The sequence below is a fragment of the Atractosteus spatula genome, chromosome 15 (genome assembly GCF_055471065.1).
Source record: "Atractosteus spatula isolate fAtrSpa1 chromosome 15, fAtrSpa1.hap1, whole genome shotgun sequence".
In the NCBI taxonomy this organism is placed as follows: Eukaryota; Metazoa; Chordata; class Actinopteri; order Semionotiformes; family Lepisosteidae; genus Atractosteus; species Atractosteus spatula.
In genome coordinates this window covers 19,343,582-19,920,297 of record NC_142720.1, presented here as the reverse complement: position 1 = coordinate 19,920,297, position 576,716 = coordinate 19,343,582, and the positions used below count along the sequence as shown (strand labels likewise).

The 576,716-nt window shown below is 36.6% G+C and overlaps 10 protein-coding genes and 1 non-coding gene across 16 annotated transcripts; 5 read left to right on the top strand and 6 right to left on the bottom strand.

Moving 5' to 3' along the window:
- Positions 1 to 13,039: 13,039 nt before the first annotated feature.
- On the bottom strand, positions 13,040 to 13,121 carry trnas-uga (transfer RNA serine (anticodon UGA)). The gene has a single exon. It is a non-coding gene; the product is annotated as a tRNA-Ser (tRNA).
- A 56,399-nt stretch (positions 13,122 to 69,520) lies between these two features.
- chrm3b (cholinergic receptor, muscarinic 3b) lies at positions 69,521 to 159,368 on the top strand. Its single transcript, XM_088933966.1, has 2 exons — positions 69,521 to 69,632; positions 155,578 to 159,368. Exon 2 carries the CDS (start codon positions 155,597 to 155,599, stop codon positions 157,376 to 157,378), a length of 1,782 nt encoding a protein of 593 aa, XP_088790092.1. The 5' UTR covers positions 69,521 to 69,632; positions 155,578 to 155,596; the 3' UTR covers positions 157,379 to 159,368.
- Positions 159,369 to 165,951: 6,583 nt separating this feature from the next.
- Positions 165,952 to 255,411, top strand: fmn2b (formin 2b). The gene is made up of 19 exons (XM_088933775.1): positions 165,952 to 165,974; positions 168,585 to 170,674; positions 175,718 to 175,884; positions 184,761 to 184,911; positions 186,724 to 186,785; positions 190,336 to 191,417; positions 192,004 to 192,148; positions 202,390 to 202,477; positions 219,667 to 219,728; positions 225,666 to 225,757; positions 226,794 to 226,923; positions 227,084 to 227,230; positions 228,208 to 228,267; positions 229,506 to 229,626; positions 236,008 to 236,100; positions 241,599 to 241,650; positions 245,225 to 245,374; positions 253,005 to 253,086; positions 253,279 to 255,411. Exons 1-19 carry the CDS (start codon positions 165,952 to 165,954, stop codon positions 253,303 to 253,305), a joined length of 4,824 nt encoding a protein of 1,607 aa, XP_088789901.1. The 3' UTR covers positions 253,306 to 255,411.
- Positions 255,412 to 256,292: 881 nt separating this feature from the next.
- Positions 256,293 to 268,761, bottom strand: grem2b (gremlin 2, DAN family BMP antagonist b). Its single transcript, XM_088933882.1, has 2 exons — positions 268,548 to 268,761; positions 256,293 to 257,930 (listed from the first exon to the last, which is right to left on the bottom strand). The coding sequence occupies exon 2, from the start codon at positions 257,927 to 257,929 to the stop codon at positions 257,429 to 257,431; it is 501 nt and encodes a 166-aa protein (XP_088790008.1). The 5' UTR covers position 257,930; positions 268,548 to 268,761; the 3' UTR covers positions 256,293 to 257,428.
- Positions 268,762 to 272,412: 3,651 nt separating this feature from the next.
- On the bottom strand, positions 272,413 to 369,505 carry rgs7b (regulator of G protein signaling 7b). Its single transcript, XM_088933881.1, has 18 exons — positions 369,296 to 369,505; positions 368,257 to 368,374; positions 334,389 to 334,485; positions 320,528 to 320,578; positions 313,242 to 313,348; positions 310,974 to 311,025; positions 299,029 to 299,093; positions 297,867 to 297,943; positions 297,325 to 297,406; positions 290,877 to 290,951; positions 290,655 to 290,753; positions 287,360 to 287,421; positions 286,299 to 286,409; positions 284,974 to 285,099; positions 282,564 to 282,750; positions 281,358 to 281,447; positions 278,767 to 278,803; positions 272,413 to 274,904 (listed from the first exon to the last, which is right to left on the bottom strand). Exons 2-17 carry the CDS (start codon positions 368,332 to 368,334, stop codon positions 278,783 to 278,785), a joined length of 1,380 nt encoding a protein of 459 aa, XP_088790007.1. The 5' UTR covers positions 368,335 to 368,374; positions 369,296 to 369,505; the 3' UTR covers positions 272,413 to 274,904; positions 278,767 to 278,782.
- Positions 369,506 to 384,331: 14,826 nt separating this feature from the next.
- On the bottom strand, positions 384,332 to 394,854 carry fh (fumarate hydratase). The gene is made up of 10 exons (XM_088933642.1): positions 394,684 to 394,854; positions 393,502 to 393,636; positions 392,646 to 392,756; positions 392,226 to 392,402; positions 391,761 to 391,943; positions 391,119 to 391,284; positions 390,061 to 390,264; positions 388,433 to 388,560; positions 387,228 to 387,381; positions 384,332 to 384,533 (listed from the first exon to the last, which is right to left on the bottom strand). Exons 1-10 carry the CDS (start codon positions 394,801 to 394,803, stop codon positions 384,391 to 384,393), a joined length of 1,521 nt encoding a protein of 506 aa, XP_088789768.1. The 5' UTR covers positions 394,804 to 394,854; the 3' UTR covers positions 384,332 to 384,390.
- Positions 394,855 to 399,921: 5,067 nt separating this feature from the next.
- On the top strand, positions 399,922 to 413,279 carry kmo (kynurenine 3-monooxygenase). Its single transcript, XM_088934425.1, has 15 exons — positions 399,922 to 400,082; positions 401,938 to 402,007; positions 402,740 to 402,837; positions 403,293 to 403,382; positions 404,856 to 404,904; positions 405,779 to 405,866; positions 406,413 to 406,578; positions 407,018 to 407,089; positions 408,479 to 408,600; positions 409,072 to 409,219; positions 409,608 to 409,665; positions 409,806 to 409,888; positions 410,987 to 411,088; positions 411,874 to 411,933; positions 412,582 to 413,279. The coding sequence occupies exons 1-15, from the start codon at positions 400,026 to 400,028 to the stop codon at positions 412,720 to 412,722; spliced, it is 1,404 nt and encodes a 467-aa protein (XP_088790551.1). The 5' UTR covers positions 399,922 to 400,025; the 3' UTR covers positions 412,723 to 413,279.
- Positions 413,280 to 416,499: 3,220 nt separating this feature from the next.
- Positions 416,500 to 423,319, bottom strand: opn3 (opsin 3). Its single transcript, XM_088934426.1, has 4 exons — positions 422,998 to 423,319; positions 418,423 to 418,742; positions 417,028 to 417,279; positions 416,500 to 416,776 (listed from the first exon to the last, which is right to left on the bottom strand). The coding sequence occupies exons 1-4, from the start codon at positions 423,317 to 423,319 to the stop codon at positions 416,513 to 416,515; spliced, it is 1,158 nt and encodes a 385-aa protein (XP_088790552.1). The 3' UTR covers positions 416,500 to 416,512.
- A 31,917-nt stretch (positions 423,320 to 455,236) lies between these two features.
- Positions 455,237 to 466,325, top strand: LOC148820195 (NLR family CARD domain-containing protein 4-like). Its single transcript, XM_088934355.1, has 9 exons — positions 455,237 to 455,396; positions 457,230 to 457,276; positions 460,068 to 460,328; positions 460,417 to 462,399; positions 462,551 to 462,643; positions 463,041 to 463,211; positions 463,718 to 463,810; positions 463,904 to 464,071; positions 465,279 to 466,325. Coding segments are annotated over exons 2-9 (3,132 nt in total). The 5' UTR covers positions 455,237 to 455,396; positions 457,230 to 457,275; the 3' UTR covers positions 465,641 to 466,325.
- Positions 466,326 to 490,895: 24,570 nt separating this feature from the next.
- Positions 490,896 to 503,752, bottom strand: cdc42ep3 (CDC42 effector protein 3). Of its 5 annotated transcripts, XM_088933640.1 has the most exons (3): positions 503,479 to 503,752; positions 503,296 to 503,387; positions 490,896 to 493,262 (listed from the first exon to the last, which is right to left on the bottom strand). In XM_088933640.1, the coding sequence occupies exon 3, from the start codon at positions 493,004 to 493,006 to the stop codon at positions 492,101 to 492,103; it is 906 nt and encodes a 301-aa protein (XP_088789766.1). In that variant the 5' UTR covers positions 493,007 to 493,262; positions 503,296 to 503,387; positions 503,479 to 503,752; the 3' UTR covers positions 490,896 to 492,100. The 5 variants fall into 5 exon arrangements, with proteins under 5 accessions (XP_088789766.1, XP_088789762.1, XP_088789767.1 ...); XM_088933636.1 differs by having other exon boundaries at positions 490,896 to 493,259; positions 503,296 to 503,752; XM_088933641.1 differs by lacking the exon at positions 503,296 to 503,387 and having other exon boundaries at positions 503,404 to 503,752.
- A 24,839-nt stretch (positions 503,753 to 528,591) lies between these two features.
- Positions 528,592 to 576,475, top strand: rmdn2 (regulator of microtubule dynamics 2). 2 transcript variants are annotated; one of them, XM_088934201.1, is made up of 12 exons: positions 528,592 to 528,610; positions 533,568 to 533,633; positions 534,704 to 535,155; positions 549,767 to 549,968; positions 550,915 to 551,017; positions 552,013 to 552,073; positions 564,855 to 564,930; positions 567,459 to 567,536; positions 569,666 to 569,764; positions 571,554 to 571,607; positions 571,948 to 572,028; positions 574,484 to 576,475. In XM_088934201.1, exons 3-12 carry the CDS (start codon positions 534,713 to 534,715, stop codon positions 574,535 to 574,537), a joined length of 1,251 nt encoding a protein of 416 aa, XP_088790327.1. In that variant the 5' UTR covers positions 528,592 to 528,610; positions 533,568 to 533,633; positions 534,704 to 534,712; the 3' UTR covers positions 574,538 to 576,475. The 2 variants fall into 2 exon arrangements, with proteins under 2 accessions (XP_088790327.1, XP_088790326.1); XM_088934200.1 differs by lacking the exon at positions 528,592 to 528,610 and adding an exon at positions 532,725 to 532,801.
- Positions 576,476 to 576,716: the final 241 nt, after the last annotated feature.

Below are 576,716 nucleotides of genomic sequence, written 5' to 3'. Positions count from 1 at the left end.
ATGGAACAGGTGACACACAGGTGACACTTATGTGATAAGGGCAGGAGAAACAGTATTTAAACAAATCAGCACAAAATGCATTTATTTTGAATATCCTTCAAGGTAAAGAAGTTTTCTAAACTATTACACTTGGTCTGTCTAATCTAGTGTTACAGGGTTTTATTTACAGATCTGGAGATACACCAGAGAACTCGGTCAAGCCTTCTGTAGTTTTTTACAATACATTTTGTTCTTTTTAGGATAAAACACCATTGTTTCAGTTCTTTTTTAATCAGGATTTTTTAGTGCATTAATGAAGAATGAGTTGTTTACTAGATCAAAAACATGTTCAATCTTATCTGAGTACGAATCAAACATAATAACATAGACAGGATTTCAGCACCCAAAACCATGATCCGATGGGACAGAACTTTATTTTCCCCATGGAATTACCCACAGAAAGTTACTGTATGTATCTTGTTTCCCCAAACATGCATGTGTTTATATTTTTGAATATCTAAGTTGTTGGTTGATACAGAAAAAGGCACCAAGAAACAGGACACCATTTTAATAAGTCATTAACATCTGAATATAATAAGTCAAGGGTTATATTAAATAAAAAGGTGTTGATAAATCAACTAGGTAATTGGTATTTTATTATATACAGTATCTTTGAATACACAAGACAGAGACATGTATACTACAAACCTGCTGTAACAGAGTACTACTATACTTAATAAAACTTATCTTATTTTGAGGTGATCAAGAACAGTAATGCTATACTCTCTAAATGTGAGCAGGATAAAAAAAATAATTATTTCATATCTTTACACTTATGAAAATGAAACAGACTGGGATAAAATCAAGGAGGTCCATGAACCTCAATTAAACCCTGAAGGTGAGGTATTGGATGCTCCTATGGCTTTGCAGGAGTAAAGAACAATTGTCTAATCTTTGCAAATGAGGAAATCTCCCATATTTCTCCTGATTTTGCTACTAGTGTGGGATCAGTTCAGCCCATTAATATTACATCAGTGAGTTTTTAACTGAAAATTGCCTCCTGTTATAAGCACCAAAAATGAGTAATGAGTTTTTAAAACTGGCAAAGACTCATTAGCATTGAGTCTAATAAAATGCATTAGCAATTGGTTGCTATTTCCATTGAACCCCAGTCATGAAATTATTTGTAATAAGTTATTTCTAAGCACGGACAGTACATTTATCAATTAAAACATCAAGACCACACAGGCTTTTTGAAGGGCTAGTTTGTGTTTGATAGCACAGTACCTTTTCCATATTATTGATCTTCAACCAGCCTCTCGGGCAATGGTTTCTTTAAATTCAGATTAGGCATTTGACCACCGGGATTGGAGCTCATTATGGACATTTCTAGAGTAAAAATAAAGGGCAACGGCTGATGTTTTAGATTCATATTTTACTTAGGAGTTTACCAAGGAAGAAATCAACAAAATGCTTTAGGCTAAAGAAAGACAAATTGCCTTATTAAATAACAATCGCATAGAAAAGAAAGTAGTTTTACAAATGATAGAAGCACTCCATCATTTATAAAAAGACAAAACAAAGAAACAAGCAACAAATAAACAACTACCCTAGGGAATCGTTAGGATTTTTTTGGTCATTAATGTGCTCATGAATGCTTCTAACTTTTTTTTCTTCACTCACACCTTGGTAATAAAAATAGCATAGTAGAAATATATTATTTCCCACAAAGTCAGCACACACACCTACAGATGCAGCCATTCAAAGTGCGCGGTACAAACCCGTACCGCGGGCAACTCACTACGTCATAACGCGTCATACCGCGGTACGTGATTGGCTGGCCAAAATAAACAACAGGGGCACTCGTGGTGCGTTGGTCGGTTGTGGAAAGATTTCATCATTTAATGTCTTTACTGTGCACGTTTTAATCCACTTAGTATTGAATATTTATATGGAATTTTACAACTAAAGGGAAATTTTATAGCAGAGCATAAAAAGAAGAGGTCTTAACGCATAACGCATCTGAAGGTCATAAACGATATTAATAAACATTACTGTATGTAAACTGTACTGTATATGGCTGGTCTTGGTAGTTAAAAGAAAAGATACACACCAGTCTTTCATTTCGCCCTAAACATTTTAAGCATCAAAGTCTCACATGTGGTTATTTCGGAAACGTTTTTACATGCTGCTTCTGACCATGTTACTGTACGTTTATATACTGTACAGTACTTTGTGAGAAAAGTGATAGTTTTAAGCTTTTCTGCGAATATGCTTGATACCAGAGTAAACAAAAGCATACTTTTAGAATTTGATTAATAGGGAATATAATCTGGAATTGCGTACCTAAAGAAATTAATAACGATTAATAATTAATAACTCCTCAACTTGCTAATTACTCCCTTTTACTTGCCTAAAAGACAATCATTTTATAGTGGACACAGGTGAGAATGATGTGTCAGACACGTCTATAGTGACTGTGTTTTTCCTCACTTCTACTTAAGGAATCTTCAGAAAGTTTTATTTACCTGAACGAGGGCAGTTCTAAAATTCTGAAATTGGCACAGAGTTGATACCAGTTGCAAGCCCGATAAACCTTTTTGAGAGTTGAAAGAAAGTTTAAAAACACACTTAAGATAAAAATCCAATCAATTTGCTCATAACTGATAACTTACCGGAAGCAAAAACAATAAAGCAGCAGTCCAAGGTCCAGCACTGAGAATCATCAAATGGCAAAGACAACACACCTCTAGACACCTAGCATACCAGTTAATCCATTTGCATAGAACATAATGCTGATAAAGTGATATGATAAACGTTGCTCAACACCTTTGAGACCCAGATTGTATTTAGTACTTAACCACACTTGTTATAGGAATGTTTTGTGATAAATTACTTTTGGGTATCTGTCTCTTGCTTTCAGTGCTTTCACACTGAGCCCACAACTTTTTCATTGTGACTCCCAAGTCACTATTAACTCAGGAGTGACACCTTTAGTCTGCAAGTTTAAATGCAAACAAAAAATATGTTTGACAAGGGTGGAGACTGAGACCCTTAGATTGTGGCTGGCAGCCATCTTTCTCAGAATGTGTTGTTGTGGAAGGAAAAAACAGGATACACTTGACTTGTGCAAAAACGGCTATTGCTTGGTAATGATTCTCTTATCTTGAAGATTTGTTTTTCCTGTGAGTTCCTGTTTTCGTATTGTTTTCTCATGTTTGTTTCCAGAAACAAAACCTGTATACTGTATGTCGGAGAGGCCCAGGGGTGCTCTTTAATCATTTTTTTAGGATATTGAAGTCTTAGGGGGAGATTCTGATACTAGGAGATTACATTGTAGCACACATTTAAAACAGTGAACTGGAACAGCTAGTATTAAAAATGTTGATGTGCAAGCTTGGAGGATTAGTAATGCTACAGACTTCAATTCGGAGTTCTGGTTTGGGTGTTTTATAAAACAGCTTGGGGAGATAAATCTCTCTGTGGTATTAAGCCTTCTCTTGTAATTCCTTTTTTAAAAGATAGCACCAATTATAATTTTCTGGAACTGTGGGCATTTATTTCCCTGGTATTGTGTAGTACTCTGTTGTGCCAGTGTTTGTGACAACGGATTCAGTAGAATTTGAAGAGTGAACATGGGTTTCAGAAGAGACTCAAACAGGGGAATCGTTATTATTTGCAAAGTCTGACCTTCCTAGAGAAAATCATATTTTATGCACGAATGTAAATGTTTGCATTTTATTTTCTTCACTGTCCATAACTCTCAATGCACTCCTATGATACAAAGGGTGTTGGGTTAGCATTAATGTAATGCAAATAAAAAAAAACACATTCAGGACTAACTATTGCTATGTTACTTCAGAATAAGCAGAGAGACTTTTGACCATATTAGGGCATTTTTCCTTCATTGCTGGTTCAGGGTCATAGAACTTTTTCACTCTGTCCAATATCCATTCAAAGACTGGCCTTGATGGAACTAAATAAGGATAAGAAAAAGATGGAGCTGACTCAAAACTATAGCTCTGCAAGAAACAATTACATTTTTTATATTTTCATTGGTTCTATTTTTAGATTATTTAGTAGGCATCATCAGGTAAATTATAAGATTGACATAAGCACAGGCTAGTGCTGCACATATGTCAAATGTACGCCGGTATAGGTTATATTACACAAAACAATACCCAATATCTCTGTCTGTGTCCATGCATTGTTCACTTTAATGTTTGTTTAGTACGCTTTTGTCTTGTCAGTTTTAAGGAACCTAAAGTAATGCAAAGTTTGGAACTGATAGTTTCTTTAATCTTTAGGGCTTTAATCATTTAGTGCTTTATTTAGACAGGCAATGGATTTGGAAAGTGAGTGCACAGCTCTCACTTAAAGTAGGGTTTGTGTGGAATACTATGAGAAATAACTTGTTTAAAATAAAAAAGGCCTTCTGAGACAACGCAATTATAAACACCCTCCTGAACATGATGGTTTATGTTTGTGTAGTTTTGATATAGCCATAACTCTGATATATTGCATGCATATGCAGTAATTGTAAAGTCTTCCTATTTTCATATTAGGATATTTATAAAAATCGTCATGTGTCTGTCTCCTTGAAAAGGGTACATTTTATTTGAGATATACAGCAAGGAACCAAAATAAGTGTTACATCTGTTCTTTATGTTGGGCAAATACAAATGAAATACGAGGGCCACAGCAAAAATAAATTTCAAACACTGTTTACAGAATGGTCAGGTTTGGCACGACTTCAAGGATTCCAGCCTTCTTCACTTATCCTTCACTGCAGTTCATTGTAGTGTTTTTGAGACATGGAGCCTGCCCCTCTGGGTGGCTCTTTGCATTGATACAGTGCAGGTCAGATGGAGGAGGGTACACAAACAATTACTCAGTTGAGAGGAAATGGCCAGTGTGTCTGCAACCGTACTACAGTAGAAATTATTATTTGAACCTGAAGGAACACACGCATAGAGAAGGCGAAAGCAATTCGTATTCAAACTCCTAAAACATACTGATACTGTACATTCCACCCAATGGAATTGGGGGCAAGCTGAGGAAGGGTTTCTTTTGTGTTGTTTCCAGACGGTTATTGTGTTCACACTGTCCTAAATATCTGAAATACCTATGATCTTATTTGAATCAGGGGGTAACTAATTTTATCTATTAGTCTCTGATGAAAAATGTGTTTTTTGTTGTTTGCAAAATGCAGTTCCATTTTTGTTAAGCTTTGCTTAACTGGAATTCCTTCTTTTCTATGGACATTTCTGTATTTGTAAAAATAAAAGGTCTATGAGACCTTTGATACCAGTGCAGACAAGACCCATCGTAATGTCTTACACACCTTGGCTACACCACAGTGCCCACCCACTACAGTCCCTATGATCAGATTACATTGGTTTGTTACCACTGGTTCAAGAGTGTAGTCATCAGTCTGACTGGTTTCAACAACATTTCCAGCAGCGATGTATTCTTCCTGAATGGTGTCTCATGCAAAAACTGAACCAGCATAATCTGAAATTAGTTCATTCAAATTAACATAATTGGAATGTCATTTGTTGATATTAATAATAAGGTCATAAGTATAGTTATAATTTAATATACCAATGGTAAGCTGTGACTACAATTGCAATGTCATCGTACTTGCATTTCACTGCAAATTCTATAAAATCTATAAGTATAACACAAGATATGAGGCAACTACAATAACATTTCTGTTTAAACAAATGGCAATTTGTGGGAAAAGTAAACAAGGGTCAGCATTTATTTGTTGAAAAGGGTTTTGGAAAAGAACATACTGTATAAAAAGAAATCGAATGTGAGAGTGCTTAGCATTTAATGCTAATCAAGGTCCAGGGCTGGAGCCTACATGGACGTTAGTGCATCTTTAATGTTGTGCCCTGAGCATACCACTCATAATTCCCATTTTATTAAAACAAACAATGTCACCTTGGTGACCAAAACACCAAGAACTATTCATTCATCCAACCTCCAGATGAAAATTCTGGAATACACTGGAAACTGAGATACTGTATATAGACGTTCAAAACTCTGGTAAGAAAAATGGAATAAGCTCTCTATATATATTGAAAATATATGGATGTATCACAGACACAGTAAAAAACTTATTATATAAGATGAAAGCCATGACCCTCACCGGGACAAACAATTAGAAATTGTGAAATTAGATTAATACATTATATGGAAGAAAAATGGGATACATATAAAAATACTGTTTTACACAGAACAGCAGTATACTATTTATTTCCTGAGTCAATATGTTGGGCATTTTTTATTGTAAACTGATTGTTTAAATTCACTTAGGATAATGACATCTTCTAAAACATTATCATAATATGAATATGAATATGCCGGTTAGCTGCATCACAGATTGTCATTTTCTGGTAATGAGGGTGTTCTGATAACGAGTTTGTGATAATTGGAAGGATATAAGCCGAAAAATAAGTACAATATATGGGTTAGACAGGATCCACATTAATGTTCTGTTGACATCATTTCTTTTGTAAAAGGTTTTCACTCGAAGGCCATTGTGCTGCTCGGGATCTGTGCTGCCTTGATCCTTGATGCTGCCTCGAGCACAAACAGATCCTGGCAGCTGCTGTCCTTTGCTTAGTGGTGTGCAGTTTAATTCAGTTTGCTGCTCAACCTGGTAATATCTGCAGCACAGCAGTGTGCATTGCAACTCTGCAAGGACATCCCCATTTAACATCAGCATGACCCCATATTGTGGTGCACAAGTGTAATTAAGCTGTATTTGATCAAATCCTTAGTGCCATGGAATGTGAGAAATTAAGAATGTATGGATTCTAATGCATGATTATAACAAATACAAACTTTAATAAATTGCACAGCTACTGTACCAGTAATATATACTTCCATATTGTCTCCATTTAGTTCATCTTTACCGGGAGGTATCTCATTTACTACAAATATAAATACATAGTACAACAGTGTATATTAGACAGTATACTGTATGCCGGCAAATCTCTCTTAATGTTTTGACAATAATTATATTATCACTCCATCATTCCAGAGAACAAGCTGTGAATACTACTCAGGGACTTATGAATCAGTACAGACATGTGGTTTTGCTATATTATTTAAAATACAGTATATTGATCGGCTTTTTTAAGGGTGGCTTTTTTGAGTCAAACTTTTCATAAGACCATTATATACACTGTTTGCCTCAATGAATCTGCTACTGTACATAATGGTGAGTTAAGCCAGAATTTCTATTACTATTTTGTGAGTACTGTATTTGCAGTGATTAAGGACATCAAACCATTCAGAGTACAATTTAATTACAGTAAACAAGTTGTACAACTGGGTAGATCCAAATATACTCTGCAGTAATACCTTAACTTGAATGCAATTGCAAGATATAAAGATTTTGATGAAACTTAGAAAATAAATACATGGCAATATAGATTGTGTGTGGATTATATATAAAATATATAGTAAGTATGTTGGAAGATGATGAATTCTTCAGTGAAAACTGAACTAATTAACAATTAATTAATTGTTAGAAATATTCTCAAAACCGTAGCAAGGAAATTAAAAATAATTCCTGCAGTGACTCATAACTGAGGCAGCCATGCTGAGGATACTCTCTACTGTAGAAGAGATCATCTTTAGGTCTTCAACATGACATACAGTACACAGAAAATGCTAGCTGCTTTTTTATCAGAAAATACAATTACTGAAAGCAACTGTCAGTTATCCATTCCTAACTTGCATCATCTCCAACAATTGCAAGCCAGATCAGATCCTTCCATTCTGCAGTTTCTTAAACTGTGGTCCTCAGAACACAATAAATTTCAAGAACATTAATTTTCCAGGGTTCAATAGTAATATACAGTACTGTACTACAGTATACTGTATGTGAGAATGCCATAGAACACATTATACTTCTTAACACAAGAATAGTAGAAATACTTCAAAGACCTAAAAGTAAAAGTCAATTTGTTTAAAAAAGTATTTCTTGGAGAATAAAATTAATATATTTCAAAATAGACATTAGCAAAGTTCAAAGAAAATTCTTAACTTCCTGTCCTTAAAATGTGAAATTCTATACTCATCATCTATTTTCACTTTTCTTTAGAAACCTTCATTTTTAGTTACCTTTCTCAGGTCTAATTTTTATGCATCCATACATTCATTGTATTTCCTCGTCTGAATTCTGAGAGACAAACAGAGTTTATTAATTTTATTTTGAGCTAAAACAATATCCCCAAACCATGCATGATAAAACAAACAGAAGACCAAAAGATGTTAACTTAAGTGTTACTGGTAACATCTCTTTTATCAATGAATTGAAGTTTACACTATGAATCTAATCAGGACAAAGAAAAAACAAATAAAATAAATGTTTCCTTAAAATGCAGCTCTGTAAATCATAAACAGTATTGAAGTAAGAACTACAGGTTTTCATGGCTAGGGAATTGAACTAAAGTGGAACCAATTAAATATACCTGTGTACTGTAATTGTCTCCTTTAGCCAGGGGACCCCATTGCCAAAGTGCAGTGTAAAAGCACCTGCAGCAGGGCTTTAGATAACTTCAGCTTCTTTTAAGTCTGCCAAAGCCTCTTTTCTAATAACTGCCACAGATGTCACAGAGAGCTTGCTGAGCACTAACAAAAGGAGTAACGTAATAAGAATAAAAGAGAAACCTCCCTGTTGATTTTCACAACCTGGGATGTCTGCATCTCTTATTTAATATTCGCAGCAGGAAATCTATTTCTGCATTTTTGCTTTATTTTTAGGATCTTGCAGATGCCTGTTTTGGAAAGTCTCTCTCATATTTGTTCCATTCCTCCATTTTCTGACTACTTTATCCAGTTCAGGGTCATGGGGGAGCTGGAGCCTATCCCTGCAAGCAACAGGCACAAGGCAGGGTACGCCCTGGATAGGACGCCAGTTCATTGCAGGGCACATTTGAATCTGATACCTGCTACAGAACAATAACATATGTTTGTATGTCTCCTTTTGTAAAATCCGTTGAGATAATCAATCTCATAATTAAACCAACTGCTTTGTGTGTTACCAGTTGTAAAAGCTATCATTAATCTTGATAACAGTATCAGCTGTGAATAGTTTTGGTTTGATTTTGTGCAAAACCTTGCAAGTAAAAATACCAGAACACTTTTATGCATAATATTTTAACCCCCCTTTTTTTTTTGCTTCAAAGAAATACAGAATCTATCAAATCCATTGTATTTCAGATTTTGTCTCCTTCTGTTATTTCTCAAGTTTATAACAGCAGTTTTATTTAAAACAAAAAGAAAAACAAAAAAATTGACAGTCAACAACAAAATTATTCTCCTTTTGCTAGCAGATGTCTTAGCAGACGTCCTACCAGAGTCTGAGGTTTTTTGTTGAGGAAAAGTTTTGCGACTTTGCTGCCAGGGTCGTCTTGCCATCTGGTAAGGAGGAAACGTCCTGCTTCCAGTGCCCTGGATTTGTCACCCTCTGGGATACTGTTTTTGTCCTCAACCAGCAATTATTGATGTTGTCCCACATGATGACTTGCAGCTCAGCAGCTGACTGTGTTTTAAACGAATGGCTTCTGGAAAAGAACGAGCCATGCTGAGTGAGTTTTTTAAAGTGTGTTTTTTCAAGACCACATTGCTTTAGTTCACAGCACAGCTTCTGCACATAATTGAGGGAAAACAACATGCTCTACTAAATACATCTTTTAAATACGGCTCAAAATAATTACCCGCAACAGGCACTTTCTCTGACCTTGTTTGATTTCCTTTCAGTATGTCTCTTTCTTGCACCACGGTCATGAGTCTATGCAGATTTTCATTCTGTTTCACCAAGATCAGACAGGAAACTGTTAAAATACAGGAGTAAGACATGTGAGACCATTAGCACAGAGAGAGTTCTAATCATGGTGGGGAGAGGGTTTCCAGTAGCCAGGACAAAGTAAAGGATACTTGACCATGCGAAAGGAACCACCAGCACTATAGTGACAGGTTGCACATCAGTGAGCAACTGGGATTTTTATCCTATTGTCATGTACAGTATATTTGAACAAAAAAAGATGCACATTTTGCATTGATATATTACAGAACAGCTATGTGTCATTTTTTCACATAAGCTTAAGGTTACATAACTGAACTACCACGGAAAGAACAGTACAGTCAGACATTTATCCAAGGATATTTACACCCCCAGGTGCGACATTTCACAGACATGACAGAGCAAAGAAAAAGAGCAAAGCAACATGAATAAAGCAAATACCAAATACCAGAAAGGGGAAAGAAACAGACAAGGAAGTAAACAGAAGAGACAGCAGATGGTGAGGCAATGTTTGAAGAACATTGCAAATTTGAGCAAATGCAAAGGCTGGTAAAGAAGCAGTCAAGCAAATGTATATCGAGTTGTCTTCTGCATTTGAAATGGTCCATCAAGGGACTTCACTGAGTGGCTCATACAGTAAAGACACTTGCTCACATTGCAAGTTGAGCCTTTCAGTCTAATCACCGTCTGTCTAAGAATGGACTGTGTCACTAGTTTACTGTGACAGACAGTGAGCACTGCCAGAACTGGAAGGGCTATAGCCAGCCTGGGGATTTCTGACCTGTTGCAAAGTCCTCCAACCCCTTATACCCAACGAGTGTCTGCAAGCTTGCATTTCTATCAGTGAGAGATGTGCTCCTCCTTTGACTGGTGCTTTCTCTTTTGTAAGTTCACAATGTTCCAGAGGACAAATGTCCCTGACAGGTGTGCATGCCAGCAGAATGTCCCTCTTCCTGGTCAGTGCAGAAATTGTAGCAGTGAGCTGAATCAGTTCACAGTCGGGGATTCCAAACTGGGTGAATGTTATCCAGAAAATATTTTCCAGTTTCAAATATTTTTAAACAAAAGTTCAGCAAGTTACACATACAGTACATCCTGCATCATCAGAGTGTATGGCGAATTTCTAGATGCACAGATGGTTGAGTAATCTTTGTAAAATGGAGTGGAACTACAGTATTTCCTCAAAGCGGGCAGATGGACAATGGACCAGACTTCTGTGGTTGGCAGCACAGTTGTAGATGCAAAAGCAAAGTCCCATAGGGAGTAATCGGCAACAAGATGAAGAGATTGTAAAAAGGACAGAGCAGGGAGAATGAAGGTTTTTTTTTTTCCAGGGATTATAACCATTGAAAACTAAATTGTGAGAGTGGTCAGTAATTGAATTCTAAAGCAAGGGCAGCCAGAAAGGCGGGCAGAGATGTAAAGCACATGGTTATGAGCAGCACTTGGAGTGGAATGCAGCAGGGTTCCTCGGTGAGGACAGCAAGATGGGACACATCTTTTCAACAGAGCATCAGTTTTCAAGCTTCGTTTTCTTAAGGTCAGTGATTGCAAGGTTGCCAAGGGTTATGATGAGGTCCTTCTGACCCTGAGAGAATTTCTTACCTTAAAGTGAAAGCAAGATCATACTTCACCTTCAGCACATATAGACAATAGAATTGTTAGCTACAGGCATTTCGTTATTCAAATGCACTCTTTAAATGAAAATATTTCAAAGACAAATACTTATTCTTCTCACAATTAGTCTCTTTGACACAAAGTTTAGAGCTGTATTTAATCAAGGATTCTTCTTAGTGCTTATCCTAATAAACGTCCTTTGCAATTCATAGATGTTATCAGTAGCCACAGGGGTAATACTAATTACAAACAGTTTATCCTGACACAAACACTGATGTTTAAGCGGTTTGAAACATTTTTTAATTGTTGAGATTAAAAATGACTACCTAGATATTGCTGTTCTTTGGATAAGAAAATAATCAAACAAATGCTTAAGAAAATGACATGTCCTGCACGGTATGTAATCATATTGTACTGTCCTAATTCTGTCTAATAAACATTAAAGTTAGGAACAACTGCAACTATTCAACAGTAACCAAACAGCTACTGCCAGACAGATGCCCTTAGCATATAACATAGAGCACTGTACCCATGGAAAACCATATCTTTGATGAATTAGAAGAAGATTATTTTGATGCATTCAAGGATAGATGGGAAATATTTATCCAATTCACATAGCACTATGAAAATGTTCTTTTTTGGGATGTTATAATAATCAATTGTATAATATTAAGGCCAGTAGAAAACAGGACGCAATTTCTGTTTTATCAAGGGAGTCCTTATAGGGGAAAGTAGAGAAAAATCAGTGAACACTGACAAATATTTTGAAAATGATGCATTTCCCTTAATAATTGACAAGAAAGCATTTGGGTGATAAATTGCTGCTTCTCATTTGCTCTTTCTTTATGCAATTAATGATTCATCACTGGCTGTCAGTTGCCAGACTTTGAGAAGATCCAGAGGAAGATCTTCAGTCAAGGTACAGACAGATGATTTCATGGTATGGACCTGCCCTACAGTATAGCCTTTAAGTGAGCATATTCTATCTGCTTCTATAGGATTATATAATTAATTGCAAAAGAACCAACTGTGATAGTTTCCCTTTTCATCATGTCAAACTGGTATTGAAGAATAGAATGACATTTATGTTGTTCAAAATGTGTACAGTATATACAGTATATTGTAATAGATCAAATAAAACTGAAAAAAATAGCATACATGTACAGGTAAGATAAGATCACTTTATTGGCCATATACAATTTCTTGTATTAGGAATTCTTCTTTTTGCATACCCAAACTTGCTCTCCATGAGACACACAGACAGGGAGAGAAGCCTGGGGTCAGAGCACAGGGTCAGCCATTTATACGGCGCCCCTGCAGCAGCTGGGGTTCAGGGCCTTGCTCAGGGGCCCAACGGAGTAGGATTTCTCTGCCGGCCACAGAATATGAACTGGCAACCTTCCAGCCACGGGCGCAGATCCTGAGCCACAGAGTCACCACACTACCCCAATGCTTTCTCCACTGCTTCCTGAGAAAGAGAAGCACAGAGACTTCTTTGGGTTTCAATAGCCTTTTGCACACTTAACCGATCACCAGGGTAACGGTTTCTAGTGGTGCCGATCCACCAAAATCACGCCGATCCCTGCTTGCACTTCATACCTAGTGCTGGTTGCCCTGCATAGTCGACAGGATTCGAACCTGCGCGGGGAATCCCCAATAGACTTCAAGCCCATCACCTTAACCACTCAGCCACGACTACAGGCGGAGCCATGACGTAGTATGTTTATTTTTAAGAAGACTTAAAACGGGAACCCAATACTTGATTTCAGTTTTTTGTTTGCAAGAAATACCCAAGCTAACTGCCCATCCAGGAGTGGGTTTGTAATTCTCTATTGTTGGACAGGTCAAATTATTGAATCAGACACTAAATACACTTACAGTAGTTTAACCATTTCATATTTCTCAAGAGCACAAACCCATGCTTATCTTTCTGAAAGTTGCATAAAATAACATAGTAGCATAGAAAACAGAAGACGAAAAAATAGTTTCTGTGCTCCTTATTAAACACACTACTTCACTTAATGCTTTTATAAATTCTAAACATGTAGCACATCTAAAATGTCAAGGTTGATGCGGAAAAACAAAAAAAAAACTTCTTTCTGAAAAATGTTTTAGAGATTTATAAATAAAAAACTGAATATGTTAAATGGGGATAGGGTTTGTACTTAGCCTCATTTGTCTATTCTATTTCTACATATTCTTATGTCACAACCTGACAAGTACTTTCTGAGATGCTTTAAAGAACAAACTAGTTGCTGAAGCATAGATGCACACCACCCAAGGGACAAATGTAATTAAGATCTTCTCTGAAAATCAATTAAGCTGTAACTCCTTTAATTTTTCTGAAATATTACAAATATCTGCAAAAAATATAAGCAAAGTTTGCAAAAGATATGCTCCAAAGTGGATGGGTGGATGGTTCATACATTGTTTTTATTTGTGTTTGATAATGGACAGGCACAGTTCTATCACAGAATCAAGAATTCTTGTAATAGGCTACTGTATGACCAAACGTTTCTACTAGTGACCGCAAAACCATTTTATACTTGGCATTAGATAAAAGAAATGTTTCACTATTTTTCATTGTAATTTCTAATTAATTTCCAAATTATTTTAAATTGCAAATTTACATTATGGATGTATAATGTATTTTCACTTTTACTGGCAGAATAGATCTGTATACAGGTATGGAATAAAATATTGAAAATGTTCTTCTTTCCCATATAGCATATGATAACATTATTACTTCAGTTTCTTCCTTCTGGAGACCATATAAGCCCTAAATGTCAGCAAATATGACAGTAGGTAACATTTGATTAATGTACCTCTTGTTAAATAGTTTTTTTTAAAAAACAAAAATAATCAATCTTGTTCAACCATCATTCAACAGTAGCCTCTAGAGTGCCTAAAAGGTTTATTCTTGGGTGTAATTTGTTTACTCAGCTGGGTTGCAGTTAAGTTAATTTCACAGAGCAAATGGTTTGTGAAATGTAAACATTGGATACACAACTGTCCTTAGACAGGAATCAAACTCTGCACAGCTCTTCCCCAAATCTCTGCAAAGAAACAGAAAGGAATTTACTAGCATGAATTACAGTTTATACACAAAGCTGAACCTGTTTTGAATGGCCTCTAAGTGGGGCTAATGATTGTTAAGGGGATTCAAAGTAATAACATAATTGTAATTGCTACTGTATCTAGAAGAGAGATTTGACAAGTGGCAGAGAGTTGACAAGGGCTGACAAGAGTGGAGGATTTACTATGCAGTTTGCTTCCCTTTGCAGATGAATTTTGAATGAAGAATTAAGTTACTGAATCTCAAAAAGGGAGCATGAGGAGGAACTGTGCAGGAGAGGAAGCACATTCATTAAATTACGGAGACATGTGCTTGAAGAGAACTGGGGAAGAAAATGTATCCATCTGCTCAAGTCTGTATCTGTTCAGATGTGCTACTAAAAAAGTCTTGTGTACTCTGATGACATGCAAAGTGTTTGACCAGCAACCCAGCTGGAAATAAATACAAAAGGTAGTGATACTGACTTGGATCAATAAATCTAATCCCCGATAGAGGACTGGAGTCATTCAAAACAGTTGAATGACTATTTTGAATAGTCATTCATAAAAGATGAGGCAGAGATTAGTGTAGACTGCCTGCACATACAGTAGCAGTTTATAGCATTAAGTGCAGCATTGAGTATTTCTAACAGAAATAGGATTAGAAAAAGCAGATAAACACGCTGGCAAAGCCAAATGACACAGGTGAGGGCAGACATTTCTGATGCAAGTCCCTAGAGATGTAAACCTGGGAAGGCTGCCTATTAACATTATCGCTAGAAGTCCAGTGTACACAGTCTTATCAATATTAATGAAAAGGGAACCCAAACCAATATGACCTCAGAACTTAAGTACATTCTCTCTAGATCAATCTGAAACCTTCTCAGCATCCAATGGAAGACAGCACTACTGTTGAAAAGTACAGACTTGTACTGTATGTCTGTAACTGTGTGTTTTCAGGGTCAAAGTGTTTTCAGGTTCAAAGCATCATTTAAAACATTTTGCTGTACTAATTTGATCACATTGGTCTTTACCCATTACAATGGTACCTTCTCATACAGCTTTGGATCAAAACATATCACACAGATGGAGCAAAAGCTCACACAATGTATGGGATATAAAGGACGAAGAGAATTAGCTCCTTTGGTCTGTCAGTATAGGGCAACGTATACAGACCAGCAATCATTCTTGTTGATCTCCTACAAATTCAAAGCAAAATTCTGAACACTTACCACTTGTTGATGTTATATGCTAAGTTCTGGTATATTTATTGCTTTTTGACAGTTTACAGCTTTTCAACGATACAGCAGTACTAAGCCATCATAGCTGTCTGTATGAATAACCAGGTATGAAATGACATGGTTCAGCAGCACTTCATGTACCTGTACGCTAGGATTACAAGTGTTGGGTGCATTTTGTGCATATCTAACTCACAGTGATGTGTATCTCTTTCAAAACTGAAATGCTTTAGAAGTACTGTATTATCATGTTGCAGTGCTAAATCCAAAGTTACTATTAAAGAATCAACCTACTGTAAAAAGGTAACATACCTCCTACTGTGACAAGGTTAGGAAAGCTATGAAAATGTTCTTAAAGTTTTAATAATTGTTATTTATGGTTGTTGGAGTAGGGTAGTCTTTTTGCACCAATTTATAATTGATACTGTTGTATCATAATTAATCTCTGCAGGAATCTGAAAAAAAAACATTTGACAACAAATGGAAATATAAAAAAACAGCTGCAGTGAGGTCCATTTTTTCCATATTATGTAGTGCATGCTCTTTTATCCACGTGTTTGAGCAGAAGAGTTGAACAATGAAATGTTGAGCAAACAAAAAATATACCATTATTATTGCAATGATAAGATAATAAAAATAAATAAAGCAAACAGTAACGAATAAGTAATGGGGAGATTCAACCCCAGAATGTCTGGTTCACAAACAAACCAGCTGTTTCCAAAATGTTTCAATCCTAGCAGGACTTCAGAGGTTTCCTGACACAGCACTGACCAGAGCCAGCCCCGCTTTGAGATCTGACAGCATCAAGTGGCACAACTGTATAGTCACTGGCTGCTTGGAAACAAGAAAACTTTTAAAAAGATCAGCTTGTACACAGCCCTAAATATTAATTAATACAATATTTCACGTGCCACTTAGCTTGAGATATTGTTGTAATATCAATAACAATAAAAAATGAGGAAATGTGATGACAGTTCTGGTACATAAACTTTTGTAGCTTTAATTCCCTGCATGATGGAACCCTAACAGTTGTAATTCATATAACAAGATCACTTTATTTATTAGCCCTATACAATTTCTTGCATTAGCAAGAAACTTGTCTTTTAGCATACCCCAGCTCGCTCTCCATGACACACACACAGCTTGGGGTCACAGCAAAGGGCAGCCATCATACAGCACCCCTGGAGCAGCTGGGGTTAAGGGCCTTGCTCAGGGGCCTAATAGAGTAGGATTCCTCTGCTGGCTGCAGGATTTGAACCGGCAACCTTCTAGCTGCAGGTGCAGATCCTTAGCCACAGAGCCACCACTCAGCCCTCTGCACCAAATACAGTAGGTATAAAAATACTTTTTCTTTTGAGAGCATTTGCAGTTTTACTGTGGTATTTGTATAATTATTTGTTTTTACTCACTTAAAATGTTAACAATGGTGATCTTACATAACACAGAATGGTGCTCGCTAGCATGTTCAATGTTAACATTCACAGTCCAGAACACCATTACAGCTTGACTTCCTGTCCAAATTCTGAAATTTTCTGCTGAAGCCTCTGGTGGTAACACAAACAAGATGCCAGCATTCTTAAAAGGACTGAGCACAAACATATCTGCAACTACATCTGTTACAATTATGAGCCTTTTAATTAATCTTGCAGCTAAAGAGGAAAATCACCAGTGCTGACTGTGTGGAAGACCATAAGATCCAAAGATGGGATGCCTCTATATAGATTGTAACTGCAGTTTATCATGCCTCTCAATACATTAGCATCCCGTTGTGTACTAATCCTTAAGGTATGTACTGTAGTAAATATTAGCTATGTGTGTTTATTATTGATTCTGTGGCAGACCAGTCTTGAAAGGAACTTTAATAGCAGCCAACTGGCCACTAGAGGTCTCTATTGTTTGTACATAAACCCACCAGGCAGTAATTAGTTAATTGGATACTGTAGGTATACAGTATGTGCATGTCCATCTCCGTTTGTGCTTGAAAAATCTTAAGCAAAAACCTCTTGCCCTGTTCAGCATCACTATTGTGTGTTTTAATCTGCTCATATTCCTGGAGCCACCTTGTTAAAGGCTGGGGTCTGTCACGTATTCCTCTTGTCATCATAATTTGTGCATCTCTAATTGGCAAGGGTGACAATTCATTTCTATTTCAGAATCTTTCTGAATTTCGGTATGTTAGACTTCTCACATCACAACCTAATAAGCATTCAGTTTTTTTTTTCCTAGCAATTTGTTGCAGTATTCCTCAGTGACCACAAAGACATCCTTCATGACTTCCCAGAGTCCAGAATGCTGAAGTCTGACAAGATTAATAGGATTAATAACACACGGGAATTTATCCCTGACAATAATTCTGTTAACCACGGTAGACCAAAGGGATCTGTTTGCATGTTACTGCAATAGTACTGGTATTAAAGTATTGTGTATTATTTTTTTAATTTCTTGCATTGTTCATTCTCATTGAAGAACAGAACATACTTTATTGCGTTTTTACATACTAGGTCTACAGTATATGCAATTTTTATTTAAAGAAAACAATCTCCAGGAAATTTAAATCCAAAGCACCAATACTGAAGCCCCTTGACTTTGTTATAGATTGACTGAGATATCTGAGAATGGGGAGGCACGGGGGTGCAGGCGTGCACTGCTGCCCAGAAGCACTGTAGCAGCACTGAAGCCGTGTGTCCAGTTCTGGATCTGGGGTTCTATCTGTGTGGAGTCTGCATTGTTCACCCTGTGCTCATGTGGATTTCCTCCACATGTGCTCTGGTTTCCTAAGTCCACAGTCCAAAGACATGGTAGGTTAACTGGCTTCTGGGCAACCTGACCCTGGTGCAAGTGTGTGTGTTTGTGTGTGCCCTGTAATGGACTGGCACCCTATCCAGGATGTTCCCTGCCTTGCTCCAGTTCTTTGCTGGGATACACTCTGGCTCCCCCCTGACCACTAAATATGATAAAGTGGTTAGAAAATGGATGGATGGATTCTCTAAATACAACAGCTTTTTAATTTCTGTGAAATGTATTGATTTATTTATACTGTCCAAAGCCTAGCTACCTAAATTCAAAAATACATTGATCAGCAGGTACAGTAGATCAATTAAAGGTACTACATGTAGGAATTATACTAAGAAGCAATCAGGGTTATTATTTATTATACAAAGAATTTTGTATGTATGATTAATTAAAATGTGCAGTAATTAATCAATAATATCTCATATTAAAAGACAATAAAACAGTTATTATGATAAATATTTCAACATTAGTGTGTAATGAAGTGAAACTTAGTCTTTATATCAAAACTTTATAAAAGGCAATGTGAGATTAAATAAATGGAAATCACAGTAGTCCAAAGGGATCTTGTCATGTTGTTTTAGTGGTATTAACTTGTTTGTTTTTATCCAATTTTACAAATCCTAAAATCTCTGAATTGAAAACACGATTCCTAAGGATTATTAATATTTAAGTGTCCCCAAACAGTGGACTGTGCTGGTGGAGTTTCTGGAGCTCTGAAGTAGTGGACACTGACTTGCTGAGCAGAGAAAGCTGACTTATTGAGTAAACGCCACTTCCACATGGGTGAAACTTGCACAAGAAGGCTCCGATAATTAGTAACAGATGCATCCAATATAATTGATGCAGTGGGTACATTAACTTGACTGTGAGGCAAGTGAAATTAGCTACATAGCAACAAATTGCAAAAATAAGATGATGTTAATTACACACAAAGACTATGTTAATAAGACAAACAAACAAGAAGGTACTGTATGTGACATTATTGTTGTTTAAAAGAAGTTGCATGGCAATCAGCAAAATTCTTAACATACCTAGAACTCATAACTCAGAGTGGTGCGGTGGCTCTGTGGCTAAGGATTTGTGCCTGTGGCTGGAAGGTTGCTGGTTTGCATCCCATGGCCGGCAGAGGAATCCTACTCTGTTGGGCCCCTGAGCAAGGCCCTTAACCCCAGCTGGTCCAGGGGTGCTGCATAAATGGCTGACCCTGTGCTCTGACCCCAAGCTTCTTTCTCTGTCTGTGTGTCTCATGGAAAGCAAGCTGGGGTATGCGAAAAGACGAATTCCTAATACAAGAAATTGTATATGGCCAATAAAGCGATCTAATCTTTTAAGTTATTTGAAGTGTTACATGTTAACAAAGAAGACAGAGGTAATTAATGGCTTGTGCTTAAGAGTGCTCTGTGCTGGAAGTGCTGTGACGCAGGAGGTCACAACTGTGATAAGAGCAGCCTCAAGGTTCGGGCTCTTGATAAGTGGACTTTGCTGCATGGGAGAAGGTACTTGAATGTCAATATGCGTGTGCATAGGGATGGAAATAAAAAAACATCTCCGATTGATTTTCTTTACAGGTAACATGCCTGCAATGACCTACTCTGAAAAATTAGTGCGCATGATTACTGGTGTGTGACCGACGGCCACAATGTCTGCCGCAAAGTGGCATTCAGATAGCAGATCTGTTATGTCTAAAGTGGGCAAAGTCTGTTGAAAGCAGGGTGCTATTGCCAGAGACAAGTGAGATAGATGCAGACGACTTCACTGACTGCAATATTGAAGATAGAGTTGGGGGGTGGCTGTAGTACCTGATTCTGGTTCTGCATTTGCACAATATGGATCTCATAGTTTTTCTGCAGACTGTTCTGTTCCAAACATTCTCTGGTAAAAAAAAACTGTACAAGTTTACAAAAGCATGAGCTGCTTCAACATGGGAAGGAACTGCTCTTGAATTAAATTCTAAAACTATATGAAGCAGCTTTGTAATAATGCTGGGACATTTTTTTTAAACGTTATGCGAAAGAAGGTGCTGATCTGAAATTCTGAAATGCTGTCGCATTCATTGACCACAAAATTGTGCTGATTGCTGCAATAATTGAGACAATGGTACCTGTGAGGTCGACATTGAAGCACTCTGCTGGCACAAATCAGAATCACTGTCAGCGGATGCAGCTCTTGAATTCATGATGCAGCATTTGCAAGCTGAGCAGACTGCACTTAACTGAGAATTGAGACACGTTCTGCATCATCCCCTCTGAGAACACCACACATACTGCTCAGGTAGCGTACTGTATGTTGCAGTATCATCACAATGCAAATGGAAAAGCAAGACACCAGTTCTGATGCTTGAGTGGTTCAATAGAGAGATCGCTTTTTGAGGAGGTGATGCTCTACCTTGTCTTTTCACAGTCAATGCCTGAGACCAAATCCAAAAGAGCATTTTCAATGATAGGACACAAGATGCATAAATTATTCTTTTTTTCTTAAATGTTCATTTAAAAACATTATTTTTATTATCTAAAGGTATCATTATATAAAATAACTATATATATAGGTATTATAAATATATTAGGTGTTCAAGTTTAAATGCTCATTGTTAATTTATTTTAGGTATGTTTTGTAGTACATTTCTCATCTTTTTTGCAATGCAGCACTCGAGACATAAATGAAATGATTGCTACTTGCCTGTGGTTTTTGGCCCTTCTTCACTCACCAGCACTTTTCAGACATTCAAGACAGAATTGCTGCTGTTTGCTGTTCCACCAGCTGTAAATTGGTTGTGTTGTTACGTAGTTGTGAAAACTGTCCTTTTCGACACAGCGGCAGACAATTCTTCGCTGCAGTCGATTGACAGATTTTGCCTTATAAATAGCAGGTTTGACATTGAAACTTTGAATACAATGTCCAAACTCTTTGAACTGTATCTAGTAACTTGTTAACATTAGTTGTGTGTTAATATTGTAACCTTTACTGCGGTAGAATAGAAGTGCTACACCTTGTAAACAAACGATCACATTCAATGGTCAAATGCAAAACATCTCCGTGTATTTTCTCAGCTGGACAAATCTGCAATCCTCATCTAATTCAGTTAATTATGGTAAATATAAGTGTGTTAATAAATTATGATATTTTAAAGATCAAGAAATAGACTTTGTAATAAAGTTTTAACTAAGCTGTCAGTAATTAGCAATCACTCCTGACTGGAGTCATTTCCTCTCCTAAAACACTGTAAGTATCGTATGCGATTCCCCTTTTCTTCTTTGTACTGTATATGTCTTGTGCATGGACCGTGCTACGACCCTGCGTTTCAATACCCTTTTCCCCTCTCTCTTTCCACTTTGCATTGGATAGTCCCGTTTGCTGTTCCAAAGTATGGTTTGATCTCGGCCAGGAACCGCGGCTACCCATGTTCTCCGTGTACCAGCAAGCGTTTCATCCGCTGCTTTGCGATCTCAGTTACTCACTTTTCCGAATATTTGGAGATTTGTATAAATTAAAAATGCAGATGATATAATTAAACAAAAAAAAAATCTCCAAAACCCAGTCTAGGCTTAATAGCTGGTTACAAAGAGATATCTCCTTATTTGGTAGAATTCCTTTAGTTAAAACAGAAAGTATTTCCGGATTGATTTACCCAGCATCATCGATCTCTATCCCCACTGCGATAATTAAAAATATAAAATTAACCTTCTCCTACGTCTGGAGAAAGAAAACTCCGGACAAACTCAAACTCGCTGTTGGCCAATCGCGTCCCGTCCATTTGAAACCTTTCCTCCCATTATCTGGACGGTAGAAAAACACCACCAAACCCTCCGTTAACAGGCGTTACGCTCTCGAAGTTAATCTAGGAGAATTGTTTATTGTATACCTCTGATAGGTAAAAAGAAGCACGTCCTGGGCTTCAGGTGAACTTCCGATGATGTCATCAGCAGGTCTACACTCCAGTCCTGTGCAAACACCTGACCTACCAGTGTCTGCTGAGCCTCATCTCACGTTCATCAGACCGTACTGCGGATAACATGCAGGAAAGTGGATATACTGTATCTGTAAATGCGGCTTGTTTCGCATTCGCCTCCAGCGTTATTCTCGTGTACTTCGCACTCACTTTCTATGCATGGAGTGTGGTTCGAACAAGCAGGGAAGAGAAAAGTACAGAACGATGGAAACAAATTGTGAAACGTTTCTCACCAACCTGTTTAATCTCAAGCCCTTTCCTTCATGTTCCTTAATCTTGCTTTTTCTCCTGCCCTCTCTTCTGCTACTCCCTTCTGGTTCGTCTCTCTAACCCATTCTGCCCATCCTCTGCTGCTGCTGACACCACCTTCTCGCCCTGGTTCCTCTTTCACTATACCTAATATGAATGCAGGGAGCTCCAAGCCGCTGCCATTTCTGAGTCAGTGCAGCACCTTCTCAACTACAGCATTACAGCTGGAGTCCGGAGCCATTGCCCATATTTGAGATATTTTAGAAAATGCCCAGCTGCCTGGGGGGGGGGGGGTATTGATTGGGCTGGGACCCCCAGAGGTTTATTCTCTCCCAATGAGTTTTTTTTTCCTCTCACAGTGCCCACATGGTCATGTTGAGTTGTCAACAGTATAGGAATATGTTCATAACGTGTTTAGTCCTATTACAGAGTCGGTAGGAAACTCAGCGGTTAGTCCCCTGCTCTTAACTCTTTGTGAGATCTTTGTTAACCCTCCTCTGCAGCTCATCAACACATTCTTATCTTATTAAGCCACTCGACTAGGTCATCAGAAGCCTGCCCCCCTTACATACTGTCCAGTAAACCTACAGCATACAGACGTCCTTAAAACCCAGCACTCCTCCAGCTTTCTACCCAAGTGCTGCAATGACTCACAGTTAAGTCCATGCATTGCAGAACACTTCTCTCACCTTCTCCATGTGGTCCATAATCCTGCATTGGTGGTCTGGGGTCCTGCTTCTTTCTTCTGGGGGTCCTAGCCTCCTCGTCCCATGGCCAGGGTTCAGACAAATTTTTACTCAACACTTCTTAATCCTTTCAGGACACTTTCTTATTGGGTGGTGTTATTCCTAGTGGGATATCAATCTTGTATTAGTACACTTAATAAAATGGATTTGCAATTTTGGACTATTTTTAAATGTGTCAATACTAAGACTGTCCCCACAAATGGAAAACGACCAGAGTTTTATAATTAACAATAAAACAGGCAAGGAGGCTGTTATTCTGGCTCTGTGGTTAATATAACCCATGCTTACAAGCTGCTAACATCCTAACAAGTATTTCAGTATCTGCCTTGCCTCTGTTCATATTGTTCTGGGTATTTAGTCCAAATCCTATATTTTTTTTATATGTCTGCTCAATTTTCCTTTTTTAAAACATCCCATATTCATGAAACAAATATGTACAGTATAGTGTATCTCCTAGAAGGTGGTTACACATTTTATTGCATTTACTGTAACTTCACACCCACAGGAAAATTAAATGTTTATACAATCAACATGCAATTTCTAGCAGTGTAACAATTTCTAATTGTTTAACGATTAATTACTTTCTCTGATTTTCTATGGTCTTCTTATGAATGAAGACATCATATACCTTTCGTTCAGTATACTCCTGATGTTAGCTACTGTACTGTAACTCCTAGGTTGGAGATAGTTTTGAAAACTGATCAGACCATTTGATTAGATTTTCTTTTGCCATTACAACAAATTATAAGACTGTCTTTAGTATTTTAAAACAAGGTATTAAGGGTGCTTTGTTTTACATCTTCTATCTACATACAGTACATGTACTGTACATAGCTATATTTTTTTTACTGTTTTAGTGCTTTAAGACTTCAAATTTACCAGTCCAATCCAAAGTAAATGCCATTTTATGTTTCTTTTATTTTTTTCTATAGTTTTTGTAACACATTTTTACAACATTACAACATGAAATGAATAAGACCAGTAAGACCAGAACACAAAAAAGAGAGCTAACATAAAAGATACCTAATGAAAGCGAATACGAAAAAGCAAACTCTTTAAAAAAACTTGTACACAGCCAGTTGGTCATTTGAGCCCCACTCCTGGGTGCATAGTGGGAGCAGATTGTGAATGAGCAACAGATGGGAGAGTGTTTCTTTAATATAAGAATTATTTTGATCTTCTGAAGAGCTGCAGTTAGGATCTCAAAAGCGCTGCACACAGTTGAACGAGCATTCGGCAGACTGCACGGTTTTGACCTATCATTGATTGAATGGTTGAGATCATTAAGGCGGAGGAGACCGCAGTCTTCCTTGTGCGTTCTGTGATCACAGCTTTCACCAAGCATGCCTGAGAGGACTTTTGTGTAAGGCCTCTGGTTACAGCTATGGGCTATTCCAATAGTCTTTGGTGAAGACCATGGCATACTGTATATACTGTATTTCCAATGCTTAGGAAATAGGAAAAGTAAACATCATTCTGCTTTTATAAAGAACCTAATATTCATTATCCAAAAACCCAAAAGAATGGGAAACAAAAAATATACAGTACAATTTGGGTAATAAAAGATGTTCCACATCATGATCTGACCATGTACTGTACATGTACAGTACAGCAATGCATCTCTAATATGCATTATATACAGTACATTTAAATATTTTTCTGATATTGCTGTTCTGAAGTAGCCCCTCTTTCTTAGCATGAGCAAGCATTGCTACCAAATTGCAAAGTTCTGGAAAATTTTAGGGAATACTGAATTTTATGGAGAAACAGCAACTATCTCCTGTGGTCTCAACAGCATCACCTCAGCAGCAACTGTAACTATGACAACAGTGACGTTGGGATTCTTTTAGTTGTTAGCAGGAGGACCCTATGAGCTCCTGTTAACCCATTTTAAGCATTCGTCATGCTGATACTGTTACTGGTAATTCTAGGAGAAAGGTATAACACTTTTTAAACAGTTTTAGTGGAATGTCACCGAGTTTCTCTTTAAAAACTTTGCACCCTCTGTCCACTGTGCAGAATGTGTCATAACTGACATCTAGGATGTAATATACCACTGTGTACACAGATTAATGATAATCTGTGTCCCACGGAGCCCAGATAACAGTGTCCATTCTGTCAAAGCACCTGGTTCGAAGGACTGTCTTTCTCTTGTGGCATATTGCACTTCTAATGGGAAACAGAAAAGGTTTAACATCAAAGATTTGTTTTCGAAGATAAAAATATCCCAAGTTCATTTCAAATCTTAACTTGAAAAAAATCAAGAAAATGTTAAATTAAACTCAAGATAAAGCTTTGTGAACAAGGCTACAAATCAACCCAGCAGACTTTTACTAACAGAGGTTGTATTTGTGCTAAAACTACTAATGTATGTGATAATTTGACCATGAGATAATAAGCTTTATGTTGTCCAGTCCCCAACATCAAAATCAAATCTTGAATATTTCCCTTTACAATAGTCAGCTTCCAGATCATAGACACTCACTGATGTAAAATATCTTCAGGGGCCTAATTTGTGAAGTATAATGCAAGTAGACAAGGCTATATATTATTATTAAAGCTGAGTCTAATGCATAATCTTCACCATGCTTTTTTTGGAACATACACAAGGAAACTGAAGTTGAAGAGCACAAAAGAAAGAGAAGAAAAAACGTAATGTCAAGGTTCCTGGTTATTTTCAAGTTATTTTCTGGTCAGTTTTCAAAATATGTATTTAATCATGCACTGCAGTGTAATCCATCTATCCATCCATTTTCTTACTGCTTTATCCAATTCGGGGACACAGGAAAGTCAGTGTCTGTACCACCAAGTAACAGAAACAAGGCAGGATACATTCCTTTGATGGGACTCCAGTCAATCGCAGGGCAGACACAGACAAAATACTGTACAAACACAGACACACATACTGTATATTCACACCAGGGACAGTTTTCACAGAGGCCAATAAACCTACCAGTTTGGTTGCCAGTTGGACTGTGGGAGGAAACCCCTGTGAACACAGGGAGAACATTAAAAACTCAACACAGACAGTACCCCAAGGCTAGAATTGAACCAAGGGCCCCAGAGCTGCTAGGCAGTAATGCTAACCACTGTTTCACTATCATGCCACTGCAGTGCAATTATAAACATTAACATATTACTAAGCACTGCCCTTTGTAGAAATCATTTTCTTAATTCTTATTTTATTCAAAGTTTTTTTGGGGGGTTTCAGCAGATGGCATTACTATGATTATGACAAAATTGTACAGACTGCTTTGCAGAGAGTGTGGACATGCCAGTCAAATTCAAAGCAGACTGTAATAGATATTGTTTTGTTTGCAATTGAACCCTGATTTTAGATTAATGAGTTCTCTACGTAGGAGAAAATTCCCATGAAGATGTGAGGTTACTCCAAAAATACAATTTAATTGTTTTTCTTTATTTTACAAGAAAATATTAATGCATATTAACTCACGTTTTCTCAGAAGTCATATGAAGCGTGCCGGTATATTTTTCTTCTTGTTTTTTTTAAACTTTTTTGTGAATTGTATGAAAAAATAAAAAAATAAAAGTGTTGAATCGTTGATTTCACTTTTTTTTTTAAACAGTGACCGATATCTTTTTAAATTTCCTTTCTCTTTCTTGTTCTGAATTGCATAATCCACATGGGGGTGGGTGGAAAATATAGATAGAAAAGTCACAACCTTACAGAAATAGAAACCTGAGCTGACCTGGGTTCAGTCCTGACCTGGCCTGAGAGCATTTTAAACAGACACCAGTTGTACTGTATGTGACATTTCAGAAATGATTGAAAGGTGGGGATAAGATTATCAGAAATAGCCATCTGATATGTGTGGAAGTACTTTGTATATTTATCATGCATATGCAATGGTCACTTCTAAATATCCATTCACGATAATAACAGAGTGTGACCAGAGTTGATCTATGGCTGGAAAATATCCTGCAAAAACTGCTTGGACTCAGAGCACTATGGGGCATACACCTGCATGTGCCTTCTTTGGTGTTCTCTGGAAGTGAACATGAACAACATGAACAAATTAAAATTTCATCACAAATTAAAATTCATTTCAAACCTTCGCTGAACTGTGCTGTGACTTTTGGAATCCTCTACCATATAAACCAGAGATAATATCAAGTATTTTATCGTTACAAAACATTGAGGGTACTGAATACACACACTTTCAGAACGACTAGCTTCTCTGCTAGTTATACATTTTTCTTTCAAAACATAATAAACGTTCACTGTGCTTTTAGTAATACTTTGTCCTTTACTCGTTTGTCCTTTGCTGTTGAGCATGATAAGTAAAATGCTGTAAGATTGCCATGGCGATGTAACTAGTGGAGCATGTCCTAATAAGATGCTAGTAACTGCAATACAGCTGAGACCCATCAATTTAAATATAAAGACCTCCTAAATTTGTGTATGGATTCTTGCTCTGTTTCCATTTTTCCACCTGTCCGGAATGGGATCCCCCAGGCTTTTCACTGCTTTGAATCCGACTTTGTGTTTCAAAGCTCATCACATCCATCAGTGAGAATTCACCAGCCTCGTCACACTGACTGTTACACTCAATCCCGATGGACGAAAAGGATGCTGTGAATGAAGTGTTATCTATGACATCGAGTCAAAAAAAGGAGTGTAAGTGTACTTGTCTTGCCCTTCGGTTATAACCTCTGTGAGGATACGACATGAGTAAATAAAAAACATTTTATGTGTTTATCTCAGTTTCTTATGATTTGTTTGTGAGCTTCAATTTGCTTTTAATATTGTAGGCACCAATTGACATGAAGGCATTTTAGACTCCCCAGCATTTGAGGATTGTGTGACATGACAATAAAATCAATTAAATGCAAATAAAATGGGATTTGGGGTGTCTGAATTAATTCAAACTATTAAAAAAAACATCTCTGTAAATGCATAAGAGTTACATTTATGCAGTGTTTACTGTATGTGTACTTTAATAATCCAAAAGTGATTTACATCAACACTCAAATGAAGCTCTGCTCTAATAGTGTACCACCCTGCAGTCACCTTTGTGTTTATTGTTCTAATGTGCTAAGGATCTGTATAAAATTGTAATCTCCATATTCTTCAGCTAATGACTTTAGGGTGCAGTGTCTATGAGCTTAATACGGTGTCTGAATATTAAACTTAGACATTGCTAATTAACGGCACTAAATTAAGTAACTCAGCAAACAGAATATTCAGTCTGCACAACACAGTACCTTAAAAACAGCAACATCATTTGAATTGTTGGTAAACATTTATTATCATTCTTTCGACCTGTTAAACAGACTCACGTAGTATCTACCAACCAAGTAGTTATGATCATTTAAGAACAGGACTCAAACTGACAGTTTTTTTTTTCTGCTTTTTTATTCCATTAAATATATACTGTACATGTATTTTTATTGATAAAAATGTAAAAATTTGTGTCCGGGCCTCTTTAGAGTAAGTACATTACGTAAAAAATAAATAATATATTTTTATCAGTCATTTGGCATGTTGGGGGCCCCACAATGCTTAGAATTATCAGCAAGCACCGACACAGGTTGAGCCGCATGAGAGCATGCTTCTCTTGCATATTTTAAAACAGAGAGAGCAAAATGTGCAGCCTGTTTTGTATTTTTTAAGAAAACTTTAAATAAAATATATCTATTGCTAAATTGTTCCATATTAATTAGCTGCTCTTGTTTGGCTGAGACAGTGAGGGCATCTGATCTCAGGAGCACAGTATACTGTAGGCTGTGTACCGCAGATTATAGGCCCTAGCTTTGCCATTAGTCTGGTATTATGAGAGATCTCTGCCGGTGTCCTACTGTTGTTTGAATGGGTTCCACAGTGGGCCAGGATTGTAACCAGCCAGTATACCCTTTGCTTGTCAGGAAACTGTAAGCTTGTACTGTTCTCAGTGAGAGCTGCATCTGTCCTCCCTCTGATACCTTCACTCTGCTCCTGTTCACTCACAATTTAGAAAAACAAGGAGCAAATAAAGTACATTTGTCTGTTCTGTTTTCATCATTCTTTCTGAGTGCAAAGCTTGCAGTAGTGAGCTTAGTTCATAAACACTTTAGAATTCTAAATTAGATTACAATAAAAAGGGAAAAAACCTTAGAGATTCTATCAATTGTCTCATATTACAACTCACCAATTTAATTTAGAATTAGGAAAGTCACTACAAAATAAAACATTTTGCTTGTTCATCAAAAGCTACAGCTGGAAAAGGCATATCTAATGAAATGTTGCTTCGTACTGTACAGTATCTCTCTCCCTAAAGGTGCCTCATTTGATAAGCAGCAAATTAATGCAAGGATAAAGCCATGACCTTTGTAATTCACTGTACATACCAGTTAAAACTGATCATTTGAACACATCTAGTGTTTTTCATATTGTTAATGAGAATTAATAGAAATATTAGTTTTAATAAAGAGCAATTCAGCTCCAGTTTTTGGATAATTTAAAAGGAAATTAAAAAGGAGGTTTGTTTTTATTACATATAATGTTTATGTGAGGAATGCAAATAAATACTGTACTGTACACATACAGTAGATGAACAGTACAGTACAGACCAATAAAGATCTCTACAGAAAGTAAACTGTAACTACCAAAATTTGCTAAAAAGAGTCAAAGAGGTTAATACTGTATAAATCTTTATTCACGTGTTGCCATCGCAATGCTTACTAGATCTGTTTTTAAATTAACCACTCTTATATGGAAAAACATCAGCATCATGAGCATACTTTAGTATTTACAGTACTTTAGGAAATCTATTTTTTTTTACATTCACACACCCATAAACGTTTGTTTAAAATGGTCACACAAGGGAACTATTTAAAATTGACATTGTTAAAAAAATAAAATACTGTAATTAAAAGCACAAAACACGTTATTAATTCTAAACTGATTGTCGTGATTTGTATTTTTGTATTTAAAAAGCACATTGAAGAAATCAATGTTTATCCTTCCTCTAGAGGGCAGTGTATCCTTCTTTTATTTTGATAACGTTTTAAACTTAAAGAGCTAATACCATTTTTTTTGCAGTTTGGGGAATACATAGAATGGGGAATATTAGTAAGCGAAATTTGATGATATGCTTTTTATAGGCTTTTACTGCTCTTAATAGCTTCTGCTTTTCACTTTCCCTGCTGGAAATAATTCACTCTTGTCTAAAATAAGGTATCAGTAATGAAATAGTCAGTGAAGCATAGTGCCCAAGTACCCAAGCTCTGCAGGAACTCTTGGATTGTCTTTTGGGGATCTGAAATTCCAGAACATCTAATATTTTCCAATGATATTAGGTACACCAGGTATAGATACAATTATTAGATAATTATAGACAAAAAATGTCAGAGTGTAACCTGACAAAAGGGTATTGTCCTCTGAATATAAGTTCCTCCACTATACTGTATGTTCAGGTTGCTGTTGTTTAGACAATTATTTTAAATATCAGTGTCCTAAAATGATGTAGGTTGTGTCTCATTTAAAACTAGGAACAGGGGAGACTGCTTTATACCAATGGTTGTGTGAGTATCAGACTACCTCGTATGGATAAAGAATAGTAACGTACTTAAAACATCTTGTAGCTTAATATGAGCAACCACAGTTCAAACTCTGAGATTTCATCAAGAATATTTAATAGTATTAAATTCTAGGAAAACTGGCCCTGGTGTGAATGTGTTTCTCTGTGTGTCTGCCCTGCAAAGGACTGGCGTATGCAATTGAACAAAGCAATAGGAGAATGGATGATTAGTTTCAGTGTTGATAACTTCTAAATTAATGTGTAATTCTTCAAAGCAATGTATATAACATTGATACTTAGAGTATGCATGTTTTTATATACTGTATATATACTGTTTATCAAAGGTTTACATCAAAATAAATCTATAACCCTATTTCTGCATATATATTTTTAGAAAAAATGTACCCATTTTGGACTTTGCTTAAAAATTCTTGGAGTAAGTTTTATTCATTGATAATTCATAAGTGACCATGCCACACTTGAATGATTTTATTGCAATAGCACTCAATCACCTGATTAGGCAAGCAGAAGTAGCTGTTCATAGCCAGCAATTCTAAGCTGGAAAGGCATCATGGCCAAATATGGTCTATAAATGACAGGCCACCACCTGGGACACCATGTGTCATGACACCTCATCATGCTCAATCTTTATGGTGTTTTCACACGCCAGTCAGAGTGCATCCAAAACATGAGGTTGCAACAACTTTAACATCAAAACTTCAACTAAACAGAATATGTACAGTAGCTGTCAGTTACTGGGGCTAATAAGTCATTTTTGGCTGGTCTGAAGACCACACAGAGAACCAGGGTGGCTCACCAGTGCACAGTACAGTACATCAATGCAGCTGAATGAGGTGCAGTATAAACATGATCTCAAGTGAATAGCCAACTGAGGAGCAACAGTAAGTTCTCTTTAGCAATAAATTATGAATGTAGTGCTGATGTGCAGAGTGAGATGATAACTGTGGTGTAGAACCGGCCAATCGATGGGTAGGTCTCAGTATGATGGTATAAATGAGACTAGGCACTACAGACCTTTACCTGCAGAGGTCAATGATTAGCTGACCACTCTGCACTACATTAATTATTATTCCAGCCGGACAGAGGCTGAACTCTCTCTCATCCTAGCGTTAATCCCGCATCAGCGGGGTCCACTTGTCGGCACGCCCGTCTCCATTTGGTGGTTTGAACCAAATCTTTGAGCTGAGGTTGCCATTAAATGCCACCGAGAATACTCCAACCGGCGCGTCGCTCCGCCTGCCGTCAGAGGAGGGGGGGGAGGAGAACAAAGTAATGTAGCCAATTCATAGAAGGGGATTATTAGGAGGCATGGGAAATTTGGCCAGGACGCCAGGTTTACACCCCTACTCTTTTCGAGAAACACCCTGGGAGGTCAGGACCTCGGTTTGACGTCTCATCCGAAAGACAGTGCTCGTTTTACAGTATAGTGTCGGACAGAGGCTGAACTACAGTGTACAAAATAAAAAGAAAACTTCAGAATAACTGTGTGATATTTACAAAGCTTGAATGTTAACATTGTTTGGCATGGGATGTTAAAGTTAAAAGCCCTTCATTTGCTGTGTAGAGCACAAAGTAAGCACTTCAATAAATAAGTTGAACTAATACAGAACATTGAGAGAGTCAAAGACATAAATATTTGGCTAGTGATTGCTTTTTAATGGTTTCCCTATGTGCCAATGTTAAAAGATGTACAGTAAATTCAACTTCTCAATTAAACATCAAATGATTATTTAATGGGTAGAACGAAACATGACATGCAGAAAAAAGCCATTTCATATTTTACACATGTTTTCAGACCCCCCCTGTTTCAGTATTTTGTTTTTATTTTTGTTTTTGTGTGTTTTTCTGAGCATTTTGCAATCTTTATCATGTAGTTCAAAAGCAGTGCTGGTGTATTTAAAGATTCCTTCTTCCAACAAGACCCTTCAAGACAATCCACAGCATCTCGAGGCTATTCAGTCTGAGGAATAAGACGGTCTGTCTCTGAGTACAATCTTCAGTTTTTGAAGAGTTTCCTTGGTAGACTATGAAGAATGCTTAGGGCCACTGTCTGGCTAGTGTACAAACGTCCAGACAATATGCATTCCAGAGCTTGGTAGCATACAGTATCAAAGTGCACAATTCCTTGATATTCTGAAGCATTAAAGACATCAAGCCACAGGCTTCAGCCTTCTTTTCTGCACATTGCTTTCAACACATTTTTGCAACTTGGTTTTTACCCATGGAGATCTGAAATAATGAAATAGAATTTAATTTAATTTGCATCTAATTTTCTTGAGCTTCTCTGAAGGCCTATGTCAAGTTTAATGCTCAGTGGTTAGCATTGCTGTCTTGCACCGCTGGAGCCCTGAGGTCAGTTCTAGACCTGGGGTGCTACTGTACCTGCTTGGAGATTTTATGTTCTCTGTGTGGAATTACTCCAGGGACTCTGGTTACCTCTTGCAGTCTGAAGACATACTACACTGGTGGGTTAATTGGCTTCTGGGAGAACTGGCCCTGGTATGAGTGTATTCATGTCTGTGTGTGTCCTGTGGTGAACTCGTGTCCTGTCCAGGGTGTACCCTGTCTTTCACCTGTTGCTTGGCAAGATAGACTTTGGCTCCTTTGCAACCCTGAATTGGATGGATGGGTCAGAAAATGGATGGATGGGTATTTGGTCTTCTACACCTGAAGCTCCTTACAGCAGTTCCTGATCTCCTGCCTTTTTTAATACAAGTCTTTTCAGAAATTAAAGTCATTTGGATTTTTTCTTCTTTATTTATTTCTGAAATTGTTGCTGTACTTTCCCTTTTTAACTATTTTCATCGCTCATTGCCCAGTTGTTGTTTTTTTTTTCAGTACAGTACTCGATATTTACGTTTTCATTTTTATTTGACTTTTTAAACCATTCACCCATTTTTTTTTATTGGAAAAAAGTTGCGAGCGCCTCGTTAGGACCTGTGGGCCAATCTTGCGCTGCAAGACACGTCGAGGTCTGCTGTCGCCGTCCATAAATGCAGATCGCGGGAACGTCCTCGATATTAACAAAGCTGTTTAAAGCAGGCGCTGCTTTTGTTTCATTGACAAAAAACACGACCAAAACGGCACTCGTCAATCACTTTGAAAGCACCCAATGGAGAGTGGACTCTTGTGAAAGCAGCTCTACTAATATTTGACGGGTGTGACACCTGCTTGGCTGCGTCATTGCCTCTACGGCCAATCGCCGGAACTCGGGGAGAGAGGCACTGCTCCGGCGCTCTCGGACATTGATTCCAGTAGTGGTCAAGTGAGCTGGAGCAGAAGAACAACAGGCGGTAGTGCAGAGCGAGGAGGTGCGAACTGCTCTGTTAAATACTTAGGGCTGCAGCTGTGCCAGACTTGAGACTGAACTGCAGCACCCGGTGGATCTAACGCGAGTGGACTGGGCTGTGTAAGCAGTCAGAGAGAAAAAGTGGCTCTTGGTTGTTGTACGACATTGCTTCAGGCGCTATCTGTGATTCGGAAGACCAAAAGGTAAGCTCTGTACGTTTGAATCTGGTTATGTCATAGTACAGGTTTGGAGATATCGGCGTGTGGATTTATTAAAGTAAAATGGACTTGATTTTGCACAAGTTGGTTTGTGCGCTGAGGACGCACGGAGAAAAAAGTGATTCATGCTTTTTGGTTATTACTTACAGAAGTTGTGAATGCACAGGCTTTTACGAGACAATACTAAAAGTTTCCATCACATTATAAATCAGAAATTAAGTATTTTGTTGGCGCATCTTGAAACGTACTATAGTGCCATGTACAGTATACAGCATTAAGACTGTACCTGCGTTTATCGGCTTCTTGTTAAACCGTTTATTATTATTGTGATCCTGAGTGTCAGTTATAAATAAAAACATTCAAACAGCTGGATAAACTATTTTGCGATGTCGTCGAGACAATAAAAACGGAGGGAAAATGTCATTTTTAAGCATACAGTATGATCTATTGTAGTAAAGAATAAAATCTCATTGGTATTTGCAAAGCGATGTTCCTGACGAAGGTACCCCGCGCAAGACAGAAAAAATCTTTTTTCCCCTCTAATTCGCTATACCAGAATTCATTCTATGAGCGGGGAGAAGTAACAAGTGCCAAGCTGTCGTATGCTGTGTGGACTCAGTTCAAAAGAATACCTTTATGCTATAGTCATTCACGAACCGCTGGACAGGTGTCAAAACAACTGGCTAGAGAACGCATGAGTACCAACTTCTGTACTTTGTAGGCTGAAACATGTAGGTTGCAGGCTGAAAAATACTGTACGTTATTACTATCCGCTTGCTTGTATTTTTGTTAAAAAGTAAATAATTAGTCCCCTAAATTCAATAATGTAATTTGTTACATTTTGCGCAGTGAGACCCCAGCACTACAATGGCACCAGTCCGTGTCCTGGAGATGCTATTTTGATCGTTTGTCTGCTGGAGTCCTGTACTGGGAGGACCCTTGACTGATTATTTCCTAAACCCCGAAAAGCCTGCCGTGGGTTTTTTATATACCTTTTGGTTACAGGTAGATCATGATTCATCGCTTTTAAGAGGAAAAAAAAAGACCCTCCGTTAATCTAGCCTCTGTATTTATTGACCATTACAAATAACGTAATGATAAACATAATCGGATTGTCATTTAAATCATGTCCCATCACACAGTGGATTATCAGAAAACCTAAAGATAGACACCGTATCCAGAAAGAAACGCAAGTCACACCAGAAATGTGAACAAAATTACCGCCGTCAGTTAAGGGCTTTCCATTGTTTTTTGTTTTTCATATGTTTAAATGATGGCGACCATTCTGGGTTATTGTTTTAAAAGTTGCACATAGTATATACAATTCTCAAAAAAAAATCTGCTTTCTTTGGTGGCTTTGAATATAAGGTTAATCTAATTAACAGACGGTGTAATTAATCAGTTTGATTTATACAGTAGGCTAACCAGGGATTCACCGAATTTACAATACCTCTTCAGGTATAGCTTATTTTCGTAAGAATGTTCTGAAAGCGTGAGTGGTCCCCGGGCTTGTAAGAATTACTATATATATTAGATAATGAAATAATGAAAATAAACTTTTAAATAACTAATATATACTGTATCTACAGTAGATAAAAGCTGCAAACGTTTTTTTCCCCCCACACAGAGTTGGGTATTTTCTGAATTAAAATCTCAGACTACGATACAGGAGGTCGCCGTGGAACACGTTGCTGTGTTTGTCTTAAAATGATTTTTGGCAATCAAACCATGAAAATCATCAGAATGATTTTTAATCCATCCCTTTATACTTAAAGTGTACTGAACACTGACAAACAATGGTAATGATTTTTTTTTTCCTTTTTGTTAGAAGATACCATCCTTCATTCTTTAAAACAAACAGCACAAAAATAGAAAAAAAATCATACTGTGCAAAACCTATTTCACAGTTTTATTTAATAATTATGTATTGCATGTTTTTATGTCAGGTATGAGTGCCCTCAGTAGACAGTTGGGTTTCCTACACCATCTGTGGAAGACAACAATGAACACACTTCCTGCTGTTAAAGCGTTTATGGAATTGTTGACGTTTCATGGCTATATCACTGGATGATGACAATTATAGATGTCGAGAAGTCACAGGATGGGTCCCTGGTGTTCTGATTCTTCACAAACTATTACAGCAAATTATTTTCAGCTTGTGACTTGAGACCCTCCCAAACACACTGTTGGACAGGGGTCCTTGCTGGCGTAGAAGCTTGAACATTTTCTGTAATATCTTGTGAAATTTTGACCCTTGTAAAAGGCTTCACGCCGAGCAATTACTGTCCATATTTCTTGTTGGAGGAATGGAGATTCATGCTGCCACTTACTGTAAGCAGAATCCTTCTTAAACCTTAATCTTAGCCCCCCAATGCACAAATCGTTTAACTAAACATCGGCTTTTATAGAGAAAATTTAAATATATACTGAATCTGTCCTGGTGTAATGAAAAGGGTCATTATCAGGAACGTTTCCAGCACAGCCAACTGTCCTAAAATAAATGGACCATGGAAGCTTAGTGCTCAGTATTGTTTCCTGCAAGTGCTCCCTGAATATCCATGGACTTGGCACCAGAGTGCTATTATTTTAACTTGCAGTAAAAAAAGAAAGAAATGAGCCTCCCTGCAGAAAATATCTATGATTCAATCTGGCTTCTAGTTAAGAGTAGTCTGAGAAAGGAGGTTATGAGCAGTTTATTCCATAAAGCCTCCTCCTGGACGATAGAAGGAGGCCTAAATCCCAGATATAGTTGGTCTGCCTGTTGACTGGGACCAGGAGTCTTTAGTGATGCCACTAATATCAGCCAAATAACGCTGGCATATGATGGAATAGAATGACAAATGTAAAAAGGAAAGTACTAATTAGGAATGCATGAACTGAAGGAATGGAAAGGTAGATGATCTGATGTCATTTTTGGACCTGCATTACACTGTTCATTTGCTGAGGTAATTTTTAAAACCCGTCCGGAAATACTGCTTTATTGCAGTTTGCTGTTCTTTACTTGCTCTGCCATTGGAACTGAAAGGTATTATTGCTTCATAAATTGGCTCCCATTATAGCTTCTGTCTGGTATTTTATTTGTGTTTTAAGCATTTCTTTATTTCCAAAATGCAATTAAAGTATCTGCATTTGCTGTATACTGCCTACATTTTTCTTAACAGCCCATCGATCACATTTCAAAAACCAATCATTGCTCATTAGGGAGCATAAAGTGAGTCACATGTAATGCACCTGAATGTTACTAGCTGTATGTTTGCAATTAGAGTTGCATCTTCCTTCCATTCTAAAACTGTTTTTTGCGTTAAATGTTTCCAATAATGCTGTTCTTGTTTTTCTTTTTATTGCCATTGAGTTGGACATAAATTCATCAGCATTATCTTTTGTTTCCTAAGGCTGTGGCTGTTTCAGTCTTACTCTGTACAGTAGGTACAGTTAAACTAGGGTGGTCCAACCCTAGTCCCGGAGGGCCTGTGTGTTCGTGAAATCTCTAGATCTTGTTAAAGCACTTGAGAGAAGCTGTATAACTGGTCCCATTAATCCATTGATCTGTTGATTTGACTTGTTTAGAGCTGAGATGTCCTGGAGGACTAGTCTGCTGGTTCAGTAGTGGACACCCCTGAGATACAGTACCTGTACTGTATACAGTATGTACTGTAGCTGTGGAATCATATCAATATACTGCAGTCAGGCAGTACTTGATACCAGAAACTTTTATTATGAGTTTTTCTTTTGGCATTCTATAGTTTTGTAAGGATATTTCTTGAAACTAGTCACATGAATGTTAAGTATGGCAGCAGTAGAAAGGAAATTACTCAGACAATGAATCAACTGGAGTAATTTGTTGAAAATATTTGCAGTGATCTGTTTGATATCCAGAAATGAGTGTATTTTGAAGTCAATGGAATGAATTTTTGTGTGTGGCAAGAGTAGTGAAAGAAGAAACTTTAATATCGGAAACGTCTGAGATGTGATCCTGGGGTTACATTCTCTTAGAGTTAGATTTTGCATAAATTGGGTAAAAAATGCATGTATGATATGTCATTCAGTTCTATATGTAAAAATACCACTACAGTATCAGAGCTAGTGCTCAGCTAAATAATGTGTAATATGGAACTTCTTATTCAATGTGCTATAATTTAAAATTCTGTACTGTTTAATAAATGTTATCTAAGTGAGTGATTTGTCTGTAAATTGCAATTATTTTTCATTAGACAACTATAACCTCTTGACAGAAAACCAATTAATTAGATAACAATTAAAATGTATTATCATTATCAAAAGAATAACATTTTCACACACTGTAGTTACTGTAATCACACAACACATGGAATAAAACATGTGTGGTCTTGTAAAAAACAATACTTCTCATATCACAGTCTGTGATTATAGTACCAAAGAAGATGGATTTTTGTGGTTTTGTTAGAAGCCTCTTTTTATTTTTCAGGTTTTACATGAAAAGATCTAGCAATTGTTTTTCCTGTCACTCTGAAACTATTATAGAGTTCACGAACACCAAGGCATTCTAAACCCCGCTGGTTTGACTGTGTTGTACAACAGCATATCAAAGTATCAGTAACTTCAAATGCTGTTAACCTGCAGTACTTTACATTCATTCAGTACCTAAACAGAATATCATAGATGTATTTCAGTTTCTACCAACGCTGGTTCAGCACATAGCCACAGGATGGACAAGAGACTGAGTTGTGGGTCTTGACCAAAATGTAGGTTTAATTTCCTCGCATTTTTTTTTCAAATAACTGTATTGAGGCTTCAGTGCTTTGAGGTTCTTGAAAATCTCTGGTAAATTAAATTATGATTATTACAATTATTTATTAATTTGGTTGTACCACAGGTGAATTTTCCTATGACCATGACATCACCCAGGAATTTCCTCCTTCCATTACAACATTTTTTGTCATATTCAATATGTCCATCGATGCTGTTCTTGTTGTTTTTGCCATTGAGTTTGACACAAATTCATATACAGTACATTGTGATTTGTCTTCCTAGACCGTGGCTATTTCGGTCGCATGTGTAGAGTTAAACAAGGATGGTCCAAACTTGATCCTGGAGGACCAGTGTGTCTGTGGGTTTTCTAGAGCTCTTTAAGCTACTAGGGAGAAACCTCTATCTCCCTGCTACTACATTGATCTGACAGCATTTCCTCCTGCAGCACATTTCCTTAGAACCCATCATTCAGACACATTCCACTCTGTGTGTTTCGGATAGCCCATTAGTGCCTGAATTAGGGAAGTGTGATGAGATCTGACAGCATGGTGGTGATAAATGTGTTAGACAATTCATTTAGGCAAAAAGAGAATCCAGCTGGATGGAAACACATGAGAAACACCTGCAGGTCTGAAAGGATCATGGACAAGACTAATCGTTATTCATAAGACCTAGCACTTCTATTCTCTCTGACATTGGTGCACATCACTATCTGTGAAAGATGACATTGCAGATATTGGGGTCCAGGGTCTGTCATATGCTTATTTTTTCTAAACATGGCATGATTTCCTATTCAATGTTGGATTGATTTAATAAGCACACTTCAAGACTTCATCATATCTATTAAGGCATAAGACGTGTTACACAGGGAAACAAGGCTATATAAAAGAGTCTGCTGGGGAATGGTTGACAAGCAATGTTCTCAGAACAGACTAGATAATTTTTTAATGGATTTGTGCTTTTATTGTTCCAGTGTCCTTATACAGTAGGCTGCCTGTGTTTATTTTTAAGATAATGTTTAAATTTTAGTATTATCTTATACCTTTAGAAAACCTTAAAATGAAATGAGGAGAAGGAATACATAAACCATAAATTAACAGTAACAACTATAAATATTCTTTAAGAAAAAAACTTTTTAACACTCGTAAAGAACACGGTGTATTTGAAAATTCTTTCAATATTCATCGCAATCTGTAAAGACTGGATTGTCTCCAACAAACATGCTTTTGAAGCTTCATTTATTTAAAGTACTACTGCTACAAGGGATTTGCAGTGTGGTTTGTATTCAGATTTGCCATATTCTTCCTGAGAGATAAGTTCCATTAATTTAATCCATTTATCAGAAATGTGCTCATATTAATGTGAAAAGTATTGTTGTCCTGTAACAAAAGAGATTGTGGGGATGTAGACATCATGCATTATTTTTGTTTTTAAGAGATTACTTTATTAGTCATATACGATTTCTTGTATTAGGAATTTGTCTTGCTCTCCATGAGACACGCAGGAGGGGAGAGAAGCTTGGGGTCAGAGCGCAGGGTCAGCCATTTATACAGCACCCCTGGAGCAGTTGGGGTTAAGGGTTTTGCTCAGAGGCCCAACAGAGTAGGATTCCTCTGCTGGCCGCGGGATACGAACCGGCAACCTTCCAGCCACAGGCACAGATCCTTAAGCACATAGTTATGAAGTTGCTTTCCAAATCTCCCTGCCTAAGTCAGTGTGTTAATGTACTATTTTTATTTGTTGTGGTAAAAAGAACAAATTTAACCATTTGTGTGTTCAGTAATGCTCTTCACTCAATTCCTGTGTAACTAAGGATTTAAATAATATTTTTTTTATTGTGGTGGTCTCTCTGATGGAATTGTAATGACCTGGGGCTGCCAGTAGAGGCCACCAATATCACTTTAAGAGTCTTTGTAAATAGCTCACTGATTGTATTGCTGATTAAATTAGAAGATTGTGATTTTTCATTTGGGGTGTGGATAGATGGTGTTTTATAGTAATTGTGGTCAGAAGACCATCTGAAAATGATGGTAAGTATTGTGTTTGTAAGCCTAGTGATGTTTCATCTGAAGGAGACTACTGATTTATTTTGTGTTCCACCTACAGTATCAATTAAGTAACAGATTGCTCCTGGAACTTTATTTCGCTTCCCATGTCAGAGTCATTCATGTGCAAATGTCTCCACACTGCCATACTATGCATACTGCAGGGACACTTGTGTCTTTTTTTGTCTTTTCAGTGGGCTCTGTTTATTTTGTTATTTCAGCTCATCACTCTAATGTAGCCATGAAGGAAGATGAATGTGCATTTTTTTCATTTGCAGTTTTGGACCGGATCCTTTTTTCACTCTATAGACCAAATCAGCAGATGTTTCTGAGCCAGTGATTCAAACCGTGAACATTTTGGCTCCATTAATTTCTATGCTGGCTTCCAGCTCAGTAGGGTTTAGTGTGTTGAGGTGAATTAGCCACAGTTTTCCTGAACCCAGAGGAATCCAAAGGCCAACATGATATTCTCCCTTAGACACCCTGCTCTGTGTCTCAGAACGTTGTGAGAAACAGGTCTCTTAATGTGATTTTTAATATGTGTTAGATAATTCATTTATCAAAGAACCAAGGAATGTGTTTAAATCGGAGCCTAAAATTAATTTATTTTTACTGAAGCTATTAAAAACGCTCTAACTTTTTTACAATTACATTGGAAAAATTACAATTTTAATTGTATTTTTTAAATCATTTTAGAAACAAATCTGTGTTTTTTATTTTCATCCTTATATATTGAACGAATTAATGGTACAACCATTAGACACCGTTCCTTCTTGTTCCTTTCAGTGATCTCTATGGTAGATCCACACCTCAAATAACAGAAACAGAGAAAACAGATATACTTGTACTGTATATTCATCCATTCATGAATTATCACTGTACAGTATATAGTGGATGCCTCATCTGAGCAAATTGTAATAAAATCTAAATTTTATTTTTATCAATGTAACATTTGTTTCAAATACTATAACTTAATCATTTAATTTTTGTAATGTCACATACTGTTAATATGCCATACCTTAGTATTAAATCATTCTCACGATTGATCTCGGCTTTCAAAAAAGTGTGTGTAGTTTTTACTGATGCTTCACATTATTTTCCATCTGTCAAATTGCTTGTGTGAAAATGGGAGCAGATTGCATCCATTTGTGAATGGAGACAGAAACTCTGAATGACGTTATGCCTATTTAGTGATTATAATGTGAGGGTTATTTTTTGGAAGAAATAAGCTGATGCCGTCATGTCACTACATTCCTGTCAGGGCTTCTCTGACATTAATCAAATGTTCCAGTTTAATAGGGCATGTTCTCCAAAACAAGTAAAGCCACTTCATAATTGAGATTTCAGACACCATAAGTGAAGGAAATTAAGGAACTTATTCTCTAAAGCGGTCTTGCACTTCCCCCAGTGTCATATGCTTATGACACTTACGCTTGTTTGAGAGATAAAGGAAATTCTTATTATTGACTAACCTTTAACTTTGTAGTTAAGCTTCTTTAAAAGGGCACTCCTGTGTCAGGGAAGAATTATACCTGCGGAATACACTGGCCAATTAATAGTGTCCTATCCTATTAGTGTGTAGAGGTATATCAGGATGAAAGCTGCCAGAGAAAAGAGCTCAATTAGAAACCTTATTCATTCACTGAAGTTTTAAGACTGTGACTACAGGAAATTGTTAAAGCTCCCACTTAGTTTTAGACTTGACTAATTTGGTCTGTTCATTGACAGACTGAGGCAAAATACCAAATGCAAATTAGTTTTGATGAACTGCATTGTAAATATAAACGGCATTGTAAATATAAAACATAAAAAAGAAAAATGTATTTATATGTGTATAGTAATATTTGAAATTATGTATGGTTAAACCACTATGAGCTTAGGGCGCTGTATGGATAACAACTGCCAGTTGCTTTTCCAGACACTGGATAGGAAGATAATTTGCTGTACCTAGATTATATAATATAGATTAAGGAAAAAAGAAGATAAGGAACTTGGGTGAGTCAGTGTAGCGTTTGTATGTTCACCCTGTGTTCATGTGGGTTTTCTCTGGGTGCTCTGGTTTTTTTCCCACAGTCCAAAGACATGCTGGTAAGTTACAGTAACTGGCTCCTGGGAAAATTGGCCCAGGTGTGAGTGTGTGTGTTTGTGTCTGTGTGTGCCCTGTGATGGACTGGTGTCCCATCTAGGGTGAATCCTGTCTTGCGCCCATTACTTGCTGGGATAGGCTCCGACTCCCATGTGACCCTTAACTGGATAAAGCGTTCAGAAAAAGGATGGATGGAGCTACAGTATATAACGATTTGTAATGAAGAACCTACCATGTGAAGTGTCTTCTAAAATCATAAATCAAATCTGATTTATGATTTTATTAAGAATATCACATTTATCCTGTTTACTAATCTGCAGGATGGTTTTAGGGTTTTAGAAAAGGAGAATCTGTACTGTACAGTGGGATTCGAAGGCATATGGACTGATTCATACCAAAGTACTTTATAGTGTGGAAAGTGACCAGAATTGTGAAATCTAAAACATGTTGGAAACTCAGCTAGACATATCGGAAGAACAAAAAAGGATGTCTTCAACACAAAGAGAAATATAATGTTTAGGTCTTGGAATATCAGTAGGGGCAATACTGTTGTGCTGTGTAATAGACTGCACCAGTGGTTCTATTGAAAACACAAACAATAGAGGGGGTGATGGACATTTCTGCCAAGTGCCTCTGCTACATGTAAAATGACAGACCCAGACTGAATGTATTCTGAGGGGGTAAAGTGTAGAGTACGACCATATAAATAAATTAATAGCCAAACACAAAATATCTAAGAACAATCCAAAAGCAGTTCCATTGGAAATTATGAAATATCTTTATTTGTATCTAAAGAAATGACTATATTTTAGTGTATTTGATGAGATGCTAGGACTATAATGTGTAAATAAGGTAATGGATTGCAAATCAGCTTTTCAGAAAGCCAGTTTGATGGAAAATAGTAGGCTGTACTGTACATTTCTATCTAGTTATAAATTACCTTTGTTAAAAGCTAACTGTTACAATTTAGAAAAAAAATGTGACCTATAGCTTAAACATTAAAATGCATCTTTATCTTTTCTGAGAAGCTGGAAAAAAATCAAAGTTGATTTTTGTTAAAACTAACCAGTTTTCCAATGCTAACAGTAGCTCAGATAGACAGCCTTCAAGGCCAAGAAATGTCTGCTTTTGCACAGAATGAGCAGCTGCCTTGATTCCTGCAAAGTTATATGACCCCACCTGCTCAACGGTCAATTGAGGTAATTGCCATGGTTTCAAGAAGTCTTTGATCTTCTCTAGACCCATGTTGGCTTCAGAGGCATAAAGATGTGAGTAGAAATGAGTGTTGACTTTGGTGACCTGTGCAGGATTAGAGAGCTCTATTATTGATATATATTCAATATGTTATAACTCTTTCAAATGGCTCCTCACAGTGGCATCCATATTATGTATTTTAATGGCCTTAATAGAAGCTAGATGTTCATTTTGTTTTAATCTACTGTATAAGTGAGACTACTAGAACATTTAGCATGCTCTTGTTTAAACCAGCATTTAGCAAAGTAATATCTTTGATGCCATTCTCCTTTTGAAAAGAAGGATAACTGAGCATTCCAAGAAGGAGCCACATTTATAAAGTGCACTTTAAAAAATAATTTACTTCAATGAGCCCCCAGAATGTACTTGAGTACTGTTAACAGTGATAAGAATACAATGGAAGAGCTCCCTGTGCAACAATGAGCCCATTGGCTCATGACTTGTACAGTACTTTACTTTCTTTAGAATCAGAAGCTTCACTAAAGGTGTATACTGTAGTAATAAAATGGAAATATGAAATTAGAATTTGTTCTTAATTATTATCTGTAATCAGAGGATATTTTAAGGCACTAAATTAAAGTTTTTTTTTAGCTTTCAAGGACCAAGTGACAAGCTTTAATAAAGCCTAAGTAAATTATAGTAATAAATTACATGGTAAATGGACAGAATAATGAATCATCTGTATTGAATGATTTAAATTACTAAAACAAACAAACATTACATTTAGCTTTGATTTAGTACAGTACCTTAACATATTCCCTAGTTACAGGAATTATATTAATAAATATCAGTATCGGTAACAATTACACGGATATTTATAATGAACTGTTTTCTGTTCATTTCACATAATGTCATGCTCTCACTAAACGCGTGGATTTCATGACTTTAAAAACTGAGACTCTCTATCCCCAAATTAGTACTTTTTCAGGATTAGTTGTTTTTCTAGTCATTATCCTATCTGATTACCTTTTTGACAGTGGTAAACTCTTTCTGATTATATTTGGTTACGATGTTTTTGAATGTACTGTAGTCATATCTGGGCATCTTATATGGGTTACCAATTACAGACAACATCTTCAGACAATACATTTTGTCAAGACCAATTTCTTTGTGCTGTGATTGTAAGTGTAACATGTAACTCAAAACAGAATGACATTTTCTCCAAAAATACTTGTTTTCAGAACAACACCTTTAGTAGTTAAAATGTTTAGTATTTTAATCCTTTTACATGACTGAACAAGATATTTTTTTAAAAACATTTTCCCCAGATGTAGCTTCAATGGCTTAAGTGATGTAGCACAGTATACTGTATGTTAATTTTCTCTTTCTAAAGTCTTCCGTTTTCTGACTGCAGCAGTTGCTTATAAATATTTATAAATTTCCACTAGCCTCTGTCTTACAAAGTGTAGCCATGAAAAAGTGCTTCTTCATATACTGTTAAACCTGAATTCTGCTCTTCACTTTCTTGTTGAATGCTTGAGCCTTTGTGAATTAAAGTTTTAAGCATTTTTTTCTGACTCGGTTTTGGCTTAGAGACCAAAGCTGTGATATATATTGCCCAATGTAATGTTTTGTATATACACGGTGTACAGAGAGGAACATAAAAATTGATTAAAGTCCGAAAACTGAAGGATATGCACTCATTTGACAAGGTGCCAGTAGAATAGTCAAGCATTTCTTTTTTTTTGCTTTCTCTGGATGTCATTAACATACAAACATACTGTATTCCCTCTGTATGTTTTTCAGTGACCTTAAAACTTTTGTGTAGCACTTTAATTTGAAGCGCTACAAATTTCTGATAGACCTAGTACCCTTTCTGTTTTCAGAATGAATAAAATGTACAGTTTTTTATGTAAAGATGCCGTAATTTTGACTGTTGCCTTATATGGTCGACCACGAGCAACGACTTCTTAACGTCTTCTTAAGTCCCCTTGAAATGGCCATATTTGGCTATTTCAACAGTTTCATCTGCACTGTAAAAATTTCACCCTAATAATTGTGCTTCAATTCAAAATCAGGAGCCCAGTATAACGTCAGTTTACAATGTATGTAATTTTATTTAGGCTTTTCTTATTTTTTTGCTTAATATCTTGTTAATTTGAAGAATTAGAGTACTTGTAAGCATTCACGCATTTTGTACATTTAAAACTGAGACCTAATTTATTCACAACTGAAATAAGACAGAATGAGAAATTAAACCTTTTAAGGACTTGCCCACTATACAGTTTATCACAACTTCATCACAAGTTGTTGCTTTGTAACACACCCTTTTTAAGTAATGCTATTAAGTAAAACAAGTGTTCACAGAAAACTACAGAACTTCTTCCTTTCCTTTATAGGTGGAATGAATTAGGAAATAAACAGGGAAACCAAATAAATACATTTTATTTAATGCAACTTTGTTGTTAAGAGCTCAGGTGCAACATGCATATGGGTAATCACAAAGGCATCATTTTATTCCCAAAGGTATTTCCCAAACACAATAAAATAGCTAAAAAAAAGTATTCCCACCCTACATGAAACCATAGTGGTCCTTCCTACCCAGTTTCTACTCAAGTACCCTAATATACAGAACTTTACCTGCTACTGGAATGAGGAGGCTAAACACAGCTCCACGATTTTCAGTCCTAATGTACAGTATGCTGCGTGATGGTAGTCTGAATCTTCATAGGTGATTTTAATATTTTGGAACTACTTTTATGTGAAGTATTTCACAGTCGTGTGCTTGATGGTTCTGTTCTGAAAGCAGTTGAGAACAGTTTTGTCTGGCAATCTGGGAAGGCTGAGAAAGTGTGCTACCCTACTGTACATTGGAGAATTGCTCGGACACTTGGGGAGTACCGTGTTCCTCAGCAGTCAATCACACATTCAAGCAGGCAGCTCGGGGCACATACTGTACAACTTCACCCTTACCCTCTTTTCAGTTCATCTACAGCTTGGACTCCACATGAGGTGCATCAGTAATGTCTGTAGGCTGGCCTGCTGTCTTGTTGCTTTTTAAATGCTCTTTATGTTTTCAAATCTTTCTGATTCACTTTAAGGTCTGTTCGTTAAAGGGCCAGTGTTTGACTTTTCTTTTGCTTATTTTTAACACAGTACTTCTAGATCTTTTTGGATGTTGACAGGTTTAACCCTTTCAGAGAGGTGTTCTCTAGCGCAGTATTATATTCATTAAAAATACAAAACTTATTAATATATATAATAGAAAGAACATACTATGAACAAGTGTAACTCATATAATATAAATTATCTAGTTAGAAATTATTTGTATGGAACTTCCCAGAGATCAAATGTCATCAAATGTAGATTTGAAAACATATAGTACAGTACATGAAAATCTATTTGGCAGCATAATAAATTAAAATATCTGTTCTTCTAAGTTTTTAATAATACTTTAAATATTCTGAAGAATATTTCAAAGGAAACAAGCTGAGGAAATATATATTTAATTCCAAAAACTGTGGCCTAATTGTCAATCTTTGCAATCATCATCCAGGTCACTCACCTCATTAGTGAGCCCATGCATACATTAATAGTTGGGACAGGTTTCAAAGTCGCTGTATACAAGCACAGCAGGCAATAATGTTAGCTTCAGGGGTTGGTGAAAAATTGTGTGACATTGTAGCAATAGCAACAACAGTCCTTTTTAAAGAAATTAAGTGATCAGTTAAGAGCAACTATTTTCTGCTGAATTAAGGTATCGGTCATCTAAGAAAAATAATACATTTATAGAAATCAAAACATTTTACTTTTATGACCTCTATTGCAAGAATCTTTTTCCTCTTCCTGTACTGTGTTTTTCAAAAATCTGAACCTCCCTACGGTATCCCATTTTGTGACGTTACAATTACAGTTTAATATTTTATTCAAAAACCGAATGCTCAGACCAAAGACTTCTAAGGGTAGGATGAGTTACAGTTAATGTCAGGAAAGCCTAAAGAGAACAAAACTGAAATATGTTGATAGCATAAGTATTCAGAACTGTGAACGTCATATTTGATGGAAGCACCTTTGGCTACAATTACAGCTGCAAGTCTTTTTGTATAAGTCTACCAGCTTTGCACAATGGCTCAGTTCATTTTTTGCCAGTTTTATCTTTGGCAGATTTGATTTAGCTTTTTCGCGTTGCTTGGGGATTGCTCAAACTGCAGTTTTCGGGTCTTTCCACAGACTTCCAGTAGGATTTAAGTTAAGACTTTGACTGGACCACTCAAGGGCGTTCACTTCTTATTCTTGAGTCACTCCAGTGTAGCTCTGTCCTTATGGTTTGGATCACTGTCCTGCTGAAAATTAAATTTTCATCCTAGTTTTAAGTCTTAAGTGTCTGCCTGTAGTTTGCTACAGTACATCCATTTTTCTGTAATCTTATCAAGCCTTCCAATCCCTGCTGATGAGAATCATCCCATAGCATGATTCTGCCACTATCATGCTTGACTGTAAGCATAGTGTTGACTGGGAGTCTTGCCACTTTGGGTCAGCATCAATACTGATGCTTGGCATTTAGACAAAAAAGTCCCATTTTGGTCTCATCTGAGCTCAGCACCTTTTGCCACCTTTTTGCAGGATCACTCAGGTACTTTGTTACAATTTCCATGTAGGCTTTTAGATCTGAAAGATGTTGTCTCTTATTCACTTAATGAGTAATACTATACTGCCCCTAGTAATAGTGCTAACTTAAGTCAAATGCAACATTAACATTCACCATGTTTAAAAAAAAAAAGAATTAGGAAACCTCTAATGCAGTATGAGTATTTCTGATTTTAAGTACTTCAGGTCTTGCTGCGTGCATGTATTTGATAGCATGCATAAGTTTTTATCCTTGCTGATTATGTTGAGAAAAGGTACCATTAAAACTACAGCGCAGGAGAGGAGAATGCCCTGTGCCACCATCAAATTACTTCACATGGGTGCCGAGTCACTGGCGCTAATGCACAAATCCTGAAAAAACACAGCTTCAAAATCAAATTGCACATAGAGCAACAATCTGACTGTGAGCTTGATGATGAGGCACTTTGACATTTGTCCTAGTGTTAATGCTTTGCCTGGCGATCAAAATCCAGCTAGTTGAAGTTAATCTACAAATTTCAGAACAATGGATTACAGTGGAGAGGAGAGTAAACTGTAATTAAAGTGGACATGCTTACATACAGTATATAGATAAACACCAAATAAAAAAAATCACATCTTATAACCAGAAAAATGTAATTCTGTAATGCCACATTACTGTATACTGTATGTGTGCATAATGAAATATTAAGGCAAGGCTGCTTTAAAAAATTGTGTGGGAATAGCTATCTAGTTGGCATGCATCTTTGGAAGGTTTGCTTGAGAGTGCTTTTAATGTGATTGCTGTACTTCTCTCAAAGTGCTGTGTTATGCTGGAGCACCAAAGTATAACACTCATCTGTTAAAGCACACACAGCTGCACCTTTTTAAGTGCTGTACCTGAGGATACTTTCTTGCTCTTTAAAAATGATCTAAATTGAGGCAATGATTGCTTTATTTAAAGGGTTAAAATATTCATGTTTTAATTAATGTAAGGATAATTTTGCACAAGAATTATCATTAGCATATAACATCATAAACGTTTTGGCTGACACTTTTATCCATGGTGATTTGCAAAGGTTAAATGAAGCAAAATACAATTGTGTATAGAGAGAATAATTTTGGATTTTTCTAAATAGCCAATTAATTTTTCTCATTTAGCTTTGCCAAATTATTTCACAGTCAGTTTACCTACCATTCTGTCTGCCCATCTGTCCCTCAGTCTAGCTACTAATCTGTAATTCAGTAAACATTTTTGGGGGGGAAGGCTATCTTCTGGAATGGTATCCAAATATACTGTACATTTTGAATTCTCAGTTTCAGTCGAAGGTTTTTATTAAAACTTTCATATTTGGATTGTGGGCAGAATGAAAAAAAAAATACCATTGTCAGTTTGTAAGTTTTACACCCACTCATAGACTTCTCTATAGGATTTTATTTGCTGTCTTTGATCCTCTTTTCCAGCAGAGTTCTTCTGAGCCACTGCCATTTCTCACCACACATCGCTTTTCATCAGAGGAACACTTGTGATCTTCACTGTGACAGCTCTATTCAACTTAGCGTCGTTGTGTAAAAGATACCAGTATGATCGTGATAATAATTGCTTGCAATTGTCTGCAAGCAATTAATTGCAAGCAAGCGATTTTCATTACAAAACTACAAAAGGGGACTCGCTTCACCACAGAGAAACAGTAGATGACACATGGCACTCATTCTGCTCCAGCAACCCTACTACACCGCAGGTCAGGCAGAAGAGAGAGAAACCGGTTCATCAATTGGATTATTGGGGAAAATAAGGTAGGCCACATTATGCAAGCCAGAAATGGAATTTCCTCAGGACACCAGGTTAAACATCCCATATCTTCCAAAATGTGCAATAAAATAATAACATGAGCTTTTTTTTTTGCAGATTTTCCCTAAAAGTGTGACTATTTACATAATGGCAAAAATGTGAGAAATAAACTTTTGTCTGGTATGTTTCTATCATCTATGAATGCTAAGTATTGTAGACAGATTCCTACTGCAAATGCAACTTTACAGGATTTATGTAGTTGAGAACTTGACACGTTATAATAATAAAGAGATTATCCGGGAATGTGTCAATTTGGCAAGACTTAAAAGGCAGTGGAAACAATAATGTTAAGCAACAATGACAGTTGGTATCACAAAGATATTAAAGTGAACTTTGTAGTCTGTTAATATAGATAAATGGGGATTTTTCATGATTATAATTAAATGTGCCAGTTCTTATGACAAATATCATGGAATGCTGACAAGCAGTGTAAATTAAGTCATCGAAAAAAAGTGAATTTTTTACTTAAAACAAAGTGTGTAACCCAAAATGGAACATTAAATAACATGAAGAAAAGGAATGCTTTTAAATTGCTATCATAAAAAGAAAGACTGGACAACCCTGAATCATTCATAATGTACAAGGGCTTTAATTTATACAGAACTATGTCAAAAAAATGTTTACAGAGAAACTGTTCAACTAGTGATTGATGCACAAACAAAGGGTTTGAAAACATTTCTAGCTTAAACATTTGCTTTATTTTGTCATATTATTGGGGAGAGTGGTTTTTTCAGTATTTATAACCTGACTCAGGCTTGAATGTTGTGTTTATTAACTTGAATTGGGCTGATTCTTTGTACAGTGGAAAAAAATATTTTTCCAATGGAACTGCAAAACTTTATCTGTATATAAGAAACACCTGGTGTAGCATAGAGGTTGGAAAAATGGTAATATTCCATAAATTCTTCAAGTACAAATATTTTTTAAAATTTAATTTCAATTGGGACAACACATTGAATACAAGCCATTATTAAATGTTCCGTAATTACACACTCCCAGTGTTAGGGAATACCGAGAGAGGTCATGTTTTATCTTCTATGAACACAAAATGTACTACACGTTTGCCATAATGTACAACAGGAATGAGTTCTCAGAGACCAATCTCTCAGTCTTTGTTGTACTAGATACTGACTTTCTTCACTCTAATAAGCTTAAACGTGAACATAAACTCTATAAAGGTAAGCAGGGCTGTTTTAATAAACAAAAAGTAGGTACAACTGCCTTCTAAACTGATACTAAACAAGAGACACCTCTCTGTCCCTTAAAAATGCATCCCAACTAACGAGAGACAAACTCTGCCTGGCATATTCACAAAGGAGACTTCAATAGTTCAACTAATAAGAACATAGTAGTTCACTCACTCCAGTTTCTTGCTCTCTCCAACCACTAAGTTTCCACACTATGGCGTCTTTCTCTGTAGTCTGCTTTTATAGTCCACCATGTGGTAACGTCTGGTCATTTCAGGGGATTTTGAGATGTTTGTGATCTGTAAGGAGACCCCACATGTGGTTCTTATTCAGTTATGGTTTCCTCAACTGATTAGATAAAGGACCAGCTGAGCAAACAGCAACACTCCCTTCATCTAGTTCCAGCCACACTGCGGCTGAGCCACACTCTTCTAACTTACAAGACACTCATCAGTATAGACCTTTACCTATTTTAATTTTTTAAAAAGACTCATATGTATTTCACCTGAAACTCTGTAATACAGAGAGCATGTTTGTCTCCATCTGAGTTTGTCTCCATTTTGACCTTACTCAGGACTTTCTGTACACAACTGTATAGTTAGATTTCTCTGCAATAATTCAGCTTCAAGATGAGGTCATTAAGTTACTATAATAAGGTACTACTTTTTTTTACTCATCCTTCTAAGCGTCATTCTGTCCAGTTCAGGGCTATGATGAGTGGAAATGAAGAAATGATGGGCACATTTCTGTTTTTATAACCAGTACTACGCTCAGTTTGGAATTGCCAGTAGTTAAAAACTTATTTCTATAACCTCTGAACCAATGTAGTGGGAAAAAGGACCATGCACACACTGCCTTTACATGCCAGCACACATTGAGGCACTCATGATTTCACACAGTGAGAGCTCTGAAGTGCCGTCCAGGAGAGAAACATGAGCACTGATTCCTCAGGAAGTTCATGGACAGATGGCAAACCTCAGGGGCAAAGTTGTGTAGCATGCTGAACATACCCTGACTGACACAAGTGCATCCAACCCTAACAACGCTTGGGCTGTTGCGCGCTACAGCTTGGGGAATCCCAGTCAGTGTTGGCTAATAATATAATCCAGGCTTGAAGCACCAACGTCTGGACTACAGGGCACAATCTGTGCTTTGAGCATGCTTTCACTGATTGACAAACTGCGGGGACCGAAAATGTGTACTATACCTCAGCAGTTTAGATCATTGCTTATTTGAAGGTTATTTCTCCACAAATTCACACTTTCAAAAATAGATTCTTTGTTTCCTGTATGGAGGAAAACTCTTAGAATTACATAAATAACTTGAATTAAATACTGTATGTAGCTATGGTCAAGTTTAAAAAAACCTGTAATGTGTACTGAAGCAGACCCAAAATCTTTTAAACCTGGTGTTAATATCAAGGATGGCATGGTCATTGCCTGTTTTGGGTAGCCAATGTAGTTCGTAGTTTGAGTAGTAGTTTATATAGGTATTTTCTGATTTGTTCATAATGAGTACATTGTATAATACATTTGTATGAAATAGTAATAATACAGTTTTGCTGGTACTGTACAAATAATTATAAATATGTGCACATATTTTGTGCTCCACTTATTAGGAAAGTTGATCCTCACTATATAAAATATCTCTGCATTGACTGAATTTCCATCATCACAAAACATTTCTCAAACTTCAAGCAAAATAGTTGGATTACTTTGCTGGGTTGTGCAAGCAGATCTTTCAAGGCAGACAGAAATAATACTTAAATCCAGGTGGATGCTGCACATTGGTGGTGGTGGAGGGAAGTCCCCATCACCTGTAAAGCACTTTGAGTGGAGTGTCCAGAAAAGTGCTACATATATATACTGTAAGTGTATGGAATTATTCTTATTAAATCAGTCTCATTGAAGGAACAGTCTTTTTCAGAAAATGTGTTTAGATGTACAAATTTAAAAATATTCAAATGTTTAAAGGCTTCAGGGAAGCATTTCTACACTTCCTACATTCCTACAGCATTCCTACACTTAATTTCTACCTTCTACATTTAATTCTAAAAACACTGAATTTTAAACAGATTTGTTCTGCATTCATTGTATTAGATAATGTACTGTATATTAAAACTATACATTATTATTTATATTTAAGTCATATTTAAGGCCTCTCAGTATATATTTTTAAAGTGGACTAAAATATGTAAATATTTGACTTCTTCCAGCCCAAAATTTCTCATCTTGGCAATTGAGTAGTAAGATAATTATACTCCTGGGCTAGCTTTAAAAGAGAGATTCCCACACGTGCATGTAGAAGATGAAATATGCTTAATCGCCAGAAACACAATGGGCCAAGGGCAAGCTGAATTTATTTTATATCATCCTGGATTTAACCCTTGTCTCCTGTGAAAAACTCTGCCTAGACTGGGATATTGGATAGAGTACTATACATTGATGAAAAGGCTCACTGTTCTTATTAACAAAATACTTTGTAATTAATTTTGCACATTACACATTTTGTGACTAATTCTGACATAACCAAGTACTTCACAAAAAAGGAGGACAGGTCCCGTCTCACTCTAATCACTGTCTCTACAGTAAAAATACAAGCTTTTCTGGACAACCGTTTCCTGGAATTCATCATGTTGATACTCGCTTTAGTCTGTTTGCCACCTGCTGCTGCCACCTCTTTCTCCACCTCAGATTTGATTTTTTTTCTCATTCCTTTGCTTCACTGTAGCTTTCAACCAAGTCCCCATCAGCCATCCTAGCCTACCATTCTCTAACCTTCTTCTTAATGCTAAATCTTCTATCTTGAAATAAAATCTTCTGCTACACCTTTTGCCTCAGCTGCTGCCTATCTGTGCTTTGGCTCAGATATAACTGACTCTTACCTCTCCAATAGATCTGCTTGTCGATCCAGACCAATCCAGATGGAGTCTTTCTTGAAGTCAACACCTCCACATGTTCTGGGGCTCCTGATCAGCTCCTTTAACCTATATTTCTATCATGGCAGCTTCCAACAAGGAAACAGCAGTCTTTTCATCCAGCTGATATGGTGCTTCTTTTTGCCAGGATCACATCAGCTTCCAGTTCAGCTGCTCCTCATATTGAGGACTGGACTGTGGCTCATTTAGACAAAGTTTTGCATTTTTACATGTTCCACCAACAAAAACAAACCGTTTCTATGACACATGGCAACAGAAGGACCTGCTTTCCTGGCAGGCTTTCTTTGTTCCATCTCAGTCTACAGATACTGTACTCACAGTTGCTCCATTCTTTTCATTGAGGTAAAGCAAGTGTGCAAAATACTGCTCATTCTACAGACTGTGCTTTGTCTACTTGTAGGTTTTTTATACATGTGTAACTTCTGTGGAGTTGTTCAGTAATTGACAAAAGGTTGTCAAAGGTTTATTCTTTTCCATTCAGATCTCTGAGCTGGCTGTTATACTCCAGTTGTTTCACCTTTTCTCAACCAGTTTTGCACCATTCTTTTGAACACCATTTGGATGGACAATGTGTTCTTTTCCAGAATCACCTTTTTTTCCTGCTATGTCATTGCTACATTATGTAACAATATTCCCTAATAATCCCCTATTCTTTGCGATATTGTACTGTATGTCCTCTAGTTATAGCTACTCAGAAATATTCTGGGGGACAGAGTCTGGTATTTGATCTTTCTCACAGTGCTCCTCACAATGTTTCTTCTCCTTGCATCAAGAGATCCCTGCCACTGGCTTCTCCATGCACTAGGTTTCAACTGATCACTCTGTTCCCCTTTTTAAACTGGCAGATCAAAATTCCTATAATGTTACACCTCTTGATCTTTTGGGAGTTCTCTGGTGTGATATGTTCATCTTGGCTTTGTATTAGACCTTCATTTGTAGGAGCAGCCCCGAGATTTTCAAAACACTGCCTGATGACCTTTGTCAGATATTTAAAAAAAAATAACAGCTTAATTTTGTGCATCATATTATTTTTTTACTATTCATTTTTCTCCATGTTACCATCCTAAGGATTAAAAACAAAATCAGAAAGTGGGCATCCCCCTTGCTAGTATCACGTCCCTTACCCTCTCTTCTTACTGGACAACCTAGAACTGGTTTCATCCTTTTCACTCTGCTTTCAATATCTGTTTCTCTACCTTGGGTCTCATAACAGTCTCTTCCATTTATGCTTTATAAAGACAAACTTACAGAAACTTTTTTTTTTCTGTTTAAGTTTACTTGTGATGTGATTTTTGTTTTTTCCAAATTACTGTCCAACTAATCCTGCCGAATCACATTCGCTATGTTTCAAAGGATAACAATGCTTGGAAACATCTTTTCCTAAGAAACTACATCTAATTCAGGACATCTTGCATGCTGTTTTCACTTTTCAATTCAGGTTATCTCTCATGTTAGGCAGAACAAAATTATCGAGCCTTTTCTGCTTCGACTTCTTTACCTATTCTCAATGTATGGCTCCTTCTTGGTCCACTTTTCACTTCACTTCATCTCATCTCTGCATCTGTGATCTCCCTGCTCTAACTAATGACACCTGTTTCTCCCATCTTTAAAAGAGGAAAATGGATCAGTCAAGGAAAGGCTCTATCATTTCTCTGTTTAAATTGGATTTTTACCTCAGCCCTTACCCGCCACTTCTGTCCTTTCTCCATTTCCGCTTATCTGTCATAGAGCCTTATCCTATCAACCATTCCTTATTAATGAATATGAACAAGCAGTGTCATGCAGCTGCAACATGTCTTAATGAAATCTGGTTTCTCAGCTGGGCAATTTTGTGGCCACTTCTTTCATTTCAGAGCAGCCACTACAACAGTCCAGAGAGGAACACCTCTCACAGGACTGATAAAAAAAACCTGGGCTACCGGACTTCAGAAGTCTTAGAGCTTTACTTTGAAATGGACATTGAAGATCTTATAGGTGCTCATTTTAATATGAACAGTTAGCAAGGACCCACTTGAGGCTGAGTACCTCATGTCTACAGTTAAACTGTCATCTCTCGGTAAGGAAGACAGGCAGTGTAAAATATTTCTGAATTCATTTAATATCCATGTAGAAGGATTCCTCACAACTTCCGATCATAGGATTTTTCTTATCCTACACCTAATAATGTTAATTTTGTAATCGCCTTCAAGTTTGTCTACTTGTCTGTATTCTTCAGTAACTTTACTCTTAATGTGGTTTAAATTGTTTTGGGGATTTAACTGCCTTGTCCATATGGCCAAACATCATCTCTCAAACCTTAGGCAAACCTTATATTGTACAGTATGTGCGTCATTCTTAATGCTATAACGGGATCTCATTCTTCATGGTGAGTGCAGATTTGCTCATCTGCTTCACTCCTTTGAGAGCTGACTGTCTCTTCCTCAGGGCCAGGCATCATCCTTCAAACCGAGGAAGTTAAGATCAGACATTTCTCTGAACACTCTTTCATTCCTGAGAATGAATTATATTACTGGAACTACCAGGAGTTATTGATCGCCATAATATTTTTGGGTTATTAATTATTATTTTCAACGTGTGTGTGTGTGACCTGGCTGGTTCACTCTGTGGGGATTTCAACTTCATATATAGAATTGTCTATATATCTTTACTGTTGTCCCTCGAGCCAATTGGATTAAAGACTTTCCACAATTATATTATTGGAGTCTGTGTGTATCTTTTGTAATGGTGTTATAATAAACGGAAGGTTTTTTCTTCCTTTGATTTCCTTTTATAGATTACATTACCTCCACAGGTTTTTTTCAATCAGTTCCCCAAAAACAGGCCATAAAATAGTTAAATTGTGCAAAAACTATCAAAGTCAGACACTGAAGTGACAGATGATTGCATCAGGTCTCTTGCATTTTGTATTTTGTTCAAAGGTCATTTTCATTTAGCCTGCACTATGTTTTACAGCACTGCACCTTTATTTTCACAAGTTTTTTTAACACGTGTTGTCCTCACAAATATTTCTTTCTGTAATACAACTAAATGAAGTGTACACTGATAATACACAAGAAAGTTTGAACTCTTATGTTGCAGAAAAAAAGCTTCAATGATTAATTTGGACTTAGAGATGACTTACTACTAATTTATTTTAATAATCCTACGCAACTTTCTTTTGCACCAGTTTTTACTTGATAATTCAGGTCAAGTACAGTATTGCTCAAGGGTACAATAGTTGTGATTCATTTGGGTTTTGAATTCACAAATCTTCTACATCCTGTATGAGTCCAGAATCCCAACCACTGCTTCACACTGCTCCTCTGTGTGGGGTTTATTCATTAATGTTTAAAAGGCAGCATGTATTTGAACGATAACTCTGAAAGTTGCAATTGCTACTTTATGTGTATATAAACATATTATAAACACTTTTTAAAAGACATAGACCAAGGTAAAGGAACAAATTATGGGTTTATCCTGTCCATAATTATAAAATCATCAGAAATGTGAACATAAGGACATAAAAATCCATGAATGTAAGGACTCAGTGGGCTGGTAATTTAGGCCAACAGTTGTAGCATCAGAAAGATGTACATGCAGTTATACTGTACCTCTGTGCTGTAATTTCCTTTAGAATGTGTGTGTCTCTGGGGTACTGTATCGTCAGACTAAAATGTACAAGGAAAAAGTAGAGGCAAACGTACGACATTATGGCTCTTGAGCACTTTCAGGTGTCTTTTGCTTCCTATGAAAGCTCCACAGACAACCTTCTTTCTTTTTACATTTCATTGTGGGTTTTAAAACAGCTCATGTTTTTATTTTTAAACAGCTGTTGCAATTTTCCCACTCTTACCAACCTTAAAATACTATCTTAAAATTTCTGGGGTATCAATGAGCAGGAGTATTCTTTGAGAAAACTCAAGTAAAATTGATATTTGGTCTGGGTATCATTTGGGGGCTGAAACAGATATAATATCTTGCCACTATATACTTTGGGATGTAGCATGTTATTCTGCCCAAGTGCCTTGGTTACCTCCTAATGGAGGGCAAGAAGAACTGGGTGATCCTCAATAATGTGATATTGGTTATTTCAGAGAGTGAAGTGTCTAAAACAGGCCTTTCAAATGCAACAGGAAAGCATATTTGGATGAGTTTCAAAAACCTGTACCCCTTCTGGGCTGAGTAAGTGACAGAGAGAACATTTTTTTTAAATATAAAGACCCAGTTTTGTAGTGTATTGAATATTCTGAGGAGTTCTTTTCTTGAGTCTCCTGAATAGCTACGTTTTGTGAACAAAAATTTGACTGTAATATACTGTATAGTTTGTGTCTCAAATTACAGTATATTTTCCTTGGCAGCAATTATATTTCGGTTAATGAGGGCACTAAGTTTTAACATCATACATTCCACAATGCTTCTATGGTTCCTTACTTTTTATGGAAAGTCACTGGACCGTAATGGGAAATTCTTTGAACTCAGCACCATTGGTTTACTGAGCTGAAGATGACTGCTGTGTTTTTGAATTGGTCTCTTTTCCATTATTGTGTATTGATAAACAATATTTACAGCTATATAATTCATACACTTGCCTTAGGTGGTATTGCCTTTAGCTTGGAAGCCGCACAAAATTTTCTTGGAATTCTGACTTAAAAAAAAATCATAATAAAAAAAACATTTCTCAATCCCATGGGAACTAGAATGTTTTGCCCTGAGATAACAATCATTTCATTGTCACAGGTTTGTATTTAAGCACTACAGTTGATATTTTTGCTGAATAAATCTAAGTAGTTCAGGAGGCAAAATAGAAGAAAGCAAAAGCAACTTATGAAGAATTGGAGAAGGAATCTGTCATATAAGGACTAGAATTATCCTGTCCTTAATGTTAACCAGTGAAGGAAATGTAGTTCCTATATTACATATCCATAGAACATTCCTGTGTGGTTTTATAAAGATTAAAAACCCTGGCTGTACACATTTTTTGGACAATAGCTCCAGGAAGTGAATAATATTTAACTAAATATGACAGAATCCAGTCATATTTCGTAGAAAATATGGCCAGCTAAGCAACCATTTGTTCAATGAACCTTATTTACTCTTTCTAGGAAGTTGGAACATTTTAAATTTAATAAAATTATACAGTATACAGTGGGCAAAGTTCTAATAAAAATGTAATAATGTACATCTGAAAGGGTCTGCTCAAGAAATTGTCAATAAGGATATTTAAAGTACAGTACTGTATATTGCAGTGGTTAGCATTTGCTGCCTTGCAGTGCTGGGGCCCTGGGTTCAATTTTGAACTTGGAGTGCTGTCCGCTTGAGGTTTGTAAGTACTGTTCATGTGGGTTTCCTCAGGGTGCTCAAGTTTCCTCCCACAGTGCAAAGACAAACTAGTACTGTAGTTTTTTTGGATCTTGGAAAAACAGGCTCTGGTATAACTGTGTGGACATCTGGGTCTGTGTGTGTCCTGTGAGGGATTGCCCTCCTGTCCAGGGTGTATCCTGCCTCATTGCTTGCAGGGATACATGTAGGCTCCAGCACACCTGCGACCCTGAATGAAATAAAGTTCTTAGATGATAGGGCTGTGCGGTGGCTCTGTGGCTAAGGATCTATGCCTGTGGCTGGAAGGTTGCTGGTTCGTATTCTGCGGCCGGCAGAGGAATCCTACTCCGTCGGGCCCCTGAGCAAGGCCCTTAACCCCAGCTGCTCCAGGAGCGCCGTATGAATGGCTGACCCTGCGCTCTGACCCCAAGCTTCTCTCTCCCTGTCTGTGTGTCTCATGGAGAGCAAGTTGGGGTATGCGAAAAGACAAATTCCTAATACAAGAAGTTGTATATTGCCAATTAAGTGATCTTATCTATCTTATCTAATGGTTGGATGTATATCTAAAGTAAACAAGGCATTAATATTTATATTTTTTACTTTCTAAAATAGTATTTTTGTGGTAGGTTTCAAGGGAGGTTTTACTACAGTGCCTTAAAATGCTTTATTAAGAGTCTTGCAGTTCTGTTCATTGCAGTTCTTCTAATTCAACTCAAAACAGAATTACATTTCGAAACAGTTGTCATAGTAATATACTGTATGACAAAGTAATAAAGCTACACTCAATGCTAATCAATAGTGTTTATAATGAAGTGGTGGGACACATCCATTTTGTCTGCCAGAAATGTACAGTGATAAGACCCTACAGTATATACAGAGTATGAGCAGAAATGTGAAAAGGGGGTATTGCAAAGTGGATGAGTCTTGTTCAACAAAGTTAGTCTGACTTTTCATTCTTACAGTACATACATCATGTGAATTGTATTTGTGCAAGTAGCTCTAGGTATGCATTGCCAAACAACATTAAATGGGGAAAAAAAAACAAAGAATAAAAAATAGACTGATGTCTCAGTAGATTCTTGTAGCTTTCATGGTTCCTTTGTAATACAAAATCAAATGCTAAGCTGCATAAAAACGCAGTGGGCTCAAGATTAATATAACTTAGAGGAAGGTTTTTCTTTGGGTCATATGAAATATATAGTATGTGACTACCTTTTGTGTTGCATTCAAAATGCATAAACTTCCACAGGTGAGGGAATCACAGTGAATTAAGATCAGCAGTTCGTGAGAAAGAAAATTACTCTGGACAACTAATAAATATTAATTCTGGAATAGGTTTAAAACTTTGTACCCCTAGCACTGGGAAAGAATTTCCCGGCATCAGCAAATTACACATTAATTCTTTAATGCACAAGTTGGCTTGTACAACAGATACAGAAAACCTAAAATAAATGGCAACCAAGCAAAGCCTTTAAATAGAATTTGCTCTGGGTGATGGTACAATATTTTTCAGTATCGTCTTAGCAGTACATTACGTTTGCTGGCAAATGCAGCTGCTGTCCTTTTCTCTTTTATAGAATTTAAGGGCATGAAGTACGGAATTTTTCATAAAGAGAATACACATGATAAATAGGTGAATGGAAATGCTTTCTCCAGTGTGTGTGAAAACATCTTCATGGCGTTTACAGTGCCTGTAGGCATTCCTGAAAAGCTTGCCCTCCAGTGCCTTTCTCTATCTAGAGGCCTCATATTATTATTCATCTTTCATCTTTGTTGCTCAGTAAAATCCCCTCAGGTTTGACCACTCTCATTAATATTTAGACCCAACATTGCATTTATGTTTTGTTTGTTCTTGAAAGGTGTACTGCACATGTGACACCACCCATCAAGAATGAAAATAATGTCTCTATTCTCTTTCTTTTATATCCTGCACCAACAAAAATAATGATCACCAGAAGGGCTTTTTGACAAATGTGATTTTTTTTTTAGTTTCCTCTACCTCTTTTTCTTGTCATTTTCTTTTGCTAGCAGCTTAACTCTGCTGTGTGGGGGGGGGGGGGGAAATACAGCCTGAATCCATTTTTCTGTTTGGCACTGGGTCTCTTTAAATGCCCACTTCTGATCAACAACATGTGCCGTCACTGTAATTAGCAACAAATCCCATCATGAAGAATCCCTCATAAATCCTTCATCTGGAGGGTAAACTCTTGCACAGCAAGCTTATACTTTGCATGATTACAATGCAGATGCTGGAACAGTATTTTACTCTTCACAATCTGGACACCTGAATAAAATATGGTACTACTAAGTGGACTATTCTTTACAGCTAGCGATATAATGAAGACTATTAGAATCTTTTACAGCAATTCAAGATTGACATACTGTAGTTGGTGCACCTTCTGCATACTGTACATGCGTTTCCTTTTTTCCTTTGTTCCATGAAATAGCTGCCACAGAGCAGGGAAGTGTTCATGTTTCCCACACTGCTGCTGTGAGAATAGGGACACCAGGATGTTGGTGTTAATCTTAAATCGAATTTGAAGATCATTGAATTTTCTGAAATTGCTTTTAAAAGAAAAAAATCAGAATTGGCTTTGCCCTGCTATTTTTCTTTTCATCTCCCCAGTTTGTAATCGCAGGATGGATTTTGCACTGGCTTCCCTTGCTAGTTTCCACGCAGCGGAAGGAACGTGTCCACTATTTAATCTGAAATGTAAACTTGTCAGTCCTCCATAATTTCTCGTGCTTCCCAAGTCCCACTCTATCCTTATTATTAAAGTGAGAATGTGATGCAGCTCTTAATGACGACATTGCAAATTTACAGACACCTGACAGACAACTGGAGTCTGGAGTCTGGAGTCTGGAGCAAAGCGATATGGACAAAGGAGAGACCAACCAGGAAGGGCCTCAAGCCGACTATCTTCTCTACTACTGACTATTACTGGAAACCTCTATCCGGATAGTCAGCTCAAGGGCGCCCGTCTTGGCTGGTCCTCGGCCACTCGTGCACTCTTGCGTAGCGAATCTCAGCCACAGCTGGATGCACATTCCAAATCACAGTTTATCGCCTTCACTTTGTTCACTCGGGGAGATGGCACAGTTTGCCTAAAATATGGCCCAATGTGCCCCATAGTTTGACGATGGTTGTACAGTACCACCTTTACCGAACACTAAAGGGAAACAACCCCAAGGAGGCCTACCACTGTGTTAACCTAGATTTAATCACAATTTATAGTCTGCATTCAGACAATATTTTATGGGCAGATTGGAGACCACAGGGGGTAGATGGACAAGACAGACCTGGCTAATTACTGACTACATGTTTAAACATATGACAATTGGAGCTGCTTGACTCCATAGTGAGACTTAAATGAAGGAAGTGAAGGAGAATATACAGTATGAATACAAAATGCATTCTTTCAAATAGCAAGAAAGGAACTACTTTATGCTTTGTATATTTTATTTGTACTCTCAAAAATATTTTGCTAAATACTAAAGTACTAAAGTCTTTTTGGAGAAAAAAATAAGATGAAATAATTCTAATATATAATTCTACTATACAGTATATTTACTGTATGTATCCATAGATTTTCAATAACCGTTTAGTCCAACAGAGAGCTGCGATTTATACAATATAGTGTGTATTTTACATTGAAGAGTTCACACCATGATGTAGAAAAATGATTCTGTAAAGCTCTTTAAAAGGAATCTAGACCCTTTTACAGCCAGCTTTTCTCAGTTTCAAGGTTGAAATTGTAAAATTCAGGAACCAGTGGCATTCCTTCATATATTATTAATGGTCTCTCATTCTCTAGATTTTATTTCTGTAAGTCACCTACAGTGTTCTGAGCTTCATTATATGCATATTATATACATCACATGTTGTATTGCAAACTTTTAATACTGTATATAGATGCAGACTTCACAACTGTAATGAAAAAGTCTTAAATTTAATCTTTCCACACAGAAAGAAAAACATGAGATGTATTTCCTTTATCTTTGCCTAAATCTCTATAAACCTACTGACATTATTCAAAATAAAAAAAACACACAAAACTGTGGAACAGGTTATGTTAAAGACAATTTTTGTCTACAAGGTAGAAGGAAGATGGGACCTCACTCTTCTTGTGATAGCCTAAGCCTCTGTTATTTACAGTACTTCAAAAGGCTTACAAGTTAATAGCAGTGACATAATGGGCAATATACCCTACTGTACAAGACTGAACAGGTACCCTAATATTTTCTTTCCCTGCAAATAGTTAATATCCTTTTTGAAATCCCTTAATAAAATGATTAAGTTATATAATATGCATTTATATACTCATAGACCTAGCTGGGGCATTGATGTAGAAGTTTCAAATAATTTTCTCAATTTCGCTTAATAATATTGTAGAATTGAATCAATTGAAAGCATCAATCATTTGTTAAACATTCAAAACCATTAAAAGAAAAAAATAATTACGATCCACCTTGATGAAGTCAGTTGAAAACAGATCCTCATTTACTGTAGCAGCCTAGCCAGGAGGCTTACAACAAAGTTGCACAGAGAAATAAAGAAAAGGATAATCAATACAAAAAGAGCATAACAGGACATGGCAGTATTGACAAGTGTAGGTGCCAGGCAGAAAATATTGAATCATACAACCGAAAACACTCTCAGTCTGCGGAGTATTCCTTCATTGCCAAAGACAGATTGAAATGGCTAGTATGCAGTTGCCCTTGGGAAGTTCAATTTCGTAGAAGTACTACATTTCAAACAGAAGGATGCTTTGTATAAATGAAATAAATTAAGACAGGAATGTGTTTAGGGAGGTGCCAGTAATAACTCTTAGAGTAGAATCGTATAAGCCATCAGGATTCTCAAAAGCCGCCTACGAAGCCATCGGTAAATCACATCATATTTGGTAAGTGTCATGATGCTGTTTGTGTCTTGTTTGCTCAGTGAATGTTGGTTACTTGTTTTCTTATATGAAGTGCCATTTTATTAAATATATCAGGATGAGGGTATTGATTACCCTTCTGTGTTTCTCATTTTCATCTGAAGTGATGATTATTATCATATTCATGAGTCATGACTACTCAACACACTTTTATCTCTAGATAAGAAGTTTATCACTGAGTTCAACAAAAGCCCTACAACACCTGATATACCTCAGCAGGTTCTATACATTTTATAATGTATTGTTGTACTGTATATGCTAACTGTACTGTTATATAGAGCATGTTTAAAAATCCTTGTATAAGACACATATTCCATTTAATATCCTATATTCAGAAGCACTCAGATAAAACAACATTCTAAAATGGTTGCCCTTTACAGTAACCTGACTGAAATAATACAAAAAAATCCTCTTAGCGTTGGTGTAGTGTCACCTTATCTATCATCAAACAGCTAACTTCCCTCATCTGAAAGAGTGCAATCATACTTGTTTCATTGTTCTTTCAACAGCTCATTGCTAGTGTACTTCTTCTGCCATGTCTCCCTCTAGGCACTGGTGACTTCCTAGCATTCAGCCTTGGGTTGCCAATTATGCCTTACCTTTCATTTACCATTATGCTTTACCTTTCTGAGAGCAACTCCCTGCAGTCAGTTTCTCTGCTGACATTCAGGTTAATATAAATTGTGTTGTGCCGACCTCAGGGATTACTGTGTCCACGCAGTGCCTGTAACGGTAGGAACTACTGAGTTTTTAGTGAAATGTCAGCTTTTAACAGCTAGAAATGAATATACACTGAAACCATTCTGAGTGGGCTTTCTAAAGCTTGCATTACAGTCATCGTTTTGTTGTTTTCTTGGTGCTGTTGAGTTTGTCTTTTACTTAAAAAATCAGTATGAAGGTTACATTTGTTCAACTCACAGTTATTGGCTTAAAAAGCAGTGCCATTCAAGAGCACAGGGCCTGAACATGAATTCAGAAATTCTCTTGTCAGAAGGCAGATGGGCCAAGCAGTTGTAAATATGGTGCACATGATTGTAACAACTGTATTTCTCACAGCAAAGAGTTGGCATGGTCTCGGATATTTTAGGTGTGAGGAGTTTAGAACTTGTAGCAATTAAAGTTCTAATTCAGAAACAATAAGTGTATTAAAAATGTAATGGCTAGTTTTCTGATTGCTTTGAAAATGATTGTGCTGTAAAATAGATTGCTTGTATGCTTTATACAGTACATTAGTTAAAATAGTTAAAATGCTGAGTTAAGAAGAACTCGAGTTAAAAGAAGTCTGTACTGATCAACACTCGTTGCAGAATCTGGCTTTAGACAGTATCATGAGTCATGGGGGCAGAGATGTCTGAGAGCAACTGAAGCTTCATTAAAGCCAAGGTCACATCCAGAGGGTTTGATATACTGTACCAAAATTCTTCACATTATTTGACCAACTTCCAAGAAAAGTTGTTTGTTACCGATAAGATGTCAAATTCATATTGCTACATACAGTACGTGAGTACGTTCATTACTGGAAGCCGTGTGATAGTAAGAGAATATGCATTTTCTCTAGGTGCCATTTGACCTTGCTGCTGACACATTCCATCATTTTATTTAAACATTTGTGGTGATTGTGAGCTTTCCTTTCTCATTATGAGTTGAGAGAGGCATTCTGATTTGTATTACTTTCAATTATCTCTCTGTGACATACATCCTTGTTCGACTAAAGTAGGCAGAGAGTAAGAATCTGAAGGTTTTTCTTATGATTTACTTCTCCAGAATTGGTACACCATGGCATGAAAATAAAAAGGATTTTGCAAATATCTTTCACAAATGACCTTTACCATCTTGCAGGACAGCAATGTGTTCTAGTACCATCCTGCTGTGACTGAAATGAGCCACTTTCATAGCAAATGTTTGCCTTTATACTGTACTGTATGTGGTTCATTTATTATTGATGAGGCTTCTTTTACTGGTTGAATAGTCAATTAAAATGATCCAGAAACCTAGGTTCTGGTGGGAAAGCTAAAAGTCAACAGACTAAAAAAACAATCTGATGTTAAGATGTAGATAAATAAACTTGTTTTTTAAATCAACCTTTTGGCCAGAGAGTCAACTTAATGGGCTGGCAATGTAGTTTAGCCTTATGGAGCATAAAGCAATTCTTGACCCTTGCAGTGACTTGGCAACATTTTGTATCTAATTGGTTCTGCAAAGTGACATTGTATTTTATATACTGTACCTCAGCCTGAGAGATTGCTGTTTTGTCCATCTTCATAAGGATTAACATGCATACGGTATTGCTTTGTTCTCTACACACCTTATAGAATAATTTACATCTGTTTCTAAATTAAGACATTTAGGTTTTATGTATTGTATGTTTTGAAATTAATTTGTGCCAGGGATTCCAGCGGTACAAACAAGATCTATTAGTATATGTAACTTTTTGAGTAACCTCAAAGGAGTAATACTGTTCCACATTGAACTGAACAGTTTAGCTATTTGTAGTAACGGTAATCTACAAAAAAGCATTACATTTTCTAATATACTGTATATAAGCAGAATAAATATTAATTACCTCTGATTGTTGCAATACCAGTTACAGTAGTGAGAAGCAAAAACTTCTAAACCGAATTCTTGTTGTTTTTAGTCAAATGTAGCACTAACGGACAGCTGTTTCACAGTTATTGGGGCTCATCCTAGGGGAAAAGTGGGATCAGACGTCTAGTTCATGGTTCTGTTTCAGTGCTTTGTGCAAAACAAAGAGCTTATTAATATTAATTCCCATAATCATAGAAATTGCTTGCTCTTAAATTAAAGACTATTACCTGTTTTCCTTTTAAGAGGTACTAGAACATTAAAGGACCATTAGATTGCTCTGGTATTACGCATGTTGCAAACTGTTTCCATTGCTATCTTGTTGGTCATGACTCAGTATATGATTCAACACAAGTTATCTGATCTGGGTACAGCACCAAACACTGCTTTTACCTCTGAATTATCTCAGCGGTAGAATGGCGCAGTTACAGAAAAGTAATGAAATATTACTGTCCCTGTCAGAGTGATGTTTGAGAATACTGACATTTTTAAAAATGCAACAAAAGAACTAAAGATGTTATGTCCTGATAGTAGCTGTTTGTTGGATCCCTTAAAAATCCATGAACTGCCCCTTGCAGAAGACCTGGTTTTGTCCATTCTGTTTTTCTATCTACGCTTCTAATCTTTTCATTTTTTTAACCTGTAAGAAAACAGTTAACTGATCAGTAGGTTGAACTTCCTGTGTTTTTATTTTGGATTATGATGTTAAAGTGTTGTTTCTTGTGTCGCTGTCATTTCATGTTTTATAATGTACAGTACATTACACAAGTGCTTTAGAGATCAAAGGCAAAATAGATCATGATAATCTTCTGTGCAACTGTATTTTGCATTCGCTAGCATGCTTTTGGAGCTCCAAAGGCATGGGGTTAAAGCTAAATCCCTTGGTGAAGTGGGCGATGAGACTTTTTTGGGTTATGCTGAATATTCCATTATTTTAAGTGGACCAAACACTGACCTTTTGTTCCATTGAGGGAAATATTGTGGTCTGCACTTTGACTTATTGGGGGTAATGGAGTCAATATCTTAGATTAAATGTAGAATCCCTGCAGAGCTGTTACTCATTTGAGGAAGGAAGTCAATGTGAAGATGTTTCCCAGTTTATGAAAATTATAATCACTGTGATTTTGAAAAGTGCTTTCTGTTTCCTCACTGTACAACCTCTCAGCAGGCATATGCTGAATGTGACACTTAAGGGACTGTGTTAGATGGTCTTCTACTTGTTACACTAGCTTATGTACAGTATATTAAATGACGCTGATTAATGTCAAACTAACTGGTTGTGTTTCATTGCGTGCGAGTCCTGTGTCTTTTTTGTAAAACTATTTTATCTTGACACAATAAAAAAAAATATCCAGAGGCTGCTTGTACTATATCTTTCTATCCGAGCTTCATTTAATCCTGTTAAAAATAATCTCAATTTAAAATTGTTGCATTGTGTCTCTGAAACTCTTGGCTCAGAGAACAAAGTTTTGAAGAGGGTTCCAGGGTACAGTTTGTCCTTATAATAGATTGACTTGGGATTTATTCAGGATTATTGTACAGTTCTCTCTTTTTTTGTTTTCCCGCAGTTTCCAGTCACAATGACACAATCTGAGGCAGTGCACATTCCAGAGGACTACAGGATTGAAAGCTGTGGTTATCTGGCAGGTGATTTTCTTCATCTTCTCTCTCAAGACTTTGGTAAGTGTCCAGAACTCCACATAAAGCATCTTTCATCCATTTTAATAACCCTTTTATCCTAATATTCTATACATTTTTGCTATAAGGTTTTGTTGTTGTTTTAAAAAGTCTTGTTCTAAAATGAGTCAAGTGGAATTTGTGTTTTGTTTCTAAATACAAATTTTGTATTTTGTTTCTGTGTTATCTGCAATTGTATGTGGAGATGAGAAGATTTAATTATCTTTTTTTTCAGTACTGTATAGGAATTTATGTCTCTGTGCACAAGGAGTCCTATTATTGAAGCATTTGTAGGTTTGTTCAAAAATCATTAAATACAGTGAAACATTAATATTATCTTAACTGGGGAAGGTACAAATAAAAATCTTGTGGGCAAATGTATAAATATTTTATGACTTATATTAATTAACATTTTTAAATGATTATAAATGCAGACACTGGAAGCCTTATGCAAACCTGCAAACTGTCAAATGCAAAAGAGATACTAGTAAACACGTATTACATAAAGACATTTGAAGAAATCTTAAAATGTGAGAATGTTCTTATGTTTTATGATAACCCCCATTGGAAATGAAAGCTGGATTGATTTATAGGCAGTGTGGTAGTAAAAAGTGCTTTATTATCTGTCATCCTGGAAAGAGGTGTTTTTTTCTCTCAAGAGGAATGAATGAGCTGACTGTGGTTTTTCAGTCTCTAATTTCTAGTATTATCATGGATCTTGCCACTCCCTTTACAGGAAATCAATGTTTTCAGTGATCCCTATGGCATGGAAGGATTCTTAAAAGCTCATATTGAGTTGCATTAGAACCAGGTACAGTATTAATTCAGGATATGTATGCTTTTTATGTAGCATTGTTGACTTTAACATTTCTTTTTTCCTGAGTGAATTATGGGAGGACTGGGTCAATAATGGCAGACAAGTGCCTTAATGTTTCTCCATGCACAAAGAACCATGTGCATGGGCACATTCTAATCCAGATGTGATTTGAAAAAGGTCTGATGGGTCATAACTGTGAATTAATGCCATGGGTATTCATTAAAGAAAGTTAATTACGTCGGTGCTGGGATTCCGTAAGGATTAGTGTGCAACTGGCAGATTACCTCTGGTGGAGAGTGGATGGTAGCTGGCCTGAGTTCCCTTGGCTCTGCGCACAGCAGTGACTGTCAAAAAGCCTGTGATTGGGAAGTGATGTCATTGAGGGACTCATGAAACCTCCAGTTGCTGCTAGCTCTCCTGTACAGCACTGTGGAGCCTGCACACATGATAAAGGACATCTTGACATGAAGACTTCATAAACAATTCTAAATAATCTGTAGACAGAAAATTTGTACTTTTGTTTTTATTGACTGGAGGTTTTGGAGATTATTACCTGTAGTTTTTGTAGTTTTAGCACTATGGGTGTTTCCCCAGTATCATTTGCATTTAGTTTTCTGTTATGTCTAAGTCTCAAAGGCTTTCCTATCTTTTTAACCCCCAAAGCTCCCCTTTACATACCTGTTCATTAGATATTTTACTTAGAATAATAACCAGTCTTGGGATGATTCAGTGAAATATTTTTTTTCCTATCCATGGATAAAAAAGGACCAAACATTTTCAATCCATAGGGTCTGCAATACCGTCTAAATAATACTGTATATCCCAGGTTTAAATCATGATTCTCATGCACGATTTCAGGATGGAAAAGAAAGTAAAGTTCAAATCTTCTTTTTCTTATAAGAAATGATATACTGAATAAATTGTTGTATAATTTACACATTCTTACATAATTCATTAAAAAGAAGTAGAACCATGTTTTGCATGGTGTCATTCTAAGCCGTTGGTTGTTCAATATAGTATGTCCGCATCTAACATGAGTTTCATTTTGCACTTCTTGCAAAAAATTGTGCTTGTCGATCTGCATGGTGTTATTTTTTATAGTGTGAGCCACATAGACTGCAAATCTTTTAAGACACTCATTTTTTGAGAAGGTATTTCTATTGATAAGTTTTAGCAGTATAATGTTGATGATATACTGTACTATACTTTAAGTAAAGGGCCTTACTGGGATTTGAAAATTGCACAGTATAATAACTCATACTTTCTATTATATGGGGCTGAAATACAGTATAGTTGGGATGCATATGCAGTTCTGGATTCCTGAAGAACACAGCCATCCTAGGTATGTGAGACCAATTCAAGTTATATCAGTGAATTGCAATTGAATTGAACAGAAACCAATACGTTTGTAGTATTATAAAAGTAAAATGCAGTGCTCTGTTTTGTTCTTTTAAATTACATTGCTTGTTCATGTTTGCTTCTATTGCTGAATACTTTGTACTTCAAAAGCATGGTATCCTCAGTAGTGTACATACAGTATATTAAAATGTTAAAATATAATCATTTTAATAAGTTGCCTTCATCCCACAGTTTTTATTCATCCCCTGCTGTGCTCCGCAGGGAGATAAAAACTGAATTACTTAATACATGTGAGTTGGCGAACAGGTGTTGTTTTTGCTTTTCTTGTATAAAATGTAGTGCTTTGCCATTTCTGATGCTGTCTGTGCAATAGTTGTTTTGTGAAATTTGAAGTGCTCTTCACACGTTGGCCATCATTCAAGTGATAGAATTAAAAGAATAAACCTCAAAAACTTTTTTTATCGCACTTCAAGATTCTTTGCCACTCTTAGCTGATGGATTAACTGTTTACAAAACTGAGAATGTTTCACTGTGGTTAATGGGCAGTTATTTCGAGCATGTAAAGCAATTTCCTCAGAAAACATCACTATCAAAGCGTTGCCTTGATATCGTGCAAAATGTTCTGAACCAACTATGCATTCAGACATTGATGTTGACATGGACTTTGAAAATACAAGGATGAAATAAAATCAGATTATTTTCATTTACCTTGTGATGGGCCTGGTCCCATACACTATTAGTTTTAAGTAAATATAATTCTTACCTTTTTGTGGGTTGTTTTTTGTTGGCTGCGGCAGCTTCACCTCTTTTTAGTTTAACAGTCAAAACCACATTCAGAGGCAGGGCCAGATTTAAAGCCTGGGAAGCGATTGCCGGATGGCCACCGGCTTGTTTCCCATGGTGCCCTCTTGTGGACTGGAGGGGAGCTGGTCTTCCCATCCATTTATGAACACTGGTGTTTTAAAATAATAGCCCCTATGTTTCAATAAGTTATTAAAATATTAAGGGAAATGTGAAATGTAATGGACTTTGGTAATGGATTTTTCTTGTGATGTTTGTGTTTTTATTGAGGTGGTGGGTTTCTATAAGAGTGTTGAAGGTGTTTGAAAGGGGGAGGAGCCTCTGTAATAAAACGCAGAGGTTATGCTCTGTGAGTCATCAGTTGGGAGCTGAAAGCTCTGTTTTGTTGTTTTGTTTTTAATAAACTGAGGCCTTTTTGGACTTTCTGATGGTGGGCTGCTTCATTTTCGGTAACTGTTTAGAAGTGGTCTCAACAGATTGTACTGTGGGAGGGTTGCACGGTCACATACCGACTGTTTATGGGATTAGAGAGGGAATTGCTTTATTTGCCAGTATTACATCAATCTTTTTCCATTATAAGAATGCATGAACATTAGCATGGCCTCCTCTCACTTGTGATCTTTTGGCCCCAAATTGCTTGTTTAGTTCCTACTGTACTTGCTGAATGATTGTAACAAGCCGTGTTGTCGTTCGAGTGAGGAACCCTATGTGGAGCTGGGGAGCCGGGGCAGGAGAGACTTCTGACGAGTCCAAAACGTTAAGCAGAGACGTGGTCAAGGACGAATTCCGGGTTCAATACCAAAGGTTACCCAAATGGAGAGAGGCAGACAAATCCAAATTGCTAGACGAGGTCGAGGTCAGAAGGGGAGATCCTGGTTCGAATATCCAATAACGGCAAGAGGGAGTAAATAATTTGAGGCAAGAAGTTCCGGAGAAGCTAACAATACCGAGCACTGTTCCGTGAAAAGCAGAAGGCTTGAATAGGTCTGGAAGTAGAGGGTGTGTTAACAAGTGAGGTGTTCAGATTGGATGAAGGGATAGACTGGTGGTGTTTGTGGAGATTGCCTCCATCTGGTGCTTAATTGGGACGAGGCCGTCTGTGAGGAGGGTTCTGATTAGCGGCAGATGTGACAATGATGTCTCAGGGAGGACATATCAACAATGTGGTTAGGGAGTGTGGTCCAGTGTCCCACAATGCTCTTTTTAAAGCATGAATTTCTGTTTGATTATTCTGCGTTGCATGTGAATATACTCTGCTAGATGTATGGATTTCCTTAATCACGTACCTGAAGAAGTGCATTTTGTGTCTAATGCTAACAAGTACCTTATGATCAAGTTCTAATTTTATATGGTTTTTATAGCCCATGTTACAAAATCTCAGTGTTTTTGATATTCCTGAAAGTATTGAATGATTGTTGCCATTAAACATGAAAACAAATTGCATTTATAATCCTAATTTAAGATAACCATGATAAATCACATCATGGACAGAGACATACAGTATGTATTGGCAAGTATATAATATACACTATACTGTATATTGTATGTACTGTACAATATGTGCTTGCTGTAAAGCATCAATTGCTGATTTAATGTGTAGTCTTGTCTTTTCATAGCAAGGGAGTTCATTTTTCCATTTTTTGTGGACTTTTATCAAAAGAAGTTTTTATTTATTTATTTGTATTGAAAAATCCAGAATAGCTGCTGTGTACCTGACTACACAGCAATTCCAGGCTGTCTTAATAATTTACAACCCAGAAGCTTGTGGTAGATGAGCTAAAGAAACCTTAACAGAATAACTAATAAACCTTGAGTGGTCGTGGTCAGTGAACTGTGCTGCAGCAAAGGTGATGAGATTATACCAAATGTTGTGCTTGGAATGCAGTTTTGTTTAATAATCTAATCAACTGTTAATGACTTAGCTTGTGTAATTATTCTTGTTTATTGCACTGCTGCACAGATTTATTAAACCAGAACGACTTTCTGTAAGTTTTAGATTTAAAAGCAAATTAAAGCAAATTAAATTCCTGAAAAAAATAAATTTAGCATTTATTGACTTCCTTTATGCTGCATAATTTTCTGTTTCGCTCTGCTAGAAATTCAAGAGAAATTTAGAGAACATAAATGTCTGCTTTAAAATTTGCACAAAACTTTTATTGTTCTGCCTTGGTATGTGTTTTACCTACGGAGTATTGAATGACCTTCAAGTTCATACAGAACGAAATGTGACCATTTCTTATTTATTTTGACTTCTGTAATTGTTTAAATTAATTAGCCCTAAGGTTCCATTACAGATATTTTATATAAAGTAATAAGGTTTGTTATAGAACTGGTTGCACACAGATGTAAAATGACCTATGTTTTTATGCTCCAGCTTTTTAATATTTCTTAAAAAGAAAGTATGATATCAATGGAGATTGGATAACACTCAGTTTAAAATACATACAGCTGGGTATTTTCCTGTACAGTATTTACAGCAGATCTGTGTTTCTCAGGCTTCCCCTCACTGACAACCATAGTGGGGCTGTTCCCTTAATAATGCAAGTCCTCTCTCTTTTCCTTAAGTGCACATGGGTATAGCCTCCAGAAAAAGAAATGGAACCAAGATAATATTTCAGTGAATGAATAGTTACTGTATACCACCTTGAAGGCTGATCCTGTCAGGTCTTAGAAGCTAATCAAGCTGTGCCTGGTCAGTACACAATTGAAAGACTTCTGAGAAAAATCAGGTGGACCAGTAGGTACAGTAATACTTTAGAACTCAACCCATTTTCAATCCCCCTTTCCATGGTTAAGGTCACAGTGTCACTTTATTGTCTGGCCAATAAATTCCCAACCAGTCCCTTGGAAGGACATGATGAACCAAGGTCATGATTGCTCATTGAAGAGCTCCTGGTATTCTTTATAAAGGTGGGGCTGCTAAATCCAGTGTCCCAGTTAAATGGCACTTTGTGTATCATCACTCTACAAGAGCTGTTTTTCAGAATGGATCAGAATGGATCACTAAGGTGAGTCTTTGGTGATGCATTAAATGGATCTTCTCCCGATACAGAAATTACTTTAGGATCATTCTGAATGAAAATCTTGTAGAAATCCAAGGAATTATTATAATAAATATTCAGGCGACACGTACATCAGAGTTATGTTTCCTTTCAGGCACTTTGATAATATGGTTTTAAAAAGGTGTAATAGAAGGCTGTGGTTTTAGTGTGTGATATTTTTTTCTCTGTGCTGTTGAATGTGATGCAGTATAAAGAAAGAAAAGAAAGCCTTTATGTCCTTTTCAAAAACAGTATTAATTTTATATCTTCCTGAGTCACATTGACAGATCTTTTGAATACAGGGGTATGCCTAAATGCCTAAAATGTTTTTTTCTCGGGAGAAAATATGACATAATCTAATTATCATAAAGATCTGTAACTTGACCGCTAATTAACAATTTTAATTTCTGAGTAAATATTTTAGGAAACTGAAAATTATGTTCTTTGCTGAAATACAGTATGTTAACTGTAATACTGTTCCAGTTATTTGTCTTAGATGTTCCATACATGTAGGTAGCCCTAGTAGATATATAAAGTTGGATATGAGCTCAGAGATTACAGAATTTAGTTGGAGAGTACAGTGGGGTTGTGGAATATAATAATAAAATTATAATCAACTAAACCCAATGCATCTTTTATGAACACTGTGCCCAACACTGTTTATTGAATACTGTCAATTCCTGTTAACTATAACTTCATTTTAATGGGTAAAGTTTGGTTAAAGACAACCACTTAACTTAAATTTATTTAAATGTAAATTTGTGACTTAAATTATGATTTAAATGTAGAAGTAGTTACAAACCATTGTACTGCAGTTTTTACAGTATCTAAGACTGTTTTATACAGTAAGTCATTAAAAATGTGAGGAAAGCATATTTGAGACCTCATTTATCAGTTTCACTTTTTTGCTCTAGAATATTAAAGATGATGAACTGTAACTCAGAAGTAAAATATATTCATTTATTCAAGTACCCTAGCTAAACAGAATTACTCACAAGAGCTGATTCATCTCAAATATAAATTGAACTTCATGTCTTAAAGTGAATGAAAAGCCTCCAGCAAAACCTATGTTAAAATCTATGCTAAAAGTAAGAGATATTTTATCTTAATTACCCCCTGCGGAAGAGGGGATCACCCAGATCATACACTAATTATTCACAAAACCTCAGCCAGTTCATTTTAAGGTCCGTTATTTCCTGAACACACATACTGTACTTATAAAACTTGTTGAGTTTAGATGTGTCTTAAGCGAAGAGGATTAACGTATAAACAATTGGTTTATGCTCATAGCTTTCAAACTGAGCAATATGAAGAAGTGTAGGTTAGCTGAAACTGGAAATATTTCATGCAAGCTGAATGATTGTAATACTATCACCAAGACAACTCATACAGTATTTATATGTACCTTTTTCTTCTAAAGACAGTAAACAGAGCAGTACAGTACTGGAACACAAGGTTTGGATTAGAGTTTTGTAAAAGGTATCTGGGTTTTACTTTGAATTAATAAAATACATAGGTAAGCTGCACAAATAGTAGCATCTTTTAAGGGAAGTGTTGACTACTGCAAAAGGCCATTGGTTAACATTTCACACAAAATTGTAGCTCTTTCAAATCCCACTTCAATACTTGTTAAGCACATTTTTGTACCGTAATAACAGAATTTCTTTAGCAATACTAACATCAGCTACTTTCTCCACCAGATACCGCAATAATTGAATAAAATGAAATCCCCACACTTGCATAAAGCTCAGATCAAAGCAGCGAGTTTGATGCTGATAAGCTCTATATACAGTGTACTGATTGTTCTTGGAAAACCTTTTTATCTGTTTGCATCAGAGATAGAATCTTAGAGAAATTAAAAATGCTGACCTGACCCAATTTAAAATAGTAAGGGTGGTCCGATTTAGCCCAATATTCATCAATATTCGTAGCAAGATGAATAATAACTGGACTTCAAACAGTGCTGCAGTTGCATTATGTTATTTGTGCGGTTCTGTGATTTTTTTAATTCTTAAATCTTCGGTGTTACAAACTATGGTAAAATTGTTATAGCTATGAGATTAAGGCTGAAAGTGAAGAAAATGCCATGTCCAGCTGTATGTAAATTAATGATAATGAAGTTAAAGATGCCAGTGAGGGGTAGGTTATGAATAGGAATGTGCCATTTTCAAATGTCCTTTTAACTGGCTTGTTACAGTTACTAGAGACCAGCTGGCAAAAGTGTCTGAATTCACCTATAAATGGTACACTAGTAAGCATTCCATTCAGACTGCAGCATTGAAAGCAATTTACTGTTGATTATAAGCAATAATAATAAAACCGTGCTTTTGTTTCTTCTGAGACTGGTAGAATCATGATATATTGATTTTGTATCCTTCATATTACAGAACTCCAATTTAATTATTGTAACCAGGTTTGCCTGCAGTATCCTTCACTCAGATACAGTTAATGTTATTTTCAGTATGTTTCAGAATCATCTGAAAACAACCTATGTGAATTTGCCCTTTTTGTGTTTCTACATTTTCTTTCTCTGAAGTTTTTGGTATGTTCTTTCTTTAATGGTAGAAGATTTAAATTAATTATATTGCTGACAATACAGACAAGAACACAGAGATAACAATGATATTAACTAAAGAAAAAACTTCCCTGACAAAACCTAGACCCATGTTGTGTTGATGCCTTACTAAATATAGAATTCATTCAAGTGCAATTCAGTCCTGAATGACTTTTTTTGGCAGTAAAGACAATGGTTAAGTGATCTGAAACCAAACAGATCGATTCTGTATGTCATACCAAAAAAAACCCTTGTTCTTTTCAGCATGCCTAATGACCAGGCAAATCTTCAGTTCTTTAGTTATATTATGCTGTAAATGCACATGCAATACTGTGGTCCACTACCTTGTCATTTTGTTGTGTTTGGCCTAATTGAAAAAAAAAAAGCTTTATGTACACATGAGGAACACGTCTTCTGTTACTGAGGACTTTGCTTAATGGATGGGTCTGACAGGAGAAGAGTAGTCGAGTATTCAATGCTTAATACTTGTGTAAGCTTTACATTTTAATTTGTAGAGCTGCTATATGCCAGGAAGTAAGCTGCAAAGGACCATGCAGAGGTTTATTCCATAATGAAAACAGAAATAAAGAAGAAGATAAACACTTTACAGAAATAAAAATAGGTGACCTACAGTATTTTAAGGATGATGACGTAGCTTAAACTGCAAGACATACTGTAGCTTCTGTAATTTCCTTTTAAGTCTTTCCTTGGCAATTGTCTAATTACATGTGAAACTTGTAGGTGCCTGAACCTCTGTTCAGTTCCTTCCGGCAATTTAGTATCAAAACTCAGTCCGTCCTGAGTTCACCCGTTCATCTTGGCACTGGGGGTATCCTAGCCACAGCAGGCTAATGACACAACCCAGCCTTGAACTGGTGATGTCTGGACTATAGGAGTCAGTCTTCACTTCCAGTGGTTGAACCATTAGCAAATAATTGTATCTTCTGGCAAAATAAATCTCTTCAAAATTCTGTAGATTGTAGTATAATACAGTATGTTGTAGCCTAATAGAGCTCTCCTGAAGTTTTGCAATCATGTTTAACGGAGAACCTTATCTTCTGTAAATTCTGTAGTCTTGTTTTTTTCCATCATTTTATTTTTTGTTTAAAGCTTCAAAACATAAAGCTGTCATTCTCAAATGGCGTTTTGTTAAGTCCTGCAGTACTTGATACTTTCTTTAAAAAAAAAATGATTTGCTGCAGGTGTGTCATGGTGTCTGCAGATTTAACATTTGCTTATTCGTGGTTTGGACTGGCTGACAGGGTCTTGGATGGGAGAAGAGCAGAGCAGAATGAAACCGAGCCAAAGCTAGCTAAATAGCATTTCGTTATACCATATACCTGTATATGAGTGTAATGACAATAAACTTGAATTTGAGTTGTGATTACAATATGCTGATACCAGTATACAAAGAAAGAATAAAACAAAGAAAATGGGTGTAGATTATAGATTAGATTATGTTTATGTTGTATTACATGCTGCAGCATTAAAAACTGGATTTAGACTTGGAAATGCATTGGAAAATAGACAGAATGCCATTCATTGCCATAGAGAACAGAATGTCCTCCCCTGGTATTGCTGGCAATTGGATATTAGCAGAGTGATTACTTTCTTTCTTGTGCTTCTTACATACACGTTCAGATGGCGAGCGACTGCCAGTCGGGTCAGATAATGGTCACTTTTATTAACCTCTAGATTCCTGTGTATTCTTATATCCACAATCTTATGCTGCATTGCCCCTGTCCCTGTCCTTTATTCAATTTTCGTTTGCACCATTTAGCTAACAAATATCAGTGACTTTGAAAGTATTTTTTTCCCCTCAATGTAAAATATTTCTATAAGATCCTTTAGTGGACTTCCTGTTAATAATGTTCCTTGTATAAGGCATAAAGGTTAAGGTTGTATGAATTTCGTTTTAGTCATGAGGAAAGTAAGGTTTGCAATGTAATCCAATGTAAAGTTAAATAAAGTTGTATACCATTTTTTATTGCATCACATTGTGTACAGTATACTGCAAGCAGAAAATGTTCCCTTTGATGTTCCTTTCCCGGCTAAAAGGCATCAGATACAAGACTACACAGCACTTTATTCTTAAAAGGAATTGCTGCAGTTATTATAGTTTGGAATGACTTTGAAATATTTTTTAACGTGGAATGCAATTTTAACATGGACAGTAAATCTGTCTTTAAAAGGGTTTTATTCTTCATCTTTTCTTCTTTTCATTATGTTCATACTTTCAGGGCTCCATATCCAATCAATTTTATTCCTGTTTGTGTATGACAGGCTCTTTTCCTGTTTAACCTAGGAAATAAGCTGCATATAGTATTTACATAGGATTAGATTCAAAGAAAGGTAAATGATAACATTGTAATAATAAAGAGAAAGACAAGGTTGTCCATTTGTAAGGCTATATCAGAATTTTGTCTGGTGTATTCTTGAGCAAATGGTGACTCACTGCAATGTTAAAGCAGTGTGTTGTCTTGACTTGGCAATGTGTATAGGTTTTTAAATGAAAAAGAGTCTGACTGGGTGCTGTCCAGAATTAATGAAGCAGTTGTTAAATGTTAGCTTTTGGCTTGTCAGCAGAAACTATTTTGAACTTCATCCATTAATTTACTGCTTATTAGTTCTCTTCCTTGAATCTACACTATTTTCTTGCATTTCACCAAATTTGTCAAGAATGTACAGGTCTGTCTAGATTACAGCATCTTGCAACAACCCAGGGAATTTTGTATAAGCGTTAATAGTGATGAATTATCCTATGTGATGCAAGCCCTCGGGCTTTAGTGTTGTGTCTCAGGAAATAGTGTATTAATGTGTTGGAAGGAAACTTAGTTTCTTGGGAGGATTATCAGTCTGTAATTCATTAATGTTCTCTACTTTTCATTATGAATGTGGTTCTCCAGCGAATACAAATCGTACTTTTTTAACAACCATATCTTTAAGATACAGCAATTTAGAAAAGTTTCTGTACTTAGCTCAGAATGTTTAAAATTAATATGTAATAGAATAAAATTACAAAAATCTCAAATGTGTTCAAATTCTGTCAAATTCTAACTTATGAACTAATTTTAAAAATGTTATGGGTGTGTATTATATTTGGAGTATGTAGATATTGGGTTATTGCTTCTACATAAATTATCAAATTGTTACCAGTTAAATTAACCAACATTATTTGATTGTGGTAGTACTGCTATATTGTACAGTAAATGTTCACAGGCATTACTTTTAAACTAAAGTTTAGAACAGAAAAATAGAAAAATACTTTGCAACCTCAACAAAATCTTGGACTAAAGAATGGAAATACTGTTTAAACCAGGTTATATAAAATATAAAATATATCTGAGTCTTCAAATTATGGATTCACAGTAATGTGATGAGTGATTTATATTGAAAATAGTTGTGAAAATGTGTTGCCTTTCTTTTAGTGAATATGAGTCCGGCAACTGGCCGAGCTCCAGACCTACAGTACATACACAGTAAGGTACTGTATTCTGTTTTAGGCTGTCTGTCAAGGGAAAGACAAAAGCAGGGACAGCGATTGAAGAATGCACAGTGTATACCTCATTAAAACAGACGTACAAGATAAGGGCAAACAAAGCTAGAGTACAGAACATTCTGGACAGAGCTCTGAATGACACGAAGACGTAGGACTGTATGTTTCATGCTTCTGTAGGAAACAAATTAAGCATGTGAGCCATATTTGCTTAACCCTGTATCATGTCTCATACAGTACAAATGCGGAAAATAAGGACTTTTTTCTTATTTTCATGTTTAAGAAAAGTACTAACAGAAACAAAAAAGCACAAAGTGATGCAATTTAATATACAGTATTTCTGTCTTGACACAATCACTGAATCACATTTCAAAATGTTATTGTGCATGAGTGTATTTAGCAAACCAGAAGTCCTCTTGTTTGAAGCCCAGCCGCTGAAATTACATCCTGTTTCTCATAGGTTTGAACTGTGTTGTAATACTTGCTTTATAATGTCCTTATGTTTAAATGTGTATATATATGATAAATTCTGTTTTTATTTGTTAACACTTAACCATTCTTTGATCAGCAGTTATGTGTTAACTAAGGTTTTAATCCGCAGTGTCTGAGTTCAAGTGGAACTTCCATTGGAAAATATTCTGAAGACTGAATTGATGATTCTGGCTTTAATTAGTATAGCCTGTATTAGTGATAACATCAGTTCTTTACAGGCTATGCTAATCTATGCCAGAATCAGCAATGCAATTGGGACCTACAGATTCTCCAGTTTGTATGTGATTATACATTACTGGTGGCTTTTACAGTAGAGATTTTATCCCAGATAAGGATTAAATTCTATGGTTACAGTGCAATTAATGTTTTAATCTGGGTATTTTACATTTACATTCTAGCACTGAGAACTGTGCATACTGTAAACTGTAAGGCAAAACATAATAATACAATGCAGATAATGTATAATTATGGTTACCAGTTAATAGTGATGTCAGTATGTTCTTAAACATGATTATTATGTGCCACAGCCTGCTCCATCTATTTCTTCCCTTAATCCCTAAAGCAGTAACCTTCACAGATTAACACAGTTTATTAAAATTGTATATACAGTATGTATAGTCACCTCCAGAATTATTGCCACCCTTGATAAAGGTGAGTAAAAAATGCGATAAAAGAAACACTGCAGGGGCAATGAGCAATATTTTATGCTAAAAATATGGAAAACTGTATCTTATTTTCTAATGCAATTGTTCACAGGAAAAAAGTCTTTGGAAACATGTAATGATTTTATTTTTCAAAAAGGTACAGGTAGGTGTCAAAATTATTGTCACCTCTAATTATCCTTATAGATAAAATGAAACAAAATTAAATCTGCATTGACGTTCTAGGTTGTTACAGTATGTTCATCTCAGGTTTAAGGAACTGTATTGTGGCCTTCCACGGCTTCCTGTTCACTGGGGTATAAAAATGATGTAACACATGTAAAACACCTTTGTTATTCATCACTAGAGAGACCTAAGATGATATTCTTGTGAAATCTGTGAAGTACTTAGAAATTGCTTTGTTATACAGTAAGTGACTCTCAAACAACTTAAGACAGTGTGAACACATTTGCCAAGAAGAATGGACAAACACTACACCAAGCTGGTGTGAAAAGTTTACAGGTAGAGATTTACACAAAAAGGCTTGTGGTTTTAGTTGCTGCCATAGGTGATTCTACCATGTACAGAGTTCACAAGGTCCAGATGCATAGGCAATCAACATACTGTATTTCAGTTTCCTCTCTTTAGTTTTGCTGATCTTTAGTGTAAATTACCTTACCCCTTCAAAAATCTTCATTTTGAGCTGTCACCTTTTAAATAAATTCAATATTAATTTAATAAATGCGTAAGCACTTCATAAAATCTGTAAAAAACATAAAAGAAGGGTCTGAATACTTTTACAATACACTGTACATATGCATATACTGTAATTATACATTACACTATATGTTGAATATTTCTACTGTTAGGCTTATATTGCTTGTACTGTTGAAACAATATCATCCACATGTTTGTTTTTAATGTAGACTTTAGTCATTCTCAATTCTGTATTCAGCTTTTCAAACAACCATCAGTAAACTACTTTGCTTTCCATTTAACTGCATTATAGCATTCTCCTTATTGCTTTTTAATTCATTTGGACATTCATGCTTCTTCCAGTGACTTTTTCCATACAGACACGATATCATAATGAATCACAAGCAACCACGCTTCTGCGAGGGGACATCAGGGTTGCTCCTGTATTAACCTAGAGCCACATAGCAGTGAAAAGCAATTTTACAGAGCCATGCACAAGTGACAAAAGTATTTGATTTGAGTTCTCTGCATTGTATGATATTGGATAAAAAGTACATGTTTCTTCTGTAGCTTTAGGAAAGCTGTTTTTATGAAATTCTGAAGTACAATATACATAAGGTGTGAAGATACCTAATCTGTATCAGTAATATAAAGTATAATATACAGCTGTTTGACAAAAAAAACTAAAATTTGTAAAAATCTCATGAATTATATGATTGTTCTATTTACAGTGCTTATTTTTTTAAAGAAAAAATCTCACATGGTAATTTCTAACCTAACCTGTAGTTGCTGTATTTTTATAATCAATCTGTTTGTATCAACTATTTTTACACTAGCAATGATTAAAATCTGAGATGTGAAATTAACATCTTTGTTTCGAAATTTGCATGAAGTTAAAAAATAAAAAATATTGTGTCAGTTTCTTAATAATCTTCTCTCAAGTTGATATTACCATTTACAGGATGACGTCCTTAAATAAGACCTGGAATTTCTGAAAGAATAATTAAAATGCTTGTACTTCAACTTTCTCTATAGCATGTAAAAATGTAAATGTTAACATAACTGTTGGGTTGAAGTCTTCCATGCAATAGGGCACTGAGACAGAGCAATAGGATCCTCCTTAAATCTAGAAACTAAATATATCTCTCACTGTAATAATTAAATTACACTAGATTAGGCCATAAGCGATATCATGGCATTAGAATTTGTACCACAGTTATAACTAATCTGTCATTACAGTATTGAGCTTATGTTTTAATTTTGTTCTGCAGTTGCAGAAAAAGTCACAGTTGCTCAACAAAGGCTAACTGAAATACAGCCACAGCTACCTGTATTATCCCTAAATTAAATTAATAAATAAACAAGTACACTTACTGTCCTGTGATGTATTAAAAGCTTACAGTATGAGATAGTACATACTGTACAGTAGTAATTTCTGTTATGATAGGCAGTGCTTTACCTTCCCAAGTTAAGGAAAAAATAAAGGTAATGTTTTATTCATTGAATTAAGTACAGAATTTATTTTAAGTAATGCAGTGGTAGGTGACTCAACATATTTGACTTCTATGTTAACATGTTTAGAAAATAAGAAATGCTTAAAATGACTATTTCTAAATCTATGACCACTGAAATGACAAAACAGCAGAGATATTATTGTGCCTCATCCAATCAAGGAGATTGTGCTCTGTTTTCCATTCTGATATAAAACCTGTATAATATACTGGAGTGGTGTGGTGGTTAGCACTGCTGCTTCACAGCTGCATGCTGGTAGATGGACTGGCTGTGCTAAATTGCCTATTTCCAAGGAGCAGGAGCCTGGCTCCTTCATCATTTGCCCACCCTGTCTGGAGTATCTGTGCTGCAATGCCAAACCCCAACATTTTTTAGGTAAAGTTCAGGTCATGAAGAAAGGCATGCACAATGTACTCAATGTAATGCCTTATCCATGTTCGCTTTTTTCTGTATTGGACTCTTGTTTTAAGCATATTCATTTACTTTATCAACACAATGAACCATGTTGATCTTGGACAACTGAGTCAAGAAAACACTAGAAAATAGAACAAGCACAGAAAGCTGTTAAAAATCTATCCAGTGCCTTTGAGCGCCATTGATATGCATGCAGGACAGCATTCCTTATAACACAGCAATGCTGCATTATTTAATATGCATTAAATTATTTTTTGCTGAATGCTGTGAATAGCTCACTTGCAGATCGTTCATCCTCTGTTTTGTTTCATCAATGAAAATTAGAGCTCCTAGTTAGCTAATTAAAAGTGACACACAAGATAAGGTTGTATTAAGATTTCATTTCTAATCATGTTTGGGTTGACATGTCTAATTGATTGCCAATCTGCATGTCAGTAATAGCACTGACAGTATCAGAGAGGCATGCCATCAAGGCAACATAACATACAAATGTCAGTGAGCTCCATTTATAAAGTTAACCTTTCAAGCTTGTTTCCTGGGCAGATGGTAAAACAGATAGGCCTTATCTATGTGTCCCGTGTGTCACAGTAGACTCTTAATATTTGAATGTCAGAATGTATGTTTAGTTTCGAATCACACTTTGCTACACCCCAAGGCTCTCAGAAGGTGTCTACTGAGAGCATAAAGTTATCACATGGTGGCCTGACTTCAAAAGCCAGAAGCTTGTCTGTCTGTTCTGTAAATCCACACAAGTCCCTTAGAGCTAAGAGTCCAGGTTCCCCACTGTAAACACTTTGTACTTCTAAACTCCTGTGAATTGGATAAAGAGCTTGACTTCTACTGCCTTTCAAACTATAGTACATCTTAAATCCCTGTAGATACCAAACTCTGTAAACACAATTCAGATGATCAAAAAATGCATTCTGACATATGTGCCACAGCACAAATGTTGGAATGTCAGTGCTGGGAACACTGAATAATTAAACTCTGGACCCAGCATGAAACACTTTTGTAAAAGATAATTAGATGTGGCCTCGTTAAATGTTACCTAAGGACATTTTCTGGCAGAGTTCTTTCAGAGGAAAAAAGAAAATCCCCTTTCATCCTCCCCAGAATGTGAAGTATATTCCAACTAGAGGTTAATGATTTCCTGTGCATTTATTTAGTGAATAATTTTAAAATATCTTATTAGACACTGTTTTTAAAATATTACACAAAGTAAGGTTTATCCTGACATATCTGTTGTACACATGTGCATGTGAATTATACTGTATTATACTTCTGTGAGCAGGATTATTCACATTTCATCTGCAGGCATTTAGACAGCATTTATTCCTTTAACAAACCTTGTCTTTGAATCCATAACCAGTAAGTGATACAGTTACCGCACCTGAAGTTATGTTAAATTGTAAAGACAGAATTTTTAAAGATCCTGTTAACAATACTCCATTTTCACTACTTCTCTTGCATTTTCATTTTCTTTCGGCAACCTAAAATACAAGTCACCATTTTGCCAGACATAGGTATAGTCGTTAGGTATACCGAAGGGTCTAGAAGATCATGTGACTGCCTGTTACTGTAAAAGAAGCTGTTATGCTCTTGGTCTCAGTATGATGTCCATCTGACCGGGGCTGTGATTCAATCATGGGTGGTGAAGTAAATGTTTGGTGCAAAAATAAAAGCCCAGCCAAGTCAACCAGTGTGATTTTAATGAGCATTACTGTTTCTAGACCTTTTCATTTTCCCTTTCTTTTGAATATCTGTTTTCTAAATCAATAATCCAGTAGTACCAGAGGGAGCAATGTTTTAGTTTTGTTCCTACAATACTTTTTAAACCCTAGAATAGCTAGACACTATAGGGTTTTCATAATTCAGCTTTAACATCATGCCACTTGATTCTTCTCACTATTTTTATTACATCTGTGCATTTTGTGGATTTTCTAAAACATTCCTTAGTTTGCCATTTCTGTACTGGTACTTGTTTTTGGTCTGATGTAGCAGAGCTGATGTAGCAGAGGAAAATAATTTACCTCTGGAAAGTGAAGAACGATAGTAAGAAAATGGATTTCCTTCTCCTGTCAAGGAGACGAGCAATCCTGCTAATGAGTAAAAGGGCAGCAAATTCATGTAAAAGCCCCTTATAATCCATAATACGTGATGGGAACATTAATGCAGAGATAATAGGGTGGTAGTTATTAATGCTTATTTGCAAGGCTATTTAGTGAAGTCCACTATTCATCAGTTATTGATACTTTATGAATAACTACCCTGTATATCAGTGTTAATAACTGTGTTATAAATCTTTAATGAATCATTTTCACATATTAATATTAGTTATTAAGTAATTCAAAAAGTGGAACTGGAAGACAAGTGGGTAAAGTGTTGTAAACCTAATTTAATGTCTTTAAATTGCATTGAGTTACTTTCATGTTTAAAGATCAGGTTTGCTGCCGTGTCTGTTGGATTTCATTGGCACAGCAGATTTTCAATTTATTTAAGCCTGGTTAAGAAGTGTAAGGCGCTTATGGTAATCCAGTATAATAAGACAGCACACCTTGATAGTTTGATCATAGTTCATATTCTACACTGGAAAAAAGCTTAATTTAAGACTTAAAATGAGATCTATTCAAGTAACAGAATAAACTATACAATATATCTTAAGGGATGGGTTAATTAAAGTTTTAAAATATTTAAAGGGGATAAGTAAAGACAATGCTAATAAGAACTTTGTATCAAAATCATCAAATAGTGCTTTAGAAACTAATAAGCGTGCTTTAGAAACTAATAAAAGCAAAGCTGAGCACTTAATAAGGACTTGTGAAATGCAATGAGAGCTATTTATTATTAAAATTATTCTGAATGGGAAACCTGAAGATCACCTGAGAAATCCAGGGACCTTTTTTATTATAGACAAGTATGTTGGGGAACTCACTGATCTCACATCGAATACAATACATATGGAAAGATCAACTCTTCATACATTGCATTGTGTTAATTAATTTACAGTGTACAGTATATAGGGTTCTTATATTATATTTGTTTTTGTTATTAGGTAGATATTATTTCAAAATCAGTCAGTTTAACCTGATCAGACTGATGACTATAAAGTTATTTTGGTTAGAGCTTATGATGCCTACTGTAAATATAAAATTAAAAAAATGCAAATAAAATCATTTTAGATTTAGGAAGATCCTTTTATTTCCTTTTGCAGGTTAATATGATGTATAAAATAGGATTATAATTAACTCAAATGTATTACTCTCTTTTTATGATGTGTTTTGTAAAAAAATCAACAATGTAGAAACTCATTTTTCTTTATATTATTTTCTTTGGTTACAACTTTTTTTTCCCCTGTCAAAATAACCTCTTGAGTCAGTAACAGCCAGCAGGGCTGTGTTTTACAGATTGGCAAGACAGAAAACAAGTTATCTGCCAAAAAACACACAGTAAATAATTTCCCATGCTCTTGTTAATTAATTTTCCCTGAGAGGAAGCATGTAGTAATAAATTCTACATTCTGAAGCATTGTCACATTTAGTAATAACATTCTGTATTTGTTATAACACACCAGGCCAATTTTAATTAACATTCTTTAAAAGATCCTAGGATAGTTTTTTTTATATTACTGTATATTGACTAACTGAAAAAAAAACAACGATGTTTAGGTATAGACTGATATCTGTTGATATCAATGACAATATCATATCAATATCCTTATCATTATTGTAGGTGAATTTTCTCAGTATTTGTTTTCATTTCATGATACAGTACAATATACAGTATGTCATTTACCTATTTATGTATGAAATTGAAAACGATGCACACGCATGGATCATTTTCTTTAAACCAAGGACATTGCTGAAAGTCTATTAAAAACTGAATATATTTTAAAAAGCTGCATGTATTTAATTTAGATTTATTGCAGGTTTTCTTTAAAAAAATTAAATTTAAGAATGTTATGCATTCTGCAATGAACAAAACCCAGTGCTATGCCCATTCTGTAACCTGAATCTGCTGCCAGTAATCACATGAATAGTGTAACTACAGATTTTTTTTGGTTTTACTAATTAGAGAATTTTGGAACATCAGTAAAACATTTTATATCAAATTGTTTATCCTTGGTGTATGTTTCATAAAAAAAATTAAAGCTACTCCTGTCAAAATTGTGACCGTGCTTGGATAAAGATACCGAGATACTCGGCTAAGCCTGTGCAAAAATGTTTTAACTGTTCAGTGAACTACAGTACTTGCACTGCTTTGTTGTTATTAATCTAAAATACAGATGCCCGGTAGACTAATTTCTTTGTAATAACCATCTGTCTTTATGTTTTTTAATTTAAAATCAAGATAATCTAGCTGCTGTTTTGTTAAATGGCTTGCATTTTATGACAAATTATTGCTAAACTTTAAACATATTTTACGTAAATTATATTTGAATAGATTAGATTTCTGGATTGGAACTTCAGTGTATGTCTATTGTTGTAAAAGAATCATCAATAATGCAGTAATTCCAGTGAGGTCAGGTTGGTTAAGGCCTTTGATCTTATGCCCATATCAGAATGTGATGGACTCTCCATTGCTATGGTAACTGAACACATTTGAGTCTGGGGAGAGCAGTTTTGACCTAGAATAGATGACCCACAGTGTCCTTGCAAAGCAGTGACTTTGAAGAAGACTTAATCCCTTAATTTCAGGTTTCCCAAGAAAAGAAATCCTGCTTTGCAGAATTGTGATGCTTGGTTCATTATTTTTCTGAGGTTCTTTCTGTTGCAGTTGTACAGTATACTTGTGCATAAAATATAATATTTAGTTCTTTTTTTTATTGACTTATCATTCATTGGTGATGGAGTTATAACTAACTGGCCAGGAGTTTCATGGGTCCCAGCAAAATAGCAGCTCCTAGCATCTGCAAGCTTGCTGCACTGTCAGAGAGGAATGTGTTTTTCCTCCAATCAGCGCTAGCTCTCCTAAAAGTCACTGTGGAGCTTGAGTGTTTTAAGAGACGAATGGCTCAATTGGAGGGCAAGTCAAAGTAGCCTGTCTGCCCCACCTCATTCTTCCTGTGGGCATAGGAGAGGTTGCTGTATGCAAAGGCTTATGTAAATATTCAGCAATTCCAAATTACTTAAGTATGTTATAAAAACAAGTTGTCTATTCTATTTTCTTGTCATGTGTTGTTACTTAATCTTATTGTTTGATGTTTTTACTGTGAGTATAATAACTTATACGTGTGTTAATATTGGTGTCACAAAGGGTTTAGAGAAATGAAACCAATCCATATTGTTCCACTGCCCTCAGCGAAGCTTGTCAAAACTGATAGTCTCTTTTTGGAATATAACATTTGTCTCCTGCTTCAAGATGCATTGCCTTTTGCATGATGTAATATTTATTTCAAACACTATGTCTTGCTCTCAGGCATTTTCTTAAATTATTAAATCACAGATTTATGTGTATATACTGTATAATCATCTTTCTTCATCCTAAAATAGGGGAAAAAAAACATTACAGAATTATGTAATTATATAAAGTTACTTTCTCAAGCGACTTTTCTGAATCAGTATTGTATAGAAATGACAAAATGTAGTTAAAAGAGAATCACTCTTATCTAGAGGTGTACAGTAGGATATACAGTTTATATATTTAATAGAGATTATGGATATCACAGGTAATTAAACTAAACATAATGAACATCACATACTGCTGCTTACATAAATATTAGCACCCTGTATTTGAAACAAGGTTATTCACTTATCTAGGAATTGTATTACAAATACATCATAAACTTCACCTGATTGGCAGTAACACTTCTACATTTATTGAACACTCATTCTTACTAGAAAGTGGCAATTAAGCCCTCCTATTGAATTAAGTAATTCAAGACATGGGGTGCACATTGTTATGAATGCAACTGTACATTTCAAACAATATGTTTTTAGGTTCGTACTGTAGGTATGTATGGCAGTAGGTAGTGCATGGCATTTTTTTGCTCATAAATCAATCAAGAAGTAAGTTATTTTAGCTCAGCCTCTTATTATGGCACTCATGTGTGCACAGCTATGAAATGTGTTTGATGAGTATGGTGAATGCTTTCATTACAAGCACTGATTACAGGATATTTTTTTAACACTTAAAATCTGTGGTATAAATATATACCAGCACCCAAGGCCCCCATGATAATTATTATGTTGACCATTTGACTACAAAATATCAAGCAGACTGAGCCATATTTTACTTTCAGCTACTGTATATACTGCACACTAATTGAGGTTTGAGCCTATGCAAACCTTTATTAAAAGTGCACAAAACCATTTAGAGTGCTGATGCTGTAAATTAGTTTGGTTACAGTATCAACGTTTTCAAACAGAAGTCAAACATTCTACTTTAATATTTGCTCTGAAATTAGCACAAAGCTGTTTTAATGTTTACATGCAGATACTTTTTATTCCTGCTTCTGATAAAGAACTGCAGGTGCTTAGTTGCCATTCATTTAGTACAAGTAAATTGTATTTCTTGGAAAAGTCACAACTGAAAGTGGTTTCTTTCCATTAAAAAACAAAGCAGCGACAACAGAAAGGGCTGTTTCTGCCACTGGTGGTCATGTGGGTATTCTGTTCATTTGTACCTCCTTTTGTAATTCTGACCTCTTCTGTATGACTCTCAGGATATGCTAGAAGCTAAAGGAAAATGACAATTAAGACACTAAAAGCAGTTATGTTATACATTTCTTGTTTGTTCCTTGTATGAGCTACACTCAACTACAATGTCTTTGGCTGCAGGTCGTCTTCCGTTTTCTTCATTTGAAGTTTTTTCGCAAAGACATGGTGGGATTTGATTTGGGCATTATTAGAGAGAGAGAATACAGGTATAATCTCATTTACAGTATGAATAAACTTACTTGTTTACAACTAAGGTTGATACCATCCAGCACAAGGTTCACACTTCTTCACATGCCTCTATAGCACTGCCTGGTGTACTCCTGCTGCCTGACTGAATTGGTATTGCACATGAATCCCCCTTCTTGTTTGTTAGATGCCATTTATCGAGTCTTTGCCCCTTGATTCTTGTCACGATCGGAATCCCACCTCTTAAGGGCGCTCCGGCCCTTTCGTATTTTAGTTGATTATGTGCACCTGCCCTCTGTTTGTCCCTCCTTCTTTAAGCCTGGTGCTCTCAATGCTCCTGGTTCTGCATTGGAAGACAGACGCCCGGAGGCCCGCCTACCATCAAGTCGCCCTACGTCCGCGGCTTGAAGGCACAGGCCTCCTATTGGCGTCCTGACCAAGCTGAGTCCGGGGCTCAGAGCGCCTGGCCTCGTCAGTCTATTTTTAACTTCCTGGTTCCATGTCCCTGTTCCTTGTTTTTACTCTTGTCTTTGTCTTGGATGGACCTCCCGGTTTTTGGATATTGGACTGTGCCCTGGTTCCCTGTTTGAACTGTTTTGAACTTGTTCGCCTGCGCCACGCCCCCCGAGCACCAGATCACTGTCGTCACGCCACCCTCTCTTTATCCTCCTGATCCTCGTTGTCTCCTCCCTGTTGTCCTTCTCCACTTACATCCGGACTATACTGTCTGCATAGGGTCCTAAACTACGCACTGTGACAATTCTTAGCATAATGAAGGACTCCATGAGCTGAGGTGTAGCGCTGGCAGCTCTGAAATCATCTTCAGTCATGTCAGTACTTCAAAACATTTTGTGGAATACTGTCCAGATATTATACAGCAGTGAAATGGCCACCAACATTCCCTGCATTAAATGATCACATTGCTTAGTTTTTAAGAGAGAATAAAAAATGACTGAAAGTTAAATCCAAACCACAAACCAGTCAGTGGAAAATATTTTCAGATCATTTTTATAAAGGTCTTTAATTACAAATCCTTATAATTTCTAACAGAACCCTCTCTAATTTTATCTAATTGTGTCTGATTTCCCATGCATCTGTTCTTATTCATTTGTATATGATATGGCTTGAATTGGTCACATTGATTTTAATTTCAGACACCCTATTTATTCTGAGTTATTCTGGCACAGCCCTGCATAAGCTGTGTTACTGGTAAAAAAGGAAAGAAAACCACCTTTGACAGCATTTTTCCTGTTATAGAAATGTGAAACAGTTTTTTCTATTGAATTCATATTTAAGATCAAAGCAAAATTTTAGGACTATGTACAGTATAATTATAAGATACTCTATTAACATAGTTTTTTTAAACACATAGATTATTAAATAAAAAAAGTTTAAGAAGAATAAAATTAATACAAATGTAGTATTTAACCTTGGTAAGTTCCAGGGGCAAAATGATATGCCTGAGTTAATTTAATTTTCTGATCTTTTTATAATCTACTATGTTTAATTATTTCTATGACACCAAGGGATATGGTTAGGTCTCTGGAGAAAAAATGAAAGATTGTGTAATGGAAGAATAATTTAGTAAAAAAAAAATAATTTTCTAGATGTAGGTTTACCTACACTTTCTGTGCTTTCTACATTATATTTGGTATTTATTTTTATTAGTACTTAGTACTTTATTGATACTTTGTGTAATATGTACAAGTAATTATTTGCTTCAGTTTTTTTTTCATTACTAGGAAATGAACCACAAGCTTTGGAACTGCAACAGCAATATTTTTTTTCTTCCATGTATGAAGCCTGTGCATTATGATTATGATGGCGCTTAGGATAACACTTTTTTGTCCCATTTACCTTGTGTATTATGGTACTTAATGATTAACAGCATGCATTTGATCTCTTGTACTGTATATGATTTGCAGAAAATCTCTCAATTTAATGTAAAAAGGAAATGATACAGTACTCTTGATAGTGGACAGTAGCAGTTTACATTCTTACTGTCATTATCAAAGATTTTAATCTCAAAAGACAGGGGTAATACTGTAATTCAGAACAAACCTCCGATTACCTGACTGGCTAGAGAGAGTGGCTTCAGATCCTGATTAGTTCCTTTCCCAAGATGGCTTTGCCAGGACTTATTTGATCACATCACCCTACCAAGCAGCTTTCAGTTTTTTAGATACCTCAGTCAGAGACTGCTTGACAAATATCATTTTTAAAGCCATTAAAAATTTAAAATATAAACAGGTGCTTGGCCTCCTCTTTGGAGGAAATGTTGACCCGTCCTCTCCAGGCTGTTTGTGTTTCTGGTCATCCACAGGAGTAGGCAGGACAACACAGACCTCCTCTGAGAAAGAAGATAAAAATGATTTTACCCTATGGTTTATTTGTGTTTAGGTATAAGATTAATAGTTACTGTATATTTTCTTGTGATTTACAGTGGTTATTAAACATCACAAGCCATAAAAGAGTACATTTTCAGTCTTAATATTATGATTTTTTTTAATTTAATCAATTAGCTCTTAAATCACCACATACTGTAACTTATTTCACCACTTTTTTAAAAAAAATGTTCTGACATTTTTCATAAAACAAGACTAACATAAAATCAGTTTGACTGTGTAGCTCTTTGTGTTTTCAGATACTGTTTTCCATAACTAAGTCATTCATTTATTCAAGTCATTCATTTCATTTTTGCAGGTAAATCCATTAATTAGTCCTCATACTAATTTTCTTATTTCTTAATCTATTCTGGTATAATAAAACTACTATTGCATCAACCTGAACTGATATTATACAGAAGTGAATGCTGGAGGGTTTAATTTGCAGAATAAGTCACAGAATCTTTTTGGCCAAATAAGATCCCAGACATTTACCTAAATCCTGGGAATTAAACAAGGTGGCCATATACAGTACTCAGGATGGCTGCAATAAGATGGACATTGCAAGACAAATAGAGGAAAAAATGGAGAAATAGAGGAAAACCTACACAATGGCCAAGCGTTAACATGATTCAATCTCTTTAAGCAAAGAAAAAAACTCTCCGTCAAGAACAAAACTTAAGAAGATATTTTTTTCTTCCTATATTTCAATCTTGTCTCCCTCATGCACCAATGGTCTTTCTTCAGTTGTCTATTTTTCACATTAGCCTATGCATATGATTGTACTACTGTGTTAAGTATATTGAATTATTTTGCTGTTTTTAAGTCTAAGGATTCAAAGTAAATAACATTCCATTTTACTGTTAATTATATTACTTTTATATGTTTATTGACAGTTTGCATTATTGTGTTTGTAATTTCTAAGGGCGAAACCTTCTATTTCTTTCTATAAACCTTTTATAAATCTTCTAGTTCTATTATCTGTTGATGAGTGTAGTAGAGACTGTAGGAACCTAACTCCCTATTTCTGTTTTTCATACTGTACCCTCAATTATGTGCAGTACCAACCACTGTTTTGCCAAACCCAAGGGGTTTTCAGGAATGTTACTTCTGCAGATGAGAGCTAAACTTGCATAATGAAACGCAGAAATTAGTGTAAAACTATTTTACACTATTTAAAATCAAAATCACATCTCAGCAGGTAAATCCTTGTCTCACCATACCCTTTTTATGAGGCAGCCGCATGTGAGGCTGTAACCATTTATCTCAATCGCAATCATTTATCACGTAAAATAAAGCCAATAGTCAGTTCCAAGCCTGTCTTGTCAGTCAATCCACAATTCCCATTCCCACTCAATACTCACGTACTGTACACACAAGTACACTCATGTGATTTCACCTCTCATTAAAACACTTTCAAAGCTAATTAATTTCCATCAACCTCAAAACCCCTGTGGCACACCACATTAGCAAACATGGAGTACACTTTCCAACCTTCTTCAGCATGTTTCACAATGAATAGTTGTCAGGGGACAGTAAGCTGAGAAAGGAGGGGAGTTTTGGTCTGAATTACATTACCCAGGAAGCTGTGGGGAATGTCCTCTCACTCTTATTGTCTTGACCAGTTTGGGAGAAGACAGTTGGTCGGTTGATGATTTAAAAGTCAGGAAGCAGAATCTTCCAGGCTTGGTTATTCTGCGGTCTGGAAAAAGAGGACAATTTCTCTGCCGTGTGATTCCTCCAGGGGGAGAATAAAGTTACCCACCTCAGGGCTGTGGGGCCTACATGTAAGTTTTTTTTTAATAAAAAGTCTCTGAAAGAGGCAGAGTTTACATTTTGATAAAAGTTTTCAGAAAAAAAAGTCTTTGAGAGAGACTGTGTTTGGGAAGTTGATAAGCAGATTAGCTGCCTGATTGTATAAAGAGAGGGATTTGAGCTCCAGACTGTACTTTTTCAAAGAAGATCTAGGCATCTGTGTTTTTTAATTTTTCTTGCACTATAAATGAAGAGCACTTGTTTTCTGCCTCATGGCTGTGTGAGTGCCCGCCTGTTTTCCTGAAAGCCGTCTGTTAAAAGATCACTGGCTACAGTGTTCCAGTCCCGTGGGTGTGTCAAAGAACAAAATCTCTGTTCTTTCTTCAGCTGGCATCTCCCCGTCCCAATTAAGCTTGAAGGAGATGTAATGGGGTGAAGCTGAAAAGCGTGCTAAAGACATGACATGACATGACCACATATGGTCTTGTGTTTCTCAAAAGGATAATCTAGAAAAAAAAACTTTCCAATCTACTCTATCGAATCTATCAGATTTTTTCAACATACACCTCTGTGGTTCTCTGACTGATTATTAGTGGGGTCCATATAACACTTAAGGTACAGGTTACACTAAGCTATTTCAATGGAGTGAACTGGAAGGACTGCTCTCCAGTATTGCAAACCATGTTCTTAGAAAGAAGGTTAAAGAGTTACTGTATATACAATTATTGAATTCTTAAAAAAAACTGAGATCACATTCATAGTTGCACAGTGCCATATGTCAGTAGCATTGCTCTGCAGTGCAGGATTTTATTGTTGGTACTGCAACTCTCAAGATCTTCTGTTTATCTGCGGAGCAGCCCCTGGCCTTCAGAATTTACAATCAGATGCTCATCCTTGTGATATGCTCTTGATAATTTTACCTTGTGTTCTATATGATGGCACCATGGTACAAAATAGTTTTTGACTAAACCCCTGCAGATAACTACATTATTGATGATGTTGGAGCTCAAGCTGTACATGATTTAAGAAGAAAGAAAGCTTGTTAGTGCAATAACAAGAAAGTGAACATACTGTCAGCAGAGTAGTGATAAATCACTTTAAAGAAGGGATGTTAAATACTGTATTTAGGTAGTCATACTGTGTAAATGCATGTTCTGCAGCAGACCACATTTTCCAACATGGTATTTTGTTCAACTGTGTGTTCCCTTATCCTAATATGGCCTTCACTTTCAATGCTTTGTATGGTGAGGATATCGTATTACACACTTGACAGTGTTTCCAAAAGAAAAAAAGGCCGATCCACAGTCCTGCTTCTTAGCGCCATATAGGTTCGAAGTATTGTTATATAGAAATGTTACAGCAGTACAATCCTTCAGGTATTGTCTTCGCTTTATCACAGTGCCTGAAAGTGTCAAGCTTGGCACTGCAACACTGGCGCAGGCTGGAAACTGTCATTCCAGAGCTACACCTTGTACTGATGCAACTGAAGCAGGTTAGAGTGACACCTTTTTGTAAAGGGAAGAGATTACGTACCTTGCAGCTGTATGGTGTCTGTCTGGGTCATTTAATTTTCTCATAAATTTGAGGTATGAGACTTATGGTGCAGGTAGGATGACAATTTTATTGGAAGGATATACACATTTAACTGCAGCGTGGGAGCTACAGTAGCTGGCGGACATCTGCCAAGCAATTGGCACACACACTTCAGTATTATGAGAGAAAAGAGCTGCGAGACACTCTCTAGTACTTGTGAATAGGATCATGGAGTTGTAAATGCATTATAAGACAGCACCACCTTCAAAGATTCAACATACTGTATACTTCTTGTAGCTGTGAGAATGTTTACAGCAGGTTTGCTTCAAGACAGAGCACTTGCACGTACTGTACCAGCACAAAAGTGTGTTTGCAATAACATTTTTACTTTTCAGTTAAATATTTGTCAAAAAATAGTACTTGGAGATAATTTGAAGTAAATTGTGCTTAATCTAAAAAAACACGCTACAGTATGTACACTGAACAAATAAGGTAATGACAGTTTCTCAGGAACTTTCTCGGGAAATTGAAAAAGAAAAACATACTGGAAAAACAAGTTAGACTGAAATACAAGACAGTTAATATACAGTACCAGTTCAGTGTCTGCAGGAGCTTTCCGTACAAAGTGTAGCACAGAGTCCTCCACGAGGTGATGAATTTGCTTTCTTTCACTAATTAATGCTTCCATTAAATGAATTAACAGCCTAATTGAGGCACAAGGTGCCAATTCATTAAAAAAATTCTTGTGCAGGCTTTATACAAATAAAGGCAACTTGATGTATATTGTATATTTTAATTAAATTATCAGTTTTCTCAGGGTTCACATTGCAGGTATATTCAAAAATAAAATATGAAGTTCAATATGGATTTTCTGTACTATTGTATTGTACAGATCTTATTTACTATAAAACTGCATTTTAATGGTATAATTTAAAATTGCTTATAATTAGGTGGTAAGGAGTTGGCAGAAAAGAAAGTGTTGTCAACAATGGCTCATTTTTACTAGAGGTCACCCCAAATGTACCAGGGACAGATTTGTGAAAATAGTGTAGTTTAGAGACTTCTCACCTCATTAGCTGATATTACAAAATGATCAAGTCCTTTTTGTTCTCTAAAATAGTCTCCTTAATCTTATAAATTGTCATAAAGTTATATTCTCATTTGGAAACTTAATTACCTCAAATACATGTTAAAAATACATTTTGCATAAATTCTGCAAACCTACAAGACAATAGTCTGTAAAAAGGTACAGTTCACTGCATTTTCCACAGACCTGTAAAGTCTAGTGTAAGGAAATATCACTAATTTTAGATGCTGAAAGTGTTGTTAAAACTGAAATGTTATAAAACATTATTGAAAATATCTGGAGTTGTGTGTTATATGCTGTAGTTGGATGTGCATAACAGCAGTCTTCCACATTCATTGGATTGGAAAAAGAGGATTGTTTTTTAATTCATACATTTTCAGCTTGATCCATTATTTTTAATTGAGAGGTATCAGGTTGAACGATGTAGTGTCTGGAGAATGGGATTTTAGTTCTGTGTGAAATGTAATATTTTATTCATCTGCCTTATTCAGCACTTTAATCACTAGGTACAGGGTTCATTAGAATTGTGCAAATGAAAACAGAGTCCCTGTATTTTTTATGATAGTAATTTTATTCATTACTATTGTTGTAAATTCAAAAACCTTGGTGTATTATTGACGCAAAAGACATAAATACATCTTTTTTTCAAAGATTAGTGTTCCTTTTAGCCTGAGGTTTCAGAAAGAAATACAGCCGTTCAAGAATAATAAAACCTCAGTGAGACAGCCTGATTAATGTGTATCAACAAACTATAAGGAATATATTCTTACATGGTTTATGGCTGCTTTTCCTGGTCAGCACTTTGAAGAAATGTGTACTGTATATAACACCAATATAAAATGTGAAAACCAAAACTGAGGTTTAAAAAACATTTACAAAGGCAACTCTTAAATAGTGGAAATCTGTCTTTCCACTCTTAAAATGTTTTTTTTTTCTTAAACATATCTATTACTTTCTTCCGGCAAAAGTTTAATTACTTACAACTGAGTGTTTTAGTGATAATATTTGTCTTTCCCTAAAGAAAGGCTCCACTTTTTGTAAGACAGACTGGTGGAGCCTGAAAGTTGTTTTTCTTTGAAGTAATGATACATTAAATTACTGGAGGTGAACCTGCATTAAAACCTGTTTAAAAAAAAAGTGTATTCACTACGTAGGGGGAGAAACATTTATGGAAGCCCGTTTCCACCAGGGAGTAAAAAAAAAACGCGCTATGGTATCTCGCAATTGCGACATTGTTTCTCAGAATTACGAGTTTATATCTCGCAATTGTGACTTAAAATCTCAGAATTACGACTTCATATCTCGCAATTACGAGTTTATATCTCGCAATTGCGACTTAAAATCTCAGAATTACGACTTCATATCTCGCAATTACGAGTTTATATCTCGCAATTGCGACTTAAAATCTCATATAAACTCGTAAATCTGAGATACCATATCGCAATTGCGAGATAGCATAGCGCAATTTTTTTTTTACTCCCTGGCGGAAACGGGCTTCCATAGTATGATACTTCTAAGAAAAATAAAATGTATTGTATTTTGTAAGTTAAGGGGACAGCATTAAAGAAATAAATGCAAAGTTTCTTCAGGTTCATGAAGAAAATCTGCCCAAGGTCTTGATAAAATTGATGCACATTTAACCAAATGGGCAAGATTTGTTGGATGGCCTCTTCTTGTTTGTAGCTTTTTCATGTTCTCAGTTTCTGTTATTGTTGTCTTTACAAACCATGTTTAAGGGTAAGAGGCTGAAGGTATAACTGGAAACCTTGCAGCACTCTGAAGATGTACCTTGGTATGGAAACTGTTTAAAATGTGGTTTGATTCAGAGGCATCATCTTAAAAACCAATTAGGATAGGTTAAATATTACTACAAAAGGGTTTAACAGAAAATTGAAATGCAAAATAAATAAGCCTAAAACAGCATACAAATGGAGTTAAACCCAGGAGGATGACTTCATAACTCAATGTCAATCAAGTTGGCATGTAAATAAATACTGATTTATTGTCTGATTTGTGTCCTGGCATGGTAATAATAAGTAATTGTCAATTCAGGTTATTTAAATTAGTCTATAACACTTAAACAAAAACTCAATATGTGCTATGCGATTTGGATTAGAAGCCACATTTGTAAATAACAGTACATTTGTACACAATAAATTACACAATTTGTGAAAGAAGCAGATACTACAGTTACTTACAGCTTTTGGAAATATCAGTTGTTAACTATAAAATTGTACCTAATAAAATTACCTTATTTCTGGCATGTACAGCACAGATTCATTCTGGGAGGAGATGTACTGTAGTGAAAGTAAGCTAATGGAAATAATTACTGGCTGTCATTATCTAAGGCATAAATACAGTCAGATGGTTTCTTTCGTCGTCTGTTTCTTACATATTGTCATCATAGGTTGCCAAGTGTCAGCATCAAAAGGGTTTATTTCAGTTTAACTGTTGATTTTGTATTATCAGTTAAATATCTGTTTTACATATACAGTGTATTATTTGCATCTGTTAAACGTCGCTACTGCAGTAGTCATGTAAGTTTAGAAACCATTTTTTTACTTGAAAGTCTGACGTTGTAGGTAAAAGAACTTTTAAATCACATACAGTACAGTATGAATGCCTTGATCTGATCCTTTAAGTCTGGGACAGATAATTGTCTGGGCCTGAATTTTAACAAGTCTGTTTTTTTTTTATTGGACCATTTGCAGTTTCTTTTCGTGTGTGCCTTCATTGAGCTGTTTTGACACACTATTCAGTACAGCATGTCTCTGGGGGAATGGGATATTGATAGATATGGAATGACTCACCATTAATTGACACTATGTGAGAATATTGGGAAGTTTAACTATAATATAAGTTTTTTAATTTAAGTTTAGGTCAGGTTACAATTACATTTTTAGAAAATGAAGTATATTCATCTCTTTAATTTGACTGAAGATGTGGTCTGCATTTTGCAAAACATATCTACTCCACATTCCTTCTTATGTTTGATAAAAATGTTAACTCTTGCTGTACTATGAAAAAAAATGGAGCTGATATTTCATTAATACCTGCAATATTGTATGTCTTTTTCATTCCTTAAATAGCTTGTGGTTGATACTTCAATGAGGGAATTTTGGTACAAAGTATAAATAATAAAAATATCTTCACATCAAAATTTTGCACATTGCCATTTTTAAAAATTGTTATTTGAGTTCAAACTTCCCATCATTCTGAAACAGCTGTTTGTACACATATTTTAGGTCATAATTTCCAATTGATTTTATTCTTAATGGACATCTGTAAGATTATTTCCAAAAATGATCTAGACTGGGTGAATGTCTTTCTCTCGTTTGTAATCTTTACTGTGTTAAATGAAAATATCTCACAAATTCTGCACTGGGCAATTTTCTTCCCCACTATACAGTAATTTTAAGGTCCTTCAGCTTCCAGTTGTGCAAAACCGTGTCAGTATATTTGTCTCTGCTTGCCATTCACTTGTAAGTTATAGGAACATTATGTGTACAAAACATCATCCTGGTACTTTGATGACATTTTTATTTCGACTATTTTTTGCTGATATACTTAGTGTTGACTTTTTTTTACTCTCCTCTGTACACTTGACTACTAATCACAGTTCATCTTACCAGTGGACTTTCCCAGCAGATTTCTATTTTTTGAGAAATAACTGTATTTTTTAAAAGAACTAAAAAAAGCTTATACTGTATAATATCATGAAAATGATCGTTTTCAAGAAGTCATGTGCAAACTGTATGTTACAATCAAGGACTCTGGATGTGTCTGGAACTACAATGGCAATAACTTAGCCAAAATTACAGTAGGTGATAATACCCCATTATAATAAGCCAAGTGTTGCAATACTGAATGGCACAACATTTATTTAACCCCTGAAGTGGACTGGTTAAATAACAAAATAATTAAAATAAGATTTGACAATCTTGGGATAGATTACTGCTGTATCACACTTCTAAATAAAGAGATATACAGTACAGTACTGTACAGTAAACTACATAGGGAAAGCACACCCACATTCAAAGTGAGTCCTCCCAATAGAGACATTACATGTGAAGACATACTGTATAATGCATAAACAGTACAGTAACAGGCTTAGATGGTCAATTATGTTTAAAAATCTATAGATTGAAATGCTAGTATTCCACCAACAAGGAACATATTAGGAATCATCTCATGTAGAATGAGTATAAATACTGATTGTCCCATGGGGAAATACCAAGTTAAGCCAGTGCTATTAGGTAATGCAGATGTAATTGGTGGTTTGGGAGTCAAATTACATCCAAAAAGAGGTACACATTTTGGCTATAATATAAACAGATATTAACATTTTACAGTTCCAAAGGGAGGGCTGTTCCCGATTATGTAATCAGAACTAAAATGTGTAAATAATAGAACTTACCAAAAGTGAAAGGACCACAAAAATAACGGCAGCGGCAAAGAGGTCATGATGTCTGATCAAACAATGATTGAAAGGATCTCCTGACTGTGCAACTGTGCAACCTAGTTTTCTGTAATCCTTTGAAATTATACCCATAGAATTATTGCATGCACTTGGTCTAGTGTCACGAAAAAATCATTTCTGTTCCTGTGTGTTGAGGTACGTACAATGATTCATTTAGAGTTTTTCAGAAAAAGAGCGGTTTTATATACTGTACCTGCATCATGTTAAGAGAATTGCTTTAGATCTGTTACAAATGAAGCTTCTTTGTTTGAGTTTATCCATTTCCATGGTGTTTCAGCCAAGCCATTTCCAATTAAAAATGCTCATTATTCAGTATCAAAAGCAACTGCCAAAACTTGAATAACTTGGACATACTTTCAACTTTAGAGTTTGTATTCTAGTTTTGTGGATATATGTTGTGAGACCGAGACCTCTGGCTTTGAATAGGGACTCACAATCTGTGCCTTTGGATTTATACTTCTAGAAAGCAAACAATATTCTAAATATACCTCGATATTGAAGTAATATTGTAATTTTCAGGACACAATCTGTAGAACAGGGGAGAACGATCGTCTTTAAAAATATTCATTGACTTTTATCCAAAAAGCTCTCCTACTATGAATTGGGAGTTACACCCTAGAAAAATAAAATACAGTGTCACTGCTTAAAAACTGTTATTTTATATTAGATTTAGAAGGTGCCACAAAACAAAAGACATGAACTGCTAAAATTCCCATGTTGAAAATAATAATAAATAATCCAGAATGGTTGGATCCTGCCAAGGTATTAGAATGCCTTGACCTATGAACTATTGTCTTTCGTTCCAGTCTGTTCCACATGATGTTTTATTTATGCCAGAAAGTTATGCTGAAACCCATTATTTTCAGCAGTATTAGCTGCCATTCTTAATCCAGGGTGACGCTTAAGGAAATAATGATAAACAACTCTAACTCACCATTGATACAGGATAATAATTTCACATTGACACAAGCCCAGTAGTACAATGGGAATGGGTGGGGGGGTGGAGTTCAGTTCCAGAGTCTCCACAGGTTAAGATTCATTATCGACAGAAATAGAATGTCTTACCTGTGCCCCCTCCAGGGGCCCACTTTGATTTGATTCCCTCACCAGAATGTGAGAAATGGATGAGGCAGCCCCCCACCTGCCAAATGCAATAAGGTACAAGCAAAGCGCCCCCTTCCTGAAAACAGAAAATGAACGAAGAGTCCTCAGAATCTGCCCCCACACAGAAATGCAGAAAACAATTAAATGAGCATCCTTTGCCCTTCTCATAACTAAAAGACATATCCCTTCACCCCCCAGCAGCATATTCTGGCTCCTGCCCGTCATTGACAGACAGTAAACTTAGTCAAGTGGAAGCCAGTATAATTGTCCTGTTCAGAGATGAAATGGGCAGGCCAGAGTGCCAGCAAGTCACAGCTCATTTATGTTAGAGTGTAGGTTCACCAGCCTGTAGGTTTTTCTCTGAAATCATGAATGACAGGATTATAGGCAAGATGCTTACAGACAATTCATATCTACTCATATAAAGTGGGAAATTGCACTGTATCTACAGCAGCTAAATTGAAAAATATAAGATTATTATTGTTAAGAATAAAAGAAAAAGATCTAAAAATTATATAGCCACAGATATATCACTGATACTGCTGTTGTATACTGAGTTTTAGGTTTAGTAGCTCATTTTCCATTTTGAATATTGATTAGATAGGTTTTTTGACTGTTTGATGTAACAGTTTTCCTTGGCATACCAGAGCTCAAATGATGTGATTTCATTAGAACTGCAGGTAAATCTATCTGTAGGATTGTGATTTGTGCAAAATTTGCCAAACCCCAGTTGGATTAAGCATTTATATAACTATCCATTAAAAAATTCATTTAACACAAGGATATTAAAAGGTAAAGCTATGAATTGAACAGTATGAAGACCACCTGATTAAAGGCAGTTTGTCTCTGAGAGACGTTGCCTAGGGAATGACATGTTCTGCTTAAGCAATCAGCAGACTGGTCCAGGGATTCCAGAACACTTGATCTGTGAAGGACAGGCGTTGTCCTGGAACACAAAGGGCCACCAAAGGGCCAGCCTAGAACTGTCACATAAATCTGATGATCTTCTGTGGGCCTGGAGAACATACAAGGTGATGACAGCAGAGAATAATGGTATGTTTATTCACCAGTGAAAGCTGTTTAGTTCTTTACGATCATGGCATAAAACAACAAGCGTGGAGATGCCACGGTAGATATGCTGTACTGACTGGCGATTTTCAAACAACTATTGAGGCGTTGAAAGTGTATTGCTTTGGGAAGAAATTTTCCTTTACACAAAAAACCCTTTAGTGCAGATTGGGGACAAACCTACTGCTCAGTAGCACATTGACAAAGTCATCTGGAAGTGTTTCTTTTTCCCCATAAGGCACAGCAAGACTATAAAGGAACAAGTAATAGGTTTATTCCATGCTGAAAAGAGAAGAAAGAAAACACAACGTTTCAGCCATGGAGCCCCACAGCAAGACTATGTCAAGTTCTTTCTATAGCCAGCTTTTTTGTTAATTTAACATACTGTATGTGGGATCAGTTCTATAATGGAATCAGCAAGGAATAACTGTGACCAGCCAGCCTTCACCTGTTGGCTGCAGCTGCATGTGAAGATTAATAGAACATCCCACAGCAGTCTGTCCAGAGGCTGATCAGGTCTATACATCGAGAATGCCAGTATTGTGCTAATGTGCAAGGAAGATGTTCCAGGTACTCTAAATGCCTGTTCTGAGGCTGATCAGGTCTGCACATTAACACTGGTAGGAATGTGTTATTATTCAAGGCCAATACTAACTTAATATCATAATGTTTTCATTTTAATGTGTCACATTTCATACCGAAAAGGTATTATGATTCTTTTACAGTTTTTTTTGTTAAGGATTTTATTTGATATGTTTAAAATGTATGATAAAATTAATTATACCAGAGTGTATAGTTTTTTTGTGTATCAGTACAGTATGATGAGGTTGTGGGTGTGGCCAGTGGCTCTTTGAGGGTACATACTGTATAACCTTTTACATTTCATAACACCACATACCTTAAGAACATAAGAAAGGCAACAAACAAGAGTTTGGCCATTTGGCTCCTTTTTGCTACTAGAATATAACTATTAGATCTGAGTGATTTGTTTTTTTATACATATATAGTATGTTGTTGAATCCAGCAGCATCACAAATTCCTTTTGCTATTTTCATAACATCTAACAATCCTCAATAAGGAGAAAATTTAAGAAGGTTTAAATTTGTTTCAGAAATGTTCTGAATCACATAGACGGGAAGACAATGTTTCTTGCTGCTTTTCCACAACGGTGAAACCCTCACCAGAACCTCAATGTTGTACGCTAACAATGTTTCTGAAAGCCTCAAGTGATTTGTGCATGTCTGAAATTATTGTCTGGACATACTGTACTGTAGCAATTTTCTCATTTTGGGCTCTTCACAAGATGTGCTTTCAAGGTTTTGCAGCTGTGCTGATTAACACTCAGGTTTCAATGTTCTGATTTTGACACCCTCCGTGTTCTACACATGGATTTATTCATGCAGGTGACGTTCTGAACTGTTCTAGTAGTTCTCGTAGTAATTCTTCCCTTAAAACTTCTCCCTTAGACAAGAGTCCTTACATTAGGCATTAGGCAAACATCAGACATTCAGGAATTTACCAAGCTTTTCCTACTTAGTTTGGACATTTAATAAGATTATCTAGTTCAATTTAATTAAATAACAATGGATTTTCAATCTGTTATGTCAGGAAACGTCTGCTTTGGAGTCTTTTGTGCATCTGTATGGATGCCTTTTGGTAGCTTTAATTCATAATCAGCACAGACAGTCAAGCAGAAAAATCTCAGTTCACAAATGCTGACATTTGTGGTGCTTTGCAGCAAAGTGGAAAGATGTAGATAAGGGGTACTAAGAAAAGCTTTTCCCTGGTGGCCCTTAACTGTTATTTCAATAGCATAAAAGTTCAACTGTAAAGTATATGCTTTTTAGGAGCTCTATAATACACTGTACTATACTTGTACAGTATAGTGTACTGTACATATTTTATTTGTTAGAAACATTCAGATTTATTTTATTTTGTTTAGAAAGAATAATGTAAAAGAGTTTGAGCAATGTGTACAATGTTCTTTTGCACATTTCAAAATAATCACTGTATACTCCGTGTGTATTTACTGTTATCAGAGAACTGATATTTCTTATTTCTATGTTAACTAGACATAATACAGTACAGTATGTGCAGGTGCAATAAAAGCCCTATTGTTAAAGACTGACAAAAAATATAATGAGAAAAAAGCAACATCTGTTCTTTTCAGAGGTATCCTGATAATATACTAAAAGCAGGTGTACTAATACCAGAAAGAAAGTACCCAGACTTCCTGGTCCTTATGTAGTTTATCACCACTGTGTGAGGCAATTGTTCAGTTGTAGAAACTGCAGCTCTGTACTGCACATATTGGACTGAATGCTGATTCAGTGAACACTTTTATATTGCCTGAGAAATGCATTATGACCTTGTATAAACAATAAATGTTTATAAAGCACTATTATTTTATATTAAATACAGTTTGCTGTATGTGTTTTTTCACAGCTGTGTAGAAGTAACACAGCATCATATGCAGTAATACCTTTTAATCTTCTGCTGCAAAAACATTTGTAGTAATTTCTTAAATCGTTATACTGTACATCTGATGAAATATTTGTTAGAAAATTATTATAGGTACCACTAACAATAATCATAGGAAACTATATAATTCCAGCAGCTCTTTAGAACAGGGGTTATAAATATAACAATATAAACATTATGCTGTATAACCTATGAAACAGACTTTTAATGTGGTAGGAAATTGTCCCGACTAATGATTGAATGACATGGTTACTAGCAAAAGTCAGATTCTTTTCATTTACAAGTGCTTTAATAATGTATACCTAAATGTAATTAGCTTGGGTTTTATGCATTTTAAAAGTGTCATTTGCATCTTACATTTTGCTCAGAGAAAGTGCTAGAGTTCTTGGTGATGTCAGCCTGATTTTATCATAACCAGCAAAACCTTGACTCACTGTTAGAATGCATGCATTGAATGAATGAATATTTTGAGCTGAAAAGTAAAACAAACACTAGGTGCACATTCGAACTGAAACATGAGATTGAGATTTTGTGAACTATTATGTTATACAGTACAATAATGAAAAAGGTCATAATACCTTGTTTAGATAGTTTGACTTTAAAGGTGCTTGTAGGAAGTGTCAAATACACATAGGTTTCATCTAAGTGAGTGACAGAGGTGGTTTGGTGTAGTTTACAATATTTCTAATATTTTTCAGATTTCGTGTTAGCAAATTACACTTTCATTGAATTTCATGGTTTGCTGTAGCGAATGCACTAATTTGAACTGCCTAATGTGAAAACCATGCTGTTGGACTAGAATTTTGAATTCTGCTAATATACAGTACTGTAGTTTTGAGGGCACCACAGTGACACAATGGTTAACATTGCTTCCTTGCAGTACTTGGGCCCTAGGTTCGATTCCAGACCTGCGGTGCTATATGTATGGAGTTTGCATGTTCTCAACATGTTTGTATGGGTTTTAGCCAGGTCCTCCAGTTTCCTCCTACAGACCAAAGACATTATGGTAGGTTAATTGTCTTCTGGCATCTGTGTGTGCCCTGTGATGGCCTGGAATTCCATTCAGGGTGTACCCTGCCTTGTGCCTGTTGCTAGCCAAGATATGCTCTGCCTCCCCCTGTGGTCCTGAATTAGATGAAGTGGTCAGAAAATGGAAGGATAGATGTTAGCAAATGACACTTTCATTGAATTGCATGTTTGCCTGGTGTAAATTCACTAATGTACTGTATGGGACTCTGAACTGCCAAATGTGGTATCCATAATTTTGAACTTCAGAAGAATTTTTATTTCTGATTATATAGTTTTTTTTCCTACTCCTCGGATGGCTCCTTTTCCTATGCCATGATTGTTCTATTCCTAACTCGCTGCTGAAACAAAATGTTGAATTCTGCCATGTTGAGTAGGTGGCGTAATGATGCAGTCAGGCATTCTTAATTTAAATGATGCCAATTTTCTCCTCAAGTTAAGAAAATCTTCACATTGTATTAAAGCTCTATAATAAAAATAAAGAAATAGATTTACACTGTACACTGTCATTTAGGTGTTGCAGAATATTTTAAATGACTCAGCTTTTAATACATTTATCCAGCTATTTGAGCAGTACACAGTAGCTCATGCTATACACAGTTAACTGCATTTTGCTCTTGTTAACTGTTTCTTTCACTGTTTTGTTTTCTGTACAAACACTTTACCAGGTAATCTTTGCATTTTGTTTTTCTCAACTGACTTATTTGGTTAAATAAGGGTCTTACTTTACATGACAAATTTCTAATTAATCTACAGTAGAAGTTGAATAAGATAATTATGCCATTCTGTTTATATCTTCTTTATATAGTCCATTCATCCAATGTTTATAAATAGCATTCTCAACCCCTAATCTGGTGTGTCACAGGAGTCTCTCTCCTGTAAAGTCCATTATCAGGATTCCTCAAGCGAGATCTTATCCTGGCTTCTATAGAACTAAGTCAACAGAGAGTATGCAGTCCTTCTCTAGACAGGATCCTAGTCCATTACATGGTTACCCTCGGCAAAGTACAGTAGGTACCCAGTTACAGTATATAGCTGTGTACTAAGCAATCTGGGCGAATTACCTTCCTTAAGGGTGAACAGAACTGATACTTCAGTTTAAAACTGTTGACACCAATTATACAGTACTGTACATATCTGGTAGTGTTTCATGCTAGTGCTTTTATCATTCATCCCTTTTTAAATGAATCGATTGAAAACCTCTTTTAGAATTTTCTGTAATACTAAATATACACTGCAAAGTGAAGCCCTCTAACAAAGCCTTCAGGACCCGCAGTTCATTCTTATTTGAACATTTTCTGAAGCATTCATATCCATCACTCATCATTCCAGTTTTTCTCTAAGGATTCAGATTGCTCCTGGAGAAACATAAATGATTAATAATGAACAATTTCAAATAAATGCTTAGAACAAAAGTTTTGCAGGATTTGTATCCTGGTACTACAGAAGATTACTTATTGTGTAAAAATGCTATGCAATCTGAGATACTGTACCTTCAGCAGTATCTTTCCGATATGTCTATGTATTTTTTCAAATAATTAAATTATGTTCTAAAAAGGAAGTTGGCTTATTATGGCAACTTCTTAGAAAGTGTAGTTAAAATATTTTATTGTTCTCTATATTTTTATATATCTTTTCACTGTATTTTATATTTATAAGTATTATTTTTGCCTCATGAAAAAAATATTATTCACTATGCTAAGGAAACGAATATTAATTCTTCTTTTTAAACCGATTATCTTTGATATTGGAGTTTAGATTTTGTTTTAATTTTTGCTACAGTATGTTACTCATAAATCTTACATGTATGGATATAATATTTATAATAACATAATTCTATATAAACCCATTATTACATCTCTTTGGTAGTATTAACAGCTTGTAGCCTGATCTGATCAGATTACAGAAGATAAGCAGGGCTGGGTTTGGTTAGTACTGTACTTCGACGGGGGACCTCTGTGGACAAACAGATTGCTGCTATAAGCGGTGTTGGTGGACCAGTGGTGGCTACTTAAATTCTGGACCAGAATTTAAAACCAATGCCCTAGTACAGGTAGGAGGTGCCAACGTTTCAAATGAGAGCTCAAACTGAGATTCCAGAGATTGGTCGTTGAAGATACCATGGCTCTGTTCATAAGAGTAAGGATGCTGGCTAAATTCCACCTTTGGGTTACACAGTCTGGCCTCCATGAATTGACTGTTTAATTAAATTAGTGATGGAAATTCCCACTTCTCCACCTGATCTGTTGTGTAATGAGGCTACAGTGCATCACCCAGATGGGTACTTCACTTCAGTGGTGGATGAAATGAGTCCCCACTTACTGTATATATTTGCATATCTTTTTGGAATGAAAAATTCTGTATAAATACAAGCAGCGTTTACCATCAAGTATCATTCTTTTCATTTTAACCTTCAGTTAACTGTATACTGTACTATACTGTACTACAATCCACACAATTCCACTTTTCCACAATTCCACAGAAGTAAACATGACTATTGGGATACTGTATGTAAAGTACAGTGAATTGAGTCAAAAAGAATTGAAATTTGATACATGTGGAAAAAGGTCAACAAGGCATTTTACTTTTTAAAGTGTCAAGAACAAAATAATTGAAGATATAGGATTTTAGGAAACTTTACTATTAGTATAGCCTCCTTTCAATAAAATATATTGAATTGACTGTCTTAAACAGGGCAAACATCAACTAAAAAAAGCTAGCAAGAATATTTTACACAGTTAAAGAGTCCTTAAGAGCACTTCTCACTTCTGTCTTTTTTTAAGTGTACAAAGGACAAAATGCATATTTTCATGAAAAAATTGTGATTGTTATTTTATATGTTACCATCTAGTTTAGAATCACCTTAACTCCCGGGAAACAGCTCCGGTAGCCATCAGGAGAGCAGGAGACATGCTCCTACAACAGAGGTGGGCAGTCCTGATCGTGGAGGGCCAGTTTGACTATACGTTTTCAAGTTCTGTTTAAAACAGCAGTATCTGGAGCTGTGGGAGAAGCTGTTAAATTAGTCCAGTTAAGCCAGTAACAGGCTAGTGTAGCTCTTTAAGAGTGAGTTGGAATGAAAATCTGCAGACACACTTGCCCTACAGGACTAGGAGTACCCTCCCCTGTCCTTCAATGTGTCCCCTGAAGAGCCATTTACTGTAGCATTTGACATGTTAACATGTCGCTGTGCAGAGCCTTGCACATCTCTCACAGAAGACACTGTAAGCACTCTGGTGTCCTCTGTCTCCTGCTGGCTGCTTTCAACCAATTGTACACCACTTTTTAAGGAAATATGGTTTTAATTAGTTCATGACATTAAGTTTAAATTACCAACATCTTAGCCATACAGTAGGAACTCAAACTGCACTCTGAATGAGTGATTTTAATGCTTGGAAACCACACAAAAAGCATCTCCTTAAATTTTTCTCACTTAATGGCTGTTCTTCACACAAATGTTTGCAACAAGCATTTGTTATAAAAATAGATAGAATGCTTTTGTTTCAAACTTGCTTTCTGTTCTCACCAGTAACAAATTAATCTCACACATTCCTTACAGCACACAAATGTACTGTAAAACACATTTCAGCCTCCAATCCTGTTGTTGAGATATACAATACTGATTACAATGAGCATACATTTTAGATTTTTAAAGGTATCATTCATTCACAGAAAAAAAGTTCAGAAAATACTTAAATAGCCTTCAGTGCTCACTTATTCTCAGGCATTCTATTACAAGTGCAAAAAATACAGTGAAAATATTTAAATCAGTATTAAACTTGCACACAGCATGAACTTTTTTAAATCAAATTCTATTAAAAAGTTCATTTGAGTGCTGGGTCTTTGGAGCAGTGGAGCGTATTGACAATGGTGATGAATACTGCTTTAATCTTTTCGTGAGGTGAAAATGATGAACAAAAAGTTTTTTTTTTTTCATGCTGCCAGTATCTTCAGGCTTCCCCCTAGTTTTTTCAACCGATAATTTATCTTTTTAAACCTCAAAAAGGTTTGATGCTGTCAGGGATCTTGCTTGTAAGCTCAAGGGAAAAGGCTTTGTCAGAAGAAGCCTCAGAAGCTTACGAGGAAGTTTTATCTACTCTGGACCATCAGCAAGACAACAGATTTGGAATTTGTCTTGGAGATTTCCAAATCTCTCATTTTCCAGCCACAGAAGTAGGCAGGGGATCAATGGGAAATGGAACACTATCTATCAATTTATCTCCTGCAAACCTGTCTTTGAAAAAAGAAAAAAAAGAGAATCCTTCAAGCTTTCATCTCAAAGAAGAATTAGTTCTGTGGTGGTTTGATTTTAAACTGTTTTCAAACTACTGTCTGAACCCTTAAACAGTGGAGAACTATTCACAGAAAAAAACAACTGACTAATGTATTTATATAATGAAGGTAATTTTCTCCATCAGCAACTCTTTGTTGTGAATCATGGACGTGAAAACAAAGGACTGCATTTAGATTTAATATACTGTACCTATACAGTATGGTAGCATCAGGAAATGTTTAAGTAAATTCTTTAAAAATGTAGATCGTTTTTCTGCATTATTTGGCAATACCAGGCCATAATTACTTACTTAGTGATGGAATATGCATCTGCCACGCTTGAATCGATATAGTGATCACCATTAATTAATGCTATTTCTAAAAATTAAGTGTTTTTAGTTTTAAAGCATCAATCAAAGGATTAATTATATAATCATACGCACATATTTTTCTTTCATGTTCACCCTGACAGACTAGTCTCCTAGTTGTTGCTAATATTGGAAGCATGTTCATCTCAAAGTTACGATTTTTGTACATAAAAATGTACATAAAAATCAAATTATAACATGCCAAAATGTTCATTCTAGTTGTTTGTCAATGGTTAAAGGTTTGTCAATCCTTTTAGTGTTCAGCTTTCTTATTTGAAAGCAACAAATGTGTTATTTAAATTGTTCATCACTGGCTGCTATTTTTAATCTAAGTTTGAATGCTGTATGAGAATAATTAAATAAATTATTAAATTAAATTTAAAAGAAATTTAACTGGGAATATTTCTTTCTTCAAATTTGCTCCACAAATTGAAATCACTATTTGTTAACCCTTTGTATTCAGCAATATTTTCCAGCTTCTGTCCATTCCTAAGTCAAAGTGCTCCAGTTGATTTTCATTATGCTAATTAGTTTTTTATTTTATTGGGATACATTGAAAAATCGCCATTTTAAATTGCAGTTAGCCTAGGAGTTAGAATGCTTCTATGCTGCTCCATTAGTTTTATTGGTATTACATTTTCTCTGCTTTTGGAAGCTAGAATATCTGCCTTAAAGATTTACATTACTCTTCATCAGTTGGAAAATAAACTGTCATAAGGCTGAAATGATGATCTCAGTCTAAAAAGGAGAATTAATTTCACCCCATGCCATTCATGTGCTAGGCTTTTGACACCTAGAAATCTCATTACTCATTGAAGGGTGAGTTTCAGGTAGATACTAATGATTCTTGCTAAAAGCTATAGCATTATACAGTTATATAGCATACCCCTTTAATAGATAATATCCCTTTTACAGATACAAGGGATACAGTGAACAGGATAGAGTATATCCCTTTTACAGATATTTGTATAAAATAATTACTGTATTAGTATACAGTGAATTTAACGCTTTCCTGTAACCTGTTTGGTTTTGCACATTTAAAAAGTAGCATCCAGAGTATTAGAGGACTAAAAAGTCCCAGAGGTTAATTTTCTGTCAAAATTTTAGGAAGGGTTTTCATTTATAGAGGTAATTAATAACTACTTTATTATCTTTAGTCCCAGACAATGAAAAGCACAGTGAAATAATAACTATTTATTAGATGCCCGCAACGATAACAATAGGGCAGAACAATGATGCAGTGGCTAGCATTGCTTCCTCACAGGTGCTGGGGCCCTGGACCTGGGGGCTGCATCAGTTTGAATGATCTCCATGTGTTCACATGGGTTTCCTCCAGTAGTCCACAGACATACTGGTAGGTTACGTGGCCTTTGGGAAAACTGGCCCTTGGTGTGAGTGTGTGCATGTATGTGTGTGTCTGTGGGATCCCTGCATCCCAGGGTGCCTCCTGTACACACACGCCAGGGACAGTTTTCCCAGAAGCCACCTGGCCTACCAGTACTGTACCGTACGTCTTTGTAAAGTGGGAGGAAACCTGCAGGACGCCGACACAAAAACAGAGAGAACATACAAACTCCACATGGATAGCACCCTGGGTCTGGAATCGAAGGCAGGGCCCCAGTGCTGCGATACAGCAAAGCCATCCACGGCCACCATTCCGCCCCAGCTCTCGATTACAATCCCTTTGAGTGCTCACCTCGCATACAGTATATTAGTGTAAGCCAAGTCTTTACCTGAAGTCTGCTGATTCAGGTCTTCTTATTTAAAAGCCAGGCTCTACAAAGTCAATGACAGGGCCTTTTGATGCACAGCACCTAGTCTATTGAACCTGCTGCGAAAATCAATTACAGGCTCTGTAAATGTCGACAATTTTGAAAAGCACCTGAAAACCTACCTTTTCCCCAATTTTTCAATGTATTATTTAGTTTTACTTATGGGCTTAGTGGCTGAATTTTCTGGGCTTTAATTTTTTTTCTTTTTCATTCACTTCTGCAGTAAAGAACAGTATTACATACGTTTTATTGTACATACAGTATATCTGCTGACAATCTTTTATTAAATTTGCCAAATTTCCAAAGTGGCAAAAAGCATGGAAAAAAGAAAATTCCTTATGATTACTATAGGTTTCCACTGCTTTCCAAGTTTAATGAATAAGGTTTAAACCTACATTTTAAATCTAAAACTTAATCATATATATATATTTTTTAAAGTATTAACATTTATGGTAATCAAAAGACAAAAGTATGATGAAAAATCCTAAATGCATGATTCAAATCTGAATCTGGGTTTAATCATTTGATGCTTTGGCATCTGCCAATCAGACAGGAGTAGTAATTTATTGCTTTGTTCTGTGTGGAATGTAGAAGGGCACTGACCCTAATTATACTGCTCATACAATGAGAAACGGTTTGATTATAACAGGGAGAACTCCAGTGTGGTTATGTCTGTTTAATTTTGCATATGAATAATGTACATTTTGCACATCCTGTCTTTTCCAGACAGGATCCCTATGTTTTGGTTTATACTCAATACATAAGTACCTGCAGGTTTCACAGAGCAGCGGCAGGGGGAAAGGAGATAACAAATGAGTAATCTGCATGTTTTAAATGTTCAATTAAGAATTCTAATTGCATTTTTTATCACAATGCTTCATGTCAGAAAGCATGAGAAATAGGCATTACATAAAACATATGTTGATTGACACAGACGTCTGTTCAGAAATGATGAGTGTACTGTTTACTTTATAATGGATACTTTAATCTGTACACTTTTGTATTTTCAATTACTGTTATGTACTGAAACAGCATTTTAGTTCATTTATCTGTTTGGCTAATTTTTTCCTGCATATCCTAATTATGTACATTTACAGTCTAGTTTAGTCACTAATTAAAATATAAAAAATGATAAAGACTAAGACGTTTTTCTTTTGCATGAAGTGTCCAAAATGCTTTCAAATGATCTGGAAAATGAGATGAGTGCACTGTTACATTTAAATCTGAGATGATACTCCTGTTGCTAATTAGATTTACTTCACTGAGTTAAACTAAGCAACTCGAAAATTGATTCAATTGACGTTTGGAGGCAAGATTTGGCTGTAGACTTCAAATATTTAGCTTATCACAATTTTTGTTTCCTCAACATTTTTACAGTGCATACCGAAGCTTAATTCCTCATAACTCTTCTATACATACTGTAGCATACTCTGCATACATAACTTTCTGATGCCAGCCTCATCTTTGTCACAGCTGTAAGACTCGTGCTGCACACCTGCTCTATAATTTCAGGAGGTTGAGGACTGTAATTTGCAGTTAAAGACTGATTTCAAATGAGTAATTTAACTCGTCAAATCTCTGAAGACTGAAATAAGAAAAGGAAAAGTACCAGTCCATAAATGGTCATATTAAGTTCTAAATGTAGAAAACCCATTAGCTAAAGATCAATTGAAATTACTTCTTGAATGAATCTAAATGATTTTGAATAGCTTGTTAACTGAATATCTTTTACCTGCCTTTAGAAATATTAGAGTGGGGAACCTGTTGTCACGATTGTAGTCCCTCCTCCTTAAGGGCGCTCTGGCTCTTCCTTGTTTGTCTTATTCCCTGCACCTGCCCCTTGTTCCAGTCTCCTTCCTGTCCCTTTAAAAGCCAGACGCAGTCGCCAATCGAGGCTCTGCATCTGATTTCCACATCATGCGAGCCCGGGACCTGGTTGCGCCTGGCTCCGTTATGCTTTTAGCCTCCTGCTCCTGCTCCTGTTTCCCCCGCCGGTCCCGACCCGGCACCTGTTTTTAATCCCTTGTTTTGGATGGATTACCCGGCCATGGACTTTCGCCCGTTTTTTGGATTCTCCCTTGGACTTATTCTTTGGATTGTTTGTTTCGGCCTCACCTCCCCGGATCACCAGCACTGCATGGATACTCCCCCCTGTTTTCGTCCCCGTATTCCTGCATGAATTTTTCCCCAGTGTTTCCTCACAATCCTGGATTGTGTCGTCTGCATAGGGTCCGGATAGAACTGTTCGTTACACCTGTGCTGTTACATACTATGTTGGTAATAGTTAATTTAAAAAAATAACCAATTACAAGTTACGTGTTTATGGGATAACATTTTAAACTAAACGAAGTTTACTAAATAGAAAATATTTATATAGCTTTGGTATTTTACATTGCCTGTGTAATCCTCTGGTGCTTTCATTACCTGATCAGCAACATACAGTACCTTGGTTAAACTTAACCAGGTGACTAAATTTGCAAATCTAGTAGTATTATGGTATCAAATGACAGCAGGCTTTCTTCAGACTCAAGTCAGAACTCAGTAGGTGAACTCAATGAAGACTCTTGGTGAGTGCATCAGTGCCGATTGGTGGCCCCACATACAGTACATGCTCACCCAGGAACATCCCTACTGGTATCTACAGGAATAAGGTATCCCTGTGTTGTTTTCCCAGTCTTGCAAGACAGAAATGTTAATCTACAGATTAAGCAAAAACAGTGTGCTACTGTGTGTTATACTACTTATTGTGTGCTACTGTGTCTTATACAACTTATTGTTGTCAGCTGCAGGAAGACCTGTTGATGATGTTGCATTAAATGTGCATCTGTACGAGGACAATTGCAGCTGGGAACTGGTTGCCATTCTGTCGTTCCAATGTGTTTATTGAGGTCTCATTGAGACTGGCTGAAAATAACCATGTAAGTGAAAGTAATATGGTACGGTATGTGTCACTGCTGTGACATCACACATGACCAGCTCCTTATGGGACAGTTTTTATTCTATTGATTTTTTGAATAACTAATTTTCTTGAAACTTTAACTGCTTATAGCTGTTCATTTTACAAGTACCTTTTAGACAAATTGGGTAGTGCATTGTAAAAAGCAAATAATTCACTTTTTGTTGAGCTTTTGTAATTTCCAGAGAAAAAAACACATTATTCAAGATGTATTATCTGATTAAAATCAAATGAGACAAAAATCTCCCAGTCTTGGAAGTCTTTTGAAATAGACTATTGAAAGGGGGATGGTGTGACCAATGACATTTCCAGTATTATTAGTTTTAATGTGCTTAGATTAAGTGTACTGTATACATTTGAGATTCAAACTCTAGAGCTTCAGTAGATTGTAGAGAGGATCAAAAGGAGATGTGACTATAAAAATGTGACAGAAAAAAACATCATAAAACTTGTAAACATGAATCTTTGGCAGAGCATCTATAGAACAGTCAGAACAAAAACATCCTACATTAGCATATAGTTTGCTGAGTATGTCAGGAGTTAATGGCTTCTTCTCACTTCAAGTACAAGATATTGTAAGCCAACATTCTGCATAGACAATTACAAATCATGTCTCTTGTAGGTGCCTTGTTGTATGCCTGTAATTAACCACTGACTGGCAATAAGCTCTAGATGACAATTGTCAATGCATAGGAATGCTAACAAACTGGGGAAGTTTCTCTTTGGGGGACACATGGACTTTTATGAAACTACTCTTGTGGAAAATTGACTTATGTAGAATAATAGATAAAAAAAGTAGTACTAAACCTTTTGAAAAAGAAATTAGCGTGTCAAGTTAGCTTGACATTTGGTTACAGATAATGAACTTTCCAAGCCAAAAATGGTGTGGAGCATCACCAACAATGTTGAATGAGCTAGAGCAAGGCTGTTTAACATAATTATTATTATTATCATTATTATTTGAGGAACACGTTTTAAGACAGCATTGCCTCAACTTTTCTGAGTATTAAAAATTGTTTGCAAAAATATGGGCTTTCAAAAAAGATTGAATTTCTCAATCACATCTAGAAGTTGTATCTATTTGAAAATAAAATAACTGCTTTCAACATCCAGTCCAGGGGAAATAATTTTTGATAAATTCACATGAGTTGACAGAAAATAAAGGCTAGGACATGCACACTGCCCGAGGAAGATTAGCGGTGACACAAATAATTAACATTGCACTTTTACAATAACACTTTTTCAAAAACGTGGATGAATGTGTTGCTGTTGCATTTTTTTGTGTTGGTTTATTGTAAATGTCTGACACTGTGCAGCTAGCTTTATTCCCTTGATAGAAATATATGTAGCCTAGCTCCCAAAAAGATGGGAAAAAAACTGTTTCACTATGAAATAAATAAAACTTTAAAGGTGAAACCTAAAGAGACCTGTTTTTTCACCTAGCCACCTTAATACAGTACATTAATTTTAGAGACAAGAACCTGTAGCATAGTGTTGTATTAAAGGCAGACCTGTAAAGATGATTATTTTAAAAGGTTAATTTAAAACAGAATGTCTCCTTTACTTCTGAAAACATCTTTACACTGTAGTTTAATCATGTGCGATGTAGCTGAATACTATATTCAAACTGTATTTCTCAACATGCCATGCACATTAAAGAATTCCTTGAATATCCACAGATATCCATCATTCTGTCAACATCAATTTTAGTATTAGTGTCATTCCTGCAGACAGCTTTTTATTTAGATGTCATTACTGACTCCACTGTTTTGCATGCAATCATTAAAACGATATTTAAATATTTTGAATGGTGCATACTATACCTCAACAGCAAATTATAGTATTAACAATTTAAATGTATTGATCTATATATAGTGCAGACATCTGCAATGCAACAGTTTTCAACCATTCAAATGACTCAAATCACTACTCAGAACTTTTATTTTAATCTGGCACCTATTATGTGTTTTATGTTTGCTATTAAATATTAACACACTGCTGTCTGTGATACCACAGTGTCTACAGCACGATAACAACTGACATCCCGTGTATTCTAGATGGCTGCAGCTGTATAAGAAACGTGTGCTGTTAGACTCTGCCACATCATCCAGCTCCACTCTTCTTCTCCTATGAGTATGTCTCTCACTTCAGAGTTCAGAAGCTCTGTTGATCCACTGCAGGTTATTCTGTGAATAACTTGCTTGTCCCTCTACCCGTTTACTCAAGTTTCCATCCAATGTTCTCTCATGCTTCTTCCCTCCCCAGTTTTTTTTCTATGCAGTCCATAGAACTGCATAGAAGGGCTGCTGGAGGGCTCCTCTCAGAATCAGGGTTTCCTCTGGGTCTCCACATTTCTGCAGCTTCAAGAGCTGTACATCTGGAGGTCTCAGTCAGTGTTTGAGCCTTGAAATCTCAGGTCTCACATTTCTCGGGCTTTACAGTCTAAATGTTATGGACACAGAACAGCACTCTGGGGAAGGTTTTGCAGTTGACCTCAGTCTCTTTATGGCCCTTCACCACCATGTCCTCAGGCTACTCACACTTCTGTTTAATGACAGTAAGAGTACCCCTTTCTGCATGAAATAACTGCATTTAGCCAGAAAGGCAGCACTAGGTTAGGTTTCTGGAAAGGAAATACTTTTTACCCTTTAGGTGCATTCCACATTCAGCCTGAATGAACCAACCCTGTGGTGGCCAACAACTGCATTTGTTTCCAGGAAACCAGGGTTGTAATAAGAACCTAGTGTTTTCCATTAATGGCATTGCAATGCAAAAATGTCTTGAGCGTGTGAATGTTAAGTTTCTCTAAGTAATATAACAAAACGAGTTAGTTCCACAGCTAGATGGCACAGAAATCCCAGTTCCTGGAGTGTTAAGAAAAAAAAATGTTTTGATTTTATTTTAAAAAAACACATTCATATCTTTCTGTAATGTTGGGATAAGCTTCAGGAAACTTAAAAATGATAAAGTGCAAGTCCCCAACAGGAAACAATTAAATAGGATAAAATTGTGATACGAAACACATAGACTAATAACTTATATGAATATAGGGAGTATCCAGTAGCATTCGATGGCTGTCTGTTGTATAGTCTGAAGCATTATAATTTTAAGAAACAATCACAAAAAAGCATATGCAATGATCCAGCACCAAGAGAAGGAAACAGAAAAACAAATAGGCAAAAAATGAAACTGCACCTACAGTAGCAGAAGGAAAACCAATTTGATGCACAGCCAGATTAATAGCTTGCAGTAACCTTACAAATCTCTTCCTAGACACTGAATGTCATTTATTAATGACTAAATGACTACAGAGCATTCCACAGATAATGTGATCATGAGCATGCAGTAGTAAGCAGACATGTAAGGAGATATAAATATGCTAGAGAGTTTGAGAGTAAATGAAAGATTTAAGGCAGAGAAATCCATCATTTTGCTTGATTTCTCGAATTTACTGGCAGATTGACTTTTTAGTTGTTTTTGCTTTCTTTTGAGACTTTTACAGATTTTATGTTCTGTGGAAAATATGATTGGAATGGAACCAGTGAAAATGAAGTGGATTTATCTATTTTACTTTTTATTCTTAATGGTGCCCTTGATGACTTACCTGTAACTCTGCTATTGTACATAATATTAATGCACTCAAAATTGACAAAAGAATAAATGATAAAGTCAGGATATCCTTGTAATTTTTTATATCCCCAAGAATTGCAAATAATTGTCCAAGGATGCAAAAAACATCTTTATGCTAAGCTAATGTAGTAGCATAAACACAATCTAAACATTGTATTTGATTGAATTTTTCACCCTGGGACTATTCAGTTTTTTAAAGGATGTGTATTCACCATTATTAAAAGTTTTGGATGAGAAGCATAGAAACAGAAAATATCTGCAAAATATATACTGTAGGTGAATGTTAGGAGTTAATCATCTGTATTAAGATTCTGGAGGTACTCTGATCATATACTGTATAATGTTCCATTCTTTTACTGTGAAGTTAATGTGAATTATTCAAGCTAAGAGGCCTGTGTTAGATGTGTGAATTTTTCACAAAAAATAAATGTAAATGCTGCACAAAACAATTAAGCACTAAGGGTAAATTATATTAAATATTTATTTTTTAAAATGAATGACATCACTGTCGCCTTTATTTTATGAGCTTGAGTATCAAGTTTTTTTACTTGATATCCTAACATGCACTTACTGTATTTCTGTTTTTCTTTTATTGTTAAAAATACAGTATGTAATTACATTCTAGAATAATATGTTTCTGTACTCTGCATTCTGACTGTTGGCAGAGTTTATTTGGATGCAGACACGGGACTGACCAAGGAGAGTACAAGCCAATATGTTAGCTGATACTCTAACTCCTGCTGCAGTTTGCTTTTTTATTAACATCAGGGAGAGGAAAACAGTCCAGACCTCCACTCTAGAACAAAATAACTGGTTCAGTCCAATGAGTCTATTTCCTGTTCCCTAGGCTTTTGTGTTCAACTCTGCTAGTTCATAGAATATTCTAACATTAATTCTTATTAGGAAATGCCTCATTTTCAAGCAACAACTGAAATCATCCTGAGAAAACTCTGCACTTGAATGTTTTTAATAAATCCCATTCCTCAACCAGGATTGGCTTCTGGCTGGAATCTGACCTACCTGACCTTTTCTTCCGTGCACTTGGCTGTTGCCAGACTAACAATATAATTTGTTGCTTATGTATATTATAGTTTTGGGGTAGTATTGTTTCTCAGGATAATAAAATACTGAGCTCCAGTATGTGATTGCGATTCATAAGAATGCCTCAGAAATTACCTAAATGAGTCAATTAAATTCTATAAAACTATCAGAATGATTTTAATTAGTGGAAGAATAACAAAATGTCAGAACCTACCCCTCTTGAATGAAAATCACTTGGTTGCTATCAGAATAATTGTGAGAATTGTTTCCCAGAGAATGTCATGTTAATTCTAGACTAGTGCAGAGAAAGAAGGAAACTGTGAGGGATAGGTGTTGTTGTGGGACTGTGAAGGTCACCACAGTGTCCCAGGACCATCACATTCATGTAATCTATCTGTATAATCATTTTTCAGACTTCAGGAACTACAGCAGGAGAAATACACGAAAGAAACAATAATTGTCATTGCATCAGCAATGCAACCACTGTGATCATCCTGGGAAACTCCAACTGAGACAGAAAACTCTGCACTTTTGAAATAAATCCCATTCCACAACTACTGTAGGATTGTCATTAGCTCGCTGTCTCTATAAAAAAAAGGTCTGCATGCACAAAAATATTCTGGGGGATCATGCTGGCAGCTGAGAGTCACAGTCAGCATCTTCATGTCACAGATCACCCAAGGTGGTGATAGAGGCAGTATTTTATTGACTGGAAATCCCTTGAAGGACCTGCCGTGAGAGATGAGTTGGGTTGCTAAGCATAGTATTGTTCAGGCATAGCATAATGTACATAGAGGCAATTGAGTCAGTACAATTCCATGAAGTTTATCTCATCCCACTACACAGTTTGGTGACAGAATTACAGCCCTTATGCAACTATTGCTTCAAAAGGATATGCAAATACTGACCATTGAACTGAGCTCTACTTAAAGCAAATACTGTATGTCCCAATATTTACAGTATGGTCACTTGAAATCACTAGTTGAAACACAAAGTATGGTTTTGTTCTAATAAGATCAAATGTAAGCAAGGAATTACCCAAAAACAAAATGTACTTTATACTGTACTTATCATTCATATTAATCTCATGATCACAATAAAGCAAAAATAACAGTTTTGATTTGCCTCTCCTGATACTTCTGTAAGGCATTGTAGGTCATGTTGACATTATGAGCAAAATAAATGTATCTGCTTTGCTGAGTTTCTTTTGTTCTTGTATGTGATTTATTTTCAGTGCGCCGTATCTGAGTAACACCTTGAATAGTTGACTTCTCCATGAGAGATGGTACATACTGTAGTGTGCGTTGGTAAAATACAAAGGGAACACTGATTTGTTTGGCATTTGACAGTTAGGTTTCCCAGATTCTCCCTGAGGGTATTCTGTTTTAGAGGAAGAGCTGATGTAGCCATACTCAGAAGTGCTTGTTAAATATCTCTCTTAAAGCTTTCTTAACGTCACTTACAGTCTAATTGATTCCTTACATCATCGATAAAATATATGTATGTGTGTACTTAATAACCTTTAATTACTCCTGTGAAGCACTCTTCTTCCCAATCAGATGCAAATTACAAGCCTGTTTTTCAGAGTCAATAAAAATAGATTTGAATCATGTTTTGCAAATGAAGGGTAAAAAATAGGTGTGGAAAATAAGGTTATAAGGTACTGTAGTTCAGGGTAGGCTGATCAGACTTCCATAAAAGACCATCCTCTATTGCACTAAATTGCAGTTCTTCCTGGTATTTCAAGTATTCAGAGGGAGCAAGCTTACAGAATGTAATAGAACATCAATTTCCCTTTTGTAGATGCTACATACAGTATGCTGCAAATTAACCTTGGCCCAAATTTAGTTGATGTTCTGAGTGCACCCTGAATAAATATTGAAAATAGACCCCAAGGTTCCCTTTCTTGCTAAGAATTTTATTTATGAAGCCATTGATGCTACAGGAGTATTCATAGTCATTAATTTTTTTTCTGCATTTACAAATGAGAACGCAGATGGTATGGATAAGAAGTACTGTACAAACCTGACTGTAGAACCCATCCATGTGTGAAATAGCCTAGCTGAAGCTAATTGTCCCCTTGGTTTCTTCTGATCCCCTATCCAAAGCAATGTGTACAACTACTGTATGTACTGTACATCAAGTTTTAAATCATGGGCTACTCATTTTAAAATCCCAGATGAAGGTAACTTTTTTCCCACTTGTTTAACAAGAGCTTTTGTAGCAGAGAGATCATTAGAGATTTTAATTTCTAGCATGTAAATCTCTCATTAGAGGCTTCCTGATTTAGCTGATTTTGAACCAAGGAGTTCAGGCAGAGATTGTCTTAAAAATATAATCTGGATTATTTTGATTGATTATTTTTTTGCTAAAGTTAATTGCATTGATATAAGTAATTTGATCACATAGAAATGTAATCTTCATACAGGAATTAAATTGGGATATGGTGCTTAATACTGGTGCCTGCCTCACAGCTCTTGGGTTTTACCTACTGCCAATGAAATTCTGGCTACAGTAAATTGGTGAGTCTTATGTATTCTGGTGTGTGTGCCTGGTAATAGACTAACTGTCCATCCAAAATGTAGTCCCACCTTTCACTTTGTGCTTCTAAAGTTAGCAACAAGTTACCAAAACCCATACCTGGAATAATCGGCTTTCTGGTGATGAATGGATGATCTAAACTGTGGTGATTTTAGACTTCTGGCTAGGAGCACAGGAACATAAGAAAGGTTGCAAACAATATGAAGACATTTGTCCCCTCTTGCTTGTTTGGTAGTTTATGTTTATTTGGTAGATAAGTGAATCTAAAATTCAGTCATTGATTTATTCGCTTTTTGAAATAGCATCTTATTTGAAATTTTGGGCAGGCCTCAAGCACCTGTCTAGGAATTCTGTCTGCTTTTGTGTTGCTTTCTCCCATTACTTCCTTATTAAAGACATAGAAGGATCTACAAACAGTGTCACATAGACACCCAGATCCCTTTCATTAATAGCTTCCTCTGAATCACCGTTGTGATATACAGTATGTAATTAAATTATTAATTCTTTCCGTGCTCATTGTGCTCTTGTCCAGGTTAAATTTTATTTACTAAATATCTGCATAATCCATCATCATGTCTTAGTGTTTTTGTAACTGCCTTGCAGCTACAGATACTTCTGATTGCCTCTATTTCTGTATATTCTGCAAATTTAACTTGTTTTCTAACTATACCACGGTCTAATTCTTTGATATACTGTAGATCAGGATTACTCTGTAGAGTAGCTATTCTAAAGCAATGCCTGTGCTGCTTACACTGATGTAGTTAGAAGTCATTCCCCTTGAGATGTACTGCTGCCATTGTTCTAAAGCAAATCATTGCAAGAATTCAAGATGAGCTCTGTGAATTTCCCGCCTTTAACAGTAACAGAAGAAATACTGATTGGTCTAGGATTCCTGTTTTTTTTCTTTGATTTTATGTTGCACACACAATTCCCTAATAAATGCATTATCAATTAAATAATTAAGGCTAAAATATTTAGGGTCAAACTATAAATCCTGAATTTAATTCGATTTTTAATTATAGATAATTAAAAGTCAATAAAAACCATGCAGCTGGACTGCAAATCCCAATAGCTGATAGTGCATCCTGAGATTCTGTAATATGCAGAGGTACTGAATGCAGCAGTTTTGGGTTTTGCAGTGCAGTCCCAGGGCACTGCTAGAAATTGCAGTCGGTGCCTGATATTGCAAGATCCACATTTTTTACATGATTTACGTACCTGTTAGGCCTTAGTTATAGTATTGAAAAGCATTTTACTTTAGCCACTAGTAATATTCCTTTCCGTCTACAGAGTATATCAGGTTAAAATATTGTTTTTATAGTTTCTCTTTTCTCTTTCACCATTTTTGAATCCTGGATAAAATCCTTTAATTCAGTTCTTAGAGATCTTTTTTGTGCTTTCTCCATAAAAAAATTTAGACCATGTTTTCCAACACTAACACATACTGTATTTGTTTTAGCTTTTGACTAATTTTTAAAAAACTGATTTTTGACTAATAAAGAATTTTCAAGCATAACTGTACTTCTTGTATTGACTCTTTGTCCTCCTGTTCCAAATTTGTCTCTGCCTCTTTCATAGTCCACTTTGCTAAACTTGTAAGCCCTATTAAAGGATTCACCCTTTAAAGTTTTAACATATAAATCAACATGCACAACAGACATAATTTTCCCAGTGATACAATCATATCTAATCCCATTCTTTTTTCTGTTTATTTGAAAAGACCAGGTCAATGAAAGTATCCCCCTCTACATTTCTGTACAAATTTAAACATTTCAACAGTATGATCTGAAATCCCCAATAACAGTATCTCATTTTATGTGTGGGAGATTAAAATCTCCTATTAATACCATGTCAGTTTGAGAAAACCTTCCAGATCTACTTAAAAGGTAGGCTGTTTGGATGTGTGTCTGAATTAAACGGTCTATAGCATGCACCCTCTCAATTCAGTTGCCCTAGCTTGCAGACTATTTTACTGTTGAGTTTCTTGCTATTTCCAATTTGTATCTAATAAAAAAACATGTACCCAGCTAATTTATATTCATCTGCTGTCCTTCCCAATTCATGTTTCCCTGTCCTTCTAGCACACAGATAAGACATGTAATAACAGACTCACTTGATGCTGTTTTAAGTGTGTTCTTAGCGTTACCCTGGGCTTTCTTGGTCACACTATATTTATTATATTTATAGCTTATTGAATGCTTCCTGCTTTGCTTGTGCAAGTCGGGTTTTTTTTATAGAAGTACCCCAATGCCCTATAAAATTAAACCTCTCTTCACTGTACCAATCCAATATTGTGTTAATTCAAATCGCCATATTTCATCTTGGTTCCCTGGGCTTGCATAAATACTGGTATACTTAAATAGGTGTTAAATATTTAACATACCTGTATCCCCATCCTAAAATATAAGTGCTGTGAAATAGGCAGTAGTGAGTTTATTGTTTGTAATCTTAGTTGCTACCACAGCATTTTATTAAGTTACCTTAAACATGAATCAGAATAACTGCCAACAGCTGGCCTACAGTATACTGTAGCTGTGATCAAATAATAAAAAATAACACATTTTGGATTGTTACCATATGTCTTTTGAAATATAAGTGAATACTAAGTGGGAGTCCATAATGTATCAAATATAGTTTTTTATGCTTTTTAAGGGAACCCCAGATAAATGACAATGAAAGAGGTTGAAGTGTTAATCTAGTGGCATCAATGTCAGAGTGGGAGCCATAACACTGACCTGGCAAAGGATCACAGTAATAATTATTACAAAAATAGACATTAGTGCTTTCTTTTCAATGGATGTCAGAAATAAGCTCAGAGTTACAACCATTAGTCACCACAAAAGCCATCCTGCCTTAAGACAACAATACATCAGTAGGGAGTGATCAATTTCGGTCTGGAATATATCTCAAACCTGAGGTAAAGCATTTTTCTAAGGGAATAAAATGTATTGTAAAGGGTTTGTACAGTACTAAACCAAAAACTGCATTGACTGGCAAAGTGGAGCATTGTTTAGAACCAGAATATAGAACAAAATAACTGAATCTGTGATGGAGGAATAATTCTTAATACACTGTAAACAACTTAAGCATTAAAGGTTTCCAGCTCTGTACTTCAAGCCCTACATCACACAGGCACTGTCAATGCAAATTTCAATGTCTGTCAGCTGCAAAAGGCATGTTTTGATTGAGGATTGAAAGAGAAATGACTGAATGAAAGTACAGGCAAATATCAGAGCCTGCTAAAGACCTAAATGATGAATGTTCACCTTTCAGCAGGACAGTGACCCAAAAGAAAAGCTACATTAGATTTAACAAAACTACACAAAAAAGAAAGGGAATATCCTTATGGGGTCCAGTCAAAATCTTGACGTAAATCCTATTGAGAATCTTAAAACCGCTTACTGCTGTCGAAAAATGACCCCCAAACAACCTCAGAGAGCTTAAGCAATTTTTCCAGGAAAAATGGACTAAAATCACATCATGTCAGTGTGCAAGTTGATAGAGACTAACTCAAAAAGATTTATGGTTGTGATTGCTACCAAAGGTGATTCCTCTGAATATTAATTTCACAGATCTGAAAACATTACTTGCAAACAACAAATTTAATTTTTAACTTTTACTGACATTAACTGTAACTGACCTGTAAAAGTTCTCAGTTTGAGAAGTCAGGCTTTGCATAATATATTAAGTTTAAACAAATATATATACATCATTTTCTAATTTCCCAAAATGGGACATCATAGAAAGTGCCTGAATAGTTTTGCAAGTTTTTATTTTAAAACTAATGTGGGAAAATCAAGCACTGTGTCTCATATCAGAAGTTGAAGTACTCATTGTCTCATACAATACGATTTCCATACATCACAGGGTTCATTTTAATATAAATTTAATTTATTAAGGAGATGTAACAATAAAAGGATGGAACACACTCAATAATCTTAAATTACCATTTGACTACATTAGTATGCCACATAATAAGAAACAAATCTGTTAATTAGGAACATAGACAGACAACTACTTAATTTTTATTATACTAACATACTGTATGAAACAGTCCCCAAAATATAAACAGTCTTTATTTCAAACACTGACAATTAAATCTCTCCTCTCATATATTACTATTTACTGGTTAATTTTCATTCCCATGTGTAGTTTCACTTCCTAAAACACAACAGGTTAGCAACGCATTTCCTGGAACAGATGAGTAAAACACTGAGAGAAAATAAGTACTGATTTATCTATGTAATTGTCAGATCCTTGAATTGGAAGTCAAACTGATGAAAACCTATTAACCATTTCAGCAGATCCAATCTTGTCATCATCTGGTAATCAAAACATTTGGTAAGGATGCATCAAATGTTTTTTTTTAAATATGCAATGCTGTCCGTTTTGGAATTGTCCAATTATGCTGCCTAATTTAAAATCAATCATATGAGCCAGTGATTCACCTTACTGGCAGCTTATTTTAGAAATCTAGTACACAAGCTGAAAATCACTCTTCACAACAAAAACCTTGATTAGACTCTTTTCTTGATTAAGATACATTGCCAAATCAATGCTGTAAGTATTCAAAGTCCAAAGTTTTGTAATAGTTATGATAATCCTTTGTGTTTTAAGGTACAATTTTAATTACATTGAGTTAAATGCCTTCTTTTTCAGAAACTTCCATGGGTTTTTTTTCTGTGCTCAGCCTATGCCAACTGCTTTCAAACTAACTGATTACAGCTCTCAAACAACTTTAGTCTTTGATGGTGCCTGAAGCCATAATTTCTTTCTGTTAAAAGAAGGAGCGAAAAAGTACATGCACCCTTAATTCTGAATGGGTCAAATGATTTGAGGCTAAGCAGACAACGCACTCAGTCAATTAATACTACTGCATGGATAATAAATGGAAACTAAACTACAAAGGAAAGCTGTGGGTGGAATCAGACTGCAGGGTAATGCAATGAGGCAATGAGGTGCTTTGCATAAGAGCTACACCAAGGACCCATGTGAGAGATCTTCCTCCAAAGGTTAATTAAAGGTGACATTTATTTAGAAGCATTGAAATATCGTTGTAGATCCATACATGGAGGAGGTAGCCTTTCATTTTGCTTATAACTTTTGGTAATTAATAGCTACACATTGTCCAGGTACTGTACTTTAAGGTTTATGTGTTAAAGCTGTTCTGTCCTATTAACAATACAATACATTACACTGCTCCAGATACTGTACCTACTGGATAATTGCATCACTAGTGAATCAGAGTCTTCAGAACACTAGAATTTTATTGGATCAGACAACTGCTATACTCAAGGATTGTTTCCTTCCTTAATTGCTGTCTATCTTATGGAATGATTATGTTTAATGTTCTTGTTACTATACTGTAGCTATAAGCAATCACACTGTTAATCATGTTTAACACATCTAGAACCCATAGTACTGTAGTTCAGTGTTCATTTTGTTAAAACAGTTGAACATTGATATTAAATTTATGTTTTTATTTTCTCATTAACTTTATAGGACTCACTATACTCTAGTCAAGGACAGACTATGTTTAATCAATTCTGCACAGCTGCCAATTTTAGAAGTATGCAGTGTTTTTTTTGTATTAGTAGGAGTCTGCAAACCTTGCAGCAGTGACATTTCATCTGAGAAAGTACAGTATGTGCTAAGGAGTCATGTATAATGTATTTTTCAGGTCATAACCTCTTAATTAATAATAGGATTTGCGAATAGCAGGTATCAAATGATAAAAGGAAGCAATAATGCAAAGCCAAATTATTTTAAATGTTTTAAAACAGATCTTCATTCATAGTGCATTCAAGGACTTCTTTCTGTGCATTTTTTATTCATTTTTATTAATTTTAAAGGTAACTAATAGCTATATAATTATTTCAATAACAAAAATCTAAGGTTATCTTATTGAGAACTTAGAAAGAGGAAAGAGAATCAGAAAATATTTTATAAGTTAAGGGGATAGTTACAAACAATGCTGACCGACAGTATTTATACTGCAAACACTGAAGTCAAAAAGGAAGTAACATTCACTGCTAAGGACCTGCACCTTGTTTATTGGTCAAAAAAGAATCCAAATACTTTGTACAGAGATCAAACACTGTAATCCAAAGTACATGGACTGCTAAGTTGCTGCTTTGTATTAATACAGACATAATGCTACCTCATACACACTGTAAGTGCACACAAATGAACGTATCCTTTCACAATTTGCTATGATTGAATGCGTTTTTAATATACCAAACACGTTCACAGAACAGTGGAACTGAGAATAAAGGAAACCAATCCCCAGCAGCATTAAGAGCACTGTAGTAAAAACAGTGATTTTTACAGCATATGTGACTGTTCAAATGCACCTTGCAGCTAATGCAGAATGTTTATCTCCTACAATCATATATGAATTAACAGATGTTTTGCATTTACATAAAGCATAATCAACACAGGTACATACTTTGAGCTTTAGTACCCTAAAAATATAACTGTGTTATGGTTCATATCCTGTGGTTTCTCAAGCTTGCATACAGAAGGCATTCCTAAGGGTTCTGTCTGACAAGTGCAGCCTTTTCTGCAGTCAGAAAGTACTAGTTATTTCAAAATCCCTATGAGATTGAAATCAATTGGAAAAAAATGTTTAGTTATTCTGTTATCTGTTGTATTTTTCAATGAAGGTTTAAATACAGTATCAATCAGAAAAAGGCCAAGCTTATTCATGAGAAAAAATGAAGAATTTTATTTTATTTCTACATTTTTACCTTTATTTCCCCCAGTGGTAAACTGTAGTATTAATAGCCAATGCTTCTACAAACCTAAAAGCAAGTTTTCTCAAACATCACTATAGGCTAGACCTTCTTTCACTGCATGTTTTTTTGCAATTCATAGTTACAAAGAAGATGTAAATCCTTTTAAAAATGCAATATCATTGTGGCAGTTTTAACTCAAATACCAAACACTGGGCACCTGGTGTTTTTACGAAAGCTGCTTGAGCTCAGTATTTTGTTAGCCCAAAGAAACAATACTCAAAAATCAACAAACCTATCTGCTCACTGTTTAAAGTGCAAATAACCTTATGTATGTGCCCAGTGAGCCATTGATGTAAAACCTAGACTTTTATTTTATTTTCATTGTGCATCAGTACAGTATATTAAATACTATATCCCAGCAATAAGATTTATCAGACTAACTTACCAAGTGTTTTTTCAATGCACAGAAGAACATTTGGCAAAAGTGTGTATTCAGCAGTGTTCATGCTTACATGCTTTCATATTTTTCTTTCAGTATTCGTCAATGTTTAACATATGCATCATTTCTACATGTGCAGATTTCTGACAACATTTCCTGGCCTTACTTAGCTGTGCAAACAATAAACTCAAAAGGGCTCATAAAGTCTTGCTAATCTTACCAAAAAAAACAGCAACAGCACACATTCAACTTGGCTGTTCTATCGCAGTGTTTTTTTCCACCTGTCCTTTCTGGTTTGTCTGCCACTGTGTTCACATTACTGTCAGAATACCAGGCCCCTTCCCCTTAGGCATGCAGGCCACCAGACTGAGGGGAAGGAGGCTGAGATACTTTTTTAATATGTCTCTGTCAAAACTATCCATGCTGAAACCCACTGTACAATGAACTTTAAAATCTTCACTGTTTGTTGAACTATTTGATTCTTATTATTTATTATTGCAGTTTTTGCAAATAATGTAATTTTCTTATGGCTGGCCATTCATTCCAGTATCTCTCATTGTATTGTGTAGTATTTTTACCGTTTAATAGGTTTTCTATAGGTGTATAATAGATACTATATGTCCACTTCAGCATTCTGAAAATACACGAGTGCCTTCAATGACATTTACATGCTTTTATCACTTCAGACAAGAAAGCACAAATATGTCTACTGGCACAAATTTGGACGGTGTAATACAGAATATCAAAATCATTGGCATAGAAAAAGTACAAAAGTGGAGACCTGGCCTGTTTTATAATGTACACTTTTGATCCTTTTGAGGTTTCTACTGAACACACATTTGTCATAGTCTATATAAATAATCAGAGTAAGTCAAGTAATCTGAATTATACTGTCACAAATAGTGCACACAATTGTATTACAGATGTGTGCATTACTGTGGCGGCAAGTGTAAATCGTATATCAACCACATAGTATCTGACATCCCAACATACAATACGAGACAATTATGGAAAATTTACAAACATTATCCTGTCAACTCCTATTACTCACATATTGTAAGCACTGCTGCAAAATGGCTGCAAATGTTTTTTTAGCCTGGAATGGCACACTGTTCTTAAATGAGGGTGATTTCAGATCATATGATTTTGTAATTCATATGAGTTAATCAGATTATTCAGTATTTTACAGTATGTACTGTTTCACCCGGACACCTACGTACATTTAAGTCGTGGACATTAAGACTTCCCTTTAAAGTAGGTGGTGTCTCACTTCATGAGCTTTCACTAGATACACATTTGCACAAAACAGTCTTATTGGGTATGCAGAGACATTACTTCATCCTTTTTCATCCTCAGCAAATGTTTCTAAGCAGTTACAGTACATACCTATTATGACTTTATTAGCTAATACTTGAAAACTCTACAAAAGTTTCATAGTCTTTACTTGCACAGGCCTTGAGACTGTGTGGCATATTCTTATAGCTTTTCTGACAGCCAGGAATGTTGCATGTAATCATACCACTTTAGATTAATACAAAAGCTATATTCCTACAAAAGCAATTAGGTTCTAATGAAAACTTTGCATTATGTACCCAATTTTCCTTTCCAGGATTTGCAATGCAGTTTATCCAGTTTGTGTCATTTCTATACTGTGTCATGTTTGTTTTCTGGTCTGGCTGCTACACTGGGGAATAACTTGGTCATTGATCTTATTTATCTAAACTGTATATCAGATCAATAGGAAATTGAGGTTTGAAATCTGTCCAGACTTGGGCACGATTCTACTGGTTTACATGGTATTTTTAAGTATGAGAAAGTGATTGACTCTGCTCTTAAATCACATTGTCTAAACACTACAATTACATTCACTACATTTCTGATTTAGGAAGAGGAATGAATATGATATGTGCATGCTGTGTCATGGAGTCCTTAGTGTGGAAACTATTTTCAAGTGCATAGTCAGAGCCACTATTGTCTTTCAAAAAAGAAGAGACAGTTATCTTATGGCAAAAATACTGTATATAAGTGAACATAGTGAATATGTGAATATTCTTCACCAATATGCTGATGTATCTGAACCTGGTTAAAGGATTTTCGTAAAAAAATAAACGTGTTTACTTAATGATGTAAACATAAGGTAATAATCAAATGAAGCAGAATGAATAGCAGCAGTGGTATGTTTACCACAGAAAGGAGAACAATTTAGGATGTCACGAGATTCTGTGCTTTCAGAATTGGTATGGCTTTGTTTTACAAAATGTAGCAGATGTTTAAAAATTTAATTCCAGTTCTTCAGCCAAAATGTATAAATAAAACACCACTATGCATTTTCTTTAAAGAATTAGTTAACTCAATAAATGGAAAACCTCTTATTTATTTACAATAATATTTGTCTGTAAGAACATTTGTTATGTACAGTATCATATGCAGACTCCTTGTTATACAAATGTACAATATTTGTAAAATATTGGCATGCAAATAGGCAGGCTGAAGATGTTTGTAAAGGTTTTAAAAAAGCACAGACTTAAATTATTGTATTTGATCTCATGCTGTACAGTTTAACCCTGTTAATAATAGACTTGTGCAACAGTGGAAAAATGTGAAAGACTTCTGTTCTCTCTCTGATTTGTTCTGATGAGCTATTATAGAGCACATTTATTGCATTAGGTTTTGGAAATTTTGTTGCATGATTAAAGTCTTTTCTGTAAGGATAATTTCAATAGATTCAAATGAGAAAAGAACCGAAATAGATTCCCCCTTGATTGTAGATGAATAGTGTGGTCAGGTTGAAAATGTAGTGGATTTTTTCTTGTTTTTTATTTTAATATGAATTTACTACTTTGCGTTTATTAAGTACTGTAGTAATCAGGCGTGACAATTGCAGCAAGTAAAAAAAAAGAATCTTAATTTACATTGCTTGTATCTTTAAGCATTTAACTGCTTAATGTCCAAAATAAAGATTCATCCACTGTTCTATTTATTGCCATAGGCATTAAAGACCACTAAAGCCATTCATTTTAAAGGGTACAGTAACTCTTGCTTTCGCATTCCCGGATGATCTGATCCTAATCTGATCAAGAGACAATATCTGGAAAGATTTTTCTAAACCAGCAAAGGAAGTGTGGTCACTACAGTAGCTCGAAAATACTGAATTCTCATTTTTTTTCTAGACTGCCTGTATAATTCTCTATGAGTCTTTTATTATAAATGCAATGTGTGTGGTCTTTCATAGCGTGAAGAAACAGAATGAAAAATTTGACAAGTGCTGACAGAAAAAATGATTTAGGCCCACATAAAAATGAGAATTTATCCTTGAGTTTTTTTTCTCTGCTCCTTTAGCATTAAAGATGAAATGCTGCAATATTTCAGGAACACTTCCACAGTCTACAAACACTACAAATAAGCAAGCAAAACATAAATTTGAATACCAGTAATATCATTAATGACATCTTGTACAGTACGTTAAAGTTATCAATGAAATATGATAACTTACAGTATGTATCTTCTTTAAGCAAATTCTAAATCAGCTGAAGCCACTGTAAGAATTGTATTTAAAAGGTGGTGCATTTCTGGCCAGTGTAGGGTTGGAAGAACCATTCAATGTTTACTGCAGTTATACTTCTAGTTGCACTTCAAATGACACAATTCCAAATGTTTGCACAATAGAACAGGCTTTCTGGCAACTTTTTCTCTGCTTTTCTGACTGGGTCGGAACTTTTGATCCGACCCAGTTTTGGAATACCATAACTGAATGGACCCAAGAAATGCCGCCAGAAATCTCAGAAAAACAAAATCAAGATAGGAGCATAAGCATCTAGACATGTACTGTAGTTGCATTACTGTATGTACCCAATTTTTCTTTCCAGGATTTGCTATGCAGTTTATCCAGTTTGTGTCATTTCAATACTGTGTCATGTATAGTTACTGTAGTGAAACAGGCAGCATTTTAATTTTTATTATTAAATGTTTGGAAAATTATCAATGGGCTTTAAAAAATCATAGCCGCACCTCACAGGTATTGGAGTAAATGTATGTGATGAGACTCACACTTTAGGATGGGAAGTGCAGCATAAGATACACTGCCCAAAAATTAGTACTTTTACGAGGAGAAAATTTAAATATCTTTTAAAGATGTTCGAAGAAACATGCAATGTTATTTTAAAGTGGATCAGTATAAATTGTTGAACCTTAAACGGTCAGTGACAACTTTGAATTGAGGTCTATTGTTTGCTTCAAGTTGCCAACAGTTTTAAAACCTATGTTTCATATACAGAATTCCATGCAGGTTACTTGCTTCTTAGTCTATATACAGTAAAGTCCTGTGGATGTCCTTGAGGCAGCACATACTGTATACTGTATGCTTTGTAAATGCAGACTAAACAATGGCCTTTTCAGAATTGCTAATTTCATCTGATCCTGCTGTTTGACCTTTTTAGACTTAAAAGGTTGCTTCTTGTCTGTATGAGAGCATGTGTTCTTTAAAAATGAAACTGAATATTTTTATAATTAATTAAACCCAAAGTCAATTAGGTTATGCCTTTCAAGCATATTTGAATGCCTTATTAAAATATATGCGTATTTTTATGTTTAGCACAAAAATTGTTAGATGGCTAGATACACCAAGGCAGTATATTAAGTCTTTTGTTTCATGCTTTCACCCTCAAATTTTCGTTTTTTAATATGTTCTGGAGTAATTCATTCAATTGCTCCAGTGCATCACAAGATCAGTGCGTGCTTTAGCCAAATATACACAAAGCATTTTCTCAGACAAAGAGCGATTTGCCAGTCATTTCAAGACAGGTAATTAACATTGCATTCCAGCATTGATGTAAATAGAAGGACATTGTCTTTTCCAAGGTTGCTCTCCATTGCTTGTTTATCTATTGCAAAACTTTTTTTACTGAATGGATATACAATAAGAGAGAGAGAGTCTTTATTATCCCCGGAGGGGAGGGTTTTACTGGTTTTTCAATAAAGCATTACTTTAGATGGAAAAAACACAACATGAAAATGTACTTCTTCATGAAGGCAAACATGTAACTTGAGGTTTTGTTTTAATGAGATCTGAATGTGATCAATTTAAACACTTTGCTTTAGTTCTGCCTTACTTGGTTTCCTATGATTTTATGACCTGCTGTCCCATGGGAATACCATGACAACCCACAACAAAACTAAACGATGTTTACTACTGTATATCATAATTTATTCATGGTCTAGTATCAGTATTGTTTATGCATGGAAAACCACAAGATAACAATAACAATACAAAAAATAACAGGATAACGTTCAAGATTACTTGGAATAAAAACAGCTTTATTCTCCTGATCAAAACAGTATTTATGAACATAACAAAGATTACAAGTATGAAGAGGTCATTCCTCTAATCAAATGATCTCATCTAAGATAAGATCACTTTATTAGCCCTATACAATTTCTTGCATTAGGAATTTGTCTTTTCACATATCCCAGTTTGCTCTCCATGAGACACACAGACAGGGAGAGAGCCTAGGGTCAGAGTGCAGGGTCAGTCATTGTACAGCGCCCCTGGAGCAGTTGGGGTTAAGGGCCTTGCTCAGGGGCCCAATGGAGTAGAATTCCTCTGCCGGCCACAGGACTTAAACCGGCAACCTTCCAGCCACAGGCACAGATCCTTAGCCACAAAGCCACCGCTCCACTGCTGCAGAATTATCTAGAGGTTCTAGAGATAATTCTGGGGACTGACTTCACCCACATGACTGCATGGTTTTTCCATACTCTCTCAACTCTTTGGATGAAGAGGGTTTGTCAGTTTTAAATGCATTTTGACATACAGTACTGTACTTTCCACCAGTGTCCATGTTTGTGTTTCACTGGTCATCCTGAATTAATCTGCTGGATTTACTTTACAATTCCTTTCAGGATTTTCTAAGGAATGGGAATGTATCAAGTCCCCTTGTAATCTCTGTTAAAGACTAAAAAGGTTCAGTTCCTCCAGCCTGTCAGTGTACTATCAGGAATGGAATTGTTTTATTCTTCTCTGGAGAAACTCCACAATAGGAATATCTTTCTTTCCAATGGGTGACCAAAATGTGTGCACAGTATCTTAAATGATCCCTTAGTAGTGCACTAAACAATTTTAACATAACATCCTTTGATTTAAATTTTATACTTTTAACAATTTATCCTAACATTGTGTTTGTCTTTTTAATAGCTTCCCCATATCGCCTTGTCCAGAAGATTTATGCTAAGCCTATAATGCATTTCATTTTAGATTTTAGATTGTTCTATTCCTTACCAGACTACAAACACTGCTTAAGAAATAGTCCTGAAAAAATTGAATCATGTCACGTTCATATCATGTTAACAGCCAAAAGAAAAGAAAGATCAAAAGGATTTAAGGATTTTCAAAAGGACAAAAGAAAAGCTGAAAGAAAAATAAAGCATTGAATAGCAACAAAAGTAATGATAATTTAGAAAAAATCATAATGGGATCATAACCTGCCTCATGCAAGACAATTTTACTATAGGAATCACAGAAAAAATCTGTTTTCACTTGGGGGCTGTCTTAAAAAACTGGCAAGTCCATGTCCACGGTATCATCTGAGAATACTAGAATAATACCAAGATACATTTTACACCTACTGTACAGTACTGTACACGCTGTTGGGAAAATGATTAATTCCCTGGTGATCTCGCCACAGCCGTCATCTCTGTGTCATTTGATGTGAGGGATCTTGAATGAAAAAAGATGTGTGAAATGTTTGGATCAAATGGATATTGATCTGTGCCTGCTGATCTGCCATGTGTTAGCCACTTAAGTGTCTGTAAACATTAGTTTAAAAGCCCGAATATAGTGATTCTTTTTGATCTGTCTGATGGTGTCTGCAAAACTATGAAACGTTCATCTTGTCCGCTCTAAAAAACAAACATTCGGTTTGATTTTGGGTTCCATTAAAAAAACTACCACTCGTCATACTTGTCAAATTCCACATTGTTGTTAAAAAATATTAAATGTTTAAAAAATTAGTCTGCCACCCTTCTGCACTGCACTACAAAAGCAGCCAATTAAAACATTCATTCTTGTTTTATAGCAATGAGCACACAACTGAGCTACACTTTCCTTTACTGCTGAATATTGTTCTTTTTAAATTCAGGGACATAAACATTGTTCAGAAGAACATTGACAGACCTAAGCGAAATCTTGTATTGTGCAGTTTTGTATGAGGAATCTGTGCTATTTATTAATAAGCTTACAAACAAAATAGCTTACAAATGTTAATAGGTTGTTTGATAAAAATCTCTTAAAGAAATATTAATTTCATTATGCTGCCCTTTTAAAAAAATTAATGAACTAAGATCTAAGAATGACATAAGGGCAGTTTTCCTTACAGTAATAAAAAGGAAGTTTTGCCTGATTAGTACTACACCAAATATTTTAGCTTTTAAATACATTTATTTACCTTTAAATTTGTCTCTGTGATATATTTTGTATATTGTCAAACTCACACAGTCAGACTGTGACCTATTGCCAAAAAGTAAAATGCTGACATGTTTAAGAATCATTTTTAATTCTATAGAAGTTAATTGGATGAGCATATGATTGTTTATCTGAAATTATTTTGATTTTTAAAAAATGTTTAAATATATCTTTGGCACCAAACAAATAGATCTCAAATATATAGTAAATCCAATGCTACTGCATGTAACCACAAATTAAAACTGAATATGGGCTCAAAAAATGAAAAAGAACAGCATTGCTATATAAGCCTCAGGTCAGGAACATGATATTGCTTTAGTAATGCTATTCTTTTGGGTTTTTTTTCTGTAAACATTGCCTGAAATGAGTCATTCATATTGTTAGTGGCACAAGCATCAGTTTAAGAAAGTACGTTACTCCCACCTTCTGAAACTTAATTGAAAGTGATTTGAAGTCTGATCCTTTTATTTTAGTTGGCAAAAGGCTGAAAGCACAGTGATTATGAGACTCATTAAGCCCCTTGAGCCCTTTAACACTTTCTAAGGCATGACAGTGAAACACTATGTGTACAAAAGGTTAAGCACAGAATACATTTCTCACCTTCTATGTGCGGTAGAAAGTGTGTTAAGGTATAAACTGCTGTGCAAAACTGCTGTGACTTAGACATATTGCACTCAACCATGAATCATGTTTCTATAAATATCTTTCAACCATTTGTTCAGGGTCTACACTAGTATCTTCTACAGTTATAACAAAAATTGTTACTAATGCAGTATCATTTGAGTAAGATGCCTGCCATTCAGAAACCTTTAATCAGGCGATCAAAAACTTGATCACAAGAACTCAAATTAAACCATACATGAGCAACTACTTTGAAGTGTTGTAATCGATAATCCATTTCACTTACTCATCCTGTCTAATTCACCCATTGCCAGGTGTTTTTGTTAGTCATTTTTCCTCCCTGCACATCCAAAAATCTAAAAGCTTACTTTTTGTAGTACAAAGTACAGATGTGTAAGGACGTACAGTACAGTAATTATTGATAAGTAATTATTACAAGATCTGTGTTTCTTCATAAAGAAGTATAAATACTGAGTCCTACTTGGTTTTGTACAGTATTTGTCTTTCACAGTACATTGTATCTTGTGTTTGGGAGAGATATCACTGTAGGTTGTGGGTAACACAGTCACCCTGGGGCTGGATGATTTAAATGAGAGGAACCAATAACAAAGACGGTATGGGGGCTTCTCTGAGAAAGTTAAAAACTGGTGAACTGTCTTTAATGGGATTTTGGTCGTCAACTCCCCATTGCTGTTTCACTACCCACCCCAGGAGACCATAAATATGGGGGCCTAGTTTTGAATATAGACAGTGGAGCATTACTGTGTGTTCCTATTCAGAACTATAGAGCTGTAGATTTATCTTATTTTTCTCAGTGAACCTAAAGTGCTATTGCTTTGTAGAGTGATAGACTGCTGTGTGAATACCCAAAACTCACTTCAGGCACATGAAAAGCATCACAGAATATGCTGCGTAGCAGGAAATGTTTTGGTAGCTGTGAATTTTCACATTTTTGTTTTGCCCTTTCAGTTTATTATTGTCATGTTATATTTGTTATTGTTACAGTACAGTACATGTACAGTATGTTATATTTTTTGCTTTTAGACTTTTGTAAATGAAAGCTTAACTTTCCACCTAATTTTATGGAATGAGTCATACTGTAGCTAAGCATACTGTAAACACTGTAATCATGTATTGTAGAGATGTTACAGTAGATTCACATGCTATAGTACTGTATATACTGTATAGTATACTGTATGTACCAATATAAACACAAACACCAAAGTAAGGTAAAATGACATTAATAAATAGTCAAGAGTAAATCATGGCAGAATAAAAATAAATAGGAAACTGTAATGTCATGCTACCGATGTGGGACTCATGGCGTTCTTAACGAGGAACATTATGAACCCAGTCGGTGGATGAAAGGCAGCCAAGTCGGGGAGCCCACCCCGCCCCGCAGAGCAGCACACAGGGAATAGCCCAGAGCAGTGCAGTACTGAGAGGGAGCAGCCAGAGCGCACTTTGGGGACAAGGAGCCAGCAGCTTGCTGCCTGGAGAGCCGAGTGGCCACGCACAGGCATGCGCGATGCTCTGGCTAGGCAGGGGACCAGAGCATGATGCAGGCAAAGACAGTCCAGAATCGCAATCCGAAACAGGCCAGGGCCAAAACGGGGAGGCACTGTAGCATAGCCCAAGGGAATGTCCGGGAGATACAGTGGGTCGAGTTTCAGTGCAAGTTCAAAGCCAGGGTCATAGTCCAGAGACACACACAGTAAACAAAACCAAGGGAGCACAGCCTGGGACAGCAGGAGGTTGAAACATACGTAGCAAGCCCAGAAGGCAGAGCAAGCATGGCGAAACTCTGCAACAAACACAGAGGCAAAGTTAGACGGGCTCGGTGTCAAAACTCAATGACAGAGCCCTGAGCTCTGGCAGGTCCGAGTATTTATACTGAGGATCACCTGGAACAGGTGTGGTTGTAAGCCAGTTTCAGATGTTCCTTGTCTCCAGGTGATTTGATTCTGTGGTAGCCGGTGTAGAGAGGCAGGTTGATGATGATGTAACTGGCCGCCGCACCACAGCTACAGAATCTCACCCTGCAGAGCCACAGGCAGGACGAACATGTCAGAAACTAAACATAACAAGCTGCTTTGGAAAACGAAATTTTCAACTCCATTCTGTATTGCTTGATGATGTTGAACACTGGATTACAGTATACAGTAATGCAGTAGGGTGGTGCGGTGGCTCTGTGACTAAGGATCTGTGCCTGTGGCTTGAAGGTTGCTGGTTCATATCCCGCAGCCAGCAGAGGAATCCTACTCAGTTGGGCCCCTGTGCAAGACCCTTAAACCCAAATGCTCCAGGGGTGCTGTATAAATGGCTGACACTGTGCTCTGACCCCAAGCTTCTCTCCCTTTCTGTATATCTCATGGAGTGCAAGTTGGGGTATGCGAAAAGACAAATTCCTAATACAAGAAATTGTAAATAGCCAATAAAGTGATCCTATCATACAGTAGGATCAGAAAAGAATGAAAAGAATTTGTGCTGTAATGTGATAAAATTTGGTCTCAGTTCTCATTAAGATCTGGATCAGTATGGTGTCGTACTCGAGGCTATCTTTTAAAGTTGCTGAAGTTGAATGGAACCAACATATATTATGTTTGGAACAATTAACATTACTTTAAGTCTCCTAGAATTGTTTGAAGAGCTTTCAAAACTTAGGTTTCAACAAAGTGAAGTTTAATCACAGTTTAGCTGAGTGATAAGTCTTTGATCAGTGGTCTGTTCTAAACGTATATCCCTGTAGAGTACTGCCATAATTCTTCTGACTTGTTGTATTGTGTAAGATGAAAAATTACCACTGGTCTTGTCCTTGGCATCAGAATGAAAATGCCATGTGCCAGTGTAGTTTGGGATCTACAGTACAGTGCACCAAACAGATTATCCAGAACATAAGCTGTGCTAATACTGTTTTCTCTCCAGGATTCTGTTGGGCTGATACAAAGCTGCTCTCCATTTGTGTTATTCATCTATCTTTCCTTGTCGCCATTAGCATTCATGGTCCATTACCTTCAAAACATGAACTGCAATATACAGTTTTGGTCTATAAAATCTACACTATGCCATTACAGGGCTATTGTCCATTAATCATCTGCATTGTTTCAAGTATTGTGAAGAAGCTGTGTTTACTGAATAAAGGCCGTCTATGAGGACTCATTTATAATGATCTGCTGTGTATAGAATGCCTAAATAAAAATGAAATGCACACCTTGTGGATCCCACACCACAGAAAACACTTGGGTTTATGAAATATTAACTATAAGTACACAAAACAAAGCAAATAGCCTCTAGCAAGTTTGTAATTAAAACGCTTGTCTGTACATTCTATGGTGCGGTATTTGCAATGCAATTATCCATACTTGGTTGCTTACACCCTTGTAATAGTTTCAGTAAAACAGTATTATATGAAGTAGAGATCTTAGTAATTTATCATAGACATTTTTGTCCATTGGAAATTAGAAGATAATAAAAGTAATTTCCCCAATATTAGAGTGTGTCAGATTCATTACTCTTAAAAATAAATGTGAAAATAAAAGAAGGCAGTATGCATCCTTCTGTTGTACTTCACATTCAAAGGGCCAGACAAGGGTGAATAGTTGGTCAACCCTGATGACCTGCTTTCTCTGCAGTGGGAATATTCTAAGGAAATGGAACTCTTGACTAATGTACAGGAGAGATTAATTCAAAATAAATACAAGTTAGATAATAGTTTCTCAAGGTAACAACTATAATAAAAGTACATTTGACTGTCTTGTCTGTGAACAGCCTTGGTCATAAGTTCTGTGCGGTCAGGTTGAAAGGGCAGTTATATCAGGCTGTGGGTTTTCCAATGATAAGTTTAATTGGCTCTACTTAATCAGAAAAGGTTTTTTTTGCTTCCCATTGAAGAAGGACAAATCCAAAGGCAAATCTATTTTTTAACAATATATTTTACAGTTTCTAGCTCAGAAGTATTCTTTGAATTATTAATAATACGCATTTGTTACTGTAAATAGAGCTGCTTTTAATTTAATGTTTAATTCAAAATGCCTAAAAGAAATTTCTGTCTCAACCAGGGTTCTTAACAGGAATGAAGATCTCAGATCTTTTGAATAATTTGTGATCTGCAGTCCCAGCACAAGGATCTTTGAAGTGATCACACTCTTGTATATGTGGTGACTGTACATGGACACATTTTTTAAAGTAAAAATGTTGGGTATCACACCTTTAAATCTTTGCTCTAGAGTCCGTCTGAAAAATAAAAACTCATGTTCATGCAGCATTCAGAAAATGTTTAATTTCCCAAACAGTTTACAATCATGTACTGTAATCATGTTACAAAACCAAGATGAAATTTACTCTTACAATTGTTGAATTAGCACTTTGTGGCACTTCCTGACTTATTTTTGCTATTTTATCATTTATTGTCATGATAACTTAGCATGACAGTGTTTTAGGAGTGCTGGATTTAAAGAATTAGCGGCTCTAAAACATAATTTTCCAAATCACATGCTTTACCCATTGCCTGTTATCTTACCCTACTTTATTTAGGAAAAGAAATAAAAAATACTCGGGCAAAAATCCAAAGATCGTGATAAAAGCAGACAGTAACCATAAAAGGTATTTAAACATTTTGAGCTCTGAACCTTTAGAGTGATGTTTGGGCGTGATAATAGTGGTATAAACATCTACAGTACTTTCAGTCTTGCATCTTTTTCAAAATAGTTAGTTGTATACTGTATGTAACCACTGTCCTTTTTCAGATATGTTTTACTTTTTTCAAATATGAAATTTTAATTTAATTTTAATTAACTCTATATTAGCCTCTTTTTCATTATTTTTTCCTGACTTGCTCTCAAAGCCTCTTAGATTTCACAACCTGACCAAGGAAAGTGGCAGAGACAGGTGTTTGTATTCTGAAATCATGTCAACCACTATTATTGCACACCGGCAGAGACCACTCAGCTAATTGTCTGGCTCATTAAGGTAATTTTGAGCGATTCAATTAAATTAGGTTTGCAACAGTAAAAGGTGCGTACTAAGGCAATCATGACTTCTCTATTTTCAATTTTTTTTTCCATATTAATTATCTATTTTGTTTTTTTAATGTGTGGTATAAGTATTTCATAATTATTCATTGCTACTTCAAAGTGTCACGACTGCAAGCTTTAAAAGCAACAAAAAGTGGAAAGTATGCACGGCACAATAAACAGTACTTAAACTGTCAGTTTATGTCTCAAGTCAGATGAACAGGTAAGCAAAAATCCACTTTTTGGAACTATTGTGTGTATTTTGTTTTACATTGACTCAAAGCAATAGAGTACTGTATATGATGTGGAATACCGATGGCAATAGTGCTTCAAGACGCGTTGTGCATAGCGTTTATTTAAACATAGCTATGATATTTTATTATAGTTGTTAAAACTTTAAAAGGTCTGCTTACTTTTCACTGCTTTGCAATTGAGAGCCAATGCTGTGTGAAATAAAAGAGATTCTAATTCTAAGTGAATTAATGGAGATGCATGGTGTCAACTTTACCTCCTGAGACTTTTGCAGATTTTTTACCCATTCTTGGAAAGACTGAACCAAACAAAATGCTTATAGATCAATAAATCTTACTTCTTTTACATTAACGTTATAGATAGAATAGTAAGATCTAAATATTTTTATCTCTATGTAATACAATTCTAAAGGATAGTCAACGTGGATTTAAGAAAGATAGAATTTGCTTATTACAGTTCCTTTAACATGCAACAGCATTAATGGACTCAACTAATGGTCTCAAACAGAGCATACTGAATAAGAAAGATTAAAAATGAGAGGATGCCAGTCGGCACATCTAGTATATAATAAAAAGAAACACAACATTTTCTGGAATGAGAATAGTATATTCTTACAGTAGCATATGTACGGTACTTTCAAAAAAGTTGTCAATTTGTTTTAAGCCCTCTGACCAGAAATACAGCTTGTGCAGTGAGGCATTGTAACTTGCCAATCACACAAAAAGCTTGTTAGGTGCACTTTTACCCAACGAGGTCCAGGTGGAACAATGCCCTATCAGGTCACCTTTAAAAAGGCCTTAATCAAAGCTTAGGTCACTGTGAGAAAAAAGCCACACTTGTTTTGTCAGTTTCTGTGCATTGTATAATGCCTCGAATGTCACCAGAAGCAAGGGAGAGGGCCACTGGCATGCTGCAGGCTGGCATGTCATGTGCCAGCATTGCCAGACATTATGGGGTAAGCTGCTCCACTGTGTCCCAACTTCAGAAAAGGTTTCAGCAGACCAGCAGGACAGATGACCGTCCAAGATCCAGTTGCCCTCGAGTGACCATACCAGAGCAGGACTGACACATCAGACTGGTCCATCTGAGAGACTGTTTTAGATCTGCCACCCGTACTGCTGCTGAAACTGCCGGCAGACACAATGCCCACATCAGTGACAGGACAGTGAGGCTCCATGCCTCTGGCCTCAGAGCAAGATGACCTGTCGGAGGCCCTCTGCTGACACCTCCTAGACGTCACACCAACTGGCTTGGGCCAGACAGAGGCTGCGATGGACTTGTCAGCAGTGGCATCAGGTCCTCTTCACAGATGAGTCACCCTTCAGCCTGTTCCACGCAGACGGGAGGGCCAGAGTGTGGAGGAGGAGGTGTTGCATTTCTTTTTTCCATCAGTAGATTTTGATTTTCAGGAAGCCAAAAAAGGAGGAAACTGATGATGCCATGAGGCCAATGGTGAGTTGCAGAGCTGAGTTGGGCATCTTTTCATCAAGGACAGATACATGTCAGATTAAAAGGAAGTGAAGAGCTCCTTGGTTGCAGAATTTGTCATTAATTCTTCTATGCCTTCAGAGGGAGATACGATACTATTGGAGACGTTGGCTGAAACTCTCTTTATTACTGTTAACAAAATATAATGCTTCTTAATCCAAGAAAGGCTTGGATTAACATCTCCAAGGAAAAATCCATTTTTAATCACCGCAGCAAAGGTTCCAGTAAAATACTGTTTCCTTCTCGGCTTCCTACCAAAAGTAATAAAAGCATGTAAACAAGGTTAAATGGAACAAATAGTTACTGCCATTTCCTTGAATTAAGAGACTTGAGTTATTTAGAGATTTTTTATCAAATGTGGAAAGATATACAATTTTAGGAATTTAAATTCATTTCATTTTATGATCAGGTGCTGTATTTAATCTAATACACAATTTTGTTTCCTTTTGTGATTTTTGAAATGTAATAACAATCAGGTACAGTACATTTTAAACAATAGTCTATTTTGCAGACAATAGACCTCATTTAGTACAGTATGTCTTAAAATCCTACAAACATTTTTCACACATGCATCCATTCTGCTCTTTCTAATTTATAACGAAACAGTATACACAATATACTGTACATGCACACACCAAATACTTAATACACACATGCATTAGCAGAAAGCTATACTGTACTGTATATTTCTACTGTGCATTGCAGCAGTCTACAGTATTCCAGAGGTACTGTAGCAAGGTAGGACAATACCCGAGATGGATTGCTGGAAACACAAACATACAGGACAAAGTAGAGACATCAATCAATTCAGTAGGTATTTGGGATCTTTTCCACAGATCCTAAAGCATGTTTCGTGTAGGACAAGATCCAATTCATCCACCACCGAAAGCAGCACTAGGAAAAGTAAAAAATTACTTCACTAGTTGAATGAAGTGGAAATTTTAGTAGACCAAATCGTGCTAGTACTTTTTTTGCTGCTTGTTTCATACAGTATGTCTCTTTAAAGCAACATCACCTTAAAAAAATCCAATTACTCCAATAAAGCCAATAATTAATTTGTTTAGATTGTTAAGATTATGACCTTCCAAGTCTAGGTTATAAGGTATAAAAAACTGCATCCTGCTGGTAAAAACAGTACCTACTGCATTATACTAAATAAAACTTAATATATGATTAAGTTTTTATGGAAAGTGAAGGAAGTGCAAAATGAAGAAGTAATAATCGGTGTTAATTTTTATATTGTGTTTTTTCTACCAATTGACAAATTAATGAATTTATCAATAGAGTTTCTCTTTATCTTTTGTCCAACTACTCATTTTATGTGTTGGCTTCAAAATCATGAGTAGTGCTACATCTACTTGCTGAGCTTAACTTTTTTTACCCGATCAATAGCTTTCAGCTTTCAACTCTGACACATTTGATTTTTTTGACATTTCCATTCTTCAAACAGTATGCACTCAGCCAGTAACCTTCACTTTGAACTCCGGATAGTAGATTCAACTGGCAAGTGTTCCTACAGTGTGTCGAAAATGTTCAGGGATATAGTTAATTAGTGTGAATCTACACGCAGTTGGGCAGCCCCACTATCCAGTAGATCAGGTGGACAAGTGAGAAATTACTTCACCAACAGAACAAATTCAGGGAAGTCAGACTGTGCAAGACAAAGTAAAATTAAGCCACTTTGTTTAGTTCCTAAATTTACAAATCTATAACATTAATTAAAATTTTAGTTGTTTAGAAAATAATTCACTCACTGAATATGCCGAATGTGATAATACTTTTTTCATACTCTATATGAAACTAAACTGACATTGCCAATAAAAATACTGTACATTTTGAAATGTCTTCAGTTTGTTTTCTTTTAAAATAATCCTTCTCAATCACAAACTAATCCTTTCTAAAATGTTATTGGCAGTTTGTATAACACATGTTAGTGTCTTTGCAGTATTAAGGAAAAGTACTCTAGCTTTTTATGTTTGACAGTAGAACTTTTCAAAGTCCAACATGTTAGGGATAGGAAAACTGTCAGTCTAATCAAAGGGATGTATTTGGAGAGATAGTTTGCATGTGTCAGGTTAACCTGAGAATAATAAATACAGTGACATTTTGCTGGTTCCTTCTAAGCCCCAGCATGGGGCACTCAGTGATGGCCCAAGGCCATTACCACAGTCATTACAAAGCACTTGTAATTCATGTCATCTTTGATTCAGATCAATGACAACAGGCTGTCTAGCCTCAAAACATGCTACAGGCTGTCCAGGGACTAGGCTGTGTTGACTGATATTTCTTTGGAAAGTGACAAGTAATGAGGATAAAAGCTTAGCATTTTAATGGCTTTTCATGGCTGTTAAATTGGAAAATGATTAAGATAAATCAAGTACAGAGTATTTATAAAAGTGTGCAGTGGACATTTATACTTCATATATGGTAGGAATGTCTAATACATTGTAAACATTTAGTTACTAAGTAATACTATATAAAACGTTGATTAAAATAGAAAACGAGGGGTCTAGTTTTGAAACAGAGTTAATGAGACTCCTACACCAAACAGAAAAGGAGACCATAGATAGACCTATACCAAATCAATTTGTCTTCTTTTAAGTACAGTAGTTTGGTAAGTATTGATTAAATTGACCAATGCGAATGTGACATTCTCCAGATTCTATGATAAAACATAGGGTTTGCTCAAATGATGGTGTTTCAGCTTCTATGTATGTAAGTTTCATTCTAGTAAGGTCTGCTCTAAACAACCCAAATTCAAAAGCATTAGTATACTGACACTCTGTACGTTTGATACTGAATATAATGAGACTATGAGTATTGAAACCCATGCGTTCTTTAGTGATGTACTATACCACCATATGGCTTGCCATAGACATACAGTAGGTGCTAAGATGCTACATTACAGTACATGTAATTATGTAATTTAAATATTTTCAAATGTGTGGCAGTGTGTCTGGGATCCAGAATGAAAACAAGACAATCTCTTAATTTACCAAGAGAGGCCTCCAGAAGTTTGGTAGGAACAGTAACAGAGCCTGGACAAATAATGGGTTAAACAATCTACCAGGATCACTTTCATCATGGCCACATGAAAGTCAATCAGCCTAATTTTAACTTGAGTATGATTTTCAACTGCAGGAAGAATGAAAGTGTGTTTTACAAACAGACTCCTATCTGCACTACTGGAAATGTCTTTAGGCTCATGATAAGAACAATAGCTTTCAGATTTGGCATTTTGTGGAAAATCAGCACTGTGGTTATTTTAAAACTTTATAATGCCTTTTTTTCCTTCAGTACAGACTTTTCTGAAATCTGTCCACAGTCAGTGACTAGTTCACTTTAATACCATGGTTGCAGAGAGACATTTATGTTTGGAAGTTCACCTCAGCCAGTTTTGTTTTTAAATTAAAGGTCTTCCACAAAGGTTCAAACTGGACAAAGGGGCAGAATTCCAGCATCTTTTCCTTGAAAGTGAATAGTGTGTATCTGTAGCAGGACTGATTGATATGGCTTTTGCCTGATGCAGCAGAATCTTTGCCCTGAAGATGAGTATTCCTGTGACAGATTCCCTGACCACTCTGTCCCATATACTGTAGAAACCATGTCATGTTTGATGTTAGTAGTGGGATTAAAGATTTGAATTGAAGCTGAGTCCGAGTCTTAAAATCACAGATGTGGTCAAGTCATAACGGCACAGCAAGAGATTCCTAAACTCCACCTAGGCACCCAGGCCACCTTGCAAGTCCAACTGACAGCACAACAAGAGGGTAACCGAGTCCAGACAGAATATTTTCAGAAACAGCTCAACAGTTGTACAGTACCTGTAATGGGATAGGAATAAATAAAGAATAAAGCAGCAGCTAGTACAAGCTGAGAGACTATCCACCCTTGTCACTTATTACAAATTATTATTAAGATTATGAATTGTTATTAATATTACAAATCATGCCACTGGATGACAACATTGAAGCCTACCTACTGGCATTTCAAAGATCAAATGTCTGTAGGCTGTCTTAGTGGCTTCCCTTCTGGGGGCAAAGCACAGAAGGTCCATCATGATCTGGAATCCTTATAGGCACAGAAATGCCATTAAATGCCAATGTGGCAAATGAACAAAGATGGAAATGTTACATTTAATGTACCTAGCCAGAAATATGCATTTTTAATTACTTTTTCACATCATAATAATTGTTTCATATTGTCTATTGTGCTCAGCTTAGCTTTTCACAAAATTGAAAAATCTTCTTTGGTATTGTCACATGTGTAACAACAGGTGTTTTTTTATGAGTGAGTCAGGGTGTTTAGGATTATCGAGTTTTGCACATTCATCTAACCCATTGGTCATAGGTAGCTTAAAGCTCATTTCAGGAAGCCTGTAAATTGACTATTTCTCACGCCTTCTGGACTATACTGTAATTGCTTATCTCACACGCACATGTTAGGGCTTATAGCTCATAGCCTAGCAAAACTATTTGATTAATCTGGTCTGAATGGATCATGTAACTCAGAGGACTGAAGAATCACCAACATATCAGTGTCTCAGATAGTAATATGTCACAAGCACCAATAGCAAAATCAATGCATTCTCAATCTTTCTTGTCTTGTAGTATTTTGCTTTGTTCTGGGGGACATTTTGTAGTTCACAAATTAATACACAGAGCTGGCCTTGAGCAAATATATATCATTAATGTGAGTGGAGTTTCACAAAACTACTGGACCACAGCAGGGATTTGTATTAGGGAGCCTGATCCTCCTTAATCTAAAACTTTGTTTTCATACTTCTGGTTCCACTAATTTTGCTTCTGTACAGCTTTGTTTTCAGTGTGCTCCAGTATAGCACTGTAGGAAAATGTATTTGATTCACTAGATTGTTTGAGTATGTAGCAATCGTGAGTAGGAAATGTTCGGACTGATCTTGACTTTGACATTGCCTTTAATATGGCAGCCTGCCAGTCATTCTTTCACAGTGGCTTCTGTTTTTGTTTAAATTAAAGTTTTAAAACTCTTTATTGAAGTGGGTTTTTCTTGGCTTGGAATGTATCCATTCAAAAATGCCTGTCCTTGGCTCCCATCCAGTAACATTTCAGTCTCTGACTTATCAATGAGATTAACAGACAGCTTTGAATGGATGCTGCTGCTCAGAATAGATTTTGATTTGTACTGTGAAACCAAATGTCTAGAGTCTATGTAAAGAGTAAATAAATTAACTGATCTTCAAAGATAAGAGGCTTATTAATGTGGATATTAAGTATAGGATGTAAGAAAAATCTCATTTTGTAAGAACTAATATTTTGGATATAAATTAATGAAAGTATCTCTAAAAACATTTTGTAATATTTAAATTGTATCAAGCGACACTTCTTTGTATCTGCATTGTGAGTCTCTGAAAGGAAGTGACTTTAGAAGACATGAAGTAATTAAGATGCATTTGCCTTTCAGTTACATCTTTATACTGTATCTTGGTCAGTGCTGCTTCCAGTTATATGCTAATATTACTAATTTATTTGGTTGATGTTTTTTATCTAAAAAGGATTGTACATGCACCCATTTATACAGCAGAGTATTTTCGTAGAGCAGTCTAATGAGGCATCTGGTTTAATGGTAAGCAACAGTCCTTGATTTAGAATTAGGACCCATAATTTCCAGTTATGAGTTCAAAGCTCAAACCACTGATCTACACTGCATCCTACTGTACTGTATATATACTGTATATACAATTTATTGATTTCCATTTTATATGCTGAATGTAAGATACTTAACTTTAATTACCATTCGTATTTTATTCTTGTATGAAAGACTCAAGCATGTCTTTTAGGTTTTATTTAAATACAATTTTAATCTTTAATAAAAAATAAAGGAATAGACAATACAATCTTTTGTCATGACTGCAATATTTTTCTATGATTATGTGAAACAATGTAACGTACTGTATATGAAAATGTTCAACAGTATATTTAAATAATTTGATACATGTACTTTGTATACAGTATATATGTGTGTGATAAGCTAAATCTCCTCCAATGAAACAAAATCAGATGCAACATTTAAATTATGATGGAATTATTGTCAATTTTATCCAAAGCATTTTATCCAAGTTGGGCACTTTACAGCTGTAGTGATCTGAGTGCAGTGCCGTATTTTGCTTAAGGATAGAACAAGTGTCTCTCCCAGGATTTGAATCCAGAACTTTGTACTTACAGTATAAGCCCAGAGTTCTAAACATTCTTTCACACCTGCCTTATCAAACAGACTCAATCCGTACTGTAATAATAATGTGCCCCAAACAGATTAAAATGGTTTCGGATTAAAATCTTATTGTAAGGATTGCATAACATTAACTATTAACATGATAAATAGCGTCATAGTACAGTATATATTCCACAGTCCATTGTAGCTTTAACATCATTAATAAAGAAATTAAGGAATTAAGAAATTAAAGCAGTATGAAGAATAAAATAAAAGATACTATATATGTAAGATGCTGTCTCAATATTTTATACATTGGTTATCAAAAACAAAAGATGTCAAAAACAGTTGAATTTGAAATAGAAATTATACCCGTCATTAAAAATCCTCCTCTTGAAAATTACTGCTATGCTGATCCCTGTTCTTCTCTAAAGGTTGAATGTTTTAAATGTAAATATATACAGTAAACACTACAGGCTAACAGTCAGGGTGGGGTGTTTTTCTTCACCATCATCTCTAAAGTAAGTCTGTATCTCCACCTGCTGGTTTGAATTTCTCATAACAATTGTAGAGAACTGGCTTCTGATCGATGCAGGCAACAACGGTGATTTCATGCTTTAAGAAGAAATGTTATAAAAATGTAAACAATGTTTTTTTATATTTTGTGTTCACATGTGTGTTTTCTTCTGCATACTTGTAATATGTAAGCTTTTTCATTGTAAAAGAAATTTGCCCTTAGACTAATTTGCATAAAAAGTCACTGTACTTGTGATTCTCCAGCCATTTGCTAAACCCTGGCATTGCAGATCAAATCTTTTATAATTGTGTATGTACTTTCAAATGCATTTTAAAAAGTAGAGTGTTCATGCACACAACACAGTTAAAAGCTATGTATTATAAAGAATCATGCCTGGAATTGATAAGATAAGAGCATTTGCAAAAGAGTGGGGAATATTAAATTACAGTCACATCCCCACACTCAATGACATTTAAAATTAATACTCAAAGGTGTTAATAGTTGAAGATTTTTGCTTCTATTTGAGTTTTATGAAAAAATGTATTTCTTTTGATTGCCCATGGTTGCTTTGGCCAGTGTGGTCTCTGGGCTAAAATATAATAGTATTATAGGCTTGATAAAGACATTTGCAACATTAGTATTCCAAGTATGATGAAGACATATTCATTATTTTAAATGGAAAATATCACATTGTAATTCACTATACATAACTTGTTTTCTAACTGTGATTATAGGGCAACCATTTACCTGCTGTAATTGTAACTCAGATTTTGGTTTTTGATAGTGTTCTCATCTAATTGTGATAGCCAGATTTTGGTATCCTTGCATAACCTAAACCAAGAGAGCAGAGGGTAAAAATGAGATTCAGCACATACTGTAAAACATTAATTTATTGTTTGTGTTTTGGGTAGAATCCAGCATTAAATATTTACTTTGCTTGACAGTAAGAAAGTTTGTCTAAAATAAACTTTAAATAAAGTTTAATGTTTAATGTTAGTACCACAGAATAGGATTTGTAAGCTATTGAACCAAATGTTAAATCTTGTTGTGATGGTGTTTTGCTCTGTTTTACAGAATATTTCAGAACGTCAAAATGAACCTGGGGTACAACAGCACAGAACACACCTTTTTAACCAGCAACTCCCCCACAATGAGAGGCTTCCAAGATGCAGAAATTCTTCAAGACAGCAGATGGCACGAGCACATGAATAGTGTGGAGAATGATTCATTTAATAGTGGGAACCCAAATCTGACATCCTTATATAACGCCACTCAAACCCCTCCAACAACCGATCCTCTCGGGGGACATACTGTCTGGCAGGTTATCCTGATAGTCTTCTTTACTGGCCTTTTATCATTGGTGACTATCATTGGTAACATCCTGGTTTTGGTAGCTTTCAAGGTGAACAAGCAGCTAAAGACGGTCAATAATTATTTTCTGCTTAGTCTTGCATTTGCAGATTTGATCATTGGCATAATTTCGATGAACCTCTACACCACGTATATTATAATGGATCAGTGGGCTCTGGGCAACTGGGCGTGCGATTTGTGGCTTGCCATTGACTATGTTGCCAGCAATGCATCAGTCATGAACCTTTTGGTCATCAGCTTTGATAGATACTTTTCAGTTACCAGACCACTCACTTACAGAGCTAAAAGAACAACCAAAAGGGCTGGGATAATGATTGGCCTGGCATGGTCCATTTCTTTCGTTTTGTGGGCGCCAGCCATCTTGTTCTGGCAGTACTTTGTGGGAGAACGCACTGTGCCACCTGATAAGTGCTACATCCAGTTTCTCTCGGAGCCCATCATCACCTTTTGCACCGCAATTGCTGCCTTTTACCTCCCTGTGACCATAATGACTGTGTTATACTGGCGGATTTACAAGGAAACAGAGAAGCGCACTAAAGAACTGGCGGGGCTCCAGGCGTCTGGCAGAGAAGCCGAGACCGCACACTTTGTCCACCAGACAGGTAGCTCCCGAAGCTGCGGCAGTTATGAATTAACACAACCATCTCTGAAGAGGTCTGCTAGAAGAAAACAAGGTCGTTTTAATTTCTGGCCAATAATGATGTCCTGGAAGCACAGCAGTGAAGGTGAACAGGACCACAGCAGCAGTGACAGCTGGAATAACAATGATGCAGCTGCTTCTCTGGATCAGTCAGGCTCTTCAGATGAAGAAGAAATACCTGAAACCCGAGCCATTTACTCCATTGTTCTGAACCTACCTGGTATTAAGGCAGCTGTCAACTCCCAGCTTACTTCCCCTGATGACCTAGAGGTGTCTAAGGAGGACCCTCTTGGAGTGGATCGAAAGGAAGGCCTTTCCAGGAAAGAGAAGGAGGAAAAGGCAGACAACAATTACCACCAGCATTTCTCCAAGATGCCAGTGCAGTCGATGCCCTCCATACAAACGCCTAAGACAGAAGAGACAATCTCTTCCGCCACCAAGTCTTCATCCATGCCCATATCCTTCAAGGACGCCGCAATGGCCAAGCGCTTTGCTTCAAAAGCACGAACACAGATCACAAAACGGAAACGGATGTCACTTGTCAAAGAGAAGAAGGCTGCACAGACTCTCAGTGCAATCCTGTTCGCTTTTATCATAACGTGGACACCATACAATATCATGGTGCTAGTGAACACGTTTTGTGACAACTGCATCCCTGAAACACTGTGGGCTTTGGGATACTGGTTGTGCTATGTAAACAGCACAGTAAATCCCATGTGCTATGCCCTGTGCAATAAAACTTTCCGAACCACTTTTAAAATGATACTTCTGTGTCAGTGGGACAAAAGAAAACGACGCAAACAGCAATTTCAGCAAAGGCAATCTGTTATTTTTCATAAAGGAATTCCACGGGACTCTTCATAACACAGACTCCTGTTCCATGTGGTATGGATATCCACAAGTAGATAAGGGTTTTGACTTGCATTTCCCATCAACACAAAACCAGAGTGTCTGCTGAACAGTTTCATCTTTTGTTCATCTATCACTTAATTCTTATTAGTGTCTTAAAAGATGACTGATGTTTACTGATATAACATACAGTATATCAATGGGGCACTAATGTACAAAGGGCTTTAAAAATGTGAAATTACAAAAGTGCCATTGTTTCTTCATCCCATAGTAATAAGAGTGACATAGACCATTGCTCACTGTTAGTCTTATCAAGACCTAAACACATCTGTGTGAATCTCTGTACACATCTGTTTGTTAAACATGACCTACCTGTAAGTGTTTTCTTTTCTAGTTGGCAAACACATTACAGTTGGGACTAGAACCTTTGAATATTGTATAGCTCTTTCTCATTTTCTAAAAACAAATATTTTTTTCCAACTGTCTGTTTTTTTATTAGTGAGTTTTAAACTACAGAAACAGATCAAATATTGAGCCAACTAGTTATTTTGTATTTTTTGGTTTAGACATTTTTCCTTTTAATTTTTTGACAAGCTGTGTTCTAATTGTTTGCGAATATTGTAATTCTGGTTGTCTCTCATGTGACTTCCAGTGATTCAGTGTTGTGAACACAGAGCTGTTGTAAAAGCTGCTTATGTATTCAGTGTGGGATGGTGTTTACATGGTTTAGACAACTGTGCAAGTATTTTAAATGGTGTCTGTGTACCTGAAATGTACAATTTTATGTTTATATATATATAAAAAATATTTATACATCTTTACAAAATGTTTATTTAAAGAATACAGATTTTTCACTCTGAATAGATTCACATAGCAGCACCCTTTTCAACATGCCTAGCATGTCATATGAGTCAGTCTGCAATTATATATATATAAATTATTTCTTTTTTTTTTACTTTCACTGTTTGGAAAAGATTATTAAAATATGAGTGTGTTGGTATGGTATATAATAATGAAACCACATTGCAGTCATTGTGTTCCAGTGCATCCAAACCTAACTAACTTTTTAACTAATATTAGAAAAGGTTTGTATTCTCAGATCTCAGAACATTGTACTCAGTCGTACTTGTAATGTGATGTAAAGGCAGTCTGGTGGTGACCCTCCGTGGAAACAAATGGGCGTAGATTCTGAAAACTGTTGTAACTCATGGTGTGGCTGGGAAACAGTGGTTTACAGATGTGATCAGCACCTCAGCTTCATAACATTTGATGGAAAACAAAAGCACATTTTCAGTCCTTTCAGAAATGTGAATAAATAAATTACATATCTGAATATCCATTGTTCTGAATATTTTCTTCCAAAACCTTCACTGCACAAGACCCAAGCCATTTATGTGTTTTGAGATCTTGTGTTAAACAAACTTTTTGAAATCAAAAATGTCATGTGATTGTGGCAGGACCTATATACTGTATGCCAAGGACAAAAATGAATGCTTAACTGCTCTGTGGAATATCACCTTCACCTGCTTTTACGCATATATTTCTTTTGACAACAGCGTTTCCAAAAGGATTTTGAACAAAGGTAATGTTAATATACCCTAGGTGGGTAAGTTCTTGATGTATTTCACTTTGAGAAACATCAAATGAAGAAAATGATGAGAGCTGGAAGTTTCTTGGCTTGGTTTATATTATTTTATGTGTAAAGGCAGTTATCTTTGAAAGATTTGTCAGTTGATTGGATTTTCCACATTCATTTTCTTGTGAACCACTATTGTTTTTGTGATCACAGCACATTTTAACAGCACTTTCATTCTGTATATAGTTAGCAATAGAGTTTACCCTGCAATTGCATCCTTTGTAAAATAATTGAACTGACATTTTATTTAATTTATACAATGCTACAGTAATTAATTACAGATAGCAACAATGGTAATTTTTTACACAGTCTATAAATAGCTCTTTTCAGTCATGTCCATTTTAATAAATGCATTTATTGCATCAGGAAGAACTGATTGTCTGGAAGAGTGTTTTCTTCACTGTGCATTGAAAGTTTGCATTTGATCTACCAAGCAACTTACTTTCCTGAACAAATGTTAAAACATATCATACCAAAAACATCAAATATATTTAGCTTCTGTGCAGTTAAAAATGAATTTAATTTTATTTTATTACAAAATGAACAACAACTCTGTACAAAATGTCCTTGGATAGGAGAGGCATTTCAGCCATCAGCTTTATACAACCACTTTACTGTACCTAATCAGTCCGATCCTCTTCTGAAATATATTGTATTTTGATATTCAAACAACACAATAGAATTAAGCAACTTTATAATGGCAAAAGATGTAGTATTATATTGTCCATCTGTTTTCTAACTGCTTCTTGCCATTCAGGGTTGCAGGGGAGCTGGCACCTACCCTGGCAAACAACAGGTGTAAGACAGGGTACACTCTGGACAGATACTGTACCAGTCTATCGAAGGGCACACACACACACACCAGGGCCAGTTTTCCCAAAAGCCAATTAACCCACCAGTATTTCCTTTGAGTGTTGGATGAACCCAGAGCACCTCGCAAAAGCCCACGCAAACATGTGGAGAACATACAAACACCACACAGACAGCACCCAGGTCCAGAATTGAACCCAGGGCCCCCAGTGCTGCAAGACGGGACAGTGTATATTATATTATCATTTGTGTGAGTAGAAAAATATGAATGCCAGGTCACTCGAAAGAACGGTAATGCTGTTTTTTTTTACTCTGTGTGAGTAACAAATAAAATCACATTTTTTGAGTGAATGATGACCCTCAAAGACTTTGCTTGTCGATCAGGCCCTTTTATCAGCTGCTTTAATTAGAAAATAGATAACTTACAGTACATTGAAGTTTAGTGTATGATTCAGTTTTCTTTTTTCTTTTTTTTCTTTAAAAAGCCAGGATGCATGGGAAGGCGTGTACAGCTTTTTGTATTAAAATGACATACTGTATTACTTTTTGTAATTGATGTCTGACAAATTGCATTATGCTGTTCTGTAGTTGTGTGCACTCTCTGCCACCTTTATGCGGTGTCTGCCGTAATCTCAGGCTTGACAGTGTGATTTTGGGAGCCGATGATAAACTGTTTTATGTTATGATATTGAGGTTATTGGAACTTGTGCATAGAGGACCTTAGAGGAGTGATTTTAAAATGGCTCAGATTTATTTAAAACCTACAGCATACTGTAGGTTGCAATCCATAAAATTAGGGGGCAAACATAAATATAAACACCGCTACTATTTGAAAAACCTCTTATCATTATCTGCATATCAGTTAATTAACATTATATTCTTTTTTTAATTTGAAATCACTTTTTAATTATACACCCACACAATTTAGAGTTGCAGCTATTTTTTTTAAATCTCTGTTCTCCAGCAGTGACTCAGACCACACCTGCTTGTAGCTGAATGAGACATGTAGACATGCTCCAGTATGCCTCACTTTTAAGTCACTCGTCTGACACACTACATGTTTGTGGTGTACCCAGCATTTCTGCCCTGATTGATTCATCCCAGCTCTGCTTGGTGAGTCCCAGTCACAAGTGGCAAAGAAATATGACCCAGGGCGACCCTAGCATCAGCTGATTCATAAATTTCAAGCTGCAAGCCAATGTTTTAGACATTTACAATATACAGTATGCTAAGCTAAAGATAGCCAACTTCATGGCTTATTACTCTATCCCACTAATATAGTAATCAATTAGCTTTTTGTTTTAAATCTTGAAATCATGCATTTGGCAAATGACACAAATTTTATTTTAATTGGTGAAACATTGATAATTACACAATGAAAAAAGTGTTATACAGTAGGCTTTATGTCATTCAGTGAAGGGCAATGAATCTGATGTGGTTTCAGTTCACCATAAGCATTTTCTTTACTGTTTTTCTTCACTTTTACTTCACTTTTTTGAGCATTTCTTGTTGCTTGTGTATGTTTTCGAAGGCAGCCGCTTGTTTTAAACTTTAAACAGCACAAACATGAAAGTGTGAAGGTGAAGGGGTCAGATGCTTTCTAAAAGTGAAAGAAGAGGAAGGGAAATTGTGTTTATTTGCATTTTAATGACATAAATAATCTGAAACATTTTGCTAGACATGATGGATCACTTTAAAACAAAAACGTATTTCTGAAACTGTGAAGGATGTTGTACGGTGTTGCAGCTTTTCATGTGTTTATATGCGTATTTTTAAACCTACTGGGTAGTGAAGCTTGATGTTTTTCATTTTCTTCTTTGTGTTGTTTTTGCAGTTCATCTGTTTATTAAATGCAACAGGATTTAAATTTCTCACATTATCTGTCTTTTTGTACACTGAATAGCCACATATAATTTGTGGCCATATTTTTAAACATGGTCATTTATAAATATATTGTTTATGGATTGCTTTAAAACAGCAATAAATATTTTAAAAACTGTCTGTGTTATTTCTCTTTCATCTTAAAAGCTTATATTGCAAGTTTCTTTTAAAGATATGTGAGTGATGAATTTCAAGTCACATGAAATGTTTCCAGCAGAACATACAGTATATCAGAACATATATGGGTTCCAGTTGGCTTGGAACAAGGACATTTTCTTCCACCATCCTGGGTCTCTGTAGCGAGACTGTTCTCACACCGAAAGTGTAGAGCCACACTACCACCATGACTGGGCATCCAGCTTTTTCTACCATCCCGAAGTACCTCATCTTGCCCTGAAGTAACACTGCCCCCCTTTGATTCTTACCCTGAACTTCATGGGGCAAAACTGCTGTATAACTGGTATCTTATACCAATGGCTGAATTCCTCCAAATTGCATGCAAATGTCCATACCTATTTTTTCTTTTAATCATCCTTAAGCAGTCCTCCAGACACTTACACCAACAAAGCCAGTAACAGCTGTTGTGTTACAGTACATACCGAATGATTTTTAGAATGTTTTTTCCATATCTTCTCGAAGAAAAAGAAAATTAAGCACACAGTTCTACATGTGTTACATTCGTGATAAACATCTTCAATGATATCTATGGTACTTACTGTATGAAAATCTGTCATAACGAACTACAATTTCTTTGTCCTAACAACTGTATATTTATAGTAGATCAAAACATACTGTAATTACACTATAATAACGGTTTCCATTTAAAAATGTGTTCTGAAGGTTTGTGTGTGTCTAATAGTCTTAAACTACAGAAGAGCCAATTCTATATCCTATAACCAATTGCAAATGTGAAGTCCTGGATATAGTTCCTCTGACATACAGTGCAGTGTTATTGTCTTATTTTAGATCGGGCAGTATATCACCTTATTCCCTTTGAAGTCCTCTTACTCAATGTCTTGAATCAAAGCATGTCAAAAACGACTAAAATTCTGCTGAATACTGCAATGTTCAAATTATCTTGTCTTACTGCGAGGGTGTCCACATCATAAATGGAAGTCTCACCTACAGTGACCTTGGGAGGCTTCCATGGGAGGCAGCCATTTCTGGCTCTTTTGTGTGCCAAGAGTGGGGACTAAGCCAAAATGGCTGCTAACAGCCCAGTAATTGAGCCAAGGTGTGGGCTGTGAAAATCAGGTTCATCTGAGGCACATTATACAGCATAAGCCCCATGAAGCAGATGCACATGGAGTTGTAGAATCAAGTTTGACCTGAACGGTAAACAGTCCATCCCGTGACTCTGTATTGTTTGTGGGGAGAAAACAAATGACCCTGCCTCATAGATTGAACTGGCCTAAGGTATTGACAGATCTCCACAGGGAGATATGATTAGTATGATTAGAAAGAACTCCTTGACCATTAAAACATGGATATTGAAACTCGTCTGCATTTCAAACTGCATAAATTAGCATACATTGTAACGTTAAGTGTTACTGACATGCTGAGTGAAAGCATTATGTTTTGACATCATGGTAGTCTCATTTGCCTGTTCAATTGTTACTGTACCTGTATATACTGTAAATACAGCTGAAAAACTTGTTGAACCACATGACCTTCATTTACTGGGATACCCAAGAAGTTTACGATTTGCCATTCCTAAATGCTGCTCTTCTTCCTTGAAGTTCCAGAACAGAAAAAAGCTGCTGCAGCAAAAAACAAACAAACAAATCAATAGATAATTAAAATGAAACAGTTTAATCAGTATGCATTGTACTAATCAAATTGGTAGAAAGACAATCAATATTGTCCATTTATTATTGGAAAGCTAGTTATCCCTGGCAAGGGAGGTTGCAAGCTGAAAGAATAGAATTTGAGGTGAGACTACACGCAGAACTGGATGCCAGTCCATCGCAGGGCATGTACTGTACACCGGGTCTTTGGACAGTAGAAGGAAACTGGAGTGCCCAACAATACCCTGAGTGAGGATAAGGAGAATGTGCACACAGTCCACACAGAGAGTCTCCCAAGGGCATTCTAGAACTGTGAGACTGCAGAGCAGTACTGTATCCATACTGTAATGAAGCACTTTTTAAATGCAACGTGCATTCATGCCTAATTATTAATTATGCAAAGTTGACTGATTAACAAGTCTGAAGACATTTTCATACCAGAGGTTTTGCTGAAAGGAGGTTTAAGATCAATGTCATAGATAATATTGTTTTTTGCATCTTTTATTCAAATGATATGAAGTTAGTATACAGTAGCTTTTGCAGCAGTCCCTATGCAGTTAAAAAATGTTTGGGGTTCAGTAACAGACCAGATCTTTAGACCAGTATAATTTGACAGTCCGAGAATATCTAGCATGTCTTTACTAATTATCTAAACCAATGATTTAGAAAACTCAACATAACCTCATTTCATCCTGTTGTAAGGACCAGTCATATTAGGTATTAAATATTTGAAAATCCTGGTGGATAAGGCTAAATGCAATGCACAAACTTTACCACACAGTGTCAGTATAGAACAAAGTTTTATTTTACCCAGCAGAACATTTTCAAATGTCTGTTGTCTCTTACATAAATAATCACTTAAAAATGTTGAATTTACATGATGCTGTTATTTTGTTCAGATTCTGCATTATTCTCTGCTTATATTGTGAATTTGCAGCTCAAAACATCTACTGTATGCGTAAACAGAAAGAATGCAATAGAAATAAACACAAGGTCCATTCAAAACTAAAACAGCAAAGGAAATGATAAAGATGCATTAAGAATATTTTAGCTGCTAACTGTAATTTTCAATAATTACAGTTTGCATTATTTACTGTATGTAGGAATAGTGCTTGATCCTGATCTGACCAAGAGGTGGCAGAGTAATACATAACCTATTGTAAATGACTAGCAGATGTTGTACAGAATTTTTATTTCTTGATAATGATCATCATAATGATATTGCAGATGTACAAGAATATGATCAAATATCTGCAGGGGGACATTACTGCTGTTCTGAAAGACTGACAGACCCATAATGCACAATGAGATAAGCTTTTAGAATGGGACCAGAAAAGTGAAGCAGAAGGAGATTTTTTCTAGTCTACAAACACGGCAAAACAGATCCTGTATTTGTCCCTTGCTGATTTCCGTTACCTACTCTTATGTAATTCTTTGAAGAGTGTGGTCTATGACAATGGTATGGCTCCACAGATTCTGTAGCTCCAAGCAATTCCAGCACTCTGAATGACGTGTACTCCTCCACACTTCAGTGTGAACTTTGGTTGTTCTCTGCGGCCAAATTAATTTCAATTTACAAAAAGAAAAGTCAAGGTCTTGTTATTTCTTTCTGTATTTATTTCTGTCAATAAACTTCAGGCAGACAGCCAGCACTGCCATTAAACAGTCTGTCCTGACTCAGGGCAAAGGGATCCTCTGTCTGCTCACTCCACCGAATAATTTGGTTGTGGAAAAACTGCTATAATAATGCACTCGGCTCTGCTGTCAGGAAACACTTTGCACAATTGCAAACAAGGGAAAGGATGGCACCAAAAACTGGGAAGGAGAATATTTCTGTTCTACTCTGCGTGCCATGACAGTGAGTATGAATTTCTTAAAGTTTTCTTGTTTTGTCCCAGTATTTGCTGGCCAGAAAATATTGTTTATTAAAAATAAATGTATATTGTTACTTTTTGAACTGCTTTTTCTATAGCTGAAGGTTCGTGCTGTACACTTTGAACAACTTTGATGGATTCTGTGATACTGAATAACTCACGATGGATGCTAGGATCAAGAAGATATAATATTAATACAGTATGAGCTTTTGAAAAAAAGCATTAGTAAAGTACACAAAAGGAGGCTCTTTCACAAACCCCGAATGCTTTTGTTCCTTGGATTTGCTTTCCCACAACTGCCTGACTTTTACAGGCAAAAGGAAAACAGGCAAAACTGAAAGACGTGCATTACAACACTCCCCACTGTAGAGCGAATGAGCTGTTTCCACGGTGCTAGCTCACAAATCGATAGGACTGTCTCACAGAGCATCACCCGTTTCTGTTAATCCCGACGACAGGTACCCGTCACGGACTCTGGAATCACGTGCTAAATTGTGGACCTCTCCACGGATTGTGGAACCACGTGTTCAATGTAAAAAAAACAGCGTAAGTAGGTGTCCCGCCCCACCCTCCCAAAAAAACCTGCCGAAAGTTTTAACAATGGAGGTAGACGTTGGTTACAGGTAATGAGTTTGCTTAGTTTTAATATAGCTTTCAGAATTAAGTTCCTTTATATCTAAGTTTTAATTGATTAGGCTCCAGAATTATTTATATATATATAAATTGTGATAATATCTTGAACAGAAATAAATTAAAGATGATTTAAATGTTAACATTCGTAAACTCGACCTTAATTTTCCGATGTTGGGACCAACACTTCTGACATAACTGAAATTCCATTTTTATTGCACAGTTAAGTATTTCTAGAGGTGTCCAGATGTTTTTAAGTAACTGAATGTAATTATTCTTTGTATTTTTTAATTCATATTTTATTTATAAAAAGGTATAAATTAATATTGGAAGCTGGACTTGCTAAACAAATATATTCTGATAGTTTGTAGTTAGGGACGAGCCACGCACTGATGGCTTCCAAATCAGCCTAATTAAATAAGGTATGTCTTATTTTAAAAGTTCAAATGCACAAACAAACAAGTTTACTGCAAGGAAAAGTAGTCACGTTTTACATTTTAAAGTATTTTAGTAAGTATATGGAGAGTTTATTAAGAATGGTACATTATAAACTAGTGAAGGTTAGCTAAGTGTTCTGCTGGCTAGAAGACATGTGATTTAAAAATGAGTCATTTCAGAGTTCATGTGATTGAAAAAGCCCTATAAATTTGAAGCCGTTCTGGTTTTATTCTAATATTGAACAGAAGGACTAAGGCAAGTCAGTTTTTTTTACATAATATCACTTTTGTAAATATTTGTAAAACTTTCTTTAAGAAATGTAACTCGAAAGCTTACGTTTATCCTGTGAAGTGGGTTTAGATACTGTGATTCTTAAGGTTTAGCAGTTGGAATGACGATAGTTTTTACGTTTAGTTTCGAAGTGATTACAGTGTTTTCGTGTGCGTAACACAACGTGTCCACTTAAAGTTTAAGGGTTTACGGAACTACGGAGAACTTTGAATATCAACCTTAACAATGATCACTTCTGTTTTTACACATTCGTTTTTGTTATTTTGTTTCTCCAAATGTTTGTGTCCGACTCAAACAGATTGTAAAATCCGTTTCCTTAGCACAGCTCTCTAATAACCCGTTAAAAATATTTTTAAAATTCAGCAGTAAAACTAAGGGATGAACAATTTACGTATTTTATACAAAAAAACTTGCCTCAAAATGAAGAAATCTTCTAAAGACAGCATTTCATGCCACTATCTGTTGTTGACAGTAGTTTTATTATTCAGGATAATTTAATTGCGTTGGCATCAGTAAACAGTAAATGATCTCTACAGCAGTTAATACTGTATGTGCAGCCCAAACGGTGCCTTTTCTAGGGACCAGGTGTACATACAGTATGTAGTTTTAATATTTTAATTTTGTTCATGCATATGTATTTACTATGTGAATCAAACGCTGACTTGGAACGATGTCATTGAAGGGTTTTCAGTTTACTATTGCAACTAACTGGATTGGTCTTTCTAATAAAATGTTTTATGAATGTGTTAAATATGCGTTGTTGGCTCATTCACAGACCGGAATTAAAACAAATAACAGCCTACAGCTGTATGAAAATGACAAAGAATTACTACAGTACTTTCTAAGGAATATTAAGACAATATTAAGAGCCCTTTTTATTGCTACAGTACATACTGTATAATGTATAATGCTGATGTTGCATCAGTAGTGTAATTTTAGATTTGATTCTGTTGTGATCAAATTAGATTATTATTTGTGTTGTAAGCAACATCTTCAATCAAGTTCGTTACTGAACAATATAAAAATGCTGGAATGCATTTTTAGTTCTTTTTATGTTTAGAATAACCCAAGGATTTCTGACTTCTTTACTCTGTGTATTTGCACACATGCACATAAACATCAATGCATGTCGACCAGTGTCTCAGACCTTTGTAATCCATTTATAGGGTAGTTTTGTAATGTGAGTATTAAATGCTGCATTTAACTTTATAACCATATTTTGCATAGGATGTGAGCTTAGTTTTTTAGTTTGTTTGCAGCTTGCAAGCTGTTAAATATTAAATTGGATTTCCTCATCCTTATTGTGTAATGTAATATCTCTTCCTAATCCTTCAGGATGGTAGAGTGTTTTGAAAGGCAGAAGGGAGGTTAGAACCTTATTATTGCTCTCCCGGCTCCCTGGGGAGATTATTTCATGCTGTGTCTTTAAACAGATGAACATGGATAGGAAAGGAAGTAGCTAGAGTTCTAATACAACATGTTAAAAACATGCTTTTTCTAAAACCTATTATAATTGGTTATTGGTTGTCAGTATAAATCAGTTGCAGTACGTTTTGTTTACCTCTAAACAACCAACAGTTCTGTTAAAGCAAAACTACAGTACTGTATATTACTATTTTTCATTTGTTCTGTATCTGTAGCACACTTTTACTTTAATATTCCACAAATAAGAATTTGATTCATACAGTGTGAAAACTAAATTTCTTCAAATTGCAATAATTTTCATAAACATGCAGTATTTCTGAAATCTTTCTTTCTAAATGTGCAGAGTTTATGTGTAATGTAAGATGTTTTGCATAAAACAGTGCTGTATGCAATGCACGTTTTCATAGTTTTTAAGATGTTCTTTTTTTCTTATTTGTCTTTTGTTGTAGTGAAACACTGCCGGGGCCTTCTCCTGAACTATGTCTGCCTGTCAGTGACCGAGAATCCCTTGAATACATAATGCAAGCCATCCAGACAATTGAAAAGCAGGTCCCCGCTCTGAGAGAGAGCTTTTTCCGAACTCCTTTCAAAGACAGGAGAAAGAGCAGCTCGCTGAGCCTGGGGAAGCAGCACTATTGTCAGCTGCAGCAGGAACAGAAGCAGCCGGGGGAAGGAGCTGTCTGCAGACAGGAGTGCTGCACTGAGCATGTCCCTGAGGAGCAAGCAGCAAGCAGCCCATTATGCAGAACAGCAGCTCTAGCAGATGGGGGAGAGCACGCACAGGCGTTTGTTTCCTTTGCATCCGCATCATCACTGCTCTCGTCACCGGAAAGCAAGCCCGGATTACTGAGAAGGATCTCGCCGAGAGGCAAAGCAAAGAGCATCCATCAGCATGGCTTGATTGCGAAAGGAGTCCGCTTGCTTATAAACATGGGGAATCAGGATGGGAAGCTGAAAAGGGCAGCAGGGGAAAGCAGTGAAGCCACAGAAGAAGCTGGGGGGCCCAGGGAGGTGGAACACACAAAGAAAGGATTGCACGGTAAAAAGGCACATGGCAAACATGGCAAAGGGGGAGATTCCAGCAAGAAGAAATCCAAATCGGATTCTAAAGCGTCCGTGTTTTCAAACATCAGGCTCCGTAAGAACCTGTCCAAGGCAAAGGGGTTGTCAGGGGGCTCCAAAGAGGATGTTTTGGAGACCCAGGCCTCTCAGCAAGATGAGCTGGACAGTGCGCTCTCTATCCAAACCAAAACCCCCGATATCAGCCTTTCCGCAGATGAGCTGGGCCTGTCGGACACAGAAGCTGAGAGGTTCCACCTCACGATGGAGAGCCGACAGGCAACCGTGGAAACCCAGGAGGGACAAAGGGCTAGCTCTGGCTCTGATACTGATATCTATAGTTTCCACTCCGCTGCAGAACAAGAGGATTTGCTTTCTGATATCCAGCATGCTATTAGGATGCAGCAGGGGGTTATTATTTCAGCCGCTGAGGAGCCAAGCTGGATAGCTCAGTATAAACATGCGGGTGATGTTAAAACAACCCCCCCTGACTCTGAGCACGTTGCAGACCAGGAAGCTGCCTTTAACTGGGAGAATGGCCATGTTGGCGAACTGCATGTTTCTCTGGACAGCGCAAGGCAAGAAAGTAATTTAACTGCAGACGTGCAAAACGGTTTAAGTGAGGCTTCAAGCCAATCCGAGAAATCCTTTTGTACTTCTCCTGGGACAAAAGAACACAAGCCCCTGAGTGAGAGCGCACAGCCTCCTGCAGAGGCAAGCGGAGGGAGAGGTGGGAGCCCTGTTGTCACGGCAACAACCGCCAACAGCATCCCTGACCTGACCGCCTCGTTTGAAAGTGTAGAGGGGCCTGAAGAAGAGGAGGCCAATGTGGATATTTCATCTCTCCTAAAGGAAAGTCGCGCTGAACTAGATGGGAGCCATGAAGCAGCACTTGATTCCTCAGATGGGACTGTTGATGGCAGGGAGGCATTAACTGAATCGCTGGAACATACTTGCAGTTTGGAACTAAAAGCAGAAGATGATGACGAAGACCCTACTGTGCCGCATAGAAAAAGCAGCGTGCCCTTTTCTCAGTGGCACCCTGAAAGTCCCTTAACAAATCGGTTGTTGAGGACAAGTTTGACTTCCACATCCTCCCCAACTGTCAAGCCTTACCCTCCAATTCACCCCTCTTACATCAAAACAACAACAAGACAGCTCAGCTCCCCAAACCATTCTCCAGGACCCTCGCCATCCCAGAGTCCCTTGTTTCGGAGACGGTACTGCGACCTCGGCCACAGGCCCGACAGGCGGAGATTCAAGAAGCAGAGGTCCTCGAGCATAACTGGGCCGCTCAGCCGCTCGGCGGACTGGACTGATGAGCTGTCCAAATTTAGGTCCAACAAGACGGGTTCGGCAGATTACCTGGAGTATGGGGGATCAGAAGAGAGGCTCAGAGGAGGCAGCCAGCCCTTGTGCGTTACTCGCAAGTCGTCTGGGGTCCAGGCTTCCACCTGTAGCTTCCATGATATCTTTTCTGGTGAGTTTGATTTGTACAACTTGATCCACTGCATGAAGTTAAAATAACTGGGTATATGCTTTATTAGTTTCTTCACATCCTTTGTTTTTATCAACTTGGTAACATACCTAAAATGGCAAATTATGTATCGCACCAGAGAAGGTTACATGTTACCATACAGTGCCAACTGACATCATTCATACGCTGTACCTGTAGGCAGAATTGCTGAAAAAGAAAATTCTTGGGTTTTCTCTAGCGATGTCATGGGAAAGATTTTTTCTATGTGCAATACATGCAATAATAAACTTTATTTTATATAGCGCCTTCGAAGGTGGCTTCTCAAAGCGCTTTGCAGAAAAGCAACAGGAGACAGTAGATGGGGGTACTGAATACAGTAGGAGCAGAGGAATAAATAACAGAACCGGTTAAGTAAAGGCCCTTCTAAAGAAGGTTTTGAATATAGATGTGAAAGAGTTTAGTTTAGCAATACATTCATGCTGTGCATACAATTTGTCAGAATCTAGATAACACTTTTAAAAGATAATCCCTTTGACATGTAGCTCCACAGTGTTTCTTGAATCAATACAGCGAAATGACCTTTCCTCTTTCACCCTGCATTGCACCTTCCCTGTGTTAATCCCCCTTTCCTGCTCCAAGATACTGTAATTAAGGAAGGGATTCTTGGGATTTCCCCTTCCAGATAAACATGCAGCTTGCTTGTATTTACTACTCAGCTAGAGGCCAGTGTTTATTTGCTTTCCCTGTCCTGAACATGCAGAATAAAGCAGTGATTTGGAAATACAGGGAAATATGCATGTTTTTAATTTTAAAAAGCTAATAAAATGCAGTTGTTTGTAATATATGAAACCTTTGATGTTTGTTAATTGTACGGTCTGGTGGAGGTAGTGGAAAAAACACAAGGATGAACACATGCTTTAAGTCTGCAGAAATGTTCTTAGTATTTCAGCTTAATTTTAATATTTATTAGAAAAGATATATGACAAAGCTAAATCTTTTTTTCTCACTTAATTTCTATGGTTTTCTGTTTTGGGGGGCTCCTGTACTACAAAACTACCTGTTCAGCAAGCTTTGCTTCTGGTTTTTTGTAATGTTGTCCAAAATTTTCCTTTTTAGTAGAGTAGTAGCTCTCTTTTCTGTTTGGTTACTTGTGGCAATTAATGTCTAGAAAGTACAATTGACTCTGCCAACAGTGCAAAATGAAAATTGGTACTTACACATCCTGTACATTATTTCTGCTCTGATCTAGTGGAATATTTATTTCACTTGAAAACCCTGAAGGCCTAATACAAAATCAAATGAATGTGCCCTCTCTTAGTTGTAGTGTAGAGTCTATGGACTCATAATTTGTGGGCTGTGAGCTCAAGTCAAAGACAAAGTGGGGAGACAGCCAACCCATTACTTCAGAACGAATAGTGAAACCGCACCAACGAGTAAGGTGGAAACTACGCGGGAGTGCATGTACTGTAGAGCAATGAACAGGAGGCACTTCTTTACCTAAAGCGGCATGGGTGTATGGAACAAGGTACCCAGTCGTGTCATAGAAGCCGATACTCTTGACTTCTTTCAAGAAGTAGCTCGGTGAGGTTCTGGGATCAGTTAGCCAGTAAATACCAATTGGATTAGATGGGCCCAAAGGCCTCCTTCTCTTCGTGACCTTTGTATCCTTCAGTCCCTCCTGTAGGTACTGCTGCAGTACCTTGATTAAGGGAGTTTACCCCGGGTTCTCCAGCCCACCCAGCTCTATGGACAGGTGCTGCAGTAGCGTACGTCAAGGTTTTGGCTCCGTCGTGGATTGGTTTGCCATCCGAGGGAATGGGGGGAGTTCACTTACTGCTGTGTAGACCAGGATAAGCTCTAGGCTGGTGGGCCACTGTAGCTTGAATACCAAAATTACACGCCTACCCTCGGCAATAGCAAAAAGTTTTAGAAGTTTTAGAAAGCAATTGTCATCTTAACCCTAAGGTATAGGTTAGTCAAGTCTTGAAAAGGACAGGATTTAGTTTTTATCCTCATAAAGTTAGTAGCATTGTTTTTTTCCCATTTCTCATACACAAATAAGAATTCCCCAGATTGCCTTACCCTAAAAGTAATTTTTAAAAAAGTTCAGACATTATTTCAAGGCATATATGTTTTGCTCTCCCTGGAAGAAGAGCTCGAGCTTGTATATGGCTTTGATTACACCCAGTAGGCAGCCTCGTGATGATTTGTCACTCCAATCGATTTTGCAGTGAAACTGTAGAAAGAAAACAGCCTTGATGGGATGGATCGGCCTGAAAAGGGTATTTGTGTAAAATATTCACGTGTCCTTAAGTTGACTTAATTTATGAGAGTATCCTTTGTTTTTCTTTCTTAGACTTCATGAGGTGAGTGCAAAATGTGTACATCTTGAACATTTATAGGCATACGATATTAAAAATGTTTTGCTAGTATTAGTTAAGCGCTTGACAGATGTTGCAACTATAATCAGTCTTCTTGTCTTTTGTGCAGTATGTTCAGGCTGTTACCTTAACCGATAATGCAGTCCCCAGTTGTTTTTTTCCTTGTGGCGCACTTGCAGTGGCTGTACAATTTCATGTTGATTTGATACGATAGTCAGCAGTTTGAGGTCATTGTGCCAGCTCTGCACTTAGTAGTCCTCGGCCAGGCACTGTCAAACAGGCATTGTCAGTTGTTTGTTTGGGCTTGTGTTCACTATCAGAGGATAGATGGGGTTTTATATTCTTTTAACTTTAGACCATATGAATTGTCAAGTTCCTCAAATGAGACATGTAAAGGGATTGATTTGACGGAAATTGGGGGGGGATAGGTGTGGCACACTAGTCCACTTAACAGAGGCTTAGATACAGTATGTGTACCTGATTTATAGGACCTGTTTAAAACTTTGTTTTCTATTACAGAGGGTAGGAGTGTAATTTCTGTAATCAAGCTACAGTACAATTGCTCAGCAGGCCAGATCTTATCCTGGTCTCTTGTTGAAGCTACTGAAAAGATGTCCCCCCTTAAGAAAATAAGCTGTCTGATCTGGCAGTGACTTATAGACCCTGGCATTACTCCACTTGTTTTTATTTAATTACTTGTCCTGTTTACAAACATTTTACATTACAAGTGTGTATAATTACACTGGGTCAGAATGAGCAACTACTTATATATTGTGCTGAGCTGCAAAATAATAAGCAGAGGTTAATTCCCTGCTAAAAAGTAAGTTCAACTACAGATTAACCTCTTCTTGTTCCTATATTTGTTTATTCCATAAAAATTCAGATATTTAAATCAGTGTTCTAAGGATATAGTCCACAACAAATCAGGCTCTTCAGAGCCTTACTGTCACAGAATGCTATTCTATGTAGATTAACAGCCTCTAAGATTATTCATTTTTTTCTAAATCTATCAGAATGGTTAGTGCCTCTTATTACTATGCTGTGTGGATCTGTGTGCCTAGAATATTTTTTCTCTTAGTTTTAAAAGAGTAATCCCATGAAGCCTTGCAGTAAGGCTTAGGGGCTAAATAGTGTACATTTGTGGTGACAACCTAGTAATGCTATCCTTTGTGAAAACAATCATGTGGAGATCACAAGTATTAATGAAGAATTGAATTTTGGCTTGCATGCAGAAGAATAAGGTGGATGTTTGTGTTCTGACTTCAGAAAATGAACAATTCAGACATTGAAGATGTGTAAATTACTGTTTAATCTTGCCTCCAGCTATCAGATGTTTAGATATGGCATTTTATTCATGCTGGCCTTATTCACTGTAACTTTTATACAGTATTAGCTAGTATTACATTTGAAGACAAATGCAGCATTTGGTTTTGGTTTGATTTTAGTGTAAAATGGGAAGATGCCTTTTTATACTGGTTTATTTTCCTTTTCATTCCTAATTGCTACAGTTTGTGATAGGCAACTGTTTTTAAATGAGACTACTGACACACCTCTTTCATTGGCTGTGACCAAACATGTCTCATAAAATTGAATATGCAATTTGTTTTCAGAGTAATGTAACCATTAAATTTTGCTTAGAAATTGACTAAATTACTAGCAATGTTTAAAAAGTAAACCAGCCAAAGGTCAGATGTCCATTTGTTACTGTTACCTGTTTTGACAACCCCCAACGTGATTCCATATTGCTCTTTCATGTTGCATATTAACCCAGGAAATGCTTATTTGTAGCTGACCAAATCATAAATATTGTATAGTGCAGTCCTCCTTATGCAAGCTAATGTTTATGGCTCTGAAAGGACTGCAGAGTTGCCACATTATTATTATACCAGTCTTTGCTATTGACGTAAAAACAGCTCATCCAGGTCACAGAAATAAACTGGTAGTTTACTTTAATCGGTCTTTGAAGGAGGAAAATACTGCTGCAGTTGTGACTCATTCCTTCAGATGATCAGCTTACTGTAATATCTGCAATTGCTGCAGGTTTTTCTGTCTGTGACACTTTCCAAAATAATCTTTAATTTTCTGTGATCAAGTCCTTTCTAGCCTGCTGTGTGCCAACTTAGTGTGAATTCTCATCATGTTTATAATGAATACAGCTTTGCATGAAAACATTCTAAATGCTAAAATATACCGTTTTATATTTTATAAGATGACTGTTTACAGTACATTTTCTAGTCGATTTATAAGCTTTGTAACAGAGCAATCCCCAGATATTTCCTTTTAGAAACAAATTTCTGGAGTCAGCCTAACTAGTAAAGCAGAAATGATTTATATCACACTTAAATGATTGATATTGCTTTGAGTCTTTCTGTAACAAAATGCACAATCACGTTGCTTTGCTTGTAAAAACAGAATATCAGTGTTCTGCAGAATTATTCTGGGAACGGTTTTAATTTACTGTAGCAAAATGATATTTTTTTAGGTTAAAAAGTGAACACTGAATCTGATGCAGCAAATTTTCATTTAAGTACTGTATGTACAGTACTTTGAGCATGGAGAAGCTTAAAAATGGGTTTTGTCTCCCCTATAGATAAGACAGATGAGTTAGTAAGTGAATGTTAACCCCAGTTCGGAATGACTTATTGACATGTGTTCTGGTGTTCAGGGCGTACTCTGCTGGAGAAGTTCTTCAAGCAGCAGGAGGATGCCCCCCCAGAGGAGGCAGAGAAGCTGTGCTCTCGGATCCTAGCCATGGGGCTGCTGCTGCCGTTCAGTGACTGCTTCCGGGAGCAGTATGGGGAAAGCACATCACAGGTCACCCCCAAGTTTGACGTGAGTATGCTCGGTGTTTCTTTAGGAACAAGTCAAGGCTTAGTGCATGCTGAAAAGAAAAGACGCAAAGTTTCGGCTGTGGAGCCTTCTTTAGGCATGAAAGGTGGAAATGTTTTTGTCTTTTCATCAGTAGCGTGTTAAACGGCTGATATTTCTCACATGCAGAGCTATAGGTGCCCCCAAGCTGCGCAACCATAAAACGCATTGCGAACGCAAGTTGAGCTCTGTGATTCAGATGAGTGTACTTTGAGCCTGAGTCATCTACTGTTACTAGCCGACTGTGACTGGGATTCCCTGAGTGGTTGTGTATGATTGGCACTGTGTTACTGAGGATAGCATGGGGAGGTTGGCAAGATCCATTCCAAACCTACCCTTAGGACACTGTGTGAATTGGTAAGAAAGACACTTTCTTAGTGAAACCAACTCCTGTGGCATCCTGAGTACCTTCAAGTTTGAAGGGACGATTGTGAAGGACGTGCTACTTCAGTAGGTTAATAGGCGTTAAGGTCCTCAGTGCATTGGGGGGGTTGATTGCACTTCCTTGTTTTTCTTGTGCAGAAGAGGAGTGAATTCCAAAACTTCCTGAAGTTCAAAATACAATAGTACTGCATATGAAGTAAATATTCTTCTTGGTTTGATTGTAGTGGAAAATGGCTATAATTAATTAAACCAAAGTACTTTCAGAAATATGATTTTGAGGAATGCACTATATATATCTCTTTATTGTAGGCTACTCTTGGAAGACTTGAGCTGTAGATAGCATTGACTATCATACCATATTTTGAAAATGTTGCAAGTTTTTGCATGGCATAAATAAGAGATCAAATTTTGAATTACATCCCAAGAATAAGGCAAAAATGTGGGTTGGCTATGAGCTTGTGGAACTGATTGTGCTTTTCATTCATGAGAATGGTAAAATAAGCATAGCTTTGTACATGAGGCATCAATGCTCAATATGTTTTTACAATGATGAGTAATAAAACACAGCACAAGGGCAAATACACGTGATTACTTGCTAAATGTGTAGATACATGCTAAAGAAGTACAGTATAGATCTACTGTAGATGCAATATTACCATGTGAATCCCTCTCCATTACATCATCATAATCCCGCAGTGATCACAATGTAGGAAAAGCAGATAGCATGATCCTGCTTTTTCAAAATGCTGATGTTTCCTTTATTTGCTGCAAAACACTGTACTGTAGGTTTCCAGTACATGAATGTTACAGTTCTGTATTTCGAAGTACCATCCAGTACACAGTAATCTAATGGAACGGGCCATATTACGTTTTATAACGGTAGCTAGGCTATGTACTGTATTTTATTGGTTATATTTTCAAGAAATGCAATTATTTCACTGAGCAAAACACATGAAATGAACATCTAATACAACATGAGTGCCACCTATCGATCTTTGAGCAGTGAAGGGTGAAATTCGGGATGCCGGAACAGACTGTAGTATACTGCTGTTTGCTTTCCACTAATGCGAATTTTGATGCACATTCTAGATGGCTGCATTTGTAAGTTACTTCACTACAGTATATTTTTGTTCTGTTTGGTATCCTAAACATTATTTTTGAATAATATCTACTTACCTAAAGTTGAAAGAAAATTCATATTGGCATTAATTGAAATGTTGTAAAAAGGTTTCCCAGATCTGAATATTTTATTATATAAGAATTTAACACCATTCTCTGCAACATAAAGATAAATGTAAAGGTAGACCTGCATGGTAGGACAGGGTTACTTGTTATTGTCTCAATTTGGACAAAGCGGAACATGATTTTAAAATGATTAGCTAGTCCTTTTCCCAGTTAAAATGAAAGTTAGTGATATATTTGAATAAAAGCATGTTCAGTCACTTGAAAGGTTAATTTGAGAATGTTTGGTGCTTTGGAAGCAGTCAAAGATCATTGGGTGCTCTTTTGTAACGTTGCTCGTTGTTTGACGTAGTATCAGTGCCGTGTGTGCGTGGCTTTCTCAGTGAGCTTCTATACTGTACTGTTCTGTACTTTACTGCTGGCAGCAGGTCACCTATATGGCATGACGAATTATGACAATATTGCTAGTTCAGAACTTATGTTTATGAATGAGGATAGCAATCAGAATGTAATGATTGGTCTCTCGATATGTTATTTGCTTTAACATGAACTCGCATCAGATATGCGTTTTAAACTTGACAGCTTCTTTAATAGCTAGATCAGTGTTGGATAATATTTAATATTTCAGAAACCAGTATAACCTATGGCTGTAATGCTTAAAATGGTCAGTAGCCCTCATCCAGCACCACCAGTGTTTTTTCTGCAGACCTTTTTTAGAAATCGTGGATCTCTTTGACTGGGTGCTTTTGGGAATACATATACAAGAATTTAAGTAATCTTTTCACATACTAAATGAAAATAAGTTAAGAACCTTTGTAATAGCACTCGATTCTCACCTTCTTTCCTTTACGGGACACCAGGCTGCACAACTCTTGTTGACTTGTGACAGTCCTCCGTCCTCACTTCAAATTCTGTTTATTCGTCGATCATTAAACATTGTGTTGCACATGCCTGCCATCTGGTGGCAGTGTTATATAAGATTCAGGCATGAAAAGGGCTGGTATCAAAATATTCCTTACGAGCCTGCAGAGTTTGAAAGGGGTCATGGCAGTTAGGTCCCTGTATTTAGATTCATGTTCATATCTCACAACTCTCAAAAGTAAATTGTTTTATGAAGTGTAAGAAAACAAAAGCTCCAGTGAAGAAACACCTTGAGCATAAGTGTTAACCTCACCTACTTGGACTGCTTATGCAACAGCGAGCTGAGAAAATAAGCACTTTGTAGCACAGTAGGCTTTATTTCCTTCAAAGATCATAAAAATTGCAGAAAGATGAGTAAAGATGGAAAGAAATCTTTTTAGAGGACATTTTTTATTCTAAATGTGAGAACTATGATAGTTATTTACCATTTTAAATTAAAGTATTCTGTATGCAAAGTAATGCAGTATTTCTATGCACTTTTGAAAGGTCACATGATTCTATGCCTGTTATGTCATGCTACAGTATATTGTTACCCTGTTTAATATTCAAATATATTTTTTTTCAATCTGTAATTTATATACATTAAGATAAACAGCTCTCCTCATTTTTTATTTCTTAAGCATCTTAGCATGGATGTTTGGATCTATAAAGAAAGCATACAGTATACAGTATATAATTCTTGAAACTTTATTATCTGCATTACTATTAAAGGGCTGCTGGTGTGAATGAAATGTAAGCCATACCAAACTATAGTTCCAAATGTGTTAGATCATTATGATTCAGTATAACAACCGCATGCTTTAAAAACCTATTGTGCCACCTGATCTGTCTACCTCACACATTCTTCTCAGTGCAGTTTCCTGAGCAATGAGAACATTTTAATAGGTGTTAAGGCGTTAAAATTTTAATTTAATATTTTAAATATTTTTTATGGTGAATAGTCCAGGACATTACTGTAAAATAAAAAAAACAAATGAGCTTTACCAACCTGTAGTTGGGAATATATTAAATCATTATTCAGCCTAATAACTACTGTATATGCACTGAAAGGTTTTTTTTTGTGTCTCACTATCAATGTCAAATCAGTGTTCTTGCTGAACCCTCCTGAATCCTGGAAAGATACCATCTGTATGTACTGTATGAGTACTTGTGCTGATGTCATGCACAAATGCAGCTTCTGTAGATAACCTAAGTGTCTATAAGGAAATGCCATGTACTGTATAGGCAGAAGGATTCTCATAATTCACTAGGTGATAATGTTCCATTTTCATTAATTTAATCTTGGGTCCTCCCCCCTTGATTATGAAATATAGTAACTTTTACTGTAGGTACAAGTTATAGATTAAACTAATAGATTCTTAAACTTAATGACAGTCCTGCTCTTGAGTCTTGGCAGCATTGTTGAGCAAAATGTCTTGCCATGTGCCAGGTTTGTGTGAATTTCCATCGTGTTAAACAGTAACAGTGGCTGCTCTTGTTGGTTTACATATGCATGTTCCTGAATTATCCAGTGTGCCCTTGATTGGTTCACACATGAAATGTGACCGTGCAGAAGATCTGAGAGTGCAGGTGACGTGAAACGACATTGCTGCAGGTTGACCTCTAAATAATTGAACATCTCCCGTTTTTTCTGCGTATAGAATTGTTGTGGAGGAACTTGATCTGTCTGCAGGCTGGTCAACCAATATGCCTGAGAGATCTGCAAGTGCAGCTTTGGACACTCAGGGTAGGAAGAGAATGAGAGTGAGTAGATGAAAGATCAAGGAAATACACCTATAACCTGTCCATGGACATTTGATTGGAAAAAAATAACGTTTTTTCTCTGCAAAGGAGTTTGATTTGTAGGAGTACCTGAAAAACCTTCAGAGGTCCATTTCTTGTTAATGTGGTAGGATCCATCAATCGGTGTCCTATACTGTGTGCCGTCTAGGTTTGAAGCATGATAACGGGAAATTCCTGATGCTGCATATTCGCCTCACTTGCTTTCATCAGTGAAGAATGCATGCAGAAATGGGAGCATATTTGGATTCGTGCTGAATAGTTTAGATTTCCAGGAAAAATGAAGGCTATAATCTCCAAAGTGCTGGAGTTAAAAGCAAGCATCACGTAAATGTAACTGGAGCTGACCTGTACTGTAGTTATTGCAAAGGATTTACTTTTTTTTAACCTTGTGGAGTAAAACATTACCTCAAAACTTTCTTCACCTGAGGTGATCTATTATATAGGAGAGGTTTGATAAATAGCATAAAGCTGCTTGCGACGGAACATTTTGTCTTGACTGGAACCCTGGTGACTCTGGAAAAAGGAAGAGAACTGCTGATGCCTATTTTGTGCCAATGGAGCACCCGAGCAGTATAGAGGCAAGAAACTGGTCGCAAATTACACCTGCTTTTTCATGCACAGCACAAAATGCCCTGACCAAGGTACCAGAGATTTTCAGGAAGCTGCTTGTGATAAGACGGGATCTGAAAAGTGATGACAGGGAGTGGTTCTGTGAAATAAGAGAATCAAGTCCAGATCTGTCTCTCCTGAAATTAAAGCCGACTGTACAGAAAAGATGCAGTGAATTTGAAACTTCAAAGGTTAGTGATTCCCACTTTTTTTTTTTTACTCTTTCTACCTTCTAGATTTTTAGATAGAACAGCTTAGTAAAATATACCGATATGTACACATTTCAAAACATCCATAATTCAAAGCTTTTTATAGGCTGTCTATTCAAGGCCTTAATTCCAGCCTTAGTGCTGGAGCGTTTCAGTCCCTTAAACCAGCATGATTTAAGATGGGGAAAGTCTTGAATATTATTGATCAATGAAGAAAGTAATTTGTTCAGTTGAGAAAAGTAGTCCTTGAGGCTTGAATGGTGTTTCGATTTTATACCAAATCTAACAATGTCATGTGTCCAAAGAAACAGAAGCCATTGTAATAGGAAGATTAAAAGGATACCTGTTTCAGTGTTACCTGAGCTTTCCAGGTTCAGGGTTGAAAATGTCCTACTCTAAGCCATTAACTATTTATTAAGAGGAGAATGTGCATTATGGCCATATGTTGTCATTCACAGTTGAGCTGAGGGAGTATCTCTGCATAAGAGAAGAGGTTGTACTTTTGACATTGGGCCATACTGTATAAACATGGAGGTTACAAAATGTGACTGGCAAAATTAAGACATTAAAAATGATACTGTAGGTCAGGTAAACGTCCAACAAAATGCAGCCGATACTCTGGTGTGCACAGGGTTTGATGCAGTGTGTGGAGCAAGAACATTCTTTATAGCGTTGTGCAGTCAAGGAGCTATCAGTCAACACTATGGTTTTCACTCATACTGGTTTATTGCACCTCTTGCTCCTCTGCTTTAATGTTGTTCTAGAACAGACTAAACCATGACTTGGAACTGACCACAACGTAACACCAATTTGGCTGGCCTTTTTTTGCTGGTACGGTATGTCATGCCCAGGCACAAAGTGTTGCTGGTTATTCAGCTCCAAACCAACGTGCAGTGGGCTCTGAAGCCTTCATTCTGCCCCCTATGGTTTGCAGTTCAAGAGCTGGCCACAGCAAAGTCCAAGTGTCTTTGCCGCAGTCTGGGATGTAGGAAAATGTCCATCTCGGGTATGCCTCAGGCTGCCACTGGTCAGAAGTAAAGCTCATCTGAATGAGTGGTGACTGCAGCCATGCTTGTCGGCTGGAGACACTTGGCCTGGACATTCCTCCTCCTCTCTCCGTCTAAATGGCTTTCTCTCTTCTACCTTCTGAGAGTCATGGCATTTTGCTTCAGCCATAATTTGTGTAAATTTGAACTTTTTATACATATGGTCATGAGTGCAGTAATAAGTAAACATTGCCTCGATTGCCTCAGTATTCTCTGTCTGTGGTAAAGAAAGTTGATTTCTGCTTCTTCTCAAGTCACTGGTTCCACTTCATTTAATATAATTTAAATGCAAATTTAATTTTGGATAGGTGTGGGGTTAGCCAATTGCATCTTGTATTTGGAGGTAGCGTTTATTATTTTCGTATTTTAAAGTTCAAAAGGTCCGTTTGTATTATGGTGTCCACGCAGATTGATAAGGTGAGTGGGAATGAATGGTTACCATGGTTTCTAATTTGATGATGGTTTCATGCCTTCACCTTCATTTAGAAAACTATATAAATTAGTAAAAATATACAGTAAGCACTCTAGTGTTTTGATTAGTGTCTTGAAAATAATGCAATAGGATATATTGAATAGATTCTGCATAGTTTTACTTTGTGATATCATACAGAAAAGTATCCCATTCACAAATACTTAGCAGTTAAACTTCAAGCTGATCTTTTACAATAAATTATGTAATATTGTTAATTTTTGAACACTAAAACAAATCAAAATGATATTGCAAGAACAATATATATTTTTAATGGTATTTTGGGGTCAACATGCTCTGGTTAAGTAGGTTACAAGGTTATTCATTCCAATATTAAACATTCTTAAAGTATTTGCATAGGTACGGAAATCAGGGATACTTGCTTTGGATTTCATGTTGCTGACCTGCATTCAAATAATAAGACCAAATCTTGCATCTTGCCAGTCCACGGAACTAAACAATTGAAACCTAAATCAATGTGAAGAATGTGTTGAATTTGAGAATTGTCATTAAAAATAGCTTTGAATGCTGGACATTTTTTCTTTTTCCATTTTTGATGGTTCTAGCAATGTAACTTTGGATTACAGGCTGTAATGTTTTTTTTTTCAAATAAATGCTTTTACATTTTAATCTCTGAACTTGCTTGAAAAGTGAAAAGAGACTTTCACATTTTGCTCTAGAGAAGTACTATAGCCTTTAATATACTACAAATGTATATGTGAAATCATAAGTCTGCCTCAAGGAAACATTCTGTAAAATGAGAGACTCTCTGAAAACAGTGATACAAAAATGCTTGCCTGTTTAAACTGAGAGAAACATGTTTAATGATTTTTGTAATACTGTAAGAATATATCCATCTGTATTTGTTTGCTGTAGTATATTTTGCTGAGAGAACTTTCCTCTCCATGCCTGGTTGATCCCTCCCCTCTTAGTGTGTTTTTTCACAACTATACTTTGTATATGTTTTGTATGCGACACATGCCTGTGGATTGCATATGACTGTTCATCCTTGAAAAGGAGAAAGTCATGTTATAATGTAAGCTATTAAGCAATTCATTTAAGTATTAACTTTCAGCTAAGTCCGTCACCTAAAAATGACCCAAGCTCCTTTGTACTGTAGATCTTTAGTAGTGCAGTGGCTGGTCTGAGATGTTAATTCCTAATTGCCCTTTAAACTGAAAAAAATATTTGATCATTTTTTTAGTCTTTTAGCAAAATTAAAAATATGCTGAAATCACTTTTGCGATGCATATTTTAGAACATTTAGTCAAGTGCAATAAGTAGGAGAGGTTGTGATGTCTCTAGAAACTTAAAGCTCCTGTTCCTTTTTGCACTCCATCTTATCTCCAGGCTGAAAATGTGAAAAATGTTTGACAGCAATTGCATGGTTAGAAACGTGTGTTTGGGAGTTTGCATATGATACGTTAAAGAGTGCAGATACCAAAGACTTGCAGGTTTGCTGGTTTTAAAATTATACTATGGCTCAGTGAAAGGGTCTGCTGTCTGGACTGATTAGGGTCTTATTGTACATCAGAGTATAATCAAGCAGCACGCGGTGAGTCCACCATTAGCTTGAGCACAAGTGTGGGTGAGACTGACAGAGACATTGTACTAGGATGTTAATCAATTCAATACAGTGTATAAAGAATCTGCCAGACTGTCCGTTTTTCACTAGCTGTTGCTAATATGTCTATCAAACTCATCACACAGGTGCTTGATTGGGGAATATCTAGAGGGTGCAGCAGGCTAGTACTTCACAATGATCCCAAGTTAAAGTGTGTATAGAGACCTTAGTGCTTGTCAAAACACTGTCCCTGTAACATTGGGAGGATCACATCTCAAGTTAGGCTTTACCATCAATATCACCTTGCCAACACAGGTTGGCATTAATGGCCTTTGCCGTATTTCGCAGCGGCTGCCGAAAGAATTACCTCGGTTTCACTGCCTGCTGTGCTCCCACAGCCCAGTGTTTGTCTTGTCTGTAATACACTGTAAAAAGTAAAAAGACTGTAAAAAGAGTTCTGCTGTGCCACTTTTCATGCCTCTCCCGTCATTCGGTGAATGCCCCTGAAGGTTTTTTTTTTGTTTTTAAGTGTGAGACAGTTTCTGACCCTGTCCAAGTCTTTCCTTGTTTCACCCCCATCTACCGCTACGTTTCCCGAATGAACAAAAACCAGTTCAGTTCCCTTTCCTCGGGACAAAGAGGAAATGTCTCCTAAAGTCTTTTTTCCCCCACAGCAAGACCAGCTGTACACCTGGGCAGCTGTGAGTCAGCCGACACACTCTTTCGACCCCGTCGAGGGCCGCGTCCCAGGACGCATCCAGGCACTATGGCCGCCGCCGAAATCGGGAGCGGAAGAGAAACCGGGGCTCAAGTACACAGAAGCGGGTACGTTCATTAGTATGTACGTGTGCACAGACCCGGTCTGTTTGCCACAGCTCTCTGGAGTTAAAGCAGCTGGGTCCCTTTTTTCCTACTATAACTAATGTCCGTTTAAAGACCCGTTTCAGTCTGGTCTTTGCTTTAGCTTGTAGGTTTTTTTTTTTATTCTTTAAAGAAATAAAATATATACTACAATATTCTGTTTTCTCCATCCTAAGATCTATCATTCATTATAAACATTGTGTGCTTTCCATTTTTTGGTTTTAAAAATTGAATCCTTTTATTATGATAGTGGTTCATTGCTTTAAGAGCTTTGTTTAAATGTATAAATCTTTTAGATGTAACTGAAACATGGTACAAGATGTGAATTTCTTAACTGGATCTTTTTACCTTACTTCATGCAAAAATACTTTTAGAGGATGATTATGGTGAGTAATTGTTCATATTGGTTGGATTTATTATTTACATTTTTCCAAAGTGTGCTGCTTGCATCTTAGGGTTTCTGCATGGGAAAAGTTTGGAGAATTTTTTCATTTTCCTTAAAACTTTCCTCGGTTTGCTTGAGCTTCTGTTTATCTGTGCATATGCATTTAGAAGTCCTATAAGTGGTGCGGTTGCCTAGCAACGCCAAGCAAGTCACTGACTACCACAGCTCAGACGCATTGACATTCCCAGCACACCCCCTGCGCCAACATTTTCAACATTTCTTTTTTTTGTTTGAATAAAGCTTGGGGTTTCAATGCTGACTTTGCCTGAAAACCCTAGGACTTAGAGCAACGGTGGAACCAGAATGTATTTGTTACAGTCAGCTTTAAAAACTGTATTATAAGTTATTATCCCTCATCTTCCCTAAGTTTCTTCCAAATAAAATTCAATTGGAATGCTCTGGCAAGTAATCCGTGATTACAGTTACTGTGTAAATCTCCATTTCCAATGATGGTATTGCTTAATAACAAGCAAGCTGTACCTGCAGTGCAAATGAAACCGAATAAAATGTATCTAAACAATACTAGAAATACGCATTGTCAAACAGCTCCAGACAGAAGAATATTTTTCAATTTTTCCAAAAGCTATTGGAATTGTATGGAAGGAGTTGAATGAATTCACTCTTCAATGGTCTTATTTATTTTTAATATTGGCAATAAATTTATCTTCCCTTTTTAAAATTGATTTGCATATGGATATACTGCCCCTAGGCAACTGTAATGATTGTACTTCTGAGTGTCTTAAGGCACTCTGTGTGAAGACACTGTGGAATGAAAACTAATAGCATGAGGGTTGACAGACTAGAAGATACTTGTTTGTTCTTACCAATTGCTCAATTACACACAGGTGAGTCTTAAGCAAACAATTGAGAAATTTAGTGAGGGCTTTACCACTCTTGATCAATTTTTAAATATAAATTTTATTGCATGGGTAAAAGCATGTTTACCAGTGGGGAATGAACAATATTCTATGCATTATTTTGTACACCACCTAACACTACTTGCCTTATAAAACTGAATTTTTTTTTCCCAGTTTTAAGGCCTTACAAAATTGTGTTCCTTCCAATGGATGTCTCATTTTGTTCAATTACAAATAATGTAGACACCTCATAATTTGTAAATAAAATATAAATTAGTGTAGTTTGAGCATTCAAGTTTTGATTACAAATATTCATTTTAAAAAGTTTATAGTATACATTTGTAAATGAATAAAACAGGACAGTATTGGAAGGGGTTGAATCATTCTGCATGGCATTGTCTACAGTAGGTTTTACTTTGGGTTTCTTTGTGGTGCAAATGACATTTGGTTCACTCTCACTTTCCCTCGTTCTAGAGCATCAAGCAGTGATACTGGGACTGAAGAGACAACAAATGGAGGAAGTGCTTGAGCTTCAGGTGAGCTTTCCTGCCACAGTGTGTATTTATACTGTAGTTGAACACTGTATTGATCTCTGAAGGATGGGCTGCAATGTTGATTTCTTTGATGGGGGTTCAGGGTTAGAAATGTGCAAACTGTTATACAGTCCACCCTGGAAGGGAAAAGTTGTATGACATGATCTGCTTTTGTAATAAAACGAAGAACACTGAATCCAGTTGCATTACCAAAAGAAAAGGTGCTGCTGCAGTCTCTACAGATTTGCCAGTGATATTGTGGTGACTTGGAATGGTGCTGCGAAATAATGAAGTGGTAAAAAGGAATCTAGGTTATCACCAAAGAGGTTGCATGCCAGATCTAGCTTTTTGTTTTTCACTAACCAGGGCTTGGAGTGATCTGTCTGGCACAGCATCACAAAAAACAAAACCCAAATGTCTATGGGGAAAGAAATTCTCCTCATTAAGCCACCTTTCCATTTGCGCATTGATACAAGATTTTTTATTAAGCATGTTATTTATTTAAAAATATATACAATATCTATTGGATACATACTGCACATGTTTTGGTATAATTATAACAACTGTTTTTGTAATGTGGTATGTTCTGCTTAGAACATGTAGCCTTTTCTCTGTTAGGATTTGTTGCTTCATTGTACTGTTTACATTACAGTTCTTTCCTGGACTTGAAGGAACCAAAACATCTGGAAAACAAATGTTTAGGTTTTTCTGTGGTTGTGCTGTCTGCTGCACCTTTTCAACTACATTTCAAAGAAGGACGTGCATACTTTAGGAACTAAACAAATGCATTACATTTTTCAGAAATTACTTTTGTGTGGTAAAGGGGAAAAATAAAATGTGAAATAGCTTATGAATTTGACATTGTTCTGTAGCCTTTAGTTAATATTGATCTTGTGTGGTCTTTGGACATTTTTAATATCTTAGAATATGTATACTCAAAAGGGTTCAACAATAGAGTTCTTAATCACTTGTGTAAATGATTTCTTTAAATGGAAACTAGCTAATGTTTAGCAAATCCCATAGGCAGTTTCACAACAAAGAATCTTATTAAATGTGTATTGAACAGTTATTGGTTTGAATAAGCATTTGCCTACTACAAAGAAAATTGCAAATTAGTAGGCTTAGTTTTATGGTGGAATCGATTATTCATCAAAATGATTGATTTTTATACAGTACATGCTGTTAATAGGATACTTGTTTTAAGAGTTTGTGTTATACTTTAATTAAAAACATTCCCATTCAACTAAAGATTGACCCACATGTATTGCATTTGTATTTTAACTCAAAATGAGTTAAAGCATCCTTCAGTCTAGACATTTTTAAAGCGGTAATTTTTCTGGTGAATACCAGTAGGGGTCAGCAACAGCTTTAAAACTGCATTGGTAACGTAAAAGTGGTTTAATGATGAATGCAGGTGGCCTGGTTAAACTATTTTTATGTTACTTAAATTACACTTGGAGTTGCACAGATAACATACAGATGATTACTTAGTCATATTAATTGCACCTCTATTAGTCAAAAAGATTGCATTATAGCAGTTGGGAAAGTAAAAATACTTGAAATATGTAACGAAATAAAAAAGGTTTAATGTTTTTGTGAGAGCTTGACTGCAAAGCTATATATGGTAACAGCTGTGAGGAGAGGATGAGAAAATAAATCTGTTTTAAATCCAGTTAAAACCAGCTGATTATTGTGGTAGCCAGGAATACTCAGCCTTTTCTAAACTATGGTTTTCATTTTAACTTCAGTTTTACTAATGCGATGCGGTTCATTAATTTAAAAATGTGGTTCTTAACTTGCCTTATATTGATGTAATTTTCTTGTCTGAGGTATGCATTAAAATTTTTAGTCACAGCTTTCCAAATTTCACAGCTTAGTGAAATAAAAATGTAACCTTTTTAAACTAGCATATGTATTATTAAACTAGAATATGTAGTAAGGCAAAATATAGTTAAATTCCAAATGCCTACATCATAAAATAATTTTAATAAAATCTGCAGTACAGTATATCAATATACCGTACATACAGTTTGATCAAAGCGATAGCCAAAGCAGAATGCAAAATGAATGTTGTCTTGACTTGCAAAAAATGGCGACAGTTTAAAAGGGTGATAGTATTCATTGTATACGGTATATACATGGTTTGGTAGAATTATTACTAGTGTTTTTGTAATTGGTGCATTACAAAATGTCCTCTATTACAGTGTCTGCTTCAGTGGGGAATAAATGTTATGCTAGAGAAATATTTGAAAGATTGCAAAATGTCATCATTGCTGTTGCTAGAAAAAAAAACTAATAAAATTGAACGATTGCTTTTTGAAAACAACAGATGCCAGTTAGAGGTTGTTAAATTCCACAGAATTCAACGTAGTAAACAGCATTGTTTAATTTAAGTAAAAATTAATGTGAATTTGATTCAACAGGAATTTCCTTGTAAATATATTCCAGACACTGTGGTAAATATAATTTGTTTAGTTTTTCAGCATAGGCGCAGTTGGAAAAAGGTCTTAATTTCCTAGCGTCTCTAGGTAACACATTTGGGGGAAAAAGATCTGGCTTTGGATCTTTCTGCCCTTATATGCAATCAAAATAAATAGGGTAATTAAATATTTAAATTACAACAGACATCTGTATTTTGATGTGAAGAAAATGGCCATACTGTTTTAATTGAATAAAAAAAGTGATTACAGACATTCTAGGTTGCCTTGGCGCAATGTAAGGAGCTTTTTTCTTTGATAGTTTTTATTAATTCCTTTTGCAATGTAGGAGATGCAGCTGGAATTAGTAAAAATGTGTTTTGCAGTACTTAAATATTCAATGGAAAAAGAACCCCATCTCCAGCCACACATCAAATTTAAAGGATACCTATTGATACTATATACTTTTCAGGCAGAAATGCAGTATCAGGTACATGCATCAAATGTGATATGTGACTGTTTGTGTACAAAAGGAAACTGTGTTTTAGCGTGACAGTCTGTAATAGCATCCTAAATGTCTTCCAGCCAAAGTGAAGACAGATTTTATTGCGATTGTAACCATGCATCCAGGGTATATGCATTGAACTTGTGCCACTGCATTCATTGTCTGGGCTCTTTGAAGCTTTTGATGCTTAATCGTTGTAGGCCAATACTTAAGGGGAATCTCAGTTTCTCCAAAAGGAGCCAAATCTTAAACCCAGGAGTCTAGACTTTTGAACTACTTTTGACTTATCCACTGCAGCTTTGTAACCAAATAGCTCTCAGTGGTATTTCTTAGTTGAGATGCAGTGTGCTATATTCATTAGGTGTTTAATGATTTTTTTAGTCTTCAGGAAAATGTAGAAACTTGTGTGTAGCTTCATTAGTTCTGCAGTATACACATTTTTCAGGTGATTGTTTTTCATTCAAAAGTATTCATACTTGCAAACTTGATTTTTGCTCCAAAATGTATCCCAAAGTTGCTTTAAAATTTAGTCTTGATCGTGTTTCATCAGATTTTGCATTGTATTGAATTGGTTGCTTTTGAAAACCTGACAAAGTTACAGTATATCATTTAATCACATCTTTTTTTGTAGGAGGAATCTGTGCTGAAAACAGTTAAACTCAAGGAGGAGCATGTGAACGTTATTCAACAGCTGGAGCAGACCATTGAGGATTTAAGGACCAAAATAGCAGAGCTGGAAAAACAATATACACCACTGGAGAAGGATATTTGCACTAAAGATCAGGAGTGTGGAAGTGGAGAGGTAGCCTTTAAAGACTTCTGTGATGTTGACCTTCAAACTGAAGAACAGATAATGCTTAGCAGCTTAGAAGCAAAATCAGTACAGACTTCACCAGTGGAAGAAAGCTTTAAATTCAAAGTGCCTTTACGGGATGGAATGTCATCCTCTTCTTCAGTACTTCCCAATGGGACTGACTCAGTTCCCCAACTACAGCTTGGAACTGACGCCCCAACATATCACTCAGAGATCTCCTTAGTTCTGTCTCCAAAAACCGCACAGGGGTTTGTCTGTATGTGCCAACAGCAGCAACAGCCTTCACTGCCTCCTGCATCAGGACAAAGTGGGATCCAGGCCTATCCTGCTCCCCTTCCTGGCCTACCCATCCCTCCTCCTCCCCCCCCTCCTCCTCCCTTGCCTGGTGTCTCAGTGCCACCTCCTCCTCCACTCCCAGGCTGTGCCATACCTCCGCCCCCACCCCCTCCACCCTTACCAGGCTGTGCCATACCTCCGCCCCCACCTCCTCCGCCCTTACCGGGCTGTGCCATACCTCCGCCCCCACCCCCTCCGCCCTTACCGGGCTGTGCCGTACCTCCGCCCCCACCCCCTCCGCCCTTACCGGGCTGTGCCGTACCTCCGCCCCCACCCCCTCCGCCATTGCCAGGTGCCCTCGTACCTCCTCCTCCCCCACCTCCTTTACCTGGCTCTTGCCCTCCACCTCCGCCTCCCTTACCTGGAATGATGCCCCCTTCAGCTCCAGGCAGTGCAGGGCCCCCTCCCCCTCCTCCACCCTTCGGCTCTCTCCCCCCGCCTCTGCCAGCTGGTCTGTTCGCCCTGGGAATGGCCCAGGACAGAGGGTCCAGGAAGACCATGATTGAACCTCCGCGCCCCATGAAGCCATTGTATTGGACGAGGATTCAGCTGCACGCAAGAAAGTAATTTCTTTCACGCACTTCTATAGAAAACAATGTGAGAATGTGCTTTCTCTGCTTACAAATGTTCAGGCTTTTAAATCAACCAGTATGCAAATGTTTGCCTCCAGTACCTGCAGTAGATCACTGCTAAGCCTTTTCAGTTGAATATTGCATACCATTTGTAATATGAAAAGTATTCTTAAAACCGAAAACCTCATGATGATTTTGGAGAGCACTCAAAATCTGCCCATTGAAACTAACAGCGTGTGCCAGTCTAGCACTAACGTTTGATAGTTTTGTTTTTAGTTTTTACTGTACACAGTGCATTGCTCAAAAAAGATAATGACAGAAATTGAATTGTGGTAATTGTTTTAAAGGGAAATTTAAGAATGAAATTTCTTACAATTTGGTGACTTTCTCACTTTAGATCTTTCTGGTTTTTTTTGCAATATCTGTGAGAACTGTTTGAGTAGCTCTAACATTTTAGTTTGAGGTGTGTGCACTATGGAACTGAATACACCTGCTTGTGTGTAATACCTGCATTATTGTAGAACAAGGATTAAAGATGAAGACATATCTTTATTATTCTTGTTCTTTATTTTCTAAGGGAATCAAGTGGACCTTTGGTGTGGGAGAAGATTGAGGAGCCATCTGTAGACTTTAATGAGTTTGTTGAGTTGTTTTCTAAAACAGCTGTTAAGGAGAAGAAGAAGCCTTTATCAGATACCTACACAAAATCCAAGGCAAAGCAGGTGAGTTATTTTTTTTATGGACATTGATTTACCAAAAAGTCTTATGATGTACAGCTTACTTCCTGATAAAAACTATACATTATGAAGTTATTGGAAAATATTGAATCTGCAATCTTTGCACTGTTAGCATTTCAGACTGCAGATTATTGCATGGGGCTTTTCTGTAAGACGGCCATTGTACTATTTATAATTTCCATAGTAGATACTATATTAATTTTTCTATATTTAAAGAGAAATGTTGACTATATTAAGGTAGTCTGTTGGAGGGTGCAAAGAATGTGCTTCTGCGCTAATGACAATATAAACTGGACCAGTAAAATGTATGTGTATGTGGATATACAGTATTGCTACATAAAACCAGGTGACATCCACACGAATACAGTACGTAAACTGATATTGGTTTTGAGTGCTTTAATTGGGTGATTTACATTGCATTAATCTTTTGCCAAAATGTTACCATTGAAGTGAAAAGAGTAATATAAAACAGTCTTGTATAGCTAAAGTAACCAAAAAGATCATTTACAAAAAGTTGCTCTAGCCTTGAAGTTATGAAGGAAATCTTATCCTTTTATGTTCTTGGTATTGTTAAAAATCTTTTAGAGACCTTTATAAATAATACATATTTATAAATATTTTGTCCTTTATTTGCATTGTCAAAGAATATCATATTAAGGAATCCAATTGTTTTTCTATACTTTTAACAGTCCTTGTGGAGAATTATTCCACAATAAAAAATACTAATTATAGTCAAACAGAAGTTAACTTCAAAAAGAAAACTAAAATCAATTAACAAAATTGAGCACGGAATAGAACACATCTTCCAGTTCTTGAGAGGCCATAATAGAGTTAGTAGTGTATGATACTCTAATGAGCTGCTCTTAAACAGACAAGAGTGTATGACAAAAGTAAGGTCCACATAATGCTGTTTTTTTTCTAAAATCTCAAAACTCAAATTGCAGGTACTGTAAATGTCTGTGCAGTGCTTTAAAGTTTTTTAGCCAACTGACTAATTGCATTGGGCTGGCTGGGTTGTGTATGACCTAAAGAATCTGGAAAAGGAGATTCCAGAATCTCTGAAACATTTTGTAGGTATTTCTTGCTTGTATAACTGATGATATCAGGATGTGATATACAGGCAGCAATTATGTGGCATGAGGTCTAGTATTATTGCTCCTGAAAACAATATAACTGGGAGCCAGTCACTCGTGTGGTAAGTAAACAGTGGTTACACAGAGGCAGATGGTAGCTGTGGTAACAATGTTGTAGATGTGGCTTCAAATGACTGCTTTTGCTTTTTCTTCAGTGACAAATCATTACAACATGTACAGTAGGTTTTGGCTATTTTTCTGAAAATCTGAAATGTAATGGTTAAAGTGGGACAATGAACAGAAAGTCTGATATTGATATTGTTACGAAACTGGTGAAAATCGGGCATTGACCAAGTGGTTTAGTCAATCAGTGAAATAGTTATTCATAACCCCCGACTTGTAAGCGATTTCTATACCTGAGCTGCTGGTATAATTAGAGACATGTGAAGTCTTTATTCTCTGGCATAGCTTTGTTGAGAGGAGTAATAATCCAGACACACTGTAAAACAAATATTTATTATAATTACAAAACATGCAAACTACACTACATACAACACACAAGTTACTTTATACACAGTATTTACAGACAAGGCGTTTCAGAGGCCTAACATTCTGGTCACCCAGAAAACCCCAGACTGCTACTAAGCACTAAACTCTCAATATGCCCACAAAGGCCAGACAAGACATGAGCTGCCTTCTAACTAAATAAAAAGTAACCTGCAGTTAAATCTCTTTCTCTGCACCCTGGATGCCACAAAATAAATGGAGCCTATATCCCTCTCCATAAAATGTACCCTAAACGTTTCTAACTGAGGTACCAGAAAACCCGGTTCCCTAAAAACAAAGAATAGCATGCTCTCTCTAACAGGGTTCAGATACTGAGGTCCAGTCAGGTTTTGTTTGGATGACCAAGAAGTAGGGGCTCTCGCCTGGCGCAAGCTTCAACTCCCCTTTCCTCTGGAGTCCTCTCTCTCTTCTCTCTGCTCTCATTTCTTCTTCCTCCTGCCTCTCCTCCTTTCTCTCTTCTGTGATCTTAAGGTGAACTTACACTGTGTCCTTCTGCCCTGCTCCTTTGCAATCATTAATCCACAACTTGCCTAGGCATACTAAGATAAACTTTACTATTGTTTCTGCTCAAGGGACCCCTCAGACCGCAGCAAACATCCTCTCTGCTTTGAAGTTAGAAACACTTAGTCTTCCCAGTGTCACAAACTTTATCTAAAATCTTAAGAGACGCTTCTCAAGTCACCCAAAGCTGTAACAATATTTTACCTTAACTCCATCACAGTCTTGAAATGTTATGAAAATTGTCTGACGGAAATGTATCATTCAGTTTAACACAAATTCACCCTAGGAGGTAAAGATGTCTAGTTGATTTAAGATAAAGGCTTTGAAGGCCTTACTTCTGCAATTCAAAATAATTTCATGGAGTTACATAATATAAATGAGCTTCCATAACTTGAACTAGTTAATTCATAAAGCTACTGCTTGCTAGGATTAATCAGTTTTCCTTTCCCAGAAAAGAGGTTTCATTGTCAGATAAGTAGAGTTTTAGAAAGCATGTAATATTGAAGAAACATGTTGAAGATGGAGGTTATCATTATGTTCCTGCAGCTCTTAAAATTTTCAGTAAGAATAATGTACTGCTTCTGAATAGAAATTAAACAAGATGGATTGTTAAACTGTCCTGTTACCATTGCTGAGATTTCTCCCAGTTTACTTGTCACTATTAATACCATGTAAGCTGTCTCAATCCAACTCTGTTCCAGATGTACAGCTGTATTTTCCTTGTGGGAATCCACAGCTGTTAAACAGCTTTAGCATATTCCTTAGTTAACATAAAACAAAATACTGATTTTAAGTTGATTTGGATGTATTTTGTAATGCTGCCATTTGTGATTCATTATTCATTTTTGCTTTCTTTGAGCTTGTTTCTTAGTGTAACCTGTTCATTCATTTTGTTTAGGAACGTTAAAAATGTCAGTTTGCTTCATTTTTGCTGTGCTCTGCCATCCTAAGTTTCTCATGTTGTGCTAAATATCCCTGAAGCTTTAAGATTCCAATGAGGTTTATATCCGAACATAAAGGTTACAAGCAAGATCAGTGACGTAAGAGAGATCACAAGCGGCTACAGTACCAACCATTTGGCTTTTTTGGTTAATGGTATGCAATTGATACAAGTACTGTATCTCATTCAGATGTTTTTTAAAGAACGTTCAGGTATCAGCTTCAATATTGTCAGGATTTCTCCAAACGCCCTTTGTGAAACATATTGCTTCCTATTCTGTCTTAAACCCACTTCGAACAAAACTTTGGTTTCATTTGTTTCATCTACTTTGTCAGCTCCTTTAAGGATTTTGAATATTTGAAACAAGTCCAATCACACACTCCTTTGTTGAAGGCTAACATGTCTATGTAACATGCATACCTTTTAGGGCCAAAAATGAACCATGTTGTCTATTGGACTGATTCCATTACAGCTATGCTCTATTAAAAACAAAATAGCAAACAAACATGTACAGTACATGATAGTCTATTAATGCATTGTGTAATTTTAACAAGTCTTAAATTCTATACTTTACAGTAAATCCTAGCATTCTTTTGGCTTCTATAGCTTTACCACATAACCTGGTTAAATGGGGATTCCACAAAAATAAACGAAATTTTCAAAAGCTGCATTCTCTAGCTTAGTTACTCCCATGGTGTATTTTAACGTCTGTTCATGTTTCCTGAATGTCGGACCATGTTAAGGCGATATTTTGGGTTTCGTAATAACTTTTCTGTTTGTGTTTGCTACCCTATTTTTGTGTTGTCTGCAAAATCTACAGTTTTGCTGACTGTACTGGAACTTACTCTATCTTCATTATTTCTCCCAGCCCAGTCTTATGTTCAGTTGTAATAGTTTTCTCTCCATTAACCTCTTCTAACATCGATATAAGTATTTCACAATACACATAATGCATTGCTTGCATTTGCAAAGGAATTATTTTGACAGTAGAATCCAGGTAGGCCATGTTATGCCAGCCTAAGAGAACATTTAGCCAGGATGCTGGAGGTGGTAAGGCCTATTCTTTTGAACAGTGTGATGAGATCTTTAGTAATCGAGGAGGCAGGCTTTTATAGAGAATTCATTTTCATTCATTGGCAGTTATGTAATTAGCTCATTGTGTGGTCACTTAATCGGTTTCACATTTCTTTTCTACACAACAGGCGAGTCTTCAAAACAATTCTATTAATCTCGTATAAACACTCCTGATAAACCTTTTGCAGGTTGAAATAGTAATAATGCAATTGATAATAGGATCTTGAAAAATAATAAATGAATAAATCTTGATTGAAAATTAAATACCTAATACCGGCATGTGGTTTTCATAAGATTTTTATACCATGTATCTTTTCAAAAAATCATGTGCATTTTCTTGTTTTTAATCTATGTTGTAATAAGGGACAAGTGAGTTGTTTTAACACCCACTTACCTGCACCTGTATGTGCACTCAGAGAACACCAGAATCTTTTCTTTCCAGGTAATGGTTTCGAGAGATTAAATAAATTTTTGGAATGGTGTACTGGGCACCTCGATGTCACACAATCGTACGTGTTTGCATGAGTGATGGAGTGGTGGGGTTTCTAGATATTTCAGTTTATGGTCTGATAGTAAAGCATTCATTCAGCAGTGTGACAAATGTTGCTTCAGAGTGCTTAAAAAGCGATCATATGATTTCAATTTTAAAACAAGGAAACAGCCCTATAAAAGTGGCATGCTCTCATTTTTCTTATGAAGTGACATATAATTGAAGTGAAAAAACGAACATCTAGTTTTTGATTCCCCCCCCCCCCCCCCCCATTTGAAATTTGTTCTCCACTCCTCCTGGAAAAGTTTCTTCAAAGAAATATTGTTTGGCTCATCATGTTAGAACACAGACCAACTCTGGAGAATACGGTGCTTTGAGGATGTAGACTCGCAGCAGGATTCCTGTCAGCAGGAGACGAATGGCCTTAAATCCATCCCATCCAAATCTTAAGTAATGGTGCTGTTCCCTAAATGTTGTGAAATGTACATCTATGTCAGACTTCTCCCAGCTGGTTCTACTTATTGGCTGCCTAATGCCAGGTTGTGGTCTTTTTCATACATCAGATCATTTGAAATCAACAGGCCATCAAGAAAGACTCTAGAACTTATTTTAACCTGCAATTCTGAGTTTTGCAAATTTTTTGACATGACAAATGGCTCATTTGACATCCTTTTTCTAAAATTATTTTGGTGAATGAGAAAAGTCAGTGCTCATGTTCTTAGGAGTATTGTGGTTTATAGGCAAATAAAGTGTTTCCACATTGGAATTTCACAGAGACATCCCAGAGGTGTTTGTCTTTTAATCAAGCTCTAAATGATTTGGGATGCTCTGAAAATGAACTTAAGTTCCACTCAACCAAGCCAAGAACAACAGAAGCCCCTAATCATGTGCATTTTTTTATGGTGCAAAACTGGATGGATTTGAGGAATGTTTTTGAGATCATCTCATCCAAAATTGTATTTCTTTGCTGTTCACTGTTACCATGAAGGTAACCCTAGCTGTCTAGAGCCAATTTTAGAAGAGTCAGTGGATTTTGAGACTTGAGGCATAAAGGGTTTTTAGTCTTTCGTTTTATCTCACAGAAGCAAAGGTCCCTCAAGATAGTGGAATAACTTGAATTATGCATTAAATGTGATCTTTATCAAATTCTTAAAACATGGTGTCTGATCTTAATTTAACGCACTCTTTTATGAATGCATATTTTTCATCTGGAATTATTCTGTTTGTGGAATTGACTTGAAGTGAGCTTTGCCTTCAAGCTAGTTTGCTTTCTTTAGTCGGGAGGTTTTTTTTCAACAATTTTGATATTTTTTGTAATTTTTAATCAACTGTTCCAGCCGCTCTGTCTTCACTCTGTATTATAAATGTAGCTGATCAAAGAAGCAAAACACTACAGCATTGCTCCAGGCAATAATTTGGAAACATTTGTACTGAATTACTGTTCTGAAAAATATCTTGTTTGTTTATTCTATTGTTTTTATTGTCTAATGGAGAACAAATTGTCTTTTAGGATAGTTTCTGATTATCACTGATAGCAAAAAGGAAAATGTCATGTCTTGTTTAGATCTGTTTTGGCCACTGTGGGGTATCAGCAAAGAACTATGCTGGAACAAATTGAACATACTTTAACCATATTTGAAATACTATTGCATTAAAATGCAAATCCTTTTCTCAGTGCACGACCTAACTCACAAATATGTCACTAATAATAAGTGTTCTAATTTAAAAATAACACTTTTTAATTGGAGAAAATCTTCCTAAAGCAGCATTGCAACTGTTGGTATTGGTATTGTTATCTTATACCTCCTGAGTAGAATTTCCGCCTGGGGCGCCTTCTGTGCAGAATCTGAATTTTCCCCTTGTGTTTTTGTGGCTGTTTGCTGGGTGCTTCAGTTTCCTTTTACTGTACTTTTCATGACCTGGTGGCTTGGGTACCCGGTGTGTGTAAGCTGTCTGTCAGTGTGTGTATGCCCTGCCTCAGGACTGGTATATAGCCTGGGATAGCACCCTATGCTAGAGAAGATGCAAGATTGTCTGTGGGTTGTTGTTGCATAAATGCCTTGCTTATAATAGACGAATAGAAAAACTTGGAATTAAGTAACTTAATGGAAAATTAGATGAGAATGAGTTCTTCCATACTTTTGAGTGACACGAGTGTCTTACCTTAACTTCTGTTATTGATGCATAAAGTACTTAACAGTTTATCGAAGTGTACTGTGTTTGACAGACTCCTTTTTAATTTGTACGTTGGTTTTTAATCTAAATTGAAAGGCTAACTCTTTTGAATGAGCTTGTACAAAAAGGTTTAAGTGCTAAGGGTTCTCAGGTCATTTTAAACTTTTCCAGGTAAAACATTTTCTGGCATACTCCGTAAAGTACATTTCACACGATAGTTCATCAGCATTTGTTTTTTTGAACAGTCTTGTCTAATGAAAAATATATTTTTAATTTCTTGAGCTGCAAACCACAGTAGGCCTTACTGTCAAAGTGATGATTTGTCTCTTATGTGTGAAAATGTCTTGTGCAACTGGATTATCAACTGAAAATCGCTAGGGACTAGAAGAAATGCTTAAACACAAATTCCCAGCAACCACTTATAAGACAATTTTAGAGGTTTGCTTTATAGCCAAGAATGCTTTTCTGCTTCTGTCTCCAGTTCAAATGTTGCTTAGCAGCTGTTGGGTGTCTTGATGAATAGTGCTTCCTGTTATTCAAAATAAACAGTTTTAGGACAATTTAAACTACAATCTGAATTTTCCATTTTGATTTTCTTTATGTGAAATTAGTATAGTAATACTGTCATGAGAAAATATGACACATCTTTAAGTGATTCCACACATGAATCAATAAAGGTTATTTTTCAGTAAGCCATATTTGTTTTTCCTGTGTATACTGTATACAGTATATGTATTGTACTGGTTTATAAAACCAGAATTAATCATTTCTGTCACTGCTACCAGGTGAGATTTTTTCTGAACTTTGCTGGTGTAGCAGATTCAACTTGAGCAGAGCTAGAAAAGCAAAAAAAAAAAAGGCAAACAGGAGAAATAAAACTGTTGCCGTTCCAGGTAACCACTAGGTGGCTCTGGCAGGCACAGTGTCAGTAAATGAACCACTTGCTTATTTGTGAATATGATTGATGTAAATGTGCATGAGGACACTCTAACAGGCTGCTTAAATAACTGACAAAAGGTGGGTAATGCATTACAGCTGTGAAAAGATGCCAGTATGAAATGATGTGCCAGTATACCACCTAGGTAAAACTGACAATAGCAAAGGCTCATGTACTGTATCTGTGCATGATCAACAGTCAAGTACATTTTGAGTCAAGGTAAGATCCTGCAGTATCCTTATCAATGAGAAGGTTGTGTGTGCGACTCCTAGACAGTGCAAACTAGTCTTGGGAGCTTGCTCTGTACAGTATGTGGTGCCAGTTGTGCTAAGCCCACCAAATGTTACATTGCTGCTGTAATCTGGGTTCTCTGAAATAAAAGAAAAGCCACTAACCAATAGGACCTTGCCATCTCTAGGATGGAGACCTGAGCATTTCCACTGATGGGCCAGTCAGTAGATTGGTGTCCCATCAGTACCGTCTCCTGATGGGATTGAGGTCTCACATGTGTTGTGCTCATTGACCAGGCTGGAAAGGTGACCCAAGGTTACTCTTCTCTTTCGGGGAACCAGGGATGCAGGAGTAATATTTGGTGGGTTCAGTAAAGATGTCCTATTTATTCAGTCACACTACACTATCAAGCCACAGAGTGAAAAGCACTGGAAAATCGTGGTAATTAAAATATACTTCAGAATATGAACCATTCTTATTAGTATTAAGAAGCCCCAGTGTAAGTTACAAAACACTACAGTATAAAGAAATTGAATTAGATGTGTTGTTTACATTTTTGTAACATTTGTGGTTTAAATTCAGTCTAAACTTGAGTAACATGTTGAAAATTTACAGTTTGTTTTTAGTGTACTGAACAACAACAAAATGTACTCAAAACCACTATTTACTGTCATTAAGTCTTCATATGCTGGTATTGAGCAAGATGAATATCCACAAACTTTATTTTCCCATAAATATAGAAAGAATAGTGTGACAAGCTGCTTTATGGTTGAGCTTTCCAAGGAGCATTCTGAATTTCACTTTTAAAAAGTTAATTGTGCATATTTTCAAACACTTTTATTGCTATAATTCACTGGAAGAAAGTCTGTATCAGGGGGAGCAACTCGCAGAGTTTCCAAAACACATTTCCTTATCTAAATCTCCCTACAAAACTATAAGAAGGCCTATACTGTAAGTTACAAACAAGAGCAGCACATTTGGCTCACTTGTGGCATACTGTAGGTGTGATTTTCTTTTTTGGGTTTTCAGTATTTTCGGCCAATCGCTGTCAATTTCCATAAAAATGTTCCTTTGCGTCAGATCATTAATCAAATTTTCTGAGAAAAGGTCACTTTGGCTAAAGTTGCTGAGGCCGTCTTCTAAATATGCAGCAAGAACTCTCCAATTGAAGAATGATTTAGATAAACTCAAGCAAAATATTTGCTGTTTTCTTAAAGTAGACCATTCTGCAAAGGTTTGTTTTTGTTGTACTGTGACCCAGGCTAGAATGTTTAAACAGGCGATTCTGGTCTGTATTTAAAGCCCTGTGAAGCTAATTGTTTAATCACAGAGTAGTTGAGAGAATTACACAGCAGCTTGTACTGTAGACAGAGAGTGCTCACTTTTATTTATTTATTCCTAGTATTGTTTTTAAGTTTTCCCAAATCCTTGTCAAAAAAGGTTTCTGGGTAACTAAAATTTCAAAAAAAGGTTTTTTTAGTCAGTTGATTTTTTTTTTCCCCCCCACTGAACACCCTTTTATAATCAATGTAATTCTTCTGGTGCATTATTATAACTTTGTTCTTTTTAACTGTGGAAGAATTAGCCTCAATTCTGTGCACCAAAAAAACAAAAACAAAGATGTACTGCACAAATACATTCTGTTCTAAAAGACAAGTTGGGACATTTTTTGCACATACTGAGAGTTTGTGACAAAGACTGTGCTCAAGTTAAAGATTCTGTACTTTACCCCATTGTCTGGGGATGTACTGAATATTTTTTTTTATTTGGTATGAGGCAAATGACCCACCATGTGAAATCTGAGAGGTATTAAGGCTATTGATGGCAACCATTTGTGAGCACCAGTGTTCTCTGTTGACAGCAGAGTTCTTGCATCATCCTTGCAGAAACATTTTGTACAGATGTTTAAAATGTAGTATGTTTATATCTCTCTCCATAAATCTAGCTTTGAGTCCTTGTGGAGGCCTGTCTCTGAAACATGTTTTGACTCAGTAGCAGCTAGAAGAGTAGTATGCTGTATGCATCGATACTTTCTATACTGAAACTGAAGAGTAATTGGTAAGAATAACTCCCTACACTTTTGTTTTAGACGGAAATTCTGCTGCCATACTGTAAATTCTAAAATATTGGTAAATCGGATTACTGTATATTTATTCAGTGTTTTATATTAGAAGTATCTGACATCTGCTGATGTAGAAAACGATATTAAAAAAAACAATGTCACTATCATTTTTGTAGGTTGTGAAGCTGTTAAACAACAAAAGGTCGCAGGCAGTGGGAATCCTGATGTCTAGCCTTCACTTAGATATGAAGGATATCCAGCAAGGTAAGACCAATCTGCACCTTTGCTTCAGTCAACATTTGGTATGTATAGTACACCTGATATTGGTTGTCTTTTAGAGCAATGGGTTGAAAAGACAGTTACGTATATCAGGCAAGGACAAAGCAAATAGAGTCCTGCCTTTAGTTTAAGTTATGCATGCTGTTTGCTTTTTTTAGGCCTTTAACCTTTTATACATAATACATAAAATTCAGCACCAGCCTTCAGTTGTGAAACTCTTCCATCCCTCATTGGAGAAAAGCTACACTACTTGCATCATGTATGACTGATGTCTTTCCAAGTCTTTAAAGGGTAATTAGAATATAAGCATTGTTGCAGATGAGAGGAGTTCATATGATGTTCTGGCGTTCTTCAGGTTTTTCTCAGGTAATAGATTCAGTGGTCTTGCTCTGCTTCCTTCAAGAAACAGCTGGATCCCAGCTTCAAGAACATGGGCTGGCAGCTTGTTTCTTTCTCTTGCATCCTTCTGTTTAAAGAAATACCTCCTTTCCCCATATTAAATTCACTAACGCATACTGTAGTTTCCATTTGTCCTATTATTTGTGTTTCAATGTTAATTCTGCAGAAGTCCGTTGAGTTAAATTTGTCAATGCTTTTGAGGAGTACATGAATAGAGTCCCCTCCGTCTTTTATGTTTAAGAATTAAAGGGTTCATATAGGGTATTGCTTTGATACCAGGAATTTATCTAAATGTAATATTTTTGGTATCCTGGTAACCAGAATTACTGTATATTCACTACTCTAGCTTAGGTCTTACCAGTGCATTGTGTAGTTTAAGTGTAACCTTTGATCTAAATACTACCCTTTAAAGGGGAACGACAACATTATTTTTATATTTCGAGGTTAGAAAGAATCAACGTTAATAAGTGCAGGGAGGATCCCGTGCTTGGTCTTCTGACGCACCTATCTGCCAGAGCAGCTCTTCTATCACACTACAAGCACCACAGTGCCTTAACAGGATAGCTAACGCCGAATACAGTGGCATCTCTCACACCAAGATCACTGCGCAGGCTCAAACTAGTGACGTCAAGGCTATAGTAACCAGCCTAAGATCCGGGCACCATCCTTCACTAGTAGAACGCCACCCATCATGGGCTCTGCAGTATTTGTTTTAAACAAGCTCTGTATTAATCTTATTCTTACTCAATGGCTAACCTAATTGATGCAGAGTAAATCATGCACGCATAAATGTCTCTCAGATTTGAATTAAGACAATTTTTAAAAAATGTCCTCCTTCAGTCAGTTTGCTTCCTCTGAATGTTTCTGTATCATGTACAATAGGTGGATAGTGGCTCCAGGTTGAAATTTAGGATACTGCTGTTTCCTTCTTGTTAGGTGTTATTAGGTCTTTCTTTCATATTCATATTGGTTCGTCACTGATAGTGGTATGAATGCTGCTTCTTCTCCGTGTCCTATACTTCATTTTCTGTCCACAGAATACTTGGTTATGATTTAGAAATCTGGTTTCATTTTATTTTAAAAGTTCTGAAATGGGATGCAAATGTGGGTAACTGCCAGTATATTTTAATGTACAGTACATCATTTGTTGACGCAACGCTGTCATTAATATCCAATTCGAGCTCTTGGGTATTGAGAGGTCTTTCATTTGACAGGATGTTTGCACATTGAAATGCAGTGGTATTTACTTAAGATATTTAAATTTTGCATTTAAGCATTAGTGGAAAAAAAATGATTACATTTCATGAGCAGAGCTTGTCATTAAACCTCATAATAGGATATATAAAATAAAATGCAGAAACAGGTGATTTTTGTTTCTGTTACTATTCCGAACCTGCAGATGATTACGAAAGTTGTCATTGGCTCAAATGATCAGGACTAGCAGCAAACCTAATAACTTGCTGCAGTACAGCTGCTACATGTTCACTTTTAAATCTTCCAGGGATCTTTTCCAAGAAAAGGTTTATACTGTGAAAATAACATGAAGAAATGATTCCCTTGGGTAACCCGTTTTTAAAATAGCCAATAGCACTGACAGCACAACAGAAATGGATTAGCAGTCTGTCCTACTGGGCACTTTGTTGTCCATGTGGTAAAACGTGCGTTGTTGGTGAGTACAGTAATGCCAAATAGTTTGTAGTACCTACAGTACATGATACTGTACATAACTTACTGTAATACATATAGCAGTGCATCCCAGAACATATATAATAATTGTGCAACAGTTCAGAGGCTGATGACCATCCACCTGGCAGATGGTCAGAATAGGAAGTTATAGGTCAACTTCTGACTTCTATCCTTGACCTTTAAGGTTCTTCTGAAGTGGCTTTAATGTTAATCAATCATGTTGACAGTCTAAATAGGACTGACCCATCTGGCAATAGAGAAACCGCTCTTTTGGGTTTGTGGTAATGATCTTACATTGTTTTTCATTCTTATTTTTAGAAAACTGATTATTAACTGCCATTCACTCACAATTTGGTATGATGCATAAAATATCTAACTGCTTACTAAACTTCCTAAATCAGAAAATCTTTGAATAGTAGTCATATAGCAAGGCGCCAGCACTGGCGCCAAGAGGTACTTGGTATTTTTGTAAGCTGGCAGATGGAGTTGAGTTAAGTCATAGAGGGAAATCTGAAAACAATGATATGGTCCTTACCCTCAGTCAAATATTTAACTCAGTTTGAGTTAATAATGAGAACCAAATGAACAAAGAAGCCCGTCTCACATCTGTGGCTGTGGTAACTGTACAGCAGAACTTCGTTGAAAGTATGCATGCTATCAAATGAGGATAGTGGTAAAACATGGAGTGGCAGATAGATTTTCCTCCTGTATACAGTATACGCCAGACAGGTCAGGTCTGAATAGACGAGGGAGGCAAGTAATTCAGCATATCACTGTACAACTGTCATCGCTTTTTTAAAAATGAACTTTCTTAGTTAGATTAAGCTCTTTTATAGGTACAAATAACTTTTTTTTGTTATGATTTTTCCATCTTGTCTATAATCATAACTCAAAATCACAGTTAGGATCTTTGGATTTTTTGTTGGTTTTAAAAGAGTTGATGCAATTTAGAAATGTGTAGGAAATGAGGTTTCAATTATTTGTTCTATTGTTAAGGGTAAATGGAAGTCATTTTTATGTTGATGAAGTCAATTTAATTACTGCTTATTAAGGTTATCTCAAATTGGCAGTGTTGGTATAAATTGTATGTGAGATTGTTTCATTTTCTGTGTTTGAGGTTAGTGAAGTGAAAAAAAACTGTAAAATATGTATGTCAGACCACATTCATGACATTTTTTATTGAATACATTTGTTGAATAATAGAAACCAGAAGTGTGTAGATACAAAAGAATAAAGAGGTTTCTAAGATGAAGAAACCTTATTCTAGAGTGATTTATGATAAGCTGATTTTGAAAAATATAAACTCAGAGTACACATACCGTTAAGAGCACTCCTGAGGGCGATAGGATATATTCAGGATTAAAATACACAAAAACATTTTAATTAGGTCCGAATTGTTGCATATTGAAATATGACATTCTTAAATGTCTTTTCAGGTTGACCTTTTGTGCTCACATGTACACCTCATTTCAATCATTTGATGTGACATGTATTCATTAATTCCCAGTGGTACATTTTAATAACCACAGTCGTGAAAGCAAGTGTAATTTCACTGCTTTGTTCACGTGCAAAAGAGGGAAACACAACAGAATTCAAAGTTCTTAAAGTGAAGCCTACCTTCATTTTGGATGATTTGATATCCAAATGTGTTTCTGTGAATGATTTCTCTATTTATCATTATCGTTAAATTACACTTGGAGACAGAGCATGCAACCCTAGAAACGCAGCTAGAAAGCTTTAAAATGAAAGTGAGAGGTTCATAAATAACATGGCAATAGGCTAAGAGTAAAAGTAAGAACTCTAAAACCCTTCTATTTAATATCTCTCCATGTTTTAAAATCCAAGGCAGAATATGATCATCTCTTATCTGTGGGAAGTTTGTAATATTTAATACAAATCAAACTGCTAAATATTGTTCTCACACAACAGTTTTATCTAATGCTATATTTAGGAAAACTAATACTATTTTTATGTTTTGAATTAAAAATCTTTTAATAGGCTACTGTATATATTTTTGATCTTATGAATATTCCCCTGGAGTTCAGCAGTATATGGAAGATTTATATTGAGTATTACATTGCATGAGTTTATGAATAATTACCCGACCAAAGCTAATTTGTAAGTTTTAGTAACTGCTTTGTTGTTTGGCATGTTGGGGTTAAGTGTGTTAAGTCCAAAAGTGTCTGATGTAATGGTTAGAAAACATTTTGGTACTTGAGTTGTTCAAGTGTAATACTACAGAGTAAAAAGAATGAATTGTGTACTTGCTGTTTTTTGTAGTGAAACTTTTTTCACTGTTAAATTTTCCAACCAGTGTAATTTGTTGTTGTAAGATATAATTTATGTGCTCCTTGCTGTGGTAAGGACATCCATAGTAGTAACCAGGTATTCTGAAGTGTCACTACTACATCCAGTGCCACATTGGCTGCATCATGTTTTTATCCTGTTCAGGTTTGTCCACATACTCTGGGGGAGGTGGAATCCCATTAGCCAAGATGTTATAGTAGTGTTTACCTTCCACCCAAACATTTCTCCAGGAATTGTCACTGTTATTAAGCACAATTCATGTCCGGGGGAGGTTATACAAAGCCATGAAGTGATTTGGGAAGTCCTGAAGGTTTCGTAGAGTTATTTCCCAGTATGTCTCTGCATCCAAATGGAGACTGAAACAATGTTTGAAAGTACAAGTAATCACTGAACTGGAGCAGATCTTGAGTTCTAGAGAATGTTCTCATTACTGGGTTGGTGGGTTTTTTCATTATTGATTTATGGTCCAAACGGGGGTGCAGTATTCAGCTGCCGAGAAGATCAAAGTTAAGTCAGATGTGTGTAGGGCAGCAGGTTTTACACTGCAGCTTGTGCTGGCAAGCACCAACTTAAAGTCCCTGATGATGTGGTAGATGTGTCGCTTCTGTACACATTGAAATAATCTGGATTCAGGGAGCTGACCCGTGAGAGTCCATTGATAAGTATTCTTGAACTTCTGAGCTTGCCATACAGGTAGACCCCCACTCTTCTAACACGTCAGATTTAAGGCTATTTTTTGGATGGGGAAGTACTTACTGTAGGTCACTCTTATTGATTGCATTTCCTGTTCAACATTGTCCATAATTTTATCTCCAGCTATCGTAAGAACCTGGTCTTTAATAGCGTATTTGTTTCTGCCTTGTAAGGTATTTCTATGACTGTTAAGAAAAAGACAAGGTTTCTGATTATACAAGTTTCAAATGGTAAGACCTGCTTAGGGCTGTGTTCTAAGAATTACTGTATGCCAGAGTTAAGCCTATCCAGCTTTTGAAAGAATGCTGTGAACGCATTGGGTACAGTATATGTTTGATGTCATTCAAAATGGTGAAATCATTACCAAGTCATCCATCTGTTTCCAGTTGTTCGGGGATTTACCACTTTCTCTTAGGTTTGGCATGAAGAGGATTATTCCAGTGCAGTGTCTCGTGTTTTTTTTTCCTGTTATCTGGGGTTCTGTTTAAATGTGTGTTGGGCCCAAAGGGATGTAGCACAGTGTCCGGATATGAGCAGATCACTCAAACCTATTCCACGTTTGTTTTAAAAAAGCTCGGCAAGCTAGACATTCTGGGCTCTTGCTGCGACTGTGGTTTCTAGTAACGCAAACAATCACAATTAGCTTCATTTAAACCACTAACCTATAACAGAACACATTTGGATGCAGTTGTATACCTCTTAGCTCAGAAATTATACTTTTTTTTCTTTCAAAGTATCAACAGTGTCCTAAAAGCTTATAAAGTTTTTTATTTTCACCTGAAAAGGGTATGGAGGCAGGTATTGCTCATACAAGCAATATGCTTATCTGTTCTGCAAAGTCAAGTGGTGAGTGGAACAATGTCATCAGTATGCATCTTAGGCATCAAAATTGGTATGTGCTGTATAATATTTTTTCTCAGTGCAGTCTTTCTGTCACTCTTGTCTTCCAAAGATTAAATCTGGAAAATTGTGGTGACCATCATTAAACTCTTTACAAACTATGCAGTGCTAATTTGTGCTCTATTTTGTAGTTCACAGAGAGTACAACACTCAAACTTGACGTTTGATGCTTTGACTTTTGTGTTTATATTTTTTTTTATCTTAACTGCAGTTGTGCAGATTTCCTGTTTGAATAAAAATGAAATAGCCAGTGGCTGTCACAAGGTAACGGCACAGATGTGCTAACCGCCTTCAGAATATGGTCCTCTTTTACAGTCTCGATGGTCCTATGTCTGTTCAACTTCCAGTAACAAGCCATCATATCTTTACCACAGTTCTTTGAAAAGAGCCCAACTCCGTGGTATCGAGTGCATTCTACAAACCAGAAAACGACATTAGTGTCTTTATTGTTCAGTATTGATCTATACAATTTCTCGGTTGTTTTTTTGGGAATCTTGAAATCAAAGGTTGCCCTCTGATATACTTGCTTTACAGAACTGTAAAGTGAGTTTTGTGTATTAATTAAAATCCTTTGTTAAAGTGATTACAAATTTCATGTAGCCTGTCATCTGTTTAACTATTAAGTGTGCATGGATATAGATTACTTGGGTGATCTTTTCTGGATTGTACAGTGTTATGGAGAATTAACATGTAGTTAACAGTTTACCAGTCATTATTTTGGTAGTATAACTGGATAATACTGACCTATAATAATTTAATTGAATAATTTCTTTCATCCTGAAAAAGCTCAAAGCACTGTGTAAGAGTGAATGCACTTCATCCACAACTGAAGTAAAGTTCCAGCTGTACCTGAATAACATCCTCTAGTTAATCTGTACCAGCAGCCCCACTACATTTCAATTTAGTAAGAAACTGCATCAATTAAGTGTCATCTTTTAGCCAGATTTTGCATTACTGGAGAACTTCATTATGAAGTAGGTCATAGTTTGGTGATTCACTGAGCCATGATGGATATGGAGATTTTTTTATTTTGTCACTACAGATTTTGCTTGCTAACTCTACCCCCTACTGGCAGAAATGTGGTCTGTTTCTGTTGCTCTTCTGACAGATGAAAGTACAGTTTATGCCAGTACAGTTTAAGACTGGTGACTAGGTTATCAAAATCTCTGATAGCCAGAAAGTAAGCCACTTTCAATTAAACTGATAACAAATGCAAGTGCACACAGCAGGAAATGATCTATTGTTCTTCCATGTTGAAATGTTGATAAGAACACTGATAGCTAAAGGATTTCAACAACCTCTCCTCTAACATTTTCCATGTCCTTTGCAGAAGGTGTGTTAGGTAATACACCGAACAGTAAATGGCAAGGTGTACTTTAGCTGCTTCAGTTACAAGCTTTAAAAAGATGTAAAACTACAGCTACAAATCTTACATCCGTATAAACAAATTTATTTTGCCTCTCTGCTTATGTTGGGCACTATATTTTAAATAAACAAAGATCCTGGTTGGTCACTTCCATGTGATGTACATCTACGTACAGTATGTTAAAGCTTGATAATTATAACACCTGTCAAAAGCCACCGTTTAAATTGTAAGATATAATTTCCAGTAGTTTGATACCTGCTTGCTATAGTTATGTCATAGGCCTGTGAGTAGTATCTCTTTTATTATAATAGATTTCAAAATGTCAAAGCACTTTACAGTAATGCACACGTAAAAATAAAAAAAACAGTATATTAACCTAGAAAAACTAAAAATAAAACTATACATTTAAGCTTTAGTGAGCAGGTTTTAAAGCAAGATTTAAAAACATTCACTGCCACAGTCTCCAATGAATCGGAGCCGTGCCTTCCGCAGAGGCAGTGCTGCATGTGAGGTTTGGCTGCGAGTCTTTAGCAGAGTAAGGAGGTCGGAATCACCAGGTCTCCGAAGACGAGTGGAACTACTGTATACTCCTGCAATGGGCTCTTTAAATATTCTAGAGCTTGATCATTCAGGGTCACATTAGGTGGGGCTAATGAATTTACCACTCGGCTATCACTACAGTACTGTAGATGTGAGGAAAACAGCCTTCCGAGGTTCCTAATATGCACTTCAAACGATGACACAAGGTCAAAAGTAGCACATCATCATCAGCAACTTCACTGAAGTATGAGCATAGCAATAATACGTATTTTAGTGTAAGACACTAAAATGTTCAAATTCAGCTAGTGGTGCTGCATTCTAGTCTGCAAACGTGCACAGCGTAAGCACACCAGAAAAATACAAGTCCATAATGGCAAATAATCTGACCAGGAGGCAACGAGAGTAAATATTAAGTCTCTGCACACAGAATCCTGTGAAATACCCTAAGTGGGACAGACATCAGATTAAAAACAGGCAAGATTTATGAATTGGTCTCTGGCAGCCACGTAGGAGCCAAAGCAATGAAGGGAGGTACCAGATTTCAAATTATCTTGATGTAAGTTTGGCAGGGTCATTCCTGTACAGCAAACAAATGTAGTATGCAGAACATACTGTTACATCATTTTTTGTAAGGTCTTGTACTGTTTGTGAACCACAGGAGTTCACATTTCTGACCAGAGCAAGTTTTTAGTAGTCACATTTTTTAGTGTGTAGGGTAATTCTGTCTTTGTTTTGCGATTTGAAGAACCTGTTGTCTGGTACTACTTTTCTGTTCAGGGATTATTAATATTTAGTTTAGAGGGAAGCATGCCATTTCCTTAACTAGCCATGGAGACGATTTAACTTTCGTCAGACTTTCCCATGCAGTTGACGTGTATTTGCAACTGTATTTCAGATCCTAGCAACTGCTTTTGAGAATATTAATGTCACAAAATATATTGGCTTTTAGAAGGAGTAATATCATATAATCCTTTCAGGTCATTATTCATCCTGCTGTACTAACACTGTACAGTATTTCAACTTTTAGTAGCTCAGAGATGCATGCTTTTACCAAATTAATGTTAGTAAGCTTTTTATGTTTAATGTAAAAGTAGAGAAACAACTGATTTCAAAATTGTATTAACATTTGTGTGACTTTCATCATGATTGCAAATGTTATAAAGTTTATCTCCTCAATATTTGTCAACTGTGGCAGTGCTGTCAAAAGTTACATTGTCTGGCTTGCTGCTAGTGTCTCTGGGTGCAGGTGAACACCTGACAACCTCTTGCTTGTCTGTAATAATGAAATATTCCCTCCTTAAACATTTAGACAGCCAATGCAACTCATGCAAATGTAAAATACAGAAATACAAGATGCATAATAATCCATTGTGAAACAGATAATTGTATATATGTTTCAAATTTAAAATGTACAAAAATATTCTATTTCACATCTAAGAGTTATAGCTAACAGTTCTTGAACCTTTAAAATGTTCCAGGTTCAGGTTTTATTCTCATAAATACATTTCTAATGTGGGCGTCGGCTTGTTTTGAAGTTCATTACTGAAACAAAAAGTTCTTCCATGATGTCTATTGATCACTACGGCCGTTACATTTTTCAGATTTTTGGTTGTCTGGATTTTTCTTGTGCCGTTTTTCTTTTAGGTGCAGCTGTAAAAAATCACACATTCAGGTCTGGGTTTTTTACTGGATCGCCTTAGAAATAGTCTGGTTTGTGTCTACTCATATATAATATTAGTCTCCATTTTAATGTACTACAGTATCTCAATCTACAGCATTGTATATTAATTGGAATTTTTGTGCGCCAGTTATTAGCTAGTAAATATTTTCACATAGGGCTGTTATTAAGACCCAAATACAGAAAATTGCTGTATATCCTCTAAGCAATTATGAGAGCCTTTTCATTTTAAGGCCTTGGTGTTGCTTTATAGAAATTGATATACAGCCTAATTTAGGCCTTGGTTTTAATTAAAGCACCATGGCAGGAAATTCTGCCAGAACTTTTTTTCCTTCAGTGCACAAAAATGCTGTTTTCCTCTTCATTGTGCTTTTTAGTTTTCCTGAGCAGTTTCAGTGTCAAGACCTGTTTTCTTTGAACATTGTCATGATTCAACTTTCCAAAAAGATCAGAAGAGTATAATTAAACCCGTAGGCTTTTTGGCATTTGTTAGTACATAACGGTTTCAAGCAAGACCTCAGAAACGACAATATGAAAATTCTCCCTCTGTCACCAAGGGGCCAAATGGGATATTTTTATTAGTTTAAGTTTTATGTGATCAAGTGTCTTTGGTGTTTTGAAAAGATCACTTTTATAGAGTTCTGCACCTTGGTTATCACAAAATGGTATTTTTCCTCTACTGAATATAGATTAGCACACACATCACAGAGGTCTTCTGCAAATGATGGAGCTCTACTTGACCACAAATCAGGTCTCTTTAAATGAGGCATAACACTTTACCGGAAGCCATGGATATTTTCTACAATGTTTTTCTTTTTACTTTAGAACATGAAAAACACATAGATAAGTGCAACATCTGGATTTCAAAACTGCATTCTCAAATTCTCCTTTAGAGGGCAGAAATATGTATGATCTTTGGGATTATGAGGCCTAGTAAAACTGGCCTAGTTCATGGTTTATTTCCTTGAGTTTACCTTGAAGTCAGTGCTGTCACAACATCATTCCTGAATTGCAAAAGTACACTCTGAGTTGCATTAAGCTGATGTGGTCGTAATGTGGACAAATTTGATCTTTCTGGTTCTCAAAATATTTTCTTCTGGGTCTTTTGTGCAGCTACAGTATACATACAACCCACTGTCTTTCTGTGGTAGTCAAGTCTTGGCATGCTTTTATTTTCTGATTCACAAGTTTTTCGTGAATGGACAGTCTGGCATGGTGGTAATATTGTTATGACTTCTTTTGCATACACTGGAATTGATTTATAAAAGTAGGAAATTACTTTTACTTACATTAGGGAAAAAATATTCACCTGCTGGTGGTGGTAACCTAGGCTTATCAATGGGAAACATTTATTCAGTTCAGTCTGAGGGCATCGCTAGAATAATCGACTCTGCTCTAATCATGTGCTTGCACTTCTTCAGCACCCCAGGGCTGAACATTTTCTTCAAACATTACCAGTTGATGCCACCTTTCTCTGTCATCAGTGCATTGGGCCCATGTACTACAGAGACAGTACCAGACAGAGTAGGTTGTGAGGCTGGATATTCATAGTTTGGTTCTTACTTCCTTGGCTTGACCAAGCAGCTAGTGAAAAAGCACCTATTCACCAGTAGAAAGGAGGTTTAAAACTAACTTAAGATGACTTGTTTCAAGAATAACATTGTTACTCTGGCTTGGGGAGCTTGGGAAGAAAGGGATTAATTTGAAGACTTTCCAAGGTGATTATTTGCCACTGTTGTCTCTTGTGGTGGCTATTGAGCTGGTGATCTAGGCATCCTCTGAAACCCTGAACCTAGAATCAGACATGGAAGGAGGGGTGGGGCCGATCTACAATGCGGCCATGAATAAATTTCAGACGGAGACCTAGGATATAAAATAAGGACATGGACCCAGACTCAGTATTTCATCAGTGTATTACAGATATTTTAATGCCATAAGTCATGGTGTTTTCCATAGCATTTCAAAGTGTAATGTAACCTTGGTTATGGGGCTTTTTCAAAGTTTAACTTAATGAATTTAGAATAATACCTCTTTAAAGATTCAAAGAGTAGCATTATGTAATGTTTGGGTACTGAATGGAAAAAGTCTGTTACCAATCACAGTCAGTTCTTTGAAGTGCTCCATTTTTCATACAGGTATGTGGTAAATTTATTTCTTAACCTTTGTGTGTGTGTGTACAGGTATGAAAAGACACCGGCTCAAGAAAATTACTTTGGTCGACTTAACATTTCTTTATCATAAACAAAAATATTCTTTTGTGGTGCGACAGCTGCTCAGATGGTGTTTTTTTTTTGTAATAACGTTGTGGTACAATAAAAACACTGGAAAGACCATAGATGATAGGAGGACATTTAACCCATTGAGCTCGTCTGGTTCTAATTCTCTGTTGTCCCATTGCCAGCACAGCCTTCCCACCCCTCCAAGTATGAAAATCCCTTGAAACCACTGCCCCCCTGTATAGCCAGTCCAGCCTAGCTTGCACGTCGGGAAGGTAGGAATCTGCAGCACCCAGCAGAAACCTATGGGGATAACATGCAGACCCTTCACAGTCAGACAGTTCTCTTCAGAATTGTACCCAGGGCCCTGTAACTGCAGTAATAGTACTACTGTATCTATTACTGTGTGTTGCCATGCTGGACATAATGCTTACTTTGAGTATAATTTTGTTAAAAGTAATTTGTTGGTAAAATGACAGAATGAAACAATGTTCTGTAGCTACTGTATGCCTATACCCAGAAAAGTATCAGAATATGCAGTGGATAATGGTATATTGAAATTGTCACACTGTTGAGATTGGGCCTGTATCCACATTTCAGACCTTACCCAATATTTCACCAGTAGCTTCTGTATGGATAGGGGATCCCATTTTTGTTTACTTGTACCTTTTACTCTGTCCCCAAATCCTTTGTTTTTAAGCACGGTAAGGTCAGTTCTGTGCTCTTTTTCAAAGATGCAATTTTCAGACCAATTAACATTGAACATTTCCACAACATGTGACCTTAGAATAAATATATATTGTATTGTATATTGTATAATATTCCTCATCGACATTGAACCTGAAAAATATAATTTTTGTATTATGGTCCTAAAACTGAGCATTTTAAAACGATAAAAAATCGTTTTGAATTCCATACCTCTTGTGTATACCAAAGAATTCGGTTTGCTTTTTTTTATTCCCCACGTTGACTTGAGAACGTAACCAGCTTTTATGTGCTGTTTCTTATATTGTGATATATACTGTATATGTGGTATGCTTCTACTTTCTGCATTGTACACTTTCTTTTATTTTTAACAATTTGGTCTTTTGTCTGCAAAGTCCATTATTCTTCTAAATCCAAATTCCATGCTGCTGCTTCTTTTTTCCCCACTCATCCCATTTTTGCATTTGTAAGTACAGTTGATCTAGTTAACTTCACTAAAGTCTAAATCATTGATTGCTTTTGGTACAGAAATAAAACCATTATCAGAATCATTGTCAGAATTTGAAAACCTTTGTTACTTACTGTATGACCCAGTGTTTCCCTTCAGAGTGCATTTCTGGAGCATCACAAGGGTCTCTTTCTTCCACCTGCTGAACATTGCTAGACTAATATTCTCTGCCTATCTGATGTTAAAATATTGAGAAAAGTCTATTTAATCGAGATCAGACTACTCAAATTCTTCATTGGTGTGCCTGCTAAGGTATTTAACAGGCTTCAGTATGTCTAGAACTCAACAACTTGTGTGCCAGCTAAAAGTACTGGACATCAGCATTTATTTTATAATACTTAAAAGATTTCTGGAACTACAGTACAAATGTGTAATGTCGTGTTTTAGAGGTATTACATGTCCTTGTTGCTTGATCATAAAATTAAAGTAAGACCCTTCTTTTTTAATTCCATGTTGGTTGTTTCTAGCTTTGTGCTATTTTAGTGCTCCCATTATTTTACTTGTAACAGAGCTCAGACAAATTTGTTTGTATGGTCTCCTAATTCATTTTTGTCCCCATTTCTTTAAATTGGTGTTAATTTCACAATCCTCCGATCTATAACTGCAGCATCTTGTGACGTTTGAAATACAGTATGTTTAAAGATCACTTAAGAAAAGGCCTTATCTCCTTATGTAAAACTGTGAAAATGCCCTCAAGCCCCAGTAATTCAGCAGTTTCCAAGCCATGCTATTAATTGTAATCACTCTGTCATTTCTGATAAAATTACTCAGTCCTGCTGGAGGACCCTTTCTAACTTGGATGGCCTAATTGCCATCTTCTGGTGTAAACATTAGTGTGAAATATTTATTTTGCTCCTACTGTTCAATGGGGAATACAGCTGCTTAAAAACATTTTTATTGACCTGGTCTTTTTACATGAACAGGATAGAATAAAGGGGTTAGATGTGATAGGAAAACGTTTGGTAGCCATAATTATAAACTATAGAGTACGTGATGAACATCTGGCAAAACAAAATTCATTCAAAATTGCTTACAGAGTACACTTGTTTTTTTCTCTAGTTGTCAATTGAATAATGGGTCTTATTGCAATACATTAACTGTGTGTTATCAATATTTGCTTGCTCCTTTGTGGCTCACACATGATGTGGCAACTGAACTAATTATTAAGTCACAAGTATTATTCACATATACAGTAGGTTAGGTTTGATAAACATCCTTGTCATGTATAAAACGCGAATGCCCGTCAATAATTTGGTTTGTGAAACAATGATTTTGAAAGTTTTGTATGCCTGAATGATTTTATGGTGTTTGATATGTAGTTTAACTACAGTACAGTAAAAATGTTTTGTTCAATATCTCCGTTTCATTCCTGTAATAATGCTGATGTTGTGGGGACAAAAGGTCATTCTGTATATGGTCATGTTTTATGTTTAAATTATCATAGGAAATTAAGATACATTTTAGCTTGTTTTAGAAGCATGTACTGTGGTGTACATTATCAGTCCATATCAATGCAGAAAATCATATCCATTTTCTTACTTCAAGTAAGGTTTGCTGGTCACCAAGAGGTCTGATCTGTGAGTGTTCTGTATTTCATAACTGATTATCACTATTAGAGTCCTGTGGCAAGAGGGTTTTTTTGCTCTCTGAGACTGAATATTATTTAAAACAATCTAGGCAGCGTGAAAGAAAGCTATACATAGCTGTTGGTACATGTACCATGCTAAATACAGCAATGTAATTCTATATCTCAGATTAAACAATCTACAACTTCGACTGTTTGTGTTTAAACATTTACTTTTAAAGGATTACAGTTTAGGGCGCCAGATCCTTGTGCCTAGACAAAAAGGCGACATTAGGAATTTAAACACAACTGTTTAAATTTTAGGTAGCATTTATTTCATTGTGACTACCAGGATCAAAACGCGTGCAGATGATATAACTGTGGAGATTTAACAAGTATTTTACTTCATGTGCTGTACATGGAAATCAGAGCGAGCTATGTTGCTGATTTAAATTGGCCAAACCCCCATTAGTCTTCATGTACAAGGATATAAATTGCTAAGAAGAGAATATAATTAGGCAGATAACACATGGTAACATACACTTTAGCTGCTTGAAAATGCATGCCATTGTTGTCAATGTATTGTGGCATACCCAGAGAGGGGCTGCCATGACAGCAGTATTTTTATAGATCATAGATTATAGTCACAAGGACACAGAGATGTGCACACATCCATAAGGTAAGAAAGAACAGTGCTCTTTAATTTCACAGTGTTTTTGAATTCCAATAAGAGCAAAACAAAAACGTAGCTCTTTTAATTAGACTACTTCTATGAATATCCCCTTCCATAAACCTACAGTAGGTGGGCAGTTTAAAAAAACAAACTACAGTACCTCTCAATTGTGGGGAAAGAAAAGCTGCACACCTCAGCTTCCTGGTTTTTAAATTCTTATCCCAACAATGGTCTTTGGACAGTTGGTTAGGTGACTGAGATCACCTGGTCATCCCCCTGCTCTCATTGGGGGAAAAACTGGTCATTTCAATGCATTTCAAATGCATTGAATTCTAGTGTCTGGTAATGTCATACTTTTGTTTTATTGGTACATTAAGGTTATATGACCTACAAGTTAGATAAATTAAAGGTGTTACTTGGTAAGCATTATAGTGGTAAAAGGATTAATATTATTTTAAATAAACTTTTAAACATCTTTTTATACAGTTCTATATTCCTAGTGGTACTTGGTGATAACTCATCTGCAAACTTTTTTGTTCAGCTTAGCTTGTTTATATAGATTTTTGAGAACGGTTATTTTTGGTAACTTGCTTGTGTCAAATACAGTACATCAGTTTTACATCTGTGTGAGAAATTGAAGTCTGGAAATTGAGATTGCTTATGTGTACATGAACGAACTCTTAACTGCCCATGCAGAGAGAGACTTTGTGAAACGTGTTTGGCTGTTCTTTTAGAGTTTTTCTTCACGGCTTTAATGGTTTTTCTGCCATCAGCTGCTGTCATTTTCCTTGGATGACTTGGTCTTTGTCAGTAGTTTACTCCTTTAGTGGTTTTGCTTTTTCAAAAAAAATTCCATATTGTTGGTTATGGATGCCCAGTGTCAATGGTTCTAATTAGTATTTTCTTTCTTCACCATTTTACTTTTCAACAGTCTCTAGTTCTCTTCTTGATTTATGCCTTCTAACTTGAAAGGCAGACCCAAAAAGCAACTCCAAAGTCTGGAAGCAAGGCTATACAGTACATTCACAGCTCTTTTATGTTTTCACAATTAATGCAACATGGTGCACCTGACCAATTAGAAACACCTGTCAGCCATTTGTCCCAATACTCATGATCACCTGAAATGGAAGGATAGAACAAAACAAATTACATTGTTCTAATGTGGCTAAATATGTTGTGCTAAATAATACCAGGTAATAAAAACTGTGATTCCCAATGTTGCTTTATTAATCTTTCGAACTGAATTACACATTTCATGAGTACACAGCGAACATGACAAATTTCACTTCACTGTCCCAGTGCTTAGCCTTTTCACTGTAGGTACCAAATTTAGTTAATTGTGTCTTTGCTCATCACAACTGCTTTAAGCAGCTTAGGAGTGTCAAGCTTTAAAAGAAATGGGGCCCTGCAACTGTGGGTGGCACCGAACCTTGTGGGAATAGGAAAGAAATATTCCAAATCTGTATTAAAGCTGTCGGCTTTGTACATAGATGACTTGACCTCGATCGGGGTCCTCGGAGTTAACTGGTTAAATCAGCGAGGGATTATGCCAGTTTAAGCCTGAATCAAGCCAGTGTGAGGAATGAGCTTGTTTCACCATTGTTATGTGGTTTTTTTTTTGCTTTCAAGTGTTCCTCATAATTGTCCAACATTTCTTGATAACCCTTGCCTAAAACTACAACTGATCTTTGCCCTGGCTCTTTTACTGATTCATGTGATGAATTTCTTTGCCACCCAAGCTACTGACACTTGTCTCCAGCAGGTTTCTGCTCCCCTGGAAACAAGGGTGTTTTAAGGGCTTCATCAAAGCTTAAAACCCCTAAAGCCTTTTGACCAGTAGGTCACACTTCACCACTACTTAGTATTGCACTGTCCGTTCTTTCATGGCTCACTCATCATTTGTCTGACAAGTAATTCTCTCTTTGTGTGCCTTTTCCAGCTGTTCTGAACTTGGACAACACAGTGGTTGACCTGGAGACCCTACAGGCCTTGTATGAAAATGTAAGTTTATAAAGCAAAGAGAAAGGAGTCATCTTTGTTTTTAAAGAAAGAAAAATGCCTTTGTTTTACCCCATCCATCCAGAGTATACTGTTAAGTCTTACTGAACACACTTACTCATTACCTTTGTTATTGAAACGTGGTTTGTAGCATATAATCCCTTTAGGAGAACATTAGAGAAATTTTAGCTTTGCAAAGGATTAACATGCCAGTGACTTAATGCAATTATTTAATAATTATCAAATATTGGCATTTTTAATATTATATTGTTGTTACTATATACATTCTCTTAATGTTCGTGATGCATGAAATACACAATGCAACATACAGCATTTGAGTAAACATTTGAAGAATTCTAATACACTAAATCTTGTAGCTCAACATTCGAGAGAGCCCAGATTTCTTGTAGGTGAGATGCTTAGTCCTTAGATACCTGCCAATAGTAGCACACAAATGTAGAGAATACTACATTGTGTCCTTTACAGTATTATTAAAAATCCAAAAGACTTCTGCATTCAATTTCTAAATTGGGTATATGGATTCAAGCGTTTGATTGAAGCCGATTTAAGGGTATTAATGATAATGTGAAGAGGTAGTTTTTTGATTAAAATGTTCGTTTTTTTCTGAATATTAAGTGATCATTTAATAATAGTAAGAAATTTCAGTGTTCCTTTACTGCACTTTCGTTTAGTTAAGAGTGCACAGACCTGGCAGCAACAACAGAGATGCCTAGTATTGAATAATAATGGAACTATTGTTTTACTTTTCCCAATATCACACTACTTTTCCCTGAAGCATTATTTCAGCCAGTTCAAGAAATCATTTGTTTTGCATCAAGCAAAAAAAAAAGCATTTTGTTGAAGACCTTGATCCGTAATGTTTTTTAGCTTTAAGTCCTGAAAACATGGTGCACTTATCACAGTGTAACCTTATTTTGTGGGACATTAAGAAGTGATTTCATATGTCCTGTATGTACATATGTAAGAAGTGATTTCCAGTACAGTATGTCCTATGTCTTTTTTTGTTTAAAAATAAATTAGTATGGAAGTATAAGCTGGATGAGCAACATTACAGTTTTGTTTACATTTGTTGCAGGAGTTTTGTTTTTTTAAAGTCTGGCGGTGGAAATTCTTTAATATGACCAATTTTAATCTCCACTTATTTAATTTGCACACAATACATGGCGCCTTTGTCTTTTAATATTTCCTTAGAATAGAATGTTTTTTGTGGAATCCAGGATTCATGTGTTTGGAATATGCCCTACACTGTGGAATATAAAGTTTGGGAAACCTCCAAAGCAAATAAAACATGCATTAATATCAAAACAGCTATGCAGACCACAAACCTGGTGGAATGTTTGCTGTTTACTCTGGAATTAAAGTCTTGTAAAAAATCTTTCAACTTCTCATTAAATAACACTGGTTTTCCTCCACCACCGGTAAATTGTTGCCTATGCAATATCAAGTAAGGAAGTAAGTTGACTTTTATGGTAAATAGGCTACAGTATGTTTTTTTTTATTTTCTGGTATATTTGGGCAACAATTTTGAAAAGGATATTTCATACTGGCTATTTGTTTTTTTTAAGCAATAACTATAAATTGTAACAATAGCACAATGATTGAGACATAATAAGGTGTCGCAAAATAAGTTTAACGTGCAGCATGTAGCGTAAGCAGTTGTTTTCAACTTTAAAAATGTAAAATACTCAAGATGGTTTGAGTAAGTTATAGATCCATATGCAAGGAAGCATAGGCATATTTTTTCAATTTTGTTTACGTTGCACTTTTTAGATTCTGTGAAATTCTTGAAATAGTTTTGGTTAGCAACATAAGAAGCAAAGTTCTTCACTACAGTTCCGCATGAAACATATTGATAATCATAATATCCTATGACACAAGACATACTGTATCATGAACAAATGTGTCATAACTAAAGATCAAACAATTTTTTTTCTTTCGCTCTGGCCTGAGGCTGTGATGTTGACTTGAGAAGCAAAGTTGTTTCTCTTACACATGTAAGACTCCAGCCTGTCTCCTTTTCTAATTTTTAACCACAGCTCAAGCAGACACCATGGCTCAATGCTGGCATTTTGCCTACTCAGCTAGTGTTAGTCAGAATAAAAAAATCTTAAGAAAAACAAAATATTAGAAGTATGACAATCAAGATTTCGCAAGTTAAAAAATTAAATTGTGCTAAATTTGTGATCTTTCTTCCCTTTGCATTAAAAAGAGAGCTACATTCAAAATTAAGTTTGTCTTGCTGAATTTAAAGCATGGCCTGAAACTATAGAGAGGCTACTAAAACTGAGAATGTACCTTTCTCATTTTCTTCTTTCTGTTGCTCATTTATGATGCAGTATCGGATATAAAAGATCATTTCAGAAATAAAAATCAGAACCTTTAAACCAGGTTTAACCAGTGACACAAGAAAATAATTGTTTCTAATTAAAGCACAAAGGAAGCAGTCCCTCAAAAGTCACTTTATTCTAATAAAGTAAAATAACATTTATTTAAATATAAAGCAGCTACTGGTATATTGCAAAGTGGTCTTTGGGTATATAAAGTTCAAAATTAAAAATGTCTTCCAAGTGCAATACTCTAAAAGTTCTACACTGTATTTAAATATTCTATAGAGACCTAAAGAAAACAGCTTTCACACTGTTAACCTCAGTCCTCCTTTGCCCCAAGCAATGAGATATATTGTTCTGTGGTTCATGCGTTTCATATGAATTTTTGGAAACCTTTCAGAGTTGGTGTTCATGCCCCATCTCACGCAATGATGTCGTTGCTGATAGTTCACAGCTATAGAAAAAAGATTCAATTTATTGATCTTTTGATAATATCTCAGTGTTACCAATTACTGGTCTCATTCATAAATGTACAAAAGTCTGTTTTTTATTAAAACTATTTACACTTTAAAACACTAAATTAAAACCAGAGCGTGCCCGTGTGGACAGATGGCAAAGTGATCAGCATACTAATTCAGTCTGTTTGATGCCAATGTTTGAAGTACTGCCCTGCTATGCACGGACTGAAGTTAACATTCTCGTGTTGTGTTTGATTTTAGATTCTAGGAGATCTGAAAGTGATAAAAGGGTCTTTTCTTGCAAGGCTCTGAATACAAATGTAATCACCAGTTATTTATCTTTTTATAGCCCCCAGTTTGGAATTGGCTTGGGAATTGTCTTACTAGCTAGGGAAAGGCTAAGAATCATACTCATGATCCTCCAAACATGTGCGCTGTGTGAGCTGCCTCGGTTATTTCTTTTCTTAGTGTGCACAACTTCAGCTAGCTTGAATAAGAGGCGTCGTGTAGCTTTCATTTACACCTAGAATGTACCAGCGGCTGGTATTGCATAGCAAGCCAAGGGTGCTCTTCTCAAGTGGTGTCTGTGGCTCCCTGGTAGCAGTTCACCGATGTGTAGATTGTGGAGTCATGTTCCCAATGGGCTACTGACGGAGTCGCCAAAAGCTGGATTAAAGGGATCTACCTGCGATCTGAGCAAGTGCCTTTACTTCCTGAGAAACATGGAACACCTGACAATATTATAGAACCATCTTCCGTTGGTGATGAGCTTTTTTTATGTGTTCTTTTCTTAAAAGTTTGAGCATAAAATGCAAACATTCACCTGTCTGTTATCAGAAGTCCCCCTTTTTCCTGGTAAGTTATGCAACATACTGAAGCCAGTAGCTTTGGTTTCTTCACACCTTCCAAAAACATGCTGGCTAGGTTAATTGGCATTTGTAAATTGTCCCTGTGTGTTTGTTTACAGTTCTGTGCTTCCAGGAAAATGCTAACATCACTGGTGATTTCCTGGGAAAAGAGCACATACTATTTGTACAATATTAAAGCTTTTGCACTGTTCCACTTTGTGCAACATAATTCTACACAAAGTACCACTTTCCCTCATTTTCTCCGAGACGTGTTCGACCTTGAATCAAAACATGTTGACCTTTAAATTGTCCTTTGATAAATTTTGGACAAAGCAATTAGTTTTCGTGACTCCTGGGGTTAAAGGTAGGTAACTTTAAATGTTTTGTGTGATCAGTTATTCTATTTGTTGCTTTCTAAAACAATTAGATTTTATACTTTGTAAAAACTGCATTCATTTCATGTAATAACATTGAAAAGTGTAATAACATGTTTCATGTGATTAGAACTGGTGTGCAGTGCAATATTACAGTGAATAATACATCTAGGTTTCCATAATACATGCTTATCCTCCTGGACCCTGGTGGCACCTGAGGCTTGTTTTCCATTATAACCGTATGAGTTACTGTATGATACAAGGTGTAGGGTAATAGGATTAATCAAAAACAAACCTTTTATTAGAGGAGACTGGTGCAATATTAAGGAATATGGACATGCCAATGCATTATACCATTTGAAACATTTGTCTCCCTAATACAGTTTAGAAGCTTTCTTGCTATAAAATTACCCATATATTCTGTAGTATATTATTCTAGGAGATGACATAACCTCATAATAACCATATCTAAATAGGGCAATTAAGCAGGAGATTTCTATTTGTTAATACAACCAGATTTGACATGTTTTTTATTAAAGTTTGCCGTATTAATAACCTACAGTATGTGCGTGGCCTTTGATGTTTATTTTGGGTCACATAATCAAATTAGGAAGGATATCTTAACTCATTATTGATATTTAAATATACAGAATTTTATTTAAAAGCCTTTTTTGGTATATATCCATTTTGATTAAAAAATAATGGAAAATATGCCCAAAAAAGCTTTGTGTTTGTTATACAGTACGTTACTTTAACTGAAAGATCAGCAGGTGAAATGTTTTAAAGTTTTCTACAGTTCCGCTGGCCAAAACTGTATGGCAGCATGCCTGAATGTGCGTCGTATATGGGGGGGAAGACATTTGAAAAGGGTTTCTTGAACTTCTAAATATGTGGCCTTGCCAATTTAGCTAAAAACCACAAATAAAAGATTTAAAAAGGATCCTATTAAATATTGGCCACAAACATAAGCACCATATACAGTACAGTACATGTTCTGAAGTTGTTTCTTTCCCTCTGTAGCCTGCTTTTTCATATTTGGCTCTCAGTTTCGTTATAACCGTGAATACACACAATTACGAATGATCAGTTGTATTTCATGAACAAATACATGCCAAGTGCTCTTTATCAAACTATTTTATTTAAGTGCTTGGTATATTTTATTGCCTAAAACCAAATGCAGTAATCAGGAAAATAATGGATTATCGCTGGGGGTGCACTGGCATTTCAATAAACATTTCTTAAGAAAAGTAAATGTGATATACAAAATAACACTAGTTGTTTTGGTTAATCGACTTCCCACACCTACTGTATGATGTGAGGAACATGCATCAATTTAATTAAAAAAACAATTTGGATTTTACAGCTCTTAATACTTCCAGTATCAGTATCTGTTAACATGAACAAGGAATCAGTGCTTTGACACATTGTAGCTTGTTAAGCCCTTTAAAATTTGTTTCCTGACATTACAATGTAAGGTCTTTAAACCACACTTTTGGTAATCGTATGACACAGTTTGTGCAGGAAATGTTTTAGACAGTGTGGTTTATTTTTTGTCCTTTATTCGTGCTTGTGGCAAGTACAGTTTAAGTGTAAACAGTATTAAAATCATGTTCTGAAATAACTTGTTTTGGTAGGGAATAGCTACATTTTTCAATTAAAGAAATCTGGCTATGAAAAGACAAAACTGATTTTATTTTTAATTGGATGTTCATGGTAGATGAATGCCATTTTAGAAGGTGCAATATCAATAGCACAATGGAAATTTGTAGCTATACTGTTTGAAATGGATAAAATACTTCCTGTCTAGCTTCCACGCTACAGTGTAATTTCCGTATATTGTTCAAAGGTGGCAGAAAAAATCCTTCTAATGAGTGTGTGGGCTATCCTTTATACTGTATGTTTTCTTTTTCAGAGAGCTCAACAAGAGGAGATGGATAAAATAGAAAAGCACGTGAAGTCTACTAAAGAAAAGGAAAATTCAAAGCCATTGGATAAACCTGAACAGTAGGAACATTTTATTTTTTCTGTTAATCTGTTTATTAAAATATTACAAATATTGTTTTTGACAGTGTAAATACTGTATCTCTGAATTCACTGCACATGTATTATACAGTATGTAATTTCTGTAATGTATTGCCTTGCAGTTCTTTCAGTTATTGTAAGCAGTTTTTCATGTGAACAACTGATACATTCTTCTTGATTTCTTAATTTATGCCATGATTAAAAAAACCGTCTTCTTTAAATGGTAGTAGTAGTACTCAAATATTAGAATACAACTTGCAGCATACTGTACTAGAAACCAGTTTTATGGCACTTGATACTTAAAAACATCTTCCAAATAGGCACAATTGGAGACAAGCCAAAGTGTCATTCTTGGTAGCTATGCAATGCATATCTTGTAAAATTAAAAATAATTGTTAGAAGGAGAGCAATGAATAGTCTTTTTTCAGTTTCGTAAATGGTTTGGGGGTATAATTATGGAATACAAATCATCCAAACTATCAAATAATTTTATTCCATTTTTCTTCCATACTCTGAAGTACTTTTGATAGACTGGAATTTCTCACTTCTTAAAAATACTTTTTCTCTTTAGCAGCATATTTCTGAATGCAAGAATTCACATAATGGCATTCAGTGGACTTTTAAAATTGTATTCCACGAAACAAGCTTGCCTTATTCTCTTGACACAAGGGAAGTTAATTCCTGTATATCACCATACTGATATTTTTACTTGTCAAATGCAATTCCACTGGCAATTTGCCTCTTTATGTCAGACAATTAACCATAGTTGCTGGAAGAAACTTAACAGACCTCAGATTCTATTATTAAAGAATACAATGTGGTTTTTCTGTAATCTGTCTGCCTTTAATGTTAATGTATCCAGAATATTAACCAAAGGGTTTAACTGCACTACATGTCTAGTTGATTACCTAGTGACCCAGAAAGATCTTGATTTAAAAATGAAGTATGTGAAGTTTGTATTTTATTAAAAATAATTCCCTTAATTTACTTTATTTCCTGACTTCACTTTCTCCCTTAGATTCCTCTATGAATTGTCTCAAATCCCTAATTTCTCATCAAGAGTATTTTGCATCATCTTTCAATCAACTTTCATGGAATGCATATCTTCAATCATTCGTAAACTTGAAATACTTCAGAAAGTTTGTTCGGTAAGTTAAAGACCTTTTTATGGGAATTGTATTAAGCACTAGTTATTCTGGGATTATCAGATGTTTTCTAACTGGAGTAACGGGCAGAAGGTGTTCCGCTTAGATATCCCTAGTGTTTTTTTTTCCCTTGTAACTCTGCATTTTGTTTTTTATTTCCTAGAGTTTACAGAGCAGTGCTGGTGTGATGAAGATCCTTGGACTTGTGCTTGCTTTTGGCAATTTCATGAATGGTGGGAACAGAACGCGAGGTCAAGCAGATGGCTTTGCTTTAGATATTCTTCCCAAGCTTAATGATGTGAAAAGCAGTGTAAGTGGGCATCTGCTGTCTATAGTACCAGTGTATAAAAATTATTTCTTAAAGAAATATTTAAATAGCATCATCTGAAACAGTGAAGAACGCTTCCAATCTGTTCAGGTTTCTGGGTTAGTGAACAGTTCATGGACCCCCAATAAACTGTACATGTGTACAGAGGAAGTGCACAGCCGTTTTGACAATCTGCAACATGTTCCAGAGCAGTGCTTCAGAGAACACAGCACCAGTCCAGATCCAACCAGACCATACATTACATTTACAATACAGCCATACTGGAGGAATCTTAGTCCATGGATGTTTATCAGAACACTTGAAGCATTGTAACCTAATCATTAGGACAGTTTAAAGGGGAGTACTTATAGTATGTTATCAAACAAGCCAATTAGGTCACAGCTAATATTTTTTTCCTTGTATAATGCGAAGCATTTGGTATAGTACCACCTGGTGGTGAATATTGTTCTGCTGCCGTTCATTTAACCTGGGATGCCTTATTTTTGTAAAGTTGTTTGTAAGACTTTTTATAACGTGTGTTGTGTAAATGTATGCATTCATGGCTTAAAATCTAGTTCTTCATTAACTGCCTGAGAAAATGAATGTTTTATTGTGTTCCTTAAATAATTCAACTATGAAATGAATTTTGTACATGAATTTTAAGATGTTGATTTGAAAATTTATGATATTATATATGCATAGTATTTCATGCTGAAAAGATTAACTACCTGTCAAATTTTATTCCTGTTCAGGGGTGGTGGTGATGGATATTTTAATTATGAGTTTACATATTAAAATTACAGTATTTGGAATAGGATTTTGAACACAGGAACATATGAGATCATAGTCCTTACTTGTCGCTCATAATTTTTCTAAGACTGCTGCAAGACATCCAGGCATTGCTGCCTATTTCACTGAGCACATGCTCTGTAACCAGAGGTTTTTCTAGTTTTCAATATTTTTATTTTTCTGTCCTGTAGGATAGCAGTCGAAGCCTTTTGTCTTACATCGTTTCTTACTATCTAAGGCACTTTGATGAGGTATGTTTGTTCCGGTTTATTCTAAATAACATTTTCAGTCCTTTGATGTGCACAGAAACTTGGACTGTTTCCTTGTTTCTTTTCTTGGCAGTGCTTAATATGAATTGCTTTTTAAATTTATTTTTATTCCGCTCATTTGTAAAAGTAACTTTTATGTAGGATATCTAGTCTATGATGTTTGGCAGTAGTTATAAATGAACCCACTCTAATTGTTCTCTTTAGCCAGATGATATGAAGTCAAATGCAGCATAAAGCAAAAATCAGCCGATATGACGTGGTCCAGAGTCCCAGATGGGCTCTGTTCTCCTTAAGGGCTCTGGCAGTATGCACTGCGTTAAAATAGCTACTTTTGATTTGTCTCATCAAACCTGACATGGACAAGAAAACTATCCACTATCCTTGTTTATCCTTGTTTAGAGCTGTTTTTTGACTTAATTAGGTCATCTTTCAGTTGTCAATACTGTTAACACAAGATAACTTTCGACAATCATCATGCACTATAGTACGGAATCTTTAAACTCTTTCTGAGCTTCAGATCTATGACGCATTTGTCTGTTACATTCACTGACCTCGTGGAAAAAGAATCACCCTTATGTGTGAGAGATGGCCAGTACTAACCTACAGTGATTCACCTTGGCCTTAATAATGACAGGAACAATACTACTTTGTAGCCTGATCTTGCCATCTCAAAAGCAAAGCAGGGTTGGGCCTGGTCAATACTGGAATGAAGGCTCCTCAAATGAATACTTTGTCACTATTCTAAGTGGTAGTTGTGGAGCTGTAGGAAGCCCTCTTCCTTTCAAATCAGAATTCCTCATCTAGGGCCCCTAACTATGGTGTCTGTTAACACAGTACAGAAAGAGGTGCCATCCTTTGAATAAGATAATAATACAAGGTCCTGACAACTTGCTATCATTATCATTAAAGTCATCTTCATCTTCAACAGTAGCGATATCTAGCTGGGCTAAATTTCACTTCAGGCATGCTCATTCTGTCCAGCCTAGATTTCCCTCATTATTGACTTGAAGTTATTTTACTCCATAATGCGGCCCAGTCACCAGGACTGATTTTCTGTCCTGTTGATTTAAAACTATCCTTTATTTAAACATTTCCATGAAGCAAGATACAGAAATGTTAAACTGATCTTCCAAGCCAGTTTATCTGTGCATATTTTGAGTGATTAACATGCACAAACTGCAGCTAGTTGCTCTTGTGGTAACATTGTTTTTGGATTGTAGGATGCAGGCAGAGAGAGTTGTCTGTTCCCTCTCCCAGAGCCACAGGACCTCTTCCAGGCTTCGCAGATGAAGTTTGAAGATTTTCAGAAGGAATTGCGCAAACTAAGAAAAGACCTGAACGGTAAATGAATGTGCTTTTAGATTGCCTGCCAGCATGCACTTTCAAGCCCGCTAGTCTGATAGTGTTTAAAAAAACAGTTGGGGCTATGATGTTTGTAATCTGCACACACCTGACACATTTAATAGGTGCTGCTACATTTTAGGTGATCTGTTTGTTTTTTTAACCAAATTTCTGAAACATTTCTGAATCAGTTTTTAAAACTATTTCCTGCCCTTAAAAAATAGAAATACATTTTATTTTATTTCTGTTAGATTGAGCCTCAGCTGTCAAATTCCACTGCTGTGTCTCAAGCCTGTGCTAGACCGTAGCACACAACAAGCTGTGACCTGTGGCTTCCGATTGATATTTCCATTATTACCTAGAGATTTACACGCTTTATCAAATCTAGTAGCATTTTGCACTAAGATATGTATGTGTGCTTAAAGGGGACTGCAACAATTTTTATATTCAGTATTTCAGGATTAGAAAAAAACCGGCATGGATGAGTGTATTTCAGTGGACAATGAAAGAAAAATATAAACATTAATGTGTAACACCTCCAATTTGCATCACAAAATAGTCAACATTTTCAGGTGTGTGCAGCACCATATTGCTGTCATAACCTGTAGTAGTTCAAAATGAGGCAACAAAGCAGCAGGAAACTTGAAAAGGCACTTTTATATTGTAAACAAGCAGACTTGTATAGTGTGACTTTGTTGGAAATGCAGGTTCGATGTCCTTGGTATGGCTAGAAAAAAAATAGAATTATCTTAGTTGAGAATAAATAGCAAAAGACATTTCAAAACGTTTTGGGGGGGGTTACTTTATGGTACAGTTTGATATACAGTACGTAATTATGTGATATAATGGTTATTATATAAAAGAATGTGAACAGTTGTTAATATTAGTATCTAGAGGGACATGTTTAATTATTTATAATAGCTTAATATAAAAGGCACTTCACAATTAACATAGAAACATGCAAATATAGAAACACCATCTTCTCTCCCTTTTGGATTGTTCTGTTCAGTAATAACATCACCTCGAATAGGATTCAAGTATAGTAAAGATGGGTGGTACAATTTGACCACATCCTTTTGTGTCCCAGAATACCTGGTCAGCCCTGGAGGGACTTTTTCTCCAGATGACATTACACTTGTCTTTAGTATATGTTTTCTGTTCTTATCCTTTGCCAGTGTCATGACAATTTGTAAGAAAGTATTGGTTCAGTTTGCAGTTTTAATTTTAGCCTTCACTGGCTTTTCACATCCATTAAACATACTTTATATTACAAGTACGGGCATGCTTTAACCTTGTCAAACATTAAAATCCGAGAAAGTGTTGCTGTCTACGTCATCTTAACCTCCTTGCATACTGCCAGCAAAACTGATGGCCTTTTCCTGGTTATATTTAAGTTCCCATTTTAACTTGATTAAGTTTTATGATCAAGCTGATACCCCTTTTTTAAAATAGGTGCAAATCTTGAACAGCATTGTTGTATATAATGTGAACGTGCCCAAATCATAGACTACAATAGATCTACTGTATGTATATTTTTTTATCAATGAAAATATGACATTCGAAATGTTTGCTATGGGGGAAAACTGAGTGTTCTTCTAGAATGTTGAAGCTGAAATTTCCATTGAATCTACAAACCTTCATATGGAGATAATGGATTGTTTAAAGATATATACATTAAAATTGGTATTTTAAAACCCAATAAAATTGAATACGTCCATTCACCTCGATTCCCGGGGCTTCTAATCCTCACAGGCTGATCTTCACGGTCCAGGTTTTATTTTAGGTGAACAGATTACATCTCTGAGAAATGGCAGTGTCAGGTTAGATCAAAAACCTAGATGCAAGGAATCTCTTTAAAGTTCATACCTTTTGAGCAGGGTCACAACAAAGAACATACAGTGAACATGTCAACCTCATGCATAAATAACACTATGATGAGCGACGAGCACCGCTAATATATTGTTTACCAGACACTGTAATGACAGAATCCAGAAGCACAGAAGCTTTTCATTACTATTCCTACAGGTTTTGGCTCCACCAATTGCTTTCAAATTTCACAGCTCCCTAGGAGTTCCATCCTGCCTGTGCTGAGCTAAGTGACACACAGTTTGAAAAAGCAACCCAATCTGCTTTTGATCTCCACTGCCTTTCAGTGACAGCACTGTTCCACTGCTAATCCGTGCTGGAAACTCTGATATTTGCCCCATGACTTAACTCTTGACTGGAGTGATGTGTGTGCGTGGCTGGGCCTCCGATTAGAGGCTAAGGACAGTTTGCAACTGGAGGTATCCAAGAACATTTGTGATTTTCATCTTGAGTGACTTTTAATCAGTGTAGTGTTCTTTTTAGAGCTATCAAGCACACTTTGAGTTTTTGGGCCCCTTTTTTTTCTTTGTTTTCAATTAAAACTCATTTTTGCTTCCTTGCACTGGTGACAGTTGTCTGGTCTACAGACCTGCTTTAGGAATGTGGTATACTGTATCAGCCTGTGCTCAGCCTGTAGGTACTAACTGTACTGAATGTACTCTACAAAAGTGAATTGATTTTATCATTGAAGCTCTATAATTCTATAAGTAGTCGATTTTTTAATACTGACCACGAGTGTCATTGGTCCCCTCATATTGTTTTTTTAATATACTATTATTTGACTTTTTAAAATGAATTTCTTTTGGCTTATATGATCTTTGAGGAAAACAATTGCTAATGGGAACTTCTGAAAGCTGAATAAAACCACCTTTTTCAAAAGAATGTCTTTGGCCTGCCACAGTGCTTTCTTTATCATGATAGGTGTGTGAAAACACCTGAATTAAGTGTCAGCTTTCTAGCAAAATAGTTTGCAAATTATCCTTCCATGTTTAAATGTTTCATGTGTAAATATTGATGTAAATGTGTAGTCAGCAACATTAAAGAGAACCACTTTGAACACTAAGTTTAAGCTGAGGGTTATTTCCGAAGGGCAAACATTTAAGAGCCTGGAAGTTGTTAAAGCATTTAAAATGGTTAGCAGACTCCATTTGTAATTTTTTTTGTTAAAATGCAGTTATCCTTCATCCTCCTACAGAACTCCTTGCTTTAACTCCTATTTCCATTTTATCAATTAAAGACTAAACCACCTAGAAGTCAGTAAGTTCCCAGGAAATAATTCTGTGATTCATTACTATCCATTTTCTTTCTTTGGCAGTCAACATTTTTACAGAACTCAGCAAAAATAATCTAATCACTCATAATTTTATCTTAGCTGGTGCCATACAGTATGTTAAAATGGAACTGAAGGCTCTAGATCCCACTAGACATTAATGATAATGCCAAAGGGATATAAAAAAGGTATACATTTTATTTACCATATAATACATCAGGCCATACATTCAATATTAACTATACCATGGTGGAGTTTTAAAAATCGAAGAGCGGGCCATGTGCGTCAAATGTCATGTTCTTCATTTCCATTTTCTCTGTATTGCATTTGCTCTATTTTAGATTAACCTTTAAATAAAGTGAACATAATGACTCTGTATTGATTACTTGTAAAACACGTTTGCTTTTTTTTAACTGCTAACATGTTCATGACACAGAAATTGGGAGTTGTGATTAACATGGAGCAAATCAGCATAGGGTTAATAGCCAGCATCTGTTCACTGGGCAGACTCTTAAACCTAAAACAGATGCAAACATTAGCCAGACCTTCTAGTCAATCCATGAGTCATGTTTTACTGTCCTCGCAACTCCAAACAAGGCACTGTCTCAGGAAACCCCTGAACCCTCAGCAGCTTTTACAGTAAGTCAAGCGATGCAAAAAATGAGAAAAATACGCAACATAAGCGCATGTTCCCCTGTTTGCACTTCACTGTAGGCTAAACCTGCAGGCCCTGCTTTGAATTAGAAATTAGATACAGTTCTGGGAGGTTAAATGCAGAGGTTGCATTAGAGCAAGAAAGGATATGCAGTTATTTTGTCAAAACATATGGGGATCCTATCAATCTTGCATTGTTTTATTGGGTTTCTAAAATAGTCTTAACTATTAGCTCTTTTTTCTCAGACAGCTTCTGGAAGAATCTGCTTTTTACTGTTGAAAGAGCACAGGCTCTCTGCCAGTAAGCTGACAGAAGTAAAGATTGATGCAACAGCATCTATTTTTATACAGAAGATTAATATGGAAGATTAGTGCTGGGATTTCTGAAGTGCTTGAGCATTTACTTGAGCTTTTACTCCTTTACAGTGAATTGTTTAGTTATTTTTAAGCAGTGTCTCAAAAGGTGGATGAAACCTGTCACTGAACTTGTCTAGTAGTTGTCCTGTCAGGAGGCGTTTGTGGTCCCCTGCAAAAATGAATACAAGTTCAACCTAGGTTTTAGAAATGAGGATTAATCTCTAGCATGTACTGTAGTTAGTGACTACAGTCTAGACCTAAAAACTACAATTTGTCTTCAAACTTAACCTGAACCATTTTTGGTCACACTATCGAAACATGAACTGTAATAATTGCAGTCACAAGGACCGGTGCCTCCTCAATATTGAGCAATATTGTCTAATTTAGTTTAATTGTTTGTTTGACAGCAATGTTTCTAGGCTCATTGAACACTCATTCTAGTAAGTGGTGCAGTTTCTTGAGTTAGAAATATCAATGTTTTGCAACTTTATCGAAGTCTACGCTGGTTAATTTCACTTAGATTATCTGTTTAACTGTTTGCAAGGATGAAGTAAGTCAGAACATGTAATTTAAGAACATGAATTTCACTTTATTGAATAATGAGGTTAGAGAGAGCCAACTTGTGAGAAAGAACGATGTATTCTTTTAAAAGACCAAATTATTTTTATTCATTTTTTCTTTTCTTTAATCTGCTGAACCTGAATACAAGTAAACTAGACTAGTAGACCAGTCATGCAACTTCTGATCTTGAGATGGCAAGGATTTCAAGGTGATGGGCCATTTAGTCTTGTGTGTGACTATGGAGTTTAAATCAAACTGCTTTTAGTAATTACTGGGAGGCATATACAGTAGAAAGGTTTAATGTGTAACTGGCAAATTTAGATATGGATATCTGATTACATACTTGAATCTACATTCAAAGAACAGAAGGGTCACCACACACTTTTCTACAGTACCTTAAAGTGAAAATGTACAAAATCACGGTCATGCTCCCTGTTCCCTGTAGTTACGCAATACAGCGCTGTCATAGAAGTGAGAAACGCGTCGTTATGGGTGGCATACAGTACGTCACAGAAGTGAAATCACTGTAACAGACTTCAGGAAATACTTCTCTATGGTCCTGTCATGCCAGGGTTGGGGGTGTCTTTACTTGTCAGTAGTCAGGAACGTATGCTTCTAATTCATCATTGCCATTTAGTGTGCGAGACCTTCAGCTTGTCACAGCAATTCTCGAGGTGCCGTTTCACACATCACTCATCAGTAAAAGTTCAACAGGTGAAAAGGACTGAGAGCATGTGGATCTGTCATGTGATTTCCCGCTTAGCATAACCAAGGTACAGGGTGCTGTAGCAAATACTGTACGGTATTTTAAGGCAAGTCTGGGTAAAACAGCACTGTTTCTTTTATTTATATAATCACGGGGGGAAAACAACCTTAAACATACAACCCTGGCTTTTTGAGCTGTAACTAAACTTTGTACTCTAAATAGTTGCTCACTAGCTCCAAAATAAAAACTCTCCCAGAAACTATTCAAAACATCCATGGGCCCTTTTAATTGGCGTCTCAGAAATGTAGCACATCTAGGAGTTCATCAATCAGTTGTTCCTCACTTACTTCTCCCTCAAATGCCCCCACATCTTGGAAACTCTGCTCTCTTATTGGGTACCATAGGTTAATGACCACTGGAAGTCTGCTCTTTTGGGTTTATAAATGCCACCTATCCAGTTACAATATCTTCTTTCAGTTGTTCAGGGGAATGTACTGTGGTTCTAGTTCAGATAAGTGCTGCCAGCTCATTTGAACCTGCTGTATTATTACAGTAGTGAAATATATGTACAGAAAACCACTTGTGAGCACTGCTTCTAAGATCATGTGAAAATATAAAACCAAAATTTTAATCAAATGTCCTCTGGAGGAAGTATGATCTCTCAAATGTATAGCCTTAAGCTAGTCAATAGATCCATGCTGTATTCCTTTCCTTTTCTTAGGTTAAATAAAAAAAAGATTATTCTAATTAAGTACAGAACATTACCCCTCATTTTGGGTCATTGACGCTAACTGTGCTTAACAGAAAACTCAGTTTGATTTTTTTCTGTTTTTTTATCTGTTTTTTTGTCTAATCGGGCTGATTGGAAAGCAGAGTTTTCCTCACGGCTTATAACAAGGAGGTTGTTAGTGGTGGTATCTGAAATGCCAAGGAAAAGAAATCACATTTTGGTTTTCTTGTGTTGCAGCTTGCACTACTGAAACAGAAAAGGTCTGTCGCGATTCTTCTGAAGATCACCTGCAACCTTTCAAAAATAAAATGGAAGAATTTCTCAGCCAAGGTATGAAAGGTGTTATAAAACTTGCAGTTATGTGACAGTGATGTGATTTATTCACAAAAATAGTTTTGTTTGTGTGGCACAGTAAGTCAAGTGGGTAATTGATCATTTTGCCATGAGCTATGGTACTTAGACATTACTGGCAGCCCTTACATACGCAGTTTAAGTTATTTTCTGGCTGATCTACATGGTGTGACATTCTGATAACTTAGCTGGGCTTTTAGTGCTTTAAAAGATCTGTGCAGATAATACAGCTGAGCACTTTTCTGTGGCTTACTTGCTTCTGTGGTTTAATTTTTTTAGATTTTTTTTAAAAAGTTGGTGCAAATTTAAATTGTTTGCATTGGGCCATTTTAGAGTTTTAGTTCAATGGTGTGGCCGTCTTAGAATAATGATGGGTTTTAAGAAAAATAAGAATTTCTTGCAAATACTGTAGTTATCTTGATGCAGACAGATGAAAATGATGTAATATCAGGATTTGTGTAATTTCTTCACATCAGACTGAGGTTTGGGTATCAACTACTGCAAGACAGAAACCCCTGCACTAGTGGTGTCCTTTTTGTTTTTTCAAATAATTGTCACACTTTAATAATAAACAGCTGTGTGAGACGAGGCATGATTTGGCAGAGTAACCTGGTGTGCAGAATACATAGAGACTGTGGCTAAAACAGATGATGGAGTATTGTTTTTTGGAACCGGGGACATAATGAGCTACAGAGAAAATTTGGCTACAAGGGGTGCTTGTCAGTTACATGCCAGTAATTAATTTAAGATGGGTCCCCCTTTGGGTTTTTTACACTTGGGTTGCCAGCAGTACCTTAAATAAAGCCAGGGTTATTTCTTCACTTTTAATAATGTTTTATTTAAATGAGCAGTTGGGTATAACTTGGAAGCAAAGGTAAAAAAAATGTGTCCTGTTGGTTGGATTAATAAATAGCTTGGTCCAAATCATTTGTATATTGCTTGTGACCCATGAAACCTACTCCCTAAGGCTTACCTGATGACTCTTAGACACATTTACCATTAGTTAGGAGCTGTTTAATCTCTAGTATGATTGGGTGTCACATATCCTAACCCAAATGTAAAGGTTGTGAAGAAACTGGAGGAAAATTTGTTGAAGGGAATTACTGTAGTGCCCCAGGCAGGTTTCTTTTTGAAGAAGCCTCTTTTCCCTACCTCTGATCTGAGTCAGCTGTTCAGAACGGTACTTTTTCTAAAGATCAGACTTTCTCCTTCTCTACTAAGAGATGGTTTTAAATTATTTTCTGCTTTAGGATTAAAAAAAATAAATGTCCATATGTCAACAGAAAGCCTTTGCAGCTTTTTGTCTCATGAGGCTTCCTTTGCATGTGACTTTCAAACTTGATTAATTGGACGCTTAACGAGCAGAAAGGAACAATCCAGGATTCACATACAATCCATTTTTGTTATTTATTTGTAACTGTTTATTTTTATTCTTGCTTTACTGATTATACAGCCCAGCTTGAAAGAGAGTTAACCTTTGGATCTGTCAAAGAAAGGCTTTTTGGTCTTATGCAATAGCTGAATTCAGGGCTTCATATTCAATAGCATTGTAATCTGTTGCATATGTAGTCTAGTTGTTTTAAAGTCTGTGAGTCTAAGCTAAAAAATGGCTTGACAAGAAAAGCTTTTATAGCACAACACTAGGATGCTAGCAGTTCTTTGATCTGTTTGAGGAGAGCAGGGATTCCCATTGTTTTTGAAGACATTGATGAGTGACAGGGCTCCTGTCAGAATTAGCATTAACAGAGCTCATTACGCAAAAAATAATTATTATTGCTGTTTGTATTTGTAACTGTGGGTTACAGAATGAAATAAATGTAGCAAAATACATTTTTTTCCACTGTGAACCCTACCACAAAATGCTAGAAAAACTTAGTTCACTTTTTGCTGCACATTTCTCTATACAGTACCTCACTGTAGCAAATTTGAAGCAAAATTTATTGCAAATTAATTGAATATCTTTTTTAGATTTTTTTTTGCTCCTGATAATGTAATTTTTTTTGCTATATTGAGTTTTCTGCTTCTTAGGTCAGCATTTTTGGTTTTTAGATAACTTCTTCATTTAGTTATAATTATACTTTTATAGTCATGCACTTATAAGAAAAGTAAAGAAAAGTATGTCAAATTGGTATCACAATTACAGAAAAATACTGTGGTGACTTATAGTTGTGTTAATTGTTTTAGAGAGCAAAACTTGGTGCACATTTTGTACAAAAGCAAGTGGTTTACAAGTTTTACTATACATTTTAACGCTAAAGAGTTTTCTTTCCTAAATATGGCAATCATATAAACCTGTGGAAATAAGGGATTGATTGGAGTGCAGCTCTACCACTGTCTGTGCATGTACATACTGTATATATGTATATATACTGTATACTGTATATACATGTACTCTGTGTGTGCGTGCTCATGCACGGGTCCATTTTAGGCCACATTGGTTTCCTGTTTATAGAGGAAAAACAGTTTTCAGAGGAAAAGATTTGGTCCTTACATGTTGGAACTATAAGGGCTAGCTTTACAGTCAGGATAAGTGATGGTACTAGACCTACCTGTTTAAAATTACATTGGGCAGTCTCGTTCCCATAGTCATCGTGGGTCTGTGAAACCCTTGGTTAATGTTGATTACAGAATTCAGGACCTGGCAGACAGAAACGTTTTTCTTTATAAAACTTGTGTAAAGCCCGTGTATACTGTAGGAACAGGGCAATATTGTACAGTATTGGACCACAGAAAAGTCACTTCACTGCCAAGGTTAGACTCTACAACACAGACACAGTAGATCTGTTGATTTAAATAATTAGTAATTGTGTCATTCCATCTTAGTGTGTTAGATATAATACATCCAACACCCTGTATGTTTAGGAATTGGAAACCTGCAGTGACTTGATCACTTGATGATAATAAAAAATACAGTATGTACAGTACAGTATATATTGCAGTGCATTTTGCAGTATTTTCTGCTTTCATTTCTTGACGTGGTTACATACCAGACACTAAAAGTCAAATGAGAATTCCTGGAATAACATACAGCACTTTATTTAAGACTGATTATCTATAAACAATAAGTACCATGTGTAAAAAGATCAATAGCAAGATTTAGTACTGAGAATGGTAGATAAAAGTGATCTTCATATTTGACATGTTGGGACCTCTTAGGTATAGTTCTGGCTTCAATTACATGGGAATGATTTGATATTCCCCAAAAGGAGCGCTGTAGATCAGGGAAGGCGGAGCCCATGAAGAAAAGGGATCTACATTACTTGGAAGTGGTTCAGAGTGGCTGTTTCAGATTGTTATGGCTTTGGATCAGACAGTAGTTCATCAAAAACATTAGGAAGTACACAGGGTGACTTTATTGTTCTGTTGTTTTTGTTCACATTTCAGTGAATAGCACTGCATTATGGGTTTTCTTCTGTCATACAAATATGAAAATCACTTTGTATATATTTATGTATATGCTCATGCAGAGTGAGTGCTGATCCCAGGAGCAACACCTACTGTATGTCAAATAGATATGATTCATATATATGGTTAAGCTATCAGAACTCTACATTTGCTGTTCATATACTGTATAGACTACCTTGTTGTATTCAAGTATTATAAGATTTGGATCTAGGTAACAAAGATTACAAAATGAGAAACATGGCTACTTCTCACCCAAGCTAAGCCAAGTTACCAGTAAAGTTGTAAGAGTAGAATACTCTACAGGAAGCTGTGGGGAGATGAGTGTTGTTCAATTTATTTTTAATTTTGATTTACTGTACTGTATGTTTCACTACTTAGTATCAAATTATTTTGCATACGTTTTTTTTGTGCAATACAAATTGAAATATAATTCAAACAATAGTGTGAAATATATTTAAACAAATATATAAAATCAGGTTATGTTTATTTACTGTAAGTCTTCAAAAAGTACTGCAGTTTTTAGAGCATCAAAGGATATTTGCCAGTATTGTTTGAATATTCTTAAATCATACATTTTTGTTTTGCTATCAGCAAGGAAATAAAGTGGTATGTTTCATGGTCCTGAAACAAGATTAGGTGCTATACTACATAAATAGATCCACCCACTAACTCACAGTCCCCATTCATACTCAATGTTTCTCTAGCACAGCTGCACAATGGAAAATGCCTGTCCTTAGATACTGCTTCTCCCTGTCATTGCCAATAGTATAATGGGTATATCAGTCATGTTTGTTGCATGCACTGTTAGACAATATAGCAGTTAATCAAGTTAAGTACAATACCTTATTTGTACCTGAAAACTATCAGGATTTATCACCAAATATTTTCACCTTTTTTAAATAGTATAAACATTTAACCTGTAAACTTGTGTAAACAGTTTAATGGGCAAACGTTTCTGTCGCCAGTAGTAATGGTCCTGTCAGATACTACTGATTCTGACAAATGGTGCAGTTACTGCAACAGTTAGTCCTGTTGTTTCTGATATCAACCCTTGAAAGAAACTGTTGTGGCTTGTAGAATATTAACGGGTCTAAAAGGTCTTTCAGAGATGATGGGGTATTTTAGTTGCTTTTTAAAATCTTTTTCTTTAAAGACCATAGTTCTGATATGATTTTTTTTTATACCATCAGAATCTTCCTCTGTTAATGCCATGATCCACATCGGTAGGCTAACATGAAATAAAGGCTGGTATACAGCTTGTGAGGGAAAACAAGGTTCTGTCACCTTATTGATAGTAACTGAAATCTTTGCCAAAAGCATGGTGAGCTAAATGTTTTGAGATCACATTTGCCATTTCCGCAAAATAAAAGTTTGGTTAACCCCAGTTCCTGGTAATCACTTGCTCCTATAGTCTGAATGCATGTCTTCCGACCGTTTTCCCAGCATCCTTTGCTCATGCTCCACTCCCAATAGTATCACTCCCAGGGCAACTGTGGCTCATCCTATAGAAGCATTCCAGCTGCCTTGTCCATTGGCCAGACGACTGTCCCTCAAGCCTAACGTTAAAGCCTGATTGTAATTAAGGCAAATGCAATATTAGTCCAGGGGTAGTGTCTTGGGGAATTGTCATCTTGAATTTATTTATTGCTATAAAGTTGTGTGGAGTAGCGGCTGTAGTTCTGGTCTTAACCTTCTGGTCTAGAAGGTTACAGAGGTGTGGGTACAGAGTTGGCATATACTGTACCACGGTATTTATACTTAAGAAAAGTACTCATACTAATGGAGTACTCTTAAAGTACTCACACTGGGCAGTAAACTGCCCAGCTGTATAAATGCAAGTCACTTTTGATAAAAGCATTAACCAAGTAAATTAATTGTAACATGGGGAATAGGTCAAGAGCATGTTAACAAGACTAGAAATTGTGTTGCTCTGGGATTTGTTCCCTATGCTGCTAAAAAAGTCTCTTAACACTTTGCCTTAATTTGCAAATGTAACCTGCTGTGTACATTTAATGTGCTTGCTCATTGATGTTAAGGGATTAAAGCTGTTATTGTCCTTTATTTTAATACAGCAAAAGTTGATTTGGAGTTGCAGGAGACTCAACTGACTGAAGCACATAAAAGGTAAGAGAATCTCTTTTTGGGAGTTTAGTAGTGCAAGTGGGAACCTTGCTCTTTAGATCATTGAACAAGTTTCAAGACTGAAGGAATATCTTGCAATTTTCCTAAATTCCTTTTCTGTGGTTCTTCCAGTGCCATTATAGTCCCACCCTGGATTCTCAGTCAAGCAATACGCACCAAACTAGAACTCTGATTCTTCTTATATTGAGCAGAATTTCGATCACAAAAATTCCCAGACTCCGTTGAGACATGTAGATGAACACCAGTCTACCTGCCATTATGAGTTAGGTTATGTCTTTGAAATGCTGTTTTATACTCTACACTAAATAAAGCTCGTTATGAGTTGTTATATCATTTTAAAATAATTGACATTTAAGATTGTACATACAAAGTACAAGTTTTATGCAACTAAAATCATTTTAAATGTACATATTAGTAAATTAAGAAATGTGCATTGCTTACGATATGCAGTTTTGAAGTTGTATTTAATGGTATTAGAGTGATTCTGTTTGTCCAGTTAAGTTCTGTGTAGTTTTGGTAATGCAATTTATGGTGCATGTCTTCTCACTGTATTTCTTATTACATTTTCTAAGATAACGTAAGAATATGTATGATTTATCTTTTCCTGGAATGTTATCATGGTTTATAGGTCTAAAAATGATTTGGTCATTGAACAAAAAAATTGTGTTAAGTTCTTTTTAGTCCATGTTTAGATCACATAAGGCAGGTTTTCCAAGCTAATTCAGAAGATCTTGTGATGAGTTGAAGGCACACAGGTCTGTGTTTATCTAGCTGAGGCAGGCAGACGGGAAAGGCTCCAGCCTCCTATTAACACTGACAGGACTTGGAATGTCTTCACCGAAACTCCAAACAATGAGTTCATTGCCTTACAATATTGATCAAGAGCAAAAAGTAAAGGACCTGACACAGTAATATTTGTTTCTACAATGGGATCTAAAGGCATGCTTTTTGCTCTCCCTTTAAATCCCTTACATGGATGGGTTCAGAAATGGATTGAACGCTCTTTATAAATAAACTGTTTGAGTGAGGGTGCTGTAGCATGCCCTCGTTTTGAAGAATATGCCTTAAGCTTGCTGTACCGCCATGTTCTTCCTTCCTAAGTGTTGAGGTCTTATTACTGTACGTATGTTTAGTTTTGTTTGTTAGTCAATGTAAAACTACTACAGTATATCGTCAAGACTTTAAGAATGTTCCATTTGTCACCTCTAGTTGTGAGAACACGCGTCTTCAGTGACATGCTTAGTGAGAATTGAACTACGCCAATTAATCCTGTAAAGTAAATGAACAAAGAATGACAGATTCGCAGAGGACTGTAGAAGATATGGACCATTTTGTCCACCTGCAGTTGCATACATGAACATTGGTTGTCTGTACTTTGCTCTAATAGTGGGCATTGCCACTACTTGATAAGTCCCTTGTCTTTCATTTAGCACAAAATTAAGTGAGTTAAAAGACTTTTGACATTTCATTTTGTAGGCCTATTTTGTTGCATAGAGTTTCTCACTTGTGTGGAGGCCATCATATTTATTCCTATAAAAAGTTCTTATGTTTTTAGGTAGGGATAAACCAATGTTGTGGATTAGCCTTATGCTTTTGTTCTGGAGTTCTTATACTGTAGCATTGAACTAAATTACTGTTGTCTGCAACTAGAATGATAGAAGAGGAAATGAGACATTTTAATAATTAAATATTCTTAATCTTTATTCAGGTTAACTTAATATTAGTTTTAAGGTTTGGAATCTGCTGATACAAAAAGTAAATCAGCATTTTACATTGATGAAGTCTGACATGTAGACAAAACATTTAAAGAAATTTAATCAAGTTACAAAAAGAATGCAATAACCATGGCCAGAAAATATGGGTCTAATTTTTTGTGTTTTTGTTCAGAGATTCAGCAAACTCTTAATCTTGCTTTAACCTATAATCAAAATTGATACTTGCAGCTTGTAAGAAATTACTACACAAATGCTTTGTGTAAAATAGATGCATCAGAGAACATCATCCTGCTAATGTTTCCCAAGTGCTAAAGAGTCTGAGTTTGGAACGCACACAACCTTTTGCAATAAAATACTGCACTTCATTTCAATAAGTCTTTTGTTGCGAGACAGTTAATTTCAGATATCCCATTCCTTTGTTTCACATTTATTTTTTAAAGTGTTTTGCAACGATTCCAAGTCTGGAAATATTTTAACAGTTTTTAACTGAGGGAGCAGTCAGCGGTGTTTCTGCTTCATAAGATATTCTCATATTTCGCTGGCAGCCTTCACTTAAATATCAAAATCTTTTTCACAATGTAGAGGTTTAATTTTCAAAAGCATTTATAGTATACTTTAGCTTTAATAATTATCTACTTAAAGTCCATGAGCTGTAATATGGAAACCTGGACAGGTTGTTTCCAACTTTAGAAATTACAGAATAATTTCCCAAGTAGCATACTATACATTTCCTAAATGCTCCATAGATTTCTTGTTAGTTGAAATACCTAATTTTAATCAGAAACAGGACTTTCTACCCAGCTTTCATTTATTTAGGTGTTAACAACTGGTCAAGCCTAAATCCTACAGAAGACCTGTGCAGGTCACCCTTAACTATCCTGTGTACACTACAGGAATTATTCACTTTATTTGCTATCATGCCCTTTATAACATAGTACTTATGGTTTATTAGTATTATTTCGCTTATGGTTTGTGTGACACATGAAAAGTTAGCACAGAAAATAGGGTTGTAACTTTTTAAGACAGGAAAACTTGTTGTGGGTTGTGGGAGTGGAAGAGAAGGAATAATATATAGGAACTCCCCCCCATAAGCTGTTTGGAGATGTCAGTGGTGAATTGTCTAGAGCAGAGGGGGTCAAACCAGAGAAGGTTATCCTCCTCAATCTGCAGTTGGGAAACAAAGTACTTGGCACTATTGGGCCAATTGAAACAGGATTCTGCGCAAACAAATGCAATGAAATGCACCCACCCTTAAGCAGTGCCTCTGTTTTTATAGTTAAATGCCATTACAGGCTAGCTGAATGTTGTGCATTCAAATGCCCTTGATTATTGTGCTGTTTCATAAGAAAATTGCATAATTAACCCGTAAACAATTTTTATATTTGGGTATATTGGGAAGGGTTGTGGAAGACATACTGTTGTGAGTGTATTTTTTCTAACAATAAATTGAGAACATTTTTTGCTTTGAAGCTGGAAGAAAGAATCTTCCACTTGACATAAATTGTAGGGATAAAAACCTGGGAAAAGGGAAGAAAAAACACTGTAATACACATTTTCTGATTTAAAATTAAGATTGGAAAACAAGATCTGCAAAATCAGTTTTCTCTAACTTACAGTATCCTACAGTATACTGTATGTACAGTAGATTGGCTCATTAGGATGTTCCTGTAACAAAGTCCTTACATTTCAATAGCAAGTTATAATGGAGTATAGGAGCCACAGTTAAACAGCTTTTTTAAATTGTAAATAATAAACCAGAATATCTTGAACAATATTATCACAAGAGCAAGCCACCCATATGGTATTGTAGATTTACTTTGTTTTATCTTTTTTTTCCCCAGTTTCTTGGAATTAACTGTATTCTTCTCTGTCAAACCTAAAATGGGGGAGAAGGAGGTTTCACCAAACACCTTCTTCTCTCTGTGGCATGAGTTCTGTACGGATTTTAAAGACTTGTGGAAGAAGGAAAACAAACTGATTCTTCAAGAAAGGTATGGCCATGTTGTACTTTGTAAAGCTTACTGTACATCATTTTATTTCTAGTACACTATAACCCTTGTTTTCTTCAAACAAATTAGTTACTTTATTGCCGTCCACAGCAATGCATGTCCGCACCACTCTTAAGCTTAAAATAAGTATTTTTCAGATTCTCCCCCACTGGGTGGTTTTGTTTTTATGAAAGGGAAGACCTTTGCTTGTGCAGCTCCTGGTTTCACAATGAAAAATATGAGCTTCACAGATAGTACTCCAGGAATTTATTTGTGCTCAATAAAATGTTTTTAATAGATGTATCCCTAAAAATGGACTGTTTTACTGTGGGATATTTTTCTCATGAGATTCATTCTTTGGTCATTGTTTAGACTTCAGAAATTGATTTATTATTTTTCAGCACAGTAACCACACACTCTGAACCTCACACTTGTGTTTTAAATGTTTTCAAAACAATTAAGCGAGTTTTTCAAAACTGTTTCCATAAAGCAAAAGATCTGTGAGCAGTGTTGGCACAAACCTGATTTTAATGTGGCATTACTTCAGGTACAGTACCTGCAGCTGTGGTCTTTTTTTGTTATCCCACATTTGTTTGCAATAAAATCTTTCATTTGGAGAATGTGACAGGTCTGCTCACCTTTCCATGACTCCTGCTTGCTTTTCACTGTTGAAATATATTATCCTTCCTGGCAAGCTATCTATAGGACTGCTGCAGAAAATGAAGCATCTTGCTAAGGTCAGATTTATAATGCTTTCATATTTCACCTTTCTGTAGTGATGCAAAATAAAAGTCTCTGTTGTGAACGCTGAAGGTGTAAGCACTGCATTTCTTGAATTAAATACAAGTCTGCTACCTCCAGGACTTTCTTCTTTGATCCAAGAAGTGCCCTAAAAGTGGCATTCTTATTCACAGTACTTAGTACAATAATTGAATGTGATGAATGGATCACTGGATGTTGTTTTGTGTTACTGAATCCCAGAAGTAAAGGGGAAAATTGTCACTGGTTATTACAGCTTTAAATTCCCTGTTTAATATCCGTTTATCTGTATTGCAGTGCTTTTCTACAAGTTTAAGCACCTGATGTGTAAACTAAAGTTGAAGATCTTCTAAAACTGTTGGGTCTTTTTAAATAATCCTAAATCTTTGAAGTTACAGAATATGTTTTGGTGGAGTTGAAATTGAATTTGAGTTGAAAGTGAATATTTAATATGTGCCTGCATAGGAAAACATTACAGATGCATCTGAGAATTACAGAAAGCTATTTGATCACAGTTTGATTTCCTGAGTACTGGAATGCAGAGCCCTCCTAGGCAGGCAGGACCTATGCTATGTACTGTCTACGGTACGCATTTTCTCTCTGGGCTAACTGCTCACTCCGTAATAAATGAATTATAAAGGCAGTATCCCCTGTAGAAAAAATACTCTGTCAGGTCTGAGTTTAAGACATCCCTTTTTTAGCACTTGTGAACTTATTGACAACTGAATAGGCAAGAGTAGCGTCTACCAGTGTAATTAGCACTGCTTTTACATCATGAAAGCTCTTCCTTCACACTTAAGACTCTGAAGAGCACTAGGAAGAGCAGCAAATAATATGGTAATGTTCAAAATTTAATATTCTGTAATTAGAATAAATTGTGATAATGGTGGCGGAGCTGAATTCATTAATTTAATATAAGGAGCGTCATTACTTCAATGAAGCTATAAATTGTTTCAGAGAGACTATGAAAAATGGGATTGACTAAAATAACAGATTGCAAATAATGTCCCATCAATTAGTAATGCCACAAAGACTGGAATAATCCTAGGTTTAAACCTAAATGAGTATTTAAATGTTTTCTCTCTAAAACAATTTTATAGCATATACAGTATAGCCTTATGTTAAATTTCTTTCTAAGTTTATAAAAATCAGTCTTAAATTGTTTTATTAAAATGATAAAAAAAACAGTTGTATTGTTAGTTAATATTCCATCCCTAGTGTGTTTGGTATTGTTCAACATGAGTTTCCCATAACACGTACCATGTGTTTAATATTAGATTATATCTGCTTCATTAAAATTCATTGAAAAGTGGAAAGCTGGTGAAATGAACCAAATCTATTTTTTTAACCTGAATAATAAGAAGAGTGCTTGTTTCATACGGTTTCTTATTGTGGTATGATGAGGGTATTTGATAACATTTTTAAATGTCAACAAATAAAAATTAGTCTGTACTGCTGGATGCTGATAAAGACTGAGATACTTTTTGTTTGAAAACTACACTCAGTTATCAAAGATATCTGGCTAGATATTTAGTTTGAATTGAGGTACATTTTGTTTCTTTAACCTTCTGCCTACCAACATTCCAACAACAAGAAAATATTTGTCAAGTATAACTCTCAAAGGGCTCAAATGACTTTTTTTGTAAATCCACTGAGTCTTGGAATAAGACAGATTAAAATAAAAAATCCTCTTATTTACTGTTAATTCAAAATACTATCTTATTTTCCTTATCTAGTGAATTAGTTTATATACTTTGTACAGTATATTTGTATATACTGTCTTTTTTAAACCATTTTTGATCATTTTTCACAGGCCCGAATGAAACTGACTTTTAAAAAACCATGAATGTCAATTACATTTTCTGTTCTATTTTCATCATTTGTTAAAATGTGTTCTAAACAAAGGAATGATACTCAGCCCTTTTTTACCCTGTCAGTAATGCCCTAGCTTCTTTTCATATATTCAAATGATTTTCATCAAATGCCTTAAAACTACACAGCATCCCCAGGTTAGCTATCAGAGCATTACATTTCATGGAATGCTTTGTTATTCCTTAACCGGATGTCTACTGCAAGCTGATAGTGTTTGCTGTCGCTGAAGGCAGCACCTAAAACTTTGAAGAATTTGTCTGTTGTCGCAATCCATTAATTTGTCATGTATCAGCAGACTTTCAATTTGGGTGTAAAGGTGTCTCAAAGTTGAGTCTAGTTGGAGCCATGAGAAATTAATCTGTCTGACGCAGATATTTAGACAAAGTTATTAATGTTAAGTGGCAAGTAAGTGGTACTCTTCTAACTGGCCTTAACGATGGGAAAGTGTTTCCCAAGTACTGATAATGTGTGCAGACGAGCCAGGCGGAGACTCTGGAAGACAGTTACAATGATTTTGGGTCATTCCATATCAAGATAAACCTTTGAGTAAGAGTGCAGCTGACCTGGTCTGTGCTTTGCTTGAACAGAATTCCCATAGGGTGTGGTTTTGTGGGGAACCCGTGCTTGAATACTTAATGGCTGGAGCTAACAGATTGTAACTTGGGTAAGCCCCATAAAATTGTAACTCCTAGACAAGCCTATTTGCTATTTGATGGCTTGGAACAACTACAAACACTTGAAGTGAGGATACTGATAACCAAGAAGCTGTCTGCTGGATACTTTGAGTATGAGTTGTGAACAAGGGGAGACCCTTTGGTCCATCTCGTGCAATCATGCAGTAAGCACTGTTACATGCCCTACTGCCTACATCTTCAAGTTGCACTAAGGTTGCACTTTAAAATTTGTTTTTCAAATTTTTCTCCACAGTGTAGAAAAATGATTGCCATTCCCCAAGGCAATGTAAATCATAAAGACTCTACCAGGCTTCAACTCAGAAGTAAAGCTGGTATTAGAAAACAAACACTTTCATTCCTTAATTGACACAGTTAGCAGCTGACTTTACTGATGTACTCTTTTTTTTTTCCTAAGTACCATGAAAGAACAGCGAAATGACTGACAGTCAAATGTACATATGAATTAAAGTGGTGCTGTTCAATTAAAAGGGACAAAGGACAAATAAACCTTTAAGAAAAATGAGTTAGTGTGAGGATTTTTACTAAATGGAAACGTATATATTGTAGGCATTTTGACCCAGAAGTGCTCAGGCCCCAAGCTACTGTATGGCCTTTAAACAAAGATATTGCTCTAATTTGTTTTTACCACCATGTATTTTTTAGTGATTAGAATCCAACATCAAACACCAAGTAGTAAAAAGCAGATTTCCTCATATAGAGTGTTACAGTATGTTCTAAATATAATTATAATCATATACAATTAGCTGTTAAACATTGCTTTGCTCAAACCATTGGAGCAGCAAGTTTTATGCTTTGCAATTGTTCTGCATTTGTCCTGCATTCTCATTCCAAATACCCTGTTTCACCTAGAAATATGCTTTCTCTCACTAAATCTGCATCTGGTTTGCTTCTTAAGACTTCTTCACAATACTCTTTAAATCCTTCCTCCAACTGCCCCCTTAAGCTGTTACAGCTGAAGGCCCCAGGTAATTGTCATATTTCTGCGTCTCCTGCTCCTTTAATTATTACCGAAGTTTTCAGAGTCAAGTATGACCTCGAACAGAAACTTGCCATATTTGGTTCTGTAGTCTTAGATTTGTCCTGGCTGTATCAGGATACAAACCTCTGACCTTCCCAAGCTGGGCTATCATGATGGCATAGGCTATGATTTAAGCACAGAAGGGAAAACACAGATTGGTAACCTCATAATGTAGTCAGTTTTTTAATGGCTTAGAATGTGTTTTTACTGCGTAGTGTTTAAATTAACCTGCTACTGATGGTCTGGCTCTTGCAACCGAAACAGACCCTCTTGACTTGGCTGTGTTTTATAAATGGCCCATAATTCTCTTCACTGTAAACATTTCAGGGTTTGCGTGGTCTGGAGAAAGTGCATACTTAACAGGCAAAATTTATCTTGAGAAAACAGTCGTTTTATTTGTTTAAATGAATCTGTATGCATGCAACTCAAAATAATACACTATTTTATGTTTTAAAGAAATAAAATTGCTTACCACATCATTGTATGGAAATGAAGATCTCATTTTTTATGAGACTGAGTTCATAATGTTTCAGGCTCATTTACTTGCCACAGAGTTCAGAATCTGGAAGTGGCATGTAATTACAGCTTTAGAATTATTTTTTTGCAGTTTAATAAAACCCCCATTTGTTTGGAAGGTTAAATCCAATGTAATGAGCATTACTTCTCTTGTAACGTTCCTCCTTCCATTTCAGAGAATAACAGAGAAAAGTAACTGTCGTCAATGCCTTTCAGTGTCTAAATCTGATCAGTAGCCAGCTATGCAGTTGGTACAAAAGAACTAAAATCTTTTTTTCCTGTTTACTAGCACGCACTCAATTCATTACACAGTGTTAAAATGTTCCTACAGTTTACCCCACTGAAACTCAGAATAAGTGTTCTTTGGGCGATCACAGTCAACATTTTACTGATTTACTCCTTTTAGTTAATCTTTGGTTTTTGGGGTCTACAGTATGTTACCAGTTATTGTGTAGGAAAGAAATCTTCTACTTGTGTTTTAGAAAATAGAGTTAGTAATGCATAACTTTGTTTTTCTTCTCACTAAATGAGTGTTAGGACCTGAATGTAATAAATAATTTCATTTTAATAGTCTGTCATCTTCCTATCTGAGAAATGAGAGGTTTTGAAAGCTCTGAACTCCACTGGAAAAAAACACAGGCGATTTAATAACTTCCGACTGCAAAGATTAGGTAACCTTGGTACATGGAGTTCTGTCAGGTCAAATTAATGTGCGTGAACGAAAGACAACTTCTGCTTATTCCTCACAGGAAGGCTGAAGCCACTTCATTTACTACATACAAGGAATTCAAGTGTTAAAGGAGATCACTGGAAATTGTAAACAAAGACCGGAGGGAATGTGAAGAGAACTGTAGCTCACATTTACACAGCCAGTTTCCTGTCAAAATATAGGCTATCTTCTGCCAGGACCTATTAAAACCTATGCTTATGTTCTAGCCCAGTTAGGGAGCTTTCTGCATAAGTTTGCCTAATGGGAAATTAATGTTTCTCTGCTTTGACTTTAGGAAACGTATTTCAGATGTAAGGTTTTGGACAAATATTGTGCCTTCTTGGATAATATCCATCCATTTTGTGCAAACCTAGTTGTTTTTTATAATAAAATGAGTAGTATTCAGTGGCAGTCTGCACACTGGTTGAACTCATGTGTTACAGAGGCTAATTGGCATAGAATGATGAAACTGCTACAGGTGTAATCTGTTAGTATCACAGGAGTTGCCTCGTTTCTGTTGAGCCATGCACGGCTGCTTTAAGTCTGATCTGGCTTTTCCTGTTCTGCTGTTTTTTTAAACTTAGAAAGTTAGAGGTTGTCAAAAAGTGGTAAGGTACAGTATACAGGAAAGCAGTAACTGTTTTAGTGGCTGTGTATAACGTTAAACTGAATGTTGCTGAAAAAAGTAAAAAGACTACATGTTGAATGTTCCAGATTTGGAAACAGAAAGGTACCTTCATGTTAATTGTTGATGAATCGTTTAATAAAGCAGGATTTTAATTTGAATGTTTTATACAATAAATATATAAAGGAGGTGTCAAGACTTATGGTGTTACTTTACAGCAAAGCCAGTGGTAAAAATGTTTTCTGTTTCTAAATAACAGTACTATATACAGTACATTTGCATTTTTTAAATTGATCACAACAATGAATAATAATGCTGAAAAAAAGAAGAAAGAAAACGCGTTTCAGCCGTGGAGCCTTCTTCAGGTGTGACCTCACGCCTCAAGACTGCTCCACAGCTGAAACGTTGTTTTCTTTCTTCTTTTTTTCAGCATGGAATAAACCTATTACTTGTTCCTTTGTAGCCTACGCATGCTGACGCAGCTATCCACCTGAATAAATAATGTCCACCTCACCAAACACAAATTATAAACTCAAGGGGGGATATTGGTTTTACACCATTTTCATGTGAATGACTGTAATTATTTCTTTGTTTTATATACATGTACACTGTACATCTTTTTATGTTTCACTTTAAATTAATGTGGGAATAAAAATACTTGAATATATATATACACCATATACTGTATTCTGTATCACTTTGTGATGACCTACTATTTAAACCAGTAGCATTTTCAAATATCTTTAGCAAGTGTTCAATTATTACTGAATATCAGCATGGGTTAGGGAAATATTCCCCTAATGCAAATGAACCTCATGATTTATGAAAAATACTGCTGCCTTTGGTTCTGATTATCTAACTATAATGCTGAACGGACATACAGAGAGGTATCCTCAACAGCACTGAAATTAATATAATTTGTGCCGGGGTGAAAGTGACAATGCTGCTATATTCTGAGAACCCAAATGGGTCAGGACCACATGTACTGGAGGTGACAGCAGTGCTATCAGGAGCAGTGTTTGCTCAGAGCATATTGTGAGGAGGTTCTATGTTTCATCCCTTGTGAGAAAGGTTAGGTACATGTAACCTGAATTTAATATAAAGGTTAACTTTTCCTTGCTAAGAAAGCTTGTGTTGGAGAAAGTTGATTTGGAATTAACATAATTTTGGGCAATTTAGTTACCACTTTAGCATTTGAAACCTTTCATACCTTGAGGTTATGTAGTACCTGTTACAAAATGCTTCATATTTACCTTAATTGTATATTGTGGAAATAATTAGGTAATTTCCTGAATATTGAGTGTTGTCAAAGTCCTGTTTTATCTAACTTGTCTTCCTGCTGTACACTGGCTTTGTGTAGTGTATGGATTTTGTTTTAAGTTTAATTTTTCTGTGTACGGTATAGAAAAATTGAAAAAAAAATCCCAATTCTTTTTTAGACTGAGAGAAGCTGAGGAGTGCTTCAGACAAGCAAAAGAAAAGGCTTCCTATAATGTCAGACCCAAGCATGATTCTGGAATAGTAAGTACTTTCTTGCACTGTTAAGATTTGGAGCATGGAAAATGTTAGAAAGATTGTGTTTTGAAAAAGCCATTATTGGAGTTAACTGTTGTAACAATTTTTTAGTGAACATTGTTTTTAGTAGCAGTAGCCCATTTGTAGGAGAACATTGTTTTTTTAATTTAAACTTATGGTTTGTGTTTTGTCTTCCAGAAAGCAAAGCTTAGCATGAAAATCTGAGTGCCTGTGTGAAATTACTGGGGAACATTCAGACTTCATTTCTAGGAGAATGATGGACGGAGAAAAAAAAAACGACAATTACAGAATCTGACATTTGGCCTATCTTTCCTTTTTCAAATTTCTTTAAGAAATGTCATTTTCCTCTTCTGCTTTTGGACGTTGTGGCCTTGCCATTAAATTGCTTTGTTTTGCCAATATAATACAAACTCTTGGTATGGAGGTGGTAACAGTTGGGGTAAAAAGAACATGATCACAAGCCATTGGAAGACCTGGAATGTTATATCTGCACAGGGACTACACAATTGTCATGGAAATGCATACAGAGCATGGATTATGTAATACAATATTTGAACTTTGCTGGCTTGCAAGTACAGTTCTCCAGATGAACCTATTGCCTGATCTATTGCGGATCTCTTTAACTTCACTGAAACCGCTTGCTTCAGAGACCTGTACAATGCTTTGACTAATTCAGGTCTGTCACGTAGATTTTAGCATAATGTAACTTGAAAAGCAATAGAGGAGTGCGTGTGGTTCAAGCCAGTACAAAAACTGAATTTGTTGTCAAAACCTTGTTTAAAATGTGTGTATAAGTATAAATGACTTTATTGCATATCATAACAAAGAGGACAAGAGTTGACAGCTGCATTGTACTCAAAAGTATTTGTTCAAACTAACTCTGTGTATATAATGGAAGTAACACTTGCTATGATCATGGTGAAAGTACAGTCATTTTTTTAGTCAGGTAATAAACTTATTTGGATATCACAGCATATATTACTTTAAGTAATCAGCCTACAGTGTTTTTTAAAATCCTTGCCATAACATCAGCTTGCTAAGAAGAATAGTAAAGATGAATCTGATATTTGCTGTTCTCTTCATCTCTTTACAGCAGTGTATCCTGTGAGTAAACGCATTCAGAGGAGGATGTTGAATATTGTTAACACTAGGTCAGAGCAATGATAGATGTTTAAAGACTTTCAGGTGTCTGAGCATCTCTTACAGTAAGCTAATGAGTTCGGCTGTTAATATTTAAAATCATACCAGTAGCATGAATTCCATAGTACCAGTGTACTGTCAAAATCAAAATGTTTCTGGTACTTAGACCTCATGAAAACAGAGTGGTAATTTTCAGAATGGGTACAGACTGTCCAAAGAAAAGGCTTATCTGTGTAGCACTTACATTGATTACCATCCAGAATGGAATTAAAGAAATGTTATCAACCTGTGGTGGTATGATTAACGGGTTCGTTTGGTGGGCTTGATGAGATTCTGTTCTTCACATTTCGCCTGCCACATTGCTGTGTATTTGTATATAACCGATTTCTGACTTCTGAAAGAGAGGGGGACGTGGACATTGCACTGAAACTGTAGGTCCAAGACACAGGTTTTTCCAATTCTTACAGAAGCCAAACCAATTCTTACCTGAATTTAGGAAACAATTTCAGATTCGAAAGGCATTCTGAACATTTTTGAGTTTCTGGTGTGTTGGATTTCTCTTTAATTAGATTTGTTCCATCTCGAGTAATTACAGTACATCTAATGAAATAAGAACAAAACTCAAAGAACTGGGAGGTCGGTGTAATTGCCCACTGAATGAATAGAATTGCAAGACTGCGATTGCTTGTACCCATTTCAAAGTCAAACTTTTTCTTACAGTCAAGTGTTATTGATAGGTGTGGACAAATACTAAACAGGTTTTGGTGGAAGAGATAAATGTCCCTGTAAAGTTTATGGAGAGGTTTAAGTGTTACTCTTCATTTGCAAGTGTCATGTTTAACTGATATCTATGTAGATTAAATATCTTCTGGAAGAAGTATGTTACATTGACTTGCAAGTAATTAACCTGTTACATAAAATGTTATTTTAAATGGTAAACTATGATTTTATTTATGTAAAGTAGTATTAACATCCTTATGTATGGAACATTTTTGTCAATTTTTACTTACCTACTAGCATGTTGGTTCCGTGCCCAATGTGTATATTATTGTATTATTCTGGAGTTCTTGTACAAGACTTATCACCATGTGCAATATAATAAAAGTGTTTCTAATTGGACTTTTTTTTCCAAAACCAATGTAATTTATATAAAATAAAATGAGAAATAAATTATTGCTAGTGTCTTATTTCCAGACCGGTTCTTCAAATTTAAAACTCTCGCAAGTGTGATCACTCACTTTCACTCTTTCAGCTACAATCTAATTGTAACTAAAAGTTCTGGAAAAACTAGGAGAACTGGCCCTTCATCCAGTTCATTAATTTTTTTTCTGGACAGTAAGAGCCTGTGTGTACCTTTGTGAGCTGGCATGCCAGGTCTGACAGTTATATACTGTATGGCCATCTTTTTTTCCAAATTCTATCTTGTTAGATATAGGAAGTGTCTGTTAAAGATGATGTGCTGAAGAAAATTCAATGCTATGAAAAACAGTTTAAAGATGGTTGTAATCAAGCAAACATTTGTAGCTGTTTAAATTTTTGTTGCTTATTTAATGTAATGTCATTTATGGTTTTGTGTTCTGGAATTGGCAGCGGTCCACATCAAGAGAATATCTGGTGATGAATATTTTGAAAGTTGCAAATCATTTTGGGTAAGTGTTTTTCATGCATATGTGTATATTGTTTGCTATAAAGTTAATAAAATAAAGAATATGAATGTTGTTGGCTTTAGCACATGCCTAGTATAATGTATATCCACCCAGCGCAGCTGGATTTAGCTAGGTGTGAGATATGAGTTTGTGTAGCTAAATTGCAATTCATTCTGGTTACACCTCAAAGTCCAGCTGAAAAAAGCCAGTGAAAACAATGGTTCTAATTACATTAGACCATAGTGGCCATAGAATGTGCTATTTTCTAAAAAACTTGGCAAAAAATGGAAATCAGTGCATTGGACCTCTAGTATTGAACATTGCTACAGTAGGTTACCATGAGTTTTTCACCAGTCACTGTCATGCATCCCAATATTTCCTAAGAAAGAAGAGACCAAGTCATAGTTTTCATCTGAGAAGTTTAATCTCAGTTACCTTTAAATGAAATTAAATACATTCTTCTTCTCATTCTGCAAAAGAGAACACGGTAAACTGAAGCTAGAGTTTTTTTTTATCAATACAGTAAAATAGACAGATTGCTGAGCATACAGTATACTACAGTCAAATCCAAACTGTACATTTGCCGACTTTAGTTTAAAACAGGACAAAACTGAACATAACTGTACATTATATAATTTTAATTCATTTTTTCTCTAGATATACAACTTTTCCTCTTCGTACTGCTCCCTGTGTATAAAGTCACCCTTACATTTTGCCAGCCCTGCACTAGTGTGCATTTGACCCTTTCATATCGCCACCCCCATTTTCACCTGATTCAGTGCTCGTCAAAGTTGTGGTGGTATATAATTATTGTACCATAGATTAATATTTTTTTCCATTTGTACACTTTTAATATCTTAGTGATATTTTACAATATATTGAACAATACAATCTCAGTTCAGTCCATATTTAGGTAGGGCCTGTTACCTCAGGCCCTCCTGGAGTCTGAGGTTCTCTAGTTTTAGATTGTTCTTGACAATCAAGGGAGCTCTGTCAAGCAGCACATTTTCTAATAGAAATCGGATTCATTAAGCAGCCTATTGTCTGTTTTGGAACCTTACTGTATATATGTATTGAGTAGCAGTCTTCAATTAACAGTTTTGGGTGAAAATATCTGGCCAGGAATGCCAATTCTAGCTTGGCCACTCAAAACTCATGCTTTGTCAGTGTTTAAATACACCTCTAATAGCTTGTCAGTTCATATGTTGTATGAAATACATTTTTTTTTCCTTTAATAAATTCAATGGAGTGTATAAATGTACAGGTATGAATACCTAGTGGTGATTTAAAGTTGATCAATTAGAGGGTTACTCATTCCCAGTCAGTTTTGTTTGCATACTGATATCAGAATAGTGCCTGCCTTCTTGAAGGATGGATGGGTGTTGGCCCGGGTTCATGCAATGTGCTGTTCATAAAAACAAAATCTAATAAAATATCTGTTCTCGAAAAAATAAGTCTTATGAGCTCTCTCCTTTGAGAAGAAATAAATGTAACGGCAAAGCAGTGCTTGCGCTGCCGTCTCTGGTCCGTGGGTAGATGCCTCACTGTTTACCCGATTCACTGACGTTCACCGATATGCACCGGCACTGCTTCACTCTCTGTATTTTCCTATGGCGGAAAGTGGGCTGCAGGCCTGGACAGTCCAGTTCCACAGTGAGGGTTGTGAACTTCTGCGGCTTGCAGAAGGCGCAGGACTGGAAAGACTCCTGCTCCTTCTTGATGTGCCTGGGGATGTAGAAGGAGTTGCACTGGCCATAGCAGAAGCGGTTAATTATGGTTCGGCTCACGCAGCCCTCCTCGCTCACTGTCTGGCGTAGCGGCTGTGTTTTACACCAGTCACTCTTCAGGTACTTCTTCTCCGTCACCACCAGGGCCTCTTGACTGGAGGCCAGTACTTCCTGCTTGCGTGTCCGCCTGTCTGAGGTGTTGCTTTTGTTCTTGTAGGGTGAAGGGATTTCTCCCTGGGGTCGGTTTTTCCTGGACTCCACTACCATCATTAGCACTCCTGCTAACAAGACTGAAAATAAGAGCGTCCGATACATCCTACAAAGAGAGCAGAGAAATGAGGTATTACTATACAAGTGTATCCTTGTGAATAATCAAACATGGAAGTGATGTAGAAGGTACAATTGAGGTGTTTCCACTACATCCATGCACAGTTTAACTTTGTATCTCAAAGTGTGCAAATATTCTACAGTATATCAACATCATTCCCTTGTATGGGAACTCAAGAAGCAAGAGTCAAACCACAAAAATGAGAAGCAAAGCCATTAGGGATTATTAATCTTAATACTTTCTTTAACAATATGTAAGGGCACCACTGTTTCATTAAGTTAGTTTAGGTAAAGCACTGCTTGGCTCCAGTACTTGGCCTCTCTTAAGACTCCCACAGAGCATTATCCTTTGCACACTGCATCCCTCACAGATAACCCCATGACCAGATAACCTTTCTGTTCCTACTCCTTGCATTCTCAGACCTAGCGGTGTCTCAGAACATACAACAGAAAATTACATTCTCTGTGCTCAAGAGATATAGACAGGCTACTACCAGCTGGTCTAGGAGTTCGTTATTTTAAACAGTCAAGTAATTTTGTGGAAAAAGTGTTTGCAGACCTGACTTGCACTTTAAGTACTGAAGTTACACTTCTGTTGTTGATTTAGTGTTTTTTTCATTCCATTAAAATGTTAAGCAGCTCTGTTAAATGTGTCAAAGAAAGTTTGTCAAAATTCATAGCTAATAAAACTACTTGTAAGTAAGGATTAAAAGTTCAATTCAAATATTGAAGTAAAGTGTTAGAATGAACAATGTACTATATGCACAACTGTTGTAAAAATCCAAGGTATACAGGAACATTAATAACATCAGGTACTGTAGGTATTTGAACTATGCTTCAAAGCTGTGAACAAATTGAGCTGTAGCTGTCCAGCTCATCATTTGTTGAGAATGAAAGGGGTGCTTGGTTTTGTACAGGGTGTGAATAAGGCTGAAGTCAGAAAATGATACCTTACTATAACAAAAGCACATTTAGAGATCATTTTGAATAGTAATGGTTTAGAACAAGAATTGTGACTTATTGCTTCAGCATAGCATACAGTAATATACAAAGTGATATTTCATTAGCAAATATTTTTAAAAGAATTTTCACTGTCTTGTACTTTTGAATGAAGCCTTAGTCAAAGTTTCGGCATTGCTATTTTTTTTATATCCCTCCAACAGAGTTTGGAGATTAGCTTGAAATCAGTCGTTATAACTTTCCTGTGAAATGTGCCCTTGTCACAGCCACTGATTGCTGTACTCATTGATTTCCCCACAGTGCCTTGCAGCAGAGGCTGACACTCTTGGAGGAGCGATGCAGAACAGTGTGAAGGTGCTGTTTAAGATGTTGACTCATAACCTGGGTCTTCAGTGGGGCCACTGCTGTTGCACCCTTGAGCAAAGCACATTCCTTCAGCAAAGTTCCCAACTGTATAAATAAGCAAAGGTAAATTGCTCTGGATAAATGTTACCTCAATAAGTATTATTAAGAAATTGCACAGGTTGATTTTGTGCTTCGACCTTTGAATATCACCACCACTCACCTAACTCCAGCAGCACTGAGTACTACAGTATATCACATTGAAAATAATTTCAGAGTCCAGCTACAAACGCCGCCAAAGTTAGTTTTTTAATTAAAAAGGAATTTTAAACAAAGATGTAAGCAGTTCATGTGCCACGTGAATACATGGTGGAAACACAGTTAAAGGTAAGCTATGTCTACAGTCTGAAAGGTTTAATTACATTGTTTATCCAACACCTCGGAATGACACAGCTTTTAGAGTCTGAAAACATTTCTAATTTGAAATATCACAGTGTAAAGAGTTAGCCAAACTATATGGTCAGCATCTTAAAAATGATCTAAATCAGTGTATGATAACATGTATCATTCCCCATAACAGCGAGGAGACCTACAGTATGAACAAGAGCAGACCCCTTGGAACAAGAGCATCCCAATAGGAGGTAATGTGTTCAAGGATCTCATCCAGACTTGAAAGAAGCCAGAGTATCGACTTGAATAACCAGGTCTGATAGCTTGTTCATACCTCCACAACCCTTTGCATCTTTGCAAATATTTTGTAATACAATATCACTCTTTCCTTTTGAAGAAATTGTCTTTTTCTAATGCTAAAAAACTTACACAATTTTATTTTACCATCTACAGTATCTTCCATTACTTCATCCTATAGGTTAATGAAACCCCTAGTGAGAATGTTTCATTTTTCAGGGTAGTATGGATAACATGCACAGATTTACCACTGCAGCATTCTTAACTCTGAAGAAATTAATTACAGAAAAAGCCATTGTTTTTCCTGAGGATAGAACAAAAATCCTGCAAATAACCTTTCACCCTCTCGTAGACATAAGCACTTGTAGACATTTGTAGAAGTAGAACAGTAGAACAAAAATGTAAAACTTAAAGATTATACTAAAAAAGTCCAATTAGTTGAACTATGAATGTGGGATATGCGCACAAACAGTAGGACATTTAGCAGCACAAGAGTAAAGGGTTTAAGTAAATTTATTCAATTAAATCAGTCTCTATATTGCATCTACTACATTTGTTTATTGAAATTACATAAAACAATTATTGCAGACTTCAAGAAATTCTTATGCCATTGTAAATGGTGAAATGTATTTCTTTTCAACCCAGACACATTACATAGAATTAAAATATAATAAATATGTATTTTCTCATTCATTCCTGTTGAAAATGTATCTTTAGGAACATATACATAAAGATTACAAATAAGAAGAGGCTGTTTGACCCATCTAGTTCATTTATTAGTAGCTAAGTGATTTGAGAATCTTGTACAGCTGTTGATTGAAAGAAGCCAGGTCATCAACTTCCACAGTGTGGATTATTCTTGACTTATTCAACCCTTGAAATAAAGCGTGCCTCCTTTTTTTTGAGTAAAATATGAACTATCCAGTACTTTGCGCTTGTAATCTCTGGTTTGTGTTTTACTGTCAATTTCAAAGATGTCTTTTGGGTTGAATTTGTCAGTACACTTGAGGAGAATGCTTGAGCCATGTTCCCCTGGTAGTGATCTCTGTTCAAGTCTAAAAAAGTTGATTTCTTTCAGCCTGTGAGTGAATGGCATTCTTTTCGGCTCAGGAATGTATCTGATCACTCTCTTTTGGACTGATTGCAGAGCAGAAAGATCCTGATGCTGACCAAAATTCTTTTGGTTTTATTAGTCGATTGCATACAGTAGTTTTAACACACATCAATTCATACTTTGCGCTTTTAACTATACAGTATATCCTAATATACAGTACCCTATCATTATTCTTTACAGATTTCCCCTTTTGCATAGAAGACAGAAAGATGCCAACACTTGTCTTTTTCATTGACAGCATCTTCGAGATAGTTTTTTCTATTATAACTATACACATTACAAAAATTAAAATAAAAAATATAAAAATTGCGCATTTTAGTACCAATCCTTAGAAAATTATGTTAAGAATGCTATGTCTTATCTGGAGTAATGGGTTTGATTCTAGACTGGGTTTTCATTTTCTTTCCATTTTGTTCTGCAGTAGGTGTTTTGACAAGTACATATGATGGCTCTTACAATGGCAGTTTTAATTTTTGTGTGTGTTTTCATGTACTGTATATACACACCCTGTGATGGACTTCATCTAGTTCCTACTTGTGTCCTATGTATCCAGGACAGGTTCTGGGTATCTGGAACCCTTACCAGGAATAAGCAATTTCACAATGTATGCATGTTTAGAAAACGAGCCGTTAGATTCAGAATTCTCTTCTGCATATTTCTTTCTACGTTTTTTTATGTTGAATTAAGTAAAATTTATCATTATCATGGTAAATCCCATGTTTAGCCACTATGTCAAATAGTAGTGTTTAAGTGCTATATGTAAAAAAAAAACACATATCAACTGCAGATATTAAATATAATACAATATGGAAATTAAGAACCTTGAGACTTATTGTATATAATAAATGACACAAAATTAAATACAGTTTTTAGAATAATGAGTAGGTAGGTGTATTTGTTGTTAAATCATATTCCTTCATGAGATTCTTTAACAACTCAGTCTATATACGGTATTTCCAGTTATTCTTCTCTGAGTTTGGTTTATTACAGAAGTGCTGCTTTTTGTAAATGGAACTATATATGGATGAATTCACTAAAGTCTATTATTTTCATGAATTTTGTGGGTGTTTTGGATTAGGGACACTTTGGGGGAAAAAGATGCTGTATCAGATTTTAATTATTTTTCAAATGCTGTTAATCAAGAGATACGGTATGAAATCTATTAACAACAAAGTTGATTTTTTTAAAACTTCATCTCAGAATAAAAATAATTAAACAGTTGCTTAGTCTAGTTACAAATCACATTACAGGTATGTAAATGTGTTTAGCGGAACCATCTGAATGTCATTAGAGTCCAGCTTTGAAAACCTGTGATTGGACTAGATTTCTGTACTCATAGTGACTTGGCTCTGGAGATCAGTGGATCCTGCCTTCTCTTTCAATGGCCCATCTGTGTTTGATGTAAAACTAGAAAACTGTAATACTGTTGTGTGATACTGTCAACGTACTGCCCCCCTCCCCCAGCTCCCTGTCTCTCTTCATAGGGGCAGGAATGAGCAGCTCAGCAGGGTCGGCAAACCCTCAGAGCTTTCCACTATTTCAAATAGTTTCCTATGAGGACAGGAAAAGACAGATTAAGTTTAATTTGTCACTTTGTCAAGCTCAGCAGGAACAATGAAGCTATACTAAAATGATTATTAAAAGGGAACTGAAGGAACTTTGTCCATCAGTCGTACTTACATCTTTGCAGCAGATGTTGCTGATTGAAAGATAAACACTGACTATTGCTTTAAAAATTAGTGTGCCGTGGCCATGACAATCCTGTCCACATTCCGGAATCTGGCATGTCTTGTATGCTCCTCTTATATTTTGGGGGGGGATTTATTATTAGGGAAATGGAATTCTTCTTTGTTTGCTGGAACTTAAAAGCGATCGCAATGCAACAAACATTACTACCACAGTCTTCAAAAGAATAGCATCATAATACAGTAAACTGTTCTGTTCCTCCTTTAGTTTTGTTACGACACTGTTCTAACAAAACTTTCCTGGCCATTTACTGGGCTCCATCATTATTCTTTAAAGTGCACAATATATACAGTCTATATATTTTTGCACAAAGATTTACAGGCTTTGTCTAATCTTCACAGTTCAGTTCTGGTGTCATGGCACATTAAATACAGTATAGCCATGGTACAGTACAGTATATGGTATTATAGGTTTTGTGCAGTTTGTTGGTTCATACTTTTACTGATCAGTGCCACAATAAAGATGGACGTTAAACTCAAACATTGGAATCATGTCTGCTTCTGTGGTTGGTGAACATCTACGTCTGACTAACTTCTGACAGATGAATGCTTAAGTGACAGAACACTTGCACACACTTAAAGGCCCTTGGGGATTATTAGAAATACCCTGAAAAGGAAGAGTGAGCATCTTCAGTTTCACTGGCTATCTGGGGGTCATCATCAGGGACCTGGCTGGTTTGATGGCTCTCTGCTGCCACACATTAGGACAAAGTTCCTGTCAAAACCTGAGATGCGCTAAAAGAAAGCTGTAACTTAAAACATCTCACAGCCAAGAGGAAAAAAAAACACGTTTGTCATTTAAAAGTTTCATTATGCGCAAAAGATGAATCCCAAGATAGCCCTGTTTATCTGATTGCAGCGGCTGTGCAGATTTGTGCCAAGTTTCTAACATCTAACATCAACCAGATTTCAGATTTAAACATTGTTTTTTTCAGTGCGATTTCATCATGTTGTCTTTCAAAACTTTGTGATTTAAATACAACATTTATTAAGGCGTAGATGAATCTGTAAATATTTTTGTTACATTTTGCAGAGTTATGCAAAGCTTAATATGTTTATTCTCCACTGTTCCAATTTTAATGTTTTTTTTACGAATGGATGGAAGAGAAGTCACATATCCCTAGAGTTTCCCAGTGACCTGGTAGTCTCTGGATGAATACAGATATGATCCTATTCACCAGCTGCTTTCACATCATGTATTTTTTGTAATATGATGTCTGTTCCTTCTTCAGTCTTAAGAAAGATACAGGAACAGCAGTGAGCTTCTGAGAATCTCATCACAACGCAACCTGAGGTTTGGGGAGATATGGACAGCAGTGCTGAAACATCCATTGCATTTTCTTCCACTCTCACTATTATCAAGATGTGCTATCATAATCTTAATAATCAGTTCTGACTATTCTTAATATTCCATCCTTTAAGGGTATTTCATAATGCTTTACAAATGGTGCATTTTGCTAATGCCCACTTTAGTCGTCATTTATTCTTCATCATATACCAAAACAGTAAAAAAAAACAAAGCATACAACCTAAATGCAATTAAAATAATGACTCAAATGCCTTGCTCTATAAACTTCAATTTGGTTAACATAATGAAAATAACAGTCTTCTCCTCTGAGTTATTTTACCTATCACATCTGCTGCATGTTGACATCTGCTTTTCTCAAATTTGGCTGCTCTGATGATACTTGACCCTTGGGCTCAGAGTTCCCACACAAGTGAAGTTTTATAGACCTTTAGTATGACCTTCACTTGGAAATTGACTCAAGTAATTTGTGGACTCTATAAAAGCAATCAGCTATCTTGCGGGGAAAGTTAACATTAATGATTTACTAATGTGTTCTGCTGCAGTTTGAGTGTGATCACAGCCAGACCATTTTTCTTGGAACTAATTGTTGACATTCATCAGGGTGCACAGCAGAACAGTCTTTGACCATTATACAAAATGCATCATACATCTGAATTAGGACACATTGCTGTTAAAAATGTCTAAAAGTAGACCTAAATACATCCTATTTTTTAAAATAATGTGCTCTAGAACATGTGGCATAATATGTTCTTGTACAATATTTTGTCGCTGTTTCCAAAAGACAGGAATCTTTAAATTATGCAATTAGAAATTGTAAAAACAGTAATATGTGTCCTCTTTATTGGCTTGCAACGGTATGTATCTTAAGTTGGTAAATGACCAAAATGCATTTCTAAAGTATTTTGAAAGTCTAGATTCTTTCTTCCATTTACTGTATTATATATTGCCTGACCCTGCTACAATGTTCTCAGTGGAAGAATTTGTATATGATACACAGTACTGTGTGAATATTCTCACATAGTAATGCATATACAGTAAGATGCAATAAGAATCCTTATTAGTATTTTTTGTGGTTTGTCACTCAAGGTTTTCAAGCTATCATGTCAGCTACAAAGAAGATTAAGTGCAGTGGGTTATGCTCACACACAGTAATTCTTTTAAAAATGTATGTTGTGAAACACATACGTTTTGGATGGCATGCTTTAAATATCTCTCCCTGGAATTAGTTCTAACTATTTTTAAACAAAGATTATTTCCCCAATTTGGTCTCTTCACCTTCAGCAATCCCAGAAATACTTAATGTCTTGAGTTTCCTACTTACATACTTTTCTGAAAATATACCCTACAGTTAATGTACTGTAAAAACAAAATTTCAAGGTGTTTAAAGAACTTTGAAACTGTGGCTACAATGAGGTTGCCTGGAGTTGTTTGGAGATTGGCTGGCCAGCCACAATTCCCCTACATAATTGTCAGCAGCTGAATGATAGCCCTAATGTAGGTCTACTCTTTCTGTTTCAAAAGAGATTCAGAACCACTTAGTTTACCACATGTGATATAAAATAAATAACACACTTCCTCTTTTTTTCTGGTTAGCTGTGGTTCCCAGTAACACTTCAGATCCTTAGCAATATCATGGCACAATAGCCTGGGGGCAGTCAGTACTAGTGTAGCAAAAGGAGTTAAACACTTTCTTCTGCCTCCTCCAGAAAGCCTTCCTGTTGCCGCCTTCTGTTTATCTGCCTGAGTAAATTGGCTGGATGGAAAATTAAATATTTCATCTTGTTGCAGTGCGAAATCAGAGCCAGTGAAGGACAAGGAGAATTCCACAGCATCCCCTCTAAAGTGTTATTTTCACATCTTCCAGATAACAAGAGGATGCGTTTTTAAGTGCAACATTTCCATTGAACTGTGCGACATCTTTTCATGCAGATGATGTGTAACAGATGAACAAGAATGGGGTCTGTTCCAATTGAATGAGAAAGCAGTAATGACGAATCCACAGCGTGAGTTAAGGTGCTATAGATTAATCTATGAGAAAGGATTGATCTACTCAACCTAGAAAACCTTCAATTGTCTAGTATAAAAATCCTTAGTGTAGACTGAATTTTAGTGCATAGCACTAAAGCTGTGATGATTTTTTGGTATAGTACATTTTTAGTTTAGGTATTCATTCACAACTGCCTTTAAAAAAATTAGTAACCTAGTAAAGTCTTGTTCTAGTTGACTGTTTTCAAGACATACTAACAATATTAATAGAAATGATAGTTTTGATAAGACCAGTATGCGTAATTTCATCATGGAATGACGTGCATTGTTGTTTTGCACAATGAACATTCACACCCTTAGATGTAGAGAAAGCTTTTGTGGAGAAGGACCAAAGTTGGATCAGTCCAGTACCAAGCAGAGCCAAGCTTTTAATAATCTGTTCTTCAGGGGCAATGTTTAGACTAGCAGTATGTTGTTAACTTCTGGCGCACACTTTTGTTAGACGAGAAGAAAGTCTTATAATCGCATTTTAAAACAAACAGTCAATCCTGAGACACAAAATGCACTTGGGTTTCTGCTCTCTGTTTTCCATGAGATTTCTGTTATATACTGTAGCATAATGGCAAAAATGTTGATCTCAGTCAAATATTATTGAACAGATGGCATGATGAATCTACTTTTTAAGTGCTTTGCTCTCCTTAAAATTAGCCATGAGGCATAAACTGAAATATTGAAGAGAAACCAAATAACTTCTATTGATCTCTATTTCTGCCCTTAGCCCCAGAGAGTTTCACACTGCTGCTAAATAAGAACTTTAGCGTTATAAATGTGAGCCCGCATCTTTCATCCATGCCCTGAGGTTCAAAAAGTTGCATCACACGTTGTCTTTTGTTACACTATGTGCAATATTAGAATATTACATTGTGTTGATCACTTCAAACGCAATGCTGCTGGAAAACATATTTATGAAGTTAGCCCTTTGAGTAAAGGTCTTAGTGGTGCAGCTTGCTGTAGATTGTTTTCTTGTTTGATGGATGTAGAGACTCTATTACAGTTAGTTAACACAATGTTACCAGCTGTGGCAAGTCTTATTCCTGAGTGATACCTTACCATCACTGGTAGCTTAGTATACTCAGTATAGGTTGCGTCACGTCTGTTTAGTAAAGTGAATGAAGATCTTTGTATTATTAAGCTGTTAATGGTGATGATGCTTCTCTTCAGCTAAAACATTTTACATTTTTTTCTATAGCAACAAACTATTGCTAAATGTTTTGCTACTACAGCAAACATTATTAAAAAACTACTTTACAGTTAAAGTTTGTAAACTCCAAACCAAGACCTACATTTAGTAAATTTTACATTTAATGTATAGTATGTCCAAGAGCTCAGATCATAAAAGGTAGTTTAAACCTTTCATTATACTACCTTCAAAGGGATATGAATTGAGTAATTACAGTACGTTCCTCAGCAACTAAGGAAGTTCTATAACAAATGTTATCAAGATTATTAGAAATGACAGTACCATATTAATACATCTATTTGTGCAATAACACCCCATTTTTACTGAAGAATTTGGAGTTGTTTTCACTGTAACAGTTGCCATTCTCATGACGGGCTGCGCTGTGAATACGTTATTATTGTAGTCAGATCACGATTGCAACAACACACAATTGGCAGCTTGTGTCAACCACTTCTTATCTCTGCATGTGTCCAGGCATTTTCTACAGTGCGTTTAAGTATCAGTGCACAGCAGAGGGTGACACTGAAAAAGGACTCATTTGATGTAAAAATCAAAATCACAGATTTTCTTTCTCACAAATCCTCTTTACCAAACAAGCTAACTGTGCATGGTGGAGCAGTCACCAGCACAGCCGCAAATCACAATTAATCGGATCATTAACTCTTTCGCTCCCACACACCCCCCTCACTAAGTATGGCAAGGATGTAAAGGAAAAATAATGTTTTAATAATGTGATCATTTTGTTACGGTTGCAGTAGTTGTATTAACATTTGTAAACAGAGCCAGAATGCATTTTTAGTCCTGTAACTAATTTGTGTTAAGTAATTAATTGATTCATACTAGGATAGCAGATTTGATTTTTTTTAATTTCACAAGGTTTTTTTTCCCCTAAACTTTTTTTTAACCACTAGGGAAAGACTTTTGCTTTTTCATTAGCAATTAAGTTTCTGAGGCTTTTAAAGACCAAATTTCTTAATGTTGCGTATAATTTTAAGTCTGTTTTTTCTCAGATTTATATTTCCGCACTATTTACTGCTAGAAGCACCTTGGCAAGTGTCTTGACTATTTGTTAAAACCAAAATGAAAGATTTTCAGGCTTATCATGGTAAATAAAATATATATTTATACAGTATGTACTGCAATAAGCAGAAACCATATCCATTCAAAGCTGGAAATTCCCAGCATCCTCTTCTGGCCCCGTTTAAAACAGGTTGTTGCTTTACCTCTCTTTCAGAGCAGTCCCACAGTGTGTGATGTGATGGAGAGTTGTATTCCAGAGGCAGCAGTTAGGGACAGCTGTCCTGTGCACGCAGTCCAGGGGGAGTCTGCAGACTGCTGGTGATGCCCATAAGAGCAGCTCAGTCAAGATGAGGGTGAAGACAGTGCCTTGCGTCTCTCCGCTGTCTCCAGTATGTTTGAAGTCTCAGTTCTGGCTCCTCTCAGTCATGTGCATGTGGATGTTATCATAGACTGGGGTTTCTATTGGCTCTGATCACTAAACAAATCACACCAAGTCTCTCTCTCTCTCCCTCTCAGCTTCTCTCTCTAGCCCCCTCCCCCTTCAGTTTTGTTACTCAACCAGCCCTCCAAAGACAGTATTGCAGCCACTTTCACCAACTCACTTTCCCTCCTGCTCTCTTCCCCTCACATTCCCAGTCTCTCACTGATGTGGTTCTGACTCAACTTCACAGGCACCGAGACACTGTCAGCCTGACATAAGGTACTTATTTGCATACCAGAGAAAGGGTATGGGTTTCATCTCCATACACTGTCTTCTCAAAAAAAGAAAGTCTGAATGCTGACTGATTCTCAGCTAGTGTCCTTTCCTCCCCTAATTTAAATTTGAAATCTGCATTGTGTTCTACAAGAACAATATTAAGTTGTTCTCAAGTTCCCTGTTTTCATGCTTTCTTGTTTCTTTGGGTGCACCTGACCTCTTAGTGAACGGTTCCCTTTATTTTCGGAATTATGCGAGGACAATACAGTACATGAATTTCGGTAAGTGCTTCAACATTTCAATAGAGGGCTTTATATACAGGTCTGTAGTTTCAATAACATTGACCATTAGTACAATCAAGGGGCATTCAGCATTTCTTCTGTCACTGGCAGTTCACTGTTCATGAACGGGTTGATTACAGCTGAACATCTGTTGGACACATTCAGTCTGAAAATACAATTATCCACATATTACAGGTCTTTATCACACTTTCAGTAAAAACTGTGTAACATTTGGTGATAAATGCCAAAATCACATTTATTGAAGTTTATAAATATTTGCTGAAGTACAGCCCTAGTTACAGAAGGCTATTTCTAGCAAAAATATATACATTGATATTGTCAAGTGTATAATATTAAAGGGCCGTCATAAACTAAGGAAGATTTGAATTATTAAATTTACTGGGAATTCACAAGATTAAGCAACTTTTTAAATTGCAAGGTTTTTGTCTATAGACTTAATCAGGGTAATCTATTAATGGTGGATGGAAAAGAAATGTTTTCAATTGATAAGAAATATTTGATCACTTTTAAAAACTGATGCAATTAATACCTAAGGATGTTGAAGTTGTAAAGTGCATTTCAACAACAGTATCTGTTGTACCTTCATGCAAAGAGCTTCTATAGCTGTGGCTTACTATTTATGTCATGTTAAGATCTGCACATGTACTCATAAAAATGTACAATGTAGACATTAACAATAAATGTAGCTTCTGTCCACAGATTTATGCCTAGTGTTGCAGATTATGTTACAAAACCCTGCTCTAGTGTGTTTATTTCTTAACAAAAGTTGGACTTTTATTTTCAGTCTTTTGAGCAAAACATGACAAAATCAGATTCATGTTATCTTATTGAAGGAAGCTACAATATTGCTGTGGCCAACCCTAATACATACCCTCTTGTGGTCACAAAAAGAAATGCAACACTTTAAAATGAGATAAAAAGAAAGCCAAAGGTAATCTCCTTACCTGATGTACTCGCTCATTCAGACAAAACAGAAATAAAAAAGTAGTCTCATAATTGCTTACTTTTAAAACCTAGTATACACGGGGTTTTTCCAGTGACTAAACTTTTTTAAATGATTGTGACAAAATTAAATATACATTGACTTATTTTCATTTTTGAAGTGCCCCCAGCAAACCTCACAGCTGTTTGAAAGTTAAAACATGAAAACAAGTACTGTATATTTAATATATAACATAACTGTATATATAATAAACCACACAGAATAGACATATGTAAAGTATACATACTACGACATTCATACTGTATAAAATGAACAATTCATATCAAGTGGTGATGTAAAGAGACCAATGTAAATAGCATATAACACAGATACTGAATATGAAAAAGCCCATGTACAATACAGTAGACTACAGTACATCACGTCTGTGTGTGTTTTTATCACTGACTGTCTGAATTGTTTGCATGTTAAAGGCTCTCAGACTGCAGCCAGCTGTGCAAAATTACTGAGGCGATGTCTTTCTTTGGTGACTTTATTATTAGGTTTCCTTCTCAAAGCGTGAGTGTCACTCCTCAGTAGAGGAAAAGAGCAGACTGCTTTGTTTCATCCACAGGCATGCCCAACTCTGCCTGGAAAGGTACTGTAACTGTTGCGAGGTGCAACTTACTTGCACTGTGATTGCGTTCTTTGGTACTCTGAAATGGCCAGAACAATCATGCTTAAAAGTACAATTTGCAATATGGAAAGAATATTAATAGCATTCATATACCTTCATTCCCTTCATCAGCACAACCTTTTATTCTTTCTGAAGGTACAGTAGATGAAGAACATCTGGAGTCTAAGAAACCTGGCAGGTGTTGACTTCATTGCTTGTTAGCCTTGCTTTCTGTGGAAGCCTATATCTTCATCCTCTTTTCGTGAATAACATGCTGTCAGATGATTGTTACAGCATTAGCAATATCCATCCAGGTTGCAGATCTTCCTTCCAAGAACCAAAGCAGTAAGTCTTTCAGTGATTCGCTTATCTCCTGCAATTGTCCTTTGGACAGAATCACAGGTACTACACAGATACAGTAACAGATTGTACTGTAGATATTCTCTCTCTCGTAAAATCCGGGTCTCCCTATGTTTGCCACACACAAAGAAACTGCAGCTCCAGTTATACCGATATCTTCTTGTGTCCTTGATTCCAGCCCTGTGGAGATGTATGACTAAGGCTGTTTGATTATGGATGCAGGGTTTAGAATGTTTTCAGCATAATCCCCAAAACAGCACTAACCTAAACTACTACTGTCCAAAATACCAGTCATGTCTTAAAAACAAAATGTATTAATCTATATTATGTAAAAAAATCTTGTTTTTCTCCAATTCCATGGCCAAGTTGTACAGAAAACCAACAGAAAATTAATTGATATCCCTTTAGTTTCACTTTACTATATAATATATCATACAGTCAAGTGAAATTAATATACTGTATTAACATAATGTTAATTACTATGTATTATATTATATAGTAAGCTGCGGCATCACAGTTTGGTTTCTTTGACCTGTGCATGAGCCAGTGGTTGGAATGAATGTTTATTGTGAATGCTGCATTTCTCAGTAACCCTTTAAAAGGCAAATTAAAAGATTCTTACATTCTGAAATGAGTTGTTCCAGTCTCATTGCGTACAGTACCAGATTTTATTATAAGCCAAACTCCACAGATTAAAAAATATTATAAAATTAAAATTATAAAAAAGATCAAAAAAATCCTTTCAAGCACAATCCAATTATATTTTTCTGTTTCACACTTCCAAGAACTTTAGGTGCATTTGATGCTCATTATATCGTACAAAAACACAAAAACAAATGACACTAATATGAGCAAACTTTAAAGGCTGACTGAGAATATAATGGATTTAAATTATGTAGCCTCATTAACAGCCCATAAATGCAAATGGGCTCTTCTTCCCAAAGATAAACTCACAAATGTGAATCACATTCATAAAAAGTTAACCATTAATTCTGATGTCTCATTTCTTGCTATGGAAAGAGATACAGCATATTTGAATTATCAAATGGACTGAAATGCTAAACATTTGAACTACACTATGAAGCTTCAAAATGTGAAAAAATTAGATCTCAAAACTTGTGCAGCACATTTTATTGATACACACTCCTCTCAGCTTCTGCAAACTCATTCTGATATAAAGCAAAATCTCATCAATACATTGTTTATTAACACAGAAATTTAGTTCTGAATGAACACACACAGCCAGCCCTGTTACAGTGAAGAATGTTCAGAAATTGCTAGACCCTCAGTGTTTATGGTTTGGGCTGTGTGATAATGCCATTGGGATAAACACAAAGAACAACTGTTTTTATCCTCCATGTGTCACATGTGGATCTGAGTACAGCAGACGAAAACAAAGACATTCAAGTTAGCCACACAAAAGCTTGTAGTATGAACAGTGAAAGATTTGTGGCAGTAAGGCTCAAGCATATCTGTTATGTTAAATACATATGAAATGTAACAACAAAAAATGTTTGCATGTTCATTTTGACATTCAAAGAAGACTTGTGGTATATATTTAATTCTAATGCCCCCTTCACTGTTAGTGCAACAGCTTGGATTTATAGTTTTTTAGTGTTTCAGAATTGATAATTGCTGTATTATAGTTAGAATATTTAGTTTATAGATCAGTGTGAATGTCATGTCTAATATAATATTATTCAACAACTAAAGGTGTCTTTTTTGCTTCTGCGATACTAATTAGATTAGATAATTAGATAATAGTGACTCGTACAGTGTAAAACATCCAATTTTGTTTTTAAAACAGCAAGAAAAAAGCTTTACATTTTTTACCCTTTCATTAAAAAGGTCTCGTTTGTGTAAAATTCATACTTACAAAAGTCAGACCCTAATGAATTAATTGCAGATCGAAAGATCATCACCTTTCTGTAAGAATTAAATAATGAAACACTTAAAAGAGTGTGAACTCAAACCATCTCCTCTGTGATCTTGATTTCTTCATTTACAACAGAAATAGCTAAATCATATATTGAGGCTTCTAATATAGAAAGGATTTTCCTTTGATTGAGCTTTCACAATGTCAATTATTATTTTTTGTAGAGCAATCTGTCATAGATTCACCATCACATGTATTACGTAAACAAAACAATTTCATAACGTCTGTAAATAAGATCATTAATCCTTCATATCATATGTAGAAAAGATATTGATGAAATTGCTTACCTTTGTAATCTGTAATCATAAAAAAGAAGTGAGGACAAACTCTAGCTCTGGTGCCCTCTAGTGATTCCAATATAAAATACTGTGTTGGGTAACATGAAACATATCAAAAAATAACTTTACAGTACATAAATTAACACTACCTACCGGATACTGCCTAAACTGTAAAGCAATTCAATTAAAAAAACTGTAGGGCCATCTCTGTGCAAGATCAAAGTTACCTCTTCAGCTAGTTAGACTAGCTTCTTATCACCACACACTTTCTCGGATCTGTTATTAACAATCAGCCTTAACATCATTTTTTATTCAATATTGAATTTAATAGTACTTACACGCAGACATTCTGATTGAGTCAGTAACAGATTTTCTCTTTATGATGATGTTTCTCAGAAGTCCACAGGACAAACTGAAAATGCAACAAACCCCCTTAAACAGCAGCTTTGGTTTACTGATCACAGTGGAGTTGTACAACTTCTATGCAATCTGTATATGAGGCCTGCTTAAACCAAGTTTTATTGTAGTTGAAGGCCCTTCACTTCTTCTCCATATGCAATGCTCACACTTGGTCCAGCAGGTTAAAGACCTGTCATTCATTTTTCAAAACAAGGAGAACAAAACACCATTAATGGTTGTATTGACTTCAGAGTGCTTTAACTTCTTAATCGTCGCTCTTCATGTCTCTATGAAAACAGTGCTGCCAACCGGAGCAAGAGCTGAATATTGCTCCCAGAAAAATGAAAATGTGAAATGAAAACCTCACCATATAAACAGATAAAGGGCCAACTTTTAATACATTTTAAGTAAAAGGTGTCTTTAAATATGGTATAAAAATAAATGCAAGAAACAGTAACAGAATTACAGACTACATAGGACAAGGACATAGCTTTTTTGATTTTCAAAATGTGATTGGACATGTGTGATGAAATCCATCTGTGCTAATTTTTGTAGTGCAATAAATGCAAATGAAGTTTAATAATAAATGCATACTTTGTAATGTTTCCATTTTGTGTCTGATTATCAGTGATTAAGGTAATGTTCCTATACAGAAGATTTTTTTTTATTTTAACTGTACTCCAACTTGCTATAAACACTCGGTTCCAGCTGATTTGGAAGAAAGAAGTGGACGTACAAATTAATCTTAAAAAAGGCATTCAGTAGTTTAAAGTCTTTTCAAAATCCATAATGCCTTGCCACACACTGAAGAAATAAATAAAAAATAGTTCCTCGGACATGCAACAACTGGTCTACTGTCCTCTGGTTTGCCTGGGTAAACAGTGGACTACAATAATGTATAAATGAAATGGTCCTCTTCCAAGCTAAAAGGTGACAGCTTTTTTAGTATGACTGCACAAGACTTGTTAGCCTCTTTGAAGTAAGTGTTTTCCCCTGGAAAAGAAAAAAGCAAGAGATTCAAATGTTATGATGACATGTTTCTTGGGGACTAACAAAGAAACACCAAAAATAAATATCGGGTGGCAAATATGAGCTGCTGGGTCTATTAAATTCATTCAGCAAACACTATTTTCACTAGACACCCCACAGACATGCAGATTCCAGATTAAGGAGCACAATTTTAGATCTGTTATTCCATTGCAAAACTGATTGCCATTGCCTTTATTTGTCATGCACCCACAAATGTAATCTTCCCTTTGAAGAGTCTGGTTGTTATTTTTGTTCTGGGTTAGCAGGGATATTGTGCATACAAACCAAGCCCTTGGGAGTGAGTGATTTCTTTTGTACTGTATTTCCCCTGGTCAGTAAGAAATGAATAAGAAATATGTTGCTTCTTTGATTTTCAGTTCTACAGAATGACCCAGTAAAAGATGTCCTTCAACATCTTTTATCATAAAGTAAATGGGAAAGCGACACCACCAGTGTTTCCATGCCATCAGTGTGGTAATTAAGTAATTCAGAGACCATACTGAAATACATCCGGTGCTCACTGCAGTAACCACACTTAAGTTTTTTGATGATTATTGCGATTCAAATTGTTTTATTTTAAATGTATAGTTAAAAGTAGGAATTTTTTCCCTTTTAGTTCTCCAGCTGGGAGCTGTCCCGCTTTTCACTAGTCAGTATTGAGGTTGTGTGTCTGCCTGCCCTGGAAGAAGTCTGCACCACACACCCACACTTTCCTGGATGTGTTGTGTAGTGGGTCTCTGTTTCCTTGCTCATTGCACCTAGAGCAAGACTGGAGATAAACAGAAGCTTAACGGTATCTGGAGATACTGAGTCCCTGACTGCAGCCAGGCAGGAGAGTCTCACTTGACTCCAGCCTACCCAAACCGATGTTTTGTGCCACTGCTGGGGAAAGCCCATACACTCGCTAGCACTAGGGTGACCAGACGTCCTCTTTTTCCCGGACATATCCTCTTTTTGAAACCTAAAATATAATTATAAAATTCCAAAACTTGTCCGGAATTTTGTTTTGCTCGTTTACTCAGACTGTGTAAACACACACAGGCCTACACATCTGCGTTTGTTCCATGTTGGTAGTCTGAACTTACACGCAGAAAAGGTGTTAGTTCAGACTACCAACATGGAACAAACGCATGTTTTTCTGTGTGTGTGTGGATGTTTTTATGGCCATGAGAAATAACAATGTTTAACTTGTTTCATTATATGTCAAAATGTTTAGTTAAAATTGATCACTTTTGCAACCATTCAAGTTCTGATGTCTTCATTTTTTCCTCAGATGTTAAGACTTTTGTTGTGTTAAAATAAAAAAAAACGAAGTTGAAAATAGGGCTATATTTTTGTTTTTTCCTTGTGTGCCATTATGGAAGAGAAATAGCAACCCTGCAACTGTTTAAAAGTTTACTAAGAAGCTTAATAAAAACTAGAGTTTAAATTGATTTTTTGATTAGAATAAGTAATAAAGATTCTTTACTTTGGAGGCATGTGTTGAGTGTCGGTTATCCCCCCCCCCCCCCATCCTCTTTTTTGAAAACCAAAATATGGTCACCCTAGCTAGCACATAACAATCCCAGTATTCGCTCCTCTGATTTCAGAGATTCGAGCTTTTCTAAACTGCAGGTGGATGTTTTTATGAAATTAAAAATATAAGGTATGTAGGTGTAACTCTCAAATGAGCTATGTTTTTATCATATTTACTGTTAAACGCTACTTTATTTAATACATTTCATGGTTTAAGCTTACGCAAACAAGTCCCATGAAATACATATAGATTGTTTTACAGATACTTGGATTTTTTTAGGCACGTACAGTAGCATTGCATGTGAATTTGTGATGTCACTCCTTTCCAAGAACACTTTTTCCTGATTCTAGCAAAGGACAAATCACACTTATACTAATAATTCTGTACTTTTTATCCTCAAGATCCCAAAGTGCATTAAATATACAGTAACTGGAGATCCACTTGATAATCTGAAGTAAAGCACCCACTTGGAAGATACAGTATGCAGTATCCATACTGTGCACCAGCAGTCCCACTACACATCAGATCAGGTGGATGAGGGAGAGACTGCTTCAACAATTGAATTAATGGAGAACTTTAGGAAAGCCAGAATGTGTCAGGACACTACTCTTTCAAACAGTACTATCTGATCTTTCATAACCAGGAGATAGGGCCTTGACAGGGTCTCCTATAGCACCTCTTATGACCAGCCACCATACTGATTTGGAAATTTTGGTCTAGAGGGTCCACCATCGCCACTTACAGTAGCTTAACCTGGTTTTCCTTGGAGTGCTCCCATCCCAGTACTGGTGAGACCCAGCCTTAGTTTCTGAGATCTGACGTGATCAGGCTACATGTTGGTAATGCTACTGTCAGTACCAGCTAATCTCTGTAAAACCGTGTAAGTAAAGTAGCAACAAAGTAAGTGAAATTGCCAACTGTCATTTTTTTCCATTATCTGCAATTTTAAAAATGCATGTGCTCATGTACACATTTTTGAAATTCATAACATAGTTAGGGCATAGTACAAGGTCTGTTTGGTAGCATGGGTTATACAGTACATTCATTAAAATAGTTATTTAAGTAGATAGTATATTCACAACAGCAGTGCTCAAAATGGAAGTCCTGGTATGAGACCTAATATCAGACAGAGGAGGGGCTCATGCAGAAAAATCAGTACAGCACACAAGGTAGAATACAATTTCACATGAATTTACAGTGGATCCCTAGTTTTTTCTGTGGAATTCAGAAAGATGCTTGCAGTATAAAATTAAGGAACTAAGGTTAACCCTGATCACGTCTGAATCTCACAAATAATTTGTACCACTGCAGCTTGTGCAGTATAATGCATAAGTGCACAAAAGTGGATGGATAATTAGGGTGCATTTAAATATGTTAAAATGCAGATTGGGATTCTCTTGTTTTGTTGCACATTTTGTGACATTAATTCCTACCCGCCAAGTTCCCATAATCAAACTTAAGGAAAGATAGTGTATAAAGAAAACATTTTGCAATATCCATATTTTGTCAAGATACTGCCACGGACAACTCACAGTGTTAACAACCTGATAGGAACAACAAAAGCTACAACACTGACAGGCATCGTACTGCACCACTCAGCATACAACACACACAAACTCAAAACACCAGCCAGTGACTAGCTACCTCTTTCACAACAGGTGAGTGTTCGCCTTCAGTGTTGGCGTACAGTTTTTATGGCATGGAAATATAGGCATGTTTCTGGCCTATAAAAATAAATGTGTTTAATGCTCTTAGGTTGAACAAGCTGTTACAACAGAAATGTTCATATAAAGTTTCTTGTCCTCATGTTCTCATGAAAAACAAGGAATTCTTATCACAGAATTTTCACCTGAAAATTACATCTGAATAAACTCCAAACCAGTTTATACAATATGTGTGTCTGGTGGGCAGAGTGGCCAAGAAACTTTATAATATACAATGTACAATATATATAAGGGGCTTTAATCATTAGCTTTTGATTTTAAAAGGCAGCAAATGAAATACTTACAGTAGTTAAAAAGGGTCAAGTATAAAATAAGTCTACAGTATGTACAGTATATTTAAAAAGAAAAACTTTTGGGATAACTGGAAACCTTGCAGTCTTTATCATCTGGCTTTATTTTTCATGGAATTCAGCACATATTACTTTACATTTTAGGTGCATTGCAGTACACACAATATTAAAACATTAATTAAAATCCCTTATATAATATGCTTATAGCTTTTAATTGCAACATGATGACACCACAAAAACAGAGTGGCAGACAGAATGGAGATGGAGAAGAGCCACCACTCCTTTAGTATCATTACCTGGAAGCAAAATCCTTCAAAATAAGTTCTTACTTTTCTGTGGACAAGGAAAAAGCAAACATGAAGGAGCACATTTTTTTACACTTTGGATAAATGTGAAAATGACATTCATGCAAAACTGTACTGGTTTGCATGCAGTCACATTTCAGGAGATCCTGTTATACGACAGCAGCACCATTCGGGATTTGAAAAAAGTGCATTCACTCAATGTAAAAATTATGTCAGACACAGCAGATCAAAAAATCAACTAAAACATTTCTGATTGTCCAATTCAACAGAGGGAGAGGTACGTACATGTACACATCAAGCAGATTTTCAGCCAAGTCCAGAAATCAGCCACTTAGTCTAAATATTTTATTTTAAATTTGTGCTTTAAGAGTGCAGTTGTGAAATCCTGGGCAAGTTCTGGATTAATGAAAATCTACCAAAAATATAGTTATAAAGGTGAAACAATTCAGGAGAGGGAGGAAAGAAGGGTTTTGACCGTAAAAAGCTCAAATCCACAAGCTCTTTCTTTGTCTGAGTGCGTATTGTGGTATCACAAAACAGTGACGGACTTTGTCAGGGCAGTCGGTGGTTTCAGCAGCCAGCCATGCAAGTCCTATCAACTTACCACATTGCGAGTGAATTTTTCAAATGAGGTTCTGCGATCCTGAATGTTTTCCAACTTAAATTAAAAAAAGAAAAGGAAGAAAAAAAAGGCGAGAAAAGTACACAGCTGAAAAGAAGGAATGATGAAATGGACAGCAAGCCAAGCTATGAAAAAAAAATCAAAACAACAGCTGGAATGGAAACTGCAAGCGATCTGGTTAAAATGTCCTGCAAAATTTCACTGAAAATGCAAATAATAGTAAATAAACTGAATGAAAAGAATGAAAGAGCTACATTTAGACATATGATTTTAGTAAAGGTTTTTAACTGAAATTTGCGAGGAAGGTCAGGTTGTGGTGCTAACTTCTACTCTGCTATGTATAGATATATTTTGCCACCCAAACCCCTCTTTGTACATTTGTCTCACAACCATCCTGCAAACCCATCTACACCCTTGTAGCAGCTCCCTGGCCCATTCCTTGCGAAAGTGAGGAGGGATTCGGTTAGCCTCCTCCTTACAGTTGCTCAGTTAGGCTTGTCATGCCAAACCTCTATATATTTCATCTCTATATTACATTTCTCAAGATAAGTTCAAACTGCTAAAGAAATAAGGGTGATTGAAACTGCTTGAAAAAATCCAATAATGTTACCCACAAAAATATTAAAAAATAATTGGTTATTACTTATATCGTGTGCTCTGCCACCTCTCAGTCTGAGACTCTCTCTGATCTGGAACCTCTAAGCAGAGTTCTGGCACCTCTTTATGACATGAAGAATATAATATGCGTTTTCAGCATAAAGCATAAGGAGTCTCGTTGACTCCTTGAAAACATTTCCACAAAGCTATCCTTATTTGTTTACTATGGGTGAATACCTTAAAAATAGACATAAAGCGTAAAGAAATGGAACAAGACCACTTGATCTTGGCACAAGGCACTTTGCTGACGCACTGCTCAACCAGCCAGTGCAGACTGACAGAACAGGATGAACAGGATTGATATGGCATAGGTTTTGCATTCCACTACTGAGAGTGCTCAAGGATTTATTTTCCTCAAACATTAGGATAAAACTGTTTGAAAATGAAGAGTATGGCTAACAAGTCAAGATTTTGTGTCTTCTACAGCAGTAAAATTCTACACTGTCTAAATTTCAGTAAAGTTCACAACAGTGAGCTCTGATACAGTACATACTAAACAGAGTATACTGTACTGTAGGTGAGTAGGACATCATAGAGTCAGTTTCTGGACAGTCCCGATGACAGGACCATAAGAGTGGAAAAGTTTCAAAAACATGCTTCTGGGATTTGAAATGAGTAATTAAAGAAAGTTTTTTTTTTAACTAGCCTTGTTAGCATGTTATCCACAGTGGTGATTTGGAAGTGTGGTACCTTGTGCATTGGCATGTTTAGTATTAAATATGTCACAGTTGCTCTGGCACTCCATTTCCTATCATACATCCCCTCTCTCCTCCTCACCTAGACCTCAAGCACCTCTTACAAATATTACATTATTTATTACTTTAGGTCTACCACACTTTAATTACATACTTAACCTGTACTGTATGTTGACTAATACTAAAGTTTAAAGGTTTGGTATAATAATTTTGTCCATTTAGAGTAGAATTCTGTATACTTAATACCCACATCTACTGAAGATAAAATCCAGTAGGCAGAAAATGTCGGACATGAGAATTATTCTTTTTTCCAAAATAAGGAAAACATGACTGTTTTTTTGGACAGACTGTCTTTCACAAAGTCCAGTAATGACTATAAAATAAGTATATTTGTGCATAAATGTAGCCAGTGATTGTTTACATTAATGGAAAAAGATGAATAATATACTGCAGCTCATGCAGCACTGATTAAGAGCCATTAGAGATGAAAGCTTTTTTCTTTGCCTATGATTCTTTTTTAACCTTCCATTGATCCAGAACTTTTACAAAGGAGGAATGGCCAGTACCTAACCAGTTAGTCATTAAAATATTTCAGGCATATACAGTACCTTTTTCTTGGCCTGTAGCAATTCCTGGTAGGCACTGGAACGTATGAAACGAGCATAAGAATCACTCTTCATCAGTTTGTAAATGTGCTCCTGAAAATACAGGTTTAACAAGAGGTTATAAAATTATTAACTAGTGTCGTTTCTAACAATTTAATATTTGGTGGACATGTTTCTGATTCATAAGAGACTGTCTTTTTTCTCAGCATCCTCTGCTCAACAACTGGCTTGTCTGACTCAGGATGCCCAGACTACTTCAGATGTACAGTGTGGCCAGACTGCTATCCCTGTAGATAGGCAGGGTGGAGCTAAAGTAAACTCTAAGCATCCTGTACCAACAGGTCCATGGTGCTTGTCTGTATCTCTTTACATTTGACTTTCATGACATTGTAAGAATAAGGTAAAGCATTTTTCATATCTGAGCCAGAATAACTCATTAGGCCAGACCTATCCTGGTTTCCATGGTGTTAAGGAATGAAGATAGCATGTGACTCTTCTCTTCTACAACAGCTGGACTGCAATGGGAACATGAACACACCACTCTCCAGCTATAAGACCAGACACTTACCCACCTACTGTACATTAAAAGACAGATATATTAGATATACTGTAAAAATAAAAATACACTAGCACTTATTTACAGAGAGGAACTGCATGAGGTTTTCTTTTTTAAATTTTTATCAGAAGAAAGAATGCGGACACAGATCACTAGGATGAGTCAGAATTAAATAAACTTTCAAACAATATTAAACTAAATTAATTTTGCCAGTAACATTGTATTAGGCAAAGGGTTCCAATACCTTTGGAAGCAACTATACTTACAAGCACACTGAAAGCATGTAAGTAAACAAAGTTTTGGTATATAATGTCAATGGCATATTTATTTAGAATGAATGATTTTAAAGTGCAAGTTTGTGATTCAGAAAAGACAACATTTCTCATAAATAATGTTTGTACCAGTTACCGACATTGTGCTCAAGGCTGGAGGATAAAGGTATTGACCACCCTTCTAGTTTACTATTATATTTCCACTTTGTGATCAAGTAGAATGTGTCAGGGCGATCAATACACATCATACATTTCATCTGATGTGTTAACACAAAAGTAACACCTAGAAAATGAAGCTGTAGATCAGATCAAGTTGGAATGCAGGAAGAAAGGTAATGTGTTCCAGCTCTACACTGCTTGCCCAAGCATCACAGGGCTTACCTGGGCATCTTCAAAAGTATACCGTCCAGGATCCTTCACATTCTGGGTTGTTTTGTCATAACTCTTGGAGTCTACGTTGATGGCACTGGGAGCACCAGGAGCCAGGAATTCCAGCCAGATTTCCTGGACACGGGCTGGTACTTCACGGATTGGCCTTTTTTTCAGCTCCTGGACTGCTAACCAAAACCTGGCCACACAACAGAGGAGAGTCACTACCTGATTGTATCAAATTGTACATGGTTATATTAAATTATGAAGGGTGGCACGGTGGCACAGTTGTTAGCATTTCAGCAGCGCTGGGACCTTAGGGTGCTATCTGCGTGGTTTGTACGTTCTCCCTGTGTTCGTACTGTATGTGTTTCCTCCAGGTGTTTCAGTTTCCCCCACAGTCCAAAGACATACTGGTAGTCCAAATCTCTGCAGCTAGACTTGTAACTCATACCAGACCTTGGCAAGATCTTGTTACTGACTTTCAAGGCTTTAAATAATCTGGCTCATCATACTGTACATCTCTGAACTCCTCCATGTTTACAATCGCTCCTGTAGGCTCTGTTCAATTGAGGTTGGCTCTTTCCTCACTGTACCCAGGACTAACTCTTGGACTTTTGGTGACCGTGCCTATCCTGTTGCTGCTCCTTGTGATGGAATACCTTTCCTCCAACTCTTAAAGAGACACATTCTTTTACTCTCTTCAAATATAAACTCAAAACTCACTCAACTATTTCCTAGTCCCTATATCTGATTGTCCCACTTTCTATCCTGAATGATCTTGTTTTATTTTTTCTTTTATTTTTTGCTTTTACTTTTGTGTTTTTCTTTATCGCTATGTACAGCATCCTTGGGTTTGGAAAGGCACTTTATAAATAAAACTTATTATTATTATTAATTATTAATAACCTAGCCCACATGCTTTTGGTATGTGTGAGGACACTAGAAGACCTGGAAAAAACCCATTCAGACACAGGGAAAACATGCAAACTGCACATACTGTAGAAGAGTCTCCAGTCTAGAATTGAACTCAGGACCCAAAAATTGTGAGGCCACAGTGCTAGCCACCATGCCGCTGTGTTTATATGTGAACCACTCTGCAGACACTTAGTGGGCGAGTCAGAATGCTAACTGAGTCTATCAGTGGCCACCCATGTCCACTCACACACAAATAGAAACCCTCCCACCCACAACAAACTGCCATCCAATTCTCATAGGGGCAAAAAGCTGTACTGCTTTGTCAGTTTAATAAATCAACAGAAGATGTAACAAGTAAAGGTTAATTCCACACTGAAAAGTAGAAAGAAAAAACACTGCCTGTTCTTGAAGGCTAGCAATTGCCTCAATTTCCAACTCTTGTTTCTTGTTTTACTATTTAATTTGCATGTACAGTGAATGTACTGTAGATAAGTGTATTTCATTAGTTGTCAGTACATATTTATTTTACAGTCAAAGTCTACATAATTATACATAATTTATTGTTGAGCTGTTCTGAATTGTAGTATTGCATGCATCAAATCAACTGGACAAATAATATTGCAAATAATAGATAAATAATAACATACTTTTCCAATGTCACTTATCAGATTCTCTAAGAATGAGTTTGACTAATCAAAAAGTAAGTCTAGATCTAAATATACAGTAAGTCAGGTCTGTCTAAACATTTTTCCAGAAGGGCGGAGTGTTGGTAGGATTTCTAAATCTCTTTACAGCAGCAGTACCTGGGCAGCAGGGAGAAGTTGTTAAATTGGTCCTGTTAAGTGGAATAACAAGCTGATTGAGTTGGAATGGAAACCTGCAGACACACTGGATCTCCCGGACAAAGATTAGACAGCTCTGCTTTCAAATGATTTTTTCCCTGACTGTCAATATCAATAAACAATGATAAGCCTATACCAAACACCTTGAGGTCCCTACTGTACATCTACTTTTGGATCACTAAAAACAAATTTAGTCTTTTTCACAAGTGCTCAATTGGTTTAGAAACAAATCTTTTTTGTTAAATTTGATAGCTGAGAACAATACATCCCTTATTTTTAAAATCCACACTCTACAACTCCTTATCCCTAAAACAGTGGTCCCCACACACCTGCTGGTTTTAATTCCATTTCATCTTAATTAGATAATTGAAGCCTTACTGGATCTGAGAGGTTGCTTCAAATGAATATTTCCATTTTGTTTCTAGTCACAAGTTTGGGATTTAATTTCACTTATAAAATGTTTAATCTGATCTGTTTGTTCCCAGCTCCTAATCTCCCTGTTATTAAGTCAGTGAAGGGTTTGATTGTGTAACTGAGGGCTCAGCTGGAACAAAGACCCGGTGTGGGGATCACCAGGACCAGGAGTGGGAACCACAGCCCTAGAGTCTTTATAAAGACAGGGAGTGGAGAGATGCTAGCTGAGCTGAACTGGGCATGTGTACCTCAGGTTTTCAGAGCTGAACTCTGACTCCAGGAACTTGAGGAACTGCTCCCTCCCCACTGGGTCTTTCAACACCTCATTGATGCCAAAGCCCCATCGCTTCACCCGCTGCTGGCCCGGCTCCTTACTGCAAAGACACACACCGCACGTGAACAGCAGTTACAGCACAGGAATAAGAACAATTAATTAATAAGTGCTTACACTTATATAGTGCTTTTCTGGACGCTCCACTCAAAGCGGTTTACAGGTAATGGGGATCCCCTCCACCATCACCAATGTGCAGCCCCACCTGGATGACATGACGGCAGCCACAGTGTGCCAGTACACTCCCCACACATCAGCTATCAGTGGGGAGGAGAACAGAGTGATGAAGCCACTTCATAGATAGGGGCTATTAGGAGGCCATTATTGGTAAAGGCCAGGGGGAAATTTGGCCAGGACACTGGGCTCACTCCCCTACTCTTTTCTAGAAACGCCCTGGGATTTTTAATGACACACGGAGAATCAGAACCTCGGTTTGACAGTATGTCTCATCCAAAGGATGGCACCTTTTTATAAATACTGTATAAAGTATATAGTCAAATATACTGAAATGAAAATAATTTTGCACTTTACATTTCTTATTGCCATTAACACATTCTATTAATAATGGAACAATTAATAGGTTTATTCCATGCTGAAAAGAGAAGAAAGAAAACACAACATTTTGGCCGTGGAGCCTTCTAAGGGTGTGAGCATCCCTAAGAAGGCTCCACGGCCGAAACGTTGTGTTTTCTTTCTTCTCTTTTCAGCATGGAATAAACCTATTACTTGTTCCTTTGCAGCCTACGCATGCTGACGCAGCTACCCACCTGAGCTTCTATTTATAATACCTTACGTTAAGTTTCCAACATCTCTTACAAGCTCTCTAACATCTTCTAGGTCAGTGGTTTTAAGCACTCATCTTGGAAGACTCCTGCAACTTCTAGTTTTTGTTTAGAACTCTGAATAAGGGTAATTCATCTGTAGCTAAGTGTTAAGATCTTTTTTTTTGCTTTCAGAAGCACTGCACAATGTTATTTAGTACACTTTTTATTAGTAGTTATTTGTTCTTTCAAAAATTACTGCATAGTGTTTTTGAAACCAAAGACTGATCACAGAATAATAATCAAGCAAGAAGTTCAGTTACTGTAAATAAATCAATCAGCTTCAGATTAACACCTAAACTGGAAGATGAACTGGAAGACACAGGGGTGTTCCAGAACCAGGGTCCTGCAGCAGGTAGTGACAAACACTAAATAACTTACTGGAAAGAATGAGAATGGAAGGGAATGTTCTGCTACGAACCTTGCTTCCAGCTCCCACAATGTGGTGTCATCCGACATCCAGGGATTTGAGGGATCAGGTGGTGTGAGAAATGGGTCATATTCAATGTATTGTTCTGTGTAGCCTAATAAACTGAAGAAAAACTTTATTGTAAAAAGATACTCTCACAGATGTTAACACTGCAAATACTGAAGCATCAAATTTGGCTATCAGTCTCCAACACAATGCAGAAGAAAATGGCCTTCTTTGATCTAATTTATTGTTTTTATATCAGAATAAAAAATTCAGATGTTATCTTTTTTGCAAATTAATGGACATTTGACTGGTTATTCACCAAAGACATTTTGAATCACATCACATACACAACTTCTGTATATGCACTGCGTGCTTACATACTATATAGTGACAGAGCACTCGCCCACCCCCTAGACAAAAAATGTCCTTATCATTCCCATATGCATTGAGTTTAAATTAATTTGTTGATTCATGATTTTGTAGGAATTGATGTGACATGTTTCTCAGGTTAAGGGTCTTATACAGCTACTGTAAATAAACCCGGGGACAAACAGATTGATACTGTAGGTAGACTGTACCTGGGTGTGGCAGCCTTTCTTTCCAGCACACGCCTGACTGTCACGCTGCACCCAGAGCTGCTGCAGGTGTGGGCCGCTTTACCTACAGTAAGCGTCTCCTCCCAAGGAGCTCTGGCTCAGGTTGCAGAGAGAGCAGCAGAAGCCACCGTGACCAGAGCTCAGATAACTCCTCGGCTAGGCCCCCAGGCGTGTTTTGTTTTATTGTGAACTATTTAATTTTTTTTTTTGCATTAGGACGTTTTGCAGAAGAGTTCAAGCTTCATAGAGCTGTTTTTGTTTTGCTTGTTAAATAGGCTGTGTGGCAACAAGTGTTTGAAATAGCATCTGTGGGACATTCTTTATGAAATGGTCCCTCTGCTGTCTTGGATTTTTTTACCCTGTCTGTAGTGTGATGACTGCACAGATCTGCTACAATAGAATTTATACAGCAGATGCATATCCAGTGCTGTGTATGCACAGAATATAGATTATGAAGTAAGCATGTCTTACCTTTCTGCAACTTTAGACATTTTTAATCGATGTCTGTCTAACTGCACTTGCCAAAATTTTATCTGAAAAGAAGACAGAACAGGAAGACAGGTGTCACTGAAACAACAGTTTTCTACAGGAAAACATAACTCTGAATTATTTGAGAGAAAATGTGTAAATCAATTTCAGCAACATATGACAAGTCATATGGAAAAAGACCAACTGACACACTAGAGTGTTGCAGACTCTCAAGGAAACCTAAGATCAGAAAATGAACAGTTTTTTTTCACTAATATGTTTCAGAACACTTGAAGACTGTTTGATGTTTAGTCATTCCTGCATGAATTCAGTTAGATCTTCATCTGGCACCCAGGAGGTCTCTACAAAGTACAGCAGACATGGCTTATTGCCAGACACAAAGCTGTAAATAAATGAAAGGCCAATTTTCAATTGGATGGATTTGAATTACAGTAGATCATCGATTATCCGACACCCTAAGGGAGAAGGGGTAGCTGGATTTGAAAAAACGTGGGATAATCACATCAAATGTTTCATAGTAGCTTATTTCCATACATTATTTTATTACATTGTGATTGGGGTGTTGTGCACTGTAAATGCTTTTAGTGTTTGCAATGAGTTTACTGTACAAAAATATTTTAAAAAGCAAGGCGTAAAAACACAAATAACTATGTTTGAAGTGCAATATTGTAGAAAATGTGCTGTATATTACACAATATTAGTTTGATTATTGCAAAGTGCAATATATTACTTTTAGTACACAACCTGTTTGAGAAATAAAATATTTCATGATATTAGCCCATGATCATAAAAGAATGTTGGGAGACGGATTATCAGTTCATGAATAATCACAATCTTAACCATCAAAATTGTTTGTTACTGCAGAAATTTGTACAATTTGTAGTAGAATGGTACAGATGTACATGTACTTATTTAATAATGTCACCAGAACCTTTTTGAAAAGCAGGGTTCTTGGGTCTGGTGCATTAATATCCCCAAGGACATACAGTAGGTCTTCTGCCAAAAATCAGGAGCAGTTTTATTACTAAAACACATGGAAAAGTATGATGGAAGAACACCAGAACAGTTACCTTTTCAGAGATCTGCAGGAGGATACCCTATCTGGGCTGTGAGCCAAGTTTTTATTTTGGAAACTCCTTTCCACCTTTTTACTACTGCGAAGGAGAGGGTCGTCTTGCTCCTTCACATACAAGTTAATAAAATGATACTATACAAAGAACAGCCCTTTCTTCCCACACAAATGACCACAAAAGAATTTTATATTTTCCTAAACATTTTTACACAAATAGATTTATGCTCAAATGGCTCCACAGTGGTAGAAATTACAGACCACTTCCCCTCCATACCACAAGAGGGCACTAAGGATGCAGGATGGCTAATGCTTCTCAGGCTATATTTTTGGCTGTGAGCCTGAGAGTGCCTTTGGCCTCTAGTGAAGTTGAGTGTAAGATACAAAACAAACAGTCCTATTTATAAATCCATTTGGTTTTCATTTCCCAGTTTGTTGCTGTGATGGACAACACAAAACTTCTGCAACAGGTACATGCATATCTTCATTTTAAAGCTTACCTTGTCTAGGTCTGATAGCAAAACACTCTATAGTGTACATTATGTACACTATACTGTATATACTGGGGTACGAGATATACACTATACTGGTACACTGGATAGGTACACTATACTGGGGTACGAGACTGTACCCCATCACAGTGTTCAAAATAAAACATAACATCAAATAACCAAACAGTGGATGGCATACAAGAAGTGGGAGTGCTGTACTGTAGAACAGTGTACTGAGTTTTCCTTGAAATTAGTAAAAATAAACTAAATAAGTACACTTACAATCAATGCTGAAATGTGTATTTTATTTAGATTAATCTAGTCTGTTGATGCTTGTGTTGTGCAATTTTATAACACTGAAACTGAGTGAATACAAGTTGGTTTACTTGCAATTTTAAAAGAAATAACTTCTGAAAGCTGTTTTCTTTCAACATTTCATCTCTAGCTCCTCTACATTATCCATATAAATTGCCTACTTTAACAGACTTGAAAGTGCTAGTTTTTTCACTATTTGCATTTGCTTTGTGTCGAGTTACATAGGGCCTCAGAGCACAAAGTTTTTCAACATGAAACAAGTTCAAATAATTATAGATGACAGTCAGAAATCACAGCATAAAACATGCAGAAAGCACTCACAGTAAAGTATTGCTTGGATACACAATAAAGAGCATAGAAAAGGATTTCCAGTGAAGAGCATAAGACTTATTCCAGGGTTTAGGGAGATCAGCTATGAGGCAGACTGAAAGAGTAGCAATCTTCCCACTCAAGAAAAGAAGGCTAAGGAGAGATTTAATGGAGGGTTTCCAACTTTTTATTGGGAACAAACAGGGTTGGCACTGTTGGTATTTCATATTTAACTTAACAAACATTTTTTTTTCTTTTAAAATCAAATTTGAACAGATATTAGAAAACATTTAACTGCCAAGGTTTAGAACTGAAAAGTAAGTTTGAGTCGGTGAAACAATCTCTTCCCATACTGTACATTATAAAGATGGGTCTTCTCCCATAGTTAAAGGCAAACTGCAGTCCCAATTTCTCAGATGAGTTATTAAATCTCAGTAACAAAATAAATTTATAGATGTTATAGAAAAAATTTACAAGTTTTGAATTATGCACAAAATGGTGAAAGTACTGTAAATCGCCGTGTTGTCACAAATTTGCATTTGAGTTCTTATGACTCATGAGTTGATGCGGCCCTTCCTGCTCACTAGCCACTGTAATGACTAATGTAATGTGATGTACGAGCAAATACTGTAAGCACAGGCTGTGCAAGCAGCCATTTCACCACAGAAATCTTCCAATAAGATATGTAAAATATGTTCCAACATACTGTATTTGTCAGCAAAACTTGTCTCCAAATTGAGAGCAATACTTCTGTTGGATTAAATGAGAGGTTTCACAAGCCTGCTTCTTTGCAATGTAGTAAGGTCATTTCACATCACCGGACATTTTTACAAACACTGTGTACATTTTACGTGGTTGGAAATGCACTCAGCAATGTAAATTCTTTCTAACCCCAAAGTATAAAAATAGCACTGCAGTTCCCTTTTAACTTCTCTTAATGTTCTTATGTTCAGTGATGTAAATTATTCCAGTGATCTTTGAAGTCTAGCAGGTAATTGTTACTCTGAGTTAATGATGACCAAAAGTTACCCAATCATTGAACAGATTCAGGACTCTGTTGCACTAGCACAAGCACAGTCAGGGCAGCTCTTACCTGGTCATGCAGCTCTTCTGCTGTGGGCTGCTTTGCTTCGGCCGCAGGTGCGTGGGTAGGGCTGTGGCTTCGGATGTCATTCTGCAATCCGTACACAGACTACAAAACAATTTCACAGTATCACATTCACCTCAGCTAAGATTATCCACTTCTGTTAGTCTGAAACTGCTATGTCACCGATATACAGCTTTTGGGTTACTGGCAAAAAGAGAAAAGACTTACCTTCCTTGTTTTGTGAGGGTTTTTCATTCTTGAGGATTTCTTTATGTCAACCTCTGTTGTATTTACACAACCAGGCTAAAATAAAACACAAGGCAACAAATGGAGTTATTAAAATATGACCTTTCTAAGGTTATAGGTGGTAACATTTCAAGTATAATCAGAAGCTTCCTTATTCCACGTTGATGCCTTAACTAAGTTTTATTAAGTACATAATTCCAAAATATGTTTATGTGCATAGGAATGATTTTGAACTTAAAGATTGACAAACACCTTACTGAAATATTCATATTGTTGAAATAAGTTTTCTCTAATGCTGTTTATATCAAAGCATATAGAGGATCATTTCAATTTTAATCGGTGTTGCAATTTGTTTGAACACTGTAAAAGGCATGTTTTTCATTTTTACACTTAATTCAAATACTGCTTAGAAAAAAAAAACAGCAAGAACAATGTGTCATCAGCTCCCGTAACTAGTTTATCAAAGGTAGTTTATGAAATTCATAACAGATCATGCCAGGCAGATGGAGTTTATGCCTGTACAGGAGTTACTGATAAGGATACAATCTAAAACAAGGAGACAAGCCATGAATCAAACTGTCTGTTCTGCAAAACAAGGTCAGTAACTGGGGTTTGTGACAGTGTAGTTTAACACAACTGCAAATCAATTTGGTTTAAAACATTTTTTCTTTCATGAAATGGGTTTATGTTCAGAGCCTGTTCAAACCAGACACGATATGGCACACTGGAACATTAATAATGTCATATTACTAAAACCCAATATAAGTAAAGCACATGCTTTTTTTTGTCTTATACTGTACGCTTTATAATAGAGGTCATGTTCTGAAATTGCAATAAAAATCTTAAGGAAATCCAGTGGAAAAAAAAAATTCAGCTATCACTAGAGCTATTACTAGAGGGCACTTCAGATCACATTATATCAATCACTACTAGCCATATTAGCAATCTTAAAAATGAGTCTACCTTTTATTTGTTTCCAGCACTTGTACTAATGATAAATTCTCCTTCAAGGGCTATTTACATGACTGTATAAAGTACCTTTAAGGCCACTGGCAAACGTTTTTACTGTGTTTTGTAGGCTCAAAACCTGCTAAACCTGAAATATATTGCAAATGTACATAAAAATAGTTAAAGCTGCAATATATTACAATTCCTATTATCAAATGAGTGGAAGCCCTTCAAGATATTAGACACGCCTTTGAGCTGCAATGTGATCTGACATCAGAAGGTATCACAATGGCACAGAGATATTCCAAGCTGCAACTTTCTGGATTCTAGCTCCCAAAAATAAATCGGTCCATTTTCTTTCTTGAAGTAATAAAGTTTGCACACAGTTTGAAGCACTGTCCAGGAGATCAATTGCAAATGAGAATGAATTATTTCTGTAGCACATCCCAATTGCTTACATTTTGTGAGTGCAGGGCCTTACATTAGCTTGTTAATAATCCACCATCTGCAGAAGGATATGTAAAATGTCTCATGGGGACCTGACTGAAACTGATAGTCCTTAGCCATTAGTATGCTTTAAATTCATAACTATTATATGGCAAACAAGAGTAAGATGGATGGAAGATAAATCTTCACATCCTTGATTACAACAAAGCTTGCACTCAGTTCCCATACATTACATCAATGCATGAAGGGTTATTTAGCACAAGCCTCTCCATGTTCAATCTACAGTAGTAAGGTGAGTTGTTGTTATTCCCATTGAAGGGTTTTTGTCTTTAACAATAATTAAGTGCTGTTGCCAAACCAGTATTTTGCCTGATTCAGAGACTAGAAAAGAACAGATACAGTACTTAATTTTATTTACAGCATAACCAGACATGACTTAGGCATCACAAATATTGCAATGTCAATGACTGTTAATTGACATGTATTTACCCACAATTTAATTAACTAAGGTAAACCTTATTTTGGTAACCTCTGTTATTGTTTTGGTTATAGACTCTGAAGCCCTACAACTTTGCAAACATCCCTTTGAAGCTGGAAATGCTTTATCCAGATTCTTAGACACCTCCATTGTCACGTACTGTATCTCAGCCTGTAACAATATATACAAACATCCAACCATGACCCCAGTATGATGCCAAGCACTTCGGAGCTTTCAGACTTGCCACTGAGAGCTGCACCACTCCACCAGTGGATGCTACACCTATAGACACTGATTGCAAACAAAACAATGCATAACAGTGACACACACTCAAAAAGCATTATACCATTACCCTTCCTCCCATTGTGGCAGAATGTTTGTAAATATAAAGCTAAATTCCAAATTAAGAAGTACAAATAAATATGAAATATAAATAAATAATATACTGCAAATATATAAACATGCATATGTGTTCTGTTTATAAAAAGATGTATAGCATGCAATGTTGGTTGATTGCTTAGTTACTATAGGCAAATCACAACACATAGTCTGATAAAAACTGTGATATCACCAGTAATTAATAACTCTGAAATATAATAATTAACTGAGACTTCATCCTATTTGAGGGGATACAAATAACATATTAAGAGCATTGGTACAGTAAAGGTTTTTATATTAAGAAGTACACTACCTGATGTTAGAAGTAATTGGCGAAGAATTTAGTAAAATGCGTTGATTAAAAAGAAAGTACCACTGAAATTACAGCACAATTATCTTTTTGAGAATTCCAAACTTTCTGAAACAAATCCAAAAAGGCATCAGAAAATAGCACTTGAGAGTTATTATGTACCAGTGGCCTGCGGTTACTGCTCTGCAGTGCTAAATGACAATGCTTTTAGTCCATGTAATGGATCTGGCTTCAGAAATATGTCATCATTCTCTGTGGCACTCATGCAGAAACTGGTTTAACAATCTAGAGGAAAAACATTCCGGCAAGGTACTCCTTTCCCCAGTAATTAATCCTGATGCAAAAAAGAAAATTATACAGTAAAGGCAAATGTTATACAAATGTAATGAAATATCTAAGGGGGTGTATGACAGTAGAAATTGTCTATCACCAAAAACATTGTAGAGAATATCTAGTAAAGTATAATTACTATGACCATATTAATAAACACCAGTTAAGTTACTTGCTATGCCTGCATCAGTCTGAGTAATACACAGACATACTTCAGTACATCCTATTAGTAGTTCTTCCTACTGTTGCTCTCCTGAATACAAACTAGTGCTTAGCTGCCTTGAGAAGATCAGCAAGGTAACATCTGGACAGTACTCACTGGCTGAGCTACAGAAGAAATAGACTTGCTAGAAGAAGTGAGATTTGTCTGAAGGATTTCTCACCGAGTCTGTCCATACAGCTAAATGTGGATTTTTGTGGGTTTAAACCCTAAAAGAAAATACAAAGTACTGTGTCTTTTCAAGTCTGTCCCCGAAACAAGGGCAAAGGCTTGATATTTGAGCAGGCAGACAACCAACATGTTAAGGACTGAATGCAAATCTTCAAAAGTGACAAAGATATTTCTGGCTCTTGTCTTGGGCTTACTTGAGTGACCACAAAAATGAAACTGATCGCGGTCAAGTTCTTTAAAAAAATGTAACTTTTGGCAGAAAATGAATAATCACTTAAAACCATGTATAAAATATGCTTTAAAAACCCTTTTTATGCATTATGTATTTATTGTATCAAATCTGCTCAGTGTGCTCTGCTGAAGACATAACCTACTAAAGAATAAAATGACTAAGTTCCTTTTATTTTTTTTGTTTAGCCTGGTTTATTCCCTGACTATTAAACATTCCCATTTTGTGATATTTATTAAAAACAGAAAAGGAAACTACAACTGAGCAATATTCAGCTTTGTGAAACCAAGGTTAATTAGTAATTACTAGGGAAAAGACTTCACTCTCAAAAATATAACTTCACCAAAATCAGTTTTATCCCCCTCTTTAAGCAGATCAATGTTGACAGCACTTATAGACCTGAAGAATTAATAAAGCCATATTTAAATCCAGCTGCATTAAACATCAATTTATTAAATCATCAGACTTATTAAAAAAGTTTTTCTACTCAAAATGTCGGTTTATCCAGTTATTGTGATCATTTTAAGAAAACATTCAAAAGCACCAAATTTAACATGCCTTTAATCTTGCTATCACATCAGGAGTTGTGGGTTTAATATATTTTGAGTACAAAAAGTATTGTTCATATTATACCTTTTTGAAAACCACATCTATCATCTTTTGTAGAAACAGGTGAGCAGCCCATCCCACAGCTACACTTTGTCAATTAACACATCAAACAAGGTCCATCTTCACCATCTGTTCTTTTAAGCGCTTGCTATCACCTTTTTATTTTAAAACCTATTTGACTGAATAATAGAACCTTGTCAAATTTCTTTTTGAAATTTAACACATTCTAATTGGAACCTCCCTTACCAATTTACAGCATAAAACTCTGTCTTTTAGAAAAGGGAAACCAATTTAAAATAACACTGACTGCACACTAATGCACTTTTCCCTACTGTGTGTTAATGACTGTAACTGTACAGTAGACCAGCTAATAAACAAAGATGTGGTACTATTAATTTGGTGATGGTGATGCTTAGCACATGAAAATCTGTTCTAATGCCAGAAAATTACAGTTTTACACAACATGCTTTTAGTGCACTACCCTACAGAGAGTCCAACAAACTGAAAATCAGAAATGTACAGTATAAAAGATAGAGGTTTTCCAGTTTCTATATTTGGGTATCTATGGACCACATTAACACAAAAATATATTCATAAAAAGACTCAAATATTAATTGAAAAATAAATAGAAACATTGCAAAATGTTACAATGTAATGGCTTATGTTACTTGTACTGTAACATTTCTTTGATACAGTAGAAACTGGGTTCAGAACAGAAGTGGCCTTGATTTGGTTCAATAATCTTTTTTTTCCTCTATTAGCTCCTTTTGTTTACCACTATTTTAATTATTTGAAATAAATCACATTTATGAGTTATGTTCTTTGCTTTTATCATCACATAATAGAAGTGGTGGCATCTCAGTCAAATTGCAACCACCCTAATGTTAATCAATAACAAGCCTTATTCACTGAGAGAAACCTTTTCAAAATGTGTTTTATTGTTCAATATGGAGAAATAATGTATGGTTCCTGCTGTTACTCCTGCATCTTAAATTTGATGTATTGACATCGGCAGCTGCTGGAAAGGATGACAGGAGTACTGAACAAAAACAGGCAGGACATGCTGTCTATTTTCAGACACTACACTGGATAATTCCTCAAGGATCCCCAGCAATTCTTTGCTCCTGTTCTAAGCAAGATGCTATACTGGGTGGGAGAAATGAGCCTGATCATTGCTCTTAAAGAGCCAGTGTATTTGTGAAATAAAAAGGGGATTTAGTCAGAAGCTCATTGCTGACAAATACCTCACATTTGCAATGGCCTATGGTGTTTTCTTTTATATAAAGCCCCCCTTTATTAATGGTACACCAGCATTACAGTTGCATTCAGCCAAAAAGGGTCCCTGAAGGTTTGAAGGTATGGTATGATATTCCCATCCTCTTTTCAGATACTCAGAATGGTTTACCTATGGAAAAGGTTATCCAGGTCAATAAGAAAAGGATCAGCTAAAAGTCAGCAAGAGGTCTGGTCACCTTAGCAACTCAGATCACGTGAAGGTCATGTGGCTAGCAGATGACCTCTGACAAACATCTGGATCATGGGACACTCATTTTACTAGAAGCTAGCTTTTGGCTAGTCAGAAGTGAGAAACAGTGCTTAAGTGAATATGAATGGGAGTCATATTCAAAAGCACAAACTTGAGTTAGATGCACAGGATTCAACAGCAAAGCTGTATTTACCACTTGAATCCTTTGTTGATATACTGTAGTCACTGTATTTAAATTGAATAAAATAAGCAGGGTTTTTCAAATCTGTAGACATTAATTTGCATTTGAAATATACCTTGCAAAGTTTAGCACTCTTGCTATAATTTGATGCATTCTTGTATAGGAAATGACAGTTGTCTTCATAGAATCATTCTGCATGTGACTTGTGGATTATTAATTTAAGAAAACTTACTTAAACCCATTGGGTCTGTAAACTCATGCCAAGTGTACAAAGAGAATTGTACAGTATATAGTGTTCTTGTGTGTTTCATGTGTTCTTTTCTGTATAAAAACATTTGTTTAATCTATTATTTTATCTTCTTGGTTGTAAAATTGTTAATAAAAAATAAAAAAGAAACTGACATCCCTGATGAGTGAGAGTGATTTAAATTTGATTTGTTTTATATAGAAATTGGTATCAGGGAAATATCCTGGCAATATCAAATCACTTTGCTATTAAGGCAAAGCAAATGAAAAATACATTATTGCTATTTTCTGATGAAGTAAAATATAGTTCAATCACTCTCCTATTGATTATGATTCTTCATTATGTTTCATTCTTCTTCTTAAAAACATATTGTCAAATGAGAATTACTGTACTTACAACTGGTCTGTGCACATCCCAAAATGCTCTTTCTTGACTGTCAAGTATTTTCCTTTCAATTTTATCTCTTTTCTTGTCAACTCTATAGGACAAAAGATTTAAACATTTGTTAGAATTGAATATACTGTACTGTACTGTAGGTAACCTGACTTTCTATACTGAAGAAAAATATACAGAAGATTAAATATTTCTGGTATTTTAATCATCTCCTGAATATCAATATGCATTTTGTCAAAACCAGTGATTCCAAATCATATAATACTATATATAATAGTTTTAAACTTGCTGGATTGTATTAAATATATGATCTCATGTTCTGCCATGTGTTACAGCTTTGAAACATACTGCAGTGCGATTTAAAAAATTCAAAAACAATGATAAAGTGGAAGACAGGTTTATACAGTATATGGAAAAGTTTGAGTTACAGTACATCACAAGGGCTTAACATCCTTAAAGTTGATTAATTGAGAGGTCCTTAATACCATATAAAGAGCATCCATCAAAATGTATGCACACTCCAGCATTTCAAAAGTCACACTTACTTTGCTTGTGCTTCTGCTTGCATAAATATAAATTCCCATTTTCGAGCAAATGCTCTCTGTAGCCTTGCTAAGCTTTCCTGAAAAATACAAGGGTCAGATGTGGGAACATGTCCTTTGAAAACATAACAAAATTCTACATCATATTCACTATTCTCCTGTCATGTTTTTTTTTCCCCCAAAGACCAAGCGACTCAGTGGCTTGGTGTAGTATTGTCTGCCTCGGAAACTACGCAGAAGGTCACTAAACATGTCTGTACGCAATCTCTGCATGACTTTACAGAATGTAAAATACACAATTCATCAAAAAATGTATATCAGACATACAGTATCCCGAGCAAGATTTGTTACAATGTACAGCTTTATAGAGGTACAGTAGCATTATTGATTATTGCAGGGGGATATTCCATTTCAGACATAAATAATATTTTGTGTAAAAGTCCTAGTTTGCATTGTCCTTCTCTTTTCAACCAATATGTTTCCTTTATGGAAAAACAATTCTATGGCAATGAAGAAGACACCTGAAGAAGCCTCCACGGCCGAAACGTTGTGCTCTCTTTCTTCTTTTTTTCAGCATGGAATAAACCTATTACTTGTTCCTTTGCAGCCTACGCATGCTGACGCAGCTACCCACCTGAACTACTACCATTCTATGGCAATGTCCTACTGCAATTTTGTTTTAAGACAACAGTGAATCTTGATGTGTATTTTGCAGTGCAGAAATATCCTTTTTGCTTCAAGCATAGAGAACTGTAATTGATTTCAATTACAAGGAACATCTGACAATTATGAATTAGGACAAGCTGAACTCCAACACATTTTATTGGTTGCCCTTAAATCACCAATTTGTAATAGTTTTTTTTTTTACTACTGGAGCGACTATTCAAATTGAGTTATTAAATTTGGTAGTTTAGAGATCATGTGAAATGCAAATCCCAAAACTGTGCAGCTCTCAAGGATTGTGGGTGGCAACTTCTTCCTGATTTGAACCACAAGACATATTAAATTGACCAAAACTCATCTGTTTTCCAAGTCTTTACAAACTTACAATTTAAGGATGACCTACAGTACAGAGCCCGTTGGGCAGCAGCTGGTCATCCATAATTCTAGCCATTTTTGCTCAGTCTTTCAATTGACAACGGACTGGATTGAAAAACGGTCTTACTGCTTCATAGTCTGCAAGCTCCAGACGTGCTTTGTTTTGCATTGTTCTTTTGCAGAGGTACACCGCTGGAAAAAAAACACAGTTAAAAGCTGTAGTCAACAGATGACATGTTTGCTAAAGAGATTATATTATTACTTGAATTTTGAATTTGTCCTTGCACTGTGTGCTAGCAATTCTTGAATTCTGGGTTTGTTTTCTGTCTGGGGCACCTTCTGCATGGAGTTTGCATGTTCATCTCCCCCTTTGTGTAGGTGTTCTCTCAGTACTCTGATTTCCTGCCACCTCCCAGAGACATGCTGGCTGGGTTAATTAGAATCTCTATCAAATATGCTGCTTGCAGAGATGATTTTTACTGCACTGTATCTGTTGCTATTATATACTGTATAAAGCAAAGAGGTACTGTATAATGAAGCTACCCCTGAAACCAGCAAGTACACAAAAGATTATGTAAAATGGCTTGCAGAAGGGAGGTTAGCAAGGCCAATGAGCATGAGAAATTGAACAAGGATTTAATTTGCAAATACTTTTCAAGGAAATCCCCAGCCATCTGGGAGGTTTAATAAGTGATTCTTGTATGCATCAAAAGTTAATGATTCCCATGACATAGATTATTATTGAACTGTAATTCATAACATATAATATGAACAATTTTTATATTTATTGTATAAAAATAATTGAATTTGTTATTTGTGTTTAGTGATAGACTTGGATCTGCCTACTGTTGGGAAAAAATTGGATATGGATCTGTACCATCCATAAAAATACTGTACACACTGTGTAAAGGTTTCTTGTGGAATGGAAAAGGCCATTAATTAGCTCACTGGTAAATGACCAATTGGAAAACACTAATTCAAGCATTAAGCTTGGATTAAATTATTAATATATGTATTTGATTAATATTATCCATATTTTATATAACATTATAGAGGGAATTCTAGCTGCAAGGAAATATTCTTTCTTCTCTTGTGCTGCAAATGTTCTTTTAAGACCTTTCATAAGTAATCTTTGAAGTTAGACTAAACAATTATGTTAGAATATTTTTGCTATTATATATTATATATCTTAATCTAATATTTTAATGAATATTGTTTTTATTTTAAATATTATTTAATTAGTAAATCATTGCTGATAAAAATATTTTAATTACTTTTACTTTTTGTACTAATGTTTCAGAAATTATGTAACCCTGGATTCTTCAGCTGTGCTTCTTGGTCAAGCTTTCTAATAAGAAGGATATTTCAATGAAACTGTCAAAGTCCAAGCCTTTTGAAATGTAAAACATTTGTATAAAAAAACTAAAACCATGGGTTTCAGAACCTGAGTGCAATAATGAGCTGTGTGCACAAGCCTGAATTATATTCTGTATATACCATATTAACTGATGAGAACATATCACTGTGCATCTTTTTCCAATGTTAGAATGTTAGAGCTCTGTGAGTCTTAAACATTTTACAAACCTTACGGTGAAAGATTTGTACATAGCATTAGGAATTCTCTGTACTTTCTGTAAGCCAGTAAGCACATATAAATTCTAAGAAATTAAATCAACCTCCAAATTAGTACAAAATACTATACAGTACATACTAATCGCTTCTGCGTCCTGTGAGTTCAGGCCATCTTATATATAAATCACAAAGGTATATTTCACAACAAATGAATAAAAACTTAGTTCTAAAAAGTTAGTTACCATAGTCCTAGTTACCATAATCACCTTAGTTCCAGGAAGGAGGCGAAATTCTCACAAAAAAAATCAACATACAAGCAAATTATTACATGTCCTAAAGTTCACTTGGGCCCCAAAATCTAGCACTGAGCGTAAAAAAATGTATTAGTACTGCAGGAATGCTAACCCTTTGATGTTAGCATCATAGCCAGTGTTCCAGAAACACTCAATTAGATTTTAAATTTTGAGTCATCAATGAAAATCAACATTAATCATTGGATCTGGGTTGGGCTATGGTTTAATTGATGATTCTTCTTTCATACAAGCACCTTGAAAAATATATTTGGCATTAATACTCCCACTAAGGAGTCTTGCTCTAGTTTCAGAGCAGGTTGACAGAATCCTTGGCTGTGAATTTATGGTAAGTCACACGTCATATCATTTGCTTTCCAGAGTCTTGCAAGACCAAAATAGTTGCCCTGTGAACACTGAAAAGCCTCACAACATGCAGGTACAGGATTTTACTTCTCTCAGCTTCACAACAAGCACAATCACACAACATAAGCATTAGCCGCAGACTGTTTTCCTGCCTCCCTACTTCCAATCATTGAACAAATTGTAAGTAATATCAGCTGCCTGTAAATGATGCAGTTGGTCTCGTACTGTAACATGCAAGATGAGGCTGTTGAGATGTCATTACCCAGAACAGCTTAGAGCATTTAAACCCCCTACAACACAGAGCTAATGTGGTGCGATATTGCTGTCTGCCTGCAATACGTGGTTATGTTCTGAGATGGCTCTTAGAATACAGAGTGCATAATGATGTACTGGGCATAAACGTCCACTGAGCTATTAGTGTGAAAGTGCTCTATGACTGTTAATCAAAAGCTTTCAATGCTTCAGATGTAAAAACATGTATAGATCTACCCATCTGGGCTTTTATACTGGGCTGTACACATTGTATATACAGTATGTACTGCATATGTACTGTACATACTGCATAGATTACAAAAACCAACTGTTTTTAATCAGCAAGTCTCACAGTTTTTAATTTGAACAGCATCTTGAATTCAGTGCTTGATTGCCAGTGGAAAATGCTGAGACCTCTCTGGTTTTATCTATGTCAGTGCGAACCATCATAGTGTGGCACTTTTTAAAAAATGTATCCCTTTCCCCCAAAGTCCTATAAAGCACCAAACTAATACCTAATAAATATTACACACAAAATCTGGGACATCTGTCTACTACCCATTTATTTGGCAAGAGGTGATGAGCAAAATTATACCTGGCAAAAGTCTAATTTCTTTCACCGGACAGGTGGTACTCTGAGTATCAGTTTATTTAGGAAGTTATAATGCATTTCATTTTTGAGTGATTTTTATAGTTAAACATTTTAAGGAATATAGTGTAAATTTACAAACTACAGGAGATGATTCGACCACTAATACTCATTTTGTTGTCAGTATTTAAATGAACTAAAGCCCTGGGAACACAACACTTATTTTGAAACAATTGTTTGAAATGGATCCAAGAGATGAGGAAACCCTTTCAAGCTATTTTCTCCTTCCAAAAACAGTTTGATTTTTTGTGATGTCACCAGGAGCCTTGACAAATTCAGTCAATAAAATACAAGGAATAAATCCTGGAACATCGCTCAAAAAAGGGCTGACCATGATACGGGAAATACAGTATGTGATGTGGTTTTGAAGTTATTTTAAATCAAAGCAGTCCTGCTCTTTAGCTTATTCTGTGTTCAAGTAAAGAGCTTGAGTGTCGTTTTTTTATCGAATATTGGGGAGTGCACATTTTAGCTAACGTGCTAACATTGCTATTCACATACAAAAGTGATCTATCAGTCTTTGTTATATCTCCCTGTACACCAATGTGCCAGAGTGGGCTTTACACAAATATGTACAGCAGATATTTATGTATAGTTACAGTTTTCCACTGGGCATGGAAGTAGTCTTCTGAAGGGAAAAAACAAAACCCCAGTTACACAAGGTGTTCCCATTAGAAACACAACTGTATATGAAAAAGTCTTAAAGATCAATGTAAATCACTACTCAATAAAATTAAATTGTATGTAATAGGATACAGATTGCTACTGTATACTAATCAGGTCAATTTGCTATGCATCATTGTACTTTTAACTGAGCATGAATGCAATTTGAGTAGTCATTAAACAATGTGGGTAGGATGGCAGCTAAAACTAAGACCTCCCACACCTGCCCTTCGTTTTCAATACTCAGTTTAAGGTAGTCTTCACAGCCACACCCCCTCTCATCAGCACCGTACATCCCCTTACCAAAAACTAAAATGGCACCATGCCTTTCTGATGCACAGCTTCACTGATATTATGGAGTACCCTCTGAAAACCATTTGATGGTGATAAAGCTGTCTGCACCACTTTGGGGAACATCTAGTCTTGTATTCAGCAACTGGAAAATAGGATTGCAGCTGTTCTGTCGACAACGTAAGTGGGTGGACGCTCTCCAACTGGCTCAGGTTCCAAACCATAACAGCATTACAGAACTGCAGATATCTGTGCTTAAATCCCTTCTGGAAGAATTAGAGGACAGAAGCCACCAATCTGATTTATATTGTTGTTATGCCAGAAGGCACCAAGGGAGATTATCCTATTAATGTTTTTTTTTTGTCAAAATGTTGCTTTAAATGGCCAAGATGAAGATCATTTTCATGGTGGCCAATCCAGCCTGATCAAATCAGCACAAGAAATGGAAAGAAACACCCTGGAGCTCCAAAAACTCCATGCCTAGTTTCTGGACTAGATGCTTTGCTCAGTTTCGGATGCTGGAGTTTGATATTTATTCTCTCTGATCTTTCTTCTGTGGATAATCCTGATGGATTGTATTTCTTGGCATGGCAGATGACCTGATTCAGTTAACTAGGCAAATCCACAGGCTGGTACAGAATTCTGGTATTCTATAAATGTGGTTACAGGGAGCTGCTCTGTTCTATTCTACTTTATGTACATTTCTGCAAGTGCCTTTTTAGATTATGGGTCTACTCTATCATCACTGCTGTGTTACTCCTGACTGTATAAGATTTGGGATTGTTGGTCTCATCTTCCACCTACTTTTGAAGTCATAGAAGCTAGCGACTATTTTGGTTTTGGAAATGAGGTTTATTGCAGTTGTCAATGTTTTTTGTGATGGTACTGATGGTTTTCTGCCAAGTAATAGAAATGCTTAGCAGTATTAAGTTGTTTCTCCTTATTTTAAGCATGCATTTTATCCATAAATTGTTGAATATGTCAGTCTATAATAAAAACATAATTTAACAAGTTTGCATTTATTATATTTAATATCTTAAATGTTTTAATCCAGCACTGTATTTTAGGAAATGGTGATTAAGAAACAATGGTGTGTTTTTTATGAATACACAGCATACACTTGTATATTTACTATACTGTATGTTTTCCTATCTGTCTTGTAGCTTCTGATCATGCACCAGTTCTGTAACTACTGTATGTGACATGGTTATAGGAATTATCTGTGCTTATTTCGTACTAAGGCCTTCTTAAAATATCTTTCAGAGGGACTTTTTTTAAAAATGTGTTGTCTTAAGATGAATCCTCAATCTTTCTATCAGGGTTTATGAACAGTTTATTTCTCAGCTATAAATTACTCATTCATATGGATGAGGCTATGGGAAACCCTCTTTTTCAAAGAAGAATGAGCCAGGGTGCCGCTGCAAGGGTGTGGATGGCATGTATGGAGGGGCCCAAAATTGAAAATACAAGTAGTGAAGAAAAAATCATGACATTTTCAGAGAAGTAGAAGTGGATTAGATTAGGTTTTAATCTTGTTTAAAAATCAATTTAGTGCTAGTACCCCAAACATTCCAATTTCCAGTGTCACATCCTGTTTCCTTTTAGCATCACCTGCAAAAACCTACACTTCACTAGATTATTGGGTGTTCTTTCCATATCATTGTTGGCACAGCAAAATATCAGCACCACACCTACTGGCATCTAAGAGTCCATAATGATTTTGTATTATGATGATGACATTCTCCAGTTTCTTTCTGATAAAATGCATTTGATCTTTTTGATCATTTTAGTAGAATTTCAGGATGTAAATTAAATTGGACAAAATCGTTTTAGATTTTTTATCCCACTACATTGAAAACCTCTCTTCTACCTCGTATTCTTATTCAAAGTCTTTAGGCCTTACTTTGTTGTGTATCAAGGTCTCCTCTAATTGTCATAAAAATACATGCTTGAGGTCCCGAATAAAATTAAATTAGATTTGAGTTAAAGTAGATGGCCTTTTTTAAAGGCTACACTCCCTTTTTTACTGTTACACTGAGAATACAGATTTAAAAAAAAAAAGCAAATCAGACGCCATTTTAATTCAAAGACTAAAGAACCCTAATGTTAGTCAAAATGTTCGACAAATGGCATTTAAAAGCTCTGCTGAGAGCATCCTGGCATTTAACATGACAGTTTGGTATGGAAACCTGGGGTTGAAAAGCAGAACAAAAACTGTCCAGGATTGTGAAAATAGCAGGAAAAATAATTGGGGAAACTAGCTTAGCAGTTTATATCATAATATAGTTCTCAGAATGGCAAAGAGCATCACAGCTGATTCCACAAGTCCAATCCATCCTCAATTCATAACACTCCCATCAGGGAGATGGTGTAGGGTACCAAATTCAAAGAAAAACATTTATAAGAAGTCCCCTCTGCAATAAAACTGCTGTTGTGATTTCATATACTACATGTGATTTTACAGTACGTGTCTTTTATGTTTTGCTTGTGTGAAAATTTCCACAGCAGTGGACAATAAAGTATCTGCTTACCCACAATATTAATGTACCTCTCTGTATTTTCTTAGAATAAATTTATTAATTTTTGCTATTAATAAATGGGCCTCAATCCAATACAATTTAACTGATTTATTGGTTCCCATTAGAGACAACAGATTTAAAAGACTCCGATTATTAATATTAATTTAAAAACACTCAATCCTAACTTTTACTGGATTCTGTGCTAAGATTTCAATATGTCCTATTCCCCTTATCCTTAACTGTGTGGTTATGGTTCATTTTGTTTCTATGGCAATCTACACTAACTTTACAGCAAACGAATGTATTCTTGAGCAATCATATTTGTTTAGCTTTCTGAAGATGAGAAAATCTAATGAAAAATTAATTCCAAAGAATATGGAATTAGATTGCAGATTCAACTCCATATCCCTTTCCAAGACAACTTCTGTTAGTCTCCCAGCTACAGACGACAACCCAGATTTTAATCTCATTGTTTTAGGCAAACATGCCCATTATCAAATCGCTAATTCTAGTGCTAGCACTGGTTTCAAAGTTCTGCAGCATTTTCCCCATCAATGCAAAGGCTAATTATAATGTTTAGTATCAGATGAATGCATAGTTTAATTACACAGGGGATGATAGGTTTTAAAATACTTTTGACACAGAAATAAGAGTCTGAATTTGCTGTGTAGACCAAAGAAATTTGACAAAAGCAGAGTCCTTCACAGCATAGTTCAAGGATATGTCCCGCAGTTACAATGTCTAGATGATTAAATGTCTTGATGATCAAAATAATACTCCTTTCTTAAGATTCAGTACAAGGAGAACAGTAATGCTTATGCTCCAAATTACATCAGGGCTCTATTCCATTCAAGAAAAGCTGTAGTTTAAGTTTGTTTTCCTTTATTAGTTTTTAGTACAATTATAAATAAAAGTAAATTTTATTGAAAGGAAAACTTTAATTCTAGCTGAATCCCACAATGAATAGGTTCTATCTCTTTTACCTGTGTCACCAACATGAGTAAATATTGACACGTAAGCTGATTATCCTATAATAATCAAATCAAAAGGTCTTTATTTCTGCATTCGCTTTGATAGAGATAAATGTTCAATGACTCCCAGTGCACAAGATGGTTTTAATGTTACATTCTCTGCTGTTATTCTTTTTTCATTGGTATTTGCTTTTAACACTTATGCTCAGTTTTACCCAATTGCATTTGAGACTACTGTTACTAAATCTCGTTGTATGGGAAATGGCCTTTCGGCACCATTTACCAGAGAGATTCTGTGACAGTAATTCTTTTTTGATCGACCGAAGGTTGGCTGGCTGCTGTTGTTGTTTTCTGTACCCTTGATTGGAGTGAGTGGTCTATGGTCCCGCTCTTCGCCATCACTCTGGTACAAATTGGAGTGAGCTCTGACTGCCATCGTTGCACTGCTTGCTCCATGCCTCTCTCCCTTCCTGCTTCTCTGTCACTTGAGGTTACAGCTGGTTGTGTCTCGCGATCTGTCGCCTTCTTCCCCCGGGGCTGCTGGTTGCTCTGATCTGCTCTCTACATGCCTGCTTTTCCTACCTCCGAACCTGCCAACAGCTGTGGTCTGCTTCTAGGTCCCTACTTCTTTCAATCTAAGGAGCGGACAGCTGTGGTCTTTTCCCGCCTACATACTGCACCAGTATTTGTGACGCACCGGAGTCCCTATCTTAATTGTGTTTGTAATGAAAATAATAATCAGCCTTCCTCTGTTCTGTACTCTACCTGATATTTGCCAATTTCCTTCATAGTGGTACAGTATATGCCCTTAATTACTGGGAATGACTGAAACAGAAGGCAAAATTAAACTAATATCTAGTTAATGCAAGCTCTGATAGTTCTTAATTCCATGGTAAGTCTAGAATTTGTAAGAGGGAATTAAGGAGCATTGCTTGTTAAGTCACCCTGTCACTTGAACTAAAACTGATGCAAAGCACTGAGTTTGCTTCTCCTGCTTAACCTTTTGGCTGTAATGTGTATTTCATAACTTTAATGTGTATTTCAGAGCTTTAATAGATTTTTTCATGGTTTACATCCTTAGCAGAACCTGTGCTTTGATAAATGGTGATTTTAATTTTCATATTAATATTTCTGCTGCTTCCTTAGTACGTGATTTTTTTTAATGGTGCTGGAATCTGATTGCTTCACACAGCAATATGAAGTACTAAGATCTTGAATTGTAATCCCCTTTCAAATACACAGACTGTCCATTCTTCAAACAGAACACCTTGGTTTCCACTGGAATTTTGGATTTTTTAAAAATAAGAGCTGCTGACTAGAAAGGCTTAGAGCAAATCTAATTTATCTGATCATGACTTTTTATATGGGCTAATGGCCTCTACATCAACACAATTTCAAAGCCAATTCAAATGTCTAGGCTGGACAGTGATATAGCCTGTAACAAAGTAGCTGAATTTGCCTGCAAAAAGCCTCTTCAAATTGGCTATTTGTATTTCAGTCAAAGGAGTGACTGCACACTCCCACTGTTTTGAACTGACAATTGCAGCAGTACACTTTTGAGTGACATAGGCAATATACATGCTCATAAATTGTTCAAAAGATTCAAACAAGATTACCAAGATCAGTGACATCTTGCTGGTGAAACATAATATGATCATGGCAGAGACAAACACATTAAAGCCTTCAAAACTGAATGTAGATATAAAAGATGCGTCATTAAAGAACAAAAAATAGGATGGCCGAGAACAATGATATAGTACGAAATTCACTGCTGTTTGACAATATTAGAAGTGTAAGGAACTGAGAAATGCATTTGCAAAAATCTAGGATCCTCTACTGCTGCACTGTAGCTGCATGTCACTTTAAAAAACACTGCTAGATAAGATACACATTTCAGCTACTGATCCTACAATATATATCCAAAAGAACAAACTGTAAGTGCAATCTCATTATTATTATCTTTGTACTGAGGGCAAAGTGATAAAAATCGATCTACTTTGCTCAGTTCTGCTTAGTTCAAATTCTACATTTATAGAGATTCTACATTTTTCTACCCTTTTCACTCAATGATTATCCTTTTTATTTACAAATGATATTAATAACAAGGAACACCTGACAATGAGTCAGAAATTAGATTTGGTTGTTAAATGTGACAGATTATTTACTGCATCATTTCCTCTTAGCTGTTCATGTGAAGTTTACCTTGAATTGTTGAGATCAGGTTTTTGAAGATTCCAATCAATGTGAATTAAAGGTTCCTAAATGACAAGCTTGCATCCTATTCACCTAAGATAAACTGTATTAATAGTAAAAGTCATTTGACTATTTGAGTATAATGATGTTGCTTAAAAAATATGTGTACAGTGTATACTGTATATAAAAACTTCAGTCTGTGTCTAGGACGTCTAGGTCATTTGCACGATGGTGTATTTCTTTAGGATTCCATGTGGAATAACAGTAGAGTCCCAGCTTATCATAATACGTATCTCCTCCAATACTAGCTGACATTCAGTAGTGTTATGAGCTAAATGCCACAGGTGTCTTATTATACATTTAACTGACCATTATATTTAATTTTCAATCACAAAATTTATTTATTCATAATTTCACTAAAAAAGCTAGATGTGTTTACCTTTTGCTCACTCAACTAACCTGAAATCACTACTCCCAAAATAGCAGCAGCAAAGTTAAAGCCCTGGGTCAAAGGGTTGATAACACAGTCCTCTGTGGACATTTCCTTGAATGAAGTTAGACCAGGACTACATTAAATGTGCATAGATTCTCAGGTTCGCATAATCATCCGTTCATTTTCTAATTTCTTTATCCAACAGGGTCTCAGGGGAGCTAGAGCTTATCCCAGCAAGCAATGAAGGCAGGAAACTCCCTGGACAGGAAACCAGTGCATCACAAGGTACACATTTTTGGAAGAAAATATCAATAGGGACCATTTTTTTAAATTAACACCTTCAATTAAAAAAAAAACAGAAGCTGACATTTAATTAAAATGTGTAGGATTTCTCCATCTCACCATCACAGTTTTTTTTAAGTGCAAATCAGCCCCTGCAGAATCACATTACAATTTTTAAAAAGCTGAAAGACAAAAAAATCACAACAGATTATACATTACTGAAATTAATTTTAATATATAAAAATGGGCTCTCGTTCAATAGAGTTTACAGCTGGAAAACACCATCAGTATATTTTGCCTTGCAAAAGTATTCAGACCCTTGCACAGTTTTCACATTTAGTTGTTTTGAAGCTTGCATTCATGACGCTTTCAGGCAGCAACTCATATTTTTATATACAGTACACAGCCTACTCCACAATTTCAAAGCCAAAACTAAAAGCATTCAAACCTATGACAAACCAAAATTTAGGTTTAGACCTATTCAATCCTATAACAAACCTAAATCTAGGTGTACAAAATATCTTAAAGACACACAAAATTAGTGCCTTCCATTGTTTACAATAATAGAAGTTCTTATAATTTTCAGTTTCAGAAACACCCTGTGAAGTTCCTTAATCAGGTAGAGAATTTCAAGCAAATAGTCAGCCATTAAACTAAGGTGCTTTCAGAGAAGTCACTAAGAAGCATTGTTAGCAGCTGGTCAAACTTAGCAAACTGTAGACAGGATAGTGGCATCTTTGAAAGAGCTACAGAATTCAGTGGCTGAGGTGGAAGAAAATGTGCATCAATCAAAAACATCCCAGTCACTCCACAAAGCTGGCCTGTAAGGCCATCTCATATCCCGTATGGAGATTGCAATTAAGCATCTGAGTGATCCCCCCCAAAATGTGACCAAAAGACCAAACTGAAACATTTTGCCAAGTGTCAGGTTTGCCACAAGCCCAACATGGCAAATGTCCCAGTCACCATCATCCCTGCAGTCATGCATGGTAGCTGCAGCATCATGCAGTGGGGATGGTTCTCAACAGCTGGGATTAAAAGACCGTATAGAAAATGTCCTCAAAAGAATCCTCAGTAAATAAAGTGTAACAAGTAATACTAAAGGCTATGCTACCCACACACCCTGTAAATGATAAATTCCATAAAGCTACTAATCCATCCATTTCCTAACCACTCTCTGGAGCCTATTCCAGCAAGCAGTGGGTACAAATGAGAATTACTGTAGAATCACACCCAGGTCGGGACTCCACACTCACACCAGGGCCAATTCTCCTACACACTAATTAAAAATATAGTATGTCTTTGGACTGTGGGCTGGAGGTAACCCACGGGAATACAGGGAGAACATACAAATTCCATGGCGACAGCACCCCAGGAATTGAACCCAGGACCCCAGTGCTGTGAGGCAGCAATGATGCACCAACAAGGTCAAATGTAGTACTTGATGCAACTTATTGTTTTTACATTCTTTCTTAAATCACAACAAATAGTGCTTCACATTTAATAGATACCGTACTTGGGAATACTTCCTTGGCTATTAAAGGAAATGATCATACAGACACTCGAACAGACTAGAAGATGGTGTACTCACCATAGTCTGTGTTTTCAGGCTCCCAACAGTTTGATGGCCAAAAATAGGGCGTCTGTGGGAAATAAAGCAGAATGAAGACAACATTAATATGAGGCTGAATACAAATCAAATACTGTGAAAAGTGAAAGGATGAGAAATCCACTTTTTAAATGAGCTATGGACAGCTGATTCCACCAAATTTCATCCTTAGGTATAATACAGACATGCATTTTTACTTTCAAGTCTACCTATAAAGAACATTTACTTAACTTTTTTTTTGGAAAAGTATGAGTTTGAACATGTACAGTAAGTGGCTCAGCCATTAAAGGTGCAGAGTCCAGGTGTATGTTGAGCTTTATGATCCAAGTATGTTCTTATCATTGCCTGCATTTAATGGTGTGCAGTAGTTTGCAACACAAAAATGTTTCAACAACTTATAACTGCCACTATTCACACATTGCATTTTCTCAAAGGACACCATTAGTTTAAAATGAAAAAAATAATGTTTAAAGGCCTCAGAAAAACACTCAATTTTTAATACATTTTATGTTTTATAGCATTGTGTGCACAAGTGTTCCACAGGAATTAATATAATTTAAAATTGTGCTTACTTGAGGTTTCTGTAGCCATTTTATTATATAGTGGCTTTAGTAATTGATCTACACATTATTTTACTTCTTGTAATTTATTTTAATTTATCTATCATATAAAAGAAAACACTGATCAGTTCATTCAGTCTGAACAGTTACCAGAAAAGTCGGAGTAACACAAATGCTTTAATAATCTCATTGTCAGAGAAACTTATTTGCATGTAATCTTACAATGTTTAAAATAACAGTTCATGACACAGTACATGTCTAAATTTCTATTATATATACACTGCCATCCAACCCAAACTCTTGAATGCTCTATGCCCATATTTGTGGATTCGAAAGAATATTGAATGTTTCCAAGCGTCTGACAGATAACAAAAAAACTAAAAAAACTGAATTTGGAATATATGGAGACAACTGACGTGCCAACCATTGTTTAGAAACAGTTTTGAAGAAACATCAGAAGCTAAAAATAAATGAAGTAATAAAATAAACCCATTGGCATAATTATTTTTTGAAGAACAACAGCTACAAATATAATAGTTATTGACCATTTTGCTTTCACTCACCAGTAATTGTCCCTTGAGAATGAAATCTATCATGTTGAGTTGCTTTGCCTCATTATGCTTAATTAAAACTTCATGTAGGTTTTATTGAAAGAAATTTGTCTGCATAATTAGCTTTTTTTTTATATAAGACAGTGATTTGCTTGGTTTGTGTTCAATGACAACAGCTCAGGAGTTGATATAAACATGTGGTTTTTCTTTCAATTCTACATGGCATCATTTTTAAGTTTATTCTGAAATTTTTTGGAGCTGCGTCTAGCTCCTGACTGGAAGGTCCCGGGTTCAATCCCAGGTAGGGGCAAGCGATGTAGCTTGCTTGCTCCAATTCCTTCCAGACTTCTCCCAGGTCCATTCAGCCTGCTTTCCAAGTGAGTACTGGGGGTTAATCCTTCAAGGGGTAACAGGCCGGCCGGAGCGTGATCCTGACCCCATCACCTCCACCTCCAGTGTCGGACGGCCCTTGCCCCCCATTCCCCATGGGCCTTGATGGCCTGAAAAGGGACCGACCTACCTACTGAGGTTTTTCAGAAAATGACTCTTAAGAAAACATGACCTGTTTAAAAGAAATACGTTATATAAACCCAGACATGTTTAAAACGTATTGATCCACCAAAATAAGGCTGTGATGCTGCCAAATAAAAACCGAAGTCCGGGAACATCTTTCAGGCCTGTACCATTCTTAAAGGGGCAGTTTAAAGCTCTCCAAGAATTTCTATAGGTTGGATCAGATGTAAAAATGTCCTGAAATCTATTACCCTCTATTCTGAGGGAAGTAAGGGAAATGTAGCAATGCAGTTGCAATCAGTATTTCCTCTTCCTACAGTACTTTTCAGCACTTCTGTTGGAAGCTATATGGCATTTGGAATCCTCAGCATGATCCCATGCTGTGCTTGTGCAGGTCATGAGTGTTGGTAACTTTCACTCGCTCGTCCAATCATTTACAGGCCAGGCTTCTTATCCTGACCCCTGTGGTGCCCAAACAAACTGATTAGAATTCATTTCGCTGCCAGACTGCCACTTGCAATGTATTCCAAGCCAATCATCCCTGCTGTCAGTAACTTCCAGTAAACGACTCTTGCCCTCTACTGCAGATGCACGGACGTTAACTTCCAGTACACTGTGTACTGTACCTGAAACCTGTAGAAGGTGCCGTCATCCTTAAGTGTTAGGACATGGTCAGAGATTGGAAAGAAGTAGCCATGTGCTGCCATCAATGTGCCAAGATGAAGAGCCTCAACTGTAACAAAGAAACAGACTTAATGTTTTTTAATCTTGTGATTAAAAACAGTGTAGCAAGGTGATCATGTTATCATCATCATATGTACTTCGGTTTCGTTGTAAAATTGGCATTCACTGCATGTTGTATACACTTTTCAAACTTCAAAGTTGAAATAAAGGACACCTCAGTACAGTCATTCATAATTAACAGACAATCAAAAGACACAAAGAAACTTCTTTTGTGAGCTTCAAGATAATCATAAAACATAAATGTTAAAATTGTGTAACTAAAGTAACGTAAGAAAACAGGGACTTAATTCTGTAAAGACAACACATGGAGTTTGAAGTAAAAAACCATGTTCTACAAAAAGACAGTCATCACTTTTATCAATACTACTGTAAAACTGAGAAAAACCGGCCTTAATGGCTACAAGATACATTAGTTTTGAAATCATTAGTTCAGAGAAACATTCTGCTGTTTATAAGAGATATTACAAAACCTCCGGCCTCCCCAAACAACCCCAATTAAACAAGTGAAAATAATTACACACTAAATATATCTCCCCTAAGACGTCATATACCATCAAAGAAGCAGTGACAGGTTTGACAGGCAATTATCTGAGACACAGGACATGACCAATGGTTAAAAATGAGCAAGGCTGTATATTAGCCTCAGTTACACTTTTAACTGAGGTTTGTGAAATCAATGCTGCCTAACTGTATTGCCATGATATTTTAAATTCAAGTTAAGATTTAAAGAAAAAAAAATACAATTATTAACTTTGAAGGTGTGCAAAAATCCTGTAGACAAATACTACACAAATCTCTCAAATTACCACTGTTGTACTTTTTGTCAATGTCTCGTGCAACCTTTGTACTGTATATTATGTAAATAAATCCAATGTTTAATCTATGGTTTGTCAGGTTATCAATGTTTATGGAGTGAATTATTTAATGTTGTGATGAAGAACAGTGACGTCAGTTCACAAAAACGTAAGCACTCTGTCTAAGGAATAAAAGTTTTATTTAAAAATGCAGCCTGTTGAGTTGAAATGAGCATGTTTGAAATATTTAAAGAAATTTCTGAAAGCCAAAATAAGTTAAAAAATATTTTGTATTTAAATAATTAAAATAATGATGGAAGTTGTTCAATTTTGAGTCTTTTATAAAATCTCTATCTTTGCCTTGTATTATTGCATTGTTATAGAGAGACAAATGAACACAGTTTTAATCAAAACAACGTTTATCATTAACCCTGCCCTTATGGTGCAGTCTTGGTATACTCTTCCTTAATGATCTTAATGTCATCATTATTCTCTGTCAGTGCCACAGGCTGTAGACAATAAAAGCACTGTTGCAGTTCTGCCAGCTGCTGTTACGAGAGCCACCCACTGGTGTCCTTATCACAAGCACAGCAAGTGGTATAGCACCACTTGATCCACAGTACAGAGAACAGCAGTGCCAAATACCAGTATGAGTGCCTGCCAGCCATGCCTGCAAAAAGACCAAGAAAGGGTTCATTCTCAAGTATTCTCCAGGTTAATCCAGTATTATTTGAAATCGCTAGATGGAACGTGCGATCTACTGTAACTATTAGAAATCTGTTACAATATGTATGCAATTAAAAATATTAAAAGTGTGTAAGTATTTAATTGTTATCCAGACCAGTTTAAAACACCAGACCACTGGTTTATGCACAATCCCAACATTCTAACAAATGCATCACTTACGAGACACTTCTTGCAACTACCCAATGCAAAACTTTCATTACTCAGAGTACTGGGTTTGAAACGAGTTTTGTGGGTGGGTTTAAAAATAATGATTCAATCCCCATCTGAATTTTCTGTGAAAGATCTGTGAACATCACTAATTGGACAACAGTAGAGCATGTAGGTCAGGCTTTTGCAAAATATCCTCTTTGCTCCTAAAGCTACAAAGCAGCTAAGGAAAATAAACCAAACATTTCCAACCACATCCTATCAGATGTGCAATTTTGTTTTGTTTTTGTTTTCACTTTTAATCATTTCCCAGCATTAGCAGAGAGCTGGATTACCCATATTAGTTTCCAAGGTCAGCCATGAAACTTCAAAAAAGTCAGTATAGAAAATTGTAAAAGACACAGCTCCTGATGACTAATTTATCAGCTGGTATCTAAATGACACAGCAGATGGCATAAAAAGAATAATCCTGCACCTATCTCGGGCATAATTGCTCACTAGGCTGCAGGCAAATGTCTTTGTCATTTCCTTATGTTTCTACTGAATTAAGTTTAAAGATTATTTGACCCCTTTCAATCTTTGTGAATTTTCTCTTTTTATTGCTGAGGCAGCTAAATGTACAGAACTGTTATAGCTTCATTCAGTATCTTCTTCACTAATGAGCTAGACTTTACTAGAAAATGAATATGGGTAATGTTGTGGCATTGATGTGGGTTTGGAAAATAGTAGCTTCATCATCAATTATTGTCTCTGGTCAGGGTAAGGTTAAGTGAGATACGGTGTGGACAAGCTAACAATTTGTAAAAGGCTGGCAGATTTATGTTGTATGATGAACAAAGAGAATCCCAGTTGGCTCCTACTAAAATGTATTCAGTAATTTATCAGTGGGATTGAATGAATGGGATATACAGTACTAAGGTTACTGTACTCCCATACACACAATAACATGCTGAGTAGTTCTCCAAATACCACAAAGAAATTACTATAACCTTACAGCCTGAGTGCACTAATTAGAAAAAGCATACTCTGGGAAAAGCATTGTACTGTATCTTAATAATACAATGAAATTGAATTTGAAATTGATTCAAAATGGTCTGTTTTATACTACATTTACAGCAATCAACATGAAAGGTGCTATACATTTCTTGAGTCTTTGTTTATTAGGGTATCATCCAGAAGTTGTTTTAATAGGAATCTTTAAGAAGAAATAATCCTGATACCCAGAGGGCATACTTTATTTTTGGTTGAGAAATCGACAAGGCTTCAGCATGGAATTCAATGAACAGTGATGACTTTGATGTACGGATCTTTAAATTTGGATGGAGTGGTTAGCATTGCTGCCTTGCAGTACTGGGGGCTCTGGGTCCAGTTGCAGACCTGGGGCATTGTGTGGGGTTTTTATGTTCTCCTCTCTATACTGTACATGCTGGTAGGTGAACTGGCTTGTTTGTGTCCGTGTGACTGCCCTGAGATTGGAGTCCTGTCCAGGGTGTTATCCCTGCCTTGTGCCTGCTGCTTGCTCAGACAGACTCAGACTGCCCTGCGACCGAGAATTGGATGGAACTTAAAATTCTTTAGCCATCTTGGTCAACCCAGTTTATTTCTTCTGTTTAATCTATTGAGCTAATGGAGGAATTTAATTACTAGTGTGGTTTACAATGCACTTAGAATATTTAGCATTGCAGTAAAAGTTCACATAGAGCCAATATTCAAGATTACTTTGCTTGTTGTCTTAGGTATTCAGGTAAACAATGACTGATTTGTAAGTTTCCCTTTTAATCAACATCATTAACATATTAAAGAAAATGACAGGCTGTAATGTTTACTGTAGTAAACGGAAAACCCCAAAAATAAAAACATCCTATTGAAGATAAGACATTTGAGATATTTAGTCTTGTCCTTAAATGACAAAAATGTATACAGTATATTAATTTAACAGCTTCAATTGATCCATTACTAAAAGTATTTCTAAAATCAAAGTAAATAATACACAGAGGGAATTTGTTACTGTATTATAGACACTCAACAGCATTTCACGCTTGATGGGTTTATTCAGTGAACAGTCATCGACTGTTCTTGATTGACTTTCCAATGTAATTTTATGTTAAACATGTTTTAGCACTGAGATTCTGTGCAAGGCAGTTAAAGGTTTAAAAAAAAACTTGGCATTTGAACCATATTTGGTGCTTACCAGGAATGCTTTACATTTAATTTTTCTCCAAAGACTTTCAAAGATAAGCCTCTTTAGCAAATAGTGTAAAACTGTACGATTTCCATCACCAGCAGAACCGCCCTGAGTGGAAGTACTTAATTCGTGGGAACATCCAGCAGTGAACATGTGTGCAGGAGATGACTGTTCCTCCAGCAAAAGAGCCCAGCCAGGCCTGTCCTGCCTGTTTGCAAAAGGCGCAGGGAAACTGCAGGGGGTCACTCACAGCATGAGGGAGGGAAGTGTTTTTCATCTGTACGATGAGCACTAGCCTGTCACCTGACAATAACCTGATTTCCCAGGAGTACTGAGGTTTATTTTAACTCTATGGCCCATGGCAAAAAAAAAATGACAAGAGCTGGGATCAGAAAGTATTTTTTCATGTTTCATTTTATACTTGATTGCAAAGGTTAAGAAGGCCAAGGTCGAGAGAGGATTTATGCTTTGTTTGAACACTGTGCATCCTGAATACCAGAAAGTCTGACAGAAACAGCTCAAAATGCTTTTGACAAAATTTATTACAAGGAGAGTTTATTTTTACTTATTTATTCATAGCCTTAAGAGAGTTCATCATAAGACTTTAGGTATTTTGTGTTTCTTAGTAATGAATGCTGCATGAAAGAGAAAACTGTCCCACCACATGCAGCAGCCAATTCACAAATATACTCTTATCATTATCCATCCATTTTCTTATGGCTTTTTCCAATACAGGGGGGGATGCTGGAGCCTATCCTGGCTAGCAAACATGCTTACATGCTAGAAGTACTTGCTGCACTATGTCTTTATAAATATATAAAGAAAGATGTTAACAAAATAAGGGAGACAGCCAATTGCACCAATCAACAAATCTCTCTATTTTCCAGTACAGTGCTATACAGGTACAGTATGCTAAAGTATATTAGTATATACTGTACATTAACACCGCTGTACCTAATCACCATCATCACCAAGCTAGCTACATACAGTAAACTGAACTCAAACACCTCCCTTCACATTCATCTCAAGCATCCCTCCTCCACCTGTCTCCACGTAGCAGTGCCCCTTGGTTCAGTGTGAACAGGCTTCGAGCCCTTTCGTCCTGTGACCAGGAGGCGACCCATTAGCCAGGTGGGTTAAGCACATTTTCAATTAATGGATGATGTTGTCCCCAGTGAACTAAATATTATAATGCTAACAAGACAGTCCACAACCAGGAGGAAAAGTGCACAGGCTACAGCTAAGGGCAGAAGGGAAAATGCCAATAACTGAGTTCATAATCTAAACTTCACACCTGTCCGACCATTTAAAAAATAAATATGCAATGTTGACGCCATTTAAGTTAATCGCCATGCTCCAGCAAACCCTGCAGGATTCCTGCATTAGACAGAACTTCTTCCCAACTAGCATGGCCGTCCCACTGGGGGGGTTCAGCAGGATTATTCTGGGACAGCAATAGTCAAAATTGTTATTTTTGCTCTACAGTCAATCAATGTGTATTTGTGATCATGTGATGAATATGAATGATAAGTAAAAAATAATATTTTAATCGATTGCAGTGCATTTATTTCCTCAGAGGGAAATGTAACCAAATACTGACTTATATTCCGATCATACCCTGAAATGTACTTAATGTGAACGGGTCCCAGTACTTACAGTGTCTTGAAATCACTGGGTTGAACCCAAAGTATGTTTTTGTTTCAACACATTCAAATGGATGCACAGACTTACCCAAAACTAAAATGTATATTGTATTTATCATTTACTGTATATTAATCACATGATTACAAATAGAAATAACTAAATAACAAAAATAAGTTTTGTCTCTTTTGTCCCAATACTTTTGGATGGGCAATGTACACGTATAAAGAACTACTCATACTACAGGGAATGTGATGGGGCAAAGCAAGGATGGGGAAAATAATCTATATACGGTGTTTTTAAAGATAAATAAAATGTACATTATTGACCCCATGACACATTCATTATTCCTGCTGTTGTTTCAATTCAAGGCCATTCAGCACACCACATCATTTTTCCCCACATACTAAGTGATTATTCTAGATAAGACTTTATTGATCCCGTAGGGTAATTGATGTGTTACAGCAGTCCAGCCCAAGACAAGCAAGTAATTACTGGAAGACTCCAGCTTCAGTGCCTCCAAAAAGCATAATAATCTATCCATGCACTAATACTTTATATAAAAAAAAAAACTTTTTTCTAGCATTGATGAAAATTCATATTTAACAATTTGTCAGTTGTGGCCTAATATTTTAGCCTACTGGAGTCAACTTGGTTTCACATGTATGAAAGTTTAAAAAATCATGATCAAATCTCTTCCTCACAACCTTTTACTTAAACCAGAAAGATTCTTCAATAGGTATTCATAAATGAATCTCATTGCCTATTTCCTTATACTCTCCAAAACAGGCAATCCAGTAGAAGTTTTGCTATATGTTTACATATACTCAAACGCAACCGATACAGTTAATCTCTGAATCTAAAAGTGAAAAATTGTATTTTTTTATCAGTAGGTTAGTTATGATATTCATAAACAGTCAAACATAGCCATGTGTGTGTTATGAGAAATGCCATTAAAATAAAAGCTGTCAGATGGAATATTGTATGTTTAAACAGGAAAACAATAAATAAATGATTAAATCAGTAAAATGGAATGTCACAACAACACTTTCAGGGCTAAAAAAAAGCACACACAACAGAATCATTCAGAGTCAAGAATGAAGCCACCTTCTCTCACATGAAAGACCAAAAATACACAGCAACTGACTAAACAACAGAAAACAGAAACTACTTCCTCTGGAGTAAGATCTGTGGTTTGCAAAGAGGTAAAATGGCACCAACCTGCACTTCTGCCATTGGGTGCCATGAAAGAGTTTAATACCTCTGATTAAAATCAGAGGTATCCAGACTACTCCATCTACAATAACTGCCAGAAATCATTTGCCAAACTGATTGTTAACACTGGAATAAAATAGGCACATTATTGTGACTGGATATCGTGAATATTTAGTAGATGTTGAAAGATACAGCTCGGCAAGTCAATTTCTCACCTGCATTCAAACCAAATTTACATGGAATGCAAGGAGGGACTTTTGTGCCCACAGCTTTTTCACTCCATGAAACAAAAACAAGTTGGTTCTGAGACGTTGCATCTATTTTGGTGACAATGACAAAATGTTGTTGTTTTTTTAATACCAACCACTATTCAAACATAAATAATGTCATTCTACAAAGAAAGCAGATAAATAGCATCAAAGCTAAAAGGGAATATTACCTTGATCTTCGATACTAAGGTTTTTGATCATCCACTGCACAATATCAGAACCTGAAAGAAAACAAGCATGAAAGATCAAATAACAGTAAAATCTAAAGTCATACAAAAGACATCAAAATCATCATCTTTTGACTATATGCAAATAATTTTCAAGTAGAACTATGTGGGTAGTTAAATGCCCACCTAAACAAATTATCCACTTTTTTCAGTGATTTGGGACCGCCTACTACTATCCATTAATTCAGATTAGAAGATGGTGATGATACAGACCGTATGTACTACAATAGTCAATATACAATCTGGTGAATAGCACAATCCACCCACTGCTGTAACTATACCTTCAGGGTTAATCTAGATTAAATGATTTCTAATGAAATCGACACGGTGTGACATACAGAGTTCACATTTACATTACTAATCGTTAATAACATTTCACAGACAAAATTCCCAAAAGTCCTGAATACATCAAAAATACATTTTAAATATCGGCATTTGAAATGCCTAAGGCATGTCAATATACAGGGAAAAGTGTCTGTTCTGTTCTAAACATGTAAATATAAAGAATATATTGTTTGATAACAACTTGGTTAACATCTTCACTGGATTTTTTTATTATGCTGCAATTAAAATCATCATCCAATCCTTACACATTGTAGCCTATAAAAAATGAAAATGCAAGCAGTGAAATAATTGAAAGTTCATGTGAAATGCATTGTCACTCCTACTGTGAACCCTTGTTTGGTGCGAAAATAATTTGCCTGAAGTAAATTTTTACTTCTTTCAGATCAGCATGAAACATTAAGCATCTGAAATCTACAAATCAATAAGGTAAGCTTATCAGCATTGATAGGATTTAAAGGAATACTCAGATCAATGAGAGCACAGTACAAAACGAAATCAACAGAAAAAAATTACAAGTACTGTGTAGCCATACTGAAATCCTTTCATTTTCATTCAAATGGAGAGGAACTTCAAATTTCATTTCTATATAACAATTTTCTAGTCATTTAACATTGTTTTAAGATTGAAATGCAACAAGATGTAGGAAACGTATTGAAAATCAACACAGACAACTGCCTACCTGCTACCCCGGCTTTTCACACATGAAATCAACACCAGCTGCTCAGATGTTCTAAATTTAAGCTTTTTTAATTATCACTTTCACTCCTCTAACTTTGGGGACAGGCCTGTAACAAGTAACACATACATGGAAGGAGTTCTGTGACCATATGGAGCTGTATAAATAAGCAAGGCATTTATTTGAAGATTTGCCACTTTTTTTGGCTGACTTTATGTCAAGTTGCCAAGAGAATGGCTTTCTTGAGCCTACTTTCAAGCATAGCTACTAATGCATATCCACATGAAACATTATAATGTAATACTTTTCTCTCTCCCTGTATGCCAAAGGGTAGCTAATCCACTTTTGAAACAAAGTGGAGTTCCTAGAATCCTTTCATTTTTATGTGAAAATGTTTAATGTATATCCTTGGAATGCTAAATTTCTTATAGATACACCCTTAATATATAGTTCAGGTGGGTAGCTGCGTCAGCATGCGTAGACTGCAAAGGAACAGGCAATAGGTTTATTCCATGCTGAAAGAAAGAATAAAGAGAACACACCTGAAGAAGGCTCCACGGCCTAAACATTGTGTTCCCTTAATATATATATATATTTTAATCCGGTATTGCTCACACCTGGAGAAGGCTCCACAACCAAAACGTTGTTTCCTTTCTTGTCTTTTCAGCATGGATTAAACTTTTACTTGTTCCTTGAAATATTGTTACGCATACCCGATAGTCTATGGATATGGGTATATGGAGTGCGCCATTGAAGGAACCCCAGGCGTGCAGGAAGAAATCTCGGGGGGTGAGATAGTTGTAACGGATTATAGCAGGTAAATAGAAGTGAAATATGTACAATTTGAATAGGTGACTGGTATGGTGGTAAAGGAAATATGAGTGGTGCCAAAGGAACGAAAATAAACAAAATGGAGCTGGCTAATAAAGTGAGGGGAAGCTGACCTAATTACAAAACAAAACCCGAAAAACCACAGTCTTCGGCGTCTTCTTACGCCCTGGCTAACCTCCACTGACCTGCCAAAACCATACAAGACAAAAGGCACTCGCCCGTACTAAACTAGTGTTTCTAATACAAACTACGTGTGCACAATGTTACCCGACAACCTTAACTCTTTACAGTAAAGTTCACACAAATAAACAAGTGAGCTACGAAACAAATAAAAGGGGGAAAGAGTGTAGACAGGGAATAGGGAATAAAAGAGCCCAGAGGTTGATACTGTATAACACGTTTGGACAAGGTAAAGGCAAAATAAAGGCTAATACAAACAAACTAAAGTACAAGGAAGAGACGAACACAAACCAACAAAGCCGAAGCTATACGGAAACACACCCGAAGCGACACGAACGAGAACGAAGAGAGACGAAGCAAGCCGGAGCCGAGCGAAAGGCCCCCTACCTTCTGTAAACTTCCAAGTTAAATTCCGAAGAAGCTGAGTTCTGATTGGTCGAGAAGCTGATTACGAATGACGTATTACGGCCAGGTGAATGAATTAATGAACCAATGGGGAGGGAGGACAACCAAAGTCAGGAAGTGTGGAACACAGAAAACAAACACACATGGACCGCACTGGGACGTAAGAATATATATTGTATACTATGCAATAAGGTCAAAAGTTATGAACACATTCCCCACTAATAAAAAACGAAACACCTGATGATATCTGAAAAAAAATAAAGAAAATTAAAACTCAGTCAAAAGTGTGTTCCTTCCTTATTTTCAAATTGTTTTGCTATTTATTTACACCTCATAGAAGAGTGCTTTCTCTACTTTGTCATAAAATGAGGAGTACAGGTAGGTGGAAGAATGAATTATAAAATGACTGTATGATTATTCAAGAGTGTTATGTGTCAGTGATACAGATCCTTTCAGTTGTGGGATTTATAGAAAGTGATTTTTTTACACAGTTCTTGAGTATTAGTCCTTAAGGAAATCAAATGAATGAAATCAGGTTTTTTATTGTATAAAAGTCACAGGTTAGAGGTGTTCACAGAACAGCAAATAGTTCTGAACAGAAGTGCCATTCAAAAATGTCATATAAAGTTTCTTTTCAACTAAATATTCATCAAACATTTCAATGTCATAGCATCTTACAAGTCAAAACTGTTCTCCTTTGGTATAGTCAACTGATAATTGAAGTGTAAGGGCCCTAAAGGAAAGATTTGCAAAGAGCTAAGACAATTCTGTAGTGGTTTAAATGTGCCACACAGACGGTATAAACACTATGTTTTTGCTTTCAAGGTTTAGAAAAAAGACAGTCATCTGATATTTTATATGTTGTCCCAGCAAAACACAAACCAGGATCTAGGAGCTGTGTATGTTGATTAATATGTGGAAGTTCCACATTTCCCTGGATTTTCAACCAAACCTTTCTCTGCAAAAGGACATATAGTACCATTATTTTAAATTATCATAAATAATATAAAGGTATCATTGGCATTTAATGTTTTTTGTGTGAAAGGGTGATCTATTTCACTAACATTCATTACCCTGACAGAAAATCATTTCCTGTCAGGTCCTTTTAACAGTGTTTAAGTGATTACTTTAATACGTTTAACTGGAGGGATAACACAATTAAAAATGCCATTGTAGAAGATCACAGAATACCTTGAATGGCATTGCTTTTCAGTAAGAATAAACAATTGTCATTTCAGAAACCCTGTTTAACCATTTAAATACAGCACAATGACTGCTTTTAGAAAAACAAATGTTAGTACAAAAGAAAACAGTCTTACAGCATTTTAACAGCATTTACAACGCAGTCTTACATCATTTTAAAATGTGCTTTTTTCTAGAACAGAGAACCAAAAGAGAATTAAGAAATCTTCCTATTAACAATTCTTTTTAACACTCTGCAGGTGAGTGACATGCTATTTTCATTTCCTGAGATATATAGAACAATCAATCAAGAAAGAAGAAGTATCTTTAGGGTTTTCTGCTTTACAATATCTCACCTGGATTTGAGTGGTATATGTGAAAGCAAGATTGCAAATGCTGAGAACAAAAACATGTTGTACTGAATAATTTTTTCTCACTTTATTTTATACATTGACATATACAGCAAGAGGTAGTGCTAATTAGAAGTGGATTAAGATTTATTGAGGCTCTCACACAAAGAAAACGTGAGATTCCCAGACCCAGTTAAAGGACAAATAAAAGAAAACTTAAATCAAATGAAGATTTGGTGATAAACCAAATCATATGCACCAAAGCCATATGGCTAAGACTTACATTTTAATAATATAACATTATATAACCAAAAAATATACAAGTATACAATGTCATGAGAATGTGTCTTTCTGACATTTGAAGTGATGGTTCTGAGGTTTGAGGGAGGAAAAAGCACATATAATATCAGGCAAGTCATTCTGATGCACCTTCTCTGACCGAATTAAAGATTTCATTGCATTCAAAAACCTTTGATACATTATTGACCTCAATTCATTTTTCCCAATTTTGAAAAAGTACAGTATGTTCTCCCATACAATTTGTAAGTGGTTGGGTCAGGAAAATTCTAGCATTCTAATCTACAGTAATTCTAATAATTCTATACTGTGTAGAAAATGTTTATTTAAGGCTGTTTGTCTCAGCAATGTGGCTAGAGAGTTGTCAATCTCATTTGCACAAATATATGAACTGTATGTGTTCATCAAGGACATTTTATTTAAATTTTTTTGGGATAAACTGCATAAAGTTCAGAATCATGATTGTGATTGTAAGTGATGTCTATTGTTTTCAAACAGTACTCCAAAGTAATAATTCAGCCACCTACAGACATCTAGTTAGCCATTCTTTCTGTTTGTTTTCAGGTATGGTTTTTCACTAGGAATGACAACACCCAAGATTAAACCGTCATTAAAGGAATATGGAGCAAAATTTTGGCTTAACCTGCATGGCTGTGGGCTGACCTCCCGGTCAGAGGACAAGGAGGCCAGGACCCCCATGCAGGGTGACCGAGGGGCAGCTGCAGAGGTGGAGATGGGGTGGAGGTGGGGTGTACAGTAAGAGACATGCGAGAGAGATGGGGATCTCGTAGGTATTTATAGCGTTTGGGAGAGGAGTGGATTGTCAGTAGCGATTGCTAATTACTGAGGGCTGAGTCTGATTGAACTTGGTTGTTGTCATCCCTCATGAACTTTCGTTATAAACTCCATATGTCACTTTGATATTTTTGAGAATTTGTTTATTGCATATATTTTAGCAGTTTCTTTAATCAGATGTCAGCAGACCTGTCTGTATCTTTTGAAAGGTCTCCTAGGACTAGCATATTGCAACAGGAGTCTCATTAGTTGGGGAAAACAGAGTCTTAGGTTAGTCTATAAGCACTGGATATACCATATCTAATTTCCTATAAAAACTTAAAAAAGGTTTTAAACACCAAATGAAAAGAATTCACATTTTGACATAGTAAACAGATATTAATACCTGAAATGAAGAACAACCCTTTGGTAAAGCTGGGCTTCAGACTAGCGAGATACTGAAGCAGAATATGCAGACTTAGAAAATACAGCATTTACAGTGAAATTCACTTGGGTTAAGAAAACAGCTTTGCGAAAAAAGGGAAAAAGTTTGGTAATGCAATCCAAAATTCATACCCAATAAGGTGATTTTGGATTACCTTGCTTTTGTATATGAATCTACTGTACCACTGGTGCAGTGTTGTACTTGTCAAGCAGCTTTGAATCTCTACTGCTACAATACTGTTGAGATGTACTGTAGCTGAAACATATGACTGAATTCATTTGAAGAATTTCTAACATATTTAGCCAATATTCTCCCCAAGACCTTATGTAAATGTGCCACTGTCAAATAAATTGCATTATTATGTATTAATATGTAAGCCTATAAAAGCTTCACAAAAGTGCATAGAGCTACAGTAGTCTGCATATGAGTTGCTGCGTATTGGAATGACCATGAACAGCTGGGTGGTTCACTGAGTTTTGAAGAAGTTTTAAAGTTTAAAGGATGTGTCTAATTAATGGTTCAGGCCATAAAAAGCAATGGTCTCAGTTTTTCCAGAAGCATAATTGGCCAGGAGCTGTGGGTGTAGGATTGGGATTAGTGTCCCTGGAGTCTCTGGGCTTTCAGTGAAACAGCAGCTCCCAGCTCACAACAGTGTGTCAAAAGATGAATGGTTTTGGAGTGAGACATCAAAAAACAAATGGCAAATTATTACTTAGGCAAAGTCATTACCTATGTCACAGATAAAAATATAGTATGATGATAAATATGCTAAAGTTTTACAAGTAAAAATGTAATAGTCTATTATTGACTGATTCACCATTTTTTTAGAATGAAAGTGGTTTTTATACAAGAATTTCAAAGTAACTGAGAAATGAAATGATGACCTTAGAACTATGAAGCTTCCAAGCAAACAGTAAGTTAAGCAGCAGTATTTCAAATGTGTAACATAATGTTTGTGCTAAATAGTACATACAGTATAGAGTTATATTGCAAAGTGATCATATATTTTCAGAATGTTTTTAAATCTTTTTTAAGACATGCATCTTACATAATCCATTCTTGCATAGTTATAAGGCACAGACTTTGAAGTGAACATGTGGCTAACTTACTAATTTTCACATTTGTATCCTTTACAAAAAGTCATTGGTCTCTTATGTCTATTTTTTAAATGCTTACGAATCGCTGATGAACAGTTTGCTGATCTCATCATCTGTGCTGCTTTTCCTGGTTTCTGTTACTCTTTGATTTCCTTTTCATACAGCATGTTTTACATGACCTGGAAATTCGATTCCCAGCTATCTTTGATAACTTGCTGGAGTGTGGGATTCCATAGCAATGCATCTGAGGCAGAAATAACTTTCTGTCTAAAACTATTTGTAGGCAAACCACTGATTATGCTTTCTTGTCTTGAATGTTAATTCATTGTGCAGTTACACTGTGCAAGTAATTAAATGAAACAAAAATGACTGCAACAAAGTTCATTGAGGGGGCTAATATTATGTTTTCTGTGGAACTGATGGTCATAATAATATTTCACGTGATACAATTTAATTTGATAAATATACTTGAATTCTATATTTTGCATTCACAAGCATTATTCATTTTTCTAGTATTGGGAAATTAATACTGTATGCTGTATCTATACAATCCTGTTTGCTACCTTTCTTCCCACCAGAATCTTCGTAAGTAATGTACAGTATATATCTCACTGAGCACACTGTGCACTGAGATGACACGTAGGAGGAAAACACTTCTATAGCTAAGAAACAGTATCACAAAATAGTCACAAAGTGAAAGTTAAAATAGTAGAACAGTGTAACAATTCAATGCACTTCTCAGACTTAATGTAACTGTAACGAACAGTTCTTTCCGGACCCTATGCGGACGACACAGTCCGACGGAGTGGGGGGAACACTAGGGAAACGTCATGCAGGAATACGGGGCTGAAGACAGGGGGGCGTGTCCAAGGTGCGCTGGTGCATGGGGGAGGCGTGGCCGAGGCGAACAATCCAAAAGAGTAGTCCGTAGGGAAAATCCAAAACACACGAGTAAGTCCAAAACCAGGAGATCCATCAGAAGAAGGATTAAAAACCACGAAGGCCGGGTCGGAACCGGCGGACGGGGAACAGGAACGGGAACAGAGGTTAAAACCTTAACGGGACCAGGCGCTTCCTGGTCCCGGACTCGCATGATATGGAAATCAGATGCGGAGCCCGGATGAGCGTCAGCGCCTGGCTTTTAAGGTGGGCTGGGAATAGGGAACAGGTGCAGAGAATAAAGTCTTAGTGAAAGGGCTGGAGCACCCTTAAGGAGGGGGGACTATAGTCGTGACAGTACGCCCCTCCTTTTCAGGGCGGCTCCGAAGCCCTAAGAAAAAAAAAGGGGAGAAAAAAAAACCCGATGGAATCCAGGCTGCCAGGGTGCCGTCCGCGGGGTCCAGGTGTTGGCTCTGCATTCTGTAACGAACAGTTCTTTCCGGACCCTATGCGGACGACACAGTCCGACGGAGTGGGGGGAACACTAGGGAAACGTCATGCAGGAAAACGGGGCTGAAGACAGGGGGGCGTGTCCAAGGTGCGCTGGTGCATGGGGGAGGCGTGGCCGAGGCGAACAATCCAAAAGAGTAGTCCGTAGGGAAAATCCAAAACACACGAGTAAGTCCAAAACCAGGAGATCCATCAGAAGAAGGATTAAAAACCACGAAGGCCGGGTCGGAACCGGCGGACGGGGAACAGGAACGGGAACAGAGGTTAAAACCTTAACGGGACCAGGCGCTTCCTGGTCCCGGACTCGCATGATATGGAAATCAGATGCGGAGCCCGGATGAGCGTCAGCGCCTGGCTTTTAAGGTGGGCTGGGAATAGGGAACAGGTGCAGAGAATAAAGTCTTAGTGAAAGGGCTGGAGCACCCTTAAGGAGGGGGGACTATAGTCGTGACAGTAACCTACATGCTATTTCCTATTTCATATACTGCAGAAGGTATGTACATTACAGTGGCTTCCTTTTCCTATTCATCTCCTTCACCTACAACAGGTATGAAGCAGTGTTCTTCTGAAATGAATTCAGACTGAGGCATTTCTTGTACCCCTCCTCCTAATGCAACCCTTTCTCCATGGGGAACTCATTGTGAAATGGAACCATATTTATTAATACAATGGGGATAAAGGAAAACTCCCTGCTGAGACGCTAGGGTAATTACTTACTGTGGACACACTAATGAACTACACGATAATCCAAGCAGCGAGTTTGCTTTCAGCAATTTGGAAATCACACTGGTCCTTCCATATGAAAATCAGAACTGGCATTGTGCAAGAGGAGCCACAACAAAGCAGTGTGCAATGTGATGTTCCTTGCAAATAAAGTTTGCAGATGCAAAGAGGTGCTGCATACCGAGCAGTGCATTATGCAACACCAAATGGCACACCCACAAAAGCACAGAAATAAGGTGCCTTCGTGTCCAGCATCAAACTGTTTGCAAAACAGCACACAAACCTGAGCAATATGCTGAGCTAAATGACTGTCAGGAAAGTGGGTCAGAGAAAATAGGACAGTGCAGTGGGTGGTGGCCCCAATTAACAAGCAGACCTGAGGTCAATAGAAATAATGATGTGCAGGATCCTCTGGTCTGAACAGGCCCTTTGGCATTTCTGGATGTGACTGCATGTGCCTGGACACTATAGTGGAATGAGCAGGTGACAAAGAACCAGGTAGATCCCATATCAAGTTAGGGTTCCTCATGGCACTTCTTAGTTAATGCACTCTCCAAAATTCAGACATGATCCATGTGTTGTTCCACTTATATACAGTACTGTATATACCGTATGATGCTCCTCTTTAGGTGCAGCCTACAGTCCAATATCACTTTACACATTGCAAATAATTTTTACACGACCTTACATGAAACAGGTTATCCGAAACTACAGTAATGATGCAGAATACAAACAGGACAACACACCAGTTCTGTAATAACATAAAAGCATATCTGTGCAATACACATGAATGCATATGTGAATGGTGTCTGAATGGCTACAGTTAAACAAGGGTCTCCAACCCAGGTCCTGAAGAACCCCAATACAGTACAGTAATGTAGGCCACGTCTATTAAAAGATCTGTAAACTATTGTTTAAATACACATGTAATCTGTTCAATTAAGAGAACTCATGTTATTGAGAGCTGAAGAGTACTGAGATTGTAGCTCTAAATGATGTCTAAATCACTCAATTTAATAAATCACCTATTTAAAGAAAGCTGCGATGGCGGCCAACAGCACCTGCTAGATTTGGGCTCTCCAGACCAGGGCTGGAGACCCCTGCTGTAAAGTGTAATGACACTCAGGGGGAAAGAAGGCTGAAGTGCAGGGTGCCTTATAATTTTTTCATAGTTTGCATTAAATATGCTCTCTTGCATGCTGGCTTCACTTCATCTTCTTCATCTTCCAGTAGCTCTATTATGATGTCACTACTTAGCTGATATCCGTATGTAATTTATAGCGGCGCAGCAAAGAACTATCCTCTTTCCCCACTTCTTCCCCTCTTATTTATTGTGCATGTTATTGGTGGCAGCACCTCATTCACACAACTCTCACAGCTGCCATTCTTTCGGTTTTGTTTTCCTTAGCCTTACTTTCATGGTTTGTTCATCGTGATAGGGGGAAGACATGCTTGTTTTATTTAACTTATTTTAGGGTGGCAAGGTGACACAGTGCTGAGCATTGCAGCCTCGCAGCGCTGGGTCCAAAGAGCAATTCCAGACCTGGGGTGCTACTGTATCTGCGTGGAGGTTGTCTGTTCTTCCTGTGTTCGTGTGGGTTTCTCCAGGTACTCCAGTTCTCCACAGTCAATAGACATACAGTACTAGTATGTTAATTGGCTTGTGGGAAATTTGCCCTGGTGTGACTGTATCTGTGTCTGTGTGTGCCATCCAGGGTGTATCCTGCCTTGTGCCCATTGCTTGGCTCTTCCATGACCCTGAATTGGATGAAAGGGTTAGAAAACGGATGGATGAACAATTCTTTTCTGGTGTAATTGGACTTGCTACACGTCACAGTATTTTGATTGTCAAGAAAACCTTGATTGTATGAGTTTCACGCTGTCTTTTTCAAAGCTCTCATGGAACATGCCCATACTGAAATGAGGGCAGTGTGATAAACACTTATTTAGTTGTGGAACTGTCATTGTAGTGGAGCTAGTTTGGACACGGTGACGTCATCGCCCTCCCTGCGCATAGCAGGGACCTCAGCCGCCTGGGCTGAGGGAGGTCTCCTTTAGCTCACTCGGCTGGTTCCCTGTTGCATTACACCGGAGGCTTGAGTTAGCGCCCAGGTGTTGCGGGACGAACCGGCGGGGTGACCACGATGGTCACATCATTATTCACATTCCGACATTTTACTATGCTGGAAATGATTAAATGGACTCGTAGGCTATTTGGTCATTCATCATGACAGTGACTGGCTGTTCATACTGTATATGAGGCACACTGTTCTTTTTCCAAAAGACCGTTGAAAATCCTGTCACAGTTTTGAAGATGAATGTTTTTTTTTCTCCTCACACTGTTATTTTTATCATAACTCACAGAAGACAGTGAAGCCTAATTATGTAATTAATATTGTAACGTGAGTGAAACATGTAAGCTAGGATATTCCCAGCAGTGTTAATTCTGTTACGTTGAACATTAGGGAAAGTCGATATTATTAATTGTAAGTATTTGTAGTTTATTGGCCAGCAGCCATATCACACTACAAATCACAACTGACAACTCACTGACACTCAGCAGGTGTGAGCCTGGTCAGTACCTGGATGGGAGACCTCCTGGGAAAAACTAAGGCCGCTGCTGGAAGAGGTGTTAGTGGGGCCAGCAGGGGGCGCTCACCCTGTGGTCTGTGTGGATCCTAATGCCCCATTATAGTGATGAAGACACTATAGTGTAAAAAGGTGCCATCCTTCAGACCGAGGTCCTGACTCTGCGGTCATTAAAAATCCCAGGATATTTCTTGAAAAGAGTAGGGGTGTTACCGCGGCGTCCTGGCCAAAGTTTCCCCTGGCCTTTGCCAATCGTGGCCTCCTAATAATCTACATCACTGAATTGGTGTCATCACTCTGCTCTCCTCCCCACTGAGAGCTGGTGTGTGGGGAGCGTTCTGGCGCACTCTGGCTGCCGTCGCATCATCCAGGTGGGGCTGCACATTGATAGTGGTGGAGGGGATCCCCATTACCTGTAAAGCTCTTTGAGTGGAGTGTCCAGAAAAGCACTGTATATTGAATTATTAATTATTTAAACTAAGCAATTAATAAAGTATCAAGTTTTTGTGAGACATGCAAAATCATTTTAATAATTAAATTTTATGTACTGTTGTTTTACTAGAGTGTCGTAAACTACAGTAAATAGTTTACACTGGATGACCACTTTGTTAAAATCATGTTCCATATGCAAAATACACAGTACATTTGCTCTTTAATTTAAAGATTTTCTATTCCAGCTGGATTTACAGTAAGTTGCCTGACTTTTTCTACCCACAAGCAGTGCGATTGGCGAACACTCTACCAAAAAGCAGTGCAATTGGAGAACACATTTGGCCATGCCCCTCGGACCACACCTACATCATCTACCTCATTATAATTTCTTATTTATTGCACATCTGCAGTCATTGTTTACATGTCTGCATTGTTTACATTCAAACTGTTTACTTGTTTACTTTTACACTACTGTCTACTGTTTGTTTGTATATTGTCTTGATGCACTGTCTGCACTTTGTGTTTTTGCACTTGTTTTAACAATCGAGAGACTTTCTGTAAGTAAGAATTCCATTGTACCAGTACATGTACCAGTTACATATGGCAATAAAGTTCAAGTTTTAAGAGATACTGTATGAATCACATGTAGGGAGACCCCCTTACTGTAAATACATACAGTACTGTATATGATAAATAATATACTGTATACACATTTACGTACCTAAGTCTGACTAAATGTACTGTACATTAAGCAGAAAATGTGTTGCTCTCATCCTTACCACTGTAATCGTTAGTTATTACTTAATTATTTCTTTATATCTAATCAAGTGCTATTGTAATGTATTTTCTTGTCATTTAAAATGTTCAAAAAGACAATATTCTTTCTAGCTACCTCAACAGCAAAATATTTTATTAAAAGAATATCATTCCCATAATAAATTAAGACAACGCTAAGTACACATTGACATCATAAAAACACATATTAAAGTCAATAGTGCCATCAAGGATCATACCGCTTATGTGCTAGTCACTTACACTGCTCCCATGAACACCGTCATTACTGTTTGCAATTTTCATCTCAGTTTGGCTGCACAGAGATACAGACTGTTTACCCATCTTCAAAGGAAGTGAGAAAGTAAACACTGTTCTTACCTTGGGTTTTAATTGTCAATTCAACTCAACACAAGAGACACTGAGCTGCAGACCCACAGTGTTTTAAACCTCAGTTCCGGCTCACAGGATGTCTTTTCTATTCGTTTAATTTGATCTGGTTTGCATAAGTCCCTGTACTTTGGTAAAAGTACAGTGAAGTGAAATCAAGAGTAGTTATGGACAAGTGTAGTATAAACCATGGAAAAGATGGCAAAGTACTATAGATGTGTCCTAAATAGAAATACTGTAAATACTGCATATAGAAATACCACTTGTTATAAGAACTGTTTTCCTCTCTGTTCTGATAATTTTTCCCTTTTCTGATTCTTGAAATAAAATACATGCCCTTCAGCAAATAAACTTTATTGCTATCCTTCTGATATGCAATGTGGCAATCCTAGTTAATGCTAAAGTAGAACATGATTCCCAAAATAAAGTAATGCATCTGGCCTGCAGGTAAATATGCCTCCACACGACATAACTGTCATTTTAGATATCTACTGTACCTACCTACCAGTAAGCAATGCATAAATGACAACATGCACAGCAAAATACCATATAGAACTAAGTGGCATTACCTTACAATGCTCAGTGGTTTTAAAAATGTAATTACTTTTACAGACCTGTAAAATAATGCTCACAATGAAAATGTGTTAAATCCAGTTCCCAAGAAACACAGTTCATTAAATAATTAAAGAGATGCATTAAACAACTGTCCTTTACTTGCCCTCACAAAAAGCTGAGCTAAGGCTTTTGTGTAGCATTTTCAGTATTTGCTTTTGTTTTACTGATATTGCTGTTCATGGTTCACTTTATTTTGTAAGGAATATAAATGTATTTAATATGCATAGAAAATTGGACTTTTGCCCTTTTGTTTTGCTGAACACGCAAACCCTAAAACGTGTAGGTAAATTAGGTTGCAGTAGTTTGATCGTACCTGAAAAAACGCTGGGAATCTTGGATAGAAAACTTTTCACTGTGCGGATAGGAATTCCATTTTTTTCATCTTGCATACGTGCTATGATATCTTCCATCTAGAAAAAAGGAATATAAAGTCAAAATACTCTTCATATTGTTAGTGACAAGTAACACACAAAATAAAAGGAATAGTGTATACCAGGAGATAATATTCACACCCCTAATGGATTAGGAGCAATAAACCTCAGATAAAACTGAATTATCAATTAGATAATGTGGCTTTGCTTAAAACAATTCTAAAACTGACATACTATAATCACATTTTTTCATAATTTAATAATGAGCCATTTTTGTCATAATTCCAGAAAATAGGAAAGTCATATGTATTCACACCTCTAAGTATTCCATTAAATTCCATCAAGCAAAACCAGCAGCAGTAGCATTGGATTATAAATAGCATGTTTTTGTACTGTGTTTATGCTGCTGGGACCTGTTTTTTATTATTTCTTTAGTCTGCAAAACTCTATAGTTAAAGAAGAAACCTTGATTTGTTTTAAAGATAACAAATTAAGGTTTCTACTGTGTATTTCAAGTGAAATTGGTTGGGTCACATTTTACCATTGTGAAAGGTTACTGAAATGGTGAAAAGAATTGTAAAATCTATCAATTACAATACCTGTGTCTGCATTTGTTCTAGTCCACTTGGACACAAATTAATTAAAACAACCAAAACACTTAAACTGTTGAAACATTGTGCTTTATTACAAAGTAAAATAATTCCCTTATTTTTCTCTGAGGGAAAAAATAATCCAGCAGGTACAGGTGCACCTCTTTGATAGCCTAGCTCCCAGGCGTATGAGCATTTGATTCACAGTCACCTGACTCGATACTCATGCTGCCAAGAATAAGCAGCTTTTCTTTTCATCACTATTAGCTGCTTCTGATTCCATTATTATCTGCTTATCTACTTAAAGCAGACCAGCTCTTGAAGAAGCACTGTTACTATTAACCTAAAGGCTTTTACTATTGTATGCATTTTTAAGCAGGAAACGTCCACTGCTGAGACAGTCTATCATGAAAAAGACCTGGCAATAGTGGGTTACTATAGAAATCAAATATTTTTGTTCACAGTGAGATAATGGAGGGAAATGTCAATAAGACTGCAATGAAAACACGCCTGAAGCAAAAGTCTTTATCAGGCATCTGGGGCTACGTCTCTATTTTGTATTTCAACTTACTAATGGGCTCTTCTAGTAAATAATCAACAAGCTTAAAAGCTGAATTCTTACATCCCAATATGACATCCTGTTCTTCAGCGTCTTTTGAAACAGAATGAGTTTCAGACTATGAAAGAGTATTAGCTGACAGGAAAATATTCTCCTTCTAATGAAGGAGCTGAAACAAAAAGCAGCACTAACACAAAATTATACTCCTGGCAACAAGCCAGAACTGCAGGGTTTTTATGGTAGTGGACTGTACAAAACGTACAGAGAGCATGCCTATTTAACATGTTGCTTTTGGTTTATTTCTTCCAACTCTCAGATATGTGACTAATAAAATAATTGTGAGACTATAATCACAATCAAGAGTACTATTCAAATCCCTGCTGGTGTGTACACACAAAGATAGAGTACTTGAGGGGCTAATGTTAACATTTTAACTAGATCTATAACAAGTGTAACGTTTAAGTTAACTGTTATAGATCTAGTTAAAAGTATAATTTTCAACTTGGTATTAAGTATTCATTCGGTACTCATTTTAGTCAAGGGTGAATAAAAATCACATAAATCGGCAACATTTTTAATTCCTCAGTACAAAATTCCCTTGCACAGTTTTGAACAAAATGAGATAAAACTTAATATTATCCTACAATTTGTGGCCTAACCTCTGTGTTTGTTGCAAAAATTCCAGCTTCACTAAGTTTAGAGATTCAGCTATTCATGAAGTTTGTTAAATGATAAATGAATGTGCTAAGTATACACAGATCATTCCATTTTAATATGAAATGCATTAGAGGTTACATTTTGGTGACAGAGGAGAAATAACTAATCCATCCATTCTAGCTAAAGTTAGGATAGTGACTAATACTGATCTAGTCCATATTAGAAAGCTGCAGATTCCTAGTAAGGGTTGTGGCAACTATCCCTAGATAGAAAGGGATCCCCAGGTAGAAAGTCCATCCCAGAAGCATAAGATACAACGTATGACTACATCATGGAAGGGAAACCAGTCTATAAAAAGGCAAAAACACACACGTACAGGAGAACAATTCAGAGCCAATAATAATTACCCTAGCCAGCAATTTAGGGAAGTAGGCGAACTTGGGGAGATGGTGCAAACTCTGTACAGAAGGTGCCCCAGGTAACTAATATGTAACCTTGTGAATTCACCCATGTTAAAGTAGTGGCACATAATAAATATTTAAAAAGCATGAAATTTGAAAAGAAACACGTAGCACTTTTGAATAAGTGTAATTATGAATCCACTGATATTTCTCAGTCCTTGTTCTTAAATTTTAGCAATCAGTTGGAGATTTTACCAATATAAGACAATGGAGAAGATAATAAACTAAAGGAACTTCATGCTTATTTAAGAGACTAAGACAAGGACTAAGATTATTTTAAATACATTACATCCAGGGCTCTTTGTATATATCTGCTAACATAAGGTAGCCATCTAAACCATGTTTTTCCATATCAGAAATGTTTATATGTTTTAAATACCTTTATAATTGTCCTAAAAAGCTAGCGGTTGCAGTTCTCAGAGCCTAAAGGCAATGAGTAGGAGCTGAGGTATTTACTGAGCTGTAGGTGGGCTGAGAGATAATGATCAAAGAGGATCTTCTGGGAAATTACTCTGATTAATCGTCATAAGAGTAAACATTCCACACCCGGAAAGACACTATCAGAAGACACGAAAGAGGCAGGAAAGGAAAGAATGGAAATGAAGAAAATGGAAGCAAGAAAGCAAAAGAGAGAAGAAGCGTGCCAGGCAAGAGGGCCTTGTTCAGATAAACTTTATTTATTGCTTAAGAGAGCTTGCTGCTCTTTATTTTAGGAAACTCTCATTTCCGTATTTGTCCAATCCTTAGGCTAAAGGCGTTCTCTCCTAGTTAGGAATGCATTTTCAGGATAGGGAGACAGTCTCATACACTTTGAGGTATCTGGGTTTACAGGAAGGGAGTTCCAGCTCTAGGTCAAATTCTGTTTTACTTAGGACACAGGTTTATCTCTCTTTTTGGTCTGTTAGGTACTATATAATGTTCATATTACTGGGTTTGCAGTCCAGGTTTTTGGAGAAATCTAAATTTTGTATATGTGTAACATTCTGTGTCGCCTAGTTGTGTTATTTTAGATAAATATTTGTCTTAGTTGGACTCTCATCTATTACTCTGTCACCATAGCAGTGCCAGAGAATAATGAACTTGGATGCCTAAAGCTGTACCAGTCACTCGTGTATATTTTTGATACATTTATTGTATGACCGTTTGTCTTTAGTTATTTTGTATAATTGTGTATCCTGCCCTGTTTTTCTATTTTCCTAATCCTCTCTCTATTACAATACAAACATTGTGGCTAAATTACTGTTCTTCATTTTGCAATGAGAATGTCAATGTAATAACTCAGTCTACTAAGCACTGTGAGTATTCTAGTAAGTATTCTAGAGGAGGCTGAATCATGGTGCAAAGAAAATACCCATCCACTTTCTAACAACTTCTACCAATTCAGAGTTGTAGGATCTCAGCAAGCAACAGGCACAAGGCAGGAGACACCCTAAACAGGACAAAAACACAGACATGCACACACTCACACCTAGCACCAATTTCCCAGAAACCAATTATGTCTTTGGACTGTGGGGAGACCCCGGAGTACCAGAAGCAAACCCATGCAAACATGAAGACAACAGACAAACTCCACACAGATAGCATCCCAGGTCTGGAATTGAACTCCTGCACTGTGAGGCAGCCATGCTTACCACTGCACCACCGTGCCACTCGTACGGAAAACAACAACAACAACAAACTCTATAGCTAAAACAGAACAGAACACAAATGACAGTATAATTTCCCAGTAGTATGTTTAACTCTTAGTTGCATTATTGCCTGTATTCAAGGAAGCTTCTGTGGTTTAGACTTCTTCAGTAGCTTTCATTCTCCGTGCTAACATCTGTTGCAGCAGTGATGTATTACTGCAAACACAAGCTCTTAGTGGTTTTTTATGGTAAGGGGAAAAAAATAAAATGAGAAAAATAAGAAATTTATCACATGACAAAAGTGTCATTGCTTAATTCAATTGTGTAAACCACTTGTATTGTTCTTTCATTGGCCATGATGATTTTAAAGAGTTATCTTTTTTTTAATTGATTATTTGAGCCTACCTTTTTACCTTAGTATAACTGGGATAACTGGTAGACTGCCAGAGCAACTGTGTCTTACAGTATATTTCTGAAATACATTTTAAATCAACCCTTTTCAGACACAAATCTAAAAATATATTAAAACCCACCAATAATTCATCCCTGTGGTGCTGCGTGTTCCAGCATGAAGTATTAGTGTTGCAAAACATCTCTTCATTTCAAATTCAACATTTTGTAGGATTCTTTTATTATTTTATTTAGCAACGCTTTTCCCTTTTAGTATTTCTGCATGGAGAGAAAGTTGCTATGTTTGACTCTTGTTTAAGGAGAACTTCGTGGAGAGGGCTTATCAAACATTTTGGAAAAGTAATATAATAATACCAGTTAAAAAATAAAATTAGTCTTCTCTGAATTAGGTTTGCTAACTTTCTTTTCTAAAAATATGCAGAATATATTAAAAATGAACTCTTGCTCCTTGGAACATCTAACATTTGCTACTGCTTTCCACTGGGAAAACTAATTTGGTATAATATTTTCATCTAGCAGAGATAATAAAGTGCATCTAATTTTTGCCTTTAGGGGGTCTCTTTAATTGGGAGGTGGTGGAAAAATAGACTGAAAGCCAAGTCCATCACTGCTAATTTTAAACTGTCTGGGAGCGTAAGGCAGCACACCAGGTTACTGCTAGCTACCTGCATGGAACAGGAAGTTACTGTGAAAACAAATAACGCACCCTTTCAAGTGCTGTATCCTTCCTGATATCAAAACAGAATTAAAATGCACTTGTCACATGAAATAATCAAGAAAGTGCATTGTTCACATAACAATTATTACCTTACAGATATGAACCCTGCAACAGCTTTCAGTTACTTTCACATACTGTAGCTAAGGCAATGAATGTTTCATAAGACAAGGCACAGTCATCATCTTTCTCAAAAAAACTTCCAGGCAACATGAAGTTTATACATCCTGGCCAATGACTGGAGCAACATCTTTTAAAATGCATGAACCATGATCCTTGAGACCATATTTTCTTAGCTGAATAATGTTGTTTATTGTATATTTGCTGAAAAGTCATACAATTGATATACAGCACTAGCTAAAATAATAATATTAAAGCTGATGTATATTTTCATATTAATATACATATAGATGTGCTGTTAAATTTAAAACTCCACTATTTCCTTGAAAAGAAATTAGTATTTTTAACACCACTTCATCATGCTTAAAAATTGAAAACCCATCATTTTACTCCTGTAAGAATACCAATTGTTTCATGAAATTCCTGATGTGACATTGCCTGAAAGTGCAGGAGGTTACAATCTAAAATTAATGAGGTTCTTATAAGAAAAGGAAAACCATATTTCACTCAATTACAGTCTCAAGGGCACAACTTATAGCCTATAAAAAGTACTGTACATGCCTAAAATTTCAACAGACCCTTGTGTTTGATGGCACAGACATAAGACTAATTTTAAAAGCAATTGTCTGCGATACCTACTTCAACACAAATTGCTATTTTCTTTAACCTAAAATAAATTAATTTATTTGAAAATACAATTCTACAAAAAATAATCAAGATGAAGCCTACCAGGAAATGGTTACTAAAATGATTTACTATAGTTCTGTTTGAAAATGTCTGAAACATTTTAATTTGAAATATTCTTCTGTGATATTACATAGGAAACCGGGGTTATGTTGAACCTAACCTTGTAAAAGCAAAATTATATTCGGTGCTCCTATCTATCGTTTTCAAACATGTTGGCAGAACAAATATGCACTAGTCAAATGCTAATGTTTCATTTTTTTTTCCAAGAGGCTACCTTTCCTTTCTTCTAAAAAAAGTTTCCTGTATTCCTGTAGCATGAAAGAAAGTCCTCACCTGAGGCAAAGCAGAAAACTACTAGGATCTAGTATATTGACTTCTACACCTTTAGAGGTCACTTTCCTCCTCGGCAGCTTCTGTCTTTCTACATCAGTAATTGGTTCTACGCTGAGCTAAGCTCTGCTGAATAAAACCAGTGAAACAGGAGTGAGTGAATAAATGACTTCCCAGTGAGATTTCTATCTAGACTTAATCGTTAAAATTAATTAGATCTCGTTCAGGTTAACTCACGCCTAGTTGTTGCATTTGAAAAAATGTGTAAAAATAATTTGTAAAAATTAAAATTAGCTTTTAAATCTCTCACCAAACAAATAATGCTAAGGCATCGTGAAGAGAAAGTAAAACCGGCTCTAGTATTTTTTGCCATTAGTATTTGCATTATAAATTTGACAGCTCAACATCTGTAACTGGACATTATCTTCCTCTTATTAACTTATAAGCACTTGTAAAATAATAGCCTATTAGATTATGAATCTAATTGGTCATTCATTTCACTACATTGGTCAGCAACTTCACTACTTCAGCACAACACAATCGCCTTCTCACGAACCTTTCTCTTATTGATTCCTTCATTCCACTTATTTTTTATCATTTTAATTATAATTTGTTGGCATCACAGTAATCAAACGCTAAACAAAGGTCATAATGACCATTAAAGGAAAATGGGTGAAGGCTACCACATTGATTCTGCTAAATTATTACCTTCCAGAATAGCTCCTACTGCAAACACACCAGGAAAAACAAGAATGCTTCAGATTAATGCCAGGTTATCTTGTGGGTTTTCACAGCTTGTACATGTACTGTACGTGTTTGGAAGGAACATGTCCAGCAGCCCTGGTGAGGCTCCAAGACAGACGCGTTTCCGGCCTGCAATCACTGTCCTCAGAGGTGATGCAGAATGCAAATATGGGAGACAGGCGGGTAAGTGATTCCAAATGACAATCAGCATTAGCACAGGGTAAGTTATTGACCTCTGATTGATAAGGTTATTGGAAGATGACTTGAATTTTAACAGTCTGTTGCTAAGGCAACTAGAGAGAATGTGATACCGTAACTGCATCTCGGTGCTTAAGACGTGTTCCCTTGTAACTATTTGTTGCCCTGCTTTTTCAATCTCCACTTTGAAATTAAGAGGCATGAAGCAGCATAAACCGAGTTTGTGAATTTTGTACGGGTGATTTTTAAAGTGTGTCAATTTGTAGTATCATACGTGTTGTGTTGTGTTGTATTTCACAACTTGCAAATTGTTTATTTGATCAGAACTCTATACTCAACATCACTTGTATTTTGAAAGTTTTTAAAATCCAAAGGGATAATTCAAGAGCAATCATCTTTTTAAAAAAATGTGTTATTATTTAAATTTAATGATAGAATGAACCTAAAAGAGTTACTGCAACTGCATTCAATGACCTCTAAATGGGGCCTTATAGTGCATTATACAATTTGAACATAATATGCTGTTGGGATGTAAGAAGTCACAGTACAGCTCAGCAAACGTTTGTAAAATAAGATTAATGGTTGGGCTCTTTCTGTAGAGCAATAACACAGGAATACAAATGCTATGCTCTAAATACAATTTATCTCAAAGGCCTGTTTGTAATCCAAATACAGCCTTGGCCAACCTCTTTTGTTGTTGCTATAAAAGTCAAGGCTAGGGCAAGGATAGAACATATATTTAATCACAGAATATAACATGCATACATATTGTATATGCTCAGTGTAGCACAAGTCACAGAATGCATGTTAATAGCAGCTGTCCGAGAAACTCACAGTCAACTGAACAGCGAAACTGTCGGATAAGAGTCAAACAAAAGGCTTGTCTGCCTGAATTACTGTTTAATATAAAATATATGTGTAATATATATATTTTATAATTAATTATTTCCTGTTTTGCATGTATATGTAATTTGTTTTTTTGCTATCAAAGCCCTGCCTTTTTTATGCTCTTACATGTAAAGCACTTTAGGATATAAAACACTATACAGTACAAATGCAAGGAGCTGCTATTCTAAATATGTGAATGCAATGTTTTCTCTGCTAACACTTTCAAAAGACAGATTTCAGATGTGAATTTGGACTTGCAAAGAAGATAGCATGCCCTTTTGAAACCAGTGCCCGAGGTCATATTAGGTTACTGTTGCTGCTGCTGTTTTCTCCTGGAGAAGTGGAAATACTTTTATGTATGTTCATTGATTTCTCATGAAATGCTATTCCTGTGTGCAATGAAAGCTTTGACACAAAGGTAAATTTCATTCACAAAAAGAACAGTCCGTGGATTAAAGGAGTTATCTTTTTTTAGCTGCACAAAAAGTATGTTTTGAAATAACATTTTCAAAAACATGTCAACTGTTTGGCAGATTCAAAGCTTGCCTGCTGGAGGTTCTTGCTGCAGGAGAAACAGATTGAAAGTACACATCAGGGAAAGCATATACTTCAATCGAAAGAAGACATTATCCAACTGTGACTGTCAGCCCGGCAGCTTGCCTGCACAGAACATCAGGAAAACAGCAGCTATTCTAAAGCAAAAAGAAAAACTCTACATGTGGTAAAATAACCTGATTCAGACTGAATTAACCCCAAGCCTCTGGATTTACAATGGCAGAGACTGAACCACAGTAAGAATCTTTTTTCCTACCTTTTTAACTTCATCTACAGTTCACGCATCAAGGTACCCAGTCACCACAATTTGTCATACTCAAAACAATAATCTTGCTGGTCACATCCAACACTAAACATGCTGTGACCTGACTCCATTTCACTCCTGTTGTTCCTGGGCTTAGCAAGGACATTTTAGAGAACTCTAATAAAATGGTTAAAGATACAGAATATGTTATAAAATGTAAATATACAGTAGAATGTCTGTTGCCATTTTTATTTGATATATGTATATATTTCAATTTTCAAGCGAACCTTGTCTGCTGTCTTAGACATGAAAAACTGAGTGTAAACTAATAATCAATTGGCAACAATTAAGGCTAGACTGTAAAACATTACATTTGTATAACTACATTTCTCAAATGTATCTACACCACCTTTGTAGAATTTCATTACATTAAAAGCAACATAAAGGTTGAGTTTTCGTACAAATATTTTAAAATGACAACGTTTTTCTTTCAATGAAAGAAGACGGTCAATCCCATAAGGACACCATGTGTTGTTCAATGAATATTCTTCCCACTCAACACCTGCAAGTAGCATGGGGGATTATATTACTTTCAGATAACTAGGGCATGTTGAATCTTGCTTGTCTGTATCTGCATTTTAATTACATTTTATAATCTGTATATTCTTAAAGGATGAAATGGTGTTTAAAATAATTTTAAAAAATAAACCCCTGAATGTATAGATCAGAACAGGTAATATCTAATTTAATGGCAACAAATACTGTACACCACTGATGATGACACAAAGTGACTAAATTTAACACTGAACAAAAGGACGTTTTATTAAAAAAATTAACAGTTAAATGTAATTGTAGTTCTTCAGCTATGAATTATTTTTAATATAAAACAGATAATAAAAGTTTGAACTCAGCATCTTTAACAAATATTTTAAATGTAGCTCCACTGCACTGAACTACTCTATTGTATTTAATCAGCATTCTATTTAACACATGTATATTCATCATACTGTATACCTGTACACTTGTATTAAATAGAATATTGCCTAATTTGTTCAAGTAGGTACAGTAGCTGCGCCAGCATGCGTAGGCTGCAAAGGGACAAGTAAAGGTTTATACCATGCTGAAAAGAGAAGAAAATCAATGAGGATGAAGGATAAACACATACTGTACAGCATAGTTAAACCAAAGAATACAGAAAATGGAAGGCAAATTTGACTACTATGGAAGTTCCTGAAGAACTGTATTATGCCACCTCAAAAACCTAAAAAATAGAATGACAACACATTTCTTGTTAGTCTCATTAAAAGGATAAAAACTCTAATCCACAACAAAGGAGGTGGGGGCATAGTATGTGACACTCAAATTGTCCAGCCTGCCGAGTCCAACATGTCCAGCATGTAGGAAAATGTAGGACATAAAGGACCTAAAGAGGACATAAATTACTGCAGGTAATGGAGCAGAATGACTGTCAAACTAACTGCTGCAGCTTAAATGAACCAGACTTGTCCAGTGAGGCCATGAAGACTCAGGTGAGCATAAAAAAGAAGACTATAGTCTGTCTTTCGTGAAACAAAGTCAACGATCTTGCTGACACTGAAGTCTCATTGGGACAGTTTTCCCAAGCTATTTTTTATTTTTTTCAAGTGATTTGCGACCCCTGAGATTTATTCTTAATTACTTCGAGGGGTTATTTTTGGCCACAAAGCTTTGGGTTCACCAAGACCTCTCCAGATGCACAAGACAACATCAGAAAGTAGATGAACAGCCATAATTCAGTGAGCGTGACTCTTCTCCTACAGTACATTATACCATCATGATAGCCCTTCGAAATGCCAAATGAATATCGTCACGTCTCATTTTCACAGCTGTTTTATATCACTAAAAGTAAAGTTTTCATTATGTCTAAACAATTTTATATCTGCAACTGTGGAATTAAAACACTTTGTCCTTCACTTAGACTTGCAATACTGAAAACCACTCTCCATGATGGGACAGTCTCAAACACCCATATGAACATGGACAGAATACACAACCTCTATGCAGATACAGTAGCAGGTTGAGAACTGAACCCCTGCACGGCAAGGCAGCAAAGCTATCCACTGCTACACTATGTAGCCTTACAATAAAGGTCAATTTTAACTGAATATTGATTAATGATCAGATATGTATGGTTCCTTAACTCCATTAAGGAACCATAAACATCTGATCATTAAAAATCATTAAAATTCCTCCATTAAGGATCATTAAAAATTTCAGAAGAAACATTCCAAATATTTTTATCAGTTATTAATAGCAGACCTTTCTATTTATTAAATTCTAAGACTGATAATTTTAGGCTTTTTTCATTTAAACAAAGAGAAATAAACAAAGGTTCGTTCCATGCTAAGAAGAAATTAAGAACACACTGTATCAGCCGTTAAGCCATCTTCACCACCTGAAACATTTATTTAACAGGGTGTGAGACAATGGGAAATGAGCAGTGGCTGGAAGAACACTAAGACAAAGACTGGCCAATAGCCCGTGTGTCACCCAAGTGACTCTGTCCATCCCCGCATATACAGTCTCAAACACTCTGTCCGGTTGCTGACCACATCAAAGAGTGTTAATGGGAAAACTCAATTAAGAAGTAGTAAATATTCCTGAGAGGTGGTAAGCATGCAAATTAAAAAAGTGTAAATCAAAAAACTACCTGTATTGAAAAAGGTAAAACGGAAATCAGTGTTAGACAATTATAGAAGGTGCATGTACTAGGAAGATACAAGACGTATCAAGATATTAATATACACTGGGATTTTATATAAAATAATATGAACAGTATTCTATTATTGCATGAGGGTTTCAGTGCATACTGTAACACCATTATTCTTATCACTATAGCACTGAGGATTAACATTGTCAAAACAAGCATTACCAACCTCATTAAGACTGCTTTAAAGGCAACTCTATACAGATTTTGACGTGTGCAAAATACCACTAGAACTTTATTTCCAGTGTTTTTTCAGTAGTCATAGACCATGTAATTGTTTATAAAATGATTTCACAATCCTGTTTGAACACCTGTGTAATGGCTTTGCAATGAATCAAATACAAAGGAATTGTTATAGGCAAATATATGAAGTAATTTCCTCTCTTTTCTATTCCTGTTTTCCCCAGAGACAACATGACAGACTATTTTGACATTTAGTGTATGGAAATGATATATTAAATATCAATGCAGGTAAAGCTGACATTTCACTGATTGTAAAGCGTGCCTGAAATTAAGCACTTCTAATTGTACCAACCACCTATTCTGTGATCAGCCAAGAAGGTCAATGTAGCTGCATTCTAATCCCATTTGTCATTTTTGAAAAAATATGCCTTAAGAGAAATACAGTCTTGGACTGTGGCCCAGGGAGGCACAGAGCACAAGAAATTACCCAACAAGACAACTGCCTATTTGAACACCACTCCCCTCCTACAGTACATCTTTAATAATAAACATGAGACTTTCCTTAGCACAGAACCATCAATACTGTGTAAGGTGAATGAACCCTGAGGTGGTGAAATTATCTTTAAACTTTATAAAGACAAGTGGCTCTCAAAATTTAGATGTTCTTGCATACCAAAATAGTTTTTGCTATGCTATATTTGTCATACTTGTCAGCATATAGATGTTTTAAATGTCGGTACCTCATTGACACAAAAATACTTCCTCCAAGTGTGAATTGAGCTACTAATAATAAAATGTGACTGTGATGCCAGCTACTCATGACAGCTGTTTTTGTTCACTATCAGAGGTTCTGTTCATGTAAAGATTTCTGCAGTGAATGGCAAAGGTGAAAAAAGAGCTCAAAACAGGCCATTAATACACAGAAACCGATCAATGCAAATTCATAAAACAATGAAATGCAAAAAATGTCATTTAAAAAAGACAACAATATTTATGGTAAATCCATAATTCTATATTTACAGTACCTGTTGAAATTAATTTTTCATACCTCAAAACATGATTGTGTAGTTGTCTAATTTTACTCAATGACTGTGTTGCTGATAAACAATTTACATATTTCTTGAAGAGTTTATATCTAGGATAAATGGAACAAACAATAAACGTTTGTTCAACAATAGCAATGTCTACACATATGGTACCACTTGCAGCACATATTCAAACTGCCATCTCAAGTTGTGAATCTGTACAGCAGAAATAAGAGTCAGCAGTACCTACAGTACAGTAGGTTTTTGCTAGGAAATACAGCAAGACTTAAGACATTATTTCTTAACCCCTGGCACGGCTCTTAATGATTTGCCATGCACAATATCATGATTTTTAAAGAAGCTGAAAAAATGATATGATGTGTTTCTTGTGCCATAAGCAAAATGTATGTATGATGTTTTCTATGTGTGTGTAAGGACAGTACTTTTTAAAAACTGTTATTCCAAGTTATAAAAAATAATCTCTATTAGACATTGATGTCAAGACATAAAAGTGCTTAATTGCCGACAAGCAATGCTGACATTAACTGTACACTAATTCACACAAGGTTCCTTCATAACATTTTCATCTGAAAAACTGGACATTTTTCACATAATCTTAGAAATCTACAAAACAGCTATAATGTTCATCATGATCCTTGTTTTATTTTCAGAGATTAAAGTTCAATGCTGATTTTCAGCTATCTGAAGTATACTGAAACCATTCATTAAGTGAATCAGAAGACAACCTTTTGATATCTAGTCCCCTGTAACTCTAAATGTATAACTCACTTCTAACATGCCACTTCTTTTGCGCATTTTGAGCACAGATCTTTTTCTTAAAGAGAACTTCTCGTTTTCTCTAAGGTGTGCTGCATCTAGAAAAGGAGATACTACAATCTTTTGATTTGATGACACTATTTTATTAGGTTTAATTTCACTGCCCCTGTACCATGTCGGTGTTACAACATTTCCTAAGGGATCTGGCTGTCATTAAAGTGCTCCATTTATATAGTTTATCTTAATTACTGACTTCATGAGTTTCTTTGTAAAATACACAACCCATTGTCAGCTATGCAAGAAATTTTGTTTACCAAAAAATGATGATCTCACTTTTACCTGCCTCTTACTTTACAGTAAGTAACACTGAAATCTCTCCTTGTCATTTCTTCATAATGCACCATATCGTCTCTAGCAAGTCCTGGTACACTATACACTTTCAGTCACATGGCATGAGTATTTGTGTTTGTTCACCTGCTGTATCATTGATCTAATTTCAAACAGCTACAAGTGGAATTTGGTCTTTTGTCATTTTTGTTGCCTTAACAATATTTCCAGGTGGATGAAAGTGTTGATGGAAACCGAATCCTATTATGCTCACAGCTTAGTGTACTACTATAGACCAGAAGCCATCCTGGCAATGTTAAACTGTCAGTCTCAGTAGTAATTAAACAAAAAAAATGTACTCACAAAATGGATCAAAGCAGCCAGCCAATCTATGACAATAACATAGATACATTATTTAATCTATTGATCAGTAACAGTAACTATATACTGAGAATCAAAAGGAAATTTATTTTCATGTATTCAGTTACGATCAAGAAAATATTTTTTGTAGGAGTTGCACTGATATTTCTGAGCAGACATGGCACAGAAAAATCCATTAACTCTTAATCTGATTAACATTTGTCATCAAGGGCTTAGTGTGCAAGTGTGCATGTGTGCCCTCCATTAGAAGTAGTACAAGCTGCATATCTGCAACATGGTGTCGTGAGGAATTCTTTTTCATTCCTGTAACAGTCACTGGTCTCTGAGCCCTAGAGGCAATACATCATTCCACCTCACCCCACGAAGCTTTAAGTGTGACTTGAGAATTCAAGTCTGGGCAGTTGGGCATCCACAGCATAACTGTCAAGTCATGCTATCAAATCTGTTGTTACCAAAGTGGCAGAAGGACACGTTTTGTCCTGCTCGAATGTTGCTACATCAGGATGAGCCTGCAGAAAGGGCAGCAAGTGAGGCCCCAAGACTTGATCAGTGTAGCGCTGTACAGTCAGGTCACAACCAGACTGCATGGCTTGTCACTTATGCAACCCAACAACTAGAGTGCAGGAAGAGTTGACTTTGTCGGTGCATCTGAGGACTTTGAGCACTTGTACAAGTCCCCTCGTAGACATTGTTTAAGGACTAAAACGGTTCAGTGCACATATCCTCTCTATTGCATTCGGTGCAAATATCCTCCCTATTTCCAGTTTATAAAGTATACATCACACAGTCCACCTGTGTTCAAGTAGTTCTGTTTGATTATCAATGGTGAACATTTTGTAACTGTATGTCACTTGTTCCTCAGCACAGTGAGGCCTAATACCGATTTCATTACAGGACTCAGCAAAATGCGGTGTTTACGTAATCTTCTTAATGCTGTACTTACTTATAAAAGCCAACTAAAATTGCATTTAAACAGCCATTAAAATAACAAAAAGCACTCTTTTTTTATAAATAACTACAAACTAAATGATTTGTTTTTCTAATTATCTGCTTTATACAGAAACTTTATACAGTTTGTTTAATCAAATAAGTAATCTTCCAACAGTTTGGGCTATCTAATGTTCAACAATACAACATAATACAATGATACAATGAAACAAAACAATAACAAGGATTGCAATATACAGTATAATGTTACTGAATTATTGTAGTCATAACCACTTTTATAATCACTGAAAACCAGGAAATACTGTATGAGTAAAATAAAACAACAGGAGGCAAAAGGGGAGTTTCCATGTGTATTTTAATATTACTGAAACCATGTTGAGAAAAACACTCTGTACCATGTTGTGCTTCCACTGGCGCACTTGATTTAACTCAGGAAAACCATGTTCCCAGCCAGCCCTGCAGATAAAAGGGAAAGGCTGGGGTTGATATGCAAATTAGCCATGTGTAGCGTTCTGCTGCTGTAGCTGAGGAGTGGGGAAAATGTGGTTTTCAAGGACAGAGCACGTACCGTACCCAAGAAAGATGCTGTCAGCTGACACCTAATCTGAGATGAACTGTTTGAAGTACAGTGTCAGGTTACTGTATTAGGCTGTGAATTGTAAATCTGACATCTCCTGTTTTTTAAAAAAATGTGTTTTATTGCGCCTTGCCAAATTATCTTCTACATGTTTTTGCTGGGGTGGCCTATTTGTGGAAGCTCTATTATTACTAATTGTTTCTGTGGCCTTTTGAAAGAAAGAAGAAATACACAATTAACCAGCATATATGAAATAAAACTCCCAGACCTGCTGTAGCTATTTACAAATCCCCATGGCAGAGACATGGGACTTTCAAAAGCTGAGTTAGATCCATCTCACACATGATCCTCAGACTGTCACAGCATGAGCCCATTTGCATCTTCACATGATGCAGTATGTGGTCAACCCGCCTTTCAACATGGGGGTTGTGTCACGATCGTCATCCCTCCTCTTAAGAGCGCTCTGACCCTTTTGTATTTTAGTTTATTACGTGCACCTGCCCCCTGTTTTGCCTGTTATTATTTAAGCCCGGCACTCCTGCTATTCCTTGCTTAGCTTTGGAAGATGGACGCCACAAGACTTGCCTATCCCTGGATTTGTTTGCCTGCGCCACACCCCCCCCGAGCACCGGATCACCGTCATCACGTCCCCCTGTCTGTCGTCCCATCCTGATCCTCATCATGTTTTCCCTGTTGTCCTTTTCCAATTACTTCTGGATTCTACCGTCTGCATAGGCTCCTAAACTACGCACTTCACAGGAGCCTGGACCAGCACCTGTGACAGGTTGGGTCCCAGTGTTGAACGTCATTCTCCCATGCTTAGAAGATTCACCCTGTCCTCCTCTGTGCTTGATTGTTGTCAACCACAGACCCAATTTGCATCATTCCCCCCCCCCCGAGCTAAGCTCACAATCTGCCCCACTCGTGCGCCACCCGTCCACGTCACCTGCCCCAGTGTTCGAGAGGATGTTTTTTTACTTCCCTTCAGTAGTTCGCCCTCAGCTGTGACCGACATGCAAACACAACTCTGCACGCCCACATTAAAGCTGCTCACTGGGTGATGCTGCTAGTGCTGCCCGTGCAAACAATTTGGATCAGGTGCCAGTGCTTCACAGTGCTGGTGACGTCTATTACTAATACACAGGATGGAAGCTGATAGTGTTCAAGCCTTCTCATAAAGACAGCTTAGGCTGAAATAATTTAGAGGAATAGGAATATTTTTTCCAAACTAATTTCGAAAATCACTTATTATTTTAAAACTAAACCTTAACAAGGAAAATAAGCTCAGATCCCTCAGTGTTTGGGTTAGGTATGTGGTATAACGGAAAACAGCGTTCACTCACCAGCGATTTAAATGAAGCAGCATAATCAGCTCCTGTTTGTTAGGAAGCACACACTACTGTACCACATCCCTACTCAAATGAAGTGGGGAAAGGTAACTGCCTATTAATTTGAAAGCACAGTGTGATTTAGATGATAAAAAAATCACAATACAAATTTGGATCTTTTGTAAATATTTTCTTAGCCTTTCAAAAATCTCTACAGAATCTCACTAAACAATCCATCACAGACAGCTTTTTGGCAGAGTCTTAAACACACCTTGGTATTAGGCATCAATACTAGTGCAACCTCCTGTGGTGAATTCAAAACAGATCTTACCTATTTTTACAGGCACATTCTAAGCCTTGGTTTTGTCTTCTGATGCTTGGAATTCCTTAAATTAATCTCGCTTTATGCTGTTGACAGATTAACCAATGCATACACTACTACACACATGCAATTATGTCACTCATAAACCTGCCTTCTTGAATTGCTTCCATTTAGGTTGGAGTGAAGCCTTTTAAATGTAAACGCTTTATTGACAGAGACTGGTGCTCTAGGACAGCTCTCTGAGTCATAGATCTTGTGCCTTTTTTCTTATCTATTGTGTGTTAGACTGTGCTCCAGGGGTGACAGATCTTGTTTTGTGGTGTGCATCAAGGATCTGGAACACAATCAAATTATCAGTAAGACTTGCTCAGTCAGCATTGTGACTATTGTGCCCAGCCTCTTCCAAATCGCAGTATTTCAAAGCACTATTTTTTTTTATTTTGGAGAAGAGCAGGAATCAAAGCATAAAAAGTCTCATTGAATGCTAACCTCGTTAAATAGATTTTGTTTTCCACTGTGACTGTGTCTCCTGGGTATTACAAAAATATTTTCAAAGCAACTAAGACTTCAAAACATGTTAGAAGTAAACCACCTTCTATATTCAACTGACAGCAGCCTGGCTGGATACTTAAGATAGTTTGACTGAGTGTGACACATTGGTGTCACAATCTGTGACATCTTGGTGGTTGCAATTATTGTAACTGAGAAACACATCGTGAGAGTGGTGAGTTGGGTGTTTTTTTTTTGTCAGTTGAAGGGAAAATGGGAATCTGTTGGAAAACCCCCACAGCAGGGTTAATTCAGCTCATTAGCCTATCCCAGTAGGTGACAAATGGGCACTGGTGACTAATGCAGTGTTGGTGGTTCAGTACACATTATTGTACAACAAGTGGATATTACTGCCCACCTACTTTTATAATCCAATATCAAAATATCCTGTGATATATCTCAGTACAAAACATGAAGAAATACAGTCAGCCCTATAACAAGGTTTCACTGACTTAAATGTGTTAAACTGAGCAATTCCTGCATTAAGTACAAAAACATGAGCAAGAATCAAAACTAGAAGAAAACACTTTTTGTACAGTAAAGCTGCCTTAAGCACAAAGAAGTAAGACTCAGGATCACTTTTGCCTTCTTTAATATACAAATCCATTTTTATGTTTTGACAGCAGTGTCGGTATGTGATGCCTCTTTGTGAAATATTGCTTAGGGAAAATCTTTTCTTTTTCTACATAGTAACATTATTATTAATAATTATGTTATTTCTCAGTAGCCTCATCAATTCTGAAATCATCCATAGAGAAAAGCGTTTTTTTTTCTGTCTTCATCTATGCATTGCAGAATCCAATTCATTGAGTACATTGAATATGAAATGTATCCTTTTGCTGTCCAGTTTTTAACAAATTCAATTTCACAATAAGGATGAGTATAGAGCTGTAGCTTAATAGCTTAAGAACACTTATTTTAAGGACTCAAAACTATCCAATTGCAAGCCCAAGCCTAAACAGCCAACAACATTGATCTAATTCTTTGTTGTTTCAAACAACAAAGAAGGTCTTCCTGTCAGTTGACCAGCACTCTACAGCAACACATTAGCCATCTATATTGTGAAGCTCTCAATGTGATAAGTAGTGGCTTGGGAATATGAATAATTTGTGTGCAATCCCCCTGGATAATATCAACAGCTCCATCTAACAGCCTACTTCTGATTCTGGAGGCGTTCTTCATACAGTAAATCACTTCATACTGTATGTACTGAATGGTAAGAAAGTACAGAAGTAAATGCATGTGATACACATCTGCATGGCAAAGCACCAGTAATTCAGCCATAAATAATCCATTATATATTCTATGTGTATCTAGCATCTAACCTGTGCAGAAACAATATGCAATTCAATTGAAATCTATTTAAGTTCATGGTTAATTAACGCCTGATATTTCCCCACACAAGACTTCCAGCTATGTACAGTATGTATAGGAATACCAATCATACATATACAGTAAATACAAAATATTGTGTTCCAATCTCCATCCAACATTGAAGACTACTATTTAAGTAAAAAAAAACATTTCAGTTAAAGTGCATTGTGCTAAGGGTAATCTAATATGCATTTTCTCTCTTAAACCTATCATGAAATTTTATTAATTTGGGGAAACACCTTTCCCATGAACCAAACACATGAAATGTAATTGCTTCTCTTCCATAAACATTTCACTGTTATAATTAACAATAGATTTCATAAAGCTGTTTTCATTTTATTCAAATGTATGCAGCAGCACCCAAGTTAAATTAATGCAAAACTGAAGTAGATCAATAAAGCTTTCAAATAATACAAAAGTCCCAAAGGCTATTTTACATTACAATGTTTTATTGAGCTCTTCTGATTACCTTCAGTTTGATCTGCAGTATAATTCAATGAGACTTTGCATTATAGCCTTGTGTGCATGTGATGGATATCTTAACTGGCTGCCTTTCATATTGATCCACCACTGCCTGAGTACTCAGAAACACAATACTTTGCTGTAAGTGATTCATAAGACATTTCCGAGGAAGGGAAAATGTAACCTGTTCAGTCAGAGAATATTTTCACTATTTCTGAATGTGCTGTGGACAGACATTACAATAAATAAAGGTAATTCTTCAGGTCAATTCGTAGCTTACTGTGAATCAGATCAGAGTTAACCTTAAGCCTGTCTATTTGAAAGTAAGCACTTGAAAGAGCTAAGAAACTGCTCTGCCTTTTTGCTATTCATCATCTGGTTCAAAATCATATAAGCCCAGATTTCATATTTAAAAAAAACTGCATTGCTATAATTCAAAGCCAGTCTTTGAAGTGCATGTTTAAAAACAAACACAAGCACAGATACCAAAGACATCCACGTTGTCTTTTTGTAAACTGATTCAATGCTGTATTTGTGATTAATGAACACTTTGTGTGACATAAACATTGTTGTTTTGTTTCGTTTTTTCTCTGTGGGATAGAGCAGCTCATTCAGGAAAACAGATTATATTCCAGTTCTCAAACACAGAGAACAAAACTACAAAATCAAAAAAATCGGTTGTCTATACATAAGTCTCAACCTCCTGGCACAGACTTTATTAAAAAATCAATAGTGTAGTTACAAGTGACCTGCCGGTCAAGAAAAAGAGCCACAGTAGTTGAGCGGATTGGAGTAGACAATGTGTCAGGCAGTATGGATGAATACATGTGCATACAGTATAAAAAGATAATCCTATTTAATTAATGGAGTTTATAACAAAAGTTCGGGACTATCAGACTCAGCCCTCAGTAATTAGCAATCGCTCCTGACAATCCACTCCTCTCCCAAACGCTATAAATACCTACGAGATCCCCATCTCTCTCGCATGTCTCTTACTGTACACCCCACCTCCACCCCATCTCCAGCTCTGCAGCTGCCCCTCGGTCACCCTGCATGGGGGGCCTGGCCTCCTTGTCCTCTGGCCGGGAGGTCAGCCCTCAGCCAAGCGGGTTAAGCCATAATTTTGCTCCATGACACTTTCATCTTGGGTGTTGTCATTCCTAGTAAATTACTGTATAATAATTAGACAAATCACTTAGTGAAAAAGGGGGCAAGGTGGTGCAGTGGTTAGCACTGCTATCAGGCAGTCCTGGGGCCCTGAGTTCACTTCCTGAGGTGCTATCTGCGTGGAGTTTGTAGCGTATATTTTCTCTGTATTCACATGGGTTTCCTCCCACAGTCCAAAAACATACTGTTAGGTTATTTGTCTTCGGGAAAAATTGGCCCTGGTGTGAATGTGTGCATGTCTGTGTCTGTATGTGCCCTGTGATGGACTGGCGTCTCATCCAGGGTCTACCCAGCATTACGCCCTTTGCTTGCCAGGATAGGCTCTGGGTCCGCAGTGACCCTGAATTGGAACAAGCAGTTACAAAATACAGTAGGTGGATGGATAGATTTAGAGCAAAAAAATACAAACTTCAAGACAAAACCTGCTAATGTCTGTAACTAAGGGGTAGTATATTAAGTTTGTGTATAACCTCTTTGAGGACTTCAAAACAAAAACAAAAAAAGACTTTACTTGCTCTACTCATTGAAACTCTGTCACAGCTGCATTTTGGTAATCAGTAAACTTTTCCAGTCAGTTGTAGCACAACCACAGAGAAAATCCCTGCTCTCTTTTGTAAGTAATTAAAAAACATACATTTATTACATTGATTCAAACAAGAAGATTAGCGTAAACATATGAGGTAGCTAAAAAAATCTGATTTTACTGATTCACTGAGTCTGATCTTAGAGACTTTGTCATGCATAGACTACTTCACTGTGCACTGTTGCCATGGGAATTCAATCCCCTAATGCACTTCTCTTCACAAAACAGTTCATTCCATCACTTCGACACAGTCATACTGTATGCTCATCGAAGCCACTGCAATCATACAATTACTCCAATATCCACAAAGAACACAAATAAACAAAGACACGTTTAAAAAACAGAAAAGAGGCACACATTCAACCCACCCATTTAACAGCACATTATTTTTGATGTTATTTAATAACAAAATGCCTTTGATGTTGTAGTGAAATGTGTATGCTAATCTCTCATATCCCATGTTTGCTTGTGTTACCTGTTGTATAGAAACATTTATTAATATTTGTATTACACAGAAATTTGGTTTAATTTCCCAATAGTAATGTGGATTTATATGTTTTTTTACTAAATAAGATAAATACCACAGTGCTGTGCTAATAAATGTTAAACATACGGTATTTATCCCCTTCTAAATTAAGTTCTAAACTTCCTTTAAATGCTTCAAGTTTAATGTACTATAAATGAACTACTGTGAATTTGTTGCTTAATTAAGTTTCTGTAAGGATCCTTTATCCATTTTTATCATAATCTTGCAGCAGTAATAGCAGTAACATAAGCTGCTTATCATGTTAGTTGATTTATTTAAACAATTTACTGAGAGAAACATACTCATACAGTATATACTTGTGGATAAATGCTTTGTGATACACACGAAAGTGGGGTCAAGACGATCATTTTCCCACAAATAACAATAGTGCACATCTGGAAGCAGTCAGATCACTAGAATCTACTGGTGTATTCCTGCCTTATCAAATCTAATAGACACTAGTCCAGTGGTGTTCTGCCTTCTAGTATGTAATGTCTTTGTCAATGGAAAGCATTCCCTGCAGTGCAATTTGCATGTGTAGTAATTTTTTTTGTTCTGTGGTGCTTTGAAAAGCACCACTTTGAAAAGATTGTTCTTTTCCTAACAGATCTGTTTAAACAGGCCATCAGACTAACTTCATAAGCAACCTGCATAAAGCATTATGTTCTACTGTATTATGACTCACAGTAAAACAGCGTGACATTGTCTTCACAATAAAAAAAAATTATAAAAGTAATGGTTGACTATTTAAATGATTAACTGAGTGACTAATTTTTTGTGTCAGCCTTTCTGTTATTAAATAGTATCTGACTGCAAATGCCAAGCTGCTTCATGGGCAGTCTTTCCCTCTCAAAGGATGTGAGTTCTGGCAGCAGTGTGACCAGTCATCAGCCAGCTCACTTACAGATCGTTGAAGATTTTCCCCTGACTGTGCACTCTACAGTCAAGTACAGAGAGTCTGTGCTCTCTGATTGAAGTGCACAACAGCTTCAGTGGCAGTGGACATTAGTTGTCTTTTTAAAAAATAAAATACCACACTTGATGAACTGTACCTGAATTTTATCCTTAAATTCTGGTTTCACCAACATCAGTGATCAATTACACAGCACCGGTGAAAAAAAAAAATGGTGTACAGTATAAATGCCAGGCACCCTTGATTCTATTTCGGCAATAAAATGGGATGTGAGCATTTTAATGGAGGAGAAACTTAATGGATGACTCTCAAGAATATAGACTTTACCCTTCAATAGCACTTCATTCATTCGACATCCCAGACCCACTCTGCTGGCACACATCTGTAATCTATTAAAGAATGACAAAGGCCTTCTCTATATACTGCATACAATAAAAGGGGAACAGAAAATAGTTTGAGACAGATGTTAGATGCACAATGCACTATTTAATATACAGTAAAACAACCAGTGTGCTTGAAATGAAATATTGTGCTTGCTTGTGTTGTTCAAGTGAGTCAGGAGGTATACAGAATGTAATTCAAGAGCTTTAAGGCAATAAGAACACTCCACTATGACACTATATTTTTAGGGAAACCATTTTTTCCCTTCAAATTTACCCATCTTCTAATTATCCTATTTTCATTAACTTGCCTCTTCAGTATCATAATAATGTGGCTTTCATTTTGTAAAATGTGAAGGATTTACAATGTTAAATGATAAAATGAAGCCTATATGCCACAGAAAGCATGTATGGAGTATGATTCAAATATTAAAATTATAAAACTAAAGATGTAAAAAAGCTTCCAAGTCTGCATAAAAAGAAAATGTTCAAATATTACCTATTAATGCCTTAATTTTGACTCAAGAAAAGAACTTTTAATGACATATGGTTTGAGACATTGCAGTGAAAAAGGTGTTTAATTGAACTCTAGTTACAGATACTGAAATGCATACATGAACTGAACTAATTTAATAGTTCCAAAGTGAGGACTTCAAAGGCATGATTAAGGGAACAGAATAAAAGTTTGGCATGATACCAGAGAGATAGGATACAGAGCGAAAAATAGGGCAATTGTGACTGGCAAGCCAGGAAGCCTGAGCAGGAAACAGAAACCAATCATCTTTGTAACGTCCTGGGAGCTTTCACATTCGAGCCTTGTTAATATTGTCAGTTATGAATCCATTACCTTGATATTCTGACAATTACAAATCAACTTTAATTAAAATGTCCCTGGTGGTTAAAGCTACTGTATATAGCGGAAACGCGTTTCATCCTGTGCCACTTTATAAGAGCTCTCTTCCATTATTCATACAGGAGAGCAGACAGGTAAGTCAGTGTGTACTGTGAGATGAAGACAGACTCTGCCATTTAAAGAATGCTTGAACACATTAAAGAGAGCAAAAACAATCAAAAAGAGACACTACACCAAAACGTCATTGAAAGGTATTCATGTTTAATCAATACACATTTTCCTTGCCTGTCAAACAGAACTTGTTTTTTCCCTATATAATATTCACTTTTTCATTACTATGCACACACACTCAAATACTGCATTACAGATGTGAACAATTGAATGTTTAACCCATTTCAAAATTAAAAAATAGATTAAAAAATTACAATATAATCAGAATAAAAACCACCCCATCACTCATTTAATTCAGTTGTTGAATTTATTATCAACATAATTCTAACTGTTCATTAATTATTTCACTTACCACTCAATACTCTATCTAGTCCAATTTCTTGATATATCAAGAGGTAACTTTGATGTTTGGATCAAATACTGTACATGGACAAAAATTAAACAGATATTTTATTGTACTTACTGTATTATAGCAATTTCATGGTCAAAAACACACTTTGTTTGACTCTGAAGTAAAAATAATAGGTTTGACTTTGCTGTCCCAATACTTTTGGTAGGCACAGTAAATAAAAATATTATTCACAAACATACTGGAATGCACTTTTGAATGTTCTGCGAATGAAAAAGGTATTTTGCTTCAAGAAGTTTCCTACTGTCTCATCACTTACATGTATGATGTCATGCATATAAAAGCATGACAAAAAGAGTAAAACTAAAAGGCAAAAAACTCAAAAGACATAAGGGACTCTTTGCTGTTCTGCCCCCCTAATAGATCTGCAGCAGACCACCAACTGTATATTTATACAAGCTATAAGTTAATGAGCACCAATTGGGATCACAGCCTTAGTCTTTCATTGTGCTGATACACACAGTACATTTCTCATGCTTTATTGAATGCTATGTACTGTATGTGTTACACATTTCCTGCAGAGGTACAGTATTTGGTGATGTGACCTGTATGCATGTTAGTGGTCTTTAGCATTATTCACTGCAATACTGTGACTTGAACATGGATCTATGAGGTAATTGTGCCATGTGTTAGGACAGCAGTGTTGCAGTGGGTGAGTAATGTAGGTATACTTAACATGTGAAAAGGGCAATTGTCCCATGTAAATAACATTACTGCTATTTAGTGGCTAAGGCCCTAATAGAAATCCTATACTGTATATTTCAAAAGCTGCTTTCAGGGTGTGTTTTATAAAAGGCTTCAGAGATAAACTTATCAGAACATCTTTAATCATTTTTGAATCGACTGAAATTTATCTTCAGGAAGATAAAGGCTGTCTTTCTATAAGAACCTATATCTTTTTAATAAAATAATTATTACTCTGCTCAATATGAAAGTCAAATATATAAGTCAAATTATATTTGTTACTGAACTCATTGTATTTGGATGTCACAAAATGAATTAATCCAATAAAAAATTGTAACATCAGATGTTGTGATACATCAGCTTGCAAACCATTTGAACAGTACCTTAAAGAAAATATTTTCGGAAAATAAGTTATTAGTTAAACTTTAATGCAGTTTAATTCTTTAATGTAGAATATTTCCCTGTAAAATGTAAAATTTTAATCCAGAATTCTCATTTCCAGTTTATATGATACATATAGACTGGAACTGCTGTTAATTAAAGGTTTGCTACATGAAACATACCGTATGATACCGTCCTTAAATGGTCTTAGACCTAATGAACATTCATTTTTTGTATTTTGGGGATAGTATAAAGACACGGTACCAGTAGCTGTTCATGTATGATCTTTTCATATAGTATATGTACTATTGTATATTATTCCTGGTCTTTTCCATCTGAAAAGCAGGGATATACGCAACACCAAAAACAACAAAGACTTTATAAAGAATGTCTTCCATCTAATTTAAAATTAATGCAGTGTACTGTCTTAATGCGGTTTGCGTAACATATTGCACTACATTTGAATGCTGGGAGTGTGTGCTTTAGCTGGAGTGAAATATTCTGTCTGAGCGCTCCTCAGAGGATCATATGGTTGAAATGAAATATTTCAATATACTGTGTGAGTCATGCATTACAGAGGCTGGTGGCCCAAGTCCTAAATGCACTTTACTGGTTTTGGCATAGGAGCTCAGAAGACACATTGCAATACACTGGCTATGGCGTTCCTTCAGGCAGGGAGATTAACATGAAGAAGATGATTCATTGCTGTGCACCACAGGAAACTCTTCTCAGTAAGCATCCTGATTGGCTGATGGAACTAAGTACACTTACCGCCACACTCCATTGACACACGCAAAGTGACATCAGATGTACAGTACTTCACTCTCACATGAGGGTGGCAGTGAAGAAAAGGAATATTAACTACACAGAAATGAAGAAAGGAAGTCTAACAAAAATAGTGCATTTGACCTGACCTTCACCAAAATGCTTTTGGCCCAGATTATAATATGACTGCTCATAAAGTGGTTATAGGACATATTAATAATGAAGTACATTCTAGAATACAAAATATTCCAAATTAATGTATGCAAAGTTTAGTTAAGTGTTATTTCAATGAATTCAACTGCAAATGTTATGTGCTTCTTATACTTCCAATTTAATTTGGTTTATCAGCTGTAAATTTAGGATGTACAGTAATTATATTTATAAGAGAAGTATATTTGGTATCTAAACTAATCAAATAGACCTATTTTAGGGAAGGGTAGGATAGAAGTTTGGGTTGTTCCATTTTTTGTGCTATGAATTTGTATACATAAAGAATCTGTAAATTATTTTAAATGCATTTACCAGAACATACAGCACAGTAACTCCTTCAGATCATTCCTCCAAATTAACTCCTGTACTCACGGACGTACAACAGTTACCTAATAATTAGTCATAAGTAGTTAACATTAATATGCAAGATTACAGGGTTTTTCAGGAAATATAATTGTTTTTAAAAACTGTAATTTTGTTTTTTTAATTTTCTCATTTGTAATTAATGTATTTCCCAAACTAATTTGGTACCAGCATCTGTTGCTTACACAGGGAAAATGAGAAAGGAAAGACATGCTCCTCTGATTCAGCGTTAGCTCTATCACTAACCTCACTGCAAGCCTGAGAGTCACTGACTCTCACATAACTCACATAGTCGCATAACTCTGCCAGTGATGACAAGGGTAGTGCCCAACTGACTGAACATTTGCTAAGGTGGTACTTATTCATAATAAGGGCAGAATCTCCACACCAAGACATTATAGATCAATAAGTCTTACTTTCACTACATGTAAGGATATGGATGTTTTCACTGCAGTTCGGCAAGACTGACTTTCATCCACTTTCATCCCAGCTGTTGTCCTGATATAATTTCTCAGAGCTGTACTGTATATGACACACAAATTCCTCTTCTTTCCATGTTTTGCGTTTTGAATTTACCCCTCCACCACATCTTCAGCTTTGCAGTTACCACTCGGTTAATTCCTCACTTTGAATGGGGGTCCCCGGTTTCCTCATCCTAATGCCAGGAGGTCTCGGCCAAGTACTGTAGGTTAAGCCAAATATGCTCATACCTAAATATTCAATAAACACACCTCATACTAAACTAATTCATTATTACTCATGAATTAGAGCTCAACTAGAGGATAAACCAGTATGATTCTAGGGCGCACTATCATGGATTAAGGAAAGATTAGGCTTTAGTTTAAATGTAACTATCTTATTTGGGTTCTTGGACCCAATTCAAGTATCTCGGACGAATACACTTGCTGTTGCTTCCTTGGTTATTTATAATAATGTAAAACCCACAAACTGATTTACCTGGTTGTAAACACTGTACAAGGATAATTACATGTTTCTTCAACTTGGTAAACAAATATAACTGAGTTGCAAAAGGTTTTAATACAAATATTTCCATCGGTTTTCATTTTAATAATAACTTACAGTAGCATCACAAACTACCACTCCAAAAAACACGTGTATGAAGCCAAAGCTGGATTCCTGCTTGTCATTACTTATTCAAAGAATGTCTTGTTCTCCCTGACTACAGCACATTTACGGTTTCAGATTGACTTGTTCTAGGAAACACAGAGTACATATCCAGACTGGTTCACAACGGATCTGAGTGTGAAAACAAAACTCACATTTCAAATGATAAAGAACAATTTGAATAAGAAATGAGTTATTTAAGAGCATGTTGTCAACTGTTGTCATTAGTTTTGTTAAAAACTATTTTTTTTTAATAATTGAGGGGAAGAAATTAACAAATGAGGTGTAAGCAGGTGTGTTTTAAAAGGCACAACAGGAAAGTAAAATGAATATAAAATAAATATGCAGGCATTAGCAGTCTGTAATCTTTCCTCACCCTTACACAAATATGAAAAGCAAAAAAACATTTTTCATTTTCCTGGTTGGCAGTATTTTTATAGAAGCTACTGCAACTGCTATAACTCTTGCTCCTTGGCAGCACATTCACAATTCCTAAATTGTTAAACTATTGAGTTTAAGAAAACTATTCATTTTCAGACAACAGAAACACAAATTATATTTTTCACTTTCTAATTACAGTTTAATAAACTGCATTCAATTTCCTTCCATGATGGTGACATTGACAGGCAAAGGTGATCTGAATTTTTTCTAAAACGAATGGTAACATCAGTATCTGAGAAAATAAAGTGCATTTTTTAAAACACTTACAGAATCCTGCTGTTTCTGTGCCGCTGTCTTGAGTGCCTAAAACATGGTATTGAATTTCATGTGACACCATGGCAAGTTGTTCTGCCACAGGGCCTAGGTCAACAGCTAAGGTGTCTAATGCTGGAGCCACATACTAGTGTCGAGTGATTTATTTTGTATACAGTACCTGTACATACACTGTATATGAAAATATGTACAGTTTACACAGCTGTCTAATTGGTCCCTGCATCCACAGGATTCATGGCTACTTAGCCTAACATGTTTCTAGTTGAGAGCTGTCTGTTGGATAGGAGAACAGACTGGATAGGAAACAGAGAGTACAGATAAGAAGTGAATGCTCCAACCTGAATGACACAATTAGTGGAGCAAAACAGGTGCCTGTACAATGGCGACTGTTCTTCTACATTTATATCAATTATTCGAATTCTAGTAAGTCAGAGATTAAAGATTATATTGAAATAGAAGGATTATACAGTAAAACAATAAAATTCAAAATATTTAGACATCATTCAGGACTAGATGAACACCTGGCAGATGGCATCTGTCATTAACCTATAAATATTACAAAGGTACTGAACTTCAAGCAGCTACTGTGCTTATGAAAAAGACTCAGGTGTTTACTATAGTGTATGTTAGCAAATCCTTTACTTCTTCTAGACAATAGGGGAAGCAATAAAAAGGCAAACAGAATATTATGATATCAACAGACTGCTTTTATCAGGAGAAGAAGAAAGATGTTTCCAGTCTTTGTTCTTTCTTCTATAAAAATGAAAACAATACTGCTTTATCACAATCCTGCCACCAGATTTAGTCTAAAAAAACAACACTAAGTATAAAGGACGCGCTTGCATTACAATTAAGAAAACAGTAACTTAAATGGATGTTCTATTAATGTTAAATTAATATTTTTTACATCACTTCACAGCATGTCAATGCTGAATAGCACCCAATTATTTCCTTTTAATTTTTGGTCTGTTTTTTCTTTATAATATACATTTGTTTTAATGGTTTTAATAAAAACACAGTGTATATACACTATATAGACCTATATTTACAGTACCTGCCTTTACTAGTATTAGATAGATAGATAAGACTTTATTAATCCCGTAGGGAAATTGATGTGTTACAGCAGTCCAGCCCAAGACAAGCAAAAACAGACATCAGAATAGTTATAAAAACAAAAGACAACAAAATAAATATAAAATACCTAAATAATAAATACATAGGTGTGTGCAAAATGTGATGACCATAGTCACTGTAGAAACAATAAAATTATATGCAAAATATGCATAAATTTATACAGACTGATTGTCCAAAAAGTACAATGGAGCAAACATGCTGTCCATAGATGAGCAAATGAAGAGCTAACAGTCCGAGCCTAGAGCAGCATTATACACCCTGACAGCCGCGGGGAGGAAAGACTAATATATATTAGTATATATATACTGTACTGTATTGTGTCACGTCACATCAATCTCTAATTATTGGCTTTAATTACATTTCTGTGACATACCTACTCTCAACCTTTCTCATTAGCAAATTTCAGTGGCTTATGTCTGGTTTAAAGTGGACTGTTAAAAAAAACCCTTGAATATCACATTACTGGTGAATTCCACTTCTTCAGCAACAAGCCACAACATACAAAAAAAGAAGATCTGTAAATTTAATAACCATCCTAAATGAAATTACTAATGGAACAGAATAAACCAATTTACTATGAAGTTAACTATTTTTATATTCTTTGAAGTATCAAAAACAGCTCTGAACAGTAAAAGTTGAGCTAAAACACAAAAATCAATATTTAGATTTGTTAAAAAGACATTCAGTCAGATAATTCAGACCTTTACTCATAAACATCTTTGTTGCTACTGAAGATGTTTCAAGAAAGGAAGTCACCTTTTTTATTTAATAAGGTGATAGATATTGCAATCAGTGCAAACAAGTCTTTGACAGTCTTGCTCAAGGAAATTACCCATGTTCTTCAAAATGTGGTGGACTTGCAACTTGCCAGTTGTAAATTTTTTGTTACAAGGAAGTGGCTGTTAAGCTTGAAGGAAACAATTATTTATTATACTATATGAAAAAGAGCAAATGTGAATGCTGGAGGTGCTATAATTACTCAGGCCAAGGCATTATCAGCAAGAAAAAAGTGGAATAAATCCTTTCCTATGTAGAGGCCATGTAATTAAGACTTCTTAAAAAAGAAAGCAAAAGCCACTTGATCTGCTAAAGTTCTCTTTACACAGCATACAAACATACTACCTTATGTAATTTGTTCATTCTGTAAGTATGTTCTGTATACTTTTGGACTGCAGACAGTAACATATTAGGATATACGGTATTTGTCTGGAAATTGGATTACTGTAAATGTTGCAACCTAATCCAGATGTAGTCAAAATCAAATTGCATTGTAATCTTTAATAACAGACTGAAGCTGTAAGTAAAAAGATTTAAGCAACCCACAACACACAACTCTATATACTGTGCATCATTTAGTGTGAATATTGGCCTCATCACAGTTACAGATAACCACTAGTTACTACCTCAATGAATGTAATTTTTTAGGATTCTATACCATACAACGATATCTGAAGAGGGGATATATGCTGTATATACAGGTATATTACCTGTTGTTTTATTTTATATACACTAAAATGCTTTGAAAAAAATCCTTAGTATACTGTGCAAACCCCAGACTGCTTTCTTTCTGTAGTACAAGGAACATATAATAATTTACTGATTAATGTAGGATCAATTGCAATTTGTATACTTGTAATGAGGTTAGTGTTACAATGTTTTATTCTTTTTTTTGTATCTGAAAAGTACACAAGACGAGGCACCTAAATAGATGTTAGACATATCAATCATTTAAAATAACTTTTTTGTTTTTAGCTGTGGGATTATACAGTACGCATCTCCAATATTCCTGCTACTCTTCAAATGAAGAGCCAAAGAGAAATTCAATACAAAATCGTTGAAACAGCACAGGTCAGGGCACATGGCCGCACCAGCAGCTGTGCAAAAACCGGCTCACGCAGACAGCAGCCAACCTCAATTTCCGAAGCCTGACAGGAAATGGCGTCTTTCAAAAGTAATGTTTTCGAAACCCAAGCCTTGTCGTTTCAAAATGATATCTGGTAAAAAAAAAATCTAACTTTTTTTCTTTGTTTCCCAGCCACCTTAGCCCGGCCAGCACTCCTCTGGAAGGCCGAAGGAAACTGGAGAGCGCACCAAAACCCCCATGGATATGTGAAGAACAGGCAAATCCCACACAGGCCGCACCAGGCAGTGACTGTTCCCTGACCTCAAGGATGTGACGCAACAGAGCTAACCACCACCTCACCACCCTGCCCTAAATTCCACATGACTAAACCAATTCGAAAAGTGTAAAGGAGGTGCCCACAATTCAGTGTTCAATTAATGGGAGGAACTGAAAACTTAAAAATGTTAATTAAAATGAATGTAAAACTGCATTGCATGTATACCGATTTGTTATTGCTGTTGGGCACTTACAATAGTGTACTACACACCTTCATTGTTCAGAAAGAAGAATCCATGCATTTAACAGAACTGCATGGCACACTACACAAGCACAGAGATCTTGTTTCCTCTGCGGTTCCTTTAGGAACCTACAGCGCACATTCCTAAGTGCAGACATCGATATTAATTACAATCTACAGTACCTACCCTGAGCTCTCCCAAGGGCTGATACAGTTACTGTACATAACACGCACACAGCTACAGTAAATCTACTGGTGTTTTTTTTTCCAAGTAGCAAATGCAAACTATTCTTCCTCTTCGCACACTGTTCCTCCTTTTTCAGTTGGATATTACAAGAGCAATTCTACCTGGAACGAAATCTGGAATGCAGAGCAAACCCTTGAACTGTGGTGTTTGGGGGCAGGGTTGTAAGGGAAATAGAGAGCAAGGGGTTAACTCAAAGCTAAGACATTTTTCTTAATAAACCTATGAAGGCAGGAGGGGTCAAACAGCTTCAAGTAATATTGTTCCTTGGTCCCTTATTTTATAGAGCTAAGGGAGCTCCACAGATAATTTTCTTAGGCTGGGGATCCTGGTACATCCCTTTCCATCCTATAATAACAAGATGTAACTTTCAGCCAGTGCTGGAATTAGGACGATCATATAATTGAAATGATCATAGCCATGATTTGTAAATAAACATAAATGGAACAGAAAACCCTTAACAATAAAACAGCATTCCTCTATACACATCGCAAAACTGGTCAGATACAGCATGAAGTCAAATCAAACATTAATTTAATAAGCAAGGCAAACACATCTTTGTCTGATTTTGGTATCAGCGTTTACAATTACTTCGCTGGTAGAAAGTTATCCTGAAATCTAAAGGCATAACCTACTACTTTTATGCAATCATATTATAATAATCAATCTATGTATGATGCATATTCCATATTGTTTTATTATGAAATAAAACGACTTCTTCTCCTCTATTGCGTTTCGCCCAAAACAATGTAATCGTTTGAAAATTAACATTTACATCCAAATAAAAGGTAGGAGTGGTCTGCAATTCTTACGCATTGCATTACATTCTTAATACAACATTTTGCTGACTGAAAGTTCAAGACGCTGGTAAGCACACTACATTTATATCTCGGCAGTTTTAAAAAAAACATTTATTTTTTATTATGAAACAGCAGAGACAATTAGGCCAGAGCACACATTTTCTCTCCCTTGTCTATGAGTAATCACATCACTCAATCAGGAACACCGCACATCGGGCATCGCTGATCACTGCGCGCCTTACCTTTCTGTAGACGAGCATGTTAGGAGATTCATCCGCTACGCCGTGGTTGCTTTGCCCGTGGTTATTTGCCTGCGCCATGACCCAGTCCGATCAGCAGCCAGTATTTTGACGATTGCAGCTGGAACCACGTACAAATGTAGAAAAGACCGTTTGTTACCCGCTGGCAGCGCCTGTGCAATTCATGTGAGAGCAGCAGTTCAATGGGGGTAAACTCCGCCACTTCTGATATTGTTAGAAGTAAAGGGTAAGATCCACCCGCTTGAGACTGGCGTTTACCGCCTCGCTAGGAGATCATAAGGCACCTACTGTAGATACCAGTGCGGACGGCAAGTATCCAAATTCAACAGCAGCAACACTCTACTATACGAGACCGGGCTTCACGACCGCTACAGAATAGATTTCCACAAATTAAACTTGCTTTACCAGTTTTATCAGCGAAATGCCTCTTTTACACTAACACAACAAAAACTGGAAAATGACACATCTCACACACTTAAGATATTTAATTGCGTTTGCAAATATCCTAACATCTCGACATACTGTAGCATCTAAGGCTTATTTCAAATGCATGCACCACAAGTGAATGCGTGATCAGACGTGTGACTTTATCCTGGAAGGTGACATTTTAGAAGATCAGCAGAGCAGCCACGATTTAAAAAAAAAATACTTTCGGCCATTTCAAAGCATTCTTTAACATCGGTGTACAGTAACATTTTCAAAGCATAAATAGTGGATGCAGCGGAAGACCGGTCATTTCCCAATTTGCTTGCAAATACGCGAGCGTCGGGCGAGTGGCTTCCAGATGTCTTCTATTAAGACATGCAACCGTATACCGTGAACGGACCACCTTCTCTCTAAACAGTACACTGCAATAATGTTTCTACAACAAATGGCAGTGTGCTATGGACACAGCGATGCACGAATGCAATTTCAGGACCAGAGACAGCTACTGAGAGCTCCGCAGCGCCCTACCAATCCATCGCATTCTCCACAGAATGAAGGCAAAGTCAATACCGACGGCGGCACGGTTCTGATTTACCTCGGGCAAGCACAAGACCGCAAATAAAAATCCCCTTTTCCTTCGACAACTCGCTGTGCAGTTTGTCAGCTGGCAGGCGTAGGAATGTGATAATAATTCATTGGAAACGATGAGAATCGTGCGCCAGATGCAGACCCACTCTCTCTTTCTCCCTTCCCCTCAGAACGATGCTGAAGAGCGGTGGTGCGCGGCACCCACAGCTTAGTGCGTGAACGCGCCTCGACCTATGACCAATCACGTGCGGGGAATCAAACGTCAAATGTCCCTAGCGCCTAGGCAACTGAGTGACCGCACGGTCAGTTGGGTTTATTCGGGAAAGAGATGTAGCATATTAGCCGCGTTATTTTTTTTTTTTACTCATCTTCAACGCTGTCGTTTAAATGTGGATACATCTTCAAGTTGCACGCATTGTTTTTGCTGACGAAATATCGTTTTGTTTTTAATTCCGCAGCAGTTACTGTATATTACAAGTACTCGTTGGCAACTGTACAGTAATTGTTTTGAATATAAATAAGAACTAATAAATGTACACTGCATACACTGCTATGCATGAGTCAGGTGTTTTGCATTGCTCGGCTGCTTTCCATTTTTCCTTCTTTATGTAAAAACACAATTGTTCTGCTACAGGTTTATTTTTTATCCAAGTTAATCCTGTTATACACATGTAAAAAAAAACATGTGTGTTAGGTGTAAAGAGTTATAAATAGTCTTAATGATGAGGAACCCCTTGCCACAAGTCAGTTAAATATTATTGGTAAATGTAATTGGACTGGCTACAACTGGACTTTATATTGGGCGCTCATGTAAGGCTTAGCCTGAGCTGTGATCAAGTTTTTGAAGATTCAAATCAACGCGAAAAGTGAACCACATTAACAATCGCTAAGTTTCTTCGCACCCAACCTTAGCGGTATTAATAGTGTTCAGAATTGTTAGAATGTTTGAGAACGCTGACTGAGGTTTTGAGTAAACTATTGATTACAGAAGAACATTGTATTGAAAAATATTGTATATATTTTTTTTGATTTCCTGAAAAAAAAACAAGCTATTTAAGAACCTTTGTTCAAACACCCCCTTCAAGATCTCAGGGCATCACCTCTGTAACGGCCTCTCTTGTAGCATGCTGAGCACTGCAGGGTCTTGAACTACTCATGAAAAGAAGGTTCAGCTTTGCAATATCTAAAGATATGATAAAAGTAGCACATTTGCCATAAGAAGTGGCTGCAGAGAGCAATAGTAGCTAACTTACTGAAGTCCGTTTCCACAACAACATGCACTGAATCAGGTTAGTATGATGTACAGGCAGTTAATGTGGCATTGAGCCTCAGAGCATAGATAAATGGTAATGCACATGCACAAACACATTTCCTTTATTTAAAGTGTCTGTGTTTTGGATAATAAAAAAGGCAAATCTTTTGGGGATGATTTCAGTTATTAGGATTAGAATCTTATTGAAATCCAAAAGTGACTTTATGTATATTCTTTTATGATACACAATTTTCCATGGATTAAACTGTATATTAACAGGATCAGACACCCAATAAATGGCACATTATATAATTTTCATGATTTTCTTTTTTGTTCGAAATCATAATTCCCAGCAAAAGCTGAATATAATTATAGCCCAAGTATTGCATTCTGTGCTGTGTGTATGTACTTACAAACGCATAGTGTTTGAATGCTTAGTTAGATGCAATATGCAATACTAATTAATTCCATTTCAACTGCCCTTTTCAGAAAGGCTGGATTACTTCTTTCTGCCTTCCTTACAGTTCACTCTTTGCACAAACATGAATCACATTTGTGTTAATTGGACGTTCTTCAAAAGAGATGCTTAACGTCCATTTATTTACCATGTGACAGAACACAGTATCATTCACATTTTATGGCCTTCTATCAAAATGTTTGACTGCAAGCAATCAAATCTGGTGATTTATTTCTTTAATAACTTTTATTAAAAAAAGTGTCAGTCTAGTTCGACCAATTATATGTCAATGCAAGCTCTACTGAATTTACATCTCTACATCACATAAGAGCAGGTTTAAAGCTTTGTCCCTTTAGTTTTTACAAACAGATATTATTAATTTGATATTTTCTAAAGTACTGTACAATAAAGTACTTTTCTCAATAATTGAGGAAAATGCTACTTACTCTTTCACACTGATTCATAATGACTCTGGATGTTTTTTCTAAATCAGAAATGAAAGTTTACAAGAAACAAGGTCCAGATCTCTTCCCCTCCTGCTGCTGCATTGTCACTATGTTTTCTGAGTATTTTGCATTCACGGCCAGAACTTCACAGCTGGTGAAAGACATTCTGGCTCTGCAAAGCTTTCACACTGCCCTTGAAAGAATGCAAGTTCATCTATAGCCTTAGTGCCAAAAAGACAGATTATTGTGACTGAATAGCTCATTAAACATGAAATAAAATACGTGTTTTAAAAGTGTTTTCAATCCACATATTTTTTTTTCTTTTGAGTGTTCAATGTAATTTTACCTTGATTCTGGGCAGTTTACTGTGAATTACTTATTGCGTGACCTTCACTTTAAGGATAAAAAAAAATCGGACAATTTTTTTTACTGTCAGTAAAAAGATATGCTAAAGATATCTCATCTTGTAAACAGCAGCTAGACCTATTTTTTAACATTTATTTTAGGGAATTAAGGGAAAACAATTCAATATCAATCACCTTTACATGGTCATCATTGCTAACTTGTATTCCATCCATCATTCACCCATGTTCAATAACCATTTAATCCAACATGGGCTCAGAGTGACTAACTTTTATTGTTAATAATAGTTATAATGCTTATAATCATATATCATTTTTAAATACTATGGTTTCAGGCCTTGTCAATGCAAAAAAGTTATCCGAATAATACTAATAATGTTATGCTTTGGTACTTTGTATCCCAGTCAGTGTAAAGAGTCACTTCATGGTTATCTCAGCCATGTCATGTACTGTATCCTGGATTTTCTCAGAAGACAAAGCTCCAGAGAAGGCAGGGTGTTGTGCACACTTGTGACAATGAAGAAGAAAACAGTAAAGCTGTCATCATTTCAGAGTCACAATGGTAAAACTGTCTAACACATTAGAAACAGAAAAAGAAGGTGAAGAGAGTGAAATCTGACATACAGACAACCCATGTCCTTCAAGCACCTGCCCTCAGTCATTATAGTTGTAACAGGGTGTATTAAAATTCTAGAACACTCTTTAACTTCATTATCCTTTTTAAGGTTGCCAGCTCCTGTTTTGCAAACATTTACGCCTTCATTGCATTCATTTCTTAACCTCCAAAATGTCCTCTGACACCGATATATTTCTTGTTTATGATGAAGAGATCAGTTAAACAATCATTTGATCTTTTCTTTGAACCTACAAATCTGACTTAGGTCTAAAATGAACGTGAAGTATGTTTAAAAAATAGCATTAATGCCTATCTTATGTGACCAACATATTTTATTTTTGCTCCGTAATTACAGGGAAATTACTATCTTATTAACGAATTGTAATAAAAAAGAATGCATTATATCAAACACCTATTTTGTCTTAGAATTTGTGTAGATTGTCTTTTCCAACCCAGTAAAACACAATTCATGTCTAGTGTTTCTCTCTCTTTGATTCTACAAAGACAGATTTGCATTAATTGAATTCATTTTCATATATTTAGTGGCAATTTGTTCCAGATTGGCTTCTTAAAAAGCTTTTTGCAATTCCAATTTTGCTGTCTTGCACTACAGAATCCCACTGTAGTGTATTGTACAACTTGTCTATTTTAGTTATTGAAATTTAGTTGAGTGCTTTACATATATACGGTAGCTCTGTCTGCATAATGGTACCACTTAATATAACTATTCTGCACTTACTCCTGACTGAACATCATATAATAAAGTTTACAGTCTTACATTATATTTAGCCAGCTTAAGATCCACATATTTTTTAATTATGGAAAATTACCAAAAATACCTTTAATTGTGATGTCCATTCATTCAATTACTTGGATAACTAAACAGTAGAAGAGCTTACAGTTTTGAACAAGGCTCCACACAACCTTTGCAAACAACAAGGGGGTAAAAAGTTTACAGCTAAAATATGTTTGAGATTTTGAGGTGCGTTATGTTCTAAAATTATTGAAAACATTTGTGAATATTTAATTGAGGTGGTTACCTACACAATTTGTTCACAAATTTGAAGCTTTACACATACTTTTATGAGAATGCCTATAAATGGGTGGGAAAAAAACTGTAGTTTGTAATGCCTGATTGTGTTTGGCTCTTCCTTCTGCATTTTGTTTTGGAGAAAAATACCACCTACCCACTCTCTGATTCTTAACTTAGCACCGAAATGACAAACTTTTCATGCCTTGGCACTTGTAAAAACAGACTTTCGCTGTGCTGTTTCAAGAGCTTTTGTACTACTGTGATTTTTAATGTCACTGCAAAATTCTATATTCTGCCAATCACTTTTCTAAACATGAAATTGCCAAAAACCGTATCTCAAGCTCATGGAATTTCCTAGTGATGAATTGTTAGTATAATCTCTGTTGCAGAGTATGATATCAGAAGGTAGCTGGCTAGCTTTTATTTCATTTGCAGTGTTAAGGGCATGGATTCTTGTCCTGATGCTGCTCCACATCACTTGGATCCTGGGTTCGGATCCAGGCTGGAGAGCCCTTTAATGGAGTTTTCATATTCTTCCTAAGTTAAAATGTTCACTCAGAGTTTGCATAAGTTTTCTCCAGGGGCTCTCTTGTTCCTCTCACTTTCTAGAAACATGCTGGCTTGGTTAATTGGTGTCTCTATATTGCCCTTGTGTACTTGTGTGTGTGTGCTCAGTTATGCATTGCATCCTGTCCTGACAGTTCATCTTTCCCCCTGTGTTGGCTGGGTTAGGCTTCAGCTCCCCGCGACTTTCTAAAGGATGAAACAGCTATGGACGTGAACCCAGAACCAGGTTTTAGGAATATCTGGATTCAGATACATACTGTAAAGGCAAGCCTTGCTACAGCAGATGCACTAAATACCACCAGGGGCCTAATTAGCCTTTTCAGAATGCAAAAATGTAAAATCCTGTCTTCCTGCTCTTTATGCCTTTTATGCACCTTACTGTGAGAAAGGGTCATTGTGTTTTGAATGCATAGCAAATGCAGTAATGTGAGACTATTTACACAAGCAGGTCTGTTTAAAATCCATTCGATCCACTGTGGAGATGCCTTTGACAAAAGGGTTTTCCTCACTGCCAGACCAAAACAGCCCATTTGCACTTGTATGAACAATCCATTCTGAGTGGTGTAATCAAAAGACACAAAACAGGAGGAAAAAAATAAACTCTACTGCTTATTTTTTTTCTTTTTCTCTTGGCTTTCTCAAAGGAAAAAGAAAATGCTTAAAGCTCATTTCTGTGTAAATCCATTCAGCTGAAATTCTGGAGTGGTGAATAGCTGAAGACTCCATTGTAATGCTTGGCTTATTCCAAGCAGGAACTGTGTGCTTTCCTGGTGGTGGTTTTTAATGCAAAGAAAAAGTGAAGCAACATAATCTCTACTCAGGCTTTTAATATTCAGGCTTTAGTATATCACAGTGTCTTACAGTCATGTGTAATGTACCATATACTAGGATACGTATTGATGCTCTTAAAATATAACTAATTCACTCATTTGATAAAGTTATGGGTCCAGTTTCTAATACACAAAGTCTAGATTTTGTCTTGATTTAAATTTAGCAATAGTTTTAACATTTTAATTATGTTTTGAGATATTTTACATAACTGTAGTACCAAACCAAATGGACATTTGACAGACTGTGCTGGGTTTTTATACAACTGCTCTAAATTCAAGGTCTGTGCCTTTACAAGATATTCTGCGGTGTTCCAGTGCCTAATTAATGCAGTTAAACAGGCCACTTGAGTAACACCCATGGGATCTTCCACCTACAACTAGAGAATTGATCATTATAACTTGGCTGCATATTCAACTGAAAACAATGTTATTTCCAGAAAGAAATGTAAAAATGTCCAATAGAATTCACAGTGAGGTTGCACCAAGATGCAGCCAGAGGTATCAAAAATTATTAGTATCATCCGATTCTGTAAGTACTGTTTACAACTGGAGGAAAAATTGGAGCATCCTTCGGGAAGCACAATTATCCTGTATCTTAAGGGTCTGTTTTGCTTTGGGCACAACTGAGTTCACAAAATAAAAAGGTGACATACTGTATGGACCCATCAAGACACAGCTTTATACGAAACAAGTCCCTGATTCTTATAAAATAACTTTAAAAACATTAACATCTGATTTATTATTAATTAGAGTTTCTTAGACGAGGAACCCCGAGGTTTCTCTTCTTACAATTTATTCCTAGGGGAGTTAATTATTTGTTTTTTTTTCATTTCTCATTTTGTTTTCACTGTCTTACTTGAAAGGTTTCTGGTCCCATAGCTGCAAACTCAAAAGGAGGATCTAAGAAAAACAGGTTCCAGCACAATGCTCTTTGCTAGTTGTGTTTCAACATGCCTGTCTTCATTGCTTTGTTATATAAACCTCAGTGTCTGAATAAGTGGCTAGGAGTGACCCTCTGAGTGCAGTGCAGCACTGTTTCAAATGAACGCGTCCCTGTAAATACACAGGATGCAGTGGATTCTCCTGTAGAGCGTAGGGGAATCGAGAATGAGCCAAAGCTCTTCAGAATCAGATTAAAATCCTGCTTGCAAAACACATTATTGCTTATGAATATTTTATAATGTTTTGACAGGTAGTTTGTTACTTTTACTGCTGAGGATTAAGCACTCAGAGGGTTATGTCTGTTGTTAGAGTTATTTTGACACAAGATCAAAATATCATATTTACATTGTCTCTGTTTAACTACTGCATAGGCTAAAGCAAGCACTGTACCTATAAAGCTCAGACTGCTCCCTGGGATTGAAATGGTCGTTTAATGTTACTGCTGTGTACAATACCATATGCAACAGCTTTCAGTGATACATTTAACAAAGATAAGTATTCTGTTATGGAACCGATCTAAATACGAGCCCAATTCACAACACACTGTCATCCATGAAGAGAAACTAGCGCAATCTGAGGAGTGGCATACACAAACGCCTGTCAAGATGCCTGAAAAAATCGCATCAATTTCATATTTATATTGTTTTGCTTTAAGCAGATTAATATTTTGATATTGTTTATGGTGTCTGAATCAGAGCATGTCATTACACTTGGCATTATGCCACCTCAAGCCCTGAACACTACTGCTGCTGCTGCTGCTGCTACTACTGCTACAACTACTACTACTACCTTTTACTCACAGGTAAAAGGTCTTGTGTGAAAGAGAAAGCTTGTGTTTTTAATCTTCACTCTAGAACCAGCTTATCACTGCGGTCAAGACAGAATTTTCCAATAGTTGGCCACCCTGACTTTGAAATTCAGAATGTGAAGGCTGACTTGGGAAGGACCTATAACTTGTGAGCGCAACTGAAAGAGCCGGGTGGAAACAAAGCTCTTTACTACTGGGAGCACGTCTCTGTGTCTTAGGAGAATCTAGTTAAAGTGAATGTGAAATGTTTCCTCTTGCGCAGTGGGGACAGCATATGTTGCCCTTTGGGAACTCCCCCCTCCCCAGTTCCTGCCACATCTCTAGATGATGGCTGATCAAAACCCGGAGGGCAGAAACAGTCACTGCGTGCTGCAGTGGCACTGTGGGTACCTTATGTTCCTCAAAAGGCTGCAACCTTTCAAAAGAGCATTATATGTAAAGAAAAAGAATTTGATGCGGTAGTACCACTAATTTTACTTCATGTATTGTATAAATTCCTTTAGAAAGGAACCCCTGAATCGAGGTTAGAAATTGGATGGATAGATGTAAAAATCTCATCTTCACCAATGTGAATTAGATTAAGTGCGGCAGATGACTTTGCAGACTTTTTTGAGGAGAACATGGTCACCGTCTGCATCCAGTTTACTCAGCCAAGGCTTGTTCAACAACCCAACCTCCATCATCTCACTCTGTGGGGTTAATATCTCAGGACTTGTTTTCTATGCCCACTCCTCTGCTCCGTCTCCTCGGACCTGCTCCCATTCATTTCCTCTCAGTGCTCACTTGTCTTTTTCCCACATCTGTCAGTCAGGTACCTGTCTCACACCCCCTTAAGAAACAGTCATTAGATCCCTCTGTCCTTCAAAACTACAGACCTCTCTTCCACTCTTCCCATCCAGAACACTTGAACGTGCTGAATCTAACCAACTCTCCGAAGCTGTCAAACTGAGTTGAAATAAATTCCAGAGTACTGTTCTCTTCTGAGAAAAATATACTGTAGACTCTGTGCTGATGTCCTCATTAATATAGGAATATGCAGCTGGTGTTCTTAAATCTAGATGAGGGCTCATGCTGAATACCGTGTACAGTAGAAATAAATGTTATTTTTAAGGGCAAACTGTATCCATGGTAACTGGAAAAGTTCATTACCATGTATTAGTGTCAACTACCCTTTTCCTCTAATGAATAAAGATTCTCTGGATCAAACATTAGCAATTTAGTTATGTCCTGCAGCAAAAACACCTTTACCTTTGTAGCATGTGGCGTAACTCTCCTGCTAGACTGGTCTGGTGTTTCTTCAATTCTCATACCCTTAAAGGGGTCCAATAAATTCAATACATGTACTTCAATAAATAAAATTATCCAACCACCCAGAGTGGCAGGGGAGCCAAAGCCTGTCTCTCTAAGCAACAGGCGCAAGGCAGGGAACACCAGACCAGTTCATCACAAGGCACACACACACACCAAAGCCAGTTTTCCCAGGAGCCAGTTAACCTACCAGTATGTCTTTGGACTGTGGGAGGAAACTGGAGCAGCCAGAGGAAACCCATTTGAACAAGGAGAAGACATACAAACTCCACAGAGATAGCAACCCAGGACTGCAAATGAAACCACGGCCCCAGTACTGCAAGGCAGCAATGCTAACCACTGCACCATCCATGCTGTCCATAAAGAAACAATATTTTCTCATCTAAGTAAATCTACCTTACAAATAAGCTTTGACCACATAAATTATACTGAGATCTTAAATAGTTATACAGTAATGTGAAAAAAGTACACCCTTTTAAGACAGTAGCTAACAGATAACAGCTGATACACCTAACCCTCATGTGACAGATAACACACACAACTTTTACTCATGTGTGTGGTCATTATTTATTAACAAAAAAATCAGCCAACATTCAGTAGCCTTGTGTGACAATGTAAGTGCACACAATGATTCAGTAACATGTGGAACCCCCTTTAGCTGCAATAACTAGTCTCCAGGCCAGACCAGCCAACTGTAATGTGAAAACAGCAGCTCACAATTTGTCTTTTACATTTTCGACCAAAATGGAAATTTAGGAATTGTAACAAATGCATGGTGAATTTGACTCATCCCCAGCCATGATGTGATTGCTGTCTCTAAGGTATCTTCCAGCCAGAACCACACAGAACTCTCTTATGTGAAAAGGCTAGCCAATCAGCACAGAGGATGTCTGGGATGTCATCCAAAGGCAGACTCATTTTACGCACTGTGGGACCTGTTACATGATTGCCCTCCAAATTAACCAAGTCGTGGCACCAATGTGACAATGTGACTCATTCTCAGCTAGGGAAGAAGGGAAATTTCCTGCTTCTGAAAATCCCAGGGAGTTATTTCACCCTAACAGTTTCCTCTTACACGCTGTGAAATCTGTTACAAATACACACTACTTCATTGCAATAGCCTTATGAATTCAATAACGGTTGAGCATTGTTGTTTGTTCATATCCTGAAATATACAGTAAACACCTTGTACAAATAGATAATCAGATGGGTGAATAGCTCACTGGACAGGGTATTGCAAAGGTTATAGATTTTGATTCTGTACCAAACTTTGCTATCTGTTGCAGGCAGGTTGATGAGTCGAATCTGAGATAGCCTTGGAGGCATTGTTTACTCCTAAATATTTTACCTAAAATTGAGGTCCTGATAAATTATTCTGAAATACTTTTGTTGTTGAACTATCTAGCGCTAGCCTTTTGCTTTATTAGCCAACATGGCAAAACAAATGCATATATCTACGCCTATAGATGGCCAGACCAGTCCCGAAACAAATAAGAGACATGAGATGCTACAGGCATCTTGGGTTTTAAAGAGCACAGCCTGGCTTCCCGAATACAAGTGTTTCTGGACCGCAAGGGGCAGTGCACGCGTTTGCTTGTAGAAGCTCGATACATGCTCGACCTGTAGGAGTTAAGCACGAAGATGTTCAAAAAGTCTCCTGTAAACAAATTACAAGTTTTGGAATGCGTGAGTAACATTAAGATAATATTGACGGATAGATGCAAGTGTGCATTTTACAGATAACTATTCAGATCGCCTCTAAATGCCCTGCAGTATTTTTAAAACACATCCAAAGTATTTATTTGACGCTTTTATTAGCAGACCATTCTTGCAATTAAAGGTAGATGAATTGGTTAGCACTGTAATGCGACTATAACAATTCAGTGTCAAGTCTTGTGGGAAGTCAAAAATTTCCAAAACAGGTGTCTTTTGGCATCGAAAATATAATACTAATTTCATGGGTTTCATACAAGTTTAAAAGCATCATGAAGTATCAAACAATATCTCCAGAACTTAATATTTTAATACCTTCGCAGTTTTTATTCTCATGGCGCCTCACTCGATGTTACCCTTGGGGCGATGCATTTACTCCAATCTCTGAAACCCATACGTGCGTGCACCTTCTTCAGGTATGTTATGCTCAAGTCCGCTGAATATTTAAAGGCAAGGTAAAAGCTCCGTGACGTTGCCCCGCCTACAGATAGCAAAAAAGATTAAACCTACCTCATTCGTTAGTGCTACGTCTGTGCCGGTTTGTGTCGTTGAAAGTAGCGCTTATATTGCTTTCGCTCCCGAGATATAGCACCTTGTTTTTCCGGTGATCACGTGACCATGCACGGCGCCTTTGACCTCCAGTGACCCCGTCTGCCGAATTCAAGCGCTCTGTTAGTTTAGCTCGTACCCTTAACATTTTAAAGACAATCAATATCCATAAACATGAGCCTCCTTAGATGTGAATAATACTAAGACATGACGCATGCCAACAAGTTAACCATCTATGACATAAACCTGTGGTTGTAATGTCTGTAAAATCACCGTGATTGTAAGATCTATGGTTTTTATTTTCAAAGGCACGTTTTCCTTTTCTTTCTCTACCTTGACACGCTGTTGCCAAACGCGTAATTGTGAGATAGCATCGCGACAAGACCTCCGCAGCATGTTCTGATAGGGACCCCATGTATATCGCATGTATATCGCGGCAGTGTATATCACATCTGGCGCCCAACTTCCATGCCACCCTGGCACCACTGTTGCAACAAAGGTCTCATATCAGGACATGATATACCCAGATAGGAGGTGTCGCGATATATGGAGTTTGTACTATCGCAACATACAGGCTTCATGTTGTGACATGGGTGCGACAGTTTATGTCATATCGCGATATATGGACTTCATGTCACGACATAGGGGGTGGGCATTTTGGCCGGGCATGTCATGTCGCGATATAGGACATGTCATGTCGCGACATGAGCACGGGGTGTTTGTCATATCGCGATATGTCGACTCCATATCGCGACATGGGGGCGGGGGCGTTTTGCCAGGGTATGTCATATCGCGATATGCGGGATTCATGTCGCGACATGGGGGGTGTGCATTTTGGCCGGGCATGTCATGTCGCGATATAGGACATGTCATGTCGCGACATGAGCGCGGGGGCGTTTGTCATATCGCGATATGTCGACTCCGTGTCGCGACATGAGCGCGGGGGCGTTTTGTCAGGCTAGGTTATATCGCGATATATGAACTTAATGTCGAGACAGTGGCGCCATGACAGTGATGCGCCAGTCACAATGGGTATCGCGATGTGATCGTGATGCGCGCACTCCTATCGTGACATGCTGTCGGAGTCGTGAACGCGCTGTGGATGCCATGACTATTGGTCAAAACTGCTATTCTGTTTTGACCTCAGTGCGACTACTCTTAGATTATCAGTAATTGGAAACCAATGGATGTGTTACTGTTACTGTATATGCAGCGTGCTCACACAGCACACACGGTACACACAGAACTTGCGCTGTGGCGCTGTACCCAATCAGAGTGTCGATTCTCACTCTTCACCCAATCGCGGCCCGAGCTGTTCGGGGATTGAGCCAATCACGGGTCTGGGAGCTGTGCTTTAGCAGCACCGGGTGGATCGGCTTGTTGACAATCTATTTTTAAAATGCTTTACTCATTTGCAAAATAACTACATCGGCTTATTTTATTTAACGTCTTTATTGATTCACAATGTCCCGTACTCTTCAAAATACATTTTTTATTTGCAATATAACTGTCTCCGCTGCTTTCTGTAATGAATACATGGTATTTGAACAATTTTAATCGTATATTTAAGATGGGGGAAACACCTTCTGCTTTGTACTTCAAAAATGAATATAAATTTAAAGTCTATTATCATTATATTATTATTATCATGCGTTCAATTTTGTTTTTTATCGTTAAATTATATCGATTTTATACCTAAACCTAACTAATACCTAAAAATGTGAATATGGGCTCTCGTGTTGTACCAGCGGTAATGTGGAAACTGTTGTCTCTTCACCAATGAAAGGAGTACACAAGCAATACATTTTCGAGAACATGGTTAAACATTAAAAGAAAACGCCTAACCCAATGAACTAACATAGTAACTCCTCCCTAAAATAAGACTGTTTATTCCCGTAAAGGCTGCAAGTCTGGGGTCAACTGATCAAAAGATCACAACTAAAAGATCTGGTGGTCGCAAATTTACTGTTTTGTACGTCTTCGGAGTGACGTCACAGCCAGGAAAAGAAGGCGCAATATTGAAATATATTGAAACATCCACCCCACCCGCCCAGACAGACTTGGAAAACAAATTGCCTACCATTGTTTTCATCACAATCAGGAGTTCAAGTACCGAGTTTGTTGGTACCTGTAAACTTCCTTGTAGATAGTCGCGTGATTAGAAAGCAGCACAAACGCTACTTACAGCGACACAGACGCAGCAGTAACGATTGCGGTGAGTTTCGTCGTTTGTGCCGTTCGACGGGCTTATCGCTTCATGTTTGCGCAAAAGACCCCTGTAAATGCAAACACGCGGATAATGACAGTTTATTGAAGAATTAGCCCCACTAACACCTCTTCCAGCAGCAACGTTAGTTTTTTTTCCCCGGGAGGTCTCCCATCCAGGTACCGACCAGGCTCACTTGCTGAGCTTCAGTGGGTTGTCAGTTGTGAGTTGCAGGGTGATATGGCTGCTGGCACAATGCTGGACATCCTTTGACTTTTTTGTAGCTATCACCCAACATTTTGCCTGTGACCTTCTGACAATACTCTGACATTAGGCACCATGATTAATGATACTGGATGAACTGCTTCTTTGCAGTCTCTTTTTATACTCGGTGACCATCAAGGTGACTTTCAGAAGCTTCTAAAATTGTCCAGAAGCTATGAAAAATCATAAATGACCAACAGGTAACCATAGAGCAGTGCTGTTTTACATTTACAGCATTTTCAAAAAACGTAAAGGATGTGAAAGAACGTCATGTATTGAAATTTGATAGATTAATTTGAGCAAAATCCAGTACTGATGATCTTGGACAGATTACATTTTTCCTGATTCAATTAATTTATGCAGCACTAAAAAGTGCACTTTTTGGGTAAAACCTGCTTTTGGATACATTATTTCAAGGAATAAATAAACTTGGAGCCAGCTGCAAGACTTCAAATATTTACTCTAATTACTCAATATCCTGATATTAATATATAGTAACTTAGTGCCACATTTGTTTGCTGTATTATAAACTCACTTGGTAATTATCTAAAATATAAAAATGTCAGAAGTACGGCAAGATTAAACTGAAATTGCCTACTGAAGGATCTGCTGTACTCAAGTGAAACCACTCAGGAAACTGTACACACTCCCATCTGATAAAATGAACATAAAATATAATTATACACACAGATACAAACGGTGATGTGCTTCATCACTAGTCACATTAAAATAACTAAAGATATTACTCCTAAAAACACTTCACACAAGGATTTGTGATCAAAATGTTTGATGTACTTGTACTGCACTTGTACCGTCTCTTCTAAAGTGGGTCACCATATTTGATTTGTAGATTTAAGAACAAGGATGCACACATTTTGGTCAAATGTTTTTTTCCCACCCACAATTTTTTAGGTAAAAACAGAATTCCAGGGTGAAATATAAGAGGTGGCCAAGGTCACAGAATATGTACAGTAAAAGCATCTTTCGTGTCCCCCTGCGTCATTTTTGTACTTTCTGTCAAATGAGATGGAGTGTGACCTGTTTAATTCAAACCTGAGCACTACCTTTTAATCATACACACCACTGACAACAGCAAAACCAGAGTGCACAAAGGAACAATATTTTACAAGAAGAACTGTGACACAGACTATTGTCATGGGGGTAAAATAATTAACCATTACTACTCTTAAATCATAGAATGCAGTAATCTTTCAATAGTCATAGTTCAAAAAGCATTATAATGTGGTACTGTTTGAAAAAGGAAAATTTCTACTTAATAATTTACTTTTTAATCACGTTTTCCTACCTCTACTCAAAGGTATATTTTACAGAGAAACTGATTTTTCAGACCTAGTCTTCTGTATTTTTTTCTTTTCCGCTCTAGGGCACAGGAAGACTATTTAAGTCCATGTGAAAGGTTCTTTTGATCAATTTAACAACAATAGGAACTGGGTGATCTTTTTGTGTTTCTTAACTACTTGGAGAATAACAGCAATAATAATAATGAACTACAACTGGTTGTGATATTCCTTTCCTACATCCCATACAGTATGTTTAAGGCACAACACAGAAAAGGGGGAGATACTGTAGGTACTGAAAAATAATTTGAATAACGCACATAACAGTAGTAAGAAAATAACGTAATACAAGCCAGAATTCACAAATATATTTACAAACAGCACATAATTAATTTCTGGCGAAAAGATTTTATTGTACAAAAATGATTGCAATATTTGTTTTGGACTATTACTACTTAGGGCCCAACATGTCCTGGGGCTTGACCCACTGATCAAATTGTTCAGATGAAAGGTACCCAAGCTTGACAGCAGCTTCTTTTAGTGTTGATCCTTCCTTATGAGCCGTCTTCGCAATGGCAGCAGCCTTGTCATATCCTAGACATAAAAATATTTGAAATTAAAAGAGCAATATACACCGAGCACCTAGAGAATGTTGACACTGTGTTAATGCATGTATGCTTCTTGCAAAATAAAGCATGCAGATTTTGAATATTGATTCGGCATGGTTTGATTAATGGATTATTCATGACCATGACATACTCGAGTGGCACTGTATGCAATACTGCTACATCGCCTCATTAGTGAGAGAGCTGACTTGGCAAAGGTGATGAGGCAATGTAACCTCTAGAATGTCAAGCCTGGGAAAAATCACAAAGAAAGACAAACGCCCGTCCCATCAAGACAACAATGCCTTTGGGTCACTGGTACGTTGGAGGCTAAATTTAGCTGCCACATGTGGACTCACGGACAGTGGAGCCCAGTCCTTTTTAATCAAGGTTTTGCGTAGGCTGCCTTGATGGATGTTAGAGGGTGTGGTGCAGATGTAAGCAATGATATGCTCTTTGTTGTGTACAACAGACAATTTGATGGGGAGCTCCAAGTGTGATTGTCTGGGCTGGAGCGTTTTGTTGCCACACTACAGCTTGCAGTTGGGCTGCCATCAGCCACTTCACAGCCTTATCCTTCTCAAGCCCTGGGACCTTCAGGCTCTAACATGACAACGTTCTGAGTAACAACGGCATTCTTGCAAGATGAGAGAATTGTCCCGAGACCAGACAGACACCAGTCAACGGGCACATGCTTGTCCAGGCTCTGCAAAAGCAGTGGGACTCAATCCCACAAGACATCACCGGAAAACTGGCGCACAACATGTGTTGGAGATGTACAGCTTGTATTGCTGTATTAGAGGTTGTGCATATTCCAATTATAACTATGCACATCACTAGCTTTTGAGGCCTATTACTACATTTTATTATTATTAAATGACACTATGCATAGTACAGAAATCACATCCTAATTATAAAACAACAAAAATGGAAGGTATTTCTCTAAACTGAAAGACTAAAGATACCTTAGGACAATAGAAATAAGGACTGCAAATGAGATTTATCTTCAAAGCACACTTGAAGAAGGTCCTATTGTACTGAAAGGCTAGGACTAATTTGACAAGAACAAGGTACAGATTATTCAACCAAAAGTTGCCCAGTTTTAAAAGAACTTACTCTGCCAGGAGTCTGTTTTGTGATCACATCTTTGTATTAATTAATATAATTGGGCAGACATCAAAGTAGCCAAGTTCTAACCATAACACAATATGCATATTCTCAGTCAGTAATAAACAAAGACATGTGATTCGTATTAAACTGTATGTTGTATATACAAGAGAAGTTTTGCATTTAATACAAAATACTTAGTGAAAAAAATGTGTAAAGCAGTTTTACTGCCGATTACCATTATCAAGATTTTAATTCAATTTCCTGTCATATCTGGGTTTATTTTTATTTCATCAAGGTACTGTACAAGGTACATTTGTCCTAAGCTGCACAAGGCCATGAAAAGACCATTTTAAAAATATTGACTTTTTTATTGACATGTTCAGATTATACTGTTGAGTTCACAAGTCAATTTTCAATTCTGTCAATGGTGACCTGCCATTTCATTTAACCTACAGCAGCACCATAAAGTACAAACCAATATCAAAGGGATCCATCAGCTGCTATACAATAAAGAACCAAAATACAGTTTTGTATTTAATATTACTACAATAGTAGCTTTAGTATACTCTGACACAAGTCCTATATATCCTTTTTCTTCAGCAATTTACTGTCTGACAAGCAATGCTCCATGATGACAGCAGAGTACAGCACTGCAGGAGTGATTCAGACTGCCAATGTATCTGTGAACATAATACCCAAACCATTCAAATTTAGCCCCTTGAATCACCTGAGACCAGTAAATGAGAGATTTAGCCTGCCGAGGTGTCCAGTAGAGCAATCTGATTATTATAAACCTGCTCTGCCATCAGGCTTTGAACAGCTGTTGGTTCCTAGGGAGATACTTATTTTAATGCTTTAGCCTCAACAGGGCAAGCATTTAATACATAGATGCAAATTTCAGGTCACTTTTTCATTATTTCAGTAACATTCAGGCACTCAAAAGAGCATCCAGCACGTTAAGAGCTGTTCTACAATCAATCCGTCATCAACCACCCAGAAAGAAGACAGCTGTTGTGGGAAAACAGGCAGACTTGTCTCAGACATTCAATTATTTGCAAGTCTGATTAGAGCCATCAATCAGCATTAATACTTATTGGCACTGTGTTCCACCCCTCTCACCTCTCTTCCAGCCTGTGCCGACACTACAAATCACGGACACAAGCCCTAGCAATGGATTCCTAAGACAAGTTTTGTTTTGTTTCAAATCTATATCTTATAAATGTTACCTTATGAACAGTTCCCTCATCACAACACCACTGATAATGAATCAGTAAGCTTTCCAGTCAATGACAGCTTGTGTGTATTTAAATAGCTAAATCTAAGTTCCCAAGTGACAGAAAACCAACAGACCCATTTGTGTCAATTACCATTTCAAACTGCAGAATTACTGTACAGCACATTTAATAAATTAGGTGTTAAGGATTTTATTCTAGAATGAGCAGACCTGTAATAATACAGACATTTAATAAAGACAGGTAATATCCTTCTAGTTGCCATTCAGCTCTACATGTACTGTATGGCATGCCTGGGTTAGTTGTGAGTGACTGCCCTCTACTGGCACCGATGATCTTACCAATGTGTGGATTCAGTGCTGTCACCAACATCAGGGACTCGCTCATCAGCTTGTTGATCCTCTCTGTGTTTGCCTGAATCCCCACAACACAATTCTCGGTGAAGGAGACAGAGGCATCTCCCAGCAGCTTTGCAGAGTTCAGCACATTTTTAATCTGTGAACAGAGATTGCTAATCATGATTCAGAATCGCCTGGAACTAAACAGAATTCTCCAAGCTGTGCAAGTTTCACATTTGCTATGATTCATTAGTTCAGTCTGTTCATTCATAATTTATCAAATAAAAAAAATAGGCTCTGCGCTAGATCTTTAAAAAAAGTCGACATTTTGGCATTATCTATAATCTCCTTAGGAAAGTACTTCTGGAGTTCAGTTTTCACCAACTCTAAATCTCTAAAACATAAAAAACAATGCATATTCAATAAAAACAGGAAAATCACCACAAAAGAGTTGTTCAGTTTTATTCCTCTCCTCTCCTAGTACAATTTTAAAGCCAACTGGTCCGCACTTTAATGACTCATACTCAGGTCTTGGAGGTGTTAAGTGTCTTCTGGTTTTTGTTCCAATCTTCCCAAACACCATTCAATTGAAAAGTCAATTAAAAAATGTAACTATTTCCATAGATGCATATGTTTAAGTTCTTATAACTTAAACACCCATTGAAAAGTATTACAATTATGCGGTTAACTAAACAATTAATTAATAGAATAAAGTTCAAGTATATACTGTAGCTGAGAGCTGGGATGACACACAAATCAAGAGGGACTAGGCCCTCCAGGAACTGAGTATGACACCTGTCTCAGGTGTTTACTTCTGGCACTAGTGTTGTTTCCACACACTGAGACTTGTTATAGAGACACTTTTCAAAATGATTAAACATAAACAGCTTTAAATGTTAGATTTTTCTAAAAACTTCATAATTTAATCATTCTGTTTATACTCATTTGTATACTTTACAGCATAATCTCTTTCGTTGTGTACTATTATTTGTTTATTTTATCAAAAGGTACATTAGTTAACATTAAAGACATGTTTACACTTATTTCTTCAAAGCAGATATTCAAATTGTTCCCAGCCATTGAGATTTCATCACCTGCAGTTTCGGAATAGTATTGTCTACAAGGTAGCCAATGGTGTGACAAGACGAATAATGGTCAGATACAGCATGCAGAACCATTTCATGTGCCTGTCTTCTGACCTAACTTACCATCATAGGTTTGAAAACATTCAGCTCAAAGTGCCCATTGCTGCCTCCTATCGTAACTGCAACATGGTTTCCCATCACCTGAGCTGCTACCATTGTCATGGCCTCACACTGTGTTGGGTTCACTTTTCCTGAAAATGAGAGGAGCAAAGGTTCATGCCCTGAAATTGCACCACTGAACGCTGAAATATGGTGCAGTAATGGGCTTGGGGCAATTCCAAGGCCCTGCAGCTGTACTATCCTTTCTTGGTCCTTGAGGATGGGGAAGAATCCATGTTTTAAATCTACATGGGTCCTTGCTGACCTAATTCATAAAAACTGAATCCACATTTTTAATTATTAAGGACCTTATGCCTTACGTTGCCTAGAAAACCTGAGTAACTGCGAATATCCAGCACTAGGAATGAGCAAAATGTTTTAAGTACAAAGCAATTCTACTACACTGGGGCTGTATTTAGGATTTTAATTTCAAAGTCTTTCGATGGAGTTGGCAGCTTAATATGAATGAGCTAATACAAAAATGACTTTAGCTAATACAACAGTAACAATCTGTGATTAAGTATGCCAGTGATGTACCAACGTTACATCCATTCCACTGAGACTCATTTGTCATTTAAGAGCTTGTCAATTTCCCAAAAAAAGAAATAAAAATAATTTGTGACTGGATTCCAAGGTAAAGTGAACAGTTTGTTTTTTTCCTCTCCAGAACTAATTACTTGCAGTCAAGCTGAAAGTCTATTAAAGAATCAAGTAAAATATTCAAATAAGATTTTACACTAATTAATTTCAATTTAGTGGCCACATATTTACTGGCCTGTAACTGTAACTTCAATAACAGACAACCAATACAAAAAATATTATTTTCTTGATCATTTAAAACTACTGTGGCAGTGAATTGTAGAATTATAAAATTATAATATGTTGCAGGTTTGGGTGATATATTTCCTTTGATGACAGCATGGTTCAGGAATAATGCAATAAAATAAACCAAATCTTTCAAGTAACCACTCTCTGGTTGTGATAATGCACATCAGCCACCATCTTGCCCTCTGCTTCCCTAATGAGTGTGTCTTTAAAGAGAGATCAAGAAGGAAATGAAACCTCAGATGAAATCTGACCCAACTGGCAGAGTGGTCTTGACAGCTGCACACTGTGATCACAACAGTCCCCTTACATATGAACTATTAGAGACTGACAAAGGACATAGATTTATGTTTATTTTCTCTAAACGTTTTTGTATTATATTATACAAATGTATGGAATTTGCTATCCTAAGGCATACAGTATTTGAATTTGTTAAAAAATAAGTTGTCTTTCATACTAAACCCATACTCATACAATAAAAAATAGAAAGAAATTAAACTTGTATTAATGTTGGTGTATTTGGACATTTTCAAAGTGAGAAAATGCAGAAATACATTTTGGGCTACATATCCAAAAAGCTTTTAAGTGCTAAGTCCCTATTGCTTTAAATAAGGAGCTAACTAACCCTGTGTTCTCAATATACCGTAGCTTACATAAACTATAAAGAACAAGATATAGAGGAGCAAAAACTCTTATGGGATGTGCAGCCTAGATCGGGTTCATGCAGTACTGTAAAACAGGGACAAGTATTAGTTAAGGCGGCATACCTGGCATAATACTGCTGCCAGGTTCGTTTTCCGGGAGGATGAGCTCCCCCAGGCCAGACCGAGGTCCAGAGCCCAGGAAGCGAATATCGTTGGCGATCTTCATCAGACTGCAGGCCACAGTGTTCATCGCCCCGCTGAGCTCCACCAGTGCATCATGGGCTGCCAGCGCCTCAAACTTATTGGGCGCGGTCACAAACGGCAACCCTGGACAGGAGACAGGTTATCAGTGCGTGCACGGCGCCTTCGTTTGTACCAGTCCCATCAGGACTAACGGATGCTTAATATGCTTTAAAAACCAGTCTAAGAGACACAAGAAAAATCAATTAATATATAGTGTAAAAGTGGAAGAGTTAAACAATAGCGACAGAGCCAGAAGGAAAGATGCATGCTTTCCAAATGTAACTGAGCTCTGTGATCGTATAATAACGAGCTCCCAGAGCCAGAGAAGCTACCAGGAAAGGATGTGTGAATGCTTATTGTACACTAAAACAGTAGGAGGCATTGTGTATCATTTGAGCACATTGATATTGGTCTCCCCCTTAATATCTGGTAACATACTGTCTTCAGATGGATGATTTTGTCTTTGCATCCATGATTTAGGCCCTTCATTTAAATCCATTTTTGTTGTTATAAGAGATGGATCTCTGAACCTTTCAGCCCTGGACAGGTGAGCACATTAAACACTACATATTAACTATGCACCATACAACCATTTTAGTAATGAGCAAGATATCAAGGTAGATATAGCCCATGAAAGAAACATATGGATGTCGGTACAGTATGTGTACACATTTTATTTCCCGCAGTGCTATCAATGCAAAAACAGTGTAAGCCCCTTTCTGCTTGCAGTAGCCTCTACAATGGTGTTTACAGACGTTATGCACATTTCCCTTCCCTATCACAAACCAAATCTTTTTCCTTTAATAGAACCATTTCAAAATTCTTTCAGCCAATTTTTACTCAAGCAATTTCCCCACTGGCAGTTACTGAACTGTGCTCCTCATGGCCTTAAAAATGTATCGAGTGGTGGAGAAAAGGACTCCACTCTACTCACTTACCTGTAAGAGCTGAAACTCTTTCTGCCACCTTCTCAGCAAACCCAATGCGAGTGTTCAGTCCAGTGCCTACTGCTGTGCCACCTGCTGCCAGCTCGTACACTCTGGGCATGGCAGATTTAATCCTTTCAATGGCATATTTCACCTGCTGCACGTAGCCACTGAACTCCTGTAGAGAGCGGGGAAAAGGTGAATAAAAACTCCTCACAAACCTCCAAGTGGTTTCAGGTTAGGAGCACATCTATTCCTTTGGACTAACAACCAATTTTAACCAACATCACTTACGACGCATCCAAGTTGATATTACCTCTTCCTTTGCAGAAGTTGTTTTTCATATAATACTGAATTTAAGAGTATAAATTAAAAAAAAACTTTTCCTTCAAAACAGAATTACAGTAGATGCTAAAATCTGGTGATGTGGAATAGTCCAATTATGTATAAAGTCATTTATAGCCTATCACCGCTAACATAAAATGCTTTTTTTCTGTTGAATAAAAGCACTGGGTACTAGTAACCAATTTCATAGCCATGAATGTGAATTAAACTGTTTCCAGGAGTGTGCTTTTCAAATCTTTGTTATACTACCTAACTGTCCATTAGTTTAATACAACGTGTTTAATACAACAAGAATCAGAACAACAGTACCTGGCCGAGTGAGAGGGGTACAGCATCCTGAGTGTGGGTGCGTCCAATTTTAATGATGTCTTTGAACTCCACAGCTTTGGCTGCCAGCGCGTCGTGGAGAGTCTGCAGCCCGGGCAGCAGAACTTCGTGGGCCTCCTTGGCGGCGGCGATGTGCATGGCAGTGGGGAACGTGTCGTTGGAGCTCTGCAAAGAGCAGCCACACCAACACCACCAGCTCAGGAAACGCTCTCATTCGTTAGAAGCACCCTCTGTTCCACATACAGGCACAAGCTCGCTGTGAGCCACCAAAACATCCGGGACATGACACCCATTTGTAAACGCCGCTTTAAAGTTGCGAAATCGTCATTCAAACAGAATCCAGAATTTAGAGAGAGAGAGACTGCAAAACTATTAAAATAAGCCATCAAAAGACTCTCACATGAGGGCCGTGGTGCTCTGTGTTCAAGGGTTAACAGAAGTGCAAACCTGGCTTTTATTGACGTGGTCATTAGGATGCACGGGGTCCTTGCTCCCCAGCTTCCCTCCCAGTATCTCGATCGCTCGGTTGCTGATGACTTCATTCACATTCATGTTGGTCTGGGTCCCAGAGCCCGTCTGCCACACCACCAGAGGAAAGTGCTCATCCAGCTTCCCAGCGGTGACCTTCGAAACATTCGTTCAAACAGTAGTTGCTGTAGGCACAGCAGGGCCTCAACATTCACAAGGGGTTCGGTGCAGAGAACCGAAGCAATTAGCCAAACTTTCATTTTAACCAAGTCTCCCCCTTGCCCCACACACCTATAAAACAACACCGGGTGTAACCATGCCACGGGTTGCACCGATTGCGAAGGAATGACTCTTAAAAATGAGTTAAGAGAAACAGTCGATGATATTTCTGTCAGGTACCTCATCGGCCACTTTGATGATGGCACTGGCAATCTTGGGGTCCAAGCCATAGTCCTTGTTCACTTCTGCAGCAGCTCTCTTCAGGATGCCGAAGGCCCTGATGACCTGAATCTGAAACGCAACCGTTCAATCAATTTCTGTACTACGCTTGTTCAGATGAGATGAGGCTATATATACATAATAAGAGCTGAGATACACACTGAAGCTTTTCAAAGAAACATCTTTTCTCATCTTCCTTCCTGTATATCCATTTTATGAAGAAATATGACCTAGTGCAACCTTACCACAGTGTTTGTTTTAACTTTGCTGAAGTTCTAAAAAAGTTTAAAAGATTTCAGTTTTTAATACATAAACTACACACAAACTTCCATACACATAAGATGCATAGATAATCGATCATATCACATTTAAAAGATTACTAGTTTTGTAAATAAAACATTTTTCTCATTAGAAGGGATACATGGTGTGTCAGAAAGTACCATGCTTTACTGAGAAAAACATAAAATGAAGATTTTCATCATGCCAGCCAGTGTGCTCAAAAACTAAAATGTTAAATTGTAATAGAGCATTCCACTGTCCAAAGACATACTGATAGGTTGATTGGCTTCTGGGAAAATTGGCCCTGGTGTGAGTGTGTGTGTCTGAGTCTGTGTCTTTGTGTGCCCTGCAATGGACTGCCATCCCATCCAGTGTGTACCCTGCCTTGTGCTCATTGCTCGTCACAACCCTGAATTGGAAGAAGCAGTTAGACAATGGTTGGATAGATGTATCAATAAATAGGTTGAAATCTCCAGGAGATCAAAAACTTCTGAAAGGATCTGTCAGTGGAATCATTTTATACTGTGTATATACTTACTGGCATTCGCTCTGTTACTCCACCAATCTTGAAGTTCATAGTAGACCTGACAGTCTGAGCTCCATAGTATTTGTCACTTGGCACTTTCAGCTCTCCAAAAGTGTCTCGCTCAATTCTGTATGACTCAGAACTTGCCTAGGAAAAATAAAATACTCTTATTCACTTAAATACCATGTTTCATCATTTTACTGACCCAGTTGTGAAGTTTATAGAAGTTTCCTTCATCTTTGAACGTCGGAGAACTGTTTCAAATGGAGCCATCCAAATCGAATTTAATTGGGGGCACCTTACCTTAATTGTGTTACATGTGTATGCAATATAACAAATGTATACAGACCTTAAATTAACGGCACAGTGTATATACAGTACTTAGGTTTGGTCCTGATCTACTTTTTGGCATTGCAGTAACTAGATACTACAAAGAATCAAAGTTGTAAATTGAAAGTGGTAACATCTGTATAAACCAAATCATTTTTGTTTATAAAAAAGATTTAAAAATGATAAGGTACAGTAATTGTGTGCACATTTTTCAAATCATATATTAGATGCCAGGGACTGCATCTAATACAGTATATGCAGTCCCTGGCATCTAATATATGATTTGAAAAATGTGCATCTAATATATGATGACTGCATTTAATTAACTATATGACGTTTAAGCAGCTGACGTTTAGATTGACATGCGACACTTCAACGTTTTCCTGATTAATCTATAGATTTACAGTACTGTACATACTGTACTGTAGTATTTCATTTGACAGTGCAGTACTGCTATTATTAATCTAAATAATTGATATCTCAGAAAAAACACCTGCATATTTCCGTGCAACAGTTATAATTAGGTCGGTGGGAACGAACTGTTATTGATCATTGCAGAGTCTGTTTTACATTTAAGACGAATGCAACTCGACTTTGACCTTGCTGTTCAGCTAATACATACTGTAGAACCCCGAAAGTGTAACTACAACAATCTCCTCGCATTTTGCAACACGCGAACCAAAGTCTGTTTGACCATTGGACACAACTTCCTTCTGCATTTCACCACACAAAGTGTAAATTCGATCAGCTAGCGATGAGTCTAACCGAATTCATTAATACACAGAAAAGGTCATTCTCAGGCCTGCAATGCGACTATAATGGTAGAAGAGTAAATCTCCTCGACGTTAAAGAAAGAAAGCTTACCATTCTTGACGAAGCGAGGATTGTGCGGGCAGTAGGACAGTAAGATTTGTTAAATACGTTCCTGTGCAATGCTGAGAGGTTGCTACTTAATCGCTGAACGTTTCTCAGAGAGCGATACATGGCGCTGTTCAGGCTGTCACAGACCAAATAGGAGGGGAGGAGGTCGAAGGCGGAACCTTAGAAAAACCAACCACTGGCCCCCTTGAGTGGGAGGAAATATGCAGCCGGAACACCAGGAAGAGAGCGGCAATAATGGGTTGTTCTGAGTTATGGGTTAGATTTTTTAATCACGGTCTTCCAAATAAAAAAGTATTTTTAACTTTGGTTAAAAGTACAATTTGCTTTTGTTATTTTGAATCTACCACATTACCTGTGAAATCGCAATCGCATCTCATTCCCTTCTCATGTTTAGAAATATAATTATATAAATATATCGCTACAAACTAAAGAAAACTGTAGGGGTATCTGTTTACTGTTGCTAAAATCTTGTGTGTATATTGTTTAATGGATTTAACCGTGTCTAGTGTGCGACCAGATCTTTCTCCGAAAGCAATCGGAATACAATGTTTGTGCTGATACCCAGCAATTGCAATGAAGAATCTGTGTGCAGTATACTGTAGTGGGTCTTCATACTAATGCAGTACTGACTTTATCCTACAACGTGATTTTATTGTTTCCAATGTAGTTTTGTTATGAGTTATATGACGGTGGTCAGAATCTCCGCTATATAGTTTCCATTGATCAGCTGTTCGTTCAGATTCCAGCTTCAGCAATAAGACCTGCATTGTGCAGTGCTATAGATTACTAGCCTATGCTTTTGTTTTCTTAGACTTTATTTATCCGATATAAATATTACTGTGTTCTCATATGTCACAAATCCATTACTGGTTGTTCAGGTTGATCTTGGTGTACACACGGTTAATGTAAGTGACTGGAGAAATAAAATAAATGTTCTCAGTTTTTTAATAGAGCAGTTTGTCTTTTGGGCTGCATCTCGACAGCAAAAATAGTGGCACCTTGGTGTGCACAGTAACCCCTTTTTAACATATTTTGATCGTGTTGGCACTGCCACTGCATCCATCAAGTCTGGAGTAATACGCCTGCATCCATGGATCCTCAACAACATCTACAGGTGTGGTGGAGAGCATACTGACCAGCTGCATCACAGTCTGGTACAGCAACTGCACCGCATCCGACCGTAAGACCCTGCAGCGGGTGGTCAAAACTGCCCCACACATCATCGGCAGTGCCTTACCATCCATCCAGGAAATCTATAACACCAGGTGTGACCCCACTCTGGTAGAAGGTTCCGGACGCTTCGGTCACACACAACAAGACTCTGAAATAGCTTCTTCCCCAGAGCTGTCAAGCTGGTGACCCCACTCCCACCCACCAAACTGTGATTCCTCCTCATTTCTTCCTTTACCACACAACGACTGTACTCCTACACCACTACATAAACAATACCTCCGACAATTGAATGTAAGCTGAACTTGAACTTAAAACTGTACTTGATTGTAGTTGTACTATTTGATAGTTGTGTTATTTGATAATCGCCGTATTATTTTGCACTGTTCTCTCTTTTGAACAGTAGCAGTTCACCTTATAGCCCACATGTAGAAAGTGATTGATGACCCATTGCAGTGATAAAATTGAGTACAGCAGCCTTTCAGGCTAGAACCTGAAACATCTCTGCTGATAGTCTGCCAAGCTTCATTAAAATCAGGGCAGCAGTTCCCAAGAAGATAAAAATGCTTTTGAATATGCCAGATAGGCTACAGTGCTGGACACCATTTTGTTTAAAAAATTAAATGGTTTATCTGCCACAGTATAAATGCCTTCCTGTATTAATTTGCTCAGCTACCCAGTCTGCAACCACAGCAAGTTTCACAAGTGTAAGAAATGAAAAGGAAAAGTCTTTAAAAGCAGGGTCCTAACAAATGTCCTGAGACATCCAGCCATCAGCAGAATCCTGCTTGTTCCTGGTAATGCTTTTAGGAATCCAGAGGGATAGGGTGCAATGTGGGAGGAGACCCTGGTTGAACTTAAACAACCATTCCGTCACAAGGAGCACAATTTAGAGACAACATGTAATCTAGTCACTGTGTCATTGGATGGTAGAGGGAAACCAATGTACCCAGTGGAAATCCAGATACTAACTCGCCAATCTGGAATTGGCAATAGGGCCCGGGAGCTGAGAGGCAGCAGTAATAATAACCTGGTCTCAAGCACAACCGTCCATCCATTTTCAAACCACTTTACCCAATACAAGGTCACAGGGGAGCTGGAGACTGTCCTGGCAAGCAAGCAACGGGCTCAAAGCAGGATACACCTTAGACCAGATGCCAATTCATCACAAGGTACACATAGGCACAGACACGAACACACTCTCACCAGGGCCATTTTCCCAGAAGCCAATTTACTCACCAGTACATCTTTGGGTGGAGCACCCAGAGGAAACGCACACGAACATAGAAAGAGTATACAAACTCCACATAGATAATTGAACCAGAGTTGAACCCAGAGCCCCAGGGCTGTGAAGCAGCAATGCTAACCACACCACCACCATCTCAGACATGTATCATTTTAAAAGAGGTCAGTCCTCCTGCAACATTGCCATGGTGAGGACACTAGAGGTCAGTATAAACTAAAATAATATTACTAGTTAATTAAGTCAGTCAGTAGAGTATAATATTGATAATTAAAATACAGTACACAATATTTTACAAATTTGGTATGAACTGTTACTCTTCTTTTTCCGTACAATTATTAATTAAATGTCAGTAGTACCTGATGTTGAAAGGAGTACTTTGTTCTTTTTTGGTAATGACGTGTACATTGACATGGGTGAAATGATATTATAAATGCCCACATTTTCATTACTTCATTCTGAATTATTACACAGACAACCTTTTTTTGTATTGGTGGCCAGTGTGACATGGTATACTTTATGTGAATTACTGAGATATTTTTAGAAAAGCTCCAGAACAGAAATAAATCTTAAAAGTATTATACAATGAGCTCAGTCTCCTGCCAACTTTATCTCATATTCATCTTGAATTTAAACTATATGGCACTAAAAGGTAATGTACTCACTGTACAGTATTTTGACATTTGCCAGCTGGTGTAATAAGCATTGAATGTAACTAAGGGCAACCTCAAGCTATTCTTAAACAGTCGAGCTCCCTATAACTACTGTATATGTTGTTGATACTCCTCAAAGATATGTAATAAAATACAGATCTTTTTTAGACACAGGCAAGAATAATCTGCTTATGCTCAGCTAAAGCACAATTGTGCTCTCTCCCTCTCACCAGATATTTCGACTTTAAGCTACTGTCAGTCACCAGTAAATTCTGCAAACTGACAGCATCCACTTGTCTGTCATCTGTCAGGTTTAAATTAAAAAGTAGTTTGAATATATTGCGTCTCTGAAGAAATGCAGAAATAAAGTATTAATCAGAATATTATTTCCATTGTATGAAAAAGTTTTGCCTGCTTTTAATATCAATGCTTGCAATAAAGAAGACAACATTAATTTCTTTTCTAGTGACAATGAATTTCCACATGAGCAGTTAAATTAATGAACAATGACTAAAGTATCTAGAAAATAATCTAAACGAACCACATATATTGTTTTAACCTTCTTTTATATTGCATTTATTTGATTTGATACACAATATTAAATCTGATTATAATGCCACAGCACCCATACTTAATTTCACTCATACTTTTCTGATCATCTTGATCATGAGGAGCAGAGCTGTGAAAAAGACATAAGCATACGGTTCCTTGCAGAAGTATTCACTCCCAATGATACTCCATTTTGTTGAATTACCAGTGATGTACAGTACAGTATATACATTTTTGAAGTGAGTGTTTTTAATCAAAACTTGGATGCTCAAGCTAAATGTTTAAATGGATGAAAGAAGTTAAATGGCAGTGAAAACTCCAAAGAAAAATAAAACTAAAACACAAACTGAAATATGTGCAGTAATTTTACACATTGGTGGAAATCCATTTATTTGAAGCTCCAATGGTACGATCAAAGTGGAGCTTTAGTTGGTACAAGGCATGGTAGTTAGCAGTACTGCCTCAGATCCCTGTTGTCCTGGGTTCAATTACAGCTTGGAGTGCCTGTCTGTCGATTTTGCATATCCCTATATTTGCTTGCTTGTTTGCTTCAGTTCCTTTTTACCTTCCTAAAATATGAAAATCAAGATAGACTGGCTACACTAAAACACCCGGTTTTGTGGAGGGTCAACCGGACAGACTGGGAGGCCTCCACTCTTTCATGACTTATAATGCTCATGTTACAATTGCTCTTTCTTAAGTAGCTCAACCTCTTTACATCATATAGTCAAGTTATTACAGATCATATTTAAAGCGTGCACTATTCTTAAATATAACGACTGCAAGAAGGAGGGAGACAAACAATCCAGGCAGAGATCATAACAGGCAAGAAGACCCAGACTTTGCACAGCTGCTTTAATGTAAGAGGCACTTCTATATAGGTTTACCTCATATTATTAAACAAATCTCATAATGTTCCCACAAAATGCAAACACCCTCAGGTTTGATCAGTTACAGGTGCCATGGCAGAAATAAAACATGCATGTAGGCAAATAAAGGCTCTGGGATGTTGTGACACTTAAAACGGATAAAGGATAAAGTAGCTTTCTAATACTGTATTGAAATAAATATGTAAAATTACTTAGATAGAGACAGTAGCATCTTTGAAACTGGAGAGGGAGCCAGCTACCTAAAAACAGCAATAATAAAAAATACATCCATAGACATAATATGCAGTACTACACAAATAAGACTTTTACACTTATAACTCTAGGTTAATTAACCTGAAGGCATTCTTATAGATTAGGCATTTCAAGATTAGCACTGCTCTGCGACCGTGAAACTACTTATCTTTTCCAACTAAGATTAGCATTTATCTCACAGATATTTAAAAAAAACATGTACCTAGCAGGAATTTCAACCAAAGTTTTGTCCTCAAGTAATTGTTTAGCTAAGATCTATTGACTGGAAGAACAGCAAAACTATGGTGTGTGGGACAATATTTACAAGTGACTTTCAAAACAGTTCATACTGAAGTTCCTATATTTCATTTGTCTGAATTGTGGGAAAACAAGAACTGAAACCAGGTCAGACAACGAAGCCACCCTACATGGTTTGCTCCTCCCCCAGATGATCTATAACTTTCAACCGTGCCTCTCGGGAATCACTGGTGCAATAATTGGGAAATCATCAGCACAAGCAAGCTGTGGAGCTCTTCCTGACCTCATAAACTAAAGGCCTAACCGAGGACAAGTGTTACACGCCCTGCAATGGACCACTCAGCTGGCAAGAACAAAGTTAAAGTTGCAGTTGTGGGAGGAGGTTTGGTAAGAAATTAAATTAAAACTCTATACTGTATCATGCTGTACTGAATATGCCAGGAGCAGAGTCAGTTATAAAATGTGACACCTAAAGTACATTCATAAGACACTCAATTGGAAATATAAGACTTGGAAGTGTGAATCTTATTGTATCAAGTAACCATTTTGCTTTGTGCCTTATTTTTGGTGACTTCTTTTCATTGCATCATGCCTGCTTATTATTGAAATGCAGCAGTGGTCTACAGTATATCAATATGTCACTATTCATAGACAAATGCAGCCATTATTATGTGAAATCAAATTTTTGTCTCCTATGATGTGAGATGTTACATGTATGGTTTTTGAAAATGAAACCCCTGGAACCCTTTCTATGTGGTTTTTGTGTGAGACTCCTACTGTATTTAATCAGATGTGATGGGGGATATCCTAACAGGGGATATATGACTTTCAGAATTATCAGTTTTCTGTAGCAGCTCCAAAGAATGTCATCAAGGAGATAATAATGGGGCTTAAAAATAATTTGTCAGGGATGTGGAGCCATCATCCAGGTGGATGCTACACATTGGTGGTGGTGGAGGGGAGTTCTCATTACCTGTAAAGCGCTTTGAGTAGAGTGTCCAGAAAAGCGCTATATAAGTGTAAGCAATTATTAATTATTCTTATTAGAAAAATACCAATCTGATATGTAACCCAGTGGGTTATGATGGAGGGTTAATGTCACATTCAGGCTTTGAGCTTTCCAGATTGTTTGAATGTACCTCTAAAATATAAGTAAATCTATGGATGGAGTCAAGTCATGATGTGAGATAGATTAACTGCTTACATGTATTTTTTAAAAATATTTGGAATAATGTTTCCGGTGGGTGGCTTGGTGGTTTGATGGTTAGTACAGTTTCCTCACAGCCCTTGGGAATGAGTTCTATTTCAGGCTCTGTCTGCAGTTTGCTTGTTGTCTGTCCTGCAATGGACTGGTGTCCTGTCCACGGCGTACCTTGACACCTTGTTTTATGAAGCTGATGGATTTAAAAAATATTTTTGTGGAAGATGTGAGTCCCATCTATGTTTGGAATTTTCTTATAAATTCCTGAGAAAAAAGCACAGTATTACAGATGTCCTACTTGCTTCCTCTAAAACAAATCTCTTGGGGTGGCATAAAGTTGTAGTCACATTATGTATTCGGAAATTGAATTAACAGAATAACAGACAAACGTGTGATATAAAGTAAATGTGACTTTTTTCAACATACATGGATATACTTTTGAAAAAAACAGTAAATTAGGTCATTTAGAAATTAGTAATCCCTATTCATCATTTGCAGGAAAACTCATATTTCCCTTTAAAACAATATCATACCTGACAGACTTTGCTTTTTGAAACCCAGGAAACCCATCTGTGGTATCCTAACAGGCTTTGATTTTTCCAGTGGGTATGAATTCTGATGTTATGTTGATAGCCTGATGTGCCTGAAGAAACATGGAAGTGATTCCAAATCAGCATTCCAGTTCCTCGTGTAACATCTACCTCTTGTAGATAATATAAACAAGCTATTCTAATTGTTCTGTAAAAGAGTCAAGAAGGACTTCATAGAAATTGGCAGACATTCTTTAGTACAGTATGTGATGCCTCGTGTGTTTGTAAAACAGAGGATCACACCCACTTAACACAGAACCATGAGTCTGGGAGTTAAGAAAACCTTCAAGATCATTACTTAAATATTGCTTGCAGGTGGGACCCACAGACTGGCTTTAAAAGTCATGCTGTATTGATTTGGCCAGCTATCTTTTCATTTGCTGTAATTAAATTATACAAGTCTGTGAAGCCATTAAAGAGACAAATTGTATATTTTCTTTTTTCTTCTTAGGTTGGTGCTTTAAATGCCTGCTTCTTTGCCAAAAGAGGTTTTCAAGTTGAGCTTTATGAATCTAGAGAAGGTAAGTCTTTTATAGCTGGCCATTTTTAGCTGTTGCTGGCAAATTATTATTTCATTCGCAAATGCCAAATATTGTACTTTACGGATTGCCTTAATGTCTCTCAGAATACAGAGATATTACATCACCTGAGATTTGATACAAGCAGTATACCACAGTAATCGTCTTTCTGGATGTATTTGATTAGAGTAAAAATACTCCTGACCAAAAGGACAATATAATCAGTACAAGCAATAGAAATGAAGTTTTATTCGTAGGGCTGTTGTTCCCACTCTCCATGACAAAGTGAGAAATGTGGCTATTCAGAAGATCTTTGGAGTAGGATCACTACTGCTCCAGATCAAGAGGAGACAGTTGAGCTAGTCCTGCTACATGGTAATGATGCCCCACAGGAGGCCTCTACCTAAGGTCCTCCAGGCCTTTTTCCCTGACCCAGTGCATGCTGGAGGGCTGGAGGGTGACTCATAAATCACCTAGGAGGTCTTGAATCTGTTGAGGTGGAAAAAGAGGTGTGGTCTTCCCTGCTCAACATGCTTTCTCCCTGGTTTTCTCTGGAATAAGAGGACAGAAAATGGGTGGATGACTTTTCTTGTTTGATTTAATGAGCTAATTCCAAGCTTTATATAAAAGCACATACATATCCTGCCTTCAAATTTTGCCTGTGCATTTACCAGGCTGGGACTGTACAATTAATCATGTCCCCACATATCATTTGTTTTATATGATTTCCCCTAGATATTCGAAGAGCCAAAGTGGTCAAAGGGAGAAGTATTAACCTGGCTCTTTCTCACAGAGGTCGAGAAGCTTTGGAAGCTGTCGGAATGGAAGATAAGGTAGAGTTCTAAACCCCATGTGGCGTTCGTACTGTAGAAGTCTCACTGTACTGCGCAGCAGTGAAAATGAGGGTATGTCAAATACAATTTTAATGAGAAGCAAGTGCCCCAGGGCAGATGATTGCCATTTAGATCATCATGGTAAATCTTTTACTGATTGCTCCAAGTTCAATTCTGGAGGTCAGATTTCTGTCCTCACCATGGGCCCTTATTCAATCCAGTCAGTTTTTATACAGTCACAGCTGTTTTACAGTGAGCATTTAGGGTGACTCATTCTCACGTCTTCTCTGAGAGGTCTTTGAAGGACACTGACAGGAAAAAGTCCATCTTAAATCTTTGCAAAGAGTCATCTGAAAGTATGCTCAAAAGATTGAGTTTTTTTGTAATTATTTAACTTTTTATTATGATAAAAAGCAGCATGTTAAAATCCCTGCTACTCGAACTTTTGGTTTTAGGTGGTGTCAAAAGGGATCCCCATGCATGGAAGAATGATACACTCTCCGAGTGGGAAAAGATCACCAATCTTCTATGGCAAGAAAGGACAGGTATTGCAGTTTTTGAAATGCTGTGTGGATAACATTTGTAACCTCTTCAAAATCAACATGCTCATTAAACACGTCTGTTAATGATTGCTGCTGCCTCATCAGGCTGAAATAATTGCATAATGTGGGAATACATTGGAACAGGAGACAGTGTAAACGAATTGTTTTCAGCACATTTTATACTGTAAAATGTTTTCATCCCTGCTAACCTGTTGTAGAAAGTTTTTATGCTGTCCCCCCCCTGCCAGAAATAGAGAACAAACCTAAGTGTTTTAACACCAGCTGAATGTTTGAACCAGATTAGAATGACTTCTTATTCTCTTACATGTTCAGCTTGGAAGTTACTCATATTAAAATAATATCATATTTCAGTTTTACACTGCAGGATCATATTCTGGATTTGAGTTTGACTCCTGCATTAATCACAGCTAAAGATAGAGCAGTGTTCAGATAAGAAATGTCTTACTGAAGGTTATGATAAAAAAATAAAATGCATTATTTTGCTATTTGTGCAACACAGATCTAGGCCAAATGTATCCATATACATTTCTGTGATTATTATGATTAATTGAGCAGTGGATTGAACAGCAGGGTCTTAGACTCTCAGAGTAGAAGAGCTACATACAGTGGTAATGATGTCACAGGAGGTTAGTAAAGCAAGGAAATCATTGCACAGAGCAAGTGAATAATCACTATACAGAGAAAGATGGGATTTATACAGCGTTCCACAGGGGAACAAACAATTAACTTCTGTAGTCCCTTAGGTGTAAGATAAAAACAGCAGTTTTGATGGATGTGCGAAAATTGAAGTGAAGGCAGTTGCCTCAGGTAATGTCATGAGGTCTTAGCAGAAGTTATTTGGGAAGAATATAAATGTGATCAGCATTGGCAATACCATTAGAAAGGCACTTGCCTGATCCAGGCATCATGGATTGCATCCCTAGTCATTTCACTGGTTGACTGTGACGAGGGATCTCACAGAGTTGGCTGAGTGCTGGGAGGGGTTAGTAGCCAGGGCTCTTCTGCGTGCACGTGACAATGTGACCCTTGTAGCCTCTCAGGCACTTGCAGGTATGCGGTGCTGTGGGTGACAATGCGACATGCCTCTCTTCCAGTGGGATAAGAAACTACAGTGTTCCAGAGTGTTTGGTGGACCGGTTGCTTCTAATTTGTAATATTACTGTTGAGCTTTTCAGTCAAGGAAATTGATGGGCAACAAGAGGCATTTGCTTTTTAAGAGCAGGAAAGTTCTCTCAGATGCTCAGAATGATTGGACTAACTGCAGCAAAACAATCTATTTTACTAGATAGGCAGGAGATGCTTAAATCACAATTAACTGCATTAATTTGCAGGAATTGTACAGTACATTTCAAAATGAAGTACAGCTAGATTACAATTTGCTGGTGAAAAACATGTGACATTGTGGTCAGATACTTTTTCTCATCCTCAGAATTTATTTATTTCCCTATATTGCAGTACATCCTATCTGTGGACAGAGCCAACCTCAATAAGGAACTCTTGTCTGGTAAGTAATAAATCACATTTGTTGTGATTTATTCTAGAATATACTAGCTAACCAGTTTGTAAAAATAAATAACATCATACTATATCAGTGGCTAATGTGTAATGGCTCCATTCACAGTGTAGGTAAAAAAAGCATTTAGCTTGGAGGTACAATTCACCCCAAACCAATCAAATTCTTAGACTCTTAGTATCTACATGTTAGTGTTTATTATTTCTCATTGATGGTACTGGGGGAGTACAATTGATAAATGAAGTCCTTTATCTAACCACAGAGCCTGTGAAGCACGCACTTGATATAGTGGTGGATTCAATCACATTTAACCAATACAAACTATGTGAGAACAGGTGAGAAGGAACAACCCCTTCCTTTTAGTGGCAACACTTGTATCAAAGGACAATTTGGCCTTTATGCTAATGTCATTCTTGGTCTTTTAACGAGAGGTAATTCAATTAATTTTCTACCTGTGCCTCTGGAGGTGTGATTCTCGAAAAGGCTGTTAAATTAATCAGCTAGATCACTTCGTCTCTATTTGGTAAAGGTGGAAAAGGGAATACATCCATTTGCAGCTGTTTTCAAAACACAACTTTCTTCACATTCAATACCCAGGCTTAGCTTTATCTCAGCCATCAGGGCTTTTCATAGCAAATATCAGGAATATAATTTGGTTCTAAGATGTAATATGATCTGCTTAGAAAATATTTTCTACTCCGCAATAACGCTACTTTACAGGTACAGTATACAGTATGTAAAAAATGATTTTCAGATTTTTTTAAAACAAAAAATGTCATTTTGTGAATTTCATATGCTTTAATATATGCATTCAGGTGCTTTAAAGGAAGATAACATTAACATTTTCTCTACTTTTTTTTTTAAGCGGCTGAGGGTTATCCTAACACTAAGATGAACTTTGGACACAAGCTACTGGGTTGGAATTTGGAATCTGGGGCAATGACATTTCTTAGGTAAACAATAAGAACACACACTTGTATACTTGTGCCTCCTGCTGAGAAAAAATAATAGTATTAGAAATTAGAATTAGAAATAATAGAAGAACTTTTTTCTTCAGTATCTGGTAATAAAAGCTTGTCCCCTTGTAGGTGGCTACTGTATTCTTGACCATTAAGGGTTATTTTTTACTGAATAATGACGAATTGATCTGAAGTGAAAAGACAAGGATATTGATGTGCAATAATTCTTTATTCATTCTTTCCACATATAGACTCAGATTTAAGTTTTGTGCTTTTACAGTTTACAAGGAGAAAATGAAGCTTCTTTAATGATGTCTACTTATTGAAAATTAAGAGGTTTCTTGTGTCAGCTTGACAAATGCAGCTGCTGAGAAAGAACGAATTGCTGGTTTGACATTTTCACCTTTTGTGACATCCCAATAATTTTCTTTTCTTCTGAACAATGTCAACTTCATACCTGTTTTTTTTAATTATTTCTGTGACTTTGATGCTTAAGAGAACATAATGCTGTGCCTGTACTGTATCTTTGTGTGGATGCAGGTCAGATGGCTCAAAAGAAGAAATGGTGTGTGACCTTATTGTGGGTTGTGATGGGGCCTTTTCAGCCACCAGAAAGCAGTTCATGCGTCAAAGCCGGTTTAATTACAGCCAGACGTACATTCCACATGGCTATATGGAACTCACAATACCTCCAAAAAATGGCGATGTAAGGAACTCTTTAGTGCGCATGTGTATAAAATAGTCAGGGTAGATGAAAGTACAGTGATGGGTACAGCTTTAAAATAAAAGCTTTTCTTAAAATTCAGAAAACAGGAAGCCTCCATGGTCTTTTCTGTGAAATATTTATGTCTATCTGCTCTTATATGTACTGTAAAAGATAACTCTTGACAGGGTTTTCAAAATAAAACTGTCTAAAATCTAAAGGACACAGGCCAAATTTCTTTCAGGTCTTCTTGGAGAGAGGTTGTTAATTTGTGGGCTCGTGATAAAAAACTTAAGTATTGTTTGTTTTTCCAGGGCGGGGTTTGGATTGTTTATGCAACGATCAATTGATGGATCCATTTCATGACAATCAATGCAAGCTTTTTGCTGCCCTGGCTGTTGTTTAAGCCTCCACTTACCTCCTTTGTTGATGTTTCTAACAGTTTGCCATGGAACCTAATTACCTCCACATCTGGCCAAGGAACACCTTCATGATGATAGCTCTACCAAACTTAGTAAGTGCTGTTTGAGTAACAGAAAGAAAGTGTTGTTACTCAATGCAGAATCTGCTTCATTTCTCATATTCAAATCAAATTAGTGGAGACACAAAAATAATGTTTAAGTGATAAAATATTATATTCCTGGGATTCTCTTTGTCTTGATTCTTATTACATCTTATTACAGAGTTACGCTTTTAAACATGTCTTTAATTAAATTGGAACAAAATGTATGCTATATAAGTTCACCGCTGTACCATGAAGTATAATAGGTTTCATTGGAGTGACCAACTCTGTCCCAAGAACTTAGTGGGCAAATGATCCCCAAGGAGTTTACAGTAGTAGATAATTTATGAGACAGTGACAGGATCGGAGGAGTGTTTGGTGAGAATAGATCTGGAAATGTAATTTTGAGCTAGACTGTTCAGAGGCTTGAATATTAGAACCATGATATTTAATTTGACTTTAAATTTCAGCTCAATGCTAAAACTGTTATAACTGTTCATGACATTTCATTCAGCTTAACTTCAGGCTGCTGAATTATAAACGCACTGTATTACAGCCTTTTTAAGGAGTCAGTGGGAAGTACATCAGTTTAGTCAGTATGAGAAAATACATTAAGCATGAACGTTTCTGAATCTATTTCAGAACATTTCAAGCTACAGTGAATGTTTAGCACCTGTAAAAAGAAGTCATATTAAAAGTGATATTAAAAGTCTGCTCCTTAAAGGACAGGATTGGATTAGAGATAACACCAAGATTTTATACATCTGTGCAAGGTAGAATCTCATCTCCGTCAATGAATGAGTTGAAATTTTCATATTTTCAGAGCTGATCTTATTAGAATTTTGCTGCAAGGGATTCTGGGACCTAAACACTTACAGCCTTTCCAATCATTTCAGCAAGGCTGTATGATCAATAGTCAGAAACAACACAAAGATCTAATAAGGGTAGAGACAAAACCAGAATTAGCATTTATCAATAACGTATTGACAATCTAGCTCATAGATCTGAAACCAGACTAAAAGAGTTCAGTGGGACTGTTAACAGATAAACTAGATAAACAATAGACAGTAGACATCTATCTTAGTAGATATACATCTACAGACTAGATGACTTTGTGGTTGATATACAATAGTACGCTCAGAGACCTTTACCAAAAATAGTAGATGAGAAACAGGGTTTCAATGACAAAGGCAATCTAGGATGTTAACAATGGTTTAATTACAACCAAAAGCTTAATCCTCATGACTGCATAGCTCAGAACCATTTTCTCTTCTGACTGTGTTGTGCAATGGAAAATGGAAAATGTAACTGACCTCATGATTGCAAGTTCACATGACTCCAGTGCTGCAGATTAAAGTCATCCCTTTTCTGTGGAATCATTATTTATTCCTTTCTTCACAGGACATGACTTTTACCTGCACCCTTTTCATGCCTTTCGAAGAGTTTGAGAAAATCACTACTCCAGAACAAGTCATGGAATTTTTTGAGAGATACTTCCCAGATGCTATTCCTCTCATTGGAATGTAAGGGGCATTTGTGTGTACAGCAGCCTCATGGCTAAATGTGGTCAACCATTTACATGAATGGATAAAAGGTGACCTGTCTTTGTTTTTGCAACCAAGAGCTTGCAAGTGGTAACTAATCATGGAGACTTTCAAGAACATTTGAAGTGTATATCCCTGTTTTCGAGAGCCAGAATATAACAGAAAGAACATTGTAGAAGTATTTTAAGACTTCTGTATGGTATGCTTACAGAAATAAACTTGTGTGTCACATGAAAGGTTGACATTTTGTCATTTAAATGACACATTTGTAAATTTAGAATCCACACTGGAAGAACAAAAATCTTTGTCAGCCTAGCCTTATCACGTATCACTTCTAAAAGCAGTATTTCACCCTGTTCTTTTTCTCTGAACATAAGCTGGTCCTTGTGATCTCTCTTCATGACAGTTTAGCGCTCACAGTAAGCTTGGATGTCTATTCCTCCCCATTAGAGCGGCCCTGAGAAAGGATTTTTTCCGCCTGCCACCGCAGGCCATGGTGTCAGTGAAGTGCTCTTCGTATCACATTGGAACCAAGTGTGTGCTAATGGGAGATGCAGCCCATGCTGTGGTTCCCTTCTATGGGCAGGGCATGAATGCGGTAAGTTATAAAAGAGATCGGCCTTGCCATTTTTATATTGTAATCTGTCCATTTTTTTAATTTAACCATCAGATCAAGTCTTTTATTATGTATATTTTTAAAATGTTATTATTTTGCACATTACATTACTCAAGTACTAAAAATGAGCTTGTCCTAGTTACTGTCCTGAATTTTACATTGCTGATTAGCTGAGTTATGCAATATGAATTACATTTTCCTATTCTTAACAGTTGTGAATGGGTAATCTCATTGAACATAAATCAAAGGCTTATTAAAATAAGCACTGGGAAATGTTGAATTCATTGTGACTGTATTGTCTAAGGTTGGTGGAATTCAGTTATCAAATTTCTTTTGCAGACTATCACTGTGTTTTCTCCCTCCTTTATAGGGCTTTGAAGATTGTCTTGTTTTCAATGATTTAATGGATCAATATAACAATGATTTAAGTGAGTACATTTTGGAAATTTCTTTTCACAAAAATTGTTTTCATTTCAGTATGAAAAGGAAGTAAGCTTATAAACCTATGAAGAAAATAAATACCAAATACAGTGCATTTTTTAACAAATTTACTCTTACTTTCTTTTAGGCAGAGTTCTTCCAGAATTTTCAAGACTTCGAGTGCCTGATGACCATGCTATAGCAGACCTCGCTATGTACAACTATATTGAGGTAACACAATACAGTAAAGTGGATAAATAGTGACACAATAACAGAGACTTTTTCCTCTGTTATTTTTTAAACTGTTTTGAGTGACAAATTGTTACATGTTAACAGTCTGAGAGAGACAACAGTGTAGTTCATTCTTCATTGTAACTCCAAGGTTCTCTAATATGCATTAATAATATTCACTAATTGCTTCTCTGAACACAAAGCTCCTTCACCTTTTTATAATGCACATTTAATGTGAGGGCTGTTCTCTGTCCATTGTCTTCCTTTCCCTAGGAAAGATGCATAACTTTGAAATGTTCATATATTCACTGAAGCAGAAACACAGAACACATGCATATAAATGTTGTTTTTACTGAACACACAGTTATTTAAATCATCATAAAATGTACAGGGCAGTTTTACTGTTTTTTTTTTCTCAAGATTTAAACAGAAATGTAAATATGTACAGTATCCTTACACGATTTTTCTGGCAGCACTCAAAGCCTAGTTGTCCAGTTACTGTTAGTATTGGGAGGGCGGTTTTGGCTGATATTACTCAAAGACACTGAGTTTGCAACACATTTTATTAAGAGAAAAGGGGTGCAAAAATATGAGTAATTCAGCAGTCAAGTGAATAAGTCTCTTTGAACCATTTGTTTCCAGATGAAAGAGAGACCACTAATTTACCTGGCAACACACACACATTGCCCTGCTCTCTGTATATTGTTTTTCTAAACTTTTGAATGCTGCTATATTTTTGTTTTCTTTGTATACAAGGGTGTTCTCATTTCACTAATTATTCTACATGTGCACTAAGAGTAATTAATGGGAACACACTTTTACTTATATTTTTCTTTGTAAAGAAATACTGTGGCTATTGCTGTTGTTGGTTTTAACCTAAATGACAATTTTGCATCCGTTTATTCTACATGTGGAATAGCTTTGATTTTTTGGTTTATGCATAAAATATTCCGAAACACATCAGTCTCAAGCATGTTTCTTACTGTACCTAAGATTTCTTCTTTCTAGAAATCTACTATGAAATATACTGTGATAGGCTCATTAACAAAGATAAAAGACATATGTTTGCAATTTTAAAAGCAAACCTGTTTTTTTCAGATGCGTGCACATGTTAATTCCAAGTGGTTCCTGTTCCGAAAATATCTTGATATGGTTCTTCATTTCCTCATGCCTAATACCATAATCCCTCTATACACTATGGTGAGTCAAAACTACTCCAAAAAGGTTTTCATTCTGTGCAAGTTTTAGCCTGAACAGGGATTAAGATTCTTTATTGGTATACAAAAGAATATATATGAATATACTGTATGTTGTTCCTTCTTTTTTCAGTATTATAGTAGTATGTCTCAAGTCTGATAGCAGTGGGACCAGAGTGTTAGTAAATGTGTAACACGTATATGGTACATGTAGATAATCACATACACGGTCACCACTGTATTTTGAAAACAGCAAAGGAGGAGAGGAGATGCTATTGGCATTAAAGTGTCTTCATTAATGTAGTGCAGTGAAAAAATATAATTCACATCTGTTACTATTTTCACCCAAGGCCTTCTACATCAGTCCTACACATTTAACACAACAGCCTCTTGTCTTGATTGAGGCACATAATCATTGGCAAACTATTACCATAATGATCACATTATTTCTATCATTGACCATTATTAGGCAGGCAATGGTCAGGGAAAATACACAAGGGATGGATAAGAGGCAGAACTGTGCAAGTAAATGAAAAATTAGAGAATAGAAGAACTCCCATCTGCAGGTTTTGAATTGCTATGTACTGTAAGTGGATTGTTTTTCAAACAACCAGCCAACAGAATGGATTCAAAAGAGGTTTTATAGACTCTGTTATTCTTAATTTTTCCAAGCCTTGACAGAAAACAATGGATCTTCAATTGCAGTGTTTTGCACAGCAGCCTCCATACTGCAAACAGAGCGTCTCTGCACTCAGGTCACCCCGTCTTTGACTCGCCTTGTTCCTACAGGTTACATTCACCAGAATCAGGTACCATGAGGCAGTAAATCGATGGCAATGGCAGAACAAGGTAGGGGGGCTTTTTGCTGACCTGTCATTCACTGAACTGCCCAAAGGTGACGGGGGTTTCTTAAAAGCTTTACATTACTGTACTTGCTCACATCAAGGTGGAAAACTGCCTTTCAGTTTTTTGGTTAGATCCCAATAGGCACGAAATGGAGAGACGAGACACGCAGAGTGTATTTGGCGTAACTAGCCTGGCTGCCCAGACCCCCCACACACCCTCTGCATCGTGAGGGCAGAGCCGGGGAGTTGCTGCAGGAGTGTATATACTGTAGACAGGAAGTCCCGTCCCGGGTGCAAGGCTTATAATACGTCAACCAGCAGCAGTGTGCAAGATTAGGATCTTCCAAATCTTCCTTTGAGTCTTCCTTTGAAGATCTTTGGATCTTCATTCCTAATCTCTGTTATACCTTTGTTCCATAATCCCATAAAGTACTGTGCCTATTCAACATCATATTAATCAAATCGCTTTTTGATATTTTAAGAGACTTTTTTCTAACTGAGCTTTGATTTTTTTAATCAATTTTAATTTTAAATTTTCATTTATGTTATACTCCTTATGGTTAAAATGTTACAAAAGCAATAAGAAACTTTCATGTAAAGAGACCATGTTGATGCTTTCCTTTAAAAAAAACACTGCTCTGTTTCCATTCAGGTGATCAACCGAGGCCTGGTATTGTGTGCTGTGGCATCAGTAACAGGTGGAGCATACATGCTTGTCAAGTACTGTCCCCGTGTTCCTAGTGTTCAGCTGCATCAGCTGTGGAGCAGGGCTCAGAGCCTGAAGCTTTTCTAGCATCGCCACCAAGGTGATCCTCAGATATCAGTGCCTCAGGGCAGATGAATTTAAATCACTGTAACCATGAAGGGCATCGAAACAAGTATGCCAAATGATTTCACAGGCTGTTTGGGTGAGAAACAGAACTATTGAAATTGATTTTTATTTTAAGAATGTAGTGCTTTGAATAATTTAAAATTTCACAATTTGCTGTTTTATGTAAAGAAAATATAATGTGGCCCTGGGTGCAGTGATTTTTGTCATATAGGGTACAGTAACTTATACACAGTTAAATTGCGCACACAAACAGTAGGGCAAGGAGATGCCTGATTGTGTAGCAGAATTTCAGAATTCTCTGAAAGAGATCAGATACGAAATACTGTACTTGATAAACCTTGACAATATTGTCCTCATTGCTTTGTTATTCTCACAGCAAATTTGATTTAAAGTGAAATTTAAATGTAACTAGGACCTTTGTTTGTAAACAAAACACTAATAAAACCGTCAGAATGCAGAAATTTAAATCTGTATTAATCTAATAAACACCAGAAAAGCACAATAAAAGGGTTAAATACTGTAGTCTGCATTGATTTCACCCCTTTCACTTTTGACATCTTGTTAGATGAGCAGAACAGGACATGCACTATGGATTTTACAACATAATTGCAAGGCAAAAAAGCTCACTGTGTTAGTCATAACACTATGGAAAATTATGATGTCACACCTGGGCCAATCAAACGTACTTCTGTTCTATATACTGTACGTGGTGAACACACGAAAACCTTTAAATCCTTTAAAATGGACAGAGTATAATATTTATGAATGCTGCCCTTTTTCCAACAATAATTAAGTATATGAGTGTGAAGGAAAATAGAATGTTTTAATGGCTATTGTAATATTTCTGTAATAAATTATTGAATGCCTGTTTGTTTGAGAATTATGTTGAAAAAAGGTAGATAAGAAGCATCACTAATCTAGAAAAGGCTTTATGGAAAAAAAATTTACTTGGTAATCTTTACAGATTATCACTATATACAGAATGAAAGAGTGGAGTATGCAGAAGACGGATGTTTGATGGGAACCTTTACTCATTTATCAAAAGGTCAAAGCCCAGAGCAGATAACCTGTTCCATTAACACCACCTTCAGTCACCTGATCTACAGGCTACTGTAAAACACTTTTTTTATTAACATACAGCAAGACAAAGCCATATGTACAGTACAGTATATACACATGAGTTGCCAGCTCGAGTCCTCAGGGTTGTGAATCCAGAAGGTTTTTTAGGTCTCCTTAAGTTATCTGCAGCACTTCGCCTGGAAGAAGTGTTATTTTATCAAAGGTACTTCGATCACTATCATTCCTCCACAATGTCTAGTTGAAGAGAGAAGTGTGTTAGGCTTCAGGCCAGAAGACCAGAGATGGAGATTGTCATTATATCCAAAGCCACCTCACGTAAGTATTCAGATACACAGTATACCATGTGACATGCCAGTATGATGAGCAAGATAATCACATCCCTGCCAGTGCCTCACCTTGATTTTGTGTATTTTGAGTGCCTGTTCATTCAATCTCACAGACAGAACCACTGCAGGCTCCTATGTCTTTCACTGTTCCCCCCTTGGGAATGTATGCACATTCCTCTTTTGGTCTTCTCTCTTGGTTTCACTCACTGAAATCTTGAGCTCAGTTCCACATCATCACTAATCAGGCACTGGAGAATTCTACGCAAACCAAAACATCTTCAATTCCTCTTCACTAATCTAATCACCTTAACTCTAATCAACTCTTCTCTTTCAGCTCTTTGCTTGTCTTCTCCAAGCATGATACTTGTGAACAACCACTCATTCCTCAGGTACAGTATATCGGTTGATCCTGTTTGGCCAGGGACATCTCTTGGTCTTCCCCAATCACCTGCACCCTTGACACAGCAGCAGTCAGTTTGTTGTTCTCTCATACCATACTCCTGGCCACTGCTGGTATAGCCCAGGAGTACCCAGGACTCCACCTGTACCACTTAGACAACCTCTTTCAGCTGTGGGGAGAAGATATGCAGCTACCTTCTCAGGTAGTGCCCTATTATCCAGGTGCTAATGCTTCCCATCAGTCCTGGCTCAGCTGTTCAGCCCTGTTCCTCAGCAGTGAACTTCAACCCCATTGGGCCTGGCAACCAAACTACCAAGTAGCCTGCCTGTCTAGCAATTGTGATTCTCCTCAGTATAGTCTGAGCGATATATTTTCAAGTATCCCTTTCTCACTGAGTCTTACAAGCCTTAAAGCCATTGCTACTCAGAACCTACTCCAGAGCTCTCACTCTTCTTCATTCCATGTTGATGTCTAGGCACAGGCTGAAACCCTTTAATCTTTCCTTTAAAGCCGTGTCTCACTCAATCAGACCATGCAATTGTATAATCTGGGGAATCTCTACAGGGGTGGTTACAGGGAAGTGGTGTGCAGTAGGATTATGTCCTGATGATAAAAAATGGAAAATAAGAGATAGCATATTTAGACATTTAACACAAAGCTCGTGGGTGTCTCAAGCAAGTAGGTGACTAGCTATGTTGTTAAAATTGTTTTCATGGGCCCTGGTAAGGAACATCAGAGTTAGATCTTCAGATTAACAGCTGCTAGCAATTAAATGAACAATATGGGCTAAATGAGTTCCTGTTATTTGTACCCTTAACTTTAACATCCAGAAAATGTATGTGGGGTATTTGTGCATCACGCTCATCAATGACCTGTTTGTGGCAAAATGTTTACTATGCTCTAATTTTCATTTTGTCAAACTCCACGTTTTATGTGTAGATTGTGTAGGTTTCCAGTACATAAAAATATTTTTTGAACTCGGAACACATTTTGGTTTATTTTCATATTCATTGACTCTGAATAAATGTAATAAACTACGATACTTAATCATACGTCTTACTGTATGTTGTACAAAATGTGTATAGGAAAATTAACATAGAATAAAGCTTATTCAAAATAGACTTTATTTATTTTGCTATACAAGGACAGTTATTTTCAGAGCTATTGTACAGAGTAGGCAATCCTTAGGTTTTCTGCCCATTTCAGGAGAGGCTGCAAATTCTTTCACACTATTTCTAGATGTAAGGATATAATGCAACAAATGACTATTTATTTAGTATTAAAAATATGTTCTTTTAATTTTCAATTGGACTCCATTTCTCATTACAGGAATGGTGATCTGACAAAGCAACCATTTCTCTGTGTTATTTCTTTGTTGCTTTCAATTAAGCATCCAGTTCCTTTGCAGAAAGCAAGTAACTACTATATCTTTGTTCCTGATCACGGCAACCAGAAGCCTTTCTGGAGACACCTGGATGGGACGCCAGCCCATCACAGGGCACACACACTCAAGCACACAGGGAAAATTAAGAGATGTCAGTCAACCTAGCAAGCATAACTTCAATCATCCCAGCAAACATAATCTTTAAAGGGAGGAAGAAACCAAAGTACCCTGGCAAAAACCCTCTTAAACATGGGGAGAACATATGAACTCCATGTAGAAGGCATCCGAGCGAGGAACTACTATAATCCAAGACCTGGTTGCACCTTCACAGACAGCTGTGTTTCTTGGTTCTGCATTTGTCAGCTGCCCAGCTTCTATGCTGCCCTATTAAAAGTTATAAATACAAATAGAAATAATCTATTTGTCTGCATATAGTTATCAAAAACTGCTAGGTGATTTAACCATCATTAATGGATTATCTTCTGCAGAAGAGCTGTCCATGAGAACCTCACAGTAGAAACGTCTTTGAAACTAAGAATCCATTCATCTCACATTGTCCCCTTATAGAGGCCGAACTTTAATGACATTCACCTCCGACATAGAGTTTTGAGAGGGAACGTCCAGGTAGTTGGTGTCATTACTTGTTATTATGAAGACTATTGATGAAGAGCTGAAAGTCACTTTCTTCTTCGGCCTTTCCCCTACTTTGTGGGACACGACAATAGGCCTGATCGGCTTCTCCACTCGGGCAATTGGCCTGTCCTTGATTGACCTCCGGATACTCACCAGACGAGCACACAGGAGCCGTAAAAGGCACCGTCGGAACTACAGGACAAAGCAGGATAATGAGAGTTTGCAAAGTTTCTGTACTGCAACGATTTACAAATAGGTAACAGATAAAGTATTAGAGCAACACTTGCAATGCATCTAATTTATCTCTTAATGAATGACACACTACAGTACAGTATGATTGCTAACAAAGAAATGTGAATGTTTTAACTGATAAATTTGCTATTTGTCATGAACACATCCAATTATCTAGCATACTGTATGCTGAGTTGCAAAAAACAACTTACCTTCCTGCTCATGAAAATATAGATCACTGGGTTGTACGCTGTACTAGATTTGGCAAAGAAGGAGGGAATGATAGCTACTGTTGGTGTGACAATGTCTTTTTTACCAAAGGCTACTAACATAGACACCACAGCATAAGGGGTCCAGCAGATGAGAAAGGTAGAGATCATTAGCAGGAACATCTTTGCCACTTTTTTCTCATAACGGAGGATTTTGATGATCTGAACTGTTTGAAGGTCTTGGATGGATCGGAGCTGCAAAAGAAAACATCTCCATTTTAAAAGATGGACTAACATTTGAATATAGGCATCTTCCATATTTTTAGAAAGGAAAATAAAACATCATAGAAAGAAACTAACATGATTGAATACCAAAAATAATCATAATGTATGAAAATCAATATGTCAATATGCCACTTCAACAATGTAAATTCAGTTTCTCTTTTAATCTCTCACTGACAAGGATTATTATTATAGAGAAAATTATTATTCTCTATAATTCTAACTATAGAATAAATTGTATTCTTAATTATTATAATTATAGAGAACATACTATTTTCATTATTATTATTGAAAGCTATGATGGCACTATGCATATTTTGAAAATCAAAATGCCGTGGAACACAATCTTATTTTATTTGTAATTACTGTATATGTCATTAATGTTACTGTATATGAGAACTTAATTTAGTTCTATTTGTAAGCTGTTGCCATGCGACTAGCATTAACCATTTCATTCAGGGCCATGGATGAAGTGGGACTGGGCTTTGATTTATGAAAGTAAAAATGATTTTTTTGCTCAAGATTATACTGTAAGTAACACATTCATAGTAGTTGAATCACTCCAAAAATCAATGTGACAAAAATAACACTAATGAGGATTAAGGATAGAGGATATTGTTATTTCACAGGGATGACTGCTTTGCCTGGTGACTAAATCTCAAGCAAATAAAAGAATTTCTGATACTAAATCAATCTATGCATTAAGGAATCGATTTGATTCCAAATTAATAAGATACTTCACTAGACTCACTGTTCACTTCAGTATCAATAACTATCTTTAGAAAGCAACTCTAGTGTAAGTCAAAATCATCAGGAGTCTCTGTTTCTGTTTCTTATGAAGAAATCATATCCTGCACACAATCACTGTTAAACTTAAAGTACATGAAACTATGCGGTACAATATATACTTTTATTCATTGACAACTGAATTGTTTAGAATAAAAGTGAAAGTGTTTCAAGTGGAAGTGTATTTACGAGCACAAATATGATCTCTCTAAAATAATGTACAACTTTAAATGACTTATTTAAACTTATATTTAAAGAAAATGAATGGATACGTTTAACTGTGAGTCAATTTTCCAATACTGTGTTAAATGGAGAAGCCAGGCTCCTTACCATTCGCACTGTGTATAAAATGTGTCCGTAACAATATGCCATAATCCCAACAGGCACGAAGAGACAGCTCAGAAAGAAAAAGAGAATGAAGGAGGCGTCGTTGGGGTCCTTGGAACCCCAGTCCACAGAGCAGCCCAGTCTGTGCCTCTCCAGAGTGTACCTGTTCCATCCTATCAGAGGCGCCCCCGTCCAGGCCAGCGAGTAGAGCCAGATGTAAGCGATAGCTTTCCAGGACCATGTGAAGTCAATGACCTTGGCGTGGACAACTCTGATGTAGCGCTCATACGCAAGAACAGTCAGTGTCATAATGGATACGATTCCTGTGAGGAAAAACAAAGCTAAGCAAGAAGCCGTACACAAGGATCACCAAGATATGTTTCTATTTGGTTAAATAGCACTGAAACAGAAAAGCACTGCTTCATTATATTGGCGCTGAAGAAAGTCGATCTGACAGTATCCGCAATCTGAATCTTTAATCTTCACAGCAAACCTACAGAGTAAAACCCCTTTTGAAGTATAAATATTTCATGTGCTGAAGAAGAAAAAAACCCAAATCGAGGCTTAGGCATTTTTATTCTTTCATTTTACCCAAATTGCAAACATGGAATATAAAATGGATCATAATTTGCACTGTAGTATTAGGTATTAAAAATAAATTGTGCCTGCAACTTGCCTTGACTTTCTAAATAGGATATAACTGTTACTTTTGAAACCAAAAGCAGACTTTGCAGATATTGGTTTTCCTCTCCTTTGATTAAAAGCATAAAAGCATGAGAAATATACAGTACGGTTTGTTATCGGCCCCATGAATCAGACATACAAATGTATCTATTCATTATCACCAAGCTTACACCTTGTAAGGGATGTGGCAACCTGACATCTATCCCAGAAGCATATGACTACACCTTGAAGGGGATGTCACACACAAAGGGACAACTTAACAGCTCCCTTTGAGTGGTATCCCATACAGTATATAAGAAAAGCCATACATACAGTATGTAAGCCATAGCTGTACAGTATGTGTACATGCCACATGTAAGAAGAGCCAACAGCAATTGTTCTTCCTAAGAAAACTCTGTTCTTCTAATGTGTGTACTACAACCAAGACATGATTCAGTAGAACTTTCATTGAATCTGACCTAACATCCACTTAGCTCACTGAGTTAGATAACCATAATAGACACAAAAACAGACTGAGCAGGACTGTCAAAGTAACCAGCAAAATTATTGGTGCACAACAGGATAATCATTCATGGTCATGAACACCCCTTGCACAATGAATTTGACCTCCTTCAATCTGGTTGTCGATTTCGACTGCCTGGATTCAATTCAATGTATATTTTGCTTTATTTATATATGTGAACAATATTGTGAACAAGGTAAATGTGTTTCAAGGTTTTATGCTGTGGTATGTCACAGTGTTACAGCAATTATTTATTTTTCACAATCTAACGTAGAAGATTGTACAGATGATGAATAAAGGAATTAAATTACCTTTACAGTTTTGGTCAATATAAAAGATCTCAGCCAAAAGCAATAGTATAGACAGAATACACATTCAAAGTATGTGTGTTCTGGACATATACAGTACAATATATTCAAAATATATATGGTATAAGGAACATCTTAGAGTTTTGAATTTCAATAATGTTTCCTTTTACTAATAAAATGTAACATGATGTAATGATATGTATTCACACCAGGAAAATATGACCTTTTTTAGGCCTCAGTAAAAAGGAGTAATGAAGAACTCCAGTTGCATTAAGCACAATAACTGTTAAGCATCACCAGTGAACTCTTCACGTTACACCTTTACACATAACACTAACGAGTGTTGAGCATTTTACTGTATTAACAGAAAACTCTATACTATATGTTTAACATTGGTCCTCCCATCACTAAAATATCTTGTTCCTACTTGTAAAACTTGTGTTTTACTGTCCCATTGTTGCAAAAGACCATTTCATATGCATGAGTGAATGTACTGCATCTAGTGTCATCACCTTTCAGAGCTTTCAGTGCAGAAACACTTGTAGTTTGTCGGCTTAACACAATGAAGAAAACGAAATGCATTCTATGATTTCTATGCATTCATGATTTCAGTTTTATTGTTGTTTAAGTGATAGGACAGTTTTTGTCAGAATGCAAAGTAAATTCATGGATATACAGTCCCTGTGCTTGAGGAACCAGTGGGTGGGTGGGGAAGTTTATGCATAACAGAGAATCAATGAAAGAGAGTCCCCGGTCTGGATGATCCTCAGACATTACTCAGACCTTATTTTGTGGCAGACATTAGAAACAATCTCTGCCACAGAAAGCATGTTAATGTCTAATTGCTAGACTTGCAGAATTATTTCTTTCTTGGAAATGTAAGAGTCTTTATCCTTGGCCACTTCCAGAGGAGTTTAAATGTGCTTGACAGTTGGGATCTTGGAACCTCATCTCTTAAGGTCACCATCAGACAGTGGTGTCTACAGAAAACTTACTGAGCTCCTAAACAGTGATCTAAACACAGAAACTTTACTCTCATCTGGCTATCCATGACGAATTGAGGGTTCACAGGTGAGAAACATGCACTAAGACCACATTAATGCACTGTCTGCCTGCAATCATGACTCAGCCTTGAGCCATTAATGCCTTAATATTTGAAGCCTACACTGCATGATGCAGGTTTCAAGATGATAATTACTTGGAAGTGTGCCATTCAGCAGTGGCTAAAAGAAGCACACAGAAGAGTTCTATTACTGGAAAATTATGAGCTTGAAGGACAAAAAGAGCTAAGTGTTTTGAGATGAAAGGTGATTACATGAAGCTGAGAAATTATCTTGTTTCTATACACTGCAAAGCAACACTTTTTGAAAACCCCTTGTAAATCCATCAGCTGAAAACTGCATGCAATGCTCTGGAGCTACTGGTGTTTATGCTGCTCTAATGAATCCCCATGACCAACACATGGAAGAACATCTTGATAAGTTCTGGAAGACTGGGAAATCTGACTTTCTTAAATGAAAGCACTCCTCTTACTGTTTTTCAGTCAGGATTGGGCACAAAAGTACACATCTTTGGGGGTGGCAATGCTAATTACAACGCTAAATTTTCTTCCTGCCATAATCAGAGATCGGCTGATTGCAGGTGAAGGACATGGTGACCTGGGGGCTTCACTGGAAACATAGGGAACAAGCCTATGGGATTAAACTCTGAACACGAAGCAAACCCATTGCAGGGCGTACAACACAAACACACCTCTGAACACCTGAACACAGTCATGTTAACACATGCCTTTCGAAGGTGGGAGGAAACCCGAGCTCCGTGAGAAAATTCATGCAGACCAGAAAGATTAAGAGAACATGCAAACCCAACGCCTCCCCAGACCAGAACCCCAGAGCTCTCACCACCATGACTCCCCAAATAGTGAGTTTTTACAGAAAAATACGATTGTTTTTGAGCTACTCTTATATAGGCTGTCTATACACAGCTCCACAAACAGGGATAAATTATTCAAGGTCAAATCTGGTACTGTTTGGTAAAAGAATTAATTGTAGCACCTAGAGTGCACAACATGAAATATCATTAAAATAAAAGGCAGCTTATATACTGTATACTGTATACAGTATTGGTGCACCTGGAAAAGATTAATATAAAATGCAGCGTAGCATGTTATGCATACAAAGAGGAAAATATTTATTAAATCTGCCTACATACAGTAGTAAAGGTCCTTCTAAGTGTAAGGTTATTCACTATGCATATCAATTCAGATAGTGTTGCTTAAATGTAGTAATAATTGGACACGTTTTAAACAACGTAGCTAAACAAGCAGTGATTAATTCCACTCTGAAGAGTAAAAAGAAGCTTAGCTATTATTCCTTGTCGCTTTAATTGATCATATATACAGTACTGTATGATTAGACTGCGAATTGCGCGTCGTTTCGCAGATGCGATGTACTGTATTACGTTTGCTCCAGTAATACAGTTTGACATACTGTACTGTAGTTACAGCCAGTATTTACTGAAAAACAATACTAAAAGATTATACTTTGTAGTAGGTGTAGTCAGAAGATTCGTTTTAATACCTTATTTTTTCTTTTGCATGGTGTAATGCACATAATTCTTTGCCATTGCAAATATCTGTCGTGTTTTATCTTCTTTAGCGCTGCTATTCAAATTACCTTAAATATTTTTGTTCACCATACTCAATTGTTTAAGCAGCCGTTTGCCAATAGTATTTTTTTTGTTTTTTTCTATAGGTGTTTGCTACCTGTGGTGATTATTAAATGAACTTTAAGAAGATATTATCACAGTCGTATACTTTATTTCCCCCGCGTTAGGTTGCTGAACCGCTGCCCTCAAACGTTGAATGATCTTCTTTGTTGAAACATAATAACCTGCTAATCTGTTACATCAATTTTCATCAAACCAGCTGTAAAACTGCTTAGCTATGAGGTTAACCATCAATTTAGCCAGTAGCGGTGATTAATTGTCACCGGTTAAATCAATTCCGCAAGCAAAGGTTCAGTTTTTTTTAGAACGACGTCAACGTGAAACATAACATTTAGCGAATTGTAATAGTCTACTGACCGAATAAACTGTTGCTGAACCCGTCCCACACGCACGTTGCCGAATCCCATATCCAGTGTCCCTTAACGCAGGACACAAATGTGAAGTTCACTCCGAAAAGTGAAACCAGTAAATCGCTTACGCTTATATTAAGCAAGAACAGGTTGGTAGGCGTTCGTAGTCTCTTAAATCTGTAGTAGAGCACTAAAACAATTATGTTGTTGCAGAATCCCAGAATGGCAATAGTTCCAACCGTGAATGCGAGAAGTTTGTAGGTACCATTGCTAAACAGGTATTCCTCCACTGTGCCTGTATCGGTCACGGTTTCATTTGCAGGATTCATTGCTTGAAAAACTCCAGGTTTAACGTCTTTTTGTTAAAGTAAAACATCTCTCCTCTTGCGGGTAAGCGTGGCCGTGATTTTCGGACCGGTCCTTCAATTCCTTCTCTTCTTAATCCGATTAAACCTTGCGTCTTCTGCATGAAGAAATTACCACAATTTTACAGAGAAGGGGTGAGGGGTTTAGTATGTCATCCCTTTTAAATTCTTCACGTAGCTGTCACGTGTCACATGAAGTAAATGACAGTCTCGGGGTAGTGGGTTACTGATGTACAGGCTTTTCACTCACAGTAGCCTAGAATTAACGCATATTAATAGGCTAGCATTTAAAATGTTGTCTGGTTTCGGTTATGCCTTGTACGATTTTGCTATTTGTCTAGCAAATGTAGTATTAAACATGAATAAATGTTGTATCTACACTTTGGTATATTTACAACACCCTAACGAAATAATTAAAAATGATCATTCTTATTAAAATTTCTGTACAGAAACTAGACTTTACCACAAAATTCTTGGTGAACTTTTCTTAATGGCATACAGTAGGTTAAACTAACTGCCGACAGTCACAGACTAGGTCTTAGACTGAAAATAACGCACTTTTTCAAATACAGTTCTTTATGTAGCGCTCCATACAGTAGATTTTTTTTTGCACTGACACGTTGCTTTGCGAATCCCGTTTAGTCAAGACCTTTCTCTATATTTTTAGAAGGGAACTGATTGTTTTGAAAAGTATATGTACCAATACATACATTACACGATATATTTAATTTTAAATTACTGAAGGCACAAGACTTTTCTAAAGACTTTTTTACATCCCAGGAAATGATAGTTTTACACTAAAAGAAGACATATCTCCTGGAGTCACATTTTATATCAGTCTTCAAAGGAAAGTACTCAGTATCTTCAAGTACCTGTTCTATTTCGGTCTCTCTTTTTGTAACTGCTTCTAAGCCACTTGAGACGTTTACTAGCTGTATAGATTTCAAAACCTTTTATAAAATACTGTAAAATGACAATGCTGAGAATGCTTAGCTATCTACGGTGTTTCTAAAATCAATCACATTTGTTTTTTTAGTCAATCTGTGTTTGCCAACAATCCAGTATAGTTTAAAAAATCAGGGCTAATTAATACTCAATTTACAAAGTAATCTCAATACACTGACTCTTAAGTGAATAATTGTCTTTATTATTGATGAATGCTGAAAATAGATTTATGGTTTTCAGATGTTTGGATTTGTTTGCAATCTGAAAAGCCCTATCATGACACATAACCTTTCAATTATTATTGTTATTGATGATATTTACTGATCACAGTGAACCCACACTTTGTATAGAGCATATTAAAGTGTTTCTGCTCACATATGGCTGTGGTAGCTCCAAATTTCCATATGGTGAGATTCTTCCAGACCCAGGCTGTACATTCTACATACTGTACATAGCAGAAAAAAATCTCGTCCATTTTAATGTTCAGCTCATGGCGCCTTCAGTGTGTGTATATACTGTATATGACAGGAGTGATTCACTGTAAATGGAAAAAGGTCACTTTCATTACAATGTGCAAATAACTGTCAATTTGCAAATGTTGTCAGTCCTGAAACTCACGAAGGTTTCTGATTATGCATTTAGAAGGTTTCTGGTTTTGCAGGGCTAGTGTATGGTAAAAAAAAATATCACCATTGATTTTCATTTTCGTGCTATGTAAAAAGAAAGGAATGAAGAATGATGTCCTTGTTCTGTACCACACACAGCTCTTCAGAGCTCATTGTGACTAAACCAATGAGATTCAAGACAGTAAGGATGGGCCCAAATACCTTTAGTTCCACTTCCATTGTTTGCCTTCAGACAGTGTTTATTCACATATTCTGAGCAAAAACGTGACACTTGACCTAAATTTGCAATGACTCCCCCGGCAAGTTTGAAAGCTGCCACACGCTGACAGTATGCCTACCTTTAAAACAGGAAATAATATTTTTATTACTGTCCTTAATGCTGTAATTCACACATGTCATGAATTATATATCTCCCTGAAAACTGTTGATTCTTCAAATGAGATATCTAAGATATGGAATTAAATTAGATGATGAAAATAAAATGGTAGTCTCTCAGTTGATCCTGTTTGCACGTTGCTTAGTTTTACACTTCCATGAAAAACCATGGTGAAATCAATGCCATCATAATCAGACAATTACTTTCATTTTCTCTACAGTATAATTTAAAAAGACTATAGCAAATAACTATTAGATTAATTTTTATTCATGTCAACATAAAATTATCAGTTAAACAATGTAGTTATACTGTCTAGTAGTGTTATAAAGCCTAGGGATTAAATTACTGAATGTTTCAGGGATTCACATGATTTAGAATGTAGTTCAGGTGGGGAGCTGTGTCAGCATCCATAGGCTGCAAAGGAACAAGTAAAGGTTTATTCCATGCTGAAAAGAGAAGAAAGGAAACGCAACATTTCGGATGACAACACACCTGAAGAAGGCTCCACAGCCGAAATGTTGTGTTTCCATTCCTGATTTAGACTGTATCTGTTTCTACTGCTGTGTCACTGGATTGAAACTGTGATCAACAGCCATAAGTTCTAATAGGTTGGCCCTGCCTCCTGTAACGGGAGCTGGTCCGGGCCCCCACAAAGCGTAGTTCAGGACCCTGTGCAGACGGTATAATCCGGAAGTAAGTGGAGAAGGACATCAGGGGAAGGTACAGCAGGATTGGACGGGTAGACTGACGGGGGCGTGACGACGTTGCTCGGGGGCCTGGCAAAGGCAAACAGTTCCAGACAGTTTATCTCCCAGTGCTGAGCCAGTAATAGTGGGAGCGCCAGGCCTAAATAAAGACGGACAAACAGGGGGCAGGTGCACGTAATCAACTAAAATACGAAAGGGTCAGAGCACCCTTAAGAGGAGGGATTACGATCGTGACACCTCCTGGATGTCAAGGCTCCCAAAGGAGTTTCTCTTCTTCCATCTTGGTCATGGCATTTGCACAAGAGGAGGACAGAAGCTTTTCAATACAGTACAGTATATCAGTACAGGTAAACATGAAGAAATGCAATATTGATATCCGCTCCTTGGAAATTGCAACCCTTGACAGAAACAAGAAGAGGAAGAAACCTGGAAAGGAGCCCAGCACGTGTCGGAACGAGGAAAGAGGAAGCGAAACTAAAGGGCCTTCTTGAAAGCAACGAATGTCTGAAAAACATGTTTCAAGCCTCTGCAACATTTCCTTTTTATGTCTATGAACAACGGGGATCAGGGGCACAGAGCATGTTACAGAACTGGTTATTACCCAAACCCCCGAATCCTAGACAATGTCTCCTGATGTAGTGGAGTTTCCTGCTGTCTAGGAAGTGGAGCAATATGTACTCAGAGTCCATGAGGGATCCTGACTGAATCAACACACAGTATATCACTGGATAAGTTTGTAGATAAAGCTGGATGAGACCAAAAAGGGTAAGTTAAGGATCTGGTTTCGATTTGTTCTTCTTGCTCTTTATTCTCTTAATAGTTCTAATGTTCTCTGTTCATCGAAGACACTGTTTTCTCTTCACCATTGCTTTTGGCCTGTGATAGGAATGACTAATGATCCTATTTTGCTATCTGTTTAGATTTGTTGCATCTTATTGTGACGGTCTAAAAGAAGGAACATTACAACTTGAACAGACAAGACTTCATAATACCATCACGGGAAGGAAACATTGTGTAATGGGTAAAACAGAGCTTGACAGGCAAAAATTTATAGTGAATTCTAATAATATGTATATGATTTATTGTTACATCCCAGTGTGTGTTCTGTGTTTTTGTTTTTATGTTCCACACTGCTGACCCTTGATTGTTCTCCCTCCCCCATTGGCCCACCATCTACTCAGTAGAAAAAAGGAAGTTCTGTGGTTAAGAGATTAAACACACATCCAATATCTATTACATCAGAATAACACATTAAATGTTTAAGCACTGTAGATACCAGAAACTGGACGTTGTTTTTTGATTTTGATCTGTTGAGTGCAGTATAAGTTTAATAACAACATTCATATCTGTACCCAGAATAATATCAAACTCAGTGAAGTCCTTTAAGGTTTTAGTCAGGAGGCTACAAAAGTGGTTTGAATGTCATAAGGGTGTGAACTAAAACAAACATATTTTTACCTGAAATATACATTTTCAAATATTACATACTGTGATTGATTTCACTTGATTTGCAGTATGATTTTCATATTATAAATTGAAGATAGTCGAATGAGAAAAATAAAGGTCTGCTGGTTCTGATAATATCAGTGTTTCTACATCTTCAAACCTACATAAGACATTTAAACATAATATATTCTGAATAATTTAATCCTTTCTCCTTATAATGAAAATTCAGATAGTCACAGAAAGTGGGCTTGTGCTTATGGATGTTGCAGTCATTGCCTAAAGAAGTAGGTCAATATTTTTTTTTAGATTTAGTCTTTAACATTCTGCTCATATTTTCATGGGTTGAATCAAATAAATCATTTCTACTCCTGCATTAAAGCTTTTATAAAACTATACAGTGAAAACTAACTAGAACTGTCTTATATGTAAAGGTAATTTGGAACAAAGTATCAATACTTTAAAAACTAATTATAATCCAGTTTTAGGTTTCTATTCAACAGGCTGTGTTGTGCTCTCTTCAAATCTTCCTTTCACTTGCATACAGCTACAATGAAATCCTGTATGACTCCAGTGCTAAGTAACAGAAAATCTATTTCTTAATCAAGTGAGTAATTGATCAAGGTACTGTAATTGTCTGAAATAATGAAGGTTGAGGTCTGTCTTCATTACAGCACTTTTCTCTGCAAAGTGAAAGAACTCTACATTCTGTAATGCTTGTCAAAGATGGATCCAAATAATACAGTACATGCTTATTTTAAATCAATTAGATACATTAATGTTTATTTACTGAATATTAGAAAACAGCAAAAGATGTGACTATATTCACATACAGTGTTTGAAACACCCAGTTTATATTATCTTTGGGTCATCCATCCATTTTCTAACTGCTTTATCTAATACAGTGTCGTGGGGGAGGTAGTGTCTTCACTGGCGAGCTATGGGCGCAAGGCAGGGTACACCCGGGACAGGAAGACAGTCCATCACAGATACAAAGACACAGACACACACACTCACGTCAGGGACAAGTTTTCCAAAAACCAAATCAGTATGTCTTGATTATGACTATGGGAGCAGCCAGAGAAAATCTCTGGGTCGTGGAATAAGTGAAAATTCATCATTGCCAAAGGAATCCCAATGATAAATTATTTACATTTATAGTTACAAATGTTGTTTAGTTTAATCTTGTGTGAAAATTGATGTTATAGAACCTTGATTTGGCTTTGGACTTTAATTCCAATCCATGCATTCTACTGTAATTTTCAGATAAAATGAAAACCTTAACCTCTACATACAAGCCCTGTTAAAACCAAGGCTATAAATTATGCATAGGCAGCCTTATCTTGGTACAACAGTTTGTTTTGTCAAAGACACAACAAATTCACACAGTGGGTAGACCTGATGTCTTATAGAAAATCATGATGAGTAAAATGGAAAACATTCCCTTTCATCTTTTTTAACTCTTCTTGCTTTTTAATGTGCTTACTGTATGTTATGATTTCAAAAAGAGAAAACATATCAGTCTTGTTTTCTGCATACCTATCTACCTACAGTATTAATAGTATCCCAAACAGGAGAGTTTGATTAAAGCCAGCTATTGTGAAGCATTCAATCGTGTTGTTAATTGATGGCTTGGCTATATTCCTTTCATTCAAATGCCAAGAAGAAAAAATACTTTAGTAATGAAAAAATATTCTCCACTGGTTTTTCATCTAAGAATACCTGTATATTCCATACTCAAACCTACAGGGTTATCACCCCATGTCCCTCAGTCTTAAGATGGCTGAAAGTAAGTGACTCCCCCCTAGAATTTGTTGTGATGACGATCACAGGGTTACCCCTGCAATACTGGCACCCATATATACAGCTTGGTACATTGGGGCACTTGGGATGAAACACCTTACTCTAGGGTTCAATAGCTGCACCTACAATCAACTCACATTCCCGTGAGGATTCGGAGCCCTAGCCATTACTCTATGATCTGTGAAGTTATATAAAAGTTATATAAAACTCCCAGTTAGTGGGAGTATGTAACAAGCTAGTCAACTATATTGTTAAAGGTTATACCCTGAGTTGTTCAAGAAGCAGCTGGATATTATTATTTTACTGCTATCTACCATCTTAGCTGAATATTATTAATATTATAATAATATTAACCGAATGGCCTCTCTGTTTCAGTATTCTTTTTTATTGTCCTACAGACAGGCCACAGTTTTCTCATTGACTGTGTTCTCATTTTTAGAGAATGCCAAATGAGGGGTTATTCACTTTAACACCTATCATGCTTATTTAATTAAAGTTTTCCTGTTGTTTTCCTGCCACTGTACTGACCCACTTTCCTATATTCTAAATCCCCACAATGCCTTGATCTGCCTCTGAAATGCTCATTAAATTCTGAGTGAATCATTCTTCAAAGACTATGTCTCAGTTCCATCCAGAATACTTTTCAAGTAATTCTGAGTTGACTGGCATCTTAGTCTTGCAGTTTCCAAAGCTGCAATTCCTTTAAGGCAAAATCTCCAGAGGGTAGCACTTCCTATCCTAATGCCTGTAGTTGTAGCATCTTACATAAAGCAGTATTGTATTGTATGGCAGCTAGGTTTATCAATGAAACCAAAGCCTTTACCACATCAAAGAGCTTGAATGGACTCCTATGGTCCACTTGTTATTTTCTTATTTTTATTTTTTGCTACATTAGTTCCTGTTCTAAATAATTATACCCTTGGTCTCTCACAAGCAGTGACAAACAAATGAATAACTGGGGACCGAAATGCCAAGTATGTCTAAAGTGCTTCCTATTATTTAATGTTGCCTTCACATGCAGTCTCCTGTAGTAATGCATAAATTCAGCCTTTTATTTTTTCACACACTTTGCAAAGTTTAAAGTCACCTGTGGTGTGGGCACATGGTGCATTTAGACCTCTGAAAGGGAAACAATAACTGATGTGTCTTGTATGATTCTGGGAACAGCTATCAATTCTGTCATAAGTCACAGAGTCATACTCCCTGGTATCTTAGAGTATTGAGAAATTGTATTTATGATTTTAGGGTAGGAGATGTATGAATAGCGTCTTCAGCCAAAGAATGGTCTTTTTTTCAGTCAGATATAAATTATACTTCAGAATTACCTACAGTATGTGCTGACCACTCATGCTCTTTTCTTCCATGGAGCATAACATGTAGATACTACCATGTTGGTATTGTATTAGCATTACAGTTTCTGTTTATTCACCTTACCTGATAAATCCATTCGTATGTAGCGGAAAAGTTGTGTAATTAGTGCTGATGTCCCTCAGGTCTGTCCCGAGAATCCCAGTGGTGTCAGCCATCGGCACATACTGCATTCGGACCAGGACTTCAGGATGGAGCGATGAATCAATAGTGGGGCAATGAGAGAAGCACTAGCAGACAAAGACTGGGCTCTCAACTGAAGAGGTTGTGATAGTGGCTGGGAAAGAGCACTATGGCTGTAACAGGAGAAACAGCTGCAGCTGAAAGTGCAGGTCATGAGCCCAGCAGGAGTTTGAAGAGAAGCTCCAAAGCATTGCTGATATGGCACACCATGCCACCTCCAGTACTATACTGCATAGCTCCATACTGCAGCAGTTCCAGTAGACAGAGGACCAGCTAGAAGATGCTGCCCAGGTCGAGTGCTGAATTGTCTCCACTGAAATCCGGGGAACCCTTTGGTGGAGCTGTTTGCTTTCCAGGTGGCAGGGTGTGAGGCTGCCTGGAACCACTGCCTAGGTGTAAAAACCCAGGACTTGGTAAAAAAGAAGATTGTAAAACAGACTCACCTGCACTGTCAGGAATGAATATGACAGAGCTTGTGCCAGCAAGTACCCTGGCACCCCAGCCTAAGACAATGCATGAAAAGCGTGGGCAATGCAGGGGCCAGGGTGGAGCAGGATGGGTGGTTGTAGCGAAGAACCTAGATAGAAGATAGATTATAAATCTGTCCTCCTTGATGAAAAAAAAACTCTCAAGTTATGGTTGCTGTAATGTACCGGGGCACTGCTACACAGCTTGAAAATTAGTCAATCTTTAATTACCACTGGAAATTTAACCTCCCAGTGATTAATTATACATTTTGTATAATTACAAAATTACATCATTTTTATACATCAGAAGATTGTTGTCCAAATTAAATTCAAGTAATCCATTCTTTGGTAAATCTTCCAAAAAAGGTAATTATTTTAGTTATCGCAGCTGCTGTGTTCTTTGTAGGTTTTCTATGGTGGCAAGCTGGTATTTTTCTAGGCATTTTTTCGCACACAGCACATTTCATGTTTTTGCAAAAAAGCTCAGGAGCATTCTGCTGAATAATTTATTATGCTAATGATACAAAACTAATTGGAAAGTCAAGACAGAATAAGGTAAGTCCCTATTGTCATCTGTGACCTCAATGGGACTATAGAATACAGACAGTAGTGTGTGTGCATGGTCCTGCAGTCGGGCAGGACAAGAGGGATGTGTTTTAATTCTCTAGGGGAGTGTGCAGCAGACCAAAAAACAAATCAATAGGAGAGAAGAAAGTGTTTGCTGAGGTTAAGAGGGATTTCACCATTCTGTCAGATAGACCAGGCTTAGCGAGAGTGAAAGACTGCTAGCATACATGGCGATGCAGATTAGAGCTGTGGCACACAGATTTCATTTAGATTAGATGTTTCAGTAACACCAGTAACATCTGTGAAATTGACACAATCTTTTAAAATCCGAAGGACATCCAATGGGTTTGGCATTACTGACTTTCATCATATTTAAATTTGAGCTTAAATTTAATATTTCATTTTCAGGAAGTTCTATTGGAGGCTTCCTTGTGAAAGGTACTACTGTATATAATAAGGTATATAATGCCATATCTTATTTAATAAGATGGTGAGGGTTATGATTATTTCAGTTGCTACATATTTTTGAAATATTCACTGTCTACTCTCTGAGCGTAATAGTAACACAAATTCTCAGATGTGTTGATTTTGATGGAGGTTTTGTGTGCACAGAAAATCTCAAATTACTGAACGAAGCTCTACTGTGACACTGTGAGGGGCTCTTGGGCTACGCGAACTGTTTAAACAGGCAGGGTCAAGGGGAAACAGCGCTCACAGAAGTACAACTTATTTGCCATGCCTAGCACAACTCTGTATTTCACATACAGTATAAAAGTCTTTATCATAGAAATCAGACCCTCAATCTATCTTCTCTGACAGCATACATACCAAATCCACAAGCTGTTTTGTTTAGTTATAATTTGTTTCTGGTTCCCATCAGCTGTTAATAATAACAGTCTATAGAACCATCAATCATCAGGCTCTTGCTCCAGTTTTTGGTTTGCTGTCATTCATGGGCCACCGGGGGGATTAGCCTTTAAAAAAGGCATGCATGTAAATGACCGACATTCTCTATTAGAATCTGGTATTATTACATTTCTCCACTACTGCAAATGCTCCAAGGCCTATTACTCACATTTACACATTCTGTATCCCCCACATTATTATTTTGATTACACAAACCTTAAATTTGAGAAGCACAGGTGTTGCTGTTAAATGTGTTTCTGCTGTGATTTGAGATACTGTACCTACCCAGATTTTACAAGTTAATTAATATTTAAAAATTAAAAATATATTAATAATTTATTGTTATAAGTATATTATATACTATACATATTCTTAAACAAATAATCACAGATTGTTCTGGAATGAGGCAGATGTCCAACAAGACTATGGCTCATTGTTGATGCTAAGTTGTTCTGAATTTTCTTATAATATAATTGACAAAACTCTGCAATTAAACGGATGCATGTGTGTTGTCTGACAAACAAGATGCATAAGTTACCTCTGACTTCTGAAGCTCTGACACATTTTCTCTTTTTCATCCCCCTTTGAGGTATTGAGCTTAAAATAAATACATTTAAGAACCTGTTATATGATCAAGAGCAGTCAAGATTTTAAGTTCTGTTTCAAACACAGGCAGTGGATTTAGATCATGTGTGCCCCAAGCCCTGTGTCCTGCAGTCGAGCAGGATTCCATTACTGACAATGGCAGCCAGGGAACAGACCTTAACGGAACCAAAAAGGCAAATATTTGCTCCAATTAAATAATTAATAATTAAGAACATCAAGTGAAAAATGAGACGGACACCTCAAAGTTTTACACATTCGATTTACAGACTACAATAAAAAGAGAAACTGAGGAACGGATTTGTGTAAATCTCATCCTGACCAATAAACATACAATCTTCCTCATTCCTGGTTAGATGAAGCTTCTGGGAGTTGGTACATATCATGATGTCCAGAAATCCGTATTTACTTTCTGAGCAATAAGGAACACAGAGGGAAAGCCTGACTTTGTCTAAAGACATCATAATATGCCTTATTAACACTGTATATCTTATTAATACTGCATGTCTTAAAGCTTTCAGTTACAAAGTACCCCTTTCGGACTCGCATGTGTTGAATGCTGTGCTCTAAATTTGACTTCAAAGTCACTTACATTACTACATAACAGTACCTTTGGGTTTCCTGTTTATGGTTTCATTAACCCTATTATTATTTCTGATGGTTTAAATTTCTGACTGCAGTCCTGCTGATTCGAAAATGAAACGAGGACAGTGGAATGCAGAAAACTAATGTTTAATTCATAAGCAGCATCAGTAGCTGAAATCTAAGATTTTGAATTCTACTAACCTCATTAGGTGCCAGTAAGATAATTAGAGGGAGGTTAGAGGATTCTGATCCACTGATCCATATATTGAAGTACAAAAACTATTCTGACTTTGATGTGAACCTGCTTCCTTGCCAGTTTCATGACTAATTTTTTTTCTTCTCTGGAAAAGATTTCCTGAAGGATGTGTCTATTACTAAACCCTATCTCAGAGAATCATTCTACTTGCTTTTAAACATACAGGATCTATTGTTTGCATCACGACGTATTAAAGTGTTTGGGGGTGATTTATGTTTTCACTTATTAGATGTCACAGTGCCCCACAATGATGCACTAATGCTGCCAACATTACATCCCACATAGTTCATTAAACTTCCATTTGTTGGAAGTCCATAATTCAAGGACCATAGTAATATAAACCATTTTTATTGATGACCTTGATTTATAGATAACAGTGACAGTATATACCAGCTAATAAGTCAAAACATAAATCACATTCTCCAACCAAAGATATTTCCAACAATACCAAACTGAAATGACAGATAAACGCATATGTGTCTAAGTGTATATACCGTCCTGAAAAATTTCCTGCTTGGAATGCAAAGCGCCATATTGTTGAGGCATACAGTAACCATTCAATCTATACTGGCTTGATCCTTGAATAATGCATGCACCTCAATCATCCAAACAATCAATTTCTGCATCTTAATCCTGGTATAAATGCTTGATAGTTCAAATAATTGTCATTGCAAGTGGATGTTGTGTGCATTCCCTCTCACTGATGTTATAATTGACAATGAAACATCTCACAAGAGCTCAAATGGTGTTTCTGTTACATCTGATCTGCAAAGCTTGTTGGCACATTTCAGCTTAAAGCATGTCAAACATTTGATTATGCTTAACATTGGAAAGTCAGGGACACAGACTTTACTGTTTTGAATTTATGGTTGCTTGATACTATATCTTATATAATGAACAGGTATTGCACATGTACAGTGAAATCTGTGGCAGGTTATGCTTGGATGCTTAGTTTTGGAACTAGTTTTATATGAAGAATATATATTGATTTGAAATACATGTCAAAATACCTTTGCCATATTTTTATCTACTTTTTGGAGTGGCCCTCATTATAATACAATTAAAATGGCAATATCATGTATTATTTCATTTTTGTAAGGTATAGTTAGGAAAAATATTCACTGTAATCAGGTTTTATATATGAAGAAGCTTCACAAGTTTAATAAAACTGAGACATGCCATCAGAATGAAAACAATGGATTAAAGATAGGAGATCTAATGTCTTCTAGTATTTGTTGAGTTACCGCATGATTATATTTCCACCTCTCCAGTGTCTGGCTTTGGTTGGGACAATAACGATAGCCAGGATAACATAATCTGTTGCAGAGCCATGTTGTTTTTCATCAGATCTGTCAAGGGCAAAACAATATTGATCGGTGAATAAAACACTAGAGCATTCTCTTTGTCACTTACAAAGGACTACACTTTCAACCAGCATGAGGTTTCCGCTGAATGTGAATGAGCACACAAACTGTTTTCATGCAGGTCTCCAGCTGTGGTCATTCTGGTTCCACGGCAGCAGACAGATATATTATATATTAAAGTGAGCCTTTTACCTGGTACTGTATCTCTGAACCAACTTACTGTCTATTAAAGCCGACCAGCTCATTCTGTAAGCACACAGAAGGACCACCCTCATTCATTATAACAATAACTAATTCCATCCCTACTGTTCCAACAAGGCGTTATTGTACCGTCCCATCCTCTTTTCAGTGAGAAAACACAATTTTATGGGTTTGACATACAGTACACATTGCTCTCCAATCAGCAATATGTACAGTATACACATCAACAATCATGCTGCTAACCACAATATTTGCAATAAGTAGAGTTCATCTTAAACAAAAAAGATAATAATGCACAATACTTAACCATAGCACTCATTATCACTGGCATTAAACGTCTTCAACCTTCTTTATACACTGTAAGCAATTTCCATGGCTGTCTATCAGTTTCCCCCATCACACTCCGGACATGGACAGCTTAGTGGGTACAGGCGCTGTTCCAACACACAGCAGTCACATAAGGTCCTTTAAAAACTACTTTTAATAATGCCCAATTATCAAACCCATTTTGTGGTATGTTAACATTGCTATTCTCTGCAAGAAAAAAGAGAAATGTACTATACAGTGCAACCTTACAAACTAAGACCTGTGGCTGAATGTTTGTTATACAGTATGTGCATCATCACAGTGAGCTGTATAACCTTGAAGCTATTTTTTCATTTCACTGGAGCACCAAGACTGAAGGAAGGCTAAGACATTCTCAATTCTGCAATGAATTCAACACCATTTATGCTTCTAGGAGATCTTCATAACCAATACTTCAAAACCCTCTAGAGATTATGCCCTTCACAGCAAAGATAAAGGCTGGCTCTAAGAAAAAGCTGTAGAGTGGGTCAGACATGTATTTGAAAACTGGATTGTTGTGGTCTAGGAACAGGAATCTTTTATTTCTTCCTTGATGTAGAGTAAAAAAAAGGAAATTGGTTTATTTCAAAAGCCCGAATCTTTCAAAAAGAGTTAACTTATAGTACTTCATAGTCTTTGGAATAGCAGAGGAAGGCAGATCTGAAGCTAGAAAACTGCTGATGTTTATACACTGCAATTGCATTGTTCATGAGCAAATCTAACTAGGAAACTAATTACTGAATGCATAATGGAGAGATTACATTTTCAATTTTATTTTTTCAATTAGTTTATTACCTTGGGTGATGTTGTTTCCTTTCTTTAAACAACCAAGACACTCCTAATCATCAGTTGTTCCAGCCTAGGGGTAGCACCTTTAGTTGTATTTCCATGAGTGTGGTGGTCTAAAGCACAGTAGTATCCAGAGGCTAATCAGGTATATGTACTGTATATTATTAACTGCAATACAAATGTGTTTAATGTTCTTGCGAAGTCTGCTATAGCAAACAAATGAATGCATTTCAGACATGCAAATAAGCAATTGATCGATACATTTTTGCTTCTAGAGTTGTATTAATGCTCAGGGAGTCAATCTGACAGTGCATCACATATCATATTGGATACTGGGGTTTTCTCCACATTTTCAGTTAGTTTTGTTTGTAACAGTTTATAATCCATATTTAAAATAAGTGAATACATCTGTTAGACCTGAGTATTGCATTATTTTGTGTAGCTCACTTTTTTCTTTTAATAATAAAGTGGATAAAGATAGAAGAACAGATGATATACAGTATACAGTACAGAACAATATATATCTTCAAAGGAACAAGTAATAGGTTTATTCCATGCTGAAAAAAAGAAGAAAGAAAACACAACATTTCGGCCGTGAAGCCTTCTTCAGGTGTCACCTGAACATGAAACCATGTTTAAAAATTCCTTCACATATAGTTAAAAGTACAGAATTTTAATCAAAGGGGTGTTATGAGAAAAATGTATAATGCACTACTAAGACTTTTGAATTTTATCTAGAGTTTTTGTCACCATGCTGTAGAAAAGATGTAGATATTGCTGCTCTGGAAACTGTCAAGAGCAATCAGATACTTTCTTGGGCTTTAGGGAATGTCCTACACCAACAGGCTGGAGGAGCTGAACCTTTTCACTCTGGAACAGAGAAGACTACGAGGGAACATAATGGAAATATAAAAGGAAACTCTGCAAGTTTCTTCAGAGAGAACAGTTGACTGGTTGATTTTACAATATCAGTTGGAGCCAATATTCAATACTTTTTATATTTTATATTGATATCTGTATCTAATATCTATTTGGGTATATCATATTGATAATATACATTGTGAATTCAAAATCCTGACACCGAAGACAGGTTTGTTACAGAAGCATTTTAAATGTCTTTCCTCCTAAGTGATAATATCCCACTGCCAGTGTTGTCATTTGCATGAATAAAGGCTGAGGAGTGTTAAAGTTCATCTCACAAGTTCCTGCTATCAAAATCAAGCCGTGCTTCCAGCTTTCACAAATGTGCAATCATGGTGCTCTAAAAGCAATCTCTGGGTTAGAGAAAATCTTCAGATTTTCAGACACACAAATCCAGAAAACTATTTGCATATGTAACATCTGTTAATGACCTTAGGATTAGGATTTTTGATGAAGGTGCACATAAATTATGGATTTTGATAACAGACCCCCAAAAAGTACATTATGGCTTAATAAAGGATGTGAATCTAAATAAAGATTAATGGTAATGAAAGATAGCCATGGAAACATCAGTGCCATTACTGCACTTGCTCAATAAATCCAGACAAGCAAACTCATTTATACCTATGAAAATAAGAGTGAAGTACAGTAATACATAGAACAAGTAAATAGTGAAAAAATGCTGTAATTATCCTGGTCAACGTGCATGAATATAAAAATTAAATAGAAGTGCAAAATGTACTGCTGAGGAATTCTGGTGTGACTACGAAATGAATCTGATTCTCAAGACTGTTTTCTTTCCCCTAGTTTGAGTGTGGTGTCCAGTTCTTTAATCAATCATGCTACTAGATCCAGTGTTTCCACTGGTACAACAACGTGTTCTATTCCAGTAAGCAACGGGCGCGAGGCAGGCTACCCTTTGGATGGGACACCAGTCCATCGCAGGACAGACACAAACACTCACCCCACACTTAGGGTGAGTTTACCTAGAAGACAATTGACCTACAGTACCATTATGTTTTTGGACTGTAGGAGGAAACCAAAGCACCCAGAGGAAACCCATGAAAACACAGGCTGTACATACTGTACAGAGAGAGAACTCCACACAGATAGCACCCCAGGGTCCCAACACTGCGAGGCAGCAATGCCAACCACTGTACCACAGTGCCAGCCCTGCAGCTACATTTCCATTTCAAATCAACCTGAATTTCAACATAATCCAATAAGAACAGAACATGCTGAGAGCAACTCAGATGGTGTGTACATGTAATCAGCTACCATAAAGAGAGGGGCATTTCCATTCATGTTTTAAGTGCTTGACGCTGTTACATTGCACTTAACTTCATCATCTAAAAGCCTTATGAAAGTGTGGCTTTAGGGGTGCAGTGTTTTCCGTCCAAAGGTTACCGTAATGCAATTGTCACGACTATAGTCCCCCCTCCTTAAGGGTGCTCCAGCCCTTTCACTAAGACTTTATTCTCTGCACCTGTTCCCTATTCCCAGCCCACCTTAAAAGCCAGGCGCTGACGCTCATCCGGGCTCCGCATCTGATTTCCATATCGTGCGAGTCCGGGACCAGGAAGCGCCTGGTCCCGTTAAGGTTTTAACCTCTGTTCCCGTTTCTGTTCCCCGTCCGCCGGTTCCGACCCGGCCTTCATGGTTTTTAATTCCTTCCTCTGATGGATCTCCTGGTTTTGGACTTACCTTCATGTTTTGGATACTCTATGGATTACTCTTTGGGATTGTTCGCCTCGGCCACGCCACGCCTCCCCCGTGCACCAGCGCACCTTGGACACGCCCCCCTGTCTTCAGCCCCGTATTCCTGCATGACGTTTCCCTAGTGTTCCCCTCACTCCGTCGGACTGTGTCGTCCGCATAGGGTCCGGAAAGAACTGTTCGTTACAGAATGCGGAGCCAACACCTGGACCCCGCCGACGGCACCCTGGCAGCCTGGATTCCATCAGTTTTTTTTTCTCCCCTTTTTTTTTTCTTAGGGCTTCGGAGCCGCCCTGAAAAGGAGGGGCGTACTGTCACGACTATAGTCCCCCCTCCTTAAGGGTGCTCCAGCCCTTTCACTAAGACTTTATTCTCTGCACCTGTTCCCTATTCCCAGCCCACCTTAAAAGCCAGGCGCTGACGCTCATCCGGGCTCTGCATCTGATTTCCATATCGTGCGAGTCCGGGACCTGGAAGCGCCTGGTCCCGTTAAGGTTTTAACCTCTGTTCCCGTTCCCGTTCCTGTTCCCCGTCCGCCGGTTCCGACCCGGCCTTCGTGGTTTTTAATTCCTTCCTCTGATGGATCTCCTGGTTTTGGACTTACCTTCATGTTTTGGATACTCTATGGATTACTCTTTGGGATTGTTCGCCTCGGCCACGCCACGCCTCCCCCGTGCACCAGCGCACCTTGGACACGCCCCCTTGTCTTCAGCCCCGTTTTCCTGCATGACTTTTCCCTAGTGTTCCCCCACTCCGTCGGACTGTGTCGTCCGCATAGGGTCCGGAAAGAACTGTTCGTTACAGCAATAACATTTTTTTAGACTGTTTTATCACACAGCCATGCTCTGAAATTGGCATGTGTGATCTGCAGGGGATTCTCTGCAATTATGGAAGCAGAGCAGAAGTGTGAATTAAGCAGCGCTACATTTTAGAACCATTATGATCTGAGTTTATACTTACAGAGTTGCTTAAGCCAGCTGGGTTTTCTCAAAGCACAAAATACTATTTTTTTTCTCTTTTGGAGGATTAAAGAACTCACATATAGTTATTAAAAGCACAAAAACCAAATGCTGTGTAAAAGCAAATGAGTTAAAGCACCCTTTCGTTCATACATTTTTCAAGAGCTACTGTATTAAAAATTCTCTTTTAAGTGGTTTGAAAGAATCTTCATAATATTTTCACAGCTTCAGCTTGGTACTCTCCATAGATTGAAGTAAAGTTCACTAGATGAGCTACTGTAGATGGGTTGAACGGCCTTCTCTTGTTTGTGACCATTCTTATCAATAATAACTCACTCCTGACTCAAAGATCTAAGATGCTGATTCTTTAGGTGAAACTTTCTTATTTTGTTGATGAGGTAAAGTCAAGGCAGGAGACAATCTCAGTATAACCAATATATAACCAAAGGAACTAAGGGAACCCACAAGTGCTCTCCTTGTTGGGCTGATCTTTAGCTTTTCTCTCTACATTCTGCAAAAAAATGAGTAATGTTAAACGTATGTTAGCTCGTACTTCACTTCATACAGTACTTTCTCACCACAATATCAGTACTCTTATCCAACAGATCTTTACTTTCCTGAGGTGCTTTCTCCCCTAGCTACTTTCGCTCCAGTAAATGAAAAAAAAAAAACACAGGAAAGCTGAAGAATTACAGAGAAGTTCCATTATAGAATGCCAGAGAAATTGAAGTAATTAATCTTTTGAACTTGTGATAGCTTTTCATTTTAATAAGAGTTCCTTTGGTCTGCGTTACAAAGACCTAAAGCCTCCTTGCTCACAGCTGACTTGAGAAATTGCATTGCCATGTAGACAGAAAAAGATAGGTTTATCTGTAGCTGTCTCTCCAGCCTCTGCCTGCCTGCTACCTACTTTTTTGTGTTTATATTGCAATTGTAATCCAATTATCTAAAGCACTTCCTAAGGGACTACAGTATCTATGTAAAAATCACAAATGCTTGTGCAATTTTTCCTTTCTTTGGCTTCTATAAAATCACTTATCTTTTTTATTGTGAGAAAATGAAACACAATTTGCTTTCATTTTTAGGATTTCTAAAGATAAGCACATTATAGATTTTGCAGATGCTCAGTTCTTGCATTAAAATCTGCTTTTTGAAGAATAAAGATGTGTAAACAACCTTTTAAAATGTTATCCAACACCATCGGATTAACACTATCTGAGGATTCCAGGTGTTACATTTACCAAATTGCTCATTGAGACAAATGTATTAAAATGATGTGCACTATTTGTGCATATCCTCAAGTTCATCTACTTTATATTCTTTGGTGGTCATCAATGGGACCCATTAATGCACTTATCCCCTCTGTAGTAAAGTTTTATAGAGGCTTTGTCATTACCTTATCCAGTACCTCTGTTTTGGCAGCACGGCTCATGTCTTTGGATTATTTACATCATGCAAAATCAATTCAATGTAACAAAGAAAGCTATAGAATTGAGCAATTGTTTTTTTTTCTGCAACAGACTTGTAATTAGTAAAACTCTCTCAACTCCTGATCTGTGTGTTTTGATACAGTAATTAAAATTCCAATAAAGATATAATTTGCATGCAAAGTACTGTAGCATACTGTAACCAAGACAAATCTACATCATGTCAGGTTAGATTTTAAAATTAGGTACCTTCAATGATATATGTTGAGTTTATTCTCTGTAATTAGCCATAATTTACCTTTAATTATATGAGACATACAGTATATCACGCAGCTGTTTATTATCTCTATCACTGCTGTCCAGGAGTTTGCCAGGGTGAGATTCAAGCTGCATTATGTAATCATAATCTTTGGATCTTTATCTCAGTTGTCTTGTACATTGACATGACTTACTGTGTGCACACTTTGTTTTGCATTGAGCCTATCTATAGCTGGTGGTTTGTCATTTATGACTTCAAACTTTCTATCACACAAAATTCAATGATCAATGATGACATAAGAAGGTCAGTGCCAACATGTGGATACATATCTCTACCCAAGAAGAACAAAAAAGAAAAGCAAATTTAGACACTGTCACATATCTGAAGAAGCATAATTCCTTTTATGACATAAAGTGTGTTTCTTGGTTCTCTAAAAACCTTTACAGATAATAGTTATTGATATGTTGTGTTGTAAAGTCTGAATTGCAGAATACAATTCTGAATTGTATTTGTAAAGAAGCTTTGCTTTTCATTCTTTCAGGAAAAAGTCAAATGAAAGTTGTTTAAAGAATCCAGTCACGTCACTTCTCAATTAAACGCTGCAATGTTTAAAGGGATAATGCAGATCTGCTCAAATATTGTTTTTAAATAATTATTGTATCCTTTTGAACTCTAAAAAGGCCAACAAAAGTACTGTTCAGTATGACTGTGTTGAACTATTCTTCCTAAATAAAAAGAATTATCCCAATGTTGCATGTCCAAATTTCAGTATATTTCTCTCTTTTAATTAGCTGTGACAGCAACATTAACCAAGTAAATTAGATTGTTTTTTTGCCAAATCATGTGGCTTGCCAGAGGACACACCAAGGGCAAATAAATGAACACAGCTGAACTGAAGCTACTCTTTCAGTGGTGAAGGATTATTGAGTCAAGCATGTTGTCACAGTGGTTGCTCGACAGACAGACAGCTCCACAGTGAGAAATTATTGTAACATTAAAAAGCCAGAGCCACCTAAGAATGTAATGCATTTCAAGCTGTTTGAGCTAAAAGGGGGAAGCCAGCATGTGTCAGGTTGTCTATCTGTCAGATTGGGTTGCTTGGCCCACTGAGCTCCATGTTGGCTTCAAGGACAGCCTGTCTCCAGAAAAGTAACACAAAAAACAAGGATATGAAGAGGAAAAGCCTTATGGCCTGTTAAAAAAGGCCTGTTTTTTCATGCAGTCATTCAAAAATCTTCCTGTTAGACAGTTATTAGTCTTGAACAGAAAGAAGAATTTTGTTGGCAATCTTTTAATACCAGTAGGAATACTTTAACATGATGGCATGGTTTTATAGGAGTTAGCACTGCTTAGCTTCGTCAGTGCTGGGATCTATTCCAGACTGGGCGCCTTCTGTGTGGAGTTTGCATGTACTTCCTATGCACAGGTGGATTTTCTCCAGGTGCTTATGTTTCCTCCTCCATTCCAATGGCATGCCGTGTCTCTAAACTGTCATTGTGTGCTTGTGTGTATTCCCTATGATACAATGCTGTCCCATCCAGAAAGAAATCCTGGCTTGCATTCTTCACATCCAAGACAACCTCCTGCTCGCCTTAACTCTCACCAGAAGTAAATAGCTTTGGAAAGCAGCCTGAACATTTAGGCACATCCGCAACCTTAGGATCTGGAACTTGACAGAGCTGACCAGCACACTGGTGTAACTTGTGGTGTGATTAAAAAGAGGGGTGTGGCATCTCAGGAGGGAGCAGAGGGAGGAGAGGCAACAATTCAGAGAGGGAGCAAGCTTAAGCATGTCAGCCAGTCGTCACTATTCACTTGGATGCCTCATTGACAAAGAATATCAGATATTTTGGTGCATTTGTGCAGCAAATCACATCATAAAGGAAGGGAGAGCTGTTATATATAATATATAAACTTTATAAATCTATCAGTAAGTATTAAAATACCCTCTTAATCAAAACTATCAGTAGTGTGCACAGTGCTGAACTACTGTTAAATCCTCTCATGCATAAACACATATTGTACTTAGTGAAGAAGAGGTGTTCCCAGGTCCCATGTATTCTGAAACTACACACTTCCATTTAGTTAATGGAAGTTGTGCTTCATGTTTTGCATAAGTGTGGAATTCTCCAGTGCCCCTTGTTTTGTTTTTCACAAAATATGTCGCTGGTTCACTGCATGTGTCTCATTTTCAAAGCAGGCATGATTCGAGTTTCTTTAATGCTGGAAAATTGTCTTTCTTTAAAGCCACTGCCCTAAATCCACATCTTTCTTGCAACTAAAAAAACAGATTTTTTCCCATATAAGAAAATAAGAAAGGTTATAAACAAGAGGAGGCTATTTGGCCTGTCTAACCTCTTTGGTAGTTAGTAGTTAATTGATCCAAGAATCTGGCTTAAACAACATGGGTAGGTCATTTGTTCCATACTCCAAAAACCCTTTGGTTAAAGAGGTGTCTCCTGTTACCAATCTTAAATGCACTTTAAATCATAGCCAGAGAGCTCATCAGGCTACAAAGGTACATTTTTTTCAGAAGGATCAAAAGCTAAATTAAATGCAGGTGACAAGAAATTAAGCTCCAGTTCTGTAAATGTAATAACTTACAGTAGCTTTCTCCATAAATGCTGTTGTGATGTTTTACTTTGAGACAGTTTTTCCATTCATAATATTTTAAGATCTTATTAATCTCCATAGCGATGTGTAATTTATATTATAATTCCGGTTTGGCCTAGGATGCGAGATAGGTACTGTATTTTGGCTGGAGTAGTATGGTGATGCAGTGGTTGGCTCTGCTGTCTCATAGCTTGCATGTTCTCCCCTGTTCAACCCCAACCCCATCCCCCGCTGGGTTTCCTCTGGGTGGAGCAGGAGGGTTACAATGGGGAACAATGGTTCTGCACTGTGCACACTACCGATAGTTTTGATTAAGAGGGTATTTTAATACTTACTGATAGATTTATAAAGTTTATATATCATCAGCGAGTGCCTGGCCTCGTTACCTTCGTTTTATTCCCTGTCCCTGTTCTGGATCCTGTTCTGGATTTTAACTGTGTTTATCTCGTCTTGGAAAGATCCCCCAGTTTTGGACTTTGGACTGCACCCCGGATTCCCACTTTTGGACTGTGCGGATCCGTTTGCCCTTGTCACACCCCCGGAGCACCGGATCACCGTCGTCACACCCCCCTGTCTGTCAAACCTTCCAATCCTGCTATCCTTCCAATCCTGATGTCCTTTTCCACTTACTTACAGTACGGATTATACCATCTGCAGTGGGTCCTGAACTACGCTTACAAGACAAGGCTGAAATTACAACAGTTATTAAGAATTTAAAAAATGCAGAAGGGCTGGGAGTTTCAGTCCTCCCCTTGGTTGATCACTGTGTCTTCTGGTGTTTGGTGCAGTTAATTGTTTTGATAACATTAAGATGCTTATAAACTATTGGGTCCCTCTAAATGGTTGAGCAACTCTAACATGTTGCTGTATGCACTGTATCTGTGCCAAATAATGATTCATAAGCACATGGCCACTGCCAAAATAAGCATTCTTAATTGTATGTGGAATTAATTAATGTTCCTAATTCATAATAGTTAAAACAGTGTTCATCAATGAGGGGTGCTCTGTAACCCAGAACCTGCTGCATAATTTATGATCATTTTTAACTCACAAATTACCTCTTGAAAAACTGTTTTGTTTGAAAGGGTCTTTTCAAATAAACCCTTCAGCTAAGGGGTTTGATCACATTCGCGTCCAGGACTTGGGAGAACTGTGCTAGGATAAACGTTCTTCTTGCATCCCAGATCACGTGCAGACATGTTAAATGCAATGCACCAGTGGTGGGCAGTTTCTAAAATTCTGACTATTATGAATCATAGTGAACATGATTCCTTAAATTTGCTATTAACTCTTGGTAATACATTTGTACCTCGCCTATTATTGAAAACTTCTGTCCTCACATATCCGAAACTGTCACTTAATCGAAAATGTTTTACAAATGAGAAGAATGCCTGATGAAGAGCATTCTCCAAAATGGAAGCTTAAACATTTAACCACAACGTAGATATCAGTGCTCTCTAAAGATAGACCTTTTATTCATCTGCCTTCTTCTTACCCCTCCTTATCTCTGTAATTGACTCTCTTCTGATTTTGCAATATGCCACCGAGCCAAACAGCCCTTGTGGATATAATGCAGTGCATGCATTAAATTGCCTCTAAATTACATAGGTTTAGTATAAAATCCATTATTCATACAGGAGCTCTCATTTTCTTAGAATTAGCAAGGAATCCATTTCATTCATATTCTGTGCTGTTTCTTACTCCCTACTAAAACACATAATGGAAGCATAATTGTTACAATTTTTGTCCACAGGGGAAGGATGGTATTTAGACATTACAGTGAATTGGTATATTTCATAACTCATTTTAGTGGAAGGCAACAGATGTCAACTGACATTTTCCTTCCTGAAAAAAAAAGTTTTAAGCGATACCTAAAACATTTTGTACTACATTTCCATGTACTGTAATTTGACAGTGTCACCACAGACTTAGAAAGCTATTCACTAGTATCTCCCATTGTCCATTGTAGGTCTGTTTCAAACATAGAGTATTTTCATCTCATATCCAGGTGTCTCAAAACTAAATTATTGTTTTTTTTAATAATAAATTATATAATGAATTATAATACTTAAATAATAATTAATTTGTATGTTTTCTCAGTATTAGTGTGGAACTCCTCCAGGTGCTCTGGTTTTCTCCTACAGTCCTACAGACATGCTGGTAGGTCAGTTGGCTTCTGGGAAAATTGTGTGAGGGTGTGCATGTTTGTTTGTGTGTGTGTGTCCGTCCTGTGATGGACTGGAATTCTGTATCCTGCCTTGCGCTGGTTACTTGCTGGGATAGGCTCCAGCTCCCCTGCAGTTAGAAAAGAGATGGATGGGAATTCTTACTTATACATACTCTATGTAGGGTTTTTGTAATGATTTTTCACAGTTCATTGCTCAAAACATTCACTTTCATTCACTTCATTAATGGTATGTTTACCTATAAAACACCATGGAACTTTACAGTTTTCTAATAAAAAATAGTTTGACCAACTATGTAACTTAGGGGTTGGGTGTGATGAAACCATGGGTCACTAGGCCCTCCCAGAATTGAGAATGTGACCCCTAATTTATGGATTATCACAACTTTTAAATATTCATGTGAAGCTTTTTCATGCCTTTGCATTGAAAAAGAAACTATTGAAAAATGAAAAAATAGAATTATGTCAGTTTTCAGGTAATTCTCATGAGATGTAAAAAATACTACCCCATACATATTACATATACAAATGTATAGAAAATATATAATTTCCATATGAACATAAGGCTCAATCTGATTGCAGCTTTAGAGAGGAAGGAATAGCAGCCAAGCTAAGGCCACATTAACTAAAGCTGTTGGAGGAACCACAATCCTATGAAATTGCATTTTCAAGTGTTCACATCTGAAGCAATTAATTAAACCCCTGACCCTGCGTTTTTGTCAAAACAAATGTGAAGACAGTGAAATACGTGTGAGAATACGAATTTAGGGTGATTACACAAGAGACACACGTATTCTGCAGATTCAATTTTTCAGTGATCCATATTCTTTGCTTACGTGTCCTGAGTTCTAAGAGAAGCAATCTATAAAGCAACAGAATAATCAATAGATCCTTTGCTATAAGCATACATAATTAAGTGTTTTGTGTTTTACAAGCTCAAAATGGCACTTGGAAGAAATGACATGCACCTACAACATGAACACAATAATCTCATCACACTGTCACCTTGTCAGACAGATTAAACTGTGAAAAAGATTTTGTACTGAAAAGAAAGAAATAACGGGAGACATGGGTACAGTATGTAATTGCCAGGGAGAATTACTGAGGTGCATTTATCCGAATCAGACAATTCTGAAATCATAATGAATACTGAAACCCCTTCTGCCACTGTCATTTGCACTTCTTATGGTAACTCTAACTCTTTACCTCCATCCTTCCCAATCGTTCGTCATCATTTCCAGTTTCAATTGGTTTCAATTCTGGCTTAACCCCCAGGTAGTAAACTGAACCTGTAAGAGAACTAATAACAAGCTTAAATAGACATGTTTCGCTATTTTCTTCACTTAACATGGTGCAGATTTCAAGTGGCATATAAAATTGTATAGGTTATTATAGAATCGCCCCAGAAGGAATCAGATTATTACTTCTATTAAGGCTTCATGTAAGTAACTAAGCCACCTGCGTCACAGGACCGAATTTGTGAAGCACTGCTCTGTCTGCTTGCAATCTATCCTCATATATTACTGTGCAGCAGAAGATTCACGTTTACTGCCCAGGAATAAGAAATAATCACAGAATATTTTAGTTTGCACTACAAAATATGAATATTAACACTTGTGTTAGACTATAAAGACACTTCATTTTGGTATAAGACAGAATATTATATTGGCAGGAGCTAACCAAAAAGTGAATTTTATATTTGAATGACGCTGTTTGAATCCCAACACAATAGGTGCATGAAAACAAAACTCTTCTTATGGGGAATCTTTCATGTTTATACAGTACCAACTGCAGTAAGACTTCATATGTACTGTATATGATCTACTTTTTTTTCTGATTAGCTGATTTTCACACTGGCACTAAAGCTGTCTCTTTCCTCATATCTTTTCAGGCACTTCATGTGCTTTGAAAGTTATAACTTTTTCAGCTGTTTTATTTTTCCTTGTATTTTTTTCCCTATTGTCAAATTGCAGTAGTTTTCTTTTTTTTTACACGGGGGCATTATTTCACTAACATGGAGAGGTCCTCATACTTTTTGTTTGCCTGTAGAGAGAAAGAAAATAGTACAGCCTGTTGATATACTAGTTCTGTTCCAGTGTGATGATGGAAAATGGGAATTCAATTTAAACTGCTAAGGAACAGGAATATACTTAAAGGGGGACAAGGTGGTGTCATTTGCACTACAAAGGTAAAAAGAATCACTTACCACTTCACCCTGTCATGCATGACATTGAGTCAGATTTCAGTAGAGCCTGAAGCAATTTAAAATGTACGGTTCCACAAATTTTTCAAGTTGGTTGATTATTTAAAAATCACTACTTTTTAAAGTACTAAGTGCAGTGTTTTATTACAAAGTTAAATGCCTTCTCTGTGCTTTTCGTTGTTGCCAGAAGAACGGGCCTTGAAAAAGCTTGAAATGCTCAATCTACTGTACTGTATCTCTGCCACCTCTGTGGCTACTGATTTAATATCACATTAAGTCTTTGGTATTTATTCAAATTGATCTTGGTGTAGGTCTGTGAATTTGTTTCATGTAAAAACAACAGAAGCAGAGGAAACGTCAATAGGTTAACACCTCACGCTTGGTTTTTTTAGTTTAAATAAAATGCATGACATTGTGGAAGGGAAGCTCTTCTCTTACTTGGCTGCCTGGAAGTTAAAACGACTCGGTTCAACTATCCTAATTGATTGTTCACTATCTTGTATATATAAAACTGGAAATTCAGTATAAATATGAATATAAAAAGGGTAATGTTCTAAATACCAGAATATTTCATTAGCGGACAGTGCTGATGGAATCATAAGTACAGTATGCTATAAACTTAAAAAAGGAGATCTAGATGCAATAAAACCTACAGTACATAACAATTGGCAGTCCTTGTGAAAATCAGCAGAGAGTAAGTGCTCCTATGAACATTTGAGCGTAATGATAAAGATAGCGACCAGTTATCAGATAGTATGAATTCATTAGTACTGCCTGAAACACTGACTGGTGGGGACTCACTAATAGATTTTTTAACCAATTTATCCTAACTGTGGGATGTGAGGCTGTCGCAGCCTGAAACTAACTCATTTTATTATCTTCTGACTTCCTGCTCTTGAATGGAGTACTTTGACAACTCCCTGCAGCCAAGGATAGTTGAAATCCCATGAGTGTATTATTTGTGCGTCTGAAGGTGGTTGATGAGGCTGATCCAAAATCAACAGACTCCTACAGCATATTATTTTATGAAATTCTTCTTGATAATAGGCACACCATACTCTAAATCCAATAATCATGTATTGTATTCTAATTTGCTATGTTTTGTAAATACAGACCTTATTTTCAATAGTTAATGACGAACTTTTTATGTACTGTACATGGTTACTGTACATTGAGGACACAGGTAAGGAGTACGCCTCATTTCATACAGTGCGCTTCATATGCTTCACAGGAAAAAGTACTGTACTATAAAGAAACCCATTACTTTAAATTTACAGTAACACTAATTGAAGAATTGCTTTATGAGAACTGTCCCAGTTTTATAGCATTGAGGGAGAGGATCTACAAACCCAGATCAGAGAATTATTCACAATCCATGGTTTATTTGTCCTACAGGTTCTGCCCCTGGGTGTGCAAATCGTTTTAACATTCCTGCTGCATTTTCTTTCATGGCTTTACACTCCAAAGAGGATTATGGCCCATGGCTTGAATTCATTATGATAGTGCTGTCATAATTGGAAATTAAGTGGGTTGAAGGGAATAAAGAAAAGGTGTTCAAATAGCTGGGAAAAATCTTATCTTGACATAGATGTCAATTCAGTCTGCAAGCCTTTGTTAGTCTCTAAGCTAGTGTAGTGTATTTTTAAAATTATTGCATAGCAGTTAAAGACTGAAAGGTATGTGAATTATGTTTGACAAAGACAATGATATAATGGCATAAGTAAATTATAAGAATTTCAGCTTTCATCAGATACAGTAAATAGTTTATTTAAAAAATCTTAATTTTCTTATTATGACACATTTGGAATGAAAATCTTTCCCACAATGTTTTGTCTGCTTCTCTGTGCAGTGTGAATTCAGCAATGTGTTGTTAATTATGTCATATACTGTAGATATTGTATGTAGCATTTGGAAACAATTACTAAAACCTATAATTTGCTAGTAAAGAGTGTGTGCAAAAAATGTGACTGATTATGAAGCATAGTTCAACAATTGACTTGGAGTGAACTAAATAAAGATAACTGAAAACATTCAAATGATTGCTGTCAGCACTTGTCTGTGGCTATAATTTAAATTTAACTAGAGAACTATTATTTAGGAATTCAGGATGAGAATGTGTTTGCTGGTGTTTGATGCATTTCAGTGAGAGATACAGCACATAACACACAGAAGCTGCAGACTGCCAGCAGGGATTCATGAAAAATAAGCTAAGTTTCTCACTTGATTTAAAAACAATAAATATGAAGGGTTCTGAGAAGTACATTTTATGAAGATTCTTTTTAATATTTTATGAATTTTAAGTTCAGAACAGCATTCATTGAAACACAATGACTGGTACTACCTGATTGTATTGTTGTTAGGTTTAATAGGAACTGGTACATAATAAAGGAGCAGGTGCAATCAAATATTTGACCTTCCAAAGGGTCTAAATGGAAAACTAGGTTTCTATGAGTAATGCAAAAAAATAAAAAAGTTGTATCTTTACAATTAACATCTATGATACTACACTTACTCATTAATATGCACGTTCTTTGGTTCATTAATATTAAATTCAGTGGTTTGGTCAATTTATGTCTAAATGAACTAACGAATATAAAGGGATAGTGTGTTTAAGGCTGAGGAAATGACAACACTGATCGGAGATCAGCACTGTAATATTCTCCCAGGGGCCAGGGGAAGATGTTGCCACGGTGATGCTGGGGTGGAGGAGGGAGGGGGGTGTTAGAAAAGATGCACATAGTGTAGTGTCGCGTTTAGCAAGGGAGCATTTATATGTAGGGGATCGAATGTGAGATATTAGAATTTGACCTCTTATTGAACTTCTGTTTAAATAAACACCATTTCACTAGTAATAATGACAAAAGTGATACAAAATACGAAAAGGATAGTGTGTTTAATACTTTGGCCTTAACTCTCCTGGCTGAGGAAATGACAATGCTGGTCGGAGATCTGCGTTGTCATGTCCCCACAAAAATATCTCCAAAACACAGATGCCGATTTTGAACACTTTCAAGTTAAGAGTGAATTGATTTGACAGCAGTGTTGCAGGAAACAAGCAGAATGTGTGAGTAGCTTTGAATGAAGGAGAAGTGCATATGATACAGGCTTGAGCTTGTTTTAGTGAGTAGATTTTAGTGCTTTAGAGAAACACTGGCAGTGAATGAAATGAATAAGAGGCACATGTGATGTGGGTGATGGAACACAATTCAGCAAACTGGTGGCAGCACTAGCAGGACCTTGAGATTGGCATTGGTGAACAGCATAAGAGGCTGCAGCATTTCAGAAGAGTAAACTGAAGTGGAAATAGGAAGAGAGGTACAGTACCATTTGCAGTAATTTTCTAAATGGTACAGAGGAGAACGGAACCCCCAAAGAAAGAAGAAATATCAGCTACAATCAATGAAAGCTCTGGGAGGGGGAAGAGTCGAGGGCCAATACTGCAACAGCTGGACACCAACTGAGGGAGGGGGTAAAGGGGAGAAACCTCGCACTGTAGCAGCCTGGTCCACGAGTGCCAGGGATAGCAGGCAATTATCTCTTTATATTTGCCTGTATGATGTCATGAAGGCATTTCTCAGTTAACCTGATACATAATATAGTATTAGGTGATTACAATTAGATGTATATATATGCAGAAAGAATGTGTTAACATTATAAATTTATATATTTTCTTTCTCTTTGATGATGGTAGCTAGCAGAGATTTATCATTTTATAAATTATAATTGCATTTGGATTAAGTGTGCCTATATACCCAGAAGCAAAATAAATAGAATGAATCTAGACTAAGAAATCATATGCTGGAATTCCTTTGATCCTACTTGAAATAACCATGGAGACTAAGAAACCTTAAATAACTGTCAAAATGGATGAGTCTGAAATGCTTTCAGGTATTGTTTCCCCAACCACGACAGTAAAAGGTTTAAAAAAACTGCGTAAATACTGTCCTATTTTCAAATTGAAATTACACATATTGAAACCCCCTGATTTTTTTTTACAATAAATACACCAATCTCTGTTTCAACACTGCAAGCTGAATATCAAAGATGTACATCCAAATTATTCATCCATATCCTGCACTGTCTCCCAGATTTTTAGAAAAGATCTGAGCAGTTTTCTCCTTATCTGGATTGGCCTGTAATGAATTCAGAAGGTGAAGAGCACTGCTGAAGGCCTCCTCTGAAAAATAAAATCTTTGGTCTTTTCTGTTAGCAGCACCAGTATCATGAATTTTGAGTACATCTGCTTCTGATTGCTGCCATGGAAAAAGAACGAGAACGTAAGGTTACCTGGCAAAATAATTGACTTTCCAAAAATGAAATTAAAATACAGTTACAGGACATTCTAAGCCACAAAAAGCAAAAAAATATAAACCATATATTTTGCTTCTGTTGTATTATGATCAAATTATGTGAATTTTATCACTATCAAATTGCTTTTATCTAGATTCTTATATAGTGTGCAAACTTGTTAAGTTCACAGATGATAATAAAAGAGAAGACTCAGGAAATACTGTAGCTGAAAAATTTAGAAAATGTCATCTAAAAGGGCAGAACATTTTAAAACACTTAGGACTTAAGGTAAAGTCGATAAGCACAAAGTGATGCATGCGGGTAGCAAAATCTTACACTGTGAAAATGGAAATTCTCTCTCCTTGTCTGCTACCTTTCTTATGCTCTTCCAGTACTTTGCGGGTTTTATCCATCTAAATGGGTGTTTGCAGTATTATAAAGATATGGAAAGCATTCTAAAATTAGAACAACCTTGTGCCTCTCTATAGACTGCTCTCTGTTTTCATTGGATATGAAACAACAAATTAATGCTAATGTTTAATTAAGTAAAGGAACAAGTAATAGGTTTATTCCATGCTGAAAAGAGAAGAGAGAAAACACAACGTTTCGGCTGTGAAGCCTTCTTCAGGTGTGAGGGTTTAATTAAGTAGTTTGGTTATATCCTAATGAATGCCATAGAGGGATTAAATATGTAGAGAGAATTTGCTGTGGCCAGCCAAACCCCCCAAAATACCCCCAAAAAACACAGATGCAGAATCTATAATGAATTCCAAGATATTTCTGAGTGTATTTCACAGCAATCATATTAAATCTGTTTTACTGGCCCAGGTCTGGTTATACCATGTTGGTGAAACTGCAGACTATGGTTGTTTAATTTGACTAAACTATAGGAAAATCATAATTAGAAGGGTCTTTTTACAAGGGTATTCTTTTAAACGTTGCGACAGTGAGCTATTTATTTATATATAAGAATAGTGTTGTTTATACTTGAATATTCCACCTTTCTGTTATAATGTAATGTATTACTAAAGGAATTTAATCTTACTGTAGGTCAGTGCAATCAGCTTATATTAAACAACAGCATTAGTTTGTGGAGATCAACAAGATAAAATCAACTAAAATTATAATGCACAAAGATTTTAAATCGTAAACCCATGAAATGTGCAAGGTAATGAAAAAACGTACACGCAAACACTTTTTATTATCCAGCATTACTTCAAGCTAAAATTCTAACGAGTGCTGTACAGTATCTGCATTTACAATTTGGAATTAAAAAATGTCTTCTGCATCGCTTAAACTGCAAGCAAAGAGCAGTAACTTCACGTGTATTATTACATTGCATCAAGCTATCTTTTCGTTCATACATGTCGAACGTTGAGAACGACTTTGCCCGTTCTTAGAGTTTTAGGGTACATTAAAAACATACTATATAATAATGTAACGCCGCAGTAAACGTATTATACTGTACATACTGTAGTGACAATATCTTAAATTGGGTGAAAGTCGGTTAAATTTGTAGGGTGACGACTGCAAGCAAAGGAATGCGTAGTAATAGTAAAATCTTATTTTCAAAGCTCAGTACATGTAGAAATGGTCATATTTAAGAGGCTTGATAAATCAATACCTTTAAATACTAAAGGTTAGAGCTGCAATACTACATACTGTAGTGTTACTGCCAAGATTTCTTCAGGGTGCTGTTGTAACAGGGATTTCCGGGTTAAACCTTATAGTATTGTGAAAGAGCATTGGGTTTCCCGTACTGACAAGGAGGAGTGTCCAGTCATTTGAGTCATGAAAAGTAGCAACTACTTACTGTAAACCAATGTATCCAATACAGCAAAAAGTTGCATAAAACCTTCACAGTATTTATGTTTAAAACGATAGCAGTCTTCAGCATCGAAGATGTAAACAAAGTAGTAAACTGCTCATGCCAAGTAAGTTATTTTTTAAAAAAACCTAAATGAAAATGTTCTCTGTTAATTTCTTTTTTTGTATTTCCGGGTCTAGGGTTTGTTAACACTTGGACACAGGGATTAAACAAGTCTAGTGGCTGTTTGTAGATTTTGCTTTACTGCTAGTACTCATGCTGTACGTACAGTAGAAAGGTTTGTAGCAGTACCTCTCTACAAAATGGACAAAAAAAGTTATGGAATCAAAACTATGATCGAAAGACATTTGTTTTGCTTTTGAAAGAGATGGATAGAAAAGAGAAGTAGTGCTTTTATGGGTTTATATATAACGTTTAACAAACTATTTAAAAGTAGTAGAAACTGACATTTTACCACGAATTAAAATTGTTTATATCTATTTGACCATTTTACTTAATTTATGTTTTACGCCGTGATTTATGAAAACCTCATGGTTTAGAGGGTTATCGTGAATGAATGCTGTGACTGTTCGGAAGATTCGGATGGGGGGTAAACTTCTCCCTAGTGATACTGTAGCCTTTTAAAAGCTCTGGTGTACTGTAGGTTCATAGGGACACTTTATACTGAGATACGAAATAGGTTATTATGGTATTTCTACAATACATTATAGCCCCACCTTGTGGTGGATTATTTTTTTTTAACATTTGTTAAATTAAAAATATTTATATTTTTTATATCATTTTCTCGGATGTTCATTTAACAGTGAAATCTTATATACTTTGACTTGGGCCGAACAGGCAGTTCAATGATCTCGATTAGCCTCATTGAAGCCAGTTTTATTTAGTCTTTTCTGGAAGGGGGGGGGGGGGTAAGATCGATATCCGCCCACTTCAAAGGAGGATTGTTTTATTTAGATACAGTCCATGTACAATATTCAATTTTGTGTCTTTAAACCTGACTGATTAAAAAGGTAGTTCAGTGGGTAGCTGCGTCAGCATGCGTAGGCTGCAAAGGAACAAGTAATAGGTTTATTCCATGCTGAAAAGAGAAGAAAGGAAACACGACGTTCCGGCTCCTGATTAAAAAGATATCTATTCTAAAGTAAAAATCTGTCAGAGTTGGCAGCATTCTTCCATCACAGTTACTGCTACAATCTTGCAATGCTACACTTATCAGGCAACCTTTCAATATTGGACCTTTGCTTAGATCAATACTTAATTGGGAATCTCTGGATTTTTCTGATTCTTGTCTCCAATTCTCTTTTCACTGTATTGACAATGTAACACTTCTGCTGTGAGACCCTCCAAACCAGTCATCAGCATATGTCTCTTTATGTGTACACGGTAATCGTTCAAACCAATCCTGAGAGCAATTTCTATCCCATTTCTTCAGTCTCTGCTGTCACAAAACAGGTGATACAGGGAATGTGTTTAGCATACAAATGATCCAATATAAATTGCAAAGTTGGAAAAGTTAATGAAGTGTCTGGACAGACATGCTGACCCAGGATGTAACAACTTACAGTAAGGGAAAGGTCTGGAGTAGATGTAGCTGTTTTAGAATTTCAAGTCTGCCTTGGAATTCCTAAGGAATAGGAAATATAAGATCTTTTATGAAGAGGCTCAGGGCAGAAAGAGGCTACAACTAGACTCAAAGCCACTGTCTTTACCCAGGGAACAAAGCAAAATGTTTGTTTTGGGCTTCTTGACACTACATGCTAGTAAATTATATTTTCTTGCTATTGCTGCTCTTTGTAATAAGATCTGATCCACCTCCTCAAATAGCGGAAGAACAGGGGTACAGTCAATGACATGTTTAAAGGTCAACAATTACACATCATGCATTTTATAACTTGGCAAGTAACTGTGTTGGAATTATAACTTGTTTTTCATTTTATAGATTTAAGCAAAACTGCCTGACAGATTAAGCAAGATACATATACACAAGTAAGTAAAAGATATTGCTTAAAAGTATTTAATAAACTGCTGAATGGATGGTCTTTCTTCTTGGGCCTTTTATATTATGTTTTATTGTGGTGTGCCATGCCATGACCTAGGTTATGATTTTGTTTATAAGCTTTATTTATGCTTATAGCCTTGGTGGCTGTGAATAATGTGTGTTCAGCTGTTGGCTTTGTCAACCCATATTGGCAGTTCTCTGCCCTACTCTGTCATTGTTTAATGAGCAGAATTGTAGGGGTCAGTGCATGAGTTTTAAATTTTAGCCTTCCCTTCTTTATGCATTAATTTAATGAAAAATATTATATAAGCTAATACAATAGACATTTCACTGATATTATGATCATTAAGAACTTTATAGTGCAATTTAAAATGTACTGTAATTACATTTTGACATTAATAAAAAAAACTAATTAATGTTCACCTACACATAGCCCCATCTAAGCATTTTATACATTTTTCTCACTCAAACTTGAACCTCATTATTAGTGTTGTCCCTCCTATTTCTATGGAGACTAACAGGTTACTCCAGTCTAGCTTTTATTAAATTTGGAATACCTCAAGGCAGCTCTTAAAAGGACAGAACAATTTTCACCTTAGCACCAAGTTGCACCAAGTAAGAGATGCAATAATTCACCACACAGTTCTGCATAGTTTTAAAATAGGTTAATAATGAAATTCCCCAGTGAGTCATGGAGAGAGATTGTCTTATCAAACATATCCCTGAAGCACACATATTTCTCAGCCCCTTTTTAGACATTAACTACAGCCAACAGTCCAACTGTTTGTGTTATCATACTGTATAAATAATTTAATTGCTGTTTAGCCCCTGTTTTAACCTCATTTTGCTTACACAGTCACTTCATGGTAATTTGAGAGAAATAATTTTGTAATCAGAATTTCTTACCTGAGTTTGTATGTTCTCCTTGGGGGTGGTGGGTTCCATACAGGTGCTCTGATTTTCCCCAAAGTCCAAAAACATAGTGGTGGGTTAATTTGCTTCTGCGAAATGTGGCCCTGGTGTGAGTGTGTGTCTGTGTCTTCCTGCCCTGGCGTCCCATCCAGGGTGTATCCCACCTTGCTCCTGTTGCTTGCTGGAATAGGCTCCGGCTTCACCGCGACCCTGAATCGGAATGAACGGTTAGAAAGTGGATGGATATATATACGGTACATACACGCAGTCTTTCCTTGGTGATAACAGTTGATTAATGAAGTGATGACTGTTGATTGGTCATCAATGGCTACCTCATTTTCTAAATCTGTTTACTTCTTTAGACAGTTTGTCTGGATGGAATTGCATTTATGGAGCACTTTTTATTCCAAGGGATCCTAAAGTGCTTTATGCATAGATTGGGAGCACTCAGGTCTTACTCTAAACTTTGATATAATGTGTATGAATACAGTATACAGCTGGGTTTGAAGTACTTGGTTTCACATACTGTAGCTGTTTAAACAACTAATTGATTATCAATGCACAGACACAGTGGGAATGACACTGGATCGGATGCTTACTGTAGTCTAATTACATTATGTTGCATTAGTGCTGTATGAAACAGTCATCCTAAATGAGATAAATTCTGAAATCCAGTTTATTGCACAGGGGTAATGTTAAAGACTAACCTTTATTTACTATTCAAGAGCCGAAACTGATTTTATAAAGCAAATAGTTCAAGTAAGGGCTCAATAAATTAAATTAGAACTCAGTTGGAACAAGATCCAGAAAGCACAGAGTACACCAGGACCAGGACTGGAAAACGCTTCTTACAGGAGTTTAAAATCCTAAATAGTAATACCTTAAGAATAATTTGTAAATCGCCCTGGTGTGTAAACAAAGTAAGAAATTTTGTCAGCACTATTGGTATACTGTATTACTATTGTTTATGCTATGAGCAATATTTATGATGTTTACTCAACAATTAAAATTAAACATACTGTAGTGTGTCATTTAAGTATTTTATTTAAACATTATTTTGGTGATATGTTTTATTTATCTCTGTATTGAAACATGGGTTTAAAAGATGTTTAGAAACTTAGTATCATTCCTAATCTTTTTCATTTTTGATATTTTTTTCTAGACCTTTCAAAACATTTGATGTTGTTTGTGAGTGGCATCACAAGGCAAAAGTTTTTGATTGCTGTAGTGTCATTTCACTTTACTGAAATTATTGAAAGCTGAAAGGACCTACAGTATATCACAAAGATCCAGTGTGCCTTTGCAAATGAACCTTTTTAAGTGATTTTGCTCCACTGGGCCTAATATGCATTCTGCCCTGATCAAACGGTTTTTCAGAGTTAGTGATTTCCCTTTTTTTGTACCAGTTTCGTAGCAATTGGAGGTTTCACATATCCAAGCAAACCAAACTCCACTTCGATTCACATCAAACAAACAAATGAATTAGGTGTGAAAGTGCCCTATTGGTTTCACTGTCTCATTTATTCCTTTTTTGCTTACACGAATAGGTGTGTTATTCACATAGCTTGTGCGTAACACTTGCTTTCCCCCTCTTGCTTTCATTGGTCATGTTCTTTTCATCACAGGCTAATTACATTTTCTAAATAGGTAGAGGCACTTTTTCAAGCTTTTGTTACTAAGGTAGCTCTAAAAAGAGACATCTTCGGTTTCATACAGAGTCATATATTCTGTATTGTCTATACAGAGTCATGGAGTCTATATTGATTATTGTTCTCATGTGCAGGTACATCCCAAGAACGTATTCTGTGTTTAGACATTGAAATATAAATAAGCTTGATCCTAACTATAATGTTTGCCCTTCTTCAGTGGATTTCATCAGGAAAAACTATGTGGAACTTATCAAGAGGATGGGAATAACAATTACCCATCAGATTGCAGATCATATCTATAGCAAAAGTGTCATTGATCTGGAGGAGAAAGATGAGATTTACTGTGAGAAAACTGGTCCAAAAGCAGCTCGCAAAATCATTGATTTGATTCAGCAGAAAGGGGAAAAAGCTTGCAGACTTTTTGTTGACTGCCTCAAAGATGAAGATGTCTTCTTGTTTGAAGACTTGCTTGGGAGATGTAAGTCATACTTACAAATATTTAATTAAACACTTTATTCAAATGTGTTTTTCGCAGTAATTGATTTATCTTTTTTTGTACCATACAGTGGCATTGCCTGAAGTACCAACGAAACAGAACATAGACATGATGGCAGAAGATTTAAAACACTTGTATAAATCAGCATATTTCCAAAAGTTTCACCCTTTGGGGGAGGACATAGACATTATTTTTGATTTGGAAACAACATTCACTGATGCACAGTTTTGGAAAAAGGACATATGGAATCAGAGAAAAGGCACTATGACTCTTTTGCATTTTTTGGGTGAGTTCAAGAACCCAACTGTCATTGAAGGAGGAGCCGGCAAAGGCAAGACCACTCTCCTGAAGAGAATTGCAGCACTTTGGGCTTCGGGAGAAACCTCAGTGCTGAATAAGTACAGGCTGGTCTTTTTCATAAGCTTGAGTGCTGCAGAAAAGGAAATATATGAAACAGTTTGTGAGCAGCTGCTCAGAGTGCCCTATGATATTGACAAGGAGACCTTTCAGAATTCTTTACGGTTCTTGAAAGAAGAGGTTCTGTTCCTTTTGGATGGATATGATGAATTTAAACCAGAAAAGTGCCCGGAGATAGAGGACATGATCAAACATAGCTTTCGGTTCAAGAATACGGTAATTGTGACAACACGCACTGAATCAGTCAGTAACGTGAGGCCCATTGCTGAAATCATTGCAGAGATTGGGGATCTCAGTGAGGAGAACAGTAAGGTCATTATTAGAAATATCTTGGGTCCTGAACTCTCTAAAGACCTTCTGCAGCAACTCGAAAACTCAAGCACCATGAAAGAATTGATGAAGACACCTCTATTTGTGGTCATAGCTTGTGCCATCCGGTTGGGTGACACCAGCATCATTCCTAAAACACAGACTGTACTTTTCCGTACCCTTTACGATCTGATGATCTCAAAGAACCAGTACAAAATTTCATTTATGACTTCGGAAACAGTTCAGGAGAGCATCAACATATGTGGGGATCTAGCACTTCAGGGAATTTTCGAGCACTGCTTTGAGTTCTATTTAAGAAAAGAGCTGCACAGTGAACAAGAGGATGTTCTACTGAAATCTGGACTTCTGAACAAGTACACTGCTCAAAGGATGGAGCCTGTCTATCGTTTCTTTCATAAGTCGTTCCAGGAGTACATAGCAGGAAGGAGACTGCATGGACTATTAACTTCAGCCAAAGAGTCAGATGTGAAGATGGGGTACCAGTACCTGAATCAGATTGATAATATTTCAGATATTTCTTATAAATACTACAATTTACTGATGTACACATGTGGGTCTTCCACACAAGCTGCTAGCATTGTCATTCAGCACATGGCAAATGTTAAAAAACATGGAAGACTGTTGGGCACCCCATTAGAAACTGAGAGGCCGCATGTTCCTTCAGACAATGACCAGGAACAGATCTCACACAATATGGAAGAACTTCACAAGCTGCAGGAAGTTAGCATGGAGAGTTTTGTAAACTGCGCTCTTAACTTCTTTGCAGAAAGTCTTTCAAAATCTGAGCTAAGCGCGGAGTTTGAATTTTTCTTTCAGAAAAAAAAGCTGCACATCAGCAGCCAGAGCATTCCAACCTGTTTGAGTGACTTCTTTCAATATTTGCCAAATTGTTTGACTGCTCTAGAACTCATCGAGTTGGAACTGTTTGGCAATTTGCACTGCAGTGAAATCCCAAATCAGAGCAAAAAGACATACATTCCAGAGAAGGCAGTGTCCTTGTTTTTCGATTGGAGTCACAGCCTTAATAGTATTGAAGTATCTTTGAATGATTTTCAGAGGTTATCTAAAAAAGATATAACATATCTAGGAAAGATATGCTGTTCAGCCAAAAGCCTTAGGCTTCTCCTAACAAGAAGCAAAGGTATAAGTGGAAAACTTCCTGATGTCCTCAAAATGTGTGAATACAACCTGAAGGATCTAGTTATTGAAGAAACTCCCTTGACGTTAACAGATGAACAGCACATTGTTCTTATGAAACAGCTTAAGACTTTGTATATAAGTGATCTGCAGACTGAAAGACTGTCAGGTTAGTATGTGTTATCTTTTATTTAAATGTTAAAGACATTTTAATAGGTGTGCATAAAAATTTCTAACATGAAGAACATGTTAATTATATTTTTGTGAATTAATTTATATTAAATTTGTTTCATTTATCTGAGATTTTCTGCTTATTACAGGGGGATTATTGGAGAGAATCCAAGACCTTCAGAACCTTGAGAAATTAAATTTAATTAATATAAAGATGGCTGAAGATGATGCAAAACAGCTAGGTAAATTTTAATCATTTTGCAGGAATTCAATTAAATCAAGGAATTTGAAAGACTAGGAATATGAATAGGTAAAGTACAATAGGACATTTGACACTGATGTTTTGTAAGCAAAGAGCTGGAATGGCAGCGATGTCTAATAATTAATAATTAGGTGGATGATACACTCTGCAATACAGATCATGAACATAAAATGTAGGTGTCTACTGTCCTATTAAATTAGAAGGTTTCATTAATCCAATCTTGTTTATCTAGTTGGTGTTATTTAATCAATACTGCATCCTCAGTTCAATAGGTACAATAAAAGTAGCATATAACTGATGAATCCATTATACTGGATTTCTTTCTTTTTCCTTATCTGATGCAAGAATCAACCGAAATGACCTTTGTTTTTTAACAGCTGAAGGAGTGAAGCATTTGCAACGTCTCCAGGAGCTGCACTTGGCCGAGCTGGAAGGCATAGGAAATGGGCTCAGGTTTATAATTGACGCAGCCACCAGTAGAGACTGCTGTCTGAAAAAAATGGTGCTTGTCAACTGTTGCTTGACAAAGGAGGCAGTCATAATTCTTGGTCTGTAGTTTTCTTTTTAATAAATATTTCTCAGGTTTCAGCAGTCAGTGTTGGCTACTGTATATATTAGTAGGAATGAAATATGTGTTGTTTCTATTATAAATGAATATATACACAATATATACTGCAGTAATGAAGGAAGCATTAACATCTGGTTTCAAGCAGATTTCCTCATACGAGTAATGGAGTTAAAAGGAAGTGTGTGGTACAGATCTATTTCACACTTCACATTATGTACTGTACATCTACAGTACAGTACTTGTCTCCGATACTCCTCATATTGGATTTCCAACTTTGCACTAAAAGATTAAATGGTTACACTACATTAGGCACCAGGAGTAAAAGTAGTTTTGAAAGGGAGCAGTAAGAAAAGTGGAGAGTCTAGACCTAATGATGCTAATATAATTATATCAAACTTATATATAAAAGATACTGCACAATGTGTGTTCTCAGACGGTAGGTGTAATGGTTTATAGACTTATCAGAAAGTTTCTTTTTTCTTTTAGCTGAAAATTTGAGGAATGCCAATAAGCTTGAAACACTTGATCTGTTTGAAAACCAGCTGGAGGAAGACGCGAGTGGCTGTGTGGATAAACTGAGTAGGTGATAAAGCAAAGTTGTAATGCACAGAAACAGCTACTAATGAAGTGGAGAATGCAGCAATGATATTTTCTTTTACTGTAAATCTTTAGTTGACAAGTTGAGGGCCCTGCCTAGCCTACAGACTCTCATGCTTCCATGGGGACAGAATGTGAAAGACAGCCTGTCCAAGCTTCTGGACTTCCTGGAGAACCTGCCTGGACTGCAGAAACTGGGACTGCAGAGCTGGCACCTCACTGATAAAGACCTAGAGCTCCTGAGTAAGTATATTATTCACACTGCTTGGGTTTGGCGTGAAAACTATAAACTCAACAGTGGATCTTCTCTTTTAATTGGGAACACAATTTGTATTCAGTTTAGTCTCATTAAAAGCTTATATGTTGTAATTAATATTATGCATTTGAAACCATCTAAAGGAGTCTTCACAGTGTGCAGACAGTTAATATATGTTTATATGTCTATCACTGCTATTACTAAGCTTAAAGCAATAATGATCACTCTTCAATCAAATTTTGAATCATTGCAAAAAGCTTAATAGCCTGCAGAAATTTCAGGGAAAAAATAAGCTAAATACAAATAAAAAAACTCTATTTTTTTATGCAGATACTTTGAAAATACTTCAATTAGTGAATTAATTATCAAAATCTGATGCTACTGTTTACTTGCATCTGTTGTAAACAGCTGTTGTATGAACATGAATTCAGTTCATTCAGTGGGCTGAATAAGAAATTAATGGTCTGGTTATATATGACCTGCTGATAGTCTTTAGTTTCAATGAAAACCTGTTAAAACAACAAAAGCCTGGTTGTTGAATTTAAACCGGAGTGGTAATTGGAAAAAAGATGGGAAATGGGAAGAATATTGATCTTCATGACATCTTGCTCTTTACCACGTTGTCTACTTTGGTCACAATGTAGCAGAACAATTGAAAAATAAACTATGATTCAGAATTACCTGAGAGAGTCATGTTACTATTCAGTCGTACACAAAAGAGGAATGAAACTAAACTGTTAACAAGCTTTAATTGGCTTGGTATTCATTCAGTTTGCAATTTTAATTATACACATGAGATATGTCATCTAATTGTTTCTTTGTGCTAAGAGAATATAAATGCTAAACAAATTTCTATCCTTCTCAGTCTCATGCTTAGACATGTAGTTTTGGGGAAACTACACTGAAGATATACATAGCAGCTGCCCTTAGAAAAATACCAGGAGTGTACCATTTTCGTTCATTTAGACGAATGGCCATTGTTGCCATACCATTATTAGAGGAACATATTAAACTCCTTAAGTAGGAAGATCATTCCTATTATTACTCTTATTGCTCTTTTATTGTTTATTTTAATGCCTTTTCTAATGCTTTTTATGGTAATATGGGAGTATGAGGCAAAGTGTAAGGCACATTGTAACATGTTGTGGAATAACAACTATGTATGTTCCTAAAACTTTTAATATTTGCCCTTAGGCTCATCAATCCAGAATGGTCATTTAAGGGACCTTCAGCATTTGGACCTGTCTGAGAATTGTGTGAGCAGCCAGGGCTGGCACAGGTTCCTCGGGGCACTGGGCATGTTGAAGAAACTGAGGGTTATGGACCTGAGCTCCAAAGAGGGCATGCAGCCCGAACCAAGACTGATCAATGACCTTGGCAAGCTCATATTCGAGCTCTCAGCACTGCGGAGAGTGGGGCTGCTGAGGTGGCAGCTGGATAAGGAGTACCTGAAATGCCTTAACAAAGGAAATGTAGTCTTTGGTCGTGAGTTTCAACTCCTAGTCAGCTCAGACTACATAGAGGAAGATGAGACTGATGAGGACAGCCATTTGTAGACGTCAGTATATATTTGGATCATAGCATGGGTTGTTTGCCACTGCCTGTTGGCATGCTGATTTTAAATGTTAGTTTATTCACAGTACCAATTTGCACACACTCCAATTTGATTTTGGATTATACAGTTGTATGAATCTGGCTTCAAATACAATATGGGCATTTTAGAATGTACTGTACTTTTAGATACGCTAGGTGATGAATACCAAAGACTAGAAAAGGGCTTGGAAAAGTTCTAGGCTCAAAGTCTAAGATCTAGAATTAGATTTTTTATCATCAGTGTTTCCGTTTTGTTAATGAACTGATATCTGTGATGTTGTTCTGCAAGGTACAGTATTCTCATGCAGCATTACTTGTGGGTTTCATACATTTACAGTACATTGAATGTTATATGCAGTATATGCCAGATATATAATTCTGCATTACTTCAATTTTTTATTTATTCTTAAACGTGTAACAACATTTTATTATTGTTATATAAAATCTGAAGTTGGCAGCTAAAAGTCTAAAATTTAACAAGGCTGAAGCCTTTTATTGCAGTTCTGGTCACTTTCTACATATTGTTGTTTTTATCAGTACTTTTATGTTTAAATACTGTATGTCATTGGGATTTGTAAAATCAATCATTTCTATGTATTTTTGTTTCACATAAAGTGCTGTTTGGAATAAAACCATTGTAATTTCAAAGTGCACGATGTGATATGCAAATCATGTTTTTTTCTTTGCTTGTTCAGAACCTAGCATTGCACTCGCCACCAAAAACCAGCAGATGTAAGTTTGAATTACCTGTATAGTTTAATACTGCAGCACATTCGCCCGGCGCTGCGGCCGAAGAGCGCCCGGCTGGGGTACGCGGTGAGAGGCAGGATCAGAGTGGAAGTGGGCAGGTCGGGGTTTAGGAAGGCCGCTGACCAGTGCAGCTGCCCCACAGGGAAACGGGCGTACCCCTGGGTGTTACTCAATTCAATTCAATTCAAGGTGCTTTATTAGCATGACCGATGGGTACAATCAGTGTTGCCAAAGCAAATGAAAGTAATGATATTTACATGAAACAAAACAAAAATAGAAGTAAAATAAAATCTACAGACATTTACAACAAAGACATATTATAAAATATTGACATATTCTGTAGGCGGCTGGAGCATTATTGGGAGACAGACTCACTGTTCCTCAGGCTGTGACAGGAGATCACATACTGGGCTACTCTCTCTGTTACTCTCTCTCTCTTCTCTCGCTCGTTCTCTCTGGCGGGCTGCCTGGTGTCTCCCTCTCGGCTGGGTTCGGGAGTGCCGGCTGGCAGGTGGTGACGAAGAAATCAAGCGCCGTTTTGAACTCCACAAGTCTGAGTCGCTGTGTTCGACCTCACCGAACCCGAATTCATTACAATACACAATGTGGTAATTACTGTAGAGTACTGTAGGTGGTATCGTCCCCATTCCAGCTGTGTGGTACAATAGAATTATCTGTTTAGTTAATAAAAAAACAAAATCAGTGACATGCTGTTGTTTGTAAAAATTCTCAGCAATATACTGTAACTTTTTAACAAATCCCAGGTTCATTCTTTGATATACTTCAAGCTTCTGTGAAAAATCAAAGCCTGTTTTGTGCTTGTACGGACATTACTAGGATATGCCTGATATTTATTTTCTCTCTGATGGTTTTCTCTCTGCATACAAAGTGCCCCCTTACCATCATTACCATCACACACTCTTTTAGATAAAAAAAACATACCTTAAAGGTTTTCTCTCCCTCAACAATGGAAGATTTAAGACTGATTATGAAGATCTGAACCTGGTCTAATATCTGACTAACAGGTTGGTCAGTAGATCTCGGTGTGCTAAAGGGAAGTCCCATTTGTGTCCCCTACAGTACAGATGACAAAAGTGAAGGTCTCTAGGCGACATCTTAGAGGCAGTGTTGTCATCCAGTCCTACTAATAGCATAGTAAGTGATGTGGAAGAAATAATCATTTCCCCCTTTGCTTCATCCGTCTTTTGAACCATTCAGCTGTGTTGTTGTACACTAGAATATCTACTGTATAGATTAGTTCATTTTTTTCTTTGGACTCTGGTTTGAATGTTTAATGAAGCGCTTAGGTAGTTTCCACTTTCCCTGCTATCAGGGAAGCGGTGTTTTAGGATAACAGTTGCATCCACCTTCATTTTGTGCACTTGGACGGACTGTGAACATTCATATAATTTAAACCTGATGGACTGTTGGACTAAAACAAGATGCTTTTGTGATTGAAAAAATATAATTATATTTTAATAGGATCATTTTTATTCACAAAGCACTAATTATTGAAAATCCCTTTTAAATCTTTTAGGAACCGTGCTGTGACACATAGCACCACAATAAACAGGATTTTTTAAGATGATCCTCAACCTGTTTTTTGCATTGGTACCATTAGGTGGCACTGTAAGACTGTGTAGGAGTGTCAACCTATTTTCAGTCAGTTTGTGCTAATTTCCCCTAAGAGGAAATTTCCCCTTTATTTTTATTTCCTCTAAGGGAATTTGTCTTGCATGTCAAGAGCTCATAAGCATACTGTATAACATTATAAACAATGATACGATACAACAACAGCACAATGCCATGATACAAAACAACATTTAACATGATCTCTCAATCAGTACTCAATCCAGTACCATAGAATTATCAACAATTAACTGGTAAAGTCTCTGAAACATCAACAATAATTAGATCCCTACTTGCAAACAATCTTTTTATTGTTACAAAATTTAATGCTTTTAAGTATAACTGAAGTAAATGCTCTTTTAGTCTTTTACAGGTATGTGGTACCTCTTTCCAGAGAGTAGGAGAGTATATTATAAAGGGTCACATTTGAATATTTAGAATATTAAGAGTCACTTAATAAGAACAGAGAAATTAAAATACAGTTCTGGACTGAGAGATGGGATTGTTGACTCACATAACCTCAACATGACATTAAACTATGAAATACAACTATAAAGTAAACAAGGGATGAAATGAAAGTTAACAAAAGAAAATAATAGGACAATCCTGTACTATAAGTTACTACGTAAGGCTTTCTGAACTCTTTCTTGTATCAGTGGTAGTACTGCAGCAATGCCATTTGGCTCTGTGGCTAAGGATCTGTGCCTGTGGCTGGAAGGTTACCAGTTCAAATCCCATGGCTGGCAGAGGAATCCTGAGAAAGACCCTTAACCCCAACTGCTCCAGGGGTGCTGTACAATGGCTGACCCTGTGCTCTGACCCCCAGTTTCTCTCCCTGTCTGTGTGTCTGATGGAGAGCAAGTTGGGGTATGTGAAAAGACAAAATTCCTAATGCAAGAAATTGTATAGGGCTAATAATTTCTAATTAAATTTAAATTAGAAAATCACTCAAGTGAGTCTAGCTATGATATTTGCATAAAGGCCATAGAGAGCCCTTTATTGCCAGTAAGCCACTCAAACTAGTGTAAGAAATGTATTTCAACCTGCTTCATTCAACAGAATGTTCCACCTAGCTGTTGTAGTATTAGTTACTTTCCAAAGACACTGAACTCAGACTCAAGAAACGGCCTACAGAATAAAAAGAAAGGGTGTGCCCTTAGCTGCTTTGGTATGTGCAAAAGTGAAATGTTCTCTTTTGCTTAGGAGTCTTGCCAACTCATAATAAAACCTTCTGTGCACATTGGAAATAGCAGGTTCTTTCTAATTAGTAGGAATGTGTGTTTATAATAGGTATACATGTTCCTTGGAGTTATTGTATGTAGCTACTTATATAAAAACTGCCAGAACCTACCTGGCACAGATATATCATTTTAATCTTATGAGTCAATTGCACATAACATAGATTTAAAAATATTGGAACATTTTGTACGATTTCTCTTGTAATTCTGCAAATGTCATTACAGTTTATCCTGCTCGTAAAACAGATGTTTGGTCTTATTTCAGAGGATGAAAAGAATGGCTTGAAAACATTTTGACTCAAAAAAAAATTTTAATAACTAAATAAAAATTCTGGAAAGTAAATTCTCACAATATTAGGACACATACAGTACAATCTATTGTCTCTGTACTATTCGTGCTAGCCAGATACTAACAGAGGCATACAATACTACTGTACTAATGTTGCTGGAGCAGAAGACTGCGATAATGTAGTGGTTATACAGATCTTTTCATAGTTTCATGAAACAAAGTGCAGATAGTTACAGCACAGAAAGTTAGGAAATTAAGATGAGGAAGGGGAAATTTACACAGGACTGGCAACATTGCAATGGGTTCTGCAACAGAAAGGTTACTCGGTACATCAAAGGAAGCAATTTGACTTTTCTAGATTGTTAGGTTACTCGTAACTAATTGATCCAAAGATTTCATCCAGCCGTTCATAAAAAAAGCCTCGTTATCAGACAACGTGTCTGAGCAGCCTATTCCAGACTCCCAGTCTTATGCAGAAAGCAATTTCTTTAGAAGAATTAAATCAGAAAAGGAAAAAATGTTCCTAACGTTGTAACAGAATGAAACGTGAAGGAGAATATGTCTCATAAAGATCTTCAGCAATCATTTGGAACAACCTTATACTGTACTGTATATACGTTCTTAAAAAGCAATCCAAGGGTTGTATTATAATTGTTATTTACATGTATGTCATTATAGAGTAATAAAAGTCATAAGATTGTCTGAAGAATGGCTTGTACCCAGCAGCCATTATTATGACTGTATTTCTTTGCTGGTCTTAAACTGGTTTAAGGAGGTTTATAAGTTTTAGGTAGGCCGTATTAAATGGGATCAGTCTGGCTTAAAGGGATCAGGTAGCATGCAAGGAATAAGCTGTTCTTATTCTTTCCCATATATTACAATATTATATCATGTAGACCTGCCATTAAAAAGAAGTATTTAGCAACATTGAAATTCCTATTGCATGGGAACTATAAATTACTGAATGATATAGTGAGCGAAGTACTAAATACTGAATTATTTCTTAATTTGAAATAACATGCTTTGTAAAAAGTGGGTTACAAAAACAAAGCAGTGTTATGATAATGTATCTAAAAAGCCACATTATAGCAGATTTATTGATATTCTTACAAAATTTGCACCATGTTTTGGAAAGTTTAATTTTTGCAAGGATTATTCACAAAATTAGTTAATAAGTTACATATAGCTATTCTGTGACTTTACTGTATGCATCTTATGCTTTGCTGAAAGCTACATATACACTTACTGTGCATAACACATTTCAAAAGTTTCTGCAAGATAGATATCTCCTTCGGCTTTGTAAGTTCACCTTAAGGGAGTGTGACTCAAGGAGTTGCTGGAGCTCTTAAACACTGATTCATTGCAGTTTGTATACTGTCCAGCTTTTGGTTTCTGATGATCAGACCAGGGTTCACCAATCAGACCCCAGGACAAAGTTCTAGACCATGACCTCAGCTGCCATTACTTGCTCCACAAAAGACTGAAATCACTGGTAAGTATTATGATACTGTAGCTTTTGTAGCCATGCTGCATGAAGCCATCAGGAATAAACTGCAGAGGATGCTAGCACATGGTGTCCTGCTACTGTATAACAATAATCCAGTCCACCAGGTCTGGGTTACATAGGGGTTTATACAGTATATACAGTACAGGTATGGCTTTGAGTAGTTACTATCTGTTTCCTTGACTACAGTGCATAAACCACAGGTGATGGTACTTCAGATTCTGGGCATGATTATCTTGCATAGCAGAGAATCTCTGAATTATATGTACTGCATGTTAATTGTAAGGCTGGGTTTTAAAAATCAAACAAATACAGTATAATCAAAAAGTATTCACCCTCTTGACAAAATGAAGTGGAGGAAGTGAATTATTCCATTCATTGTAGGCAACTACCAGTTTGAAAGGGCTGGTGTAAATGGACCACTCACTTTGTCCATTGCATTTTGGCTCAATGACTTGCTGTTAAGGGTTTGAATTGAGTCCACAAGTGATACTGGCAGTTGTATAGAAGAGAGGGGTGAACTGGTATGTTAGGCCTAATCAACTGGAGATTGCACAATGTAAAAATTAAAAGATTTTCAGTATTAAAAAACTATTGTTGGCATCGGAATTGCGATTGTGCAAAGCAATGCTTTATACAGCAGATACTGACTTTTTTACATGAAACACAAATGGTCTTCCCAACAGGTTCCCCGATTTCCAAGGCAAGGGATAGGCTTGGCACCCCACATTATCTGGATTGTTATGTTAGAGTTTGTAGATGATTATCCCTGAATTATTGTACGGCATTTCATATAATTGGGGGATTTTTACTGTCACAATAAATCAGATGCCTTTTTTGTAGTTTGTTCAAGAGAGTGGATTTTTTTTCTACTGACTATGGTATTTTCACAATAAAAATATTATCTTAGGATCTTACACCATTTGTTCAAGACCCTTTATTCTGTAGGACACATAAGAGGTTTTCATGCATTTCATTTGACTTGGACTACTTCCCATAGGTGGCATAAATGTGTTTGTAATTCCTCCATAAGTCTACATAATCAGATTACAAGAGAATGACTGTTACATATACAAATATCCACTCCTCTATGCTCTCTTTTCTTTGAATAGCAGCTGTGCACCAGTAATCCCAAACAGTAGCACTTGTGAACTTTCAGCTGCTTAGGTTTATCTTGTTTGCTCATTGCTAATTAAAATTCTTCTACAAGGAGCTTGGCTCACAGAGAGGTTAGACTGGACTCATATGATGAACTGCAGTGGCAATCTCCTTGAATTAGGGTAACCCAAGCATGTGACAGATATATGACCAGCTGGCACGCAATAGGACTGTGAACCTGCTCTCTGCATTAGCTGTGTTGCATGCAAAGGCCCTGGGCCTAGGCCAAAAGAGCAAGTGATAAGGGCATTTTCCCTTTCTCAGCATTTGTTCGTTTCAGTTCACAGAATACAGCTTCAATGTTCACTTTGGTAAAACGAGAGCTTTTGACAGATTGGCAGAGCTATAGTATAAGTCATGACCAAATGGTATGGCAACAAACCATTGTCATTTCTGCAAGTGAACCGTTTACTATTATGGCACCATGCCCTATACAAGAAGCTTAGAAGATAACATTAAGATAGCTTTGAATGAATTGGATTTGCAGGCCAACTGTTGTTTTGATGTTTTAATTCTGAGCATGTACAGTATTAGAGTATGTTGTTTGTATTTAGAAGAAAGTATCACATCACAAATTTAGCACATCTAACACTGGAGCTAATACAGAAACCGCAGTCTGAAACTTGGATGTATAAATGATACATTTTGCATTTACAGTACGTTTTGTTACAATCTTTTTGAATGCAATAGATTTTGTTATTTTGTTTCGATATTAATATTTTAAATACAGGTATGCCAATTTTGAAAACTAAATGTGCTTAGTTACCTTCCTCAATTGCTACAAAAAGTTTAGGATTTAATTTACTTAATTAATAAAATTACATAATCCTAGATTCTGTGACCCAGCATCACTTCTAAAAAATATTTAGAAGAAGTGCCTGGGGACATCCTTAGAATATTTCAGGAGTTTTTCACCAGCTGTCTTCTTGAAGTTGTAAGGCTGCAATAAAAGTTCGTACATGTCAGAAAATGTGCTGATGTTCCTTCAAAATATTATTTTTGCCCGATGGCTACCTTTTTGTCTCCTGATTCAGCATCGGCCTTTGATTCATAATTGCAGAGCTTAATAGTCATCACTTAAGATTTGCTGGAAGGTCTTCCAAGTGACTCACAGCAAGTCTCGAGGAAGATCAACTTAAACAGATCTGTGTAGAGGAGTGTGAAATACAAATCTTATTTTCCTAAAGGCATAATTCAGATTTAAAAAGTGAACCAAGGTGCATAACAATAAGAGATACTGTAAATCATTTGCTCCTGTTTTGATTTTAACTTGCTTTAAATTCCCATTGCTCAGAAATGCGGGAGTAATTCTCTTGCCCTGCTGATACCATTTGCAATTGTATTACAATTTTGGATCTGAACATATCTCTCTGTTTATGCACATAAGCTTTGAGAAAACCTTTGAGAAAGCATAAAGCACACAAAATGTAGGATATTGATTCAATATGTTTGGATACATTGATTGATCATTTGCGTTTCTGACCATGATACATACTGTATATACTCAAGTGACATTGGCTGCTACATCAGCACTAAACCACATCATTAGTGAGTGGGTTGATTGACAATATGTGATGAGGTGATTTAAGCGGCTGAGTATCAGGGCTTATAGAAATCAAGAAAGAAAAACCCGAAAAAGAACGAATCTGCTTATTAAGAGAACGCGTTTGTGTATTGGTGCGTACTGTGACATTTGCAGTTTCTAACTTGACAAGGCAAACGTTCTGTCAGGGATTGAGAAAGATATGAGAGCCCACAGGTCACAACATCTTGCTAGAGTTGATGAGGGGGTGAGAGTGCGATGGTCTGGACGGGAGTGTCTAATCGCTACAGAACTCCACTTACAGTGATTGATGGCAACCTGACTGCACAGTGCTGCTTTGATCAGGAGCTGGGACCTCCCTTGCTGCCTTTCCTGAGGGCTTATCCTGACATGACAACATTACAGCAGGGCAAAACATATCCCCAAGCTGCTCGTATACAGTACAAATGGCTCTCTTTTAAGATGAGAGTGTAACAGTTTTGCTGTGGTTCTCTTGCTGTGAATGTGCAGCATATGGGACTCGCTGACCAATGTCCAGGTATGTTTGTTATTGTGCTCTGTGAAAGCAAAGTAAAAGCTTCCCACAAGACAACATCTGGAACCTGGCAATGCAAAGCATCACAGAGGTACCCCAACAGTGGTCACACATATTGCTATCCTGCAAAATAATAACATTGAGTTTATCCTATGCTCTAATTAAATTATTATATGATACACTGTTTCATGAATGACAAAAAATAATGCTAAAACAAAAAAAAATTGTTTATGCATAATTGTGTATGTGTTAGTATACGCAAGCTCTTAACATTAATGTTACTGCTTTCCATTTATATGCACTGAAGTCCTCCACATCAACAATTAATCTTTTCTCAGTGGCAGCCTATAACCACTTTTTCATGTAACTATTAATCTTGCTTAATTTAATTTCTAAATAAATGCTAGGAGCTTAATTTGATTATATCAATTGGTCCTTTGTGTGTTCTGCTGCATTGGTAAAACATGTTTGCTGTAGGGTATCATATAATTGGCAGGGAGTTTGGTTTGCATTTATTATTTATCTTAACTGCAGTATATGTGCCAGATAATTCCCAAAGTCTGGGCTTCATGCATACTTAAGGCATTGTGGTTTACAAATAATGAAATGATTGTAAATGAAATCTAAGTAGCAGAAAGAGACTTTATCTGATGTATAGCCTATTAAATTTCAGACTAGAGGCAATATGATTCAAAGTTTATGAGTTGGGAGAGAAATTGATTTTATTTATTACTTAAGGAAACAGAATACTGAAATCTCAGTTCCCCATGAACAAAATGCCCTTTTTTAGCCAATAGATGGTGCAATGCTATCAGAAAGTCTTTATGAACATTGCCCTGCTGGTATTCTAAGTTTAAAAATATTTTTTTTCTAAGAAGTTTGTTTCCATAGTATCTTGAGTTAATCACCAAAGTTGTTACCACAGCAACCAAATAGTGTTGTCCTGTCCGTCCTCTAGGGATCTATTGAATCCTACTCCACATCATTCATTTTCTGTTACCTGTAGGCACTCTTGAGTCACTTTCAGGTGATGAGTGAAATCGCATGACCAGCATTTACATGTATTTCTCCATGTTATGGTTAGGAACATGAATGTCCTGTAGGCTTCTGGATCATATCCATGCCTGAGCAAGTGGTGGATTTGAAATGTGCCACAGGCCAGAGGCCATATTGCCTCTGTGCTTCAGTGATTTAACAATCAGAATGAAATAAAGAATATACCAAGAGAATCAGACTTGGAGAGACATTCTATAAGCAGAACAGTGTCACATCCCAATGTGGATATTGCACTTCTGCTACTGACTGTTGTTCTCTGAGGAATCTCAATTTAAGTTTTCCTTAGATGTACACGACTCAAAGTTTTATCCATTGTCCATAATGATTACCCACTTTCTTCTTTGGGAATGTGTTTGGTTCATCCCAACTCAACGATAAGCTTTTCCATTAAGGGAACGTGACTCCCAGAAGACACATGAAAAAGCAGTGATCACACCGTTCTCTGTGGTTCATCTCTTGTGATGTCATTCAGTGGAAATTCACTACAGACCTTTATATGAACGTTTCATTTTGATGGAACATTGGGAGGAAATTTGGAATATATTTCTAAGGCTTCTTTATCTTGTGGTCGGTGGACAGAATCATTAAAATTCACAAATACGTATCCAAACAACTGTTTATTCTGTAAGTAAGCATGCGTTACCTGTACGTTTTTGGCAAAGCCCTTCAGAATGTCCAGCAAGAACTGATTTCCTACGTAAAGAATGAGGAGTTCTGGAAATGTATGTTCACTGAAAATGTTTGGAATGTTCCTTGTCTGATCAGTGCAAAATCCTGAAATCCACATTAAACCAATTTGCTGGGTAGTACACTTTTTCAGAGGCACATTTGGCTTCCAGATGGTTCAGAAGAGGAATGTATATTTTTGTATATTATGTATATTTTTCAATTTAATCCTTAATTTATCCTGATAAGTTCAACTGAGAAAAAAAAGTCTCATTTACAATGATAACCAGAATAGTTTTCTTTCGTGCAGCAGAGAGTTTACAGTACTGCAGGAGTTTGAATAACATACCTTTCTGGTAAAACAGTACCAACTGTTGAGCAAATGCAAAATTCACAAAGTAGTGCTTTAGGATGAAGCTTTCCTTTATGCTTTCTGGACCTTTCTAAATTATTTAAGAAAAATTTTAACGAAAGCCCCAAAAGTGGAAAGAGTCACAAAAAGCTAAGCGTATGGTCACTTGAAAAGAAAACAAATGGTTGTAGGTTGGAAAAACATGTGTCCTAAATGTTAACTTCATTGTTTTCTTTCTTGAATTAATAGACATAACCGCTCTTGACTTATTGAAGGGCTTAGCTCTAGAAAAGCTGTGTATATTTTCAAGAAACACCAAGTGAATATAATTAAAATGAATAGCTCACTGTTTGAATACATATACAGTAGCTCAAATACTGATTCATAATCTTGATACACAGCTGGAGAAATAAGAGCATACTAAATTGTCTTATTTTCCCGTTATGGTAAGCAAAACACAATGAGTCATGTAGTTCCTGCAATGCAAGTTTGACTTTGTAAGTCAACATGCCGGGCTATAAAAAAAAGGTTTTGTTGTCAGTGTCTTAAGAGTATACTGTGAATTACAAGAAGCTGGGTGATACCAGCACAGCTCAGTTTAGTTACAAAACAATTATGAATACTATTTGCACAGAGTCCAGTCAAAAGAGGGCGCTGTTTCTATAGTCTTCTCCAGTGAGCTGAGTGTTCGTTGAATGTAACTCGGTGTATAAGAGAAAAGGGAACAAGAAAGGTTTCAATTTCAGAGACACTTGTCTTGGGGAAATTGGCACAGCACCTTCAAAGCAAAATGTCAAAATATCATGAGAAAAACTGATACAAGTTAAAAATCTCATATGCCTACTGTCCACAATACTGAAATATTCTGAAATAGTTGCAATGCATTCTTGTCCCATTCTTCAAGTGGGATTGCTTTCAGTTGAAGTTGTGATAGAGTTAATGTTGTCTTAAAATTAAATTATACAGTACCTTTCACTACTTCTGTCATTTTCAAAACAATAGAGATCTGGGGATTTTTCTGGTGAAGGAATGTGTTTGTTTCATGCTGTCTCATGTTGTTTCATGTGTTCATGTGACTGGGAAGTTACTAATGTTTTAGCCAGCTAATGGAGAAGCTAGATTAAAAAATGCATTAACTAACTTCTTGAAAACACATGGTACAGTGAATGCAGAATGAAATACATATGGTATGCAGTACATTACAATTTGAAAGAACATTAGCTTCACATGTTTTCATGTTGACATGTCTGTAGTGGCTGTTCATGTAAACATTTATTAAAGGTACAAAAAATATTTTGTAAAGTGCCATGGAACAATATTTTAAAAAATCGACTCAGTATTGATGGGTTAACCCATTATGTGTAAGCTGAGAGGATGTGTTACTAAAATACCAATAAAAGTTTGAAATAATGGACCTGTTTTCCAAAGCATTGATATCATTAACTTTTCTAAAGCACTATTGTGGCATGAATACCACATCAGTCTTAATAATTTGGAAAATTAAGATAATCAGGAGTTATCAACATCAAGAACTGACTTATATACTGTACAAATATGTGGCTACATAACCTGATTTATGTCTTATTTTTTCTGGTATCCACTGTCTGTTGCAATTGCCACAGCTTTTGACTATTTGACAATGCAGTAATGAACCTTTACCTTAGTCACTACAGTTTTTAATACTTTCTGTCAGAGCCCTACCGTGACAGGAATGTTCTGGAGTAGAAACTATAGATTCCTAAGGGGAATGAGTATGTGCTTTTCACAGCAGTTCTCCTCTGCTCATCAGGTAATCCCTTAAAGGAGGCACAACAATACCCAGATCACTGCTCTTTGCTCTAACATGGAGCTCATTTTTAGCATTCCTTCCTTCCTAATTGTGCTCTTGGAATGACCAGCCCTCCCTGTGAAGTTCATCACTTCTAACAGGGTGTGTCAATGATTAGCAGCTTACCCACAGGACAGCAAGACATTAACACACTCCAGACACTGCTACAGTCCCCATTTGCTAAACCAGCGTGAATTTGATTTCTCAGTTCATTAGGATGACTTCAAATGGGTTCTGCATTTGAATATTTTTAATAAGAGTGAATGGAATGCTCAGATCTATTATTAGTATTTAGTGTTTAATTGCTATTTTCATCCCACCCCTTGTGGGTGGAAGTTCTAGTTAAAAGGATTCAAAAAAATGTTTTTGTTCCAAGTGATAAGTGCAGTACTTTGTTCTTTTCTTTACCATAAATGGCAACAACAGTTAAGACCGATTCTTAGCTGTGTTTACTATTAGCTGTCTAAACAGTTTTCTGCAGTTGGGCCCATTATAAAATACACATTTCATACACATACAATATCTTATTTTAGAGAGGATTGTGCTTTCAGAGCATCTTCAATAGTATGAAATTGCCAGTTCAAAGCTGAATTTCTTTTTTAAAGATCCTAGATGTATTACAGTATACACATCAAATCATGGAGTACAGTATAACATAGAAGGTGTCCATAAAAGTTAAATATCCTATGGATATACCATGTTGATATAGCACTATTTGTATGTGTACCAGATTCTGTGTCTCCACAGTGTAGTTTACACTGTATACACATTAGTATATTTTTGAATAGGTTAATTTCCTAAACAGTGAGTAAATTATATAATATACTGTAAATAATAGATCATATATTTCACTATATATGTACTTATCACAAACTATTTTTCTTTATTGATATTTTTTCTTTATTGATACTCAATAGGACTGGAAATGGATCACACAAGGGATGCATTTCTTGCAAAAATCAAAGCTGGACTATTTAATCTGTCATTATTATTCCCTCTATAGCACAATCACACAGCTGATGACTCCTATGCCCAGTGTGATATTTTTTTGTATGTTTTGTGTCACTCAGCATATGGTGAATGTTTTGGTTCAAGCCTCTCACTTATTAGTTATTAGTTGAAAAACGAGTGAGCCGGCAAAAGGCCTTGAAATACCTTGAAGTACAAATTTAAAAGTTCTTGAAAAATTTTTTTTAAGATTTGTTTTTAAGAAGTTGCTAATACCCAGATTTATCTTATCTTAAAATGCCTACAATCATCCAGATTCTTATTGTAATATTATTGTAACATTCTATCGGCTTTAATGTTTAATGGAAAGGCATTGTTAATTATGAGGATTAATTATGTTTAGAATGGAGCAGACACTTTTTGAAAATCTTTTCCAGTTTTACTAGCGTAGAAATTCAAACGTTGCTCTCCGAGTATTGTTGATTTATGTGTTTCCAACAAACATATAAGTATTGCAGTAAAGTAAAGCTGCCTTCAAACACAGTGTAACGTTAATTGATTTACACAAATGAAAATGCCACCTTCTGAGTTGGTCTTTCCCAGGGTTATCTCTATGGAATTTCCCAACTTTGTTGTATTTTATATTTATTTACTTTTTAGCACGCCAGATTGATTTAATTACAAATGTGTATTTGCACTTGCAAGACTGAGTCACATTTCCCCTCGCAGAAAGAATTTGCGTCAAGTCATGGTTCTTTATATTGTTTGACTTTATCTGTTAGAAAGAGCACCTAACATTTATTAAAGCATAAATTTTCCTTTGCCCAAAGTGTTAAACAAATGGCCAACAGCTGTTACATCCTATGATTCAGTTAACAGTCAAAAGAAATTTGTTTGAAATTTCTTGCAGATGTGATTGTGCAACACGATGACAGCTTATAAAAGAAGTGAGGGACATGAAGAGCCTTGTGGAGTTTGGGAAGAGGAAGGCCTACAGTACCTTAAAAGGCTGGAACAAAAGACAGTTTTACCATAATTGCAAAAATGCACTTGGCTCAATTGTGCACTGACTGCAGAGGTAGAAATAAGAAAGGGACAAGTCAGAAATGATTTACTATTCTCAGGAAAAATCTGTCAGCAGACAAAATCATTAAAGGAGGCAGAAGACAGCGAGACTGAAAGTAATGCTTGTTTTACAGAAGGGAGCAGGAGAGGCAGAGCCCTGCAGACTGCTCAAGTGAAAAGTACTCCCAGAGCTCCACAGCATTTATCCGGCTGCCAAAATGATCCTGGAGCACATCGGAAACCCCAGTAAAAGCTTTTAAAGGTTTATTTTTAGGCTTCTTTTTTCTCTTCATTTGAAAACTGGTGTTAATTTTAAGGTCCATGTGGTCGTGAACAGTATGGTCTCCATTTGTTTCGAGAATGTTTTTTATGGAATACTTTATCTAAATTATCTCCCATTACACATGCATTAGGAATGAGCAAGTAAGTAGCAAGTATTTACTGAATCCTGGATAGCTTCTATATAAGACTTTGCTTCTCCACAATTTTGAAACACACTTTTTACCTATTCTAAGTAAAAAACATACAAGTCTAGATGTAGATATAGATAAGATAAATGAGGGGATGCTGTTCAGCACATCTAGAGTTTTTGGTAGTTAGTTGGTAATTGATCCAAAAATGTCACCTGGCTGTTTTAAGCTAGGGTACTGACTTCAACAACCGCTGAATGGGCAGCCTAAGGTATAGACATAGAGAAAATATTGTACTTTCTTCTTTACTGCAGTCTCTATTCCATCTCTTTAGGTAATGAACTGTTCTTCACCTGTAAGACTCCCCCTCTGCGGGAGAGATTCATACACGTTTCTAACAGGAGCATCAGCCATTCAAACAACAGCTCAGTTTATCCTGGTTGTCTTTAATCCTCTTTCCGTTGTACTTTCCCTGTTTCAGGAAGTATCCGAATCCACATTCCACAACACCCCCTCCACACACATACTGTACATACACAACAGAACCAAGTGATACACAGTTTGGACCTCAAGCTTACATACAACTTCCTTGCCTATGTGTGTGAATGTTCAGAAGATAATGTATTTTTAATTTCTAAATTCATAATTGATTAAATGACCTCTTTGCTATATAAGAGCATGGTTAAACAACAGAAATATGTCGGTTTTTCACGATAGCACAGCTGTTGCGAGGAGTTACATAAAGTTTCTAAAACAGGAAAGTGAACTATGTATTTAAAAAATTGTCAACTCCCTGGTTATGGCAATATACTATTTGATTTATGACAGATCAGTAACACGAGGCTCAGAAACAAGTGTTGCAATAGCTATTCATAAAACGTTCAAATACATTTCATCCCTTTTTCTTACTGAAATAAGTAAGCTTGTGTTGACTTCATATATTTTTCCTCATCCATCTTTGCTTATGGCAGCTATGGAATTTGAGGAAGGACACATCTAGATCAGAAATGTCACCCATACTGGCTCATGTATTTCTGTAGATATGTATTCTATTGTGTGGTCAGTGAACCTCAACTCATTTTTCCATAGTTAGAATTCAATCTCGGGCTTTGCCAGAGGGCAGGACATTAATAAATCATTGACCGATATCATCACACAAACAGAATACCTTAGAAAAGGATCACAATACTAAAAGTAAAGTGGCAAATATTATTTATTTATCTCCTATTTTTTAGCTTTTTAAATTACAGGCAGAAAAGCCCACTTGACATATTTTTAATTTGTGAACACTCTTTTTAGTTTATATTTTAAAGTGACCTTTAGTTTATATTTGAGATGCCCTGTGTTTATAATATTTCTGTACCCTCAGTAAAAATAAGAATGTTTATTTACAAAGGTAAGGTTTTTGATTCATAACAATTACATTGTTCCAGAAAAGTTCTTTGAATGATTGATTACCACTAGGGCTTGATATGATAAGAAATTCATTCTTTCTAAAATTGAAAAATGAAGCCTTTCATCACAAGGACATTACATTAAAACATTTTAATAATTGGGGCCCAAATCCTGCAGCCCATCATCATTTATTTTTTAAACTTGACATGGTTCATGAAGCAGACCCACAGCCAGATTTGTAATCAAATAATTACATGGTGCACTGTTGCTTTCCAGATATAGTTGTGGTCTCTATGGCAACAAAAGTCAATAGCAATCAACAGAGCTGTCTCAGGTATGCGCTGTAGCCAGCCAACCCACCACTCTGCTTATTGTCTTACACTGTCCTCCCAGTGATAAAGTCAGAAGCTTGCTATTAATAAATGTTTCCTTATGACACCAAATTGTACAAATACTTAGTCAGCATGTATATCAACATTGGACATGTAGATGCTTACACTATACATTAAAGTAGCACTAATAATAGCATACATTTACACTTCTAATCAGTGAGACAATTTTAAACATCCGTATTGTAGAGTCTAAGATTTGGCAGTGCATCGAAGCTACAGTATGTTAGTTTAAAGGTAACACAAGCTATTTCTCCAAAGGTTCTGTATTTTATACAGTCAGTTGATTTATTTTAGTACTTTCAACAGAAATCATAAGCAACAGCTCTTTAAAAAAAAAATGGCCAAAGTGCATATCTTACAGGAAGGGTCAAATGTACTGTAGCAATTGGTAGTACGCAGCCAAACAAAACAAGAAAAATTGGAAATTAGTTGATTAACAAAAGCCTATATTCATCTAATCATTTTTGTTTGAATATGTAATGTGTGGTCAACATACAGATAGCCAAAATTCATGTTATGTGCAAAACCATTAACAGTATATGTCAATACTGATAGTGTCTGATGAATGCAAGACCTGAAAATTTTTGTACTGTATCCTACCAAAATAAACCCTCTTGGTTTACTGTGTGTATTTAATATATATCAGTATTTGAATTAGGCACCCTTAATCTCTTTAGTCTTCTTTCATTTTGAGGAAAATAGTATCCATGTAACAAAAGCTGTCCACTCCATATGATTTCCTTCTCACATACAGAAGAATGTTTCCACTGTCCCGGGACAGCGAATGGTTTGAGTTGCACCTTCAGGAGGCACACAACAAACGAAACTTTTATCATCTGAAAGATGTTTGCATGCCTTTTCGTCGGCCAGCCACAAAGTAAAAACAGAGGTACATGAAAATATTTGATTAATTTTACTGTGAGTTTAGTATGTTATACCCTAAGTGCAAGACACAGTTTTTATTATTCTTCACCTTTTTTTGAGCCCTGGTGGAAAAATTCCACAGTGTGAGTTGTGCTTTCTTTGGCACTAAAGACCTTTTAGGCTGTGCTTATTCATCAAAAACCTGACATTTTTGCGTTATCCCAGGAAACAGAATCATAGTTCCTTTTACTTTACTGTCCCCATTAGAAACTTTGGGATTCTACATAGCAGACACCAGATCCAAAGCACACATGACAAGAACTCATTTTTGTACTTTAACAAATCCTTCATAAAATCAATACAGTAAACAGTCTTAGAAGAGATCAAAATAGAGCTGTCGCACTCTGATGCCCACAGTCTTTTCTGTAGTCCAGGAAAATCTAGGATTTCTTTAAAATGTTAAAATATTACATATTTAAAATATTTCTGTTTTCAAATTATCATCACAGAAGAATAGTGTGTTTCATGTCTGACTCATTATATGATTTCAGATGTAGGGATGTATTTTAATGGTCATTTTCTTCTGGTAGATCTAATTTGAACAAGGACAATATGTCTGCATTCATTCAGAGACACTAGTACTGTATTTCTTCTTTCCTGATCCTTAATCATTAGAACCCTGTTTCTTGCATGAAAAAGGAAATACCAGCAATGTTTTACTTTGCCATCTGTTGGTTACATACGTCACACAGATTACAGACACTGCAATTACACATCAGTCTAAATTGAAAAGTTATAAATTAAGTTATCATTTTTAGCAAATGAAATGTTTGAAATGGAGAATAGAAAAAAAATCATAGCCAAAGAGCAACCAATTGATATTTTTCATGGGGGCAAAGTGACCTTTCAGGTGTTTTTTTAAATAATGCCTGTGACATGTGATATCTCACAGCACATTTCACCCATATAATTGTGTCTTTTTAGTCGCAGTAAGAGTGCTGCAGTGGTTAGCATGGCGGCCCCACAGTGCCGGGGCCCTGGATTCAGTTCTGGACCCAGAGCACTGTCTGCGTGGAGTTTGTATGTTCTCCCATTTTCCCATGGGTCCCTCCGGCAGTTCTGGTCCTGGCCCCGCTGTGAGTGTGTGTGCGTGGCGGTGTCTGTGCGCGCCCTGTGATGGACTGGCTTGCCGGCCAGGATGTAGCCTGCCTTGCGCCTTTTGCTTGCTTGGATAAGGCTCCAGCTCCCCCTCAACCCAGACCTGGAGAAAGTGGTCGGAATACGGATGGGTGAAATAATAGAATGATTTGTGTTTACATTGTGAAGTCCTTCGATTCTTCTAACTATGAAATAGTGGAAAATGTTCATCCAATAAAAAAGCTCCTAACACAAATCCAGCAGACTGAACATTAGCACTGTCCCTGTTCTGTCAACTGAAAGAAATTATGATAATTTATGTTACAGCTATTTAGTGAGTCTGGAAAATTACAGAACCCATGGCAGTAACTGACGCCAATTGCAATGCTGAACATGTATTATTTATCAGGCTTAATCGCACAGGATCTTTTCACTCTAATTTTGACATATAACTGCTTTCTTCACCAGCTAAGAAATATGTTCAAAGGTGAGAGTAACCCAGTCATCTGTTACATTAGAAAAAGCATGATTAGGCTTTAAAAGCCTTTATTTCTGTTATTATTTTTATTGTTATTACTACCATTACTGCTAATAGTATATGTTTTTGGCAAAGACATTGCAGATATTGAAAAATATGCTGACCCCAAAATTTGTCCTCGATAAATATGGTGAATTCATAAAAAGTTTAATCAATTAAACTGTGATTCATTGATTTCATGTAATACAACTAAATGTCTCCTTCTCACAAAAAAATGGTAACAAAGGAAAGCATTCAAGACATATCAGCTCCTTCAATTGCATTTTTTTTCTTTTTAGAACATGTTGAATCTGCAGAATTTAAGAAGAAACAGTGTCCATAAATTAAGTTTATGTCCCATACAGAGAAATGCCTAACAAGTTGTTGCAAACAGCTGTGACAGAAATATCTATAGCATCTGAGATCATAGATTGTCAAATGTAGCGTAAAAGACTGGGCCTGTACAGGACATCCATTGGGAGTAACACATGCACAACACAACCAGGTCCACACACCTCTGTGCCTTCAGAAGACAACTCCAGGGCTACCAGCTAAATCTCTCCAAGACAGATTTATGTAGAACCTGAAGCAAAGGATGATTTTGTATACAAAGTTTTAGAAATGTTTTATATCATTCATCATACATTAAGTTATTTTGGTGTACATCTTATACCTCAACACATTACTTTGCCATTCTATGCAATTTTGTGTATTATAGGAATAGACCCTAACTTTATCAATAAAAGACTGATCTTTCTGCTTCATCTATAGATATTTTACAAGGTGTAGCCTTCAAGGTTACAGTGGCTTTTAAGACTCATGTGCTTACTGTATACATATGGTACTGTACTGTATATGGTATTTTAGTATTACACATAAACACATAAAATATACACAAACTCTACACATAAAGACATAGGTATATATGTGTCTGGTTAATAAGTGGATACAGTATATCATGCTGAGGAGCCAAAATAAGTGAGGAAACTGCTATCTGTGGCTGCTGACAGTATATAAGCAATGGGTGGAATTAGCAGCAGTAAGATTGTAATGACAATGAACCACTGTGATATGGCAAGAGTTGATTAAGATCCATAGCTGTAAATGACAGAGAGAGCAATATGGAAGTACACTGTTTTAAATGTGGGTATATTTGTTTTTTTTTCCCAATGAGGTGCTATATATAAGACCACTTTATTAACCATACACAGTTTCTTGCATTAGGTATTCATCTTTTGGCATACCCCAGCTTGCTCTCCACACAGACACACAGGCAGGGAGAGAAGCTTGGGGTCAGAGTGCAGGGTCAGCCATTGTACAGCACCCCTGGAGCAGTTGGGGTTAAGGGCCTTGCTATGGGGCCCAACAGAGCAGGATTCCTCTGCCAGCTGTGGGATTTGAACTGGTAACCCTCTAGCCACAACTGCAGATCCTTAGCCACAGAGCCACCACGCCACCCCATATCATATAGATATTATACGATATGATAGCTGAAATTGTAGTGTCAGTTGACCTTATTGTTTATGCACAAATGCGTTGCTTGATGTGTTTTATGCTCAAAGTATAATTGTGGTTTTTTTGAGCGTTCACATCTGGGTATGGGGCATGGAAGCCGAAACATCTTGAGCTGAGGTTGCTTCAGGTCGAAAGGCCAGCCTGTTCCCTGCGAGGATCGTAAAATAAAAGTGTTATTTTCTCCAGATCTATTAAAAGAACTGCTAAAGAAGTTCTTTTTCTTCCTCCAGGCATCTGGGATGAGTCTGTTAGTTTAAACAACATCAACAAAACCTGTAATTATCGGCATTGCAGTCAGGAATGACCATCTCATATTTTTTTTTTAAGCTTTCGATGCTGGAAATATGGCTAAATAACCGAAGAGGGGTCTGGTTGAATTTTTTTTCATGATTTGTTTATCTTAAGAATTTCAAGTTAATTTAATAAAACTGGGAAGAATCTAATTCCCCTGTTCTGTGCTTTCTAGTTTGTTTTTATATCCCCATGTCCAGTGTTGTATGTGTTGTGAAACATTCCTTCTTATTAACTAAATATGGTATGAATGTTTTCTAAACACTATAATTGATTTATTGTTTTAGTTTAAAAAGTCAGTTCTAATGCATTCCATCAGCAGTTTAATCATATTTACATAAACTATTAAATCATAAGGCAATTAGATTCCCATATGGCAGCATTTTGCCTCTGATGCTCTTACCAACTGTGAAATAGTTTATTTATTACTTCATTGACTGCTGAAGTTAGACATCCATCCCATCTGTTCACTATCAATGTTTCAGACATCTTCCTTTTTCGCACTGACAATCGATTTTAACAGAATCGGTCAGAGAAAATATTTCAATGTTTTTTTACTACAAAAAACTTTCCGTTCTTTTTCTTAACATAAGGCAGCCTTCTGTTAAACTTTCAGTTAATAATAGAACAGGAAAGTTAAGGCTTTGACATTCTTGTTTCAGAAGAGAAAAATCATTCTTGTAAATGAGACTTGAGTTGATAACATTTATTTCACTTACATAGTCTTCCACATACAGTATTTGGCTAAGTCCACTGTTGAGTCTTTCACCATGTTGTTGAAACCTGCATTTGTCTGTTTTTGAAAGCCTACAACAAAAACACAGACCTTCAAATCCACCAGATGCACAAGTTCTTGTTTTCTTCAATATCTGTTGCTCTTCAAAAAGGAGTCATATAAAATGCTGTCACCTCTCTCTCAAAAAATTCTCTTTCATAAAATAAATTTCCTATTTAATGTATATCACTTCTAGTGAAGTTTGAAATTTTAAATCAGCAAATGGAAGGTTTACATCTTGATTGACAATGTTTTGTGTTCTCAAAGTTGAGAAAGTGACTGTTAACTGTATACTGCTATTTTAGGTTTTATTTTTCAATAACACCCAAAGTTAACATCTAAGGTGGCTTGCATGCATAACATTCATCACTGTCACCATCACCCATGACTTTAATTCAAGGTAAAGGATCCAAAGAAAGCAAAGCAAGTGCATTCAGTGAAAGTGACTTGTGGAATGTAACTTTCAGGCTACCTGCCAAAAAACATATTGAGTTCCACAGTAAATACTAAGGGAAATAAAAAGAAGATACATACTGTACATGTACAGTACCTATCCAAGAAACCAAACATTGGCAGAAGGTAAATTATGTGCTTTGTTGTTTTCATGTGTTTTGCCAACAAGCATAATCTAGAAAATGCTGGTTAACCAGACAGTTAATGTCCGCTTCAATAAAATTAAAAAGATAATCCTGAGGATCTATCCTTAAATGCTCCAGGCAAAGGAGATTATAGGGCAGTATCTGATGAAAGTCCATTTGGATCCAATGAACCACAAAACTTGAGTCCACACCCTAATTGCAACACCCTGTTCCCAGACTGCATGTTCACATTTTTAGAACCCTTAAAAAAGCCAGTTTCTGTGTTCAGCCACTTCATTCTCATCCCTAGGCATCTCAGACTGATAGGCACTGCTGCTGGAAATACATCATGCTATACATCAATCAAAACATTTAGGAATATAGAACATTTAGATCTACGAACAGCAGTAATGTACTATTGACAATGAAAAAATCCATATTCTTAACTGAAATCAGGTTGAAATCCACTTTTTCATGCCAGCTTTCTTAATACTGTACATCTGTTGTATAAATAGAATACAAACTTTTGACAAAAAATAATTGATTAATTATAAAATGATAAAATATGAATAAATATTAAAAATCTATAATTTTGCAAAAATAGAATATAAGCAGCCAAAACTCTCTGAAAAAAAATTGAAGATAGGAGCAAATTACCACTTGTCCTAAAGTTCACTTGGGCCCCACAATCCAACACCAAACATCAAAAATGTCTGACTAGCATGGACATCTGTCTCTCAAGCCCTTGAATCGGCAGATTTGAAAATGTTCCTCAAACCAATAAATATGAGTCTGAAATAATCAAAACCATTGACAAAGCCTCTTGGAAACTGATTTTCTTCAATAATGTATCTTCTTTAAGCAAATTTTTAATTAGCTGAAATCATTGTAAAAATGGTATTTAAATGATGGTGCATTTCAGGGTAGAGTAGGGTTAGGGTTACAAGAAGCATTAAATGTTGACTGCAGTTATACTTCTAGTCCTTTACTTTAAATCAGAGTAAAGGAAGTTGACACTTGTGCAATATACAGTACAATAAAAGCAGCCAAAAGTCTCAGAAAAAAAATTCAAGATAGGAGCAAATTATCACTCGTCCCAATGTTGACTTGGGCCCCAGAATCAAGAATTGAGCGTAAAAAATGACTCGGTGGTGTGGGAATGTTAACCCTAACCCTAGCTGGGCTTTCAAATGAGCAATTCTGCAATCAGTCTCTGAAGCCCTCCAATCATGAGACTTGAAAACATTCCTCAAACCAAAAGATTTGAATCTAAAATAATCAAAACCTTTGAAAAAAACTCTTGGAAATTGATCTTCTTCAATAATGTATCTTCTTAAGGCATTTTCAAGTCAGCTGAAAAACCCTTTTTACAGTAGGAGAATGACACAGTCACTTTATCAAAAACTCTGAGTCACTCCGAGTGTTAAATTTATCATGACAATGACAATCTATCAAATCAACTAGAACTACTGTTATTTTATTTTTAATACATTTATAACAGCACTGGCTTTGATATCTCCTACTCACAGTATACTGTATATACAGATGAATTTATTAATTAAGGTGGGTAGCTGTGTCAGCATGCGTAGGCTGCAAAGGAACAAGTAATAGGTTTATTCCACGGCCGAAACGTTGTGTTCTCTTTCTTCTTTTTTTCAGCATGGAATAAACCTATTACTTGTTAATTTATTAATACTTTGTTTTAAACTCCTGGATTACTACTAGTATTTCCAATAGCAGTGTTTCTCCACCTCTATATACAGTAGGTAAAACTGCATACTGTTAACTATTGTTAACTACAGTATTAGTCGGCATTAATCGTAGATTGCCTGACTTCAGCTGGAAGACATGGGACATATATATAGTATATGGGCATATATATAAGACAAACATGATGTCTTAAAATTGAGCAGTGGCTCTGTGGCTAAGGATCTGTGTCTGTGGTTAGAAGGTTGCTGGTTCAAATCCCACAGCTGCCAGAGGAATCCTACTCTGTTGGGCTCCTGAGCAAGACCCCAACTGCTCCAGGGGTGCTGTACAATGGCTGACCCTGTGCTCTGACCCCAGGCTTCTCTCCCTGTCTGTGTATCTCATGGAGAGCAAACTGGGGTATGTGAAAAGATGAATTCCTAATGCAAGAAATTGTAGAGGGTTAATAAAGTGGTTATTATGTGGTATGCATATGCAAATACTGTACAAAACCATTATTAATTGGATTATTATAATATAATAATTATACATACATATTGAACACATAACTAGTATATGAGCAATGAGATGGGAACTTCTTCAACCTCCTGCCCTGCCTACAACTTATCCCAGCCCTTCAGCTGATTTATGACCTTACCACTTGAATTTCCAACCCGTCATGTGGGGAAATTGAAGGGCTTCTCCAGTAGGTCTCATGTCAGTGCTACGGGCAAACAAACAGTGACCTGCCTGTTTGAAATAGAAGCTGCATCCCAAACAAGTTCCTGCTGTTGACAGCTGCAGACGGGAATGCAAAGAATGCTGAAGGAGGGAAAAACAGTCTCCGAAAGCAAAGGAATCTGCCCCGTCTTCAGAGTCTTTACAGAGAGCAAGGATGCCTTGGTCTTTTTTGTTCATTACTGAGCCATTCTCCAGCTTTTGAAACAGAATCTGGTATTTAATTTTTCTTTGTAGTTATAATTTTCTCAGTGTTACTAGAAGATGACTATAGACTATATAAAAACCTCGAATAAAGACATCAGATACAATAATATTCAATATCGATATTATAATATATACGCAGTATGTCAATATTTTTTCTGCTTTAGGATAGTGGTTTGTTTATTAATAGATTAAATACAGTTTTGAAATGTTATATAAAAACCTAAAAAAAATTAAGAACGTATTAGGCAGGACAGTCAACACCCCAGGCACGCAATGTATTTCACCAATACTTTGGAAAGAAAATGTTTCTACCTGTCCTCACCTGTTTCTGTGGTACAGTACAGTAGGTCACCCCTAAATGAGAATACATTTAGTAAGCATACATTTATATACACTGTACGGCAATATTATACAGTACATGTACAGTATATGCAGTAGATTAACATTTGTTTGGTTTTGCTGATGTATCTGCAGTACTGTGTACCCTAAATATCTCTGGATATGAACATTATTTCATTGATTCATACTTGCTTGAGGTTTATTGTTTCACTTTTACATCCTCTTTAACCGTTTTGCAAATGAAACAACATTCTGAAAGGGTCAACACTTAACAATCAAACTTAAAGCAGTTAATCACAGCTGACGGCATGCTTCTTGTGCTGTTGATATATGGCTATTGTCAGAAATGTCCTACATAAAATAATAAATGCATGACTTTTTCATCAATAATGTCTCAGAAATAGCACATATTTTGAATTTGCACTGATAATGAAACTGTCATGATAAATAGAAACATGTGTGAGAGTGCTTATTGTAACACATTTTATTTTAAGGGAGAGACAAAAGTAAATATTCCCTTATAAAAACAATTATTGAGGAGAAAAGTGAATGAAGCTGAAGAACAATCATTAAAAAACAACAGTACAACAACAGAGTGGAAGCTAACAGTATGCCAAACTTCAGCACAAAGTCAAAATGGTACAACATTAGATATACATCTATCACTGGCATAGGCATTGGCACAGGCAATTACACAGAAAACGGAAATGGATAATTTCACCTGCTAAAAATAAAAGGCACTTGTAAAACTGAAAGAAAAAAGTCCACATTATAGTTTTTTTGTAAAAAGTTTTTGTCCGTTTTTTTCAGAATTGGGTGAGGGTATTGAAAAGCATTTTTTTTTTGCAAGCTACGCAAAAAAGATACAAAAGACAGACAATAAGGTAAATGTAAAAAAATGTAAATAAATAGTCTTTCCACTCCTGTATTTTTCCAGTCCACATCTAAAGTGTGTGTTGATATGCCTAAGTCTTTGTGCCCATTGCTTTGTTTGTTTTCCTATACTGCAATTAAATCACTGATTGCCTGTCGTCTTTGTTTTATCCATAACATTAAGAACTTCATCCAAAATGGAAGGTCCCAAATCCAGTTCAAGTGACAGAAGGGAGCCGGTGATCTTTGAAATGGAGTCTCCTGAGCCACTTTTCCCTTTTGTTAGTTTAAACTCAGAGTCGCACAGGCAACTGTCCTCTGCAGTGCTGTCTTTCAACCAATCGGCGTAATATCCAGAAATATCTGAAGAATGAAGAATTGTGCCATTGCCATTAGTGTAACTGCGTGCAGTGTTTTTAAATCCATTATCTCCCATATGTAATTTATCATTTTCAAGTGGATTTGTTTTTTCCTTTATTACTGTTTCCTTTGGCATGTAGGACGAAAGGTTTGGTTTCTGTGCCTTTTCCGTCAAGGGAGTTTGGGTTGAATTAAAAACTTCCATGGAAAGGAGGAGCTCGTTTTCTTCTAATTTCCCCAGTTCTGTTTTTGCTTTGGCCGTGACTGGGGGTTTCTGTACTGGGTCTAAGTGTTCGGGGGTTGAGGTGAATGCCACTGTGGAGAGCAAGGGCAGAGTAAGAGCTTGTGAACCACCAATCGCGGGAAGGGAAATGGCATTTTTTAAAACAGGAGAAGGAGTCTCTACCAATGTGGCATCAGAGGTGCTGTTTGCTCTGAAGAACTCACTGCATGCAACATGCTGTTGAGTAACCGGCTCTTCTTTACCTGGGAGAAGGTCATATTTCCCTTGAAGAAAAGACATGTCTCCAAAGGCATCCTGCTCCCCTCCTTTCCCAATGTGAATGGTATGTCGGAAGTCTCCAAGTGGAGGACTAATCATATCAGGAGACAAGATATCCCTCAACCTGTATTTCTTTCCCTTCTTGCTGTTGGCTGCCTTGAGATAAATGGGCGTCTTGGCCGGCATCCTTAATATGAAGACGTTTTAATAAGAAACTAGTTTGAAATCTTCCAGTGACAGTGCCCTGTGGGTAGATCCTCACATGAAGGTCCTTACTGGCAGCCGTGCTGTCACATTCTTATCACACAATGCCTCTGAAGTCTTGTCAAACCTTTATGCTGGCCAGTTAATCACTCGCTTAAGGGTATTCAGTGCTACGAATAGCCACTCCTTCTGAGTTCAGTCCCATCCGGCATTGAGCTCAAACACATAGGGCAGGCTGCTAGGAAAAGATAGAAATGTTTCATTAATCACCTTTTGTGGTTTGTGTAATCATGCTCAAAAAGAAATTAAACAAACTGGGCATGGTATTGACAGCTCTATGTTGAGAAGTTCATCATTTGTCTACACCATTATACCCTCCAGGCTCTAGAAAACTTTCCAATGCATTAAACCTTAAGCAAAATTTAAACTTTCCTTTTACATCAATACTTTCAATGGGGTGTAGCAAGAGCCATAAAGCATAAGCAGCCTAGTGTCTTTTATGTGTTTGCATGTCATGACTTTCATTACAAGACTTTTGTCAAAAAAAGAGTACTGGCGGTTAGTATGGAAAGTTAGCAAAAAGTTAAACACTAAGCTCTTCAATGTATCCTAACGTAGAAAAAGCTGCTCTACAGACTGAACTACATTTTTTCAAAGACTGCGCAAGAATCCTGTAAATGTCCTGTTTGAGCAAGAGCATGACCACGAGTTGGAGCAAGACTCCCTACTGTATATTCCTCTATACTACACATTCAGAATAATATTGCATTAACTTAATAAACACGAAGGACCCAACGTTACCAAGTCTTGACTTTCGGCTCCTATTATGGTAAAGGTAAACTTGTTACACAATTGTTTATTATTGATTTATAACAACTAATTAGAAACTCAAATTTAGTCAATTAAGTTGGTATTGGTTTTCGACATTAATGCACTGTCTATATGATATGATACTTCTATATACAGTATATAATGAAAATTGCATAGATGCTTTTTGGTGTCACATCTAAAAGATAGCAGATTGTGACCTGTTTTATCACTATGGTGTTTCTAATCTCTTTTCGTATATTGCATCAGCTGTGTTATGAAAACTGCACTTCAGTAAACATACATGGCTAAAACATCCCCATGCTGTTCTCTGATGGCCATATTTGTGCTCACTTGTAGTTGTGTAAAATGGCTTCTGATTTAAAACTAAATGTTTTATAATTTCTCATCAAAATTGTTCAATATATTGGTGTGAGTTTTAAAGACAGCTATCATGCTTATGACATACAATAGAACTATGTTTACAGTTATAGCATCTAGAAACCTCATCTGCTCTTCAGGGCTTTATTGGAGAAAGTCTATAAATTGTCTATGAAGCTCAAACTGCTATTTTTTAAGTTATAATATAAAACAGCTGAATTTAAGATTGGTTAGACCTGGGTGTGTGGCTTATTTGGATAAGTACAATTTCCATGAAATAGGCTGCTACTCACATCCCAGACACAGAGAAAAGTGGAAGGAGTGCATTGCCCTTATATAGGCATATTTACTTTCAAAGGTCTGTAACCAGTGACCCACAGAGATGAAGCATTGCGCTTTCTGAGGTGACCTGGTGCGGAAATGTATGTGAGGCTGACTCTACCAAATATGTATGACTGTGAAAACATTAACATTCTTTTATTGCTAGGCGAAGAAAATCTGAGGTCTCTGTGTTCACCGTGACAGTCTGAGGTAGTTCAAACTCCACAGCTCTCCCTGAAGAATTCAGCTGGGTTTTGAATGTGCTGGATCATGTTGTAAGGATTATATGTTTCTGGGTTTCATTAACAAGGTTGAACTGGACCTTACAATGAGTTGAGAGTTTCATACTTAGAACACAATGTATTGTAGAGAACAAATGTCTTAAGAAAATGTATTTAATTTTGAAATGTATATAAAAAGTGTAATTACAATGTTGTGGTCAATGTGGTCAAGAATATGGATTGCAACACTCCTACTAGACTGGGTGTTTTCAGGTCAAATGGAGGCAACTGAGATTAAATGCTGAGGTTTTAAGACATTTTATATTTTTTTAAAGAAAAACACCAATGAATAAAATGCAAACATGCATCAGAAACCACTTTTCCCAGTGGAAAAAAGCTATGGAATTCATAAACATCTGACCTTACTTTCACTGTATCCAGTTTATGCAAATGAAAATAGGTGCATATGTGCTGAATTAAATTTGCCTTGAGAAATCATATATATTTATAACAGAGTACATACTTGCAGCTGTAAAAATCTTTCAAAATGCATTAATTTAATTGCCTTGATAAGCCCTTGATAAGCCCTAGGAAGCTGCAAAAGAACTACAAGTGAAATAATTGTCTTGACTGGAATGCTGTCAGAGTTATACCTTAGATCAGAATACATTTTAAAACAATGCCAGAAAGCACATGAGAACATGTGAATGTCCTGAGCTGCTGTTTATAAGAGGTAAATGCAATGTGTTTTTTAATTTCTTTTTACCAGTACTGCAAATATTAATATGTTTCCTGTCTCATTAATACAAATGATACAATAAATATTAAAAATCGCAGAACTACAGCATATTTCACGTTATCCATGACACATTTGCAATCCATTGTGTAATGCAGTAAACTCCTATGCTCTGTGTTGTTAGAAAGCAAACTGTGAAACAAAGAGAAATGCTTTTTACAAAGTCTTTTGTTTTATCTTTCAAAATATATACTTTTTTACTTTTTAATCTGCGGAGTAAAGTTCAGCACTGAAAAGGGCTTCATTTTAGACTCCCTGTTCAAATATAACAGCACTCCCACACAATTTGTCTGGGTACCAAGCAACTTGTTTCATCACAATTGTAAAATATTGAGGTCTAGCCATGCAGTTTTCAAGGCTCCAGGGAAGGTTTATTATCTGAACAGACATCAGTGAACTAAAGGCTACAAGGCATCAAAAACTCCCTCAACCAAGAAAGAGGGAGAAACAGCATTTGCTGAGAGATACCCTCTAGTAAGTTTAGTGACAGGCTTTCTTAGACCTTTTTATCAAATTGGACATCTACAGTGCCTTGCGAAAGTATTCGGCCCCCTTGAACTTTTCAACCTTTTGCCACATTTCAGGCTTCAAACATAAAGATATAAATTTTTTATTTTATGTGAAGAATCACCAACAAGTGGGACACAATTGTGAAGTGGAACGAAATCTATTGGATTTTTGAAACTTTTTTAACTAATAAAAAAATGAAAAGTGGGGCGTGCAAAATTATTTGGCCCCCTTGCGTTAATACTTTGTAGAGCCACCTTTTGCTGCGATTACAGCTGCAAGTCGCTTGGGGTATGTCTCTATCAGTTTTGCACATCGAGAGACTGAAATTCTTGCCCATTCTTCCTTGCAAAACAGCTCGAGCTCAGTGAGGTTGGATGGAGAGCGTTTGTGAACAGCAGTTTTCAGCTCTTTCCACAGATTCTCGATTGCATTCAGGTCTGGACTTTGACTTGGCCATTCAAACACCTGGATACGTTTATTTGTGAACCATTCCTTTGTAGATTTTGCTGTATGTTTGGGATCATTGTCTTGTTGGAAGATAAATCTCCGTCCCAGTCTCAGGTCTTTTGCAGACTCCAACAGGTTTTCATCCAGAATGGTCCTGTATTTGGCTGCATCCATCTTCCCCTCAATTGTAACCATCTTCCCTGTCCCTGCTGAAGAAAAGCAGGCCCAAACCATGATGCTGCCACCACCATGTTTGACAGTGGGGATGGTGTGTTGAGGGTGATGAGCTGTGTTGCTTTTACGCCAAACATATCGTTTTGCATTGTGGCCAAAAAGTTCGATTTTGGTTTCATCTGACCAGAGCACCTTCTTCCACATGTTTGGGGTGTCTCCCAGGTGGCTTGTGGCAAACTTTAGACGAGACTTTTTATGGATATCTTTGAGAAATGGCTTTCTTCTTGCCACTCTTCCATAAAGGCCAGATTTGTGCAGTGTAAGACTGATTGTTGTCCTATGGACAGACTCTCCCACCTCAGCTGTAGTTCTCTGCAGTTCATCCAGAGTGATCATGGGCCTCTTGGCTGCATCTCTGATCAGTCTTCTCCTTGTCTGAGCTGAAAGTTTAGAGGGACGGCCAGGTCTTGGTAGATTTGCAGTGGTCTGATACTCCTTCCATTTCAAGATGATCGCTTGCACAGTGCTCCTTGGGATGTTTGAAGCTTGGGAAATCTTTTTGTATCCAAATCCGGCTTTAAACTTCTCCACAACAGTATTACGGACCTGCCTGGTGTGTTCCTTGGTCTTCACGATGCTCTCTGCGTTTTCAACAGAACCTTGAGACTATCACAGAGCAGGTGCATTTATACAGAGACTTGATTACACACAGGTGGATTCTATTTATCACCATCAGTCATTTAGGACAACATTGGATCATTCAGAGATCCTCGCTGAACTTCTGGAGTGAGTTTGCTGCACTGAAAGTAAAGGGGCCGAATAATTTTGCACGCCCCACTTTTCATTTTTTTATTAGTTAAAAAAGTTTCAAAAATCCAATAGATTTCGTTCCACTTCACAATTGTGTCCCACTTGTTGGTGATTCTTCACATAAAATAAAAAATTTATATCTTTATGTTTGAAGCCTGAAATGTGGCAAAAGGTTGAAAAGTTCAAGGGGGCCGAATACTTTCGCAAGGCACTGTATTTTTGAAGAGGTTAAAAGGAAAAGAAAGCAGCCTATTTAAAAAATATCCTTACACCTAGAACATCCTTTTATTTATTTAGATTTTATTTTTCACAGATGATGCACATTATCATTATCTTTTTTAAATGTGGCTGAGCTACACTCACTATAATAAAGCTGAGAAGTGATGAACCACTTCTGCGTAACATTTAAATTTATTTTCTCTCCTTTTCTTTGATATTATGGCAGCACATTTCAGACAATGGGTGGTAGGTGTAGGTGTTCAAACAGAACACACTCAAAATAAAACATTTTCTCATTTTTGTATGTTTGCCTTTAAAATTATATTTCATTGCAATAGTGCTGTATTAATAAAATACAGTATCTAAATTCCTGCAGGACATACTGTATAAGTGCAATACATTCTAGGTTACATTTTCTATTAGTTCTATCCTTGAGTGCTCCTTGATTTCAAGGGTGTGGTATCTAGCAGCATAGCATATTTAAGTCAGCACCTCAGAGTTGAATACACCTATTAAATACTAAATGTGTTTAATACTTAAACAGATTTAAACAATTGGCCACAAATGGGTCCTTTTGTTTTGAATGATGATATGGGAAACAGAAAACAGACTCTGGAGATGTACAGTAAGACGAGTACCCTGAGACATCAGTTATAAATAATCATCATCATCTCCATCATAAAAGCTCAGATTTGAATCTGAGCATTAGGTAGAGAGGCCTTAGAGCCACTGTTAAAGAGGATGATTAACGAGCTGGGCTGCCCAGAGGTCATGCCAGGTAGCTGTGCTTTTGCAGATCATAGCTCCCCCTTTCTGCTTTTCATTTCCTTTCTCATTTATTTTTTAATGTGGCATCTGTGATCACCTTGATGTTCTTCAAGCAGAGGGTCACCTTACTGGATGTGTATATATGACACCAAAGGTGCTGTTTGTCTGCCAGCAGAGACATGCGCTGTGGTTTCTGGTGACTGTGATTTTAAAACAGAAACACAATTCTATATCATCATGCCATCCATTCCATGCATTTTTGTTTCCTTTAATGTTAGCTCAAAAGTCCATGTTTAGTGTAAAGAAGACGATGCAGTGGCAGATTCAGAAATGATTATTTTTATGATTCTTTTCATGTTCAGTCCAGGGTAGTCTTTGAAGCACAGCTGCGATATGCAGATGCCAGATAAGCAGAATTGATCAGGCATTGAGCAGGGAAACAAGGGAAAAAAACATGATAGTTGCAAACCTTGGAAGCTAAAGTCCAGAACGTAAGTTTTCCTCATCATTACTCACCATCGGAGACATTATCCTGCATGACTGCTACACAGCTTCACTTTCTGAGGGATTTAGATTCAGTTTTCCTCAGGACTTAGTGATACTGAAGACTTGTTTTTCTCAGGTGATGGTAGCAGGTAACAGTATAAATTGTGCACGTCTTTAATTTATGTACCTTAAGTTTTTGAATTACAGTCGTTGGATGACATAAAGCTTAGACACTTAGAATGTTCTGGAATATGCACTCATTATATGGGGATACTTTAATATGATTTTTAAATCAGTGCTAGATTCCTTCAACCTCTAACTTCTTTCAAGCTTTTGCACAGTATTGACGGCGCTTGGACCCTGCATTCAGTTCCAGACCTGGGGTGCTATCTGTGTGGAGATTGCATGTTCTGCCTGGGTTCGTGGGGGTTTCCTCCCACAGAACACAAACCTGCTGCTAAGTTAATTGGATCCTAGGAAAATTGGCCCTAGGTGTGTGTGCATGTCTGTCTGTCTCTGCATCTGCCTATGCCCATTGCTTGCTGGAATAGGCCCTGGATCCCCCTCAGCCCTGCATCGGAAGAAGGGCTTAGAAATGGATGGATAGCAAAGATTCTGTCAAAGCAGTAGGAACCATGCATATACCATTTAATACATTATAACTAAATGGGCTTTTTGAAATACTGATTTGATCTTCCATATTCCAGAACAAGCCCCTCATTGGCTAGACTGTAGTGCAGTTTTATTTACAGTAGATGCTGTAAGGGCATTGGAATGCCTGGAATGAAACTAAGGTCTGTTCTAGAATGTTTTAGCATTTGGCTGTTCTATCAATATGACCTGCACCTTCTATAGCAATGCGACTGCTTCTGTTCATACTGGGCCAGTGATATCCCCGGGCAGAATTACTCAACAGGGCAGTCTATTATCAGCATTATTGGGTGTTCTTTTGCCAGAATCACTGGCACAATCTGTAGACAGAATATCAGCATCATTCATTGATCAAATGCCATTTTTATGTGATGATAATCTACTGTTTCTGTAAAAAAGTTTACCTTTAGTAAAGTCTCACAAAGTTTAAACTAATTTGATAATTTTGGAAAACACCCCAGATGGAAAACAAATGGGTCAAAGGCATGTCTTCTGCCTTTGATTTACATTGCTGTGACAACTTCTTTTCCATAAAATATTCTTTTTCAAGTCACAGCTTCTAATTTTCAGGAGATTTGTAAAGAGGGTATGCTTGATGTCCTGGATTATGTTAAAAAAGAGAAATCTGTCTACAGTATCTGCCTGTTTTCTTTATATACCCGTGAGAACTGTTTACAGAAGTGCTCCTGCTTTTGTGTTGAGACTTGATGAGTCTCCAAACAGTGCCAGATCTTCTCATTTTAAAGGAAAGTGCATGCCTCTCACACACCTACAGGATAGTGCTCATTAATTTGATTACTCAGATGACTTTGAGCCTCTGTGTGTGCATTCTTCACAGTTAAACGCCAGATTGAGGGTAATTGCCTGTTACTCAATGTGATTTCTTTCCCCTGTGTCCTGTGGTGGCCATTTCCATGCAGGTGCACCTCACCATTCAACCACAGTCATATTTGTCTGCTTCACTGTGTACCAGTATCTTGGGTGTCCTGCAGTAGAGCTCTTTTTGGAGCTCAGTGCTCAGTGCAGAGGTATTGACTTCTAAGTAAACATTGTTTAACACATTGCTTTTATGTGGGCAGCACAGTTGTGTAGTGGTTAGCATTACTGCCTCACAGCACTGGGACCCTGGGTTCAGTTCCAGACCTGAGGTGCTATCTGTATGGGGTTTGCATGTCCTCCTGTGTTCATGTTTCCTCAGGGTGCACTGGTTTCCTTCCACAGTCTAAAAAAACACATTGGTAGGTAATTTGGCTTCTGCAAAAGTTGGCCCTGGTGTTTGTCTGTGTGTGCCTTGTACTTATTGTTTGCTGGGATTGGCTCTGACTCCCCCACAACTCTTCAGTAAATTGGAAGAAGCAGAGAAAAAACAGATAAACTGATTTCTGGATTTTGTTTGTGTTAATCTTTTGAATTCCCTTCCATGTTCAATATATTTTGGAAGCGTGTCCTCCTGTTGTGGTTTAATTAAAATAGAGCTAGAATTTATTGTTGTAGTGTAATGTGAACATTTGAAGTGAACTTCAGCATGGTCACATTTCCAAGCTTACATACGTTTCTAAAATATATCGATATTTAATTAATCGATGCTATTAAGGTTTTGCTGGATTAATTTTTTATTCACAAATATGTTCATTTAAAAACCTGTCTACCATCATTAATGTCTATATTTGTAACAACATGCATTAAAATCATAATCATTTTTCCTAATTACCAACTATCTTAAGGGAGCTGAATACTATTTACCATATCTAGATATTTAACTCTAAAACTAACTACAACAATGTAATCTAGGTAATAACAGGTAAGCATAGGAGTTATAATGTAAAAGCAACATTTGGTTCTTTTTAATGAAAATCCTGTCATTGAAGGCTCAGATGTCAACTTTTAAAACTATCGTACTAAAATTATTTTTAATTATAGGATACGTATTATCTAAGTTTGCATGTGAACAAAAACAGCCTCCATACCAGCAGGTGACACAGTATTCCCTTTAACAGGGATTTGCTCGACATTAATTTGCCCCTCCAATCATTCATCCTTGAGTTTTTAGTCATTACAAAACTTGTTTCAGTCTCATTTTTCGAATGCTATGAACTGGAGTTGAAAATACCATTCTATTGTGTCCTCATTAAAACCATGCATTCGTACCACTGGGGCATTAGGATATAGATACTGTATGTCATTTTCTAACAGCCTTTAAGAAAGACATTAGCCAACCATCCAAGGTCTGGCATGACACAGGAAATGCTTCAAGCAGTGAGGTCATTCTGGCTTCTGTAAAAGTCTCAACTGCTGCAACCACCAACTGCTTCAAGTGGCCCATGACATTAGGAGCATGTGGCACACACACCCAAAGTGATTTTTAGCTTGGTGTAATGTGAGGCATAGTGATTAGCCAGCTTCCCTCTGATGGGCAATAAACTGATCTGATATATATTGTTTGGGTGTCCTGTGTATTTGAGTGGGGGTGACATGGGTAGGGTGCGTGGTGTGTAGTTGGTCAGCCTTTGCACTCCTGACTGACAGGTCGTGGCTGTTGGTTTGAGAGTCCCTACTGTAGACTATGCCATTGCACCTGTAAACGAGGTACTATACTCCAGCTGCTCCACTTCACCAAGCTGTACAAGTTGGGGCATTGCTAGGGAATCATGCGCACTCTAGTCTGTTTAACACTACAAAACCCAAGGTGAGCTCTGGTCCTTGTATGAACTTTGTTTATTGCATATGTCATTTTTCAATGGATTTAATGTTAGTCTCTCAAAATAATTTACCTGACCCAAAAGATGCAATGGTAGCAGTATAGCTGATACAATATGATTAGCCTTGTAACAACAATATTGCGCATCTGAGCAATTATCTACAAATCCTTTTATTACAGAGGAAGTCTTACAGGGAATAAATTTATGAGCATATCCATGTACAATTCCAGCTCATGTACAGTATTGTAACAACTTTATTTTTGCAGATTCTGTGATCTTATTTTATGTTTCAAAGTACAAGATAGTCATATCCTAATTGTTTTGTCTTTGAGGATATATTAAATAGGATGATGTGCTACTTTATTTTTAAATTCATCAGGATACAGGATGCCTCAAAACCTAGAAATCCTTTTTTCAGCTTTTTGTTAAAGATTAGTCTTTTAACAACATATCTCAGACACATGCAGCCAAAATAATCTCAGCAGTATGCAGTATGTGTGGATAATTTCCAGACATGGCAGTTGTTAAGACAGTCATGACTCAACCTTTGCCAGTCTTTTGAAACCATTTGTTTCATGCCTGAAATTATTTAGGCGGAGAACACTCTTTGTATGGGGTGTCTGTCGGACAAGCATGCCTCACATATCAACAGAACCAGCTGCTTAAAAATTCAGAATTGAATCATGAGCAGAATATCTGGGTCACAGTATTAATAGGCCTGTTAAAAAATATTCGTTCTCTGTTTCTTACTAACCTCAGATATGCCATTTGTTGTATCGTATTTATGCAGAACAAAAAAAAAACTTTAAAAATTACTTTGTTCTTAAGATTTAGATGTATTTCATGTCTTATTGTGCAGATAGACAGATCATTTCACTCCCCTGTATTAGCTGTTTATACTGTATACTAAATACTCCATGCTCAAATGCACAGGTTATTTCACAGATGCAAAGAAGTCTTTAAATAATTGCAGAATCTTACCGTTTCTCATTGCCTCTGATGCCTGCAGTCTTGTTAAAAAGCAGTATACAAGCCTAATGGTTCTCCGTCATGGATTTTGTACTTGTTTCTCCCTAGAGCACAGCATACCTTTTAGTCTGAACCCTTCTCAGGATGATTCAAATATGGTTACAAGACAGCTGGTTTAGGCGTTTTCAGACTCACCCAGAAACAGAAGAATTCAACACCTGTGCAAGTCTGTCACCCACTTCCTTCCAAATTCAGCAGGCAGAACAGAGGATTTCAGATTGTCCCCCACTTCAACTTTTCTTTCACTTCATGAGATACTGATCCAGTTCGTTCAAGAGCTCTTCATTCTAATAGAGCAGGGAGGGTGAATTTGTACAGAACTGAAGAACACGATAAGATTTCTCTGTGCACCACAAAGCACTTCTCTACACCAATGGTGTGATCCACAAACTGCTTGCATATGCTAGCTGGATTTGATAAAAATGAGCTCTGTAAAGCTAGAGGGCAGACAGCAAACACATCTCAGGCTGTGTGGGGCTGTGGGCTGGCCTCTCTCCCCTCCCCTCCCTCTCTGTCTTTCTCTCTCTCTGCTGTCTCTCTATTTCCCTCCAAGATGGAAAAGAAATAAAGCCGGAAAAAAAACTCCCTGCAGACAGGAGCTGTATTAAACAAGATGTGTGTTCTTATGTGTCTTTTAGTAATTCATCAGGTTCTGTACTCCTTTGTCATATGCAAAAAAGGTAGATGTGAGAAAATAAAAGTCTTGAAAAAGCACCTACTGTGCACGCAGAAAGCTTTGCTGAGAGATTTATTTGAATGGTGACAATGTTAATAATTACTATTTTCAAGGTGACAAAACTATCAAGGTTCTCTACCATATTTTCTTCTGGACTCACAAATGTGCAGATATATTACATGTTTTCTTATAGATTAATTTACAGTGTTGACATCTCTACACGTCTTTGAAATCTCAGAAGTGAATCATTCATGTACAGAACATTTGTCGTCAAGCTTTTTCACACTGACACATATAAGAATAGTCCCCATGCATACTTCATACTGCTTTGAAAATGTCTGCCCATGACCTACAAGGTGCTGCAGTTTAAAAAAGAACCATATCTGCTCTTTAACTGTTCATCCTGCTCTGGAAGGGCAGACATACGGTATCAGATCTGAGAAGATTTATACATTACAGGGTCAACAGGAAGGAAAAGCCTGGCATTTTCGAAGCAACACGTTTTATTCTATAGAACTTTTATTGAATATATTCTAACACTCACTGCAGTAGCCTGGTTCGGTAGCCTTAATACATGCAATGAAAACAGACTGAGTAGGACAGTGAAGACAGACAGCAAAGTCATTGGTGGACAACAGCTACAGACATTTGTCAGAGATCTACATCAAATAAATAGTGCAGAAGGCCAGTAATCATCGACTGTCATGTCCACCTCTTGCATAGCAAATACGAGCTCCTGACATCATGGTGTCGATTTACACTCACCAGATTTAAGTGCAATAGGAATAAGTTATTCTTTATTCCCTTACTAATACAGATATTAATATGCTTAATTTGAATAATTGTATATTTTACCATTAGTTGTATATTTTACGTTATTTATACATTTATTTTTTCATCATGCATGTTTCTTATTTGTTAATGTTGTGATAAATGTGTTGTATTACTGTATGTCTTTTACCTGCCTGCAAAGCAAATTTTCCCTCTGGAACAATTAAGGAAGTGAGAGCTGTTACCTGACAGATGGCTGGTAACTTTCCTGATAAGGAATAAGTAGTGATTATTTCCTACTGAGAGGCAGAAATGCAAACACTTTTGGCCCGATGAGCCTTCTTGAGGTGTGAGGGAGAGAGAGGATGGTGGCAGGGATGTGAAGCCCAGGAGAACAAAGAGCAGAGCAGGTGAGAATAGGGACAGCGCAGGTGAGAAAGAGTAAAAACTGAAGGGTGGCTTGGGAAAGAGGTGTGAAACACTGAAATCTGTACATGAATTCAATGGTTTTACAAAAGAAATTAGTCTGTTAGTGAGGGAAGCAGGGAGGTGAGATCCAAGCTTATTTATTATTTTGATTTTTATGTTCTTCTGGAGTAGGAGACCCGAAATCCCTAAAAAAGCACAAAACCATAAGTCGTGGCTGCGGGAGGGAACTTTTGGCTTGATGTTTTCTTGATGCTTCATTATAGTTTGGATTCGACACTAGAATGCATATTTCGTCTTGATAACAAATTGCAATTTGTAAAGAATCAGTTTGATTTTTTTTAATTATAGTTTTTATATTTATCATGTTGTAATTTAAATAAACATAATAAATAAATACACAACATGCTCAGCATCTGAAGAAAATAGAAGGATTGTCGAAAATAGATAAATAATGATATTTTAAATAGGTCCATTGAAGATCTTTGGAAACTATAGGATGCAGAATTTCTGCAGAAGAGGTTTAACTCATTGGTTATTGATTGCTGTATTTTATTTAATTGTACATCAAATAAATCCAGATGTTTGGAGGGTCTATCAGGATGTACAAATGTTTATTTTTGACTGATTTTAAACAAATAATAAAACCCCATTTTTAGAAAAACATTCTTTAAATAGCTTTTGAGTTATCATATATTTCTGCCAAAAAAGCTTAATTAGATCTGTTTTCAGAGTTTAAATATAAGCCCTTTCATGGAAAATGTACTTTCCAACAGAGGTTGTGAGCAAGAAAATGTGGGAAAAAATACTATTCAGGAAAGAACTTTAGGGTGGAACTGTAGCTATAATTACATATCTGATTCAGGTATTGTTAATCCTTCCCTATCAGTCAAGATTTACTTGGAAAATACTCTAACTGGTGTAAAAAAGCTTCAGGGTAGGTGGGTATGCTCCCTCAGGGTGAATTTTTAAGACAAAATTAATTCATAGCTGAGACTATAATCCAAGCACTTTGGCTGGAAAGACACAATTTCAATATTTGGCTGCAATCAAACAGGCCTCTGCATATATTTCACCTCAATGAAAATAGCCCTTACAGGGCAGCAGGAAAATACCTCATCACAGTAAGAGCTACGCAACTTTATCATAAAAGGTCTGTTGTGTATAAAGTAATATAAAGTCAGGCGTTTTGCTTTCATTTCAATTTGTGGCTACAGGCGAGTAATTCATGTCATAAATAAAAAAAGAAAACTTCTGTACTGAATGGATTTTGCTCTGACAGTAAATCTTGATAGTAAATCTAGTTCTACTCCAGCATGAATTTAAAATCTCTGTTTTTACAATTTATGATTGATTGTACCAGCTTTTTGTAGTATGCTCCAAAATGGAGTTGATGCATCATTTAAATTAATATTTTTAAATACCTAGTTAAACACTGTAAAATGTCTGTAGAAGAAATGATATTACAGACAGCATTTTAATCAGGTTTGCATTTTGCAGAATTCTGAATTACTGTCTAAAGCCCATCATCAATTTCCCAAATCAGAAAGAAATTGCTGCTGACAAAAATATAAAATATAATTCTAAGTAAAATCTGAGTTTTTCTTCAGCATCCCTTTAACAGGTGTCTCTAAGTGCTAGAACTCATTAAAACAATTAAAAATTGTGGAAGTATAATATTTTGAGAAACTAGCTATAATGTGGAAACACCAGATTTCTTTAACTGCTACTGTATTATAAAATATGTGATGGAATAGTATTATCTTTTGTGGCATACCTTTATATTTATGACATAACTAAAAGCAATGCATTAGACAATGTACTTTCACTACTTTTACTACACTGTGGTTATGCAAACAGTTGATTATTGTTGGTTTTGAACATTTTTTATATCCTTGATGCATGTAGGATTAAGTCATAAAGTAAATCTTCAAAATAACAATCCTTAGATTTTGACAAATCAAACACTGACTCACTTCATCAGTTTTCTTCACGCGGACAAGCACATATATACTTATAAATCCATTCTTAGAACAGCAAGAATAACGTCATTGCACTGAAGTCCATTTTCTTACCACTTTCATTCCAGTGAGTTTCGCACAATGACACAGCAGTTAGTTTGTATTAGCTCATTAACATGTTGAGTCTGCTGGAGGAGAGGAGAACAAGAGAATAGTGTCGTTGTAAAAGATGCTTACTGTATATGGATCTCTCACGACAAGCAAGCTTGCAGTTCCCACACAGAAACCATTTCTGGACTCTTTACAGTACATGAACCCCGAAAATGTAAGAACAAATCTCACCTTCATAGACCTCATTGTTCTTGAGACCAATAACAATTCTATGGATTCTATGGAATTCTATTTTGTATTCAGTATCCCTATATTAAGCATTGTTTTAATTTATATTAATTTATTTTTTGCGAAGTTCGATCCTTTCTTTGTATTTACATCTCCTCTATTCATGTTTTTAAGAGAAATTTGTGGTTAGGAGGCAAGGGTGTTATGTTGATATTTTCTGTCTACAATCAACAGTCTTACAGTACTTCCCTGAAGTAAGTGAATGATAGAATCCAGAAAGTATTATAAGTGCATTGCCAAACTACATTTAAAGGTTTCTTCAGGATATGATTTTAACATAACATTTTTCTTCAAATTGCTAAAATAGTATTCTTTTTCAAAGTCTTTCTGTGGAAAAAGACCTGTATCTTCAACAAGATCAGTCTGTCCACTGTTCCAACACGCTGACTTTCTTCTAAATATTAATTCGTCATATTACACCAGTTCATTTATGTTTTCAGATTAAAGAACAGTGTAGTGAAAAAAATTCCAGATGTCATTATCTTAGATCCTCAGTGCCATACATACATATTTAACCCAATATTTTCCTTCAAATGGAAAATATCACATTTTCAAAAATCACATTAGTATGAATTAACTTGTGTGTTTTTTATGAATAATATTCTGTATCAGACAAAAACTACGGACAAATATATAATTGTGCTGCATTATTTAAAAGGAAGTAAACTGGGTTGGGCATAATGTAGTAACAAGGTGAGTAGCTTTTAGGCTGCATACGCTGTAAGAGAGATCAAGGTGTTTTACAGACTAACCCCTGCACAAATCTTTCATCTGTGAAATCTAAACACTGAAATTCTGTATTTTCAAAGACCTTGAATGTACAAACAAATGAAAACACATTGGAGATATTAAGAATTCACAAAGCAAATACTGTGTTTTAGGAACTTTTCTGTGCTCTCATGAAAGGTGTGTGGTGCTCTTTGAGCACAACAGAAATCACAAAACCTTAGGAGATTGTTTGGATTGGTGAGGTTTTACGTCAGGTAGTGAACATAAAAGAACTAGCCAGGTGGGTCATGAATTGTTTTCATAATTACAAGCATGCTTGTAACCTCAAATAGCTGTCATGCCACGTACAGTATGCTATGCACCACATATGTTTCCCTTTCAGAAATAATGTTGTCTGCCTTCAGGGTAGACTAAAGTCAAAGACAATAAGCACTATACTTGGTGAATGTGAGCTCTTCTTACGCTATCCCAGGGTATAAAGCAGTGAAGTGGAAATACGGCACATGTAAAATACTGTAGATGGATATAGTTAATCACATCACAAAGGACAGTGTTATTGGTAATTGAAATTAACAATTTATTGTTGGAGTCCTGAAAATGAGTTAATTTTTGAGTTATATGAGTTATTAGTTATAATTGCTTATTATCACGACAGTTTCTAAATTCATATGTTCTCATTAAAAGGGATAACACACCTTCTCCACTTCTTTTTAGAACCTGAGTTTCACTGGTACCAGATTTTCTCTTTTAATCAGAGCTCTGGCATCCTGGTAACCAGCCACAAAACTTCCTAAAAATGTTACTTAGACTTTATATTACAGAGTGAAGATAAACAAGTGGTTGAATTGTTTCAGCTAGCAGTTTGTGAAGTCAGTGAAGATATCACTACTGAGGATATTATTGAACTTTTTTTTATTTATTTTTTATTTCTGCTTAAAATATGGGTGGCAGTCAGTAGAACTCTGAGTTTAGTAGTCCAAAAACTAGCAGTGTTCCAATACTTAACTGAGGAATAATTTATCATTTTAATTATTGTAACTCAGTGATCTGCCTTAAAATACTTTATAAAAAAACCCTTATTTATTTGTTGAATAAAAACTGCCACTTCCCAGACAGCAGTGAATTCCACCAGACTAAAAGATCACGTTTTCTGCACTGGGTGACTACTGTTTATAGGTTCCAAGGAGGTTTATAGGTTCCAAGGAGGTTTTCTGCAACACGCTGAGTAACACTAAACCCTGGTACACTAGACTACACTAGAGTTGCAAAATTAAATAACTTGCACATTAATTTGAGGAGGCAGCAGAAGTTATGGATGCAGTAGATTATAATAGAAAATAGAATGAACACAATCACTTCCTTGAAGATGGTGCTGTGGCAGTAATTGTGTTGTTGTGTTCTTATGCCTGTTGATATTTCTCCCAATCTGCCTTCCAGAAGTCCAAATTGTTCACAAAAGGCTGAATGCATTGTGGATGAACAGTGGCCTGTGATGGCTATTAAGAATATGGCAATTGGACTTGGCAATTTGCTGATTGTGATTACATTATGCAGCCCTGACATAGATCCAGAGAGTAGTCAGTTAACCAGCTAGCAGCTGGAAAGTTCTGAGTTGTTTACGGTAGCAGATAAGGACAAGATCTTGTCTCAGAACCAAAAATAAAGTAAAATAATGCTAAAAGCTGAAAATCGCATGAAAAATTAATCATAGTAAATTTTTATGAAGGATAGTTAACTGATAATACAGCAAGCCTGTTGTGGATTTTTTGAACACTGAAACTTTATATGGGTATTTATACATTATGTTTTTAAAGAGTTAATATTTTCCACACACTGGAACTGAGTACCTATAACCCCTTTAGCTTGGTTTGTTATTTTCTATAAAAACAACGTCTACATTTAGTGCTTCAAAGTTTATATGGCTTGAATTGGCACGGATAACAAACCAGTATACTTGAATATTTTTGTATATTTTTAATTGTACAGTCTCTGTTATCTGACTTAAAACAACAAACTACAATCCCACTGGGACTTTATAAGTCAGCCCTGTCTGAAACTCCCCAGATCCAAGTTTATCAGTTCAAGGCCAGTAAATAACATTCCAGGGACAGAATAAAATTGTCACAAGGAAATGAAAATGCTCCCAGTGAAACATTTAACTTCAGTTAATAACTTATTTGTGATCTCTTACACAAAATAAATAGCATTTCCCTACTCTGGCACCAGTGGCATACAAAGATACACTGCATGAAGTGGTACACCCAAAGCAGATATAAGCATACTGCTGGCAAACATCTACAAAAACCTACCTTGGGTTCTGAGATTTTATGATATTTGTGTGGTTGCACAGCTTAAATAAAAATGGAGTGTTTTTGTACACCGTTCCTTCATTGTGAAATGCAACATTTGTTTTCTTGGCTATTTAAGAAATCTTGTAAATTATTTAATAATCCGTATGAAATAACTAGAATAAAGATGAATGTTTTCCTCTGCTTCTTTGGTGCTTCTTCATTTATTAGCATGTGTTTTCAATATGTACTTTCATGCATAAAACATGTGTTTTTAATGTGATAGAGTGATGGCTTTAGAATTCAAAAGGCAATGATGCTTCAGCATAGGATTAATCAGTGACATTCAGAACTTCAGAAAAACATCCTCACAAGAGATTTGGAGTCAACAACCCATCTGTTGCAACTTGCTACAGTAGGTGTGTGGGGAAAATAGCATATTTTAGGAACACCCGCTATGTGCTTGTAAGTCTGCAGTACCTCCTTGGCCTTCCACACACTCAAAAAAAATTACAGTCTTCTTCAGAAATCCCAGGTCAAGGCAAAACTAAACAGCACTTGGAACAGAGCACATGCCACAAATGTTTTAATACCAATCGAGTGCAGCAGCCTGTCAGAAGTCTTTTCATGAAAATTAAAACAATTCAGAATGAGAGTAACCAGACCCTTCTGTTCAATGGCTCTTCTGGTCACACACCACATTAAGACTGATTCAGATATTTCCTTTCTCACCACTATTGGACTGTAGCAGCCTATTAGTATGAACAAGACTTGAACAGGCCTTGGCAAAATTAAATATATCTGATTAATTGCCTTAGATGCAGTGTAATCCCTGTATTAGCAATAGATTTAGCCTGATCCTACCCAGATACAGTACAAAAGTAGAAAGACTTCAACTCTGAGGTTGCAAAAGAGCTGTTTTTAATACACAGGGGTATATTATTCTAGAGGTATAATCTCTTCCACCCCCATGTAAAAGATTCTTCATTCTTCTTTAGTTTTAATTTTGAGCAGTTTACCACTATGATGCGTAATCCTTTGAGCAGGACCATAACTAGAAAGCTGAAGTCTCCAGCAGCATTGCAGATGTACACATGGTATCAGATCAAAGAGCATTTATGCTTCTCTCATGTGGTTTAAATTTGTCCTTGTGGGAGAGGGGGCATGGGGTGGCCTATCCTTTGGGACAAGCACTCGTATCACATCAGCACAATAAATCTTGGCAGCAAGCACAGTAAGACAGGATGATCAGAGCCTCATAGGTGTCACAAAACGTAGCTTCCATAAGCATTAGTACAGACATAAAAAAGGCGATCAGAAAGTAACATTATTTTACAAAGGGGGTTATTTCAGTGGGGCGTTGCGGTGGCTGCCAGTTTGTATCCCATGGCAGGTAGAGGAATCCTACTCCGTTAAGCCCCTGAGTAAGGCCCTTAACCCCAACAGTTCCAGGGGTGCTCTATAAATGGCTGACCCTACACCCTGACCCCAGGCTTCTCTCCCTGTCTGTGTGTCTCATGGAGAGCAAGCTGGGGTATGTGAAAAGACAAATTCCTAATACAAGAAATTATGTATAATTATTCTAAATTTGTTTGGTTACACATCTAGATAGCAGGACCATGTTATACAAATAGAAACGATCATTAATTGCAACAAACTCTTTTATGCTCTCTCTGCATGTGCTGCAATTTCTCTATTTATGGATAGAGTCTTAATAAGCTCCTACCATATTTATGTTTTGAGTAATTAATCATTATATATGAGTTATCAATTAAAGCTAAATATGAGATAAAATTACAGTGTTGTGTAAGATAATTAAAAACTTTTTTACATGTCAGAGCACAAGGTAAGCAAAGGCCTTTCACAGATTAGTATTCAGTGCATTGTGTCATTGAGTGTTTTATTGTCAAATCAATTAACTGTTTTCTGGTTCCTGTGTAGTCTTTTTATTTTGGAAATATTTTTTTTTCCATTTTCCAAAAGCCCAGTCTCCCAGACTCTCTGGGAGGATATGTCTTGGTCAGACATTTTCCACTTTCAAAGCCATTAAGAAGAAGAAACATAGCGTGCAACAAATATAATCAGACAAGATAAATATCTTGTCTCCAGCATTCCTCTTTCGATGATTCAGCCATGGGCAGAACCTTCTGCTTATTCCATATCTCCAAACACAGAAAGGCAGTTTTACACAATGATACAGTGTGTGCAGCTGGAGTTTTAAGAAAACTAAAATAGCAGTGGGTGGGTAGGTTGCCGTTGACCACTGGTATGCAGAAGGCAACTCAGCGACCATTCCACTGGTGAGGATATGGTTTCTAAATACTAAAGCGCACAGTTAACATCCCACATATACAGTAAGTTTCCCATTCCCCACCCTCTGCTATTTCGAGCTGTGCAGGCTAATGTGGTGTTTATCTATGAAACCACAGCGAAGGATGGTTTAAAGGAAACTGCCAATTCATCCCTTAAATGGCACACAATTCCAGATCAATAGATAAACAGAAAAATCCTGGTGAACGAAAAAACAAACCAAGATAGTCATTGCAATTCCCTTTTTGAATAAGAATAATTACAGCAGCCTTATCAGCTAATGACGACAACGGAATACGTCAGTTTTTTGCAATTTGTCTGGCATTCCACTTCTTTTCAAACTCACTTTCAAACGGACTGGCTGCACAGAGAGATGAAGCACTCTAGGAAAAAAAATGAATTTCCATGCTCAACAGAAAAATATAAAATCTTCCCACTTACACCAGTGCTTGTATTTTGAGAGATTGCATTGTAACGCATTTATTATTGTGTCTGTTAGTACAAAAAAAAGACCATGACTTATTACCAATTTAGAAATTTGAGTTCAGAAATATTTTTGGGCAACAAAGTTATATTAAAGTTTATTTAATCCATTATAGGTTATGGTAAAAAAATGAGTCACAACAGAGAGCTGGCTGGGGAATTTAAAATGTGTACAGGTTCATACATACGAAACAGGTATCTCAGAAAACACATATCAGTATTTGTTTCTCTAAATGTCTTGCTCTCACGTTGCATTTACAGCATATTACCTAGACTAAGTAAAAACTGTGCCTCAGTCACTCATAGCCAATTACAAACCTGGTATTCACAATGGATTTTTTGTTTCCTGCAGAGGTCTGGTTACTATCTCGCCAATATCTACTATGTACTGTACTTTTTTTGCAATTTGTGATTGCTGAATGGGTCAAAAATGATTTAATCCAGGCACTAGCTACTCTGAGTTTGCTACCATATAACTAACTGAGTTTATTCTTGTTACTGTATATGAGGAGAATTAAAGAAGGTGATGCAGTTGAACCAGTGTGAGGTAATCTCTCCTGTGAAACAGAAACTCATGAGTACTCACAACAGTGGTATAGTGCTGTAATAGAGAAAAAACTGTCTGATGAGATGTGAGAACAGTCTTTTTTTGAATATGGGGCTTATTTTTGGTTGTGGGGCTGGATGGTGAATTAATACCTAGGAACAGAAAGTGCTTGGTCCTAAAATTTGATACTACTTAGAAACATAAGCCCAGTTCTTGCCCAGATGTGGAATTGTACTTGTATTTTGCACATGCGGTTTTCTTTGATCACACATTATTATGCAGCTAGATAAATCACTGCTCAAAGCCTATTCTGAGTACACAACACATCTGTGGGAGGAGGTGATTTGAAACATGAGAAATGTAAAAATGCCATTTACTTTCTCAGCCATCAGAAATTCCCAATATGGCTAATTTCCTTTTTAACAATTTCCTTTGGAAGGTAGGATTTATATCTGACAGATCAATGAGAGGTAGTATAGAACTTTTCTATAGTCTACAGAACTTACAGCTACAGAAAATAATACTAGTATGTAGGGGTGGAAGATACTCTTAAAAAGGTATACCATGGTATTTTAGATGTTACAGACAATTTACTGTGCAATATATTATAGAATTGTGTATAGCATTGTAACTCAGTAAAGGTATAGTGGATAGGCAGATCGTTAAGGGTTTCTCTTAGGGCCAGGAAATATATATGAAAATATTAATTAGGAATTGTGGCCAAATATAACAATGTAGTAACCAGCTATGCATCTCTTTCATCAGACAGGGTCTGATAGTAACCTGAAGTAACATTATAAAGACAGCTGTATGCAGAAGGACATTTACACACAAAACCAGACCAAGGTGGCACTACATGAGTACAGAATTAGAAAGGTGAGGAATATGTTGGCTTTTGTTTGTTCCAGCGTTTTAGGTTTTATTTTGTCATTTTATTTCTTGTTTTATAGAGGCTTTTTGCACAGTTCGATATTGATACAAAAAAAGGGAAGTATATAGAAACAGACTTTAATGTAATTATAAATCAAAATCATATCGTAGACCAAAATCGTAGACCAAATACAATTAAAAGCAGAGTATTTTTTTAAAATAGCAATTGCACCGAACAGATCTTAGGTCATGACACAAGTTGCAATTGGAACATCCAAATTATAAGGTTCTTTAGTAAAAAATAGATTTTAATATTTTAAAATATACAATTAAAAATAGAAATGATCTGATGTAAAAAAAAATGTTTTGACTTGTGTCGCAATCGTTTCACAAGAGTAATGATTTCCGCTAAAATGATATATATCATACTGCCCAACACTACCAGTATGAATGCAGAGCCATAAGATGTGCATTTACCACAACTCAACCTTTTTTTAAAAAGGGAAAACTGTTCAATTACAAAAGAAGTACTTGGACATGGAAGTTTATAATTTTAGAAAATACTGAAGGTTTTATAGCAGGAACCATGGAGCTCCATCTATTGTCGAAATACATTATTACAGGGATGTATATACAGTAAGGTGATTAAGCGCACATAGAGTAGTTGAAGCTCAAACGCAGCTTTTGATAACTGGCTGTTGCGAAATATGATTATTGGACCGCTATCTTAAGTTTTCTGTGTACCTCTTTTTTTCATAATTATTCGCCGTTTGTTCCCCATTCTTCCACTTTGGGGTGTTCTTGTATTTATATAGTGACTTCATTTGTTACTCAAAACATGAAAACATACTGTATAAACAGCAGATATACTTTACAGCTAGCAAAAATGTTAAGAATTTAGAAGATGGTATTTTGGGCAATGTGTAAATTAAGTAACTTTTTGGAACAAATTCTAATCATAACTGATAAATGGCTACATATAAATTAAATGAATGTTCGCTGTCCAGAAGAAAACGCAGGTTTCCTATTACTTCTGGGCTCTGTACCAAAATTGAGTCACAATCTCACACGGACTCAGTCAGTAATCATGTATGTATCCACTCCTGAACGGCCTCGCTTCTCAGAAGTTAAAGGATGTGCAACAGTGACATCTGTTGTCTGTTCCAGTTCACGTGCGCTTTTCCATTGTGTGCGCTGTCGTCTGTCGAGTCTTTCTATGAACGGACTCCAGTACACCCAAGTATAATTGTCAGAGGGTTAATTTGTGAGAGAAGTCTGTGTGTGAATGTATATACTGTATTTGCGTCTTTATCATGGTACAGTTCAATAACAGTGCATGCCTGTCCGGTGATTTTTAGGTGTATAATACATTCAGTAAAGAGTGTTCTATTTTATATCAGTCAGTTGAACACTACATTTCAAGAATTTCTTTATTGAATGTAGTTTAGTAATATTCTAATTCATGTTATTTCTATCTGTTTTTCCTTCTAAATTAACCTGTATTGTGGTATTATTCAGACAACACACAAAACTCAGAGTGTGCAGAATCCCTGCATTTAACATGCTCAGCTTCAGAGGTTACTTTAAAAAGTCAAGTTGCTATTTTGTTAGTAAATCGTCATAAAGGACAATTAATTTTTAAAATATAGATGTGCGCTATACTTTGCTATAAAAAGTTGTTACCTAGCACATTTTAGTTCAATTTTGAATATGACCATCAAGATCAGCAGCAATACACCTGTACGCCCATTATCTACCTGCTGCAATCAATTCAGGGTCACAGCAAGGCACGCACAGACAAAATCATACAGTTAACACTCACACCAGGGCCAGTTTTCCCAGAAGCCAATTAATCTATTAGTCTATTAATATGACTGGTGAAGGAAACCAGAGCACCCAGAGGAAACTCACGCAAATTCAAGGAGAGCATGCAAACTCCACACAGAGCGCACCCTAGGTACAGAATTGAACGCAGGGCTGCAGAACCACAAGGCAGCAATGCTGACCACTGCATCACTGTGCCATCCCTAATACAAGGAAACACAAATGGATATTATGCTTAGAATTACTAAGGAGAACAAGTGACACTTTTTTATTGAGAGAGTTGTGGGAATTTGGATAAAGCTCCCCTTGCTACCAGAGGATCCTTAAAGACATGAATGAAGATTGAGTGACCTCTTCTCATTCGTCATGTTCAAAACTCTGCAATAAGAACCATAACAGATAACTGCATCAGAATCTGAGAATTGTACTATTTTACAGTGAAACATGAGGTTTCCTTATAAAAATTAAATCAAGGAATAATTATGTTTCTTTTACTCTGAAGTTCTTTTTAGCATCAGTGAAGAATCAGTATGTGGTAGAGCTTGCTGTGTGAGACAGAAGAGAGGAAAACCGGGCAAATACACTTGAAATATCATTGTTGTGTTACATAGAAAAGAAAACAGCCTTCCTGTCACAAATCAGTACATTCGGCTGGTCTGGATATTGTATGACGTCACTTGCTAACAGATCGAGGCCAGTTTTTTATACAGCTCAAACACCCAGTTAGCAGTCTGTCACACTGTGTGTCGTGAACAAGGTTTCCATTGTGTATGAATCTTCTGTTGTCATCAGTCAACCTCTGTATCAGAACCAGCTCCTCCTTTCGTTATGGTTAATTGAGTGGTCAAGGTCAAGGGTCAACACCCTTTTCAGTAATAACAGGCATAACAATAGCTCTGCCACAGACCAAGCCAAAGTATAGGTGGGGATGTCACCTTTTCAAGGGGAGTGCTTTTGTTTTCTACTGGCAACTGGTAATTGATCAAAAAAATAATTGAACTTCCGCGTTCGTATTCTCAATCATCAGCATTGGTTGACAAGCATGGTCCGTGCACAGACAAGTTGCAGATCCCTGGTCAGAGTAGTTATACTTTCTTTGTCTGAAGCAGTAAATGATCTTTGTTTGGAATATGAGCCAAGTTTATAATACCAGAGTTTTTCTTTGGCTCTGAGTTTAACTTGTATGTAAACAGATAAAAGGATTATATAATCTTTTCCTCTGAATACCATCCAGTTTGCACGTTATACAATGTAAGCTGTATCATTTTACATGAACTTAGATGAACTGCCTCATTGCCTGAGGCAATTCTTGTTCTGGCACACCTGCTTTAAAAAAAAAGTATGATCCAGAAATCTGCTTCAACAGTAAAGGAAGGCTTCGCTTTTAACCAATGAACCGGGATAAACTTCTCTGGGGTTAGGTGGTGTGAGTGATTTTTACCCACAGACATGCTAAAGGTATTATTTACAGAAACCACAGTCCTGGAGGAACACTGTGTCTGCTGGTTTTCATTCAAACTGAGCTCTACATCTCCAGTACTAATTGATGACTTAACTGATCTGCTTGCTTGTTTAGACTTCTATAAACTTGTTTCTTCCGTTAATCATGAGTTTGAAAAATACCCTTCTTCAAGAGTACTGCTTCCAACAACTTATATATAAGTTATAGACTCATAACAACTTATAAGAATTATATGCATCCTCTCCTCAGCTTGCTTGCTGTTTTTTTCTGACTAAACAACTCTTCCTAACTATCAATCGATGGTGAGCACACAGAGGTGGAAATGACACTGTATCAGACACTCACACAGTAAGTGTTTTTCCCTTCTTCAGATGCCCAGCTGGTTACATTACGGGCAACACACATGAGTGAGAGCTGCTCTGAAACTGAATAATTGGTACAGGGTTAATACCAATTACAAATCCATTTGACCTTTTAAGAGCCGAAACCAAATGTATAACTATGTCCCAAAATAGAAAACTAAAATAATCTCTGTGATTAAGATTTCAGCTGAAGAAAACCCAGAAGACACAGTGTTCCTCCAGGACCAGGGCTGGGAACCACTAATTTACAGTAGGTTTTCAAAGTAGATTCAAAGGTTTTCAGAAAAGTGGTAATAGCAAAATGGGGAGGAGAATATTTAATGTGCTATTCAACAGAGCAGTCTGCTACAGTGTCTGTGGTACATAAACACGATATTGATACATAAGATTGTGAGATTGTGTGAATGTATTTTTTCTTGCACTTTAAACAAAACAAAAATACTTTGTTTTAAAATGTGTAAGTTGAAAGGGCAGAGAGCCATTAAACACGGATGAAAAGAATGAAGAAAGTAAAAAGGAATATCATGGAACACCAAAATCTTAGAAATACCTTCTCTGGCCAGACCGGAAGACTAGCAATGTTTCGTGCTGATTTGGCTGCTAAAAAAAAACGTTTATTTAAACAGGTTTTTATCTACACTTAAATCTAATTCTTTCTCCTTTGCTTTCAAAAATTGCAGAGATGGAGAAGTACTGCACAGTGGAGCTTGGCTTGTAGAGGTCTCTGTAATACCAAAATTATACCATGCAATGCTGTAAGTGTGACTCACTGTTTTTCACTCTGTGAAATGGTGAAATGTCATTTTCTCTATTTTGTGGTCCTTTTGCCTTAATCCTAGGGGAGGGTTTTACCTCTGAGGAGAATAGATCCCTCCATAGAAACTACATGACAAAAGGAATTGAAGGTATAAGTTATGATATTTAGTGAGTTTACAGCAGGACATGGGACTTTAACCTCATAGCTAAAAGAACATTATGAAAAGATTACTGTATCTGCACTGTAGACATTTAGAGTAATTTACAGTATACTACTGCTGTTTCTCTGAGTTTATCAGCCTTTTTCGAAGTTCATTGTTCCTGTGTGTTTTGAAAACTTTGCTTCTTCTTTAATCAAGACTGTTCCCTGTGGTTTTGGCATGCCAGACATTACTTTGGTTTGGAAATGTGACCCTGGGCTGATAGACAGCCCTCCACTTACATACCATATCAGCAAAGGCTGACGTTACAAGAAATCACCTGGAATGTTCCCTGGAGTACGGCCCAAAAGCCTTCATTCAGCATGAGAAAACTGAAGCATAGGAACTGAATCTGTTTTCATTATTAATTGCCTTACTGTCTGTTTTCAAATATAACCATGTGGGATCCCTGTCCAGAAAAACAAGCAAAGAAGATTCAATCAGCTTTTACTGAGTCCTTTTTTTAGAAAATTATCCTCAATGTTTGGCTTCTATAAAGAGCTGTCAACAGTTCATGTCCACTGACATTTATCAGAGTCTCCTTGAGACACTCTGCTGTCTACATGAAACATCTTAACTGAATAAGACCAACAGTAGACCTGTTCCCATTACCTGGGGAGCCCATTTATTATTTCCAAGATGACTACATTTAATGCCAAACTTCTACCACAAACTTCCACGGATGGTTTAATGTAAAAAGATTTTTACCATTTTCTTTAAGGACATTGAAATATTGCATTGCTTTGACATAAAAATATTAGACTAATGGATTGTACGGATTGTTTTGTATTCTTTGATCAGTATTATATTACTGTATTTTTGTCACCCTAGAAAATTTGAAAATTATCTAAAAATGATCGAAGTTTTAAGCACCATTTAAAAAGCTGAATGATCCTAAATGTTTTAGTATGGTGATCCAAAATTCTGGGCAAAATTAATCTTTTGTTAAATATTTTTTAGTATTGTTAAATATTGAGGTGGATCATAGGCAGCTCTCTTTGTTCGATAATGATCATAGAGAGGCTGGTTAAGATGCCAAGAATATTTGGATGATGGGTTATAGTGAAAATTGAGCTTTCTAAAAACAGGAAATCAACTTAATTTAGTTACATAATAAACTGAGACAAGCAAAATATATTCTATTTTCTTTTTCTGTAAATCTATCTACATGTATGTACAGGTACATTATTCAATAGTTGCAAATGATAATAAGCCTGTGATGAAAATAATGAAAACCACACTTAAGGAAGTGAAGGTCGCTTTTAAATCTTTCCTTTCAGCAGTGTTATTGTCCCTCTACTCAAGGTCTTCACCACAGTTTTGATTTCTAATTTAGTTTGTAAGCTGTTTTTGGGAAGGAAATGTATTGTTGGCAGCCAGTCATCCTCCTAGTTGTTGTAGTCTAACCATGCAGGGCAATAACTGTCATAGTGTATATAATATTTCCTCTGTTCTTTGTTACAACACATATGGTACATTTGGTATAAAACATTTGTTTATATATTTATTTATGTTTTATAAAATTCTAACACAGCCCTTTTATGCAACATAACTGCGAGCTGTGTCTATCATTGGATGTCCTATTCTTGTTTTTTCCGAGATGCATAACAGACAACTGACTTTGTACTCTGTTTCTGTATCAGCAAATGGGTATTTTGTCAGAAGCAGCTGTACAGGCTGCTTAGAAGTTTAGCCAGTTCTTCTTCGATACCTATTGAGCCATGATAAGCTGCCAGCACTGCAGGGTGTCTTGGTAGTTCAAAGGAAAAGGATTTTAAAAAGTCTTTGCAAATTAAGGAGAACAAAGAATATTGTTATGTAATCCTGTGTATACAGTAAGTACAGGGTTTTCTCTTGCTCCTCGAAAGATACAAAATAAATGTAGTTACCTTGTTTCTATATTGTGTACTTTAAAATTTAAATATAATCTTAAAAGAAAGAATAGGGTGATCAAAATGTGTTGCATTAGTAAGCAAAGCTCATGCTGGTATAAGAAACTTTTAAATTGGAAAAGGAGGATTTAATAAACATTGCATCAATGTAGTTCAGGTGGGTAGCTGCGTCAGCATGCTTATGCTGCAAAGGAACAAGTAATAGGTTTATTCCATGCTGAAAAGAGAAGAAAGAAAACACAATGTTTCAGCTGTGGAGAAGAAGGCTCCACAGCCAAAAGAGCTCTTACACCCGAAGAAGTCTCCATAGCCAAAATGTTGTGTTTTCTTTCTTTTCTTTTCAGCTTGGCATAAACCTATTACTTGTTCCATTGCATCAATGTGTCACATACAAAGGAGCCAGCATTTATTTTATCAGGGTATACAGTATCTTAAGATAAAGAATGAGATTTCAGGTATTTACACCATTTTGAAAATAAATATTTCCTTATATATAATTTTGAGGTTGGGTGTATTGTGACAGAAATGATTTAAATCAGGAATTGGATTATTTCTTTTCTTAAATCTTCCCTCCATGCAGGAAATCTCCTCTGAAGATAAGATCTGAGGGCATCTAAGCAAAGTGCCTACAAATCTACAGGGATGGTCCTCATTTACCTCTTCATTAGAACAGAATATTCTGTACACATTATATGTCAAAAGAAGTGTTTTTCAGTCCTGCAGGTGGAAACTAATTTCAAAATCCCAATAAATTATAATTGTAATTGTTTGGAATAATAACTCACTATTTCTTGAATACATGCCTATTGCTGACAGATTGATCATATTTTAAAATATAATAATAATTCGATTGCAAGAAAAAAATATTTAACTGGAAGCCAAGATTCAAACCTATTCCAAAAAGTAACTAGAAGTCCAAATATGTATCAATGAAGCAATTATAAATTAAATTTTAACAAGCTTAACTATTTTAAAATTGACATTTTTTCAACAGTTATAATTATACACAACAAATTGGAGGAACATCTGTCAAACCCTACATTATTTTTGTTTTATTATGTATAATTGCATGTCTGTGTTTCCTTTTTATTAACGTTTCTATGACTACCCATAAAAATAATCTACGAATTATACATACAGTGCATTTATTGTTTGCGGTCCATTACATTTTAAAGTACACTGAAGGTTATGGCCTTAAACTAACTTAAAACTCTAAAGGGTCCATAATTTTGCTCCACATTATACTTATTATTGGTATATTTTTGTTCATTCATTAGGAAACTAAGATCAAGTGACTTCAGAGCAAATCAAGATTAACAGTTGCTGGAAAAAATGAAACAGTGAATGTTGCATTTAAAGGGATAACAAAGCAGTAAAAATTATTTGAATAAAATAAAAATAGATTCTTCCCCCAAAAAGGAATCTCTGTATAACAAAAACATTGTTTCTAAATACATTTTCAAACACATTTTTGAAAGGAAACCTTTCAAGTAAGCACTGTCACAAATTCCTTGAATTCCTCAAAGCATTGACACAATTCGCTGAGCAGAAGGCACGTGGTATCTGTGAAGCATTTAACAAGATTTTGAAAAACCATAACAAAAACTTTTCTGTCCTTTGCATAGTGGGGCCATGATTAAAGTACCTCTCTGGCCTAAATATGTCATTAATCCTCTCTATGTATCCCTCCACCAGCACCCTCACATAGCTCATAATCTTGCTTTATTTGGGGGTTCTGGATAACCCACTTTAATGGCCAGAGTGTCACCCCCTCAGCCAAGCTGGGTCACACCAAACAACATGTCAAGGAAGGCCTTTCCTGCTAGATACTGTATGCCTAGACATGGCAGGGTTCAACCAAAAAAGGTGCTCACTCATAGTGCAGGTTGAGCTCTCTTGTTCTGATGTTCTGATTCTGAAGACTGGGTTTCCTTGCTGAACAATAGCATTTCCTGGGACATGCTAGAAACCTGTATGAGCTTGCAGTGCTGTCAATGAGAGAGGTAACCCTCCTGTAACTTCTCCATAAGGCAGACCTGGTCCTAGTGGGACCAATGCTACTGATTGTTGTTTTACAGCAAATCTCTTAATCACAGGCTAAATGGTTTCAGTTTTCCTGCTTGGGGCATATTTGTAAATTTGCTTTCAGCACATAAAAGGTCAAATAGGATTTGGAATTTATATCTACCTTCTACTCTGCAAAGCCTGACTCGGGAGTTTTTCCTGAAATGATATACCAATTTGTACTCTCCCTCCTGTGTCTGTCCATCAAAAACTGATCGCCAAAGCTTTTATTGAGAAATAACAGTAAGCAAGCTGAGGAGAGGCTGCTTTGGGTTCTGTATGCTGAAGTCGTTGGAAATCATACATTTTAAGAAGAGTACTTTTGGAAGTCAGCAATGAATGCAGAAACAAGTCAAAGAACCAAATAGATCAATTAAAGATATCAATTAACACTGGAGATTTAGAGCTTAACTGGAATGAAAACTAGCATATAGATGGATCCCCTAAGACCGGGGTTGGTAACCTCTGCATTAAGGGACTTGCTCTTACATGCAAAAATGTGTTTAGAAGGATGTCATTGTAAGAGTGCATTACTAATCTGATGATGGTGAGGAAGAGTGTCATCTGAAGAACCTACAGGTACTCCATATCCCAAAACAGCACCTACAGTTACAGGACCGTGATCAGGTTGTCAGGAAGTGTAAAATTCAACAAACGTGGAAATACATACAGTACAGGTTTCTTTTAAAATCATGTACACAAATTCAAGAAACATGGAAATACATACAGTACAGATTTTTTTTAAAATCATTTACCTAGAAACAAGGCACCAGGTAGGCAGGGTTACCGAAACCCTAAACCCTAATGCTTTAACTATTCTCGGTGAAGTGGTTTTTGTTACCTGTATTATTTAGATGATTACTAGATGCAGGCCTATTTAATTTGAATAATGTGAGCCCAGGGGGCCATGGGGATACCCTCTCCTCCTACTGACAAGATATCTAAAAGTTGGGCTATTGCACGTAGCCCACCTGCTCTAAACATAATGAACATTTATTATATAAACCTGTTTAGCTCAGAACTTTTCATTGGGAATTCAGCTGCTTTTTTATAACAGTTAAAAGGCTGTACTTTCGCATGAAGCCACAACAACTGTGCAGATTGCTATACAGTGTTCACTTAATGTTAGCTGATATACAGTACCCACTAATGCAGCTGCTTCATACAAAGCCCTACTTCTGCACTGCATACAGGGACATCTACCCTCAGAGTGCATTTCTACAGCTCTAGTCTCAGTACAGCACAAACCCTAGGGATTAATTATGAGCTATACACACTGGATTATAATCACGATTAATCTGCGTACTTGGCCTGTTACATTATGACATTTATTTGTCTGTGCTGCAATGTGCCATGTTTGCACAGAACTATTAATAAAGGACACAACAAATGCCTTTGTTTCACACCTGTTTTACTTAAAGCCTACAATTTTAGATGAAGAGCAATATACAATATTTATTTTTAGATTTTAGAATTTACATTTTCAGCAGCCAGTTATAGCTTGTGACAAATCTAAATCAAGCTCACTACACTAAGATAGTCACCTGCTGTGATGTTGCACTCTTCCCCCTAGAGAAGAATTTCAAGCTAAAAAAAAGAATTTTACACACATGCTTTTAACATATATATAATACAACATCTAAGAAGAAGATTTCCTAGAGGCAGCAGTAAATTTAGAAATTCCTGGACATTTTTAATATATGAACATGTGAGACCAACTCACTGACTATTCCTAATATCCCCACTAGGTGTCTAATGATTCCTGTGCACAAAACGCAGGCTTCACAGCAGAAAATTAATGCAGTTAAACTACTGTATATTATGATTTACAAATGTGGACCCATTTATTGTACAATACTCACTTCAATAAACATTTACAAAACATTTCAGATAGCAGTTATAAAACATGTGAGGAAACAATAAGAAAGGCAACCAGAATGTTAACAAATATAGTTACAAGTTTAGAATTTAAATCATATGATGTAATTTCAGAATTTTACTGTGGAACTGCAAGATCATTTACAAAACTGTGTACAATTTGGGTCCTCATATTACAAAAAGATTCCAGCTCAGATTGACCACAAAGTGGACATTCCCTGGTCTAAGAGTTCTGTTTTTGTACATTCAATGCGAATTCTCATTATTTTTAGGAACCTTTGTACCTCTACTTTTTCAAAATCCTGTATAAGGTTGTGTCATTTGTTCTTTTTAATATTAAAAAATAAAAAAACTGAAAACCTCCTGTTGATCACAGCACCCACAAGTCCAGCTCAGCTGTTTAAAGGACATTTACAAAGCAAAGCCTGTTCACCTTAATGTGTTACAGGAGCAGATACAGCACATGAGAGAGTTTTCATGCACTCCTTTGGTTGCTGTGGTTTCTTTCACTGCATGGCTTCAGTCCTTTGTAGTGATGTAACATTTACGTACAGTAGCATTCAAGAGGGTACGGTTCATGTAAACAAATAACTGTTAATTAACATTTTACAACTGTGATAGATGGGTTGAGATTATTTTTTAAAAATAAAGCTTTAGGCAAATATAAGCTACAGTATATGGGCTGAATTCTTACTGATGTTCTAATATTCTTACACTGTATGTATGTTATTAATACCTTTTTTATTATATAATATATATTTATTAATATGGCATTTGACAGTCTTCCCAGGCTTTTCACTCTTATTTTGGGCAGAGACAGGAAGAAGGAAGAAGATTCACTGGTATAGTCTGGGTGATGACGATGTCCAGTCTTATTTAAATATAAAAAGAGTTTAAATTGTTTTGCTAAAACAATTTCTAAATTTGCTGAAACAGTTTCAGGCTAATCCCATTTCTAAGGCCCAGAGAAAACTGTTTTGCAACTCTAGCAGTCAGCACAGCTGCAGTGGGATATACAGTATTTGCATCATGAAGTGTCTTATCACTAGGCATTGACCCAGTGAGAGTAAGGACATGGCTGGCTGCCCCTTCTTTTATCACTTCATCTCCTGCTGCCAGAGGAAGTCAAGGCAGTTGCAGAGGTGTTACGGAAATTATTTCTTTGAGGTACATATCCATTTTTTCCTAGCGTTAAGTGAATGGTGGCTGGGGGCTAGAAACAATAACCCATATTCTAAAAGTCAAGTGCACCAGGTTGTTGAGCGAAGAAACTGCACGTACTGTACCAAGCCATCACGCACCTGTGGGAATACTTCCTTGCTCCCAGCACTGTTCATATGCTACATTGAATTTCACAGACATCAGTGGCACAAGTTTGCTATTTGTGTGAGATGTGTTGACAAAATAAATGTGGTAGGTAGAATGTTCTGAAGGTATAAGTGTTCGCGTGACAGCCTGGTGTGAATCAGGTGCAGAGTAAAAACTGGAAGAGGCACTTTTGTACATCCCATCCATTTTAAGGGAACTGCTGATTATTTTGAGAGCTGTAATGTATCGTTTTATTCTCCTGTAATTGCACTTAATAACGCTACAGCTGAATGTGGCCTCATTTTGAATGACATTGAAAATACACTTATTTTAAAAAATATTCCCAGGATGGTTATTTTTAAAAGCTGTTTTCTTCTCCAAACAACGTGCTGTTAACAATTTAACAGGGACCTTATCCAAAGCTTTGTTGAAATGTACAGTATGTCATATGGGGGCAGCAGGGTGACACAGGGGATAGCATTGTAGCTTCACAGTGGCACCCTGGTTTCAATTCCTGGGGTTCTGTCTGTGTGGAGTTTGTATGTTCTTCTTGTGTTTGTGTGGATTTCCTCTATGTGCTCCAGTTTCCTCCCACAGTCCAAAGACATACTGGTAAGCTAATTGGCTTCTGTAAAATTGGCCCCAGTGTGAGTGTGTGCGTGTCTATGTTCTGTCTGTCTGTGCCCTGTGATGGACAGGCATCCCATCTAGGGTGGATCATCCCACCTTTGGCACAGTGCGTCCCAGGATATGCTCGAGGACACAGTGATTCAGAATTGGAGAAGCATTTGTTGAAAGTGAAGATGATGACATGTCATATGCTTTAATTGTATCAACAGTTCTTATCTTATTGATTGTTCTAATTTAACAAGAACTTCCTTTTTATTTTGGCTTTCTCATGATATAAATATCCTAGTTAAAGATCTAGGAATGACATCTCTTACTTATATGTAAGACAATGCTTTGTTAAAGTGACCCACAGATTTGGATGCTCTTAGTGCGTGTGTGCAGTTGAAAATGTATTTTAATTTTCACTTGAACAAAGGTGTTCCATCCATGCACCTTGTAACTGCTTCATCCACTTCAGGGTCACCAGGAAGCCAGAGCTTCGACGAGCAACAGGCACAAGGCAGGATACGCCCTGGACAGGATGCCAGTCCATCACGGGGCACACAAAGACACAAACACAGACACACAAACTCATACCAGGGGCAATTAACCTACAAATATGTCTTTGGACTGTTAGAGGATACCGGACCACACAGAGGAATCCCCTGCAAACACAGAGAAAACATTCAAGCTCTACTCAGATAGCACCCCACGTCTGGAATTAGCCCAGGGCCCCTGTGCTGTGAGGTGGCAATGGTAACCACCATGCCAGTGTGCCACCCCTGAGGTGTTCCACTCAAACATATTTTTCGTTTTCAGGATCTGTTTCTGTGTCACTGCGGGTTAAAATGTACCCTCTTTTGGCCTGGTTAATGTGGGAATGCAGACATACTCTGCCCAGGGGGCAAAGTACTTGCAGCTACACCTCCAACATGCTGGCCAGTCTGCGCACGGGGAGGGTGATCTTTGCAACTAAAAAAACAACTAAAATGATCAAAGAAAAAGCATGACCACGGGAGAGAAAAAAACATTTTACAGGTGAAAAACATAAAGAATTAAACCATATTTCTTCTAAGACTACCTTTTAGTAATTAAAATGCTTTATGTGGTTTTACCAAAATATCCTCTTATTAAAGTATTTGTTTTGAAATCAAAATGTAAGACTATTTTTGTAAAAGCCCACCAAGAGGTCCCAACACCCAGAGACGAACTATTAATAAGAAGTGAGGATCTTTTCCATCTGTATTGTATGTGTGTTCAGAGGGCTCTCTGCCCTTTGTCACAGCAGGAACACCACTGCCAGCAGAAAAGCCTTGAAAGCAGACGACCATGTGGATGAAGGTTGATCAGATTATTTATTTATGATCTGTGTGAGTCCGAGATAAAAACAGGTTGCTTTTGGCAGAAACTTCCAAACACAGCTCAGCAGCTGGAGATGGTGTAGAAATCCAGGTATGTTACAGAATGTATCTGTTTTTGATGTATTTCAATTTTTTTTTATCCCTGTGAGCTATGATTAGGGGAAAACTGTTTTTTGTGTTATTTAACATATCGGATAAAAAAACGACACCTAAGTTCAAACAGTAAAAACAAGGGGAAGCTTTTCTGATACTACTGTACATGTTGAATTATTGGGAAAGGAGGTCAAATATAACCTATCTAATAGATTCCCCAATGCATCTTAACAGTCTGTAATGCATACTGCTATTAGAATAGTAAGTAGTACAGTACATAATAGTATATTACACTATTCACACAATACATCTTTACTGTAAGCAATTTTTAATTTAAAAATCCATTTAAGATTTACACACCATGCTACATAGGTTCATTAGACTGGTGTGTTTCTAGACAAATTGTTTGAAATATAATGTCAATATACAGTAGTGGAACAAAAGTAACATTCTCACAATTAATAGGTTTATTCCATGCTGAAGAAAACACAACTTTTCGGAGCCTTCTTCAGGTGTGATACACCTACTCGAGATACTATATTTCTATGTAGTAACCCTTTCTCAATCTTGAAATGTTCTGATTTGCTCTTCAGTTTGTCATTATTGGAATTCTTAATCTAAAGAGCATTTTTCATCTTTAGAACCTTCCAGGAGTTAGTTTGTATTCATCCTTTAAGATCTTTTGTTGGAAATGAGGAAAGAGACAGGCCCAGAACTCGCCTTGTTTACACGTGTGGGTGGGTCTAAACTGAAGTAGGTCTCAGGCTCTTCTGGAAGCTGGCTCAGGTGTATAAAATGGCAGAGATGCAGGCTATTGTGTGTGCAAAATCGTTGGCGTTTGCAATTGCTGTATACTTTTGTGACATTAAAACAGGCTTGAGAGGAAGAAAAACTGCACTACAGTGCCCCTGGTGGCAAGAGGGAAAAATTGCATAGGACTAAAAATGAGAATTTAAAGAGATTATTTCAAGATGATTCGCTTTTTATTTATTTGTAGGTCATAAAGACATCTTTAATAAAGTTAATAAAAAAATTTAAATATTTGATTTACTTTCATATTACTTCTCCTGTTAGCTCCTTGAGCCAATCCTTATGAGCCAGCAGCCATATCACCCTGCAACCCACTGAAGCTAAGCAGGTGTGATCCTGGTCAGTACCTGGATGGGAGACCTCCTGGGAAAAACTAAGGCTGCTGCTGGAAGAGGTGTTAGTGGGGCCAGCAGGGGGCGCTCACCCTGTGGTCCGTGTGGGTCCTAATGCCCCAATATAGTGATGGGGACACTATACTGTAAACAGGCGCTGTCCTTTGGATGAGATGTAAAACCGAGGTCCTGACTCTCTGTGGTCGTTAAAAATCCCAGGGTGTTTCTCGAAAAGAGTAGGGGTGTAACCCAGCTGTCTTGGCCAAATTTCCCATTGGCCCTTACCAATCATGGCCTCCTAATAATCCCCATCTATGAATTGGCTTCATCACTCTGCTCTCCTCCCCACTGATAGCTGATGTGTGGTGAGTGTTCTGGCGCACTGTGGCTGCCGTCACATCATCCAGGTGGGGCTGCACATCGGTGGTGGTGGAGGGGATCCCCATTACCTGTAAAGTGGTAGTGTCCAGAAAAGCGCTATATAAGTGTAAGCAATTATAATTATTATTATGCCCCAAAATGTCTGTGTAACTATATAAAAACGCACTGCCGGAACACAATGGTGTGTTTAATCAAAGCGATCCACTCTTTTCAAAGAAGGAGGATAGCCCAGCATAACGTATGTCCCATATCCCAGCACATAGATGAACAGAAATGTTCAAATATCAGGCTTCTGATGCACAGACCACAGTAAATAATGAAACTGCCACTGCCTAATAATCAAGCAGGTGTTCATCCACCACTAACAGTTTACAATTTGCTGATGGGAATTTAATTCATCCTGCGGATCCTGTGAATGTGGATGTGGAAGACTGAGAATCTCATCCAACCTCAGCAGACTCGCGAATCAAATGGCACTTCCTTAAGTCCTCCAGGGGTGTGCACATTTAGCAGACATTGTGTTGTATACTTTTTAATATTGCAATTATCTTATTCTCATATTTAAGCTGAACAAAATATGTCTTGTAGTCTTGTATTGACAGATGTAGTTAAATAGTTTATTTCAAATAGTTACGTTAAACAGATTAGATTAGACAGCCCCAGGATAAAAGATGACCTTAATTTAAATATCTCGATGAAGCTAAGAATGCTCAGTAGAACACAAACTTGGTTCAAGCTTACAGAACAGTTAAAATTATATAAACAAATAACAAAGAAGAGCTGGCATCCTGTGAGTTCTTATTTATACTTCAAATTGAGAAATCTATTGCAAAAACCTGACTGGTTATGAAGCTTGGAACCCTAACCTGGGCCTGGTATGTCATTGTAATTGTCTGGGACTGGGCTCAGCAGTTCAAGACAGAACGTGTCTGGATTTTCTATTGGTTGCTTTTGTAGTCTTGGTCATGCCTCAGGTCTGTTAGGTTAGATTCCTGGCTTCAGTAAGGAAAATATAGAGAAAACGGCACATCCCCAGGGCACTGTGAATTCATGTAAACAGTGTGGAATCTGCACAGTATTTTTTTTTTGGCCGGAGTGTATACAGACAATACCAAGAAAATTATTATATGCCAGAGTACTACTCACCTTTAAATAAAATACAACATTGTTTACAGAACAAAGATATAAAGAGAGAGGGAAACATGAAGTACATAGTAAACCAACAGCAGAATTTTGCCACTGAATAACAGTGAACTAAAAGAACTTTAGTATATACATTTATAAATGTGTGTTGAAAGGTTTTTCTCTCATTAAAAATGCAATAAAAGCACAGTCCTCAGTGGTCTTTGTGGACAGGACAGGTTATACTGTAGATGAGGAAGACAGTATGTAAATGGAACAGCAGTGGACTCTGGTGTGTCCTATTGCAGTAAAGCTGGGGTTCTGGCTGCCGGACCACCCTCATACCACCTGACGTACAAACAGTCAAGATCATCACTGCTCATCGTGCTTTAGCCTCCTCTGTGGGGTGGCAGGATCAGGAAGCTACTGGCAGGCAAGCAAGACTTTAGCATATGAATGGGCAGCAGAGCTTCCTCTCACTTGTAACTAACTTTTACTCTTAAAAAGAAAGCTCATTCTAGGAGTCAGAAGAAGAATGCATTTTAATCAAGTTAAAATGATGCATTTAGTAGGAGCTACAATATAGAAACACTCATCAATTTAGAAAAACAAAACCATCAAAATGACAACCGACTAAAACAGATGCTTAAAAATCTAATTAAAAATATAAAAAAATATTTTCTGGAAAAGTGGTCTCCTTGCCAAGCATGCAAATGTTTCACATTTTGTTGTATCGGTCATCAAATATACTGTCGAGCATTCAGTCACAGGAGGAAAAAGTACACAATCAAACAAATGTCTACATCTGTTGACAATATTAAGAAAACGCCAGCTTTATTCTTTAATGTCCAGAGTATCTATAGCCTGAATTTCACAGAGGTAAATCAGCCTGTTATTTAGAGTAGTCAGGCACAGGTTGATATTGCATGTCGTTCTGTTCTAAATCACTGAAGCACTGAAATCCCTTCAAAGATAATGTTCTTTGCTCAGGCCCACAATATCTGTGTTAGATATTATCAGTATTAGTATTGAAACGATCATTTTCCGTACAGTTGGTAACTGGTGTCTCCTTTTCTTGAAAATAGATTTTTTGAAAATAGATTAGCAGGTTATGTTTTATAAATATACTCCATAAACAGTTCTGCGTTTTAACCATTGTTGAACAGTACTATAAATAGGTTTTATATTAAGTAAGAAATCTAAGGTTACTTTGAGTATATTTAAAACTAGATGGCCATATTAGCTGCAGGGCAGGATGGGTTTCTTGGGTTTTATGAATGGGTGCACTGAACTATTCTACCCGTAGGGGCGGAGCAAAACCGTGACGTGACAGTTTAACTACTTCTTACGATTGCCCTGTGCTGGAGTCCGGAACCTTGCTCCGGTTACTCAACATAGAGTTTCAGCGGAACCCTTTTTCACCGCTCCTATAGGATGGCAGGAAATATTACGGTGCAACAAAGCGAAGTGTCACACACAGGGAGTGCTGCTCTGCGAAAGGACGAGCATTGCCGCATCACCTTAACATCTTTTGAAAAAAAACTGTAAGTTTCATTTTTAAGCAAAGTAGATTTTTTTGTAGTTCCTCTGTCGTGTTTTAGAGCCTGAGACTCTCGACAGAGTCTATTTTAACTGAAGTGCTGCCCCGGTATGAGATATGACAGCACTTACCTGTTAAGATAATAAAATATCACTCACGAGCACAAACCCTGAAAGATACACTGTACGTGTCTCTATTCGTGTGATATGCAGCTTTGCCTGGTCTTTCAATTTATTATTTATTCTCCGTCTAGGCGTTCTTAACCTTTTATTAAACTGAAACATATCTAATTGTTAGTGCCCTCGTTTGAGTTAAGCGAAAATAAAGAACGTATCCTCTGCCCTTAGGATCGGCATCATATCAAAGGATTCGCTCGTTTTTAGGGCTTTCAGTGTGCTTGTCGTTAGGTTTGACTATTAAACTAATGGCAATTGACTACTGTAAGAAGGGATGTGTGACAGCGGGGTTAATCCCCTCGTCTGCTCTGTATTGGTATGCTAATCGTGTTAAATATCCACGTGGTCTGACCTGTGATTCAAAAGGAAGAGTTGCCTAAAGCTACAGGTAGGAGCATTACTTTGTGTCATTACATAACAAACCCCAAAACCCAAATGAAGTGCTTTGACGTTTCTAAAAAATCCTTTTGTATTTGGAGCGGGAGTTTTATTCCTGAACCCTTACTAGTTCCTTTGCTTTTAATGTTTCTCTTTTCTGTCCATGTACCACAACAAGCAGCCCTATGTTCAAGTTTCATTACTGCTTCTTCACAGGGTCTAGATGAAGAAAATGATCACCACATAAACATTTAAGACTTCCAAATAAGTGTCCTCTTCAAGGTTGGTATTTCTCCTTTTCTGTTAATAGATTTTATTTCCTGCATGTGACTACCTGCACTTGTCTACACTCAGTGTCACTCATGTCCTAATCCTAATAATGATCCTAATAATCCCCATTTACAAACTGGCTTCATTACTCTGCCATCCTCCCCAGTGATAGCTTATCTGAGGTGAGTGCAACCGGTGCGCTTTGGCTGCCATCGCAGTGGGAGGGTTGGTGAATGCCAACCAACACTTGAGATGTAAGTCATTTATGGCTAATACTAAATAACACTCCTCCAAAATAGAAAAGCATATACTCTCACTACCATATTTTATGTCCATCCAGTCTGTATCTCATGATCCACCACTGAATGTGACCAATTAAAGGGATGCCGTGTTTGTCTAGTCTTTTCATACCACAAAGACCAGGGGAAGTGAGTTAAGAAAACCTCTAGGAAATTGCAACCACAGCATGCTGTTTTGTAGTATTTATAAAAAGATAGCAAGCAGGCTAAAGAAATTAAACCAGTAGATTTGGTGCACATGTACCAAGAGAGATTAGGAAAAGGAGCCACTTTAAAATGACTGAATTCAAGTGCAGGCTGACCTCTTAAATGTCAGTGTTTTTAATTCAAACCTGGGCCAAGTCACTAGCTGTGACTTTCCCAGCAGTGCCATACAATTCATCTGTTATTTTTATTACGTGCTAAAAGAGGCCATTTGCTGATTTGGCTGCTTGTAGTTGATTGATCCGAGGCCCTTGTCCAGCCATTTCATGAAGAACCCTTGGGATTTTCCTTAAGCAGTAGGATTGGTCAGTTTGTTCCATACCTCCACAGCTCCCTGAGTAAAGAAGTGCTGTTTTCAGCACTAAATTCATGCCTGCTTAGTTTCCATTGAGTTTCGCACAACATTGTTACAAGGTTACAAAAGTGGGTGTTTTGTTCCTCTGCTTCCTTTTACATTGAAGTCCCACACAGCCCCATATGTGGCTGTTTATTGGAGCAGTGCAGAACCCATAAGCCGTGCAGCAGAGGCTGCATACAGATAAGCATGATAATGACATGGAGCCTTTGTTGTGCTTGCAGAGCAGCGGGATGTCCCAGCCGGACAGTAAGGCGCTGGTGCTCGGCATGTTGGCAGGCGCGGCAGGGATGAGCCTGGCCATGGTCTGGTACAGGACCAGGAAGGCCCAGGGAGGCGCGAGCTTCCCCCCCTTCTGCCTGAGCAGTAACAATGGGCGGCACGCGCAGATGAGCCTGGAGGACGGGAGCGGCGGGGCTGTGCGCGCCTTCCAGGGGAGGCAGGCGGAGACGCTGGACAAGCTGAACGCCCTCATCCTGTGCGTCTCCGAGCTGAAGGAGGAGGTGAGGAGCCTGAAGGAGGCCATCCCCAGGCTGCAGGAGCAGGTGAGAGAGGAGCTGCGCGGGAAGGCGGGGGGCCGGCGGGCGAGCCCCCTGCACAGAGCGGCCCGCAAGAAGAGAGCAGGCCTCGCCAGGGAGGAGGGCCAGAGCTCGGAGGAGGCGGAGAGCGAGGGAGGGTGAGTTCTCTTCTCCCACCCGTTTACCGCAGCACACGCCGGCTTTTATCCCGTGAAAATGCACCCATGGCTCCATACGGTTTGTCTTCGGGAGGTTTGCCACAAGGTCATTTGTTGAGCCAAGCCAGAACCAACCCAGTGAGCTCCAGCCTTAAGCCTCTGGTACTGGCAGAGGAAGGGTGCTGAGGGGCAGGGTTAAATTTCATGATCGCTGCTGCTGCTTTGGTCCGTGTATAAGAGAAAAGGAAGGTAGTGAAGGAACCCATGCCTGCTAGGAGTTACAGTAACAATTAGGCCCTCAAAAACCTTTCTATTGTTTTGTGTGAATTCCCAGCTGGCCTAGGTTTCTTCAAGGTCTCTTGAGTGGAGGTGTAGCTCATGTATCCTACACGTGGTTTAGCAACATGAAAGAGAACAGGGGTCTTGGCTAATTAGGGCTCGGTAAATTGCCCAAGGATGACCTATCTGCCTAACTTTCTGACCTTGTTTACAATTTATATGGAAACAAACTGTTGCTGACCGATTATAAAAATGTCTGTTTTTGGATATGGATATTTTGCTCTTCTTCAAGAATAAAAGCCTGTTGCTGTCCTTAGGAAAGTGAGCGACAGACCATGTTAACTGGTTAATTTCGGCTATCCTCCTTTCTTTATTGCAATACAGAAATCTCCAGCTTGCTTTACCAGAGTCATGTGGTTTACTGAGAAAAGGGTCTAACAGTAGCAATCCCATTATATTGTAAATTGGGTAAGGGTCAGACCTAGTCTGCTAAAAAAATTGCAGGCTTTTGTTAGCTTGTTAGCTAGTTTGTTAGTGTAGATTCCAGTTTTCACCCAAAGAGCCTAGTTTCTCAGACCTGCAGAGCATTGAAGATGGAGACTAATTAGATCCCCAGGCAGAAGGATCTCAAGCCTTAAAAGTGTCATAGCTAATGAGAAAAGGGTTCACAACACAACATCATTATCTTCACACAGCTTTGTAAGACAGAATATGAAAAAAGAATTAACAACAGCATCAAGCATATTAAGCATTTCCAGTTTTACTGTTTAATTCATCGTTATGGCTCTGTTATTGTTTGCTTTATGTACAGTATATATAGCATGTTATGAATTTTCTATAATCCATAGTGCTCAAATCCATGTTTATATATACTTCTAAAAGTTAATGATTTACTTGATTTTGTTTAGTGTGTTTTCAGTAGCATTACATTAAGTTGTTTTTTTCTGTAACATTAAATATGGGGCTTTCAAGGTTATTTAATGTGTCTAAAGTGCTCAAAATATAAACAGTTATGTGCAAGATTAAGCAGTGATAAGAAGTCAGGTTCTGAGTTTGAGCTCATCTGAAGGATGGCCCTTCCTACAGCAAAGTCTCCTCAGACTCGCCGTAGTAGGGCACTGGTTTGGAAATTCTGCAGTAGAGGGAGGAATGCCAGTTTAAATGTATGGCATCTGTTTCCAAAACTTGAACAAAACTATCTTTGAAGGTGACTGGTTCAAAAATAGTCATAAATGAAAATAATGGTTTTTCAACTCCATTTTGAAGACTCTGAATCCCTGGAATTTAATCATTGTGGCACAGTTTTGAACTTATCGGAATGTCTTTCACAAGCCCTCTTAAACAAGACACATTGTATTCATTTGCCAAATAAGAAATATGTAAATGTGCCTCAACATATTCTAAAACAACTGTGTTTTGTAGTGCCGACGAGGCAGCGTTTCACACAGAATACCAAACAGTTTTTGCAGGTAGAAACCAAGTATTTTGGATGCACGCCAGACTAGAGTACTGGAAAAAAATAGATGTTTTGAAATGGTGAATTTTATCACTTCCTCTAGAAATACTAAGGTATTATACATTTTTATGTAATAATGTCTTCTCCGTGCTTCAGTCTGGTAGTATTACAGTAAGCTACAATTGTGTATTGATGCTTACTTAGGAGTTTTTTTCTGTTCAGTTTGTTCTCTACAAACACCATTTCTGTCATCGTCAGCAGTACCCCTGGAGCGAAATGTACTCATGTTCTTGACAGAAAGACAGCAGCATCTATACACTCAAGTGATATGAATATGTGAAGGTGAAAGGACACAAGTATGATTTAATTTGGGGTGTTTATGATGTATGGACAAGTAATATAATTCACAATGAAATTGCTTCACCTTCATAGTACCCATTAACTGACTGTGATAATATTTCACTTAGCTTCCTGGTGTCACAAGCATGGTTCTTTAGTGCATTTTCAAAAAGAGCATTACAATACTTTTGACAGTAGGGGACCCACTCCCTCTTTCAGACAGGTGCTGTAAACATCTTCACATTTACAATGGCTTGGATATTTATTGTTTAGGATGATCAGAATTAAGAAGAGTACAGTACATTAATTAACATTACTGTGGCCAGGACAGTGTATGAACATGTGAAATGAGACAAACAAGAGGAGGCTATCCAGCCTTCACCTGGCTTAGGTGTTTAGTTCTTCATTCTAACAAACTGGTTAGGAACATTCTGAATTTTTTTAATGTAAATCTTTCTTAAAAAAAGTTAAATCTGGCCAGGGTGATCCCAGCTTTCGAAGGACTGGGACCGGAACTGAATCTTGTCTTGGTGAAAGGCAATAACAGTAGGATTTGATTCTAACTTTTCAGATCTGTCCCTACACAATTTTTTAAAATACACTTACAAAGAAGAAATGAAATGGATTGTGTTATAAAAATGACTATTTCAACTGAAAAATGTTTTTTACCATCACCAAATTCTTTTGACTTTTAACATTAAACAAGATCATACAAAATTAATATTGTATTATTTCCCAGTTCGTCATCAGGTGCTTTAATTTGAAGTGATTACTGTACAGGCTGAGGCATTGGGAGATTAGCGGACTAGAAGACGCCTCACATTTTAAAAACACTGTGGTTTCTGACTTTCCCTGAGGATGAAAAGTTCCCTTTTTTGCCAGTCATTAGACAGATGAACAGAGCATTAATTCTTTCTTTGGACTAGTCTCCACCTATAGCATTATCAGACTTTAAGGTGAAAGTGCCACTAGACAGGGCTGGTAAAATTGATCAGGTTCAAAATACTTTTGTTGGCTTATGACTCATTGTGTTGTATTGCATAGTGAGTTTGGACCAAACTTGTAAATTTGTAATGTAAATTTACAAGTGGATTGTTTGATTCTTGTAAGAAGGGGGTGTTTAATATAGGATTTTGTCCCAGTGCACTTGATCACTGTATGTAGTTGATTTTTATAATTAGTAATTAATGCAGTAGAGTGCACTGTATTCATCTTGGCAAAGTCAAAGTCTATAATGCAAGACAATTTCAGCAATTAAACAAGAATTTCAGCATCAAAAGTGAAAAGTTAGGAGATGATTTTAAGAAACGGAAAACTGGACTCATGCTTTTTTGTAAATAGTAACATTTCTGGGACTAACTATCCAGCCATGTTATTGATGCTGATCGTCTGTAACTTTCTGTAACCTACTGTGTAAGCAGCCAAAGGAGTATGAGGGTCTGAATACAGTAGCTCCCTCCCTGTTTTAGTTATTCTTAATGTTTTTTTGTTCCATATGAATCAATTTCCTGTTGGTCTCACCCCATTTGTTATGAAAATTTCCAGAAATGTTTGCCCAGGAGAATAATGGTTAGACTGTGATTTCTGGACCTGAGTGACCGTCCATGAACACGGAATAATGGTTTTGATCTTGTTCTAAATCTTAGAAATGTAACAAACATTCATGTGAATTTTTATTAAAATCCGATGGGGTAAGCTCAAAAATGGCCGTTTGTGATCAGTTCCATGCAGTATAACCCTAAGACAGCTTATTACAGGAGAGATGCCCTGGGAATCTTCACATCCCTTTCCTTAGTACTTCAATAGCATCCATAGAAACTAATTCATGCATTTGATGTGACATTAAAAAAAATAACTAGGCAGAATCTGGGATCTTGATTTAAGTCTGCATTCCTGTGCAATAAATTCTAAAGCAGCTGCTATGACCTCATAAAAACAATACTAGAGATTCTTTAAGTTTTAAAGAAGACAAGGAAGTGCACTGCAGAACAATGGTGTGAAATTCCCTCTGCAACAAATGTTGCACCAGCTTGTTCTTTTGCATGTTTTATAGAGATTGGATTTCTTTCAGACACTTTTGAGATTTACCTTGATTGACTTAGGTCTCTCATGGGTTCTATGTACATGCAGAACTGGATGAGTGCTGAAACATTAAAACTAAAAAGGAATATCAAAGCTTTAGTCCTAAATCTTTTGGCTGGACTCAATGGAGATATCAACAGTTGCCTCAGAGCATTATTAAGAAAGAAGCAGACTAAAAGATTTGGAAGGTTTAAGCCTGGAAGCACACCTGCTGTTTTGCAATTCACCACCTAAATAGTTTTGACAGGTAAATATACAGATCTAAGCAGAAATGCCATGTCTGGGTCAAAGAAGTGTTTTTCTTTAATAACTGTATATTTCAGATGAACCTCCTTCTGTATGTATTTTGTGAAGGGGGGATAAGTATGAAAGATGTAAAAAATCAACAAGTTATTTGAACATTTTTTTAGATGTTTTATACATTTCTTTATATTTTTTCATCATATAGTTGCTTATAATCTCATATGTTCTTGGTGGTTTGTGCCCAAAGTCAGCTACTGAATTGGTTGCTCAGTAGAGCAATACAGTTGATTTCCAAAGCTTTCTTAGCACCATTTTCAACAGAGACTGAAACACCATTTGTAAATGGAAAACTTGAAATACACAGCCAGACTCTTGGTCAGATTTATAGCCTTATGTTGCAGTTATAATGTTATGTGGTTAGTTCCAGTTTTAATATATGTCCGTTATGTTCCAGTGGTGAGAATTGTATTTTTTACAGGTGAAACCTACAGTTTATAGATTAGTTCACAAACCTAGAGTTTAGCTAGGGAAAGGAGAACAGTGCGACTTGTTTGGCTTTCATAGTACTGTCCACTCACCCAGCCTACAAGAGTGGCAGTGGTGGTGTGAGTGAGTGGTCATGAGACAGACATACTCCACCAGCCCCAGCCAGACAAATTCCAGGTCTTAATCCATCTGAAAACTGATGAGAGCAGTGGGACAGTTCAGTCCCTCATGCCGTTACACTAATCACAACCTCAGCCGATGGGGATGTAACTAGAAGAATGAGATTGGACTGGGCTGCACCAGGTGTTTCAGAACTTACCCTTTATTTTGGTTTCCCCAGTTTGAAAACCCCCCTTAATAGTGAAATAGGTACTTTTTACATAGTTTCTGTGGCTTTACCATATCCTCCCTGGTTATCTACCAAGATCTGCTTGTTTATTCCCATCATTTCTAATTGCAGTTTTAAAATGGTCCCTGTTGAACATGCAAAAGCTTTTTTATATACACTTCCCTGCCGTTTCTAGTTCCACCTTGTTTCAGTCTTCCTTCAATGCAGCTAATCTGATCCTTAATCGTTTCCTCTCTTCCTGTTGTGATTTAATTATTGTTAATACCCACAATACCTGGTATATCACCTTTAGCTCCACAAAGCACAGCTTAGGCTTTCATGAAGGTCAGTTCTGTGCCATTGCATATAGATGTCTGTAGCTTCTTCTTATAGCTATAAATCTGTCTGCCTTAACATTACTCCTGAAAGCAGAGTCCTTGTAAAGCATGTTGAATAAATTCAAATAACAGGTTTATGACAGCGCTTCTGCAGGATAACTGATACAAACGAAGTCCCAGTACAAATCTAATCCTTTTGAATATCATTGACCTTAAAACCAACTTGAATTATTTCTCAAGAGATGTATTTGTCAGGCTCAATCCTTGTTAAGCTTTAACAGTCCTGTCACTAGACGGTGTGACATTTGGTTTTGGTTATTATAGCAGAATGCTACATATTTTGCTTGGCATATTATTGGCTGTTTGAATCAACATTTATAGTGGAAAAGGTGCAACGTTTGCAAATAATTTTGCATTTTGTCTCTCTGCACAAGTCTTAGATCTATGGATATTCTGTACAATATTCACTGAGAATCAATAACCAGCTTTACTGGAAGAGATAATAAGCACATAATCTTGCAGCCTGAAGTACATAGGTGTTTTATTCATGATTGTTAGGCTCAGTGCCCATATTGTAAGTAATGACTGACTTGTGTAAAGCTATTTTCATTAATGATTGATTTAGTGTAAGGTGTGGAGAGAGATTTCTTTTGGGATTTTTATTCTTGAGATAAGGTTTTCCCTATGTTTCAAGTCCTGTTGTTTGGTGTTGTACTGTTTGTGATCGTCCTAGCACAGTGGATACTCAGCTTCTTCTTAAGAAGGAACGGGCATTGCCTTTTTCATTCATTGGTTCAATACTGCATCGTAAAAATTTGGACTTGAGACAGTACCACGTTAATATTATGAAAGTTATGTGGGGGAGATCTTTCAAAGAAAGAAAATAGACTTGTGTCTATCAGAAATAAAAAATGCCAAGTCCCTACCTCAGGGGCCGAGGTGTAAAATGCTTGCAGATGGGATTTGAATGATCCTGTGCCATGAAAGGCACAGAGCGCAAAGCTGGAATTTCATGTGGCTTCATCTGATTCGAGCCTTGGCTGAATTACTGCCAGATTCTTGAAATGTTATCATGTTTTTTTTTAATTCAAAGTTTAAAATCTCCTTTCTGAAATTAGAAATAAAAAAAAACTCTCCTACCTCATTTTTTCTGATGTAGAAATTCCACCATTCTGACAGGTTGTCTTGGCCTGGTATCTGGAAGGGGAAGTACAGGAATACCTAGGTCTTACATTTAAGTGCAATCCCCCATTTCTCTTAATGTAATTTGCATTTGCTGTTGCTTCATTTTTCTGGTGTTTTCTTTATCCAGTTTCATAAACAAAATACAGGGCAAGGGACAGGGAGTTAATATTTTTTCATTAGCGTCTTTTGTTCATGTAGTGAACTTGAACTTTATTGCCATATGTACCCGGTACATGTACTGGTACAATGGAATTCTTACTTACAGAAAGTCTCTCGATTGTTAAAACAAGTGCAAAAACACAAAATGCAGACAGTGCATCAAGACAATATACAAACAGTAGACAATGTACAAGTAAATAAGTAAACAGTTTGAATGTAAACAATGCAGACGTGCAAACAATGACTGGAGATGTGCGATAAATAAATAAGAAATCAGAAACTGACTGCTGATCTTCTAAGATGTACATTCGTCAGTTGTCTTTCCATATCACTGTGAGGAAAAAGACACAACTGGCGTAGCGTGACTGGGGTTTGGTGTTAAGCCTGATGCACAAGCCCTGTTGCTTGTGCTACTTGTGTTGCTGGTTTGCAGTTTCTGAGCAATGATGCCCTTGAAGAGGGAGTGATATTTCAGCGTGGCAGTAAAGATTCTCCAGTCCAGTACATCCAATTTAATCACGTACAGTATATGAAGAGGAGCTCTTTAACGTACTTGTCTGTTTTATCAAATAAATGGTATACAGCATTTCTGCATTAAAGTTATTAAAGTATAGAACAGAAGTATATAATTCTTCGATTTTTAGTGTATTCACTGCAGCATAATTGCAGCTGTATTTGCAGTTAAACTAATTATTACTGCATTTTTAATTGCAAAGTTCAACTAAGAGTGCTGCTGTAATTCTAATCATAGTTTTTTTTGTTGACCTCAGGTATCTTTTAGGCTTAACTGATTTAGAAACCTGTTTCTTCTAATGAAGGTATAGACATCACTTTTTTTAGTTCATTGGACTGGCAATATAAAAGATAAGCCAAGATAACAGGAATGTTTATATCATGTTGGCTGTGGTTAGCCAGAAGCGTGAGAGTAAGAGATGAACTGCTGTTCTTGATGTCTGCTGCATAAAATAGTCATGTGGGTGCTGTGATCTTATAAATGAAACCTTGAGGAAAGATATTTAGTTTTGTGCATTCTTTTGAAAGGACCTTTATAAATTGTCATGCAACTCTCCTATTTCTTGATTTTTCATTGTTCCATCTATTTTGAAGAAATATAGGCTCTAAATTAGATTTTCCTGCTTTATTGTATATTGAAAATGAGTGAAAGCTTTTGTTTTATAAATTTATAAAGACCTGTATTTTACCAGACTGCTATATAGACACTGAAAATTACATGTTGGATTTCAGAATATTGGCACTGTTTTACATTCAGTACTTTCAGATTGTCAGTAATCTCCATTGATTGCTTAATCTGTGTTTATGCTTAGAATTAATGTTAACAATTAGCATTTTTTGCTAGTAAATTAACTTAAAATGAGCCTGTTATATTTATGAAAAATGTAGACTTCAGCAGTCAATTGCTTGCTTTTGTGAATTGTAAAAGATAATATTTAACCATGAAAGAACTTTGTAGATTTCAATAAACCTTGACTTTTGGGTAAACATCTTTCATGTTTTCCAGGTCTTCACAGATTGTGGTGTTTGTTTGTCTTCCACTGGTGTTCCTATTTTTTCAGACCAGCGGTAATTAGTGTCTGCAGATCCGTTCTTTGTATATAATATTAACAATTTGGGATTCTTTTCTGTTAATCTGTCAAAAAGCACGTGCAGCGCCCTTTAACTGAATTGAAAAATTGAAAATGGCTGAAATGTTTACTGGATGTTTACTTTTCATGCAAAAATAAAATGCCTCCTCATGTCTTGGAGCATAGAGCTGGGATTCTTATTTGTCTCAGAGACTTTGCTGAGAGTGCGGCTTCTGAGCCTCTCAGACGATAAAGACACTCGTCCAGAAGACAGCAGTTGAACACTGGCAGATTGCCGGGGGACCATGTCGTTAACTGATCTCCCAGTTAACGGGCTGTCACTTTCATGTGAGTGGCCCGCTTGTCCAACCTTTTCCTAGATTCTCGGTTTCTCCACAGTTTTCTCCTTGGTTGTTTCTTGTTGTTCTGCACAACAGTGTGACCTGTAGCTTACCCGGTGCCTGTGATGCCTGTCACATACTGTATGGAGGCGTATCTGTTAAGTGTAGAAATCTGCAAAATTGCCCAGCGGTTCTGAAAAGCAAGTATTAATTTTTGCATGACATTTTAAAATATTTTTGTAGTTTTGCTAAAGTTCTCTCTCAGGTAAAAATAGAAAACATTAAACAGTGATTTAAATTTTTAACAGCTGATTAACCATTAGTCAGTATAGATTGGGAGGGTAAAAAAACCTGTCAATTGCAAATTTCAAATGTTCTTATTAGGAACTCCATAATATTATTTTCAGACAGAATCTCAAGGTTTTTTAATTTAGTTTTTGCTTGAACACCTAATCACAATAGAAAGCTTTGAAAACTTATTTCACAAAGGTGTGATGTGCTTAGAAAAACCATGGAGCTCAACACCTTAAGTTACCACCATCTCTCCACCCTCTTTTTCATGGGTAAGAACATGCTAATTCCAGTCCACTGCAAAATAGCAACAAAGTAAGCTTTTGATACAAACCTCTAATTGGGAAAAAATGACATTAAGACATTCTCTCATCATTAATATTACTATACTTTCTGACCATGATCTTTAAGCTGTTGCAGAAAACTATTTTGACACATCACTGTTGTATTATGCAGCTCGGGTGTTAGTGTAATAAGCAACTCGGATGCCCTTTTCTAAATTACACAGTAGACCATTATAGTGAGCAGACTTGGAGTGAATAAGTAAGACTGCTTTCTGAGGAGCTGCAGAATACCCAGACCTCACAAAGAGGACAAGTGCAATAAAACTGAACTCATGAAGATCTCTGACAGAAATGCTTATCTAGACCATTTTGGTCAGTCAGGTGCCTGTAGTTAAGAATAGATTCTTGTGTTCTGAGGCTTTCAGATTAAACTGGGGGTAAGACTGATGTTGAGATGGATGTTTAGTGAGTTGGATCTTGTTGGGATGGTAACTATTGTTTCTTTGTCTGCAGGAATTGCTCAGTGACAGCTACTTTAAAACCCTCTGAAAGACTGTATTATTAACAAGGCTCTTATTAAGGCCATTGAAATGCTAAATCTTTTTAACCTGCATTTGAAAGCAGGTCTTTTATTTCCCTATAGCGTTACTAACATGGTAGTCTTAGTAACCGATAAATAAGCACTTGTTTTTGTTGTTTCACTAACCCTGCTGACAGTCTAATGGAATTCCAACCTTAAATTCAGTGTAAGGAAAGGGCTGGTTTCCATGTTTTCCTTTTAATTTTTCTTTGGAAAGTTAAATGCATGTGAGTTTATCTAGCAATATATTTTAGACGACATGGTCATTTAACTTTTAAAATATTTGTTTTTGCTTTAAGATTCTATAGCTTGCTGTCAGAAATGTTTCGTGTTTTCTGCTTTGCTATAGAGCTGGTAATATCCAGCTGTTTTTGTGCCTTCACCTGCCTGTAAACGTGGAACTAAGCAAAGGATTATTTGTGTTTTATATCCCATTTTTGTTTTGAAGTGCCAGAAAAGTGTATTTTTCACTTGTAAAGGAGATAAGTTCAGCCACATCTGTCACAACTACTTGCCAATGAATGTGTGATATGATCCCTGTCTTGTTAGGTAACAAGTCTTGGGAAAAATCTCAGAGATATGAACACTCTTCAAGAATGTTTGGTTTACATAAACCAAAAAAGGTTACATTCTGCCAGTCTAGTATGATAATGAGCAACTAATTCTGGATCTCATCCAGCAGAGAAAAGCCAGGGTATCAGCTTAAAAAGCACGACTGGGTAGCTTTTACCTTACTCTCACAACCCTTTGTAAAGAAACGCTTTGTGTTTCTTGATTGTAGATGTATTTCCACTTGTCCTCTGGGTTATGTTTCACTGTTTATTCTGAAGTCCACTGGGCTTACTTTCTTAATGCCTTTAGGACTTTTGCAAACTTGGATCAGTTATTCTTTGTCTTTTCTTTTGAAGAGTAAAAGAGTTCATTTCTTTTAGGCTGTCAGTGTAGGTGGGGTATTTCTCTGAGCCTGGGAATGGTATAACATGGTGAACAAAATGAATGCATTGTTCTGAGTCTTGTATCTTACGGTATAAAACTTCTAAACTAAAGCTTTGTTTCAACTGTTGCCATCATTCTCCACATGATCCATGTCTGTCCTGTCCCATTTTACTTTTCTTGGGCTCTCATTCCGTCAATGTCTGCTTTCCTGAAGTTGTAAACTTTGGATTTAGAGTACACCTCACAATGCATGCATATTACAGTATGATTACAGTTCCCTAATAGTTCTCATGTGTATTTTTGATTTTTTGAAAATCTGAGATGTTAATACACCTGATTAGTACAACTAATAGGCAACTATCAGTTAAACTATCAAAATGTGTTTTGAATCAGACAAAGTTAATTCACAGATTTCAAGTCTCATGCAATCCGATTCACAATTAACTACAAAGCTCGTGTATTACAGTCATACAGACCCCACCTTCCCATAATACCACATGCAAACAGTTATTAAAGGAATTAAGTCATGAAAATGTCCTGTCAAATTGTATGATTCTAGGAACACAATGGGAATTAATGTTTTAGCAGTTTTTATGTTTGAATTATCTGCAGTATTTAATGGGGAGAATAATCTCAATCTCTTTTAGATTAAGGGCTATGGTTTATGAAGTGGGGCTGGGAAAGGAAACATGAATAATTTGCACACTCATGTAAATCTCAGTACTTAGTACTGGAATCTATATACAAAGAATATTTTTACTTCTAGTTTTTGCATATAATTTTTATATACATTCCCCCTGTAATCTAAATAATTTACACCCTAGAATAAATACTTATATCTTCTCCCTATGAGGCTTAAAAGTTGACTCCATGAACATGAGAAACTCATGTTCTAGCAGTGTAACCTAAGCAAATTCCTGTGTTGGTCATTGTGCACATCTGCATCTCTCTAAAAATCTTTGATATGCAAGAGAAAAAAATGCAGGTGTTACAAAACCTGGAAATCTGGTGTAGACCAAAAATGCTGAAGCTTGATGGATGCATACCACCTCTGTAGCCAGTCTTGGTAAATAGGACTCCTTAGTAAGGCCTTCTTGAATGGAAGCAGTGCAGTAATTTCCTTTTATAAACACTTAATTCTTGGGTACTGTTTTGGATTTGTTCTTTTAATATAACTGTTTTGACAATTCAGTCCAGATGGCTGGAGTAATTTATAAACGTAAGATGTGTCTTCCATCCAAAATCCTATTCTTTGCCAAAGCCACCTCTGGTGCAGAGAGTTTGAAAGGTGTGTTTAAACATGTGTCTGTATCCACTTGGCAAGGAGCTATGTTGTAAAGCTGGCAGGGGCTTGTCCTAATTCATGCAGCATTGTGTCCAGAAAGCTGTGGAATAGAGTCTGCACAGGACGTTTTTGTCAATAAATTGATTTTGTTAACTTTCATTTCTTTAGCTGTTATTAAACAGTCTGAAAAGAATACAGAAATCAAGTTTGGATTGGCCGATTTCCATGGTAATTTATTTCATTAAATTAATATGATAGCAATATATCTGCAGTGGCATATTGGTGAAGTATATGTCAAGTGCCCTGTACCATGTATATATTGGTTAAAAATTAAATAATTGTATTGAAAATATAAAAAAAATGTTAATCTCAAAACAGACTTTAATGCCTTTGTAAATGAAAGATTTATGAATTTACCTCTGGCAAAGAAGGTAGGTTTTAAACTTGGAATGTGCTGAGCTTTCAGTCTTTATGTACAAAAAAAAAGTAATATGCTGAACAAAATAAAAAAACGAACAAGTTCACATAGGCTAAGGATTCCACATTGCTAACTCTGAAGCCATTTGTAGAGCTCTGTGAACATGATTTACATGGATTCTTCTCTAACTCTAATATCTTATTTGCCTTAGGTGCTATAAAGTGTGATATACAGTATACAACTGAAGTGATTGTCTTCCATGGCACCCCTGCATTTTATCAATGGGAGGGGTGTTTTTTGAATAACAGCCAATGCAGGTCACACCCAAATGTAAAGAACTCTAAACAGCTTAGAGTTGCACTAATGTATCTCTACACAGTACTGGCAATGCACACCCAAATGTAAAGAACTCTAAACAGCTTAGAGTTGCACTAATGTATCTCTACACAGTACTGGCAATGCAGTGGCCTTTGAATTAAGACAAACAACAGTTTGAGCTCAGCATAAAGTAAAGTAGATCACGTATATTGGGTTACTGTGTTAAAAATATGCTTAATGTGCTTTTACTGTGATAATTCAAAGTTTGGACCGATGATCAAAGGACAACTGCAAAAAATCCTATTGCATTTTCTTTTGATATAATAAAGAAAAGTGCTTCATGTAAAAGCATTTGCTATATGTGCTGTCATGTTATTTGGCATTATTGACTATGTAGGGATTAGCTTTGCTTATTAAAAAAGGTATCATTTTCTATTAAACCTTTTCTTACAAAAATACTTTTTTTGTAAAGTTAGAAACCTTCTGTGCAATTGAATGTAAACATGGCATCTTACAATTTTTAATGCTCTTTCTGTTTGAGCTTTGTGAATGCAAGCGTAGTTCATACATGCCCAGTGTGTGAAAGCTGTGTTTTAAATAACTGAGCTGTGAACATGGAACATGTAGCGTGTCCCAACTCCCAGCATTTTGTTTCACCAGAAAACATTGAGAAACCATGGTGCAGACAGATACAAAACAAATATGCACATCAAAGTAACATCAGAAACATTTAAGTAGCAGCTGTTGACAACAAGAGCACAAGCTATACAAACATGGATCCAGTTGAATAAAACCCATTTGTCTTTTTTTTACTGTCCATATTTGTGATCAGTAATAAATTTTACTCTAAAGTGTTTTTTTGTCTTTCTTTTTGCAACTTTTCAGATTCCAAAACTTGCCTCTTATTCTACTGATTAATGTATTGCTTAGAGTTAAAGTTGTAATAGGATGTACAGTATATTATTTTTTTCAGGTACTTATGTTTTATATGCAGTGGTGGGTTGATGTATTTGGTTCTCAAAAATTCTTCTTTTGAAAGTGTCGAACACTCAGCAGTGGGACCACAGCATAAGGTGCTGTTCATTGTGGGTGTTGTAATGTATAGTCATGAGTTAGTGGCATATGACTGTGCTGAAGGTGAAAGAAAAAAAATCAATCTGAAACGTTTGCATCTTCAAACAGTATAAAGAGAGTACATTTGAAGACTCTGTCCTTCAGAAAAAAGTGCTTCAAACTCTTCTTCTGCATACCTAAGCACACCAGAAGTTTTGATGTGTAGTACAAAGAATTGCTGGTGGTTGGAAATGTTAGATTCCAGATTCAAAATGTACTTTGTAGTGCTTTTCATGCACATACTGTACAGTAATATAATGGATTCCTTTCACATCTAGCTTGTAAGATAATTTTTTAGCTGACTACCTTTTATGCATTTTTCCATGCGTAACATGACCTACATTATTTATGTCTTTAATATAATGTGACACACCATTTGTGGCTGTTTGCTTTAATATGGATCCTGTTCTGTGTTGCTCATAAACCATAATTCTGTCCTCTATATAGGTAGTTTATAGGAAACTGCCTAGCTTTTCGAGTTATGTATCCAAAGCATTAATAAATCCTTGCATAAAGCAAGTCATTGCAGTGTGTTCTGAATAACGAAACTGTGTGTCTTTATTTCAGATATGTCACTGCTCACACCGACACAGAAGAGGAGCTGGATGAGGAGCATAAGGCTTGTAAAGTGAGGCGCCTGATCATAGAGGATGCTGAGGAAGAGAAGGATGAGTTCAAAGTCCTCATAAAAAAGGCTGACTCTTTGCATAGAGGTCCAGAGTCGGAGAAGAAGGAAGGATTTATGATGCTGCTGGAGAGGAAGGATGAGGTGCAGTCTTAGCACTGACATTGTTTTTTAACCTCTTGACCTACTTTGACCTACTTACCGAGGAGCAATTTCATAGTCACTGTAAACTCCCTTGAAATAAAAGAAGAACACCCTGAACGTAAGCTACTGTACATAGGTTACTTTAATAACCATTCCCATTCTTTCCACATTTTCCTTTGTGGACAAACTTCATTTGATTGTGACTTTTATATTGTCTGTTTCTTCGGTTTATTCAAAACAGACAAACTTTGTTGACAAAAAGACTGCTTTGACATCGTGAATTCTGAAATGATACCAGTCTCAAATAAACCAGTGTTAGCAGGTTTTTGTCAGCTCCAGGGTCTGCATGTAACCTGCAGCCCTAGGTACCTAGTGATACCTACTGTACTTGAGGGACTGAACTGAGACCTTGGAGGCAAGCATTTTTGTCTGTCATCTGAAGCAGACAAGGCTGATCTTTATTCTTGATCTGCCTAGCTTTGATATAAAATAAATCATGTTAAACAACAGATCTATATGTTGTGGTCCTGATAACCTGTTAAATAATTGTAGATAGCTGTTTAATGGGGTTCATTGTAAAGATTAAGTAGAAAGTTAAGCTGCAGATCCTGACACTGAAGGTGCAAATGCAGGACATCCCACTGTCCTTTCCAGCCTCCCCCCACCAATGCAGGAGCCCTTTGACTCATTTTACCTGCCTTGTCCACTCTTATAGGTCAAATACCAAGTGTCATGTTTGTATCTCCTGAACTTTTAATAAATTAATTATCTTGAAAAAAGTTAGTTTCATAAATTTGGCAAAAAGCCCCAGACTGTTTTTTTTTTTCATTTCAGTTACAATTAAAGCCTGAGACTGTGTGTAGTGCCTAAATTTGTCATAACCCTCTTTGATCTGCATCCCACTCTCAATAGTGACGTGATCGCATCTTGTCTCCTGTGTGCTTAGTATGGCCAGAGAGCTCCATTTCTCTGGCGCCTGGCTCGTGCATATGGGGATGTGTATGATATGACTTCAGACACTGAGGACAAGAAAAGCTATGCAGAGGCAGGTAGGCCATAGCCCTGATATTTCCTTTGAAGCATTTTTTTTTGTCAATGATGCATGACATAATACCTACTGGAACATGTTTTGCATAAGAATGATCCAGACTCGTATCGCTTTTATTTTTGAGGGGGAAGTGTACACACCTTTTAACTTGTTTAATTGGGTATTAGCAGAAAGCTGTGCTATTTAAAGTTTCTGAGATATTTCGTAACACATTATTTATCCATGAGATGAGCTGAACATGGAAGTGTTGAAATAGCCTAAAAAATAATCGCCTCCAATGAATGTTCAGGAAGAGTTTAGAAAGTTCTTTTAAATTGGATTAAATTTGAATGCATAGAGAACTGTTATTAGTTAAGCAGCAAAACAGTGATTTGTTGGACCTACAATCCCAAGTCTGAAGCTGTGAATGCTGTACAGGTACTTCTGTCATTCTGGCCATGAAGTCAAAGCAGAACTGTTTTAGATCTTTTATGTTTCAGGGTTCATTTATATTACAACAATATCATCTGCTCTGCACGTGTCTCCATTGCACGTCATGTTAAAATAAGTGGCTCATACACCTGTACAATTAAGTGTTGTATTACTTTCATGTAGTGTTTAGTTTATGCCCATTATTTTTGGATTGTTCTGTGAGTGTGATTGCTGCGCTGTTGGTGGTTAGAAATATCCCCATTCATACTGTACATAACCCTTTTAAAAATCACACATTTTGACAATTTTGCAGGAGATTTTTAAAATTGAATAAATTTTAAAAAGTTTATGTACAGATGTGTCTTTGTGTTTAAGATCTGTTTTTGTCCCGTGGAATGTCCTGATGAGCACATTTCATAGAAGTTATGTTTTCAAGTTGCTTCTAGCACCTCTGCAATACTGCAGATAGATGGCCAAACCTAAATGACCTTAAGGTTGAATTTAAACCTCTGAATGTATATTTATTTTTTTAATCTGTGAACAACCTTTATTGTAAATGTTTGTTTCATAAATTGTGTTTTCCAGGGAAGACATATGGAGAACAAGCTATTACTTCTGATCCCATGTGTCCTGATAGCCATCAATGGTAAGGCCTTTTGTAATCATCAGTTGCATTATATACTGTACAAGCAGATTTTCTCAAGTCCATAATTTTAAATGTCATGTTTAATGAACAAGGGTAGACAATCTTATTGCTTAAAATAGTTAAATATTTAATACCCCTTTTCCCTTTCTGCTATTAAAAGCCTAGATCAGAAAGGCCGTGACACCTAGAGGTCTTTTTTGACAGTTTGCATCTTGCAAAACTAAAAAATAATTGAAGATCAGTTCCCCTCAGCAGTCATGCCTCTCAGTGCCCACTCAAAGAGCTGCTGTCTGAAACCACAACTGAGAGGTTCAACCGTTCAACTGTACATATTGCACACACTAGAATCAAAACCGTTTGTGTGGTAACATGAAGGTTACAGTAATCAGTTCAGTGCAAATTGAAACGGAAAATCTTGGTGTATTAAATGCTCTTATGCTAAACCTAGCAGGGGTTTTCTGGTGGAACTGTTGTAGATATACATTTAACCGTGAGAAAGCTGCATGCTGTGCCCAGGCACTGACTGAAGTTTCATATAAAGGAACGTACCAACAAAGGCAACATTTCTTCCTATTTGCTTTAAAAACCCAAATGTAAGCATTTACAAGCAAACCATGGTTTTGTGGGAAAAAAAACACTTTAAAGGTGCATTCTCTGTGGTTTACTTCATTGGTCAATTTTAATCATCATAAGAATCAGTGTTTTCTCTAATTCCAAATACAGGTTTGTTTTGTAAATCTCTACGAAAATGTATCTAGGGAGATATGTAAGAGAAATCATTATTACATTACAGACACTTGAAGGGCTTTGCCCCCCAAAAAACTTGTTACAAGCAGTGTACATTACGCACAGTTAATCAGATTTCCAGATCTATGATGTTCTTGAAATAGCTCTCAGAAAGGTCTTTAGCCTGACAAAGGGAATATGTTTCCTCCTCAGAATGGAATTTATTTGTAATTCACCTAAAAAGATGGAGAATCCAGACACATGCAGGCCATAGAGATGTGATTTGTGGATCCATGAAATTGAATCAGATTGTTTTGCTGGAGAAATTCTTAATATGACACATAATCCTAAAGATTTCATTAGTACATAATTTTAGACAAAGCATTTAAATTGCAGATATGCTGCAGTGTTAAAGATTGGGGGAATTATTATTATAAAATTAATTGCCTCATTCAAAACAAATACTGAAGCATGAGTGCATGACGATTATACGTTTATTATCTTTTTTAAGTTATGTTCAGTATTACTAGTGTGTGTAGTACTAGGAAATATCTGTGGGTTATAACATTTGACAGATCACCAAAAACATTGTTTCTTGTGACAGAGAAGCATTGTGACAACATGAAACTGTTGTGTTCCTCTTTGTTGTTACCTGGTTTTAAAAGCTGTTAGTGTGATTTTTGAGATTGTTGGGTATCGTGAAAACATGAGGTAAGTGTTAATTTGTAAATTGATTTCTCTCAGTGTATCACATTATCACATTCATATTGCTGCATTCGAAATTTTCTGTGCTTGGCAACTATGTGCTCAATGTTTCAGAGTAATGTGATTTGTCTCCTGGAATACACATGCAAGCAGATATCCAAAACCATACAAAAGAAGCACTGACTAACATTCCAGAAGACACCAGACAGCCTCAGTCCCCAGAATAAAGGGTGCAGAATCTCATATTCTACTCACTATAAACAAAATTCTCTCTTTTTATTATTTGAGTGTAAGTGATGCATTTTCAAGGTTAATGATCTAGATAATTATTTTCAGTTGTGGCAGTTTGTTCATTCAAATCTTGATTTTATAAGACATTGTCTGCAAAGGTAATGAAACACTAGTTAGGCAGTTAGTTTAGTGCAGTCTTTTAAAGCTTGTGAGTAAGGTTAGTAGCTTAACACTGAAAATCAACCTCACGGAACCTGGTTTTGAGAGAGAATGTATATACTGTTTCAATGCAGTATTGGTTCCAGTTTCATTATTACTTGCCTCTATGTGTTAAAGCTATGAAATAGCACAAATTTAACTGGTTTACAAGTTAAACAACACTTAAAAGAATGTTTTCCCTTTGTGATTTATGTCACAGTAAATTTTGGCATAGTACTGGATCGAATAATTCACATGAGGATTGTTAGTGCATTCAATTTAAATAAGTTGGAAAAAAGTACATATGTCTTTCTTCTAAATAACAGTGTATGATGTCACACCGATTATAGCTTGTTTTTTGGTAGGTTAGTGGTTCATCCATTTTTGTCCTCAACTTGTTTGTACAGGCATTGGCATTCACTCATTTTCCTCTTTGCCAGGTGAGAAAGTGAACAAATGAAATACGATTAGAAAGCTTCGTTCTCATCATAAAAATATCTGTCATTAAAGTTTGTGTTCTAATGAAAGAACAAATTTATTGTTTTGAGAATGAGGCAGTTGAAGTCCTGCCAAAGACTTTTCCTCGTCACTGTCAAAAATTTGCTTTCTTGCTTATTTCCTGATAAACTAATTGATAAAATGTACTGTTAAGACTCCTGTTTGACGTGCATTTATTTTAATACAAATGTAATTTTCCTCCTGTGTGTCAGTTACACATTGGCAAGTGGCTGGACACATAGGACAAGAGAACTGTCTCTCTCAAACCAATGCAGGCTGCCCTGTTTATCCTGTCATAGTCATAATTCTGATTTAAATTAAAAACATTTTTTTTGCAAGTCAACTTCTTTTGTTTGCTTGAGCCCCATGCTGCAGTAAACAAATTAATTTTATAGGCATATGCAAACGTTTTCTGGCAGTGTCTTCATTCTGGTGAGTTGCAGGCTTCTTATGAATGGGGGGAAAGAAGATGCTTCTGCTCTTACTGAAGACATGCAAGTTGATAAATCACTTCCTTATCATTCATGTGGTTGCCTTAAAATAGTGTACTTTAATAAAATAAAAAGATAGATTTAAGTGTTTTGTTTTGTTCATGCTGTTGTCTTTGGTGCTTTTGTTTATGTGTCCCACACCAGTCAACAGGGTTATATAATCATGGTGAACTCTCCATGACTTCACCCCTGACTGCACTGCAGATAAGCTAGTTTGAGATGGCTTATTTGAAATTTGCAATCTCAAACTTGTACTCCCTCTGTCATTTGTACAAACCTTTGATTATAAACTCCTTTTCATTCCTCTATTCTTAAACAATATAGCCTAGTTTCATATAGGTTCATCATTACATAAAATGGGGAATAATTAAAAAAAACATCAATGATATGACTTTGAATGCTGAGGACAAGAATTTGACTTGAGATGTCCTAATCTAACAATTGTCCACAGAACTAAGTCTTCAGCAGTCTGTTTTACTCAAACATACAGTCTATTCACTAGTCACTGTTCACTGTTCACTATGAATGTGTGAAAGTCTTCATCATTAAATAGTGAATGTACGCTTTCACAATGTACTCTTCTTTGTGTGTGCAATATTTGCTTGATTTGTTTCGTATAGAAGTGGGAGAGCTAGGGAGCGAAGGTTGTGTAATGCAGTCGTGAAACCACTTTATCAGTAGAGCCTGGGCAGTGTTTTATGTTTGAGTTTGCAGTACTGAATATACGTTACACTGCCATGCAGGCATTTCAGATTGATATCTTAAGTGCAGAAAACATTGACAAGAGCTTAACGGCATTTTGATATAGTTTTACTGCACATGATGAGCTTGCATGAGAGAAGAAAAAACTGTTTTCAGAAATACAAGAAGTGTGCTTATAAATGTGTTTTATATATCTGAATGTTCATTTTTTTGTATGCCTTTTTGACATATACGGTGTAGTGCATAACTGCAAATCTCTGTGGTCTTGATTTATGATGCTTTAGAGGTTGTTTACTTGAAATGCTCATCACAACTGATAGTTGGAAAACTATCAGAACAAAAGACTTCAATATAATAATTAAAGTGTTTTGATTTCAGTATTAGAATTGCTGCTTAACTTGTTTGTCTACCTGTGCTGTTATACTGTTGGCTCAAGAAGCAACGCTACTTGTGCATTAGAACCACAAAATAGCAGAGTAGCAGAATTACTTCAGTGGTCATAAGCCAAGACCAGACTAGTTATTTCAGAATGTAATTAGCATGGATTGGGATTGTGAAGATTCTATTCAACCTGCTCATGCAAGCTGCCACCACACACCTATATGAATGTTTGGTATCCAAAAAGATTTTGCTTCTGATAAAACTACTGATTAAACTAAATTTCTGTTGGCTAATGGAATTTTCTTAGTGCTCACTGTAATTCATTTTGATCTTTTGGGAAGGGAAAGGGGGCAGCACAGAGGTGCAGTGGTTAGCATTTCTGTCTAGCAGTACTGGGGCCCTCAGTTTCTGTCCAGACGTGAGGTGCTATCTGTGTGGAGCTTGTGTGTTCTCAATGTGTTCACGTGAGTTTCCTCCTACAGCCCAGAAACATACTGGAAGGTTAACTGGCCCCTGGTAAAACTGACCCAGATGTGAGAGTGTGCAGGTCTGTGTTTGTCTGACTGCCCTCCGAAGGACTGGCCTCACGTCTAGGATGTGCTCTGCCTTGCGCCTGTTGCTTGCAGGGATAGGCTCCAGCTCCCCTTCGACCCTGAATTGATGAAAATTAGTCCAACTAAATTAGTATTTAGTTCTCCACATTTTTAATACTAGTATAGTGTCTCCCACAACAAGAGAGCATCTTTTAAACATGCCTTTTATTTCAGAAAGAATTGATACATAAATTACAAGAGTATCTGATAAAAAGTTAACAACTACCAATAATATAGACCTCAGATTTTATCTCATGGGCTAGATTAATCTTTTTTACTCTTGCTCTTTGCATGTCATGTTTTTTTTTCTTTTGAAAAGTTTTTGCCTTGAGTTTTGTTTTGTGATCTGCTGTTATTAAACAGATACTTGTTAGCTGTCTGGTTCCACTGGGTGGTTGACCTCTTCTTGTCAGGCTATTGATTTTTTTGTTAGAGACCTTGACAATGAGTTATATGAGTTTGCAAGTTATAGTTTGGCATTTAGCATAAACATTAAGCAAATTTTAAAATGGTTCTGCTTCTTTGTGAATTAAGTTATGTGTTTTATAGAAAGCTGAAACAAATTAAGAAGTGTCTGTGTGTGACCTCCTTTCCTGATGGAATGCATTTGTTGTGACATTTTCTGTGCAAAATTTTGTTTATTATACAGAGTGTACCAGATCTTTATGTACAATTGCAAAATATTGCTCAAAATAGATGTTTATCTTTCAACTTGATATCTGTAAGTCTTCTTTGAAGGGTGTTTTCATTTTTTTGAGTTTTGAAAAGCAGCCTAATGTCTAAAACATTCTGGATGCTTTGCTTGTATTAGTACTTAAAACACTTAACGTGAAAACGTTTCTAGGAACAGTAAATTTAAAACTATGGTTTTGGCACATGTTAATTGTTAGAAATGAAATATAGAGCATGTCTTGAAGGAGGGAAAAACAGCTTTCCAGCTATTAGCAGGTAATATTGCGTGCCTGTGGTGTACCAGGTTAAGCGTGAGAGTGAAGCCTCAAATGTGACTATGGCTGAGGGTTTGTTTTGCAAGTGATACTGAGCTTTCTAACCACATAAGCTGGAGCCGTACTTGTGGTATTGAACCTGCATGAGAGCCTTCGCTTAAGAAGCCTGCACAGCAAATGTGGGTTAACCCTGCCTTCCATTAGTCATGAGAGAAAACATTCCGTCCCATCGCAGGCCACGGCAAGGCAATTGCTTTTTCATAAGAAGGCTTCACAGCAGAATCTCTTGGGCAACAACACATTTTACTGGATGAATGGCACCTGGCATTGTTAGGTGGTATGGTGCTGTGATGCTGGCTGCCCTCTGTGAATTGTGCTTTTAATGTGTGAGCAGTGCATGATGTGGGGGGAAAGGGAATTTCTAAGCTGTGTAACCAAATCTTAAGTAGAGCTGCATTCCTGATTAGAACAGATTCAGTAATATATGGCTCCTACTAAAAAGCAAATGATATAAGTGGATGTTATAAGTAGCACTGTTATCGGCAATGTTTGTGTCATTCTTACAAGCATTTTCAAACAGATGTTTCCATGGATGAAACTTTAGGAGCATGCGGCCTGCTTTGAGTTTTACAGCTGATGCACCTGATAAAGTTGGAGTTTTCTCTCTTCATTTTCCTATTTTCTCTCTTAATGCTAGCACATTATAATGCCGGACCCCTAAATGAGTAGCTTTTCCAAGCTAATAAATGGAGTGGGATATGCAGATCCATGCTAGTGAAGGTCTTTGGTAGCAAATTACTACACATGAAAATTATGGAAGAAAATGCTTTGCATCTTACTTCAGTACTCTGGGGAAAAAAAGATGGAGTTTTAGTTATGTGATGTAAATGTGTGTAATATTTAAATATAATGTAAAAAATACTCTGGGCTACATACAGTAGGAGCAGGTGGAGGTCACAAAACACATTACTTGTCAGACAACTGTTGTACCTCACTGTTGTACACAAAAGAAGACTGCAGTTTATTGAAAGCTCCTGGCATTATAGAACATCCTTCAGAAGATAAAAATGCCTTTTCTTTAGCGGAAATGTCTTTCATGCTGATTTTAGGCTTTCTTAGCAATAGATGATGTAATGAGAAAGCAAGAAACACCTCATGATTTATAGCTTCTGAGAAACAATGACTAAATGAAGGAAAGCTATTTATTTACCTCTGACATCACCTGTCCTTTTTCAGTATGGTCCTGGAATATTGCTGGAGGTAGAGTGGCAAACATTGCATAGTGTTATTAAATTTCCAGTGGATATTGTCTCATGTCTTGAAAGATTACAGTAATTCACATCAGCATTGATCAAGTTATTTGGCTGGCTTGGTGAGGGTAAAATGATTATATTAAATAAGCGCCTAGAGGACTTAACCTTGTTCAAGTAAAACTTTCCAGACCTGTTGTTTTTTTAATTATATATATTCCCCAGAACTTTTCATAATTAACACTGTTATGGCCTTGTTGACTGAGCAGTTTAAATTTAGCCACTTTTCTATGAACCATGGCTCTTAACATGCTCCAGTTTTATTTCCATACTGCAGACCGTCTTTATGAACAGATAAAACCCCACGATTAAATGAAAAGTCAAATAAGCATGTTTGTTTTAGTCAGCTGAACATCATGACCTTTCACTGGAATGAATAGGGTTGCTGAGCTGGGGTGCATGCACTTAGTTACTCATGTTAATATATTAGATAAAAAAATATTAAACTTTTACGGGAGGAAAAATCTTTTTTAATGGCTGGGAATCTCAAAAGGGAATTTGTGATATTCATATTTTCTCCTAAGTTTTTGCTAATGAACATGAAAGGGAATTCTTAGGCTTATGTAAATAAAATACCCAGATACCTATTATACCATTTAATATAATTTTTTTTACTACACACTATTTAATTCCTAAGGTATGAGATATGAAGCAGTGCCTGCCTTATGATATGATTGTCTTAAGGATATATCAAAGGTTACAAAGAAGATTGATTGGAGGATCTATTCAAGACTGTTCCATGGTATTAGCTTCGACAAAAGAATGAGTAGTTTGTTCCAGCCTCCTGTATGATTGTATAATTATTTAATTTATTTAAATAAATTTTGTTGAAATGGTATAGCATGCTGAATCTCTGTAAAGAGAAATATTTTCGTGACTTAAAACAACAATTGTCATTGTGTTCTCTAAAAAATGCTCTGAATAGCTGCTCAGTTTAAATTAGCTTATGTGTGCCCTACAATGAAATTTGAATTGCAGGATTCATTTTTATTTTTAAAAGTAAGCCTGAGACACAGTTGTCCTGTATGTCCTGTTCAGTTTTTTCTGTGTACAAAATATATATAAAAGATGAAATATTGTGCTTCAGCCAAACATTTGACTCTTAACCCTCTTTGTGTTTAGTTAATCAAGCGGGGATTTCTGTATCAAGGAGCAGTTGCCCATAAGAAAAACTGAATCTGATTTATAGAGAAAAATATTGCTCAACAGCTTGGCATTGCCACCTTTCTTTGTAAATGAATTCATTGAAACTAGAGGAAAAGAATGATCTAAGAAACAGCCTCGGGTGCCGTTTCTTTTTTGTCATAACATTGTTTTTGAAAATAATGAGTATTATCAGACACTGCTAAAATAAACTATATGTAAAAAAAACTGCTGCCTCAAGTAATTTCTCTAATAAAGAATTTCATTGAAAATTAGTCACTTTTTTTCCCAAGAGGCTTTGTGTTATGCTTTATGAAATGCTAAGAGAAGCACTGATATGTTATTCCTTTCAAATTCACTTCTTAAAACAAAAAATTATGAAAGCTGTCCAATAACAGACATTACTCACATTACTGGCTGTTTTAAAACAGCAAGCAAATGTATATGTTTCATTTCCCTGTGTGATTTGTCAAGGAATAGGGTAGCGTGTTTAAAAAAAGAAGAGGTAGTAGGTCTCATTAATGGTATATGTGCTGGTGTTCTGCTTACCTAGGGCGAAAGGGGATAGATCCTTTTTAATTCACTCAGCCACATCAAAGAAGACTTGAGTAGGATTTATTTTGATCGCCCTGTGATCATATCTTGTTGTCTGTAGTTTGATTACAAACCCTCTGATGTTAGATCAGCTTGTTATGGTATCAAGCAGTATGTTCCATAATCCTTGGCTGTATGTTATCTTTTCTTGAAATCAGCTGGAGAAAGATGTCAAAGGTCTTTCTGTTCCGTTCAAGACCAGCGCACTAAGCTGAAAGGAATTGTCCATCAAGATTCATTATCTGAAGCACTATGCACCTTTAACCTCAGGTCATATTCTTAATATCCACTCACAGTCCTTCTCTCTCTGACTTTAATTAAGATGTCTGGGTCAGTGAAGATCTGATATTTATCTTAGTACATTTGTTACAGTACAGTTATTAAACGTGTTACTAAATTGGTTGTTTTGGACCTTATATTTTGAAGCATACTGTATGTATTAATATCATTCCCCAAAGCGCAATGCAGACTGACCCTGACTGATGTCCATATTGTGTAATTTTAATTGCCCATGATTTATTCTTCACAAGATAAAACATCTTTTTGTCTGACCAAGATATCAAAGCTTTCAATTATCAAGTCTGTGTTTGTTTGTATATATACCTAATGTAGGTATACCTAAACTAATCTCATTTCTGCAGAAGTGGCTTTCATTTCTAATCTTTATATTTTAAATTTTCCTCTAGGAAGTGTTGCCTTGAATGTCTTAAGTGTTTTCTACCTAAGTTTTTTTTTAACTAGAGTGCAAAGCTCTTATCGTAGTTGGCATCTGTTCCAGCTTCATGATGACCAAAGGCCTTCCCACTCTTGTTAATCTTGTCAGAGTCTGCTTCAGAAAAACCTAGCGTGCCTGGGAGGAGTATGACGAGTGTGTTCCATGTGAAGTGTTGGGAGTAGCTTTGCCATTGTGCAAGCAGCTTAGAAGTCACATATTTAGAGTGAAATGCTGCCAAATCGCTCCAATCCCAAGGTTGTTAGAAAAGGAATTAGACATTTTTCTTAGCAGTAAAAATCTGAGTCTTTGACAGTATTTTTGCCATTTTTGAAGATGGAGCATGCTAGAATTATCAGCTAAGACTAAGTGTTAAGAGCGTTTAATTTTTCTCAGCGTGAAAGCAGATTTTTTTTTTGCTTTAAATTAATTATTTTTAGCGCTTTGATAGATATAATCACATTCTATTAAAATAAGAATATTATTAACCAGGTGTTGCCGTACTATAAATTTCGATCTTAAGTTGACTCATAAATTGATAGAGTGAGAGAAGAATGTTCAGTGTTAGTCTGTTTATCAGAGGCTGGGAGATTTACAGTGCCGGCACATGATTGTGGGAGTATGGGTGCTTAACAAAAACAACACCTGGTACAATCACCAGTTTTATTAGCACAGAGTTGCAACCCATAGATTGGATATAATAATCTCTGATGTTTAAAGGGCATATTACTGGACAGTCCTAATGGACCTTGTTGATTTTGCCTAGGATTGAATCCTCACTTTTCACCGTGTACATGTTCTACACAGCTTCAGATGCTCTCTACTTGTTCACCTGACTAAAGCATGCTTCCTGCAACTGCTGTACACCTTCATTTGGGTAACCTGAGAATCCTTGCCATTTGACATTCCCAAGTTCATACCCAATTCTAAACTCCACAGTGGAAAAGAGAAGTTATGGGAGAACTTTCCCTAATGTTCACTGTGTGCGAGTTCTGAAAATTGCCCCTTGTACTTTTGAAATGATCCCCAGTAAGACTGTAAAGCAATGTGTTAACTTTTTAGAACGAACCCGTTGCTTTTAATATTAGTCAAGTATACCTTTCTTAACTCTGAGAGGTTTATATTGTATTGTTTTATAGCTATACAGGTATAGATGTCAGTCTATAAATAATCTACTACTGTTTGCAGCATTGTTACCACCTTGTAGCCTGCTCTTAAAGTAGCTCAGAATCTAAGCAGGGCTGTATCTGGTCACTACTGGGATGAGACACCCGTAAGAAAAACCAGTTTGCTGCTGGTAGTGTAGTGTTGATGGACTAAGTGGCGTTCTTCCGTGAACTGGAATATGACAACTAGGGACACTGGTATAAGGAACACAGACTCTTCAGATGAAACGTTAAACTGCAGCATTTGTGCAGAATCACAGAATATCCTATCTACCATTTGCCATCTACTAAAACTATTTAACTTATCTAATCCTAAGCTACTAAAGCTGCTGACACACACTTGGACATGTTTTTCTAGAACCCTTTGGATATTAGGAAGCTTTCTACATTCTCTCCTGAATTTTTGTGCACATACTGTACATAGCTAGGGTAGTTGCTGTAACAAAGTTCAGTTGAAAAAGGAGCCACAAATGCACCTACAATTGGAAATATGAATAACTTTGCATGTATCCACTTATAATATGAGTGAGTCTCCATGGAAATTGACATTTTGTTTGCACACTTTCAGTCAGGAGGCTAAATCTGTTAACAAAGATAACTTCCTTCAGTATTCTACCATTCATAAAAAAGCAAATAACATACTGTCACTGACTAACAATTCAAGATTCAACCAGATAACCAGCAGTCCTTCATAGTGTTTTGGACTGGACCTATGATAAGTTAACAATTCTTTGGATATAATTATAGATGTGCATGGTTTACATTACATTAATGGAATAACCATGTAACATATATTTTAAATGTTAGTTGCTTTATACTAGGAGCTTACTTGTTGGTTTTTTTCCTGTTAGACCACATTAGGGTCCCCTCTTGACACAGAGCTGATGGCATAAATTGCCCTGCAAGGGAACTTTAAGCAGCAGATTTCACATCCAATGTTCCATTTGCACAAATCCAGAAGTGGACACAGGAATGTGCTTTCACAGTGGCAGATTTTTGGTCTGTCTTTTTTTGGTCACGCACAGAGGAGAAATTTAACAAGACACAGGATAAGTCAGTTCATTTTTCATTGTTTTCTTTTCCAGGAGCAATCCGTTTAGCAATGGTATGCTGTGTTTATCTGATTAGAGCCCACAGTGTGGAAGGAGAACGGTTCTTGCCAGTTTATGAGCACGTACTGCCAAATACGGGTTTAACTGCCTGGCCCCCCTTCCTGGCAGCTGAACTTCTGTGACCCCTTAAACCTCCTGCTCCTTCACAGAAAAGTAGCTTGTACTGTACCCTGTTGGTGATTTTGACAAGAGTACCAGCAGGATTAGTTTCATTATATTCACACTGCTTTGATCAGGCCATACAACCTGCTCAACCATGTTTGACAAACCCCTCTCAGGTTCTCAAAAAAAGCAAGAAGGCTGCTGTCTCCTTTCCAAATTCAATGAAGGAAAAAAAGTTTTTCCTCACGGTTTAATTAGAGTTTCGGTTTAGGAAAACCTAAATGAAATTGCATTTTGTTTCTCTGATCCACTTTTTGAGTTTGGGTTGTAAAGATAGAGAATCAGCACCATGTGCACCACAGGGCATACAGAATTGTGCTGTCCTGGGCCAGAGATGCCCAGAACCAGCGCAGATTGTTAGTCTTGAGTCACTAGGAACAGACAGGAGCAGTGAAGGAGGAGTGAAGGCTTTGAAAGAAATGTAAGAATCGGAACAAAGTTTGGAATTTCATTTTCTTAAGTTTGTCACATGCCTAAATTACACTGCGCACCTCAGTGACCTGGCAAACGATGTAACTGTAAAGTGCATTACCCTTATCGTACAGTACTGCAGTATACTATAGTACTCAAAATGAACATTAAGTGTACTTTCCACGTCCTAGAACAAGGCAGATGTTAAAGCAGGAACGATGCATCTTGCGTCACGAAATAAGTGGTTTTGGAGATGGGAAGAGATGCACTTTAGTACTAGCACCTTTTATTTGAAATCTTGTTCCATGATTTTTAATTTACACTCTATACTGTATCCTTGACACTTTTCAAAGTTTATTTAGCACCTATCCTGTTGTGCAGTATTACTGTGTCACTACTTAGTATCTGTATGTCAGTAGATGTTTATTTTTACTTAACAAAGCAAATTATTGCTTTTTGTTTGACAGGCACCTTTATAGTTATGGGGTATGTGTATGCATTTTATATGGGAAAGTAAGGACGCTGGGATGTAGGTAATATTGTTGCTTTAGGGAAGCCAGAAGACTAACAGTGACATCCAAGTATAACAGAGTTATGCAGCATCTTCATATAAAAAGTCATTCATGCTTTTCTGAGAACCATATACACATGAATGAAGCTTGAAATTGAAACCATACTTCTTAACCTTTCTTTTTTCAGGTTTGCCATTATGTGTGGCTACTTGTCAGAGTACGAGAGTGTTCAGAACAAAATCAAAAATGGCTATCTCTTCAAGGTATGTTTTGGCAGTTATGCTAAGCAGCTGCACTGTTTAATTTACTTCTTTCTGACAGTGAGTAAACCCGGGTTTTCCGAACAGCAGAATGCCCAGAGGAGTGTTCTCACTTGAGTGCCAATGTCTCTGCTAGCAGATTATCTCTACATGTCCATACAGCATCACCTGTAGAGTCTTTTAAGCTTCAAGAGTTTAAGATGAGGATAGACACAGTGATATCAGTTGTTCCATATGCAGCTGTGATTATTTTACTAACATGGAGATCACTGCATGTTCATTCTTACTGGAAAAAAACATGTTAATGTTTTTTTTGTTTGCCTTTCGCTCAAATAACCATCCAGTTCATCACTTAACAGACACTATATTGATAAGAGAGTGGGGTTAAGGGAACATAGTGGTTTAAGGGATTTAACATTTTATTGGCTGCATATACTGACCAAAGTATTACGAATGACCAGTCAATTGAATGACCTGTTTTAATAGTTGGCAGTGTGTGGCTGTCAACTACAATGAAGTAATACCACATCCATTGATTTAAATTTAAATACATTTTCAAAGGTCTGACTTAGTGCTATTCACCTTTTATTCCACTTTAACTCACTTCAGCTTGTCTATTAATCTCCTTAATAGATTAATAGACAATTTTCTTAAAAGACTTCCATCACCTTCCTTGTGCTGGACAATTCTCAGATATCACTCCCTGGAAACTGGGTTCCATGTGTTTCAAAACCTATGCAATAGGTGCCACATGAACAGCAAGAGTTTCTCTTGCTGTTTGCAGTGGTTGTTCAATGTAAGCTCCTAATATTGTAAGATAAGTGAGTCTGTTACCAAATAAAGACCATATTCAATTGTGTGTTTTGGCAAATGTGCAAAAGGGTTCAGCACTCATATTAATAAGGTCATAAAAGAAATATATTAATTTGTAAAAAGTGCAAATGGCACCTTCACAAACTTCAGAAACATCTTTTGGAAGGTCTTCAATTTTAAGTTTAATGTTCTGAAATTTATTAAAATAGATTTATTTAATTTACTTTACGTGTTCAATAAGATAAATAAATTCATATTCGGTATCCTCTAATATTGACACATGCTGGAAATTCTCCAGGGGGTGTTAGAAAACAAACTTTAATTCATAGAAACAAATTGGTAGCAGGTGTAATCCTACTACCATATTCTTGCACTAAACATAAACATGCTAAAGTAGTGTCTTGACGATTGTATCAGTCCGCTTTTATAGGTTACAATGATAGAAATATTACTGCAGATTACCTAAGAACCTTTTTATATAAGAAAGTCAGAACCTAGACTACGGCCAAGGGTTTAATTAATTCTTCTGATTTCAGTCTCCTCAGGCTGTGTTGAGCATGGAGAAGATTTCAGAACTTGGAACACCCAAGTTATCATGGAAGACATTCAAAGAATGCACACAGCCAAAGCCAAACACTGAATGCCATAGCCAGGAGCTAAAGGATTACAATATTAATGAACAAATGAGAAAATTTCCTATTTCCACATTGTTTTCCAGCTTTGTCGAGTTCTATCTGTAAACTGACACCGATGGAATTTAAGTGTAAATAAGGCACTCAGTCTGACCCCTTGACTTTATTGTAAACTCAGAACAGGTTGTTTCAAGACCAGAGCACCTTACATTAGCAGTATCAAACACAGCATACAGTTTAGAGACATAGCCTGGATTTGTGTATAAAACAGTTACCTTATCAGTTTACAAGGTGCTGTAAAAAACATTCTCTGCGTAAGAAAACAGGAAAAATAGTTTTCCATCAAAAGAGTGAACATTTAAACACTCTCAAGATACCCAGAGTAAAAATGAAGCTTTTTAGTGATTAAAATCCTATTTTTCTGAATATGTCTGGATTGCAAAAATAGCTTAAATTTTTCTGAATATCAGAAACTGTTTTGAATCCACGACATTCTTCATGTTTCCTCAATATGTATAAAGATAGTAAAACTTATTCAGGACATGTAGGGGCATTGTTTCTGCATTTTGCAGCAAATGGGAGACAGAAATATTTCAAAAGAAGAAGAAAATTTGCTTCTCTATGTTAATTCTTGGAATCTGAGAAATACTAAATGTTTCTATAATGAATTTCAGTAATATCCAATAACTGCTTATGCTGTTCTTTCTTACTAATCGTTCATAGAAGTATGGTCAATGTACTGTACATCAGAAACTGTTTGCTTTTCAGTGGATGATGCATAACCACAGAAGCTAGAGTTGTGAATGTGGCACATAACATTTATCACACTTGTCAGCTACTTCTAAAAACTGTTTACCTTTTATGGCTCCTGTTATAGAGGTTTCTGACAGTTAAAATATCTTAGAAGATATCAACAGGAGACTGCAAAAGAAACAGAGAGATTGCATGACAGCCAGGGGTGTGTGGTTTATGTGCGTGCGTCTGAAATGTTTGTGGGTATTGTTATGCATGATAGAACTAGTCCAAGAGACCAGCTTTGGTATAGGCAGGGCAATGACATTTGCTTTTTTATTTTTCTCTGTTCAGGATCATCTTGATAAAGCAATTGAACTAAAACCTCAGGATCCACTGTCTTATTACCTGCTGGGAAGATGGTGCTATGCAGTAAGTTCTCATGAACATAAACACATTGTAATGGCACAACCAATAATCTTGCCCTATTTTAGTGTGCAGTGTTTCTTTTGCCTTATTAGTGAAGGTGATTCTAAATGTAAGTTTTAAAAAATGCTTTTAGAAATGCAATTCTTTATAATGCCAGTATTCATAAAATAGCATGTGCATTCATTTTTAGCTATCCTTTCCCAACATTATTATTAGAGCTAAAAGATGCATTTGATTTTATGGGCCTTGAATAATATTTTAATATTTTCTAAAGTCTTTAAATACCCACAGTATTTTAGAGACTTCCTGAAACTTAGTCCCTCAGTTAGTTTTAACTTCATAAATAATGCATCATTATTTTTTAATTGAAAATAGTAATAATAAATTGAATGGTTTCCATGTAAGTGATCAGATTATTCCAGTGTTCCAATTTTAGATAAACATGCTGAAATGTAAGGCAAGTGTCTGGTATTTGAATCCAGCTGCTTTCTTCCTGACCTCCATCTGAATTCCGTTTGGGATTTAGTAAAAGATCACGGTCTCATTATGAAGGAACGTAACACAAAGTCCCACTAAAAGACATAACTGATATTTGTTTTGTTTCATTATAATTGTCCATTTTGCATGCAGACACACAGAGACAAAAATATTACCCCTGCCAGTACATTGCTATGAAAGGACAGTTTGGGTATAGGTAATCATAGGTCCTTTATTCCAGTCTTCCCACAATTTACCAGCAAAAGCGCATCGGTTAAAATAATTTACATTTTTATGAGGAAAAGCTGATTAACTGTGTAAACGCTTTATGTAACTTAAAATAAAACAAAACACTTCTTAAGCCATCTGTCTCACGAAATGCACCAAAGTTGTACTCTGAAACAGCAGAGAGCATTACCTTCACACAAACAACATTAATAATGTGTTACATCAAGCTTGTGAAACAAAGTGTGAAAGAAGAGCTTGTAAACAATAATCTACTGTTTATAAGCAACCAAGGGCCTTCTTTGAAACCTTTTTATATCGTCAGAGCAATGATAAACCTGCAATTACACGTTTAAGAGTTAATGGAGTGCAGAGAAACACTACTGTATATAGACCCTCCACAAACATGACCTGAATTCCCTTAGGCAAATTGTGTTATTCCTGGTATAAGCACCTTGGAAAAATGAGCACTTTGCCAAGTCCCAGTGCCAAGAAGGAAGGCTTTTTGTAATACTGATAAGGAACGTTTTACTTGTACTTGCCCACCTTTATATGAAATCAAGTTGCATATACCCTCAAACTCCTCTCAGTATGTTGCATTGCTTCTTTGCTTTTCTAAACCTCCTATTTTCCATATAGATGTGCTGTTAAACATTTTATCCTGTTATTAACCCAGATCTATTAAACAAGGCCCAAACCAAAGGATTGTTCTATTCAAACTGCAAGGATTTTCTGTTAATGTGTTGTAAGGATAGCTGTGTTGCATTGAATAGGTAGAACACTCTGTCATGTCTTTCCAAAAGGAAGTTGGATGATATTGAATGCTGTTTCAACAGAATACTTTCCAGATGGTGTGAAAAAATTGCACAAGTAGTTTCTGAAAGTTAAATGAAAATCTAATGACATTTACAGCAGTGTGTTGTTTGAAGTAAATTAAATTATATGATGTTTCAGAAATAATAATATTTTTCTTTCACGCATTCACTAACTGCCTTGACTAACAGGAGTGTTGTGTTAGTGGTACACAGCGCTCTTAGGAAGCAGAAGTCCTAATGAATATTAATTAATTCCTAATGAGTATGCCTTTGAGTATTGCATCCCAATGACTAAAGCAGTATTAAAAAAATAATATCCTATTCAAGCAAACCAAGTTGTGTTCTTCTTATTGAGAGCCACAACCTTGTAAGTTTCTTGATAGTATAAATGTCACTCCTAGTTTTATATTACAACATTTTTCATTATTTTCTTTACGCACATAGCATTCTTTTAAAGAAACTTTTTAAAAATTTCTGTATTGCAGTGATGAAGGAATAATAAGTGACTTAGTAGACATTGAACTGAGGTTTCGTTTAAAAAGGGATTTTAAAATCATTAGATCACCTGTCTCAAGGTATAAAACAAATAATTGAATTCCTTTTTTTGGAATGCAGGTCTCTCAACTATCCTGGATTGAGAGGAAGGTGGCTGCTACCCTTTTTGGAAACCCTCCAACTGCAACAATACAGGATGCTCTGAAATATTTCCTCAAGGTAAATATTCACTGTTAGCTTTGCCTGTTGTGTTGCAGCTGTGATCTGCCTTACTCGCAAAACTATGTTAAAAAAACGTTAAATATTATATAAAATATTATATTTTAAAACACAGTTCTAGTGTTTGTACTTCCATAGTGTTTGTGTGTGGATCTGACCCCTTTGTGGTATGATTTATTGCTTGGAGAAGACCACATGCTATAATGTTGATGGTTAAAAGACCACTGTCCTTTACAAATTTTCCATTTTACCTTAGACATGTATTTCATATTTGACAAATATATTATATTTGACATTTATTATTTTATGATAGATATTGATTCCAATTTCTTATTCAAGACTTAAGTTTGTGCTGTAACGTTAATGTAGTTTTGGGTTTCTAAGGCAGATTGTGAAAAGAAAAGCTTTAATCAGTCTTCATGCTTGTTTTAGGGTGTGTTGGGTTTATGGCTACCATTAAAATGTTTTCTGTATTTGTAATTTTAACACGTGAACCCTTCCCCCTCTTAATACTAAAAATGCTTTGTTCTTAAATCTTCTATGTTTATATAAAGTAATTAAATGGCTCCTGGCTAGTTCTCGTACGTAAGATTTTTCGTCATGTCTTGTGTATTTTAACTATCAATTTTATTTGAGTGGTTTTTGTTGTAACTTGCTACTCTTTGTCTCAGGACTCTAAAAAAGATTGTCTAATTTCTGTAAAAGCACCCTGTTAACTTGCATTGTATTGACAGGTACTATTAGGTTTAAAAGCACAAATGCATATGGTTTACGTGTTCATATTTCTTCCTGTACCCATAAATTGTTTGGGTCACTTTCATCTGTTTATATTTTGTCACCTCAATTGAGTCCTGTAAGTGCCTGTGACATACTTTTTTACAGCTTGTAGCACAAATCTAACTCTTAAACAATGTATCAGTGCCCTTGCTGTACAGTCAGTCCATTATACAGTAGTCTAAGTTTGCAAGCCTAATTCCCTACAAAGTGTGATGTGCAGACATACAGTATATTAGTAGTAGTGATATTTTCTTGCCAGGCCCTCTAGGCTTTCACAATGGATTGTTGATGGACTGCCATAAAACCTCTGGCCCTGTAGCTGCTGGAAAATGCAAAGGTTGTTTTACATTAGGAATTGTTTCAGCTTTTCATATTTTGTCATGTACCAGTTCTGAACTTCTGCCCTTCTTTGGGGGGGGGGGTCACGTGGGTCAGTGTTTTACTTCTCCATAGCAACTCCAAATGACGCAGATGAAATATAGATGCATGTCACAATTTACTTCTTTAAAAGCATGACATGCAATTAAGTTTGAGTTTAAAAATAGTTTGTGAGAAAAGCGGAAATTCTTGAACTTGACATTTCCCAGACTAATTGTAATGAGTGAAAAGTACGTACCAATGTAATAATCCTTAAATTACTCAAAAGCACATGGTATAAATGTAGTAGAATGTGATAGTAACTCTGTATGTAGGTTTTAACAGTGATATTACTCTATAACGGGAATACAACGTGAATTTATCCAAATGTAATGCAATTACATTCATTCTGCCAGCTCCAAGAAAAGCAGCTTTCTTGTAGTGAATGGATGAATACATTCTGACTTTACTAACCCTATGAGCAGATAGTTTTATTCCCTGCTGAAAAGAAAAGAGATGCAATGTTTTGGCTGTGGAGCCTTCTTCAGGCCTTCCTCTCCACACCTACTAAAGCTGTGTGTAATCACATCATTTGGGCTTTGCTATGTGAAAATGTGTCCATAATTTCTCACATGATCCCTCTTTTTCCCTTTAGGTAGAAGAAATCTGCCCAAAGTATTCCAAATTTAATTATGTCTTCTTAGCAAAGGTAAGTGGAACCATCATCAAGTCTCTTTCGTTAATGTCTCTCTTAGAAAAAAAGCAGTTGTAGAATATATGTTGTACATGCAAAAGTTGTTAGAGCTATAGAGATTTATGTTACTGGTTTCCATTATATTCTAGAGATTTTTGTGTTGTGTTCTAAAACATTTATTACACATTCATATTGTGGACATGAAGAGATTATAACTGCCTTCTCTTGAATTCTAGAGGTTTGTTTATAATCTTGATAAGCTATTAAATTATATCTGTGGCATTAATGTGATGAGAATTTAATCAGAATATTGTACACCTACCTTGAAAGTTCATGACAGTTTTATTTTCCTTAGTGTTACAGAGATCTAGGTCAAAGAGCCCACGCACTGCAGTGGTGTAATGCAGCATCGTCAATGGAAGTAGTTTCTAATGAAGTAAGTACACTATCATTCACTACAGCTTTGAAGTAAGTAGAAGCTCTTGGAAAAGACCAAATTAATCTACTGTCATGGTCTAAACAGCTGTTAATGAAAACCAAACCCGTAGAAACCTATAGAGTGAATTGAGGCTTTTGTAGCTTTTAAAAATGGGGCTCCAGATAGGATGTTAAATGTAAAAATACTCTGAAGTAAGAGCATGTTAAACACTTTCCTTAAAACAGTTTCTTTCCATAACTTTAATTTTGTAACTTGTCAAGCATTGCAGACCTATGGCTTCAGTGCGAAAGCTAAAAGGCATCATTAGTTAGTAATATGGAGGTGAATATTGTTTGTGGTTTCTTTTATATTGCTGATATTTTCATCCTTGAATGTGTAATTGTTATTACATCTTTTTAGGACACTGTTTTTGTGATATTTCTTAGTTTCATGAGGTCTTCAGTCTGTTTTGGGAAAGTCCTTGATGAGTGGAAATCTCTTTACAGCAGTAGAACAGTTCAGAAAATACTGATCTTTTGTTTTCATTTTCTTACTCAAAACAAAACTTATCTCAGCGTGTGACCATGACACAGATTTTAAAGAAAAAAGAGGAACTCTATAGTTACTTCATTCATAAAATATAATATTTATGACTGTGAAGACTTGGATTAAGGGGAGGATCAATTTAATCAAAATGGCCTTTCTGAGATCTATAATCTGGTGTCAGTTAGTGAAGCTCTACTTCAAGGAATCCTTTTTACACAGTGGTCGTGTGCTTTATTTGTTTTAAAAAAAAAGAAAAACAAAAGGTCATGTGGTATAGGTCTGTTTTGTGAGACCAGGTTTCAGAAGTTGTAAAAATTAGAAACATCCTTCATCACTTCCCCGTATTTTCTGGTTTGACTGCACTATGATGCATCTGACCACAGCTGTACAGTATGGCTGTGGGAGAGCAAAGAGCCGAGTCACATTTTCCAAGAGGATGTCAAAAGGATTTTCACAACTCAGAGTGAATTCATCGATGGTAATGGAATCATCTGGGCGTTTCACAAAATACCTGTGACATCACCATCACTGTTCACAGAGGGAAACTCACTCACACGTTATAAGCTAGGGAGTAAAACTACTGTATTAACACAATTGCCGTTGATCTTTATTAAGTTTGAGTGTTCAGCAGCAGTGAACATCTTTCTTTTCTGAGAATTTCACCTTTGTTTGTCCTTTGTTTCAGCATGTTTAAAGGTGTTATACTTTAACCCTGTTTTATAAATGAGAATATACTGAATTTATGGTAATTGGTTAGGGGTGCATAAACTACAGCTCTAGGAACCTTTTAGCGGAGATTGATCTCATGGTGTTCAATTATAATCATACAGATGGTAGCTTCACACCATTGGCTTCTCAGACAATCCCATCAAATGTCCAAACCTGCAGTTGTTCTCGAGTCAGGATGACCACTGCAACATCATATCATCAGTAGGGTCAAACTAACCTGTGTCACAATGGTCAAATCCCAGTTATCAGTCCTTAATAGTGGGTGAAAGGATCAAGACGTGATGTCACTGTGAATACATGTCCAAAGCTAGCACTTTGTGACCTGGGAAGACATTACTGCCAAACATGGTTCATCAACGACAGGCCTCAATCTGGGAAAATAAAAGTCATGACGCTTCGTCGAGATCAACACATCATCACACTGCATCATGCTCTTCATGATGTTTTCACATCACCAGTTATACTGCATCAGGAACACCAGGTCATAAGATGACTAGAAGCAAGACAGATATAGCACGTAACTTCATTGCATCTGTCTTGCTTCTAGTCATCTATGGTGCTGCATGCAGATCTGAGTTTTGGAGGAGTGGGTTTGGAAGGCACCCCAGATGTTCGATAAAATGGGCTTAACGTTTTCCTCTTGCTTATAACTTGTCTTCTGTTCATGGCGCAAGCTGTAAAATGAAAATATTGTGTCAGATCAGTTTGTCTGTTGTATAGTTCTTTTTTTCCATTCAAAAGTCATTTTATGGCTGCTAACAGTTTCTAAGTGTATTAATCTTTGTCAGAAGAATACCTTGGAATGACTATGATAAAGATTGGTAATCCTGATAATTGCTCTTTCCTCTGTATGTTTTGTCCTGCTTCAGTTCTGTTCAGTTCATCTCTATTGAAATCCACAGTAATGTGGAAGTTTTTGTTTGTGTATAACATGTTTGAGTAGCATGAGCCCTGTTTTGGTTTATAGGTCTTTTTGAGACCCTAGTTATGAATCCACTGCTTATATGTTCCTAAACCTGTTCAACCCCTCATCAGCAGTATCTGAAGGTGCACCAAATGAACTCCACAGATCAATATACAGTATATAACCATTGTCTGGACTCAAAATCTGAACAGCTCACTCAAATAAATGATCAAATTTTATTTTTTTATAGATATTAAAAAATAGAGAACTAAATATTACCTCACTTTCTTTCAGGACAAAGAAGCCCAGAAGGAACTGGATTCCATTATATCTTCTCTAGGTTTATAAGCTCTTACCAATTGCCTCTTCTTCTGCAGAGCAAAGTTAACACTGATTTGGAGTTGGGGTGACATGTACAGACTTTTGTGGATTATTCTCTTAGATTATGTTAGGAAATTTGTTTTATGGCTTAATGGAACATGCTCAACTAATTTTCGGGCAATCAAAGTACATTTAGCAGCACTGATTTATCACTGAATTTTGTTTATACAAGATTATACTACAATGCACCTGAAAAGCTAAAGTCAGTTTGATCAATTGTCACAGGTTTCTCTGTGGATGGCATTAAGCTGTTTAAAAAGAAATGTGCTTCCTCATTTGTATTTCTCTGTGATCCTTTGCCAAGACAAAGTGACTGTAATTATCTCAAACTGACAACAAATGACAGACACCCTTGCACAATGGGTTATGTGGTTTGAAAAAGACTGCTTGTATAATATACTCAAAGGAATGCTTAAATGCTGCAGAGCACTCACCTCTGAGACCTCATGCCCAAGAAACACAGCACAGTTTCCTAAGAAGATTGTGTCCTTGTACTGGAAATATCATGTTCAGATTTCTCTATGTTGTTCCTATATCTATTTTTTTAAATATCTGGTGGAAGTTTCTAACAAAAAACAAACAAGCATATTCAATATTTGTGGTCTCCAAAATACCTACTGTTAATAGTAAGAAACATTTTTATATTTTCTTCATTGATTCTTCAGCTTTTTTCCAGTCACAGGCAGAAAATAAATTGATATTGGGTTGATATCATGGTTGTGTCGATCATGTAATATTTGTGCTCAAGTGAAAATGTTTTAGATGGAAATTTTATTTAATTGGACAGAATTTTATTTTTCTTTTAAAAGTGAATTTGAAGTTGGTATTGTCTCATTTATGTCTTAAATACAATCCCATCTAAATATGCATATCTTAAATGAAGTATTTTAGATAAGCAGACCTCTAGACAGCAGTTAAAGTATAGGTTAGTCTGCTTTCATGGTTGGGTTTAGTTTCGTAATACCAGAGTGTGATTGCTGGGTGATTCTGTAGACAATCACTGACCAGCTATTTACTTTCCAATATGCGAATTAAAAGGCAGTTTTATTATTCTCCATTATTAGGAATAGTTCAATAAAAATGTGTTATGTAGAAAACGTCTCCTTAAACTGTTATAAAATAAACTGCTTGGAAAGCACCCAGTTGGTTAGATTTAAATGTTTAAGCTCTTGAATAGCTGTACCTGACTGGGCTCTGCAGTTTGCAGTAATCCCCACAGATATGAACCTTGCAAAAATAGATGAATGTCACTTCAAATGGAAGGGATTCTGAAATCAAAACTAAGGTGTAATGGAGAGAAATGTTTCTTGTAAAAAAAAAACCTTTCGGCGCCCAAGTTTGATTTTACAGAGTGTCAAGGCAGAAGTAGCTCACCTGGATGTTTAACTGTGTTTTCACACCAAGCTTTCAACAGCAACTACAAAATCATACAACTTGCAATAACAAGCAAGCAAATCTTTCACTACATATATATGGCACTATCAGGGCGGGTTTTCTTTTTCCAAAACTATGGTCAATGAATGACACAAAACTGTGAGCTTTTGTATTTAACACTTGTTATATTACCAATGTTTAAGGATATCTTGAATATTGATACTTTGGCATTTAATTCTGGAGGCATTATTGTGTTGGAGACTTAGTGATTCTAGAAGATTTATTTCTCCTTTGTTAATTGTGTTGGTTTGTTTCTGTAAAACATTTATACTACATTATAGAATGAAATATGAATTCAAATATAAGAACATTGCAATGAATTAACATATTGAATGTATTCTTTTTAAATGATGTATGTAAAAAAAATCTTGACATTTTATTAGAATATATAATTTAATATATAAAAGGGCTTTTAGATACCTTAAAGGTATTTATACTGTATTATGCAATAAATCACATTTATTAAAATGACCAGTTTTGAAGTGTGACTGATTTCTATGTTGTGGATGTGGGAATGTTAATCCATTTTAATGTTTTTTTCCAGGTTTTTTCCTATATAAACTGCCTTTTTTACATTTTCAAAAATGCTGCTTGGTTGGGAGAGCAAGTGTCCTGGGTTTGCCACCGATTCCTGTTTTTTAATTTCCTCATTTTCAACACAGCAGAACAAAATCTAAAAACACTAAGAATTTTAATAAAATATAGATGACAC

Excerpts from the sequence above, each read along its gene's own strand:
- chrm3b (XM_088933966.1), top strand. The coding sequence starts at position 155,597 with ATGAACCTGGGGTACAACAGCACAGAACACACCTTTTTAACCAGCAAC.
- fmn2b (XM_088933775.1), top strand. The coding sequence starts at position 165,952 with ATGGAGGTAGACGTTGGTTACAG. Across the intron at positions 175,885-184,760 it reads AGGTCACCCCCAAGTTTGAC|CAAGACCAGCTGTACACCTG; the intron begins GTGAGTATGCTC and ends TTTCCCCCACAG. Across the intron at positions 202,478-219,666 it reads TATGAAGGATATCCAGCAAG|CTGTTCTGAACTTGGACAAC; the intron begins GTAAGACCAATC and ends TGCCTTTTCCAG.
- grem2b (XM_088933882.1), bottom strand. The coding sequence starts at position 257,929 with ATGTATCGGACGCTCTTATTTTCAGTCTTGTTAGCAGGAGTGCTAATG.
- rgs7b (XM_088933881.1), bottom strand. The coding sequence starts at position 368,334 with ATGGCGCAGGCAAATAACCACGGGCAAAGCAACCACGGCGTAGCGGAT. Across the intron at positions 320,579-334,388 it reads GATTCCCAGCGTTTTTTCAG|GTTCTGATATTGTGCAGTGG; the intron begins GTACGATCAAAC and ends GTTTTCTTTCAG. Across the intron at positions 313,349-320,527 it reads CCTTAGTATCGAAGATCAAG|TTGAGGCTCTTCATCTTGGC; the intron begins GTAATATTCCCT and ends TCTTTGTTACAG.
- fh (XM_088933642.1), bottom strand. The coding sequence starts at position 394,803 with ATGTATCGCTCTCTGAGAAACGTTCAGCGATTAAGTAGCAACCTCTCA. Across the intron at positions 391,944-392,225 it reads ACCACGTCAATAAAAGCCAG|AGCTCCAACGACACGTTCCC; the intron begins GTTTGCACTTCT and ends TGCTCTTTGCAG. Across the intron at positions 388,561-390,060 it reads TGGCAGCAGTATTATGCCAG|GAAAAGTGAACCCAACACAG; the intron begins GTATGCCGCCTT and ends TCTCATTTTCAG.
- kmo (XM_088934425.1), top strand. The coding sequence starts at position 400,026 with ATGGACCACTCAGCTGGCAAGAACAAAGTTAAAGTTGCAGTTGTGGGA. Across the intron at positions 403,383-404,855 it reads TCTATGGCAAGAAAGGACAG|TACATCCTATCTGTGGACAG; the intron begins GTATTGCAGTTT and ends CCTATATTGCAG. Across the intron at positions 409,220-409,607 it reads ATGGGCAGGGCATGAATGCG|GGCTTTGAAGATTGTCTTGT; the intron begins GTAAGTTATAAA and ends CCTCCTTTATAG.
- opn3 (XM_088934426.1), bottom strand. The coding sequence starts at position 423,319 with ATGAATCCTGCAAATGAAACCGTGACCGATACAGGCACAGTGGAGGAA. Across the intron at positions 418,743-422,997 it reads GTTCAGCAACAGTTTATTCG|GAATCGTATCCATTATGACA; the intron begins GTCAGTAGACTA and ends TTTTCCTCACAG. Across the intron at positions 417,280-418,422 it reads TTTTATACACAGTGCGAATG|CTCCGATCCATCCAAGACCT; the intron begins GTAAGGAGCCTG and ends TTTCTTTTGCAG.
- LOC148820195 (XM_088934355.1), top strand. Across the intron at positions 462,644-463,040 it reads AGATGATGCAAAACAGCTAG|CTGAAGGAGTGAAGCATTTG; the intron begins GTAAATTTTAAT and ends GTTTTTTAACAG. Across the intron at positions 464,072-465,278 it reads TAAAGACCTAGAGCTCCTGA|GCTCATCAATCCAGAATGGT; the intron begins GTAAGTATATTA and ends ATTTGCCCTTAG.
- cdc42ep3 (XM_088933636.1), bottom strand. The coding sequence starts at position 493,006 with ATGCCGGCCAAGACGCCCATTTATCTCAAGGCAGCCAACAGCAAGAAG.
- rmdn2 (XM_088934201.1), top strand. The coding sequence starts at position 534,713 with ATGTCCCAGCCGGACAGTAAGGCGCTGGTGCTCGGCATGTTGGCAGGC. Across the intron at positions 549,969-550,914 it reads TGCTGGAGAGGAAGGATGAG|TATGGCCAGAGAGCTCCATT; the intron begins GTGCAGTCTTAG and ends CTGTGTGCTTAG. Across the intron at positions 567,537-569,665 it reads TGGGAAGATGGTGCTATGCA|GTCTCTCAACTATCCTGGAT; the intron begins GTAAGTTCTCAT and ends TTTGGAATGCAG.